Source organism: Diabrotica undecimpunctata, chromosome 7, assembly GCF_040954645.1.
Source record: "Diabrotica undecimpunctata isolate CICGRU chromosome 7, icDiaUnde3, whole genome shotgun sequence".
In the NCBI taxonomy this organism is placed as follows: domain Eukaryota; kingdom Metazoa; phylum Arthropoda; class Insecta; order Coleoptera; family Chrysomelidae; genus Diabrotica; species Diabrotica undecimpunctata.
Genome location: NC_092809.1, coordinates 49,740,061 through 50,277,322, shown reverse-complemented (window position 1 = coordinate 50,277,322; position 537,262 = coordinate 49,740,061). Strand labels below are relative to the sequence as shown.

Sequence of the window (537,262 nt, the reverse complement as noted above, 5' to 3'; positions counted from 1 at the left end):
GTTTAAATTTCAAATTAAAAATAGACGTTTTTTAATAATAATAATTGCTTTCATTGAAATTTAAGAATTTGTAATAATTAAAAATATATGTGTTAGTTCGTGGCCATAGCTGTCATAATTATGCTCACTTTTAAATTTAATGTTGACATGACAGCTCGTTTTATTATTTTTGATATTAATTTGTTTTGGTTTTTTTAAAGAAGGTTAACCTCTCTATGAATAGTTTCATTTTAAAGATATTTCTTTATTTGTACCAATTTGTTTGTAAGTTTTGTAGCACCTCCCACTTATAAACAGAGTTTGTAAACAGATAAGACAAAGTAAGTGTTTCTTTGTTATTTTGGTATTTATCTTTGTAACTAATAATCTAGTAATTTGTGCCATTTATTTTTGTAACTGTTTGTGGTAAGACAACAATAAATGTTTGATTTATTTCTTTAAACTTTTTTTTTATTTATTTAGAAAAAAAGTTTATGCCCCCTTTTTTGAGTTTCATTTAAAAAGATATATTTTGCATTTCTAATAATTATTTCAATAGTTACAACTAGTTGTTGTAATCGTTATAATTTGACACCTCGAAGCGGCGTCCTTATTTTAAATAGCTAGAGGTCCTTCCTTTTGTTTTGTTTGTCCATTTGTTCCAGGAGATTCGTGTAAGTACCCCTTTGTTTCATTTTTGTAGTTGCCCAAATCAACCCCCTTGTCATTCACTTATCCACGACCCAGCTACTCCAAATAAACCCTGAGTACCGTTCGCATAAGTTTCGTTTATTTTGCTTGCCCTATCTCCACCTCCAGTAATTTCTGTCCCAAGATTTCAACCCCCATAGTAATACCTTATCTGGTAGGCAAAATACTTCGTTACAGGTTTCATGACACGATCAGAGAGGGGAAAAGTTTCGTCTGCTACAAAATAGTAAGGAAAACTTGCATTATCATTTTCTTCTGGCAATGGTTTAGGTTCGGGAAAATCAAGTTGGTCGGTGAACTATTTCGTCCATATTCCCTAATATCAACCGACAACAATAGCCCGTCTGCGTCAGCCACAGCTAATAATACAATAGAAAAATATCCTTTGTAATTAAAGTATGCTGACTTAGATTTCGGGAGATTTTAATCAGGGTATGCTTTCCATCAATAGATCCACAGCAATTAGGCAAATTCCAAAGTTCCCAGTATCTACTCGTTGTTTTAAGCCATAATTCTCTTGATGGTTTATTCAGATATTCTGGCAGGAGTACTGTAGATGTTTCGTACACAATTTTGCGTTCACTAGTATGTCCTCTTAAAAAATAGTAGGATAGTGCTTGAAAGGAACTACCAGTAGCAAAATATCTAAAAAAAACAAAGATTGCAATAAAAATATTTCAAGAAAGTATTGTTTTAACTAATAATATGTATTTGTTGTAGTTGCGGTTTGCAAAGAAGAACTTGAGAGGATCTTACACACAATACTTAAAAAAATGTACGCCTTCTGGGTCTGCCGCCAAAAAAAAACGCGACCTTACTACCTCGTAGAATACATACAATTTCTCACGCAATTTATTAAATCTAGACAATGAATAGTAGCCTAGAACCTTCATCGCAACAATATATAGACTATTCCTGTGAGAACAATAGCGGCGATAACCAGTCGCAATGTGAAAATGAGAAAGATAATGAATCACAGCATGTAATGGCTTTAGATAATGAGTCGCCTCTTCTGTCACCGACAGAGAGCCATTATTCGAGTCGTGGTGATATTTCATCCAGTCTGCACAATTCCCAGCGAATCTCAAGTAGCCAAAAAATCTCGTATAATCACTAAAACTGCAGTATCGTTAGAAGAAGTGAATAAATCCGCGCTGGAATACTTTCGTTCTAATAAGACGTCTGTGGAAAAAGCATCGACCCTAAAACCATATGAAGACCCAGACATTTCCTTTCTAACGAGTATGTTGTCAACATGTCAACTGCTGGCAATATTTTGGAAGAAATATAAGTAGTTCCAACACTTCGTTTAATAACGATGGAATGTTAACAAAGTTGAGGACAGTAACTGAGCCTACAACTTCAGCCCAACAAAATTTATTGGAGTTTTTGAACTTCCAGCGACCAGAGCCCTTTTAATATATCTTTTATGTTATTAATAATGAATATACTTTTTATGTTATGAATAATGATTAGATGAGTTAATAATAAAAAATACATAACATACATAAAATACATACATACATGTTATTAATAAACGTTCTGAAGGTGATATTGCATATCTATAATTTGTATCCTTTTCCGAAATTATTGTACTAATTTTTGTCAGTAATAGCTCAAACGTTTCTCTTCTCATTCTGTAGAAGGATTGAAATTTCGCCGGATACATATTTAATTCTTCAAATATATTAAATCCACTATGCGCTTGCATCTCTTTCCGTACATCTCGTACCCAAAACTGACGTTGCGGACAAGTTTTGTTCATATTGTAATTGTTGACGTTTAAAGGCGTTGGCATAACTTCATCCTCAGAGGACATTTTGAATTTCACTAGTCTTTTTAATGTCATGCTACTTTAGTCTGCGCTACCTGCCATACCGGTGCCATGCCTGTGATATGTCACTGCCATGTTACTTGTCACGCCAGTTTGGTGGGCGCTCTAGTTTAGGGCTTATTAAAGCCCACATGGGTGCTTGGCTATCTGTGCATATATTGATCAACTTCAGTTCGAAAGTCTCTGCCTGGAATACAGCCGCAAGCATCTTAGCAGGAATTGGAAACGTTATAGAGACATAGCTTTTTTGAATAAGTATTGCAATTTCTGTGTCGTTATTTCTTAAAAAATCTTCTAATTTCCTTGGAGAAGATCTATGGATCCCTGTTAAATAAAGTAAGTAATCGAAACATAACCTTGATTTCTTGTTCGCTGGTCTTGTTTTACTACGAGTATATATAATGAACATTGTTTTAATTCTCATTTTCTTTAAAAAAGAATAAATTTTTTTGGAGGTGGCTGTAGGTCCAATGTTTTTTTTATATTTTGTATTTGAGCGAAAACTATGTTCTGGGCCCTGATTCTATTTCATTTCGATGTCGAAATTTAAAAGCGACTACGCCATGACAGTCGCAATCGCTAGCGATTCTGATTCATTTCGATTGTAGTTAAAACTGGGCATATTTACTTTATCATTTTGACACTGCTGAAAATTTGGGTTGGCCCTGTTGTTTATTGGCTGCACTACGCTTGTTGAATGTTTGTTTTGTTTACGTTACGTGAACGTCTTTTTTTTCTTGTTTGAGTTGTTAAATCATAAATAGTGGCCATTCTCAATTATATTTTGAATTGAAAGAAAAGATGGCAAGAAAAAAAAGGCGATGTGGGAGATCCTTAAGTTATAACCACTAAGATTTGACTTAGTGGTTATATTCTAATATATTTTTAAATTTACTGCAGCTTAGTAATACTAACCCTAAACATTTTAGGTATCCTAGAGACATAAACATCTTCTTCCAAATATGGTTCTAATACCCTTATTAAATAATTTGCAGCTTGTTTATTAAGCCGGAATTGCTGCCTAAATTGAACATCACTTAGTGAAAAAGAATTTTGAGTATCCCGTAACATTCTTCTTATCCTCCGTTATGAGCGTCGGATATCTATCCTCTCTAATTCCTCCAAAACTAGCAAATGTCCGTAAAACACAGCCATATTAATACTTTTTGCCTCAGTTTTCCTTGCAAGGATCAAAACACCGCCTACCTAAACTGAACCTAAGTTCACTTCTCCCAGTCCAGTCAGTCATGTCAGATTAATTTCGACTCGAAATTAAATTTCAACCACTTTCTTGAAGTTGAAATTAATTTCGATAAATCGAAATTTAGTGACGTCGTTTGGTTAGTTCAGCTGAAATCCACAAGGTTCGCAAAGTCGCATTTCGACGTCGCCATATTAATTTCGACATGTTTTGAGTCGAAATCTGGGCCCTGATTTAGTTTCAGATTTTTCCGTATGGTGTGCCAACTTAAAAAAAAATCCTAAAAAAACTGTTTTTAGGGGTTTTGGGGGATTTTCTCTATTTTATAGATTTCAATATCAAATCAAGGTTTTTTTTATAGGTAGGTTATATGTATTCTAAATTAAATGATGCCTTCGGTACATTTACTCCTAAACGGAAAAGCTACCTCCAAAGAAAAGTTAAACGTTTTTTTCAAAAAAATGCAGTTTTAGGTTATGTACACTCAACCTACAAAAAATTGTTTGAGAATAAAATGATAGAATGCTCACTTTTCACAAACTCTCCAAAATGCTAAACAAATCCATACACGGCAGCTTTATCGCCACCAGCTACTTCCCCATCGACCCCCAGCGACTTACGTTACTTAAACCGTGTACGTGATTTCATCCAAAGAAGATAAAGCAAACGTATAGTAGTTAAGTTATAGGTACTAGTAGTTAAGTTAAGTTAATATTTCATTACCTGATACCATTCGCGATCTTCATAATAGACACAGCAAGAACGTTTAAGGCTCCAGATACTTCTACAGGTCTATCAAAATAGAGAAATTGCGCTGAGCCTTTTTTTTTATTCACATAGAAAGTAAAAATATGAGAAAATTGATTCAGGTTGTGTCGATCTCCGTGAAAACAAAAAAAAACACTGCATATCTCAAGAAACACCAATGCCTAGCATTTACTTGATAACTAATAATGGCCAGGAGTCTCGGCAGATCCTTACTAAATTATTAAAAAATATTTCATATTGTAATATAAATTTAATAATCGAATTTTATAAATAAATATACTGTTCACGATATCTTATTTCGGTCCAAGCATTTTCTCTGGCTTAACCCATTCATCGAATTGTTGTTCTGTAAGCATATTCAATTTTACAGCCGTTTTCTTCAACGTAGAATGTTCTTTATGCGCTGTTTTGGCAATCTGAGCAGCTTTATCATATCCAATATGAGGATTCAACGCCGTTACTAACATAAGACTTTCATGTAGCAATTTATGGATTCTCTCCTTATTGGCGACAATACCGTTGACACAATTCTTTGTAAAGCATGTGCAACTGTCGCCTAATAATCTTATGGATCTTAGCACGTTTGACACAATCATTGGCTTGAAAACGTTTAGTTCAAAATGTCCGTTGGCACCACCAATAGTGACTGCTACATGGTTTCCGATCACTTGAGCTGCTACCATGGTGATGGCTTCGCATTGGGTGGGGTTAACTTTACCTGGCATTATTGAGCTACCTGGTTCATTTTCTGGAAGCAATAATTCTCCTAGTCCACACCTGGGACCAGAACCTAAAAACCTAAAAAAATGAGAAATGTTAATGTTATATTAGGTTAGTTTATGTTGAGTTGTTGAAGTTTTTCTGTTGCTAAATTGATGAGATCGTTTTTGACATCAGTTCTTTTATTTTTCATGTTTTGTTTATCCTCCATGAAATCGACGGTATTTAACAATTTTCACATGTTCAATGGGGTAAATCAGTAAATCATTTTGGAATTTCCACTGGCATTACCTTAGATTAAAAGATGTTTGAGAATAGAATGCTCACTTTTCACAAATTCTCCAAAATGCATACACGGCAATTTTATCGCTACCAGCTATTTCCCCATGGCGACTTACGTTACTTAAGTCGTGTACAGAATAACAGTCTGATTTCATCCAAAGAAGATAATAAAGCAAACGTATACCTAGGCACTAGTACCACGTTACTATCAAAAAAGTTAAGATTTCATTACCTGATATCATTCGCGATCTTCATAATAGATACAGCAAGAACGTTTAAGGCTCCAGATACTTCTACCATAGCATCGCGAGCAGCGAGTGCTTCGAATTTATTAGGAGCTGTTGTGAACGGCAAGCCGGTTAGTTCAGATATTTTTGCTGCAGATTTTTCCGCAAATCCTTTGTTGGTGTTTAAACCTGTACCAACGGCGGTACCACCCAAAGCTAACATCCTTAGCCTAAAATACAAACAAGTTATTTTAAGTTAAATGAAAACAAATCAAATTTAAAAATATAATTTTGCAGTCGACTCTCTAAATATTAATAATTATTAGAATGGTTAACAATTTTATTTCCATAAGCAGGTACTAACCTTGGTAAAGTGTCACAAACTCTATCAATGCCGAAACAAATTTGTTGAGTGTAACCACTAAATTCTTGACCCAAAGTTAATGGTACTGCATCCTGCGTATGAGTTCTGCCTATTTTAATAATGTCTTTAAATTCTTTCGCTTTTTTATCCAGACCGTCGTGTAACATCTTCAGGCCTGGCATAAGAGTATGTTCGATTTCCAAGGCTACAGCGATGTGCATGGCAGTGGGAAAAGTGTCGTTACTGCTCTGTCCCTTGTTAACGTGATCGTTAGGATGGACGGGTGTTTTGGATCCAAGTTTTCCACCAAGTATTTCTATCAAATAGACAAATATAAGTTTTGTTATGTAATAAAAGGTTTTCGAAATAAAATATAAAATTTATATTTTATTTCGTAAAAATAAGTAATGTAATTTTTGAGAATGAACATAAGATAGGTAAGTGACAGTTAAGGTAAAGTTTTAATAAAATCAATAATCAATGTAAGCTTCAAATTCCATTTAGATTGGATACACATTAATGTATCCTAATAATAGTCCTAAGTTTAGTATGCTTTATCTAAATGTTTAGATTAGTAGCTTTAGATGTAGTTTAGATTTAGTATGCTTTATCTAAATGTTCTCGTCTGCCGACGATACTGGGATTCTAGCTGAAAACATCGACGATCTGTAGGAGCTAATCAATAGAGTTGACATGGAATGCACAAATTGGGGACTGTCGATAAATATCGATAAAACTAAATACATGGTGACCAGTAAAGTGGAATCGGCGCAACCCAACTGATATTGTAGCGTTTTAAATTTGGTGGAATATTTTCGTTTTTCTGTTTGCAAATGAATTTTAAAACGATCAATATATTATGGCATTTTAAGTTGAGATCCTAAATATCAAGTTTTGGTATTCAGCTGTTTTTGTCTTTTGTCGTTAAAACGCAATAAACTGGAATATTTAAAAGTTGTTTCGAGTCCCCTAATATAATATTGCAAGTCAGGTATACGGTTTTTCTAAGAAGTATTAACTGAGAATATTTTTTTGTCTTTGTTTACATTAATATTCCCCTATTCTCTGTATGTATTGTGAGGTAAAAAATTTCCAGTTAACCAATTTAAAAGTAAATACTCAAGAAGTTTTTTGTCGGTTCGTTGCTAAGAACGAGGTCAAAAAAGGGTAGATTGTTTGTTTTAAGTTTGTAGGCAAAAACTAGCTGTGAGACGTAAAGGGAAATTTATTTTTGCGTTGAAATTTGTAAAATGTATGGCATCAGGGAGTCGACATTTAAGCCCCAAGCAGAGCAGACAGAAGAGATTTTGAATCGCGAGTCGATTCAATTTTTTTTGTGTAATATCTTAAGACCCGTTAAGGTGATGATACTCTATGCAATGTGGCAGTTTAGATCAGAGTAATCACCCATAAGATTTGTGCAGTACACCGGCACTGATGAAATTTGGAAAATGTTTATATAGAATGTCCCCGTCGACAGCTTGATTTCCTCCATCAAGTTTCTGTTCCAATCGTTCCTGCCTACGTATGGAAATGGTTTATTTTTATTCAAGTTGAGAGTTATGTCCTTTGCAGCTCCAGTCCCATAGATGTTAACAAGTTTTTTTTGCAAGTTAAGTGCTAAACAGTGAAATCAGGTAACAATTAACATTTTAATTTTAAAGTAAAGACAGACATTTTTTTGCTAAAACAATAATTGCTTTCATTAAAACTTAAAGGATTTGTAATAATAATAAATTGTAAATTTTATGGTTTAACAGCTGTCATTTTATTGTTTTTTTTTAATATAATGTTAACATATGACAGCTAGCTTTGTTCTTTTCGATATTCATTTGTTTTGTTTGTTTAAAAAAAGGTTAATCTCTGGGCGATAACATTTGTAAGTTTTGTAGTATCTCCAACCCCTTTGTAAACGAAGTTTGTAAACGGACACATGTAAGTTTTTTATTCTGTATTTGGCAACTATTTATATAGTATATTTTTTGTGCCATTTTTATGTTTGATAACTATTTGTATGAGACAAAAATAAACGTTTGATTTGTTTCTCTGATCCTTTGTTTATTTTAGTTTAGAAAATCTCCTAACCTTTTTGTATGTTTACTTTTTAGGAAGGAAGAAACTTTCTTTCCTCCAGCAGGAAGTTTTCTCGAAGCGGCGTCCATTTTAAATAGCTAGAGGTATTTCTTCTTGTCTTTTTTTGCCCATTTGTCCAGGAGATTTATGTAAGTAACCTTTTTATTTCATTCATTGTGTAGATACCCCAATCCGACCCATTTATTTTAACTTATCCACGACCCCAGCTCTCCAGCAACCCCCTGAGTGCCGTTCGCATCAGTAACGATTGTTTTGCTTGTCCTTTCTCAACCCTTTAGTTTCTGCCCCCAATTTTTCTACCCCTATATTCTTACCCTATGGTAGGCAAAATAATTTCGTTACAATATTAAACCAACAACCGCTGCAGAGAGTTCAGAGATTCAAATACCTTGGATGTTGGATTACCCAAAATCTGGATCCATCCTTCGAAATTCAATGTAGAATTGAACAGGCAAGAAACTCATTTCAAAAATTCAAGCCTCTATTATCCAATAACTCATTAAATTTGGAAATCCGTGAAAAGATGTTACGTGTGGTCTGTACTTTTGTATAGATGTGAAACTTGGACTTTAAACGCCGATATCATGAATAAAATCGAGGCGTTTGAGATGTGGTTGTATCGAAGGATACTAAAAATTCCATGGACTAGCAGAACCAGAAACGAAGAAGTTCTTCGAAGAATGGGACATCAACGAACTCTATTAAATATTATTAAGAGGCGTAAACTAGAATATCTTGGACATATAATCAGAGGACCAAGATATGAGTTCCTTCGGCTAATTCTCAACGGTAAAATCGAAGGAAAGAAATGGATAGGACGGAAGAAACTCTCTTGGTTGAGGAATTTGCGGCAGTGGACAGGTTTGACAGCGGACCAATTGCTACACGTAGCGCAAGACCGAGATCAGTATAACAATATTATAAGCATGGTAGTCGCCGACGTTCCGTAGGGATATGGCACTCTAAGAAGAAGATCTAAATGTTCAATCAACAAGGAATAACATTCTAAAACTGGGAGGATTGGTAGATAAGTTGAGTATGCCAGATGTAATTGAAGTGACTTGATGACAGTATGTCAGCAATCATATTTTAATGTGAATGAATATAAGTAAATATGTAGATATAGAAGTCAGAGAAATAGGGATAAAGGACTGTCTTGACTACACTGAAGTCTATAGATATAATATGGAGTGTTCAGTACAACTATTCTTACAAATTGACAGGAATTTGATAGCGAATGGAGTATAAGGTTTCCATCACAATGATCTTTTGGGTATAGTGAATATGAAGTTAAACATGATTATACATAAAACAATATCAATCTGCATATTTGGCGAGTTAATATAGAGCTGATTACCACAAAAATTGATAAGTCAAACAATTACTTATTGACAACTATTATAACATCAATCAGAATTGACTAGAAAACTTTAAAAAAATTTAAGTTAGCATAACAATTTGTTAAATTCTTTTGACTTAACTTATTCAATCTATTTCGTGACGTTTTGCAATTATTTTAAATTAAACGTTTTTACCTATGGCTCTATTGCTTATAACTTCATTACTATTCATATTCGTTTGAGTACCAGAGCCGGTTTGCCAAATAACTAAGGGGAAATGATCACAGTACAGTTTTCCTGAAATTACTTCGTCTGCAGCACAAGCAATAGTATCGGCTATTTTCGGATCCAAACCGTAATCCTTGTTAACCAAAGCCGCTGCCTTTTTTAGAATGCCCATGGCACTGATGACAGGGTACTAAAAATATATGTTATTATATATATTAAACCTAAAGCTAAGATTAATACTATTACAAGATTTAATATTAAACTCAACTGACCTTAACAGTCGTTTTGGAAGAAGTAGAATCGACAATTACAAAAATGAAAAGCGGTAAAGCAGCTGGAATAGATGACATAACAGTGAAACAGCTTAAATACGCTGTCAAAAAAACCTGGAAAATCTTACCAGGCACATTTATGAACTGCTATATTTATGAACTGTTATATTCAAATCGAAGATGCCACTCCACCTGAAGCAAAAAGCATTCGATCAGTGTATACTACCAATCATGACATACTGCTGCAAAACTTGAACACTAAAGTAAGAGATGATAGCGAAACTCAAAACTCACTCAAAGGTCAATGGAGGGATTCATGCTAGATATAACAAATCAGACAAAAAACCAACGTCACTGATGTAATCCACAGAATTAAATCTTTAAAATGGCAGCAGGTGGGACATTTAGCGAGAAGAATTGACAATAAATGGTTCACAAGAATTAGATTGTGATATTCAAGAGGCGTCAAGAGATCAAAAAGACGTCCAAATTTAAGATGGGACTATGACATAAGAAACAAGCCGGTACAGCATGGTACAGAAAAGCGAGTATTAGACAATCGTGGGCAAAAATGAAGAATGTCTATTAAGGGAGACTGCATCATAATCGGTAGAACACGCTGAAAATGATGATAACGATATATATATATATATATATATATATATATATATATATATATATATATATATATATACATATATATATATACATATATATATACATATATATACATATATATATATATATATATATACATATATATATATATATAATATATATATATATATATATATATATATATATATATATATATATATATATATATATATATATATATATAGTTTAATTATCTTTTATAAGTGTAGAAAAGTGGGGACTATCTGATTTACCTATCTATTTATTAGGATGTTCCATCAATTATTAACAAAACTAAAATTTGTATTATCCTGTAAGAAAATAATAAACAAGTGTTATTAAAATTATTGTACTTACTGGCATTCTTTCGAATTCACCGCCAATTGGAAAGTTCATTACTGATCTTAGCGTTTGTGCTCCATAGTATTTATCTGCAGGCACTTTTAATTCCCCAAAGCTATCCTTTTCGATTCTATGCTCGCCCTTAGACTGATTAACAAAATAGATATCAGTTTAAATAAAATACATTTTTAATTTATCGCATTAATCAAAATTGGTAATAACGTTGCAATTTCTTTAATTTGCTTCTTTATATAAATTAAAAATAAAAGGTAAAGGTAAAGAGCTACAAAAATGGATTTAATAATAAACACCAACAAAACGAAGTATAGGAAAATAAGCACGCAACCACAAATCCTACGACCACTTGTCATAGCGAACGACGTCATTGAAGCAGTGAACGAATTTGTATACCTGGAAGCTCACTGAAAATAATACTACCGCAGAGATAAAACGCAGAATTTGCACGGCCAACAGGTGATATTTTGGGCTAATCTCCTCCTTAAATCCACACTTATATCGAGAAATATAAAAATAAAACTCTACAAAACAATAATACTCCCAGTCCTAACATATGGTTCAGAGACCTGGACTCTAACAAAAAGTAATGAAAACATGTTAGCATGTTTCGAAAGAGAAGTACTAAGGCGAATCTATGGAGCAGGGAATGACAATGAAGTGTGGAGAAGACGATACAACGTCGAACTTTATACAATATACCAGGAACCAGATGTCGTAAAACATATACAAGATAGGACGTCTGAGGTGGATAGGACATGTAAGGAGGATGGAACAAAATGACCCAGCTAGAAAAATGCTCCTTGATAGATCCATTGGTCAGAGAAGAAGAGGAAGACCAAGAACAAGGTTACTTGAAAACATCGATGAAGACACGAGAAATATGAGAATACGTGCTTGCCGGAGAAAGGCGATGAACAGGGACGATTGGAAAAAAATTCTTGAGGAGGCTAGGACCCACACAGGGTTGTAAAGCCAAAATGATGACGATGAATATATTATAAAGCAGAGTTCTTTTTAAACTTAGGATTTATTTATATTTATGTACTAGTCTGGCGAAAACATCGCAAAATCTATTTTAGAATATTACGAAACTTGGATGGAATATGAATGATTGTGTACACCAAGAATATTATTGGCAATTATAAGGGTACCCAAACCAAAATACACGAGTTGTACCCTTTTATAATTTATGTTCATTGTGCCAGTCACAGATTCAATCTTACATGGTCCGTTATTATGCCAATTACTAATATAAGAAACTGTTTAGATATTACCAATCAAGTAATTAATTTTTTCAGAAAAAATTCTCGTGATAACAAGAATCTTGAACGTCACACTAGTTTAACTTTGTTGCTTGAACTTATATGTATCAGTCTCGAAGAAATTTCTCAATCTGGTTGCGAAAACTCGGGAACAGCTAATGCGTTATGTTCAGTAAGAGAAAATAGCAGTTTCTAAATTTCTCTCTTGGTTTGTGAAAATATATAAAGCGTTACGCTTCCCTTATCCACATTTCTTCAAAGTGTATGTTACGATTTCGTTCTTCCTCGTGTGTCTCATCTTTTAAGGGCATTGGCGATCATTACGGCCCATTTTACTCTATCTGCAGCAGTTCTAAAGAGTTCTATTGTTTATTTTTCCACTCCAGTGGTTTAAATTTTTTAACTAGGTCCTCTTTTTCTTCCCACTTTCTTTTGTATAACCAATCGCATCAACTCATATTTTTCTTTTCTTAGTATGTGACCAAAGTAGCTCATTTTTCTTTACAATGTTGAGTATTTCTTTTCATTTTTTCATCTTTCTTAACATTTTTGTGTTTGTTATGCGTTGTGTCCATGATATTTTTCACATCCTTCGATAACACCACATCTCAACGCTGGCAAGTCTTTTTTCAGTTGCGTCCGTAATTGTCCAGACTTCAATTCCATATAAAAGGGCAGAGAATACGAAGCATCTCAATACTCTAGTTATAATTTCTACTCCCAGTTTTCCATTGCATAATACTGCTTTCATTTTACTGAAGGCTTGTGGCTATCTCAATGCGTCATTTTATTTTAAGGCTACTGCGGTCCCATTGTTCATTTAGCTCACATCCCAAGTAATTGTATCTGGGTCCTCTTCCTCACTCCTTGTTATTAGCTTGCTGTCTCCATTGGATGCGATCCTGTGTCATATGGACGGCTTCATGTAGGGATTTTCCTATCAGAGTCTTCATTTGATCTGCCCATTGTCTGGGAGACCTTCCTCTTGGTTTTCGGTCTTCTACCTTTTCTTCCACTACCAATGGTTCCATGGTCCCCATTCTTCTAGCTAAGTAGTCGAAGTAAATTAGGTATGCTCGGTTTACTCTTTTTAATAGCCTGTCTTTTATATGAAGCTCTTCCAGAATTCACAGGTTGGTTCTATGTTGTTTTCAGGACACGCGTAGAATTCTTCTGTAGACCCACATTTCGAAGGCTTCTATCTTACTTCTATAGATTTTTTTGAGAGTCCATGTTTCAGCTGCGTATGTAGTAATGGGAAAAATGTCTGGGTACTTTCTCTAAAGCTTTTCCTTAAACGCAGATTGTTTCATCTTCTATCTTGTTCTTACTGACAATCATAATTTTTGTTTTTTTTTATGTTCAGAGCCATTCATACCTCTTGCAGTAGTGCGATCAACGAAAATTTGCAGCCCTTCTCTGCTGTTCGCAAGGAGTATTGTATCGTCTGCATATCTGAGATTATTCACTAGTGTTCCGTTAATTTATATGCCTTCATTGATGTCTTCTAGTGTCTTTTTAAACATCTCTTCTGAGCACATATTAAACAGTGGAGAGGATAGTACACCTCCTTGTCGCACTCCTATTCTTATAGGTATCTCTTTAGATTTTTGTTGGTCTACTCGTATTTTGGCTTTCTGATATCGGTATAAATTTGTAATGATTCTCACATCCTGATCATCTATTTCTGTGTTCCGTAATATGTTTGCCAGCCTTCTGTGTTGTATTTGATCGAAGGCTTTCTCAAAGTCAACTAGACATATTAATACGTCACAGTTGACATCTCGACACAGTTCTATGATTGTTTATATAGTAAATAATGTCCCTCTAGTGCCAAAGCCTTTTCTAAATTGTAGTTAGTTTTCTGTTATTCTATCGACCATTTCGCTAGTACTATTAAATGCACCAAAGATATTATCTCTACTCTCTAGACTAGGAGATTTAAGAAACAATTTCGAAATTGAATTTGATAAACTCTTTATTTCTGCTTCTAAATTATCTAAAGATATTTTTGGTACTGGGTTTTAAATTCCAAGGATTAATAAGTGACATACTTATAGAGATAATCATCCAACAACTTCAGTTGAAGAATATTTTAGGTATCAACTTTCACTTCATGTTTGGACATTGTTAATTTCTAGTTTAAAAGAAATACTCCTTGGTTTTGCATCTCCTGATAAAATTCACCAGTGATCACTAAGTGATCTCCATATTTTGAAGAGAAATGTTCTCTGACAGAACTGACAGGAGAGTATTTAATGAACTTTAAAGACTGATACAGACGTTTTGGAGTTTTGTGATTAATGGCATTTTCCAAACATCAATAGACTTCTTAAAATTTTAATTACTATTTCTGGCACTACGACCATTGTAGAGCGCTCATTTTTACCTATACAGCGAGAAAAACCTATTTGAGGAATAGAACTGGTAATGAGAGGCTTACTGGACTTGCCCTACTGTCGTGTCACTGGAATATTATGGAAGATGTCTATAAGTTATAACATGCTGTTATTTTTGACACCCCAAGATTTCGAATAATGCAATTTCAAATAACTTATAAATATAAAAAAAGTAAGTAAGAAGTAAGTCTTTTTTATTAATGACAAACGACTCTTTTCTCAAAAAAATATATTAAAAATAATTACTAAAAAAACAAATAATTCATTGGTGGATTGAATATCTAAATGGACGAATGGACACCTCCAAAAATAAAATCCTGGCTACGTCACTGCAGAGGATGCCCACCAACCGATGGACTGACGAACTAAAGTTACTTAGCGGTAAACTGGATGCAAGCCTCGAAAGACAGAGACAGATGGAAAGAGCTGAGGGGGAGCTATGTCCAGCAGGGGACGCATACAGGTTGATAATAACAGGTTGATTGTAACAGAAATTCAAACAAAGCAAAATTCCATAAAACTATCATAAGCCTAGACACTAAATTTTGTGCATTTAAAAAGAAAGTCGAACGATGAATCCATGTCAGAAATGATAACGCTTAGATGGATGAGTGGAGTAACAATAAAGGATAAAATTAAGAATGGATATATTAGCGGTAGTCTAGGGACTGCACAAATTAATGCCAAAAAGGGAGAGATGATAATTGCATGTTCAACATCGAAATGATAATAATATCATCCAAAATTAAAAATTTATAAGTTGCAAATCCCTGGAATGAGAAACAGAGGTGCTTCTTAGTGCTTCTCACATGTGAATATTTGTGCAATATATTCTTTTCTGCATTTCTCATTAGATAAACTAAAAATTTTAACGCCATTTATGATATTTAGGTAGATAACCCTACTTATCTGTAACCAAAGCTACAAACTCGAGTAAAAATGTGATGACTCTGCGTCAAAGTATTCTCAAAACGTAAAAATAATTCATTGTTGTCTTCGTCAAGGAGCAATATACAGAGATATTACTTTGTAGTTAAAACGACAATATAAAAACATTATTTTATCTGTAGCAAATAGCAAAATATGTAAAACATTCCAGTGAATATTAACTAGCCATTTTTTTTATAAGAAATGACAAAAGATCCAAAATAGTATAATGAAATATTTGTGTCCGTTAGTTTATTATTGTATTTCAATATGTTCAACCTTTGTTCTTTTTTTTCTGCCAACGTCCATGTTCTAAACATATAACAGCACCCGTCGAGTTGCAGTATCAATTTAAATTTTTGAGATTGCAATATTCAGATTTAGATTAATTAATTATAGATACAAGTAAATAGTTATGGCATTTTATTAATAATATAAAGACACTTACCTTCTCATTTGACGCATATCTAATTTTTGAACTATTAAGAATATTGTGCTTACTAATATTTATTGCATTACAAAGGCTTAACGCAGGGTTTATACCTGACATTAGTCTACGTAAAATATTCATTGTATTATGTACCTGAAATAAAATATTTAAAGAAGTATATTAAGAGTTTTTCACGAAAAATGACAATAAATAATTTGACATTAGTTCATAGATATCTATTTTAAAAAAAAACAATATTTTTGTCTATCATTATCATCCGTATCGTTACAGTTAATTTGAGCTGTAACGCCACTGATGTAAGCCAACACCTCAAGCTTTTAACTTCAATAATTTTTTTATCGTCCTCCAATATTTTTGTTTATAGATGAAAAAACATAAGACTCCAATGCCGTAATCAATTGAAATTATTTTAACAAGTAGCATTTCTCATTAATTTATTCAAAAATCCCTTCTTTTTCTTTTTTAAATGTATAGTGATGTTGGTACTAAAGTTATGGAGACATCTTGAGGCAGGTGTGACGGAAGAGCCTCTTTAATTCACCCTTTTACAGGATTTAACACCTCGTTTAAACAGTAGGTACATGTACTCCAGTCGTCAGACACGAAAATGCCACTGTACCTCTAACTCTAAAAATTATACAAATAAGCTAACCCCAAAAAAGATGCAAAAAAGTTTGCTACTCCTACTTTCGGGCTTTCCCGTAAAACTCCCCTTGTAGGGAGGTGAGACGAAAAACATCGATTTATTAAGAATCTGTACGTCGTAGAAAAAATGTTTCAAACAAGAAATGTAGCTGAGTTAATTTTAAACAAACATGTTTATTGGCTTTTTTCTGTAAACGACGGTTTTCTCAGAACCGTCGATTAAAGCGACCGGCGATTTTGAATGTGTTGCGCGGGCAAAATCAATTTTTGAAATAAAATTTATATCAACTCCTCGGTAAAAATTCGATATCTTTTGAACAAAGTGTCCTATCGACAAAAATGAAAATGCTCTTTAAAGATGAAGAGTGCAGCTTTCGTATGCAATTTCTGTATTTTGCTGAGAGTTAAGTCAGTTTTTATAAAGCTGTTAAATAAATAGACGTTCGATTTTTGTCATTTTTTACGATTCTCATGAGATCAACAAAATTTATCACTCTCATTGACCAGTTACTATGGCATTTTTATTATTAGAACCTAATCTTCAAAACCTATTGCAGGAAATGTCGATCTTGAGTTTTGGTATATGAAAGGCAGTTGAAATATGCCTAAAAACGCTTAACTTATATGTTCCTATTACAAACGAACTAAAATATTTAAAACTGCTTCTTTCAGTTTGCACAAGTACGTTTTTCGAAACTACACAATTTCAGCTACAAATTTCCCCAATCCCGTCTTCGTGGAAGGATTTTCCGTGAAGTGGGATCGTTTGTAATGTGAACGTTCTAATTCAGCGTTTTTAGGCATATATTAAATACCTCATATTTGTTAATAAAACTAAAACTCGAAATTTCATGTTATGGGTTTTGAAGCTTAGGCTCTAAAAATAGTATAATGACTGGTCCATGAAAGTGATAATTTTTATTGATCTAATGAGAATCGTAAAAAAAATCACGAAACGTTTATTTATTTATCAGCTTTATAGAAATTTACTTGATTTGCAGCAAAATGCAAATTGAATATGAAAGCTACATTCTTGACCTTTAAAACGCATTTTGGTTTTTGTCGATAGTTCATTCTGATCAAATGATATCGAATTTTTATCATTGACTTAATATGTATACTCCATTCGCTTAGCTCGGGCATATTTTGACAGATTCATTGTCGGAAACCTACAACACAACAATTCCTACTTCTTAGTATTAATAGCTCAAGTATCCTACTATTGCAGACTTCTTTCTTTAAAAAAAGAAGAATTATTCTAAATAGTGGAAGTGTATACTAAACCCATCACATTTTGGGTAGTATATATTTAAAAAATATATTTTAGTTGTTATAATTTAACATAACTATTTATTATATGGTGCAGATAAATAAATATTGATTGACGGTAATTCGCAAAGTTCTATTTTGTTTACTATTTAGTTTGTTTACTATTAATATTGGCTATGAGTACGTTTGCTTGGTTGTATAGTAATTTTCAGCCACTTTTAGTCTGTCAAAAAGTAACAAACTTCGCAAAAAAATAATTACTAAATTCACTAGACAGTTCGGACTGGGAATAGCGAACCGAGTATACAAATTTTATTTCAAAAATTTATTTCGCTCACGTAACACATTCAAAATCGTCTGTCGTTTCAAACGTTGTTTCTGAGATCAAAATTATCTCAGCTACATTTTTTTCTGCAGCGTACAGATTCTTGGTAAGTCGATGTTTTGCGTTTTTTCCTCCTATGGGGGCGGGGTTTTAGGAGGAAGCCCTGAGGTAGGAGTGACAAACTTTTTTGCATCGTTTTGGGTGCCAAAATTGATATTCTCAGCAAAAGTTAGCTTGTTTGTCTCGTTTTTAGGGATCAAATCTCTGACCACTGCACTAATATTAATATACAGTACATAGGTATTGAGGTAGACCTGACACCGATAAACGATAAACAAAGTAATAATTACCGCAAGTGTATACTTCACAGTATGTATAATTCAAAAATAAAAAATAGTCTTTTTCTTCTTCCATTGTGCCTTATATGGGGATAAATGCACTGTTACTGTATTACTGTATAAAGTCGGCTTAATTGTATTTACACATAGTTGCTTATTATGTCCAAACTATTGCAATACCTCAAGTATATGAAAATTCAATGGACACTAGTATTTAATTGAAAAATTGCGTCGTCTACGTGATTTAAACCCGCTGTCATCCTAAGCGTAAAAATTTCCAATAAGGCTATAAAAATTGTCCTAGGAAAACTTTTTATCTTTTTAAATTTGTGAGAAAGTATAAGCTTTCCAAATATGAAAAAATAATTTTCCTGTAGGCAATGTTTAAAAAGTTATTCCAATTGTTTATAACAAAAAAATCTGCATGTTTTTTTTTTAAATAATATTGATTGAAAAAATTTTTCTTTCATACGCTACCCGTAGAATATCTTTATTATTTTCTGACTTATGCAAAAAAATTTAATTTGGGATAAACAAATAAAATAACTTTTTAACTATTAAACTAATTACTACAAAATTTTGATCATATTTTAAGCACCACCAGTTACAATATTTCTTGTAACTTGAAAATTCGAAGTTCATCTTTAAAAAAGTTATTAACATTTATTATATTTTTGCAACTTTATAAGTAACAAATAAGGATAGAAACATTTAAAAAACTCTATTTTAAATATTTTTATTTGAGTTTCTTACTCTTAAATTTGATTGAAATGCTTCTGTTTTGGCTGGGAGAGGAAAAAAGCGAAAATTTACCGTTTTTTATTTTAATATGTTAATAACTAATTAACCTTCCGTCGGGCGCGGGCTATTCAAATTGATACAACACAAATTTTTTGTGCCAGTATGTGTGTCTCGTAAACAGTTGGGAATTGTCGTCACCAGCAGCTTCCTACCCCTCATTATTCTACAGAACGTGATCGGTCATTAGTAAATATTCTTTGCCAGAACGAAGATATTTAAATATTGTTCATTTTGAAAATTCGTGACATTTATTAGTTTGGTAAGTACTATTTCTTTATACTACTACTACCTTTCCGTCAAAATTACATAATTATACTTACATTTACCTCATAACATCACACTAATTCACTGCGCCTGGTTGAAGATTTTTTTGTAAGTTAACAAATTTATATTTGTTTTAGGTAGGTCGGAAATACGCTTATCATGGCAAGTTGTAGTAAAAAATATAATTTGGAGGATCCTAAAGATGTTAAAGAACTGAAACGAATGATGTTTGACGACGATGAAGGTGATTCACAGGACGATTTTGATGATGAAGAGGATATAGATGCAGAATATGAAGTCGAACCTCGTGACTCGTTTAATATGTGCTGCAAGAATGGCAAAAACTGCTTTGGAATGCTGGAGTTGCATTATGGAACACGGAATATTTGCGTATAATTGTACAACAGATCAACCAATATATTGAAAGTGTTAAATCGCTCTTCAAACGCGATAGAGATGCCAAGCCTATAGACATTGTTGAAATGAAAGCATTTACAGGTCTCTTATACTTTGCTGGTGTTCACAGAAGTAACAGAAAAAGTGTGTAAGACCTCTGGGGATCCAATGGGGATGGCATTGAAAAATGCCGACTGGTCATGAACATTAAAAGATTTAAGTTCATTATGTTGTATGCGATTTGGTGATCGCACTACCAGAAATGAAAGAAAAAAAAACCGACAAAATTGCAGCAATTCGTAACATTTTTACTATGCAAGTGAACAATTCACAGAAATCCTATAGTTTAGGACACAACGTTACGATTGATGAGAAATTGAAAGGCTTTCGTGGACGATGCGGTTTTGTGCAATACATACCGAATAAACCTAATAAATATGGTGTGAAAATCTACGCACTTATGGAATTTTTTTTTGTTTCAATCCTCTCAGTACTTTCCATGACTCCGAAGTTCTTGTACCTCCTATGTATGTTTCAATATTTAAGCAGGTTCTTTCCCATTCTTCATTCTTGTCGCATTGTATTGATGGACAAAAGAAATCGTAAGGCACCTGGTTAATAATTTCAATGGAGGCGACAGATCAAATGAAAACCTCACAAGAAGTGATGAAAACTTGCATAATCATTTATCTAACTGACTAATCACCACGAGCTTACTTGGGGTTTGAAGGATTGGGCAGGCTGACTGCAGGAAATCCGGAAAGACATATTTCAATTCACTCCTCGAGCGGCAACAGTAGCATTCGTCCGCGCATTTAATCACGCAAGAAATATTGTAATTTACGGATGTGAGTGCTATACCATGACAGATTAAGTTTGCTGGATCCCGAAAGCTATCTTCAGGCTTTCTGTGTTCCGATGAAATAAATTAGTTGTCAATTTTCATGTTTGATGACATTATAGTATGAATTAAATTTAACAATACTGACTACAGCAACGCGTTTCTGTGTGTTACTGAGCACGAGAACAAAATAAAAAGGACGTACAATACAGTCGAAGGATTTCCCGTAAAGCATAAACAAAAAGTAAAAAACAATGTTTCGTAACGCGATGTTCGAACCCCCCTCCCTCCTCTGTACAGCACAATTTTTCCCGTCCTTTGCCAATTTTATAGCATGCAGTACTTCTACCTTTAGTATTTTTGGTCATTCGCCTTCACCTAATCTCTGTTATTCTTCTGGCCTGACGGCATTAAATAGTTTATTTATGTGCGTATACCAAGTTGTTCCGAATATCTTCTTCATTTATCATCATTTTTCCTTTCGAGTATATAACTGTATGATTTTGGCCTCCGTTCGGCTCGCGGAGATAAGAATACGGCAGGGGTCCGAAAGCCATGCCGGTCGTAAAAGGCGACTAATGGGTTGGAATCGAGAGGTGGAGAGCCGTCGCTTGAGGTGTCGGGTTGGTAGAAACGCACACGGTCGCTTAGGGGACACGGTCACCGGTCTACATTCCTAGTATCCGAGACGAGACTCTCGTGGGACCACTCTACACTCATTCCAAAAGAACCTGGTGAGGTTGAACGAGCTGGGCCCGTACATACCTCCCCTGGCCTCGTGTCAGGTGTGGTGTGGGTGCCCCGGCACGTACCCGCCGGGAGATCTAAGAGTGGTAGAGGAGAAATCCTCGGCGGCGACCTGTCTACGTGCGAGGTGGAAATTCCTCCGCCTGCCGAGCCTATCCGCCCGGGGGCGGGATAACAGGTAGGTGAGGTACTCGCAAAACAGGTACTACGGGGAAGGTGGAGCCCCACGAAACGTTTATTTTTGCATATGTGGCGTAACACCTTCACTTTGGTGTCGGACTCGTAGGGGCAGAGGTTTCGTTAACGGATGTATAGCCGAAAGGTAGGAAGTCGAGGGTCCTGCCAAATTTTATTTGGAGGGCACAAAGCATAGCAATGTATGATTTTAGCTAACATGATTTAAAACTTAGACAAAACATAATAAGGAGGCTATTGACCCAATGACCAATTGAATATTCATAATACAAGTCTGTTAAGTGTTAAGAAATAAAACAGATATACTAAAAAAGTAATTTTATTTCAATATAAAATTCATCACAGAGATTGTATGTACGAGAATGTGAAATATTAAAAATTATTTTACTCAAATCAGTAAACTCATTAAAATGTTTAAAGCAATAAACTAGAGAGATCGATTACAGTGTATAAAGTAAAGATAAATATGTACATTTTTTCAAATTCTTAAAATCAGATTATAAAATTTAAGGAGCGCGAACGAAAATCAACTTTATCTTTATTTATTGGAAACATGCGACAAATATATAAAATATGACAGAACTCTCCGATTACTTATAAGTTTTTGTGTTGGCAAATACTTAAGTTTAAATTCTCCTATGCAAAATAAGAATAATTTAATAATCAAGAACTTATTTATATGATACTTATTTAAAACTACACATGCGCCAAAAGTATCAGCAACAGATTTTTTGACAGCCTGACCGAATGGTGCGATATACGCGCCTCCATTCGCAAATGTGTCAAAACGGTGCCAACTGAAAATATTTTCGACATTTTCTGTTTTTTATTTTTTGAAGAAGAATATGATTAAGACGGAAAAATAAAAGAAATGGGGACCAAAGTAGTACAAGAAGTAAAAATAAAGATCTGTAAAATATTTACTGAATAAGGTTATTTTTAAGAACGTCACGTTGGCAGTTTATTTTTCACAGGAGACTGTGAGACACTTCATCAGAACCTGTAGAAGGTTTTTCTAAATGTAATTTAGAATTTTGTTATCAGATCAGAGGTAGCAGCCCATGTTCCTGAGGCTGACGATCCCACTATCTCTCCCACTATAGTGGTTCATTTTTAATCATCATTAAAAGTCGATATAAGAGACTCGTATATTGGTAGTGGTAGGTAATAGCAAAAGTATATGCTTACAGCCGATACGGAGCTGATAAGGTACGCTGTGACCATAGATGTAGTAATAATAAACTATGTAGAACTGGAGGACAATAAGTAAAGCTGATTTTTTAAAAAGTGTTGTCCGCTAGATGGACACAAATAAGGGGACAAAAAAAAGTGTAAACTTTGAAATTTCACTTGTTCCCGTGATAATTATATGACTCACACATATGTGAGTGGTTTTAAGCAAGATAATGGCCGAAGGTCTTCCTGGCCGAAGAATAATCATTTTTACTTATACGAGAGTATTTTTAAATCATAATTATGTAAGACAGTTTTTGTAATGTGTATTGGTTAATCTTTGGATTTAATGGTTTTAATTTTTAATGGTAAAAGGGTTAGAGAAATTTAAAGGAGGTGAAAAAACTATAAAGTTCATTAGAGCCATAGATAGACTCTTTGACTTCCTTAATTTTAGGAATCCATTTGCAAAAGGGTATATAAAACCAATCTTTGAAAACAATAATTCTTTTCTTAAGAAAGAATTGAACGACATTATTCAATACATATTTACTCTGAGAACAGAACACAATGACTTACTGCACAAATCTTCCAGAAAAACATTTATAATAGGATTTGCAATAAGTTGCCAGTCTGTATTAAAATTTTTCAAAATGTTGATTGCTGTCAGAGGATATAAATATGTCTTGACTTATAAATTTTCACAAGATGCGATAGAGATATTGTTCTCAAAAATTCGAAAAAGGTATGGTTTTAATAACAATCCAAATTCATTAAAATTTTCAATAGCAATGAAGCAAATTCTGATTTCTGTTTTAATTGCTTAAAAGTTTTATGATGATAAAAGAAGTCCCAAACTTCATTATTCCATGATAAAAATAATAAATAAAGCTAACCTAAGCAAGATCTTTTAAAATTTTCTTATATTCAGTAAGTTTAATTTTCAGCTCTAGTCGGCTTCAATTCTATCTTAATACGATCATAGGGAGTTCGACCTCTAGGTTATTTAATAGAACTCTGGGACTGCGACTGATATCGAACTAGTTGATCCGGAGACGCAGCCTTACAGCGTGATGGACATCCGTCCTTTACTTACGTACAGTTAGTATAAAGCGTGGTACGTTGAACTTGTGGAGGATAAGAAGGATTCCACTTGTCCGTGTATAAAAATTACAGCGTGTGTAGCTGAGTGTTATCCCGTTCCTATTCACAAATTTTTAGGACAGGCAGCTAAATATTTCCCTGTTTCTATTGTCCAGCACGCTGACAACGTATTTTCCGATCCTTTATACTCTCCCCATAGGAATAAAATTTTGTCTGATTTTACTAAAAACAGCTGAGTTTCTCATTGAGACCGTCTTGGATAGAAAATAAGTCTCGATGCACAACGACAGTACAGATCGGCAAAAAATGTTACACAAATATAGATCCCATCAATGCTAAACGTCATTGTAACAATTTAATCAATCAAACTTGCAAAATACGCCGAATTGCACCAAAGACATCCGCTGTGAATGAGAAGGTTGTACGGGCGTAAGTGCTGCAAGAAAAATGCGCTGGCCTCACTTTGATGATACATCTACCCATAATAAGGAACACACATGAAAATCCTTCTTGGTGGCATTGGAATATGGAACAAAAGTTGCGTTAAATTATATACAAAAAATATGACCGAAACACCATCGGTTTTTTTATTATTACTGATGGTAATCGAATGATAGTCAACTGCGGTCTCACATAAAGGAAAAGTGCCACACTGCACTGGACATCAATGATGAGGAAAACTTTTAAGTATTTTATAAAAGCCTTAGAATCCAGGTGTACTAGTTGAACGCTATCATGATCTAAATTCACCCGACAGTTTTGTAATCGTACTAAGAACTTCTTTCGTCGCAAGATACTGTTTAGTTGTTTCGGTCAGTTTGGCTTCTTTCTGCTCCAGAGTTTTTCGTAAGTCCTTAATTTGCTAGAAAACAAATAAATAGGTATTAAAGCAGTAAACATTTGGTAAAAAATATATAAGCATATTTCGAAAACAATAACAAGTCTTTTTTTGAGCAAAGCTCGTATTTGATCAGCTGTTATCACTTGTAGTGTTCTATCATTAAATTCAGGAAAATTAAATATAAAGAGGTACGTGTGAAAGATTATACATTTATTACATTACTTGTTCTCTCAGGATACAAAAGAAAAGAAGAGATATTACAGTACTGTAACGAAATAGTGTAACTCCGACGCGTGGTACGTGTCGCAATTATCAGAAGGATGACTCCAGAACACACGATCGATGAAGTTATCAATAGCGCCCTGCCTTCGAAAAGCTACCGACGCGACGAATAGAGATGGACTACTCCTATGGAAAGAGTAGCAATCGACACTGCATGTCCATTTCCAGAAACGGATGATGAAAATAAATATATCCTGGTAGATATGGATATAAATTGCTTTAATAAAATGTTGATATTAAGAAAGATACAGGGTGTTAAAGTGCAAAATTAAAATTTTATTTTTTACTATAACTTTCATGTTTGTAAACATTTATGTATAAAAATTTACAGCTGGGTACTTTTAAATATGAGAAATTATAATTTGATGCACACTTTGATGTAACTGATAGAGGGCGCCACTTATGCCACATATGTGGTATAAATTTGCACTTAACTTTCTTGCTCTTTAAGTTACCTGTATTTGGGATAAAGAATATTAAAGATACATTATTTTAACAAGAAAAAGGTATACTTGTTAATAACTTCAAAACTCAATAGTTTTCGAGATAATCGCATTTTAAAAATCAGCTACATAATTCTAATCTAAGGTAAATTCCTCCAGGCAACGAAGAAAAAATAGACAAAAACATTAATACTTCTGAATTTTGGTATAAAATACCTTTAACTAAAGTTAATGGTTAACGAAATATTAAATAAAATAAATAAATCAGCAGGATAATTAATAATAGGATTTGACAAAATAACAGAATACTAGGATTTTACATCAAACATTTTACGTTTTATCTTAAATTAAAGTCATAATCAAAACATTTTGTTTACAAACCAAAATAAGAAATAGTTAAACTAAATAACATAACTATTTGTCAAAGTAAGTGTTCGATATGTCCACCATTTTCTTTAATTCATTTGTTAATATATTCCATAAAAGATCGTCTCATATTAAATAGCATCATTGGTTCTAAAGAAACTGCTGCAGTATATATTTCGTCCCATAGTTGGTTGTGAATGTTTATGGGATTCTTATAGACACGTTGTTTTAATGCGCCCCATACACCAAAATCAAGCGGAGTAAATTCGGGGCTACGTGGTGGCTATAATGTATAACGGATGAATATATTATTTTGGATACATATCCAAATCTTATGGTATATTATGGAACTACATCTTATTTGTCGCAGAAGTTAAATAATGTATTAAACTGTGATGTATTTCGTTCATGGGTTACTTATATACACACGCAATAACCTATCGATGACATTAGTTATTTGTATGATTACGTTACAGCTTACGAGTAACTATAATTACATCTCGAACAAATGGACTATTTTGATTTACTAACAAACTAATATTATGCTAAACTAAATTGCCCGTGTGTTTACTATATTTATAACAATATCGGTTATTAGGATAACGATGATGTTTTTGTAAAAATGCTGAGTCTTTCAGGTTAGATTTGTAGCAAAAGTATTATGAAACAGGACACATATGTGTTATTCAATACCTCTGCTCTAGTTTCTATTTGTCCTAATAAAAATGGGTAAACAATTTACGTAATGAACAATAAGTATTATTTTCGGATTTTTTATGAATTAAATAATGATATCAATATCTCACCACATTGCCAAGAACTATGACTAGCACGACCAATCCAACGTTCAGAAAAGTTGTATTTAAGTATGTTCTGACTGCCTTCTCTCTAGAATGTGGTGGTGTACCATCTTGCATAAACCACATATTTTGGGTTTTTAGTATTTTACAATAGAGAAAAAGTAATAAAATGCCATTATAGAAACTTAAGAAGCAATAGCAAAGGGAAATTGTAAACATTGTGACGGCCAACGTCTGAATACGGACACGGCACCTAAAGATGAAGATAAAATATCTTTTCTCCAATAAGACATTTAGCACCCATAACAAAGCTATTTGTGACGTTACATTATCATCTTTGAGTTGTTTTAATAAGAATAAACTATGAATTATGCTTATCTACAGGTATTCAGTGCTTTACCGCAAAAATATCAAACTAAGAAATATTGTGCAGCTGACTTATAAAATGCATTTATCTCAAAAACGGTTGAATTTTCAGGTTACTAACAAGTATACCTTTTCTGTGTAAAAATATTGTATCTTTAATATTTTTTAACAAAAATAGAGCTAACCTAAAGAGCAAAAAAGTTAAGCGCAAATTTATGCCACACATGTGGCATATGTGGCGCCCTCTATTAATTACATTAAAATAAGTATAAAATTATAATTTATCCTACTCAAAAGCACCCAACTGTAAATTTTTGTCCAAAAATATTTACAAACGTAAAAATTATAACGAAAAATAAAATTTGAAATTTCCACTTTAACACCCTGTATCTTTCTTAATATCAACATTTTATTAAAGCAAGTTGGCTTAAATCGTAATATTTTAAAGTGCAGAATCTACAGTTTCTGTTTGTACAATTACTTAAGGACCACCCTGTATAAATTAGAACCGCTCGTTTTGTTTATTTAAACACGTTACAGTACATTACAGAAATGCATAGAAGTTCAATAAACATGAAGATACATTATTAAAATTTAAAATATCAATACTTACCCCATTAAGATCGTCTATATGGGAATTTGCGTTCTTGAGTTGCTGCTCCCTAGTTTGTAATTGCTTCTCTACTCTATTTCCGTTCTCCTCTAACTTTTGTATAACGCTTTGGAATTTTTTGATTTGTTGTTCTAAATTTTCTTTTTGTTCTGTCATTTGTATAAGTTCTATTTTTATTTCCTTTAGTTTTGTTTCGTGATTTTTTACACATTGTTGCCAGTTTTCTAAAAGTCAAGAGCATACAAATTAATCTTATTCTGGTTATGAAGCTTATATATTGATAAGTATAAATTAAAAAACTTACCTATTTCTGTGTCAGCCTTTTTCTTCTCGTCCAAACAATAACTCTTTAAATCGTTCATAGCTTTTCCGCTTTTTTCCAGTCTATTCTCATAATGGTGTATTAATTGTCCTAGTTTGTTGTGCTCTTCGGCAAATTGTGCCAACCTGTGCTGCAAATGTACGCATCTTTCCGAAGCAGCTTCTAAATTTTTTGAAGCCGAAAGTTCTGAGTTTGCCAATGATGCTAATTTGTATTCGTACAATTCGATAACTTGACATACTGATACATTCGAAACGTTTTGTTCTTCAATTAGTTTCTATAAAACACAAAGAGAATTTACACAAATGAGATAAATTTTTATACAAAAAAGAACGAGTAGAATGTTACTGGAAAACTTAGATACGATAACTAATCAAAAAATGAGATCGTTGATGTCGGGTCTGACAAATTGATGGCGCAACAATACCATATTATTTAGGAAGTACCAATTTTATCATTTGTCAAAATTTATGCTCAATGGAAAAGTTAGTTGACAAGTTACAGTGATTTAAATGATGCTATTACTGCAATTTTTGCAGTAATAACATCGATATGTGAAAATGGATGAAAAATGAATCCTCTACTTTACTACAAACTCAAATCGGTAGTTACCTGAAGGCAAAGCAGCAGCTATGTTGAGAAAGGAAGAACGATTAATATCGAATATTTTATAGCATTATTGGCCTGTTTGTACGCCAATACGATCACAACAAGGACAAAAATACTCAAAAGAATGCTTCAGTGAAAAATATTTAGATCAAATGAGAGATATTGCCATAACTGTTATATAATATAAAAAAATTTTGAATCTAAAGACAAAAGTGGCATCAAATTATTAAAGAAGCATTAGAATCAGTTGATCACCTTAGTATAAAGCTGTTTTATTAAATAAGGTATTAAAATCCGTAGCTTATACAGTTTAGACTTAACATTTAAAAATTAGGAAGAAATACTCAACTCTTACCTTAAAATTCTTCAAAGTATCATCTACCATTTCCATTTGAGCGTACCCCAGTATAGGATATACGGGATCATATGTTGTTTTTGATAGTGTCCAACTAGTCGACGAATTTTTGTTATTGCAAAACATAGCTTGAGAAGTTTCCATGGCGGACGCTATCTTGAAAACCGGAAATCTTGACGATCTTGCCAATTCTAAGACCAGTTGTCTTATTTCACTTTTACTTCCATAAAGGGCTATGGCAAGAATGCTTTGAATGTTCCTGAAGAGATTAAAATAATGTATTTATACAAAAGAATTGCAATACTGAACAGCAATAGAGAGCGTTATTCCACAAACTATAGGATGGCACCCTCCAGGTCGTCCCCAGACGAACAGAAATTGAGTGACAATATGAAGAAGGACTTGAAAGAGATACATGTTAATACATCTCTGGAAACCTTACACAAGATAAAAAGAAATGGTGAGAATTTATGAAGGAGGCCAAAATCCTCAAAGGGTTGTTCGGCCATCGAAAGTAAGTGAGTAATAGAGACCATCCAATTAAGAGTTTGCAGAAATAAAAAGGTTAAACACAATATACGAACACAGAAACTTTTACAAACGAGTTAACGCCAAAAGAATAGCCTCCAAGATACAAGCAATCAGATAAAGCCTGATAATGAAGCTTTTTTGAACGAGAGTGAAATTACTTACTAAGAAAGTGGTAAAAATACGTGGTACGTTATTTATTGGAGAAAATAGAAATCATTCCAATATACCGCCACCCCAACATCAAGATGTGAAACCATCGTGCCGAAGAATTGCATGGCCCAAGGGAGAGATTAAGCGCTGCTTAATGGAGAAGGCGAACCGGAGGGGATTATAGCCTTGGCGGAGTATGGGCGCACTGTCACCCTGAACCGACCCAACTCATGGGAAGAAAAATGGATAAATTAATAAAAAAGAAGGTAAGTATAGGAGTAGAGGAGTCTATGGAGAATATAGGCGAAGAGGTGTTGGCAGCACTAGCGGGAGAGGAAGAAACGGACAGCCGGGAGGAGAAAAATTATGAGACAAAGTAGAAGAACAAACGGGAAAATGAGGACATGGGCGAAACAATGAATCAGAATGGCAGTGGAAAGGAAATGGGAGATAGTAATCATTAAAGTGGATAGATGACCAATATTAATAGAATAAAGAAATAAAATTACATGGAGAGAATGACATAGGAGCTGGTGGAAATAAGAATGGAAGTAAAATCAATTTAAAAAGAAATGAAACCGTTAGTGAACCTAACAAAGATGGTTTCAAATATGAAGAAGATTATACAAGGGGTCACAAAGGTAAGGCAGACTTGATGCGAAATAGGAAGAAACAATATAGAGTTAATGTATAGTGTTATAGAGGAAACTGAGAAAAAAGAAAGTATAAGAACACATGCTAGTGAAGGAAAAATGAAGAGCATACGTCCGTTGCATATGTCCGTGCCCAGCCGATAATTCATGGTTGAGCAGGGTAGATTCTTCAGGCAGGTCTCTGGCATTGACGGCAATGATATTCGAACAACTCACCTCTGCATGCAGTCTCGGACATCAGCTTGGTGGAATCCTTCATAACTGAGGCTGAAAAGTGGTTCTGCCCACTTTCTAGGAGCGAGGTATCTTTTTAACATTTTGACCACCCTCCCCCTCCCCATAAAAGACAAAAAAAAAGTTTAGGTTCTATATGAGTGGTCGCTTAACTACCCTTCCAATCGACCTAAGAGTGGTCTATTGTGGTTTGGAGAGTAGCATAAGAGCCCTGATTTGATTTTAGGCAACAAACTTGGTGCTTTTAGGGAAAGGATGTCAATATTAAATTTAAAATAGGGGTTTGTTATTAGTTTTTGATTTGACTGTTTAAGGCTCAGAGCAGAACCATAGATAATCATAATATCGAAGCTAGACAAAAAAAGTTATCAACGTTTATTATAAATACTACAGATTACTAAAGAAAACATTAGATTAATAGTACAAGCAACATCTATAGAATAAAAAAATGGACTCACCTGTTTTCCATCAATAAACTCAGATTCTCCAACCATTTCGCGTTATGTTGTGAAAGTTCACAAACCAATACGATAGCATATACGTAAGTATCAACATACTCTGTCGAAGATGTTTTATCTTCGTTGGCTTTCAAAAGCGGTAAATGTTTACCATTAAAATCCTCAGCAAGGATTGGAGTAAAGATGCTCATCAACAGATTCTCGTTTATCGATTTCACTACGTCACTCGTTATGGAATTGGCTTTCAGCATCATCCGCAATAGTTGCAAAAGTGAGCGTAATCTTTTACAAGCATCCATGTTGGCTAAAAAAATCTATATTAGTAGAATAATCCATATGTAGTTGTCTATACATACCTGGCAAAGCTTCATTTTGAATCATATTTAAAAACAGTGGCAATTTGGATCCCAGTAATTGCAAATCTGCTTCATTGTCAGTACCTTCAGACAGATTTTGTGTAACGATAGTTAACAACATATTTGCATGAAAAGACACTTTTTCAGAATTCACCCAGTCCAAAGCCAATTTCACTATGGCCGAATACAGTTTTGAAAAATCGGATAACTTGTGATATTCTAGAGCGTAAATAAATTTCATAGTCAACATCACGCATTCGGGATCTTGCTGAGGTAATGGTGTCGCTTCCATTTCTGACGGAACTTGTCTTGAATGTATAGACTAAAAAAAATTAAGCAGTGATTTAGTAAATTAGAATTGAGTAAAGTAATTTAGTGTACCATACTTTATTATTATTATTATTAATGATACAAGACGGCTTACGATATATATATATATATATATATATATATATATATATATATATATATATATATATATATATAGTAAAATAAAGGTAAACGATATCGGCATAGCTCGCAACAAAGGAAAAAAATATAATAAAATATGTATATAAAATGGAAGGCAACCGTATATACGTATTTCTGACTCTACAGGAGCAATGCGACCAATTTGTGGCAACAATGTTAGAAGACTCTGGGGTTTCCAGAGCAACAACCAACACATCCACGGAGGAAGCTAAGCTACCTGAGAAAAGGAATGCCAAACGTTTAGAACGTTTCAAACAACAAGAAAAAGGTTAATGCGAGTTGATAGTAAAATAAAGGTAAAAGATATCGGCATAGCTCGCAACAAAGAAAAAAAAATATAATAAAATATGTGTATAAGATGGAAGGCAACCGTATATACGTATTTCAGACTATTGGTCGTCTTCAGTATGGTGCAGCCAAGTTAGAAAAGAAGCATATTAACTAGGGAAAGGATCACTACAGGAGCAATGCGACCAATTTGTGGCAATAATGTTAGAAGACTCTGAGGTTTCCAGAGCAACAACCAACACATCCACGGAGGAAGCTAAGCTACCTGAGAAAAGGAATGCCAAACGTTTAGAACGTTTCAAACAACAAGAAAAAGGTTAATGACCTTAGTTCTGAGTTAAACACCACAGTCTTGTATATGGCAACATCGTGGGAGCGCAAAGTATATTTACCAACACTGTGTTGCAAGCACCCTTGGCTCCAGTTCAGTGACTGGAAGACAAGAAACCACATACTATTGGTGAGTCACTAATTAAACCATGTTTACTTACTGCTTGTAGTACCGTACTTAGTGAAGACAGTTGTAAGAAAGTAGAAAAAATTTCTCTCAAACGACACAGTAAAACGTAGAATTGATGACATGGCTATGGATTTGAAAAATCAACTATTGCAAAAATTAAAAGGTTCACCGTTTTTTTCTTTGCAGTGTGACGAAACAACTAATATTTCAAAGAATGCACAGTTATTGTTTTACTGTCGATTTATTGACAGAAAACGGTTCCTGGAGGAAATATTGTTTTCAACATCTCTTGAAACAACAACTAAAGCCATTGAAATATTTTCTGCTCTTGAAGATTTTTTAGTAATCAATGAACTTCCATGGGAGAAAGGAATTGGCATATGTATTGATGGGGCCCAAGCCATGACAGGATGTCGATCTGGATTTATGGAATTGGCAAAAAAGAAGAACCCTAGGATAATTGGTTCTCACTGCATTATTCACAGACAAGATTTAGCTAGTCAAACTTTACCTGAACCTCTCAACGTCACATTAAACTTAGCAATTAAAATAGTTAACCACATGAAATTCAGCGCATTAAACACTAGGCTCTTTCAGGCACTATGTCAAGAACTGAATAGTGATCAGATCAGGAAACCCTCCTGTTTCACACAGAAGTCCGGTAGTTATCCAAAGTAAATATGCTTGCAAGATTATTCAATTTAAAGTCAGAAGTTCAAATTTTGTTAATGACTTCAAAACAAGAAGATCTTCACAGAACATTTACAGATGATAAAAATATCTTTTACTTGGCTTATTTGTCTGACTTTTTTGAGACACTTGTCCTGAATCTGAAGCTTCAAGGCTTCAGAAAGGCTTCAAAAACCTCTTAAACACTTATAATGTAATTAAGGGGTTTATAGAAAAAATATCGCTTTGGCAACGCCGCCTTCACAGTTCCAAGCCAAACTTTTCCTAAACTGAACGACCTCCTCGATGATATTCAAACCCTTCCACTACATCTAGTTTCGGATTTGAAAGACGTCATATCACGGCATTTGGAAGAATTAAAAAATCAAATTCGAAAATACTTTCCAGATGTTAGCTCGGAAAACTGGGAATTTAAGTTGACAAGAGATCCTTTTTATATCGAAGTTGACATTCTTCCAGTTAACCTTCAAGAGCAGGCAATTTACCTAAAATGTGATTCACAAGCAAAAGCAGATTTTGCAAATATGGACTTGGAAGAATTTTGGTTAACCTACTTTCCTGTTTAGCCAGAAGTGGCTTTAATATCTGCGAAGTTATTAGTCTAGTTTTCATCCACATATCTTTGCGAATCTGGTTTTTCTGAATTTCTGCGTATATAAAATCAAAATACCGTTCAAGGCTGGACGTTGAAAGTGACTTGAGGTGTTCTCTGACACAGTTTCAACGAATATCGAAAAACTTGTTAAGAACAGACAATGCCAACGCTCTCATTGAAAGTGCAAAAACACTCATATAAGGCTTTCAACTTTATATGTGTATTTGATTTTTTGATTATTCTTTTTCTCAAATAAATAAACAATGTTTAATGAGACATCAAATAAACTTTCGTATTTAAATATATCTGGATTTTTATTTTGCATCCCAGCTTTTGCTAACGTAGAGTTAGCATCGTCAGTTTCACAATTTCACTGTTCTAACTTGAACCAACCAATTATTGACTGGAGGGGAGGCGTGAGCTATCTTCAGTGTTCAAAGGAGGCGCCAGTGCTAAAAGGTTGAGAACCGCTGCACTAGATCAACTAAATAGAGTTAAGGATCGCACATAAACATGTTAAATCCTATAAAGTTGTTGAAGCTGATAATGAGACTTTTACATATAACACATAATATTAAAATATAAGACATAATTAAAAGTAATTAACTAATTCACATACCTTTACTAAGGCTTCTAATTGTTCGCTATAATGTTCATATTCCTTAAACACTTCTTTGTTTTCGGAACTGATCATGTCAATAAAAAAATCAATGACAGATCTTAGCATTACAGGATCGTTTTTGGTCAATGATTCGTGTATGGAATTGAAAGTTGGTGATATTAAGTGTAGTAAAGTACATTTTGGAATGTCGTCATTTAGGTGGTTTAGAATTATCATTAATTTACATACGTGAATTTCTACTAATGGTCCCTAGAATAAAAAACAGAACACATATGTTGCAAACAATATTCTTATACTTGTATAACATATATACAAGTTTTCGTGAACTTAAGAAAGTGAACACTAGATTCTTGTCAATTTAAAATGTAATCATTCTTACTAATGCATAACATAATACACAGTCAACTCCCGTTCATCTGCGAGTGGATAATCCGTGTATAAAGCAAATCATACATCTCTGTTGAACTAAAAAAATGTTAAATAGTATACTTACTTGTAAAGGTAGACAAAATCGTAAAAATTTCTTAATATCTATAATTCTTGATAAAGTGTATACTACAGGTAAATTCTTAAAGCATAGATTTACTAAAACGCTTAGAGAAAGACAGATGATATCTTGGTTCTTGTCTTCTACCCACTTGGTAAGGATTTTCAATAAATGTGGCAAATGAGAAACTTGCCAGGATAACTTTATTCCACATGTCAAATCCTAAAAAAATGTTGTTGATTAAGTTAACAACAAAATTTCACAAAATTTGTGTTCAATGTAGAAATGTGATATAGCATTTCTAACCATTTGAAAAATAATTGGATTTTTATATGTAAAATAGAAATAGAGAATTCAAGGAAAGTAATATATCACAGTAATTTAATAACACAATTAATAAGTGTCAGAAGTGCAATAACTAACTTACAGACTGTATGCAGAAAGTCAACAAAAAAAAAGTTGTACAGTAAGCTATATTGTAGAATAGCGTAAAGCTTCATACTATGTTTTCTGTATTTTAAAAATTTAAATATATGTTTAAAATTGAAAAAAGTAATTTTATTATTTATTTATTATTTGAATTTTACATTTAATTTTAATAAAAACGTGGTGAATCTATAGATGATTCAAATAAACAATAAAAATAATATTTAAGAATTACACAAAACAACTGTTAGTTAATATCCTTGTTATAGATTTTAATAAAATTGAAAAAGTTTACATGTTGTATAACCATCGAGTTAGAATCTATGGAGAAGCTATGAACATATTAACTCTATATTCTTTGATATTAACGTGTGTATTAAAAACGGCGTCAGTAGGTGTGGCTAACGATCATACCAATATGGCGGTGGGATCAGGGCCGGACTCAATAATATTAAAACTACTATACAAATAGACTAGTTATTCAGAAGACTTAACCATAATCTAAAAAGTGCAATACATTTTTAATAAATTATGATTTATTTATCCCGCGGTAAACAATAAAACACGCAATATTATACATAAAGATAAATTAATACAGTCAATAACAAGTTGTATCTGAAAGAGATAATAATATAAATAATATTTTAAAGGGTAAAATGAATATACGGTAAGAAATAAAAGAAATACGTTCGTTTTACAACTTATATATTTGATAACTACAAATTAACTGACACTTAAAAATTTAGTTCAATTAACAAAATTACAAAAGTTATTAAAAAAACAAAATTGAATATCTGCCGAATATCACAATGGAAATACTATGTAGAAATAAAAATAATTATGTTGCAGTCCATGGTTGCAGTAGTTAATAAGAAATTTTAAGATATTTAAGTACAGGGCAAAAGATCAGTAGGAAGACGCCAGATCTCGTGGCTGGAAGACACGAGCAGATTGTTGAACCGCTCATCCGCAGAAATCTTTCACGCAGCAGTTTCCAAAACTACAATTGCCATTTGGATCGCCAACCTTCGAAAGGAGACGGCGCCATGAGAAGAGAAGATATTTAGGATGAAGATATTTGAGTATTCTCAAGAATAGCACGATCTACCTTACTTATAAGATTTTTTATGAATACTATTAATTTATTCTCTGAAGTACGGGGAAATTACTTTGTTTACATATTTGTATACTAACCTCAGAAACGTTATTCCTGAAGATTTTTTATTAACCATTATTATGCACTACCACAATATAATATTACAGTTTTTATAAAAGTATTATAAAGCTAAAAATATTCGAAAAACAACAAACGTAAACAATCATACACGATCTGCCAAAACGATCATAACAATATGGACGAAGCGAGGTCGTTTTTAGTCACGTGATGTCCTCTCCACAGATTCTAACTCGATGTGTATAACGAACCCCCTCGTCGCATAAATGGACCCTTCCTACAGCTCCTTAGCAAGGCGCTTCTGTAGTAGGAGTGCAACAAAATACGTTATTTTGTGACCCTACTTCCGTGACGCCATGTCGTGGCGCTGTTTCCTTGATGCTCACCTTAGCATTTTACTATAGAGAAAAAGTAACACAACGCCGGTATAAACGCTGTCCTTCAATAATTTATGCTACAGTAATAAAGCTTCGAAAAACATATATTTACTTTTCCTCTGATATTAGGCCATAGATGTGTTCTTGACAGATCTTAAAGCTGTAGTTGTATTTGTGACATTGACTGCAAGCTATCTCGCCATCTTTTAACTGATTTATCTGGTGGTCTGTTGCCTGTTGGTTTTGCTTCATGCTAGTCTCTTACTATCCGTTTGTTTAACATTTTCTGTTATGCTAACACAGTCTAGTAATAAACAAGATGGAGCAAGACGCTTAAAAGGCAGCTAAAAAGGAACTAGATGAAAAAAAATCTATTGGCGATACATTAGATACCGCAGTGGTGTTCCTACAGTTTTTGAAGTTAAACAACAACAAAAACTAGTACCCTTCCAATTAACACCTTTTTAATAAAATGTTGAGATTCATTCATTCAAAGATTTCCGAGATCCTGAAAAGTATTTCCTGCTGCTCGTAAAATATAATTATTTTAGTGTAGAGTAACTTAAGTGATAACATAACTGATTCTGAAATTAAATGTATTGGTTTTAGTATCTACAGATGTGATAGATCCCAGAAACCAGTGCAAAGTTGAGTGGCGGTGGTGTACTAGTGTTTGTTAACAACAAGCTAAAATCACAAACCATTAGTATTCGTGAAGATTGAGTTGAACAAGTATATATTTTATGTCAACTTAACGAAGTCAAGTTTGTGGTCGGTGGTGTCTACATACCTCCACAATCACCTCACGAAGTATACAACTGGCATGGTCAAACTGTGGAAAATGTTGTTCTGCAATACTCAGCACAGTATATCTATGTTTTTGGTGACTGAAATCTTCTCAATACATCATGAGAGAATGATGAGTTTGGTGTGATGGTGCACTGTTCTGCAGGTGATCCAGCTTTGAATATTGCTTAAGTCTGTGGTTTTTAAAAATTGTATCAACATAATATTCCCAATAATAGTAATGTATTTTTGGATTTAGTTTTTTCTAATGTTAGGGAGCTAAATTAAATATCTTAAAAACAAGCGACCCCCTTATAGATCCTAGCATGCATCATATAAGCTATGAACGTTGCTTAAAGCTCGATGTGAAAGAAACAAATACAAATGAGTTGGTTTATGATGAGTTGTTTTATAATTTTTGGAATGGCGATTACATTGCGCTTAACAACTTCCTTGCTTCCATAGACTGGCAGGAATGTATGGTTAATGATATTGATGTTGCTACAAAACTATTCTATGAAGTTCTTTCTATAGGAATTGCTTACTTTGTGTAATTGAAGAAATATAGAACTTCAACTTTTCCCAAGTAGTTCTCTGCTAATCTTAGAAGACTGACTATGGAGGAAAAACATGCTCACTATATTAATGTTAATAATCGTTCTGATGATGACTATATTAGATTTTCCCACCTAAGAGCTGAATGTAAACAACTGTCTGAAATTTGCTTCAGCAACTATATCAAAGGCATAGATACTGGCCTAAAAATGATCCAAAATCATTTTTGAAGTGCATCAATGATAAGCGATCTAGTCATAACCTATGTAACTCCTTATTTTATGAAGTGCAATCTGCAACAAATGGTCAAGACATAGCTAATTTATTTATGAACTTCTTCCAAACTGTGTATTCACCAAATAACAACAACTTTTACATACCTATCCATCCATTAACACCTTCGCTGCGATTACGAAAAATTCAATTATTATGTTGTATGCTTTACCAGTTTTAATTGACTGGTACTATAGAATATTGTATTTAGATACACCAGTCGGAATAGTCTGGTAGTTCTTAATAAATGTGAGTGCGATCTATGTGTAAGTTTTTAAAGATTTATTTATAGTAATAGTTATATACATACAAGGAATATACAAACTTGCTGAAAACTGCATCAGTACCAGGCTATTTCATCTGGTAAAGCAAAAATTGAAATTTAAAAGTGCATATAATATTTTCAAATAAAATAAACCCAAAACTTTTATTTAGAACAAAATACATATTTTTCATAAAATATAAAAACAACAAATGCTAATTATTAGTAAGGATAAGTTTTAAAATTTATGCATTGTGTTTAAAATTAAAACAAGGTAAACATAAAGCAGGTTTTTCCTCGCATGTGCTGCAGTATGTAGTAACTTTAGTGACCCTTTTATCAGCTTCTTTACTTTTCATTGTTTCCCTCAGCTTCTTGTAACATACCATACAATTTCTCCTTTTTTTGGTACCAGATCCTTCGGGTTTGGTCAGTATATGTTTTCTTTTCGAAGACTGAACCAATGTTTGGTCCGTAGACTTATTGGCTAGCTGAAATGCTACTTCTTCGCGAAATTTTATTAGAGGCCACTTTGTGTTTGAGTTTATCGTATTATAAATGATCCAAGAGTTCACTAAAGCTGCCCCAAAAATTAACTCAAAAGCAACTTTTTTATACCACTTTAACGTCTTCCTAAGAGCAGTGTAGTAAGCTGACATTTGATCACTATAATCAACTCCTTTTTTGGCCTTATTGTAGTCAATAACACAAAGGGGTTTTAAAATGTCTACTTGTTTTCTATTTTTTCGACCAGTATTGTAAAGAGCAGTGTTATGGTTCCCCTTGCTGGTTATCATTAAAACAGACCGCTTATCTTGCCACTTAATAACTTTTATCCCTTGTTTATTGCACATACCTATCACTTCATTAGATTTAATTTTTTTTGTAACAATTGTCTTAGGGAGACCTTTTCGGTTACTTCTTAAAGTTCCACAATACAAAGTTCTTCTCTCTAGTAGATCTTGAACTAATGGTACACTGGAGTAAAAGTTATCAGCATACAGTGTTCTTCCTGTGTCTAGTAAGCTATCCATGATTGCCATAACAACATTATGTGAATGTCCCTTACTTGAAATAGGATCTTCTTTGCCACAATATACTTTAATTCTATAAGTGTAACCATCTGTTGTACACACTTTATATAGTTTCACACCATACTTGTGACACTTATTTTTAATATATTGACGCATCCCTAAGCGTCCTCCCCAAGGAACCATACTTTCATCGATAACCACGTTTCTACCAGGTGTCAATATATCTTGAAATCTATTGTTTAAAATGTCTAATAAAGGTCTAATTCGGTATAGTTTATCTGTGGTATTTTGCAAACCATCGTTATCGTTGAAATGTAGATATTTTAAGATCAATAAAAATCTGTCCCTTGTCATGATGCTACTTATAAAACTGTTATGGTAAGAGGATTTTTAGACCAGTATTGTTGTAAAGTAGGGACATTTGTCAGACCTGTACAAATGATAATGGCTAAAAAGCTTTTCATTTCCTGTTGATTTACAGGTATCCAGGATCTTTGTCTAGATTTAGGTTTGATTAAGTTGTTATTTAATTGTTGAGATGCATATCGATTGGTTTCTGTAACCAGGAGATCAATAACCGTGTCATTTATAAATAGCGAATAGCTTTCAAGAGGACTAATGGATTCACTCTGAACGTTAATTACTGGGTTTACTAAATGTTCGTTTATACCTATGTTTATATCATTATTTTCAGTTATTGGTATCCATTCATCAAGTGTTGCTACGTTTTCGAAAATTTCTCTTGAAGTACCTTGGTCTCCTACAAATTTCACATGAAGTAATAAATAAGAAGAGAAAAAAATTGTTTACTTACTTGTATTTTCAATAAGTTCATCGTCACTCTCGGAACTGATTTTATATTCGTCATTATCTGAATTAGACGAACATTCAGAAGGAGCGTAATTAGGATCACAGTCTGAATTGTCGCTAAATGGTTCTTCCTCTGATTCGCTCAAAGTATTTATAGTTGTTTCTTGGTGACGATCCAAATTCTGATTGGGGTCTACACAACTACCACTTGCAGTTGCATTTTGCAACGCCAAATTTACTAATTTAACAGTTCTTTTACACAATCTTTATACAAATATTTTAAGCACTATTATGGCTCGACCGAGATAACTAAACTAAGCTGGGAATTACAAATAAAATTACTCACCAGTTGAATTCATCTGGGAATCCCCACAATGAAAAAAAAATAACTTGTATGCGTTACCACTCGAATCCAACTGGTAATAAATGATCCCTCTATTAGATAGATCTCTTTCAGACAATAATATAGGTACCTATAATGTTAGTTTTGACCAACGCGTTTCGTTTGTACGTTACTCGCCAGATGGAAATACATGTATTTATTTTTAGCCGTAATTTCTGCAAACGTAGTTACCAGTCTTTTTCAACTGGTGGCGCAGCGAAGGTGTTAAATAGCAAGTTTAGTACAAATATTTGTCCTTCTATGATTACCATGACCGATATTTTTAATGGCATAAATGAGCTGCCCAATAAGCTTACTGCCGGCCCAGATGGAGTGCCTAATTTTTTACTAAAAAAAGTGTGTCTTTACCCTTGTAATGCCGTATGTTATATTGTTTAATAGATCTCCGGAAACCTCTACATTTCCTTCTTCATGGAAAGAAAGTTATGTTGTTCCTATATTTAAAAATGATCAAAAACACAACATTGAAAATTATTGTAGCATTTGTATCCAATCTGCAATCCCGAAGCTCTTCGACTGTCTTATAGTAAATCAAATTTCTTGGTTATGTAAAGGCTTAATATCACAACATGGTTTTCATAGCAAAAATCCACTGCAACAAACTCATAAAGTCAATAGAATTGAAACAAGCTATTAATAATCAGCCACTGAATTATGTTTCTTCTATTCAGGATTTGGGTGTAATTTTTGATGAGAAGCTTACTTTATGTGACCACATAAACTCTATTTCAATAAAGGCATCTAAACTTATTGGTTTCATTACTAGGAATTGCAAGTATTTTTCCATTGATTCAACAAGATTAGTGTATTGTTGCTTAGTTTGAACTATTTTGAAATACTGTTCCGTTATTTGGTCTCTCTATTTTCAGAACAATATTATTACCATAGAAAGAGTTCAGAATAATTGTTTGAGATATTGTGCTTACCATGTCCGCACTACTATTGAAAATCATGATTATTCCCATATCAAACAACAATTATATTTACCCTCACTCAAGAACTGTAGTGATATGTCAGGAGCTATATTTATTATATATAAGACCATACAAGGATTTATTGATTGTCCAAACATTTTAAGCCAGATTAACTTTAAAGTTCCCCATCAAGCTCTACTTTATTTACCACAATGTTTTCAATATTCCTTTCCACAGAACAACCTATGGTATTCACAACCCATTTGATAGATACATGGGGCTATTAAATGTTCTCAATTTTGATATTTTCAATATAACTTTAAATCAGTTAAAAATATCTCTTGCTTTGTGATATGTATATTTGTATTGTTGAACTTTGTTCTTGTTATATTTTTAGTCTCATTTTTTAATTGATTTTATATTATAAGTAATTTTAAGTTTTGAATCCTAACTTTGATATTGTATATTGTAATTTAAACTACAGTAGACTCCCTCTATAACGAGAACTGAAATGACAGACTAATTACCTCGTTATAAGCCGATCTCGTTATATCAGACAATAATAATACTGTGCATACATATGAATCTGTAGTTTTCTAAACCATTAACTTCCTATAGTGAAGCCATTCGGAGCAATATAAGATGCTAATAAATATAGTTTGAATGGCGTTTTTGAAAAAAAGTTATTTACTTTTATTGTCAATGAAATATATTAAAACATAAAAGAGTTGTTTACTTTTATTATCAATGATATACGTTAAAACAAAAAATCTGTACTTATATTTGTTTCCAACTACATAATGTATAAAGTGTATTTTCAAGGATAACATAAACTATTGCTTCTGCAATTTTAAGAACTCTGTCATTTTTAACTGCTTTAAATGGTCCAGTATCATTCTATCATATTTTCTAAAGATGTGAAACAGTTGTATTTATTCATTGTAAAGAAGTTTATTGCGGGCTGCAGTTAAGTTTATTGAGGGGCTGTTTGAAAAGGTATTTATTTATAGCCACGACCCGACCAAAAACGTAAAAAACACGTTTTTGAATCTTATTTTCTCTCGTTATAACCAAATTTGCCTCGCTATAGACGGTTATAGTTCAATAGAAATTTCACGGGACATCTAATGTATCTCGTTATAAGCGAAACCTCGTAATAACCGTGTTCGTTATAGAGGGAGTATACTGTATTAATGGGGTTATCCCATGTATTAAATGAATAAATAAATTCTTGTCTTCCCCATCATATAATAATTATCATAGTAATATAATCACAGTGCTATATCTAATCTTAGTTGTATAACAAAACTTTTTGAGGGTATTACATAAATCATAAAGGAACTGTTAGTCATTTATAGATTAATATTTAAACATATTTCCTAAATTTCCTAAAAAAGTACCTCTATGTTTTCAATTATCATTTTTTCACTCTATTGTAGTTTATTTGTTATGTCAGCAGGTCTTTTTCTTGGATTTTCTGTTGTTTAATATACATAGGCTGTCCCCGATTTCTTGTGTTGTGATTTTAATATTGCCATTATCATTAATATCCTCTTCTACTTCTGCAGGTCTAATGCAGTTTTCATTGTAAAGTTTTTTTATATATCATATTCATTTCAAATGTTATGTTTATATGAGATTAAGCTATAATGATTGGTCGTGATGAAAATCACATTTTTAACCAACTCATGTTTCGACATTTCGATTTCCACTCTAAAAATTGTTTTCAAAAAAAGATTGTTATACAAATTTTGGGAAATATATAACCAATATTTTTGGGTAACCATAAAGACTATATTTTTATACTTTTAATAATCTTTTTTTGAAAATTATTTCTGGAGTAAACATTGAAAGGCCAAAACATTTGTTAAAAATGTGATTTTCATCACAACCAATAATTTTGGCTTAATCCCATACAAACATAATTCAGAGCCTTGCTAAACATATTTATGGTTCTGTTTATGTTTTGTTATTTTAGATAATTATATTCATTAATGAGTTTTTTTCTGCCTTTAAGAATTTTCCAATTTTATCTACTTTGGAAAATTTAATTTAAATACTCAATATGTCTAATCTCAATGTAGTTAATCTACTCTTAAAAAATATGCAGAATTACATACAGGAGTTTATATTTTGTGATTAACATATAAAGAATTAACTTACCTGTAAAAGAACTAACAACTTTTTCTTCTTACAAGTACTGAGTTGGTCATTCAAAAGTTTTGATAGCATTGGCACAAACTGGTAGGTTTCTATAAGAGCTTGTCTTGCAGAGGCATTTCTGCATGCATTACACAAAACATCTACACAATTCCAAGCCATGTCAGAATCAGGTTCTAAACTAGTAAAAAGATTATGCAGGCTCACATAAAACTGAGCACCTAGTCCATTTTCTGGATCAAAAGCACTGACATCTATTGTCACACTGTATGCCTAAAGCAGGATAAAAAATAGTCATTTATTTTTTATTATAACACATACATATTATTTTAATTCATGGGTGGGTAAAGAAAGAATTAAATACATAATGACATAAGTATTATCACATTATCTCCAAAATTAGAAGTGATCACATTGTTAAACACATTTGAAATATAAAATGATCACTATTGCTTTCAAATTCATATGTTGTTTTCATGAATTTTAATTTAAAATGTCACAATTGTTCCCATTTTTAATATGAATTTAAAGAAATTTCAGTATCAATACAGAATTCTTACCTGTAGGAACTTGTTAATCACTAGAGCACTGCTGCCTGTTCGGTTCTTTGTATACTCATTTATAGCTTCAATTAATTCTCTCATCTTCAGACATATTGACGATTGATTCATTAAACTACTGCCATTATTAGACCCCTCCATAGCGACAAATATATTTATTTTTAAAAGTTTTCTCAAGAAAAATTTCCGTTAATTTAAAATTATGAGGTTATATTGTTTACAATCTTTCACAACTCGTTTGTATCCTTACCGTTCGAGTTGAAGAAATGCACATCGTTTACTATTTTAAGCTAATCAAAGTATTAAGCATTTTTTTAATGCAACATAAATATAATGAATGGAATAAAGAAACATGAATAAATAAAATAAATAAAGTAAAGCTTATTTTCAAATTCAAGATAAACCTGTCAAACGTCAGTTGAGTAATGACAAATGACAATGACTTAAAATATAATTTTACAGGCATAGAAATATTATTAGCGGTCTGTGGTCTAATTTTCTTTATCATGTAAACTTTTATAAAAATAGCACATATTAATACCAATATTAAGAATAATTGAATTAATATCTAATTAAAGTGAATAAACCAAAGAAACGTTATAAATGATTTACAACTTTTTATAATGGGAGTAAATGCTGCCCATCGAGTTAGAATCTAACTAGATGATGCTGCCTAACCATCCTTGGTGTATGCAACCAGTATTACTAATTTTTTATATCAGGTCAAAGAAACTCGATATATCTATATATTGTATTATTTGTATTTATGATAGTCTGTCATCTAGTTAAACCGATAGAGTTGCAAAAGGGTGTGTTTATAATTAATCAAAGCTATAGGATATTATTAACAGAACATATCTACTTGTGAAAAATAGAACGTATAAATGCTAAAATTACACATTTATGTTTGTAACACAATTATACATTTGGTATACATGGTGATACTTTTAGATACATTTGCTGTGCTGATGATCAAAAACCCCCTTATCAAGATGGAGATGGACTTTTAGGTAAACCTCACTCTCATTTCGAGATAAGAGTATTTAAATCAGAATGGTTACAGAGCATAAACTACAAGCTACAAGTAAAATTAACCTGCAAATGTGAAAGTGGTGAGGAAGGTACTGGAAAAAAAGGTGAAGCAAATGAAAAGAGAAGAAAATTTTACAAAACTGAACGTGGGATGGCGATACGATAATCATACAAAGAAAAAATGTTTCAGAAAAGTAAAATAATTACTGAACTAATGAATTTAGGTTTAAATAAAAAGGCAGAACTGCAAAGAGAAACTATTTTAAAATTACTAGAACTATTATAATTTTTTAATAAATAGTATTTAACATTTTGGTATTTTATTTCATAATTGTCTCCAAAACCCAGCCAACATAAGAAGCACAAAACCAATACTAAAAAGGAGATATCGAAAATTTTGACAAGCACCCTAAATAAAAATTTATCTATTTCAATACTTATATTCGAAGCAAGAAGGAACAGGAAGAGGGCTTAAGTGTCAGCAACGCAATAATAAATGGGTACATGATGCATGTACTGGTGTGGAAAAAGGGGAAGATATGTTTTTATGCGAATTTTGCAAATATCAACTGATGGTACCATTGACCTCGCATACTGGGGTATATATGACGGGATGCCATTTTCACTTTAAGTTGTAGTTTCTTTAAACGTGTTACTTTATATGCATTTTTTGTTAAGCAATATAATAAAAAATGATATTTAACAGGTTCACTGTCCAGGTTTTAGAGTGGAAATTGCTCATACGTCCAGTTATGTTTTTGTAAAAATTGATATCTTGTGGCTATAAATAAATTAATAATATAAAATATATAACTATGTAATTAAAAGATATTTGTTTTAAAGCATACCACATATGGTCTGTGGACTCTATAGAACAAAAATGACCAAAAGTTGTCTCGTGAGTCCACAGACCATATGTGGTATGTGCGTATTTTTCTCATTTTATTCATTATTTCCCTGTATCAAATAATAAATGGCATAGGCAAATCATCAATTACGATAAACTTAGGTCTTCTTTATGTTCTAAGTTCTAAAAAAGAGTTGCGGAGAATATTAGAAGAGAGTGATAACGAACAATATAGCCAGTAAAATTCGTCGGATGAAGAAAATATGACCGAGGACCGTAGTGATTTTGACGATGATGACAGTGTAGCAGATCCCGATTTTATTCATGATGGTTTGTCACCTGACCGTTCAAGTCTACGAGATAATCAGGTCATGAATGAAAATATCAACGTTCAGCATGCAATTGAACAACGTATGGATGATTCCGATTCTGATGACAACAGAGCTCTAAGAACTGGCATAATATCAACTACAGAGCGTCAAATGAAAGAACATGATGAGAAAAATGGATGGAATTACGACATTCAGCCGTTAGATCGTCAAATTTTTAGTAACTCGGAAAATTATATACATACTGAAAACATTCCAGAAAATGCAGATGTGTTTGCAATATTTCGTCTTTTGGTTGATGATGATTTATTTGAGTTGATGATAGAACAAAACAACCTAAGCTGAACCAACCCAACTTATACGCTGAAAAACTTATTGCAAATAATTCTAGAAGTCGTTTGAGTCGCTGGAAACCGGTAAACAAGGAAGAACTAGAAAAGTTTTTATGCATTTACTTGCTGCAAATTGCTGCACAAAAAAAATAATGTGACGATCCTAAAATGGAAGGACAAGAGGGACGTCCTTATGATATCTACTTGTCACGCAGATGAACAAACGATGAGTACTGGTCGAAATCCGCGTCCAAAGCCTAATATGATATTGACCTGGTACAAAAAAGTTGCTGTCGATGTTCTGTTTGGAGTGGGTCTCATAAATACAGTTTATTTGTTCAATAAATTCAACCAGCAAAATAAATGTACATTATTGCAGGCCCAAATGAGTATTATGAAAAATCTTTTGGGCATAAACGTTGTCCAGACACCTGCCATACCTACGCCGTCCACGTTACAAGCACAGCATTTTCTTAAACCGCTGGATAGAAAAGATGGAAAAATTACTAGACGTAGGTGTGCCGGCTGCTATAATGAATTTGGTCGAAAAGGAGAAACATCAGCAGCTGCCACTAATAAAGCCAAAAGAGTTTCACAAATATGCAACATCTGTACCAAACCGTATTGTCTACAATGTTTCCAAAAAGTACATTGAACATGTAACTTTTTTTCGATACTTTTTCTTTTTCAATAAATATTTACTTTTCATTATATTGTAGGTATATTATTTTATCTTACATATCCATTATTTAGTATGCTAAAAGTGAAAACGCAATAAACGTAGGTGTTTAGTTTCGATATTATATTGTATCGCAATTAGGATCAAATTCGACATTTTTTCCCTTTGTCCCAACACTATTTATAATATATGGGATATATTCTGTCAAGTCCACGTCTAATAAACGCCATTCTCCCCACGTTCACTTTTATAAACAACCTGAAAATTGTATCGACGAACATACCACATATGGTCTGTGAACTGATGGTGCTTTTAGTCCACAGACCATATGTGGTCTGTGGACAGTGAACCTGTTAAAACTATGGCTAGGGTGGTGTTTTTATTACTTATTAGGTTTGGCAGATGGAAGTAAAAAAGTGTTAGATGGTCCTTCTTTTTGTTCCGGTCTCTCCTATAGTAATGAACGTCTGAACTTTAATGTTGGAAACACATAACACATCGATTATTTCTTATCCACAAGCTGAATTCTGTTTTACTCGAAAGAATGTGATGCTACATTACAGTAACAAGGTTAGAAAAAGTTTACCTGGGAAGCATACCTATTTATTTATAATAATTTTTAAACAAATTAAAAAAAGATGTATTGGAAACAGTATTTTTTTATGATTATGGTATTTTTAAGACGAAAGTTATTGTGATTTTTTCGTAAAACGTTTTCTTTAACCGTAAAATGCAAATAAACAAAATCAATTACCCTTGCGTTCCGGTATTTACAGATCTAACGCTTTAAAATCCGAAATACATTGATTATTTCACCCACAATCTGAATGATACTGCAATATTACAGTAAAAAGTTTACACAAAGTTTATCTCGGTTGCCTTCTTACATATTTAAGTATAACAATTTTTAAACAAATAAAAAATTTCTTTTTTATTTGAAACAAATTTATTCTTTCATTAACTACCGTTATTTAATTATGTATTTAAACTCAAAAAAAAGTTTTTTGTTGGGACACAAAAATAAACCAGATTTATCTATGTTATTCTTCTCCTAGTGCCGTCTCCACTAATGAAGATTGGCTATAACCATTGCAAATTCGTTTCTATCTTCTCTTTTCTTAAGAGCGTCTGTGTGTTTAACCCGATCCAGTCGCGAATGTTTTTCAGCCAGGATATTTGTCGTCTACCAGGACCCCTTTTTTCCTTCGATTTACCCTTCATAATCAGCTGCAACAACTGGTACTTATCATTTCTAAGTATGTGCTCCAAATATGCTGTCTTTCGCCTTTTAATGGTGGTCAAAAGTTCTCTGTCTCTTCCCATTCTGTGCAACACCATTTCGTTCGTAATATGATCGGTCCATGGTATCTTCAAAATTCTCCTAAAAAGCCACATCTCAAAAGCTTCCAGTTTTCTCATTAAATCAACATTAACAGTCTAGGCTTCGACACCATACAGAAGAATAGAGTGGATATAACATTTTACCATCCGACATCGGCAGGGCCGTTCCTGGCGGGTATGCAATGAATGCCCCGCACGCAGGCGCTAAATTTTAGGGGCGCCAAATATTTGGTTACCATTACAAAAATATTCTCACTTCTAAAACAAAAAAAGTCAGTGTTCAGTATTTCCCCGGTAAGCGCTAAAGCAATCACTTCATCCGATTGCTATTCCCTATTATAACACCAAAATTACTAATTAAATTACCACCCTACAATTTTATTAGTGTCAGCACACGACGCGCCGTCTAATGCCGCTCGCCGCGTTTGAGTAAAGAATGTACTATTGATAAAGAGCAACAAAAATATTATGAAATTGAAAAACAGCGATGGCGTGAAATCATTAAAAGAATGATTTGTATTGTGCAGTATTTACCTGGCCAAAATTTAGCTTTAGGGGTGACAGTACGAATCTTTATGAGAATAATAATGGCAATTTTTTGAAATTAGTTGAAATGATTGCTAAATTCGATCCAATTATGATGGAACACCTGAGCAATATTCGAAGGTCTAAAGGGTTGTGCCGAAATATGCCGAAACAGCAAAATATTACTCAATTATTTTGAATGAATCTCCAGATGCTAGCCATGTTGAGCAGCTGACGGTCATAATTCGCTTCGTTTATTGTTCTCCATATGAAGTCGAAATTAGAGAACACTTTCTGGGGTTTTTCAAAGTTTTAAATACTACAGGAGAACGGCTCTTCAATTTTTTAAAAGAAGAAATATTATCAAAATTTGAAATAAACCTTGATGACATGAGGCAAATGGGGCAAATATGACAATGGGGCAAATATGTCTGGCCTTCAATGGGGCCTTCAAGCTCAAATTCTAAAAATTAATCCCAGAGCAATGTTTTTGCCTTGTTCAGTTCACACTTTTAATTTAAGTGTCAATGATGCAGCTAAAATTTCGTATGAGACTGTAGGTTTTTTTTTCAATTATTCAGGAGTTGTTCAATTTTTTTTCTGCTTCACCCTACAGATGGGACATTTTAAAAAGGAATGTACCAAACTTAACTTTAAAATCAGTAAGTGAAACACAATGGGAAAGCAGAGTCAAAGCCATTCGCTCTCTTAGGTTTCAATTCCTCGAAATTTGTAAAAGTTTACATGATTTGGTGAAAGATAATTCAAGAGATATGAACACGAAACATTCAGCAAGGTCACTATTAGACAAAATTAAAATGTTCAAATTCATTTTTTCTATTATAATTTGGCATGGTGTGTTAACAAAAGTTAATATAGTAATTAAAATGGTCCAGAATCCAAATACAACTTTAAATGAATGCCATACAGAAATAAAAAATCTTATTATTTATTTCACTGAAAAAAGGTCAGACAAACATTTCGAGATTTTCATGAATGCGGCTGTAGCAGAAGCAGAAAAAAGTGATGTAGAGCAAACATTTCCATTATTAAGACAAAGAAAGACGAAGCTTCAATTTTCGTATGAAGGTACAGGTGAAACAGTATTCGATCCAAAACAAAAATTTAAGATCAGTTTTTTTTTTCAAATTTTGGACACAACAATTCAATTTTTGGGTAATTTTCAAAATCTAGATTATGATGTGAAATTCAACATGAAGGAAACGTATGCAAAGATATTGATGGTCTTGATTTGCATAATGAAATTCTGTCATACAAAGTTCTTAACTCACTCACAGACTCTAGCAAAATTTCGGATTCGATAGATATTTTAAATTATATAACAAAGAAAAATTTACAATCCTTGTTTCCAAATCTATTGATAGCCTTGAGAATATTCCTGACCCTTCCAATTTCGGTGGCATCTGGTGAAAGGAGTTTTTCAAAGCTAAAGCTCATAAAAAATTATTTAAGAAGGTCAATGTGCCAAGAAAGGCTATCAGATTTGGCAGTCATTTTAATTGAAAATAAAATTTTTTGAAGCCATTGATCACAATGAAATGATTAATGAGCTTGCATATGTGAAAGCACGACGTGTCATGTTGTAATTCCAATATTTGTTATTTAATTATTTTTCACTTGGTATATATGTATTATTTAATAAAGTTTTTTTGCATTGAGGGTATCTCCTTTCCGTTATTGTTTCATGTTATATTGCAGAATGCCTTATTAATTTGCGAATTGAGTGTTTTCTTTCTTACTGTTAACTTACATAATAATATTGTTTTAAAATGATTTTTTTCATTTAATTTTGAAAATAAAACCTTTTTTCAAACATGGTTCGTTTAATTTTTCTTTTTACATTCATATCGTATTTTCAATCATATCACAAGATACCTATAATGATATAAGTATCTTAAAAACATAATATGGGGGCGCACAAAAAATCCTGCACGCAGGCGCTCACTACCCTAGGAACAGGCCTGGACATCGGATTTGCAGATTGAGTTTTGGTTACTCAGAAATTTCCTTATCTTCAAAAAGGCTGCTCTTGATTACTCTATTCTTGAGCGAATTTCTGATTTCGGATTCAGATCTTCCGTAATCCAGACTCCTAAGTATTTCATTTTGTCAACTTGCTCAATATCTTCATTTTTTATCTGGATCCTTGTAATGACTTTGCCCCTCTTACTGATAACCATATGGTTTTTGTTTTCTTTATGTTTATTGTCAAACCAAACTGTTCTTCAGTATCACAAATTGGGGTTAGTAACGTCTGCAGGTCTGTCTCACTTTCAGCGATAGGTAATGACTGTATCGTCAGCATAACGGATGTTATTTATATTTTCACCATTTATCTTGATCCCTTCTGTACAGTTTTCAAGTGCTTGCGTAAATAACTCTTCGGAATATATATTAAATAGTAATGGTCAAAGTACACAGCACTGTTTCACTCCTCTACTTATCTGTTGCGCATCCGTGCTATTTCCATCTAATGTTACCACATCCTGTTGGTTCAAATAGAGATTTGTCACTATGTTAATGTCATTTTTGTTGAGTCCTTTTCTCTTTAGACATTCCATGAGAATGTTATGTTTAACTTTGTCGAAAGCTTTCTCATAGTCTATAAACACAACGAAAAGATCTTTTTGTTGGTCTCGACATTTTTGGGCAAGAGTTGTGAAACTATACAGAGCTTCCACTGTTCCGAAAGCCAAACTGTCTATTACTCATATCCGCTTCGCACTTTCTGAATATTCTTGCATGTATAATCTTTAAAAATGTTTTTAATAAGTGTGACATTAAGCTGATTAATCTATAGTCATTACAGTGTTTGGGATTCTTGGTTTTTTGTAGCGGAACAAAGGTCGATAGCAGCCATTCTGTGGCTGCTTTTATTATGTATGTTATAACAATATTTAAAAAAAATATATTCTACATTGTAAAATAAGATTCAACATTTTTAGCTTTTAATGTTATTAGAAATTTGAAATATTTAATTATAATAATGTTGTCTAATTATTTAATTAATTTCTTCGTGAGTTTTGTTATCGTCAACACCAACTTCAACATGTTCTAATATATCTTCTGGTTCGGTAACATTTTCTACATTTTTTCAAGCACCTGAGCATAGAAATATTTCACTGTATTTTAAATTGTCTTTTATCCATGGACAACTTACTCTAAAGTGTAAGATTTTTTCTATCTGCATGAGGAAAAAAATTCTTACATTTCCATTGTAATAATACCTTGAAAGTAAATTGGTAAAAATTGACTATCAAATATTCTCCACCCACTTTGAGTTGTCTCTTTAAGGGGAATAATTGAAAGTTGAGCATGATTCCACTCATTAGCTTACCATGAAGCTTTTCTAATATGTTGTCAAAGTTCAACTTAACATGGTGGAAGTTTGTTCAAGTCTACGACGCTTGCTTATTGTCAACTTATATCTCAAATTATTTATCGAACAACTTTTTTGTGTCTTTCGCTTACACAAGAAAAGAGAGAAGACAGGTAACGTTCATTTAATAAACCTTCGAAAAGTGAAGCCAGTTACGATGTGACCGTCATGTTTTGTGACTGTACGTTGCTCATTACTACCTCTCGCAGGGTTACCATGTCTACTGATTTTTCAGTAGATCAACTGATTTCAACTTCAATTTACTGATTTACTGAAACACCATATAGATCTACCTACTAAAAAATATGTAATGATAAAATCATGTTCAAAAAGTGATCATTATGTCAGTGTTCAATTATACATTAAAAAAAATCTATTTATTGGTATATATCCATCTCCATTCCATCCATTCTCAATCTACTGAAGAAATAAAATAACACCTGGAAACTTTTTTGGTGCCAATTTAGGCTTCAGTCAATTCCATGCGATTACGCGTCCCCTCTCTTTCCTTGTCTAAGGTCTTTCGAATAATCAATTTAATAAATTGATGAATACTTTCATTACTTCTTCGTTATCTGGAGATTCGTGTAAAAATGCTAATTCTTGATATACATTATATGTAACACATCCACAACTGGAAATCACTGACTTTTTGCCAATAAAATAAAACCGTGAGTTAGTATCACAGCCTGTTAAAGCATGTATATAGCTGGTAATGTATTACAGAATTAATTTAAATAATTTTGTTGCAAATTCTTAGAAGCAAATGTATCGGTATAAAACGTCTAATGTCCATAGTGGCTGTTATTTATCCAATATGCATCAAAATTTTTGACTCTTTGTTAAATATTGCAGTATCATAATCTTTCGATTAAAACAAGATTTATTTTGTGGGTAAGAAATGATCAAAGTATTTCGGAATTTAAATATTAGTATTGTTTAAATACAATGGTATTAGGTTAGTTTAGATTTTACGAAAAAATCACAAGAATAACTTTCGTCTTAAAAATACCATAATTACCAAAAAAAAATTATTTCTAATCGATTTTTTTTAACTTTGTTTAAAAATTGTTATACATAAATTTGTTCCCGTGGTAAATTCACAGAATTCAACTTGTGGGTACGAAATAATGCAAGCTGTTTTGTAAATTAAATAAAGTTCAAACGTTCGTCAAGTCTATTAGGTATATCCCAAAATGCAACGGTATATCAAATTGTTTATGGATTTTTTAAACGAACTTTTGCAGTCTAAAATCAAAATAGAAATGCACATTTAAACTACTTCACCTCATATTTTTTGTTTATTAAAATTCGATGTCCGATATTGAAAGACGTCAAAATTGGCTTTTTTTTTCGGCATTTTTAATTGTTTATTTGCATTTTACGAAAAAATCACAAGAATAACTTTCGTCTTAAAATAACCCAAATTATCAAAAAAGTGGCTTCGAAGCGAAATAAGCAATTTTTTATAATTTGTTTAAAAATTATTTTAAATAGGTTCTCGTGGAAAATTTTTGGTAAACCTTTAAATACAGCATATTGGCATCATAGTCTCTGAATTAAAACAAATTTCAGCGTGTGGGTACGAAATCGACATTTTTCGACAAAACCCACCCGACTATATCACTGATGTAATATCACCAACATATTACCTTTGGTTTAAACCTCCAGGTTTTACCTACAACCTGTCTGCAGTTTCAGAAGAGTCACCTAGCCCTGTTGGTTGTGTTAATGTATTACAGCCTTATCGTACCTAGTCTATTAATAAATATAAAAGCCATCCGGATTTCGCAGATCTGTTATAAAAAGATCTTCTCTAACATCCAGCAGATCTTTTATTTGCAGCTGAAGAACCTTTTTTTTCTCGGAAAGCTCTCAGGATTTGGCAAACTTTGTAAATGAAAAAATTCTTTTAATTTAATTTTATCTGCCTCATAAAAACCAGGAAAAAACCCATGATACTATCCCGATATGTAAGTACAGTAAAACCTCGATATAACGGATCTCTATTTAATAGACTTTGCTTTGGATATAACGGACAAAAAATCTGGTCAAATGTAAAAAAAAAATAAACATGTACTGTTAATATTATACATGCTTAACCCGTCCCATACCACTCTGTGGCGCACCCAGGGGGGGTTAAACCCCCCCCCCCGGGCATATAAAGTAAACAATATATAAAGAATAGTAGGAAAATGTAACTTGTCTTTCACACACAATACAAAAAAATCCAAAACGCTGATTGAATAATTAAATTACCACTTTAAATATGTAGAACACAATAATTATTGTATAAGTACACAACAATTAATAATATTTTTCATTATATTTAGATATAGATACCTAATATTAGGCTTATGAAAAAGTAGACAGAACGAGTCTGATGCGAGTAGCTTGCGCCTATAGGACTGTATCTGCTGCGGCCTTGTGGACTATCACGTGTTGTGTTCCTCTGCATGTGTTTAACAGTAGAAAAGAGGCATCTCTATGGGAGAAGAAAGCATTTGACAACAGCTATAAAAAAAAGAAGAAAGGGAAAGATCAATTGAAAGATGGCAAGAAGAGTGGAACAACAAGGAATATGTTGCTCAGTGGACAAAGATGCTGATCCCGAGCCTAAGGGACTGGGTAGGTTGTCTGTTTTAGGGCATATCTTCATAGGTTCAGAAAGACAGATACACATAAATGCTTATACTGCGAATATTCCGACATTGTTACTCACACAATGCTGGAGTGTAATAGATGTACAGTGGAGAGAAGCAGAATGTATAAAGAAATAAGTATGAACCCTGTGACTGTAAGAGAGATGATCGTGAAGATGACGGGAAATATGGAGGGATGGAATAGTGTTCACAATTACATCCGAGCAGTCATTAAAAAGAAAGAAGAAGAAGAAGAGAAACACCAACCGGGCTAACGACAGAGATAAGATCTAATTACTATTTTAATGGGAATAAGTCGCAATTGAAAGTTAAAATAAGTTTAATGACGTTTGAGTTTTTGATCTTGCACTGATAACTTATTTATACTCCAACAATTAATAGAAAAAAGAATAGCGGTTGGTACCGAAGTACATCTAGCCTTCATCGACCTAGAAAAGGGGTATAATACAGTTCCAAGACTTAAATTGTGGCAAGCTTAACAACAACTTGACATTAGTCCATACCTTTTGGGAATAATCACAGAAGTATACAGGGATAACACTACTTACCTAAAAATCGGATATAGACTATCAGAGCTAATAAAAGTAACTAAAGGACTAAAATAAGGATGCAGTATGTCACCCTTTCTGTTTAATTTATATATTGAGGCAGCCCTCCAAAATTGGAAAAACCACTGCCAGGGAATGGGAATCCCCATAGGAAATAACGTACTGATTTTAGAATTTACTTAGATTTGAACTTAGAATTTATGATAAAGCGTCGATAGAGAGAATATTTAAAATGGGGTTTATAAGTCAGCATGAAGAAAACAGAATATTTACTTAGTTATCAATTCAGATGCAAGGTTTGAAGTGTTGATAGACAAGGACGTGGAAATCAAACAAGTGGAAAAATTTAAATATTTAGGTCCACTCATTGCTAAGAACGGCTTGGAAAAACCGAAATTAAACACGAATTAATCAGGGACGTAAAATTGTAGGATGTCTGAATGGTGGGATCACAACATTTCCAAAAGGAACAAAAAAAGAATAGGGCAAACCATGGTTGAATCAATTCTTTGTTATGGCTCTGAAGTATGGACAATTAACGCAGACCTGAAGAGAAGATTGTTGGCAGTTAAAATGGATTATTTGAGAAGAAGTGCTACAACATCAAGGCAGGAAAGGAGGACCAAAGAATCTATAAGAAATAACATGAATGCTACAGAAACGGTCATTGACAGAATAGAAAGAAGAGCTTTAAATGGTTTGGACATCTATTGAGAATGACTGATGAACGTTGGCCCCAAAAACCTCACAAACGGAAGCCCCTGGAAGAAAAAAAAGAGGTAGACCTCGACGCTCATGAAATGAAGGAATTAGAGCGATGGAATCGATAGGTTTGGAGGAAGACCATTCCTTGGACCGAGAGGATTGGCGGAGGAGAACGGGAATACGACGATAGCCGACTTCAAAATGTATTGTATTTACAAGTTGGATTAATGTCAAACGTCAATAACCTTATTTTAACCTTCAATTGTGGCTTATTCCCATTAAAATAGTAATTATTTTAAAATGCCACAAGAAAATAGCTTCAGAACAATAGATAAGATCTAGATAAGAGAAGAGAGTGTTCCAAAAATGTCGTCAGCCTTACAGTGGCCACCCCACTTTCGGGGATGGTACGTGCGACATCCAACGGCGCACAAGTAAGAGAGGGTGGTTTTAGTTGGTAGGCAGGACAATAGATACCTGAATCTTTGGCACTGCTATTTTTAGTACTTTAAATTAAACACTAAAACCCAAATTTTAGGGACTCAAAATGAAGGTAGCATAAAAAAATTTCAAAACCCCCCCCCTAAGACAAATTCTGGGTGCGCCACTGATACCACTGTATTTTACAAAACAAAAAATATCAATAAAATTTATCGTAAGAGGACACATTTCTAATAGTAGTATGTATAATTTTTTTTGCTGATAAATACTTAAATAAATAAAGCATTTGTAAGAGAAATATAATATTTTATCATAAACATAATATGTATAATGTATTTCTATCTACACCTACACACATGAGATACAAATTTTCACATTTGTAGGCAAGAGACAGGAAGTGAAAACATCACATATTATTAGGGGATTCCCTGATACAATAACGCGTAGGTTTCTATGATTATATGGGTGTTTACCACGCTGGCCGGGGATTCACGCAACTACAGCAGTTGAGCAGTTTCAGTTTGACTTGTTTATTCGTTGTAAAGTAAAGTCATTAGTTAAAATTTTCGAAATCCTACCCTTTAAATATGGACAAACGGAAAATAATCAATTTAACGATCAATCAAAAACTAGAGATTATACAAAAGTTGGAGTCTGGAACGTCTGTGTCTCATATATGTGATCAATATAGCAGAAAAAAGCAAACTGCTTCGGACAAAAAAACAAAAGCAAAATAAATAAATTTGCATTAATGTGTGATGTAGGAGAGAACAGCAATCTCAGAAAATTTGAAATTGGCTCGTGAAACTTCAATGAAAGAAGCAATCTTAAAATGGTACGGCCAACAACGTTCTAGTGGGGTCCCGGTCCGGGCAGTCAAATTGAAATCTGCTGCAATTAAATTAGCAAATCATATGGACATACTATTCAGAGCAAGTGATGCATGGCTCTGGCGCTTTCGCAAATGGCACGGAATCATGAATAAAACAATTTACTGCGTAGCTTCAACTGCACCAAAAGAAGAAATAGAACCTTTTAAGCAAAAATTAGTAGAACATATAAATAACGAAATGCTATTAAAATTTCAGGTTTACAATGCTGACAAAACTTGTTTGTCTGAAAGCACACAAGCCTCCAAATATGAAAAATCGAATTCTGGAAGAAAAATTAGCAAGGACAGAATCTCGGCACTGCTTTGTGTTTCAAGGTTGTTTTAAAACCTCGAGTTTTAAAAGATATAAAGCATCATCTGCCCGTTTCATATTATAGCTCTAAGAAGGCATGGTTCTCCTTGATATTTTCAAAAATTAGGTTTTCAAAGAATTTGTACCTTCAGTGAGAAAATTTCAAGAGAAGAAATTGGGAATATCGCCAGAAGAGATGAAATGTTTATTGCTTTTAGTCAACGCTCCTACTCACTTGTCTGAAAATATTCTACGTTCAGAAGATGGCAACTTTAGATGTATGTTTTTGCCAAAAAATACAACGCTTATCAAGCCATGGATCAGGGAATAATTTTGGCAGCAACCAAACGAATATATCGCAGAAAGCTTTTAAACGAAGTAATGGTTGTATTGCACGATGGAGATAATACAGAAGATACAATAGGGCAGCGTACCTTGCAAAACTTAAGGCCTTACTATTTAAAATCAAAAATTTTAAATTTTGCTGCACCATGGAAGGAAGTGAAAGAGCAAACATTAAAAAATGGTTTGAAGAATTTGTTTGATGGCCAAGATGCAAACACACATTTAGATGGAAGTTACTGATTTCTGTAGGACAATACATAATAATGCCGGAGAACATGTAGCTGAGGAAGATGTTTTACAATAGCTAGAAGTAGATGAAGATGACCCTGGGTATAACATTATGACTGAAACTGAAATAGAAGATGAAGTTATGAACTTAAAAAATGAGGATGGAAGTGAAGCTAGAGAAGAAGACGACAAAACAAAACTGCCAAAAATGAAGTTATCAGAGGTAAGATCGCATCTCGACGATCTAATAAACATTTATTGATTATTTATCAGGTAACGAAGTTCAACTGTATTCTACGCATTTTAGTAATTTTAGAAGTTGATCATAAAAAAAACAGCAAACATCGAAAGCGCAAACGAAACTTGATTCCTTTTTCAAAACAGGATTACCGACAGCAAGCGCGTCGATATCAACAGCAACGTCACTAAACGACGAATGTCCGAAGACAATTAGAATTTTGTTTGCATTTTTTATATATATCTAAATACAGTATACATACATATTCTAAAAAAAGTTTTTTGATTTATTTTAAACATATTTTTACAGCAATCGCCAGTTAACTTGGCGACGGATTACGCAGAACGTCACTGAGAAATAGATTATGTTTACGCCCCATGATTCTTCTATTGGTTTACTATTTCTGATAAGTAGGTTCAGTGGCGTTACGGTACAGTTCAAAGAATTGTTACACAATTAAAAAAGTAGTAATATTTTTTCGTAAGCTTTAATATACCATTAGAAAGATGAAATTGTTTTAGTCAATTTAAATAGAAAGCCACTGGTTTATAATATCTCTTTAATTTAACATACAAACACAATAATAATTATGACTGAATTTAATTAACAAATAAAACTACGTTGATATTGTCTTTCATATTAAATGGAGGGTATTGTATAAATAAATGTAACACAGTAATTATTTAATTTTGATATTTTGGTTTGATTATAACACTAAAACGAGTATCAAGTGTAGAAAATTAGTAACTGAAAATAATTTTCTAATGGTTAATTTTCTTCATCTTTATCATCAAAAGAAAACTCTGTACTGGAAGATTCGCTGTTAATATTTATAATAATAGGAGCTATTTCCATGGCGTTATCAACCACTATCTCGCTGTCCATGTATTCATCTTCCTTCTTAATGACATGGTCACATCATTTTCTCCACTCATTTGCATCAATTTTATTGAACTCTTCCTCAGCCAGTTCTTGTACGTCAGCTAATTTAAATGTAACGTCTTTCTGGCTTACATTATTTTTGACTGTAGCCTATATAAGTTCAATCGGGTTTAGGTCAGGATGGTACGGAGGTAAACGCAAGGGAATATGGCCATGCTCGCGTAAAATTTCGTCGAACTTGTATTTTACATGACGGGGTTTATGATATTTAATGGTTTCATATAATTCCGGTTTTAAAGCGGTAGGTATAAATGGAATATTTTTCTGTATTAACCATTCTATCATTTAATTTTTTTTAGTTTGATGTAGGCGCCCGCTCTAACTGAATACTATGATAAGATGCGTTATCAAAAACTAGTACCGAGTTAGGTAAATTAGGTATTAAACGTTTTTGTAACCACTTTCCATAATTATGTGCATTCATTTCAGAGAGGAAATCCCCTGATTTTGTACCTGACTTGAAGATTAATAATCCATCCTTAATGAATCCCATGTCTCCACCGGCATGCACTATTATTAGTCGTTGACCTTTTATAGAAAATAATTCCTTTGTTGATTCGTCAGTCCAGTTCTTCGAAAAAGTATGACCGCTGTGTAAGTAAGTCTCGTCAACATACACAATTGGCCTATTTTGAGTACGAAAATGTTTGATTTGCCTGAGATATTTTATACTCAAAGCTCGTATTTCACTTTTTTCTATAAGTAATTTTCGGTTGTTTTCGGTTCTCCTCCAACGAAATTGCATTTTGCGTAGAAGTCGCCTTAGAGATGTCTGTGAAATTGTGATATCCAAATCGTTATGAATTTTTGTTTTAATTTTTTTACCGTAACCCGACATTTGTCTGTTTTATAAAAACCGTAGATTATTCTGCGAATGTCTCTTGTTTGGTATTCCGGCAAATCTATGATTGATCTCCTTACTCGTTTTTTGCCTGGACTGACAAATTGGACTCTGTCGGTATTTTTCAAAGAACATTTTGCCTCTCTTGTTATCCTTTCGATTGTTCTGATGGAAATTCCTGTAAAAGTAACTATAGTGATTCATTTTATCTAGTATGTAAGTATAAAGAAGTCTATATTTACTGCCATACCATAAGACAGTACACAATATATTCATGTGCTAATAGGTGTAATAATTTAAGTTTGTTAAAAAATGTCTTTCAATTATCGAGAGTAAGACCGATGTACATACAATAATTATAATTTCACAAATTTTTGCAAATATGTTTATTTAAAAAGCTATGCCGTTGCAAACTTGAATATTTTGGTCATGTTATGCGACACCCAGAGAGATATAATATACTCCACTTAATAATACAAGGCAAGATAGACGGAAGAAGAGTGGACAGGTCGAAGAAGAATGTCATGGTTTAGAAACCTAAGAGAATGGTTTAACAGATCCTCTGCATCCCTTTTCCGAGCTGCCGTCAACAAAATTACTATAGCCAATTTGATAGCCAACGCTCGATAATCGAGCACAACACATGAAAAAGAAGAATGCCATATGATACAACCACGAAAGTACGTTATACAACTAAAAGAGAATGAATTAGGCAGATATGACTAATAAAATATAAAGGCAAAGTTAAAAACTCGATTATTTTCAGTTCATTTGATAGCGAATTAAAATTAATTTATTGTACAAACTTACCTGTTGCTTTAGCTGTTGTTTCTTTCACAGTTTTCAAGGTATCTGCTTCAGCTTAAAATTTTTGAAATAATAACACATTATATATGATCTCACGAGATTGTCCATTAATAACAGAATTAGTCTTTCTATTACTTTCTAACGCCATAATTTAAAGAAACTGCCACAAACACACTTAACTATCCAAAATAATAAGAAATCTGAAAAATAACAGCCGCACTTCACTTTTGTGTTACGCACCTGACTACTGGGAGGAGACTGATGACAACCACCTAATCCACCCTAAGCGGACTTCAATTTTGGGTTTGTGCGCCTCGCCAACTTAAGTGGCGTTGACAGTATATACTTAACGGACTTTCGGCTTTAACGGACATCCCTTTCCCCCAAGTAGTCCGTTATATCGAGGTTTTACTGTACTTGTACTAAATACTTTAAAAAAAGTACTTTTTATGCTACTAAGTCTCAAAATAAAATAATTTGCTTAATTTGTATTTTAAGAACGATTTCCATAGAGAAAACTTCAAAATAAAGGTTTTTCAACTGAATTGGTTGATTATTTACCATTAAAGTTAGTAAATAAGATAAAAATATCACAAGAAAATAGTTTCAAAACTTAGTTATTTATTACTCTCCCTCAATGCTACATTAAGTGTATAATTATTGAAATAATTGCTGCTCTTGTTATTTTCCCATTCTACCAAAGTTTAGGTACCTGTTAGTGATATCATAAACCCAAGAAATTCTCCGAATAAACTTGTAGTACATTTCAAATGCCTCGAGTTTCCATCATTAATTCAGAACGGGTTCAAACCTGCATTTCATAAAAGATGTGTAAAAACAATGCAGAATTCAGTTTTTAAAAGCAGATACCAACTTTTGAAGGTGGTACCCATCCTAATAAATACTGTTTTAGCTTTTACTGTATAGTAACATATGGAAAAAACACTGGTTGAACTTTTTTTTACGAGAATATGTAATAGATTCATGCGTTTGTATCGATTTTATCATGTTGTAACACTTTATGAAATTGCAATAAGCCTTGCAACACAACTGGCGTGCGCATTTTAGTGTTTAGATTATTATAGTTTCCACTGATCTCGATTCATATTCTGATTACTGTATACTATTTTTTGTGAATTTAGCACACATTGTGTGTGTAACAGGATTTAATTAAGCATCCAATTCTGTTTAAAAATTTAAAATCCTTTTAATAATATTAATCATTGCTTATTGCTCAACGCGATTGTTTGTTTATGACATTGAAAATATCGGTGTAACTAGAACACGCTTACCGAGACGGTGTCCTAGTGAAATTTGCAATGTAATCAAAAGCTTATTTAATATTGTGTACACATTATATTAGTAAAACATGAATTGCATAAACAAACGCATGTGAGTTAAATACCTGGAAAATAACGGGAGCAGATCATTAAGAATTAACAGTCGAAGCTAGTGTTGTCATCCGTCAACTGGGTACTCTCTCTATTATTGTACTTAGAGAACCAATAAAGTAATTATGAGTATCCAGTTAGTTCGAGTTAATCAACCCCATGCATGGGGTAAACTACCCCTAGAGTTCCACTATATCAAACTCCTGATGGAAGCAATCTAATAAACATTATATGATTATCCAACATTATTATATGGCGATCCTAGATTAGACTGAAATGGAGCAGATATAAAATGGGAGGAAAGACGTCGAAGGACGAGGTACAGGAGAATGGAGTTGTAAACAGTAATTTCAACGTAAAGTAGTAGTTGGTAGTATTCAACTTGGTATGGTCAGTATGGAAGGCGCACAGGAGGAATTTGAAAAGAGACATCCATCGAGGCATAGTAGCAAGATCAACAGCAAATCTAGACGTTTATAGTGGTAAGTCTGTATTATCTGTTTTTATGATACTTCCTTGCATGATTTATTGCACATTTTTATGAATGAATAATATAATACATATTTTTTTTAATACGATTAGGTCACTAATTTTTAATAAGACTATATGACTTTATTTTTATATATATTTACCTCACGATATTCATGTTATTGACATGGTTTTAATATATTTCATTATTATGATTCATCATCATTTTGGCTTTACAACCCAGTGTGGGTCCTAGCCTTCCCAAGAATTTTTTTCCAGTCGTCCCTATCCATCGCCTTCCTCCGCCAAGCACGTATTTCCATATTTCTCATATCTTGATCTATGTTATCTAGGAATCTTGTTCTGGGTCTTCCTCTACTTCTTTGACCAATAGGTCTATCGAGGAACGTTTTTCTAGCTGGGTCGGTTTTCTCCATCCGCATTACATGGCCTACCCACCTCAGACGTCCTATCTTAACGTGTTTTACGATATCTGGTTCCTGGTATATTCTATAGAGTTCGAAGATTGTATCGTCTTCTCCAGACACCATTTTCATTTACCGCCCCATAGATTCGCCTTAGTATTTTTCTTTCGAAACATCCTTTCAAACATGTTTTCATTGTTAAAGTCCAGGTTTCTGAACCATATGTTAGAACTGGGCGTATTATTGTTTTGTAGAGTTTTACTTTTGTATTTCTTGATATAACCGTGATATAACATCTATTAGCCGTGCAAATTCTGCGGTTTATCTCTGCGGTAGTGTCATTTTCAGTATTGACGAGCGTTCCCGGGTATACAAATTCGTTAACTGCTTCGATGACGTCGTTTTCTATAACAAGGGGCCGTAGTATTTGTGGTTGCGTACCTATTTTCATGTATTTTTTTATTATTATTAATCTATTTTATTATTATCATTATCTTTGACTATTTTATTACTATTAGTCTATTATTGATCATTTTTAACAAGTACAATAGGTTTACTAATAACTCGGAACAGAAATATAGCATCAATTTCTAAAGTTTCAATGGCAACTATGGACCACATAAAAAAAAACTAGAAGAAAGTGCTACTAAATGTTAACGCTTTTTTCTCTGTAAATCAAAGTATACTTAATAAAGTCACAACAAGAACAAAATCTGGGACGACCCTAACATTTTATGTGATGAAATAATTAGAACCTTCCAAAGAAACCTCGTACAAGTTAAACTAAAAAATCGTTTTCAAAAAAATTGTGCCCCAAGGTTTAATGTTGACGTACTAAAATTAGTACAAGAAAGAAACTATCACTACAAATGATCTAAAATGTACCCCAATAGTAACTATTTACTTCAACTTTATAAAACACCTTAGAAGACACTCGCAGAAAACATTGAACAGAGAAAAAAGAGAATTTTATCAAATGGAGATAACAGCAGCTGAAAATGATCCAAACGAAATTTGGAGTATATAAACACCATAGTACATAATAAGAAGCTAACAAAAAAACAAATAACTATTTCCAAACTTATAATAAACAATTTCGTTATTGATGATCCTAACCTCATCTCTAACAAACTACTTTGCTATAGTAGTTGGTTCAGAACTTGCTCAGGCCATTCAATCCTCTGGATATGTTCCTTCAGGACCTTCATAAATAAACAACATTTTTTCTTGGAGCTTCACAACTAAGGAGGAAATTGAAGGGTAAAACTGCATGTGGAATAAACAAGTTATCAGTTGATACTATTAAAGGGTTCAAGAGTGAGATATCAACTATTTTAAGTATTCTAGTAAATTAAACATTCACTACAGGAAGTGTAGTGTTGTTCAGCATATAAAGGAGAGCAGACTCCTCAGTTCTAGTAATTATCGAACCATTTCACTTTTACCGGTTGTTCAATCACAAATTAACCCCTTAATTTGTAATCTCACATTATTCTTAACTTCTTAATCTATTATAGTTTCACCGTGTATAAGTGACATTGTAAAAACATATCGTATAATATTTTAATAATTAGTTCATTTACCTACAACTAAATAAATTGCCGAATAATATATTTTCTAATTGAACTTCCTAAGTGTCGCAATTAAGGCGTAGATTAAATTGTAGGGTAAGCAAAGTTTGTTGGTATGGTATGATAGGAAGCAATAACCTCTGTGTTGAGGTATGAATTATTTGTGAGATTATAAATTAGGGATTTGAGCTCATGTGAGCACAGTCTACTACAGTCAATCATAAGTAGTTACCTAACGAACATCATATTGTGTAATTACCAGTAGCTTTCAATAAATCAACACTTTTACTCCACAACTTCAACTTTTATTATACCTATCATCGTCGATCGACAAGAAGCGGACAAAGGGGCATTTACAAACCAATTCGAACCTCAAATCCAAGTTCAAAAATTTCCACCGGCTTTATCCACGATTCTGGAAACATGTGTAAATAATAGAATCATGCACCATTTAGGTAATGAAAATGTCTTATATAAAGGCGAATATGGATTTAGACAGGGTAGCATCAAAACAGCAACAGCTTATCATACAACAAATATTATTGATAAAGGCCAATCTTGTATATTTGTATCGCTTGACTTAAAGAAAGTCTTTGATACAGTTGATATATGTATTGGAAACTTTAGGCATAGTGTTGAAGTGGTTTAATGATTACCTATCAGGAAGAACACAACTTACCTTTGTTAATAGGATGAATAGTCAATTGTCCAATATTGAATGTGAAGTTCCTCAAGGCTTGATACTTGGTCCGACGCTGTTCCTTTTATGCTAATTCAGTTTTAACATTGCCATTAAAAGGTACACTACAAATGTATGCCGATCATACCTGCATTAGATACTTCAGTAAAAACCCCAATGAGGCAAAAAATGAATTTGACTTACAGATGGTTAGATCATTATAAACTTAGCCTTAATGCAGATAAATCAAGTTATATGGTGATAAAAAGGAGAGAAGAGTGGCAAAAAATAAAAATAGTACTTGACTCAAGGCCTTTACAAAAAGTGGAATGTATTAAATATTTGGGACTGTACATTGACCATAGACTTACATGGAAGTATCACATACAACATTTATGCAAAAAAATCTCACCTGTAATAGGGGTTCTTGGAAGAGCAGCAAATTATGCAGAAATTAAATATAGGAAAAATACATACATTACAGTTTAATACATAGCCATGTCACCTATTTAACTCCCATGTATGTTTGATTGTATACCAACATCAAATGGAGAAATTTCACTCTCAATATGTAAACAACTACCACTCATCAAGGATTCCACCTTAGAGCTACAGCAATGAACACAACTGCAGGACAATGAAGCATTGTGGTAGAAGGAATAAAGTACTACAACCCCATCCCTGACATAGTGAAGGCAATGAACATTAATGCCTTGAAACGAAAATTAAAAAATTTAATTTATGAGAATCCTCACACTGACATTTTTTTTTGTTTCCTTTTTTTTATTTAAGTTTAAGTTTTCTTCCTGTTAAATAAATATCAATAATGATAATATCTGTACACCATATACAAATTGTTTGCACAGTTGAACCTCATCTTATTAAAAATTTTAAGTAATTATATTAGTGTTTGTGTATATTTTTTTCTAATTTGACCCACATAGCCTTTGTTCAGGGTCTGTAATTGTATATTTAGTATTTTTTATAAGTGACATTTGTACTTTCATGGTATAAATAAATAAATAATTTTAATGAATTATGTTTTGTGAACTAATAAAAAATAAAATCAGAATGTAATTCATAAGTATGAGTTTTATTCACTGGGTCCAACTGTACACATGGGCAAGGAGTATAACATTTACTTTGAGATAGTGTAAAGGTAGTATGGGGTGGTTTTAATAATTTGATCACCCACTGTATAATTACGGAAACTGAATTCCACATGAAATAAAGCTAATCCCCTTCCACGAGATTAGTGATCAAAGATAAATTCATTATAATAGTACTTAAACATTCCATATGAGCTATTAATTGCTGAATTAGCCAAGTTCTTCTTTTGATTAAAAAAACACATGCAGTTCACATGAAACTGTTTGGTTTATTGTTAAAACATGTCTATTTTAAATTACATTTATCTCAGGTAATGAGAAAATGAAAAATACTGTCCACATCACCATTATTTACAAACAAATCAAAATAAATAAAAAAATTCTCAAAATGAGTTTCTGTCATAATGTTTTATAGCTCAAGTACACAATCACACTTGAATAATCAAGAAGGCAAGCTTGGGTAAATTTCAATTCAAAAAGTATGTCTCTTAAATCAAAAAGGGAATTAATGAGGTATATCATTTGTACAGGAACCATTATTTATTGATCTATATTTTAAATTAATATCCTGAGATGGTTTAATAAACATGCACAATCGAACAAATTGGCATTTATTTTCAAGGAAATCATAAAATCGTTATTTAAACATTACGATAAGGTAATAAATGACATGGGTTTTCAAACTTTTGTAGATCATTTTATGTTCAAAGAGATGATATTAAACGGCCCAATCAGAAAACAATCCATCTAGCTTCGGACTCAAGGAGAAAATGAGAAGATTGTAGAACATAACAAAAATACAATGAGTATTTGTCATAAATCAAAATCAGTTAATACTGATAAGATGCATAACTTATAATGAAAAATAAGCAGTGGCTAATTATTCTATAAAATTAAGTAGGTAGTTGGAAATTGAGAATACCTCAAATTTTGGAGCTAAACCAGACAAATTATATTCTATACATTATGGATAATCTCAAATGTTGATAAAAAGGCATTTCTGATAAGAAATAAACAATCTCATTGATCAAAATTGATTTAAAAACACTTAGTGGATTAAAAATTTACGCTGCTTATCTAGTGTCATAATTTTTCAAAATAATACAAAAATAAAGAGGTGTTTCACATAATTTAAGTACTACAACATACATTTCATGCCAATATCACAGTATATGTCTATAAATGTGTTTAAAGCTGATACATTATTTTGTAAAATATTCGAATACATTATCACATGTTTTATTTAGAAGTAACTTATCTATCTTTAGTAACTTGCAAAAAGAGCCATTTGTTTCTTTATATGGCATCTAAATTTTTTTTAAATATCTATTGAAAAAGCTATATAAATAAAGATCTGTGCTACATAAAGATATATAGAGAAAAAGATCTACATAACTGTGGTTATGTATGAGCAGTTAACTGCATAAATTAATTAACATTTAAGTATCAAAAATAACCAAATTATACTACACATAATAAGAATAAAAGTGTTCAACCTTTTGTTGATAATATTCTCTCTTAACACCCTAGAAGCAGCTTAAAAGTTATAGCAGGATACTTTGCTATTTCTTGGACCTACAGTGTACAATGTAGGCAACAGAGCCAGAGCTAGACATGATACCCCATTAAAAAAATATTTTATAGAATTATCAGGTGAGTAATGATTAGATATACAAATATTCTTTAAAATATAAGGTACTTGATTGTTTAGAGCAATGATAATGTTAATAGTAAAAAAAGAAAGTACTTTGAATGATATTTGAAAAAGTGAAGGTCATGTCAGGAATAAAAACATTTTTAACTGACCATTTATTAGTTATTTAGTTCCTGCATGAATATATTACCTGTATAATAAATATTTAATTACAAGCTGTTCTTTTTGTTAATTTCAACTTCAACTGATAGTTTGATACTTTCAATATTTTAAAATCTTAAATCTTAAAATAAAATTGTCAATTTCAATAGTATTAAATCTCCAAAAACCCTAGATACTGAGCTTCTGGTAAAAAATGTATGTTGCAGAATTCCTGTAGAATTCACATGTTAAAATAAGAACAAAGTTATGTTAAAATAATTTGTATTATTTCATCTATGTAGAAATATGAGTAACAGAAGTATACAATGCAATAAATAAGAGCAAATGATGAAAAACAATAACAGTACCTTCTACACTACAGTCTGAAGTTGCCATAGTTATGTAAAATACAAAATAATGTTAAATGAAAACTCATTTTTCTACGGAATCAATTTCAAAATACAAGATCCTTTGTCAGAAAGAAGCGCAGAACAACATACAGATTTGCAATAACTAAAAAGTAATATTCTATTGATGTGCACATTGTAAACCTGGCCCATGTGTTTGTTCTTCATCATCACTTGCGTAAGCTTCACCTCGAGAGGAATGACCTTTATCTGTTGGATCCACTTCTTGTAAATCGACTTCTTCTACATGTTCTCCTATAGGCATTGTGAATAAAGATCTAGGGGGTAAAAGAGTTTCTAATGCTTTTAGATTATTCTCACTAGTGAAATGATTTTCAGGAAACTTAACATCAAATGATATATACATGTTACCTTTTTCAAATGGGTTTTTGTAATGGGGCATACCTTCACCTCTTACACACTTTACACCACCTGGTTTAATAACTTCTCCTGGAGGTTGTTTTACAAGAATATCTCTTCCATCTAGATGATGAATTACAAAGGAAAAGCCACAAAGTGCTTCTGTTAAGGAAATACTATGTTTAACATGTAGATCATCACCATTTCTTTGGAATCTTTCATGGGGTTTCTGCTGTAAAATAATCACTACATCTCCAGGTTCTACATCTGGCTGTTGGTCACCTTCACCTCTGAAGAAGATTTTTTGGTTTTCTTTCATGCCCTTATCAACATGAACTTCTAGTATTTTAGTCTCATTACATACTTTTTTGCCCTTGCAACTAGTGCATCTATCTTTTTCCTTGATTATTTCACCCTCACCATGACAGTCTGGACAACGTGTTTGGGTTTGTTGTGCCATTCCTGGAACAACTTGTCTATATGTTACTTTTAATCCACAACCATTACAAGTGTTACACTTCTCAGTGTTTCCGCTTTTACTACCTTTTCCGCTGCAAGTATTACAGATCACATTCTTACTTAATTGTAGTTTTGATGTTTTTCCATTATACATGTCTTCCAGAGATACTTTTAAAGGATGCACTGTGTCTTCACCTCTAAGCCTCCTTCGCGGTCCTCCCCCACCAAAGCCTCCAAATAAACCACCGCCGAATAAGTGTGAAAGTAAATCATCTCCACCAAATCCATCGTGAGCACCCTCTTGCATACCTTTAAGACCCACTCTGTCATACAGGGACCTCTTTTTTGGATCTGACAAGACTTCATATGCATAGCTTATTTCTTTAAATTTGTCGCCGGCAGCTGGATTTTTGTCAGGATGAAATTCTTTCGCTAGCTTCCTATATTGCTGCAAAAGAAAATCACGACGTCAAAATGTGACCATAGTACAGTACGTCGGTTGCCGTCCTTGGCGTGTAAGTTTCGCCATGAAACCTGCACACCATCGGCTGACGACACAATTTATTCGTACAATGTAGACTCAGAAATATTATTGTAAATCATTGACTTACCTTTTTAATTTCATTAGGTACTGCATTTCTGGGCACACCTAAAATATCATAAAGTGTGTTGTCTGCCATCTTTCTAAACAAGGAATAAAAGATCTACCACAATGGAGCATGCGTAAAATTCATATAAGCACTACCACTACAAAATCTGCAATGACAGCATTGTCACTAAAAGAAACAAAAATAATGATGTTTTCTATAAATAAAAAATATAAACACAGTACTCACATTTAAAGTATAATGGTACACAGTACTCACATATAAATACATTTAGTAAACAATATTTTTTTTAATAACAAATTATATTTCTGTTAGATAGGCAATTGTTACTACACCAAACAATTGGTGGGAGTATAACTACAAGGAGGCATATCGAACACTTTTTGCATGATACTTTTTGTTAAACTGTGCTTTTTTGGTCGCTTTTTTATACTTTATACTTCAATGTTGCATTTTTAGGATGTACATTCTCGCTAAATTCATTGTAAACGGTTATTTGTGGGATTGCCTAATTATTATCATATAATATTTTGTATAACGTGTATAACTAGTGCCGTAGTTCGGAAGATTTTAAACAAATAATCTTTTTTTTATTGTTATTAACGCATTTTAAATTATTTTGGACGTTATTTGTGTATGCCGCAGGTACTCCTGACTATTATTACCAATAATGATCTGCTTAGTTTCTTGTAAAATACGATAATTGTATGTAAACTTAAGAAGAAATACATGATAAATCCAAAAATTGGTTTAAACAAAATGAGTTTGAAATTGCTTCAAGTAAAATCAAGTAAAAAAAAATCAAGTATTATTAGTATTTTTACTCAACCCAATATCCTAAAACTAAATCACATAAAATTTAATGGGTATGATTTTAATTTCAATTCTACAATTAAATACTTATTTGGTAATGATTCTTGATCGCAAATTAACTTGGAAACTTCACGTTTAGTTTATGTTGGATAGATGTAAGAAGGGCCTAAATTTACTGAAATCAATTACAAAAACATGGTGGGGTGCAGAAGTGGAAACTTCGTTGCTTTCATCGACGTCTATTAATGCTCTACAAGTAGAAGCACTAGAAAATCCCTTGAATTATAGAAGAGAATGCCTCAGGTAAAAGTTTGTTATTAATATACGATATCGTAACTCTAGTCTCTACTCAAATATCAGTTACTCTGAATGAAGAATATATTTTAACTATAGATTTTCTTTTATAATCGATATTGGAGACTCAAGAACTTACCTCCACTTTGTAAGAAGCCTGTCAAATTTTGATTATGACTTTAAATCGGAGGATAATCTAAACATTGAACATTTTTATTCGTGCCTACAACCAATTAATACGTTACAACCAAAGTACCTACTAACGCAGAAAAACTTTGTTAACTAAATCCTAATTTTTCATTTCTTAGTGCTGAAGCTATAGCAATATATGAAGCATCAGAATACATCTCGTAAATAGTATTCGACTCACTATCTGTTATGTTAGCCATTAAAGCTTCAAAGTTTGTACTAAAATTAAAAATTTACAAATTCCCTCAGAGTCTCTAAACGAAGGTATTTGCTGTATTGGTCTTTTCATTTTTACTGTAGCACGCCATAGAGAATAATCTGTTGTTTCCGTAGGTGTTTGTTTTTCTAGGTGCTTTTGTACATGTCTGATTTGCTCTGTTGTAATTCCTTTTATTGATTTCAGTTCTATGGTTTTGACGTTTATGAAGTCTTCGTTTCTCTATGATCTTTCCTTTAAAATAATTGGATTATCACTTTTGGATTTATTGTCACTAAGATTGGGAGTTGCGTGCCAGTTCTTCTGCTTCTTTTGCCTGTATCGTTAATATTATAAGATAATGATCTGATGAAAATCTTAACAGCTTTCAACTTTTAGGCAATTTGAGTTAATACATTTTACTAATAAGAAGTCGATAGCGTCTGGTATTTTCGCCGAATCGGACAGCCAGTAAGTAGGTTCTCCTGTTGCTTTGATGTTTAAATTGTTACCTGTAATTGTGGTCAATAATTCTCTGCCCTTAGTGTTTGTAAATCGAGATCTTTAATGTGTGTTTTTGGCATTTTAATCACCTCCACTTATAAATTTGTTTCTTAGTGTTATTATGTATTCTTTTTTGTTGTTGTATTTTTCATCAATCATCATCACCCATCCTTCTGCGTAAAAAGTTGAATATAGCCCTCCCCTAATTTCTTTTAGTTTTTTGTCAGTCTTGAGCTTCCTGCAGCCAATTCTCAGAGATTCTTTGGATGTCGTCGGTCCATCCTGTAGGTGGTCTACCTCTGCTTTTTCTGTCAGCTCGAGGTCTCCACGTTGATATTTTTCCACATTCATTCTGGCCACATGGCACGGCCAGTTCCACTTAAGCCATGCTATGAGCTCTATGATATCTGTGACGCTCGTGCTTCTTCTTATTTCTTCGTTTCTAACTCTGTCTCTGAGAGTCAGCTCAAGTAGCGAGCGTTCCATTCGTCTTTGAGCTCCAAACCCGGCCCATTCTAAATTAATTTTTCTTTACATTTCAACAGTTTGGTTGTCCCTAGCAATTTGGATTTCATAACCTTTGTCATGTTTTGTGTCTTGTTGTTGTGTTTAGGTGGGCAATATACTGCCTATGGAATCAATGTGCCTGTTCTACTTTCTATTGCTACACTGGTTGCTTGTAGGTATTATTTATGGCAACCTTCTAATTATTCATAGTGTTTTATACTGCTATGAATTATAACTACTGCTCCTTCATGAGATGTATTAACTGGATGGTTTGTATGGTAGATATTTTGGGTATTTTGAGGTGGTTTTATTCATGTTCATGATACGGCATTGGTTGCACATTTTAAAGAAGTTAAAAGTAAATTCCTGGATCAACTAGGAGAGCTGGCAACATACTACAATATTTCGGCAAGATTAAACCTTTTAAAACCCAAGTAACCCATGTAACGAAAAGTTGAATATAACCTGGCGATGGCGATTATTCGTAAGCTAAATGAAGCCGGTTGGGAGCTCAGCTAAGCGTGACTAAAACCTTAGCCCTGGCTTTGAGTTTCTTTATAGCAAAGTAAACATCTCCGGTTTGAACCCCGTCTGCTCATATTTACCACGTTTATCATGCTATAAATGAGACTTATCTAATACCTGATTGTTTGAAAGCTACTCCAGTACAGAAGATATTTCCTATAATAGAAGTTGCTCCTCCAAACATCAGGAGAAAAGTGGTTCTTCTTGTTCTGAGATTGTGTTGTAAAAACAACAAGTTATATAAAAATTAGTTTATTTTTCGTTTTTGCAAATATTGGCTTGGATCTTATGCGACAGAATGTACTTCTTGCCTGCAGGGTATTTGTGTCATAAATACCTTATAAGGACCTTGGGTTAAAACTGACGCCAGCCTGTTGACACTTTTAGGTAAAAATTGCACACACCCGCCGATTGTGCGGGTGTGTGCGGTCTCGGTACGGTAACGATCTCTTCCTCTCAAAAATGCAGTGAAAAAGTCGCGCGCCTCTATTCGCGCGCCCAAAAACACTATATAAATATTCTGTATGTTTTGTAAATATTCTCTAGTTATTAAATGTGTAGTATCGATTTTTATTACGCTTTATTTCCCGCTAAGTATAATCCCGTAAAACCAAACACATAAGGAACCATCACTCTGAAGTCTGTTTACGTATATTGAAGGAATCTCGTTAACAGTCCATGGTTCTAAAATACTTGGTACTGTACCCGCTAGGGAAAGGAATTCAATAAGCTTTCCCCCAGCAATTGGTGGGGATAAGACAAAGTTCCATCAGGTTGGAAAAAGAGGTAAAAGAATGACCATGTCAACTCATATTTGGTCAGATTAAACATTTATTAACATTAAAATCTCGTAGAAGTTTCATCAATTCAACGGCTTCAATTGATACTACCACTTCCGCTTTTGATTTAAACTTTACCTGCTGATTCTGCAGATATAAAAGAGGGATTGCAAACTTAAAAAGTTGGGGATGTTCAGAAAAGCACAGGGGCGATTGTGGCGAATATCTTGAGCACTTATTTGCACGGTCTTAAATCAATAATGCACGTAATTGACAACGCTATTGCCATGATAAGGTCATTAAATCGGTGGAATATTGTCAGAAGATTTGAGGACGTGATTCAGATATGAAATATAAATAACACAATCGAAGGAACACTTTGAAACAAAAATTGGCATTGGTTACAAAGACGCTTACGCGCTTTTAAAACTGAAATATTGTAGAAATAAAAGTGGGTGTACATTAAGGTACAAATAACTAAGCAAGTAAAGTTTAAAAATAACTGAATAACATCATCAGTCTCGTTATTTCATAGCCACACCTCGTAAAAGCGATGAATAATATGCTATTGAATATTATTTAGTTCTCATTTTAGTAGTTGATAATACAGCTTAGGTCTCTTATCAAATTCTGTTATGATCTTACATAAAAAGATAAACATCCATTCGCTGCATCCAGAAGAACCACATGCATTATATACGAACATATTGCAATCGTAAAGATATCTTTATATGACGCAATCCACAAAATCGGGTCAACCGACAAATTAAGAAAATAGATACAGGGAAGATTTTTTTACGTAAAATAGTTTTAAGAATAATGCAAAATATTTTTATGATTCTGGTCGGTACGCATCTAAATTATATTTTTAGGAATAAACAATACTTTTATACTTCATCTAATTTACTAACCGTTGCACGTCATCCGCGTCATAGCCTGTAAGGTCACATAATACCAACACGAAATATTTAGGCGGTAGGTGTGTTCTTTTTTAGAATCACTTTGCCGTGTACACTGGCATTACAGCCACTAGACATATTTTATTATATACGCGTAAAAATAATATTTAAAGCTTTCTATTAATATTAACTTAAAGAAATATACAATAATATGTTTCATTTAATTTGTATAAATGCATTATAAAGCGTTTTTATGAAGAACATTTGTTCGGAGTACACTGTAACTGTATTCGAACGAAGGTGATATTTTGGCATAAATTGGTAACACTTATTTGACAGTTGCGGTGTTGACACTTTTTGTACTTTATTATTTTGAATTTTAAAGTGAAAACCTCTTGTTTTATATTTTTGCCTATAATATATATTTAATAAAATCTGTTCTTTTTAGAACAAAATTAGTGTTTTATTTCAAAAATGTCACGTAAGAATTTAAATAGTCGTTGTAAAGAGATGGTAGCTTCTTTGATTCATTATTTTGAACAGTTATAGATAGAATAATATAATAATGGATTCAGGATTTTTTATACTTTGGCAACTATGTCAACTTCGGTCTCTGTCAATGATAACGACGTGCAACGGTAAGTAAATTAGATGGACTATAAAATACTAATTAAGTGTTTTAGAAATTGTCTCAGGGTACAAATCTAATGAATTGTCTATTTACCACTTATGATACCAGCCTGGTATGTGCTTGTTTTGTCTGTTTCGCTTAACTTATCTATTTAGTCTTCAACGTTTTCTTTCTTCCGTTCTATTGTCTTATTATAAGTATCACCTAGCTCTTTTATTTAATATAGATATATCTTTCTAATAGTATATATTATTATATATACTACTGTTATACTGTTATATTTTCTGTTTTCTCATTCACTTGATTCAGGTATTTGTCCAAGTTTGTGGAAATCTAGTTTTATTGTTCCTATTCATAAATCAGGTGACAGGAGTAACATAGCTAACTACAGACCAATAAGCATTCTTTCTTCTATTCCTAAAATACTAGAGAGTATAATATGTGACTCTATTAAAACACCTTTATGCAATGTACTAATTGAAGAGCAACATGGTTTTCTTTCAGGTAGATCAACTTCGACAAATCTTTTACTTTTCACGCAATACATATCTGATGCTTTGGAAAGAAGACTACAGGTGGATGCTATTTATACAGATTTCTCCAAAGCATTTGACACTGTGAATCAACTTGTTGTGTAACAAGCTTAAAACTATTGGATTTACAGGCAATCTGTATAACTGGTTATGTAGTTACCTAACTAACAGAATACAACTTGTTAAAATTAAACACTTTCAATCTAGTGAGATCTCCGTAACATCTGGTGTTCCACAAGGAAGCCACTTAGGGCCTTTCCTTTTTAATATATTTGTTAATGACATTAAATCTCAAATTAACTCTAAATTTTTGCTATTTGCTGATGATGATTTGCATGGTGCAATTGGAACCAAATGGGCATTAATGTTGGAAAATGTCACTTTATTAGTTTCTGTAAAAGAATTAACAACCTCTCTTATAATTACAAATTAGCTGAAGAACCACTGAAGGCTGTCTCAACTGTAAGATATCTAGGTGTTCAATTAGATTCCAAACTAAATTTTTGCGCTCATTTTGATTATGTGAATAACCAGGCATTTAAAATGTTAGGCTTCATTATTAGAACCTCTAGATGTTTGCATAACATTAATTCCATCAGACTGATTTACATTTCCCTAGTTAGATCTGTTCTTGAGTATTGCTCACTCGTTTGGTCACCCACTTATGAAGTCCATATAGCCAAGCTTGAAAAAGTCCAAAATAAATTAATTAGGTACTTAAGTTTTAAATTACACAAACCTTTAAGCGACGATTCCTACTCAGAAATTAGAAATACATTAAACCTTCCTAGGCTATCTTCCAGACGGATGTATGCTGATGTTTTGTTTCTTCATAAACTACTGAATTCAAAAATTAATTGCAATAATCTACTGTCTCTAATTGACTTTAATGTTCCTTCTAGAGTTACTAGAACATCTCATAATTTTGCAATTAAATTTCATCGCTCTAACTTTGGTAGGCATTCTTCACTGAGTAGAATCATTCTAAATGGAAATAGAATAGACTTTGATTTGTTGCTGTGCGCTTCGGAAAATGTCTGTAGAATGTGTTTAAAAAAAAATTTGTACTTTTATGTGATTTATATTTGCTATGTGCTTTATATAATTTTAATATTTTTTTTTTCTATATAGCTGCATCGCCAATTCTTTTCATACATATTTACTATATCTTTATAATTATTGTATCACTAGATAATACTTGTAATACTTTGTGTATATATTAAATTGGGTGGTATCTCATTAATAAATAAATAAAAATAATAATAATAGTAGTCCAGTCGTCAGAGATTTGACATCTAAAAATCATACGAACAAGCTCAATTGAAGGGTTTGGTGCAAAAACCGGTCAAAGACCATTTTAAACCCATTTTTTCCAAAGGAACTCAATGTAGAATAACGTGGACGGTTATTGCACCAAAAATAGTAATAGCGTAGTCCTTAGGATCGATGATATTGAGAGCAATAACCGGCCATGTGATTCACATGACGGTATCGCTCCGCGAAAATGGTTAGTTTTACTGAGTTTTCTGGTGAAAGTGATCCATATCATGATTCCGATAATAGTGATGCTGATCCACATTATGTAGTTGAAGAAGTGAAGAAGAAAGTGGCAACAAAAGAAGCAAAACGTATAATTTAAACAACGATAACAAAGAAGGTAATTTTATAAATTTTAAAAATACAAAATAATGCTCATATAAAAATGTAATTGCAGATAAGACGAACAAAGCTAGTGGTTCAGGTTTAAATCGGGGATGTATTCCAAAGCATGTAACTGCAGCACAACTGATGAAGGTAAGTTATCTAGTTTAGTTTTATATCTATGCGCCGCATTTATATATGTTTTATCGTAGATGAAACTGCAGAAAGGCGCTTAGAAGAAAATAGTAAGAAACGCAAGTGCACTTCCCAAACTTGGAAAAGAAATATTGGAACATTGCAAAGAAATTCTGGAAAATAATAGACAACTAGTAGTGGTAAAACTATTGCAGCAAAGAAACAAGGGTCCAGGTGTGAGTGTCGTAGCTGGTGCTCTGAAAGACTGATGAAAATGCAGAAAGATGCAATATGTACAGCATTTTATGCAATGGAAGATAAGAACATTTAAATAGTTATTTAGGGTCAATCTTAATATAGCTTTTTTAGGTAATCAATCCACGTATTCTTTTCTATGTGTTTTGGTTCTATAAGTTACTTTACCTCCGTTCTTTGACCTCTTATAAAGCGCCATATTTCCTTTTACAAAACGTAAAAATTATGTTCCATTTCTTCCGAAAAGCGTTCCCAGTAATCATTTTTTATTTTTCTTATAAGTGCATGTGCAATGTGCAATTAATCTCGAACGAAACAAATATTTACTCATTATTGTTTTATATAAATTAAAAATTGCAGAATTCATAAAATAATATAATCAAAATGTACTTTTTAAAAGTTTTCTCTCTTTATATTTGAAGCATAGGGGAGAGTTGCCCAAAATGGGGACCCCATCACATTTTGTGACATAAAATGAAAATTTGTAATAAATAAAATATTTTACACAATTATGTAGTTAAAGTGTGTCTTCAGGTACCAGAAAACAGATATTAAGTATTTAACAAAAATTACGTAGGGACAGAAATAGACATTTTTGAAAATGTGCAAATACCTCGTTTTTCAAAAAAGGGTGGGTAAATGGGGTACATGGAAATATTAGGTTATTTTTTAATTAAACATGTAATGAAGTATTAAACATTATTATACAGTAGGTTCAGTATGAACAGTATTAAAAAATAAAAATCAAACTAGAAACAAAAATCGCATATAAAAGTGTCATCATCATCTTCACAGCTTGAACAAGCTTCATGTGCCCAGCCACCATATTTGCAGCACCGAATCCAACCTTCCTGGCCGAAAGAGTTTCTATACATCTCGTTGCAAAAAATGCAAGCATCTTCGTCTTCATTAAAGGACGTATCAGAATCTTCAGCCTGACACTTTTTATTTTTACGCTTATTTTAGATAGACAAACCATTGTTTTGTTTCATTTTCTTGGGCAGTAGCAGGACTGGTTCTCTAGTCTTTCTTTTCTTAAATAGATTATCACTGGAAGTCGCAGATTTTTTATTTTTGTTGAAAAGGTCTTTTTTGTGTTTACCTTCTTTTTTCTCTTGGCACTCCTGTTCTTCGGCCTCTAGTTTAGCCTTGTATGGTGAGGATGTTAATATGACAGTTTTACCTTTCCCCTTGTTACTATTTCTTTTTACACGCTCCTTTTCTTGGGGTGGGGGCATCGAAATTTTTGGTGAAAGCAGAAAAGCTAATTTGGGTGACGTAGACCCACCTGTTGAAGTAGAGGGCTCAGGAGAAGTTTCTTTATAAGGCTCAGGAGAAGCGTCGTTAGAAGACATAGTTGCACTTGAAAAAGTAGAATGTTCTGTTCTATTGTTTGTGGTGTTGGTAGTAGTGGCGCATGATATCTGCTGCTCAGAATTGTGGTTTGGTTGTTCTGTGGTATCTGTCGGGACAAACAGGTAATCAGGGAATACATCTCTATTGAAAGGATATATTCCTGTTTTTTCAAGCCAGGGTGATTAAGCAGCGATTTTTTAACCTCTTGTGCATAAAATGTACTAAGTGCTGCCATAAATGAGACATCAAGCTGTTATAATCGATGTGTAGTTTGTGGTGGAAAACATAATAATATAACGTTATTTTCCCGAGCAAGATGAAGGAGTTCTAAACTTTTGGTATGGGAACTGTGACCATCAAGAATAAGCAGCACTGGTTTTTGAGGTCCCGGATTAGAAAACTCAATAAATTTTTTAAACCATACAATAAAGTTTTCTTTGGTAATCCAACCAGTCTCATAATACACTGCAGATAACCCTGGTGGGGCACCATCCATTAAGAGCGGATTTGCTTTCTTACGGGGAAATACAAACATCCCTGGCATAAAATTCCCTGCAGCATTCATACAGGTTTCTAAGGTCACCAGTACACCTCGTTCTGCTGAGGACAAACAACCCACTTGCTTTTTGCCACGCAGAGCAAGGATTCTGGAAGGCTTGTTAGGTACAGTCATAATGCCGGTCTCATCTACGTTGTAGATATCATTGGGTGATAAATTGTGTTGCGTATATAAAGATTCAAGCAAATCAAAAAATTTCTTTATTGCTGCTCGATTAAAACCTTTTGCTCTTGCCAGTGAAGTTTTCAGGATTACGTAATGCTAATTGTGGGTGCCGCCTTAGAAAGCCATAAAGCCAATGTTTACCAGCCATTTTCTTATCTTCATTAAACACGTGTGGAATGTGATTTTTAACGGCTAAATCGAAAGTTAGTTTTCTTAAATCTGTTAAGCTAAGGCGAAACAATCTTTCTTCTAAATATAAAATATAATCCACAAGTTCCTTTTCTTGCGCTTCGGAAAACACAGTCTTAAATCTACCCAATCTTTTTTCTGCAGCGTCTTTCCAACTCAATCCTTTTTCTCGAGCTTCTTTTTCAATGCGCTCCAAAGTAGTTTGTGGAATAGCGTACAGCTTCGATGCTTTTCTGTAACCCATGTTACCTTCTAACACTTCTTGAATGGCGGCCATCATACTTTCCTTGGACCAACTCTGTCTGTCGCCTTTTCTTGTATAACGACCCATGTTGAAATCTTAAAAAAACATAATTATTTAGATAATTCAATGCATAAATGCTTACCCTAGTAATTTTTGTATAGACTCAGACTTTTTTCAATAATATGTTTATATTTAAATAATTTGTCAAAAGCAGTTCTACCTAGGTACCTAGTAAAACTACTTAATCGGCATTAAAATATTCCATAGGTTAAAATGGGGACGTCCCCGTTTTGAGCTACCCTTACCGTCCCTATTGGACCTGTTTATGACTTATTTAAAAAAATATTGCATATCGAAGCTAAAATGCTAAGATTTTTAAATGAGTATTATGTGAAAATGTAGCTTAAAGACAGCGGAAACAAAGGTCTACTTACCGAAATTGACTATTTCAATGTACCTTGCTAACACGAACTAACAGGGCAGGTTGAAGTCGTAAACAAATCACAAAAATTCTTGGATCGACTGTATACAAAACAAACATAAGCTCACACCTCGACTACTTACTACAAACTGGTTAGTAGGCAACTAAGAACACCCACGCGTCGTTCGGTGTTCAATTCCCCACTCTATTATTGAAATTTTGAATGCCCCATATTACCTGGCGTCCCCGTTTTAGGCGACTCTCCCCTACAACATATACATTATAAAAACATGCCAACACTGCCAAACCAGAGGTGCAATAAGTGGAGAGTCACGCTAAACGCTGCAAAAACACAAACTATTGTGTTTCGCAGCCCAAAATCTTCAACAGGTATCATTCGCAATCGCGTTGATCAAACACCACTGTAGTTGATTGGAGAAAGGCTCATTACTAGCCCGACAGCTTCCTACTTAGGTATTCTATTCACTAAAACACTTAATTGGGAACCTGATCTAAAGGCAACTTTAGAAACCAAGCCCGTCTCCTAGTACCACTTGCAGGGACGTTTGGCAAAACACACACCAAAACTCTCACACACACTTATAAAACATTTATTCGACCCGTTAGTGAGTATAAGGCAAACTTATATTGCCTTCTAAAGGGTTATCAAAAGAGAAGACTGATCGCTGCGGAGCGCAGAATTTTGCGTAGAACGTGCAGAAAACGCTGGTACTTCCCCTCCTGTGAAATCCATCAAACGGCAAACACCACCCCTATCATCGAGAGAATAAAAACTCTCAACAGGAACTTTACTCTCAAAACCATCAACGCCCCCCTACTATCACACAAAACACCCTAAAAAGTTCCTCCTCTGACAGAGACCCGGTCTTGTCGCATCTAGCTCTAAAACACACACAATCAAACTGGAAAGAACATCAAATCCAGTCAAATCTTTCACCCCTGGCTCGATGGCTCGATAGTTACTCTAACACAACACCCCAGGAAAAGAAGAAGAAAATGCTGACACACCGGTGATTTCTGGGACTGTTTGCTTTTGTGCTCCATTATTAACCTACATTCAAACTAAAGCCTGAAGAGGTTAACCGACAAGAAATGTTTTCTCATCCCCACGTAATAAAGTATCCTTACCTATCCTCTCGAGAATGAACATTGTTGTGTGGCCAAACCAAAATATTTTTTCCATGGTTGACATTTGCGGCTATAATCACAATCGGCTTGTACTTTCGTTAATGTTAACCTAAAAAAATAAAATTTTGCAAAATTAAAATTTATTTTAAATTCTTTAAACAAATTACTTAACTTAAAAAATAACATCAATTTTCTTTGATTATAATGGGAGATATTTCGACTTTTCTACATTTTGAGTTAAGAATTCACTTTTTGAAATAGTAAAATCGATAGGGTGCAAATCCTTCATCTTTGGCGCACCATGGCGCAATTTTTTTGTCAAAACTAGAACTTATAATATTTAAAATGGTGCTTTTTAAACGTATTAACTAATGCTATAATACATTTTATAGAAGAATACTTGTGATATTGTCCTCATTCCCATGCGAAAAGTTTTTTGTGCATTTTTAGAAAAGTTAATAATAATTTGTCAAAAAATCAACTTTTAAAGATATTTTTGCAATAATTAAGCAATAAGTTAACAAAAATAACTTTACAAACTCTCAATCAAGGATTTTCTACGTCTGTTCAGTAAAATTGTGTCACTTTTTTTATATAATCTACCGGTCTTCACCTTTAGTATTTAAAAGCAAAAAGCGGTCTTAAATTGTCTATATATTGTTTATAAGTAAAAAATGACATTTAATATTTTGCGTATTTTGTTTATTATATATTGTTATCACCAAGTTTATCAAAAGCAGCTGTTAGATACCTGTATCAAAGATTGTCACGAAAAAGGCTTTTCTTGCTAATTAAACATTAAACAACATGGCCAACTTTTTGGGTTTATTGTATTCTTATGATAAACTGAAAACTTACTAAATTCTTGTGCAGATCTTGTCAATTTTTTAGCCAATGGAAAAGCCAAAGATAGCTGATGGAAAAGCCGATGTTCAGTTATTTGATGAATTAAATGTCTTTAAAATACAATTACCTCAAGAACATTGTTATAAGTCTTCAAACGAAATTATATTAATGGAAATAAATTATCTGCTATATATCCTACGGAGTTTGTTGCATTAAATAAATCATTTACCAATTTTCGAAAACATTCTATCCCTATCGCCGAAGTTGCTTATTCTTCGATTTGCAAAAAGATATAATCGCTTATCTAACGCAAGACAGAGGAAGGAAACCTCACCGTAGCCTTGCGGGTGGGAGATACCAGCCATCGGCAGCCACGTTCAATCGAGACCTGGATGGTCTGGAAGACGTGTCACAATTGTTTTACCGCGAGTGTTGTTGTTATACTGCACCCCACCAACGTTTCCAACCACATCGCAACAATCGGTGAGTGATTTTTTTTCTAAAATCTAATGAAGCATCAATATTTCTTACGATTTATAGTTCTTGTATTATTGGGGCATATTATACAATAGATTGACGTATATGCTACGTAAATTATCGTCTTTTTTTTGGTATCTTACTTGTATACGTCTTTGTCGCTGCAGCAACTTCTTGAACGTAGCCTTGTGATAACGTTATCAGTTGGAGTGCGCGGAAAGTGGGGGGAATTGGGGGGCGTTTAACGGGTTAACGTAGCATTAAAAGTCGAACAGAAGCAGAATATACGTGCATCCGACTCTTAAATCTAAAATAATATACCTGTTGCAACTATCCACATAAATAAATATTATGAAATGGTTTGGTTACCAATCAAAAATATTGAACGTTTTTAAGAAAGCTATTTTTATAAAAGTTAGTTTATGTTAATTAAATGTCATTTTATTTAAAAATTTGGAATAGTGTAACAAAGGGATAACTTTGATCAACTTTCGTGTTTTCTTAAATTCTTCCTTCCACATTATACTTGAATTCAGTTGTTTACATTGTTGTCCTTAATTCTATTATTTTATCTATAAAATTATGTTTTGAGTCTTAAGAAAAAACAATATTATTTTTAAGTGTCATGTATTTTTGTTCAACGTTGACTTTTCTACACGACTACACAGTAAAAATATTTATATATATATATACAAACAACACAGTTTATTAAGGCTGCAGTCAGAAGGTTTGGCCGGGATGTTACAGAAACACTCTTTTGACTTTTGGTCTAGCTTTCGGAATTGTTTTATTCCTTCTTCAAGACACTGTAATTAGAAGAATGCGTAAATATTTACAATATATCACAAATTGTCAGTGCAACTTACTAGTCGTTGAGATTATTTATATAAAGCTATGACACTCAACATTAATAACACACATATAAAATAATGAACAAAATACATTTTAAAATTTAGTTATGATAGTAAAAATTTTGTTTGTGACATCTTTTAATGGTGTGTTTTAACTGATCCATAAAGAACCGAAACAGAAAACAAAAATAGTATGATTAAAAAAAATCGGTTGCCTGTAAAGTCGGTTTTACGGGCGAAGATTTTACGTGACAACGTCTTTTTCTCGGTAGAATATTTATTGATATGAATATTATTAAATTGCACAATAGGAACAAGGAATTGAATGAAAATAAGAATTGCACAAATTTTAACTATAGAAATATATTTTGTTTACTAAAACATTGTACATGTAAACTTAAACTTAACTAATTTCTATTTGAGTGATTTTGTTGAGGATAGGACGATGATAGGAGAAATATGAAATGAAAGGAAGTGTTTCTGCTGTAATGTGTCTTGAACGCCAAGAACGCTCGAGAAAGACAGAGACACAAGCACGGAAGCACGCACCGATTCAACGCGCCTAATTCTCTAGTGCTGCGCGCGCAGCGGACCGATCATGTTTGAGTGGGAGAGAGACGCAAGGCATTCGCCGGTCCGGCGGGCCTCTCTCTCGTTCCGTGACTCACTGTAACAGACGTGAGCGGGCGTTACACTTTTTCATGAATGACTCCGAGCCACAACCTAATTTAAGACGTTGTCACGTCAAAAGTAATTAGGTGTTCTTCATGTTATATTAGTGGAAGTAGTATATTAAACCTGTCCTGATGGTATGCAACATGTTTTGTATGCAGGTGTATTATGGTGTGTATATGTAAAAGTAAATCTTTATTTTATTTTTGATGTTTTGTCGGTAAATAACAATAAATGTTGCTCAGTTTATCTATGTCAGACTTTTTATTTATACAAGACGTATTAGATTTTATAAAACACATTTCCAAGAAAACACGTTTTGAATGGTTTTTTTCCTTTGCTAAAATACAGGAATCATCGAAATTAAATTCATGTTTTAACGTTAATGCATGTTCTGTGAGCGCACACAAGTTTATGTTCTAATTACAGTGTCTTGAAGAAGGAATAAAACAATTCCGAAAGCTAGACCAAAAGTCAAAGGAGTATAACCTTCTGACTGCAGCCCTAATAAACTGTGTTGTTTGTTTATATCGACAGTCAATAATATCCAGTATTTCTTATATATATATATATATATATATATATATATATATATATATATATATATATATTTATATATATATACACCGAGTGTAAATTCTGCAATAAATTCGTAAAAAACTATATTCAGCACCATCAAAATTAATTTGGAGACTTCTGATCTGTTTTTGTTTTTCTCTGATTACAGCGCCATCTATTGCGAATCAAAAACAATAGTTAAAACTTGTTAACTTTTTCACATAGAATCCAAATCTGCAATAATAATATGGTTTTCTATTTAAGATTTAAAAGTTACTCTCCTCATGTAGTTATGATGTCGTGTTTAGTGCCATTCGGTAGATTTTAAAATAAATAGATAAAAATTGAATTTCGGTTTTTTGGTCTAGAACATCTACAAAAACGTCAATTTATGTGCTGCAAAACTGCCACAAATGAAAATTCAATAAATGTCCACAGTATAATATAAAGTGTCTTTATGACATTTTAAAAATATTAAAATCACAACCTGCAATACTACCACATTATGAATTGCGGCAGTATTGCACAAGGAGATATCAGTCTAGTCGACTACAATGCCGCCACATTTTACTTATGGCGGTATTGCATCAGTCGTTTGGATTGTATTCAGTCTCATTTCCGTTTTTTAGCGTGCACGTGTACTTTATTTTAGTGTTTTTCGGTGTTTTATAACATATTGTTTAGTAAAGTAGAGTGATTTTAGAAAAAAATGAGTGGATATTCAAGAGGAAAAATAATGTTAAATCTTGTTTTACAAGAAACTGATGAATATAGGAGCCTTAATAATAGTGTAGAGGTATGTAAGTGTTTCTACCCTAACAAAAATTTTAAAAATCTTTTACTACCTGCCGTTATTTGTGAATTACTTGTTTGTAAGGTGTTTTAGTATACATTTTTATATTACGCTAACCCGGTATCTATTTGAAACGCGTTTGTGTTATTAATTGTGTTATTAATTCTTATTCATTTCTGGTTTGCAGGATGTGATCATAGAAAATATTAATAATAGCTCTAAGGTATTATTAGATGTAATTCAAGATTGTCCCTCCTCTGATTGTAATTGTGTGGATTTAGATATAGGAATCACAACAGAAACAGAATTGGGGGTGCCTATTTTTACATCGAACGACAGAGATATCCCAGATAGCGATGTAGTTGAGACATACGCTGAGATGTTATGGAAACCTATATTATCACCAGAACTAAAGTTAGCAAATACTGATTCTGATCATCAAGCGATTGATGATCCACATGTTGATTGTACGTTGGGACCTTTAGAATCAGAAAGGGAGTTATCAGATACTGATTCAGACAACCAAGTAAATGCTGATCACACATTGGAACCTGTCACATCAGAACAGGAATTGTTAATCACAAATTTGTTACCAGAAAAATCAGAACAAGTTAAGACAGGTAAGTTCATACTTTTATTTTTCACTCAATGCCATCTTATTATCCACAAGCTTTTGGCTTTGTCTGTTTGACTTTATCGACTGCTGTTTCAGATGGTGTTAAACGTGGAAAGAAGCGACTGTTGAACAAGGATCAGTGGACACGAAATATTAGAAAAAGACTTCGAAATACAGGCAAGGAATATACTAACGCAAAAGGTAATAATGTTCCTGCACGTTCTCTGAAACCACCATGTAATGACAAATGTTCTATGAAGTGTAGAGATAAATTATCTGACGTTGATAGGCAGATGTTACTGTGTCAATTCTGGCAAATTGGAGATGTAACACAACAAAGGTATTATTTGCAAGACTGTATGGTTTCAATTGAACCGAAGTATCGATCTTCAGGTTGTAGTACACCAAGACAATTAAACTCAGCTTATTATGTTACTGTTAATAGTGTAAAAATTAGAATCTGCAAAAAAATGTTTATGAGCACATTTGACATAGGTGACAGGTTCATTCGTAGTGTTAGAGATAAATGTAAAAATTCTATAATTGAACACGATTTCAGAGGAAAACATCAAAATCACAAAACAGTTGCAGCAGAAATTAAAAATGATATACTTGATCATATTAATAGTATCCCTAGGATAGAGTCTCACTATTTGAGGGCGCAAACGTCGCGGGAATATATCGATGGAGGGCTAAACCTTGCATCAATGCATAAATTGTACAGAGAGAGATGTGAAAAGGAGGGTAGAGAGGTAGCAAATATACATTTATATTCGAAAATTTTTAATACGGAATTTAATATCGGTTTTTTCGTGCCAAAAAAAGATCAGTGCTCGATCTGCACAGTCTACAAAAACGCAGAATGTAAAGACGACTTGAAAGAAAATTATGAGCAACATATAAAATTAAAAAATGATTCTCGAAAAGAAAAGGAAAAAGATGCTTTAGAAGCTAAACAGGGTAAAATCGTTATGGCTTGTTATGACCTTCAAGCTCTTTTGCCATCTCCTGTTGGGGAAATTTCAATTTTTTATTATAAACGTCGATTATCTTCTTATAATTTTACAATATATAATGTAGGAACCATGAACGGTTATTGCTATTTTTGGAGTGAGTCAGTGGCACATAGAGGATCTAACGAAATTGGAAGTTCTGTGATGAAGTTTCTATCAGAACACAGTCGTGGTCAAGATGTTGTGTTCTATTCAGATAACTGTATCGGTCAGAATAAGAATAGAATGATATTAGCTTTGTATATATTTTGTGTAGGAAAGTATGATATACCATCTATTACCCACAAATATTTCGCTGTAGGACATGGACAGAATGAAGGAGACAGCATGCACTCCGTTGTAGAAAAACAAAAGAAAAGAACCCTAAAATCTGGACCCATATACATTCCTGCACAGTGGGTAACTGTAATTCAAACGGCAAAAAAAACTGGGCAACCATATTCTGTTACGGAGATGGAAACAGCAGATATTGTAGACTTAAAAGATCTATCCCAACAATATGGAACTAATTATAATGTCGATGTCTGTGGTAATAAAGTAAGATGGAACGATATAAAAATATTGCGTGTTACAAAGGAACAGTCTACTAGTTTTCAATATAAGTATACGTATGATGAAAACGAGTCCTTTAAAACAGTAGTTATTCGGCGTACTACACGTGGTTCAAATGTTGTACTAAAAAAAGCTTTTGTTACTCCACCAAAAATTTCTGCTGAAAAAAAAAAGATTTAGTTTCCCTCTGTGAATCCAATGTCATACCAAAGAGCTACCATCCTTTTTATTACAGCCTGAAATCTTAAAGCTTGAACTGTAGATAAAAAATAGATTAATTGGGCATAGTTAACTATTTCTAATAATTATTCTATAATACTAATTTTTATCAATCAATTTTTATACTTTCATACTTTTATAATTAATATTGTTTACAATTATTTAACATTTTGTGAAATTAGTAATTTTTTTTGACAATCTATTCTGGTGTAAAACAAAACTTTATTGCAGTTTTGTATGTAGCAATCGTCGGTTTTACGTTACGTCTGACTAAAACATACTCTAAAAATATGCAAGACTGCCACATCTCATATTTAATTATTAAAATATTCAAAATTATAATAATTTAATCAGTTACTGCTTGTTTTGTATTTCTACAATTACAATAAGATTATAAAGAATGCAATGTATCAACAAAAATAAAACAATATACGTTTTTTAGTTTCTATACAAGTTGTTTTATTGAACAGTAAAACTTTAAACTGCTCTCCTGTAAAATTTACCAATTTTTACTTATGGCGGTATTGCAACAGAGGTGCGATATATCGTTTTTTTTTTCGATTATAGCGTCATCTATCAACATTCGAAAAAAATGTTCCTTATAAAAGTGACTTATTTTTCTATGATAATTGGGCCCTCTCTCCCAGAATTCATTTTTTTTTCATTTTTGATTATTCATTTTTATAATATTGTTCTGAAGCTATTTTCTTGTGGCATGTTAAAGTAATTACTATTTTAATGGGAATAAGCCACAATTAAAGGTTACAGTACGTTTATTGACGTTTCAATTTCCACTTCGGAAATCGTTCTCAAAATACCTTTTGAGTATTTTGTATTTTGAGAACGATTTCCGAAGTGGAAATTGAAACGTCAATAAACGTACTGTAACCTTTAATTGTGCCTTTTTCCCATTTAAATAGTAATTCATTTCTACGTGATTAAAAAATAAGGTTAAGTGCAATTTTAGTCCGCCATCCCCACCCCCTACCCCCAAAAACGTCAATTTTTTGTTTTTTGTTTTTCAGGTGGGATGGTATTAATTTAAAAGTTTCAAAAAATTTACACGCATAGTAGAGGCTTCTACAAAACTTTTTTTATAGACCCCTTGGTTGAGTGTACATAATCTAAAAATGCATTTTTTTTTTCTAAAAAAGCGTATACCTTTTTTTTTAAAGTGGCTGTAGGTCCAATTTTTTTTTAATTTTGTGTATTTGATCAAAAACTATATCTTTGATTTTTTTCAGATTTTTCCATATGGTGCATCGAAAAATTAAGATTAAATCCGATTAAATCAAGGTTTCAAGGTTTTCTTTATGAGTTATATATATTTTAAATTAAATGAGGCCCTTAGGACATTCAAAAATTGGGTGAAACACTTTTAAACCCCCCCAAAAAAACCATGTTTTTCACGGGTTTTAGGTGTTTTTGGCGGGATTAAATATATTTTTTGACATCGACATAACCTTAATCAATTTTCTAATAATTTTACTTTTCGTGTCTAGTTTTATAGACGTGTAGATTCTTCTTCTTCTAGTGCCGTCTCCACTAATGAAGGTTGGCTATAACCATTGCAATTTCTTCTCTATTTTCTGCTTTTCTTAAGAGCGCCTACGTGTTTAACCCGGTTCAGTCGCGAATGTTTTCCAGCCAGGATATTTGTCGTCTACCTTTTTCCTTTGATTTTACCCTTCATAATCAGCTACAACAACTGGTACTTATCATGTCTAAATATGTGCCCCAAATATGCTGTCTTTCGCCTTTTAATGGTGGTCAAAAGTTCTCTATCTCTTCCCATTCTGTACCCGTAGATTGAGTGTACATAACGTAAAAATGCATTTTTTTTTTTCGAAAAAAGCGTATAACTTATTTAGGAGTATTCTGCATGCTCAATTTTTTTTTATTTTGTATATTAGGGCAAAAATTATATCTTTGATTTTTTCAGATTTTTCTGTATGGTACGCCATCTTCAAAATCCGACAAACTGTTTTTTTAGGGGATTTATTATATTTTGAAGTCTATAAAATGAAGAAAATCCCTAACAAAAATTCTAAATAAAACCAAAGATTCAATTTTTGACCAAATACATAAAATATAAAAAACATTGGACTTGCAGCCGTCTCTAAAACAAGTTATCAGCTCTTTCCGTGAAAAACACGGTTTTTTGGGGGGTTTAAAAGTGTTTTGAAAAACTTTTTGAATATCCTAAAGGCCTTATTTAATTGGTCCGACATTATATTATATTTATTATGACAGACAAATAATAAAATAAACAAACAAACAACAAATAATTGATTACATCTGATTACGTCTTCCAGAACTTTGCTTTCTTTCGAGTGTTTCTTGTTCTCTCCATCTTTTATTAATATTAAAAACTATTGTTCTACTTATGTTAAAATTGTTCGCTACGGCAGATAATGACCAACGACCTTCTAATTTCGTTGCGATTCTTCCTTTTAGGACAAATCCCCTCAAAACTCATTAAAAATTTTTTTTTCGAATTTTTGAAAATGGCGCACTATACGGAAAAATATTAAAAAATAGTCTTGGATCAAATATTCAAAATGAAAAAAGATTCGTTTAATTTCGTTTAATTGTTTTTCTTTTATAGCATAGCTTCTCCTTAGAGACCCTCTTCTCCTTCGTTCCTTTGGTATCTACTGTAATGTTTGTAATACTCTTGTCAACCATTCTGCTTACATGATCGATCCATGTTAATTGTTTTATTTGAACTTCGTCTAGTTCTTTTCAGTTTCTTGAAAGTATCTTCAGTCTAGAACTCTTGGTGGGTCCGTTAGGTACTATCTCTACAACGCAACCTAAACATCAAAATTTTTATCCTTCACCTTGTTCTTTTGCCCTTTGTTCTTTCCATTTAGTCTCTTGCACACAATACCTGTAAGACTTCTAAGATTCCAAGATCCTTCAAGAAAACCCATAATTTTATTTTTATGTTAGAGATCTTTTTATTAATATGACCTGAACATATTTTCTGGCATTCGTTGCCCGAATGCCTTTTTTGTCGGCATCATGAAGTATTACCCCACACCCGCTTACATGTTTCTGTAAATGCCAGAATCCCTACTTTAAGGACTCCTCTCAGCAAGTTTATGAGCTCTTATCTCACAACTAGGAGACATACTTTGGCAGACATAATTTTAAGAAAACACCAATTTGTAAGAATGCAAAATTTTGCTGTCATTACGACACGTTTACTGCGAATGTAATACGATATGGTATGTGATAATGATATACTTAAAAAAAAACAATTCTCACAAATTTTGGTAAAATTCCTCTTTCGTAATGCCCAAATAAGCTACTTTAGATTTATAATAAATTGTAATATGTATTGCCTTAGTTTATGTGGAGTAAATACCGTAAGAGACTAATTATGTCTCCCTTTATTTTAATGTGCATCGGGGAATTTTTGACCGTATCCCATAAATTCTTTTGTAATTGACATCATAACCACCTTGACTTGATTCCTCATAATCTAGAACTAGTTTACCACTAAATATAAATCCCAATCTCACCATAAATAAGGAAATACCTTTTCATATTATAATATATATTTAATATGCCATAAGCCATAAGTAGGTTACGATATACTGTGGAACGCTAGCACATTTGTCTAAGACTGTTCTCCTTGAACCAAATGATACCGAACTGTTTTGAGATAAGAGTATGTTTAATCATCGTTCTTTTATTTACAAGCAATGTTATCGAATTTCAACGGTACCTAACATTTAGAAAACCAAACATAAAATACCTATTGCCTAGAGACAATATTAAACAGAAATAAGTTGCATGTAAATTAATTACGTTTCTGTTTTGTGCTAATTAATGTGGCTATTATATTATTTATAAACAAAAATTCTAAAATGAATATAAGCATTTTTCGAACAAGAAACAATTTCAGTAAAAAATTTCATTAAGTATCTGGAATCATCCACGAAGTGGCTCCTATAATAAAATGTAAAACAATAAATAAAATAATATTCTCTGTCTAATTGTATGCCTTTGTGCCGATTTTGATAACAATTTATAAATATACGGAAAAATTATTAGCAAAATACGAAAACAACATTAAAGTTTACTCATAGACACATTGAAGTAAGATTCTGTTTCGGTTGTACGTCTCTGACTTAGATTGTGAATGGCAGTCAAAATCAGTTTCTCATGCCGCTGATCTAAACTTGTATAAATGTCCAGAAGGCCAATACGAATACATCACAAATTGCATACATGCAGCAGCAGAAGAATCCGTAGGTCAAATGGAAAACAAAAAAATAAGCTTTATTGGTAGGATACAGAAATTGAAAAAGAAATAAAATAAAAAGACAATTGCTTAAGCTCGCAAACGATTACCAATAAAACACTATTTAAAGAAGGCCAAGCTAGTGTCAGAAAACTGATCTGTAGTGTCAGAACCTGAGAGAAGAAGAATTTTCAAAGAGTTTTGGCAATATACTTGGGCCGAAAAGATGTTCGTAAGAAACCATGTATGTGTAAAAATTACCTATAGAAAACGAGGCCTAAATGAAGTTTCATATTCAAACGAATTCTTCTTAGGTTCCTCTAGGCTAAGAATTTGTAAAACAATGTTTTTAAACACCCTTGGTGTGAAGGATTGGGACATTAAGAAATGGGCCAAGATCGGACTTGAGGCAAATGTGACTGTGCAAATTCATCAAAATTCTGGTATTAATAATAATGGTGTGAAACAGCTTCAAATATTCTTTGATTCTCTACCAAAAGTTGAATCGCACTATTCTAGAGCTACGTCGTCAAAACTTTGCCTGGAACCTATGAGGACTAATAAAAGCCAACTGTACAAGTTCTACAAATCCGATTTTTGCATAAATCAAAATGAGAAAGCGGTATCAATAGCTAATTTTCACAAAGTATTTGAAAAAAAATACAATTTCTTTGTATAGACCAAAAAAAGATCTGTGCGATACCTGTGTATCCTTTCAAACAGGAACTATTTCAGAAGATCTCTACAAGAGCATGACAAATATAAAAAAGAAGCAAGAGTTAAAAAAGATAATGATAAAGAGTCCCATAATGAAGTGTTTACTATGTATCCTCAATCAGTTTTGCTTTGTCCTAAATCAAATGTATCCAGCCTCTATTACAAAACCAAACTAATTGTGCCCAACTTCACAATTTATGATATTAAACGCCAAAAAGACTTCTGAAAGGAACGAATCGGAAGGAAGGCTCACAAGTAATGAGTTTACGAGTATTATTGTTCATTTCCTAAACCAGCAGGTACAGTTGTATAACTTGAAAGAAAAAAGCGCCTAGGACACTGAAATCATATTATGGAGTGATGATTGTGGGTACCAAAACCGTTACTAAACGTTATCAAATAGTTTATTAAACTTTGCCTTAGATACTGGGTTAGCGGTAACTCAAAAGTATTTACAAAAAGGTCACACCGAGATGGAGGTGGACAGTGTCCACTCCGTCATTGAGAGGCAAATTCGAAATAAAAAAATTAACATTCCAGCAGATTATGTATCCATCTGTAAAACTGCTTTCATCACCTCCAGTTCGTTAAATCAATCTTCTTCTTCTTAACATGCCATACACCAAAGTGCGTAGGCGACTATCTCATTACTAGAATTCTGTTCTTGGCGCCGTGACACAGCTCGCCTGTATTGTGTATTCCTGTCCATTCTTTAATATTCCTTAACCAGGATAATTGTTTGCGGCCGGCTCCTCTCCTACCTTCGATCTTCCCTTGTAGGATTAACTGTGGTATTTCATATTTTGCTCCTCTCAATATGTGTCCAAGGTAACCAATCTTGCGTTTTTTAATTAATTCAAAGAGTTCTCTTTCCACGCCGGCTCTCTTAAGGACGTCATCGTTTCGAAGTCTATCCACCCTAGGTATGCGCATCATTCTTCTCAATGACCACATTTCAAATACTTCAAGTTAGGTAAAATCAATAAGACCAGTCAAAGCTGTTGTCGGTGAACCCACTGTAAACGATATTAAAGCTTTAAAATACTCCAAGACTGATATTCAAGTCACACCGAAGATTGGCAAACCTTACCGGTACGGCTAAATATAAGTAATGTTGTGCCTATTAGTTCTATCTCCCTTCCCAAACTACATACAAATAGATATAAAATTAAAAACGAAAAGTTTCAGCACCTCCAGCAATTAAAGTTATCCATGGAACGTGATTATCACGATTTTTATGACAAGCTACCCCACGAAACTTAGAAAAAAAAATGTTAATTTACTACTTTTACTTAATTTTCTACACACTTTTGTATTAAAATAAACCTGTTTCTGTAAGAGTTATTATTAGTTTGATTGCTTTAAAAAACCCAAATATTTGTCTATTGTTTGTCTCCAAACTATAGACAAATTTTACTAAGAAAAATACCTAACTCCTTTATTTTGGTTTTAATAACTTTCAAGACTTTCAAGAACTAAGATTCATTTATTCTTTAATACTTGTCTTGTAATTAAAAGAAAACAGTTTTTAGCTTTTCCTGAAAAGTTTTACCGATAGGAGTTACGTAGTTTGCGAATTAAGCTGACGATAACCAGATTGTAACTCAAGATTCCACTACATAAGACTAAATGTTAGAGAAGTAAAGGACGTTTGTAATCGCTAAAGAACGGGAATCCGCCAGGTCCGGAAAATCTAGTAGGAGAACTAATAAAAAACGGAACAAATAAAAAAAGTTAATTTACGTGTTTTGAAAATTTCGCAGCATCTGCTAATATATCACACCTCGCCGCCACTGATCTCTTTTGTAATTAACTTCTTAAGTACACCCATATGTATACAAAACCGAGATGGCTCATGCTGACGAGACTTCAATAGTTCGAGTGGGTCTCTTTCACAGCAGCTGGTTTGTCATAGTGAATATGCATATTTTAAAATATATTATGGACTGTAGTCCAAATATTTAAACATTTAAATAAGTCTTTTGAATAAAACATTGTAGAATTTTTAATTTTTTAAATAATTCATAACTCTTTTGTATTCTTCTCGTAGATACATCAGATTAGGTTTTAAAAGAAAGCAACTGATTAATTTAATGGTGAATAATAAGTGTAATTGAATAAATAGGAAGTTGGACAATAAGCTTTATGAATAAAACACTATAGGGACATATTATAAAAGCAAGAATAATATTAATTCACTTCATGCTTTATAAACTTACTAAAAAGACGACAGGGTTAGTGATTACTGCACACTGATAAAAACCAAGATTTAGACAGACTTTACTTTTTTTTTACTTTTCTGTCAAAAAAATCAACAAATACCGCCACTGGTCTTGATGAGTTCATACATACAATATCTGTTAATCTTCTAGAAATTTTAAATAATTACTGGTTGATGTAAAAGTATTAAAAATATAGTCTGTCTTACATTAAAGCCCAATAAACAACAGGATCTTCCTATATCCTACCGATCTATTTAATTAATATTATGTATTTTATCAGATTTTTTAAAACTTTTGTGGAGTTCGTGGCTTATTATGACATACAGTAAGATCTCGTTTTATGCGGTGAATACGTTCCACAAAAAAGCGCATAAAAAAAAATTACATAAAACCGTGCCTACACGGTAATTACAATTACCTACGTAGGAATACGTTCCATAGCCTTCTAAAATTACATGAAACCAAAACAAAACAAAAAAGTTTGCAGACATTAAATGAAATAGGCTGCATGATAAATTACTTCGAATACCTGAAAGAAATTCATTCAAAAGCTTAAAAAAAACTTGTATTCAAACCTTAATTAATTATATTTTATGGAAAAGTAATAGGTACATATAGTTTTACATTTCCATTTTTATCATTATCGCTGTCTGATAATGGTTTGCACCGTTTGCGAAGTGTCTCAAAATCATCTTCATTGTCAGAAGAAACTGTCTCTGCAATAGATATTTGCGGTAAAGGCGATGGATTTTCACAAACTTCATTCTCGTTCTGACATGCAGTTCTGCAGCTCACGCTGTAATTTAAAGGCTCGTTCAAAATTGGGATATTAATCATAAAATGATTTTCTAATTTACTGCAAAGTTGAAGACCTTCTCGAATTAATTTGGCAGTGAGTGAGGTTGACTTTTCTTCCTCGTCATTATCATCTTCTAGACTCACCAGAATTCCATGGACTGCCAGGGTCACCAATGAGGAAGTGCTGAGAAGGATGGGTCGAGACAAAAAATTGTTGAGAACGATAAAAGTACGCAAGACTGCATACCTTGCTTGGACACATACTAAGAAATAATAAATATACTCTTCTGCAGGTCATCATGCAGGGTAGAGTCGATGGCAAAAAGGGAATAGGTAGAAAGAGGAAGTCATGGCTGCGAAATATTCGAGACTGGACAAACATGACTGTAGACGAATTATTCCACGTTGCAAAAGACAGAGAAGCTTTTAAAAATGTGGTCGCCAACCTCCGTTAATGGGGACGGCATAGGAAGAAGAAGAAGACTCACCAGTGGCGCACCGAGGGAGGGGTTTTGGGGGTTAAACCTCCCCCCCCCAGGACCCTATTCCGACACTGTTACTTACACATTTTAAGGACTCAAAATGGAGGTAACATCATAAAAAAAATTTTGGTGACCAACCAAACCCCCCCCCCCCAGAGGAAAATTCCAGATGGCTGAAGGTATTAAAACCATCTCCGCTAATTTTATTTGTCAAATTAATTGTTTCATCTGATAGTGTCGATGTTTGAATGGTTGCATTGCTTGTTACACGTGCTGGCCAAACCTTTTTTCAACAGGCATTTAAAGTTATTGGTCTTATTTGAGCGGAAGCAGATGCAACATTAATCAAACAATCAAAAATAGAAAATTGCTTCCAGACGTCTTTTACTGTTAAGGGCACATTTACTACTCATCCATACTCATGCTGGATTTATAAGTTGCCCTTAAGTAATATTTTTTAAACGTTGCAATTATGCCTTGATCTAATTGCTGAATAACTCAGATGGATAGGTCATGTAATCAGACGAGAGGAAGATGCCATAGTCAGAAAAGTTTTTGACCGAAGAGGGGCCAATCGGACAACGAAGAAGAGGAAGACCGAGACTTAGGTACCAAGACAACCTAGAAAATGATTTGAAGTCTATTGGAATTAGAGCATGGAGAAGAGTTGCCAGAGACAGGGGCGAATGGAGGATTGTTCTGAAGAAGGCTTTGGCTCATAAAGAGCTGTAACGCCACTGATGATGATGATGAATGACTGAATAAGGCTTGTCGTATAGGGCGGAAGAAATACTATTTGAACGTTTGGATGTTCTAAGTGTGGATGACCTGCTGCATTGTCAATTAAAATCGAGAGATTTTTCTTTCATATAGGCTTCTACTTCTGACACGAAGCAATTATTAAACCATTCTGTAAAAATAGATGTTGTCACCCAGGTTTTCTTGTTAGCCATCCAATGCACTGGCTTCTTCTTCTTCAGTGCCTTATCCGGTCCGGATGTTGGCGATCATCAAGGCTATCATGGTTTTGTTGACTGCTCTGCGAAACAGCTCCGCTGAGGTCATCCCAAACCATTGTCGGAGATTTTTCAACCACGAGATACGACGGCGTCCCGGTCCTCTTCTGCCAAATACTTTACCCTGCATAACAAGTTGAAGAATTCGATATTTTTCTTCGTTCCGCATCACGTGGCCGAGGTACTCAAGCTTACGTTGTTTAATTAAATTAATGCACTGGCAGTTGTTTTAAATCTTTGCCTTTTAAAGCACGTGGTCTAAGAGATTTATTTATTAAGAGCGTTTTCAACATCCGATCTCCTGATGCATTGCTACAAAGTAATAATGTTATTTTTACTCGATCTTTACTTGCTTTATGACCACTTATAGTTTTTTCATCCTTTGCGATGTACGTACGGTTAGGCATTTTTTCCAATACAGTCCCGTTTCATCAGCGTTAAATACTTGATCGGCACAATAGTCCCAATCTTTAATATTTTTCGCTAGCTCCTATGGAAATATTTTTGCTACGGCTTCATCTGCTGCAGAACTCTCTCCTGTAATCTTGATATTATGAAGTGAATTTCTTTTTATAAACCGGTTAGCCATCCTTTGCTAGCTGAAAATTCTTTACCAGTTTGGGAAGTGGAACTGTTTCATTAACTCATAAAACTGAAGAGCTTTTTCCTGGATTAAATAACCACTTGCAGAATTTCTTCTTCGAATTAGTTCCTCAATCCAAATTGCGATAGCTTCTGTTTTTTGATCTACCATAAAATATTTAAAAGACAAACAATCGACTTAGCTACTCTAAAGTACGTAGATTTATAGAAATGTTTTTATTGTAAATGTTTATAAATACAAAATATAATTAAGGCATTTAATCAAGCATCTAGTACTAATAGTTGGAAACTAATTTTTAACAATTTTCTTAAATCACTAATTTCCTTTCAATGTTGATACATGCCACTGCATATCATCCACAAACTGCTCATAAGACGGTACTTAATTACTGAGTGCCAATCGCATTAGCCGTTAGCCGATTGCGATATTCTGATATTTCCATTACTGAAAATGCAGATTCGCACAAGTATGTTGATCCAAACATTCCTGTTAACTGATGAGCTATTTGTTTTAAACATAGATAATTGTTTTCGGATATAAAAGACCAAACGTTGGTATCAGATGCTCTGGCATTGAGATATATCTGAAAATATCTGAAATTATCTGTAATACTTAAAAATTAACTAAAAATGAAGGGAACTCAGTCATAGAAAGTGTTCCATATGTTGTAATGCACACGAGTTTGTAACTCGATAGCTCATATTGCTTTACAAAATTTAGAAACACTGTGTAAATATATTCTTCGAGAGTTTTTCCTTCCAGGAGTAGCACTGCTAATAATTCTTCTTTAGCCAACATATCAAGAAATACCATCCCGATGAAAAAACATAATTGGCAGTATCAATTATACCGGTGGGCTCATCAAACTAAAAAGAAAACTACATATATAGATTCCATAGTATCACTTTTCAGTTGGGGTTATAAATCTTTTATCATGATCTCGATTCGTCTGGTTACAGTTAGGCGGGATAACTCATCATAAAGTCATCAAATAATACATTAGGCGCTTTAATAAATGCTTCTTTCACAACGGTTTTGCCGAAGAAAGTTTTTTGTGTTTCTCCACTCTGTAGGAAATTTTAAAAGACGCGATTGATGCAGCTACTGATTGTTTGGCTGGTCTAGAGAAGATGGATTGATCTCCCTTCAAACTACTACTTCTTTCGACTTCTTAACTCACTTGTGGGTCTAAAATAAACATCAACAAAACAAAATTCATGACAAACCTAATACCCAGCGGAAATATAAATATTGGAGACAATGAAGTGGAGCTGGTGGAAAAATATATATACCTTTGACACGAAATAAAGATCATAAGAGGCAACAAAACATGCGAACTACGAAGAAGAATAAACCTAAAATTGGCAGCACATGAACAACTAATAGACATCTTTAAAAACGATATACCAATCTCTTTAAAACGTAAAACATTTGTCCAATGTTTGTTCCCTATGATGACCTATGGTGCCGAAATTTTGACATTGACGGCTACAACTTCTAAAACGCTGCAAATAGCTCAGAGGAAAATGGAAAGGTAAATTGCTTCGTGACCGAGTTAGAAATGAAGACTAAAGACGAAAAACAGGAGTTACCGATGTAATTTCCCGAATTGCCACACTGAAATGGAACTGGGCTGGACACGTAGCCCGAATCAGTGATGAAAGGTGGACGAAGAGATTACTTGAGTGGAGGCCGAGGTTAGACAAAAGAAGTAGAGGAAGATCCCGTACTCGTTGTACTGACGATCTCAAGAAAATGTCAAGAAATTGAATGAGAAGTGCTGAAGATAGAGCACAATGGACAAAAACGAGGGAGGCCTATGTCCAGCTGTGGATGCAAAAGGCTGGGCGATAACTTAACCTTTGGCAAAAAATCATTTTCATACTTTTTATGCAGAGTTTTATAATACCTTTCTAAATTTCCATGTTTGAGCAGTGTCATTGAAGATAGACAAATGAAGCAAATGCACTTATCCTTAAATGTAGCATACAAAAGTTGTTCCTTTCAATCACTATTAAAAGGGACATTTCAATTTTTTCGGCGCACTCATTTTGCGTTTTAAATATCACTATTTTCCATAGAACTTCTACTTATCGCAACTTAATAAAAACTTGATATAAGGTTGAATGCTCGAATAAATGAACTATTTTTGATAAAATAAAGGCATATATCGAGAACAGTTTTAATAATTAAATCTTGCCCAAGTACTTTCGCTCCCTAGAGCATCTTCAGGGGCATTTCGTCAATTTTGGGCTATCCAACAATTACAGAATGTCATACACATAAAATTAAACATATAGTTGAACATAACACTACACTAAACAAGGACAAACAGTTTAAAATTATTTAAAAGTCGAAGCTACATTCTGGTCGGCAACAGGAGAGAGAAATTATGCATTTGGGCTATAAAATCTTAAAAAAAGAAATAAAAAAATTAGGCTTAACGATATTGAGAAGAGCAAAAACCTCTTCTAATGAAAAATAAAACTTCATGACACTTACTTGAAACGTTTCAATCCGAAAACCGGGCTGCTTGCAGAAGTATTTTGTGTTAGTGAAGTGTCGTGTGATGTCATAACATGAAATTTTAAATTTGTTCTTGGACTCTTATGTATTAAGCTATTTCTTCCATCGTTCAGACTCAGGTGGGGGAGGGGTCGCAATATTTGTAAATGTAAGTTGTGCTTTTACTATTAAAAACGGTTCGCTTGCTAAGATTGATAAAATATTTGAGTATGCCTTGATTGATTTGGAATACCAAAATACCATTATAACTGTTGGCTGTTTTTACAGATCATCAAAAGATACACAAACTTTCATAAATAAAATGGACGAAATGTTATCAGAAATATTAAACAAAAATAATATTATTTTCATCTGTGGTGACTTCAATATAAATTTTGATCCAAAGGTGCACAATATAGATGCATTAAGATTAAAAAATGTTTTTACCTCTTATGGTTTAAATCAGTGTATTTTTGAATATACTAGAATACATAATGACTCTAAAACTGTGATTGATAATATTTTCTGCAATGTAAATATTAACTTTTTATCTTGTTCTGTTGTATATACCGATGTGAGTGATCATTTTTTACAGAAAGTTGAATACAACTTGAATGTTTCTTTTTTGGGGATTATAAACGTGATTTTAATAGCACTCTTAATAATAATTATTTTAATCAATTGCTCTCTAGGGAATCTTGGTGCTTTCTAGACTCACATCTATCTTCGGATAACAAGTTTTGCATATTTTATGAAAAAAATATGGAACTATTCTATAAAGCATTTCCTTTGCAAACGGTGGATACTAGACGATTTTCTAAACAGTCTAAAAATAAGGGCTGGTTGACTTCTAATTTAATAAATGAGGGAGATTTTATTAGAGACATTTTCAGATCTATAAAATATTCAGAAAGTCATGAGCTCAGAATACGGTATAACATTCTAAAAAAAATTATGAATACAAAGTTAGCTAAGCAAACTTATTTTAATAATAAAATGATAAATGCGTAGAATAGTACGGCTGAGGCTTGGTCTATCATAAATCGAAACACTGTCGGAGGTAAAAATCGAAACTCTTCTAAATACCCAAGTAAATTTAAAAATAATTTGTTAATATCTGTGGATGACCCTCATGACATAGCAGAATTTTTCAGTCAACATTTTCGAAGTCCGTAAAAAATTTAATTAGTCAAACTTCACCTGACTATAATCCTAAAAATCTTTTTTCGCCTATACACTCCCTTTTCCTTTATCCTGTTAGTGATAAAGAAATAAAAAGTATAATTAAAGATATCTCAAAAAAATCCTCGGCTGGACTGGATGATATCCCGTATTCTATGTTAACACATGTATCTCATAACATATATAAACAATTAACATTTCTATAATATAGTAAACCTTTCATTCCAGGAAAAGATTTTTTTTTAAATCTAAATACTGCTTTAGTTGTGCCTATATATAAAAAAGGTGACAAAATCAAAATTTGATAACTATCGAGGCCTATCACTTTTATCTATGTTTTCAAAAATATATGAGAAGGCATTTCATACACGTCTCCTCTCGTATAATATTTACAAGCAAAACATTATAGAAAAGTCTCAATATGACTTCCGTGAAGGTATAAGTGTGCAAGATGCAATACTAGCGCTGTGCAATCATATTTTATCGAACTTTGATAAGGGTAATAAAGTTATCTGTTTGTTTTTTGACCTAGCACGAGCTTTTGAAATTCTAAATCATCCAATACTGCTGGAAAAACTTTATAATAGTGGTGTTAGAGGAACTGCGTTAAAGTGGATCCACACCTTTTTATCGAAAAGGTTTCAAAAAATTAAGGTCAATGTGAGTGGGATTATAATATTTTCTTCAGAAGAAAGTGTCCTCTCCGGAGTTCCACAGAGAAGTATCATTGGCCCTCTTTTATTTTTGATTTTCGTCAATGATTTAAATTAACTGATAAACGATAGCTCAACATGTTTGGTTCGGAATCCATTAGATAATTTTTCTGACGCAATAAGTGTTCGAATAGAAAACGTAAAACAGCAATAAGGCTGTTATGTCACTCAATTTGCTGACGATACCATAGTTGCACCAAATTTCAATAATTTTTTTCATGTAGTACAAAAAGCAAACTGTCTTGTAAAAAGTATGACTCATTACTGTTTAAATAATGCCCTAATCTTAAATGGATCAAAGACCAATATGGTAACCTTTTCACATTCTACTATGCAAATGAGTCCATTAGTAAAACTTGACAATGGGTGAGTGGTAAATAGCCACTACACTAAGTTGTTAGGTGTTTACCTGGATTCTAATTTGTCTTGGAGCTCTTACGTTGATTATGTAGTGGGAAAATTGTCTGTGCACTATTATGTTCTATGGCAACTTAGGAATTTTGTCTCCCTAGATATCTTAAAACTCTACTATTTTGCTCATGTACAGTCAATTTTGCAATATTGCTTAATTTGTTGGGGAAATTGCTCGCGAATTAATGAGTGCTTGTTCCTAAAAAAAAAAAATTATTCGTACCATGACGTTTAGAAGGCGCTTGGATTCCTGTAGACCAGTTTTTAAACAATTAAATATTTTAACTATAATTTCGCTGTATATTTTCAGTTGTGTTGTTTATGTTAAGTCACACAGATGCAATTTTATTTGCAGAAATGATGTTTGCTAAATGAGTGGCTACAATTTTCGTTACAGAAATGATTTGGTGACCCCAGTTCGTCCTTGACCGTTGTGGGCAAGGGTCCTTGGTCAACATGGGTTCATTTGTATAATAAATTGCCTAATTATGTTAAAGAGTCAAATATTAATGTATTTAAGACAACAGTTAAGGACTTACTTCTGGTAAACACTTTCTATTCGTTAGAGGAATACTTTCAGGCATCTTTTTAACAATTTGTATGTTTTTGTGTATAATTTATATGTATTTATGTTAACTGTTTTTATGTACTTATAGTTTTTTCTGAGCATAGATTGTATTTGACGCATTTCAATACTTGTAAAAGTCAGATGAAATAAAGAATATTGATTGATTGATTGATTATACTGCAACTTGGAATCAGTAAAATTTTAAACTACTTATAAACCGAAGCACTGCTAAGAGAAAAATTATTTTAAAACAATAACAGTTTATACCTTTCATTGCAAAACTCGCAATGATGCAATAGGGATATCATGTAACAAGGGAATCCCCGAATTGCAAATGCTCACTTTATCTGATATCTGAATGTGAATAGTTAATACTTAATTATAATAGGTAGTTAATAATAGAAATTTTTGGATAAAATACAAAACGCACAACTTTAAAATAGCATAAAAATAATCCGCATAAAAAGAGACATTACTGTATATTCAAAAAGGTTAAATAGATTAAAATCTGAAACTTTAACTTATATGTTCTAGGACGTAGACTCTGTCATGCGGTATGTCATACCGTTGCCTATACGCCTTTGTTTTCAATATGAATATTTTTGTCTTATATCACTGTATTTGTTTTTTACAACAACCACGGAATGATTCTTCACACTGCTGTAGAATAAGATACTGCTCCAAATAAAATAAACTTTGTTTTTAAAAAAAATATGAACGCATACATAATATTAAAAAAATGGTGGACCTTATTACAAAACCTTTTATAAACTGAATTACAAAAAAAACTTGAGTATTGATAACTAAAAAATGGTCAAGTAATGTTGAAAGGAACAGACTAATACCATGAATTTAACAAAAAATAAAATACAAAATACTGACAATAACTAAAAATTACAATAAAATAACTAGTCATTTTGCGCGCAAGGTCCGCAAATTTTTTTGTACATTGTAAGCACACTGGTTTTCCACAAGAAAAGCACACATAAAAAGTTTTTCGCTTTAATGAACTTGGGCACAAGTGACACGTCTTCTTTTTCTCAAGCCTTTCTTGAAAATCTTCTTTTTTGCGTTTTTGTCCTAGTATTCGTTCAATACAACATATTAATTCTTTCGGGATTCTGGGATTTTCAAGTCTTCTAGGCACACTAGGCTTGTGTTTTAGGTGGACGGTAGAAATAAATTTGCTATAAATATATATTAAAAATGTCTTTTTGGCGACCATTTGAATGTGGTATCAACAAGAATACTAAAATCGACAATGCAACGGACGATGAAGGTATTTTAAATGTAAATTCTTATTTAAAACAAGTTTAATATAAATATTAGATATATAGGGAGAAGAAGATAAACAGCTGCAAAAAAGAATTCAAACCCAGAATAACAGCATGTAAAGACAGAGATTGTTCCATAATTAGTGGCAAAGAACAGATACTAAACAGGTGGGCGAATTATTTTGAAGAACTGCTTAGCGATAGTCGTGAAGAAGACCAAATATAAATTACTTTGCCTAAAATGGATGAAAACGCTCAAGAGCCGCCCCCCACCGAAGAAGAAATTAGAGAAGCCATTTCAAAACTGAAAAATAACAAAGCTCCCGGTTTGGACAATCTTCCTGCCGAACTCTTTAAGAATGGTGGTGACACCCTTTTTAAACACATGCATAAATTAGTAACCAAAATCTGGCAACGAAAGGAAACGCCCGCGGACTGGAAATTAGGTGTAATTCACCCTCTTCACAAAAAAGGGAGATATGATGGTGTGTGATAATTATAGGGGCACCACCCTACTTAACGTGGCATATAAAGTATTGTCCAACGTATTGTACAGAAGATTGATCCGCTATGCTGAACAAATAGTTGAGAACTACCAGTGCGGTTTCCGACCCAATAAATCAACAACGGATCAAATCCTCACAGTCAGGCAGATTCTTGAGAAAACGCTTGAGTTCGGAGTCGACACCCACCACATATTCGTGGATTTCAAAGCCGCATATGCCTCAGTCAACAGACAAAAACTTCTACAGACTATGTTTGAATTTCAAATGCCGCTTCATCTTGTTCAACTAACGGAACTTACACTCACAGGCGTAGAGAGTGTAGTCAGAATCCAAAACGACTTTTACAGACCCTTCCATTGTAAAAATGGACTGAGACGTGTCGGATTGTCGTGTCTCTTATTTAACCTTGCACTAGAAAAAGTAATTCGCGAGTGTCATATTAATACGAATGGCACCATCTTTAATAAATCTGTACAAGTGGTCGGATATGCAGATGACATAGACATTATTGCTAGGTCCACAGAATCTCTGATCGAAGCATTTCGATCACTAAGGGCGTCTGAACTTAGAATGGGATTAAAAATAAACGCACAGAAAACCAAGTATATGTATTGTACTAGATCAGGCAACCAGATACCTAGACTATTAATTGATGATCTGGAACTGGAAGGTGTGGACACCTTCGTCTACCTGGGCTCGCTGCTGACCAAAGACAGCGATGTCAGCGAAGAAATTAAAAGAAGAATAGTGCTTGCCAATACGTGCTATTATGGCTTGAGGAAACATATGGCCCCAAAACTAACCAGAAAAATTAAAGTTACCATATATAAAACACTAATAAGGCCAGTGTTAACATACGGGTCTGAAACGTGGTCACTTACACAGAAAAACCAAGAATTGCTTAAACGTTTCGAGAGAAAAATTCTAAGGAAAATATATGGAGGAATCCAAGAACAGGGTTTGTGGCGTAGGCGCTACAACTTTGAGTTATATAGAAGTTTTGGGGAACCTGACGTTGTAAAATGTATTAAATTAGCACGCCTTCGATGGGTAGGACATGTAGTTAGGCGAGATGAAGATGCAACGATCAGAAAAATTTTCGACCGAAGAGGACCAGTGGGAAGACGAGCCAGAGGAAGACCAAAACTTAGGTATCAAGATAACATAGAGGATGATCTAAAATCCATCGGAGTTAAAGCATGGAGAAGAGTTGCCAGAGACAGGGGCGAATGGGAGATTGTTCTGAAGAAAGCTTTGGATCATAACGAGCTGTAATGCCACTGATGATGATGAGATATATAGGGATGCTCGGTCATAATCTTCACCCTTAATCTATTTTTTAACAATTAAAAGTAAAAATATTTCTTTTGGATCCAACACCAATGAATTGGAAATTTGTAAATAAGGACTTACGTATTTAAGTTCAAAGGTTTATCCTAAACATGTATTCCTGTTTACGGGGTGAAAATAATACACTTTCGGAAACTAATATCGTGATAAGGATATGTGAACTTACCAGACTTGCCTGCTCGATAGTTTTACGAGTTATTGCAGCTGGGGATGTAATTGATCATTCTGTTAAACGTCAAAGTTGGACAACACCTGAAAAATATTGATAAGGCCACTAAAGACGTTATTTGTCGTTTTGTCTACGAATTGTATCCGAACAATAAAGTTCCAACGTTGGAAATGCTTCAGGAGAAGTTAAAAACATATCCCGATTACCAGTATAAATCTTTTGATACATTGAGGCATATTTTAATAGAATGCGGATTTATGCAGTTATAAAAAATTGGACGACAGAATGGTAATTATGGAATCTACAAGGATTGTGATACAGAAGCAACATTGTTTACGTAAAATAAAGGAATACCGAGATGACAAGAGAGACATTGTGTATCTTCATGAAACGGGGTTTTACACACACGATGTCGTACAATATGGCTGGATGAAAGATAGCAAAAAGTGCTGTTTGAGTACTCCTTGTTCGAGAGGAAAAAGAATTATAATTCTACATGCTGGAAATAGGAATGGGTTTGTACCTAATGCCATGTTGTTTTCTTCCAAAAACATTAAACAGTCCTCAGCTGATTATCATGAGGCTATGACGCTTGAACTCTCGAAAAATGGGCAATGGACATGGTGTGAATATTTTCACAAAGGCGGTACGTCAACTTATCAAAAATATGTCCCATGTACAGTAGTAAACATTTCGACATTTTCAAGACAATTGGTCGTTTTTATGTAATTATTAAAAACAATTCGACTGAAATGGAAGACGAATTGGTCGTTTTCATGTAATTATTTTATTTTTTATATTAAAATTGTAGTCTCATTTCTTTAGTTCTCAAATTAATAAGCACATTAAATTTCCTTTATACTATATACTTTTAATAATCAATTTTAAATTTCAATAACTATATTGAATGTTTATACAGGATAGTCCATATATGCGAGATTTATCACGCGAAATTTCGCAGTCCGCTCATTGGATATCGTAATTAATGGAATTTTGTTACAACAATCATCACGGTGACCAATAAAATTTTTTTTGATATAATGGTTATCTTCAGTTAGTATGGGCTAACATCTCTCCTACCTTTTCCCTTAAAAATAAAATCTTGTATGTACCACTGGTGTTACCGGATGATTACGCCCATAGAGGCAATATCCATCTCTAGGGCAGAGGCCCTCTGGCTGAATTATTTTGTTCAAATGATCCAAAATATTCAAAAAAATTTATCCGGACCAAAAAAATTTATTGTTACAGTTTGTTCAAAAAAAAAATGTTTAAAAATATTTGAACAACTTTTCGCCTGGGCGACCTCTTGTACCTTATATTGGTGTATGTCATGAAAGTGAATATTTTTCTGAAGCAACCCGAGCTTTTCGCCTTGCCTAATAAAGTCATTATTAATGACTCCCTTAACGACACATTAAGGATATACAAAGAACTGACAAGAACTGTTACCGAGAATTTCTTGTCACTGGATTTAAGACGAGATAGTAATTTAGTTTCATTATTTGTCGAGTCTCAAAAAGAAAGGTGCTAACACGCGTATTAGAACTATTTTGTAGAATGGATATGTTAACAAAAACAGAGTCAAATAATTCACTAAAATTTCCAGCTACAGCACTTAGCAAAAACCGTGATAGACTTGAGGGAGTACGACAAACAGTTGATTAGAAATACCATTCACCATTTTCATTAGACTGAAGGTTGTCTTGTATCATTGAAGCTTTTGCAAAAAAGTCTTGAAGCGGTATACGAGTGGCTGGAAGTGTGAGTTCTCTCTACAGAATTGTGAAAGATTTGAAATTTAAATGGAAGAAAACGAAAGATAATCGACGTTTATTAATTATACGAACGACATTCCGTTCGTGTAACTTATTCCATGGTAGTGTCATTGTCCTGTTGGATCGAAGCTAATGCGGCGCTGCTAACTCGTCGTTATTAGCGCTCGTATAACAAGGTCCTAACGCGGACTCGCCGATGGCAATGTCGTTTGTATAATTTACTCTATGGTAGTGCCATTGTCCGGTTGGGCCGCCGCTAACGCGACTCGACAAGATTAGCGCTCGTATAACTGGGCCCTTAGATGGAATATTCCAAACGTTTTTTTATAACTCTTGAATACAATATGAACTACTTGTTGACTCGCTGACTCACTTGTCATACACCGGTCGTGCCAACCCTTAACACTATAAAGATCTAATATAGAATTGTAATATTAATATAAAGCACATATTCAAATCTCGATTGCATATACCTTGATGAATTTTGATCTCCTATCGATAATCTAGTATACTTGCTGCAGTTTAATATAAGATCTTTTATAATTTTTGACAATTCATAATTTCTTAACATGATAAAAAAATAATATATATCAAGGAAATCCTTTAAAATTTTAATCCACTCCTAGTATTATCAGAGACTCAAAACTGTGACAACATTTTCGACACCCCTTTATATTTTAAGGGTTCAAATGAATTTTACAAGGCCCTTGGACCATACTCTAAACCCATCACACCTTTATCATCCAACTTGAGTCCCAAAGATGTGCGTTCATTAATAAGGCAAATTCCCATCTCACCTGAATGTATAATAAAGATAAAATTTGTAATATGTTAAACTTGGATTCGCTTAATAATGAAAAATGTTTCAGTTGTCGATTTTTACTTCAATTGTAAAAAAGAGTTAAATACATGTACATTATTTTCTTTAAAGTGCATTGCACGGCATCGATGATATTTTTAGGTCGCTATAGTAAAACCAACGGCTTTGCGCTCTGCCAATAATTTTTCAATATTTTTCAATTTTCTCTTCTTTCCATTCTCATCTCGTGCTCCATCCAACTCACTGTATATGCCTTTATGAAGCGCCTTATACTTGATTCGTTATACAGTTCCTCTATCTCCCTGTTTGTTCGTCGTACCCAACATTTCACCGTGTTTTTGCCTCCAATATAGCTCTCAGCATTTTTCTTTCCCATATTTCTAATTTTTCCTTATTTGTTTTTTTCATTGTCCATATTTCACTACCATACGTCACTATAGACCTTATTACCATTTTATATATCCTTAACTTTGTTTTTATCGATACATATTTAGATTTTATCAGTGGTCTTAGGCTTCCCATCTTGTTATTTCCCTTTGCCAAGCTGGAATTCAGTTCCCATTCTTCCTGACCTTTCTCTTCTATATCAACTCCCAGATATGTCAAATTTTCCCAGAATTTCACATGCTGCTCTCGAAGTTTTAAAGAAAATTTTTAAAAGAAAATACTTAATAAGAAAATAAGCCCCGGATTATTAAGATCCATTCAGTTAAATTATCTGGACCGCCCTTCGAAATTAGCTCATTTTCCAAAAAATCTTATAAACAAATTAAATTTCGCAAACACTATTCAACCGATCTGGATCATCTTTTGCACACAATTTAAATACGATACGACCCTCAAGGTCAGATACATTTTTACAAATTTTTGGTATATAATAAAAAAGTTATTAACACTATTCAAAAACAGCGATTTTGTTGTTAATTTTGCAATTATTATGAATTTATAATAATTAATTTATACTAATAAGTAATAATAATAAACATACCAATAAATACATAATAATAAACTTTCACCTCAAAGCCACCGAAGAATATACTTAGCTCTAGCACATGCCACATCTATAGCCTCAAATATAAACAAACCTCTTTTCTGTAATACTTTTAATAACAAATATATCAAATTTTACAATAATAAGCCCCGTGCCCCCAAACCGATTATATAGTTCTAACCTGAATATTCAGTTCCCAACAGTATTTCAAACGAATTCCAATCACTATCTACCTTGGACTGTCAAACAGCCCAAAGTCATTACAGCGTTAAATATATATAATAAACATGAAACTAGTCCCATTGCTTTTAAAGTCAAATTAAATTCAATCCTTAATCAACAATACAATGACTGGATTAAAATTTATTCAGATGCATCCAAAGGTGAACGTGGCGTTGGAGCAGCAGTGGTAACCCCAAATGACCCTTTTCAATTTAAAATTCCTCTAAACTCCAGCATCTATACTGCAGAACTATTTGGTTTGTTTAAAGCCATTAACCATGTTCATATTAAAAACATCCCTTGTTGTATGGTCCTTTCCGACTCTCTCAGCGCAGTCAGAGCTATGCAAAATGCATACCCTAAACAACCCATTGAGAAAATGATCAAGGCCTAATTAATGGAAGCTCAAGAAAATTTCAGAAGAATCCACTACCTGTGGATACCATCTCATATAGGTATAGAAGGGAATGAACAAGCAGATACTATAATGCGCCTAATGCTACCAATGAGGCATCAGAAACAGTGTGTCGAAGTGTCGCTAGCGATCTAAAAGTGTATTTCAAAAATAAGGTGTTAGGTGCGTGGAATCGGGAGTGGAATGATTTCAGTTCTAACCTCAGATCCATCAAAAGTGACATTTCTTCATAGAAGTCGACTGCCAGACGTAGAAGATCTCAAATTATTATTACACGACTACGACTTGGACACTGTAGGTATACTCACGCCTATCGCCTATCTCTTCTTAAATAGTAAACCTCCAAAATGCGAAATATGCAAGACAGTAGACAGTATAAAGCACTTCTTGATAGACTGTCCTAAATATATAAATCAAAGACATTCTTACAATTTTGGAAATAACCTGAAAGCATTACTTGACAAAAATTTTGTTCCGGACAATTTATTAGGTTACTTAAAATGTATAAACAAACATGTTACACAAAATTTAACATAATTAATTGTTACAAATGTTTAATCGTTTATAAATTGTAATTAATTGTTACAATGATTGATTGTTACAAATGTTTAATTTAATATTGTTACAAATGTTACAGAAATATCGCTAATAACCTTCGGGGGATGCGACATTGTCTTTTTAAATAAAAAAAGAATATAATAATAAACTTTACAATATAGTATTTTATGATTCCCTACTTTGCTACTAATTAATAACACCCGAAATATTTAAAATTTACCATTTATATCAATGAAATATATTTATTAAAATTGACCGCTAAAACCATGCTGTTACTGTTAATATTTCTTTGCCATTCTATAAAAACACTTTGGTTAACGACTGATAGTACTTCTCGCGTACCTAATCAGTAGAAACTAAAGAATTCTTATGGTATTTACCGGAAACAAGGCGAGGAAACTCTTGTCCGACCGCAACATCCGCTACAAGCAGACTCTTATCAAATTTGCACACTCAAGAGAGCAAATTAAAGCCGTTTGAATATTACAAATATTATTCAGACCTACGGAAAGAAAAGGAACAACCTCTTTCGTACAGGTTGTCCGAAAAGGAAAAATATTGTAACAGTGCTCACGTCATCGGTATACAAATGAAATACAAGTAAAATGCAAGATTAGTGTAAACAAATACAGAGTGAAATTAAATATATAACGTCTAAATTATCTCGGAAACGGCTTGCATGATTTTTATAGCTTTTGGTGCGGAACGATTTTGTGATGCTGTCGTAATATATTATGGTGATATTTACGTTGTTGTCAGATCTTCCGTTTTTCTAGAAATCTAATGAACTTTCTTATTTCAAATGAATCACCCTGTATATTTTTTGTCTTTTAAAGTTTTTAAAACAACATTATTTTTCATGTAATATTTCCTATCTAAATGCCATAATTTCGGAGTTATTACTACATTTACATTATCTTCGCCAAAGTTAAAATAATAAATACATGTTTCAATAAATTAGTATTGTTGGTATTTATTTAAAGTCACAATAGATCGTATATCTGAACAATAACGAATTGAGATTTTAATGATATTAGGATATGGTGATATGCGTAGAAGTCAACAAAAAACTTGTAATATCTTTAATAATTTATATCCTAACCGAAATCCGATAACAAGATCTATGTAACAAAGTTTAACGAAACTGCTTCAGTAAAAGATTTATCTAACATTTGGAGAATCTGCTGAAATCGTATTTACTGGTTTTCTAAAATTCCTTATTTTCTACTACTCAAATATTGGACTGGAATCAAATATATGGTATTTTAGACACAAATATTGCTTTTAATACTTTTTTTAATATATGTATGTATCATTTTGGCATAAACTATATTTGACATAAACTATAAAATATTATAAATAAAAAATCTAAACTAAATAGTAATAAATGGGTTAATAATGAGGTGAGACAATTAAGTTATGAACTGAAAAATTGCATGCATTATCTAGAGCATTTCCTGAGTTGCATGATTATTATAAACGTAAAAAAGAGATCATCAAAAGCATCTTAATTCAACCAAAAAATGTCAGTATCAAAATATAATAAACACATCTGATAATCCTTAGTGCTTGGAAAATTATATCAGATTTTTCAAAATGTAAAAAAAAATGAAAGTAACATAACGCTATCAAACGGGGGTAATATAATTACAGATTCAGTAGAAAAGCCAACACTTTTAATCTGTTTTTAAAAAATGCCCCATTAGAAGCAATTGCGCCTATCATATATATCATATATATCATCAAAAACAACACTGTTTTTGATGACCAGTTTCTTCTTCATCCGTACACTATATTAGAATTAAACGAATTATTAAATCAAAAACTAAAAAACAAAAAATCTTTGATGGCTTTGATGAAATTACTGGATTTTTTCTAAAAATGGTTGTTTCTTTTATAATATCGCCATTAACATAATACAGTATAGCCCAAAATAAACGGTACTGAACTTGTAATTATTTTAGTATTTTAAAGAACAAATATTGACACTTTATAACATGTTCTAAATGAGCTCCTCCTCTCTCAAGACAGACTTCATACCGATATTCCAGATTTCTCGTAATGTTATGGAATAAAGGTTGTCTCAAGTCCGCGAAGAAGGCTCTAACGGCATCCTTTAACTCATTGATGGTTTATGGTGCCCGTTTAAAAACGGCAGTTTTAGCCATGCCCCAAATGTATGCGTCTGGAGATGTTAAGTCTGGAGAATGTGCAGGATAGGGGAAGTCAGTAAATCACGAAACGAATTTGTTTGGAAAATGCGACTGCGACAGCAGTATGCCAAGTTTCCCCATCCTGCTGGAAAAATTGGTCTCGAAATTCCAAATTACGAGCACGACAAAATTGACATAGATCACGGATAAGGTGTGTTAAAGTTTGTATGTACCTCTGTTGATTAATTGTGGCTTGTCTACCATTTTCTTCGATAAAGTATGGACCAATGATTCCGTGTCCCGAAACTGCACACCAGACACTCATTTTGCGCTATATAAAGGAACTTCTTGAACTTTATCTGGTCTGACAAAGCGCAGAAATCGATTTGAAACTGAAAATGTGCTTCGTCTGAAAACCATACATTTTTCAAAAATTCAGGATTTTCATACTGTAATGCAAGAATTCTGGCACAATATTTCACTCTGCTGTAATAATCCTTGGGATGTAATTGTTGATGTACCTGAATCACATACGAAAATGCACCCAGCTCCTTCAGGATTCTTTGCAAGGAAGTTCGCTCTAAGCCAAGATGCAACGCTGTTCTTGTCTGGCTGGCTTTCGGATTTTCCAAGATTCGCTCAAAAACACGTTCATGGTTATCGTTGTTGTTAACTGTCCTGGGACGCCCTGAGTTTCCTTTTCATTTTCACAATGCATTACCCGTATTTCTAAACTTTTCAACAACCTTCAAAACTACAGCATTATTTGGAGAACGTTTGTTAAACCGTTGTGTGAATTGATCACACACGTATTGCAGACATGCACTATTACGTCGGCCGATTCCGTATAAGCTAAAATAATGCTCCTCAAGAAACACTTTCTCCTGTGTACTTAACACCATTTTTAACAATTAGGCCTTGATAATTAATTGTTTAAGCATTACTTGACAGGTCTATACTAGTTAATTTGAATATGACAGCGCGCACAAAGAGACATCTATATTTAAGTTTCAGTACTGTTTATTTTGGGCAATACTGTATATTTAATTAATTTATCATTTTCAAATGGCAACTTTCCAGATTATATAAAAACTGGAAAAGTGCTACCAATTCATAAAAAAGTGACCCTAAACAAGTGAATAATTACGGTCCAATAACAATTTCTTCGGTATTTTCAAAAATACATATTTGAATACAACTATTTACAAAGACTTAATTCATTTTTACAGATAAATAATGTGATTGTTAGGAACCAACATGGTTTCCAGTCTAAAACGATGACTGGTTATCTATATCTACCCATACAACAATTCATTTCTTTTATGATACTCTCACAAGCTTAATAGTTGCAGGAGAAAGTCCTGTTGGGATCTTTTGTGATTTTACCAAGGCCTTCGAGTGTGTCAATCACGAAATTTTAATTTATAAATTAAAAAATTCAAGGACGTGCATTGAATTGGTCTCATCTTATTTAACTGCACGTCGACACCGAGTATTTTACCGAGAAAGACAAAAAATCAAATGCGGGTCATAAATCTAACTATCTCGATATTAATATAGGTGTACCACAAGGCTCAATTTTAGGACCCATTCTATTTCTTATTTACGTCAACGATGTTGTCTCGGTTAACTAAAATGGATATTTTACAATATTTGCGGATGTAAATGCCATAATTAACGGATCTGAAACCTCTTTGGACTCCAAATGTAATCGTTTACTGTCGGACATTTACACCTGGTTCTGTAATAATAACTTCTTATTGAATACCCAAAAACTCTTTTCATGCAGTTTTATAATAGGTAACGATGTGTTGACGCAATTAATTTGAATATAAGTAATAATGACATAGAAAACGTTTCATCAGTAAAGTTCATAGGACTTCATATAGATGAATGTCTTAATTGGAGAAAACATTGTGATGCACTTGCCGCAATATTAAACTCAGTAACTTTTTTGTTCTAAATTTAAAATCGGTTTTAAACCGGAGAATCGGTTATTAGTGCTTTATTACGCCAGGCCGAATCCCGTTCTAAGATACAGGATTTGTTTTTGGGGAACAAGTAGCCATATTAATGAAGTCTTTATTGCACAAAAAAGAATAATGCGGTCTATTGCTGGTATTCCTCATAATACTAGTTGCCGACAATATTTCACAAAAATTCAAAATACTGCCCTTGCCTTGTCTATATATTCTGGAGATTTGTATATGTGTATTTAATAACCTCAAAAATTTTAAAACCAATTGGCAAGTTCATAACTTAAATTCTAGATATAAAGATACCTTACTTGCCCCAATATGCAGAGGAGATATATATTTTAGGTCTCCTAGTATAATGGAACACTTTTGAATAGACTACCAATGCATATAAAATTGTGCAAGGGCATTACAAGCTTTAAACTAAATTTAAAGGAATTTTTGACTGCACAAATTTTCTATTCAATTGAAGAATTTCTTCATTTTCAACAATTGTTAATATTAACATTTAGGTCTTTTTTCACATGTTATTAGGTCCAACGAATTTTATTATCGAACCACATGTTAGATATATTTTGGTTTATCAGAATTTTAAAATATTTCAGTACATGTCGCTTAACTTGCAAGTGCCTGTTTTATTATTATTATTGGTATTTTCTACATCCAAGATCTTGGCATGTGATAAATTAAATGTGTCACCTGTTGTGTGGGAATAGTGTGCTACTGAACAAGAATTTTTCTCTGTTTTGCAATCACTTTTATGCTGCGTTATTCTTTGTTTTAACCACTGCGATGTTTGCCCTCTATACTGACCATCACATTCGAGACAAGAAAGTTGCTCAATGAGATAACTCTGATTTAGAAGCAGTGTTTGGTTTTTAAGATTCGAAAATAAGCTGTAATTGGATATACTGTTATATTTATCTATTTTGATTCCTAAATATATAAATCTAAATAAGCTATTTGGCTTACTTATCTATATCTAGCTCAGGGCTTCTCAAACTTATTTGTACTGTGACACCCTTAGGACTTTGCTATTTTTTTGCGACGCCCCCTCAGCCCAAGCCCCAGTAATACTTACCAGTTTTTTTACAAGCCTAGTAACAGGTTATAGTTATAACAAAAACACTATTTGAACATTTATATAATTTTTATTAGAAATTAAGAACGAAATCAAAACATAGGCACAAAAGTGAAAAGTGGAGTGATGTGCTTGCCTTATTGAGCACAGCTTATGAAACCGAGGCTCAAGTTTGGAAATTGCCACTCTCATTTCTTTTTCTAAGTTTATGTTTGACCTGTACTTGTTTTTAATTACTGTAACTGCAGAAAAGCCCGTTTCGCACAAGTACGAAGTCGCAAATGGTAATAAAACCTTTAATGCAGCAGTGCTGATGACATGATATGCATGGAATCACAGGACAATTTTGTCAGTTGTTCTTCTTCCTCTGTTGACAGTGTCGATGGCCGATGGTCGATGGGATATATATACATATATACATATATATATATACTCGTACATATATACATATAAAGAATTGTTTAGGGGTGTACCCCTACACTTACCTTTTTTTATTGTAGTAGATATTTTCTTGTTTAGTTCGATTAATTCTAGTTTGTTTATATTTGAATTTTTGTTTGAGCGTTTTTTGCTATTTTGTTTTATTTCTAGTACTTGAAGGAATTTTATCTTACTTTATCTTTTAGGATAATATGTCACTTGCACAGAAAACAGGAAACAGTTTTTTACGTTGAAATCTCCCGAGAAAATTTGCAATACTGTCACAGAACTCCAGTCTTTTGCCAGTGTCATCTGTCACAGTTCTTGCATAAGAATGACTTTGAACTTATCTAGACGAATCTCTGAATCACCTCCTTGTATCAAATTTCTTGAACAGAAATTGTTATATATTTCCTCGAGTATTTCATAAAGAGTAAGGTAGCTAAACCCTATGTCATTAAATTTGTCATTGAAAGGACTATTCATTTCTTTTATGTATCTTCTTCTTTTCGTGCCACTCCTAGCGGAGATTGGAAATCATCATGGCCACTGCGACTTTGTTAGCAGCGCGCCTAAAAAGTTCAATCGAACTACACCCGAACCATTCACGTAGATTACGAAGCCACGATATTTTTCTTCTTCCCACACTTCTTTTGCCCTTAATTTTGCCCTGCATGATATTTCTTAAAAGTTCGTACTTTTCCCCTCACAATGTGCCCCAAGTATTCCATCTTTCTAGTTTTTATCTCATTTAGAATTTCGCATCTTTTGTCTAAAGTTTGGAGTACTTGCGTGTTAGTGACGCGGTCCATCCATGATATTCTGAGAATGCGCCTATAGCACCACATCTCGAAAGCTTCGATGTTTTTTGTGGTCAACTGTTTTAGTGTCCAAGCCTCTACTCCATACAACAGGGTAGAAAAGACATAACACCGCAGCATTCGTATTCGTAACTTTATATTGATATCACGATTGCAAAAGAGTTTGCGCATTCTATTAAAGACTGATCTAGCGATTTCTATTCTACATCTAATCTCTTTTGTTTGATCAGTATCGTCTGTGATCCAAGCACCTAGATATTTATAACAGGACACACGCTCAATCGTTGTATTGTCTATTACAAGATTAGCTCTGATGTTCTTTGATTTCGTGATTACCATAAATTTAGTTTTTTTCAAATTAATTTTCAAGCCGTAACTGTTACAGTATATATTGAGACTTTGAACGAGATGTTGTAGTTCTACTAGCGTTCCCGTTAGGAGAACCGTATCGTCAGCATACCTTATATTGTTGATCGTCTCACCATTTATTATCAGACCAAGATCTTCTTCCTCGAGTGCTTGTTCACAAATAGCTTCACTATACAGATTAAATAAAAGTGGCGACAAGATGCATCCCTGCCGGACTCCTCGACGGATTTGAATTTCTTCTGTTAGCCTACCCTCAACCTTCACATTTGCTGTTTGATTCCAATATAGGTTGCATATAATTCGAATATCTCGGCTGTCTATATTTTTCTTTATTAGAATTTGTCTTAGTGGTTCATGTTGTACTTTGTCAAAGGCCTTTTCGAAATCAATAAAGCAGGTGTAAATTTCTTGGTTCATGTCTAAGCATCTCTGTGAGAGAACGTTCATTGCAAACAAAGCCTCCCTTGTACCCAGCCCTTTTCTGAATCCCATCTGAGTGTTACTGATGTCTACGTCTAATTTCCTATAGATCCTATTATGGATTATTTTCAGGAACAGTTTTAGAGCATGACTCATCAAAGCTATCGTACGATATTCGCTGCATTCCCTTGTATTTGCCTTTTTTGGCAGTAGTATAAAGGTCGAACGGAGCCATTCCCTAGGTATTATTCCAGTTCTATATATTGTGTTAAATAGATCTAGGAGTATTTTAATAGATTCATCGTCCATAAGTTTGAGCAGTTCTACGGGAATTTCATCAGGACCGGGGGCCTTACCACTTTTCGCTTGTTTGATTGCATAATCTATTTCTTCTCTGATTATATCAGGCCCTGTATCATCTGTATATTCGTTTGAGATTTCTTGTCTATCTTTGTCATCAAAAAGTTGTGATATGTATTCTGTCCATCGATTCATTTTTTGTTGTAAATCTGTTATGAGTAAACCATCTGTATCTTTGATCTGTCCTGTCTGTGTTGTTCTTCTCCTTCCTGTCATTTCTTTAATCTTTTTGTGTACATTAAAAAAGTCATATTTTCGCTCCAGTTGTTCCAACTCCTGGCATTGCTCACTTAGCCATCTTTCTCTAGCTTCTCTTATTTTCTTTTTTATCAGTTTATCTGTTTCTTTGTATCTTATCGGATTATTTGTTTTGTGTACCCTTCTTTCACACATCAACTGTAGTATTTCCTCATTCATCCATTCTTTATGTTTCCTTTCTTTCGGTGTTAAATTTTCTCTCCCTGCCAGCATTACGGCATGTTTAATATTCTCCCATTTTTGGTCTATGTTATCAGTATTTCTGTTCAGTTTCTCTATATTTTGTAAATTTTCTTTGATGTTCACTATTGTTTTCTCTTTTATATGTTGTTCACTCAGTCTTCTCACGTCAATTTGTTTCTGTATGTGTTTTTGAATGATCTTTAGTTTTATTCTTAATGTGACTACTACAGGATTGTGATCCGAGCCTATATCTGCTCCTGGGTAGGTTTTAGCTGAGAGTATAGAGTTGCGGAATCTTTGTCTAACAAGGACAAAGTCAATTTGATTTCTGACTACTCTACCTTTGGTGTCACTCGGAGATTTCCATGTGTACAGTCGTCTGTTAGGTAACTTGAAAAGAGTGTTAGCAACTACTAACTCCTCCGCTTGACAAAATTGTACCATACGGTCTCCTCGTTCGTTTCGTTCTCCTAATCCATAGTCACCCACGTAACCGTCGACACATCCATGTCCAATTTTGGCATTAAAATCGCCCATTACTACTGTAGTGTGATGTTTCTTCATTGATTTTAGAATTTGTTCCAGATCGTAGTAGAAACTTTCAATTTCATCATCATCTTTATCAGCCGTAGGAGCATATACTCGTATAATATTTATAATTTGTTTATTTGACTGAAGTTGTAGTGCCATTATTCTATCAGAGAAGGGAGTAAAGCTTGTTACACAGTTACTGATTTTCTTTGATACCAAGACAGCGACACCGTAACGATGAGTTGAACTGATGGTGCCTGAATAATAAAGTGTTCCACTATTATTCGTGCATTTTCCTGATCCTGGCCACTGTACATCACTTATACCCTTATACCTAGGACATCAATTTTAAGGTTTTCCATTTCAAGGGCTACATTAGTTAATTTACCTGCTGCAAAGAGGCTTCTTACATTCCACGTCGCTATTCTTAACATCTTAAGGTGATTGACATTACTTACACAGGGATTTCGCTGGTTCACGACCTGAGAGGCCCCATGGTCTGTCTGTGGTTTTCCTCTCCTGCCGGATCTTGGGTTCCGAGGTCCATGATCAGTAACATGAGTGATTGATGTGACATTTGCCATCATGATTATACTAGGGAATCTTAAAGATCATTAATACAGTGGTTTCCCGTTGCCTTCTGTATCCTTACGCCGTTGACCATTCCTTGATTCATCCGCCTTCGAGACAGATTTCTCTGTCTCAGGACAAAAGAGTGCCCTACCACTTACCCACTCTTCCGCCCGAAGCCGTTGGTAGGTAAGTGGGGGATTGCTTATCCGGCAATCGCTCGGTGGAATTGTCGCCATATCTGGCTACCCTCACTTAGTTTAGCCTGCAGACCAATGCAGTTGCCCGGGGTGTGGCACGTGGAGCCATAAGTGAGAGTTAGTTGTCTTATGAGGACCAGTTATCAAGAACCATCTTCCGTCTATGACGCTCGATGTGGTCGTTCCGATAAAAGGTGCTACCTCTATAACACAACTCTACACCCCTTTATGTATAGGATGTCTTAATAAAAAAAATATTGATGATGTCATAACTTCGATAAAGATAACAGAAAAATTAGAAAGACCACAGTTTTCATTTTTTTTCCCAAATTTAATTAGGAACAAAATTATGAATTGTATAAGTTTTTTGGCACACACTGTATATATATATATATATATATATATATATATATATATATATATATATATATATATATATATAATTGAATTTTGGCAAACCGTTAGGAGTTTTGCCACTCGGTATTCTATTCAAATGACTTCTTTCGGTGTGAATGATTTAACTAGGAACAAGAAGTTAGACCTTTTTCATGAGTGTCAATTCAACTTACTTATCTCTAATTGCTGTTAGTCGTTAACAAGGCGTGTGTTACACTATTACATGCATAGAGTCTATCTAGTTCGCTTTATCAGGGCCACATGTTAATGTTCTGTTCAACATTATTGCCATTCCAAAAGTAGAACACCGAAGACGGGCGTCATAGGGATGTAGGTATTTAATTCAACTATTTAAAATATGACATGACCTAATTAGTTCATGTTTGAGAATGCATCTAGTAAAAAGAATAAATTAATATGATCAAACACGGTGTTGAACACTGTGTTTCTGGGTAGATTATTAGTTTATATTTAGTACTAATACGAGACGCTCATTATGAAATCTTGGATGAATGTCTAGAATATCATATTTTTGTATCGGTTCATAGATGTTTATTTCCATGAAATTTAAAATCATTTTACTAAAACTCTGTACTTGAGAACACCTTCTCCTTGTAGTGTCTATCCGTTTCGGATGTTTTCGACCATCATGGCAATCTGTATTTTGCAAATTACGGCTCTGAAAAGATTTGTGTTTGTTGTGTTGAAACACGTACCTAGATTTTTCAGCCAGGAAATTCTTCGCCTTCATGGTCCGTATTTCCCTTCTACTGTTCCTTGAAGAATTAATTGCTGCAACTCATATCTTTCGCTGTTCCTCAACATGTGACCGAGGTATTCAATTTTGGCTGTTTTTATTGTGATTAATAACTCTTTTCCTTTTTGCATTCTTAATAAAACGTCCTGGTTAGTTACGTGGTTGGTATATGATTACTTCAGGATTCTACGATAAAGCCACATTTCGAAAGCCTTAATTTTTTTACAGGTAACGTCTGTAAGAGTCCACGACTCAACTCCGTGCAACAGTATAGGAATGATATAACATCATAGTAACCTGATTGTTATGGGTACTGATAAATCGTGGCATTTGAATAGCTTAGCTTAGATTTTTTGTGAAATGCAGATCTTGCTTTCTCTATCCTACATTTTATTTCTAGTGAATGGTCAAAAAATATGTCTTTACTTTTTCCCATTAGTTGACCATTCACACTGATTCTTTCAATTTGCTGCTCCTTCTTCGAGATCATCATACATTTTGTTTTCTTAATGTTCAGTGAAAGTCCATATCTCTGACTCACTTCTGTGATTCTATTCATTAACTCCTGGAGGGCTTCATAACTGTCAGTGAATACCATCGTGTCATCCGCGTGTCTGACAACATTCTCCGTTAATTCGAATTCCGGCTTCAACATCTTCTACTGCTTCTTAAAAAATTTCCTCAGAGTATATGTTAAACATCAAGGGGGATAGTATACATCTCTGTCGGACCCCACGTTTGATTTTGATATCATCGGATTCTCCTGCCTATGTACGGATAGAGGATGTTTGATTTCAGTAAAGATTGTTAATAATTCTTAGACGACAGGTGTTTATACCAATATTTGGCAATATCTCCATCAGCTTGTCGTGTTTTACTGTATCAAATGCTTTATGGTAATCAATGAAGCATGCATAAATATCGCAATTCACATCTCTACATCGTTGAAATAGCACTTGTATGTTAAAGAGAGTCTCTCTCGTACCCACTGCGTTCCGAAAACCAAACTGTGTACGGCTGATTTTTTCTTCGCATAGTCTATATATCCTTTGATATATGATTTTTAGAAATAACTTTAAAATGGCTCATTAAGCTGATGGTTCGGAAATCATTGCAGGATACGGATTTTGTTTTCTTTGGTAGAGCAATAAACGTTGACTTCAGCCATGATCTTGGTATTACTCCGTTTAAATATATGTCATTGAATATTTTTCTTAGTCATTGAGTACCGTCAGTGTTAAATAGCTCTATGAGTTCAGCATATGCATTGTCAGGTCCAAGAGCTTTGCCATCTTTTAGTTGTGATATTAATTTTTCCACTTCATCTGATGTGATTGTTAAGTGGTCATTACATATGTAGGACGGAGGTTTTTCGGATATATTATCATCAAAGAGTTCTTGTATGTATTTGGTCCATATGCATATTTCTTGATTTTTATCTGTGATGATGCTCCCCTGTTTATCTTGCAGTTTGCTAGCTGCAGGGCCGCCGCTAAGATATTGGCCGCCCGTGTGCAACTTAATATTTGCCGCCCCCCTTCCAATATTTTAGACATACATACTATTATTTAAAGAAATGACATGTGCAGAAGATGCATAATATAACAATAAAAATTTGTAAATAGATAAATACTTACTTGAACATTTAGACTAATCTCCATGATCCAACGTCCATATATTATCCTAATGTATATCCTAATATCCCATCCTAATATCCTAATTTAAACGTCCATTTAGTTAAAATAAACCGCTAATAGAAACATAAACACATAAAAAAACTAAAAACGCACTTTTCGGGCTTTCGTCTCGGAAAACTTTTTGACAATATCTTTAATGTCCAATGTCGCACACACTTCATGTTCTATAGATAACATTGCTAAAGCAGAAAGTCCATCTTGTTTCATTGAGGATCGCAAATAGTTTTTAATAATCTTAAGTTTTGAAAACGACCGCTCACCCATAGCTACAGTGACAGGTAGAGTTAGGAATATACGTACTACCTATTATAGTTAAGTTGGGAAATGCTAATACAAGATTATTTTCGTAAATATATTCAAGCATATCAATAGGATTTTTTTCTGCGGAAAAAAATGGTTAAATAGCTTTAGTTTCTTCATATAAATCGGTTGCACATTTGCAATCGGATTCATATTTGCAGGCCACTTTCCGGGATCATATGAAACCAAGTATATGCTGGAGCTTCCTACACTGCAATCCAGATTAACTGGAACATTAATTGTTCTGTCTTGGTTGGTGGTTTCAGGTTCAGACGTTTCAGCATCAACACTCGCACTAACGCTATTATTGTCATCAAATCCTCCGTCTCTATCCACAGGAATATTCAATCGTTTGGTACTTTTTTCTATGGTTTGGACTTCGCTTGAAGTTGAAGGTACTAAATTTATATCCGAGTCTTCTATATTTTCATGTATGTGTTTCATCAAAAATGATTCCAGTGCACCGCTAAGTTTTTTTTTCTCTTCAGTTTTTGCCTCTTTTATTTTTTTATATTGAAAGCCTGAAAGTCGTTTTCTTTTTCTTTTGGACATTTTGAAATTATCACTTAAGAACGAAGCCGGGCGAATTTAACAAAATAAATCCAAAACACTTCAAAAAAGTTGTCCAAATAATGTTTCTCCAAATAATATGTAGCCGTAACGCGTATATGAATAAAATTGCTCTGATCTCGACTTTACTTCGAAATATGACTGTACCTGCAAAAGGACGGCAGTTCATACAATAAATAATATTTTCTGACAATTTTTTTTAGATTATGATGAAAAAAAGAAGTATACATGATAAATGAAACGCATTTGAGTATTATCACGTACTAAATAATTATTAAAGTAAATTCATTTAACAGAAAAGTAGCGGTCAACAAATGCATGTACAGATCACGCGAAACCTGATATTTATATAATTGTACAGGGTTGTATTAAGATTCTAGCAGTCTATAACATCTAAATTTGAAATGAATTAATTTATAATTTTTAGGATTACTGTTAAAATAATAGTAATCAATGATTAATCTTTCAAAGAAGTATACTTAAATAATATTTTTGTAAACTGTCATTCACACATCATTAGTTAATTGTGGTATTAATCAAAAGGCAAAAAATAGAAAGTTGTTTTTATACATTTTACGCTTTAAATCCAATATTTGGAAATAAGTAATAATATTATCATTAATGATATAAAAAGAGACCTCTTCTTGTGTAAAAGTTCGGGAAAATACTTATACATAATTATAGGGTAGATAGACTTATACATTTAACATTACATTAACATTAATAAATAAAATTTATTAAGTCGACGTTTCGATATCGATTTAACATTTATTTGTGTCAGCAGAAACGAATGTATATTTAGAAGAATTGTGACATCACTATTTTTGACTTGCCGGTTATGTCGAAGATGGTTCGAGATATCAAAATGCCGCTTTCAGATTTTGATTCAGGAGACAAAACTATATATGAATCCATCTATAGATCGTCCCCAAAGTATTGCATAGGCGACAACGCACAAACGAACATACTTTGCGGATGTAAAACGAAAGTTTTTCTTTGAAAATGATGAAAAAAACTTTTTACTATTACATATAAGTAATATCGAATTACGAAAAATAAGTACTGGAAAAGTAGATAGGTACAATGAGTAAAATGGGTTACAGTTTTTCATTTTTAAAATATTCCATTTTGTTTATGTAATTTCGAATTATTTCGTATCTTTTATTTATCATTGCTACTCATTTCCACATCAAAAGCTAGATCCACCTTCAACCGGATGGGGATCTTCTTCAAGAGCCACAACCTCTCTCTTGGTATAAAAGTAAGAATGCTGCGATGCTACCTACGTCTTCTCTGTTCTTTTTATGGTGTTGAATCGTGGACCTTGAACGAAGATATGTGCAGAAAATTGGAAGCATTTGAGATGTGGCTATATCGGAGAATACTTAAAATCCCGTGGACTGACCGAGTCACCAATGTGGAGGTCCTCAGAAGAATAAAGAAGAACCGAGAGGTACTGACCACCATCAAATCTCGAAAGTTACAGTACTTTGGACACATTATGCGAAATGAATCCACATCCGGACTGTATATAGTTTAAAAACTTGTGGAAGATGGAAAATCACATATTATGCAGTAGGATGTCCTTTTTTTGTTTTTTGTTGTTTTTGTCACAGGTTCTTACAAGGTTAAGACCTAAAGGTTTTTATTTTGTAAGACCTTTTATTTACATACATATATAATGATCAACATATCACCTCACTACAATGATAGTGTCAAAAGGAAAAGATGAAGACAGACAGTACCCTGGATGTAAGCGGAAAACTTCTTATTGTCGATATCTATATTATTGTTTTTTAACAAAACAAACTCTTTGCTGGGCCTGAGGATGAGGCAAATATTGTAAGCCTCGAAACCGATCACTTCTGTAAATCTTTGAAAGTAAATATTAGATTGTGAGTATTGACCTTTTTAATATATTTGTTCAATTATGGACTCACACTTGCAACCCTTTTATCATCATAATAATTATTATAATACAGTCAAAATAATATTAAATTTACTTACTTCAGTTGAGAGAAAACAGCAAACACCTTAAAAATGTTCACAGTTCTAAGTTTATTTAAATAACACTATAGTTATAAACCAATACTATAAATATACCAACACACATATATAGAGCTATTAAAAGTAAAAATTATATTTATATAATTCAACAGACATAAATATGATTCGTAAGGATTACTGAATCCATATCTGTTAAAACTGCAAATTATGCGTCTTTGTTTAGAGGTGTAGATTGTCGTTACTTGTGAGTTTCTACTTGTTACTTTTGATACGCTTTTGTATATAATCAGTTACAGTATAAGTGATTTTGTAACAAGTAGATACCTCTTCAGCATCTCTAGATACTTGGAATGAATATATCACGCGTCCCTAGTTTGTTTATTCTACTTTTCTGTTAGGCGAATATGGTATAGTATTGTTTTATTATTGTATTTTATTAATTATGATATTGTTTGGAATATTAGAATTCACAGAATTATCTGAATCATTACTATTTAATTATTTGAATTTATTTTCGTTTTAAAAAAGTATTATCATTAGTGGACTTCTTTTGGCCGCCCCTATTGTTGGCCGCCCGTGTGCGATGCACACTTGGCACACATGGTAGCGGCGGCCCTGGCTAGCTGTGTTGTATTTTTGAAGACCAGCTCCTTGTTTTACCTTTTTATGCATATTAAATGTATCGAGCGAACATCGGGATACCACAAAATTCATGAAATACCCATCGTTGATATTGTTAGGATGCTGAAGAAGAAATATGAATGTTTGTTGTGCATGCTTTAAAGAATATCGTTTTCACATTTCCTCTTTCTCCATTTTCTTTAAATTGGGTCAAAGAATATTTTTTGTATATATTTTGTGGGGAGAACAACTCACAATCCAAAATATTTTTTTATTGGTAGTGAAAAGGGGGCAATGGGTTTCGGGGTTTACAATATATACGTTATCATGAAGCCTAGTAGAAGAAACTTTACAGGCTAAAATCATCTGTCTGTACGTGATTGTGTAAGTAATTAATTAAAGAATAAGCTAGCATGTTTTAACCTTAGTGGTCTAGCAAATTCTGATATCAACTGTATTAGAGTATCATCTAATCAATACAGTGTACTGTAGATAGGTTGGACTATATGCCATTTCGGCAATATACCAGAGTAGATTCTACTTAATTTAGGGACTGTTATGTTTCTTTTAAGCATACGATGTATACTTTAATGACAACAATAATACGAACAAGATTGTCAAATACTACGAAAAATAGAGTGGGACAATACCAATGTGGATTCACATAAGAAAAATCAAAAAATAATGGAAAAAACAAATGAATACAAATTAAAATTGGAATTGCTAATTACAAATAAAGGGGTGAAACAAGGAGATGCCTTATCCAAAACACTGTTTAATCTAGCTTTAGAATATGTACTACGAAATAATTTAAACAAAGAGGATCTAAGAACAAAAGGTGGGCAAATAATTGTCTACGTAGATGATAGTGTTATTATTGCAAAGACCAGAAATATAATGAAAGAAATGTTAGAAGAAATGTATGTATGCTAGATAAAGAATAAAAGAAAAATCCAAAATAGGAAGTTCAGAATTTCAAGAAGTAGAATACTTCAAATACCTGGTAGTAACACTAAGTAAAACCGGAGAAAGAATGCCAGGAATAAAAGAAAACATATTGACAGAGAAAAAAGCTTATTTGGTAAATAAAAGATTATTATAAGCAAAAAACTGACCAAGAAAACTAAAATGAACATATATAACACAATAACTAGACCAATATTATTATACGCAGCGGAAAAAATGACAATGGCTAAATAAGATCAAGAAGACCCGAACAGTGGAACGAAAAACATGAGAACCATACTGGAACCAAGGATAACAGATCAAAACGAATATAGAAGCAGAACAAATACAGGGATTAAGAAAGTACCTACTGAAAGAAGATATCGTGAGCAAAATAAACGAATATAGAACTAGATGGCGACACCACATCTGGCGAGTAGGAGATGAAGCAGTGACATGCAAGATGGTAGAGTGGAATCCAGAAGAAAGAAAGAAAAGGGAAGGAAGATCAAAGTGGCTGCAAGAAGTTGAAAAGACTTACGAAACGCAGGAGTAAGAGAATGACAGGGAAAAACTAGAGACAGAAAAAATGAGGAGAGATCGTTAAGAAAATAACGTAAGCAAAACGGACTGATCCCCCAAGAAATAAGATCCAGAACAGCTCTCTCGCTTGACTTGTGTCTTGGGACAGCCAGTGCGGAGCGGAGCCACGACTGCAAGCGTTTATGGCCGATGACAACCGGAGCCATACGCGTTCGATGTTTTGAATATTTCGACGTCTCGAACGAAAACTACCGTTGATATTGAGCAGTTTAGAATTAAAATATTTTCTATAAGCTTAAAATAAAACAAGATTCGGTGTTCAGACGTATTGAAACTGATTTTTTTTTGTGTCAAAATTTTTGAATATTGTGAATGTATAGATTATTATTATATAGATATAGATTACTGAATATATATATATATATATATATATATATATATATATATATATATATATATATATATATACCTACATACATACATGAGAATCTTTAACTCATAGACAAAACCAATATAAAAGGTATCATACTATAGCATATGAACAAAGAATAGATATTACAACATTAAAAACAGTTAATTTTAGTTACTTATTAATTTACTCTGCAGCACGATTATCACCGTCATTACTCGTATCTTCTACATTTAGCATTAACAGGTTGACTGCCATGAGTACCACATGTGGTACTAAATTAACTTGCCATTTATGCTACAGCTCTTCTAGAGCATGTTGACCCATGAGGCCACGACGATTTTTATTTATTATTTTAATTTAGGCTTTTGTAAGACTCTTTGGGGGTTAATTAATATCTTTTTAAGTATTTCACACCATTTTGAACCTGAATACCTATGTTGGTGCTCATAGCCCCACAAGTGATGTTTTAATCAGGGGGCCATGAGCGCTTCCTCTGACACTCACAATACAATACTATATTCTAATATTTATCGACCTGGAGATTTCTGTAAACTAAAATTGAGAATATTAGGGGTTGCTAACGACAGATGTCTATCCTAGAGTAGTGGCAAATATAGAAAAAGCTTTTTGAAAGCTCTAACAGTTTAGTTGTCTGTTGTTGTTTTCCGATATAAAGTACACTCGTTTACCAAATTCCCATCTATAAACATGAGCACGTGTTGATATTCGCCGTCTCATTCGTCAAGAGGCTATTAAATATAATTTATTACCTTAAGCCAAACAGATTCTCATGTTACAGATCCAAACTTGCCAGCATTTTAAATTCAAATTGTATCATGTTGATTTTTAAGTTAATATATTGTGTTATATTTATGTTATAGTTATTGTTAAGTTATTTACTGGTCGTGTTATTTTTTAGAGTTTAGTTTAATTGTGATATAATGATTAAATTTCAAGAAATTCTTACACTAACAGTTTCAAAAGTAAATATTTTTAAAAATCATATGATACACATCAGTACGACCCTGTTTGGCTTTCACGTGCTTCTATTGCCAATTGGGAATTTGTAAAATGAATAGGGTTTAGTCGGGATTGTAAATTGTAATAATGGATTCCAAAGAAGAGGTGAAAAGTACGAACTTTTAAGAAATATCATGCAGGGCAAAATTAAGGGCAAAAGAAGTGTGGGAAGAAGAAAAATATCGTGGCTTCGTAATCTACGTGAATGGTTCGGGTGTAGTTCGATTGAACTTTTTAGGCGCGCTGCTAACAAAGTCGCAGTGGCCATGATGATTTCCAATCTCCGCTAGGAGTGGCACGAGAAGAAGAAGAAGAAGAAGAAAAGAGATTACTGCATTTGTTTGAGACTGTAGAAATAGGTACGAAGCGGATCATTTCGGAGTTTCATGACAGTGATCCAGCGGACCCAGATTACGGATTAGACAGTAAAGATTCGGACGGTGATAAAATTAGTGAAAATAAAGTTTTGAGTTTGAGTTAAATAATGAGCAAGAACCAGCACCTGAGAATGTTCCCATATCGGAAAATTGGCAAATACCTGATCAGCAAAGGATTAAAAATATAAATTATCTGTGAAGAAGTGGTATCTCTGTTAGTAAATCAAACAAACAATTATGCCCAACAATGTCTTAGAGGACCCAATATAAAGAGAAGTACAAGAATTAAAAGCTGGGACTGACAAATCGACAAGAAATTCATACCTTTTTAGGCAGACTATTTTTTTGTACCGTTTTTATTACACTTTGATAAACGACCTTTATAAAAAAAGTAGTACCATCTAGTTAAGGGCTAAAATCATGGAACGGTTTTCTGAGGCCAAAACTTTAATTTTCTCCATATAAAATGTACGAGCCGACTGACTCCTTAGGTACACGGCATGCAGTTTTGTTATGCATGGCTTTTGTTTTGGCATGCAGAAGTTATACTTCTGTTCTGGACTGAGTACCATGTGTGGTACTCAAATGACTCTTTCTCAATGCAAGGAAAGAGAGGCTGGCAGTCAACCTGTTAATTTGTTTATTCTTGTCATCTTCTTCTTCTACGGCACTACAGCCCAAAATGAGCCTTGGCCTCCTTTATTTTTTGCCTCCACCCTTGTCTGTCTGTGGCTGCTCTTCTCCATACACGGACTCCTAAAAGTGCTTGTGCGTCGCTGCTTACTGTGTCTTCCCAGCGCTTTCTTGGCTTTCCAACTGGTCTCTTTCCCTGCATTCTGGCGTTCAGTGCTCGTTTTGGTAGCCTATCCTCTCCCATTCGTATCACATGTCCGGCCCATTGCAATCTTTGTATTCTAATGAAGTCTGACAGGGGTGTTTCCTTATACAGTTGATAGAGCTCGTTGTTATATCGAATTCTGAAGATTCCGTTTTCCCTCACAGGTCCTAGTATTCTCCTCAGTACTTTTCTTTCGAATGTGTCGAGTTATTCTTGTCATATACTTCCTAAATTCGTTTCCGACCGATTACATGACTTGTGGACAGTGTTATTTTTGGATACCACCTCGTATACTGTTCTCTTTTTCAAGAACCATATTTCTTTTTCCTATCGGGTTTCATTGCCGCCTCAAGGAACCGTTATCTAATCAATATATAGTCAGTAATTAGTTTAAGTAAATTAACCTCACCCTATATCCTGTTTCACTCTTTACATTTCTTTCGAAGGATATGACAAAATTCTATATTATCAATTTATAAATATTGCAAAAGAAAACAGACTTCCAGGGAATACTGATGGATAGATAGTCCATAAAAAACTAAATACCTAATTAAAAACGATGTTCTTTGTATACTTAGTAATGTTTACAGTTATACCAACTTCGAGTAAAATAATAAAATAATGGATTACGCATTTTTTTATGTTCAATTCATATGGACACATACATAATACGACAAGAAACTGCTTTCTTTCGAATTTCTTTTAATGCATTTTAAAATAAACCGCTGAAATTTTCATAGTGTTCACGTTATTTCTTCCCACACCCTTTCTCTCTGTTTCCTTCTTTCTTGCCATCATTCATCTTGCAGTTTTCTTCATTCCATTACCTTATGTAGTTCATCTTTAACTGATATTCGAGATATTGCCCTCTTCATTATTTATTCTGTCTCTTCTCCTTGGAAATTCCATCTTTGTTGTCCCTATTTTATTTTTGTTGTACATATTCATTATGTGGATAATCATCAAGTATATTATTAAGGAGAATACTGCAATTATCATCGTAATGGTGTAGTATTCAGAGTCTCAAGGGAGATTACCAAATGTGTTAGCGCTGTATGCCAAATATTTGAATGAGTTATAATGATTCAGTTGACCCAGAATCATAAAATTAAAGTTAAAAACCCAGAAATATAAATTTAATACAAGTGACGGACAGCGGAAAGGGACCTCGAAGAACTTAAAAAGTTTAGGCAGATATAAAAACTGATACTGACCAACTCAAGACTACAGATCTCACCATTCTGGATATGATAGATAGAAATGAAAGGTGAAACTATTTCTTAGATTTTTGCAAAAATCTATTTCTGAAAGAATATAATCTATGTATAATACCTTTTTCAAAGTACCTAAACAGAGATTATATACGTGGAAATCTCCAACAGATACCACTCATAACATCGTAAGAAATCAAATTGACTACATAACCATAAATGAGCGTTACAGAAATGCAGTAACATCTGTAAAAACTTTTCCTGCTACCGATGTTCCATCTGACCACAGTCTGTTCTTCTTCTTCTTCTTCCTCTTTATAAGCAATTCTGCTTGTTCATTGGCGGATTAATACCTCTATGGAAGGTTGTCACTCAATCTTTTGCGCGGTCGTCCGATACTTCTTCTGCCGATTGGTGACTTATCTCTTGCTATTTTGACGTTTCCGTCCGGCTCGCGGAAATAAGAATACGGCCGGGGTCAGAAAGCCCTGCCTGTCGTAAGAGGCGACTAATGGGTAGGAATAGGGAGGTGGAGAGCCGTCGCCTGAGGTGTCGGGTTTGTAGAAACGCACACGGTCGCTTCGGCGACACGGTCACCGGTCTACACTCCTAGTATCCGAGACGAGACTACTCGTGGGACCACTCTACTCCCATTCCAAAAGAGCCTGGTGAGGTTGAACGAGCTGGGCCCGTAAATACCTCTCCTGACTTCGGTCAGGAGGGGTGTATATACACCGCACCTGACGGCGGTCAGGAGCGGTGTAGGTGCCCCGGCACGTACCCACCGGGAGATCCAAGAGTGGTAGAGGAGAGATCCTCGGCGGCGACCTGTCTACGTGTGAGGTGGAAATTCCTCCGCCTGCCGAACCTACCCGCCCGTGGTGTGGGAGTAACGGGTAGGCAAGGTACTCACAACACAGGTACTACGGGGAAGGTGGAGCCCCCGCGGGTTGCGTGTGCTAGACGTGTCGTGGTAACCCTACGGGGTACCCCCACAGGGGGACCCACGGGACGTCTTTGGTACGCGCCCCGTGGCACCTTCACTTTGGTGTCGGACTCGTAGGGGCAGAGGTTTCGCTATGGGCGTATGTCGAAAGATAGGTAGCCCAGGGTCCTGCCAGGTCATAGTATTTGGAGGGCACGCACACATTGCAATGCTATTTTGACGACACGGGTCTCCTCCATTCTGCTTATGTGGTTATTCCATTCTTTTTTTTTATTTTGTGTCCATTCATTTATACACTGTACGTTACATTTTCTTCTAATGTCTTCACTTCACTTTCGATCTCCCAGCGTATTTCCTGTAATTCTTCTCAGTACTCTCATCTCTGCCTTTGCGTTATGGCTGTGTCGGGTCTTGTTTCTGAGGCATATGTCATTATTGATCTTACACTGGCTTTATAAATTCTTGATTTCATCTCAGTGTTAATGTATCTGTTTCGAAATATAGTGTTATTAAGGCATCCTGCCAGTCTATTTGCTTTTTGTACTTGATCTCTCACTTCTTTGTCCAGGTCTCCATAGCTAGACAGTATAATTTCCAGGTATTTTATTTCCATTACTTGTTTAATACTGATGTCATCAATTTCTATTTTATATCTGGTTGGTTTTTTGCTGACTACTATTGTTTTAGTTTTCTGAGATGAGATTGTCATATTAAATTCTTTTGATCTTATGTCAAATCTGTGGACCAGGTTTTTTAGACTATCTTCATCTTGGGCTATTAATATTGCGTCGTCTGCTTAACAGAGTATTTTGATTTCTTTGTTTCCTATTCTGTATCCTTTTCCTTTGTTAACGCTTTTGATGGTTTCATCCATGATCAAATTGAAGAGCATGGGTCGCAATGAATCCCCTTGTCTTATTCCGCTGCATATTTCTATAGGTTCTGTAAGTTGTCCATCTATTCTGACTTCCATTTTATTGTTTTGGTAGATGTTTTCGATAGTTTTTATAATATTTAGGGGAGCTTCTATATTATACAGAAGATGGATTACATCTTTGAGTCTTACTCTGTCAAACATTTTCTTTAGGTCAATCAGACACAGAAATGCTGGTCTATTATACTCAGTAATTTGCTTTATAACGAATATTGCATCTGTACACGATCTTCCACTATGAAAACCCTGTTGTTCATCTGCTAAACTTATCCTCTGATTTATTAGCACTTGTAAAATTTTAGTTGTAAGTTTGATCGTAGTATTTAACAAGTTTATACCTCTGTAGTTTGCTGGCTGTTTTTTATCTCCTTTTTTGAATAGTAGAATTAGTTTGCTCGTTGTCCATTGTTCCAGTATTTTATTGTGTTTTATAATTATATTAATTAATATTGTTAATTGTTCTGTCATTACTGCTCCACAATATTTCAGTAACTCCTTTGGTATCTCGTCTTTACCTGCTGCTCTTTCTGTTCTGTTCTTTAGGTTTTCAAGTATTTTTCGAACTTCCTGTACATTTATATTAAGTTCTTCATTTGTGGTATATTCTTTGTGTGGCTTCCTCTGCATATAGCTTTTTTAGGTAGTCAATCCACGTATCCTTTTCTATGTGTTTTGGATCTATTAGTTTCTTTCTCTCCGTTCTTTGACCTCTTATGAAGCGCCATATTTCCTTTTGCAGACCGTAAAATCATGTTCCATTTCTTTCGAAAAGCGTTCCCAGTGATCATTTTTTATTTTTCTTACAAGTGCATTTGTTTCGTTTCTAATTGTCTTGTAATTATGGTATGCCTCTTTTGTTTTGGTTGACCTGTATTTCAGGGAATCTTTTTTATTTTCTTTACATTTTTTCTTCACTTCTGTACAAAACCATGGAGTTCTTCGCCTTGGGAACGATTTATTTTTATTTATATTTCTTTCACCAAGAACTTCCTTGCCCGAGGCTAAGATATTTGACTTAATTTTTGCCCAGTTTTCTTCGGCTCCATTACTTTCTGTGATGTATTTTTGCTTTGCTTCTTTTTTGGAATAGGTATCCTGTGGAGTCATCCTGTAAGCTTTCGACTTTTATCTTTGTGGTGTATTCTGGTGTTTTGTTATCACATATATATGTTTTCATTCGGATTTTATACAATACCAATTTATGATCGCTTCCTATTTCTGCTGATCTTAGTACTCTTACATCCGAGATTTGAGAGAACTGTAACTCTCTATTCGACAGAATATAGTCTATAATAGATATTTGTCCTCTACTGTTTTCAAAAGTATATTTGTATTGTTCTTTGTGAGGGAAAATGTATTATTAATACGTATCTCGTTTATGCTACAGAGGTCCGTCAGAAGGTCTCCGTTTTCATTTCTGATATTTTCGTTATATCGCTGTTTTATTCCTGGAACTATATCATTGCCAATACGGGCGTTAAAATCACCCATAATGATTATATATTCATCATTTGGGGTCTCATTTATTACAGTCTGAAGGTGTTCGTAGAAGGTTCAGCCTGTTGTTGCCTGAATTAAAAGTAAAGCTTAAACGGATAAAACAACAGTAATCTTAGGGCTGGTATTGGTACACTGGATGCAATATCACATTTAGTTGCCGACATTAAAATAACGTTTATAACCTGTACTTCTTACGTTATGCTAGTAAAAACGTTTTATATTTTGTATAAAAAAAGTACATATCTCTTTTATTATCGAACATAAGCGAATGCATTAAAAAACAAAATGTTAAGAAAGCCTAAGGCTACAATTGAGTTTTAATTTCAATATTTTATAAATATTAGAATATTCCACGGGGTGTTCCGAACTTTGATAGTACGATTGTTACACCCGGTATATAATGACATTTACCTATTTATTAACAATATTATTACAGCGATATTGATAGAGAATAAGGCTATAACATATTAACAAAATCATTTAAATCGAACAACAAGTTTAGGAAATTTGAGACATCAAAAATGTCCCAATTTTAAGGTCGTGCGTTGATTTTGCTGCTCAGTGTATTAATCACTAGCACTTTCTCTTCAAAACAGTAGGGGATAACCTGTTAATAAGTTCTCTTAAACTAGCTCTATGTGATCGGAAACCGAAATGTCAAATAAAGAATTTATATTTAAATTGCGGCTTCCAATAAGTTTTTGGCATTATTTTCTTTTTTGTATATAATTTACCATTTTTCTTGAAAATAATCCACAATCTTACTTTAAAATAAGTTTATTTGGCGTTTCGATTTCCACTTCGGAAATCGTTCTCTAAATAAACAATTGCATTTTGAACGATTTCGAAAGTCAACCGAAAGTCAATGGAAACGAAGTAAACAATAATAGAAATCGTTTATTCAAAACACTAAAAAAGTTATAATAGGAAAAATAAGTAATCCAAAAAAAGTAATAAGCAACGAAAAAAATTAACATTGTTGGAAAAATTAAACAAAAGAAAAAATAAAATTTTAATTGCCCACAGTTCGCTGTTCTCTATATTGCCTCCCCTGCATACTTGCACTAAGTTGCTGGATCTGTTCTTCCTGTATATGTAGGTATGTTCCAATTCTTCATTCAACGCTATTTTCAGTTCTTGAATCGTTTCTGGTAATGGTTGCCTCTTTTTAATATTTTTCTCTAAAATGTCCCATAAATGTTCTGATGGATTCATCTCCGGATTACAAGCGGGCCAATTCAAAATGAAAATTCCGATAGTATTTATGTAGCCCATCACGATTCGTGCAGTATATGGACGCGCATTATCCTGCATAAATAAGAAATTATCCCTAACGAAATGGGCGCAGGGGACAACATTGTCCTTCAGACACTGTCGTATGCATCTCTGTGCTATTAGAGGTCCATGTTAGATGAAAAATAATTCGGTGCATCCGTTGAAAATAATACCCGCCCATACCATAACACCTTCGCCATTAAACGGCGTTCTGGGTGAAATACAGAAAGGTGCAAATTGTTCTGCCGGTTTCCTTTATATGCGTTCGCGTCCTTCTGGAGATCGTAAGTAAAAGCAGGACTCATCAGAAAACATTACAACACTCCATTGCGGAACAGTCCAGTCTCTGTGATTATTCTTAAATCTCATCCAGTGAGCTGCTGTTAATTTAGGGCATGCTACTGGCTTTTAAGAATGTAAACCACTTTCATGCAGTCTCTTCTTACAGTTCGTGTAGAAATATGACTTCCTCGAGCTTCTAACAAATGACTAGCGAGAAAATTTGACGTTTAAAGCGGTTCTGTAATGCGGAAATCCTTAAAAACGTTCATGACGCTGATCTCTGCACCTTTTTCAGCCTGATCCTGGTCTTATAGTGAATTCTCTAGTCTGACGATACTTCGTAAGAGCATCATGGACGGTATTTTTGGCAATATTCAAATGATTTGCAATATAACGTATGCTACAATTATCTTCATGTAATGCCACAACTTTTATATTATTTGCGGGAGTCATACTAACGCGATTTGAAAATGATCTTAAATGCAGTCAAAAATGCAAAAAATCTGTTGCTAGTAAACAAGATAAAGTATGATTTTTTGCCAAATGCCAAAATTTTGTTTCAATGGTGACTCGATCATTTAAAAACATTAAAAGAACCATTTTTATTGTTATGAATGAACGTTTTTTATTATTAATGTTTACTTCCTCATCATTAAAACCACTCTACACTGAACTAAAAATTAAAAAAAACTAAGAAAATGCAAGGCGGATTTTTTTGACCAGAAGTGTATTTTAAAAAGCTTGTACTTATTATGTGTGAAAAACGAATCTATTTTTTACTATATTCTCTGTAATTTTTCGACCGATTTTAAATTATAACATGAGTAAACGAGTTAAAGGAGTAAAATCAATCTTATATGATCGATAGCAGATGTAAATGATGCTATATATCTCCGTAAGCGTTCTGTATTCTGCACATTACAATTCTCAACCAGAAAACAGTATTGTGTCGTTTTTCACTAGCAAACAATTCCCGACAAATGACCACATCCGAACCCTATTCGAAACCCATTCTCTATATCCTTCTCCTTTTTTTATTACCTTATATTTTTGGTCAAACTACCCTTTGCGACTCACTTTATCCCACCGGCTGATCGGGGGATTTTTTATTTCTAAACTCTCGTGCAGTTCTATTATCAATGTAACTTGTTTTTAAATCCCATTGAGTCCGTTTTTGCTAATCCAAATAAAAGAAAGACATTCAAAATAATGCTTAAATGATTGTAAGTAATGATGTAAAGTAAATTATGAAACTAACGTGAAGTAAATGACGAAAGTAATGATTTAAGTGCACAAATAAAAAACAGAATAAGCAAAGGAGACTGGGCACATTATACAAATAAAAAACTGCTAACTTCTAACATACAAGGGCAGAATTCGAAGATGCAATTCTACAAAACACTAATAAGATCCATTGTGACCTATGGTTATAAAAAAGACGAAGATGCAGTTAGTTAAGCACGCCGATATAGTACAGTTTGTTAAATCTCATAGGATTCGTTGACTTGGTCACTCTCTCGGAATAAGCAATGAAGGAAATATAAAAAATATCACCGAATGGAGGAGGCCTGCTGGAAATAGACCACGAGGCCATCCTAAAAAGCGTTGCTTAGAGAGTGTCGAGAATGATCTAAGGATTAAGGGGAGTTCGGAGTAGGAGAAGAGTCAAGCCAAAATACACAGTTTTAGCGCTAGAGGATAAGAAAAGGCTCTTTAAAAGACGTATTTTGATTAAAAATACCAAACAATGCGAGCTAAATATCTTATTCTCTATGTTTTGATTACCGTCGTTATTTTTGGTTCATTATATAGTTTTTTAAGTTCTTTATTATTCCTTCTTCTTTATTGGCCATCTATTTTCACACCTTCATATATTGCCCTTTGTAATTTCCTCTTCCATCTTTCTAAAAGGTCTATTTCTGATTTTTTAAGCACCCATGTTTCGCATGAATATGTAACTGTAGGCCTGATAACTGTTTTGTAGATTCTAATTTTTGCTTTTCTTAATGATTAATGATTTATATTAATGATGGTAATGCTCCATACTTTTTGTTTCCTTTTGCTATTCTTGCTTTTATCTCCCCTTATTCATGCCTCTTTTCATCTAACTTTACACTCAGGTAAGTAAATTCCGAAGCTATTTTGATCATGCATGTATTTTCTCCTCCTATCTCCAATGTAAAATTGTCTTCTTTTTCTCTTTATCTGTTTCTCCCATTATCATGTATTTTGTCTTTTCGTTGTGTATTAGAAGCCCATTTTTTTTGCTTCTTGTATTATATTGTTCATTAATCTTTTTAGTTCTTTCGTATTTGTTGCTATTAGAGTTAGATCGTCTGTGAATGCTATACATTGATGATTTTTTTTAAACATTGTTTCCTGCATATTTATTTTGCTTTTTCTGATTATTCCTTCCAGTATCAGATTAAAAAGAGTTCTTGATAGTGGGTCTTCTTGTCGTAATCCTTCCTTTGTTTTCAAATTATTTGATTTATGACCCTTCCATGCTATTTCTTTCTAGCATTACGTGGTCTATATCATGGGGGCGCCAAGGAATCATGAGAGGGGAGAAATTTGGATTGAGATCATCCAAGCAGCCCTAAATTTTGTAGTAAGTACTCAACAACGGTAAGACGACCTTAGTCAGGGGAGAAAGTCAGACACATACCGATGTCTCAATGGCAACGGTATTGATACGATCGAGGCATCGAGGGAGGCAGGCCGAAATATCATCAAGGAGGAAATCCAAGGGATGAAGAGCCACGCCCGAAATTTCGAAGAGGAATACGAGAAAATAAAAGATATGGCAAAAAGATACGGTCCGTGGGTAGGAGAGCAAACAGTCGTCCCTACTGATGGACGAGGAGGATTGAAGATATAAGAAAAGGCTACATCGAGCTAAGAAGAAGAAGTTACGGTTGACAGGGAGGCACAGCGCAATGAAAGAGGAGGTAGAAAGACTAGAAGTCTTAAAAAAAAGTAATAAACAGTGAAAAAAGAAGACATGGGAAAGAACTTCGAAAGGCGAAAATCTTCTTGAAAGAGATCTAGGGGGACGCCTACTGAATGGTTGTCAGAAATTTTAAAGGGATATGAGGCTTCTTTAATATGGGGAGAACTGTTTAAGGCTTCTTTTCCACAGAGGAAGTAAGCTTTATGCACTCCAAGTGGAGTCACCCGTGACTGAATTTGAAGGGAAGGGAATGAAAGGGAAGAAGTGACGGAGGTAGCACCCGAGATAATAAAAATCATCATCGAGGAGAAAGTGCAGTGGGCACAGGATATTATGAACAACCTGCTAAAAAGGCAAGAGTTCCCAGGAGATCTGAAAACGGTAAATATCATACTAATCTCGAAACTGGGAAAGGAATTAGAGGAGTCTGTGGCGAACATACTTATATGCCTGTTAAACACCTTAAGAAAGGTCTTTGAGATTCTTGTGAAGATAAGGCTGGAGAGAGAGATACTGGGGAAAGGTGGCATATTCGACCGCCAGTATGGGGCCAGGAAAGGAAAATCTGCGGTAGATATCATAAACAGGATCAAGGAGATATCCATATGTAGAAGCAGATGGATGGTGGCTTTCTTTCTCGATATAAGAAATGCTTTTAATAGTACCTGGAAATATCTTCCTATCTGCAGAACTTGCTCAGAAACTACTTTACGGATAGGTGCATCAATATTGCGAGGGGTGACTCTATGAGGGCCACGGCGGGAGTGCCACAGCGGTCCGTCCTGGAGCCATTGTTTTGAAATGTTCTTTACAACGAGATGTTGAAGGCATTGGTGAACAGGGAATGCGGATACAGGTGTTAATTATTCACTTAATGGTGAAGGAAAGGACGAAAACGGAAAGGATGAACATGAGAAAATAGTAGCTAGGAATAGCAGCATAACGGAATGGCAGGAAGAATGGAGAAACGAACATATAGCGTCCTGGACGAGGGTATTAATTCCAAATATTGCAGACTGGATGAAATGCGGCGACAGAGACACTAGCTACTGTTTCACCCGGTGCTTAATAGGGCCCGGCTATTTCAGGGTCTTCCTAGAAAGAATAAGGAAGGAGGCGGATGGAAACTGCGCAAAATGTGGAGTGTCTAATACGACCGAGTACTGTGTATTTGAGTGCAGAATGTTTAATGACAAAAGAAATCAATTACACAGGAAGGTGGGTAGGGTAAGCGCAATAGTAACCTGAATAATACAGGTAGTAATAAGAGGACAGACTAAATACAAGGTAATACTAGAGGTAGTAACTCAAATTGTCAGAAAGAAGGAAATACTAGAGAGAAAACTGCAGGAAAGGCAAGAGAGAGAGAGAGAGTGAGAGAAAGAGAGAGGAAGAGGGAGAGAGATAGAGAGAGAAAAGACGAGGTATTTTTGTGATGCAGCAGTCTGGAGAGAAACTAGTCCGGTTGAGGTGTGGACTTTAGTTGGTGGGCAGATAGCTTTGGGTGCATCTGCAAGTACGACTCCTCTGGGAGGACAGCGTGTGTATGGACCCTTCCAACCTGAAGCCAACACACGCCAGGGCATCCTTAATGGGACATGGCCTGGTATGGTCTTAAGAAGATTTACCACCTCATTCCCATAAAAAAATGGCATTGAATATATCCTTTAGAATGCTGCTTAAGTATTTTAAAGGCCTTTCACTCATTGATTTTTATTCCCATTGTACAATACAATATAGTCTAAACTTTAAACTATCAGATTATAATGGACTATAGTAGAAACAAATTTAAAAAAAAAATAAAAAAATATTCATTACTAACAAGTAAATAATCTTAATAAGGTAGAATGAATATATTTTGTCCACAAACTAAACTCGTGGTATGATAAGATCAAAACACTATTTCATAAATGTTTTAATCCATGACACCATCAGGATACTTCTTGTATATTGAACTAATGATAAGATAACATCCATATATCTGTATTTTTCTTTCTACAACTTTATTACCATAACCACGTTTGGTGATGTTGATTTTTGGTGTGTTACACAAACTTAATCCAAGATAAAATGAGTCTTTTAAATAAAACATTAGTGGAGTAATTATTTTTTTTTAGATCAATTTATATCTAATCGATCAAATTTATAATAACATATTAGTACCAAAATGGATGACTTTGCAGTATTTATTGTGAAATTCTTATTAATACCTTTATGAGCATATACAAAAGTGCAGGTGTTAAAAGATTTGTTTTATCAACTGGTAATTTTTACCAAAAACTTTACTATTAAATAAATTAATTTGTTTTTTGTTACGCGGAAATAAATTTCCTGTTACGAGGCATAATCCTGTTTCTATGAGCTGTATGGTTTTAAAATCTGTCAGTAGGGTGCCAATCTGGCGGTAGACTCCATCCTCCTTTATCCGGGCTTGGAACCGGCAACAGTTCTGTCAAGCTACTCGATCCACCCAACAAAACTGCAGGCGGAGTTACTGAAATATTGTGGAGCAGCTATGACAGAAGAATTAACAACATTAATTAATAAAATTATAAAACACAATAAAATACCGGAAGAATAGAGAACGAGCGAACTAGTTCTACTATTCAAAAAAGGAGATAAAAACAGCCAGAAAACTACAGAGGTAGAAACTTGTTAAATACTACGCTAAAACTTCTACAAATTCTAAAACATCTAAAATTTTACTAAAGTGCTAATAAATCAGAGGATAAGTTTAGCAAACGAACAATAACAAATGATTTTCGTATTGGAAGATCGTGTACACATGCAATATAAAGCAAATTACTGAGAAATCACTAGAGTATAATAGATCAGCATTTCTGTGTCTGAGTGGTCTAAAGAAAGCGTTTGACAGAGTAAAACTCAACGATGAAATCCATCTTCTGTATAATAGAGAAGCTCCCCTAAATATTATAAAAACTACCGGAAACAACCATCAAAACAAAAAAATGGAAGTCAGAATAAATGGACAACTTACAGAACCTATTCAGGTTTCATTCAGAAGGGGATTCATTGAGCCCCATGCTCTTCAATTTGCTCATGGATGAAATCATCAAAAGCGTTAACAAAGGAAGAGGATATAAAATGGAAACCAAAGAAATCAAAATACTCTCTTAAGCAAACGACGCAATATTGCTAGCCCAAAATGAAAATAGTCTGCAAAGACTGGTCCACAGATTTAACATAAGAGCACAAGAATTTAATATGAATCTCATCTCAGAAAACTAAAACACTAGTAGCCAGCAAAGAACCAACCAGATGTAAAATAGAAATTGATGGCATCAGTACGGAACAAGTAATAGAAATAAAATATCTGGTAATTATACTGTCTAGCTATGAAGACCTGACAAAGAAGTGAGAGATCAAGTACAAAAAGCAAATAGACTGGCAGGATGCTTTAATAACACTATATTTCGAAACAGACACAATAACACTGAGATGAAATCAAGAATTTATAAAGCCAGTGTAAGACGAGAGATGAGAGTACTGAGAAGAATCACAGGAAATACGCTGAGAGATCGAAAGAGAAGTGAAGACTTTAGAAGAAAATTTATAAATGAGTGGAAACAAAATAGAAAAAAAAAGAATGGAATAACCACATAAGCAGAATGGAGGAGACCCGTGTGGTCAAAATAGCAAGAGATAAGTCACCAATTGGCAGAAGTATTGGACGACCGTGCAAAAGATGGAGTGACAACCTTCCATAGAGGTATTAATCCGCCAATGAACAAGCAGAATTGCTTATAAAGAGGAAGAAGAAGAAATAAATTTTTTCTACTACTTAGTTGGTTGTCACCACTAGTTGGATAAGTCCATTTGCGAACTGGGAATTTGTGCGTTCCTTTAAAAATGTAATTCTTTATCATCTACTTAATGCCATATTATTTATAATGTTAATTCTGTAATTTAAAGACCATCTGATCTCGTTATGTAGCTAGTTCCAAATACTATATGGATGTTTTTCACTGAGGATGATGTGATACGACTGAAAACGTTCTAAAAATGTATAAATCCATTTTGGATAATTTTTAAAATTTTTAATAAGTTTTATACCATTATAGTCAAGAAGTTTTTACTTTACAGTAAGTTTTTTAAAACTATGGTATACAGCCAACGACTGGGAATTTCCCATTTAAATTAAAAAAATCGGTTGCCTGTAAAGTCGGTTTTACGGGCGAAGATTTCACGTGACAACGTCTTTTTCTCGGTAGAATATTTATTGATATGAATATTATTAAATTGCACAATAGGAACAAGGAATTGAATGAAAATAAGAATTTCTTATTTATGTTTTGACAGGTTAGAGGTTATAATTTGTTATTTTAAATGTTTGACTAGCAATACGCGCTGTTTCTTCTCAATCGACTGAATTACGATTGATTGCAGAGTGATTTAAACTAATAATTTACTTAACACTATCAACATTTGTCAATAGTATGACATAACCTATAAACTCAGTTTCTCAACTTTTGTGTCAATCTAACAATTAATCAATCAATCATAGTTTACGATAATGAAATATTAGTGTACAATTATTTACCTTTATTGTTGTAGTTGTTGTAAATGACGAATCTAAGCACTCCACATTTTCACTACAGACACAGCTGACGATACTTTAACCACACGTGTGAACTTGTATTATGACGCTTTCTCGGTTTTCCAACGCCAAGAACGCTCGAGAAAGACAGAGACACAAGCACGCACCGATTCAACGCGCCTAATTCTCTAGTGCTGCGCGCGCAGCGGACCGATCATGTTTGAGTGGGAGAGAGACGCAAGGCATTCGCCGGTCCGGCGGGCCTCTCTCTCGTTCGGTGACTCATCGTAACAGACGTGAGCGGGCGTTACACTTTTTCATGAGTGACTCCGAGCCACAACCTAATTTAAGACGTTGTCACGTCAAAAAATATTTTAATATTGGCTATAACTAATATAAATATGATTACTAATAGTATATAACATACAGGGTGTTCTAAACCTCTGGCTTTCCTTGATTATGGCTTAGCTATGGAGTATATAAAAAATGTTTCAAACAAAACTGATGTATAACAAAGACGTCTATTATTTAAATTCATTTTCGAATATACAGTGTCAGTCAGAGCAACGAAATGAACCAACGTTGTGTTTTTTAAATGAAATACCCTGTATATTAAAGCATTTTTAAATATATTTTTTAAAAATATAAAGAGTATATATGTTATATAGGCCTAAAGTTATTAATTTTTGAAATGTTTACACTTTTATTGAGTAAAACGGTAATATTTAAAGGGCTGTGGATTAGATTTCCATGGTAATAAAAATATAAATGACAGTTTTTCTAGTGTAGTGCTATTTTTAAATAATTTAATATCTTTGAAATCGAACCTTACAGTATACAGTGTGATCACTATTTTCAAATACAAATTTTTTCATCTTTTTTAAGTGGAACTTTCTGTATATTAGTACTGCATTTTTTTAAAAATATTGCAACTTTTCTTTTGGTATTATATACCTAGCATGTTTCGTTTTGTAGATATTTAGAGGAGAACTATAGATTTTATGTTTTTGCAGAATTTTTATTAGTAAGTTTTGCGTTCCTACTAAAATATAACAAACAAAAATTATAAAAATTATAATCTAATTTTATAAACATAAATCAAAATATCAAAAATTAAAAAAATAGTATGGTATTTAAAATTATTTGAATTTAATAACTCACTATGTTACAATATAATATTTACCTAATCGATTAGCTATATTCATAAATGCATTATTAACTATGTTAATAAATGTTGAAAAAGTTTTCCAATATGTTTAACACACGTCGTATACGGTTAATAAATGAGTAAAGCAACGCCCTATAGCAAATATATTACCCGATGTTATGAGGTCTTCGACGACGAAAGAGGAAACCTAAAAGACATATCTTTCGAGGACAGAAAAACAAGTATAGAAATTACAAAGGAAGAAATATTGTATGCACTAAAGAACACCAGAAACGGAAAAAGCCCGGCGCCAGATCAGCTGCCTATTGATATCCTTAAAATAATAGAAAATGAGTACATGGATGTCCTCTTAAAGCTCTTTAATGAAATTTATCAGTCGGGTGACATACCCGATGAATGGTTGGCCTCATTTATTTGTCTCCCAAAAAAGAAAAATGCTAGAGAATGCACCGACCACCGCATCATAAGCCGTGTGTGATGTCTCACACACTTAAAATGTTTTTAAAGATTATCCATAAACGCATTTACCAAATACTTGATATGGATATTGAAGAAACCCAATTTGGATTCCGTAGAGGCGTAGGTACACGTGAAGCTCTCTTTGCATTCAACGTACTAATCCAGAGATGCTTGGATGTGAACCAAGATATGTACGTCTGTTTCATAGATTAAAACAAGGCTTTCGATAAAGTCCGCAACAAAGAGCTAATGGACGTCCTCAAGGAAAAAAATTTACAACACAATGACCTTTGAATTATAACAAATCTATATTATAAACAGCAGGCACACATACGCATTAATGAACACACATCAGAAGAGTTCGAAATTAAAAGATGAGTTCGACAGGGGTGTGTATTGTTACCACTACTATTCAATGCATACTCTGAAGAAATTATGAAAAGAGCTTTTGAGGGAGAAACAGCAGGAATAACGGCCAATGGAACACAAATTAACAACATTAGATGTGTGGACGATACTATCATAATAGCAGACAACCTTCAAGACCTCTAAAAGCTAATGAACAAGATAGTTGAGTATGGAGAAGAATATGGATTATCAATAAAAATCAAGAAAACTAAATTTATAAGGATATCAAAAACCCAAAATAATGATGAAAGTCTGACAATTAACGGTAAAACTTTAGAACAAGTTGAAAACTACAATTATCTGGGCACAATAATTAATCACACAAAGGATTACTCGAAAGAAATCAAAGTTAGAATAGAGAAAGCACGAACAAACTTCAATAAAATGAGAAAGGTACTTTGTGCAAGAGAATTGAAATTAGACTTGAGAGTTATGCTGGCAAGGTGTTATATTTTCTCGACTCTACTTTACGGGATAGAAGCATAGATACTTAACGCGTCGACTACTAAACAATTGGAAGCATTTGAAATGTGGGTGTATAGAAGAATCCTGAAGATATCATGGACCGAGCATGTAACAAACAACGAAGTCATAAAAAGAGTCAACAAAAGAATGGAAATATTGGAAACCATCAATACACGAAAGCTGCAATACCTGGGGCATGTTATGCGTAATGAAAGATACAACATACTTCAATTAATTATACAAGGGAAAATCCAGGGAAAAAGAAGTGTAGGAAGGAGAAGAATCTCATGGTTGCGTAACTAAGGGAATGCTACGGATGTACATCAATCGAACTATTCAGAGCGGCAGCATCTAAAATCAGAATAGCCATGATGATTGCCAACCTCCGTCGCGAAGATGGCACGTAAAGAAGAAGAAGATGTTATGGGCTCGTCGTCACATATTATATTTTTGATGTACCCGAAAAAAACAGTCTGTACCACTGTATCCGATCCATTTGTCGCTGTAGTTAGTATTTAGCACACGCCTAACGTTTATTAAACTATGCGGTGATGATCCATTATGTTAAAACCACATGTTTCGTATAATTCTCAAGTGAACCTTATGTAAGAACCTAACCTAACCTATGATACTTTTACTATGATAAAAATAAGTTCCAGTAACATATGATCCAACAATGCTTCTTATTCAACAACCACCTGTTCTGGGACGTAACTCGAAATAAGTGAAGATTTTCATCGTCATAACAATGATAATTATATCTGTTAATGAACCCATTGCAATAAAATGTTTATTCGTCAAAAATACAATATTTTCCAAAAAATTTACGTTTCGACTTCACTTTTTTTTCTGTTTACAATAGTATATTACTTTATGAGGCGGAGAAGCATGACTTTTCTTGACGCGCCCGATATTACGCGCCGAACGAAGTGAGGCCCGTAATAAAGTATACTATATATATAATATATATATATATATATATATATATATATAATAAAGTATACTATTTTTTCTTCAAACGTAGCAATTTTCAACCATAAATAGTACAATTCATACGCTATTTTTACTCGAAATTAACTGTGACAACTATCAAAGTCGTTTAGATGTTAGAAATTAAAATAATTAAGTCGTCGGTGGGATTTGCGTCTCCCTGGTTACAGTTGTTTGACAGTTGTTTGCAATTATTAAAGACAGCTTATTGTTGTTGCAACCGCAAGCGCAAATTTAGTGCGAAAATGGAAAACCTAAACGGCATTGAGTCCGCGGCTAATGATGCAGTAGCACGTTGGAATGATTGCTGAAAGTTGTTCTCGACCATCAGTATCATCAACAATTACCAATGCGTATCAAGAGTCGGGAACATTTTTGCACGGTTTCAATTTTGAAAATGCCTCATTAACTAATTGTACTTTTAATATTACTATAAAAAAAAATGATGTTTAATTGTTGTTAATGACATTTGTATTGTTGCTTTGTGACATGTTTCATATTGTTGCCATGACAACATTTTTCCCTCCGCCGTAAAGAAATGGGAAAAAAAACTGCTGCCGGAGGAGACATCAAACTTTGACAGGATCAAGTTAGATAAGTAATGTCATCATTATTTGACGTTTGAAGAAAAAATTAATTTTTCTCTGAAAGTCAATTTAATTTAGTTCCTGGTGCACCTTAATTTTAAATGGGTGAACATTTTTTCACTTTCTTCTTTCTTGTTGCATTTAACTATGTATAATTGTTCGATTGGTGTGTAGTTATATGTGGATTCTCTATTAAATGTACCATAATTCATCTGTTCATTACCATCCCTAAAATCATTTTTGGTATTAGGTAATAAAATATTGCACATTGCCTAAAGGAATGAAGCGATTGAAAAGTTTTACGAAGGCTTTTTTTATAGGATGTCTTCCGCGCGGATATCTGTTTAAAGCTAGTAAACAGATTCTAAATCTAGTAAACAGTTCAGTTTGAAAAATTCATATTTAAAATATAAACATTTGATACAAATATGCTGTAACTACAACAATATTGCCAGCTTTTGTGACACGAGTGACTATTTTAATTATAAGGTATTTATTTTAATAAATATTTTGCCATATACATTTAACGTTTTTTGTTTCAAGGCATAGTATAAACATTCTCAGAATGTCGGTACTGACATTAAAAAGTTATTTAACTGATCTTTCTCGCAAATACAATTTAACTTATAATAAATTGAGTAAAGCAAAGCGACCATAAATTCATTTATTTGCTCAAAATTACTAAGGTAGATTTTAAAATTAGTTATTCGTTTATTTAATAATTAATGTATGAATATTGATTACATTTATTAGTCTGTAAATATTATTTGGAAAGATGATGAGGTTTGGGAGTGATGAATTCCCCTAATTTTTACTAGCATACGTTTTTTTCAATCTTTGATATTTTGATTTATGTTTATAAAATTAGATTATGTTTTTAATTTTTGTTTTTTGTTTTTTGTTTTAATATTTCAGTAGGTACACAAAATTTATTAATAAAAGGCATGTAAAATCTCATACTAAAATAAAGGTTATGACGTTTCCATTAAAAAAATATGAGAAAATTTTGTATTTGAAAATAGTGATCACACTGTATATTGTATAGCTGGATTTCACAGATATTAAATTATTTAAAAATATTACTACACTAGAAAATTATTGACATATCATTTACACTCTTATTATTTTGGAAACCTAATCCACAGCCCTTTAAATATTATCGTTTTTCTCAAGAAAAAGGTGTAAATATTTTAAAAATTAATTACCTTAGGCCTATAAAACCTTCTATAAATACGTCATATTAAAAAAAATAATATACAGGATGTTTTATTAAAAATAATAACTTTGGTTCATTCCGTTGTTCTGACTGGCCCTGTATAATCTAAAATAATTGTAAATTGTAGACGTCTTCGATGTACATCAGTTATGTTTGAAACATTTTTTTATATACTCCATAGTTTAGCCGTAACCAAAGAAAGCTAGAGGTTTGGCGCACCCTGTATTTGATTAGACATTTGTAATAACATTTATCGTAGTAAGTAATTTACTGAAATCGTCCTAGGTATTTTTCTTACTTATATGGGCGGCAAATAAAATAGATTGATTCAATTTTTCGGAATACACTCTAAAGATAAAGATATTTGATTTCTTAATAACATAAATTAACTATTACAAAAGTCAATGTTTATTAGTTATCAGATATTTTAATTAATAAAGTAGATAAATAGATCTCATGGATTATATTGTAATATCCAAATCTACTAATATTAAGGAATTACATACGGAATAGTTTTTTTTTTAATTTTTGATCGAAGATTTCTTGAATACTAAATTGATACTTCCACAAAGATTAACAAAAGAAACTTCTGAGCATTAAAAATCCAGTTAGCGACTCTCCTCTTATAAATTCACAACACTAGTGTTTAGTTTGGTCAATAAACGTCTCGCTATGCACTTGCTAAATTATAATATGTAACCTACGTTGTAATGATAATGGAATAACAACCAGAAACCTTGTAGGTTCTTTGACGGTAGCTAGCACATATTTCAAATATAAAATCATTGTCTCCAACAAAAACTCTGAAACTTGCAATGAAGAACATCATGAAATAACAAATTCTAAAACTTATATTAAAATTAGACAGCCTATTATTTGATGTAATGAAGATATTGGAAAACTATAGAAGATAAAAAGAAGGAATACGAACAATTTTTAGGTTAAAAGAAAATCGAATACAAAATACAATTTAAATAATGACAGTAGAAAGTTTTAGAGCAACAACAGGATAAAACAAGGTTACTGTTTATCACCCACACTATTTAATCTAGTTTAGTCATGTACAAACAATGTCCGATAAAAGACGTTTCAAACAAATTATACAATAGAAACCAGGTGAAAGAAAAAAACACGAAAGACCCTGACAAACTTAAGGATGCCTAGAATAAGATGTTTGGCAAAATATTTTGTAAGAAATCTAAACATTTACTGAAAATTTATACTGCGAACGAGATTCGCGAATCACATGGGGATTTTCGTCTGCCCAAATGTGTAGTTATTTATATTCTACCTCTCGTAAATTGAGCTTCGTCAGTAAAAAGGGCCCTATACAATAAACGATCATCATTCACAATCCATCTATCAATTGTAATCGTAGGATTTCATTTTCTAGATGCAACCGTTGTACTTGCTACTGCTAAAATATGTAAAATTTTGCACATTTCGTATAGCGCAAAGTACGCTAACCACTTGACAGTGGAAAGCAATCAGGAGATATTCGTTGGCTTAACGTGTTTGATTTTGTATTTAGTCTGGGTGTCTGATGAGGAAGAGATGCTGAAATGATGTCATAATACTCTGTTGTTTATCGATTCAAACACGGGAGATTGACAAATTGTGCTTCTACGCCACATATTGCTATAAGATGTAAACCTTTCATCATTATTATCTTTGGCTTGACAATCGTCTGAAGAAGATCCTGGCCTGTTCTAAGATTCGTCGCTATTCTGTTCGGTTTCTGATAACGTGTTGCCATCTTTTGATCTTTATTATCCGTAAGTCGGTCTCAACTCCATCTAAACACCTAATCCGCTGTTGGCATCTGCTTCTTCTTAGGTGTCCTGTCGTTAGCTTTTTAGCAATCATATTATGTGTCCAGCTTATTTAAGTCATTGTATTTGAAGGAACGTTACGACATCTGGATCATTAAAGAATTGGTATAATTCGAAATTACATCCTTTGCTCGACTGCTCCTGATCGTTTATAGTTCCAAATCTTTTGCGGAGTACCTTACGCTCGAATATTCCCAAAAGTTTTTTATCATTCTGCGTTGAAGTCCGTGCTTCCGCCCCCATGTAATTACCGGCCTCAGCAGTGTTTTGTATATAATAATACTAGTTTTTCTTGAGAGGAATTGTTTTTGGAGTCCATAGTATACCCTATTTGTAAGGTTTATTTATCTTTTAATTACTTCGATTGTTTTGTTGGTAGTAGTCACTAGCGAGCCAAGGTATGTAAAGCTGTCAACACGTTGAAAGATATGACTTCCAAAGACTGTTTCCCGTTCCTCATTTGCTATTGGATCCTTGGATATATTTTTAAGGCAATGTTAAATAGGAGGCAAGCCAGGGCATCCCCTTGTCTGAGTCCACCCTTTATCTCAAACGATCGAGAATTTTCTCCCTGTATCATAACAAACTTTCATATCATATTTTTCTGCTATACCAAACTCACGCATTGATTGGTACAGTACTGTCCTCTGGACACTGTCATATGCGGCCTTGAAGTCGACGAATAGATGTAAACTTTTGTATATATGTATAACGTAATAAGAAAGAAATAAAAATTAAATAAAGAATAGATACCTTAAACAACAGAACGATTTCGGGAGCAATTTGGAAACAAGATTGGCCATTATAAATGAATGAAGAGTTAAGAAGAAAAAAAACCTTAAATGGTGCTTTAGAAAACTACAGATGAGATAATAGGCAGAGAATAGTACAAAGAAATCATTAGTTTGTCTAGGAATGTAAGCTATTTACAGAAGCCAATAAAGTAAACATTAAACTGCAGGTCAAAAGAAACGAGAACATTGAAATTTCTTCTACAAAAGATTTTTTCTAGTTCAGGAATGCACAAAAGCATCAAATCAATAGTTGAATTTTTCTATATTTTCGCTTATATATTATGTCGAATTTTGAATTAACTATTTTTTCATAAAACTATTATGTATATAAATAAATATTTGTAAATATTTGGCTATTGACTATAAACCGAGTCATTTTGTTTTGCAAATATATGGACCACACTGTATAATACAGCAAAGAATTAACAAGAGTGTGAACGGTTCATATAATTTGATGACACAGTCACCAGTCTTCTTCCATCAACTCGTTAACGTCTTTTAATTGAGTACAAAAGGTTATTGATATTTGATATGCCGTCGGAGACAAATTAGTTCTTTTGTATTGCAATCACTGCTAAATTTGTATAGTTATAAGGATTGGTCAAATATGTTAGATTTTTAGTTTTCGTGTAGTATTAAGAAGGCAAAATAATGCAAATATTTTTTGAAAAGATTTGGATAAATTTAGATAAAGCAAATCATGAATGTGTTGCTTGTGTGAGTCCATTTCAAAAGGTAAAAGAAATAATAAATTAGACTTACTCACAATCAATTTAATTTAACTAATCAGACGACCGGTTTCGCTTTCTACAATATGCACAGCATCTTCAGGTCACGATACAAAGTTAAATAAATGATGCCGGTACTCTATTAATTGATGGTTGAAAGAACATGGTTCAAACTATCTTGTATTGTTGATTGGAGAACTCAAGTCAACTATTGTAATTGTTTAACAGTAAACAGGGAAGTTCTTGAGGAGACAGATTTTATCCAAAAAGTAAGAGATGTAGTTCTTCCAAATCCTCCCCCTTTTTTAAATTTAATGTCTGTTTCGTCCCCCCGTTTTTTAAGTGTTTTTTGTGTGTTTTCTGTGTGTTTTAAAGTGTCTCAATTTTAATTTTTAACTTTATATAGTGAACTTTACATCCATTTGCCACATATTACAAGATAACTCTATCAAAGAAATTTGATAATTACAAGCTAATCTAATTGCACACCCACACAATTTGTACATCTATTCTTATTCATTGTCTTACAACTGTCACCTCCCAAAACAAAAATAAAAATCTCAATAAATAACACACATTTCATAAATATATCTCCAGAATAAATATAAATAACTTTAAAGAACTTAATGGTATAGAACATTACTTTCATCAAACAAACAATTACATTTCACCTATCTCTACTTCATTGGATAAAATCTGTCTCCTCAAGAACTTCCCTGTTTACTGTTAAACAATTACAATAGTTGACTTGAGTTCTCCAATCAACAATACAAGATAGTTTGAACCATGTTCTTTCAACCATCAATTAATAGAGTACCGGCATCATTTATTTAACTTTGTATCGTGACCTGAAGATGCGTTGCATATTGTAGAAAGCGAAACCGGTCGTCTGATTAGTTAAATTAAATTGATTGTGAGTAAGTCTAATTTATTATTTCTTTTACCTTTAGATAAAGCACTTCTACATAAAATAATATGTTCTATCTGTGTAAGTGTTTGTTCCTCCATTATTTATACTTTAAATATCGCCGCAGATTAACATATACAGTGTGGAAACTACTTATGAAATAAAATTGTATGTGTCCTTATTTTGGAAAATTATAAAAAACGCTAAGACCTGTCAACTTTTAAATTATGTGCGCTTTTTAAACATAATTTTAAATGTACAAGGCGATTCCCGCAAGACTAGCATAGTTCGTTACCTTTATTTTTAATTAAACACTCTATATATTTTTTGTTTTAAAAGCTCCTTAACAACCTTATTATGAATAATAAAAGGTGTAATATTTTGAAATTATGTATAATTTTCGTAAAGATATTATATACATAAAATTTAACATGCTTTAAATAATGGTATTTTTCTCCATTAAAAATCTTCATTCCTTCTTATAGCATTCTAAATTTGTTGCTTCGGCCTATATTTTTCCTCTTACTTGAAATATTTCTCTTACCTTAAATATAACAGGTGCCATGAAAACAACACCAACTGCTGCAATGGAGTTGATCATTGGCATCACGCCTCTACATATATATGTCAAAGAGGTGGCGCTAGTGACAATGATGCGACTGCGCTCAGCTGGTGCAAACCTTGATGTAGGAATGGGACAATTGAGAACTCGTTTCTGACGAGAAGAGTTGGATGCGTTACCACTTCTACAGGCAGGCTGCGACTCAATTGAACCAAAGTTTGTCTTTAACAAACCCTACAAAATTGAAACAGGACAGTATATGGAGACAAACGTGGCAAATGCCTAATGCATATACACCGATGGCTCCAAAATGAAAGAAGGCTCAGGATGCGGGATATACTCCAGATCACTGAACCTAAGAATAAAGTGGGGTATGGGCAAAAATGCCAGCGTAGTTCAGACACAAGAATACCAGAACTGACTGGTATCTCCATAGCCGCAAAAGAGATAACCCAAAAAGGTATAGCAGGTAAAACTATAATCATCTGCACAGATAGCAGACAAGCGCTACTAACCTTGAATAAACCACGTGTCACATCAGGTTTAGTAACAAGTCACTAACCCAAGCTTCGGATGGTAATACCATCATCCTGAGGTGGGTTAAAGGACACAATAGGAATAAAGCCAACCGCATTGCTGACCAATTAGCTAGGAAGGCGGCAGGCCTAAGACTCTTAGGACCTGGGGATCTTTTTGGTTGGTCAACTACAACAATCGCGGAAATTGTCAAATGTCACTCCCATGCGCAAACCGTAAAAAGATGGGAAGAAGGGAAAGGATGTAAACTTGCCAGGGTAACAGTAACCTTGAAGAGTCAACATCTAAGAAGTACTTGGGAATGACCAGGAAAAACCTACGTTTGGCAGTTGGTTTTTTAACTGGTCATTGTCAACTAAGCAAACACCTCCATACATTGGGGCTAGCAGACACATCTTTATGTAGGAAGTGTGAACGAGAAGACGAAACTGTAGAGCATGTCCTATGTGAATGCCCAGAGTTATCGTTAATACGAGAGTACGCGTTCGACGAGTCCTGGCCCACACCTGCCCACATAAGAGAGATGTCGCCTGGTGACTTGTCCACCTTCCTAGAATTAGCAGGATGGACAATGAGCTAAGGGTGACAGCTCCCTGGGAGGATGCACAATGGGTCAATTGTGGCCTAAGTGCTGTGAAACTTAACTCGCCCTCCCTACTCTACAGATACAGAGATACAGATATTTCTCGTACCATTTTGTCTCATGTTCACCTTGTTCTTCCTTTCTTTTTTCTATTCTCGTTTGCCATACCTGTTTTACTTGCTTGGAGTCGTTCATTCTCTGTAGATGTTCTCACCAACTTAGTTGTCTTTTTTTATGAATTTAAGAGTTGACTCTAATTCTAGTTCACCTCGCATCATATTGTTCCTTGTCCATTCATGTGACTCCTTTGATCTTCTTAGGTATTTTATTTCTACTGCTTGGATTCTACTCTTTAGTTTTGTGTTTAGTGTCCATAATTCGCACTCAAACGTTAGTATTGATCAGTATAGAGACTAGAAGACTGTTATATTCTGTTATTTATTATTATGTCATTTACAAATATCTCTTCTGAAATTTTAGTCCTTTGTAAATATATCTGTCCTATATATAGTTTTTTACTTGATTTGAACATTTATTTCATCCATAAATATTGTGAGAAGCCGCAGGACTCTTGCCTTAATCCATTTTGAGTCGAGAACGGTGTGATACTCGTTCTTAGAAATGACACAATTTATGTTATTTTTGTAAATATTTTCTAATATTTATTATATTACAATCCATCCCTCTTTTCCGCAATATATCCCACAGTTTCCTTCTGCCTACCTTGTCAAAAGACTTTTCCAGATCAATAAATCCAATATATATTTTCTTCTGTTGTGATGTATAGATAAACATATGACTATAATCATCATATTGACTTTGGTTCTCTTTTTATATTCGGGGTAATAAAATTGTTTTCATATTTCACTGGAATCACTGGAACCACTGGTTTAGTTTACCATGTTTTGCGATATAATTCCATCAGCCATTCTTCTCCGTCTTCTTTCAACTACGTTATCATTTCTGATTCAATCCCATTAGCTCCGCTATCCTTTCCTATTTTTATACTTTTTAAAGCATCTCCTACTTCTTCCGTTTTATCTTTTCATATTTTTATTAACTCATAACTTATTTCTTTAATTATTTTATTTTTATAAAATTATCTGTTTTATAAGGCATTATCTGTTTTTGTTTATAATTCATTTCTATTATCCATTATTGCCATTATTTCTTTCGTCTTGTCTCCATTCATAGATCTTACACTATACCAGAACTATCTGTTATTCATTATGTATTTTTCGGTTAGGTCTTTTATTTTCATTTTACAATATTTCAGATTTTTATCTACTGTTCTTGATCTTGTTGGATTTTCATGTTAAAGTAATTTTTTTTTCCCTTTTTCCTGAATTTCTTTGCGATTTATACCAACAATGCAAATACTGATGATACAAATACGGCCATTGTGACAGATGTTTCCTACTATATTTGGTGATTGGTATCCCCTCTATTTATTTTATATGATCGGTGATCATACTTGATTTTATAGTGGTTTTACACAATTCACCTTTCAGTTTCTTTGGGTTGTTTAGTTTAAAACATCGCACATTATTCTATTAAGTTTGGTCCATCTCAATCTAACTTTTCTACTAGGATATGTATCTATCTCCAATTCCATTATTCCATTACCTAGTGGGACGAGTTGGAGTACCGCATCTCTGGCTAACTGTGACTGTGACTGTGTCATGATGCTCTATAACTTTTTAACAGCGAAAGAATAGAGTGGATAGAATAAGAACAGAGGAAATATAGAACAGAATGGAAGTACAATGCTCAATTACAAAAAAAGTTGGAAAATAGAGCCCTGCAGTGCTACGGGCATGTACAAAGAATGCCAGAGCATAGGTGGCCGAAAAGAATATTGGACAGGGACCCGCCAGGAAGAAGATGGAGAGTAAGACCTGCTACAAGTTGGAACACATACATAGGAAATGCTATGATAGATAGAGACCTCAAAGAAGATGACTGCGAAAATAGAGTGCTGTGAAGGACGAAAACGGCGAACTCATAATGGGAAAAGCCGAAGAAGAAGAAGAGTTATTCCTAACATGGATCGCCCCGTTCTTCTCTGAGTGACTCTCAGTTTGGTACCCAAGGCTTTTGTTAAAGTAAGTGTTTGTGCTCTGTATCACAACACTGGGAGGACGTATTGATCAAATACTTTTCTCTTCAGGCATGTGGGTAGCTTACTTTTAAAAGTTTCTATCAGTTTTTCATATGTTGCCCACCCAATACCGATTCTTCTCTTCAGTTCATGGGTCTGATAATCTCTGCCAATCATAATTTCATGTCCTAGGTATTTATATTTATCTACGAGTTTTACTTCTTGACCACCAATACTGATGTTCTAGTTGGGTACCAAATTTATCATTATCATTTTGTTTTCAAGATGTTTATATTTAAACCTACATTTTCTGTAGCCACAACGAGTTTCTGTACCATCTCTCTTGCGATTCCTAGATCCTCAGATATTATGACTATATCATTGGCGAAACGTATGTTGTTTAGATGTTCTCCATTACTTTTATTCCATTTGTCAGCCAATCCAGATTCTTAAAAGCATGTTCCAGCACAGTATTAAAAAGTTTAGTTGACATTGGGTCTCCTTGTCTAACCCCCGCTCTATTTTTATTTGATTACTATTAGTATGTAATTTTCTGAAATAGAAAAAAGAATAGATATCTTTGAGATGTATATATACAGACGAATGTTGAGGATTCCATGGGTACAAAGAGTTACTAATGTTGAGGTACTTCGTCGCATGTGTAAACAAAAAGAATTACTAAGAATAATCAAAGAGAGAAAAATGCAATACTTGGGTCATGTGCTGAGAGGCGAAAGATATGAATTACTTCAAGTTATACTGGAAGGAAAAGTACAGGGCAAAAGATCAGTAGGAAGATGCCAGAACTCGTGGCTGAAAGACCTGAGAAGATGGTTTGACCGCTCATCCGCAGAGATCTTTCGCGCAGCAGTTTCCAAAACTACAATTGCCATTTGGATCGCCAACCTTCGAAAGGAGACGGCGCAATGAGAAGAAGAAGAAGTATGTAATTTAAACTGTAGAGCAAAAGTTAAAGAGAGAGGCATCGATAGGAGATGAACAGTTTGAGTTTATGCCAGGAAAGAGAACAACGGATGCCTTGTATACGTTGAGACAGTTGATAGAGAAATACAGCGAGAAGAAAAAAGAGCTACATTTGATATTTATAGATCTTAAGATGGCGTACTACACAGTTACTAGACAAGAGCTATGAAGATGTATGAGAGCAAAATGGGTTTTTGGAGAGGATTGACCGAAAGTTTTCCAGTGACGGTTAGTTTGAATCAAGGCTCTTCACTAAGTCCTTACCTATTTAATCTTGTTATGGATGTACTAACAGAGAAAGTAAGGGAGGGGTCTCCTTGGTCAATGCTCCTTGCTGATGATATCGTGTTAGTAGAGGAGAACAAAGAAATGTTGGAGAAGAAGTTGGAGTGTTGGAGAAGAGCTATTGAAGAGGAAGGACTTAGCAGGTTGAAAACGGAGTATATGTGGTTGGGAGGAAGAGGAATGGTTGGAGACGTAGAATTGCTTGGATAAAAGCTGATGTCTGAGCGGAGTACTTTGTGATCGAAATATCGGGGAAGGGCTGAAAGGGAAGATATACAAGAGTGTGGTGAGACCTTCGTTGGTGTACGGCGGTGAAGTGTGAATATGTTTAGCTGAAATGAAAATGTTACGGTGGATGTTGGGTAAGACTAGAAAGGACAGGATCAGAAACGACTTACCGGAGTGACTACAGTCTCAAAAAAAGATGCAAGAACAAAGACTACAATGGTTGGGTCATGTTAGACGTAGAAATTGAAACTATGTGGGACGAAGGATAGAGCTGAAGAAGTTGATGGAAGACGGGGTGGAGGAAAACCAAGGAGAAGATAAAAGAACTGTGCGTCAGAGGACTTGAGAGAGAAAGGTTTAGGTGAAGAAGACCCTGATGGACAGAAATGAGTGGCGACGGAGAGTAAGGAACAGCGACCCCTGAAAAGGGAAAAGCTGAGCAATAAAAAGACTATTAGTATATAATTTGACAGTGCTTATTGTCTGTAGGTATATCTTGTACAATAATTTTGTATATGTATAGACTAACCTGCATTCGCTAAGCGCCTGTAGTATTTTGCTTAGCTCAACTTTGTCAAAGACTTTGTGAAAATCGACAAATATTAACACTAGAGGTTTATTGTATTCCACTACTTTCTCTATTAGTGTTTTTATGCTTTGTAGATGGTCATTAGTTCCGTAAATTTTTCAGAATCCTCTCTAATCCTGTCTAATCCCTTCTTTCAGAAGTCTCTAATTTTCTTTCTATTCGTTTAACTAGTATTCGCGTAAACAGCTTTGTCTCCTGCTTTATGTAATAAAATCATAATAGCGTTGTTCCAGTCTGTTGGAATATTGGCGTTATAAAGGCAGATATTGAAAAGTAGTTTAATTTTTTCAAGTAATAGATCTCCTCCAATTTTTAATGCTTCTGACTCTATTCCATCTTCGCCTGGGGTTTGATTGTTTTTTATTTTCTTCAAGGTCTCTTAGATTTGTGATTTTGTTATATCGGGCATTAAATCTGTTCCTTGGTTTAGTACCCCAGTTTTTACTGTAATTGGAGGTTGCGTATTGTTATCTTTTTCTCTTAATCTATATAGCCCTGTGTAGAACTCTTTGACTATTGTTAATATTTTATTTCTGTTCGTAGTTTCTTTTCCAGCTCCGTTTCTTAGTTTGTTAATTTTTCTTTTTTTCTTTTGCACGTTCCTTCTCAAAACTTTCATGTCTTCATTTTGCTCTATTGCTTGTTTAGTTCTTTCTACTTTGTAGTTTCTTATTTCTTTTCTTATTGCCTTTGTAATTGTCTTATTTATTTTATTTAGTGCTTCTTTGCTTATACTGTTATCTTCTTTCATCTGTCGCTTTTGGTCTATAAGGGTGTTCGTAAGTTGACTTAGTTTTTCATCCTTTTTGTTTGTTGGACAATATTTAGTTTTAGCCTGTTGGTTTTGTAGATTTCTTTGGCCGTTTCTTATTTAATATGGTTTTTGGTTTTAATCTCTAATTAAGAGATTAAAACAAAACAATTCCTTTCTAGTTTTATTATATCTGGTCTGTTTATGCATTTCACGCCTCGTATAACATATTTTAACTCATATTCCATCGCACAGCCCGTTATATAATCTACACCAAAAGTTGTTATAACAAAACTATGTACTGATAAGTGCGTGCTTCGGTAAATAAATTCAAGAGTTTATCGTGCTACATTGGCGGTTTCTTTATGAATAAACCGAGTCTAGCAGCGATATTGAATTGTCCTAGTTTTCCGGAATACAACGGATACAAATAGTTAAATATTAAAAAGTGTTTTTCACATTCGCCTGCTATTACCGTTCCGTGCCTTTTTGTACCCTTTCGAACAATTATTTATAGCGAATGCTAGAAAACAAGATTCTTTCAACAGGAGAACCATTTAAATACATCGTTTAGTAAAAAAAAATCGAATGTTTTCATAAAATTATTTTTTTGGTGCATTTTAGTTTTTATTAATTACACAGGCTGACATGATTTTTGATGTTTTGAATTTGCTAAGTGTACTTAGCTAATAATACGGGTACTTTGATTCTGAATGTGAATTTGGTTTAAGCCCATCATGTCAAAATTTTACACAACATTAAAAACCTTGTGAGATATTTTGTACTGAAGTAAAGAAGTACCTTATTGATATTTCGTATATTGTATTGAAATTATTTCTTTTAAATACTTAATACATCGATAGAAAATATTTTAGTATAATATATAGTAAACTTCCACTATTTGGAAGAGTGATTTCATCGTTTAAACGCCGAATGTCCTTAAATTTAAATGTACTCAGCTACCCCAGAAAACTACCCGTTTAATTTTCGTTTTCTCATCAGAAATAATAGAATGTTTAATTAGTTCATTTATTTGTGCTTTTCTATAGCAGACGTAACCACAAGATGCCGTACAGTGTAGCTGATTCTTGTTCATAAGTAGCAGTTATGGTCATACAAACCTGAATTCTTCGACGCAGCGATTATTACCGACATAAAAATTTCAAAAAAATTAGTTTTTTCAATAGTAAAAATTGGGCACAAAATTGTATTGAAATAAATTTTATTTACATGTTCAGTTTTGTTACATATTTAAGTTTATAAAATAAAAATTGATATGTTACATTTCATTCCCATTCCGTTTCAAAAACTTGGCAGCTTGAGAATTTGTAAAGCATCGTAGCGGTAATACCACCGTACCTGCCGAAGCAAGAAACGTTCATTTAAGTAGGCGGTGCTGACAGGAGTGCTTCTGTTGCCTTTTGTGATTATATTTTTTGCGGTTGAAGTTTGTGGTGATAATCCTAGTGTTATTGGAGTTTGTCGTTTTATAGTAAATTTTTAATTATATTCTGTGATTATTAAAATATAATGGACGAACAACCGAGTTATTCCGAGAGAAGACAGCAAAATGTTAACGTCAGAAGAGAAGCTAGTGATACGATATGAAGGAATTGAATTGCATGATGCAGAAAAATGGCATCAAATATTAGCCAAGCGGTCTATATTTGTAGCAGTTTAACAAAAGTATCCATTAGCAATATTTATCATGTGCCTAAAAATACATCGAAAAATAAAAAGCAAATAAAACATAAAACTAGAGGTAGAAAAAACATTGTTTTGGAGGACGAGAGAAGGCATTTTATTTTCGGAGTAAAATTCCAATACTGAAAAAATTTCTCAAGGGCTCGAAAACAATTACTTTTTACCCAAGATATCTCGTAGAGTATTAATCAGAACTAGGCGCGAAATGAACTTTCGATATGTAAAAACTGAAAAAGTGTGTTATTAAAAAAAAAAAGAAATTATTGTGTGGAGAAGAAAATATTTTAAAGAAATACGCACACTTCGCAGCATTGAACGGAAAACATATTATTTGGATGAAACCTGGGTTAACGAAGGTCATACAGTTGGAAAAGATTGGCAAGACTTAAATGTCAAAGGTAAACGCGAAGCATTTATAGAAGGCTGCTTTACAGGATTAAAAGCTCCATCAGGAAAGGGACGACGTTTAATCATTATCCGTATAGGAAGTGATACAAGATTCCTTGATGATGGTTTGCTTTAATATGAGTCAAGAAAAACAGGAGATTATCATGAAGAAATGATTTCCGAAGTATTTGAGCGCTGGTTTAAGAGAATCTTAACAAGATCCTGGTCAGGTCACGTCAATAGACGTTTTAGCGTAACTTCCGCGACAGCCCGGTAGCATCAATAAGCTTTCTGCAAATTTTTTTGTTTTTTATAGCTTTTTGTAACAATAAAACACTGAAAACTTTGTTTTCGAAACTTCCACAAAATTTATTATAAAATCTTATCACTACAGCTGTTTCGGCAGAGTACCTTTCTCAAGTGATCTATTTTTGATATGCATTTACACATTATATATAGTCTTTAACGAAATAGGTTGAGGAGGGGAGAACTGTTTGTCTCAAGTTGGTTAAAGACTATAAAGTGGTTTCGTTAAAGACTATAAAGTGTAAATGCATACCAAAAATAGATCACTTGAGAAAGGCACTATGCCGAAACAGCTGTAGTGATAAGATTTTATAATAAATTTTGTGGAAGTTTCGAAAACAAAGTTTTCAGTGTTTTATTGTTACATAAAATGAATTTCCATCAAGTAACGGTCGAATCCATCGATTGGTCGAAGCCACAAAATATATTCAAATGTTTAATTTACTGACGTTTCGATCTCTATTCCAGAGACCGTTTTTAAAGTTAGAAAAAAAAAAGAAAATAAATAATATAAGATTATATAAATAATATTATATAAATATATAATAATAAACAAATAAAATAAATGTAACTATCGTGTATATCTTTGAAAACGGTCTTTGGATATAGAGATCGAAACGTCAGTAAAAACCTGTAAATAAATTTATATTGTGGCCTATTTCAAACAAATAATATTTAAAAAATATAATATAATTAACGTTGAAATAAAAGTGAGTGTACGCCACTGGATTTTCATACGTCTTTCCCCACTTCTCTGCCTTCAAACGATGAAATCACTCTTCCAAATAGTGGAATTATAGTTTGGTTTAGTATAATAACACTGCCGATGTCAACTTGACGGTATCGGTAGTTGTTTCTAAGGTAGTTAACGTCAGTTGTTTGTAGCATCGAGTTGGGTTTTGTTTTCTGTCAATCATGCTGCCATCAAAAAAATGTAAAAACAGTCCTGATATATTCTGCTACGTGTGTGGTATTTAACGATAGCAAATCATCAACGAAACATAAGAGAATTTATCAAGAAAGCTTATTACTCTTACTTCCATATAAATCTTGATGATCAGAACAAAACTTCGGCTCCACACTAAGTGTGCTTTCATTGTGTCGAGCTACTGAAAAAATGGACAAAAGTTACAAAATGGACAAAAGTTACACGTAGCTCTATACCCTTCTGCATTACTATGGTATGGAGGGAACCAAAAAACCATGGAGACGACTGTTACTTTTCAAATCGATTCAGTCCGTTTCAATTCGAAAAATAACCATACAATTCAGTATCCTGATTTTAATGATATAGTACCAAGAATCCCCATTTCTCCACCTTTTCTTCACACAATTCAACAGCAATCATCAGATGAAAGTTCAAACGAAAAAACCGACGAAGACGAATTCAATACTGATATAGACTAATCTCAGCAGTTTATCCAAGCTGAACTAAATAACTTAGTGAGAGACTTGGGCCTATTGAAGAATTCTGCACAATTCTTAGGATTACGACTAAAAGAAAAATTACTCTTTTAATGAGAATAAGCCACAATTGAAGTTTAAAATAAGTTTATTGACTTTTCAATTTACACTTCGGAAATTGTTTTCAAGAATATGAGCGTCAAACTTTATTTTCTGGATTCTCACGTTGACTATTTTCCCGAAAATCTTGGAACTGTCAGGGAAGAACAGGGAGAGAACTTCCATTAAGACATAAAAGAGATGGAGAAACGTTACAAAGAAAAATGGCATGTTAGAATGATAGCTCATTGCTGAAACTTGAAGGGGGACTTGCTCACAAACATTCACACAAAGAAAACTACCAAACGCAGATGTCACGGAAAAAGAGAACGATTTTATTCAAAAAAACCCAACAATTGTCTTAGCAAGTTGGGTTAAAATTAAGATTGTCTTAATTTTTGCAGTTTCTGTGAAAAAATTCTGACGTGCTAAAAACACTAAGTATAAATTCGTGAACAGAACACTCCATTTACCATATGACATTAAACATATCTATTAAACACTTTTTCATAAAAAAAAACGTGTGTTTGTGTTGTATACATTAGACCCTCTTTAAGTCGAACCTCGATAAGTTGAAAACCTCCATAACTCGAAAAAAATGTTTTGATCCCTTCTTTTCAAACCCCAAAAACTGCATTATTTGAATTCTCAACCCTCTATTAAGCGAAATAACCGAGTCCCTGTAAACTATTTTGATACATATTGTTACGTTTTTCTGTGGGTTCAGTTCAGTTTATTTACCTTAAAAATTTACTTATTTAAAAATGTTACAATCACTTATCACATTAATATTTATTGCTTACAAAAAAATTCGCACTGATTCGTATTATCGCCAATACTAATCTAATCTAAGGCAGCCTCGGCGGGATTATATATTGAGAAAAAAAATGTTCTCGAAATAACTACCGGACAGTGGTCGAATCCACGCGAAAATCCCAAATTCTAGAAGGCAGACTTTGTACGAGAGTTCGCCATGGAGAGGCTTCTCGAGTTTGCCTACCGCACAGGGCCACAATCAGGGGTCTGTTACTCACAACAATATTTTCGTCCTATAATTTGAAAAATTAAATTGGACCTCTATATCTGGACCATTGCAATATTTTATTTTACAAACTTTAGAACTTCATTATTTGAAAGTTATTACCTCTATAATTCGAAGAAAAATAAGATACCGACTTGCACTTTTGTTGAATCTGTTTGCTAGTTTTATAGACTATCTTCATCTTGATATCTATCGTCGTCTGTAAACAGACTAATTTGATTTATTTGATCCCCATTTTATATTCTCTTTTTTTCTATATGTCTATAGGTTTTATAAGTAGTCCATCTATTCTGACTTTTATGTTGTTGTTTTGGTTCGTTTTCAATAGTTTTTATTATATAAAAGGGACTTCTTTATTATACAAAAGATGCAAGACATCTTTGAGTCTTACTGGTTCAAGTGCTTTCTTCGTCGATTATACATAGAAAAGCTGGTCTATTATACTCAATTGTTTCTTCGTAATTTGCTTCCACACGAATATTGTAGCTGTACACGATCTTCTAGTACGAAAACGTTGTTGTACATTTTCCAGACTTATCCTCTGATTTATAAGTTCTTGCAGAATTTTAGTTGTAAGTTTTAGGCTGATATTGAATAAGTTGATACCTCTGTAGCTTTCCGGCTTTTCCGGTTTTTATTGCTTTTTTTGAATAGTAGGATTAGTTCGTTATTCAAAAAAATTGCAAGTTGCAATAAACTAGTATGATATAAAATAATTGTCCATTTATCAATAATTTTTAATTCATATTTGTTGTCTATACATATATATATATATATATATATATATATATATATATATAATATATATATATATATATATATATATATATATATATATATATATATATATATATATATATATATAGTCACTCGACACTGAGGAGTAGGCAGATTGAGACCTCAGTGCCGAGAGACAGTTCTTGCAATATAGAACACGATACTGGTACGTCTCGAGTGAGAGGAGTAGGCAGATTGAGACCCCGAACTCGAACCGAACCGTATCACTCTTGATAATGGCTCCAAAATGGGTGCCGAAAGGTCGAGTAATAAATTCTCAACGCGGTTCTTCCCGAGAACTAAGTAATTTTCATATATATATATATATATATATATATATATATATATATATATATATATATATATATATATATATATATATATATATATATATATATATATATATATATATATATATATAAATATATATATATTATATATATATATATATATATATATATATATATATATATATATATATATATATAAGAGTAAGAAAAAAGAAGTACTTGTGACTCGTTTGGAAAAAATATATAAATGTTTTGGATGGTTGGAGTCAATAAAAGGGGCTATTGGTTAACTATTTATTAGCTCGAGCTAAATATCTTACAAAGTTAAACTAGAAAGAAAAAAATTTTTGTTAACTCACCAAATAAAATTAGTTTGGTAAATAAAATTGCTGCTAATACATCTCAAAAATAAATAATACAAAAATGTCTTAATCTAATAAATGCTTCTCTGAAATTTTAGTATAATTTTAAAAACATTTTCTTAACACAAAAAAATTGAATTTATAAATAAGTTAAAATAGCGACCAATTACAAATAAGCCTCAATGTCATAAATGCCAACTTAAAATTTTTATTTTTGACAATTATATTGCCAAAAATAAAATTTTGTTTAAAAATTCTTTTTTGTTTAGTAACAAAAAAGAAGAAGATTTATTCACCATTGATAGATGTCTGAAAAAATGTAACAGATATATGGAAAATTAAATCAAAATGTGATATTTTACAAGTTTTATACATAAATTATAAAGAAATAATATAATTATAAATTTTGCTTAGATTTTGAATTTCTGATCTTTTGTTTAAATTATTATCACTTTTGCTAATACAAACCACTTCCAAAAAAGTCCTTTTGAATTTATTACTTTCACTACATAAAATTATAATCTTATCAAAATCCATAATATGGTCTTTATCGATTACATGCTCTGCCAAAGCACAAGATGGTTTTTTAATTCTGCAATCACTTTTGTGAGAAATAATGCGATTTGAAAGATTTCTTCCGGTCTCACCAACATATTCAGCTTCACACTGAGTACAACTAATGCTGTATACTACATTCGTTTTTTCAAATTTGTCTATAGGATATTTAGTTTTGGAATATAAAGCTGAAATAGTTTTGATGTTCTTTGTTGCTATTTTTATATTGTCAATAACCTTTAGTGTTTGTATTAATTTAGGTGTTAATGATGGTATAAAAGGTAGTGAATGATAATAGATGTTCTGATTGTTAGATACAATGTTTTGAGATTTAGCAAAAAATGATTTTAAGTTATTTATATTAACAATATTAGAAAAAAGCATCCTATGTAGCATATCTGGAGGATAAGAGTTTTCAATTAAAATATTTTTTAACAATTGAAGATCTTCTTGTAGATAATCTGGATGAGAAAGCTTTAAAACACGTTCTTTTAATCCTGTTATAAGGTTCATTTTCATCTTATTTGAATGATGAGAGTAATAGCTTATAAATCTATTACTACATATGGGTTTTCTGAACCATTTGGTTTTCAACATAATATTGTCTGTATTTCTTACAATTCTCATGTCAAAGAATTATCTACCTCTTCCTCAACTGTAAATTGTATATGTTGATTATGACTGTTGAAAATGTTGACTGTTTCATGAATTTTGTGTTTAGGATGTGCCAAAACTAAATCATCTACATATCTTTTAATAAAAGGAATGAAACAAGTGCAATTGCTGATACAATCACTGATAACATCATCCATGACATAGCTACTTAGAATGGGTGAAAGACTAGATCCCATAGGACTACCAAAAATTTGTTTATAAAAGACACCATACAAGAACAATACAACATCACAGATAACTAACTTGACTGATATATCCATTAACAACTAACCTACTTTAATAATAAATTTTCATTAACTAAAAAAGATAACATTCCCTTGCTTTTCTTAGATACATCTCAATAAGATATTATTATAATAATACATGAACAATATAATATAATTAAAAAAGAAAATCTAAAATAATATTTCCCTATACTGGGATTTAACTTCTTTCGGTTGTACCAATGAACCTTAACGACATAAAGATTCAAAAGAACTACTTGAATTGTCAGCATATGCGTTCTGGTAAAACAGAACCTCACATTTAAACTTTCTAAAAATCAAAAATTTAGTTATTGCCGACAATAAGAATTACCTCCTTTTAAATGTAGTTACATTGGGTTTTTCGATTAACCTTGGGTAAACCTTTGCGTTTTAAGTTCAAAGCTACCATACATTTCCAACGTTAAAAAAAACTTTTTTTTGCATACAGTAACAAAAAACACCACTATGTTATTACTAGCTAAGTTTTTTAACATTCTAACTCTATAATTCTAAGTTACGGTAAGATCAATCATGTTTTTAATAGATAATATATGGTAGCTAATTATAATTTATTCTCTTTCAGCCCTGAAGGAGCCAAATTAATTCTCTTTGGCGAAAACGTTCGGCGAAACAATTGATACTCGTTAGAGTCTTTCTTGCAGATTTCCCCAATTTCTAAGAGTTTACTATTTAACTTATATATATATATATATATATATATATATATATATATTTAACTTATATATATATATATATATATATATATATATATATATATATATATATATATACTATGTTACCTTCTTTTTGCTTCTATTATGTAAAATATAAAATCTTATAACAGGCACACAGATCCTTCAAAAATAAGTTAATATCTTAACAAATGCTTCGAATAGAGCCTGTAAATTGTAAATCCCCGTGTAGTCTGGTAACCAAGCGGTGTTATAGAGCGAAAAGTGAAATTCAAGTCCAGCAGGACTGAATGGTGCGTGGGTGGCAGGAACTCATGAATAACTTCTGTAAAGGTAGCAATTTTTATAAAAAAGTAAATGGTAGAGATGTGACTTAATATGCATTTCTGTGGCGCTCTTTGGAAGTGTGACGATCAAACTCAACGTTTTGAACATATTTTCTAATAACTTATATTCTCTAAAATTGTGTGGTTTTTTCTAAAATTTAAAATGCCAAATATTAAATTTTTTCATTTTTCTTTGTCGATCGCTTCTAATTATGTGTTTTTCTATCTCCGAAATATTGTATAAGCTACTTTTCAGCACTATATTCTCGGTACATCACATTTTTTTCCTTTATTGTTTTAACTCTATTCTTTTAAGTAATCTTGTCTCTGGTATTCGTTCTAGATGTCTCAGCGCCTTGTTTTAAGTCGTATTGTTTTAATTTTGTAAGTTACTCTTAGTCATTTGTATAGGCTATACACTTGTTCATTTGCTCGCTCGTCTCTTCCATCCAGACTCTGTTTTTAAAACTCCTCAAAGTATTTTTTTCTTCTTAGAAATATCTCTATTTTGTCTGTCTTTTTTGTTCTAAATCCATGGTTTTTTATATCATATCACATTAGTTGTTTTGGCACTCTAATCAGCTTTCTGTGACGTCATATTTTCGGTTCTTCTTGTAAGGTTCAAGTTCATCTTCCGTCTCTTATTCTTCTACTCTTACTTACTATTACTGTATTTATTGTTTCCTATAATGTCATTTTTACTAATCTGTTTAGTTTTTCTGGCACTTCTATATTTCTTTGGGCTCCAGCAAGGTTCTTATTCCACAGGTTGCTTTTTAATTACCTACTCAAAAGGTTTACAAAATCCTTCTTGAAATTCTGCGAATTCGCTTTTTAGTCTGGTTTCCAGTTTTTTCTTCATTAACACAGCTAGTACTTTGCACACTACATGTTGTAGTGGAATATTATTTCCTTTTTTATATATTGGTATTTCTACAGTCTGATGGTCTCGTCCATGATTCTAACAACAAGTAAATCAGATATAAAAAAAAACTCCCTTTTGATAATGGTCTAACTCATTCTGTCATATCCATATTTAAAGATGTTCCCAATATTAGTATAGCTAAATACAATACCATGAACAGCATTTAACTATTTTCAAAAATCAATGACCCAATACCAGCCTTATATAGAAGTAATGTTGTTTATGAAATAGCATGCCTAGGATGTCAAAAAGCTACATTGGCCAAACATCACAGTGGTTAAAACAACGCATCACACAACATAAAAGTGATTGCCGCTTGGGAAAAAATACTTGTGCACTAGTTAAGCAAGAGATCAGAAGATGCCAGAAACCGAATAGAATGGCGACTAATCTTAGAGCACGCCAGGATCCACAAAGGATTATCGAACCAAAGATGATGATGAGTAGTAAAACACTATAAAAACATCGGTCATATGCTAGACCAGCGGTTCTCAACCACCGTGTCGCGACACACTGGTGTGTCGGAAGAACCTATAACCTATCAGGTGTGTCGCGAGATTTGCGAATACGATATTTTTATTTATATTTTTTTACTTGTTATAATATACCAATCATGCATTCGGTATTTCAGTTATTAGGTATATACTTACCTACCACTAGCAAAAATTTGTACATATAAGGGTGTCGCGAATCTGTAAAGAGTACGTTAGTGCGTCGCTGAGTAAAAAAGGTTGAGAACCGCTGTGCTAGACTATAACAAGACTCTATAACTAGACTGATAACTAAAGATTTTTATTATAGACCACGTACCTGATATTTTCTACATTTATATATATATATATATATATATATATATATATATATATATATATATATATATATATATTAATACAAATTTTTAAAGGAAGCCTTCCCAACAAGTTACCACGCTTCCCATCGCTATTTTTTATGTAGAATAGGGCGGAGGATTTTGTCTGAAAAGGGATCACCTCGCCATCGGGAGCCACGCGGCTCTTACAATACCGACCGACCGTCATCAAGGGAGGCCCTGGCATCGCACGAAAGAGCAGAACAGACTCCTTTATTGATCGACTCGAGTGTGTCTCTTCGGCTGTTTCTGTTGCTGTTGGTGGCCCTGGGCACAGCCATCCTCGACGTTTACAAACGGGAATTCTTTAGTAGTTCTTATAAAGAAAAAAAATACTGAACGCGTTATGTACATTTATTAGGTATTCAACATCTGTTTGTGAACAAAATTTTACTATATTTTATTATATATATATATATATATATAATGTGTGTTGGTAAAGGCCTACTATTATTGATTTCGTTCTCAACAATATACTTCTGTTATCCCTGGATACATCCACATGTGTATAAGAGGAGGGCCATCTGCTTTTCCTTCTTGCTTTTCTCTGTGACAGTTTGAGGGCTGAAAAGCCGGGGGCTATTCTCTTCAACTTTAATATTTATACTCTATGTCAGGCCCAGATCAAGGTGGATTAAAGCAAGCTTTGTATTGTGGCTCTTTCTTTATTTGATACTAACTGTCGCGAAGGTTTGTGTAATGATGGACAACCCAAGGATGGAAATATTGCTTGCTTTTGTTGTAGAATATTTATTTGGCTATACGCAACTCTTATATCAGATATACAAGACAATGAGAATCTGTTATTTTTCGTATTTTTTTAACTTACTATACGGGATGAAGTTACCTACAAAATTAATTACAAATTAATTAGTTACAAAAAGAATTACAAACAAATTAATCGTTCCAGGATGCTTAGATCCAGAATTCTTACAAAAATAGCCTCTTTTTATGTAGTCAATAACTTATTTTGGGAAAATAATCACAAGCATACACACGCTAACTTGAAGGGCTGAAAACCATCGTTACACAGCTTCTAAATAAAGTGAATAAAATAGGTACTCCTTCGGCTTCAAAAGAAATAATGTCAATAGTCCTGGACGGCACTTGTCCCATTTGTAGTCAGAGTTTAGGAAGTGATTAACAAACAACAATAATTTTAGAAGATAAGATATAAAAATAGTGGCAAAAACCAGGATTCTGAAAGTACTTTCTTAAGCAATTCTTGCAATTCTAGTTCAAGCTCTTTCGAAACTGAAGGCACTAGAACCTAGAACCAAGACCTGTAATTCCTCTATTTGATAGTCATCGTTTCCTTCTTATACATTCGGGAGTTTTTTTTTCAAAATGTTCTTGCCATCTTTCAAATTTCTCTTTATTATCCCCTATTATATGCATACTGTTCTTTCTTTTTTTATCTTTCATAAAAGATATTCTTCTTTATATAGTGGTTAAAATTTCTTATAATTGTTTAATCGCGTGGTTCTGTTTCTATAAATCCTACTCGAATTTTTTCTCTTACTTTTATCTCAGCTTCATATTTATTTTTATTATCATCACTTGGATCTTTCAGCATTCTTGGGTTTGAATGATTTGTCTTATCCAATTACTCGTACTTACTGGTAAACCTGTTAACAATATTTTATCTACATCATCATTTTGGCTTTACAACCCTGCCTGGGTCCTAGCCTCCTCAAGAATTTCTCTCCAGTCGTCCCTATCCATCGCATTCCTCCACGTATTCCCATATTTCTAATGTCTTCATCGATGTTATCAAGGAACCTTGTTCTGGGTCTTCCTCTTCTTCTCTGATCAACGGGTCTATCAAGGAGCGTTTTTCTAGCTGGGTCATTTTTTTCCATCCGCATTACATGTCCTATCCACCTCAGACATCCTATCTTAATATGTTTTACATCTGATTCCTGGTATATTCTGTAAAGTTCGAAGTTGTATCGTCTTCTCCACACGCCATTGTCATTCACTTCTTCAAAGATTCGCCTTAGTACTTTTCTTTCGAAACATCTTAATATGTTTTCATTACTTTTTGTTAGTGTCCAGGTCTCTAATCCGTATGTTAGGACTTTTATTTTTGTATTTCTCGATATAATTGTGAATTTAAGGAGGGGATTGAGCCCAAAATAGCATCTGTTAGCTGTGAAAATTCTGCGGTTTATCTCTGCGGTAGTATTATTTTCAATGTTAAGGAGCGGTCCCAGGTATACAAATGCGTTCACTGGTTCAATGACGTCGTTTTCTATAACAAGTGGTCGTAGGATTTGTGGTTTCGTGCTTATTTTCATATACTTCGTTTTGTTTGTGTTTATTATTAAACCTATTTTTCTAGCTGATTCTTTTAATGCTAAATACTCCTCTCGTACAGCGTTTCCCGTTCTCCCAACAATATTGCATCAGCATAGGCAAGGATTTCCACTGATTTATTATATATTGAACCGGTGGTTGTGATTTGTGACATACGTATTACTTTTTCCAGAGTCAGTTTGAACAGTATATAGGAGAGAGGGTCTCCTAGGCTCAGCCCGTTATTTGTTTTAAAAAGGTTCAGACAGTTTCCCCAAATTAGTACTCTACATTCAACTTTTTCAAGAGTTAGTTTTGTTAAATTTACCAATTGATTTGGTATTCCTAACTCTTTCATTGCTTTGAATATTTCTCTTCTATTCACAGAGTCGTGGCTGCTTTGTAGTCTCTAAATATGTGATGAGTATCAATGCCATATTCCAGTGTTTTTCTAAAATTTGTTTCAGGGTTGCAATCTGATGAATTGTCGATTTACCACCTCTGAAACCAGCCTGGTATTTTCCTACTATCCGTTCTGCATATGGTGCCATACGGTAACATAGTACTGTGGAAAATATTTTATACGATGCATTTAGAAGCATAATTAATCTATGGTTAGAGCATTCAAAGATATCTCGTTTTTTGTGTATGGTATATTTCAAGATTCCAGTTATTGGGGAGGTATTTCTGTAGCTTCTGTAATGCCATTTTATCTACACTTTCATTTAAAAAGCTATACCGATTTGCCATTGTTATTTTATTACCTATTTACTTCCTTTTATTACATTCTTCTCGCGTGCTATATTCTTATTCACCACAAATTTTTAATTCAACCAGACAAATTATTATTCCTATGAATTAGCTTATTTGTTGGTTGATCTAATTGTCTTTCTATTCGATTCCATTTCCAATTTTTTTCACCGGTTATAACTTTGCTGAATTCAGGTATTATTGACTTGTTCTACTTTAAGCTTCTTTTGCTTTTTTTTCCGTATTTTACTTGTATTTTCATCGTCTATGTAAATTTAAGTTTGTTTGAGGTAGAGGTCCAATACAAAAGCCGATCGGATAAATAAGAAATTATCTTTGTATGTTTACATTGTTTTCCATTTAACGAAGATTTAATTCTTGTATGTTATATACGTAAAAAGGGTCTTCCCTGTACAATCTTTATTTTCGTTGTTATGTATTAATTATATGACTAAATGTTTTAGGAAAAGATCCAAAAATTTAAGTGTTTCTATGCGTAAAATCGTATGTTTTATGCATAGAACATTCGCCGTAACCTCTCACATTTTAGTAAACACCAGAGAAAAGATTTCTACACATGGGCGGCATACCGCAGATAAAGAAACTAAACTGCACCATCTTCTTTTTCGAGATTAACATAATGTCAAGGAGGAGCTGGTAATTGTTGCGATGACAACCTCTTTCCTTTTTAGCGAAGGCCATTCTTAAGCACAGAATTGGTTAAATGGTCGTCGCGAGGAATGCCAAGATCTTCACTTTGCTGTCTAAGAAGTAACTAACCTTATTCAAATTCAAGATTTTATCGTCTTCATACATGGGTCGGTGGATTAAATCAAACTTATTTGAGTTCTATGTGGGCTAAGCAGTAATTTATTATAGACTAGCGGACAAGTTTCTAAACAACAAATATTCAGTAATATTTTGATTATATAAACAAATTTGTAAAATTAAACAACAACGTTTTATAACGCTTATATATTGTTTAAAAATACATTTATATATTCACAATCCTGAATCATATAATACAAACTACATAAAAACAAAATACATTTTTCTTTTCAAAGCTATTCCATACATTTATTTATTAGTCCAGCGTCAGAGATTTGACCTCTAAAAAGTCATACGAACAAACTGAATTTTGTTGAGAATGTCAATTTTAGAACCCCAAAAAATATGCCAAAAGTTTACCACTTTTACCCCCAGCTCCCCCCTAAACCCCGCCCCCGTAGGGGGAGAAAAACGGAAAAAATGGATGTACCAAAAATCGATAACGGTAGAAAGAACCGTTCTCTCAGAAACAACGCTTGAAGCTACCGACGATTTTGAATGTCAGTTACGCGCACTAAATCAATTTTAAATAAACTTTGTATCAGCTCGATGGTAAAAATTCGATATCTTTTGACCAGAGTGTCATATTGAGAAAAATCGAAATGCATTTTAAAGGTGAAGAATATAGATTTTGTATGTAATTTGTTATTTTGCCGCAAATAAAGTTAGTTCCTAATCTGTTCAATAAATAAACGTTGAGGGTTTTTGAAGCGAAGCTTTTATACTGGCGTTGTATTAATTTTTGCTCTATAGTAAAATGATAAGGACAGCATCACGGAACTAGTGCCACAAGATGGCGTCGTCACGGAACTAGTGACACAAGGTGGCATCGTCACGGGTAGCGTAATAAAATAGCGTTTCTTTACATCGATTCACTATTCTCGATCAATTCGTTTCTAGTCATCATATATTTACGTTAACCAGGTTTAATCCTGCTTAAAAAATGAGATCCTTCCTATTGGCCAATTGGCCTAGAAATCCTTAAAATCGCTACAATACGCGTGTATAAAAGTAGGCAATTTTCAGGCCAGGCAACTTAGTCCCTCACGGGCTCTCCTAGAGTCATCCGCCTTACAGAAGCTCTTCCCCTTCTACAACCTCCAGACTCTACTGCTGATTTATTACTTCAACTACATATTGATGTTTTTATTTTATCATGTAAGAAATAGCTTGTCCTTTTCAAGGCAAGCTACACCAAAATTTCGAATAGTCTATAGCCAAAGATGGACTTCTTCACCTGCGACGGTCGAAGCCCTCTGCAGAGGGTACGAGGGCACAAAGGCGGTTCTATCTCTTTCCTCCGACGAGACGACATGGCGCCCAACAATTTCCACTACCCCACGCTCAGCTACACCGAAAGCAGCACTAATGAATCAACCGTGTGCTGAATTCAAGAAGACGCTGGGAGTGCCATCGGATGTTAGAGTGCTAATTCTAAGACTCCGCCATCGAGACCTGCAGACCACGACCTAATCCTATTTTTCAAAATGGGTGATAAAAACAACCAGAAAACTACAGAGATATCAATTTGCTAAATACTAACCTGAAACTTACAACTAAAATTTTGCAAGAACGGGTAGATCAGCTCATAAACTTAGTAGATGAGCAACAAGGTTTCCGTACGGGAAGGTCGATTAATGTAATATTCGTCAAAAGACGGAAGAACTTTACTTTTATTTACGTCCTCTGAGAGTATATTGAATAGAGTAGGAAACAGAGTAAAAACAGGAAACAGCCTTACCCCATACCCCTCTTAATCTGTATTTATTCTGGAAAAACGTTGATCTGCTTTACCATACCTGACATAGCTACCTGATTAGAATAGCGCTAATGATTCTGATATCTCTCATGTCTAATTCTTTTTTCAAGTATATACCTAATGATTTTGAATTATAATCTGCTACTGAGGTGCGGTATATAATATACTGATTTGTTTTCTGGGTCTTTCGAATTTTTGAAAATAGTGTTATTGCATTATAAGTTGAAACTCTTATTGTTATTATTTTTAGTTTTTTAGGCAACAAAATATACTTAAATGGGATTGGCCGAATTCTGCTCTAAATCTACAAGTGTAAGCTATCTAGTGCACCGAATTGACTCTTGTCAGCAAGTTGGAAAATTGCTGAATATTAGGAAAGTACACAAAAAAAATCAGAAGAAATGTAGTAAAGAAGTTTTCGACAGTTCATAACAGTATGGGAAAGTAAAACTCTGGGGATACAAAAAAGGTAAAAACAACTGCAGTTTGATGAAGAATGTCGTAACATAACCGAAAGAAAAAATAATCCGCACAGACGATTACAACAACGGCATAGGACACGACGAGCAGAAGAAGAATATAGAACGCAAAGGAGAGGAGAGAAAAAAATTCATCGAAAAAAGAGAAGAGAAAATGTAGGAAAAGAAAAGAAAGAAAGACAGGAGAACTAAAAAAAAGCAACAGAAATCAAAAAATTTTATCAAAAGCTTAATAAACGTAGAAAAGAACATTTAAAACAAGAACAATGATGTGCAAACACAAGGAAGGAGACATAGTAACGCACCAAAGTGAAATATTAAAACGATAGACAGTATTCTTCAAAGAAAAATTTAAAGAAAATGGGTATGCCTTATATGATGAAATTACACTGGATCAAACGGGTAACAGAGACATAAACCCTCTTCCAACCATCACTTCAGAGCAAAATGCGAATTCGAAGAGCTGCGACAAGGAGATGCCTTTTAATATTCATAATCAAATAAAAGAACTAACAAATACCAAAAACCGAGCACACTATGGGATACTTAAAGGTGATAATGGTAAACTCATTGCAGACATCAAAGATAAACTAAGATTTTGGCAAGAATACATAATGAAACTATTCGGCGATGATAGAATGATACAAGAAGAAACACAGGAATAAACAAGACCAAAAATAATAATCTGCGAATTAGAACAGGCAATTAGAAATGCGAAGACCGCAAAATCAGTAGACCCAGATCAGATACCCACTGAGCTAATTAAATGCATTGACGAAGAAACACTGCATATACTTTTAGATTTGTTCAACAAAGTATATACAACAGGAGTAATACCCGAAGATTGGTTGCTGTCCACGTTTGTAACACTACCAAAGTCAGTACATGCGACAGAATGCTCCCAGTACAGAACAATTTCATTAATAAGCCGCACACTTAAGATATTTCTCAAAATAATACATAGAAGACTATACAATAAAATAAAAGAAGATATAGATGACACCCAGTTTGGATTCAGAGGAGGACTAGGAACGAGAGATGCTCTGTTCGCTTTTAACGTTCTCGCGCAAAGACGACTAGATATGAATCAGGATCTCTATGTCTGTTTTATAGATTATCAAAAGGCTTTTGATAGAGTACGACATCATAAACTCATAAAACTGTTAAAAGAAAAGCATGTGGATAGTCGATATATACGGATTATTGTCAATGGAATTTGGATACTGGAATCAAAAAGCAAAGGTTAGAATCGAAAATGTCGAAAAGGGGTGTTAGACAGGGTTGCGTGCTGTCCCCATTGTTATTTAATCTGTACAGCGTAGCAATTTTTAAGGAAGCAATATCAGAGGAACAACAGGGTATATCAATAAACGGAAAAATCTTGAACAACATAAGATTCGCAGACGACACCGCTGTTTTTCAGACAGTCTAGAAACACTGCAACGCTTAGTAAATAGATTACATCAAGTCAGTATAAAATATGGACTACAAATGAACGTTAAGAAAACCAAGTGCATAATTATTTCTAAGCAGAAAGCTTAGAAACATGCAGTTTCTAAATTAGTTAGAAATTTCTAACATATAGTAGGAAGGCTAGATATCGAGGGAAAACAAGTAGAAAGAGTGAATAACTACAAATATCTGGGAACCTGGGTAAATGAAAACAATGGCCAAGGTAGAGAAATAAGGACGCGCATTGAAATTGCAAGACAAGTATTTATAAAGATGAAAACAATGTTTGTTAATCGAGACCTTCCTCTGGACCTGAAGATAAGAGCCTTAAGATGCTACGTGTTCTCGACTTTGTTGTATGGAATGGAAAGCATTACACTAAAAAGTATTTTGAAAATACCATGGACCCAACGAGTTACAAATGCAGAAGTATTAACAAGGCTACAAAAGGATTGCGAGGTCATAAAGCACATCAAAGCAAGAAAGCTGCAATATTTAGGCCACATTACCAGAGGTGCGAAATATGAGATATTAGGGCTCATAATGCAAGGTAAAATCAAGAGTAGAAGATCCATAGGAAGATGAAGAATTTACTGACTAAGAAACCTAAGAGAAATATAGTTGCAGCTCAGTAGATCTTTTCAGAGCAGCCGCCAATCAGCTATGGATAGCCGTGATGATAGCCAACCTTCGATAGGAGAAGGAACTACAAGAAGAAGAATAATGTATATAGAGTAATGAAAGAAAATAACGTAGGTATGGCATAGAAAATAAAATTTTGAATTCTGAGATCATAACATTTATAAAAACTTGTGTTTGCGCTGGATAGGACATGTCGAATGAATGCAGGAGAATGAATACCAAAGAAAATAATAAGGCAGACGCCAGTAGGTCAGAAGGAAGACCCAAACTTAGATATAGGGGCAAGTGGAACAAGAGCTGAAAACTTTAAAGATTACCAACCGGACAAACAAAGCAGGGAACAGATCAGAATTGCGGAAAATTATAGAACAAGCTAAAACCCACAACTAGGTGTCGAGCTAAACTGATAATGATGATGATGGAAATATAAAATCATTATAACAGCATGAAAAATCGAATAAAGATCATTTGCTTAATATCAAGATGAAACATGAAAAACAAGACATTCTACTCTGTAACTATTTACACTCATTCAAAAAGTTGATTTTATGACCATAACAGAATATGCCATATCATCATGTTTATTATGTCCTTTAAACATAAAAAGTGCTCACCTAGCGTTGAAAGCAATAACTTTCAAATTTTCTCAAACTTTTATACTTTTATTGTTTTCAATAATTATGCATAGCCACGAATTTTCTTGTTTTTAATATGCTTTTAACTTGGGATTGCACTCTGAACCATAATAATACATAATTTTAGATTATGATGCTTTAGAAAGAATTCTTATATTTTTAAACTTATAGTAAAAAAAATATACAAAGCAGTACAAGAATATCTACAGTCCAACAATATATTGAAGAGGGTGACTTACTCTCAAAAACGAAATCTGACACCGTGAACTGTTCACAGAAGAATTCCACAATTCCAGCGGCGTAGTTATTTCATATTTTTTTTTCTACTCTCTTACTAGTAACTTGTATATTACCTACTATTTGGATGCTAAGTAAATACATCAAAACATACTGACACGTAATGACTAGCACGTAATAAAAAAAATTACGCTTCAGTTCTATAAAAATGTGTAATATCACATAAACCTTGTAAGTCAGTTGGTCGAGTTACCATGGAAACGAATTAACAGACGTTATTTTGAAAGATTAAAAATTATTAATCTGTCAGTGTAAATATAATGGTAATTTAAATACAGATAAATAAAATGAGTTCATCGAATAGTGAAGATGAATTTAGTGGCACACCACCCAATATTATGCAGTTAGCTGCGAACACTACCGAGAACCTATTACCAGAAAAATCTAGAGGAAGATATGAAAAGGTATATCAGCAATTTATGGATTGGCGTACAAATATGTAATGTAAATTAATTTTCTGAAAACGCACTCTTGGCTTATTTTGGAGAAATCGCTAAGAAATTTAAACCATTCTCATTATGGGCAATATATTATATGCTAAGAAGTGTTATAACTTTGAAAAATAATGTTAATATTGAAAATTATCCGAAATTGCGAGCTTATCTAAAAAGACAATCAGAAGGTTTTAAAAATAAAAAATCTAAAATTTTACATCCTGATGAAATAAACTTTTTTTAAACGGAGCTCCTGATGTACAGTACTTGTTAATAAAGGTATGTTATTTAAAAGTATAACATAAATGTGCCTACTTATAATACTTTTATTTTAAGGTCATTGCAATAATTGGAATATGTGGAGCTTGTAGGAAACAAGAGTTGAAAAATCTTAAAATTTGTGACATTGATGATTTAAGTACCATGTTATTGGTTAAAATTCCTGATGCGAAAACCAAAATATGTAGATCTTTCGTTATTTCCGGAAATTTCTATAAAATCTGCAAACAATATATATAAATTCGAATACAGATTTGCAATCCGCAAATAAATCAATTTTTTCTTAATTATCAAAGAGGTAAATGTACGAAACAGGTGATAGGATTAAACAAAATAGAACAAAATAGTTCCTAAACAAAAAGCCGAATATTTAAAGTTACCAGATCCCAAAAATGTACACAGGTCACTGTTTAAGACGAACTTATGCCACTATTTTGGTAGATGCCGGTGGTGATTTAATGGCTCTTAAAAGTCATGGCGGATGGAAATCTTCAACAACGGCCGAAGGATATGTCGATGAGTCAATAAATAATAAGACGTCAACAGCCAATAGAATTATAAATTCAATTGAAAGTAATTTACAGACCTTTACATACACTGAAAATACCAATGTTCAAAAAGAACACACCGTACAGTTTACATCATCTCACCATTCACCACGTATTATTGAACAACCGCTAAACTCGGATAAGGGTATAGTTATAAATAATTGCCAAAATTTTACAATTAATTTATTATAAATAAATGTTATACTTGTTATACTTTTACAGCACAAATTTCCTAAACTACTTTAATAAATATTTTTTATATACATAAAAACATACTTTTTTGCAGAATGCAGAAGGTACTCTCTTATAAAAAATTGTTCAGTGATATCTATTTTGATGAAGAAACATGCATTTTAATATGTTACCTGTTGAACAGATGAAAATGGATCCAAAAGCCCCAATTTATTTTTTTTTCTAACTCGAACTACTCCAACACATTTAAACAAGATGTTTTGCTTGAGAATTTAATGGTTTACTAGGCATACTCTAAAAATAAAAACCATTAAAATATATTTTATATATCACTCCGTTGACGTGATTTTAGCCATATTTAAATAACTAAATGTCAATTTAGAAGATAGAATAAATATTGTATTATTCGTTATGAGCTAATAAATAAATTCTTACACTAATAAATCGAACACTAAGGTAATAGTCGTTATAACAACTGTTTGTTAAAAATTGAATATTGAATATTTAAATGACACGAAAATAATTTATAAACACACTACAAACGTTGTCAAAACAAAACTTACGATAATTGACAGTAGGTAAATCAATCATCGACCATCGTCCTATAGTCTTTGTTCGATGTATGCTGTTGTCTATGGATAGGCGACTTAAGATCATAGATTTAGTTTCGGTACGTAGGAGAGCGACTTAATATAAAATACAATTCGTGAAAATGTCATCCTTATGAAAAGATGCCGTATATCTAGCGGATGGACCGTATAGCTCTTTTTACGTTTGTTTTCACAATTTTTGTCCTCCATTTCAGCGAAGAATAATGAACCAAACCACATATTGCGAATATGTTTGTCACAACAAAATAGGCATGCCGATCCGAGAAGCATGCCACTGTGATAATCGATAGTTAATTGTTTTATTTTCTTTGTTTGTCCGTGAGTCCATCGTCGTAATGAAACACCTTTTGTTTTCGTTTGTTGGTGTTTAAAATGTGTCGACATGCGTGGCACGTGATTGCAAAATTTATAGATTTGTTAGTTGTTTGGTCAGCTAGCTATTATAATTTGTTTTCAAAAATACAAGTAATTGTTCTACACATTGTCTTGAGAACTATCTTAGGCTATGTAAACTTCTTGAGACAAACGAGAATTTTTTAAGCCAAAAAATCTTACCTAACTTTTTGGAACCTGTTGTTTACAGCCATTATTTTTTACGAACATCATTCAGATATTGACAGTTTATTTTTTAATCTTTTCTATGTAATTAGTTAATTACAAATAATATAGGTTTAATCAGCAATACAAAACAAAATATACTTACTTTAACAGAACTAATTACTAATAAAAAGTGTTTATTTTGTTGACAACTAAATATTGGGACATAGAACGAATATTTATTTTTAAAAGGAAGTAGCACCGCCCTTAGACTTTATGACCGCTAATTTGGTTGAGCATGGACTTGACTAAGGATCTGTACAGTTCAGGGGTAAATTCATTCCAAATCTGCTATTTAAGTTCGTGTAATTTCCGTTGTAGGTTGTTCTTTAGTGTCTGTGTCATTTTATGTTGTACTTTTTCAATGACATTTAGGCTAGGACTAAAGAAAGGACGTGTACATTGTGCTTTCCAAACCAATTTTTTGTATTTCTGGTTGTATGCCAGCCTGTCCGTCCCTCTGAAAAATATAATTCTCGCAAACATTTAATCTTGCAATGCTTGGTAGTAGGTTATTTTGAAGTATTTATTGATATTTCGCATCATTTCCGGTATCCTCAATAAGATCGAAACATCCTAAACCTGAAACTGCCGTACAACCCCAAATCATTACTCCTTTAGAAAATTTTACAGTCTAACGATTCAAATGGATATTTGAATTATGTTATTGCATATATTGTCTTGCATATAAATAAAAAGTACTATGTCTATATCGTAGTATTTAAAAATGTCAGTAAACAGCGTTGTTTAGATTTAAAAACTATTTAGAAAGCCTGGTTAGAAATGACCTGGATAATCAAAACCCCAGCGTTCTTTCTTTAGATAAAAATAAGCCACTGGTTGTGGATGACCTTATATTCTATTTAGAAAGATCATCCTAAACACTAAACAGTTGCTTGGCTGGATGCCCGAACTGCTGCGGACTTGTGCAAAATATTATCATAAATGCCAGATTCACTCCACTATCCAACATAGACGGAAGAAATGGGGGACTGTTGGGTCGATAAACATAAATTAATAAAAAAGAACATTTCTAAGAAATTATTTTACAACGAGATATTTTCGTATGTAAATTGAAACAAATTGTAAAATGTATAGAAAATATCAGGGTAGCTTCTTAGTAGAAGAAGTTTTATCGTTCAATAGAAAAACTTCTAAAACATTGTCGGATTGTGGGTTTACTTTAATTTTTTGTACATAATAAGTTTACTTCCTTTCTTTTGGGAAAATGTTAATAGTCGCCGTATCTAGTACTGGTTTTATAAACATACTCTGATCATTTTTAGTTCCAAAATTTAGTGGTTCATTTATAGCTTGATATTCTGGCTTGATATTTTACTTATGTGGTTATTCCATTATTATTTCTGTTCAGTCTCCATTCGTTTATATATTGTACGTTATATTTTCTTCTAATGTCTTCACTTCTCTTTCGATCTCTCAGCGTATTTCCTGTAATTCTTCTCAATACTCTTATCTCCGCCGTTTCCAGTAGCCTTTGTGTTGTGGCTGTGTAGGCTCTCGTTTCTGAGGCATATGTCATTATTGGTCTTACACTGGCTTTATAAATTCTTAACTTCATCTCAGTGATAATGGGTCTGTTTCGCCATATAGTGTTATTAAGGCATCCTGCCATTTGCTTTTTTTACTTGATATCTCACTTTTTTATCCAGGTCTCGATAGCTGAACAGTATAAATCCAAGGTATTTTATTTAAATTATCCAAAGCCATCGATTTCTATTTTACACCTGATTGGTTATTTGCTGATTACTTAATTACTTTGTATTTAACATGCAGATTATTATTGTTAGGTGTCTCCACATGAATGAGTTTTGTTCGTATAGTTAGTTTATGAAATTCTATGAAGTCTAGTCTATTATTTTGATTGCTCTACGAGCACCACAGTTGTCATTTTCAAGCATCGTATCCGATGCTTGAATATATTTATAATAAGGGAGATGGTTGGTTTGCAGAAGTCGTAGTTTGGTGGCGAATTCTTGATAAAGTATCTTTCTTACTTAGTCATGGCGTTCTTTATAATCAGTTCCGACAAATGCCTGGCAGCTCCCGACAAGATGTCTGATTTCTTGGGCTTGATATCGTATGGCGTTGCCGTACGCTAGCCATTTCTGGCCAATCAGCGTACTGTGTATTGTTCCTCTCCTTATGTGGTATTAAACTTTATAATAATTATGATTGGCTAGTTAAATGTTTAGTGATTTACTATTGGCCGATTGTCTTGTCCCCCACCACTTTGTGAGTATGAACTCAAATGTATAAATACGGGTGATTTTTAAGCAATCACCATCGGCGTGGAGAAAGAAGCCCTACCTTTTGTCCTAATTATTTTTTAAATCAAGCTTCAAGTGAGTACTGATACTTCTTGCCAAGTTCAATTAAATTTAGCTTGTATAAAAGACCCGCCAGGCCTTTTATACAAGCCACTTAAGCTTAGGCCCTTTAGGCAGGTCTATGAGGACTTTTTCGCGAAACCTGAACATCGAGGTCATGTGCGACAAGCATGGGCTCGGTAGCCGGAACTCTCGTATGCTCAGTCGGCGAGGAGAACAAAATTTATTTTGCCAAATCGGCGGCTGAGTAGCCGAACACACACATATTTCTGGCACAGACAGTCATCCACTTAGGTTGGTGGTTCTCTGTTCGAAACACCCGCCTTTTTTTTAAGGAATCAAGTCCCGAAGTCATGTTAGAGTAACTTCTATAAAATCAGTAGTAATGTTAAATAGGGAGAAAAGCCGATATGTGTGCTACCTCTACAACTAGGTAGCCTAATCACGTAACATTCAGATCAGATCCTCCCCACGTAAGTCACACGCTGGGGAGGGGTGGAGGAAAAGCCGGGGGGTCAGATAGGTACCAATTCTCACTGAAGTGTAAAAGGTTTGATATTCGGACATGTGGATCCCACTGTACAATGGTATACACATGATCCTTAGGGGCAGGGTTGATCACTTGTATGTGTATGTGCGTGTGCGTGTGCGTGTGTGTGTATGTGTGTGTGTGTGTGTGTGTGTGTGTGTGTGTGTGTGTGTGTGTGTGTGTGTGCAATCGCCATCTATTGATCACCAGACCTTGGCCCGGTCTGGGTCTTTACCGATCTGCTGGGGCTCTCATGTCGGGAATTCCCAACCTTTACAGGCATATTGCCTTACATTCGACTCCGTAGCTGGTATTAATATTGTTATATACCTGTATTCTCCACTATATCACTCCATTACAGAAGGGAAAACTTACCCCGTATAATTGTATATTACATAGTAGACAAAGTAACGACTTTGTTAAGGCTATATTCACATGGAAGGCGCTCCATCATCCGATGGAAAAACGAACACACAGGCATATGTATTTACATAATGTATGTATATGTATATATATATATATATATATATATATATATATATATATATAGTAAACTCTTAAATATTGGGGAAATCTGCAAGAAAGACTCTAATGAGTATCAATTGTTTCGCCGAACGTTTTCGCCAAAGAGAATTAATTTGGCTTCTTCAGGGCTGAAAGAGAATAAATTATAATTAGCTACCATATATTATCTATTAAAAACACTATTGATCTTACCGTAACTTAGAATTGTACGGTTACGGTCTTTAAAAGTCTTTCTTGCAGATTTCCCCAATATTTAAGAGTTTACTATTTAACTTATCTGCAAAGATTAAATTTCTTTTCTATATATATATATATATATATATATATATATATATATATATATATATATATATATATATATATATTAACATATATATATATATATATATATATATATATATATATATATATATATATATATATAGGTATATATTTATATATACATATAGTCTACGTTTAAATTAAAGACTTGGCATGGCGCCCCACCTTGGGCGCAATGTCACCTCAGGGAGTGTAGAAGTCTTTAATTTGAACGTATAAAGTCGTAGACTATATGTAAATACATATCCTCTGTGTGCTCGTTACTCCATAGTATTATGGAGCGTCCCTTATGTCTAGGTTACCTTGATAAAGGCGTTCAACCTATTTACTATTTATATGGAGTGTGTTTGCCTCTCTGTAATGGTAATATAGGTAGAATAAAAATTGGTTCGAGAAACAAGAGTAACACCAGCTCCAAAGTACAAGGCATTATTCCTGAATAATGCCTTGTATATATTGCCTTCTGTAATAGCAAGATCCAAATTCATCAAAATGAGAAAGCTCTTAAGCAACCGCCACCTAAGCGTTAACCTCCGATGGCGCGCCACCAAATGCTACGTACTCTCTACGCTACTTTACGGAGTTGAAGGGTGGACGTTAACAGCAGCAACTATAAAGAAGTTAACGGCTCTAGAAATGTGGCTGTATCGACGCATACTGAGAATACCTTGGACAGACAGAGTGACCAACACAGAGGTATTAAGACGAATGGGTAAAGATGAGGAATTGTTAACAACTGTTAAAAGGAGGAAAGCGTCATACCTGGGCCATGTGTTCCGTAATGATAAGTACAGTCTGCTACAGCTTATCGTGGAAGGCAAGATTGAAGGTAGAAGAGGTTTGGGCAGAAAGAAGAAATCCTGGCTGAGAAACTTGAGAGAATGGTTTCAAATAGCAGAAGCTGCGAACATAATACATGCGGCACAAAACAGAGAAACCTATCGTTTGATGGTCGCCAACCCAAGACTGGGGACTCTCAGCATGAGAGCCTCAACAGGTCGCTAAGGACCAAGATCTGGCTACGGTCTTACGATGAACGGATTAAACGATACTGATTGCTTGAAAATCATCCGTATTCATGCATTTGAGTTCATACTTACAAAGTAATGGGGGCAATTCTCAAGTCAATCGACAAATAGTAAATTACTAAAATTTTAAATAGTAAATAGTAAATTAATGTAACATTTAATGACCATATAAGGTTAGGAGCGATGCGCACAGCACGCTGATTGGTCAGGAACTTAGCTAGCATATGGCGACAATCCATATCGGCATTTTTCTTTGATAATATATTTTAGGTAATTTTTCGTTGGGATTACCAAATCCTGAATAGCAAGTAAAAATCTCCCTGTTTCGGGAAACAACCTTTCTGACGACAACTACTAATTCTACAATTGATTTTCGACATTCTCGAGACTAACTTGGAATCCCTCCAATGAAGCCGTTTTGAATACCGCATCACCCAGACTGAACCTCTTCCCTAAACATATTTAGTATACGACACTTAGCTAATCCGAATTGCATACTAATATCGAGAAAGATTTGAGAAAGTTTCTACAGCATATAATAGTTATTGGGAGAGTGGGTTCATCGCTACGCAGAGAAATAGCAGAGTCAAGGGGCTCCTTGTAATATGCCTCATTAAATTTATCTCCTGTTTGTTATTACTCTCACCTCTGTTGTGAGATCTAAATGTCTCCTAATTGATTACAGCGGGTGCTTCCTTTCATTATTACTCAGTCCTGGAGCATTCACACATTAACACCCATATACATATTATATTAATTACTTCTCTATCTAATGGAAATTTACAAATCCATTACGAAGATTAGCAAATAGCAAGACAATTTTCAACTTGTTCCAAACAAGAATCAGAAGATTCCAAATAACTACAAAATTCCGAAAGAACAAGAGAAGACCGAGGAGTTTCAGGTTGAATCATCGATAAATTGATCCTATGATATCATTAAATCATTGAAATCAAGACACAAAGGGGACAGCGCCGAATGTCCCCATGAGAAAGAGCATTTAGAAACCGGAGCAGCATTAGAGAACCCAGAGAATATGTAATAAAGAACAGAGAAGGGGAGAAACGATTAAAATTTCAACTTACATTGTAAATTTAATGTTAAAAGGGCAAATAGATTTTTTCTTTTTTTTATTCTTTCATTTTATATCGAATATTTCATTAGTGCAGTAGTAAGAAACTTAAAAACAGAAGAAAAGCTAGAAGCGAAAAGGTGAAAAGAACAATGACGTATTTAGCTGAACATGTATGGTGCAATATTGCAACATTAAGTAAACACCAAACAGCTGTGGATGTACTATTTAGTGCGAGAGAGGTATTTAGAACTGCTAGTGGAATAATAAAGTTCAAAGAGCCGTTTGCTCTTTGCAATGTACCTTCCACATTCACCAATCTAATGGCACAGTTCTTCAAGGATTGAATTGGAAAAGCTGGTTTATTTAACGACGTTATTATCAACAGCAAAATCCTCGAAGAACATATTAATCAGTTTTTTAAAAGTTTCAAAAAATTAACTGATGTGTGTATGAAATTAAGCCAAGGAAATGATATTTACTCGGGAAACAGGTTATACAACTGCGAGATATTATCTCCTCGCAAAGAGCATGAAATAATTCATAAAAAGAGTCAACTATTAGATAATGGGCATCCCTCGAAGTTTCTTAGGACTTGTATTATAGAAAATTTGTGTATGGATTTTCTGATATTGCCAGACCTTTTACATCATCAAATCGATCAAATCAGCCATTTGAATGAAACCATAAATGCCAAGAAGAATTTAGTCAATTGAAGAAACGTTTATATATAGCATGGGTTTTGAGATATCTTCGAGCAGATTCCAAGTTTATAGTGTACAGTACAGTGTAAATAATGAATGAACTGAAACGACTAGATAATCGCATATTTTTCCTCCAAGAACTTTACAATAAATCAGAGCAGAAAAAGCATGTTTAATTGGAGTTTCAAAGTTCTGCCGTTGATGTTAGGGTCTAGTAAAATGCAGACGAAAATTATATAAAACACCAAATCGATTTATCATCCCTTAGGCGAAAAGAGGTAACGTCGGAAGTTCATGGGGGGCCTAGGTATACCAGTTTCACGTAAAGGATTAGTGCGTAAATGTGCAGAATGCTTGATAAGCAAGAATCTCGAACAGGAGCAAGTAATGCCATTAAGCAATATAACGTGGAGATGCGGAAATAAAATGCAGATCGAAAGCACAGGATCACTTGGTGATTCTGTGTTAAATCTCTATTTAAAATTTCTTCAAAATTTGTTTGTGTATGAATTTAATCACCTGAAGAACGCTTTATGGCATCGGTTTTGAGATATCTTCAAGCAGATTCCAAGTTTATAGTGAAGAGTACAGTGTAGGTAATGAATAAATTAAAATGATCTTTTTCAGTTCATAGATGGCAAGTAAAAGATAATCGTATATTGCTCCAAAAACTTTACAACAAAACAGAGCAGAAAAAGCCTGTTTGATTGGAGTTTCAAAGTTCTGCAGTTGATGTACTTGGGGTTTAGTAAACTGCAGACGAAAAGGATATATAAACACCAAATCGATTTACCATCCTTTAGGCGATAAGAGGTATTGTCGGAAGTTTATGGGGGACCTCGGTATGCCAGTTTCACGTAAATGATTAGTGCTCAAATGTGCAGAATGTTTGATAAGCAAGAATCTTGAACAGAAGCGAGTAATGCCATTAAGCACTATAACGTGGATACGTGGAAATAAAATGCAGATTGATAGCGTTGCACTTGGTGATCCTGTGTTAAATCTCTATTGTTCAAAATTCAACTTCAATAACATAAGAACAAAATAACTAATAAAACTCCTCGGTATATTTATAACCACTGTTAAACTAACTTAATCAGTCTTTAGTAAAAACCTTAAGTTTCAAATTAATCAGTAATTTACGGTAATCTAACAGGAAGTTATGATTAACTTATCTGAAGAATATAATGGTTCTCATTAAAAAGAGTTTGGTATATGGAATATGTTTATATTATAGCAAACCAATAATATGTTCCAACAATCAACCACATTCGGTGATATAAATATGAAGAGGCGGCCTTCACGCTTCTATATCCGCAAGTAATTATGCAAGGATGGTTATATATTTGCTACTGATAAATATACTCAGTGTACACGTTAACTTACTACTTAATAATTTAACACAATAAAAATACTTTCTGAAGATGTACAAAATATGAGCACTTTTTTAACACTTGTATTAAAATGACTCGCGACAACCTCTAATCTGAGAAAGTTTTGCCCATTTGTATACCAAATTTAACAAAATTTTAACAATGTACCATTTTAAAAATGTTTTAACCTTTTCAATCACCCAGACATATTTCTTTTTAGCTTTTATAACCTACTAGTAACATTTATTTATAGTACACAATATTCCTTGTAGGTCTATGGCAAGAAGTTACATTTAAAACACATTATGCTATTTTTCAATTAAGTTATTGACGATATTTCTCCGTTTTCTTCCGTCTTCTGCTTCTCTGCTCCAGTCCAAGTCACCTACTTCGTTTATGTGACTCTTGTAAATCTCTTCTATCCATCTTGCCCTCGATCTTTCTCTCCTTCTACTTCCTATGATCCTTCTAAGTGAGACCATTTTTGTCATTCTTCCATTCTTCCATTCCGTTCATTCTGGCATTCTTTGGACTCACCTAATTATTTGCGCCTTGACATAAATGTACCTACTAATTTAGGCTCCTTGTACGGCTCATAGACTTCGTGTTTAGTTCTTGTTATCCATCCTTCCTTACTCGTTACCCCTACGAAAACGATTCTCAGCATTATACGTTCCAGTCTTTTTTTCTTCCTTCCGCCCCTCTTCAACTTTGTTGAGCACCCACGTCTCGCATGCATATGTAGTAGTTGATATTGTTCGGTCTATTCTCAGCTTTGTTTCCTTGGATAAAAATTTAGACCTTATTCTCAGACTTTCATATTTCCTGTTGCCTTTTTTCAGTTTTGCGCTCATATCGTTCTTCTTATCTTCTTCTTCTTTAGGTACCGCCTCCTCTAAGGAGGTTAGTAATCATCACAGCTATTTTCACTTTTGAGATTGCAGCTCTGAACAAGTCGACGGAACTGCAATTATACCACTTTCTCAGATTGTTGAGCCAGGAGATGCGTCTTCTTTCAATACTTCCTTTTCCCTGCATTATGGTTCGTAGAAACACATATTTATCCCCTCTCATAACGTGGCCGAGATGTTGTAACTTCCTTATCTTAATCGTATTCATGATTTCCATTTCCTTTGTCATGTTTCTGAGGACCTCAACATTTGTTATTCGGTCTACCCAACTTATTTTTAATATTCTTCGGTAGGTCCACATCTCGAATGCTTCAAATCGATCGCTCACCTCTTTGTTTAAGGTCCAGGCCTCCACCCCATACAGCATCACCGAAAATACATATGGACGTAATATTCTAATTTTGAGTTGCAAACTAAGGTCTCTACTACATAATACTTTTCTCATCTCATTAAATGTTGCTCTAGCTTGTCCAATTCTCATTTTTATTTCTTCTGTATACTCGTTATTTTCATTAATAATTGTACCAAGATATCTGTATTTTTTTACTTTTTCTATTGGAACCCCTCTTATGTTTAAAATGTCTTGTTGTTGTGTTTTGGAAATTGTCATAAATTTTGTTTTATTAGCATCAAGCGTTAGTCCGCTTTCCTCACTAGCATTTACTACATTATCTAAAAGTGTCTGTAGATCTTGTATATTATCTGCAATTAGTTCTTCTTATAGCCTATTCTAAAATGACTCCGAAATAAATAAACTTATTGACATTTTCAAATTCATGCACTTTCTCTGTTTTTATCTTTAAATTTTCTTCTCGTTCATTTTGACTACTCGCCATAATCAAGTATTTCGATTTGTTATTATTAATTTCTAGCACATACTTTCTTACTTCATTTTCTATTTTTTAAATTTGCTTTAAATTAATTCTATCGTATGCCTGTTTCAAATCACGGAATGATACGTTTATAGTTCTCGTAAGGTAAATGGCATCTTTTTTTTTTCCAAATACACACAATTAATTTATCTAGTTGCTTTTCTTATAGCTCTCCACATGCTTTCTACATTTCGGCTCTTAGTTTCATTTGATCTAGATCTTTTATTGTTCTTTAGGTCTTAAATGTTGTCCATTATTTCCTATTTTGTTGGACTGTCACGGGTACTTTCGTATTATAATATTGCTTGTTTGGCTTCTTCCTCTTCGTCATGTCTATTTAAAAGCGCATTAAAGGAACTTTTCCATTCGGATATTACATGATCAGCCTTACTTAGTAGTATTCCTTCTGTGGATCTCATGTACGCACTCTTTATCTGATAACTCTTTTTTACCTTCATTGCTTGGTATTAATGCTGTCTTTGTTTCGTAACTTTTCTTCGATATTTTAGAATTTTTTCATTATACTGTCTTTTTAGCGCTCTGCATTTTTTTTTGTGTAAAACTTGTCGCCCAGTCTTGATACCAAATTTCGTATCCAATTCCGCACAAATTTTATATTCTAAAGATTTTCCTTTGCTGTTGAGGTGGTTAACAAGTGAATTTCTTTGAACTTAAAAACAGATTACCATTTGTTAGCCGGTTTGTCAATGAGAATTTACTGAATAAAACATACTGTAATCTTTTAAAGTAAATAAGTAATTAGAATACGTAATTAAACAAGATCATATTATAATACAATAATAAAAATATTAAATGTAAAATATGTAAATAAATACCAAATACTTTCCCAACCATTCTCCCTCTCAAAAAACTAATGTTGTTAAGAACAGCTGAAAGTATAAGTGTAAAGCATAGACAATAAAGATCGACATACTAATAAAGAACTAAGTAAGAATAAAATATGAATTGACAAATAAGCCGCTGGCATATTTTGACCACAGGAATAGCGTCGAATCAGTAGAATTTTTCGACTGACTCAGCAAGGAAGACTGTGTCAAGAGAATACCGTTGGCCTCTTTTCCTATGAGAATTCTGTAGTGTGTCAAAAAGAAAAAGACGTTTTTAATCCACTGTACTTTTTAAATCATTTGTATTAGTTTTTAAGTCTCTTCAGGCTATTATATTGTCAAGTAAAAGTCAGACTCTACTTCATATTAAAAAAAAACGCCAAACTATGCTCGGCAACCGAGCGGATAATCCTAAGTAGAATTATGAGCAAACGTCAATAATTCACCAAGAAGCAAATATCCCTAAAAATCTTAAATGTGGATTTTAATCCTCGGCAAAAGGTATGTCCCAAGAACTATCGAAACCTGGAACATCAGAGTAAAAGAGATTCTCAAGATATTATGCCATCGTCGAGGGCAATTTCTCACCATCATTTGGCAAAAGAAAGTTATCTAGTAGGCAACAAACTTTTTGATGAGTACTTCAACAACTTGTAGTGTTTAGTGGTTAACAAAATTAGATATCTTCAGGAGTGGAGTTAACAAGTCCATATTCTTTGCTTCTACCTTTACATACACGACCGCCTCCCATAACATTTACTCTTAATCCCAATCCAGACTCATGCAAAAAAGAGAGCAGTCATTCCTTGTAGAGGCTTAAAACCTAAAACAAGGTCGTGTTGTTTCGTGAACAGAATTCTGATTGATCCATTGATCTTGTCCATTAGCTTGTGCATCATAGTAATAATTCTTGCAGATATTCTTCAGCGATATATTGAATCGTCCGACTTAAAAGAATCGGCGTTTTCGCTTCTTCTTACGTAATAACTCGATTTATCCGTTTCATTCATCTAGATATTCTCACTTCTCACTACTCATTCATCTAGATATTCTCACTTCTACGACATGCATTCATTGTTATTTTGACATTATAATAAATGGACTATTAAAAATCTTCAACAATGCAAATATTTGCAATAGAAATTCATTAAGATAAAAAAAATGGTAATGTTTGGTAATGAGAAGGATTAATTTTTAAAACAAACCAAAATTTTCAAGATTCGTCGACCGTGAATGCCCGAAATTATTGGCAACTTGTTGATAGCGTAGGACGTCAAGTCAGTTTTCCGCGTTTCCGACTACGGCACGAGGCTATTATATGATAATTTTAAACTATTTACCAGGGCACGATGGCTTTCTCTTTTATCCTTATGAATCCTAATGGGATGAAACTTTAAATGTCCAATCTCCAGGGACTTTTGTGCGAGTCTGGAGTTGGCACGTATCCTTTTCACAGGATTTCTGTCACATCCGATTTCAGAGTGGCCTCTTTGTTGCTTCAGCACGCATTGTAACCTACGGCAGGTTTACTGCTTGAATATGTAAATATTCTAAACATTACATTCTACTAAATTAATTATTTTTTACGTCTGATTTTCAGTGGTGTACCTGCAATTCATTTTCAATATTACAAGAGGCTTATAGGGTATGTAGATATTTTCTAATTGACTAATATTACTTGCATTAACTATCTATAAAATTATACACATGCACACACAGACAAATATAAAGAATCTTAGTTAAGTCTTATAATATGAAAGATCATTTATTCTTGTGACTCACAAGAAATAAACACCATAAATAAATTAATCTCTAAGCTATCAGATGGGATATTAGAAAATACAAAAACGAGAAAATTATAAAAACTATAGAAGAAAATAAATGATAAACCTTTCTACTTAAAAGAAATGGAAATATAGTCTCAGATAGACTAGTCATATTACATATAGTGGAAACTTTCTATGAATTATTTTATCAAAATAAAACAGTCAATCCAAAAGGTACAGAATGTAGGATCGAAGGATACACCAGGGATCACGGGAGAAAATTGAATATGCTGCCAAAAATATGAAAAATAATAGAGCTCCAGAAGAAGACAGTGTAGTCATTGAGAGAACTAAACTAGAGGTCTACTTTTGATGTCAAAAATAAAAACACTTTTTAGTCTATGGATTAAACTAACATTCTAACATTCCAAATAAATGGAAAAATTCGGTTACAATCCTCCTTCAGAAAAAAAGTAGGTAAATTAGATCTTAACAACTATAGCCCCATTAACTTACTAGTCCACCTTCTTTACTAGAATACTGACAAAGAGATTGACAGCAATATAGAAAAAGAAATAGCTGAATTTATAATAAAACCAAAAGAAAAAAATATAATTTGCTGAGCGTACCTAAGAAAGAAAAGGAAAAGGAAAAAAGGATCAATTCAAATAGCAAAACCTAATTGGAAAGGCCCCATTAAGATAAGCAAAATGCCCTCACTTCGAGAACTCATTTTTTTCATTTTATGTAATTAAAAAATACGACCAAGCAATTACAAAGGTTATATATATATATATATATATATATATATATATATATATATATATATATAATTTGAAGCGCCCTTGAGTCCATTAGACCTCATCAAGCGATCCAAAGAAAATAATTTCAGTCGGGAAGAGCTATTTTCAAACTCTTCTAGGGGCGCAAGAAAATAAACATGCATCACATTGAGGGAGATATCGAAAATATAGAATCCCCGAAGATGAAAAGGTAAAACAAGCAATACGAGCACAAAAAAATAACAAGGCTCAAGGTATTGACAAATATGGAATGAAACTTAATAATGAGAAGACGAAAATTATGATCATAAGCAAAAACCAAGATACAGGTGCAAAGTTTATGGCAGTCAATGAGGTATTGGATAGAACAGAAAAAATAATATACCTAGGATGCAACAACACAGATAGCTGGGATCACTCATTCGAGATTAAATGTAGGATCGAAAAAGCAAGGAGTGCCTTCCAACAGATGAAGAAAGATCTCTGCAATTTAACCTTGAACTTACATCTCCGACTCAACATCCTTAATTGTTATGTGTTTTCTGTTCTTATGTATGGAGCAGAGGCTTGGACACTCACTGATGCGTCTTGCAGACGGTTGCAGTCTTTTGAGATGTGGTGCTATCGTCGCATGCTCAGAATATCATATGTACATCATATAACTAACGAGGTAGTAATGCAACGTTTACAAAAAGAACCTGAAGTCTTGAAATCCATTAAAGAAAGAAAGTTAGCATACTTCGGACATATAGTGAGAAATGAAAATAAATACAGAATCCTACTATTGATATTAGAAGGGAAAATAGAAGGAAATAGAGGACCAGGACGCCGCCGAATATCCTGGCTTAAGAATTTGAGACAGTGGACACGTATAACCACCACAGACCTATTTCGAACAGCTGCTAATAAAATACATGGGCCATTGTGGTAGCCAACATCCATAGGGGATAGGCACTAGCGGAAGAAGAAGGTATTGACAACGTCTCCTCTGAGCTATATAAATTAGGTGGCGAACACCTAGTAGAACAAATGCATGTGCTTATGAACAAGATTTGAAATTATGAAAAGATTCCTAGTGACTGGAAATCTGGAATTATATGCCCGATCTATAAAAAAGGGGATAAACTGATTTGAGAAAATTATCGCGGCATAACCCTCTTATGCACAGCGTACAAAGTTTTTACTTACACACCAAACAAACTACTCCAACAACTCACTGAAAATATTGTCGGGAAATATCAAACTGGTTTCCGACAAGAAAGATCTACAACTGATCAGCTATTTACAGTGAAACAAATTTTAAACAAATTTTTGGACATTGACGTCCCCAATATATTCATAGATTTCAAACAGGTCTACGACTAAATTAATAGACAAAAGTTATTATCAAATATTGCAGAGCTGTAACACCCTCCAAAAATACATCCGACTAGTAAAAGCAACAATGGGCTCATCAACAGCAACTGCTAGAGTACAAAATGAGCTCACTGAAAACTTTTCAATGGTCAAAGGATAAAAGCTAGGGGACAGGCTGGTAGCGACACTATTGAACCTGACTGTCAAATATGTGATAAGACAGCTGAATATAGGAACAGATAATCTCCTAATAAGTAAATCAATACAGACAACCGCCTATATCGATGGCATTAGCATTATATCTCGCAGAACAGAAGAGGCAGCGGAAATATATTTACAATTAAAAACAGGGACAAGAGACCGCTCTAGAAATAACTAGAAATAAATATTCAAAAGCCAAAAAAGCTGACACAAGCAAGAGCTAGGGGAAACAGACGCACAGTTTAATCAGCGGACGATATTGAAACTGTAGAAAGTTTCACAGATCTGGGAGTTACATTAAACACGGATAGAACAGACGAAACGAGAAATTCAAAGAGGAATAGTACAGGGAAACAAAGCTTCCTTTCCACTCGCTGTGTTCCGCTCCAAAAACACACACTGGAGATCGAAAATCAGTCTACAAAACTATTATCAGACCAATCGTACGTTATGGATGCGAGACATGGATGATGACAAAAGACTCAAAACGAAAGCTGGAAGTCTTCGAAAAAAAAGTCCTAAGGAAGATATTTGGACTTATTAACGAAAACGGAGTATGGATATCCAGGTACAACCATGAACTCTACCAACTGTTCAAAGAGACATCGTTCTCAGAATTCGTTACACTTCAGAAACTTCAATGGGCTGGTCATGTAGTGAGAATGGAAACCGAAAGACTGCCAAAAAGAGCCCTATATAGTAAAATGTAAGGCGCAACATCAAAAGGAAGGCCACTGAAAAGGTGGGAGGATGAAGAGGGAAAATTTGCTAGACGTGAGAACCTGGAGAAGATCGGCGTGAGTCCGGCAAGGTTGGAGGCATAGTTTGGAGGACGCTAAGGCTCGATTTGGTTCGAGAGGGGGAGGGAGAGGGGGGTTCATTGGGGAGAGAGAGAGAGAGAGAGAGTACTTTAGGACGTTCAAAAATCGGTCAAAATACCTTTAAATCATCAAAAAACCATGGTTTTTTAGGGTTTTTAAAAGGTTTTTGCGTTCCAATTATTCAGATTCAAAAAATATATAAAAGATAAAATTTTATGCAAAGTAGCAAATACAACCAACGTGTTGTATTTGAAGTGACACGTCTCTTTGTGTATCGGATGAAAAACTTCGGAAAATCACCTAATTCTCATTTAATTTTATGTTCTATCATAGCAAGAGCAAAAAATGCGTCTGCGTTGTCTGGTGCGCGTAGCATGCGCCTATACAGAAACTGTATCTGCGGCAGCCTTGTAGATTATCAGGGGTTGTGTTCCTACGCATGTGTTAGCGGTAGAAAGGAGACATCTCTATGAGAGAAGAGAGCATTTGACAACAGCCATAAAAAAAGAAGAAAGGGAAAGATCAATGGAAAGATGACAAGAAGAGTGGAACAACACGGAAGATGTTAAATGCCTATACTGCAAATATTCCGACACTCTTACTCACACAATGCTGGAATGTAATAGATGTACAGTAGAGAAAAACATAATGTATAGAGAAATAGGTATGAACTCTGTGACTGTGAGAGAGACGATCGTGAAGATGACGAGAAGTAATCCAAACAGTAATTAAAAAGAAGGAAAAAGAAGAGAAACACCAACCGCACCAACGACAGAGATAAGATTTAGATAAGAGAAGGGAGTGTTCCAAAAATGTCGTCAGCCTTACAGCGGCCATCCCACTTTCGGAGTACCGTACGTGCGACAGTCCACTGCGCACAACTAGTAGAGGGTGGTTTTAGTTGGTAGACAGGGTAACAGATACTTGAATAACTTATACAGAAGTAAAAAACTTGAAAATTTTTATATTGGTATAAAAACATTTAAATAAAACTTGTTAGAAGTGTCGTCCAAAATTTATAGATACATAACGTTTTCGATCTAACACAGATCATCCTCAGTGCCTTCTTTTGGTACTTGTAGCTAACACTAAAATTGCAGTGGAGACATCAATATATGGTTTACATATTTAAATTTAAATTATAATGCGACCCTAGGTCGATGACAATGTTTGTAAATGTTTATACTTAAAGAGCAACATGTTTCTTTGCTCGACTTAAACACGTGATTCTTGTCAGTTAAAACGAGACAGACCAACTTATGTTGGTACAAAACGTTATGTATCTATAAATTTTGGACGACACTTTTAACAAGTTTTTATTAAATGTTTTTATACCAATATACAAATTTTGAAGTTTTTTACTTCTGTATAAGTTTCTTAACTATGGTATATAGCCAACTACTGGGATTTTCCCATTAATTTTTTTTAGATACTTGAATCTTTGGCACTGCTATCTTTAGTTCAAATTTTGAGGACTCAAAATGGAGGTAGCATAAAAAAAATTTCAGTACAAAACCAAACCCCCACCCCACCCCCCTGGTTTTTCATTTTTTGTAAAGTTATTTTAAAATCTTCCAATTTAATGGTCTCTATTGCGTTAATGACAGCCCGCATTGTAGGAAATCACGATCCTCAGCAATGAGGAAACGACAAGAGAGATTGCGTTAACACCTGTTTCATTTATATCTGTTTGTTTGTCTAAGGTTTCCGTTATTCTTCTAGTAGTTTATTATAGTAATCTTTCCACTTTTTTGTTTCTATGGCATTTATTTTACTTCTTTCATTTGTATTTCTTTTAGGACGGTTCCCAGTTTGTCAAGCTTCTCTAGATCTAGATCCTCCTACTATTGAGCTAATTTTTACACATTGAGCTAGTTTTCGCATATTTGATCTCCAATGTTTTCCTTTTTATCTTTTCAATTTCTTTTTTCACTATATATGTAAATTGATTGTAGTTTTTTCGGTCTTCATCATATTTTATATTTAAATATTTTGTCCAATTTGCTTAACGATATATTCCTTTAATTTTGTTATTGAATACATTTTTGAATAAAGACGACTGCGTTAATTCATAACAGTTGTTAGATTATGAACAAGAAATAAAAAAACCTATTGAATCATAAATCACTAATTCAGTATCCCACGTTTCTTTATTTAGTTGTCGCGTTCAATCAAAATTTTACGCAGCAATAATTTTTATTGTTTTCATAAATTGAATTTTCACCAACGATTGTTTTCATCAATCATTTATTTGGATTATTTGTCGTTCGTTTTAATACTTATATTGGTTTTTCACGCCCCTAATCATCCTTATTGATACCACTTGTATCTTCTAGTTTTTCTGCCACTTAGGTCTATTAGTTCACTAAGCGGTATTGATTTCCAACGCCATTTTTCTTGCGAAGACCTATAAGTAACTGTATAGCCCTGACCTAGAGTTCGACAGTCAGGTTTCATCATCAATTAAATTTAGTACGATTTTATTTATTTAATTGACATAATATGTCGTTTAGTATAAATAAAAATACGGTTTTTTCAGTTTTTGCTCATTAAATTTACAAGAGGAACTCTTTTATGTAAATACATAGAATCATTGTTTACATTACATAATCAAAGTAGAGTAGAAGGATTATGTGACTACAATTATATAATGAGGGCTAGTCATTTCCATTTTCTGCTGTCCACTTCTTTACCTTTGGTAGTTTCAGATTTGACTATGTTCTGCAGTGGTTAGCTAGTTTTTTCTTCCTTATTGTTACTGTTCCCTAATATTTAGTACTTATATATTCTTCTTCTTTCCTCATAGATTTTTTGTATGTTTAAAATTAGCCGTAGCAGCTATACTCGTTATTAGCGAATTAAATTTAGTACTGTCTATTACCTTACTTACAACCTCTACTTCCCATGGTCGTGTTTGATACAAAAGAGGCTCCTCTAACCAAGTAGAATACAAATGTTAAATTGCCTTTTCTTTAAATTTATTGGTCTTTTTGTTTTTCAACACAACACTGAGTCTTCCTACCACTGCCCAAGTCATTTGGATTCTTCTAGTGATCTCTGGCGTTTGATTCTGTTTGCTCAGTTTGATTGTGTGACATAAGTATATATAATATTCGACACTTTCGATCTAGATTTGTCATCACTTTGGTTTTATTTAATAATGCATTAAAAGTATTGAGTATTTTTTAAGGATTTCAAAAATAAAAAATATATAGGCTAATGCATTTGAAATAAAAAGGTTAATTATATTTCCAGAAAAACAGAAATCTAACAACAATGTAAATACTACTACACACTACAGCTGTTTTTATATGTCTTCACATTAGGTCTAGATGACAATCAAGAAGATTTAAGTAGAAGACAAAACAAAGACATGGGCATACTAGTATGTAGTTAATAGAAGAAAAAATAAATAGATAAATCAGACAAAAGAATGAAGTAATGTAATATGAAGATATGAAGGTAGATCAACAATATAACTTAAGAAGTAGAAGATGATAATTCCTCTACACACATCACTAGTACACCTGATAAAAAGAAACAAAGTAACCACTTCTATCCACCTCTGGTGTTGTAACATGATCAAAGGCTTTTCATAAAGACTATGAAAGACATAACCTCTGATTTGGGTAACACGCTGCCACGATAGAAATAGTTATAATTCGTGTATTGACCTCTTTTGGTATCAAATGTAACAGATTGATCAGTTGTCAAAAATTGTAGATATGATTTCATCTATCAGTATCTTTTCCCCAAGAATATTTATTAGAAGTAGAACCGGTACGTACCGACTTAAAGGAAACTGCTTAACCTTGCCGGTCGTGCACCGTTCTTCTCCAGGTTCTCACATCTAGCAAATTTTGCGCGTCCGCTGCCACTTCATCCCCCTAGCTTTTCAGTGGTCGTCCTTTTAGGTCTTGCGTGTCCTGCATTTTACTATCTAGGGCTCTTTTTGGCAGTCTTCCGGTCTCCATTCTCACTACATGACCAGCCCATCGAAGTCTCTTAAGTTTAACGAATTCTGAGATCGGTGCCTCTTTGAACAGTTAATAGAGTTCATGGTTGTACCTGGATCTCCATACTCCTTTTTCGTTAATAGGTCCAAATACCTTCCTTAGGACTTTTCGTTCGAAAAATTCCAGCTTTCGTTTTGTATTTTCTGTCATCACCCATGTTTGAGATTTAATACGTTTTGCAACTGGGATTTCATCACGGACATTAATATAAAAAGTATTAACGTACCAAAAGGAAACAAAATTTGTTTGAAACTCGTTTCTTGGTAGATATTTTATCTAGTATCAATGGATATGCATGACATCGGCATCCACTTCTTTTTGCCTATTTATTTGATTTTTCTGCTAGAATATCAGCTTTATTTTTTTTACGTTTCTATCAATTTCTATCAATTATAATAAATAATATTAATATCATGTAGCCGTTACTGTCCACTGCTAAACATAGACCTCCTTCAAGCTCTTCCATATCTCTCAATTCTAGGCTGTCATCAGCCAGTTCCTATTCTACACTATATCTCATGCGTTTGGCTATTCTTTCCAATTTGTATTTCGTGCCCAAGGTATTTGTAAACATGTGTTTCTTTTATGTCCACGTCGCCTCTTCTGATGTTTTGTGCAAGCACTAGATTTGTCATTATTTGGGATTTGCTTGCATTTCTTCGAAGAGAAACTTCCAAAGAGGCATTTAATAATTCATTAAGTATCTGTTTTGCACCAGCGAAGTTATCTGTGATAAGAATGATATCATCTGCAAATCTAAGGTGAGTGAACTTTTGATGAACAAAGATGCCTCTATTCTCCCAAGACAGTGATTTCATTGCGTATTCAAGGACAATTATAAAAAGTTTTGGAGAAATGGTATCCTCTTTTCTAACTCCTCTGCTTACTTTAATTGTACCTGTTGCTTCATGAAGTTATACAGTTGTGGTAGCATTACTGTAGATGTATTCTGTAAGCCTTATGTATCTAAAATCTATTCTGCATTGTTTCAGAGCTGCTATTATGACGTCAGTTATACCGTGTCAAATGCTTTATGAAAATCGATAAACACCAAGGTTAAGGGTTTATTGTATTCTTTCTTCTTCAAGTTCCATCTTCTATCAAAGTTTGGAAATCATCATCCTCAAGTTCTTACGCCAGGATATTCTTCGTCTTCCCACTTTGTCTTGCATAATAAGTTGATGATTATTTTCGCCCCCTCATCACATGTCGTAAGTACTCAAGTTTTCGTCTTTTTAAAGTTAATATTATCTCCGCTTTATTTTATATCTGTCTAGTTACTTCCACGTTTGACAGTCCTTGAAGCATGATATTCGTAGGATTCGTCTCTAACACCAAAATTAAAAGGCGACAAAAGTCCACGCTTCCAAGTCATGAATAAGAGTAGAGAATACGTAAAACCGAAGCAGTCTTAGGCGTAGTTCTAATCTTATATCCCAAAAGCCAAGAAACTTTTAAGTTTAATGAATTATGCACGTACTATTTCAAAACATGTCTTAATTTCTTTGGTTTATTCTACATGCCATACAGTTTAGTTATTGTAACGTATGCCTCTTTAGGACTGTGGGACATAATATAACGTAAAGCTACTTACGATCGGTTTTATTAAGCTTTATAAGGATATTTAAGGTAACATTATTATTCTTGTTCACATGGAGTTCATAACCTAAGTGTCTTATCCATGTCTCGTTGTCATGTCACAGCTGTCACTTGTGGTTCCGTTTACCAAGTGCAACGGTGCCAAGTATACGCGTACATGAGAACCATACATAACAGTTATCATCATGCATTTACGTTTCTTCAAATGCATCTTCAGCCCATATTCATGACAGCATTCGTTAAGGTGTTGCATTACGTTCTGTTGGAATAGTTAGTGGGGACATCACGCAACCCTGTTAGAATTCTCTCTGTATTTTGATATCTCGGATGTTTTGGTTGTCAACACTTACCTTGGCAGTTTTATTCTAATATAGATTAGATATAACTTTTATATTATAACTATCAATATTTTAGCTTTTTAATATATCTACAAACTTCTTATGCTGAACAAGTCTACAGAACATAAGTGGCATGTCCTGATTCATATCCATGTATCTCTGGACCAGCACTTTCAAGCCGAACAAAGCATCTCTTGTAGCCGTACCATTTCTAAAGACTAAGAAAATTGTGTGTCACTAATTTCATATTAAAGAGTTTTAACAATTCTGCTGTGCATTAATTTCAAAACTGTTTTTAGTATGTGACTCACTAAAGCCATTGTTCTGTGATCTGAGCAGGTTGTTGTACTTTACTTTTTTGAATTGCTACAAAGGTCGATTGCAGCCATTTTCTGGGGATTGTGTCAATCTAATATATCAAAAAGAGTTTAACCATTACATCAAATTCATCTAATCAATCCAATAAAACATAACATCATTTTTTCCAGTAGCTTTGCCATCTTTTGTGTTTTTGATGACATAGGTGACTTCTTCTCGTAAGGTTGGTGATCCGGTATCCTCTGTGGTTTCTAATGACAGTTCCTCTCTATTTTCCTTATATAGTAGTTGGATGTAATTTCTCAGTGTCACAATCTCTCCTTCACATCAGTAATAATATCCTCTTTATTCAATTTAAGAATATTCGTTCTTGTGCTATTTTTAGAAACTCAGAAGGTTATTTCTTTGATTTTTTTGTATAAATTAAAACTTTCAACTTTTTATCCAGATCTTCTTTTTCCTTTGCCTCTCGAATTTTCTTGCGATGTTTCCTGAATTTCTTTGGATTTATTCAGGTCTTTTGCTTTATATTTTATTTGTTTTTCCATAAGTTCAAGAATTTCTACCGTCATCCAAGGTTTTCCTTTTCCTCCAGGTAGTTTGAGGTTTTCTTTTCCAACAAAAATAAGTACATTTTGAACTTTTTTCCATTTATGGTCAATAGTTATAATTTCAGCATTATCTTCTTTGACTTTTCTTAAGTTCTCTTTTATTTTAAATTTTCTTTCTTCAAGTCTTTAGATTAGAGGTCTATAGTTTAGTCTTTACCAGGAAAAGAAGAATCACTGGCTTAATACCCCCAAGGATTCTAAACTACAGTCTAAATTTTTCTGACGAGGTGAAGTACCTTGGTATTACCCTTGACAGGAAGTTAACATGGAACTCACACTTAGATGGTAGAGCTAAAAGAGCATATATTGCCTATGAGCAGTGTCGACAAACAGTCGGACGCACCTGGGCCTTTCGCCCAGGGTGATCGCATGGGTCTACACTGCTGTCATTAGGCCAATGCTAACTTACGGAGCTGTTGTTTGGGTACCTTGGGTATTGAAGTGCTACAGGCAACAGCGATTAACAAACTAAACCATATTCAGCGGATAGCTTACATAAATATAACAGGTGCCATGAAAACAACACCAACTGCTGCAATGGAGTTGATCATTGGCATCACGTCTCTAGATATATATGTCAACTCGTTTCTGGCGGGGAAAGCTGAATGCGCTACCACTGCTACAGGCAGGCTGCGACTCAATTGAACCAAAGTTTGTCTTTAACAAACCCTACAAAATCGAAACAAGACAGTATAGGCAGACAAATGTGGCAAATGCCTATTGCATATACACCGATGGCTCCAAAATGAAAGAAGGCTCATGATGCGGGATATACTCCAGATCACTGAACCTAAGAATAAAGTGAGGTATGGGCAAAAATGCCAGCGTAGTTCAGATAGAACTGACTGGTATCTCCATAGCCGCAAAAGAGATAACCCAAAAAGGTATAACAGGGAAAACTATAGTGATCTGCACAGATAGCAGACAAGCGCTACTAACCTTGAATAGACTACGTGTCACATCAGGGTTAGTAATGGAGTGTCACGAGTCACTAACTCAAGCTTCGGATGATAATACCATCACCCTGAGGTGGGTTAAAGGACACAATAGGAATAAAGGCAACCGCATTGCTGACCAATTATCTAGGAAGGCGGCAGGCCTAAGACTCTTAGGACCTGGGGATCTTTTTGGTGGATCATTTCTTTTTGGGGATCAACTACAACAATCGCGGAAATTGTCAAATGTCACTCCCATACGCAAACCGTAAAAAGATGGGAAGAAGCGCAAGGATGTAAACTTACCAGGGTAACACTAAGTAACCTTGAAGAGTCAACATCAAAAAAGTACTTGGGAATGACCAGGAAAAACCTACGTTTGACAGTTGGTTTTTTAACTGGTCATTGTCAACTAAGCAAACACCTCCAGACACTGGGGCTAGTAGACACACCTCTATGTAGGAAGTGTAAACGAGAAGACGAAACTGTAGAGCATGTCCTATGTGAATGCCCGGAGTTATCATTAATACGAGAGTACGCGTTCGGCGAGTCCTGGCCCACACCTGCCCACATAAGAGAGATGTCTCCTGGTGACTTGTCCACCTTCCTAGAAATGGCAGGATGGACAATGAGCTAAGGGTGACGGCTCCCTGGGAGGATGCACAATGGGTCAATTGTGGCCTAAGTGCTGTGAAACTTAACTCGCACTTCCTACTCTACAGATACAGATAGAGAAGTCTTTAGTTTCACTCTCATAGGCAAAACAATCGGGTTGTGATTGGGAGATATGTCCGCTCCTGGATAAGTTTTGGATAATGTTATATAATTTCTATATCTTACGTTAACGATAATTTATAATCTATTTGAATTCTGACTGTTTTGTTGTTATTGTCGGCTGGTGACTTCCATGTGTATAAACTGCCTTTAGGAAGTTTAAACAAGGTATTTGCAGTTATGAGTTCCTCATTGACACAGAAATCAACCAGCTTATTCCCACGTTTATTCCTCTCCCGGAGTCCATCCACGTTCATTCACCGTCCCACACAAGTCTCCACTTCTTGACCAACTACAGAGTGAGAGACAGCAGCAATGCTCGATCAGAGAGGGTACAATGTTACAGACAGCTACTTGAGAATTCTTAGCAACTATACTGTCAACTCCTTACCTGTATTTGGAGTTGTTTTTGTTGCCGGAATAATTGTTTCCATTTCTTGTGTTACATTTTCCTGATTCAGGCCATTGTATACCGCTAAGCCCCAGTACGTTAATTTTCGTTCTGTACATTTCCGACATAGCGTTATCCAGTTTGCCTGATTGATACAATCTTTTTACGTTTCATATTCCAATTTTAAAGGCTAGAGAGTTATTTTTATTTGCTTGACAGGGATTTACTCAGGCTGGCACTTCTGTCGAATTCGCCCTTTCGAATGTTCTTCCTATCCGTCTTCATGGGCGCTGTGGTCTTCATATGTAACCCTAGACAAGGGGTGTTACTCCGCCATCCCTTTTTTTATCCGACTTGGGGCAGGCTATATCGAGTGCAACCTTTGATTTCGGCCCACAACCAACGCAGGCCGAGTTATTAATTTATTATTATTAGTTATTACATTATTATTATATTCCTCATACTTTTATTATTGTATTGTTAATATATAATAACAAATAATATAAATAATATTAATTATTCTCTAATAAAGATCGAATCTAAATATAAGGTAGAAAAGGAGTGTAGGTTATTTATGCTAAAAGAATTAAATTTTGTGCAAAGCTACAGTCGGATTTAAAAATTTATAAGGTATTGACCCCCGGAGCGAAACCGAAAGTCCCCAACGAAAGAGAATCTCATTGATATACAACAAATAACAACAGTACAACTGCCGTAACAAGCAGTAGAGACAGCGTGTGCGTACGATTATTCAGTAATCTTGATATATCACACAAAATGGCCTACCCCGAGGCACTGTGTCAGAGTGCCGTGTAGACCGGTTGTGTTTTGTTTTGCTATATCGAGCTTGAAGCAGATGGTCGCGACCGAATACGGTTCCACGGAATCGCTGTCTTAATTCTTAGAATGATCGATACTGAAGAAGAATTATTTATAAAAGAACGAAGGACATCTTCGGGGTGAAAACTAAAAAGGGATTGACGGTTGGGTTATACAAAGCACGGTATATGTTTACTCGAGGTTTCGAATTTTCCTCTTGTGAGTTTTAACTTTACAAAGTAATTCGGGGGAAACTGCTGAAAAATCAACATAATTTTTATCTTTGGGAATAAACTTCTTATCTAGATATTTATAGGTTCATTTCTTAATACAACAATCTGAACAGTTACGTAAAAAGTCGTTAGTCTATTCTTCTTTTAAATAACTTTTTCAATTTGAACTAAATTTTCTCTCTACAGACTTCTAAGAATAATGTATGGAGCGGTACAAAAAGTTGATAAGTGGTGGGGTATAATGAACTATTTAATGAGAACTAAAACAGGAGGTATGTACACACAAGGGAGAATGATCTTGACGAATAAGTACTTGACATGATACCGAAACGAGGAAGAACCCGAAAAATTTACTGGTTTGATGAAGAATGTCAGATTATATCGAAAAAAAAACAGGATATTTACGTGATAATTATCTATACCTATTCCTTTATTATCACTTTATTTCACATGGGCGAGTGAAAAGTAAGTTTTGTTTCGCTTCTTTGAATTTCTGATTCTTCTGTTCCATCTGTACTTAATGTAACTCCCAGATATGTGAAACTTTTTACAGTTTTAATATCGTCCTCTAATTCATCCGTGCCTCTGTTTCTCCTAGCTCTTGCCTGTGTTAGTTTTTTATCTTTTGAATATTTATTTTTAGTCTGGACTCTTCTGTCCCTATTTTTAATTGTGAATATATTTCTCTTCTGTTCTGCGAGAAAGATTGTTTCATATTTCTAGACCCTAGGAATATGAAATTCTGATTGTTTTTTGTGTAATATTTTTGTGTAAACTATATCGTAATTGTGATTGTGTAACATAGATTTTGTGTATTGTGTGTTACACACGTATTGTGTATAAGATTGTAGGTGATGTTTTCCGACCTCCTGTTACTCCACCATTGTTGGTATATTCCTGTTGTAGACTTTTTCTTTTAGTATTGGCAACCAAAGCCTGCTACATTCTGCTGATGAGTTTGCTACACATATGATGAAAACTGCTTCTTTGCCTTCTGTCTTTTTCATATCTGTGTGTTTCATAATTATTGATCCATCTTTCCATTGTGGTCTGTGTTCGTTGTCCCAGGCGTGTTTGCCTACCATCTGGGATTTCTTGAAGTCTCTGTTGTTGATGTATGTTTCATGCTCATTTATCCTAACACTTGGTGTTCTTGCGGTTTTTCCCACGTAGAAATCGTTGCATTCACATAGTATTTTATAGATGTAGTTTTGTTATTTTTCTTGTATATTGTTGAGTTTGGTTTTGTAAATGGTTGGTAAATGATAAAATTGTCGGAAAAAAGAGGAGACATTTAATAGATATAATGCAATATCCACACCAAAAAATAAACATTTGCAAGTGTGAAAAATACATTAAACGCGGTAGGGATGAAGCACTTGAGAAGAAGAATAGGAAAATAATGCAAAAATAACAGGCAAAACATTTGTCGTTTTGATTTCCACTCCGTTTAAAAAAAAAATATTATTTAATAATTTTTCTAAAATGTACAACCGACAAGTTGTTAATGTTAATGTTTTTTCAACATTGATGGTTGATTTACTTGGCCTCTATCTTGTAGGCTAGCCTGCTTTTGCTTGGCTAACACCAAATACCAATAACACCAATATTAACAACAAATACAATAACCTAATAAGACACAATGCAAATAGCACAACTGTTGTCAATCTATCTATAAAATAGTTGAACGCAACAGAGAACCCGATGCTCTCAAAAGGTCTAAATTATGCTGTAATACGCCCAACAGTTCCTAAACCAGACTTAATCACTGCAGTTTAAAAAGTCTGTCAAGTACTTCCAGCACACGAAAAGGAAGAAAATAGAGTACTATGCAAGGAAGAACTGGAGAGAAGCACAAAATCGAAATCAAATATAAGTAAAGAGGAAGTCAAAGATATCAAAGTTTTAAAAGAAGATGTGTCCATACTAATATTACTAACTGACCAGGGAAACGAAACTGTTATTATGGACAAAAGTCAATATCAGGAGAAAATCCAAGAAATGGTCACTAATGTACCTTACACAAAACTAAACAAGGATCCAACCAAATCACTGGAAAAACAAAAAATATATAAAACATTGCACAAATTTAAGAAATACCTGACTTTGCAAAGAAGAACATTAACACCACACTGCAGCAGATTACCACACCTATACGGAGTCCCAAATATTCATAAAGCAAATGTATCCCTTAAAACCATTTGCAGCAAGCAATCTTCTCCGTGTTCTCCGTGCAGCAGACTGTCAAAGTTCCTCCTAGACATAATACAGCCTTTAGCACACAACACAACAATAATAATTTTTAAAAAGACTCAACAATTCTTGCAAAAACTAGCAGAAATATATTACATGTGTCATTGAAGAAAACTTTAAAAATGATAAGAGTCAAATTAGAGAGGGGTGATTCATTGACAACAAAAACCAAGCTGAATGTATCAGCTATCATGTACCTAACATTTTGCACAGATAACACCTAGTTTCAACTAGATAATAATTTGTACAAACAAAATTTCGGACTGACCATGGGCTCATCCTTATTTCCATTATTAGCAGATATATTCATGAAGGATTTCGAACAAATCCTAGTACACAAACAAGACAAATAATCCACAGCATAGGAGAGATATGAAGACGATGTGTTTTTTATTTGGCCTCACAAACCAGAAGCATTGACTAAAGGGTACCCCCCGTTAAGACTTACGTAATTTTACCCCTCCACTTTCCTTCCTCCACCTCTGCCCCGAAATCGTCAATTTTTAATTTTTTTTAGGTGGCATGCAATTTACAAAACTTGCCTATTTTTTATAGACCCGTAGATTGAGAGTAAATAATCTATAAATGCATTTTTTTTTTTTGGAGGTGAATGCAGGTCCAATTTTTTTTATTTTCTGTATTTGATAAAAACTATAGGTAACCCTCACTTTTTCAGATTTTTTCGAATGCGTCATCTTCAAAAATCCGAAAAACTGTTTATTAGTGGTTTTGTGGGATTTTCACCATTTTATGGACTTCAAAATAGATAAAATAAATATTTTTTATAGGTTATAAATATTTTAAATTAAATGAGGCCCTTAGGACATTCAAAAATTGGGCGAGACACCTTTAAATCCCCCAAAAAAAAACATGTTTTTCACAGTTTTTAAGAGTTTTGGCGGGGTTAATCTAGTTTTCTGAGATCGACACAACCTGGACCAAGTTTCTCATATCATTTTTTTTGTGATTAAAAAATAAGACTCAACGCAACTCAGATTATAAAAAATAATAGACAATTTTTGGGTAATGTCCACTCAATTTACAGGTCTATGAAAAATAAACAAGTTTTGAAAAAGCCTTAACTATGCGTGTGAATTTTTTGAAATTCTTAAATTTATTGCATCTCACCTAAAAAATAATAAAAATGAAAAATTTACGTTTCTCGGGGTAAGAGGTGGGGAAGGGAAGTGGCAGAGTAAAATTGCGCTGAGTCTTATTTTTTAATCAAATAGAACGTAAAAAAATTAAAGAAATTTAATTCTGGGAGTGAGAGCATTTTGACTATCTTAGCGGGAGGTAACCTTTCTGATGGAATTCAACAGGAAAGAAGAATCAATCAAATTCACATTAAAAAAAAAGAAAACAATTCATCTACTTTTCTGGATGTGTTAATCACAAAAGAGGATACAGTGTATGCAATCAAATATTATAGAAAACCAACTGACACCAATATTACCACTTAAATCACAATGTCAACATCAAAAACGGAATTACCAAATCATTATACATTAGAGCCTAAAACACATTCTCTAATAAAAATACATTTCAGCTTACAAAGGTTTTAACAAAAATGATTCCCCATTGTCATTTATAAATGAGAAATTTCACAGGATTGATGAAAGGAAGTAAGGAAGCAACAAAACACCACAAGCAGAAACGTTCACAACAAGGAATTTAAAGATGACATTTGTGAAGGGCTTATCGGAAAAATTAAAAAGGGTAGGAAATCAATATATCACAGTAACATACAAAACAAGCAATACACTGAGATCTATTTTGTGTAAAACCAAAGCTAACAACACACACGAGAGGTCAGAACTGCGTCTATAAAATACCCTACGAATGCAACTATTTATACGTGGAAGAAACAGCAAGACCACTAAGTGTCAGGATAAAAGAGCATGAAACATACATCAAAAACAGAGACTTCGACAAATGTGCCTGGGACATTAAACACAGAGTACAATAGGAACATGCGTCAATAATCATCAAGGAAACAGACAACAAAAAGTCAAAGAAGCAGCTCTTATCCGAGTTATTGAAGAAAAAAGAAGAAGTCCGCAACAAGAATATCCCAACATTAAAGATTAATAGAAAGTCGGAACAGATCGTCTACAATTATACATAGTCCATATACAATACACAATACATAAGCATATACTTAGTACATAAACACACAATACACAAATTTGATATCATCCTGCGGGTAAAAACACCACCCTCAGAATTTGTCAACTACAAGATTGGCTATTTGACTACAAGATCAAGGCCAAAATAAGTCACCCGTCAAGTTTGTAAAACATAACCCAAACAACTTTCGGTTATAAAAAGTCTTCACTATTTTTTTAAATAATCTTTTTTTGAAAACGATTATTCAGTTGGCGTGGAAATCGAGTAAAAATCGAAACATCAAATAGCAATGAAAAATGTAATTTGTATTACAATCAATTGTGGCTTAATCCCATATAAACAAAACATTTAAAAAATAATTGACAAAAATAGTGAAACATATAATAAAAAGAGCAAAAACATTCGGGCTCATAATAAATCAAGAAATGACAAAATATATGATACTGGGGGAAAAGAGAAAACGGAAGAGAAGGAAACTAGTACACTTGTACAGTACAGTTGAAATTGAAAGAGTTACCTACAGTTTCCAAAAGGTAAAAGAGTTTACATTTTTAGGGGTGAGAATAAATGAAAAATGCTACAAAGAACAAAAAATTAAAGCGGGAATAGCATCCTTAATGAAATCTAAATAAGTATCTATCAAGAAAGACAAGATAGTTATAGACCAATAGTTACACATGCAAGCAAACCATGGATGATGAAAACATTAGAAACAAACCTTTTGGATATATGGAAAAGAAAAACCGTTAGAGTTATATATGGAGGTGTAAAAACAAAAGGATTTTGGAGAAGAAAAACTAACAAAGAACTAGAAGGCCTATACAAAAAGCCAAAAATAACAATACTAGTTAAAATTCAAAGAACACGATTAATCGGAAATATCGATAGGTTAGGGCAGGAAAGAATGGTGTATTCGTAAAAACCAATACAGAACATAAGGAAAGACAGATCACAAAAAAAATCTACAAAGAAGAAAGTGGTGAAATAATATATGCAGAGACTACAGAAAGTAATGACGTGGTATACATTTTACAAAAAAAAAAATATATCAGTTATATTATTGTATATCAACAGGTCTTGTAAGGCTAAGGATTAGGCCTGCAACACCTGTTGAGCTCAACAAATAAATAATTTGTTCAATGGAAATGTTACTTGTTACCTTGGGGATAAAAGCAATGGAGGGGATGGAGGACTTGAATTAAGTCACATCAACACATAAAAATGTTTAATTGTTTTTGAGAAAGGCAACAGCCAGATGGAAGTCGATTCCGTGCATGAGCGAAACTTAAAATTATGACGAGTGGACCAAACTATAATAATTGAAAATAACGATGGAAAAGGTCTGTGGTATTTGTTGACCTTTCTTTTAAATTAGATATTTTTAGTTTAAAAAGTCTTATACTAATTTACTAGCTTTTGCAGTCCGAGCTACAATATAAAAATTCAGTGCGGTGCAAAAGGCATTTTAGTCAAATTGTTTTATTGGATTCAAAAAGAGTAACTATTAATAATAGAAAATAAAACAATAATAATAACAGTTTAAGAAAGATACATGACAATATCTATAATTAGGCAAGTGGAACTGCTTCTCATAAAAAAATACTGCAAACAATTTGGGAAACAACATAATTTATGTGTTTTTTAATTGAAATTTAACGACGTCTAGCGTAAAAATTTTATTTCGAAATATGTAGTTCTATATACCATAAAAGATGTCTAAAGGAAAAGATTTGTGAGTATTTTTTAACAGAAATAAGATCTGAAGAATGTATGGACAATGACACTCTTTTTTGTGATAAAAGAAAGAACCTTTAAAAGACTATCGATCAAATCCAGAGCGAGTGAATCCGTAGAAAAGCGTCGTAGTAGTAGAATGAGGCCGCCAAGAAACGTTGTTATCCATCGAAGTCTACCCTCGTCGTCGTCCATCGATTACCATTACAGGATCAGCCGTCAGCTGCCTACTTTCTGGGCCTATTCCCGGTAGCAACGCGATGGCCGCCGATGCCAGAGGTAGGGTTGGGAGTGCTGACGCAGCCGAAGACGGCACAAGCAGAGCTACAGGCGGCGGCCAACACTGGCGAGGCAGAGGAGGCAGAGAGCCAGCCAGCGATTTCTGCACTCTGCAGTATACTCGAGGCCTTTGGGCCAGTAAAACGTGTGTGTTTCTGTTTCTCTAGTTTAATCTCATCGAGTTCCTCCTGGTCTGCGCCAAGACACAGACGCGCATCGACGATACACTTGGACGTCCCTACCGACGAGGTTTTGCTTGTTGCGACATCATCGAGACACACACACACTCGCAACCACGAGGTATTATTATTATCAGTAGTTCTGTAAGTTTGGGTTTCTTCTACGCCTACGGCTACATACTATACTATTTTAAACTCGTTATATTAGTAAAGGTTAAACAAAGGTTACGCGGCACTTCTTGTGGATGGCCTATTTTGTGTATTTTGAATAACAAACCGTCACGTCATGTCATGTGCTTTGCTCTTATGCGTCCGGTCTGATAACAATTTGTGTATTTTCCACCGTTGATACGCTGTCGCCGAATGCTTATTGCAACTTTACGAGGGGCATCCGCTTTCTTTAGATTCACTCAAATCGAATTGAGAAGCAAAAGTAGTGTAAATCATCAAAATAAATTGTCAGCAAATACTATAAATAGTCAACTTGCATCTACAGGGTGATGTGTATTTGAAGAATTGTGTGAATATGTTAATAGGTGTAGTTTTCTTATTTTGAGAGAGTTCTAGAGTGTTTAGGTTTATGGTATAGGCCTGTATTTTATTCTTGCCTTTGTCATTTTCAAAATGTACATGAAAGTGGGGTTTTCAATTTATATTTGACCATTTTATCAGTACTTACAAAGTATAAAACTTCAATATTTTATACAGCGTATTTGAGAAAATGCAATAGCTACACCAACATGAGATCTAATTTATCCTGTCAGTGCCTATCAAAGATTTCTTGTAAATTCTGTGTTGTTTGACTATTTGTATTGCTGGACCATTCTTTGGCAAACTCTTATCGACCATTCTTTGGCAAGCAATGTGGAGCAAAACTAAAACGAAGCGCTTATAGCGAGTGTTAAAATGTTGAGATTGGGATGTAAATTAAAAATTGACAGAACTGTTATATTTTGTATTGTCTCAAGAAAGATAAATGATAGGTACAATGCAAAAAAATCTTCATAAATCGACATGGAGTAAAAATGTAATATATCTTGATTTCTTTGGAAAAAAAATAGGTACAAAATTTAGCAATGACGGTATTCTTAGTAAAATAATTTAAAATAAACCTTTTCTTGTTGAACATATTATTATGTATAATTAAATCTACAGTGTGTTCTTAAAAAGTTGTAGATATTGTTCATTTTTGATTCAGCCTATATTTAAAATAAGACGTGTTAAAAGTATTCAATGCAAGTAATAATTTTATAGAACAATAAAACCAATAATTTAATGTAGTAACTTTCCTCTGTTTGCCTCTTAAAGGCATCTATTTCTAATTAATAATTAGCATTTCAAATCGACTGCTTCAGATCGTTTCTGATGATGATGCTTTTTTCGCGTGCATTGTTACCTTATTTTTAACTACCATGTCATGTTTTCACTCAAACGTCCAAAAATGAACTAGTACAGAGACAAGAACTAATAACCTTCTGGTTACTAGTTCTTGTCTCTGTACCAGTTCATTGAACTGCTTCCTTATCATAATTCTTAAATTTTGCCATCAAATATTTTTGTATCAGCTTTCGTTCCTTTGGACCAAGGCTGGTTTGAGACTTTTTAGTGATTTAGAAGAGGGTGCATTCAATTTCTTCCCTGAGACTAATTTATTGTGGAGTGTTGTTAAATATTGTATTTATATGAGATTAAGCCACAATTGATTGTAATAAAAATTATTCTTTGTAATTCTATTCTCTGTAATAAAAATGTAGTCGATTTTCCGTATCATTGTCCCAAATTTTTCAGCCATGATGTTTTTCTACCGGGATCACGTTTACCTTGGATCTTTCTCTAATTGATCACATGTTAAAGTTCCTATTTTTCAGGGTGTCTCATAATATGACGGAAGTATTCCAGCTTGCGTCTCTTTATTATATTCTCCAGTTGTGGTGTTTGGTTCAGACGTCTAAGAACTTCTTTATTTCTAAATCTGTCTACCCAGCTTATTCTAGTAGGTTTGCTAGTCTAGTCTAGCAGTATATATATATATATATATATATATATATATATATATATATATATATGTATATATATATATATATATATATATATATATATATATATATAGTAAACTCTTAAATATTGGGGAAATCTGCAAGAAAGACTCTAATGAGTATCAATTGTTTCGCCGAACGTTTTCGCCAAAGAGAATTAATTTGGCTTCTTCAGGGCTGAAAGAGAATAAATTATATTTAGCTACCATATATTATCTATTAAAAACATTATTGATCTTACCGTAACTTAGAATTGTAGAGTTAAAATATTAAAAAACTTTGCTAGTAACAACATAGTGGTGTTTTTTGTTACTATGTGCAAAAAGTTTTTTTTAACGTTGGAAATGTATGGTAGCTTTGAACTTAAAACGCAAAGGTTTACCCAAGGTTAATCGAAAAACCCAATTTAACTACATTTAAAAGGAGGTAATTCTTTGAATTGTCGGCAATAACTAAATTTTTGATTGGTAGAAAGTTTAAATGTGAGGTTCTGTTTTAGCCAGAACGCATGTGCTGACAATTCAAGTAGGTAAAACCGAATGAAATTAAATCCCAGTATAGGGAAATATTATTTTAGATTTTCTTTATTATATTATATTGTTCATGTATTATTATAATAATATCTTATTGAGATATATCTAAGAAAAGCAAGGGAATGTTATCTTTTTTAGTTAATGAAAATTAATTATTAAAGTAGGTTAGTTATCTGCGATGTTGTATCGTTCTTCTAACTAACTTGACTCATATATCCATTACCAACTAACCTACTTTAATAATTAATTTTCATTAACTAAAAAAGATAACATTCCCTTGCTTTTCTTAGATACATCTCAATAAGATATTATTATAATAATACATGAACAATATAATATAATTAAAAAAGAAAATCTAAAATAATATTTCCCTATACTAGGATTTAATTTCATTCGGTTTTAACATCAATTCAAAGAATTACCTCCTTTTAAATGTAGTTACATTGGGTTTTTTGATTAACCTTGGGTAAACCTTTGCGTTTTAAGTTTAAAGCTACCATACATTTCCAACGTTAAAAACTTTTTTTGCACATAGTAACAAAAAACACCACTATGTTGTTACTAGCAAAGTTTTTTAATATTCTAACTCTACAATTCTAAGTTACGGTAAGATTACTCGCAGAAAGATCTTAAAAACGTGACTCGTCAGACTTATTGTCCGATAATCATTGCATGACTTTGCACGATCTTTCTTTGGTATTGTGACAAATATCGACGTAAGCCAATCAGTTAATAATAACCTATTTATATATAACTTTAGTACTTCAGCACTTACTTCATCGGGCCTAAGTGCTTTTCCATTTTTGTCATCCATTCGTGTTTTTTTCTTCTTGCTTTTACTGCACTTAATTTTGTTTCTTGAACGGTCTTTAATATATCTTTAATTCTCATTCAGTTTTCGTCAGTGTTCTTTGCTTGATGTCAACTGTATTTTTTTGTTTTAATACACGGGTTATTTTCTGTTTTACGATATCATTTGACATCTTTTCTGTATCAATAGTAACTGTTTGATTATTATAGTTCTTGTAACCCTTTTCAATCTCAGTCTTATTTTTACTACCAGAATATTGTGATCTGTTAGTACATTTGCACTTGGATATGTTTTGACTGCTAAATACTGAATTTCTGTATCTTTTATTTATACGTATGACGTCTATTTGGTTACGAATCACACGTTCAGGTGTAGCTAATGGTGATCTCCAGGTGTAAATACGACGCTTTGGAAGTTTGAAAATTGTGTTTGTTATCACTAGTTGCTTTTCTGCACAGAAAGATGCCAATATATCTCCTCTTTAATTTCGTATTCCCAGACCATATTTTCCTATATCTTTTTGTTCTCCTTCGCCAATCTTCGCATTCAAATCTCCCATGACAATATTGAGCTCGTGCTTCTTTATAGATGCTAATAAATAGTATTGTGTGGGTGCATATGCTTGTAACAAATTCACATTTATTGTTTTTGTTTGTATTTTTAACATAAGTATCCTGTCTTAGAATAGGACGACGTTCTTTACAGCTTTGTCTGTTTCCTTTCTTTACAATTATTGCTACACCATTTTTGTGTTTTGAACTATCTTCTCCTGAATAGTATACAATGTGATCGTCTATAGTTACTTTGCAGGCCCTGGCCATCTCATTTCACTTATTCCAAGTATACTTATATTTGAGCTCCTTTTATGGTGTTGTGAACCTTTCCTGGTTCGTACATGTTTCTTAAATTTCATTTCACCTATTTTTCTTTTATCATTTCTGCTCCATTTAAGAGCGCTCGTACTCGGGACTGTTGTATTTGTCAGCCATTTCCATGATTGTTTCTTGGGAAAGTTAGGCTCTAGATAGTTTCCCGTTGCCTTTCTAGACTGTGTATTAGAAGGAAATATAGTGCCCTCGGAAACCAAATAGCCATTTCGGGACAAGAAGAAACAAGAATTATCTAAGAGAGGTTGATAGGAAAGATTAAAGACATTTCACTCAAGACAAGTTAAAAAGAGTAAAATGTGAAAGCCCTTATGATCCGCCAAGTGCCTTTCATAAGAGTATGAGTATTGATACACCTTGTGTTCCCGCTCATACCTCTAGGTGTTGACTACAGACTTATGGCTTGTCCAGCATGCCATAGCATAAAAAATGTGCTTGTCATTTTTACAATGTGGACATCGCAACAACATGGCCTGACTTTTAATAAATGTTATTGTTCATTAATTGGCGCTTTGTAATATTCAATTTGACAATTGGTTTTAGGACTCCAGCTAATATAGTCTTTTGGTCGCTACTTCTTGGCTTTTACCAGTTCATTGAACTTTTTTCTAAGCATATTTCCTAAATTTTGCCCTCAAATATTTTTGTACCAGTTTTTGTTTTCATACCAGAATTATTGATGGTTTTTACCATTTTATTGGATTTCTTTTCAATCCTTCTTCTTTCCTCAGTGAAGGTGCGTCACAGATGACTTCTGTAAATTATTTTTTATTTTTAGCTGTTTTCATTAGTTTTTTAAGTTCTAACCCTATGCATTCTTTTAAATTACCTAGCAGGGTTATTTGTGGTCTGTCAGGACTACATCTGCCTTTTATCCTCGCTACCACTATAAGCTGGAGTATAGAGGAAGGAGGTAACATATTTTGTATTTTTTGATAATTTCCTATACATCTTTAAAATTATCTCATTACATATTTTTGTATCAGCGTCTTTTCTTTAATCAAGGTAGTAATTTCTTGTCCTTAGTACTTGACCAATACTTCTTTTACTTGTATATATTCGTTTTATGTTATTAAACATCTCACACTCACAAAGGACTCAGAGCATAGGTATAAAATACTCAGCTGAAGAGTGATTAATCATCATCTTTGTGACCCTATTCAGCTTTTGTTTGCTGTTATTCTGTTTGTCTTTATGCCTAGATGCAGATGGCTTCCGATTACTCCATTGTTTGTCTCCACTGGTACAGTCTCTCCTACACTTGTCATACTTAGTTATTACTTCGTACATTTATCTTCGCTCATAATCTTCACATACTCACCAGGGGCTATTTTCTTAGTGAGCGCCTACTATAGAAGTTTTCGAGGAACTTTATATAAGTTTTCTCAAGATAAAAAAAAATATAAGCGTTTATTCATTTTCTAACATTTTCTTATTAGCTTCCATATTATGAAATTTACATTTATGTTGCCTTTCTTAAATCCAAACCGGTTTTTGAATATTTTATATCCGTCTATTAATTACGCTTTCTCATATTTTTTTGGTGTGTCTAAGTAGTTTTATAGCCCTGAAGCCCTGTAGTTTGTCCATTATTAAACATCTCCTTTCCTCAGCTTTAGTCTGCTAAGATCCATTAAACCCGACGACAGCTTCCTGTCAATGCTGCTAATAGTTTTGTCCATATACGAGCTTGCCCTCTATTTGTTGTTGTGACTTCTTTCCAGCTTCTTTTGAATTTCATTTCTTAAGGCCTATATAGGAACATCAGTTCTCATATATCAAAGATAATTTAAAAGCATAGCTTTCTTATCTCGGACTGCGGACGAAGCGGTGGATCGCGCAGAGGTATGATAAAAAAGACGAACGACTGAAGTCACTGAAACAACTGTAACAACATATCGCGCAAACCATAGATTGTATACTATAGGTATATACATTATATATACTGCGCTCTAATACCTTTATATATTAGAATCAGTCTTCCTCTCATTATCTTCACTACATGGAGTAGTTTCTTATTAGATGTTGCAGGCACATGCTCTCTTAAATTTACAATCGTTATTTTTAATTGAGTAATTTGATAATTATTAATTTGAAACACTAGTATATAGTAGGTCCTTCGCTTCGTCCCCCGTGCCTGGAACACGATAAGAAAGCTATGCTTCCCCTTCTCGGTCACTTCCCGGAGTCTCACATCTCGTTTTTTTGTTAAAATTTGCCATCAAATATGGTCCTATCCGTTTTCGATTCCTTATATATCCGCACCAAAGTTTATTGATCCTACCTATGTCTTAAAGGTATTCCATCAGTTTACAGTGTACACTCAAAATCTTGGTGGCCGTCTTCAGCTTTTGTTTGCTATGATCCACTACTAAAGGTTCCTTTCTGTTAAAGTTGTTAACGATTTTACCGTCAACGGTTTTTGTAGTTTTTGCTATCATGTACCAAGGATGATTTGACATTCTTGGTGATGTCGTTGTCCGTTTTCTCTTCTAAAATCGTTATTATCGGACAATCTTGTATTTCTGGCTGAGACCACTTTTGTTAAATTTTTTTTACCTATTTACAACTGACAATGGTCTAACAATCTAAAAACAATAATCCATAATATCAAAAGAGGTTAATTGCACTTTAGCGCGTAGCGAAACATTTTATTGAAATTTTTGTTAACTTAATAGTGTTGGTTGCTTGTATGACATTATTGTTCGCAAGAAATATTTGTTAAAAAATACTTTCAAAATAAATTTTTAGGCTGAGGTACAATGTGAGGTCTAGTAAGGTTAAGTTAGGATAGGTCACTATTGCTTGGTAAGATTAGGTTGGGTTTAGTTAAGCTGTAGTCCATATCTAGGTACCATAAAAGTCACATATTAAAAAAATTCTTAGAGATTCCTAATGAACATAGTTAAATTATTTAGGAAATACATTGTTTAAACAAAAATTGATTTTCTGTTTCTAAAAGTAATCCATGTTTTCAACTTGAACTGTCGATATCGCACGAACTAAATATTGCATGTGAAGAAGAATGTTTTATTCGGACTCAGAATCTTTTATTTGACTTTTGAGAAATTATAAAAAAGTCCGTTGGATGCATTTTGACACGGTTTAGCTTTTACCGCTTTTAATAAACTTAAGTAATAGAACGCTAGCAGCGTTCTCTTAGTGGGTTCTATTATACTTTTATTAAAATCGTTTTTTATTTCATTAAAATCTTCTGGTAACATTTAAATTTGTCGTAATTTAGACGACATACCATAACAAACTACTAATAAATGTTGTATGACGATGTATTGTTGTACCTCTGTGACGGTTGGTAGTTGTGATGATGATGATGATTTTTTAAGTTGTCGAATCAAGAAATATTTTATTTGTTTTAAACTGTGAATTGTATTAAGTTGTAAAAATAATGAGTTATATTATCTGCTTATTCCTGCGTGAAACAGATAAGAAATAATCTTTATATGCAACATCCATTACAAAATTATTGCGGCAAAATATGGTTTTCCCATTCTTTGCCTGACTAGAATAGGTTGTTCACTCCTCGATCTATCGGTTATATCTTTTTTTACATCTTTCTTGTTGTTTTAATTCACGTTTTTTCTCTGTATATGTTGTATTGTTTTCTTATGATTCGAATTTCTTTGTCCGACTTTACGTATTTCCAGTACGTATTACGTAAGTTTTCTTTCTGTTTAATAGACAGTAATAAAAATGCTTATTGCAGCCCCTTAAATCTTTCTTCTAATGTCATTTATGTTGACTCCAATATTTTCCGAATTATTGTTTCTCATGGCACTCTGTAATAAAGCGGTAAATAGTTTAGGAGATATGGTGTCTCCTTGCCTAACACCCTTATCCAAGGGAAATGTATTCATGCCGCCATGGTACATTCTCACTGCAGGTGTTGTGTACCTATGATCAAAACTGCACTCTGTAAGAGTTCTTAACATGGAGCCATGCTGGGCTAAGTCAAATGCTTTCTCAAAGTCTACAAATATTAATATCAATGGCTTTTTGTATTCTATAACTTTCTCTATCAAGGATTTTATTGCTTGTAGGTTGTTGTCATTCGTTCCAAAGCCACCCCTAAATACGGTTTACTCTAGTGGTTTGTGAAAATATAGCTCTTGTTGTTCATATATGGAATGTCCTTGTTTATTTCTTAGCTTATAAATATTCCTCGTTCCTGTATTCAACTTTCGTTTTAGAACTTTTAGGCTTTTGTTTTGTTCTACGATATTAGCTGTTTCTTTAGTGTTAAAGTCAGTGTTAGTGCTAGTGGAATGATTCTTCTTTATTCTTTATTTTAGATTCGTTGCAATAAATAGTAGTAAGTAAGGTTATAGCTCTGCAATTCGAGCAATTCGAGGCAATTATTATTCTTGTTAAAAGATTTCCTTGAGTAGTATTGTCAACTGATGCACCAAATTTTCTTAGCCATGTTTCAGTATTTTTTTAGAATTCTTTCCCAGATATGTTCTTGAAATTAATCCAGTACAACGATTTTATCGTAAAGCCCCATACTAGTGTCACCTTACCGCCTTACCTTTCACTTTTAAATTCCTTTCTTCAAATAGAAATATTCTGTTTTTGACGTACTAATTTTTAAAAATTTATCGTCAAGAACCTGTTTGTAGCTTTTATTCCTTTTCTTATTATTTGCTGCAACACGGATGAAGATATGAGCTTGTTACTAAATTTAGATACAATTCCATTTAACATGAGACTTGGTAGTGTGTTTCTACCTGGAGGAAACTATTTCCTATGTAGCGTTTACCACAAAAACTTTCTATAAAGGAAATCACTTTTTAGTTATTTCGGTAATCAAAGAAATTGAAACTAAAGAAGGGCGGCAAACACAACAGTTGCCGAATGGTAGTCTGAAAAAAGTAGTAAACTGTAAATAAAGAAAGATTGGAACATTACATATATTAAAACAGAATAAAAGAAGTTATTGTAGCTGCACCAGATGATAAAAAAATAATAGAAACTTATACCAGGAAAAATCATTGGTTTGATGATAAATGCAAAAAGATATTTAGGGCAATAGGAGACCTACGATTACCAAATCAATTAGTAATTTTGACAAAGCTACCACTTAAACAAATTTAGTGCAAAGTTCAGATCTAAGAGAAATTGTCTGAATCTATTAAAACAACGGGTTGCACCAAAGAGAACATCCCTCCGCTACACTGTTCAATCTAGCGCTGTCAGCCAGTTGGATTTATGTGTTGCCTTCAGTCAAAGTACTTTTTCATATTAATTAATCCAGTATGCATTATAATATATCTGTTTCTATGCTATATATTTACCATCATTTCATTTTATGTGTCACTTGTTGCAATTATTTACAAATACCAAAAATATGTATTGTCCAACAGTCTAAAGCTGTGACTAACTGTGGCAAGCAGTCAATCAATGGTTACCAGTTGAGAGCTTTTAGAAGCTATCACCTACTTATATAGATTTTTCCGATTTCACGTTGTCATGTCAGGCCTTATGTCCTGATGTCCAAATGTCACGTTCCATTTCCAAATGTCACGTTCCATGTTAAAATATCACATTTCACATCGAAGTGTTACGTTCCATGTCAAAGCATCAGGTTATTTGTCGACTTATTAGCCAAAGAAAGCATTTCCACAGAATAAATAACAATCAGAATGCCCACTGTCAGATGCCGCCTTCGAAGTTTGTGAGCATGCAATCGCCATATTTTAAACGGAAACATAGACTCGGATTGAGAAATTTGTGACAAGTTACGGCAGAACTGTAATTTAAATTTTTAGAGATTAATAATTTAGTACATTTGAAATAATGTAATCTATTCTTTAACTAAAAGTACGAATAAAATAGTGCATATTATGTCTATAGTTGCCGTAAATAAATTAAACCGGGTTAATTTTTCTATGTACACCAGATAAAATGTCACTAAACAGCACTGGTTCCGTTTAAAACGTGGCTGATTCCGTCTGCGCGAACGAGATGCGCGTACTTATTTTTTCAAGCAGAGTGGACATTCTGATTGTTTATTATTCTGTGGCATTTCAACCGATACCGGTATTCTACATAAAGTAACGCTTTCTGATAGTATCATCTCTTGCAAGTCAACATTGCTTCCAGACTGGAGCTACCAGTGGAAGGAATACTCTTTTGTGAATCAGAATTGAATTGATGCTCGTTAATTCAGCCAGATATTCCCAAATTTGCTTGGTCCAAGTCCTGTAGAGCTTTTAGGAGACAAATAACTTCCATTAGAGATGGGCACGCGTGTTATCCTAAACACTTATTTAAGGTTTTAGATGATGGTAAATGTGAGCATTGTGAAGAGGAAAGTGATTTAGATCATATATTTTTTGGTTGTACTAAAAATACAGCCTCCTCATCTAAACTTATAAATGATCTAATAAAATGTAAAATAGCAGCTCATTGGAATATACTATATTTATGATCACTTGGCTCTGTAGATGTATACAAACTATTTAATTAACTTTTTAAAATACAGCAAATTATTTTTCCCTAAAAAATGTTTAGTTAATCTTGTTACCTTTGTTTTAAACCATTTGTATAACTTCCTCCTTTCCGTGACCTAGTGTTATTGTGTCTTATAAATCAATACCTTGATGGGTCCCTAGGCGAGAAGAGTGTCCCTATTTTAATGTCGATGTTATCTTAACTTTGTATTAGGGCATTTAGGTAAATTATAATGGTGATGGATACTGTCCTATTTCTTTTGTGTCTGGCTGTATGACTGTAAGTCTAAGCCAAAAAAAGTGCTTCAAAATTTCATGCTTCACGGCAAAGGTGAGTTCACGCGACATATATCAGCCCAAATCCTGGGCTACGCTGATAACATCACTATTATGGGGAGAACAGAAAAATGTATACGAGAGACGTATGTAGTAATAAATAAAGCAGCCATAAAAATGGTTCTAATAATATACAATATAAACCAACAAAAAGAAATACATGAAGATACGAACGCAACCATGAATTCCACGACCACTCGTCATCGAAGCAGTTAATAAATTTGTATATTCGGGATCAATTGTCTACTAGAATCAATTTTTTGAAACAAATTTGTAATCAATTTACAAAATACATTCCGTACAAAAATCGTTAATCTTTACCATGTTAATATTTTTCCTTTTTACTACCACGTTCAGTGATACATTACTAAGTTAATAGTGGAAAATCCAACTTTTACTAGTCATTTTCACGTCGATCTCGCTTTTTAAATTTATATATTCTTATTATAGAAAACGTTAATAAAATACTATTAAAAACTTGTTTCTGTAAATACAATTGTATCAAGGAATATTAATATATTTTTTATATATTCTAATTCTTCTTAAAATTCTATAGTGATGCATCACTTACATACTGCGAAGAAAAATTCCACAAGAAATACGTATTTGTAGTGGTCATGTAGGTTTGGGTTTCTTTTATGCCTACGGGTATAAATAATTTTAAAGTATGTACATTATTAAAGGTCGTGCAGAGGTTACGCTTCTTGCAGTTGGCATATTTGAAATAACAAGCTACGTCGCACGTTTTATTCTTGTGAATTTACTCGACTTATTGATATTAATATGTATAGCAATGGTGCCAGCGCTCATTATCATTGAAGACAGATAGCAAACATGTGCGGTTTGGAAATAAGGTTAATTGATTTATAGGGAGCAAATTTTAGATAGTATGCTTGGAGAAGAAAATCACATTTAAGCAAAAATAGTGTAATAATCTTTCCTTAAAGTCTAATAAATAAATTACACAACCGTTATCCTTCTTCTAATGTACCATTAGTAAGTTGTCGTTCCATCGTTCTCGTGGTCTTCCAATTTATGGGCTTCCTATTGGAAACCACCTCTCGCCGCCTTTACAACTCTATTTGTTCCCTGATATTCTCTACTTAACTATGTCCCATAATTTTTACCATTAATTTTTCTAAGAATTTTCAAATGTGCTGTTTCTAGCTTTCATCTCCCTTTGTCCCTGCATCTCCAATTTACATATTAGTAGATTTGTCTTTCAACTATGCATTTTGCTTTTTTGCTAAACTTTTTGTGTTAAAAATTTTCTGGCATACGTTGTAAATCATCTTCACTTGGAATAGAGATTAGTATTGCGTCGTCTGCGTAGCAGATTATTTTAAATTGTTTTTCTCCCATTTGTTATCCTTTTTTTGTTTAGACTCCTTTGATTATTTCATTGATAATCAGATTGAACAATAGAGGGCTCAGAGAATTCCTCTTACCCCATTGCCAGCCTTAATTGTTTAGTTTTTCTACTTTTACTTTTATTGTGTTCTGGTATATATTTTCGATCGTTTTGACTCTTCCTAAAGGTATCTTTCTTGCACACAATAAATGCATAAGGTTCTTTAATTTGGCCTTGTCAAATGCCTTCTTCGGGTCCAGGACACTAATCCATTGAAGGAAATTTTTTTAGGGCTTACCGAGCATTCCTTAGAGGATGCAATTTTATTTTTTGATGTGTTGTCCCCCGGCCGGCTTCTTGGAAAAAGGAGTGCAAAAGGTATTCGCGCTGTATCTCGTAAACTAGCAACAATACAGAAAATTATATTAGATATTATGCAAATATTTGTAGCAAATTAAATTGCCCACAACTTTATTCTTAATACTTTTATCGTAAAATGAAAAATAAATAAGTTATAAACAAGAACACTAAACATTTTTCTTTTAATCATTTTACAATAAAATATTTTTAAAATAATGTTATAATAATATAATGCTAATATATAATAAAATAAATATTTAAAATAATATAATTTTCACTACAAATTTGTATAATTTCAAGAATTTTTTTGGATCATTAGACTTAGTTTTCTATTATACATTTTTTTATTCATATCATTTAAACTCAATTTATCCTTTTCTTAACATTACAATCTTATATACTAAAACGCTAAGCCCTTTTCTTGTCCACCACTTTACTCAAAAACCATATTAGATAATTAAAATATTTTTTCGGAATATTATTAGTATTACGTATGAGATTGTCAAGATATACTTTTGGTACAAAAATTCACTTCCGGTTTTGAGATGACCGGAAGTTAAAATTTACTTTAAGTTTTAGACCCCACAATGTATATATGGATCGAAAGGTCTCGTCGAGACAAATCTAAATATGTACTTCCGGTTGGGATCCGACACCGGAAGTGACCCGAAACGCGCATAAAACGTCAAGATAGAGCAAATCTGACGCCGGATTCGTGATCAGCATGCAAAATTAACTGCTAAATGATATCCATCTCGACATTTGATGAACTAAAAACTGCATTCCGGTTTTAAGGTCGACTTCCGGTTTCGTTTTTATTAGTCAAATCAATAGAGAATTCAACGTAGAGTTCAAAAATGTAAGTTCACGAAATTATCATTTATAGTTTTTGAGTTATTGATAAAAATATTGTTACTTCCGGTCATTGTATATATTGTATATTTTTCTCGCAAAATAAAAATTTCATTTAAAAAACTCGATGTCGAGTTGGTCCGCTAGTGTTATTATTAATTTATCAGCGACCCTTTCCATCACCATAAAACTTACTTCACATCGTGCACTTGCGTCGCACGAAAAATAAACCAATCGACAGAGGTAAAGTTTAATAATAGCGTACCAACATTATCCCAAGATAAATTTCTTGGTAATGAAAAGAACAAAACAAACTTAATAGACCTTCTCAAAACTGCTTTATCAGAAATGGCTTTTAGCGTCGATCAGGCTGAATCTGATGTAGATACAGTCATCCTATGATTATGTGACTGTCGTAGCAGAGAACATTGATATTATTGTCTTGTTCACGGCATTAGGAAGGAATCAGTCCAATGTTGTGTCTCCAAAGTGTCCAATTTTTTTAAACCTTCAAAATAGTGTAAGTCGCATAAAGTAAACTGTCCTTCAAGTTTTATATATGGCAACGTCATTGCAGAGAATTTGCTTTTTCTCCATGCTTTTTCAGGATGCGACACAACATTATCAGCTTACAAGATGGGCAAACTTAAATTCATCAACATTTTACAGAAACATTCTGACTTAGCTAGCGGAACAACATTATTTCTCAGTGAGAAAGCCGAGCCATCTTTGCTCATTGTCGTTGTCGAACGTTTTTTCGTCTCTTTATATGGTGTAAATAAAGATCATTCTCTGACAGCTTGAGATACAAACGTTTCGCCAAGAAAGTGACCAAAAATTCATTTAATTTATCATCGCTTCCGCTAACACAAGATGCAGCTTGTTTGCAAAGTCTTAGAGTTTATCACCAGGCAACACTACGATCCTGAAGATTTGGGCTGGAAAAAGCATGGAAAAATTTGGATACCAATCAAAACTTTCAAAACTCCAGCACCCCCCGAACTTCTGAAATTAATTTTCTCCAGATGCAAGGAAAACTGTGGAAGTATATGTGGTTACCAAAAAGCAGGTCTCAAACGTTCTGCAGTGTGCCTTATTTATTCTGATAAAGCGTACTGTAACATCATGGAAATAATTAAAATTTATTGAAAAATTCGAAGAATTCCAAGATGAATTATCGACAATTGAGCCAATTCTTACTACCGTTTTTCCGCAAACATTCACTTTTGATACTGAAATAGATCCCGAACCGCAGCCTGGACCATTAAAAAAACAATAACTGGAAAATAACTATTTAAATATATAATTATGCTCAATATTATCTCGCGTGCAAATTGTCCGTGGATTAAGCCTAATGGGGATACCACTTAAAAAAAAACGCGCCTCCAGTTTCTACCTCATAGGTGGTCGGAAAAATGGTCGATAATAAACTAATAATAACATAAATGTTAACAAAGTGATAACTTATATGAATAAAAAAATATATAATAGAAAACAGCCTAATGGTTCGTTTTTAGTTTTTATTCAAGTATTCAAGAACTCGGTCAATTTCGGAGTGCTGTAAAACACAAATAAATTAATGAAATTAAACAAATTTGTAGTGGTGAACTGTTGAAAAGCCCTCTATAATATTGCTCTGTTGTCTTTTTGTTGTAAAATAACCAGAAAAAAAGTTTTTTTCTGGTCATCAGGTTTTCAAAAAAAGGCCCAAACAAAAATGTGTTCAAAAATGTTTAGTTATTTTTGTTAATCACTTTTTTATTTTCTGTTTTACGATAAAAAGTAATAGAAATAAAGTTGTAGACAATTTAATTTTTTACAAAAAAATCTGAGATAAAATTTTGTGTAGGATTGCTAGTTTATCAGATACAGTGCGAAAACCCTTTGCACCCTTATTCCAAGATGGCGAGTATTCAAGAAATCGCTGTAAAATCCAGAGAAATTAAGAAAACTAAACAAATTTGCAGTCAAAATTATTCTTTGAAAAATCGCCTATAATACTGCTTTAATGTCATGTTACTGTAATGACCAGAAAAAAGTTATAAGGTTCAAAAAAATTTGTTTTTTAATTATTTTTGTTTATGATTTTATTATTTTCTGTTTTACGATTAAAATTCATAAAAATAAAGTTATAGACAATTTTGCTACAAATAATGTTTAATAAAATTTTCTGTAGGGTTACTAGTTTAAGAGAAACAGCGCGAAAGCCTTTTGCACCCTTTTTCCAACATGGCGGCCGGGGGACAAGGGTGGTGACCCAAAAATTTGAACTTAAGCTTATTCTTACCCCCCAACACATCAAAAAAATTAAATTGCATCCTCTCAAAAATGCAACTCTAATGTAATTTTTCAATGGACTAAACATTAAATATGTCAGCTTACTGTATTCTAGTGATTTCTCTTGTCTTTCTTTTTGTTCTTCTGATAGTGTTAATATTTCATTCATTATATGTGTTATCACTTTTGTTATTTGGGGTGTTTTGTATTTTAAAAGACTTTCTTCTTTTTTTCACATTTTGTCTTCACTTCCTCTCTAAACCATGGGGTTTATTTTTTGATACATTATTCTTAGTTACTTTTCTCTCTTCAAGTGCTTCTGTTGTTGCGTTAATGATGGTATTTCTGAGTTTTTCCCAGCTTTCCTCAAAATTATCATTTTCTAATATTTTATTCTCAGCAATCTTCTCTGATATTCTTTTTTTTGTATTCCGTGGATTTTGTATTTAATTCTTTGACTCTGATTTTTGTTTGTCTACTTTTATCCTGTATTACGATATTCTGTGTTTCACTATTATTAATTTAGCAGCTAAAAAGGTCTCTTTCTTTGAGCATTCATCCAGGAGATGAATAGCCTTGATATTAACGTATAGCATGTGTCATTGTTTATGAATTATGGTAATATTTCCTATTGTCTGGTCATCAGTATCAATTTTCAAGCCCCTACAAAAGCACTGTTTCAAAAATAGTAAGGTTCGTTAATAATAATCCTCGGTTCCATATTCTGGAATCGCCGTATTATAGTTATGTAGCTTTTATTGGCTCAACCCTATAGTCATAATCCATTAAAAACACACATTAGCATTTCTTTGCCAAACGGTTTCATGTACCTGTCTACACGGTTAACCTATGTGTTGAGTTTAGTGATAAAATGCAGAGTTAAATCAGCCTCCTCCTCTAATCCATCTATCTCTTTTGCATTCATCCATCGCTTTCACTTTTTCTTGTTTTCGGACCTCCTCTGTTTCCCCTCTTTACAATTCTGGATTGTTGGATAAATTTACAATTCTCTCTCTTATATTCGTGGACAGGGAAACATTTGGAAATATTAGTATAAGTAAATGTTGTTTAACCTATACTTGAAACTGCTATTCAAGAAAGCCTTGCAAAACCTCTATACGGCAATAAAAATTAATGAAGATAATGCAATGAATATAAGAAATACAGATGACAGTGACCTACTAACTGATACAGACACGAACTTACAGAAAGTCTTAGACCAAGTTAATGATGCTATTCGGGATTTTGAAATGAAAATGAACGAGAAAAAAACCAAGAGTAAGGTAATCCAACAAAGGCAGAACGGCCCTTTATCTACGATAGATAGATGGAAAGATATTAGGACAGATGAACCATTACAAATATCTTGGCTGCTGGCTTAACTACAAGCTTGACCCAGAACCAGAAATTAAAGCAAGATCTTTAAGATGCGTGGTCTCCTCTGCGATATTTATATCGATATCAAACTAAGATTAAAACTTGTAAAATGTTTTGTTTGATCTGTTATTCTCTATTGAGCCGAAACGTGGACTCTAAAGATGAATAATGAAATGTGGATGTACCAGAGAATTTTAAAAAGTTCTTGGACTGCACGAAAAACAAATTATGAAGATCTAAATAGACTTTTGATGTTATTTGGACTTCCAAGTATTTGAAGGTTTCAGTTGATTTTATAGTTCCCATTTCAATTTGTAGGCTTTCTGATTGTTCTCCTATAACTAAATATTCTGGTTTTTTTGTATATTAATTGTAAGACCCCACTTGGTGTACTTCTCCAGTTTTATTAGCATATAGTCTACATCGCTCTCGTCTTCAGCTAGAATGGCTTGGTCGTCAGCAAAGTGTATCGTGTACAATCTCTTGTCTTCGATTGAAATGCCCATATTGCAGCATTTTCTTCTCCACATCGAGAATGCTTCATTTAGATATATTTTGAAGTTGACCTTTACTAATAGGAGCTGCTCTCGTTAATTTGTTTCCAGTTTCAATGTTTAGCGTCATATTTTTGTAAAGCTTTTGTACTGCTTTTATATATTTTTTTATTTATTCCTTGTTTTTTCATTGCTACCCAAAGCATTGAAAGTGGTACACTATCGTATGTCTTTGTCAGATCTATAAAGACTACATGAGTTGAAATGTTGTGGACTAATCTTTTCTCAATAACCTGCTTTAGGGAAAATATGATGTCAATTGATCATTAAGAGTAAGATAGAGAGAAACCGAGGTATTGGAAGAAAAAAATTGTCCTGCTGCGTTATGTTAAAAAACGGCACTTTGGACTTGGGGAGTGCCGACAGAAGTGAATACTTTTTATAGCACGTTATTACTATATGTGGGTTAATTAAATTTCATGCCTGCTTATAACTGAATTTATAATATTTTTTATTATAACACCACACATTCCAGTTCTTTAAAATTTAAAAAAATTTATTTTTTTATTTAAAAATTTTGTTTAATGATTTTATGTCGATAAGCAGTGTAATAAGTGTATGTGTATGTACATAATTATATTATATATATTTTACTGCAAGTGTCTCGGTCACGCGTAAGATTGTTTCGGGCCGTGTGAAAACACACGGACATACAGAGCGATAAGAAGTATTCACTTCAATAATAAAAGATTAAATGTAAATGGATTTAAAAGAACAAAAAATTTCTCCTCGGTGGGGAATCGAACTCCAGTCATTCGGGTGAAAAGTAAAAAAAGTAAATAGACGTGAAGTTAGCTACAATTTTAGTGACGTCAATCCAAAGGAGCGTATTTGTTTATATGTTAAAATAAAATTGTTTCTTTTACCATTTTCCTTACAATTTGATCATAGTTTGCCATCTTTTAAACCTTTCTTGGACTTCTTACAAATATTTCAAAATTAAAATTAGCCAAATCGATCCAGTCGTTATAAAAATTTTTAAAAGATATAAAAGTTGTAAATAACTGATTAGTTACTTGAGAAAGGCACTCTACAGAAACGAGCTGTAGTGATAATAAAGAAATTTTGTAGAAGTTTTGAAAACAAACGGTTTTGTTAAACGTCATTTTATTTTTATAATAAGTGTATTCCGCAAGGTACGCGTCTCGATCACGCATGAGATTATTTCGGGCCCGTGCAAAACGCAGGCAAACCGAGAGATAAGAAACATTCACTTCAAAACTGGATATGACTAGATTTTGAAGAAGATGATGACTTTCTTTAGCACATTTGAGTAATTTTTTCACCCTTTTCGACTTAACAGTCTTCTATTTGTACACTTTTAAAAGAATACTTTAATGCTTATTTTGTTGAATCATTACGATTGAATCATCCGCAAATCCTATTGTTTAACGTCCTTGACATTGGTTATTAAGATCGACAGTTCTAAAAATCAAGAAAGACGTGATGCTGATAAGATTTTTATCTTCAATTAACAATAATACATCCTGCATACGTCTGACAGATATTAGCAATATATAAATATACATAAACGGTTAATTTCTTCTTTAGACGATGTGATTTTCCTTGGCGAATGCCTTACATAATTGGTTTTTCCTTGCCATCTAATCATACTCCTACAAAGAATAATTGATCTCGTGAGTTGTATATATTCTTTCTATATCATCATCCTTCAAATCATATTTCAATTACTTCTATATCACATTTGTCATCTAAATGTGCATCTAATGGCAGAACCATTTTCAAAATTATACGTCGCCTGTTCGTAGCTATATATTTACTAAAAAATCTACCAAACATCTAAAAATTATCAATTTCCTTCCATGTGTGTTACAAAACCTTGACAATATCCTTAAGAATAATGAAATGTTTCATGAATATACATACTTTGGGAACTTGTTAACAATGGGTTAATGTAGAAAGTCGGCGAAAACAATTCTTTAATAATAAGTTTGTATAGTATTTTTACAAAAAGTAATGTACTTGGATGAATATGTTAAAGCTCTTTTACATTTAAAGGGTGAATCAAATGAAATTGCATCAACAACAATAGTTTAGTAATATCATTCTTATGCACTACTTTATATTGAAGCAAAACCATTATTTACTACAACGAAAATTATAATTTTTAGTAGTTTTCCGCATAAATTCGAATTTTATTTAAGACAAGGAAATATTTATTGTAATTAATGAGTATGGAATGGATTACCTAAGCTCTGACGTCACAATGGGCGGGGGTTTAAAAAACCTTTCCAAACATTTCTAATTTGTGTCTATTTGTCCGATAAAAAGTTGGAAATATTGTTATTTGTTGTTCGTGAATTTGTGAGGTAAGAATATCAAAAGATTAAGATATTTACTATGAATGTTCATATTTTAAGGTTATGTTATGGTTTGATTAAAACTTTAATTATTTTTTACTGCATTTTAAGGTATTTTGTTGTTGTTTTTATCGAGGTTATGTCAAAATAATCAATAAATCATTGAATTTATTTACGAAGTTAAAAAATATTTAAATTAATGTAAATAAATATTTAATTAATCTTTTGCAAGTGATAGCGATTTTATCCCCTAAACGACTAAATATATTCATTTTCTAGTAATTTAAATAGTTAATAGCAGTTTGGTTGTCACTACTGAAAAATTCAGTAATACTAGATACCTTCATCACATGCTTAAAAAATAAACTCAAAAACTATTGCGACATTCAAAAAGCATATTTTAAATACTCATTATGGCAATTTGATAGGAAAGTTTCCATACAATGTTATAGTATAACACAACAACTACGAGAAAACGAATATATTTAGTATTTAACAGGATAAAATCACTGGCAACGAAAAAAGAATAAAACATTAATTGAAATATTTTTCAACTTCGTAAATAAATTCAATGATTTATTGATTTATTTTGGAATAAACCTGGTAAAAACAACAACAAAATACCTTAAAATACAGTAAAAAATTAAAGCTTTTATCATACAATAACATAACCTTAAAATATGAACATTCATAGTAAATATCTTAATACTTTGGTATTCTTTTCTCGCAAATTCACGAACAACAAATAATACCAATCGAACAGAATGAATATTTATAACCACAAATCCTTATTTATTCTTCAAACAATTAAAAAAACCAATATTTCCAACTTCTTATGGGACAAATACTCACAAATTAGAAATGTTTGGAAAGGTTTTAAAAACACCGCCCATTCTGACGTCAATAGGTAGTCCATTGTCCTCATTTTAGCAATTTATACGGGTGGATGTTCCATGCGAATTTTACAGTATGTAATTTCTATGACTGTGGAAAAAGTATCTCTTTGTGATACTGTCTTCTTTTGGCATTATAATCCCAAGTGGGTATTTGTCTGTCTAACTATTTCCTTTCATTTAGATCTCTTGTGCTCGTATCCTCTATCCTCTTACATTAATAGTTTTCTAGTGATCCTTCACATTATCCAAACATCTAGTTGTATTTTCTTTCGTTTGCCTGTTGGTTTCCATTGCACCTTTTTCCTAGTTGCTTTTGTATCTTCCAACCTCTGAACATGTCACAACAATGCCAGTTTGACATTTTTCAAATCGTATATGATTTCCTTCATTCAATTCACTAATCTCGTTGTTTCTTCTTATTCTCTTCGGAGTCTTCGCTGACTTAATAATCTGCCTTCACTTGCAGCGGTCAATCATTAGTTCCTTTGCTTGTATAATATTTAGAACGCGTAAATCTGCTAAAATCTTATTTCTCCACCGCATCCTTGGTATCCCTCGCGGTCGCTTTCCTCTCAGGTTATCTTTCCATCTTCTTCTTCTTAAAGTGCCTCTCCTCAATGGAGGTTGGCTACTACAATTTTAAACTCTTCTCTATCTTCAGCTGTTCTTATTAGCTGTTCAAAATTTAGCCCTGTCCATTGTCGGATGTTTCTGATCCACGATAGTCTTTTCCTTCCTAGGCCTCTCTTTCCCTCGATTTTTCCTTTCACTATAAGTTGGGCATATTGGTACTTATTATTTCTCAGTATGTGGCCTAGGTATGATGTTTTTCTAACTTTTACTGTGTTAAAAAGTTCTCTTTCCTTGCCTATTCTATGCAGCACTTCTTCGTTTGAGGTATGCGATGTCCATGAAATTTTGAGTATTCTCCGGTAGATCCACATTTCAAAGGCCTCCAATTTATTTACGGTTGATGTTTTAAGGGTCCACGTTTCAACTGCATATAGAAGAGTCGACCAGACGTAGCATTTTGATAAACGTAGTCGAATTTCGAGTTTTATTCGAGAATCACAAAGCAGTTTTTTATTTTTTCGAAAGATTTTCTGGCCTGTTCTATTCTCGATCTTATTTCTAGATCAGGATTTAGGCTGCTATCGATCCAACATCCCAGGTACTTAAATCTATTGACCTGTTCTAAAATGTGCCCATTTATTGTGCAAGGTTGAGGTACGTTTTGGTTTTTTCGGATTGACAACACTGTATCATCGGCGTATCTGATACTGTTAATATTTACGCCATTCACATTGACTCCATCCTTGGAATCCTCCAATGCTTCTTTAAACTCGGAAACTCGGAGTAAAGATTAAACAGCAGAGGCGACAGAACACATCCTTGTCTAACTCCCCTCCTAATTTCTACTTCTGCGGATGTGGAACCTTCGATCCTAACTCTGGCGTTTTGGTTCCAGTACAAGTTTTTTAAGAATTTGATGTCTTTTCCATTTAAACCGACTTCTTGCAAACGTTCTAATAGTAGGTCGTGTCTTACTCTATCAAATGCTTTTTCGAAGTCTATAAAGCTTATAAATATATCTTCCTGTTGGTCGTAGCATTTTTGGGCGAGAACTAATAAACTGAACAGGGCTTCTCTCGTTCCCATGCCGGCTCTGAATCCAAACTGATCGTCTCCGATGATTGTTTCGCACTTTCTATAGATACGATTATGTACGATTTTTAGTAGGACTTTTACTGCATGACTCATAAGGCTTATCAGACGGAACTCATTGCAGTGTTGTGGGTTTGGCTTTTTTGGTAGTGGGATGAATATTGACTCCAGCCAATTTTCTCAAACCAGCTTTAATCTTACTCTTTCTGCCTCTTTCATTTTTACTATATCAGGTTTGTTATATAATTCTTCAAATTCTCAGTTAGTTCTCACTTTGTATAACTGTGTGGTATAATCCCTAATTGGTCGATGTATTGCAGAAAGAATTTTTCTCCCAGCAGTGTTTTCCACCTTGTATACTGTTGTTAACATCCTCTGTAATGTTGTTGATATGATCGTAGCTTCCAAATATTTAAACTGATGAACCCTTTTAAAGTTTTACAATGTCACGTTCTGCTCTGCTATATTTTAGCTGATATTTTCTTAGACAGCTTATAACACAAATTGGTTTAAAACATTAACAAAAGAGTTTTTTGTCTAGATATGTTGATGATTGCATAGCTCTCATACAGGGAACCCAAGATGATGCCTTACAGATTCTTGATGATCTTAGGATGGAGGGATGATCCTAACATCTCTTTTACGCTGAAACCAGAATCTAACAATAAGTTGAACTTTTTGAATATGACTATATCTCGTAAAAAATATTCTCTAGAGTACAATATTTATAGAAAACTTACTCAAACAGATCATGTAATATATGAAACATCTAATCATCCAACCCAACACAAAATGGCTGTTTTCAACAGTTAGAATAATAGGCTTCTTAAATTTCCACTTTCTAATGAGAACTTTAATTTAGAACTTGGTACTAATTATTGAAAGCAAATTGCTTTCAATAATGGTTATGATCCTAACATCATCCATAAGCTTCTAAATAGAGCAAAACTTAAACTTGCAGAAAAACTTGCTTATTCATTACAATGCTTGCTTCATCTCAATGCTACAAATAACATCAGGGTTTTCTCCTTTACATTTCTCCTTTACATATATCAAGTAACATTTCTAAAAAATATCAAAACTTCTACAATTGAGGACATCCAAATATATTTTAAGTCACACAACACTTTAGGTTCCTTTTTAATTAACACCAAAGATAGGATGAATACTCTTGACAAGAATGGTATTTATAAATTGAGATGTGATGATTGTGATGCCTCTTATTTAACAGAAAAAACTATTTAAGTTTTGGTCACCATTTACAGTCCAGTTAACCTAATTTTAATATCAATACAGGTTCATCTATTTTAAATGACATTAGTAGAAAGAAAACCTTCTTGGAGTTGGATTTATTAGAAGATTTGGAAATTACAAAAGAAACAAATGAAAACTCTCACTGTCTTATTACTGAAATTAATTTAAGTTGTACTAAATTTAAATTAATTTTTAAAAATTTTATTGCAGCTTCACCTCGTAGGGGACCCAGCTCGACCGTTTAGACTTTCTACACCGAGTATATCCATTAAGAGTTTTATTAATTTCATACTTTAATTAATATTACTATTTTACCAACAAGCTTGTTCGTGACCAATTGATCTAAAGTTGGCGTTAACCATTTCAGTACCGCTTTTTTTTTCAGCAAACGAAAAAATATTTTTTGCCTAAAATGTTCATAAAACAGTTCATATACACTTTTTGGACATTAAAAAAAAATATAACATGTATATATAAAAAAAATTATTATGGGTTCATTTGTACCCAAAAGTACTTACCAAATATAAAAAACTTTTGAAGACACAAATGGATATTGCACTTCTGACATTTCCATCTTGATTTTCCTGTATAACCAGGGTTTTTATATCTTAAAGGTAAGGGTTGCTGTGGGTGCTCTGGAAAATGTCAAATATTATCAAATTGCACCTCAGTAAGAGGTCTGTCTAATTTCAATGTTTTGGCGTTTTGCAGCTACTACTGGACTAGATATATCGCTTGAAGCTTTTCCTTGTTTTCGGTTATTGAAAGAGTTGACTTCTATAAGCGCTTCACCAACTTTCATCTTAAAGCGCAGAAGGTCCATGATATATTTTTGTAGAATTCCTAAAGTATGCATGTCTCGTTTATACTTTACCCAAGAGTTTGTTAGGGCCATGTCAACTGCATGAAAGATTCGTCGAAACGTCCACTTTCTGCAAAAATTTTTTGTTCTCTAAAACGCAATAAGAGCAAATGTTTTATCTAAGCCACATATGGCCTTATGTGGCCATATGAAACATTTTGTTTTTTATTCCAACGTTTTATAACATCTTCTGTACCAACCACAACGAAGTTGGATACCAAAATGATAAGGAATTACATTTTTTAAACCAACTGTTGGTTGGTAATCTCATATAATCGACCTAGTGTCTTAATAATTTTATAATGTTTTTTACACTAATTATGTAATTTAAGGGTCATCTGACCTCATTATATGGCTAGTTCCAATTACCTTATAGATGTTTGTCTATAAGGTAAACGTTCTGAAAATTTATAAATCCATTTTGAATAATTTTAAAATTTTAATTAAAAAATTTTATACCATTTTACAAAGAAAATTTTTACTTTATTGTAAGTTTTTTTTAAATTATTTTCTCTGCACTTTCAATTATTATTTTGTTATTTTTGTCCATAATGTTTCCAATACCTTTTTTCTTGTATATGTCTGCTGCTTATAAAAACCTTATGCATCGAAAATCTTTGATAGGTATTGAAATACTTGTTTATTATTCTTGAATATTCTACTATTAAACTTTCTGTGGTCAACGGCAAGAACGGTATCAAAAACGTTACTTGGTTGTTTTTATCAGAAGTCTTCTCCTCTTAAACACAAATCTCGAATTTTAGATATCGAAAAACCAGAGTGTCTATTTTTAACCAATTGTTATTACAGAGATATACAAAAGTATGTACGTCCGACGTATTTGAGACTACTTCAAATTTATTGCCAATACTTTTCTTTTCATAGAATTTTGGATATAACCCAAAAATATAATCTACGTTTTAACTAGTAACTTGGGTTCTGGCTGAGATTAATCACCTGTTTTTCTTTGACCTTAGTCAACGGAAAATTTTCAATAAAATTATTAAGTATTTCAGTGGTTTCAAATATAAATTACCTTATAATCTACTGCTGAGTGCTGAATAGGTACAAGCTAAAAGTCGTTGTTCTTTTTAGTAGAGATTAATAACAAGTTATATTATAATACCGAGTGCGTAGTTCTATAAGAGTGGTAGAATGAAGTGAGCAGTAGAAAGAAGCGTAGAAAACGGCTTATTTGTAACATCAAAAATATACAGTTTATGGTGATAAAAAATCTCAAAAGCTTCAAGAAGTATAGGTCACCATTCAGACTACTGCTTTGGTTTGTAGTTGCCTTGAATTATTTTCTGTTGATGTTAACTTTCTGAAAGAATGCTCTGAATTATTTCTCTCTGTTAAGGTTTTATATACATTTAAGTACCTTATTTAAGTGATTTCGTTTCTTTCTTTTGTGTATCCTCTTTTTTTCTATTCTCTTTATCTGGCAACTCACTACAGCTGTTCTAGTTCGTCGGATAAACATTTTCCTGTAGACTTCTTTTTGTTTTCTCTTTCTGTGTAAGTTTCTCTTCCTATTTCACCTTTTGCTGGTGCTTCAATATATTCCTTTATTCTCCTACAGTAGGAGTCTATCTTTCTGACCATCTTCATTTTGATTCCTTACCCCGTTGGTGGTGTTTTCGAGTCCCGTTCTACAACTGTTGCATTTCTCAGCTTTTGCACATTCCATTTTTTTCTAGTCATTTTATTTTCTTTAACTATTCTCTATAACTCCTAGAGTTTATTACATATGTTCCGTGTCTCGAATCTATTAAGATGTGGTGATTCTGACTCGTTATTCTTCAGGAGAGGGCTAGGTTACCGCCCAGGTATAAAACTTCATATATATATATATATATATATATATATATATATATATATATATATATATATATATATATATATATATATATATATATGCAATATTGATAGCTTGACTTGTGTCAGTGTCAAGTTTGGTTTAGACCAATAGAATAGAATAATATACTTGATTGACACTGAAAATGTTGACACTTGAAAATTTTATGGACAGAGCTTACAAAAAGTCAAAAAAATAATTTCAAATTTACTAAAATTACATAAATCTTTAATATAACAAAATAAAAGATAATAAAATATACAATCCATTCCAAAATTTAACTAAATTGCAAATTGCATAATAAAAATACTTTAGTTGCTTGTACCTAAACGTACTGAGATTTCTTAGTTATTCGTTAAGAAACTCTTCCACTGAATAATATGGTCTCTCAGATAGATAGGCTTTTGTATTTTTCGGAACTTAAGGAAAGAAGTTGTGGATTTAAGTTGCAAAGGGAGATGGTTGTATAATGTTTTTGCCGAATATAATATAGATTTCTTTACTAACTCAGTGGACGTGATCGGTAAATACACATCTAGTGGAGTAGTCATGATTAGGTCTTTCAGGAAAAACATGTAGGTATTTACGAACTAAGCAAACAGTTTCTTAAATATATAAGAGGGTGATTTTTGAAGTAGCTTCTGACACGTGTTATTCTACTGAGGCCAAAAAGATACCGTATTGCTCTTTTTTGTAATTTAAAAATAACATCAAATTGGGCAGCTGTACTAGAACCCCAAAAAGAAAGGCCATATCGAAGACGAGACTCGAACAAAGAAAAATATGTTATTTTGGAAGATGCTAAATTGATTTCCTTCAAAACAGATCATATTGCATAACATGCTGAGGCTAGTTTCTTACTTAAATCGATATGAAGGGACCATTTAAGGTTGCTATCTCTAAAAATACCAAGAAATTTTACAGAATCAACACGATACTGATCTGGCTGTTATTAAGAAGCAAGGTATGAAGAGCTTCTTTATAGGATAATGCTACTGTCTTATCCACGTTAAAAGAGAGTAAATTAGAGCCCCACCAGGTTTTATTTTAAGTAGATCAGAAGTTATAGTTGTATGAAGAGTTGCAATATTAGAGTTCCTCCAGTTACTAATGGTATCATCAGCAAAAAGAAAAATTTTTCCATCGATTTTTAAGTTAGTGATGTCATTTATAAAGATAAGAAAAAGTAGAGGACCCAATACTGAACCTTGTGTACTGAACTCCACATACAATGCTTTTGTGACTAGATTCAGTATCATTTGCTTTAACTAGTTGTTGCCTATTCCTCAAGTAAGATTGAAACCAATTCAAAGAAATACCTCGAATTCCTTAGAAATTTAGTTTTTTTATCAAAATGGCGTCACAAAAAACAGTGGCAGTGTAAAGATTATTGTTTAGTGCTTGGTAGACTTCATGTAGTACAGAAAACATAGCATCACTGGTACATTTATTAGATAAAAAGCCGAACTGACTTTGTGATAAAATGTTGTCTCCAACAAGCAAGGACATACCTCGGGCTTTTATAAGTCTCTCAATAATTTTGGATAGGACCGGTAGTAAGGCAATAGGTCTATAGTTGCAGAATTGCAGATATTCGATTTTTCACCACCCTTATGGAGAGAAATAATAATGGCTGTCGTTAGGCACTCTGGAAATATACCTTTTTCAAAGGAATCTTTAATTAGTGTTAGTTAGTGTTAGTTAATTAAGGTATGCTGATGACACTGTGATTCTAGCAAGTAGCATGGAGGAACTGAGTTGCGTAATGAGTAAGATACAAAAAACAAGTGCACAATACGGACTCAGACTAAATATCACAAAAACCAAGTGGATGTTAGTAAGCAAAACCCAACAACCACCACAGCAACTGATATTAGACAATGAAAAAATTGAACACGTGGATTCGTACATCTACTTGGGAACAACAGTTAACTCAAATTGCGATCAAGCGAAGGAAATACGTATAAGAGTAGAAAAGGCAAGAGCATCGTTCACTAGCATGAAGCAAATTTTCACCTCTAAAAGCCTCACCCTACCTCTCAAAATTCGACTTCTGAAATGTTATGTATTCCCGGTTTTGTTATATGGAATGGAGGCGTGGACAATGACCGCAACATTGATGAAAAAAGTAGAGGCCTTCGAAATGTGGGCTTACCGACGTATATTACGTATAACCTGGACTGAGCACGTGACCAACGAAGAGGTAGGAATAAGTATAAAGAAAAGAAAGTTAGAATACTTGGGTCACGTTATGAGACATAATAAATATAGAGTACTACAGCTGATCGTTCAAGGGAAAATAGACAGCAGAAGGGGTCCAGGGAGAAGAAGACACTCGTGGCCCCAAAACTTGCGGCAATGGTTCGGATTGTCATCTGCTGAACTATTCAGATCTGCCGTAAACAAAATCAGAATAGCCATGTTGATTGCCAACGTTCGGAACGGACAAGGCACATGAAGAAGAAGGACTTCCAACACATTTTTTGGGAGATTTAAGAAAATTTTTATGGATAGTCCATCAGTACTACAGCAAGATTTGCTTTTGATACTACTAGATTGTTTGGATCAGTTCAGATTTATCAACTAATCTTATAAAGAATGAATTCGAGACCTTTTTTGAATTGGGGAGATAGGAAATAGGATCTTGTTATGGCAAAATAGTTGATGTTATATTTTTACTCACATTAACGAAGTATTCATTTAGATTTTCAGTCTAATTAGCTTTTGATTAATTAGTTTACAAATTACATGACAGAAAAATGTGAAGATGACAACCCACTAGAAATGCTATAGAAATTTTTGTTTTATTTATTGCAGAGAAGAGTTAGTGTGTGTTTAAACTTGAGTGGAGCAGATTTTCAACAATTTTTATAGTTTTATGTTAAGTTTGACTCTAATTTTGCTATTAAAATAATTACCGGAATTATTGATTAAATTAGGACTTCATAATTTTTATCAGGATTTTGAGGACAAGAATTTTGTTTGTGCCAATTAATATACTGAAATATATAAAAAACGTAGTAAAACATAAGGAATCTTAACGAAATTATCTAGTCAGTGACCCAAAAACATAGGAGGTGAGATTGACTAGTGTCCAGTAGGATCAAGAATGGAATCGAATTACGTTCAGTAACGAGACTTTATTTTCTTCTTGATAGACAAAGATGACTTTACAATGTAACAACCATTTTAAAGCTTCATATTTTGAAATATTTAATTAAATATCGCAAGTTGTCAAAATAACATACAATTTAGAAAAAAGAACTTAAATTGAACTCTATTATCCATTTTTCTGGTATTTTCACAATTTTATACAATCAAAATAGTTCGATTCTGGAATATCTTGGTGTATTTCAAAATGCCATTCCATAATTCATAAGGATGATATACATAGCATATAAAAAGGCCACAAGTTCAAGTATATCCTTGTTTGATTACAACTAGGCCATTCCTACATTATTTATGAATGAGCCTATGAATGCGTAGTTGAATTATCAAAAAAATCTTTAGTTTTTAATAAAATCAACCAAGGCCCGATTGCGTTTTGTAATGGTATCAAATCAAGTCACTATTTAACAATCGTAGTATATCTAAATTTCCAATTTTGACCTTAATCTGCTTGACACAGAAGCCAATTATACCTAAAGCTCGACCAAAGAATCAATTGAATATATTTGTCAACTAAATGTTTCTTTGTAAAAATTAATTATTGGTATTTACTCTTTGTAATGTATTGTCCTCTTTACACATAAAACTGTGATGTAGCCATACGCTAAATAAATAAATAAATATGATTATTCGTTTTAAAATATCGGTGACATTGTAATTACAAAATAAAGAGAATCGCTTAATTTATTGAGGTTTTTTATGCTAGAGAATTGACTTAATATAGTTTTGGAGTTTCTTTCCGAAATAGAAGATTAACATTCTGAATTATACGTCAAACATCATTCATTACTCATACTGATTGTTGTGAAGCAAAAGTAAGGTTTTGTTGCAGAGATAAATCACTCAAAAGTTAACATTCTTGATTTTAGCCATCAGAAATAATTAAAAACAGCATTCAATGTGTAAGTACTGACCATTTGAACAACTCAATGCTTCGCTACCTTTATAGTTAGTTCCTTCAGGAGCAGTTTAGACTGTTGGCCATGGTAACTCGAGACGATTAGTTCATTCTGACTTTAGACGTAAACCTCCGAATTAATTCAACTAACATCTAAAGAAGGACATATTACGTAAATCTTCTGTATTTTTTAATCTTCGTTAAGTTTTATTTCTTCTTTCATATCTTACCTTTCTTGCAAGATAATATCATGATAATAATTTCATGATTATAATTGTTCCTTTGGCTTTAAATAGTTCACATTACTTCGCAAACCAATTTAATTTGCTCGTAAACAGTCAATTTTTAACCCCAAAAACTCTTTAAACTTTAGTTCTTTTTTTTTGTCTGGCCTCTCAACTCGAGGGAGTCAGCCACATCTCCTATCGGCCTCCATCTTTTATACTGTGCCATCGTTGCTATCATTGCCATCTTTGTCTGCTGCCATCGTTATACCCCAATCCCAAACAAATCTCTAATCTGATTAATTGACATTGACATTAATTGAAAAATTGACATTTTTGGACTTTCAATCGTTAATGTTGCATAAACTACTGTGTCAAATTTAATGTAATATAACACAAATTAAAGCTTTTTATATGTACTTTCATAATATTGTACTTATTTTACACTAAAATGTTAATTTGATACAATAAAAATAACCTAAAAACACAATTTTTGCACCTTAAAAGTGCCATAAAAATTTATAACAGTTTGGAGTTGAATTTGCCTATAGAAATAGGCAGCGGAATAAGACAAGGGGACTCATTGAGCCTTATGCTCTTCAATTTAATGATGGATGAAATTATCAAAAGCGTTAACGAAGGAACAGGATACAGAATGGGAAACAAAGAAATTAAAATACTCTGCTAAGCAGACGATGCAATATTCATAGCCTAAGATGAAAGTCTGCAAAGACTGATCCACAGATTTAACATAAGAGCAAAAGAATTTAATATAACAATCACAACTCAGAAAACTAAAACAATCGTAATCGGCAAAGAACCAACCAGATGTAGAATAGAAATTGATGGCATCAGTATTGAGCAAGTAATGGAAATAAAATACCTTGGAATTACACTGTCCAGCTATGGAGACCAGGACAAAGAAGTAAGAGATCAAGTACAAAAAGCAAATAGATTGGCAGGATGCCTTAATAACACTATATGGCGAAAAAGAGACAATAATACTGAGATGAAGTCAAGAATTTATAAAGCCAGTGTAAGACCAATTATGACATATGCCTCAGAAACAAGAAAATTTAACGTACAGTGTATAAATGAATGGACACAAAATAGAAAAAAAGAATAGAATAACAACATAAGCAAAATGAGGGAGACCCGTAAATGTCAAAATAGCTAGACGAAATATCAGAAGACCGCCCATAGATGAAGTGACAACGTTCCAATGAACAAGCAGAATAATTGCTTATAAAGGGAAAGAAGAAGAAGAATATTCTAAGTGTCGATAATTGGCACTTTTAGATTGTATATGCTGGCTTCCACCAACAACCTCCCCAGTCCGAAGAACTCCCTTAGAATGCTAGCAAAATATTGAGATGATCGTCCAGAAAAAAGACGGCCCAAAACTAAAAGACAAAGATAAAGCTACATAATATGTCTAGAAAGAAAAGTCAATTCATAAATAAAAAAATCAAAAGAGATTAAAATACGCACTGTCATAGCAAGAACGGAAGTCGGCTCGCCATGTAACTCGAAAATGTTGTCTAACCTCTTCTCTTTTATGCTAAACATTAACAATAAAAGAAGATATAAAAAGTTAATGAATTATCATTACATGCTGGACTAGCAGAACAACCAATGCAGAAATATAAGAAAAATGAATAGTGTTTAGTGGCTGGTAAACACAATTCATCATCATCATACCCGACTCGTCGAGATTCTCTTAATGTCATCTGACTACCGGGTGAGAGGTATACCTTCGCTGCGTTTATCACTCCTTGCCTCCATTCCAGAATCTCCCATTCTGCAATGATTTCAAATTCTTCTATAGATAAATATGTTTAAAGCATTTAGTCTGTTATCAATGGCATCAACTAGAATCCATGCCAATGCATTAAGTAAATTGTGATACTCTTGTTTCTGTCTTATTTAAACTATTTCACTTTATGTAATCGTATTAGAAATAAAAGTTACATTTCTTTTTTATACAAATATCTTTGAGCTAACAGCGCAACACCCGGTATAATAAATAAATTTTACAAGCAACGTCGAAGAACGAATTGTTTTTAAAATGAACCAGACGTACTATCAGTCTTTCAATTTTAATGATAACGTTAATGGCCATTATATGAAAATTAAGAAGTTTGTTTTAAATACTTGCATTAACGAATAACATTTGTCAACAAGTATTTCAATCTTCTGTCTCTCTTTATCGCCACACTCGTTGTATAACACGTGTGTTGCTAAAAGTTGATATTTCGTTTGTGATTGAGATGTGGTAAAACCTTATGTTGTGAATTTTAATAAGTAGGACAATGGTGTATTTCTAGGACTATTGTAGATCTTCGTCATGCTTTACTTTGATGTTTAAAAAATCACCATTTCTTATCATAGTTAACAGCTATACAGAAGAGATGCACACGATTTTTTTTTCTAAATTTGCAGATGGTATTGAATCGAAATAAAATTCCTCTAACCAATGCCCAACTCCTTGGAAACTTTGGGAACAACACATTGAGGAATGCCAAACTTCTTTAGATATATTTTTTTAACTATTGGGAGATTCAACAGGCCGTATTGTTTTTCAAACGAATTTAAACGAAACCCAAAAAGGAAAAAATTTACGAATTACTAATTTACGAATTTACAACGAAGTTGTAATTGGTTCAGTTTCCCTGGTCTCCAAATACCACCTATGTGAAAAACTATACCATAAAAAAAATTTAAGGAAATTCTTTCTAATTTGCACATAAACGACAGCTCATTGATACCAAGAGACAATAAAGACAAATTGTACAGTGTAAGACCGTTGACAAACTTATTGAATAAATAATTTGCAAATTTATATACTGGTACAAGAACGAGTTGAAGAATTCGTCTGCGTAGACTAATCCATTGTTAAATTCAAAGGTCGTTTGTCCATAAAGCAATACAATCCCATGAAACCCATAAAAAGAGGATTAAAGTTGTGGTGTCTCTCCGATATAAACGGGTTTATAAAAAATGAAACGAAGCTTTAGATAATATAAAGATTATCGACTAGGTGAACAAGTTGTTTTGCAAATGACTGAAGATGAATGGGGGAAGCATACAATTATCTATTTTGATAACTTTCTTATCACTGTGAAATTACTGGGAAAGTAACAAGCTGAAAAAACGTTAGGATATGGTACAATACGTTCAAATAGAAAAGGAACCCAACAAATTTATTACCTGATAAAAATATGAAGAGAGGAGACCTTGATTATTCCGTCTCAAACACAAATATCACATTTCCATGGAATTGACTCTATAAGTGTATCTAGAAAACTCAACGATGCGAAGACTATACCATTTTTAACTCCACATTTTATAAATGATTATACTCGTCCATGGGTGGGGTAGATTACCATGATCAACTTCGCCAATGTTATGGGCGAGCACGTGATCAAAGAAATGATGGCATAAAATATTTTGGGTGTGCATTGAAATTACCTTTAATAATTTATACGTGGTATCCAAAAATATTTTACAAGATGAAAAGAATCTACACGATTACCGACGTGACATGACCATGGATCATCTTGGAATGTCTCAATATTCTACCAAGAATTCACGTTTACGAGATGGGCCAATTCCAAAAAAACGCCCTTACAAGTATAGTATTTCTGATACTATTTGACTTTCAAATCATGGTAACCACTGGCCCAAATCTGCAGAAAGGAGAGGAAGATATGAGATGTGTCATGATTGTGCTATTCAATCCAAACCTTGTCCCACTTGTTCAGTATGTGGTGCGTTATAAATACCCAAATAAATATTTCAATACTTATGGTTAATTGACATTTTCACCCAAAGGTGTGGAGTACCTTCCCTGAAAAGCGAAGAAGTAATTTGTTTTAAATGATATTTTTATGTAACAAGTAGGTTTGGCTTTATAGGGGGTAAATACTTTAAAGTACCGCTGGCGCTGGCTGTCAAATGATTGAGCTAGATCGTGGTTTTGGAGTCTCGTATTAAACAATGTCAACATTTATATTTTAAAAAGATGGAAACCGTCAAATATTCCGACAATTCTTAAAGTTACCGCCTCACTGCCTTATTGAGTATACAAGCTACACTGCAATGCAATCCTTGACGTGGTACTCATGGAACAGACCGGTATGGAACAAGCCGATAACAAACTAGCCAATAGCGAACTAAAAGTAGAATTTGAGAAAACATTGCTAAAGCTTAACACATTTCAAAATACTTATGGGTGACTTTGGGCAGGACCCTTTCATTTAGGCAACACCCGAACAATCTTTCCAAAAGGCAATTCGAGGAACGACCTAATTCCAAAGCTATGCAAGTCCAAATGGGGAACTTCAGCCACTACTTTGAAATATTACACCCTAGGTCAAGTGTTTCCCATAGTAAAATGTTGTGTATACGTATGTATAATAAAATCAACCCCAACTTATTCAAGGAGAAACATCGCTCTATCACACTTGAGGCATAAACCATCATCGGTATCGCAAAATACTGAGGAGGTCTTCTCAACTTATTGTTTATTAGGATATCAGAGAACTAGATATAAATAGGCTTCGACAGAGACGAAAGCGCAACACACTTATTGAGTGCCAAAGTCTACAAGATATAAATAAATCTTCGGCTGGTTGTGATCTATTCCGTGGATTATGGTGCGTGTTAAACAAAATTGCACGAAAATTGTGTCCAGGCACTCTTCAACTGGGGAAAGAAGCCTCATTCTTGTTAATTTTGGTATGTAGGTTTGGGTATCAATCTAATTTCGATACCAATCCAATACAAACCCAAACCATCCCCAGCAATAATAATATATATAGTATAATATTTATAGTCATCATCATCATTATCATTATCCAGCTCAAAAGTCTACTGCTGAACATAGGCAGTACATGTCTTTCTTGTGTTTCCAACGCCGTCTATCTTGTGCTAATCTCATCCAGTTTTTATTTTGAATTCTTAAATCGTAAGCCCATCATGTAGGTGGTCGACCGATTCTTCTCTTATCTTCCCTTGGTCTCCATTCCAATAACCCATCCGTCCTTCTAGCTGTGTGTCCTGCCCATCTCCATTTTAGTCTGGCTATCCTTTCGATGACGTCAGTCGCCGTGGTTCTTCTCCTGACCAGTGTTATTCCTAACATAGATCGCCCCATTTTTTTCTGCATTACTCTCAGTTTGGTAGCCGAGAATTTTGTTAAAGTAAGTGTTTATGCCCCGTATGTCAACACTGGGAGGACGCATTGATTAAATATTTTTCTCTTCAGGCATGTGGGCAGCTCACTTTTAAAAATTTCTCTTAGTTTTCCATATGCTGCCCACCTAAGAGCGATACATCTCTTCAGTTCATGGGTCTGATTATCCCTGCCAATCATTATTTCATGTCCTAGGTATTTATATTTATCTACGAGTTCTATTTCTTGCTCACCAATACTGATGTTCTGTTTGGGAACTACATTTGTCATTATTTTTGTTTTAGAGATGTTTATATTTAAAACTACATTTTCTGTAGCCACAACGAGTTTCTGTACCATATCTCTTGCCATTCCTAGATTCTCAGCTGCTATGACTATAACATCGGCGAAACGTAAGTTGTTTAGATATTCTCCATCCATATGTATTCCCCTTGTCAGCCAATCCAAATTCTTAAAGCATGTTCCAGCACAGTATTAAACCGTTTAGGTGACATTGGATCCCCTTGTCTAACCCCCGCTCTATTTTTATGTGATAACTATTACTATGTAATTTGACAGTGGTTGTTACCTATAGGTATATATTACATAAAAATTTTGTATATCTATATAAAAATAGTAACGTCACTAAATCAAACAAACACGATATGTCCTTACCATACTATACATTAATAGATTCTCTGAAAAAATGTTGAAAATGTTGGCAAAATATGATATCAATGTTGGACATAAATCGTCAAAAACACCCGGAAAATACTTTTCAAAATTTAAACCCAATGTTAATAAAAATCATAAGTGGGATGTTATTTATAAAATAAATTGTAAAGACTGCAATTCAACATATATTGGACAATCACATCAATATCTACATAGAAGGGATCTTGCACAGAACAAGTATACAAACCAACAAATTAAACACTTAGCCAAGCTTGGCCTTAGCCAAGCATTCTCTAGAACAGGGGTTCCCAACCAAATTTTTCCAAGGACCCCTTTATCAAGGTACTACAATGACGAGGACCCCCACTATTTCCTAAAGACCTAAACAAACCTAAAGTTACCTGAAAAGAGCCAAAATATGTGAAAACATAAATCAATCTAATGCTATTTAGGATTTATTTGTGAAAATACAGAGTACCTACACAAGTACATTATTAGTTTTAATTTTCACTCCTCAATTAATGAGATACGTTGAATTTAACATTAGAATTCATTATTTCTCTAATGTTAGGTTCCAAACTTTAAACTTTCATTCTGAAATCCGACCGCATGTCAAGCCGATTCCTATATTTGTTTTTCATGAAGCACATGGAAGAAAATGCTTGCTCACACCGATAGGTTGTTGCAAACGGAGGGATTTTTTTCATGGCCTTGTCTCCAAGTTCTTTGTAATCCTTGCGTACTGTTGCCAGAAGTCTGTTATTATCTCGCCATTAAAAATGTCCTTCATCGTACCCATACTCGACAAATCCACAAGCTTATCTTGTTCTTCTTCTGTGAAGCCTTGGATTTGTTCAATTGCTTGGCAGCTGAAAGGATTTCGTATCCAACCATCGTCAGGGTCAGGTCAGGTAAGGTCAAAAAATCACCAGATATTACGCTTTTTAAAAAAGTTTTCACCATATCACCAAATAGGTTACAAAATCACCAAATTTGGTGAATTTTCACCAGACCTGGCAACCTTGAGACAGCAACGCATTTTAACGGCATAAAGCCAAAGTAGGGTCCCAACTAGTTCCAGTGCCAGTGTTGGTGAAGAGGGGAGGTCGAATCTGTCTTACACGAAAAATTTTTTTTAGGTATATAAACAAAATTATAGTTAACGATCTAAAATTTGATATAACTTTAACTTTGCGCGATATATGTTATTAATTTTAAAGATTTAGAGAGAAAAACTTTGTTTTCGCTCTTTCGCCAAAGAACAAAACTACGACCAAAGATGCATATTGGAGATGATTCACTTAAAAAATGATCAAAATTCTATCAATAATAAGACTGATATCAAAGATTTGTCTTTTAAATGCACCATTGGTGAATATTTAAGGATAAGACTGTGAACCACTCGTATTGTGAAGTACCTGCAGTATGTATTTTATGGCAGGTACTTCACAATATGGCAAATAGCCGAAACGTTTAAGCAATAATTAAGTGTATTAATTTACAAGAGACTGACAAACCCAGGAATTTAAAAAGATTATATTATTTATATACATATATATAAATATATATATATATATATATATATATATATATATATATATATATATATATATATGCCTATTTTAAAAAAAATTAAGATATCTGTAACTAAGTGCAAAGTACAAAGACTAAATTCAATGTATGTAAAAACATTTTTTAACGTTACAAATAATATAACTTACGACAACAGATAAAAACTAATGAAATGACATCATCTCTGTCCTAAACAGTTCATTTTTCTGTTACTACTCTGAATGTAATTAGAACCCATACGCCCAATTTTTTTTAAACGATGCGATATTTGTGGTTGATTTTACAACGCAAGCAGAACGTGGTACAGTTTTATACTCTCAAAAGAAGAGTATCCTCAAGAGAGGCCCCCTAGCGAGCCAGATTACCAGAGATTCGAGACCAATGAGTCACAGATGACGTGTTCCAAGCTTCGGCAGTTCGGCGAGATCTGGGATGGCGTGTCGTGTCTTTGAAAGCGGAAATAGGAGAGTAGCGAGTTTTAGGGCGTAGTAGCGTAGGTACAATATTTTTACATCGAGAAAAGGGATTCCTTGTTCACAGGTATTTTCGCGAATAGCGTTAAAATATAATAAGGAACATTTGTATATATCTTATGTATCTTAAATTTGCAATTTACGGTATAGTGGAATTTTCCTCTAATTATTTTACTTCTAATTAAATTTGATAATATGATCAAAGTTTAAGAAGTATTCAGTTTGCACTCTTCACAGTTGAAACAATTCAACATTCATTCGTATCTTATCAATTAGTAATTCAAACGCATATCGTTAAGAAAGAGACAAAATGGAGTTACTCCTACAAATGGAATGGTGATTGAAGTACTTATTTTAAATTATAAATGAATAACAATTATAAAATGTAGATACCTGGGTTCTGTATTACAGAGTAATTGGAAACTTGGGAATGTATGTGTTAGAGTTAAAAAGCAGTATGCACGAAAATAAAAGAATCGAGTGGGTTGTGTAATTGAAAAATTCCAATGAAACTAAACGGTCAATTCTAGTTTTACTGGGAATAAAACCTGACCCAATATAGAAACATTTGGAGAAATGTATTTAGGAAAGTCAACCGCTTAGGAGTAAAGCCAAAGAAAATGGTAATATATTTCTTAAGTATTGGTGATAATATACTACGACACATTTTTAATAATTTGATTGGATGGAGAAATAGGAGGGTCATATCTCTTTAATGACTATGTAGTAGTCAGTAAGTACAGTACCTGGTCAAATTACTAGTACAGTACCAAGCAAGGAAAAATTTACTATATGAAGTTATTTCTCCCATGATTATGAATATATTTGAAAAAAATTACTGTTTTGCTCTTTTTCTGAATATTAACTCTTAGGTAATTAAACTGTACTAAAAAGTTAACAAAAAACTTTTATTTATTAAAAAAGTGCGAAGCACCATGGAAAAGAAAGTGCGAAGGAATGGGTATACCAGTAAGGAACGAATATCTATATACGCTAAGTTTTGCCGACGACCAAATAGTGATCGCACAAGACGAGGATGACCTCAGTTTTATGATGAGAAAACTGGAGCAGGAATATACAAAGAATGGGATGGAAATAAACCTAAAGAAAACTGAATACCTAACAACGGAGAATACAGAAATAAAACAGCTGGAAATAGACGAAGGTAAACAAATCAAAGAAACAGACAAGTATAAGTATTTAGGTTTCATAATATCAAACAAAGGAACAACGGAGGAAGATATAAAAAATAGACTAGGACAAACAAGAGACTGCATACGAAAATTGAACCCGGTACTATGGGATAAGAACATCAGCATGAAAACAAAGAAAAAAATATATAATACCATGACAAGAAGTATCCTCACTTATGGGTGTGAAAATTGGACAATAAATAAGAAAACCAAAAACAAAATAAGAGCAACAGAGATGGAATTCCTAAGGAGAAGCTGCAGAGTAACAAGAAGAGATAGAATAAATAACATGGAGATTAAGAGGAGAATGGGAATGAACTCCGACATAATAGACTACATCGAACAGAAGAGGTGAACCTGGTACGGACATGTCAGAAGAGCAGACCAAAATCGGTGGATAAATAGAAAAACAAAAGAGTGGAGCCCGATAGGAAGAAGAAAGAGAGACAGACCCCGAAGATCTTTCAGAGATGAAGTGGACGAAGCAATGAGTAGAAGAAACCTACAGGAAGGGGACTGGCTAAACAGGAAAAATTGGAGAAAACGGTTGAGTGAAGGAATACAGTGAAAACTGTGGAAATCCTTGTATATATATATTATAATTTTTACAAAGTAGGGATAAATTTAATATTTTGTATGTCCGCCTTTGGCTGCGAAAAGAGCTTGAACACGTCGAGGCATGCTCTCGATACAGGCTTCAATAGTTTCCCGGAGGTGAGGATTATGATTCCACTCATATATGAGCGTTTCAAGTAACTCCCTTTTACTAGTAATAAATTGAAATACCCTTAGCCTTGTGGCAAGGAGCACCATCGTGCATAAATGTGGGTTCCTCTTCTCCAGGAAACCATTGCTGCAGCTGCGGCAAAAGTCTCGTCTCGAGTACTTTCCGGTACTGGTCTTGTCTCATCGTCTTTTCCACCACGTAGAGACGGCCTGTACCTTTGCCGGATACCACAGACCAGACCATGAGTGATGGTGGGAATTTGATGGTGGGCACAATGCAGTCGGGCTTGTATTTCTCGTTGGGACATCTCCGAACAAACTTCGTTTTTTCTGTCAAAACTTGAAAAACGGATTCGTCCGAAAAGCAGACTTGAAATCAACAAAATTTTTAGAAATTCTCATGTTCTTTTAGTTTTTAATATTGATATTCAAGCAAAACAACACAAATATACCTTTTTCCAGTCTTCCACTGTCCAGTTTTTGTATTTTTGTGTCCATTCGAAACGTTTCTTTATCATAGCCGGAGTAAGCCTTGGCTTTCGAGCTGGTGTCCTAGCTACCAGTTTGTTTTCGATAAGTCCCGGACGAACTGTTCTTTCTGAAACACAAATCAATTCATCTCTTTTCTTCTGGGTAAGCATTCGCAGTGGTTTCTTTCTGTTTACTAGGCAAATAACTCTTATTTTGCGATCAGTCCTAGGAGTAGTCACACGATGTCTTCCGCTTGGATCCAAACTGACTTCAGACGCAATTTTCTGTTTTTTATTACTTACAGAACTTCTAGATACTCCTACCATTCCTGTCACACTAGTTGACAGGACGCAATGCTGTCTAGAAATAGCGGATAGGGCGATGTTGCCAACGTTAAAATAGTACAATATTGTTACCATACTATATTAAATGTTGCTACACGAAAAATAATAACATTCCGGTTGATAAAAATTATTAATTTTAAAAAATGCAAATTTTTAATGCTTGGAATAATAATTTGGCCTGGTACTGTAGATTGATTGAAGTACAGCTTGGATTTAAACCAATATCAAGCTATACTGATAAAGATAACTAAAGTTTATGCAAAACTTTAGTGTTTTCGATTTCAGCCTGGGTTTCATATATTTTATTGTTCCCTTTATTACTAATCAAAATTAACATAATTTTATATTCTAATAAACTAATTTGATAGAAAGTTATGCTCCTATCTCTAGTGGCTAGATGCATTACTTCCCCAAAAAAATCCTCCTTGTTTTCGCTTTGGCCAGCTGGCCTATATCTTTTAAATCTTCTTTAAATTTTATTGTATTTCTAGTAATATACCATTTGGATGGATACGTCATGTTATTTGTTACTTCTTTCTTTGATGATGTCCTTAGTTCAGGAAATGATAAAATATTCGGCTTGTCTGGAGTATTGCAACATTGGTTTTACTTACACTACCCCAAAGGTCTACTCCATATAGCCAAACTGGCCCATTATTGTTGTTTAAATTAAAACTTTTTTTCTACAGGAAAATTTGTCTGTATTTTTTTCTGTAACATGGTACTTCCAGGTGAGTTAGTTGTCTAAGTAGATTACTAAATATTTTCTACTAGTAGGTTGTGGTATTGCTGTAAACTATTCGTTAACATTATTCTCTTCTGCGTGTGTGTATTTGGACATATCTCCCAGTTTCCTACTGGTCCACTTACGTAACTAAGTCACTATTTGATTTAAGTTATTCTGAAGAAATGCTGTGGATTTTCTGGACCTTTATGAGATGCAAATACAACTGTGTATCTGCAAAGTGCCAGTGGTGGTATTCATGTCTTCCCGAATGTCTGTTGTTTACACCATGAAAAATGAATCTAGCTAGTACATTCCAAGACCTTAAATGAAAGTGAAATGAAAAGATATTTAGCCACACATAGAGCAGACATCGTAACATAATCGTAACTATGGATGGAACTCATAAAGAAAAACTATTATAATTTTAGGATACGTGGGTAATAAAAAATACTGTTAAGAAACGAATGTTAAAGCTTTTAAAATACAATGTAGTTCTGAAACTATTTTTTGTGGCATTACTATATTAATTACTTTATTTAATTTCCATTTAGGTTATTAGATTTCCATCTAGGAAATTTTATGACATTCTATGATATTCTTTGAGAACATTGAACGATAGAATATCATCACAGAGCCTATAGTGTTCTCTGTTAGACATATGGTTTCCTGAGTCGTTCCCTCATATATTTCTTATGCTTTATGTGATTCCTATTCTGGCTCTTTTAATATAATTGGAACTTCATCTCTTATTTTTATTCCAAATATCAAGTATTTCGTTGCTAGCTGTGTCACTCACAAATTTTCCACATATTTTTTAATAATTGTCAGTGTCTGCACCATAAATCGACACTAAGTACACCAACTGTTCAGACGCCTTTCTTTTCAGGCTTATCGACATAGTGGTTTTAAATATTGTATTGACAAGTTTATTACAGCTGTGGTTCTTTCTCCCATCTAAACTTCCAACGCTTGCGATCGTTCTAGTCATCTGCTTGTAAACCCTTATCTTTCATTGCACCATTTACTTCTTATCTTCATGATCTTCGTGGTTTTCTCTTTTTCCTGCGGTTTGTGGGAATCCACTGTAACATTCTCTTTGGCGATCAATTAATCGTTTATCCTTTCAACATGGTCATACCATTTCAGCCTTTTGCATTCTATAGTTTCCAGTTTCCATTCTGTAGTTTCTATGCCCATACTACAACGACAACGTATATGCCCTAGTTATTTGGCAACATCTACGCCAATTAATTTCCATGGCATTTATTTTGGATGCGTCTTTTTTATTTATTACCAAAAGCTATAAACCAATATGTAGTAATATTTTATATGATACTTTTATATTTTCTAATCTTTGTGTTTTATGTGATGTGGTTATTCCTGAGTATACTATTCAGTTGACGTATTGCTGAATTTCCTTGACCAATTCTATTAAAAACCTTGGGTTATAGATGAAGCGGAAGATATCCTATCCATTGGACAGACCAGTTACTAAATTTAATGAGACATGAAATAAATAACACGATTAATATGGCACAAAACAAATCAAAATGAAATTCTTCTATCGTGCTACAACAGAATAGTACCATTGTAATTATTACGACAATGATTAAAATCTAAATGGCTCAAGGACTATAACAACGTGATAAAAGTGCATAAGTTAAATATTAAACAAAGTAAGCAATGAAAAGTTGCACTAGCGCACCTAGAATTTGCCTCTGGGGGGGGGGGGGGTTGGTTGGTCAACGAATTTTTCTTTATGATGTTATCTCCATTTTGAGTCCTTAAAATGTGTGAGTAACAGTGTGGGGGGGGGTTTAACCCCCAAAACCCCCCCACTGTGTGCGCCACTGAAAATTTGACTAGTTTAATTAGTTACAGTGGTGTGGTAGTCAGATACTGCGTGGTGAACCTTTGAACGTATTGTTTTCCTCTCTCTTCGAGCTGCTTCTCTTTAAAAATCAAAATAGCTAGCTTTTCAAATCGATATGTTCTTATGTCCTTCCTACTCTTCTTTTATCTGGTATGGTAAATTCTAGTGAATGCGTTGTGAGTTTTTAATGGAGTTTACTCAATGTGTGCCATATCCGTTCTCATTTTCGGCGTTTAATGGTTATTGTTTTTTTTATAAATATATTTTGAAGAGTCTCTTATTTGATACTTTTTCTCACCATAATATCTGATACATTTTCTGCCGTGATTTATTTTTGTTTGTTGGTCTTCTAGCACTGTAAAGAAGCATATCTTTGGCGTTCATTTTCGTTCAAAAGTGTTTCGACGCCGTAAGTTATGAATGGAAACACACATTGGTCTGTTGACAAAGGCAGATATTAAAGCACGTTAAATCGATTTATACTTGGTTTTTTTTGTAGTTGAAATATATTTTATCATCAACGTTTTTTTGCTTAGTCTTACTAATTAATTGTGAAATTTCAAACATTTTCATATCGTATAATACATTAAACAAGAGTTTATTTGTTTTTTTATCTGCAGTACATTTTTATTTTATTATCTTTGGCTTCAAGATGTTGATTGTTGCATAACTTATCCGCCTCAGTAATAATTTTAATGGTTTATGTACAAATGCGTTATCTTATTTCCTTTATATTTCTTAATATTAAAAAATTGAAATGACTTCAGTTTTATTATAGCAAGGTAGAAAGTATTCGTGACTTTGTTTGTTCGCGAGTTGTTTATCTTGGCATCTGAGTTTTGAAATTATTTTATAGAAATAAAATAATAATCATTTGTCAGTGCTTTCGAGAATATTCCAGGCTTCGGTGTTCACCTGGTATTTTATCACGAGCAATTCTCACGGTTCTTCACTCGTCAATTTCCATTGTATCTATTTCATTCTCTTTTTTCTTTTTAATATCTAGTTGTTGAGATCTTGGGTGTTATGCTTTCTCCTCTTTTTCTGCTTTTCTTCTAAAGATGACTATGTTCTAGTGATGTTGGCGACTATATTGACCCATCTTGTTCTAATATTTTTCTATGTAGGAGTCTCTTTTCATTTTTAACAATATAACTACCTCCGAAAGTTGGGAGCCAATGTAGACCAATAAAACTCACAACTTTTTTGGAAGCCAATTGTTCGGCCTTGTTTAGCTCAGTCTCTCAGGTATGAGAACGTCTTATCTTAGAAGTTTATAACATTACAAATTCTAATAGTGTTTTTATTTCTGGTGTTTTAGTAGTGTTTTAATTTTTGATGTTTCTGCCTATCTTCTGAATTATATGTGATGATCGGCCTTGTGTAGATTTGTACAGGTTTTTCTCAATGCTAATGTTTTTGTTTTGCTTTATTGTATCGTTTGTTGTGTTTGTTTTCGTACCTCTGTCTGATCAAAGATACCAGTCCACTGCTGCTAGACTGCAACTTCTGTTGACTGGAGAGTCTTTGGTCAGACCCACACGTACTCAACTTTTCAAGTAAGGTTGAGTATGATCATTTTAGTTAAATCTTACCACCATCGACATTATATTACTTTGATTTTAACTTTTACAACATTTAAAATGTAATAATTTGGATATTTTCATTCTTTTAGTAATTGTATAAATATACCAATTACACCAGAAGTGTGTACTTCATTGTAAGTTTTTTAAATAATACAACATACTGGATGTCTCACGAAATTAGAAAAATAAAAAGAAAATAAATCAATTGAAACGTGGAAACTTTTTACACTTTTCTCGTTCGTGCTTGATAATTACTCTATCTACCTCAAGCTCTTATAATGAAATATTGGATTGTTGAATTAAATCGGTGTTAAAGTTTTTGTAGATCGTTTTGATTCTCCTTCACTATAAAATAACATCGTCTGCATAGTATAAAATGTTATTCTTTTTTTTTTTTTTATTAAGAAGAAATATTGCCGCATCCACCAAAAGGTTATTAGCGGCATTACACAGTAAACAAAACTTTAAATCTGATACAAGATATTAATTGACCTTAGGTAATTTAATAAGTTTTTTACGTGGCAGTTTTCTCCTAATAAATCTGGTAGAGTATTTGGTATATTGTTTATGGAACGTTCTCTATGGTATTTTGGACACTCGATTAACAAATGGACGACGGTAAGAGGCGTAACACATAGGTCGCACAGCGGGCGTTCACTGGCCGAAAGTAAATACGAGTGTGTTATCTTAGTGTGTCCTACACGTAGGCGCGTTAGAACCGTTTGAATAAACCGTGTGCTAGCACTAGTTTTCCACTGTCGTGTATCTGGTTTTAGCGATCTTAATTTAGATTGCGATAGAAACCATTCGCGCTGCCACTGACCCATCACTTTTTGTTTAAAAAACGATTTGAGATCTTTACACACACTCTCACGCACTAATTCAGATTCCGCACTTGTTGCTGCATCACGAGCACTACTGTCTGCCTCTTCATTGCCGATAATTCCTATATGCGATGGGATCCATATAAATTTAGGAGTTATGTGGTTCTCTTGGGCGATTTGTAGTTCAGTTTTTATTAGTTGCTCCAATGGCTGTTTAGGATACAGATGCTGTATTGCAAGAAGAGAGCTGAGCGAGTCAGTGAGAAACAGAGGTTTTGGAATTTTTGAGAGGTTTGCATGTTTTAGTGCACGGTACAAAGCAAACAGTTCAGCGGTGAAAACACTTGAGCTAGGCGGTAGCTTAAATTTGAAAGTAGACGTTGGAGTAACAAAAGCACAACCAATGCCATCAGTAGATTTGGATGCATCGGTAAAGATGTTTGTGCAGTTAAGGTAGTCTCGTTCAAGAATCTCATTTAGTTTGTTTTTGATTATTATGTTGTTATTGCATTTTTTGGACAACTCTATTAAAGAGGTGTTGCAATTTGGGATGCTTATCAGCCATGGAGTCGGATGTTGGATGTTACAGTGAAATACATCTGGGATTGTTGTGTCAAAATTATTTAGAATTGATCTTACTCGTGTGTAATAAGGTTTTCCAGTACGAGGTTTATTAAAGAGAAAGTCAAGATTGTTTTTAGAAAAAGTATTTTCGAAGAGTGGATGATCCTTATTAGCAGCTACAGAAGAAGCATGTGAAAGTGTTAAAAGTGCCCGCCTATACTGCAATGATGGTTCTCCAGTTTCGGAATGTAAGCTTTCTATGGGTGAAGTGTGAAAAGCTCCGAGAACGATCCGAAGTGCGGCATTGTGGATTGTATCTAATGGTTTTAGGGTACTCTTGGTTGCGGAGGCATAAACAATTGAACCGTAAAATGTTATTCTTGTTTTCCACCATTTTACATGTTTTTATTTTATGTATTTTTTTTTTCATAGTTCAGGGCATGATATTATTGGATAACAGCCACGATATAAAATTGGAAATAAAAGTTCGTTTACTAAAATGCTACGTATTCTCCGTACTTTTATATGGCGTGGAGTCATGAACCTTAACTGAAGCATCACTGAAGAGACTCGAAGCATTTGAGATGTGGTGCTATAGACGGATGTTAAGGATTTCCTGGATATACAGAGTTACCAACGAAGAAGTACTACATAGAATGGGTAAAGAGCGCGAACTAGTCGTAACCATAAAACGTCGCAAACTAGAATACCTGGGCCATATATTGCGCAATTAACAACGATATGACCTACTTCGGACCATACTTCAAGGTAAAGTGCATGGTAAAAGAGGTCCAGGACGAAGAATATCCTGGCTGCATAACCTGCGAAAATGGTTTAACTTAACCACTACCGGACTTTTCAGGGCAGCAGTCAACAAAGTCAGAATAGCCATGTTAGTGTCCAACATCCGTAACATATAGGCACCATAAGAAGAAGTTATTGGATACAAGGGACCCAATAAGGCTCCTTGGTATATCTCTTTCCCAGCCAGAATTGATTGTGTTTTTCTCTGGTAATCAGGAGTTAAGGATTTTACATATTATCAGAAGGTCTGCGATGAATTTGGTGGTAGAAAGATTTGATCAGAAATTTGTATTGATCGATTTTAATTTAATGAGATTTTTTGAATGAAAATTTTATTGGGCACTATCTTGTAACCTCTTTTATTTTGATGTAGCTAGAAGGGTAACCAAAAAGATAGAAAAAGGCCGCCACTTAACTTTTTGTAAATAAAAGGAGAAAGATAAGAAACCTTAGATCTTTAACAACAAATTGAAACTTATTGTCAGTAAAAGAAATAAATACACCAGTTTAATATAAAAACAATTTTTTTCATCTAATGATTGAAATGCAAATAAACAATACAAATAAACAATTTATTTCAAAAAATTGTTGAGATACACATAAAAATAAAACAGATAAACCAACTTTTATCCAACATACAATTAAATTCAAAATTAAATAGTACCTTAATTGACCAATTAAAGATGTGGTTACCGTTAATTAAAAATCCAATAAAACAAAAAGTTTAATCTTTACTGGTCTAAACCTTTAATTTATTTTAAATCTTATACTATGATTAACAATTGAAAAACGTTTGTGGATTATCCGTGATATGATTTTTAATTGCTTGAACAAAAACTAGAGATTTTAAAAGTGAAAAGGATGAACGTGTAGCGTCATTATCACGAATCTATGAAGTTGGCAAGCAAACAATACGCCTTATCAATAAATACAAAGTGAATCTACAAAATTTTAAATTATAGTCTGACACTTGAAAAATCAAAAAACCTTTCGAACTGATTCATCTGAAAACGAGAGTCAAGACGGAGCAAATGATTAGATGGTATCAATCAAAAGAGTAACTTACCAGGAGGCTACTGCCAATATTCTACCACACTATTTTGAGCAACGAGAACCTTCTGTCCTTGTCAACATTTTAAACTTGCAAGAATACGTCAGAAGATTTAAAAAAATCCAAGACGAAAAACACAGACCAAAGTGACTGCCTTTTTTTTTCAAAAACACAGCTATCTAAAATACTGCTTTTTCCTGTTATATAACTTTTATGCAATTTAAAAGTTAGTTTGAACTTAATGAGATTTATGTTTTCTGCTATAGACAGAAATAAATGTTCGGATTATCCATGCTGTTCAATTATCCGTTCGGTCCTGTGGAGAAAGGGTTCTACTTGTCATCAAGTGCCACCAATCACGCACTTCAATGTTCATCGCCCTTCCTTCTGGAACATATAATTAAATTTAATTTGTTGAGAAATGAAAAGGTTTCATATAAAAGTTAATTTATCTTTAAATATGGGACATTTTCGGATCTCAATTCAGTAGTCGCGAGTAGTGTACAGTACATGGCTTTACCCGTGTAGGGTAGCTCCCTAGAGCACTTGGCTCGAAGGGCTCTGAATCTTTCTAAGACTCTGAAGCTGAGTTTTTTCTTCTTAGAAAGAATGTGTTTTATTTCCACCTCTAATAAAACCATAATGGCATTGTCTCTTCAAGATAATGTCACAATAAGCGCGTACCGGCCAACTACGCAATATTACACCATATTGCGCAATAGTTGGACAAATTAATAAACATGGAAACTTGCACCAAGTTGCTAACACATTTTCCTACGTTTATTAATTACACCGGAGACGACATACTGTACATTATTTGGGATCTTGGCGTGATCTTTAAATGTAAGATACTGTTTTCTTAAAATGTGCGATGTGACCAGATGACAAAAATTAGCTATCAGAGTGTTTGAACGAAATTTACGTCTTTATAATAATGCAAAAATTGTATGTTTTGAAATGTCATAGAAGCTTAATACTTAAATATGTACATATATGGTATTTAAAAATATTGTATTAAATCTCAGATTAATTAAAAATATCTGTGTAACGAAAACTATAACAATTTTGAGCGAGAAAATTTAATTGCGTCGCGTTTTCTTCGTGTATATTAAGGATGCAGAAGCCCAAAGGCAAATCGGGGAAGCGTCAATAGTAACAGACTAAACGGAGAAATTGAATCACATCGCAGCGCTGACGCTGAAGTCCCGATGATGAATGTGATGAATATGTAAACATATAAGGCGTGTGCAAGAACAACTCATACTGGTTTCAATGGTTGCTTTGTCCGACATTGAAGAAGCGTCTTACCTCTTGGCTTAATATAATTATGCATAATGTCAGATTCATCTTGTTAATAATTAGATATTTCTACACTGAAATTTCAAGTACTATAATAGGATTTTGCATTACCTACTTTAATTAGTCCAAAAAATATAAAGCAAATCGCAAAAGAATTTAGCGTCGGCTAGACAAAAAAAACCTTCACACTTTTTGTGTGTTTTTGTAACTCATAAAACTGTAACTGTAAGTATACAAAATAACTTATTAAGTAGAGAAGAAAAAAAAGAGAATAAACATTTTTTGCGTAATAATTTACGCCGTAACTGTTTTTTTGATATTTTTTATACAAAATATTCCTTACCGTATTTGCGATATATGAATAATTATGTGAGCTGAATTGACCTCGGGGGGGTGGGGGGGAAGGGGTTCAATGTATATGGTATAACATAAAAACGGGAGGGTGCATATGTATAACAAAGTCTCCTTCGGCTCTTGGCGTTACTACCGTTTTTTGGTGGGTTTTTCCTGCTTACAAAGTATCTTCGTGTATGTGTGTGAGTGTGTGGGTCAATAAATTTACACTTAATGACAAAGCTGTTTTGCTATGCCATGTTTTCAGTTGATTCCCGGATATTTGTATGATTATAGCTTGTTCAAATCTGCCCTACTGTCCTATAGGTTGTTACCTATTAGCCATTGGGATACGCCGTGTCGGATATGAGGATTCTCTCGGAGTCACACATTCTCAGATCGGCCCGGTTTAACTTGGTCTACTCTGTGATGCATTATTCCATCTCGTAATTCGTGTTCTGTTTCTCTGCTTTTGAAAACCCTTTTGGAATTTCTATTTGTTCATTGATTATTTCTTAGTCCATAGTCCATTATTTGTTGTAATTGTCTATTTAACATTTCCCTCCTTTTCCTTTTGCGTGATCTACTAAACTTTTTTTTATTGAAATGAGATAATTCCCGGAAGTTGGCTGTATACCATATTAGTTAAAAAACTCGAACAACCAAGTAAAAAACTTCTGTTGTAAATGACGTAAAAGTTAACAAAAACGTAAAGGAAAAATTTTGAATGTTAAATGCAAAAGTTTAGATTACTTACTTTTGGAGTACTTGCGTTACAAATCACAAAACCAAACAGTGGTTGGGTTAAATTGAAGATAACCTAAAAATATTAAATTATACGGCAAAATGCCGATGTAATTAGATCACTAACCGGGAACCATATATCCCTACTCGAGGTAGAATTTTTACATCCGTACTTTCGTACGGGAGTTTGCCAACTAACTTAAGATACCGGAAAGAGTAATTGATTCTTTCAATGACAATCACATTCGGGACACGATTGATAGTTCGTTTTTAAAAAGTAAACCAGGTCAAGGACCTTGTCTCTCTCGTTAATTTTTGGAGATAGGCCTCTCCCAACTCCTTCCATCGATCTCTATCCTGACCAACATACTTCCAATTTGTTCCGGTTATTCTTTTGATGTCGTCCACCCATCTCATATGTGGTCTTCCTCTTGGTCGTCTACCTTTGTAAGATCTCTTATATTGTATTGTGGCGTTCCAACGTTGGTCTTTTTGTCTAGTAGTTCGATCTGCGAAGCTCCATTTGAGTTTGGTAATTTTTGTTGCGATATCCTCAACTTTTATTTTTGATCTTACCCAGTCGTTTTTCTTTTTATCTGGCAGTCGTATATCTAACATTGCTCTTTCAATTGCACTTTCTGTTGTGACTAGTTTATTCATATTTGCCTTGGTTAGGGTCCAGGTTTGACTTCCATACGTCATGATGGGAAGGATGTATTGGTTGAACACTTTGCTCTTCAAGTATTCAGGTATTTTGAGGTTCTTCAGTATCCAACTGAGTTTTTTCAAATCATGTCAGTCTTGTTTTTCTAGTGATTTCCGCACTTTCATTTTCTTTGTCAAGTTTCCGAATTTGGCCTAGGTAGGTATATTTCTAGACTTGTTCTATCTCACTACCATTTATAGTTATACGTCTGGGATCGTCTGTGTTGGTCATTGATTTTGTTTTTGTCAAATTCATTTTAAGGCCGTCGTATATATGTCGTCAGCAAATCTGAGGTGGTTTAACTTGTCATTAACGTTGATACCTGCCATATGTTGACCAATTTGTAGTTTTGAAGACGTCTTCTAGTTCTAGATTACAAAGCTTTGGAGATATTACGTTACCTTGTCTAACTCCTCTCTTAATGTGGATGGGATTTGTATTTTCGTTAATTTTATTATCATAGTTGCGTTTTTATATATATTATGTATTAGTTGCCTATATCTCGAATATATTCTACAATTAATAATAGCTTGTTCTATAGCCCACATCTCGATACTATCAAATGCCTTTTCATAGTCTATGAAGGCAAGAAATACGGGTAGTTGGTACTTATTTGCCTTCTCTATCAGTGTTCTCATTGTCAGCAGATGGTGTGATGTACTATATCCTTTGCGAAAGCTAGCCTGTTCAACCGGTTGTTAATTATCCATTTTGTAAGTCAACCGATTGTTAATAATTCTCATAAACAGTTTGTATATTTGACTGAACAACGATATAGGTCTATAATTCTTTAGGTCACATTTGTCTCCTTGTACTCCTCTTTGTATAATTACTTAATCGTTTTTACCTATCAGATACACTTTAATCAAATTTGAATTGATTTAACAAGAACAATAATTAATCGTTCAATAGGATGTTTTTTTGTGAATTCTAATATTTGCTATTGCTCTGCCACCAGATTTCGAGATAGATGTTTCTCCTCTTGTCATTTGCCTGTTCTTGCACAAATATTAGTACCATATACAGTTCTTAGTCATCGTGTTGCAAAATTGAGAGTGGTGTGATGATTTTTCAAAATAAGAAGAATTTGAATCGATCATTTTGTCCTATAGTGCATGGGGATGGGGAAGATATAAATTGGAACTGGAAGGTCAGATAATAGAACAAGTGGTGGCAGGCTGCTTGAACGAAACAATATGGAGAAATAAAAATATCGGGAAAGAAATCAAAGGCAGAATTTACAAAACAGTCATTAGACCATTAATGACATACGTTGCAGAAACACGACCTGACGCATAGGGGTCAAAAAAGATGTTAGAAACAGCAGATATGAAAACACTTAGAAAAATTGATGGTAAAACACTATGAGATAGAGCTAGAAGTACAGATATACGTCATGTCTACATAAAAAGAAGAAGAAGAACTTTTTTATAAATTAACTCTACTAGCAGACTGCAGGTCATCTTCATTTCTGCTATAAGAATAAATAATCTGTATAGTAAAGAGTAGCTGCCTCCATCTCATTGATTTTTTACTACGTTTTTCTGCACTTTTGCTTTGATGTCGTTTAGCGACCGTTTTTGTGTTCTTCCTTTACTACGACTGTGTTATCGGTTCCTTCAATGTACACAATGTTTCTTGTCTATCTTTCGTTGTCCTGTCACGTCACGTGTTCTACCCAGCTTTATTTCATTTGCTCATTTCTTCCAATTACATCTTTCACCTACGTTCTGCTTTGTACGTTCTCGTTTTGTATATGTTCTTCCAGAGAAACTCCCAACATAGCTCGTTCGATGGAACTCTATGTTCTTCTTAATCAATTGGCTGTTAGCTCTGTAAGTGTCACGGTCTTCATTCCATAGGTTATAACTGGTAGGATACAACTGTTAAATAACCCATTCTTTAAATTTGTTATCTTTTTGTTTTTCAACACAACACTGATTCTTCCTACTACTGCTCAAGTTATTCGGATTCTTCTAATGACCTTTGCCGTTTGATTCTGTTTGAATAGATACTCTTTGACACTTTCGATCTCACTTCCATCTAAGCCTATTGTAATATTTTGATTTTGTCATAACTTTTGTTTTATTTAAATTAATTTTTAAACTGATTTTCTCAAATTCTCGTTTAAGTTCCTTTAGCATGTGGAGTAGTTCTTCTGTATTGTTGCTTACGAATACTGTGTCATCGGAAAATCTTAGATAAATTTGCCATCGATTTTAATTCCGCATTGTTTTCAATTTAACTTCTTGAACACATCTATGTAAGAGTAAACAATTTTGAAAAGATCGTGTCTCACTGTCTAACTCATCTTTCCGATCTTATTTTGCTTGTGGTTAGACCTTCTGCTACGTTTATTTGCATATTTACATTGTCGAATATCTATTTTAGGAGTATTCTATATCTGGAATCAATCCTTGTATTATCCATTCCTTCTAATACGGCCCGGAGTTCTACAGAATTGAATGCCTTATTGTAGTTCTTAAATGTCAAATGAAGTCGTTCATTGTATTCGTTATACTTTTCTATAAATGTCCATATTGTCTGTAGGTTTTCTATGGTACTATAACCTATGCGAAATGCCGCTTGCTCAACATGCCGGTAACTAACTTATTTGATTGTCTGTTGGTAATTCTTTTTGTAAGCAGTTTGTACGGATGTGGTAACAGGCTTATTGGTCTGTAATTTTCGAGCTTGTGTTTGTCTCCTTTCTTCTATAGTAAAAGTACTTGCACATTTTGCCAAAAGGTTGGAATAGCACCCTCAAAGAGGTACTTGTTAATTAGGATTTTAACTGCCTCCAATGTAGTTTGACCTCCAGCTGTAATTATCCCTTTTATTATTTCATCGTCTACAGGAGCTTTTCTATTTTTCATCTATTTTATTTTTATCTTCCTCATAACTTCCGCATAAAGTAAGGAGGTAACTATTAAAGAAGAACTAGGAGTACAGAATATGGGCGAATCAGATGGGTAAGTAATATGTAGTATCTGGGTAGGTAATATGTTCACATACTGCCAGATGAGAGATAGAAGAGCTCATCAGAAGACTAAACTAGTTCTATGGTCAATTTTTGGACAAAGCCTCTCTCAACTCCTTCCATCCATCTTGGTGATGGAAAATAATAAGAAAAAGAATATTTTCTGTGCTATAATTATAATTATTTTTCTTTTTAACTAATATTACACGTATATGTGTACAGATATAGATTTTGTAACTCCTTCATAAACTAATATCTGTCCTATGAGATAAATTGTACGAATGTTTTAAACAAATTCTTTAATTGTAGGTTCATTGAAACTCAACCTGTAATTTTTGCCGTATAGCTTATTTCTTTGTTTTAGGATTTCACTAAACATTATCTACCAACAAATATCATCAGGTTGTACAAAATAACTCGTTATCTTATCTATTCTACACCAAATATAGGTATATGTTATCACATTTCGAAATAATTTCCTACTAACAATACCTAGCTTATAGACCCAGTTTGTTCACATTGATCACATAAATAAAGAATTCGTATTTCTATACATGTTATTTTTAGAAGTATATATGTTGTTAAATTCTAATTAAAGAGTTATCGCAAATGATATGTAGGTTTAAAAAAAATTAATCTATATTATATAAATCAAATATTCAATTTACTTTAATAAAACTAATATAATTTTAGCAGAAATGCGAGTGTTGAAATAGATGAGTATGTAAGAGAATAAAACAATAAATGATAACTTTTCTTTAGATGCTATGGATGCCTTGTACATCTTTATCCACTCCTAGATATAAGCCACACAAGTTGCTCTACGGGTCTGTCTGATGCCAGATTGTCTTGCCGCGTACCCAACGTCATTTCATTTTTGTGACTGTTCTATTTCTCTTGGTTTCTAATTGTTCCTAGGAAATATCGAGAATTCAAGAGAGTTCTAAACTTTCTCGAATATTATTTGTAAGTGGCAAGGTATCCAATCCCTACAATTTTTATTTTGTTGTAGTCCATTTTTAATATTTCAACATTTTTTAGTTAGTCTTTTGATATTATTGCTGAAGCATTTCATTTAATTCATTGGTGGTACTTACTATTAAATAATTGTCATTAGCGAATCTGGGATGGTTTAGATATGCAAGCATGTCTGGGACAATGAACAAGAGTACAATGAAAAGATGCATCAATGGAATAGACATGAAAAACAAAAGCAAACTCAAAATCAACTAAAACTCCTAAAAACTAAACCCCTAAAAGAACAAACAACATGAGTATATCAACATTAACGGATTAATAGAAAGTTGGGGACACATCGTCTACAAATATATACGCAACACATGTGTATATATAACATAATACATATACAACACACAATACATAAACATATAATACATAAACACATAATACACAAACGTAAAATATGAAATAATACACAAAATTATCAGAATTTGATATCATCCTGAAGGTAAAACCACCACCCTCAGACATTTTCAATTAAAAGCATGGCCTATTTGCCTGGAAGATCAAGGCCACCGGTCAAATTTAAAAAACTATAACCCAAAACAACTTTCGGTTATAAAAGCAAAGACTATTTTTTGAAAACGATTTCTGGAGTGGAAATCGAACCGTCAAACAATAGATAAAAATGTAATATTCATTACTATCAGTTGTGGCTGAATCCCATATTAACAACTATCTATATAAAAGGCTAGGACGATAAGTCACACTGTTTGTCTGGTAGGGTAACTTTGCCACCTAGGAAAGAAGTCTGAACTATCAACTGACATTTCAATCTACTGAGTCACATATTTTGTTCTTGAAATTATACGTCTAATTAATAATACTAATAATATTAATTACATATTAATATAATTAATAATACGATTAATTTTTTCGCAAAATTGCCAAAAATATTGGTTACTGTAATTTTAAAATAATATTTAATAACCAAAATAATTTTAAGTTTTATGTTACTTTAGATTTAAACACCTAGCGCCACCTAGGAAAGAAATCTGAACTACCAACTGACATGAATAAGCTTATCTGACATAAAATATAAAATATTTATTTGTCAAATAAAGTACTGAATAAGAAGTTATATGTAAGTAGTATGTTCTTATGTTGTAGGTTATCGCGAAATAAAAAATATAACCTATATATTGTTGTTTATTGCAAGTGAAAGACATGGATCCGGTATAAGAAGATTTAATAAAATCGAAGAGTTTGATGTTTAATGTTTATAAAAGTGCGGGAATCTAATATTTGAGGCAGAATCGACCATTTTAATTTTTGTAATGATAAAGACTTTTTAAGAGGTTTATTTTACTTAATTTAGGCATTTATAGTTTTCACAATCTTGATAATTAAAAAAAGTTTAAATGGAGATAATAGAAATGGGTTGTTACTTAGAGATTCTAATTATACAGTGAAGCCATTTTTAACGAGTCCATTAAACAATCCATGAAAAAAATTTCTAAAAAAAAACAGAACTTTTTATGTACGGAAGAGAATGTTTAGGTACTATTTTATCCAATTGAAGTTGCTGTAAAATTAAAAAGATTCAAATGTTCTAATCTACAGCAACATTCTATGGCCTAGTGAGAGATTAAAATGAAGAACATTTTGAAGATAAATTGCTAAATGAAGACATTATTGAAGAAAATGAAGACTTTCTGAAGTTGAAAATGTTTGAGCTAATGTATAATCAAAAGAAGTATTAAAATATTAGTGTGATTTATTTGACAATTAAATAATTGGATGTAGATATAGAACAGGGAACCAACCGCCAAATTTTGAAATATTCAGTTCTGTCGTTAAATAGATTTACAAAATACTCCTGCACCCAGCTCCAGAATATAAATCTTAAATAATACCCCTAGCGCCATCTATTGACAAAAGGTCCATGTTCTTGTACAGTTTCGCGAAATAATAATTTTAGAACAAAGATCCACAGTTTTTGGACCACGTTTTAGTGATTTCGAAATAGTCTGAAAGGTTATAAGAATGTCGCGTGGAAAACAAATATTAAATCTTTTAAAAGCCTCTGAAGTATTGCCAGAACCATCCAATGCACATAATAAACAGCAGGTAAGATTACTATTTATATGGATTTTATAACCTCAAATATGTTACGTGGTTCCTTTTTCAATAATGAAGTTAAGTGAAATATGGGGGTTTGGTACTTTTTATTGTTGTTTGGTTCCATGTTCTAAAATGTCTAGTAGGAATAATATGGATTCTCTTCTTATTGGTTCTTTGTTCAGAAATGTGATATTTAAGGAATCTGACGTGATGTGCACATAGGTACCTAGATGTTTTCGTATTTTGCTAAGATGTTTTTTGAAGTAGGATTTGCTCGATAATATTCCTAATCATCTTTTCGATGCACACAAATTTGGTAGTCAGACATAATTACTTTGGTGTTTTGTAATAAATCAAAATATATTTAGATAGATACCATTTTTTTACAGTCAGTTTGAAAAAAATACTGGTTACTGTGTAAATACCTCACTTATCTATTATAACTTTGTTTCAGGATAATAATAGCTTAGATAACGACAAAGATAGTTATCCAAATGGTAAGCAACATGGTGCAAGTGAGGACAATAGTGCAGCTAGTACAGCACATAATACAACTGTGGAAGGCCGGAACACCGATTTATCTGAGGAGAGTGACTTTGACGACAATATTGCAGATCCTGATTTTCAAAATGATGAAGCCCCATATCCAGAAAGTACCGATGATTCGTCAGACAGCAGTGCCAATACGGGACACTATTCTAACAACGAAAATGATCCTCAACAAGTAAACCAAGAAGAGCATAGGAAAGGAAGACCAAGAAAAGGAAGAAAACGGAAGTACATTGGACAAACAGAAGCAATTCGGAAAACTTTAAAAAACACCAATAAACCATATATTTCTAAAAGAGGATTACACATAGATTCTAAACAGTTTATTGACTATAAATGTAACTGTAAAGAAAAATGTTACACAAAAATTAATAGTGACATCCGCAGAGAAATTTTTGAGAAATACTGGAATGTTGGTAGTTATGATCTTCAAACATCATTTATTACCGCCTTGGTTCAAGAAAATTTAGTTAAAAGACGAAGAAATCATATTCAAGGTAGTCATTTAAGATTGCATTCAAGAACATACACGATGAATAGGTTTACGGTGTGCCGCGATATGTTTGTAAAAACCCTAGGAGTATCCACGAAACGCGTAAATACAGCACTTAAAAAATCAAGAGTATTAGACTTAAAAGATAACCGCGGTAAGCATCAACATCATAAAAGGTTGTCTGAAATGAAAAAGGAAGAGGTTAAGGCACATATTAACAAAATTCCAAGGTATAAATCTCATTACCGACGAACTCAAACAGATAGAGAATATTTACCTACTGATATGACACTTGAAAAAATGTATAACTTATATAAATCAGAAAACAATAGTCCTGTAAGCTTCTCATATTATAGGCGTATTTTCTACACAGAGTTTAACATTACACGTAAACCTTTAAAAAAGGATACATGTAATAAATGTGATACTTTTTCTGCAAAATCAGCGGCTTCAAATATCGTTAGTGATGTAGAAAATTTTAACCAACAACATTATGAACACTTGGAAGCAGCCGAAAAAGCTAGAAAGCAAATGAAAGAAGATTTTAATGAAGCAAAATCTAATCAACTTGTGGAAACTATAACATTTGATCTTGAGAAAACGTTACCAATGCCAAAAATTCCAACCAACATTATTTTCTACAAGCGACAGATTTGGTTGTACAACCTCGGGATACATACAGCCACCACCAACAAAGTCCACTGTTTTATTTGGCCAGAAGGTGTCGCTGGACGAGGATCGCAGGAGGTTGGATCTTGTTTAAAAAAGTTTATAGATCTCTATCTAGGCCCCGAGATCAAAGAAATTCGTTTTTGGTGCGATTCATGCGGCGGCCAAAACCGCAACATTAAAATATGTTTGTTACTGAAGCATGCCTTACATAATCACCGTACATTAAACAAGATAACAATAAATTTTTTGGAATCGGGCCACAGTTTTTTGCCCAATGACGCTGATTTTAGCGATATAGAAAAAGCCATAAAATTTCATCAAAGATTGTATGGGCCAGAAGATTATGCAAATGTCATGAGAAGCTGCAGGAAAAAAAAATGCAATAACAGTGAACACCATGACTACCAATGACTTCTTAAGTTCAAGTACTCTAGAAAAAATGATTGTCAACAGAAAAACCGATATTATAGGACAAAAAGTAAACTGGTTGTTGGTTCGAAAAATTAAAATCGAGAAGGAACGTCCATTTAGTTTATTTTTTAAATTCTCACATAATGATGATGAACAGTTTACGGAAGTTGATTTAAAACCAAAAGTTAAAGGTAAACCACAGCTGTCATTAACAACTGACTTGGAGCTATCATGGCCGACTGGAAAACCTATTTCTACGCCCAAGTTAAATGATATTAAATCTATTATGCATTTGATTCCTGAAAACGAGCAAAACTTTTTTACATCATTGCTTGCTAATGACGCTATTATAGATGATGTAGATGGTTATGATGGTGACGTTGATTTTGAGTTTGAAACTGAAAGTGAATAATGAAGCAGATTTTGTTAAAAAGTTCTATCAAAAATACTAATTATCATTTTTTTCTTTTCTTTTACCTTTATTGATACCTGTTTGTAGCATTAAATATTGTTTTTACGTTTTTGTACAAGGAACCACATTACTTTGTTGGAAAATAAACGTGTTTTATTTGGTGACTTGACATTTTCTTGTGTTTCCTGAAACCCACTCGTTGTTACTTTATCAATAAAAATATTTTGTGTTTCTTTATAAAAAAATATTCCTATTTATACATGGAACCAAGTGACTGGTTCTTTTTAAAATTGTATAAAAATATTGAAATTTAATTTTTTAAAAAGGAACCAAGTAGCATATTTATTTTATGAATGATATTTTTTAAACAACTTTCAGACAACAGAAGTATAAATTACCTATACTAATATTGGACGTGACCTACAATATCTTAAAATAACCGTTGTTCAAAATAATCGATTCTAACTGATGACAAACAATTTTGTTGATTTTCTCAGCTGTTACTTGATGGTGCTTGGTTCCCTGTTCTATATCTACATCCAATTAGTGGTGTGTTCCGATATAAATGTTACGTTTATCTTACAGATAAGTAATCGCAACATAATTTGACGTGAAAAGACGGATACATTTTATTCTATGAATCAATGTCCATCCTCCAGATAAATATCTGTCAAATAGAACAATAATTAATTGGAGGTGAAACGACCGGCCCGTTTATTATTTTAAAAATTTAAGTTTGATAGTTTTATTGATCCTAAAATATTGGCTGCAAATTTGGTGATCGGTAAAAAATATAATACAAAACTCGACCTTTCCCAACAAATGCATTACCAAACTAGAATTACGCTGGTTTTTGTAGGTAGATCAATTTCATAAGAGGACTTTACGCAAAAGTCCATTTTACTCCAAAAGACTTTACTCCAAAATTGACTTATTTGTTATGAAAATTGTTCAACAGACTAAAATATCATTTTGTTTACGTTTAGCCTTAAATAGGAGAAAGTTAAAAAAATTTAATGGAGTGACTGTAGATAGCAATTCATTGATTCCCCCGTCGCATGGTGACGGTCAAAATCACTAGTAAATAATATTTAACTGTTTAGATAGTTGCCGTCGTTGTTAATTTTTTTCACTCTAAAGACGACTTCTAGGGTTAAAGTGATTAGCTTTGGAGAAGTTATTGCCATCTTGAAAAAATATTGTCACCTTGTCAATTTTTTTGTTGTATATCTATTTTATTTGTTTTAGTTGATTAAATCTTAATATGTGTGTCATCTCGATATTTTCCAAGGAATTGATACCCATTTTAAGCCCATCAGTATTTTTCTTCTTCTTCTGGTACACTCTAGTACTAGAAGTTTGCGATTAGTACATCAAAATCTTCTCTATTCTGCGTCACACTTAGTGATTGTTGAACATTCATGCTTGTTCAAGCTCTATATTGCAAAGCCATGATATTGCTCTTCTGCCTACGCCTCTGCCTCCGTCTTCTATTTTTCATTCAGTTATTATATTAGTCTTAGTAAGTTATATTTGTCATTTTTGATTATGTGGCCTAGATACGAGTTTTTCCAAACTCAAACTCGAAATTTAATGTTATAGGTTTTGAATATTAGGCTCTAACAATGCAAATTCTATAGCTACCGGTCAATGGAAGTAATAATTTTATTGATCTTATCGTAAATCGTAAAAAATGGCAAAAATCGCGTAAAGTTTATTTATTTAACAGATTTATAGAAACTAACTTCATTCGCGGCAAAATGCAAAAATTTTTTACGAAAGCTGCACTCTTTACCTTTAAAAGCCATTTTGATTTTTGTCGATAGGACATTCTGATCAACAGATATCGAATTTTTACCGTCGAGTTGATACAAATATTATTTTTCAACCCCTACGATAGGGGTTTTAGGTGGAAGGCGGGGGAGGAGTGGCAAACTTTTTTGTATCTTTTTATGTCCCAAAGTTGACATTATCAGCAAAATTCAGCTTGTTCGTCATGTTCTTAGAGATCAAATCTTTGACGAGTGGACTAAATTATGCTATAATTTTTTTTTTGCATAATTATTAATATAATATATTTTTTATTATTTTCAGATCAGAAAGAAGAAATTAAGACTTGGAGAATCGTAAGTTTTATTTTTCAGTATAATATTAATATTAAAGAAAAAGGCAAAACTATATATATTTTTTTTATTTAAATTAATGTGTCTTGGAATATATTATGTACTGCATATGGTTATTTGATCGGGACACCAGACAGTTATTGCTATGGCCTCTAAATTGGTAGTTAGGATATATTGTATAGAAAATAAATCATTAGACACGAAGAAAGATGTTCCTCCACTTGTTCTTGTATACGTAGTCCGAAGGAAATGGTAACCTTCAAAATTTTTAAGATCACGTCTATGAGTTTCCTTGAAATTGGTTTCTTGAAGGCAGATAATATCTGCTTTTGTATTATTGATTAATTGTTGTAAGCGTTCTAAGCGAGGGTAGAACCCATTGCAGTGCCACTGCACTAACGTGAAAGTAAAATATATTTAACATTGAGAACGTTGAGAGGTTAGAGAAGAGTCGGTTAGATAATGTTCATCATTATTTGTAAATTGCGATCTTGTGCTTCCAATTTCTGAATTGTCTATATTAAGTCGCTGTTTAATTTTCTTAGAAACTCTTGTAAATCTATTCTTGATTTTTCTATCTTCCAGTGAAGGGTATATTCTAACAATGTCGTCGAGTAGTGATCGAACATTTTGAGTGAACTGCTGTGCTTCTTGAAGGGGGTTATTACTGCCAAATGAGTTTTCCAGAATGGCAACAAAATTTTCAACCGGTAAAGAGAATAAGTTTGGATTGGTTTTATGCTTTTTATGCACTTTTGCATCGGGTGAAGGCATTTTTATGTCTTTGATGGGTAAGTTAATAAATGTGTTTGTTTCTTGGAAGGTAGAATCGCTGAAGTCAGAACGAGTTCGTTTCTGACCAGTGGTAGGAGGACGAAATTCATTGTTTGCGGCAATAGAAATGGTGGATATATCGACAGTTTTTATCTGTTGACTGGGAACCGTATTTTGTGTTGTGTTTGGTGGTGCCATATTGTTTGATATTGGGGTAGCAGGAATAGGGTCAGCTGGGGACGTTTGTTCATTTGGGAGAGGATTGCTAGGGGGATTTTGACAGTTATTTGCTATATGTCCATGTTTTTTGCATAGAAAACATGCTATTTTGTCGGTGGAGAGAAATATTCTGTACGAATTATTGTCGAATGGAATTATTAATGAAGTTTCAATTTTGAGGCTATCTGTGGTTGGAGTAACGTATACCTGTCTTCTGAAGCTCTTAATATGCGTAAATTCATCACCGGGGATTCCAGCTTTAATATATGACACTGGTGAAGCAAGTTGAAGACCTAGAAGGTGTTTTTCTATAATTTCATGAGGTATTGATGGACAGACGTTGGAGATTAATACTCTTTTGGCTGGGATAACCAGTCTTCTTACGGGTAGTTCTATAGAGTTGATTGTAATCGTAGGGTATTCTGTTAAAATATGTTCGACAAGTTCAGGATTTGTTAAGTAGATACATATCCGATTATTGGAAATTCTTGAGGCGAAGCATATGTTTTTGGGGCTAACAATGTTACCTATGGCTTTGACGTAGTTTGGTTCAGCATGTATTAATATGGCTTGATCTTTTTTGGGACATATCGGTTTGGGTTTTGACATAGTAGCAGTTGCATATGAATTTGGATTATTACTGATGACGTTGTTTCCAGACATGGTGTTGCTAACTTTAGGAGAACATTGATTTAAGTTGTTACTCATGTAGTCAAAAGTAACTATTTTTGGTTTTCTTGTAATAAAGTTTCGACTGATAGGTAGCAATTGTAGCGCATATCTGTATTACTGGTTGCCTGGCTAATACTTCGCCGAACCAGTCCTTGATAGGACTGGCTGACTGACTGAGGACTGACTCAAATGTGACAAAAAATGTCAACACAGCTGAATGTTTTGGTTAGAAAAGTATTAATAAACAATTTCTTACCGAATAATATTACAGCTCTTGATGTTAAAAACTCTACACAACAATTACTAATTACTTTTTGTTGGTTAAATACCTACTTTTAAAAACTGGAATTTACCGCGATAAACAGCCAATGTTTACACTGATTCACAGAGCGGTATGTACTCGTTCGAATGACATGAAAAACAATATTAATATTACACTTTATGAGGAGAATTATGTTATATTTTCTATGTTTCATGTGTTTCACTCACTTTAAAGATTATTCGTCACAGGTAGCCAATCCATTTTAATATTTTTGCTTCACTACTGTCTATTGTCTCTAGATTTAGTTAACTCTTTACCATAATTTGTTCAATAATTATAATTATTAATAATATTTCCGTTGACTTCAACACCTTCTTGTGCACCATCCAGAACTCTTGCAAATATCTTCTCTGATTACAGGTTAAGTAGTAATTACGAGAGTATACAATCTTGCCTATACCGTTGCTGAAACGAACTTGTTCCGGGCACATATTATATGTATGTTAAGAATTATTGTTAGAAATAAATCATATATGAGACTTATCAGTAGAAAGTCATTACATTTTTTGCCGTTGTTGGATTTAAACGCCGTCTACACTCTTTCTCAAGTTCTTCGAACAAAGTGTCGAAGTGAAGTTAATCGAGGCGAGGTGACTCTCGACATACTCGTGAAGTCGAGTAAAGTAGTGTGACACTTCGTATTCGCATTTCTGGCCCTTTGACTCGGACGCGAAAAACCGACACAGAACGTAAGTAGAACAAGGCGAAGCGAAGTCGCATGAAGTACCTGTCTACACTCTCGTACTCGCTGAACTTCGATCAACTTCGCGAGTAGTATAGTGGCTGCTTTAGGGAGAGGTACAAATGTAGATGTTAACCAATTTTTAAATTTATTATAATGTGTTCCCTTTTGTCTGTGAATACAAAATGAATGATTTTGTATGTATTTTTTCCATTCGTCGCTTATTTCTTCTAATTTTGTCAGAACCCTGTCATCCATGCTTGTTAATATGGCACACTGTCTAATATTTCTATTTCCAGATAAATAGTTACTCTATTTTCTTGTGGAGGTTTGTTATCATGTTTTTCCTTTAAGTTTTTTATCTCTTCACATGTTCCTGTAAGCCACTTCTCTTTTGCCTACACTATCTTCCTTCTTATTTGTGTTGTCTTATCAAATTTATCATATCTAATGTTACATTAGTCATCAATGGGCTTTTTTCGCTGTTCTTTTTTATTTTTTAGATTGTCTTCAATTTGTTTAATATTTTTAATTCAGACCACAACTGCTCAGTCTCAGTATCGGGTGTCTCGGCTGTTGGAACATACACTTGTATGTTCCGCCGAAGCACAGAAGAGACCCTGCTTATTGCAGAATTACTCTTACACACAAGCTGGGACGGACACGGCTTATATATTAATCTGTATAACATTTCCAAACTGTTAATTTTCCTTCTGAGTCAAATATAATATTTTCTCCTCCGTCCACCAATGTGTTACCTTAATTCTTTAATTTTCTTGAATGCCTGAAAAATGGTGATTAACAAATAAATCAATTTTAGATCAATGTACTGGTAAACATTAATTCAAAAAATCGTGGAACATATAAAACAAAACGAGCGAAATCTATAATAAATTTAACTGAAAGAGATTACAGAATGCTTTTGAATTTTACAGAATTTTACTTGCTCAAATGTAACTAAATCTCTGACCTACTGTTAAACTAGTTATATCAAAAAATCTATTATAATAAAATTGGTGATTGGAAACATGCATACAATATAATAAATTTTTGAATGTATAGACATAATTGGGCGATTCGGTTTTATGGTAATCAAATCAAAACATTGATAATCAAATATTTTGCTGGAATGTTTATATTTGTTTGTACCGCGTTTAAACTCTTTGTTTGCTTGTATATTATAAAAGTATAGACGCTTTGCTGATAATTTTTTAAATATACCTTGAGACGAAAAACAACAATAAAAACAACAATCGGTTGAAAATACAAATATTTTGATAGAGTTGATAAAAAGCAAATCAATAAAATAAGCTAGAAACAAATTAAACTTATGTCATTCATATTTAATTCAAATTATTTTAAAAATCTCTAAAATATAAAACATTAGTATTCCTTTCAGTTCAATTTTAATTTATATGGACAATTTAGTACAGTTTTAGTATTCTTCACAATATGCAGTTGAATACACAGAGTTCTATTAAATAACTCGAGAGGTCGAGTATCATAGGTATAAAGTTACATAATTATATCATAGGTACTCCCTGTGATACTATTAAGACAAAATTGAAGCCGGCTATAGGGCACTATTTTTCGACGGAAAACAAATAAATAAATAATAAACAAGAATTTGAAAATTAAACTCAATATAAAAACAAATCTAAGTATAAGTTAAAAATGATTATTTTTCGGTCAGGAGATTATTTTACTTTAAATTTAAAAAAACCACAAAATTCCACGGAAATATTACGGAAAACAAGCGAAATTTCAAACATTGTTTACATTTTTTGCCCCCTTATTTGTGGACTCCTAGCGGACAACAGGCACACTAAACTTTAAAACTCTGTTTCACTTATTTTCCCCGAGTTGTATATCCACTTTATTATTACTACATTTATGGTTTAATATCTTCCTTTTTAATGATAATTATTATGGTGTTTTTGTAGTCAATCCCCTGTTGGTTATCCAGTACTACATTTAAATCGATCCAAAACGTCAACTCCGTGTTGGTCAACAAAAAGTTCATATAAATCAATGTCCTAGATATTTGTAAGCTTGTCCAAATTTTAAAATACTCTTACGTTATTTGAAATTATTGAAAAGTAAGTAAATATCTTGATCCATGTTAAATCTTCACGATTTCTGGATACTAAATACTTCATTTTTTTCTTAAAATATAACAGTCACCCAGTAGCTTATAAAATACGTTGTATTTTTGTCAATAAACGATAAAATCCTTAAAAACGCTTGAAAACAAGTTTTGACAAATTTCTTTGACCAAATTTGAAAATTTAAACATTTCCGCTATTTGTTTTATATTCTTAAGTGTTTCTACAAAACTGTATCAACAAATGTCATTCTGAAGTCACAAACTTCACTTATAAATAAAGGCCAAACTGTCTAGAAATGGTCAAATATAAAATGACTGCAACCACAACATGTATATCAAAAAGGGAGTCATCAAATCACTAAGTGATAGAGCCCAAAACATCTGCTGCATTTTAGGAAGAAAAATATCCTACTAATAAAGATTTTATCAAAACCATAATTATTCATTGTCATTTATCGTTTGCAAGATTGCCGAAAGGAAACAAAAAACACCAAAAACAATCTATAATTGCCGAGAAGAAGGAATTTGAAGTTAACAACAGTAATTAGCTAATGCCTACAAGATCGAGGCCAAGTAAGTCAACTGTCAACTTGGTAATTCCACAGACTGATAATGTATAAACATTTATAGGTTAAGATCATTAATAATTTTTAATTTAAAACTATTTCCGAAACATTAAAATAAATATAATGCTTTACTAACACACTATCACACCGTCTCAGAGACGTCTCGTTTTTTTGGCCCCCACTATTTACTTTTTGTTCTGAAATGTAGTAATCTTTAAAAAACTATGTTTTGATATATATGATCAAAACTATGCGAAACAGACTACCTGATGAGTTTTTGTGAAAAAATATATAAAGAAATTACAATAGCACGTGTATCCCTTAATTATTGTTGATATATTTCTATTTGACTTTGACCTAATAAAAAATATAAGGGAAATATAAAAAGTCGCTTATTGCTTTAATAAGGATACAAAAATATCCGAACAGATTAGTCTCTGACACTCTGACAGTGAAAGTAAACATAGGCCTTTCTTTTTTTTTCTTGAAGTGACAAAGTGAGCAATTTTTTTCTAGCTTTTCAACTCGCACTTGATCAATATTTATTTCCTTCAAACGAAGATTCGGAGTCGTGATCGCTCTGCCTTTTCCATCGAGCAAAAAGACAAAAGAGAGAATCTAATCGTTATGAAAAGGAGAAAAAATTCATAAAAGTTGCCTCTTAATATGGCGGACATATCCGGAAATGCAAAGGCGCCAAATTTAAGACTGTGTTAAAATATTATTATAATCACTATGTTCCAAACTCTTAAAATACTTTTTTAACACTAGAGCATAATAAAGTTTTAATTAAATAACGATAATAGTCTAAAATGTGACACAATTGTTAAAAAACTTAAAAATATAAATAAGCTTTCATGTGACAGTTGGGACAAACAATAACATAACCCAACTAAATTTGATTTCTTAAACAAGGAAAGAGACTCTCTTTCCTTGTTTAATGTGACCTCTCAAAATGGCACTTCCCGTCTAACAACATTTTTGCCCCCACTACCTTTACATTCCCTCTTCTGTCTTTTTGCTCGATGGCTATATCACTGTTATCGCTGCCAGCCTCTTCAAATCAATTTAGAACAACATTTTCAAAGTCTTTTCACCGTATTTTACTCACTTTGGACAATGGGATTCCTCATTAATTGTGTGCGCATAGTTTCAAAACTAATGTTGACCTTATACCTATGTGCTGCTTGCGCATCGATGCTTGATTACGTACCGATATGTACTTAAATTACAGGAATGGCACACGATGAGAAATGGTGATGTTGGAAGACATTCTGTATCCAGTGGTGTGATACCGTCTGTGAGACGGTGTGTTAGTACTTAAGGGTTAAAATGTAATTCTATCATTAATATCAATTGTGGTTTAATTCAATATAAAACAATATTTAAAATAATAACTATTTTTTCTTTTGAAATCAGTAATTGAAAAAAAATATGGGATCTGTCCTGGGTCGTTTTTTACGGCAACTGGTATATATTTAAATGTATCATTTTGTGATATAAATAACTGTTTTTTCCTTTACGAAATACACTCACCTGGTATAATCTGACCACAATATTTGATCAATTACGTTTCCTTCATCTGTTTCTGTATTAGCCCAATAAACAGATTTGTCTTGTTACACCTGTCCATTTATTAAAAAAGATGTATCTGTTAATAGAGTGTGTAATAATTATATAGGCTGCATTGTATAATGGGCAAAACGTGTAAATAACTCACCGCAAATATTACATAAAATATTTATTGGTTTGTGTTTATACATAGATGGACAACATTTTCAACAGAATTCGTAGTTTATGTAAATTTGGATCGTTATTTCGATAATAAAATTGATTATTTGTTGCGTTTTTTGTTATATTTCGCTATTAAAAACTTTATTAACACTGAAAGCGTGAAGTAGTTAATACCATTTAATTAAATTAACACTGGCCAGTGTCTTGGATTGATTTCCAAGCGTAAAAGCCTTATTTTTGGTCGTTTGAGCTGGACATTAGTAATCATTATTTTTTAGTCTGAGCAGAATTGAAAACACGAGAGCCACTATCATATATCTAATTTTTTCGGTCCAGTCTCTCATTTCGTTGATTTCGTTTTTTTTGTGAATTTGATAAACTTCCTACACATTGTTGTGAAATTGCTCTAATTCATCATCTGATTTGTCAGAAGTTGGATCAGAAACCAGCACTATATTTAAATCTGCTGAAGGTTCTCATAACTTGAGAGCAATTACTCAATCATTAATTTTCATAAAACCTTTTACATCTTGTACCGTTGAGGATTTTGGAACTATTCCAATACTATATTCTTGTCCTCTATTCGTGAGAAGTAGAAACGATTTCATTTAGCTGTTATCAAACATCCTTTTCCTTTTCATCTTACCTCGCTCGTATTCTAAACATTCCATTTCAGTCTGTCCAATTCTTTCTCAGCATTTGCTAATTGTAAGTTTCATGTAACTTATTATTCGCAAGGAGATTCTTAGCATAATATGTTGGTTATATAAAGCCTGTGAGGGACTAGGGGCAATATTCATATTTTGCTTTACCATGATAACTTGTTTGCGATGTTAATATTATGATTTCTCATTTGCCTTTCATATATTGCACAAACATATATTTCATTTGCAATATATGTTTTAGATTTATTCATCCACTTTTGAGCACACGGTTCCTCAAGTTCCTCTTTTGGATAGTAGCGTGAAGAGTTTATTTTGGCTTACATTCGGTGCACATTTGCATTAGCCATATAAGTTATTGCCTCAAGTGTTACACCGAGGAGATGCAGATTGGGATTTTCTCTTCATTAAGATCATGATCCGAAGTCATTTCCTAAAACTTGTCAGTACTTTTATCTGTTACTGTTAATTTTAATTCATTGTACATTTACTTTTAAAATTCATGACGCAAATACAGTTTGATTTTGAATTGAAATGAAATTGATGAAATTGTTAATTACATATTAGTTCCTAATTTTTCATTGCTAATGTAAAGTGTGTTAATAAATTATTAACTATTTTGCTATTAAATTAAGCTTGATATTTTTCTACGCGTGTAGCACCTAAAGAAAACATTTCCTGGTTTTTCATTAATATAAAAAATATTTTATTCAATTCCTGCAAAAAGTTTATGTATTAGACGTGTTGTTTCGCCTGACGGCCTCGATGGACGATTTCACGTCGTTTGCAACAGTTTTTTGAAGTGAATACTTCTTAGCGCTCGGTATGATGTTTCGCGGATACGAAATTCTATTTGGCGTGACTCAAAAAATCGAGACGGGTTTAGTAACCTTGCGGTATACCGTAATATACGTAATATACATCCATTATATAAACTTAATATAATTTTATAAAATATATTTTTTTACAACAAATCGAGAACGACTGGATCGATTTGATCAATTTTGATTTAAACTATTTGTATAAAATAAAAATAAAATTAAATACAAGTAAATAAAATTAAATAAAATTAAATAAAATTAAATAAAATTAAATATAATTAAATAAAATTAAATAAAATTAAATAAAATTAAATAAAATTAATTAAATAAAATTAAATAAAATTAAATAAAATTAAATAAAATTAGATAAAATAAAATAAAATTAAATAAAATTAAATAAAATTAAATAAAATTAAATAAAATTAAATAAAATTAAATAAAATTAAATAAAATTAAATAAAATTAAATAAAATTAAATTAAATAAAATTAAATAAAATTAAATTAAATAAAATTAAATAAAATTAAATAAAATTAAATAAAATTAAATAAAATTAAATAAAATTAAATAAAATTAATTAAATGAAATAAAATTTAAAAAAAGTAAATAAAATTAAATAAAATTAAAAAATTGTTCTGTATCTATTTTCTTCTGGCATCTTATAGTAATTACTGTTTTAATGGGAATAGGCCACAATTAAAGTTTAAAATAACGGTATTGACGTTTCAATTTCCACTTCGGAAATCGTTCTCAAAATACAAACATTAATAAATTAAACAAACTTTGTTTTTTTTACTTGGTGAAACATTCTTCGAATAATTTAATTTTATCAGGCAATGACAATTCAGACATATATTATACATTTTAAAGTAGACGACTTTAAAATGATATTGCCAGTATTGCTGAGTTGCGTTCGTGGGACGACCTTATTGTAAGATAGTTCATTCGATTACATGAAATCAACTTTAACTTGAGAATATCCCTCAGAAAAAATTATAGCATGTGATTCCTCTTTAAAAAGACAACCACATCCCACGATGAAAGTAAAATTCCCCTGTTAGTGATCCCATAGTAAATCATGAGGAAAAAAACAGAAAAGAAACCTCATAATACTCTCCCGACTATCTTTTCTGATGGATATTCTCAAGTTAAAATTGATTTCATGTGATCGAATGAACTAGGTATCTTAAAATAGTGTTAAAGTCAGATAAAATTAAATTTTTTACCAAGTAACAAAAAACAAAACTTGTTTAATTTATTAATGTTTGTATTTTGAGAACGATTTCCGGAAGTGGAAATTGAAACGTTAATAAATTTATTTTAAACTTTAATTATGGCTTATTCGCATTAAAATAATAATTACTATAAAATTAAAAAACATAAAAAATTATAAAAAATATTAAAAAATTATAAAACATGATAAAAAATTATAAAAAATTAAATAAAATTAATTAAAATGACTAAGTTTATTTTAGAAATTTTATAGTCGTTTATAAATAAGTATTTACAAAAGGAAAATTCCTTATGAAAATAATTAATATATCCTCTCATTATTCATGATTCTTTTTAGAATATAATGATAATCAAAATGAAATAAGTAAGCATAAATTAAAGAAAATAACAAAAATGCATATGAAGAATAATTGCTATGTTATAGTTAACAAATTTTGAAAATTACAAAATCGTTAAACAAAATTTTTAAAGAAAAAAATCAAGATTTTTAAATTATAAAGAACTTAATGTATAGTGTAAAAAATAGTAACAATTTTCAGTAATAAGTAGACATAAAATTTCACTAAATTACACCTAATAATAAGACGATATAAGAAGTTTTCAATTCTGTCGGCACTCCCCAAATGCCACTCTCTTTTTTTCTCCAGGAAGCAGTCTGTTGACCGGGTTCACTTGATGGACCTTTTATTTGTTACAGAATATGTACATACCATGGCCAAATGTCATATTTAACAAACCTCTCCCCGGTTTAGCAAGAGTGTGTTCTGCTAAAACTGTTTTAATATAGCTGCCTTTCATTGGGATCAATTCAGGGCAGAGACAATGCCAGAGAGTCCGCGACCGGGTTCGCCTCTAATCGTTCCTCGTGCGAACTCGCTCATTTTTGAATCGTCCTCTGAGCCGTCTGTTGTTTTGTTGCATGTCCACTTTTATTCCTGGAACGAAATATTGTCAGATATCGATACCGTACTAATGCTATAATCTTTCAGAGTTCGCCCTACTCTCTAAGACATCGCTTAAGCAAAACTTTTTCCCCTGTTGGGCACGATGGTGCTATTCCTAGGTATTCTTCTCTTCTCCTTCTTTTGGAGTAGACATGACTCTGCCTGTTTTTCAATGCGCCTCCAGTAAGTTGTCGTTCACTGATCGTCTGCCTATTACTACTCTATTTGTTTTCATTTGGCTTCTATGATCGTTCCATTCTACTCTTCTATTTCTTACCCATTTGCTTGATGTTCTCCACATTGCATCTATGTCGTATATCTGTACTTCTAGCTTTGCATAGTTACTTACCATTGATTTGCTAAGGGTTTTCATTCCTGGTGTTTCTTGCATTTTTTTTGTTCTTTCTATGTCGGGTCGTGTTTCTACCGCGTATGTCATAATAATTGGTCTGATAACGGCTTTGTAAATTCTGCCTTTCATTTTTTCCCGATATTTTTATTTTTCTATATTGTTTTATTCTAACATCCTGCGGCGCTGTTTGCTCCATTCACTTGATCTTTCACTTTTTTGTTAGATAATCGTAAACATATGTCTTTAATGAATACTTTTTAAATTCACATTTATATAAACAAACCACGGTGTAAATTCCAATGAAAAACGGTAACAATGAAAGTCCCTAATATTTTCTTAATTATAATCAAATAAAAAAATCCACCTTTTAGAATTTTAATTAGAATATCAACAAATGTCTCAGATTAATTAATCAACACGTTAAAAAATTAACTAAGCGGAAGATCGTCTGTTTCCGGTGGGTAATCGTCTTTGGAACACGCAAAGCAAAGATTTAATATTAACAACAGTTATATAAGGAAATAATTGGTCAGACTTAACTACATTTCTTCGCATAATTTACATTCTGACCTTGAAGACGTTGCCCACTGGCTTAAATCTACATTTTTGTGAGCTTTTGTTATGCAAGGTTAGTTAATAATTTGAATAGATTTTGTTTTATTTACGAAAAATTATATAAAAATATGGTAATTAAGTAAAGAAATGTTCGGGATGCTAGATACATGTTATTTACATAAAAAATTGTTTTAAAATTATTATTATCATCAGTTCTTTTGTTAATATTGTTTTTTTTTTTGTTAAGAATTTACAATCCGTCACAAAAATTAGAGTAACGAGCAAAGTTTTTCTATAAATAATCTTAATACATACTAATATTTGTTGAGTTCCCTCCAATTGTATTGCTCAAATATTTTATTCGGCATAATTTAGCACTTAACACGCACATTACTCTGCTTTTAAGCCTAAAATATTTGCACTGACTTAAGGCCAACTTAACAGGTTTTAGGCAACTCAAAAGGATTTAAAAAACTTTCAGTGAAGTAAAAACCTTTGATAGCAATTGAAACTTTTGCCACTTAACAAGGTGTAAATAACCTTTGGATTACATACTAAATGTGTTAAAAATTTAATAACAAAAGGTTTAGTTTTCCTGAGTCTCCCCATGCTGGTCCTGGAGCTAAATAGCCTCCACTTTCACATGGTTACGAAGTGTGTTTTGGTGCTTCTTTACAAGTACTTTAATCACGTCTGCAACCATTTCCGTACACAGATCTCTGTGCATACATTTCTTACGTACCCGGTAGCATTTACAATTTCTCTTAGTACTTTATTATAGAAAGCTTGAATCATTTTGATGGAGAGCTGGATGAAAATGTGCACCGGTACATCCCCAGAGCTGTAAGCCACACCTCAACGCCGGTTTCAGTACTTTTTATATATCAAGAGCTTATTATGTATTCAAAACTGAGAATTTCTTCCAAAGAGCCAATACAGTTTTTTATATTTGATGTTCAGTTTTATTTTTTTTTTATATTCTTTGTGTTCTTTCCATCTTAATCTAACATCTAGATTCATGCTCAGATAGCAGTACCATTTACTACAATTGGTGTTTTATTTATTTTTTTGTTAGTAAAGTCTACGTCTATTGAGTCTGATACGCCATTTTTTAGTCCATGCATTAACCTCGTTGAGCGTTCCTTGAAATTTTTCTTTTGCTTCAATTTCATCATCATTACCAGCTAATCTACTTGTGTCATCAACAAAACGTAGCAGTTATAGAGATGTTTAATACCGGTATCTCGTAGGTATACAGCAGATAAAGTTGTGGACCAAAAAAACTACCCTGTGGTACTCCAGCATTTGTTATATCCAGACTGTATCAAAAGTATGGGCAGCATCCAGAAAGACCTCTGAACATACTCTTTTTTCATCTAGAGCTTGATTTGTGATTCTATGGATCTGATTTTTTGTTACGTGATTGTTTCTAAATTCAAATTGATGAAGTGGGATAATACATTTTTCTTCTATTATAGGTTTTAGTCTTTTTAACAGAAGCTTTTCAAACAATTTTGGAATCATTGGTACTGTTACGCTAAATATGACTAAATTAGTGTAATATTGTATAAATAAAGACTTTAATAAACTAAGTGTTAGAACATTTTAATAATAAATAAAGTTAATAAATTAGACTAATAAACTCAGTTCAGTACTTAATAACGATATTGAAATCTCATTTGATAGTTTTCCCGGCTTAGCTATCATAGTTATTTCCTCTACATTCTGGCATCTTGAGAAGTATGTACTTAGATCTAATACATGCATTACGTTGCTGAGCAACTTTTTCAAGGGTCCTTCTGTTATGAGTTCATACCCATACATATGAGGTAAAGTTACAGCACGAAATTGCATAATTGAATTAAACTAAAAATAAATCAAGAGATTTTCATAGCTTGTATGCCAAATCACTCAATATGTTCTGCACCTGGCGTATGGATGACATCACCAATAACAAATCCATATTATTTTGAAAAGGTACCACCTTTCAAACATCACTTGTCCAAATCGGACTATCAGTTGTTATAAGTTACCGTTCTAAATGTCGCTACTTTTGCAATTTTCAAAACAATAGAAAAAATTGCATTTCCTGTCTCTAAAGAATTTCTTCATTATGAAAAAAATCTTTAGTCTAGTTAGAGGCAGTACTGAATACAGACTGAATACAGACTGAATATCTCCAGATGTTCAGTCAGATTGCCGGGATTTAGATACTGAGTATGTGTTAACTGTGAGCCTAAAGACATTTTATACAGCGATCTTTCTTAATGTTTATGTGGTATGCTTTATTTCCACTCGTGATTCCTATCCAAGTTAAACTTTTTGCAAACTCTTATACTGTTTGATTCGTTGCTTTTTTCGATCAAACCAGCGCATCATAAGTAATTATGGTTTTGAGAATCGTTATATAAGACGTAGATATTTTCAGACCCTATTTTTTGGCACAAAACCTGTTGGAGACTTATAGACAAACCTCTTTATACCTATGAATGTATAGGTGTAATGCTACTCCTTTTGACGAGATGGTATTTTCAGGATTTTTAACAAGATCATGCAAGGCATATTATGTTGAATTTGCCTGGATGATAAAGAAATTGTTCTTTGTGAAGCGGTAGATTTGATAAAATTCACTAATTCTATATGTGTTTATTTATTTTTAGTTGAGGACGTTTACCACTGTTGGAATAAAGCATACCCTTACTCCTCTCCATTCTTTTGGAATATACGATAAGATAAAACTCATTTTCATTCAGCTCTATTTGTAGTGAAGATTTTACCAGCTAGATTTTTGATGATCTGTATGTGGATTTATCAATCTCAATCTTTTCTTAATCTGAAATATTACACCAAGAAACTAAGTATTTAAAAGGCATCCCATGGTTTCCCTTTTGTTTTTTTGTAAACGCTCCGTTTGGCTTTTTGTTTTCGCTAAATCCACCGAGTTTAAAAGAGTATTCTTACTGTTTTAGAAGTGCGTTTCTGGGACGATTTCATTTTAATACGAATTAATTATCCTCAAAGACACATCATGCCAAAAAGAAACTAATAGTTTCCATTAACTCTAATATGTTCATTGTATATTTTATTTTATGTGTATGGAAATGTGTTTCTTATAATTATTTCAAAAAAATTCCATGCGTCATATTAGTTCCTATTATTTACTTTCAAACCCTTTATATGTCTTTAAGTAGTTGCCTAAACTATTTACATTGCTTTTAGTACACTAAGAAGATTGTTTGTTAGTTATGTAAGTATATTTGACATTAAAAAGAATTTAAGCGAATCAGTTAGTTGTTGATAGCGGTTATCAGTTTTCATTTTTTTTGTTCGTCGTTATCAACATTTTCTTGAGCGATATGTCGACAGTACTTATATGGTATGGTAAATATTCTTCATTACATATACCTTTTATAAATTGTTTAAAATTACGTTTTTGGTATTTGAGCATATTTGCTTAGTTGTTATTTAAATGTAAGTGGTTTGGTTATCAGGTAACCACTAGATTAAAAACAAGAATTCTTTTTGTGTTGATCATTGCTCGTTGCTACGTAAGTACTAGATCTCGCCGATAGATGGCCCTGAGTGTTAGATAAAGGCTAACAGAACCATAATTTTTATAAGTTAAAACACGGTAAATTTTGTGGGGTTGGTATTGATTTGATTGGCAAGACTTATCAGGCAATACGAAGTTTGAATAATATTCTTGCCATCAGGAAGTTTATTTATGTAATGTAAAAAAATATCATTCTTTTATTTGAAAACTTTTTTTTTGTATCTTCTCTATTAAATAAATTGAAAGAAATTGATGGTGTTATGGCGTCGGTTATAGATTGTAACCTCGGAAACCTTTTTTGGATGGTGCTAGAAAGGTCACCAATGGAGACCCTGCGGACGGTAGCCAGATGGTTGGTGGAGAGCGAGTCGTGGGTTCGAAACTAGCTTTTGGAACCGGGAATGGGTCCAACGGACGAAATAAGTAAAGATAGGATAAGAGATATTAGAAAAGATACAAAAATAAACAAAAAGATAGATGGGTAAAATTGCCAAAGATACGATAAGATAGAAACAGGGCGCCACTCAATTTTTTTGGGGTTTAAGGAGGAAATTAAGAAACCTTAGAAAAGAAAAGAGATAAAGAAAGATATTTTGGTTCTGAGACCAAATCCAAGGAAAGATACCAACAGTTAATTATTAAATAAATTTGGTCAACACACTATATAAACAAATAATAAACATATTAGGTGGACTTCGTCCATCTACTTACCAACGAAACTTAATCGGCCTGATCTTTCTACTAGTCAAAGGTATAGTAATATTTAAAGGTACCTAAAAAGCAAATATTCAGAGTTATTATTATATCAGGAACCTTGTTAGGAGTCGACAAATAAAATACATACATAAAACAAAAACAATATATTCAACAGCACAATGATGTCGAGAGCTGAATGTACATACAAGTAATAAAAATACACAATCAATTATGAAATGGTGGTGTACACATAAAAATAAGCAGTAATATGAATAATAAGTACCTTTACAAATACAACAATATAATAATGCACAGGTTCAATTATCAGCGAAGAGAGCCTGATAGTGAGTAAGAAAAAAATTCAACCAAAGTTGATTAAAGAAGCTCTCTTTGCTGTTTAATGGGCATATCTCGAGACACTGGGTTAAAAATGTATAACAATTATAGCAAATAACAAAAATTAATCAAATCTAAATTTACAAGAATACAAAAAGGTTACCGAAATAAAAATTTAACCAAACCGCACTTGGTTAAGTTGATTATCTATCTCGCACTGTTCTTTAATGATTGAGAACTAAATGTTCGTAATTATTATTTATTGAAATTTCTTAGTAGCTGATGGAAAGTTCGTAAAAAAATATTGAATGTTCTTTAAACTGAATGCAAAAATCAGTAGTTACTTTCAACTACACGTGAAGACATGGATGAACTTAGATTCGCCCAGATGAATGAAAAAAATATGATACCATACCATATTATTCGCCCATATAAGTGGAGATACTAAGAATATGGTAACTTACAGTAATTCCTGATGACTGCAGCACTAATCCACTGAAGTTAATTTACTTTACTATAATACTTTACTTGTATCAAGCACCGAAGTTAATTAAAATTAAAGGTACTCTATACCAATATTTAATCTAATATGATATTAGATTAAAAAACTCAAATATACAAGTGTATACACATTTAGAAAGAAAATGCACAGAGAAGGTAACACAGAGACGATAATGTGAGCGAAGCGCCCCACGAGAAGTAGGCCTTTTCTCAACGAGTGTCCACTCGGAAGTAACTTGGTTCCTCTAAAATGTTACCAAACTACCCAAAAAATGGTGAGGGTATCTCCCACTTAAAAATGATAGGACAGTCTCCATTTCTAAGAAGGTAAAAATTCCGAAAGTTTTGGGTTAAACAACGGTACCTGCAATTGGACATGAGAAAATTAAAATCCTTTGGATTAGTTTATTATAGAAAGAAAACATTACTACGTACCCCGACGATATTTATCAAATTTATCATAAAGGAACCCGGCCTTAAAAGCCGGAAGGAATTAACCGAGGATTACCTAAACCGTCGTTTTTAATAAGTCATTTATTCCGTATTTTGAGGTAGTCGATAGTTTCAATAAAAATTTTGCCTCTGTTATTAATTAATCAAATTAATCAAATCTAAATTTACAAGAATACAAAAAGGTTACCGAAATAAAAATTTAACCAAACCGCACTTGGTTAAGTTGATTATCTATCTCGCACTGTTCTGTAATGATTGAGAACTAAATGTTCGTAATTATTATTTATTGAAATTTCTTAGTAGCTGATGGAAAGTTCGTAAAAAAATATTGAATGTTCTTTAAATTGAATGCAAAAATCAGTAGTTACTTTCAACTACTCGTGAAGACATGGATGAACTTAGATTCGCCCAGATGATTGAAAAAAATATGATACCATACCATATTATTCGCCCAGATAAGTGGAGATACTAAGAATATGGTAACTTACAGTAATTCCTGATGACTACTGCACTAATCCACTGAAGTTAATTTACTTTACTATAATACTTTACTTGTATCAAGCACCGAAGTTAATTAAAATTAAAGGTACTCTATACCAATATTTAATCTAATATGATATTAGATTAAAAAACTCAAATATACAAGTGTATACACACTTAGAAAGAAAATGCACAGAGAAGGTAACACAGAGACGATAATGTGAGCGAAGCGCCCCACGAGAAGTAGGTCTTTTCTCAACGAGTGCCCACTCGGAAGTAACTTGGTTCCTCTAAAATGTTACCAAACTACCCAAAAAATGGTGAGGGTATCTCCCACTTAAAAATGATATGACAGTCTCCATTTCTAAGAAGGTAAAAATTCCGAAAGTTTCGGGTTAAACAACGGTACCTGCAATTGGACATGAGAAAATTAAAATCCTTTGGATTAGTTTATTATAGAAAGAAAACATTACTACGTGCCCCGACCATATTTATCAAATTTATCATAAAGGAACCCGGCCTTAAAAGCCGGAAGGAATTAACCGAGGATTACCTAAACCGTCGTTTTTAATAAGTCGGTTATTCCGTATTTTGAGGTAGTCGATAGTTTCAATAAAAATTTTGCCTCTGTTAAACCTACCATGAGCGTATCAGCACGGGGGTAAAAGAATTAACAATAATTTAATATATTAATTATAAAAAAAATGTTACAAGATTCTACACTTCTTAAACTTCTTGTAAACTAAATTCATTAGTATTACTGCCGCTTATAATCTGGCCACTGGCTGGCGCGCGGAGTATTTGTCCGCATACATTTGTGTTAATCATATAATCTCTTTACCACTTCCGATGAAGAACTACTACAACAAAAGAACCTGATGATTGTTGCCCCAAATAAGGCTCCAAGTTTCAGGTACAAAAGGTCTTGGAATCTGCTAGCGCAAACATTTTTATTCCATATCCATATCCAATTTTCTTTTTCCAAGTGAATCGATATCATCAAAACCTTAGGTGTTGTAGTAAAAATTTAAATCGATACCTGGACATTGTTAGTCGAAATATCTCAACCGTCTTCATTCCAAAATTCGTTGTGCTTAACCTGACACTTTTCAATACACCTGCCAAATAGAGTAAACCAATAAAAGCACGAATTTTTAAAGCATCTGTTTCCTTTGCGTTCCTCTCTCGATAATAATTTTCTTGGGAGTGTCTGATATTTTCTTTTGTAGATTCAGCAGTAATGGTTATCATGTTTCATTAAAACAAATTTCCAAATATCTAGTTCACCTTTTAAATTCTTGGTAACTTCTTTAGCACCTGGCAAATGAGTAATTAAGTTTTCATCAATTTGTTCTGTTATTTTCTTCTTCGTTATCGTCGTACTCAAAATTTTCGTTCTCCTCGTCGTCTCGAAGGCATTCGTCCAAACGTTTTTGTTCTGCCTCATACGCATACATTTTATTCACAATAACTCTGTGGTGCACCCAGGGTGGGCGAGGGTTTGGGGGTTAACCCCCCCCCCCCCCAGGGCATATAAAGTAAAAGATATATAAAGAATCGTAGGATAATGCAACTTGTCTTTCACACACAATACAAAAAATCCAAAACGCTAATTGAACAATTAAATTACCACTTTAAATATGTAGAACACAATAATTATTGTATAAATAATGAATACACAATAATTAATACACAATAATTAATAATATTTTTCATTATATTTAGATATAGATACCTAATATTAGGCTTATGAAAAAGTAGACAGAACGAGTCTGTTGTGAGTAGCATGCGCCTACAGGACTGTATCTGCGGCAGCCTTGTGGACTATCACGGGTTGTGTTCCTCTGCATGTGTTAGCAGTAGAACAGAGACATCTCTATGAGAAAAGAGAGCATTTGACAACAGCTACAAAAAAAATAAGAAAGAAAAAGATCAATGGAAAAATGGCAAGAAGAGTGGAACAACAAGGCAGATGTTGCCCAGTGGATCAAGATGCTGATCCCGAGCCTAAGGGACTGGGTAAATTGTCTGTTTTAGGGCGTATCTTCATAGGTTCAGAAAGACAGATAGAGATAAATGGCTATACTGCGAATATTCCGACGTTGTTACTCACACAATGCTGGAGTGTAATAGATGTACAGTGGAGAAAAACAAAATGTATAAAGAAATAGGTATGAACCCTGTGACTGTAAGAGAGATGATCGTGAAGATGACGGAAAGTACGGAGGGATGGAATAGTGTTCACAATTACATCCGAGCAGTCATTAAAAAGCAAGAAGAAGAAGAGAAACACCAACCGGACCAATGACAGAGATAAGATCTAATTACTATTTTAATGGGGATAAGTCACAATTAAAGGTTAAAATAAATTTATTGACGTTTGAATTTTTGATGTTTGATCTTGCACTGATAACTTGTTTATACTCCAACAATTAATAGAAAAAGACTAGCGGTTGGTACCGAAGTACATCTAGCCTTCATCGACCTAGAAAAGGCGTATGATACAGTTCCAAGACTTAAATTGTGGTAAGCTTTACAACAACTCGACATTAGTCCATACCTTTTAGGAATAATCACAGAAGTATACAAGGATAACACTACTTACCTAAAAATCGGAAATAGACTATCAGAGCCAATAAAAGTGACTAAAGGACTAAAACAAGAATGCAGAATATCACCCTTAGTGTTTAATTTATATATTGAGACAGCCCTTCAAAATTGGAAAAACCACTGCCAGGAAATGCGAATCCCCATAGGAAAAGACGTACTGTTCTCCCTGAACTTTGCGGATGACCAAGTTGTCCTAGCTCAAGATTCTTATGATCTAGAATTTATGATAAATCGTCTATACAGAGAATATTTAAAATGGGGGTTACAAGTCAGCATGAAGAAAACAGAATATTTAGTTATCTATTAAGATGCAAGGTTTGAAGTGTTGATAGACGAGGACGTGGAAATCAAACAAGTTGAAAAATTTAAATATTTAGGTGCACTCATTGCTAAGAACGGCTTGGGAGAAACCGAAATTAAACATCGAATTAATCAGGGACGTAAAATTGTAGGATGTCTAAACTCCTTATGGTGGGATCGCAACATTTCCAAAAGGAACAAAAAAAGAATAGGGCAAACCGTGGTTGAATCATTTCTTTGTTATGGCTCTGAAGTATGGACAATTAATGCAGACCTGAAGAGAAGATTGTTGACAGTTGAAATGGATTATTTGAGAAGAAGTGCTAGAACATCAAGGCAGAAAAGGAAGACCAACGAATCTATAAGAAATTACATGAATGCTACAGAAACGGTCATTAACAGAATAGAAAGAAGAGTTTCAAGATGGTTTGGACACCTATTGAGAATGCCTGACGAACGTTGGCCCCAAAAACTTCACAAATGGAAGCCCCCTGGAAGAAGAAAAAGAGGTAGACCTCGACGCTCATGGAATGAAGGAACTAGAAGAGCGATGGAATCGAGAGGTTTGGAGAAGGAGCATGCCTTGGACCGGGAGGATTGGCGAAGCAGAACGGGAACACGGCGATAGCTGTCTTCAAAATGTATTGTATTTACATGTCATACAAATGTATTGTATTGTTTAATGTCAATAAACTTATTTTAACCTTCAATTGTGGCTTATTCCCATTAAAATAGTAATTACTTTAAAATGCCACAAGAAAATAGCTGCACAACAATAGATAAGATCTAGATAAGAGAAGGGAGTGTTCCAAAAATGTCGTCAGCTTTACAGCGGCCACCCCACTTTCGGAGTACGGTACGTGCGACAGTCAACTGCGCACAACTAAGAGAGGGTGGTTTTAGTTGGTAGGCAGGATAATAGATACCTGAATCTTTGACACTGCTATCTTTAGTACTTTAAATTAAACTAAAACCCAACCAAATTTTAGGGACTCAAAATAGAGGTAGCATAAAAAAAATTCAACCCCCCCCCCCCTCAGACAAATTCTGGGTGCGTCACTGCAATAACTGACAACCGTTCAAAATTTAAAAACAACACGGCTATTGCGCGGATAATTTGTCCGCAATCATTAATACCTTTTCGTCAAATACGTCAAAGAACAGAATGCGGCTGACACTTTGTGTGAAGCAATCGATTAATATTTGTGGGAGGCACATGGGTGGGCTATTAGAACAAAAGGGTGAGTAGTTTTTGAAAAATTGAGAAGTTTAAACCAGTGCGGAGATTATGTCCGCGCGCCAGCCGTGGAGGGTTATTAAAAAGCTGGGATTCCCACTATTTAATTGAATACGACTTTGAATTTATCAGCTTCAAAGTACTTCTTTAAACAGATCATTTTTGCGATGCTTTTTGGGGGACAAAAGATGATTATTTAATATGCAATATTAAATTTATTTGTCTTACGTGTGTATACTGTATATCCAACAGATGGATTCTACGATTCCTCCTGCTTTTAATTGACTTTTTACTATTTTTTTTTACTCGAACGTCATTTGAGGATCGAATCGCTTTATTTCTACGGGCCAGTAGTAGCATAGTCACCATGCTGAATTACATGACTTTTATGGTTTGAACTTGTTAACGGAATAAAACATTTTTATAAAACATTTTCGGGAAATCATCTGCAGGTTAATCTTGGGCTGCTACAACTAAGACGCCAGCTGCTTCTAGTAACAATTTTACTCTGAATAACCAGTTGGAGAAATTATTTCCATGTGTAAGCTTCTCAAATTCCCACAACTCTGGGCCCATAACCTCTTATAATGCGTGGTGGGAAAGAATCTACTTAGATGGAATATTTGGGCAACTATAAACGTTTTTATTATATGAATAATGCCTGGTTGCAATATAAATGACTAGCTGACACACTACTCATACACAGGCAGTGCCAACCCTTAACACTAAAAACATTCAATATAGAATTATAATACCAACATAAACTAAATTTATATTCCTACAAATGTTTATCTATTAAAAGGGCTTTCCACTATTTCATTGTGTACGACTTTGAATTTATGGATTGACATATTATGGGCTACATATGGATATACATGTAAGCTAAACCTTTACAGACTAAAGCTATCTTTACAACGTAAAAATGAAACGTTACAAAAAGAACATTTTTTTCCTATTCGGAGCCATGTATTGTCATAATCAGTCGTACTGCATCCAATTGGCTTTCTTGTACATCTTCCATTCGTGTAATCTTTTGGCTCATGTTTTGGTGTTAACGATTACTTACGAGCAAGCAAGCTATATGATTAACCCAGTCTGAGAGACTTGCACACCCCTTAGAATGACATCCGGGTGTTACAATTTATCGAAGCGAGGTGTATTGATTCGTGTTATCAGGAACCACTCCACCGCGCTCCAATGCTCCAGGCCATCCCTTTCCCCCCTATAGCACTCTGATGCGCGATAGGGGCTCACTATCAGCCAAATGCTTTTTGTGTGGAAGTCCTGGGTACAAGAACTTCAATACGATATCCTAACCTGATCAATGCACTCTAGCGTGACGCACTCTTTTCCTGCTTTTTCTAGAGTTCGGCGACTCGGTGCCCGAGGATGTGGGCCCCTCATGCCAGGTTTTTGGATTTTGTTAATTTTTTTGAATGACTGTCGCCTTTTTGTTTAGTATTTTTGATTTTTTTGGTTGATAAAGCATTTATTTATTTATTATTATTATTATTTTTTAAGGTTGTCCTGCCTGTGAAACAATTATTAAAATTTCCAGTGCTGCGTGCTGTGGCTTCTTCTGTTGGTAAAGCTACGAATTATCTAGACTTTATGTGCTTGCCAGGATTTGCTGTTTTAGTCTTTTGTGCGTCCATCGATGGAACGCATCATATCTTATTAACTATCGCAGGATCGGGCTTGGGTGATTCTCTAATTCTGCAAACCTATTTCTGGCTTTTTCTGCCATTTTATCTATTACCCTTACTTGTTGCAGTTCTCTAAACAGAAAGCGTTCAGCGACGTATCTGGGTACATTTGCCGCTTCTCTGAGGATGTTATTGTGGGCTGCTTGTATTTTCTTTTTATTTGAATTGCTTATGTGTCCTCATGCAAGAGATGCATTTGTGAATATTGGAAGTATGATGCTGTTTATCAGTCTAATTTTCGTCTTTATGCGCAGTTTGCTTTTTCTACCTGTAAGTCCTCTTATTGCTGCTCTGGCCGTTGCTGTTTTCTGGATGGTTGTGTCCACGTGTTGTGTGAAGATTAAGCCTTGGTCCATAGTGACTCATAGGTTTTTCGCTTCTCTTTTCCATTTGATGGGATTATCTTGCACTAAAAGCTGTTCCTCTGGGGTTTCTTTTTGAATAGGATTGCTTGTGTCTTCCCTGAATTGATTGCTATTTTCCATTAGATACACAATTCTTCATTGTTATTAAATGCTGTCTTTGGATTGTTGACCGCTACTTCTAAGTTTCCATGTTTCGCCGCAATCGCTGTGTCGTCTGCATAAAGGCTGAGTAGTGTTCTTGGTGTTGTTGGAACATCTCGGGTGTATATTGTGTACAGTAAGGGTGACAGGACTGCTCCCTGTGGCACTCCAGCCTCCGGAGCTCCGTGCTCGGATAGTACTTGTCCTATTCGTACCCTAATACTTCTTTTTTCTTAAGTACGAAGATATCAGTCTCGTCATGGCCTCACTGTATCCGTAGCCTCTCATTTTGTATATTAGGCCTTTATGCCAGACTCTGTCGAAGGTTTTGCTTACATCGAGAAACACTGCTCATGTGTACTATTTGTCGTTAAATCCAGCTGTTATGTATTTTGCCAGTCTTAGTACTTAGTCTTAGTACAGTTTAATTAATAACTCGTTAACTCTTTCGTATAAATAGTGTAAAAGTATCCTTCGCTAGTAAATACAAAACAATTAGTAAAACAAATTAAACCTCATTTGAAAAAACATCTTTACGATTCCATTCTTTAGTTAGTGGTCTTTTATATTCCGTAAAAAATCAGCGTGAAATTGAGCCAATAAAACCACGTCATCGTAGTTTCCATAAAATTAAAGATACGGTGCATATGCTTCGACGGCACGGATTCTTTATCGGTTTCGTGAAATTTGATTTGTTCTTAGATTCATTCCAGTTTTTAATAGTGCATTTTATCGAAACGCGACCTTGAACATCATTCATTTATAATAATTATAAGACAACTTACGAGGTGCTGATAAATTGTTGGATTAGCAGTAGAGGATACATATAATTATGGAGGTATTTATTGACAACTGGTTGAAATTACTGTCATAATAATAATACTATCTCGATTTTTTTTAAGCAAAGACGTTAATAGTACCTGATGTATGTGAAAGATCTAAATTAATTTTCTTAAATTTGGTAATAATAATTTACTTACAAGTTTTACTAATCATAAGTCTTCTTTAGCCGTATATAATGTTTTCACTATGGAAAATATTTTTATGATGTAGGAAAACACATGATGTGTTTTTGATCGTTCTGATTATGCTTAGTGGTATTTTGCTTGTGTATATATAATTAGTGAATGGCGCCTCTCAGTTTGACCTTGTCAAAAAGGAAAACGAAGACTTTTTTAGATCCACAAGATATAGGGTGTACTGATCTACTGTATTCAAGAAATTTTTGTTTTAATTGTTTAGTGATAAAGATGATTTATTTGTCATCACTTTTGTTGTATTTTCTTATAAATTCTCTTACTGGTTGTACACCTGTTGTGTTACGTCAATAAGTTATCCTAGGGGCTATTCAAGTATTACATAAGCACTATGAGTAGGCAGAGTGGTATTTGCTTTGCTTATTTTTGATGACATGGAATAATGGGGTCTAGATGGCGATTACGTTAGCAGTAGTTATTTTCTTTTTTTACATATGTTACAACCCACATAAATGTGTTAGCTGAAGTATGGAGTTCAATGGAAATTGTTGGCTATAATGTTACTGAAAAATATGTTGGGTCGGCGAATAAGATCTTCCTGATTTCCCGGATATTTATGGTATTCAGAACAGTATGTGAAAGCCAATACTTGCTTCCAATTGCAAAATGTAAAAACATATAATGCTGTCGTCCAAGAAGCTGCCTATTTAGATTACTAGACAATATATTTCTTCCACCACCAGTAAAAGTAAAACAAACAGTTGATGACTTTGTTTTGGATGGTGGAGAGCAATTTCTCAATCTTCCAGTCAATTTGGCCCTACGCCATAATGCTTCACTTCATGATTTCCTGCAAATGCCGTACGACAAATGTTCTACGACTATTTTTGTTCCACAGAGACGGTAAAATTGAAGCTATTAAGTCAAACATGCAAAACGTTTGGTCTTTTTCATGCTTCCGTAAAGTCACTAAATCGTCACATCGAGAAGATTCATAAAAAAGTTAACACACACACTGATATGAAAGTTAGGCCTATAAGAGTCTAGGGCACCACGATGTTGAATGACTCAATGAGAACGACGTAGACATTCCAAAATCGGATGAAAGTGAACAGACACACAACATTGAACATTAAGCAGCAAAAATCTAATATCATCGAAAACTTAGAGTCATGGATTGCACTGAAGACTAATTAATATGTATACCAAAAATTTTAAATAAGTTTGTTTTGTTCGTAATATTACTTATTAAGATTATAATATTTTTACCTTACTCTATGTTGAATTCAGTGTCAATAAAGATTGTTTAATTGAATATTATGTGCGTTAAAGTCCTTTATCCTAAATCTATTTTCTTATTTCTTTAATTATAACTGCTGCTCATAAATCAATACAAAAATGGAATATATTAAAAGAAAAATGCATAAAACAATATGTTTAATATGGGGGGGGGGTAAGAGCTTTGCTTACTTTTGCTGACAAGGGTGATGGGGGGTAAACAATTGTAATAAATCTGCTTACGTAATACTTGAAGGGCACCCTACGGACAGGCATAAAATTCAAGTTTCTATACAAAATAGCAAAGATGGAGTCAATGGCAAATATAAAGCCCAAATTCAGTAACCTACAGTTCAGACCAGGCTGCATGCTGATGTTTTCATATATCTTCATGTTTCATGGATCTTACTCAGACTCGCAGAGGATAATAACGTTTCTCATTCCGAGATTCTTCTGATTTATTTTCCTGAGAGTCCGAACAACCCAACCCAAGATTCTTAGATTATTAGTGACACAGAATGAGACGTTCGAATTTAAGAATTGAAGAACAGTCGTCAAAGGATCTACGATAGGACTGGCAATCTCAGTTTACCCTACATCTGCAGATGCTTTAAAGAAAAATTGTACCATCATTGTCATCATTATCACTACATTCGTCGTTCCCCAAAAAAATTTGACTTTCTTGTTTCTTCTACTATCATGTTGAGTTTAAATGTTGAATAAGTTTTGCGGTTCGGTTAGAAAAATACAATTTTATGATTTGCAATTCACTTTATTATTCATGAAGTGAGAATCTGAAAGGGCTGCAAAATACGCTTCCACAGCTGTTATGACCTCAACATTTGATGAAAAAATCTTTCCACGCATGAATTTTTTTATGCTAACCCCTTCTTGGCCGACTTCTGGAATCAAACTCGTTTTGGAGTCGAAGAACTAGGGTCACACTACTCCTTAGCCTCTTGTTTTGATTCAGGATCATGGTGATAGACCCAAGTCTGATCCATAGTGATGAATCGACGCACAAAATCCACTTTATCCTTTCGGAAATGCTCCAAACGTTGCTGAGAAAGTTGCATTCGGATGTGTTTTTGTTCCATTGTTAGCGAATGCGGCACCCACTGAGAACACAACTTTCTGAAACTCAATACTTCAGTCGAAATATTACTTACACTACCCAATGGGATGCTTAGAGCTTCTACTAAATCTCTTTCATTCACTCGACCATTTTCCAATACGATATCCTGTATTTTTTCTACGATTTCTGGAGTTGTTGCTGTTTTTTGACGTCCTTGACATGGATCGTCTTTAAGGCTTGTACGACCACGTTTAAATACTAATTGAAGGCGAAGAGTCTTCAAACACTTTCAAAATTCGTTTATAAATTTCCTTTCCTTTTAAATCTTCCCAAAATAAAAATTCAATCCCTGCACGATACTTGTTTTTTTTTTTTCATTGCAAAAAATACTGTGGCACGTCGATACTAAATGGCTGGTAAACAAAGAATGAATTGGCAGATTAAAATGAAACTTGACGTATGTTCATATGAAGAGTGTACCAACATAAAAAAAATTTAGGCTAGTAGCAACGTCCTTTCGTATCAAACCGCCTAATTTACTAGTGAATTCTATCCTCATCCGTTGTGTTATTACCTGCTTCCTACGTTTTAGACAACTTTCTGAATTCATATGTAATTCTGGATTAATTTGTTGGAATTTTTTGTTTCTGACACCGTTCTCACTAAGCCTTATTTTTATATTACAATATATAAAACACATTTATAGTTTTTTAAAATGAACTATATTGGGAAGTATCTGTCGTTTGGGTCAGATCGGTTAATTAATTCTGCAGCTAATTTATTACATATTTTCTTTCTTATTTTTGTAATATTGTTTTTGATACTTTTTTCTTTGAGTTTAAGATATATTTCTGTCAACATTTTAAGCCCAGGTTTAAATGTAGTATATTTTCAAGCGATTTCAATCGGTTTGCAAGAACCATCAACATCCGCGAGAAAGCTGACAAATTTTTCGTTGTTCCGTATAGGCTCTGTTCCTTCAGTTAAATAGTTTATTTGTTGGTTCAATAAATGATGCAATGGAGATTGATTAATGCTTTTTATTGTAATGGTGTATGCTTTTAGCTTCTTTGTTGCTGCTGGCTTTGCTTCTGCAAATATAATTTCTGGATTTTCTACAGTAGATATACACAATGAAGTCAATATTTCTGATTGATAGGTTGTTGTTCAGTATTTTCTGTTCTTCAGACCCCATTATTTCACGGATTTTTGCAGTTTCCTTTGTATGAGTTTTCTTTTATTTTTATTTCTATAAATTTGATTTGAATTTGATTTTATTTCTACTGAATTATAGCTGAATTTTGCTGAGAATGTCCATTTGAGATCCAAAAAATATGAGAAAAAGTGTACCATTCCTACCTCCTGGCTTCCCCCTAAAACGCCCTTCGTAGGCAAGGGGGTAGGACGGAAAAATCGATTTACCAAGAATCTGTACGCGTAGAAAAAATGTTTCAAATAAAGAATGAAGCTTAAATAATTTTGAACAAAAATGTTTATTGAAACTTTTTATCGTTCTCTCAGAAACAACGCTTGAAGCGACCGGCGATTTTGATTGTTAGTTACGCGCGCGAAATCAATTTTAAATTAAATTTGTATCAACTCGACGATAAAAATTCAATATCTTTTGATCAGTGTCCTATCGACAAAAATCAAAATGCGTTTTAAAGGTGAAGGGTGTAGCGTTCGTATGCAATGATAATGATAGTGTAGCATGATGTGTGAGGAATTTAAAATATGCCGACAAAACGCTGAATTTAAACGTTCACAATAGAACGATCTAAAACGTTTAACATCGATTCTTTTTAATTAATACACAAGCACGTTTTTCAAAACTAAACAACTTGAGCTACAAACTCCACCCAACAATTCGTGGAGGCATTTCCCGTGACGTACGATCGTTTGTGGCCGGTGGCTTCAAGCGTTGTTTTTGAAAGAACGGTTGATTCTACACAAAAAGTGCTAATACCTAAACATTTTTGTTCAGAATTATCTAGCTACATTTTTTACTTGAAACATTTTTTTGAAGCAAAACTTCTATACTGGCGTTGTATTTTTTCTCTACAGTAAAATGCTAAGACGAGCGTCACGGAACTAGCGCCACAAGATGACGTACTCACGGATAGCGTCATAGAATAGCGATTCTTGAAAATCGATTCAGTACTCTCGATCAATTCGTTTCTAGTCATCATATATTTGCTTTAAACAGGTTTAAATTAAAAACTGCATGAAAAATAACCAACAAAGTATAGTCATTAAATGAGAAGTAAAAAATTAAAAGATTATCTGTCACTAAAAGGTTCGATTCGTAACGATTGTCAAAATTAAATAAAAGTCATAATTGTCATTAGATTATTAACAATATTAAATCACCTTTTTAAATTTTTATAATAATTCTTGTTTTAAAATAATTTTATATGAATACAATGATTATTTTTAAACATAATATTTAGTTTATATAATAATTAAATTTACTATCAAATGATATTTATTTATATTTTATTATCAATATTTGGTCTGAATTTTACAGGTTTGTTATGAGTAAATAACGTATATTTCTATGCTTTGTTAATACGTTAACAGGTGACGTTAGGAGCAAACATAATAATTAATTGAATTTGTCTAAAATATAAAAAATAAATAAATAATAAAATTACTTTTTGCTATTTAATTTGAAATATATTCTTTAAATTTTAAAAATACATAGTATGCAGCTCCACGCTAGTCTACAGTACCGTCTACTATTCCAGTTTTTTTCTACGGCGCCGCTTTCTTCCCACCCACACAAGGTGGCGTTTTAGGGGAAAGCCGGGAGTGGGAGTGGTAAACGGTTTTGCATCTTTTTTGGGTTCCCAAAATTAACATTCTCAGCAAATTCAACTTGTTCATATGATTTTTAGAGGTCAAATCTCTGACGACTGGACTAAAGATGTTTTGATTAGTATCGAGTTGGGGCTGAGGATATTCTTGATTGTGAGCTAGCACAAATATACAATGCGGCCATGTGGCCATATAGATAACTTAGATGCTACTTTAATCCATCAGCGAGAAAAATTATATATTCTCAACATAAATGACAATTTTCTTGGGAACAATCACATTTTCATTAGGTGTATAATATAATCTGTGTTCAGAAACTAAGGAAATGGTTATATTGAGGATCTGTAGTACCGCATCTAAAGAAAGATATCGATAGTATTAGAGGCAAAGGTTAGTAATACATTTTTGTTGAAAAAACATTACACATAAATCAGTTTTTGCAAGAAAACTAGTCTTCTTGCTTTAATAATATTCTCTGCAATTTTAATTTCTCCATAATCGTTCAGGAAATATTCTACAATTTATTTATTGGAAAGGTAGTTGCAAACTTCTTGACGAGAAAACTATATTTTTGGTTTGTATTAGTGTTTCAAAAGATGGTTTGCTGGGAAAAGTTGTAATTGTTGTTTAGTTACGATAGAGTAAGACAGAGTTTGTTAATCCGTAATCATCGTGACATCTCTGACATCTTAGTTTTAAAAAGTTTTTGAGCGAGGTTTCTTCTAAAATTGACTTTCATTTTAACACGAGTGAGTGCGACTCTGTTAACTTTACCTTGTAGAGATAAGTTTAATGGCAGGTTTTTTAAATCAGACTACATACACAAAACGATATTTTTGACGTTAAATTCGAGATTGTGACAAAATGAGATATTTCAAAATAAGGTATATATTAGCATCAATCAATGCACTGTTATTCACCGCACCACTGTACAATATACTTATCTCTTTATAAATACGTTTAACCACTCGAAAAGACGGTAAACTGTAGAAATGTTTAAAATAGACTCCCACCGATACATATGGTCAGGTTCGCATTCAAATAGAACAATTTGATGTCCCTGCGTATACAATATAGATGACCGTCGCGGCGATGCAACTTCATCGGGTGACCTTTGCACGCTTCGAAAATAATGAGTTTGACATTGAAGAATTGATACAACAGTACATACGACTACTAGTTTCTAATTATGTCTATAGTTAATGGCCCACCAAGTGTGTCTTTCAGGTGCGATGTCCAATAATCATGTAAAGATACGATAATGCAGAAGGGATGTCGATCGCAAACATACGAAACAGTATAGGCTACGTTAGTGGTGACGTAACGTAACCATGTGTTGTTGAGGAGGTCTTCATTCTAAACGTCTAAAGCAGTTCATCTTAAATTGTTTTTGAGAATTTATTAGTTGTAACATGATATTGCAATAAATCATTAAAGCTTTGTTGTGAGTAAATTATACTAAAGTATTTTTAGCAGAATTAAAAAACGTGTTGTAAGGTATGTACCTGCTCTAATTTAAATTGCTATTCATAAACATTAAAATAATCTAATAAGACTAATTAATCATATATCTTTTTGAAGAGTTTAAAATGAACTGCTGTGGAAATACTCCAGCCATTCGGTTTGTTTATAACCATTGTAACGACAAACTATGCCGTCTGACGTCTCACCAATGCGACGTATTGTCACTTTCGATGGAATGTTGCTTGCATGTCATAATAAACCTACTTTTAATGTCTACCGCTGATGATCACAGACAACCTACTACTACTACTTTCTTGAGAGACTTATTTGCATATTTTGTGAATATGCTAGTGCGTGGTGATCATACCAAAGTCGATTTAGTTTATTATTATGAGTATTTAGATATACAGTATGGCATACACAAAATTATTTAAATCGCATACAGCTGTACTATAATGGAAGAATTACTTCGATACTCTATGATACAATATAGGTAATTATGGATTTATTCGACTTAGTTTAGAATTATTTATATTTATTAATTTATTTCTCTTGTTTTTGAATCAGGGAAGGCATTTCATATCTCTGTCTCTTCCATACAAATACCAGTGGTATTTGTATGACTATTAGGTGGACATATAATATTCGATACGCCGACGACACTGTACTAGTTGCAAGAACAGTAAAAGAATTACAACGATTACTTACAAATACAAATATTGCCTGCAACAATTATGGCATAAGTATCAATATCAAAAAAACCAAGTATATGGTCTTCAGTAAGAACATGATACAACCAGCACATATTAGTATAAACGGCATTCAAATTGAAAAAGTGTCAAGTTATAAATACTTGGGGACTTCAAAAACGAAACTGGAGACCAAAAAATGAAATAAAAAGACGTATCGAAATTGCCAGGGTCACCTTCATAAAGATGAGGAAATTCTTCTGCAACAGAGATATAAGCATCCCTCTACGATTAAGAATGCTAAGGGGCTACGTATTTAACACGCTATTATACGGTGTAGAGGCCTGGACTCTCAAACAGAACAGCATAAAAAATATTGAAAGTTTCGAGAGGTTGTGCTACCGTCGAATGCTGAAGATAAGTTGGGTTGAAAGAGTCACAAACTTTGAAGTCAGTGGCGCACCGAGGGGGGGGGGGGCTTTGGGGGTTAAACCCCCTCCCCCAGGACCCTATTCCGACACTATTACTTACACATTTTAAGGACTCAAAATGGAGGTAACACCATAAAAAAAATTTTGGTGACCAACCAAAACCCCCCCAGAGGCAAATTCTAGGTGCGCTACTGTTTAAAGTAATGCGAGGGATAGGAAACTACCCAGAAATTTTGTCAACGATAAAACGAAGAAAACTCGGATATTTGGGTCACCTGATGAGAGGACATAAATACGCATTCTTCATACGGACATAAATACTTCAAAATAAAATGCAAAGAAAAATAGAAGGAAAACGGAATCCAGGCCGTAGAAGAATGTCATGGTTGCGTAATTCGAGAGAGTGGTTTGGCTGTACCACTAATGAACTCTTTAGGTCAGCTGTAAACAAGGTCAGAATAGCCTTGATGATTTCCAATCTCCGATAGGAGTGGCACAAGAAGAAGAAGGTGGCCATCATTAGGTCTTCATATATGCTGTTTCCTATAGGTCTGAAGATGGTTACTATCTGACGACAGTACTAACCCATAAACATTGGTCCTGTCGCTGCTGTATACAATCAGCAGTCTTGGAACGACTCATGGAGAATCTCCTATCTATTTTTCTGTGTAGGTTAGTGCAAGACGCATCTGATTCGAGATCAAATTCTCCCGTGATAACAACTATCGCGATATCTCCGGCAAAACCTTATCTTCACATTCCCCGGCTACTTCTATATCAATAGTTCCATATCGTGGGTGATGGTACTCCTCTTTAAGTTCACCTGTTTGTTGCCCTTAAGTAGATATCTCTTCATAAGTTTGAGAAACAAACTCCATAATTAATTTTTTGAGATATCGATCCGCATGGGGTTTCGTTAGTTTTCTTGTCAATAAGTGCTTTGCGTGGACCTATTATTAAATATTCCTCTCTCCCCACTCTCTCTCTCACTCTCTCTCCCCCTCTCTCTCCTCTCTATCTCTCCCTCTCTCTCTCTCTCTCTCTCTCTCTGTCTCTTCCTATCTTTCCCTCGCACCATCTTTCTTTTGCACGTGCGTATTTTTAAGCCTGTAATTTGAGATGACTGACTGGCTAAGTAAGCGCATCAAGTGCATCTTTAATCTCTAAGAATGTTAATTTGCTTATTTTCATGGATTCTTATAAAGTATGTATATCTCTACTCGTCTGAGGTGCCGCTGGATAGAGGAAGCGACTCTTTGTAAATATAATATAGCCTAGTTTACACCGTAACAACGCATTTATTTAACACACATTGTATTATATTACTTATTAGTCCATTGATTACTTGTTCTCTCCAGTCGTGTAGTCTGGTTCTTGTTCTATATGTGGAATCCACGCTCTGCGAAATACACCCAACATTGAAGGTTTAAGCATACTGTTTACTTCATATTTTGTTTACTGTTTTTTTTTTGTCAGGGTGAGGGTTTCTACCTTTCTACATCGTATGTGAGGACAGGCAAGACACATGAAATTGAAATTGAAATTGAAATTGAAAACTTTCCTTTTCTGAACCAGTCCTATTCTTCGGTAAAGTTCGTATGTTTTTGGATATTTGAGTTCCATTTAAGTCGACACTTTGCTAGTCATTGGCTATGCTTTTGATTTATTTATATTTAGGCCTTTTTGTCGCGACTCCATGTTTTTTCGAGTATTTGTCTGGTTGGAGTGTATCAACCTTAGAATTTTATGTGTTTGTAATAACCCTCGTGTATATATTATAATAAATTTATTGGTCGGTAGTCTCCAACGTTTGTTAGGTATATCTTCTTTTAATGAAGAAGATTTTTTTTAATCTTTAATATACTTACTTTATCATTCTAAATACATAGGTACTTAATTTATATCAACTTTATAAAGCTTTAATTTATCAAATTTAATGCAAGTCATCAAGTAATACACTAAATAGTATAAATGTAACAATAAAAACAGCGTTCCATTTATAGCGCTTAGTTATTTTTGTATTTGCTGCCAAAATATATTTTTAATTATGCAGCCACCACATAAATATCATTATTTTTATTAGTTTACATACCCTTACAGGATAATCGACAGACCCGCCCGTGTATTTACTATCTCTGACAAGCATTTAACATTTTCTTTTAAATTTAAATAGTATGACGTTTCATCGCGGCCAGCTAGACGAAACTTCAGGCTTGATGACCTCTAAAATGAAGAATGTCACATTTATTGCATAACATCGTAGACACATGAACCGCCAATCGTGAAGGACATTCTTCGGTAATAGTTTTAGGTGTTTTTTATCCCACATAAAAGAGAAAAATTAATAAACAATTCCCCCATCACAAGTGGCATCTTTGTGGTTCGAGAATGATTGGAAAAGAGGTTGTTGAAAATCCCGATTTTGACATTTCGCTGTAAAAATGTTCTTTCAAGGTATTTATAAAATTTCTTTTTTTAAGAAAATCTTAAAAGAAAATTTCGCATTTTTCTAAATTTTATATTATTTTTAACATATTCAATTGGAAAAAATATATTTCGTGTATATTCAAAATAATGTAGACGATGGCTGGATTGTCTAGGTACTCCTACTTAAAGATAAAAAACGCTTTGAAGAAGATGTCTCAGCAAAAGACTGGACAAGAGTTCCTCCCAGTATTAGGAGAACATAATCTATGAGTTGGTTTAATCACCGTTTAATACGCGAGGAACAGTGTTGAGTTAAAATTAAACGGTTGTTGCCAGATGTACTTTACGAAAATACGGATGTGTGATAGATAACATCATGCTTTCTATAATATATAGTAAAGTTGTATAATAATGTGGTTAGATGTCGTTTTTGTGATTTTTAGAAACAATATTGTTCTGAAACTTGCTTATGATGGCATATTGTACTTTATTAACGTATCATTGGGAATTACCCACAAATTAAAAATTACAAATACTTTATTTTGATTATTCTGCTGAGAGATCGGAATCCGTAACACAATTATGATTACTCTTTAAAAAAAACTTACACTTATATTTAAATATATACTGCTCTATTCGTAAATTTTTTTTCTACGAAAATTAATCATCCAATAATTACACTGTTTTATGAAAGCAAAAGAGACAGCGTACCAAAGTTTGGTCAGTTGCTGTAAATAGTAAAGATAAAATGCTTTAAATTTTAAAGATAGGTTCTAAGAAACTGTAATATTGTACTCAAACAATATTGATACATTCAAATCACTTTATACTATTTTTGACTAAAGTTTTTAACGATACTTCTCTATTTTCTTCTATCTTCTGCTTCTCTTCTCCAGTCCAAGTCACCTACTTCCTTTAAGCCTCTTTCAACCGTTTCCATAAATCTTGCCCTCGGTCTTCCTCTCCTTATAATTTCTATGGGCCGCCTCCGTAAGAGTATCTGTGTCATTCTTTATTTTTTGGGTATGCCCCAAATGTTTTAAAAAAATTGTTAATAATCTTGTTTTCGAGCAACAGTAATCATGGACCTTTGGTATTTAGCAGGTATTGAAGTGGTATGGTTACAATATGGTGTATATAGTGGTATACAATATGGTTGAGAGTGGTCTTTCGCAATTATTATGACGTCTCTTAGATTTTATGACTAATTAGATGATGTTGCTGAAAGACTTGCGGGTCACATTCATCGGAAAAATAGAGTTCTGAGTTATTCACAGCAAAATCTAGGTCTTATTGATTCAAGAAAAGTGAGGGTCAAGATAGAATCTGGTCAACATGGAAGACTTAGACATGTATTTAACTCGTTCGTCCATATGGTGGTCTACACACACATTGTTATGTGAGCTATTGAGCGTTGAATTGAGACTGCGTATATCTGATTTAGAATGCATCGGTTGAATTCTCATTGAAGTAAGAATCTTACGTTATAGTAAGAAGAGTACTTAATAGTAAAAATCTTACGACTTCAAAAATTAAGATTCATTTATTGCTGATTATTCAGGTATTATAACAGTATTCTACTTTTTAAAATCCAATTAAAATTTATGTATGTACTTATATGGAAAAAACTTTGTTTCTCAGACACTTTTTATGTGCTTATTTTTAAAACAGTTTGAATATGAAGACTCGGGGGTTATATTTTAGCCTTTTTAACAGCTTTTTGTAATCTGTAACGCAACCAGCAGTTAGTCTACGAATCGATAGGTCCTAGCGTAAACCTCCAATGTAGAAATATACATCGAGATGTTTTTAAAAGTATAAGAGCTCCCATTTCTTCTGTCTAAAGTTATTGCGTTAAACATTAGTTTTAAAAAAGCCTTTGAACCGTTGTATTGACCTTTTAATATTTATTTTATATCAATTTCCATTTACTTACAATATATTTGGCTTTTAGCTATGTTTGTTTCATTGTATTATGTTTGTTTAATTCTTGGCTACTTTATGGTAAATAGAGGTGAAATTTCAAAGAAAAAATGTAATTAACTACGAAACGGTGGTTATATTTGATTTTTATCTTTACTATTAACCATTTCTACGTCTTTACTACATCTAGAGCTTGTCGTTTGTAATATATCTTACTTTTACTTACATTTATTTTCACTTTTTGGCTTTTCTCTTGTCCATAGAGGTGAAATTTGAAAAAAAAAATGGAATTAGCTACAGAACGTGATTGTATCGTAAGATATTAAAAATTCCATGATGTGATTAGGTATTCTTCTTCTTCTCATTGCGCCGTCTCCTTTCGAGGGTTGGCGATCCAAATGGCAATTGTAGTTTTGGAAACTGCTACGTGAAAGATCTCTGCGGATGAGCGGTCGAACCATCTCCTTAGGTCTTTCAGCCACAAGTTCTGGCGTCTTCCTACTGATCTTATGCCCTGTACTTTTCCTTCCAGTATAACTTGAAGTAATTCATATCTTTCGCCTCTCAACACATGGCCCAAGTATTGCATTTTCCTCTCTTTGATTATTCTTAGTAATTCTTTTTGTTTACACATGCGACGAAGTACCTCAACATTAGTAACTCTTTGTACCCGGAATTATAGATAGATTAGGTATAGAACGGAAAAATTGTCCACAGAATTACAAAGAAAAGAAATTACAGCTCACAGTTAGGATAGAGAAACTTCTAGGTCACAATACGAAACTTTCTAGAGGTACTGGCACAGAGGAACATTTACCATAAATGATATGTAGAGAATAAGTTTCTTCCTTAAGGAATAATATTGTCATGGATGGTTTAAATGTAATGCGATTGAAGTTTGACAAAAAGGATCTTTTGAAGATTGACAAGTTCGAGGTTATCTGGTTCAGAAGTCGAAACAGTCCGAGAGGTGGGAGAGAGATTTTCTTGGGTACGATGTTGGTGTCACGAAGCATGTAAATAACGATTTGTGTAATTTTTTTTTGTGTAAGCTGTATAACCCAATGTTATACGTGAGAACGTGAAGGGACTTATTATTTTCTACCTCCATATTCTATAGTATCAATATCCTTGTTTATCTTCTCCACTTCATTTGGCCGATAACCCTCACACAAGTACCTACTCTTATGTAACCTGTTGATATATATATATATATATATATATATATATATATATATATATATATATATATATGTATATATATATATATATATATATATATATATATATATATATATACATACAGGTGCTTTCTGTGGTCTTCTCGGTTTGACTCCGCGTTGAATAATTATTGTTTTGACGACGTTTCGGCAAGGTCACACTTGCCCTATAGTCAATATATGTGTGCACTAGTATTCAAGCACAATACTAGTGCTTGAAGTAAAATATATATGTATATGTACATATATATTTATATATTTATGAAAATATAAGTACGTATGTATATTATATCTTCGAACATCTAGAAGAAACATAATTAATCTAATTGACAATGGTAAGTGTGACCTTGCCGAAACCATAGAAATCCCATATAGCTCCCTCGAGACATATATTTATAAACATCTTTCAAGTCGCATTGTGAAAATGTCTACGAAGTCTAAGGGCTCCTTCGAAATCTACAATTATTAAATCAATGTCATTTAAGCATTTAAGGACACAATAACCGAGGAAACAATGAAAGAAACTTCAAAATGCGGTAATATAGACGCAAATATCATCTTGACATAATATACTTACGAATAACGATAAAATGGATCTTCTTCTTCTTCTTCTTCTTAACATGCCATACACCAAAGTGCGTAGGCGACTATCTCATTACTAGAATTCTGTTCTTGGCGGCGTGACACAGCTCGCCTGTATTGTGTATTCCTGTCCATTCTTTAATATTCCTTAACCAGGATAATTGTTTGCGGCCGGCTCCTCTCCTACCTTCGATCTTCCCTTATAGGATTAACTGTGGTATTTCATATTTTCCTCCTCTCAATATGTGCCCATATTGTGTATTCCTGTCCATTCTTTAATATTCCTTAACCAGGATAATTGTTTGCGGCCGGCTCCTCTCCTACCTTCGATCTTCCCTTGTAGGATTAACTGTGGTATTTCATATTTTCCTCCTCTCAATATGTGCCCAAGGTAACCAATCTTGCGTTTTTTAATTAATTCAAAGAGTTCTCTTTCCACGCCGGCTCTCTTAAGGACCTCATCGTTTCGAACTCTATCCACCCAAGGTATGCGCATCATTCTTCTCAATGACCACATTTCAAATGCTTCAAGTTTGTTGATAGATGTTTTTTCAAAGTCCACGTTTCCATGCCATAAAGCAAGATGGACCATATGTAGCACTGGATAGAAACACATTAGTTTGGCATAAAATGGATATAAACACATTAATTTGGTACGAAAATACCACCTAAGAATGTAGATATAACGTAAAAATAGCTTAAGCAACTTGTTGTTTCCTCCGTCGTCAAGAAAGTATCGTGAAATATCAATTCGTTAATTTTCAGTTTTATTTTTCATAAAGTTTTATTTGGCGTTTCTTTAGAAAAACAATTTTGTTGGACAGAACATATTTCTGTGAATTTCCTACCGGTACGACATAACCGGCAACGCTGTTCAGATCGCGGCCAACTTAATTATATTATTCAAAACAAGCGACGCAAATAGTTGCCAACCGCCTAGAATCACCAGCAAGACTTCCTTGAAATGGTCGGACTCGACTGCAAAGTACATTCTGCATATTTTCATTGTACCAACTATCGTAGCTAATTGTTTTTTACGGAAATCACAGGCGTTTTTCAAATGCAGATTTCCGAGAAGTCTTATTGTTTGTTAATCATTTGTGGGTTAGTCGATTAGTGAATCACTACAATGCATGTACTATTTTTCTTCGTGGAAATTTTTGTAAGCAGATCAGAGAACAAAACCGCAACGCATTTAGGATGGTGGAATATTATTCTGTAATGTCGTCTTCGTTACGAAGGTTGGCAATCGTCAAGGTCAAGTGTGTTTTTAAGATAGTTGAGCTAAATAAATGTTTATTGAAAGCGTTGAACCATTTCTGCAGATTTTTAAATCATCAATCTCTTTTCTCTGACTTATTAATTTACTTTCAGTTATTTTTTATTCGATAAGGTATACATGTCTCAGATGGAGCAGTTTTCGCTCTTTAATGGTTTTGAGCTCGTGTCTTCTTCATTTGTGTTATCCATTCTGCAAAGATTTTCTTTGCATCCTTGTTTTTTATTATCCATAATTCCATATCAGAATATAACGCTAATGAAACCTCAAGAAGTAGTTTTATCCTCAACACTGCTCGTATTTGCAGTAACTATAGGTATCTGTTTTATTTTTTTTATCAATTTCCCGCAGCGAGATGAATCACTATGCAACTTTTTGCATTCGATTCGAGAAAGTGTCAGGAAAGTTTGTGAACAAAATTCATGGTGATAATATATTGCATTTTGTATACAAAGAAAGCATTTCCAAAGTACATAGAAAATTAAAAATTTGCAACTCAGAAAATATCGACAGGAATGAGTTCAATTTTGTTACTCGAGAGTTTTCGAGGTCGTCACTCGTCGAGGACGAATATGATAACGACGATGGTCCTGGAGCTACCTGGTGCTCAGGATGGACCTCGTCTCCTGAAGTATGTTAATTTCATTTTATATCAGCCACATTCATTACTTGGGGGGTTTTTGAGGTCACTGAATACAAATATGATAACGGCGATTTTAATCGAGCTACCTGGTGCCTAGGGTAAGCCTCATCTCCTGGAGTTTTATGTTATTTTCGTTCAAAATCAGTCGACAGTCATTACTCGGGGGATTTCGAGGTGCTTTCGCCGCGAACGGCGATTGTTCTCTAGCTTCCTGGTGGAGGGTGGACATCGTTTTTTGGGAGTTTTATGTTATTTTAATTCAAATCAGTCAAAAGTTATTAATCGGGAGTTTTTAAGGTTGTTGAACACGAATATTATGATGGAGATGGTCTCCAAGGTATCTGTCTCTTGGAGTTTTATGTTAATAAAAATTGTGGAGGAGACCAGGTTCCTACTAGAAACCAGGTACCTTTGGGATCACCGTTGTCGTAATATTCTTGTCCAGAAACTCCAAAAACATCCGAGTAATGACTTTTGACTGTTTAAAAAAAAAAAAAAAAACAAAACTCCAGGGGACGAGATCCAGACTGTACTCCAGGTAGTTTGAGAATCATCGCCGTCATAATATTTGTGTTCAGCGACCTTGAAAACCTTCCAAGTAATGATCTTCGACTGATTTCGAACGAAAATATCATAAAACTCCAGAAGATAAGGTCCACCCTGGGCACCAGGTTGGTCGAGAGCCATCGTCTTTATCATATTAATTGTATTCAGCGACCTCGAAAACCCATGAGTGATAACTGTCAGCTTGGTCAAAGAAGAAGAGGAAGACCCAGAACAAGATTCCTAGATAACATCGATGAAGACATGAGAAATATGGAAATACGTGCTTGGCGGAGGAAGGCGATGGATAGGGACGACTGGAGAAAAATTCTTGGGGAGGCTAGACCCACACAGGGTTGTAAAGCCAAAATGATGATGATGATGATGACTGTCAGCTAATTTAGAATAAAATTAACATACTCCATAAGACGATGTCCACCTTGGGAACCAGGGAGCTGGAAGAACATCGTCGTTATTATATTAGTATTTAGCGACCTCGAAAACCACCGAGTAACAAAATTAAACTAATTCGATATTTTCTAATTATAGTTGCAAATTTTTCATTTTCTATGCACTTTATAAATGCATTTTTCTTTCTTTCTTTTCGTTCTTGCTGCAGAAAATTGGTAGCTTTAGTGCTTCGTTTCCTCGCCTAAATGTACTCATCACTTTGTTATATTTGAATCCGCGCCTAGGGTTTCGAAAATTACCGAACAGATTTGGAAATCAACGAAGAATAAAAGTGTGCCCAGAAACTGTCCCCATGTCACTGAAAAAGCAAGGCTGCATATCAATGAATACAAAAAAAATCCCTACAATGACACCTCTGCAAAGGCAACGAAGAATAGAGTTTTGTCAACGTTTTCGAGAAGATAATTTTAATAATGTCTTTATATCTGATGAAAGTTGTTTCCAGCTTGGTGCAAATCATCTAAAAGTCCTATCAAGAGAAAATGTTACCGTTCAAATTTCCAAATTTCCCACTAAGCCGAACCCGAAACCGAAACTGGTCTATGTCTCATATCTATCCTCTTTATTGTCTCATACACTGCACTTTTTCCGAGTTCAGTCAATTGCACAAATTTTTTAACGTTTCGGACACCCTTTCTATACAAATACTCCACCACTTTTTTTTTCTACTTGCGACATTATTTCACAAATCTTAAGTCTGTTTACAAACAATATTTGACAGATGGTGTTGTCATGCGATTTTGTCCATAACCTACTATCGGCACAACCTACTTGATGCATTACTTTTGTCTGAAAATGTTACAAAAAGGAAATCTATTAAATTTAGGAAAAATATAAAATTCCGGATACTTTCTAGACGGACTATATTATTAATAAATTGTATTTATAAATACATATTAAATTTATATTAATAGCTTTAGAAACCAATTATTGTTGTGTATTGTGATTGTGCTATGCCAAAACAACTAAATAGTCTGTAGAAAGATGATAAGCTTTCATATAAGATAGATTATTTTGAACAAGAAATAATGTCGGGACGTTTTTACTATTAATGCTCTAAATGAGGTAAGTTTAAAATTTAGAATATACTAGCGGACCAACTCGACATCGAGTTTTTTAAATGAACTTTTTATTTAGCGAGAAAAATTAAGAGATCAATACAAACAATATAAGCAAGAATATACATAACATTCATCAATAATAATGCAAGTAAAAAAAAAGTGATTATGGAAGTCGACCTCAAAACCGGAATGCAATTTTTAGTTCATCAAATGTCGACATGGATATCATTTAGCAGTTAATTTTGCATGCTGGTCACGAATCCGGTGTCAGATTTGCTCTATCTTGACGTTTTATGCGCGTTTCGGGTCACTTCCGGTGTCGGATCGCAACCGGAAGTACATATTTAGATTTGTCTCGACGAGACCTTTCGATCCATATATACATTGTGGGGTCTACAACTTAAAGTAAATTTTAACTTCCGGTCATCTCAAAACCGGAAGTGAATTTTTGTACCAAAAGTATATCTTGACAATCTCATACTTAATACTAATAATATTCCGAAAACATATTTTAATTAATATGGTTTTTGAGTAAAGTGGTGGACAAGAAAAGGGCTTAGCGTTTTAGTATATAAGATAATTTTTGTATTAAAATGTTTTTGTGTGTTGCAGTAGTCTTACAACTAAGTGTATTTACTGTTAATGTAACAGTCTGACAAATAGTTGACATTTTTAAAATTCCTCACTTACTAACAATTCTGATTTTTTGGCAACGCTGTGGGGTTCTGAGGTCGTAAATCTCGAATGACGTGCAATCATTTTTATGTGAAAAGTTCTATATTTGGCTATTTGAAAGTTTAATTCTTTCAAAATATATACTTTCTTATTACTGAACTTCAACTTAAAATCTACTATGTATGTCACATATACAAAGATTTTGTTATTACAGGCTTCTGTTAGACATACTTCCACCATTTGCAGAATTGAATTTGCCACCTTCGTTTTCGAGATACACTCATAACTTAACTGCGCGTCTGTTCCGTACGAAAGTCAACTTTGAACTGAATTGGTATTTGAACTTGAAATTCAGGTATAGGTGATATAGCTGTAGGGTTGTTAATCCTGAATAAGGAATTTAGTTCTCTTTTAGAAAATGTAATAATATTCTGGAAAAGTCGATTTTTTTTGCCAGCTTTTCGGGATTTTGGACTACTGTGCATCTGTTTAAATTTTTATGACACTTCTCGTTTTAAAATAATTTCATATAAATACAACGTCAGATTTTTACAATTATCAGTTCCACTATTGTATTAAAGTGTGACAAAAAGGGTTATTGGTAAAACATTTTAGTTGCATTTTCATATCTATGCTTTGGCGGAGATTTCTAAAGCAGCCAATATTAAATGTGGCATTTTAAGAAGTCACAGTAAACATTTGGAAGAGTCCATTTACGAGGAGCGTCGTTATACAATTTGTAGATAAACTTTTATTTTACACAATACATGAATTTTATTGCAATCGATAAATTAATAAATAAATAATAAAATTACTTTATTCTACAGTATAGACTACTGTACATTTTTTTTTTGTTTATTATAGACCGTCGAATTCCAATACGAAGTTCGACCAGGATTTTATCTGTTATGCCTTTTTATATAATGAAAATTTGAACCAGGGTGCATTTTACTGAAAATCTAATTTTTCCAAGGTAAAATTTTTAGTTTTTACGCCTTGCCGTTATGCTTTCTTTTGCAGGTTCCTTATCGTGAAAACTAACAATTTTCAAGTGTCATGAAAGAGAAAATCACGAATATTGACCTGTTAACATCACATGTTTAGGTTGTAATTTACACCCTTAAGGCACCAGTACCCCTTATGCCAAAATTTTAAAAATAGAATCAATACTCCTCTTTCGATTCGTAAAATAGCATAAAGGAGAAAATTTTTTTGCAAAAAAAGATTTTTTTTACATAAGAAAATTCAATTTTCACTCAAATTTTCCTGGAAACCCCAGAGTTTTCAATATTTACTCTTCTTAATTTCATCTTTCAGTACTCTCAACTCTGAAAGGCATAAGGGATAAAATCGTAGTTAAACTTCGTCGGAAATCCGACGGTATTTACTATGTCGAGCGTTCAGCCCCTCATCCGACCCGCATACAAGAATGGGGGAAAGTAACAGTCAAGTAGAGGTTCCTGATTGGCTAGAAATGAGTACCATTTGTTTATTCTTGTTAGGATATCAATTCTGGGTCGGCATATTCGTTAGAGAGTATTCCTATATTTTCTCCGTTTTTGTATTCTTCTGCAAGATCCTTAAGGATCTTTAATCGGGATGTTCTTCTTCTAGCAGAGTTGGATTTGTAAAAATTGTGAATATTTGAAATGAACAAACAAAAATTGTTTTAATAAAAGACAACACAACAAAGAAATCTTTGGAACGTAGTAAGTAGTCTAAAAGGAAAGATAAAAAAATAACTCAAAGGAGTAAAAGACAGACACAACCAAATATACAGATTACTAGAAACAGAAAAAACAAACAAACAACAAAAATACTAGAGTGTAGAGAGAGTATTTTGAAGAGAAATATATGGGCGAGGAACAAACACTGAATAAATCATTGGAGAGATAACAGCATTTTGAAAACCAGATGGAAAAAACTAATGAATTAGAAGAAGTAATAAATAAAATAAAAGTAGGAAAATCCAGTGGAGCAGATTTCACAACATGCATTTTTGCTGTTAATTCTGTTTAGCTATCCAATATTCAGTGTCCTACGTCATAGCGGGTTTTATGGAAGTTTGATCGAATTTATCTTTTCGTTTTATTGGAATCTTATTCTCACATAACACACCCCTCGCTTCCTTCCGTTTTATCGATTCAGCTTTAACTAAAATAAATTTCCATACATTTCTTAATTGCTCTGTACATGACTAGATCTTTAAATGAACATTATAGATTATTCCGTTTTTGTCCTTCTAAGTAATAAATCCATGTTTCTCAAGAATTTGTCTATTGTTTTAGTCCTTGATGCGTCAAGTACGTTATTTAATTCATAACTTTAAAAGTACATATACCTAATGTTAATTAACCAACCGTATCGTTTTTTTTTCTTTAACGTTACCTAAAAACTGTTCTAGTTAACATAATAAGAATGTTTTTAAAGTCACTAATGAACTGATAACATTCCCTAGTCAAATTGTGGTCCAAGTAATTCCTTTTTAAAAGGCGATAAAAAAAATCGACGAGACCTTCTGCTCCGGTCGCGGTTGGTTTAAATTTTGACATTAAAAGACAAGGAAGAACTGATTAACATTGATTAGCAAGTCTAACAGAAACGTAATGTATATAAACATAAACACATGAGTTCTTTGAAGGTCAGAAGAGCATATCATTAAAATATGTGTCGTGTATAACTAGTAGTTGTTATGTAATAAATATGTATGTTATATGTATATTATACATATTTTATATATATATATATACTGGGTAGAGAAATGGTCAAACGGGCCATAGGCAACTCGATGAGAAATTCTAAACTGTTGAATTCCCGCGTTCCTAATTATTTTACATCAAGAGTCTTGTTAAAATTTTTCTACGAATTAAACACATTCCAAAATTTTAAAAAATATAAAATACATATATGTATTTTGCAAAAATACATTTGCCAGTGTATTATTACAAAAGTTAGGCCACGCATAGTACAGAATGTGTATAACGGGTTGCAAAGTATTTTAAAAAAGTTGAAAATACTGGGACCGTGATTCCTAATTATACCTGTATGCTTTTATTATTTAAAGAACAAATATAAACTTATTTATAATTAACATAAAACTAAAACTAATGTTCAAACAATCCCCCATTCTGTACTAAGCAGTATCCCAATCGATGGTAAAATTCTCAGTTAACATTAGTCAGAACGTGTGACGTTATGTTTGCACATTCTTCATTAATTCGAATTTTTAATATAGTCCAAACCATATAAGAAGACCGGTTAGTAATTATGCTATGATCAGTGGGCCTTAAACAATTTTTAAAATTTAAAATTTAATTTCAATCACTTGAAAACTAAGCTATGTAATAACCTATATTTTATGTTCAGTAAGAATGTTGGATTTTGTTCTATTAAAAGCAAGTGAAATTAATATAATATAATACTTATATATAATTTATTACATACAATAAAATTTATTTTATTAATGACATTTTAATATAGTTATCATTCAGTTTACTATACTATAACTCTCTATGTAATATATACTCTCTCTCTCTCCATAGTTCCACTAAGCGTTCTACTAGGTGTTCTGTTATTATCCATTTTTATAATATAATATATATAATAATATATAATATAATAGAGGTTGTAATGTTGATATGATTCGTGGTTGAACCTTATTCTTCACATTCCATTGGTGTAGATGGGTCCCAATATTCTTCTTAATAACTTGCTTCCAAAAGTATTTATAATACTCCAAAAGTATTTATAATAATATAAGGTTTATTGTTTTTGTGTCATGATCCATGTTTCTGTGCCATATGTTGATATTGGTCGTATGATGGTTGTATATATTTTGAACTTTACTTCCCTATGGATGTCTTTGGATAAAACATCTGCGACAGAGTGAAGTATAATTTGTTAAAAAGCATATTTTTCCGCATTTCGTCCTCCTCAATACCGTTCTTAGTTATCTGTATATGAACTGTTTTACTTCGAACTAGTACTATATGAACTTTAATATTTGCGTCGTCTATTGTCAAATTTGACAAGTTTCTTTATTTCCTTGCTTATATTAGGGCTTTAGTTTTATCTACGTTGACGGCTTTTTCTTTAGCCATATTTCTTTCGCATTTTCTTTAAGCTCCACTTTTTTAGGGAAGCATTTCTCCATTTCTCCTCGGCCCTGGCCCTGCCTTCCACTGAGCTTGGTTACCCAATCTCCGATAAGGTTGCTCAAGTTTGTCGGTGTTCACCCGTGTGTTTAAGCCACACTTCTTGGAGGTGGGGGTAGGAATTGAGTAGTAGTGGCTAGAGGTGTTATGAAGCAATACCTTGTATTGCGCATCACTACTACTTTGTCAGAGTCATCACTTGCTCATTTTGAAAGGACAACGATTGGATCTTTCGTGTGTCTAATACAATTTTGCCATTGCTCTGCCTTTATTTGTTCTACCAATTCTTTCCACAAACTAAACGTTGTTTTGGTTGTATGCTTGTCATAGTATTTTGCTATAGTCCAAACTAGCTCAATTGCATTGTAGTGGCAATGGTAGGGCGAAAGTCGAAGAACTTCATGGTCATATTTAAGAGCCATTTGGTCGATGACAAATTTCTTTTGAATTTTGTAGGTTTCTCACCTTTGCAGTAAATCGACTTTTAAAAATATGTCACTGTGATCAATTTTTTTCTGTTAACCACGCCTTTAGTTCTTTTAAATTTGCAACCTACCGAACCCACTGTTCGTTTAAATCTGCATCCAAATAGCAAAGTAGGTGATTTGTGATATAGGTTCTTGGTTAACTAATAATTGACCCGGTGTTATCCTATTTTTGCTTATAACCATGTATTTCGTTTTTTTGATAAGAAAATCAAACCCAAATCTGCTCCTGTACTTCTGCTACCCTGGAAACAAGTATCTGTGGACCTTCCAGACTGTATCCAAAAATGACAGTGTCATCAGCGTGTCTTATGTTGTTCTCCATTTATAAATAGGCATTTCTTCGTCTATATGAGTTAGTGCTTGGTTTGAAATGTTCTTTGAATATATATTGAATAATAATGGGGACACTATACATACCTATCGCATACCTCTTTTTATTTTTATGTCGTGTTGCTACTATTTTGATGTTATTGGTCGACCTTCATAAAAGTCATCACAACATTCTAATGCCTACCAAATTTAAATTCTTTATAACACTTAAATACAGTTTTTCTTAATGGTGCCTTATCACTAATTACAAGTTTTTCTTAACCATCACCAACTACAGTTCAGATCATTGGTGATCGATAGATTATTACATTTTCACTTTTTTTCAATTGAAAAAAATCAAACCCATTCCTCGAAAATGTTCACGACCTAAATTCATGTTTTTTCAACTATTTTTGGCTCTAAAATGATCAAACCAAATTGAACATTTACATATAATTTTTTATCAATGTTAATTGACAGTACAAATGTCAACTTCATAAATGTTTGTCTACCACAATGACGATATTATACGTCAATGACCTACCAATCATCAGAAATTGCAGCATTGTCTCACCCTGAATTTAAAGCACTATATAATTCCTAATATGTACGTTGAAATCTATATAGAAATGTTTCTTCAACGTCGATATTCCCAAAAAAAATCTTTATTTCGAAAATAAGTTACAATTTTTGAGAAATTCTACAAACTACTACATTTAATGATTTAAAGTTGACTATTGAAACATAATAATTACAATAATAATAAAAATATTGATTTCTTCCTATTTATAACGTCGGATATCGGAATCTGCTGATTCTTAATAGTAAGGGAGCTTATGGCTACATTTCTCCTCCCTCCATTGGTTGGGACTTCGTCCTCGAAGTTTTGGTTACTTCGGCTATCAGCTCGTCTAGTATCTGGATCTGGGCAGGATGCAATTTTTCTCCAAATAGGATTTTGGAAATTCGTTTTCTTTTCCTAATTAGGAAGATTATTAGGAAAGCTAAAATAGTTAAAAATATTATAACAGAAGTGGTGCTCAGTCCTATGGATAATCGGGGTAGTACTTCTATGGTATCTATTGGTTGAATTTGGCCATGTGTCTCTGGGATTGTTAATTTTTCAATTTTCATCTCATGGTTTGGTATTAATTTTATTGGAACAATTTTTGGAATGGAAATATCTTGAGACGTCTTTTTATTAAATTGGATACCTTCAATCATTATTGGAACATCTGTCGTCAAGAGGCTGGTTGAATTAATTTCTATCTGCTGGATTCTCATTGGGTGAACTATTCCTAGCAATATGACTTTGCTGGTTTCTTGGAAAAAGTTCTCTGTGATTAATGTTTTTGTGCAATTATCTACATTGGGTATGTTACATTTGGATTGTACATAGTTGGAACAAACTATGTTATCGCCTTGTCCTATACAAGTGTTGAACCATTTATTATTTGTATAGTAGCTTGCAGGTGGCAGAATCATAACATGATCTTTGTTTGGAATGGGATAGATTTTATAGGTAGTATAAGGAATTTCATGGAGTATAGGGATTTTAATTATTATGAGCATTGTATTTGAAGTTACACAAACTAAAGTTTTTGTTGACTCTATAAGTTCGTAAGGGTGTTCATTACTATTGGGAATTGAATTTCTGGGATAAATTTTGAGAAGGTTCTCTTTAAGGTCTATTATTTCCTTTAAAGTGAATAATTCTATATTAGAGATATTAAGTTCAGATAAAGTAATGGTTCTTATAAGTTTCATTAGAAATTCGTTTATATTTTGGAGATTTATTATCTCATTGTGTAGAATGATATAGCTGTCAAAATCAGCTGATAATTTGTTGAGTGCAGATATGAGAATTGAATTATCAGAATTTAGTTTTTCTAAAAGTTTATCGAATCTCGTGTTAAAAGAGTTTCCATAAGATATTTGGTTATTAAATTTTTTTTATGATTTCGTTTTGTTTATTTTCTAAAGAGATTATGTGTGATTTTAACAAGTCTAAGTCAGAGTCGTCTGGATTTTAACCGTTATTCGGAATCTGAAGATTGAGTGGATGGACCAGGGCGAGGATTGTCCTGTGAAAAATTTGTGTCTTGAGTAGATTTGTCTACATGTTTTCGTATTCGTTTTACATATTTAAGGTGAGTGCTTGTTAAATTTTGTTTATCTGTTTTACCGATTATTTTTGTTTTGTCTTGTGTTTCTGGATGAATAGTGGAGAAAGGGGCTTGTAATTTGGACTTATGTTTTTTCTTAGAAACATATAGGGATTTTGTAAGGTCTATTTCCGGAATATCTTCGGCATTTTCGTTTTGTCTATCTAAGAGTTGTTGTCTTTTTTGTTTTTGTTTATTATATAGTTCTGCAATAAAGGGTTGGAGTTCTTCTTTATGTCTTTGATTATATGTTTCGTATATCGGAAGATCAAAGTCGAAATGTATTTCTTCTGCATAGGGTCCGTACAGAATTGAGAACGGGGAATAATCTGTGGAACTGTGGATTGATTGGTTGTAAATAAGAATGGCGTGTGTTAGAATGTCATCTAACGAATCATTTGGATTTTGGGCTTGTAAGGTCCTAAGTTTTTCAATAAGAGTTGAATGAAAGCGCTCTACTGGAGAGTTTGAGGAAGAATTGTTTACTGTTGTAAAATGTATTTCGATTTTGTGGATATTTAGGAATTCTTTAATGACTGCGGAATTAAATTCGGTGCCGCTGTCGCATACAATCTTTTTTGGGTAATTGTGGTGCGAAAAGTAGTGTCTTAATTTATTTAGTATGGAAATGGAAGTTTTGTCGGTGAGCTTATAGCATTGACCGTATTTGGAAAAAGAATCTATTATTGTGAGATACAGGTTTTTATTGCAGTGGAATAGATCGATATGTAATATATCAAAAGGTTTTTGACCTAACAACGGTCCTAATTGAGGAAGTTTATAAGGACGTCGCTCGTATTTATTTTTTAGGCAAATTTCGCATTTATTGATAAAATTAGAAATAGTTGTCTGCATTGAGGGCCAATAAAATTTTTGTTTTAAATGTTTGTAGGTTTCAATTATTCCGTTGTGATTTTCTACGTGATATTTCTTTATGCATTCTATTTGTTGGTTTTCTTCTTCTATGTCCTGAAGTAGTATATTGCAAAATATTGCTTTGACTGTGGAATTTATTTTTTCTTTAAAATAGTTACAGATAAAAGGTCTAAATTCGTGAGGGATTGTTATTGCAAATTTTTGATTTGGTCTAAGGATATTTTGGAAGGTATTTGCTATTTCTGTTTTCCAATTATTTGTCAAAGTGACAGTGTAACGGTGTTTGTTAAAAATTCTTTTGTATTTAATTTCAAAATTATTTGACTCTGGTTTAAAAATAATTTGGTTTGAGGATAAATTAATTGGTTCAGGTGAAATCTCTATTCCAGTGATAGGGTTCTCAACTGATGTATGTTGTGTGTTAGTACTGTTTTGTAAGTTGTCAAAATCGGCAAGGAAATCGTCTATGTCGAAATTGTCGGGTGGTTCAGCACATTCTGAATTCGGGGGTTCAGCACATTCTGAACTCGAGCTTAGGGCATTTATTTGGACTCGGCTAAGAGCATCAGCAACTTGATTCTCTTTGCCTTTTTTATATTTAACTTCAAAATCATATTCTTCTAGTTTAAGTCTCCATCGGGCTAATCTAGAAGTGGGGTCTTTAATTTTGTAGATCCATACGAGAGGATTGTGATCTGTTTCTACAGTGAATTTTTGGTTGTATAAATACATACGGAAGTGTTTACAAGAATCTAGTATGGCTAAAAGTTCTTTTTCAATAGTGGAGTAGTTTCGTTCTGCGGAATTTAGAGTTCGAGAATAGTAGGCAATAGGGTGATTATTTTGAGATAATACTGATCCTATAGCTATATTAGAGGCGTCTGTAGTCAGTACAAAAGGCTTTTCGAAGTCTGGATACTGTAAGACTGGAGAATTAGTTAACAATTGTTTGCATTTTGCAAAACATTCTAAATAATTTGGATTTGTGGGGTCGATAGTTGCTCCTTTTCGAGTACATCTCGAAAATGGGGACGTTATTTTTGCAAAGTTGGGTATGAATCTTCGGTAGTAACCGATTAAACCAAGAAATGATTTAATTTCTTTTACTGTTTTTGGTAGAGGATATTTTTGTATAGCTTCGATTTTTGCTGGGTTAGGTTTGATTCCTTCGGTTGTCACTACGTGACCTAAGAAAGAAACTTCTTTCGTGAGAAACTCAGATTTGTCTAACTGAATTTTTAAATTATTTTTTCTAAAAGTGTCAAAAATAGTCGCAATATGAACTAAGTGTTCTTGCAGTGACTTGGAAAAAATAATGACATCGTCCATGTAGACGAAGCAAAACTTATGAATAAAGGGCCTAAGAATATTGTCCATTAACCTTTCGAATGTTGCTGGGCTATTCTTTAAACCAAAGGGCATACGTAAAAATTCAAAGTGACCATGCGGAACTGAAAAGGCTGTTTTCCGAATAGAATCCGGATGAACTTCAATCTGATGGTAACCTTGAGCTAAATCTAATGTTGTGAAATAACTGGCTTTTCCTAAGTTATCCAGTATTTCATCTATCTGAGGAAGTGGGTAGCGATCACTTTCAGTATGATCATTGAGCTTCCTATAATCAATTACTAATCTAAATTTTTTCTGACCTGAGGCATCAGCTTTTTTTGGTACTATCCAAACTGGAGCTGAGTATGGTGAAATTGACGGTCGAATTATCTTATTATCTAATAAATTATTTATTTGTTTTTTTATTTCTTCCTGCATTGCTTTGGGATGCCGAAATCCCTTTACATAAATTGGATTTTCATCCTTAGTTTTAATTTCGTGTCTAACAGCTGATGTGAAAGTTAAATTTTTGTTTTCATCGTAAAATACGTCTTTAAATTTTTTGCAAAGACTTATAATTTTATATTTTTCTTCGTTATTCAAGTGCGAAGTACGTATTTTGTTTTCGTTAAAATGCGTCGTTGGAATTTTTACTATATTATAATTACAGAAGTTCTCAACTTCAATTCTCTTATTAAATTTCATAGGCATAGGTAAGTCGAAAGTGTCTAGAAAGCCGTTTTTTGCAACGTGAATAGAATGGGGAATTTTGATACCTTGAAAGTGTCTTTCGCGCAATAAGACTTCGCCATTATGAACGCTTACTGGAATTTTTTGGTATAAAGTTTCAAATGGAATGCTAACGTGAGGATTCTCAAAGGTTAAAGTATGAGTTGCGTAGCTAATTGTGGCGTGGAATCTTTTCAGATCGTAAGTTCCAAGGAGGAGGTCAAAGAATTGACTAAAGTCAGCAATTTTTACGTCGAATGTTTGTGGAATTCCATATTCTAGGAATAGTGGCGTCTTAATATTTAAGTCGTGCTTGGAAGTAATTTTCATTGACGTTAGCGAAAAAGGTTTTCGATAAATATGATTTTTATCAAATAGTTTGAGAGCTCGCGGATTTAAAATTGAATGGGAACCGCCGGTATCGATTAAAACGCGTAGATGTGTTTTGGGCGTAATGAAGCAGGGTAACCCAGGGGAACTTTCGATATTATATAGGTTTATACAGGGGGTGGATGATCGTCTAACGGGATGGCTTGAAAATCCTGATGATTTTCATCATGCAAATCGGGCTCTTGTTCGGATTCGTAATTTTCGAAATCGTTTTCGAAATATTGGGTATCATTTGAGTCTATGTGAAAATTGTGGCTTCTATTAGTTGTAATTGTCATGGGCTGATGGTTTCTGGTTGTGGTAGTTTGAACACCGCTCATTGGAGTAGCAAAATTTGGTTGGGGTCGAGGAGCTTTATATTTATTTAGTCTTTGTTGGTTGTTTTTCGGAACATTGTTTCGTTGGAAGGATTGATTTTGTTCGTGAGAACTGAAATTTTGTCTCTGAGGAAAATTATAGTTCTGTTGTGGAGTAAAGTTAAAATTGGGCTCTGTGTTGTGAGTTGAAGGTCTCACATAATTCGAATGCGTGGGTTGGAAGTTTGAGTATGTGGGTTGGAAGTTTGTGGATCTTTGATTATTCGAAGATTGATAGGGTTTATTTTTGAGTGGGGCCTTTTTGTTTTGTTGGCTCTTAAGGAAGTTCATGTATTGTTGTTGATTTTTGTGGTTATCGTAGGCAATACACTTTTGAAGGGCTTCTTCTAGGGAATTTAATTCAAAATGCGATAAGTATTCGCAATAAGGCTCGTTGATTCCGGTACAGAAAGTTTTGAGGGCAATGTTTTTGAAATATGGAGTTTTAAATGTTACTGTCGCGGGATTATCGTTTAGGGTGATGTGTTGGAGTAAGTCGTTCAGATTTGTAGTTATTCTCTGATGATAATTATCGTAGGATTCACTATGTTTTTGGACGGTAGTGGATAGTTGTGTTACTAATATGTCTTCGGAACGTCTGTCTCCGTATTTAGTTAATAATGCTGGACGAATTTCTGTCCAATTGGTTTTATTAGAATAGTTTAAGAAATTTCTAGGTTCTCCTTTAATTCGAGATACGATATGGGAATTTAAGATAAATTCTTGGGACGGATTTAAATCTTGGGTGCCTAAGAAAACTATTAAATTATCTACTGCTTTGATGAAGGTGGAGAGGTTGTCTCCAGAAGAGAATTCGGGCAGAGTTGAGCAAAGGCTAGCAATATCGCTATTGGTCATCGGCATTTTGGAACGTAATTTAGATGCAGGCTTGGATTTAGAGGTTTGTAGATTTCTTTTTATTTTTAAATTTAAATTGTCGAATAGTAAACTTAAATTTTCGATACTATTTTGGGAAATATCATTCAATGTACTCATAAAATATATGCAAAAAATATAAATGCAAGTATATATAAAAATTCGTTGAAGTAAAATAATATAAATTCAATAAACAATAAATAATAAATTCAATGTAAATGTTTAAGAATTCAATTAAAATAATAAATGCTCATAAACAATGGTAAAGAAAGGAAAAACTTACGCAAGGATGATCGTGTTTGATTTCCAATACATTTTTCTCTTTTACCAGGTTCTTCAGGATTTCATTAAACTAATGTAGACCAGGAAACGACTATGTTTCTGTATGAAATATCCTGTGGTTCGCAGCGCCAGAAATGTTTCTTCAACGTCGATATTCCCAAAAAAAATCTTTATTTCGAAAATAAGTTACAATTTTTGAGAAATTCTACAAACTACTACATTTAATGATTTAAAGTTGACTATTGAAACATAATAATTACAATAATAATAAAAATATTGATTTCTTCCTATTTATAACGTCGGATATCGGAATCTGCTGATTCTTAATAGTAAGGGAGCTTATGGCTACATTTCTATATCTATCCGCGACCGGTAATAGCTAACAGTTTGCGTTGGTGTTGGTAGTGAGTTTTAAACCCTCTTGAGCATAAGCCACTGGAGATATAAATGCGATACACTCAGTAAATATTTGCCAATAAAATTTTAGTAACGTCGCCTTCATAAACTATATATGCTTAAAGAAAAATTTGTTTAACGCAAGTACATTAATGTGCTTATAGAGAGTGTAGCATCCGACCCAATTCGTTGCGTAATTTCGGGAGCTTGCGTAATCTTTTATAACAAACACGATAGAAAATAGACCACAGACGAAGAATCCAAGGTCTTCATTTCAGTTGCCATATGATTTTCTGTAGTTTGTATGTTTAGTCAATTGATGTTGTGATAAAAAAGTAGAGCAACACTGATTCTTAAAACTGTGTATAATATACTTATGGGAGATTTTTAACTTCTTCGTTATAATGGCTCTTGATTTGAAATAGGAAAATTTCGTAGGTCAACAAAAATCTGTAAAAAGTATCAATTTTTTCCACAATTTTAATTTGAATCATCGCTACGTCCCGAGAAAAACGGGCCTTTTATCGTTGTTTCCGACATAATAGAATTCAAATAATAGTTAAATATCAAACCATTGCTTTCCACGTAGAGTATTTTTCTCATCTCAGGAAATACACAACATTTTTGTATTGTATTAAAAATTGCTGTCATTTAACGCTAGAACTTGTTAAGTAATGGTTCGATTGAGCTAAATACTCAAACTTTAGTTTCTCTTTCTACTTTTTCTAATTCATATGAATTTAGTATTAATGACGCCATTTGTACGTGAAGTACCTATAGAAATTATTGAGTGGTAACTTCGATCGTGACTATTTAGTTTCTGTAAACTAACCATAAGGTCGCCAAGAAAGCCTCAGGGAGCTAGTATATTAAGGGAAGTTTAGGGGTGGCACAGTGTTTACAGAAAGTTGGAACTTGATAATAGCGAGACAGTTGCGATTCAGAAAAGGATTAGGCACTAGATAAGCTCTGTTTGCTCATAATGTCATAATGTTCACACACAGCATTGCTTGGACGTCAATCGAGATATATACGACTGTTTCATAGATTTCGAAAAGGTTTTTGACAGGATACGTCATGATTTACTTAAAGATATTTTTGAGAGCAAAGGCATAGGTGATAAAAATCTGAGAATAATCCTGAATTTATACTGGAATCAGCTTGCAAATATAAGAATGATCAAATATCAGACGTCAGCACTTCGTCAGTTATCTAGTAGGATTTTCCAGATGACCATCATCTAGATTATCATACGAGCAGGTGAGGTTGAAATTTTAATAGGAGTGGCTATATGTTGCGCATCACTATCCCATTACATCCCAGAGTGGTTTGGTTTTATCACAAACCAACTGTTTAGAACAGCTGTAAACAAAGTTCGAAAAGCCTTGATGATATCCAATCTAGAGGAACGAAAAGAAGAAAAGAAGAGGGGTGGCACCAATTGAGGCCTAAATGAGGGAGCATAGTTTAAGATGACATATAACACGCCGATAATATGAAGAGACTAGTTCTAGGAAAACCGGAGGGAAGAAGTCGAGCGTGATCACTAGCTCGATGGACTGATACAATCGAGAACTGATTAAAAAGAAAAAAAAAAAAGAGAGAGACAGCGTAAGAAGAGCAATACGATCCTTAGAAAAAACGCAACATCATAATGACTACACATCTGTCAAGATGCATAGATTGGAAGAAAGGAAGGTTAAGATGATTCAAGCATCTTTAACGTCAAGACGTTAATCACCCAATACGAAAAATTGCTGATTTGCAAATTCTTGGAAAGAGAGGAAGACCAAAGAAGATGTGGAGCAAGACACCTTGGCAGGACATGGCGGTAAAGGTTATTCATATATAGAAACTTATGGAGAAATGTAATTTGGACAGTCCACTCCGCATACCGACAAAGACAAAGAGAATGATGATAATTATGAATGGCCACAATTATTAATGTATCTCGCTCGATGATGCAACAATCGATATAGTTCAAATAGAGTGAACAAACATTCAAACCACAATATAAATAACAGAGAAAAATACATAAAAAAAGTTGAAAAAATAAAGATTAGAACTCAAACGTTATATTCGGCTATCGGGACATAGCAATAATATAATTTCTACTAAAATTTTCTAATTTACTGATTCACTCTGTAGTCGTTCGCCCTGAAACCAGATAAGGTTTACATTAAACATACAGTTTGGACAGGAAACGAAGCTACAGGAAATGACTGACGTAGACAGGGCTTGTATCGTCTTAGTCTTAAGATATAGATGACCCCATGACAAGTTATCGATATATTTCCGTCGTTTACAAAGATATTTCCATGTTTAAAGAATTCAAATTAATGTTTCATCGAAACGTGCCTAAACCGAATTGGTTAATAACGTTCAATAAAAAATCTATATCTTCAGATTTTTATCAACTCGTTATGAATAAACTTCAATTGTGGTTTATTTTCATTGTGTGATATTTGGTAAATGCTGATATACACAAGAAAATAATATTAAGATGCTCATTCTCTACTGGATTTAATCTAATCATTTGTAAATAATGTTCGATCTGTTTGTTTCATCTTTGAGCTTTATGTAGTATACGGTCACGATCCCCAAGGTTCCAAGTTCTTTGTTCCATCTTCATATCTTACGTTATGTCTACTTTATACTTTTTGTACTAAAATTACATGTTTTTTGTATTTGTTAACTACATGAAGCAGATTTGCGTTGTGCGATAACCCTTTAATCTCATTATTCCATCTGGCTATTTCACTTGGCTTGTTGTCTTTTATTGTACCTAGTCTAGTTTTCTCTTTTTTAGTACAGTAGAGCATTGATTATCCGAACTAATTGGGGGACACGAATGTTAAAAAAATCGTTTTTTTTTTTCGGATAATCGAACTGTATTGATATAGCCATGTATATTTATTCACAAGTGAATGAAAGCCTATATTTTTAATGACAAATAGGAATTAAACAAAAAAGTGTAGTCTTTGCATCAAAACATATTCTAGGTACAATATTGACAAAAATTGAAGATTTTTTTAAGCGTTAATTACTAACGCTTAAACAAATCTTTAGTTCAGGTCTGCAGAAGCAAGTTTACCCGTACGAGCGGCTAGGTCACGTAATTTTTTAAGGACAGGTCTTTTTTATTCCAATATCGATGAGTTATAACGTTATCAAGAAGACATAATGTTATTTCTCTTTTACCATTCTTTGATTGATGGTCTTTCACAGAGAATATAAAAGTTTATCTAAACCATTACATGAAAATTGTACTATCCATCCTAGTACTCTTTTGCGAAGTATAAACGACAGAATATGTCGCGGACATATTAATGTGTTTAAAACACCTTCGTTTCTTAATTTTACCAATAACAAGCATGGGTAAACAGTGACTGCCAGTCGCATTAGTACAAGCTAAGATTTCGTCTGCATTGTAAACGTTTTGGAGGGCGTAATTTTCTTCCTTCAATAACTCTTAATTTAATTTAGAATTAATCTGCTGCCGATGACCCTTCAAAGTGTTTATCCTTTTATTTGAAGCTCATGAATGCCATGTCTCGACTTAAATCGTTTTAACCAGCCTATGCTTGCTTAAAAATTTGACAGCTTTCCAGGTTTTTCGTTGAATTAAATTGGTTTTTCAAACAGAATCAAATCAGAAATAGATTCTCTCTGAAATATTTTTTGAGTAAACCACTTATATTCAGCATCATCTACATCCGTGTTTGAGGCAACTTTCATCGTTTTAGTACTTGTGGGAAACATGATGATTTCTATAATATTCAGATAAGTCTGCCCAACAAACCTGCCATCAATACGCCATAAAATTCCCATTCCTCTAGATATGCCCCATACATTGGCGCCTAAATGACCAGCTGCTCAAATCAACATATAGAGGATTAAATCTATTATTATCTGGTCTGTACACCCCAATTTTGCCCTTTTTAGAAGATTGAAAAATTTTCTCATCTGTAAATATTACCCTGTCCCAAAAGTCTCGATTTTGTAGCTGATGGTTTAAAGCAAATATAAGTCTTGATTGCTTCTGTTGTGGTGTAAGAGCTTGTTTGTTTGCTGCAGTTGGTACCTAAGACGCGATGCTTTAATACTTTGCCAAGTTGTTGTCTTTCTTCCCGGAAACTGTGACATAATTCATGCAGTTTTCGCAGCTTCAAAAGGATTCTCTTCTAATCTCTCCAAAACCGTACGATGTTCATGAGAGGTAGATATTTTTGGTCTTCCAGAACCTTGCTTTCTTTCGAGAGTTTCTTGTTCTCTCCATCTTTTATTAATATTAAAAACTGTTGTTCTGCTTAGGTAAAAATAGTTTGTTACGACAGATAGTGACCAACCATCTTCTAATTTCGTTACAATTTTTGCTTTTAGTTCTTTGCTAGCATGAGGAGCCATTTTTTGAGGTTGAACAGAATAAGTTATCTGACAAATTTTAAGATTTGGCAGTGACAGTGACAGTATGTAAATAATAAGTATTTATCCTTCAAAATACACTGCTTAATTTTCTACAAAATACTCTTTAAGAGTCGTATCATTTTTTTTAGGAACCATCTGTACATATACAGCAAAGATCGAGGACATCTTCTAATCGCAGTACTCTTCCAACTTTAAGCTGCTGATTTCTTAACTCACCCAAGCAACCGAACTTCGTATTGAATACAGATGAGATTTCTTTAATCATCTCTAGGTCTTAGGCAAGACGGTGGGTTAGAGAGACGTTTTCCGCAACACTAAATAGATCTTGCTTCTGTCATCACGAAGACTCTAGAACTCTTTCTGCGTAATTTGACATAAATTCCTTGAAGCCTGATAGTCGGTTATCTTTGATCTCGTGTTGAAGGGTTCATGCTTCTTCTGTTTTATTTGAGCCAGCATAAGGTGCAAGGCAATTTATGTAAACAACTTTTGGTTAACCTTTTGGTAACTTCTTAATTATGTATATTACATCATTTATTCTCTTTTTAATTTCATATGGACCTTCCCACTCTCTTTGTAGTTTAGGAACGAACTTCGACGACGTTGTGGATTATAAAGCCAGACAAGATCACCTACTTCAAAGCTTTCATTCTTGTATCGAGAATCATATTCATCTTTCATTCTGTCACTGGCTAACTGGATCTATTGTCTGGCAAGTTTATGAATATTCATTATTAACTCATGTCGGTCGACATATTCTTTGCTTGCAACATGTTGTCCGGAAGGTCTACAGCAAAACTCTAGGTCACAGAGCAAACGAACTTCACGACCCAACATCAGGCAGGTTGGAGTCTGGTCTGTAGTTTGATCTGATGTTCGGATTCAACTTTAGATAGGTGTTTACCCATCATTTGGTTCATTTTCTCGACCATTCCATCTGATTGAGGATGTAGGGGGGTCGTTCTGTTCTTATTTAAACTAATCAAAGGCTAAATGTCGTAAAATAATCCATAGCTACCAGGATATATTTATTTTCATCATCCGTTTCCGGGAATGGACATGCAATGTCGATTGCTACTCTTTCCATGATACTACCAACATTATACTGTTTAATGGGTATTTTTTTGACATCACATTCAAACCAATAGATTCAACTTTGGTATGGACATGTGAGAAGAACAGATCACACAAGGTGGATAGCAAAGATTTCGGATTGGAGCCAAATGGGAAGGAGGAAAAGAGGTAGACCCCGAAGATCATGGAGGGATGAAGTGGACGAGGCCATGGAAAGACGAGACCTCAGAGATGGAGAATGGCAGAACAGAAAGGACTGGAGACGTTGGCTGATAGAAGGAAGGCGGCGACAGCTGTAAAAATCCTTATATAGATAGATAGATAGATTCAACTTGCACTCTGAGCACTAGACGGAGAGCCAGTAGTTTATTACCTTATGTCTGAATAAAATGTCGCCATATGACTCCAATACTCCCCCCTTAAAATGAAACAGCTCGATATAAAGAATTCTCGGATATCCTTTGTTTCATTTGAATTTTGAAAGCTTTTTTAACAGACATGGATAAAGCGCTCGTCCGAACGAGGCCTTAAGCTCAAATATGGAACAAAATCCGAAACAATCACACATGTTTTAACAATATAATTATGCAGAAAACACATACACGTCGTAAGTATATGCAATATAAAGCGAAACGGTTTCAAACATCGTTACATTAATTTTGTTTGAACTAGGCAAATGGAAATGTTAATGTCATTCATCACCTTTCGTGATTTTATTGCTTTTACAGAGTAACCATAGACACACACTGATATACTGATTTAAAAGCCAACCGGAAATTGTGAAAACGTGACAGTAATACAAATAACGAGATTCTTGATATTTTGTTAACAACAATTCAGACGAGGTTCAAACATAATTAGTGTAGTTATTTAAATTATCGTCATTAAAATATTGATCGATTTTTTGCTAGGGTGTAAAAAAGAAATCATTTCTGCATAAGTTGCATGAAAAGATGATGTTAAATAATTTTTCATTTCTCATATAAATCAAGTTTAAAAAGTGGGTTAAATATGCACATTATTAATAACATCGTTGCTAATTTTTCGCAGTAATTATATCTAGCATATGCATATTTAGCATTTAGTTAATTATTTAGTAATAATTTGAGAAGTAATTAAAATGTTTGGAAGTTGAAAAACCACTAATTAGTTAAATGTCAGAAAAACTAATGCAATAACAAATTCCACAGACTGTCAATGTCAAATGTCAATGTCAAACCTTTAAACGTTCTCCATAAGTGAGCCATATCCGCAACCCAGACAAGGGTTGCGTTTGTACATAAAGCAATTAATAATTAAAGTGGAGACAGTGATAATATAAAAATAACAAATTTAAATATTTTTGTAGGTAGAATTTACTGAGTTTTAAAAAGTTTTCCACCGCTTATACTGTCCATTGCATTGGTGGTAGTGTTACGCGATCTTCTTATTCGACTTCAAAATCCAAACGGGGACAGTCTATAATGATTATTTACAGTTTTTGTATGGTGTACTCTACTACTACTGGAACAAGGGAAGCCTCATTTGCTATGAATGTGTTGGTCCAAAAGCGCATGGATATAAATCAACCACTGTACGTCTGCATTTTAGAACAAAGCATTTGATAAAATCAGACACAACCGCCTCATACAACCGCTCCAACGAAAGAATTTGGATACGAAGGACGTTAGAATTATTACCGAACTTAAACTGCCGTACTACCTAGACCATAATTAAACTGCCGTAATAAAGGATGGGAAAGAGCTTTAAGATGAAATCGAAATAAGGAGAGATTTTAAACAGAGATGCATATTACCACCTATCCTATTAGATACCGAAGAAATTATCCTCCTAAAAAAACTTCTCTCTCCTCTCTTTATTGTCGTTTCCCCAATTACTCAGGATCGTGATTTCTTTCAATACTCCTAAACAATTGTCTCTATGGTTCTATGCCATGTAATTTTGGTACTCTATCTAGTTTTCGTTTCTGATATTCCCTATGTTTGATGGTATCCAATAAACTTCTTTTTCGTGCACGGATTTTCAAATTTTTCAGCCCATTACGGGGTTACGTTCACTCCTTGCTTATTAAGCCATAAATCAAGGTTACAAGTAATGGGACAGTTGGGACAGGTTCAATATATATGTTCCATGTTCTGTATAGCCCAGCAATCTCATTGGTTGTCTGTTGCGTGTCTAACAGCCGATTTTATAAGACTTTATTTGGTTAGTTTTCGCTGGTGCCACGCCGGTTAATATTCGGTTTAGTGTTCTGTATTTTCCATACTGCCCACATGAAGTTTGCACCGCTGGGCAGACATCTTCGACGAGTGGGTAGTTGGCAGGTGGACCGACGGACAAATAGTATCTAGGGATTCCTGGAATACTTAGAGAGTTAGACATTATTAATCAAATGGACTCTTAAAACTACGAACACATTGAGCATTCCAATATAGTTCTTAATGCAAGTGCAGATTCGCAATAAACGCACGTAAATACGTTGAATATTAGATATCAAATGCAGGAGCAATACGTTCTTACGTAGCGACATCTATGGAAGGCTAGGTTAATTTTAAACGAACCTCGTATATACACTCTCCGACTCTCGTTGGTTCACTATTCACTATTAAGTAAAGTGGCGTCTCTATACAGAAATCACGTACTACAATATGTACAATAATTATAATAGGACAGTGTTATTTTTTATTGCCGTATTTGTAAAATAATGACCTCTGTCTACTTATCATATTTTTCTATGAATAAATTCATAGAAAAAAGTAATTTTAAGATCAATGGGTGGTAGCTGTTGGTAATTTTACATACACATTATTCTTTCGACTTTGAATTCTTAAAATTATTTTTATCGTTGCTACGCCAAAGTAGTTAAAAATTAAAATAAATAAACAATACACAATTAATATTATGAATTTGACCTTCAAGAATTATGTATCGCTCGATGTATTGTCTGCATAACCGCAGTCTTGTTGTTAGGGACAATTTTTTCAGGATCAAAATGCAAGTCTTAAATCTTTTAAGGATATGCCTCATCACGTTTGGTTAGCAATTTTATTGTATTTTTATGGGTGTACTTACGTAAGAAACTAACAAAAAGAGAACCACTAATGTTGGAAATTAATATACGCGATTCCAAGTGTTCCATAACCATAACAATGCAACAAATAAAGATTTAAAGTTTAAATTTTTTTTTTATTTTAATAATGTAGGTTTGGCACATTTATTTTCTGATATTTGGTCTTACATTAGGTGAACCTTAGTACCTTAGGTGAACAATTTAATATTATTTAAACCATCTCTTTAAGGGGGTTGGTAATCATCCCTGTTATTTTCACTTCAGTTCTGAACAGGTCGACGGAACTACATTTCTATAATTCTTTCAGATTATTCAACCAGAAAATGCGTCTTCTTCCAGTTCTTCTTTGGATCATATCTGTTCTCTCCCAACGCCTTTTTAGAAGTTTCAGTTTTACTCCCAAATATTTAGTTTCGTATATTTGGGTAGCCAGATCCATATATTAATCTGTTTTTAAGGTAGTGATTTGAGTTTTTGTTCAAAGAATCTCTATAGCATCTCTTCTATATTTTCTTGGCGAGCTATATCTTGAGGACAGTAAATTTATTAAATTTAAGAAATTTGTAAATTTATGCCTCCACAATATAAAAGTGTGGATAACGGATCAAATATAATGGACTGTTGATGTTCTGATTGTATAGTCTGTTATTCGAATTTGTCGATGAAAAAGTTTGCAATAACAGATATCAGTGGACTTCCCATTGCCACACCATTGCCTGTCCTTAAAATTCGCCGTACTACTGGGAGTATTTTATGGTAAAACAGAAATTTTGCGATGGAATATTGTTGTTTGTCTTTTAAAATGAGCTCTATTGGTTCAGGATGATAAGAATGGAAAACGCAGATCAGAGAAGAAGAATGAATCATGAAATAAGAGACATAATAAAGGATAAAGCACCAAAGATAATAAAGCAGTAGGCCCTGATAATTTTCACTCAGAATTCTTAAAACTTATGGACTATGATGGCATAAAATGGTTGACAAATATATTTAACAGTATATATGATACGGGCGTGGTTACCCAAGAGTGGTTAGTGTCAACTTTTATAAATCTTCCAAAAAACCCCAATGCGAGAAAGTGCGAAGACTATAGAATTATAAGCCTTATGAGCCATTTACTTAAAACATTTCTAAAGGTCATTCACAAAAGAATATATACAAAATGTGAGGAACAACTAACAAGAACACAATTCGGATTTCGTGATGCTCTTGGAACACGGGAGGCCCTTTTTGCTGTACAAGTGCTATTTCAGAGATGCAGAGATGTGAATTGTGACATATACGTATGCTTTATAGATTACCAGAAGGCATTTGACAGAGTAAAACATGACAAATTAATGACTCTAATGCAAGAAATTGGAATTGACAACAAAGATCTTAAAATTATCAGAAACATTTACTACAATCAAACGGCCAAAATCAAAATAGAAGACCAGTTAACTGATAAAATTGCAATAGAACGTGGAGTACGACAGGGCTGTATTTTGTCTCCATTGTTGTTCAATATTTGTTCTGAATGGGTATTTAAGGAATACTAATAAACGGTGAATGGTTGAATAACATTAGATATGCAGATGACACTATAGTTTTTGCTGATAATCTGAATGACTTACAGATATTAACAAATCGCATAACAGAAGTCAGCAACAGATGCGGACTAGCTCTTAACATAAAGAAAACCAAATTTATGACAATTAGTAAAAAACCAATACTAAACGCTCAACTTACAATCAACCAACAGAATATCGAAAGAGTCGAGCAATATACATATCTAGACACCAATTTAAATAGCCAATGGGACCACTCAACAGAAACAGCGAATAATAAAAGCAAAAGCAGCATTCGTTAGAATGAGAACCATTTTCAACAGTCGAGACATATCATTAAAAACAAAATGCCGTCTATTGAACTGCTACATATTCACAGTTCTGCTCTACGGAATGGAAGCATGGACACTGACTGTTGCATCTATGAATCAGCTCGAAACTTTCGAAATGTGGTGTTATAGGCGCATCTTACGTATATCCTGGGTTGACAGAGTTACTAATGTGGAGGTCCTGCGTAGAATGGGGAAAGAATGTGAAATTCTCATGACCGTCAAAACTAAAAAGTTGGAATATCTAGGACATGTAATGAGAAATCAAGAACGTTACGGCCTTCTCCAGCTGATTCTCCAAGGGAAAGTAAATGGTAAGAGAGGACCGGGAAGAAGACGCATTTCCTGGCTTCAAAATTTACGAAAGTGGTATAACACAACTACCACTGAACTGTTCCGCGCTGCAATAAACAAAGTAAAGATATCCGTGATGATCGCCAACATCCGGAATGGATAGACACTTTAAGAAGAATGAAGGATATAGGTATAGTTAGATTTATTAAAGCGCAGATACTGAGATGGCTGGAACACATAGAGAGAAAGAAAACGACCTACTTATTAAGGTCACTAAATGTAAGGCAGAAACCTAAAGACTAACGGGAAGGCCTATAGAAAGATGGGAGGACCAGGTCATGAGAGATATGAAGATCCTGAAAGTGAGAAACTGAAGGAACCTATGCGCAGAAATAATTGGAAGAAAATTGTAACGAACGCCAAGTCATACAATAAACTTTGACAATAAAAAAGAATGCGGAGTGATTCACAGATTCACTACAATAAGTGAATCAAAGAGCTCTAGAAAAGAGCGACAAACATTCCATCAGGAATGAAAGGCCTTGATGATGATGATTTTATAAAAATTAACGTTTTTAACGATTCTTTAGTCAGGACATTGCCTCCGATCCGAATCTATTTCTTTTGATCTTACCTTTTATTGTCAATTTTAAGAGTTCTTACGATGTGGCCAAAATATTCATCAAGTTTGCGATTTCCCAAGTAAGTAAAACTTCAAAGCCGTTTATATATTATGAGAATGACATTGTGTACAGTAATTTTGCCGCATCGCATCGTGTGCTAAGTTTTAGAAAAATATTAAACGTTCTCCGCGTTGTTTATGGAACCCACTCCACTTAATAAGGTCAAAGAGTTCTTAATATATTTTTTCCTTCGCTCGAAGTCTAAATTCTAATTCTAGTTTCTGTAACATATTGGCCAGAGAGGTCTATTAGCACAACTATTTCGTCTGTGGCCTATTTTCTTCGATTCGATAAACTGCCTGCCAGTGTGTATAATACTTCGTCGGTGTGTGTGACTTATGTAACTATACAACGCACTAAAATAGCAGTTATATGTGTATACTCGGCTTATAAATTGTTGGAGCATCTGTTTATTGCTAAAGATAATTGCGAATGGAATTCGTCCCTGAAAATTGCATGTGTGTGTTCTTCTTCTACTGTTTCATTGCCATGTTATAGTCACTTATTTTTATCTATAGGGCGACACACGCCACGCGCTACGTTTTTTACTGTGTTTTGGCGTGATGAGCGAAAAACGTAGTTGGATTACCTCATTTCTGCAACATCTTATTCCCGGTTTTAAGAGATATTTTCCACTAAACATTTTTAAAGAATATTGTGGATTTCAGTAATTTTTGCCTTAATTAAAAATATCTGTATTCTATAAGAGTGAGTTTTTAGAGAAGTTTTTGTATCTCGTCACGGTATTGTCTAATCAAGCATCAAAAACAAAGCAGAAGTTTAAAGATGTTTGTTCAGTCATCTTCTTTATCCGTTGACGTTGACTCTTGAAAGAATATTACCGCAGTCAATATACAGTTTTTTGAAGGTTTTAAAAGGTATATAAGGAATAGCTGATGCCAATGGTCATCAATGATGGTTTTGCTTTGTTTTTTTAAAGTCATGAAAAGTGAAAAAATCGTTTTTTGTCTATAAAACGTTCTTATACATTTTAAAGCAAAATGTTTCAAATTAAAGTTGTAATTGTTCTAAAAAGAATTTTTTAAGTTGCGAGTTTCAAAAGTAAAATACATAAATTGACCGAGACAATTGCAACAAGCCGTTATTTTTGCAGTAGTTTATAAATGTCAATAACTTTGTTTTTTGAATAGTGACATGTAATATTAACTACTTAAAATTATGGCAACTAAATGGTAAGTTATTCAATTTCTGTATCCCGGAGAGAGATTATTTAAACAACTGTACTTGTCCACAGTGACTAAAAGGATTTAGCAGATCGCAATCGATTCTTTGAGGCTTCAGTTTTAAGATATATTAAAAAAAATTCATTATTGTGTCAAAATTAAAAAACTTTTTTTTTTATCTCACGCGCTTGTAAGTAGGCTCACCGAACAGATGGTGAAAAAACACAACCTAAAAAACCAATAAAAAAACCTATGACCAATGGGAACCAATATAGCATTTTTTCTTAAAATCATATTTCCTTTGTTTATCAACAATAAGAGCAGAAAATGGAACATAATATAAGTGAAGAACTATATTTTATGATCCAATTTGTAAATGGCATATACAGAGAAGATGTAAAAAGTTATAAACCGATAAAGTGATCGTACTCTAAAATACCGCTACGTTAAAGTGGAGGGAAGAAATTTACCGAGTTCCGTTTGTTTTAGAATGAAACTTCAAATTGAAGCGCGCTGGAAAAATTTGCAATGTCTCGCCTTGTATGGAACACAGAAAAGTGAAAAATAAACAAATTTTGAAACTAACCTTTTTGTACTTTACAATAAGAATTAATAATAATTATTATATATTTATGTAAATAATATTCATTAATTAATACAATTTAAATATTTCGTACGAAATAATAGTAAAATTCTAATTGATTTTTCCGAGATTTTCCGATTTTTCCGAGAGATAGCACAATTCTTAATATTTTATCGGGACACAGCAATTAAAAAAAAATAAGCTTCTGCGTGATAAAGAAACCAAGATTTTGCAAATTTTTTCAGCGCGCTCCAATTTGAAGTTTCATTCTAAAAACGGAGCTCGTACAGACGATATTTTACGAGTACTATCACTTTAACGGAATATAACGTTTTACGACTTCTTGGTATATGTGAACTATAAAATGGATCATAAAACATAGATCTTCGTTTATAATATGTTCAATTTTCAGGTCTTAATGTTAATAAACACTGGAAATATGATTTTAAGAAAAAAATTTTCAAACGGTTTTTTAAATATCAATTTCGATAAAATGTAATTTTTTTAATGTGTCTTAAAATTGAAGCCTATAGAGTCAGTGTTTGGACAAGTACAGTTATTTAAATAACTGCTCTCTGGGATAAACAAATTGAATAACTTACAAACTGTTTGGGCAAACATGTGAAATTTAGCACACTTTGATTACTCATTAACCCTGCGGTGCACGGGTGATAATTTGATACACGAAGGAACGGGTTGGGTCTGAGAAGCCCAAAAATTAAATTAAGAATTTTTTATGTTTAATTTTGTAACAACAGGTTTGTGTTGCATATATTAGAACTACTACTAAAGACAACTTACATGTACATAAAAAAATGAACTGCTATTATAATATTAAAACTAAAAATATAAAAGAAATTACATACTACAATATGGCAGATGTTTAAAGAACACCTTGTATATAACTTATTCAGTCATTTTATCAATGCATATGCGACAAACAGGTACGGTATGTTCTAAGCAAATAAATTTTTTACAGTAGTGACACATGTAGCGAGTTTTACGATCTCTACAAAAAGCACAACGCCCCCTTTTATTTTGCAATTCCGCCGGTGCTTCTACTGGTCCAACACCACTGAGTTTAGCAGCAAGCTCTCTTATATCTCGTGCCAAATGAGGAGATTGAGCTCTTGCTTTTATATTGTCCATCACTAACTGAAGACCTAGTTCAGTTTAAAAAAAAATCTTCTTCTTTTGCTTGTTTTTAGATCCGGTGTGTTACTTCTCTGTATCACAAATGCATTTATTGCAGCAACATCAAGCAATGCATAAAAGATGACCATGGGCCAGCGTTTTGTATTTCCTGCGACAGTATAGGAACCTCGAAGTTGATCAACCACACCACCTTTCGTAGAGTTATAGAACATTATTGCTTCAGGTTTACTTTCCTTACTCGTTGTCGGATCGATTTGGTCATCATGGTGTAGGGTTGACAAAAGAACAACATGTTTTTTTGGTTTTGGTATATAGGACAATATTGTCATATCTTTGGTAAATCCAAACATAGTTGATGGCGGTCTATTGTTCATTAAAAATTCGGTTGGGATATGCCTTTTGTTTTTCCGTAGGGTGCCTACAATTGTTAGACTATGATTTGTTAGTAAGTTTTGTGCGAGTTCAATTGATGTAAACTAATTGTCCATTGTGACATTCCGGTTGGATCTGGAGATTGGTTTGCAAAGCCGCTCAACCACATCATTGGCTGCAGAACTGATAGAATATGGACCTGGTGGTTGTGTACCGGCATATATTTCTAATTGATAAGTATAGAACGTGCGAGAATCCACCAAGAAAAATACCTTCAGACCGTATCGGGCCGGTTTTTTTGGAAGGTACATTCTAAAACTACAGCGACCTCTAAAGCCTAAAAGCATCTCATCTATAGTCACATATTGGCCAATTCACATATTTTTGAAAATTTTCAACTACATCCTCGAATACGACTCTAACTGCTGCAAGTTTGTCTACTTGTGTCCGTTAGTCCCTTGTACGAATATCATGTAGGCGTAAGCACTTCAAAAGAAATCGAAATTTGCGGAGAGCCATCGTTGCCGGAAATATGTCAATGCCCGTACCATTTCTTTCCCAAAACTCAAAAATTGAAGTTCTACCTCCACGGTAAACTCCAGCTAAGTAAAGCAGACCAATCAGAGCTTTTACTTCACATATATTTGTTAGCCTCGCATCGGAATTGTCTTTATATCTCACGGACACACGCTCGATATATACATTAGTACATTCAACAATATGTTTTATAATTTTGTCATTAAAAAACAGTTCCCAGCATTCTTTTTCAGTTTTGCAACTTTTCGCTTCACGAATAACTCCAGGAAGTTTTGTTATGATATTTTCTCGTCTAGTTCTAACATTTCGTGATCCGCATATCTTATTCCATTTCATTCCATCTTTGGTATTGTAATAAAGGTGTTGGTTTGACTTACCTTGTGGAATACATTCTTGATAAATCCAATTCAGACTGTGAGTTATGATTAGCATCTTCATGTTCTAAGTTGCCAACTATAGACTCATCGGAATCTGAATCTTCATAATTTTCTTCCTCGTCGGTTGCAACTTCCTCGTAGAGACGTTGCAAATGTTTTGCCTCTCTCTCGTAAGAATACATTGTTTTGCTAAGCTCTCAAAACAATACACTGCAAATTTTGTTTTGTACTTTCATAAAAAAAACTTACATTAAGGAACGGGTTGGGTCTGAGAGAACGAAAACAGATATATCATCGACACTATTGCTTCAATGCGCATTCGTAACTGAGGGATTATAGCTAGCTATGCCGACGAAAGGTATCTAATAGACCGCCAGGACCATACTTAGACTCGCTGACCGAATAGAGATATTAGAAGAACTGAATGGGCCTGACAGACCCAACCCGTGCACCGCAGGATTAATTACCATAATGTCAAGTAGTTATATTCCATGTTACATGCTACATGTTACAAAAAAAAACGAAGGTATTAACATTTATAAATTTCTGCAAAAATTAGGCTTTTTTACAAATACCTTGGTCAATTGTTTATGCATATATAAAAAACTCACAAATTAAAACACTTTTTAAGATCTACTCGTACAACTGTTATTTGAACTATGTTTGTCTAAAATGTATAGAAACGTTTTATAGGCAAAAAAAAATGATTTTTTAGATTTTATCATTGTTTAAAAAAATACAAAGCAAAATCAGCTGTACGTCTTCAAAGGATTTGTCATCAGCTATCCCTCATATACCTTTATTGTTATTAAATTAGTGTTATTTTAGATTTTTGCTGATAATTTTATAGGATGTTAAAGTTTAAACAGATTCACTTCATGGCAACGTTAAACTCCCAACTGGGGTTACTGGACTGGAGACGTCGTCTATATACAGACCTTAGGTAGCAACAAGCTGTTGTGTTGTGGTCTGGCTCGTTATTAGAGAATAGTGTAGGGGAAAGGATGAGGTAGCTGGTTTGATTATTTGAAAGCAAATATTTGTAAAACTATATTCTCACGTTTCTACATTTGGTAGATGAAAATAGATAAATATAAATCTCGAAGGACCATCGACCAATAAAAACTGTCAATTTCTTCTGTATAAATTGTAATAATCACTTACTGAGGTAACTATTTAATAAAAATAAAGTTAATTAAAATCTGCTTCTATTTGAGAAGCGTGAAAAGGATTTACTTATTTTTAGCTGAGAAACCAAAGAGGGAGTTTTTTCTGGCGTGCTTCTATTTGAGAAGATAAAGACGAAGTAAGTTAAGGGTAGTTTGGTTTGAATGTGAAAAACTGACATGCGCAGAAGATACAATACAGCAGGAAGGAGGCATGTCATGCTGATCTTGTAGTCTTTAATTTACTGACATGGGAAATTTAAATATTTTAAATATTATTGTTTATTTATTAAATAAACTATTGTAGAAAAGACAATTTTCTACAAATAGTATTTCACAATATTGTTTCCACACCGCTGGGATACCTTCTGGGTTTGTTATAGGATTTTCACTATTATTTTTAATGATCTCTGTGTGCGGTTTGAATTATCTCGCCAGATATTTGACTTTCGAGAAAAGTTCTCTATAATAGATTATTGGCGGTTAGCATGTTCTTCTAGTTGTCGACATATTATGTTCTTAATATTATTAATTTTGTCCGTTCAGCACAAGTGTTTTATAGTTGTATTTATGGTGCCTATATCTATTTCTTTTTGTATTGAATTTGATGTGCCGCTTCTTTTCTTCTTTCTTCTACAAGGTCGAGAGTCTCTTCACTCATCTAATGTTTATTCCTATCTATTTTTCTACTTAAATATTTTCTAATTCATGTACCATATCTTTTACTTTAATTTTTTCACACTTATTTATAAAGTAGGAACAGGTCTTTCATTTCAAACGGGTATTTTCTTTTTAAAGAAATATATCTGTTATACATAAAGTGCTAAGCTGGTTTAATATAATCTTTTATACATTTTTGTCTTAACGTCCGCGATGGATGCCACTGATCAATTACAGCGAAAAATCAATCTGGCCTCGGTGCATCGTATTAACCCAGCAGACCTCTGCTTTTCTTATGGAAATGTGATTTTAATTGTCTAGATACTTTTTCTCGTGCTTGGCTTATGCAAAAGCGGGTTTACATGATCAATGGAGGGAATGACACTTCTTCATCTGTATTATTTATTTATTTTCTATTAAATGTTTTATTAAGATGCGTTTTTCTTAATATAATAACGAATAAAACTAAATTAAATGCTTTATGATAAACATAAAATATTATTTATAAAACAAAAATGGACACAATAAAAAACATTATTTTATCTTAACATTATTATATCAATGCGTAAACCTTTGTTGATGTTGCTAGAAAGATCACTATTTGATATACTGCGAATGGTAGCTATACCATTTTTCAAAGTAAAAACGTTGCACATCACAATTTATATAAAGTGACGTCACTTCTATTTAAAATTTCCAGAACGTCAACCTTAGAGTTCAAATTTTCCTAACACAGCTAATAATACTAAACTGCTCGATCTTGCATAGGCGTCAACATGGTATAATAATCAGAAAAATGTAATCATCATTATATTGGGAATTTTAGAATTATATTGATTAAATAACCAAAAACATTTGTTATTATTAATAATATAAATTTTATGAAATAACTCTTTAAGTCTAATATTCCACAAAATAATAATTTTAATTAAATAGATTAGACAATTGTACGCAACTAATACGCGAATACTTCAAATTTTAATGACAGTTCAGCGTGTGGCAAAATTGTTTAAAGTATTGCCGCTTTTTTGAGTAAGAATGAATTTTCTTATTTGTATATCTACAGACGTTTCCTTGAGTGTCACAATTGATGGCTTATATTTAACATAATCACGTTCCTCTTTTCCTCACCTTCTCTACAAATATTTACTTATTATTTTTTTCTGAGATAATTTTTCCTTTCTTCTTCAATAACGCATGTGCCTAATCGACACTGGTGTAATAATTGTCGTAATTAAATAATATGTGATTAAAAAGTATTATAAAAGAGAGCTAATTTTATAAAGTGGATCATTTTCATGAGCGGCGTGTTATCTGCAAGTGTCATATTTTTAAAAAAGATGAAAGCGGTTTCATGGAGGAGTACACTTATATTATTTGCCTGTAAAATAATGTTCGACCAGTAGGCCTGCAGGTTTGTCAGTGGAAAGAGACAGATCCGAATAAGGCACCGATAAATTTTTCCTCTTGATGTTTGTCGGTGTTTTATTATTGTTTCAAGGATATTTTTGATAAGGATATTAAATCTCCTATACACGTCTCGACAAGACCACCCAAATGTGGTGACAGACAACGTTGGGCCCGACGTTTGGTGTGTACGTAGGGTGGTTGACCGACAAAAATAGTTGTCACGTCCCAACTCGACAGGTTGGGTAATGGGGAAGAAAATCGGCTGTCGGGATGTCGCGGTTGTATAACCAAATCTGTCGGCCCGACCGTCGGGTATAAGTATTGATCAATGAACGTACACACACACCAACTGTCGTCGAGTCCAACGTTGTCGGTCACAACAGTTGTGTGGTTTAGTCTCTACAAAGAGTTCGATTATTTCATCGTTTATGATTATTCTTCATGTCTCGTCTCCATCATTGGAGATTAGCGGTTATGGTGGCAAACATTTCTCTAACTTTAGCTGTACGCATAAGTTCTTTGAAGCCTAATCCTGTCCAGTTTCTAGTATTACACAGCCAGGACAATTTTTTTCTTCCAATACTTTTCTCTCTATTTTACCCTTAATCATTCTCAGTACATAGTTGTTTTTGTATAGTTTATTTAGAACTTTATTTGTTTTTCGTGCAGTCCAAGAAATTTTTAAAACTCTCCGCTATATCCACATATTCTTTATATGTCATCTACCCATCTCATATCTGGTCTTCCTCTTGGTCATCTACCTTTGTAAGGTCTCCAATGTTATATTGTGACTTTTCAACGTTGGTCTTTTTGTCTAGCATTGTGACCTGCCAAGCTCCATTTGAGTTTGGCAATTTTTGTTGTGATATCCTCAGCTTTTGTTTTTAATCTGGTAACGATACTTGTCTGGATGGGAAGTGTGGGATTAAAAGATAAATAGGAGATCCAGCTGCAGGTATGCTCCCCTAACAAACCGGCGCTCAGGTGTTTTGGGGGACACAACGGCGAGCTTAGGGCCAGGGGTCTCGACACTTGACCTATTGGAAGATTTTTTTATGAAAGATTAAAAAAATGTCACTTTTAAACACTTACCTTATATTGTCGCTCTACGTTTCTGTCAGATTTACCTTCTTATTAGTTAAAAGAAGAAAGGAAGGTTATCAGACAGAGAGTATTAAACAAATAATTGCTACAAATTAACAATTTTTAGCAAACTAAACAAATAAAACAAAACAAATAGCAAAAAAACATAAATGTAAATTTAGACAAATCAGATATTAAACAAATACAAACTGGGTAAAGCTGAAAGGTGAATTTAAATATCAAAATTTAGCAAAAATACTTAACCTCATCTCAATTATAGCATAATTATCATGATATTATCGGTATTATTATTTACTATTTAAAAAAATACCTATAAATTACCTGATTAAAATGTATAACAATTCCCCTTGATCATTAGAGTGCTGAACATACAAATATTTAGGCTCTACACAAAAAAACAAAGATTTTTACGGAATACGGAAAATATTAAGACATACCCTACACAAAAAACGTGGCACTGCACTCTACTAAATACATATGTAATAAAAGTTATAATAAATGAAATCAGGTAGCTTTCTTTGGTTCACCATATAGAAAACATTCTGCGATTGTATCTCCAAATATTTTGACAAGTTTTAAATTAAATTGAAAGGCTTACATAGGACTTAGCTTGCTTTTCTCTAGTCGGCACTGATTCTAAATTTTTAACTTAATTAAAAGTCATCACTTTATTTCATCTTTGTTCAACTGTTTACTATCTCTCGAAGTTAGACGTATTATTATGTACTTATATATTAGCCCTATTACACTGTAATATGGACTTTTCCATTATACGGCCCGTACTCAACTGCGGCAAACAACCCTATTGTGTTGGACTACACACATCGTACCTCGACGGTTGTCAACATGGAAGCGAAATCATGACAAAAATCATTCTCTCACCAGCATAAGTGGAACAATTCTTAAGTGGACTCCTATTTATTTTATGCACAGTTAGACGATGTGAGAACTTCTTTAAAAAAACTCTATAGGCGGAACTGAGATCCAACGAAGGAGCAATATGCTCGTTATAAACAGCCAGGCTTAAGCTAGCTAAGATTGGCTAAACCTAAACTACCTCTTTTTATCTGACAGTCGTACACCTACCATTGCTCTTTCATTGCCTTTATTTTGCTAGTTTGGGCTAGTTTGATCATATTTGCTTAGTTAAAGTCCAGGTTTGAAATCCATATGTCATGATAGAAAGGATGCACCAGTTGAACACTGCTCCTCAATTAATGACGTAATTTGCGGTTCTTAAGTATCCAATTGAGTTTTCCAAATCATCCATAGGACAGTCTTTCTCTTTTAGTAAAAAGTAAAGTTCATCTAACCTTCTGGCTAAGGTCTAGTGTTAGGGTTTTCAGGTCGCGCTAGCGACCCTAACATGACTTAACGACTACTTTCGTAGCCGGGACCGACGGCTTTACGTACCCTCCGAAGCACGGTGACAGCTCAGTTAAATTAGAAATTGAAAATTTTGTCGGTGCCGGTCTCTTTTAGTGATTTTCGCACTTTGGTTCTCTTTATCAAGTTTCAAAATTTGGCCTAGGTACATATTATATTCCTGGATTTGTTCTATCTGACTGCCATTTATAGTTATACGTCTGAGGTCGTCTGTATTTGTGACAAACACAAACATAGAAAACAACAGACCAAACAAAACATTTTACAAGTTTCAATATAGTTTGATATCGTTATTGTGTATCGCAGAGTAGACCATGCATCTGGAAAAAATTTCTCTAGCTCGAGCAATTTTCGGTTTAAGTTCTTGTTTTGGGTCAAGCTTGTAGTTAATCCAGCAGTCAAGGTATTTGTAATGGTTTACGTGTTCCAAAATCTCCCTAATTAACGTTCTGCATAGAACTTAACATTTTATTATGATGGAACACTTGTGCAGTAGTACTTGCAGAGAAAACAAAGCCTGTTTTGTCCTCATTCCTGTTTTGAATCCAAATTGGTCGTATCCCACTTCTTCTGCTATTGCATTCATAGTTTTTGTAAAACATCTTCACCAATCCCATGACTTACTTCTATGAAATAATTATTTTTGATGAGGCACGATCGCTTAGCAATATCTTCATATTGAGGAACATTGTTCTTATTTGTAGGTCTGGGCCTATGTTGTTAATTATCCAGCAGCTTTAGTATGTGAATCTTGTAACTTCTGCGCTATCTGCTAATTTCCTCCATTTTGCATCATGTCTCTAAAATAGGATTCTTTTCTAGATTTTACCAACATCAAGATTTGTAATTCTTTCTCAATTGGTTTCAGAATTATTTGGTTACTGTAGACTTTAGCCGGTTAAATGTCAAATATAATCATGTCAATCAAAAAGGTAGTCCTTATTCTAACGTCTAAAAGATTCTATGATAAATAGAACAAAGTACTCTGCTGCTATAACTTTAACTGGCTGACTATTTGATCATTCAGATTTAAAACGAATCACCCATACCAATCAATTTCTTTTATAGACAATTTATAGGACTATTCCGAGGTACGCTTTTATAAAGTAGATTTATGTAAAATACAGAGAGGTCGACATACTCGTACCCGCTTAAACAGTCAATACAATACGAGAAATCGTTGATTGAATAACCCAAATATATTATGTTCAATCTAGTACTGTAAATTTAGTCAATTCATTACCAGTCCTATAAAACCCTTCCCAGAAATATTTCAACTTCTTCATGTACACGTAATGTTGAACTTCAAACCAACGCAACGTGCAATGAAGAAATTATATACGAATAATTGGTACAATAGTGACGTAAATCCAATAAGAAAAGTTTATTTCATTTAAAACTTCTCAAAAGAAACTTTTTAAAAGTTCGGATCAAATAAAAAAACTTCATTTATTACGCTAGTTTTGGTGTTCTCTTCGTATAATACGAAGTTTTACTATTTTGATCTGTTAAAAAATATAATAAACAGTAAGAATTTTTTACATATTAATTTGTAGTGGTTGCAAAAATTTATTTCCAACTTCATTTGTATATAATTTACTTTTACAATAAGCGACGTAATTGTTTATAAAATCTGCAATAGTTTAGACAAATTTTATTTGATTTAGCCTATTTTATTTCTCTGTTGCGACCTTTTTACTTCCACAATAGCCGTAAAAATAAGTTTTTCCAATACGTTCCACGATATTCGTTTTCATGGGTTGCTGGGCTCCGGCCTCGTTCTAATTAAGCATCAGCATGACACGGAATGTACAGTGATGTCTATTTGCTTCTCCATGACGCTTGTTTGTTTCTAATGCTGCAGAATCGTGTGTCATTGAAAGAAGTCTCATCAAATAATTAAAAGTTGGCCACACACGAATCTCGCTGATAAAGGGAGTACAGTGCATATTTGAATTAATGCGTTGAGGTTTGTTACAAAATTCTAATATCTGATGAAGCTTAGAATAGAGCCAAAATGTTTGTATATAAGCCGTGCCAAGTATATAGTATATAGCATATCACATTATGTAGATAAAATAATACAAAAAGTACAAAAACTGAAAGAATATCAATTCTAAATAACTATTTTTTTGTTAATGAAGTTATGCAGTAATTTCAGTCGTGAAGAAATAGAAATCCCAAGTAATAATACCGTGTAAGAATTAATGAAACAATAAACTGAGTGTTTATGTTCGACAGTTTATCAGTCTTTTGAGAAATATTCATAATATAAAATCTATATTCATTTAGTGGCGTCAGTGTTTGTTCTAATAAATATTCATCTTTTATCTATGTTGTGTAAATTCTCAAGCAAATTGATTTATGGGTGTGAACTTTTTGTAATTTATATCAATTAAAGTAAGGTATTACTCAGTAGAAAAATACTCTATCGGAATCTTCTACATTCTAGAGACCCTGAAAATAGTACTGCTTATAATTTACATATTAGTAAGAAAATTGGTGGGAGATACTTCTCTGCATGCAATGTCACCTATTAGGACTCTATACATGGAAAGAGTGCCCTTAGAATTTAAACATTTTGTACTTTAGATGTCGTGATATAAGTGAATATTTGCTTTAGAGAGGAGAGCTGCATGACTTGATTCTGCAATAAACACATAATGCGTAAATTTATCGCATCAGAAAAATATTAGATAAAAAAATTAAATAAAGAGTGAATTTTTGTTAAAACTCGGGAAGTTCTCGTCGGAAAGCTATGAACTTTGCGGAAGGTTTACGAAGATGATTGCCTATCCCGTATATTTTTGAGTGGTACAAAATCTAAAGGGTGATTCATTTAGAGGTACTTTTTTCATCAAGAAAAAACAATGAAAAAAATAAACTTTATTTGAAAATATTTATTATCATACAAAATAACCATTCTTTACAATTACTTCTTAAAGATAATTTCTTTTAAATATTAGCCATGACTACGATTAAGTTGGTTCATTCTGAAGTTCCAATTCTCGATGACCCGTTCCATCATTTCGATTTTGTATTTCACCAATGACTCAAGTAATATTGGCCTCCAATGCCTCAATCGTATCTAGTTTATTCATGTAGACTTTGTACTTTAGGTAGCCCCAAAAGAAAGAGTCTAGAGGTGAGATGTCATAGGATCTAGGCGGCCAATTCACTGATCCAAAGCGTGAAATAATTTGTTCACCGAATCCTTCCCGCAGTAAAGCCATGCTTTCACGGGCTGTATGGCAAGTGGCGCCATCTTGTTGAAATCAAATGTCGTTGAGACCGCGAGCTTCAATTTCAGGTACCAAATAGTCCGTTATCATGGCACGATAGCGGTCTTCATTCACAGGAACATTCTGACCGGCCTCCTTTTTAAAGAAATATGGACCAACGATTCCACCAGCCCATAAACCACACCAAACAGTGGTTTTTTCAGGGTGTAATGGCAACTCTTGAACCTCTTTGGGTTGTTCATTACCCCAAATACGGACATTTTGTTTATTAACGTACCCATTAAACCAAAAATGGGCCTCATCTGAAAACAAAATTTTTCTCGAAAACAGTGGATCTTCTTCTGCGAGACTCTTAACGGCGTGTTAGAAAATGCATCGTAAAGACATTTGTTTCGACACCCTGAAATGTTTCGCAAAAAAGACTTATTGTCAAGGTTCATAACTTGTGATGAAACATGGATTTGTCAATATAAACTTGACACCAAGCGGTAATCTATTCAGTACAATACTCCAAACTCTCTGAGAATCAATAAAGCGAGGATGAACAATACGATATTGATTACTTTCTTCTTACTGAGTGTAGATCATAAATATGTTCATAGTTGAAACATCCGCTTATTCACCAGATTTAACACCTTGCGATGTGTATCGCAATTATAAATAAATGATAATATGAATTAACAACAACAACAATTTAAAAAAGAAACAGCCTTTTTTTCAAACTCGACGGATGCGTCCACGTTAAACTGAAGATGTGCACACTCTGATGTCTCGTTTTGATCGCTTTGTTCCCTCTATATGGTCAAAACTCTCTGACAAATCTTCTTAGGTGGCCCGGAGGTTAGTTGGACAAATGTACCGTCATAAATCAAATGTACTAAATGTAATCTAAATGTAAATCTATTGTATTGCGTTTACATCGCACTTTTTAAATGCGATCATTTGAATAAATGATTCAAGAAATTTGATATTTTAAAGCGTTTTCTGTGCTTTTGAGACAATTTCTTTGAACTTGAAAACAGATGCCCATATGCGTTAGCCAGTTTGAAAATGAGAATTTAAAGGAATATATTATAACCTTTTTAAGTAAATAAGTAATTAGAATATAGAATTAAGAAGATCATTATAATACAGCAATAATACTATTAAAAGCACAATATGTAAATAAATACTAAATACTTTCCCAAACAGTAATGTTGCCAAGAATGTTGTTATAACTTTTTGGAAGATCAGATACATTTTTTGTTGTTTTTTGTTTTTTCTTTCAATTCTAGATCTTATAGTTTCTTTTGTAAAATTTTGAGTCTTCATTTACTTAACTAAAGCACAAAAAAATCGCTTAGAGGCAGAAAAGTAGTAGAACCGGTGCTGGCTATGTATCTAATAACATCTTGTATTTAATTGCTTTTATTTAATTGTTTGATGTAAGGTTTCGTAGACTAACAACCAATATTGCACTTATATAGGTTCTTGTATTTATCCATCTGTTCTCCTTTCGTACATGATGATCTATATAACTCCCTAATTGAACATAATTATTTTAAATTTCTTTTCATTTTATTATTATTTATTATTTGTTCCATTTAAGTAAACTGTATTTCTAAACACGTAAACATAAGTAAACAGGGTCTAAGTGTATGGACCGCTATAGAAAAGAAGTCCCATAAATTGTTCATCTTTATTTTAATTTCCACAGTGTGATATTAAATCTTCAAATTAAGTAACACATTAACTCATGAGTGTGTACTTGAAGCTTAACGACAGTGAAGATCGCAGCGACTATTAAAAAATCTAAAAAAAAGGCCTGAGAGCAGTAGTAAAATTATATTAAAAAGTAGAAAAAAAGTTTACAATAATTGCTCACTGTAGTAATGAACAATATGCGATGGTTGTATTTTATTTTGACAGGTAAAACGAGGTTATCAAGAGTTTACAAGGTTACAATAATATCCTGTTTTCCTACCCATATTTATCAGTACCCATAAAAATCAGGTTACTACGATGTTATATCAATCCTATACTGTTGTACGGAGAGTCGTGGTCTCTCACAGACGCCACCTGCAAGACAATTGAGGCATTCAAAATGTGGCTTTATCGTCGAATCCTGAAGATATTATATTTCGATCACGTTAGTAATCAGGTCGTTTTATTAAGAGTGCAAAAAGGAAAATAGTTGTTAACCAAAATAAAAGCAGCCAAAATCGAGTACCTCGGTCACATCATGAGGAACAGCGAAAGATATGGGTTGCTGCAATTAATTGTACAAGGAAAAATAGAAGGAAAACGAGGACCAGGAAGGCGAAGGATTTTCTGGCTGAAAAATCCACGTACGTGGTTCAACACAGCAACCATAAATCTTTTCAGAGCAGCCGTTTGCAAAATACAGATTGCCATGATGACCGCCAACATCCGAAACGGATAGGCACTACAAGAAGAATAATATATATCTGCCCCTGATGATATCTATTAATTCGTACATTGTTCTTTTTGTTTGTCCAAAATTTTCCAATTGTTTTACTTGGTTCAGATACTTTCTTTTTTCATCAGTTCAAAGATGACCATTTAAGTTCACACCAATTCTTCTTTAGTTGTGCTCTTTAATGAAGGTTGGCGATGACTTCATGGAAATTCATCTCTATGTTTTGGGCTTTTCTTTTTAAGCTTAGGGGTCTAGCCCTGTCCATTCCTTGATGTTAGGCTGCCATGTCATTTGTTGTCTGCTAGGACTACGTTTTCTTTCCATTATTAGTTGAAAGAAGGTATGTATATCCCTCGTGTCTCAATATATGTACAAGAAAAGATGTTTTCTGTTTTTTAATAATTTCTACAAATTCACTATATGTCTTAAAACTTCGTCATGTCTAACATGATCAATTCTATTCTGAGCGCAAGGTCTCATGTATCCAGCATCCTAGGTATTTGAACTCTTTAACCTGTTTAATTAGATTGTCATTTACTAATGTTTATGTTTGGAGTATTCTGTTCCGTGATTACCATTGTTTTTTTTTTCTTGTTTGACAAACAATTATGTCGTTGACTTTAATACCTTCTTATGTGTCTTGCAGAGCTCGTGCAAAGATCTCTTCTGAGTACAGGTTGAATGGCGAGCAATGGCAAGAGTATAAAATCTTGTCTAACTCCTCTTTGGATTTTTATCGTATCATTGTCCCACATCTCCATTCAAACAAATGCATTTTGGTAACAATAAAGTTTACGAATTATAGCATTGGATTCGATGGTTTTTTTTTGTAAACATTCTATTCGTTGTTTGTGGTTGACTTTATCAAATGTTCATAATACATGCAACTAAAATGTGTATTTTTTGTTGATCGCGACATTTTTGCATGAGCGCAATGAAACTAAACGAGGCCTTTCGGGTTTCCATATCTTTTCTAAGACCAAATTGTTCTGGGTCCATACCCTTTTTGCACGTTTTGTAAATTCTGTTGTGAATTATTTTCAGAACCAACTAATATGATATGGGGCATGAGACTTATCAGTCGAAAGTCGTTAAATTTTTTGGCTTTGTTGGATTTAGGAAGGGGTACAAAAGTAGATGTTATCCAATCTGATGGAAATTTACAATTTTGGCAATTTTGACGATTTTTGCAAGAAGATCTACCAATTAATTACTTAAAATCTATTCTAGCCAAACGTAAATTTTTGAAGTTATACGTCTATACGCGCGCTCCACGTTAGAAATTTGTACGGGAATGAATCGGTGAAATCATTACATGGTAAATTAAACATATGGGTAAGTAAGTTATGTATACCTATTGTCATTTTTAAATACTGATGAATATTATTTATTTAATATCTTAGCATTTTTAGAATCGGAAACATTTATTTGTTATTATTTCCACTGATTGATTACTTTATTTTTAATTATTAGCGTACTTATTTATATAAAATGGTATATTAAATTAATATTAAGTACATTGTTTCTTTTGTAAACAACTGACCTAAATTTGTTTTAATGGAATCTTAGGTTAGAGTTTTAAAATATTCGAACTATAATCGTAATATACATCGCCTAATTAGCCGTGATCGTCTAGTGGACTAGTTGTTCGGATCCCACTGGCCGTGGTAACCCAGGTTCGAATTCTGGTCACGGCAATGTGCTAACATGTCACATTGAGTCAGTTTTTTGTTTCTTTTTGTTAAAAAATATTAAAAAAAATAAATTACTGTGTTTAAAACAATAAAATGTATTTTGAAGAAATTTTTACAAACAGGTGTATATAAAAAAACTCTAACGCGCTCCAAAAAAAATTTGTTTTGAAAAAATTATTGTTGGAAACAAAAAAATCGATAATAGGGTAGGATTAAAAATGATACTTTTGTTTATCTATATAAAAATACCGATTTTACAAATTTTTATTGGAGTTTAGAATAAAAATTTTACAACAGCGATTCATTGCTCAGTTTTTGAAGTTATATGCGTATATTAAACATATGCGTAAGTAAGTTATGTATATTGTCATTTTTAAATACTTATGACTCTTGCATTTTAATTTGTATTATATTATTATATATTGAATTATGTTGCAGTGTATTGTATTGTATTTTTATATTAATAACAAAATAAACAATGAATTTTACTGCAGAGTATGTGTAAAAAAAATTTTTTGCATTCAACTCCTGTCATACATATATGAAAATAAAAATGTTCATACATTTTCATACATTTTCATCAAAATATTATTATATTTTGATGAAATCCTTCTATTACAAGTCAAATGTTGTTTATATACAGCAAACGATGCACCATATACCTATACCTAATTCTGTTTCTCTTTCTGCTCTCTCTTACCTATAGCATTACATATGTAATGATTGTGCAGATTAACTCCCATAAAAAATTGTAACGGCGAACGCGTGTATAGAAGTATAACCTCTACCGGCAGGCCCACTGGACTGCCACACCCGTTTTTTTTATAAAACGAATTGTTTTCTCGAAATGAATTTTATAGTTTTTTTTTTAAATATTGATCCTTATTTTTTTTATGTCGAGTTCTGTTTCATCCGATACATGCCCATCATCCATGAAAGTTCTTTAACTTTAGTACACTTGTCCATTATTTATTTCTATTCATTTTTAAAGCTTTTTTGGCCCTCAAATAGTCAATAAATTTTTTCACCGCCATATGGGGCGGGTTTCATATCTAGTTTCCAGACTTTTTTTCCTTTGCTCTTACATGACGAATATATGGCTTTTTGTCAATTAGCACATTCAATTCTTGATATTCGAGTCATCTAGGAGTTGATGTGCTGATTATAGAACCATCAGTTTGTTAAGCCATTTATTGAACGTTTTTCTAAAGGTAATACAGTACATGTCTTGTAGTATTTGTAATCAAACTTCCCTTACATTATGTCTTAATTGAAATAATTAACAATTAAAAAATTTTAATTCGATTAGAAATGTTAATCCTTTTTAACAAACTTGGATGCTTCTTAATAATATTTTATACCTGATCGTATTATGTAGGTACAGCTACATTATTGGTTTATTAAAATTACTGCAACATTTAGGACAAAAAAATTTAAATAATTTTGAAATTCTTCGTCATTTCGTCTGATTATCAGCTGTATAAAAACTTTGCTATGAAAATTACAACCGTCAATTCTACTGATATCCGTCAATTCTACTGGTTTTTCGTTAAGTTGTTCGTTTAATAAACTGCCAAGTCTTTTTTTTTTATTGCTTTTTAACGTTCTTTTTTTTACTAGCTTTCAGCACCAACTCGGATACATCTAATCTGATTAAAATTCTTTTGTGCTTTTATTGCTCTATTTTATTTCCCTTTTAACTTCCTTCATGTCAAGTTCACCGTACAGATACTGATTTATCTTTGTTTCATATAATTTGAGTTTCTTCTTGTCAACTTTGTAATTTTAAAGATCTTTGTCAGTGATTTTCGCATTCATCTTTATACGTTACATTTTTTATACTACCTAGTACATTTTTTCTCAAAGTTTAAATTCTTTAAATCGTTCATATTTTGATGTATAATTTATTTTGAAGCACTCTGTACATGGTTAATATTCCCTATTTAACAATATGAATTAATCTTCAAAATTCAGCTCGACATGGAGACGATCTAATGCTCGTTGGGATCAACAATTGTATGTTAATTCCAATGATTGACTCTTGGCCCCCGGCCATTTCCTTGACCTCTTTTTTCCTTTTCGAATTATTAATGTACAAGAACAAACCATGTCGATAATGTCGGAATATTAAGAACGATTGATAAGACTGTTTGTTTTGATCATTAATGGACATGTAAATATTTTATTGTGTGTAGGTAAAAGCTACGTGAATGAACAAAGGTTGGGCTTACGGTGTTTTTTCTAGTAAAAATATAAAATCACTTATCATGAAAATGTTTACGATTTAATTCCATTTTTTAGTTTAATATAAAAATAACATTAAGTTCTTTTAACTGTTTTTGTGAGCTTACAATATGTATATGCACTTACAACGGCTGTATTACCGTTTACTTAAGTAAATTTGATCTTTTCGTTGTCAAAACTGCGTTCGTTTTTCGAAACTTTAAGCAAATATTTGTTGCTTTAGTGATTTTAAAATCAGTCATTGATTGAAATCCCTTTCAGTATTTCCTATTAACACTTTTTCATCCATATACATTAAGGGAACGTTACCCTTTAGTTTTGTCGTTATCTAATCCAACACTATGAGAATCAATAATGACAGCACTGAGTCCTGGTGCAATCCTACTTTTACACGAAATTTATCAGTCTCTCCAAACCTATCTTAATACTAGTTGTTACTCCCTCATATATATGTCCCTCACAATCTTCACATATTCACTGAGAACTCTTTCCTTATTGAGCGCCCACCCCAGAATCTCTCGAGGAACTTAATGAGTACTACGAGCCCATTCCATATCAGTTGACCCAACGTTAGATTGATAAGAAAATTAAATTTTAGAGAACCAAATTAAAGCGCAGCGTAAATTTTAGAAGTTTTTTGAATTCCTGGGCCTAAAATTAGAAGGAGACATCAAACATCAGAGTTAAACAGGAGAATATGACTAACATGGGCAGCTTATGGAAAACTTAGGGAAGTCTTTAGATCAGATATTCCCATGTGCTTGAAAAGAAAGGTCTTTGATAAATGTATACTCTCAGTTCTAACGTATAAAGCATAAACATTGACCCTTACCAGAAAACTCAGCAATAAGATACAAGTGGCACAAAGAGCAATGGAGAGGTCAATGTTGAATATATCTTTCAGAGATTAAGTTTTAAATCATTTAGTAAGGAGAAAAGCTGGTGTTACGGACGCAATTAAAAGAATTACAATGCTGAAATGGGACTTGGCATGGACATGTTACCAGAGTCGCAGATGGAAGATGGACCAAGAAAATTACTTTAGAATGGAGACCTAGACACGATGATTATCGTAATCTAACAAGGTGGTCCAGTGTACTCAAAACGACTAATAATGATGATGAGTGGATACTTAGTTCCAGCCATACTCCAGCTAGAATTTTTTCACACTTCGTAGTCTATTTGTTAAATAAACTATTCTGCTTTGTTTGCTTAGATTCAGTCTTCTTTTAGAGTACAGAACAATTTATGAAAAATATATATTCATATTCGTGAACTTCGACTTTATTATTTCTATCTGTATTTACCCACGTTGACAAAAGTCATGATAAATAGACTGAATGACAGCGTAGATGAGATATTTGGAGAATATGAAAATGGCTCCAGGAAGAATGAAGAAACAGCGGATCAAATATTTGCCTTAAAAAAGAGTTGCAAGCAAAAGTTGTCACTAAATAGTGGATAACCGTGACATAGAGGTAAAGATACTTAGATAATCACAAATTTTTGCAAAAAACATGGTTCAAAAGTCTTCTTATGTCTTCTATCTGCTTTATGTAAAAGTAGGACAAGATTTTAGTAAATCCATAGACATGATGTGATGAGATTAACATTAAAATATATATAAAGGATACCGTGGAAAATAAGAGGAAAAGTATCAAATGGACTTCAAATTAAGTAAGAAATTGGATAAAGGGACTATATTACTTAAACTTGTTTTATAAAAAGACATCAATGTCTAGCTCATGCAGACCTTATATATCTATAGATCTAAAAGGGGTGATAGAATATTAAAAGCGCAAAAAGTATAACTCTAAGTAAAAATACAAAATAAAAACGAATTACATGAAATCGTTTGACAGAAAATATGATGAAAATAGAAAGCTTGTGAAAAGAATCGAGGAACAATCATTACATATTCAATTATTATATATTTAAGTAAGTAGAAACTTTAAAATATTTGGGTGCCAAAATCTCAAAAAATCCGGGAAGCGAAAAATAAATTAAATTGCGATAAATAAAGGCTTTTACAAGAGTAAAACCCATAGTGACCTGTCGGTGATGTTTTGATTCTGAGACAAGCTGATTTTAAAGCTCTAGAAATATGGAAAAGAAAAATGTTTAGAGAAATATGGGTTGGAAACAAAGTTCAAAATACTTGGAAACGAAGAACAAATAAAGTACTTAGAAAGCTATGCAACGAAAATAGTATAACCAGAGTTGTATAAGCCCTCCGGATAGGGTGAATGAGGTATGTGATGATAAAGTCATGTAATAGAATGCAGAAAAACATTTTAATAAGCAAAATTGCACGAAAAAAGGGAAGAGGAAAACCAAAGGATAGATGGAGAGATGAACCAAAAGTTAAAAGTTCGAAAATGGAGGAAAAAAATAAAATACAGAACACTATGAAAAGGATTCTGTATGTTTTTCGAAATGTGCCAGATTATTAAAAATACTGTTTCTCTTAATAATAAGGCTGAAGACTGATAAGCCAGATATCTTCACACGCTGAGTAGAAATCCTCGATCTGAGAGATCGATCGAGAAATGATGTCATTTTTTCGAAAATCAACAGACAGAAGAAGAAGAATATTCTCTTTTTATTACGTATTATTGGTAACTGTATCCTTACCTACGTATACATTGTTAGTAGAACCTTCACTTTGATACATACCTCTTTTTCTTTAAGTGTCTTTTCATCAACAATTTAAGTTTCAATTGCCCCCTCTTTATGGTAATTAGCCCTGTCTTTCTTTCTTTACACATTGTTTCAATAGAGTCAATGCTTCCATTCCATATAGAAGAATACTGAAGACATAAGAAATTCTTAGCGCTCTGTTGGTTAATACCTTTTCCATCTTCTTAAATAATGTTTTGGCTTACTATATTCTGCTTTTAATTTCCTACTTAAAACATTTGAATACACCATACACCGCTCTCTTTGCACCTGTCAATCTTTTACTGATTTTAAATGGTGGAGTATGAGATTTAAATCTTCATAATAAAATAACATAAGCCTTTTTATTTTGGTTCCCTCTCAGTATACATGTGGTGTTGCTGATTTATGGCATTTGGCAGTTATTACATATTTGATCAATATAATATTGAACTTAAAATCAAACTTATGGTCGTGCATTTGCATGTTATTTAATTTGATAACTAGTGCACATAAATTTATAATGTTTTTGTGTTTTTTTTATATATTTTAACCTTAAATCAGCTTTTACCTACACGTGGATGGAATTAATCGCTCGTTTGTATAATTTTTTATTAAGAGAGTTCTCTGTTAGTTTTAGTTCATATAAATGTTTATTGCAATTTGCTATTACAGCTTAGTTCAATGTTTTAATTATCTACTGATAGGAATATTTATCAACGTCCCATTTTATTACATGCAGCCATTTTTTGTTCAAATAGATGAAGAGATATAATATGATGGTTTGGGATTTTTGAAGTGAAGCTTCTTTACCTACGTTGTATTAGTTTTTTCTCTATAGTAAAATGCTGAGGTGAGCGTTACGGAATTAGCGCCACGAGAAGGCATCACGGGTCTCGTCACAAAATAGCGGTTCTTCACATCAATTCACCACTATCGATCAATTTACTCATCATATATTTACTCTTCTTCTTATGGTGCCGTGCACCTATAGTGCGTTGGCGAATTATCTTAAGGTCAGACGTCTGTCTTTTGCGGCATGCAAAAGTTCGCCAGTGTTAGTTACGCCTGTCCAGTTCTTTATATTTCGCAGCCACGACATTTGTTTGCGACCTACACCTCTCTTGCCCTCAATTTTTCCTTGGATAATTAGTTGAGGGATTGCGTATTTTTCCCCTCTTAGGATGTGGCCCAGGTATCCAATCTTTCGTGCCTTGATCAAGCTGAGCAATTCTCTCTCAGTATTTGCTCTTCTTAGGACTTCCTCGTTTCTCACCCTATCTGTCCATGGTATGCGGAACATTCTTCGCAAGGTCCACATTTCGAAGGCTTTTTTTAACTTGTTAATGGAAGATATTTTCAACGTCCATGTCTCCATGCCGTATAACAATATGGACCATACATAGCACTTAACCATTCTGTAACGGAGATTGAAGGAAATATTGCGGTTACAAAGTAGCGGTTTAAATTTAAGAAAAGCTTTTCTTTTCTTAAATATTTACTCTAAGCAGGTTTAAATAAAAACTCCATGAAAAATAACTAATAAAATGTAGACATTATGTTTAAACATCTTAGTTAGTTTATATAATACACGTCTGACACGTCTGTCAGAAGTAAAAAACGTATGCTTTGTTAATACGTGAGCAGGTGGCGTTAGGAGCAAACAATAATTTATTGAATTATTTTAATATAATATAACTTGTTTAAAATATAAATAATAAATAAATAATAAAATTACTTTATTCAATTTTTAAAATAGAGAAAACATAGTTTGAAGCTTAGCTCTAGTCTACTGTGCCGTCTACTGTACCATCTTTTTCTAGTCTTTTGTCTACTGTAAATTTAATTTTGGGGTAAATGTTGTTCATTAAATGGAAAGTTTTACCTAATTATCGAATTATTATATTTTACCTAATATAAAAATTGGGCTATAGGTTCTACTTACCATCAACTTAAAAGTTGACCCTGTGTCGTAGGTGTGTCGGGTGCTTTTACCCTGTGGCGTGTCATCTCTTCTCGGGGGTAAATTTTTTTTATTAAAAATAATACCGGTTTTTATTAATAATAGTAAAATAAATACATTAACCAATTTTAATCAACTTTTCGTTACCCTAATATTACAAGGTTGTATGTAACAATATTGCTAATTTGAGAAAAATCGATTTAAAAAAATGAGCTTTCATAAAAATCAAATTGTTTTATATATTTTAAATTTGAATTTAAATTAAAAATGTACATATGTATTAAAGGTGATTTAAAGAAAAAATTAACAAAAAATTGGTTTTTGTATTAGAAGAAAAGGTATTTAAAAAAAAACATAGAACCTTGATATAGCAAGAAAATTTTACTTATTTAAAAAATTAACATAGAACTTTGTTAACTACAAAAAAAACAAATTAAATCTTATTTTTGGAGGAAAATACACTCGTAGTATTCCTTATCAACTTCAGGGATATACTTGAACATAGATTTTAGGGCATCTATCTTATTTGGGGGAAGTACAACAGCCTTATCACATTTTTTTAATTGAAGCGGAATGAGTGGTTCTGTTTCGGTTTTAACATGACCTTTTCGTAATTTTCTTTGATGTAAATTTACAGTTTTTAGCTCTTTGGTTGGATCAAAAGTATCTTTATACTTCAGTTCAAAAAAAGATTTAGAAAATTCTAATGCTACTACTTTTGAAATTGGTACAGCGTTGTAGTTCAGTTGGCTGGAAAAAGACTGAAAATCTATAAAATGTTCTTGTTTCATTTGAATGATTGTATATGGATTTTGTCGGTTTACTTTTAAAAGGTAGCGCAGAAGTGATATAGGAGAATAATATTCTACTTTATTCAACGTTCTTTCAATTGCGCTGTGGATTGCATCGACCTCTTGAATACAAGCATGTCCTGGAACAGAAAATTTCATGGAAATATTTTGCACATTCTGATGTTTTTGAATTAGGTAACTGAGAGCATAACTCATAAGACTGTTTCGATTCTGTGGAACGCAGCTATCGCTCCACAAAATGATTTTTGTAAACTCTGGATGGTCCTCCAACACTTTTCCTACTATTTTATAAACTGCGCTTGCAATGTCATTTCCCTTTCTTCCATGTAAAGCTTCTGTCCACACGGCACAATACACCTTTTTCCCAACCGAAAGGTGACCGGTCATATTGTACACATTTAATTTGCTCTTATAAAAGAAATTTTTTATGTCTGCTTTTGGACATGTCAAAACATTTTCCAGATCAAAACATAATAAAGGTATTCCGCTTTCTTTATCTCTTTGTTTTTCTTCTCTCATATACTCTTTCTCTTTCAAATGATCAGTATATCTTCGTTGTGATTCTTCGTCTTCCCTCTTCTCCATTTTTCTTAATTTTATTTCTTCGCAGGTATCACATCTATCTTTTCTTGGTTTGTGAAAAGCTATATTAAAATAGTTGCAAAATATTTTTCTGTAGACAGCAAAAGAAACTGGATTTTTTTTGCATTCTCCAGCAAAATCCAAATAAAGCTCATACAATTTTTTGATACTTAATCCGCTTTCTAAATACTCTTTATTAGTTTTTTTGCGACAGTAATGGGATTCCACTCTTGGAATCATGTTAATGTGCTCCTTGACCAAGTTACTATCTTCGAGTGATGTTACCCGTTTTTGATGTTTGCCTTGTTTACTTTCGGGTAAGGTTTTGGTGGAAGTTTTATTGTTGTGCACCGTATAAATTGGTTTCTGGCTTATGCATAAAGTCCCAGTGTAAAAAGCCTTGCAAACTTGGATCTTTTGATTATTTATCTCAAAATAAAACCTAAAACTTTTGCTTTTTCTCGAATTTTCTGGATTTTTGCCTTTTCTTCGTCTCCAAGGAGTCAGCTTCTGTGGTATGCAAAATATAGTTTTTCTTTTCGATGGCTGAGAGTAAATAATAGTTTTTAAAAATTTCCTTCCTTTGTTCGTCGCTAATTTGACGCGAGCACTTCATTCTGCACTTTTGTACACAATCTTTTTTATTCCTAATCTTTCTAGCAGGTACTACCTTTTTTCGAGAAGAAATATACTCTAGACCTTGATCAAATAAAGATTTTCTTTTGTTACATGTCCATTCAGAAGTGTTTTTCTGTCGTTTTCTAGTAAATATCTTTTTATCTTTTATTATATTATGAGTTGCTTCTTCTAGTAAAATTTCTTCGGAAATATGTCCAATATTATTTGTATCATCGAAATCAGAATGGTCTGGTTCTAGAATCTTAATTTTGTTATCTTCTGAAGACGGGATTTTCTTGGTGAATTCTGGAACTAAAGTTGTAGAACTGCTAGGTACATTTCTAAAATAAAAATAAAAAAAAATGTTTTCGCGATTTAGTTAAACAAAATAATTGTCAAAAATATTACCTATTTAAGTTAGACTGCAAGTCACCAGAACCAGAGTTAGATGCATTTTTAATCTTAATATTGCTAACAACTATGATTGGGGCCTTTTTATTCTTTGGAGTGTGAATGATTGAGGTGGAAGACGAACTAGGAGCTTTTCTAAAACAAATTAGTTTTTAAATAGTAACAATAAGCTAAATTATAAAAAGAAATTAATAAAATGTTACGTTGTTTAATTTTTTTTGTTTAGCAAATCATGCCTACCTGCTTGAATCCGTTTCTGAGTTAGTTTCGTCATCACTTTCGCTGCTACTTCTTGACACGGGAATATTAATATCACGTCCACGAATTTTAAGTCTGAAACAAAGAACTTTTGTAAAAAAAGAAATAAAAAATAAAAACCTAACCTCACAATATAAGATATAGAAAAATCTTACCTGCATTCTTTCATCTTCGATGATTTTTGAACTGGTAATACGTAATCCTCATCATCATCAGAGTCTTAGACATAGTCATCACTTAAATTACTCATTTTTTTTAATTCTAGACACAAATAACACTCTCGAAAACGCTTGCGATTTGTATTATAAATACAGGAACATAACCTCACTTTTACAAAAAATACAATAACAAGGTTGTATGTTACAACATAGAACCATGTAATATTTAGATTTTAATCAAATTTTAAATTCCAAAGTTCTATGTTTACCATAGAACTTTGCTATTCATATAAAGCATAATTTTGTACATACACCCTTGGTTTTTTTAATATTACCAGAGTTGTATGTGAGTAAACTAATTTCCATACAAATTGTGATGTAGTGCTAGTCACATAGAACTTTGTAATATTGAAAACTTAATTTAGTAAAAAATGTTACATAGAACCTTGTAATATTAGGGTAACGTTTTGTCCTATACCTTTTTTCAAATAAATCGAAAACTAGTAGAGAAACACAAAATTTTGTAGAGTAAAACATTGTAGGTTTTGCTTGATTATGTAGTTCTATTGTTGTTTTCTATTTATTTAAAAAAAAAGGAATTTTTTGTAAGAATACAAAAATCCTCCGTTCACTTCAATTCTTTTTAAACTAAGCATTTTAAATCAGCCAAACTTCTAGGGTCTACTATAACTACATTAATAAAGTGAATTGTTAAAGTAAAGTCATGTTAGAAGGACGGGTTTCGGATAGCTTTATCACCAATAGAGGTCTGCGACAAGGTGACCCGTTATCAACAGATTTTTTCAATTTGATCTTAGAGAAGATTTTACGAGAATGTAACATCTACACTAGAGGCACAATATATCATCACAGGCATCAATGCGTACCATATGCAGATGATGTTACCTTAATAACAAGGAGACCTGCAGAATTAAGAGAAATCTTTACTAGAATAGAGAGAATAGCCAGAGAATATGGTTTAGAAATAAACGAAGAAAAAACAAAATATATGGTGATGAGGGGAAACGAAAATCATCTAGGACAGTCCTTTAAGATACAAAGCCCAAGTAAAGAATATAACTTTGAAGTTGTTAGCCAATTCGATTACTTGGGAGTGACACTAACAAATAGGAACGAAGAGAACCAAGAAATCATAAAAAGAATGGCCAAAGGTAGTAAGAGTGCTGGGAGCCTGACTAAGATACTGAGGTCGAAGATAATATCCAGAACAGCAAAAAAACGAATATATGCAACAGTTATCCGACCTACAGTACTCTATGCTAGCGAGACCTGGACACTAAATAAAGATATGGAAGTAAAATTAGATAGATGGGAACGAAAAATTCTTAGAAGGATATACGGAGGTGTTGAACAGGGGAACATCTGGCGAAGAAGAACGAATGAAGAAATAATGCAAATATATGGGCAACCAAAAATAACAAGACTCGCTAAAATTCAAAGATTAAGATGGCTCGGACATATAGCAAGAATGAAGGAAGGAAGAGTTCCCAATAATTTAATAAACACGGAGGCTGGTACAAAAAGAAAAAGAGGCCGTCCCCGAAGAAAATGTCTGGAGTCGGCAAAAGAAGATCTGAAGTCGCTGCGGGTACAAGATTGGAAAAACTTAGCACAAAATAGAAAGAAATGGAAGAAAACCGTTGAAGCATTAGGCTTTTGAGGCCTGTTGCGCTGAACTATATATAATAAAGTGAATTGTTAAGGGATCATTATTATTTTTAATTAGGTGGTAATTTTCATTATTTTGTCTCTGAAAAAATACGGACCAACCTTATTTTTGTCATAACTTATTTTTGTTCACGTTGAAACTTTTAAATTTGGCGTTTGACGAAGAAGGACCAACTTTCAACAAACCATTTCTCCGCTTGTATTAGGACTACAGACACACCATAAGCCCACCATTCTTTTTGTTTTTTATAAGTAGACTTTGACAAATATGCAAAAACAATGCGCATACATATGCACTAATTTACCCAAAAATATGCATTAAGTATGCATTCCTTTTAGAAAATATGCATTAAATAAGCATTTTTTTAGAAAATGTTTATTTTAATAATTAGAAAACCACATAAATAAACTTTTGAAACACCCTTTTATTACGAGATTATAATCGGTTACATGCTATAACGATACCAAGAACATTAGGTAGTATCTATATGTATTATCGGTATCTAGTATTGAAGACTGAAATATTGAAATAAAATGAACATTGGAATTTCCAGTTACTTAGTCATGCCATTATCTACAATTAGATAAATATTATTTAAAATCCGCAATTCAAAATGAATTGACGTTTATGCATTTTATGCAATCCATCCATCCATCCAATGGCGCTAGAGCCCAAATCGGGCCTTGGCCTCCTTCAACAGGCTTCTCCAACCATCTCTATTTACCGCTGTTCTTTTCCATGAACGCGTTCCCAGGCAGTTCCTGGCATCCTCATCGACTTCATCTTCCCATCTCTTTTTAGGTCTTCCAACAGGTCTTTTTCCCTGCATTCTTGCATTTAATAATTTTCTGGGGATTCTATTCTCATGCATGCGGACCACGTGCCCTGCCCATCGTAATCTCTGCAGTTTAGTATGTTGTGCTAGAGGTGGTTCGCTATATTGCTCGTATATTTCTCTATTGTACCTAATTCGCCAGTTGTTGTTTTCACTTATTGGGCCCAGGATCCTACGTAATATTTTTCTTTCAAACACATCTAATGCATTGGCAGATTTCTGTGTCACCACCCATGTTTCGCAACCATAACTTACTATGGGCCTGATTATTGTTTTATAGACCCGGAGTTTTGTTTTCCGGTGTACGTCTCGCGATTTGAATATGTGGCCCATCGCGAAATAGGCTTTATTTGCCAGCACAAGCCTTCTATTTATTTCCGGTTCTTCTTCATTGCTTGCGACCAGATCCATTCCTAGGTATGTGAATCTATTTACATGTTCTATATCGTCAATAAAGTATTGTTGCACCGGTCTATTTGATCTGGTTTGTATGAGTAGTTTTGTTTTATTTGTATTTATTGCTAGCCCTACTGCTTCTGCACTCTGTTTCAACTCAACGTAGGTTTCTTCCGCTGCATTCATTGTTCTGCTCATTATGTTTATGTCATCTGCGTATGCTGCTAATTGGGTAGACTTGTTTGTAAGTATGTTATTTCCGCTCACCGTCAACCGTCTAATTACATATTCCAGAACAAGATTAAAGAGCGTTGGAGCTAGTCCGTCGCCTTGTTTCAGTCCTTGCGTTATTGTAAACGCATCAGTGATCTGTCCCTGAATACATACCTGTGCTTCTGTTTCTGTCATTGTCATTTGCACTAGTCGTATTAATTTTGATGGTATGCCAAATTCTTTCAGTATATTAGGTAGAATTGTTCTATCTATTGAATCATAGGCTTGTTTAAAATCTACAAAGAGATTGTAAACGTCCATGTCATATTCCCATGCTTTGGCTAGTATTTGTTTAACTGTAAATAGTTGGTCAATGGTAGATCTATTTTGCCTAAACCCTGCTTGATATTCCCCGATGATTTTTTCCGTGAGAGGTTGTAGTCTTCGATTAATGATGTTTGTGAGTATTTTGTATCCCGAACAAAGTAAAGAGATGCCTCTATAATTCTGACACAACAGTTTGTCTCCTTTTTTATGAATAGGGCAGATTATAGTTTTCTTCCATTGTTGGGGAATTTCTTCTTCTATCCATATCTCTCGTATTAGCTGGTACATCTGTTGTGTCAAATTCCTTCCTCCTTGCTTGAGTAGTTCTGCCGGTATTTTATCTATTCCCGGTGCTTTATGGCTTTTTTGTATGTGGATTGCCGTTTGGACCTCCTCTAGCGTTGGGGGTCTAGTTAATTCATTTTCTTCTCCATCTTTCCCCAGTTCTTGTTGTTGTACCTCCTGTCGTGCCTGCTGCTGCCACTGTTGTTGTAATGGTAGTTGTGTCCCTTTGTTTTATGCAATGTTTTGTATAAATATGCAAAATCCCCAGATATTTGCATAATATATGCAAAATATGCAATATATGCATTTTTCATATTTGCCTAAGTCTATTTATAACCATCACTTTTTTGATAAAATAAATACTTTTTAAATAATTCGCAAAATACTGATTGAAAAAGTGTTTTTTTTTTCAAAAAGTCGAAAAGTATTGACTTTCGGAAAAAAATGTATGGGACAAAACTTGCTAAAAATTGAATAATATAGTCAGTACAGGTGTTATTTTTAATAAAAAAAATCATCACCCCAGAGTAAAAGCACCCTACGACACAGGGTCAACTTTAAAGCAACAAATTTTGGTGCAAATCGGTGTAGGCTAATAAAATTATACAGTTACGCTCTAATTTACATTGATTGCACTAGTTTGCTTGTTAGAATTTAAAGATTAATCATTTTTAAACACGAACTATAGTTCTAGAGGAAGGAATATACCTATAGGCGAGCGGTTTACCCCTCAAAAGACGCTTAGAAACAGAATATACCGACTAAAATTCTTTTTGCATTTCTAATGCACCAAACGTTTTTTATTCGATTCTATATATTTTTTCAAGATGAAATGTATTTTTTTTAATTTTTACAAGTGGGCCGGCAATTGTTATTAACAAATAACTAATACAAAAAAGCAATTTCACCGAATTGCTTTGGAATCAATTTTTTTAGGTGTATCTCATCAAAATAAACACTTTTTCTTTCTTGATAATTTTTCGAAAAATGCTTCCTTTTCGAGTTATTTGCATTTTTTTGTTGAAAAAATGCCTTAATTAGTGATTTTTGGGATTTTTTTTCTAAAAAACTACTAAATGAATTGCAATTTTACAAATAGCTTTATAATCTTTAAACCGTCGAGTACAAGTTAGAATATTTTGACAAGGATAATTTTTTTCTATCTTGCTAAAAACGTGGACCCAAATATTTCGAATATGTCTTTCGAGCAGTCTACCGCTAAGTGTGTACAGCGGTTGCGGCGATACAGGCGTGCGGCACGTAGAAATATTTTTTGTTTAAATTTAAAAAATTAATTCAATACAAATATTACGTACAATTTATTAAAAAAAAGATATTTCTAATTATTTTTATATAGACATATTATAATTAAAACAATTAAAATTATTTTTTTACAATTCTATAATAATGTAATTTTTCTTTTAATATACGTGGTGACTATATTATTGAATGTTTTATTACAGTGAAATACATTAAGCAATATATATTTAATTTTCATTGAAAAATATAATAAAATTAAAATATAATATTAATTATACATCGTTTTCATTGTCAATAATTTGAAAATTTTCGTCAACAGCAACAGGATTTCCATCTAATAAGCTGATTTCATTGTCTTCAATATAGTCGTCTTTAACATTTTTACAATTCTCTGGTGTACATGCACATACTGCGCAGCATTCTAAATTATAGGAAATACAATTACAATTTTTCGTAGAACATTTTCCGGTACATGAGCAGAAATACTTTTGTAACATATCTAAACTAGTTTCGCCTTCAAAATAATTAAAATCGAAACAATTATTTTCCATTGTCCAACCATGGGTTAATGGATCAAGAGATGAAATAATATTGTTTTTTGCTTGAATCCATTCATTTATTTGCCACTTTGCTCTTAAGTAATGTTGTAATAATGCTGGTTTCGAAGGTGATAATTTTTCATTAGATGCATTTTTTTTAGCGCCTACAGCACCTCAACCGCTGTACACGCTTAGCGGGATACTCTCGAACGGCATATTCGAAATATCGTCGGTATACTGCGAAAACCAGGTAAATGTCGAAATACCGAAATCGAGAAAAAACGTTTTTAAAGTTTAGTTTTTTATTGTGGATTAAGCAGTTAGCATGTTTTTGATATAAGGTATTCTAGTGACTGATGCATATATCTGAAATGATATTCTATCATTAGTTTGAAAAAGTTGAGACACCTATCTGAGTAATTCTAAATTTAAGTTGGACATGCTATCACTTACCTGGTTTTACCTGTAAATCTAAATAAATCAGTTACTCGTCAAATAACATATTTAACACAAATAATATAATGAACCAAGTATAATATTTTCTAGTTCTGTCATCGAGATATGAGGCTTTTACTAGGTAATAGCAATGTTTTAAAGTATTAGTCGATATTTATGACATTTAACTGGTTTTCCCTGAAAATTTTATTAACAGCTGCTTGTAGTTATAGTTATTATTTATATGAATAATAGGCAGTTTTATAGAAAAAACAAATTTTTTTCGAATATAATAATAACAATATTATATTATTATATATATTATTTTTATTATATATATTATTATTATTATTATATTATATTATTATTATAATAATAACAATATTATTATGAGGCTTCCTTGTCCGATTCGTCACTGAAAGCAGGCTCTGGCAAGATGTCTGTTACATCATTTCCCGTTTTCAAATTACGAATCCACCCTTGATATTCCTCAGGTATCACTCCCTTATCACATAGCTGTACCAAATGTCTCTTTTTTAGTATGCTAATTGGCAAATGTTCATCATAAAGTTCTTCAAGATTGCTTGTTTGTATTAGTTAATAACTTGACGTGCTTTTTTCTTGTTGACTGCCGTGCAGTATCAGTAAGGAAATAATTGAAGCTTGTTGACATGTCATAATTAAAATAGATTCTGTTTGTCTCTCCTTTCACGAATCTCATTCTTTTTATCTTCAACCACATTATTTTTTCGCCGTTTTGGTCTTTTGTCCGGTTTTTAATTAAAGTGTGTGACAAATTTTTTGAATCATAAAGTCGTAGTATTTAAATTCTTTACATTTGTATGGTTCTATACATACCTACAATATGACGATAGAAATACAAGCACGGCACACAAAGAAGAAGATACATACCTTTTTATCATCAACCTTGATATTTTTAGTTTTTCTTGCATTTTGAAAAACAGACAAGTAATCTAGCATCCCATAGATAGATCTGTGTTTTTTAGCGGTTTTGATACTATGCATAGAGTCAACTTCCATATAGGAATGTACAGACTCTAAAAATTTGTATTCAATAATATTTAAATGGTCGATGTTTTGAACATCCCATAGTAGTAAGGCTGCAACATGCTGATTACGATTCTGTCCTCTGCAGGTATCAGAAAATAAACTTATTTCACTAACAGATTTTGGAACACATTTTGATAAGTAGTGGAGTATATTGCTTCCTATTTCAGAACTTCCTCGTCCACCGTTAATTTCTGACCAGGCAAAACAGTAAGCTGCATTTGGTAATGCGGCTTCATATACACACAAATTGTAGAATTTTGTTTTTCAAGATTACATACTTCTTTTCTTTTCTGATGTTCTCTGTAACTGTTTTGGATTCGATTTGTCAGTTGGATTAGCCCTACCATATTTATTAAAAACTAAACATTGATATTTTTTAGGAACAAAAAAGCTAAATTATAGTCGTTAAAAAATATTCTTCGATATGTAATTTCGATAACACCTTCCAGTTTGTTCTACCCACAGTCATTTATATAAAGTTGGTACATTTTTCTAATACTTAAATTTTTGAACTTTGGCGAATATAATGGTTGGAAACCATGATTATATTCACGATTCACAAGCCTTCACGATTTTTTGGGTTTCACTGCTTGTTTTATTTAGCGGTGTATGCTTTGCCCCTTTTATCCGTATCTGCATAACAGCCTAGAATATCAGTTTTTCTTACAACATCTTGTATTAACGACGCTGATATACAAAGTGTCTTACAAAAAAATTTCTCACATACCTGTATGTCTTGACCATTCAAAGACAAGTAACCCTTTTGAAAAATGCACGTGTTTTTTTTTAAACTTCGACAAACTGCAACGACTCTCTTTGGTAGTTCCATTTTAATACGTGCAATAAGAAAATTTTTCTGGCCTATATATCCTAACTTCCAATAATCACGACATAGTCTTTGTCTGTAATCTTCGCTGAAATAACTGGCACATTTGTAAACGCACTCTGAACAGTAAACTGGTTTTGACAATTTTGCTGGTCTATTCTTTTTTTTTATCTCATAAGGCAAACCCTTAGGACGCCTCCTTTTTGCGACATTTATTACCCATTCTTTGGAGTTAGCTTTTCTCCAACGTTTTAGTGGATGTATTGACAAAGTATAAAAATAAGGTAATTTTTATACTTTGTCAAGAAGTAGATTTAATATTCAACTAGCTATTTCAGTTGACACTAAATTGTTCGTGGATGCACCTATTTCAGTATCTTCTTTCTCATCATTTAGGCTATCAGGGTCAGCTGTTTGTAATTCATATAGACTTCCTAGAGAGAGTAATCCCTCTTCACTTGGCTGATATGTGGGGGCTACATCTGAAAAGTCACTATCAAAAATGGATTCCATCATTGAGACTATTATTGTTCTAAGAATCATCAAGAATTGAACCGGTGTCTTCAATTTCAAAGAAATCTAAAAATCACAAGATATTGCACAAGTAACTAATTAATACCTATTAACAAAGTATTTCAAAACTTTCTTCCTAGTCACAAATATAGAAGACAAGCAATTTTATTTAATAGTCTGCTTAATTTTAGCATAATCTTTTAACTTAACACCATTAAGATCATTTATGGCTTAGCTTAGTAATCATTTCTAAATTTTAACTCAATCCGTTTTCAGGTAGAATGAAGTAAGTGTATTTAAAGGTTTTTACTAGTCGATATGAAAGAGAAATTTTAATAAATCATGCACGTAAAATGTATTAAAGACACTTATCACCATTTTACTGAATATGATATGCAGTAGTAAAAATATATTGTTGTCCGGCATAATAATATATGTGGGCTTACTTTGTTTTACATGCAACAGAACTTTAATTTTATGGAAGTAAGTAGCGATATATTGTTTTATTTGAAAATGAAAAGTTGGTTAGGTGTTTAACTTATTTGTTTATTACACAAATTATCTGCTGAACTGCAAGTCGTATCATTTATTGGGTTTTACCTGTATATAGAGCGGGAAAAGCTGAGAATTTTGGTATACTTAACTCAATATTTTAAAATTTGTCATTTACCTGGTTTTCGCAGTATACCGACGATATTTGGGTCCACGTTTTTAGCGAGATAGAAACCATTTATCCTTGTCAAAATATTCTAACTTGTACTCGACGGTTTAAAGATTATAAAGCTATTTGTAAAATTGCAATTCATTTAGTAGTTTTTTAGAAAAAAAATCCCAAAAATCACTAATTACGGCATTTTTTCAACAAAAAAATGCAAAGAACTCGAAAAGGAAGCATTTTTCGAAAAATTATCAAGAGAGAAAAAGTGTTTATTTTGATGAGATACACCTAAAAAAATTAATTCCGAAACAATTAGGTGAAATTGCTTTTTTGTATAAGTTATTTCTTAATAACAATTGCCGACCCACTTGTAAAAATTTAAAAAAAATACGTTTCATCTTGGAAAAATATATAGAATCGAATAAAAAAGGTTTGGTGCATTAGAAATGCAAAAAGAATTTTAGTCGGTTGATGCTCTGCTTATAGGGGTAAACCGCTCGCCTACTAGGTTGGGTTCGCTTCCCTAATTTCATTTCTCCATAAGTCTCTATCTTGGATCATACCAATTTAAATCCCCGTCACAGACATATTCTGCCTAAGCGTCTCCCACCAGGTCTTTTTTGTTCTTCCCCTGATACTCTGTCCAAAAACTTACAATTCCACTTTTATTTACTCCGTAGCATTCTTCACAGAACAGAATTTGATAATGATATAGGAAAAAATCCTAATAATTCAACATAAACAGGTTTTTCCTGCTTTTCCACATGATTTGTGTCGGAATTATGACAAGGAATTTTTCATTATGTCATTAAGAGGACGAAACTAACATTAGATAAAGTCACATCACGAATTCACCGCACAAAAATGTACAAGAAAAAAAACACCTCTTAAAAAACCAAAATTATAGTATGTCTTAAAAATGGGCATAGAAATTGTAAAGTTTTCCGTATAATAGTTATATTTAAGATTAAATTTCGAGAGGAGGTTTGTTTGGTTCCAATATTAAACGAAAATACAGTTTATTTATTTCAAAAAGTAAGACAGAAAATTCAAATAATTGTGACTAAATATCCCCGCCCCATTCTAAAAAAAAAAAAACAATTTGTATCAATGTTGTCTTAATATAATTGCAGATTTTCTTTTCCGGAATGACATCTATTCGAAATAAATGAGACCATTGTTGACCTGGAATCGAACAATCAAACCTAACAGTCGTATTTGTTGACAGTGCTTGGTTGAGGTTAAAACGGCATATACACGTCACGCAAGAAGCTCCCTGACAATAACAGGAATGGACTTAAAATGGAACAGGGGAGGAGAAATTTTAAAATATTAATAATTCAAAATAGCTAATCATTAAACTGAATCATAAAATACAAATTTCGAATATTACAAAAACAAACGATAACGTTGTTTATTTATACATAAATACTTAATTTATACCATAATTTATATGATATAAAAAATTATAAACATAATTGTCGAAGTTTCGAAGTGAATTTTATGTATCAAATATGGAAAGCCCTCAATTAGCGGATTTATTTAGACATGTCCCCCAATTTTACTAGTGATAGGTGAGAAATATAGCCGAAAAGAACTTGAATCCATTATATTGAAGAATAACTAGCTGCATTATATGGACCCATTACATTGAAGCATAACCTGCTGCATTGTATGGTTGGGAAGTGTTTGTGTCTACAACCAGTGCATCATTCCAATATGAATATCAAGCTTGTTTTGTGTGACTATTTGCAAATTATTAGCATATCTTAATTGGACAATGTGGATTTGGAAGAAAATAAAGTAATTTCCTCCAAATTTTCAAATTTTGTTGATGCAAACAGATTATTTGTATTTTTTTAGTTTGCAAAAATTAATGTTAAATTATGAAATATTAATTTTAAAATTATATTAATATATTATTATTTTTCTTATAGCTGCTATGCATGATTGGACATCTTCCTTTATTAATTTTTCGTTTTTATGGTATCCATTTAATAATTTTATACATATATTGTAAAGTAACTTGTCTGAATGGGAATTGGAAGATGAAAAGAAAAGAAGAAAATCCAGGTGCAAGCTTTGGGACGTGGGTCAATAGATTTGGGATGGGGGTATATTTAAAAAAAATGGGAATTGTACCAATTGGAAATTGTACCAACGAAAAAAAATGAGCGAGCTTGGTACTAAAATAAAAGGATAAAATAAAGGGCGCCACCTAGTCTTTTGTGGGAGGGACGAGAAAAACTCGACACTTAACCTATGAGAAGATCGGTTTAAGAAGGATAAAAAAATAGGCCAAACTTCTAAAAAAAAAATATGCTACATGGTCAAAAAAAAAACAAACACACTTACGTTATAATATCTCTATCTCTATATTTCTATCAGATTTACCTTCTTATTAGTTATCAGAAGAAAGGAAGATTATAGGAGAGTATTAAACAAATAATGGCTACAAATTAACAATTTTTATTACTCAAAAGTTTAGCCAGAGGATTATTAGTGCTCTATACAATCTTATACGAGTTTTTTGAGAAACACGTATGTTAGTTAAGCCCAAAGATATATCCAGTATGGCTCTTTTATTGACATTAATTTTCAGTCTAAATGCGGTTTCCCACCGGTCGAGCAATTCTGCACCGAACAGCGCAAAGTAGCGCGGAGCAGAACTACACAGAGCTGCACAATTTTGCGCTTGTCATTCGTCTAAAACCAAATAAGTTCTAGTTTTTATTTACGCGCGCAAAATGGAAGTGCTACTATTATAGTAATTAATCATAGGTCGTTATTGGAATACACAAGTACATAAAAGTAAAGAAGTTTATAGTGGAAATAACCGTTTAAGTGATTTAGTTGCTACCCACGCATCATGTTTTTTATTTATTAAATGCGTTTCTGATCTTACAATTCTGGTTTGTTTCTGTATGCTGCAATAAATTTTTTAACTTCTTCATGATTGCACTCAAAACTCATCGCGAAAATAGGACAAAAACACAATAATTAGTAAAAATGGTCTTCAGTTACAGACACCGTTCCAACTAAACGCGCAATTTTCTTTGATGTATCGACAACCAATGGATAATATTCGTTCTTGTTTGAACTTGCACGGCGCTGCGCAATTTGTCATTTCCACTTGTTGCTCAAACCCGCGCTACAACCAACGATCCAAAACACACAGCGCTGCCAGTGGGCTTAATATTTCTTACCACTTCTTCCAAGCTTTGTTGCCTTCAGGTATATATTTCTATACTATATGTTACGTTTCTCTATATGTGAGAATGTTACGTCTGGTATATATTTATATATCTACCATGTTTGCATATCTATGATCAATTGTTGCGTTATAGTTTATATTAAATTGCCAAGTATTAAATTGAGTCTTTAAATTCTATAAAGACTAGGTTTATTTAACTAGATTTAAAGACATAAGCACTAAATTATTTACTAAATGTGGAAATCTGTGATATGCACATAAGTCTGACATGCAGCAATACAGTGCATTGTCTGTGGTAACATATTATAATTTTTATTTTAATTTAGTTACAGTTTTTCAACACTTATTTTAATTTATTTACAGCCTTCTAACACTAACACTAAAAACACAATCAATGTAACATATTTATTTACTTAACCCTACCTGCACATATATTTTATCGACTGACTTCTACAATTTAATTTTTCTTTATGTAAATTTTGTGAAACGTCCCGAGATTAATACTTACAAAATACTCGAATAGTCAAGTATTTTCTATAAGGGGTGTAGCAAGGCTATAGTAACAATAATAATTCGGAATTAGCAGTCTTAGGTAAATTAAAATCACCTACAATGCACATTATAGCCTCAGGATACATGTCACAAATGACATATATGCTTACACGTATAGCACTCTTCGAGAGGTGTTTTTGTGGGGAGACAGATGTCAGAAAATTTATTAAATGTTTGCTTTTTTGCTATTTCTTCGTCTCAGTCTACAGTTTTTTTTATAACATTTTCTATTTCATTCTGTTTCCCCCAATGATATCATTGAAATATTATTAACATTAAAAAATAAATAAATACTTATCAAAATTCTATGTTTAGCTGTATATTTTTATCCATAAATTCACTTTAGCGCTCCTCTGACTATTTTATATCTCCCCCCGCGGGTCCCGCGGCTCACTGTCCCAGTTTTAACTAAACTCTCCTGGAATACAACTCTGGAACTAACTGCGCTATGATAAATAATTCAGGTTAGGTATAATTTGCCGGTGGATGTTATAAAAGACAAGAAATGTTCGATCCGTTTTTTCTAACTAGTGCTTTGTGTACCAACCCACTGAAAGCTCATCGATTTTGTGCAATAACTAAAAAAATATTTCCTTTAGGTATTAAGTAGGACAGAAGAGGTGCTTTGAAAGATTTGAAATCGGTGTGATGATTCGGTACGAAGAGTGTTGTAAAACAACTCAGACGTTTTCTGAAGCGTCTGTTTGAGAAAATTCTTACATAGTTAATCGGCTAACACTAAATCAATTAAGTCTGTAAAATTTCTTGAAGGGAAGATGATTAAAATAAAAAAAAACATTCAGTGTAACATACTGGGTGGTACATGAGCAAGCTTGATGTGAGAAATTCTATTTTATGGAAGAAAGTGAAGCAATCTTTATTATAGCAAGCTTCGATTATTGCATAATATGACAAATTTAGAGAAGATGCAAAGAAACTGCAATCCTTTATTCAATAGTTAATAATTCTGGAACTACTGGGTACATCAAAATAAATTAAAAACCAATGTAAATCAAGCTTGAATACAAGCTAAGTGATATCCAAACGCTGTATTTTACCACAGAGTGTCTAACCTGACTTGTCCAAAAAAAGATGGTGGAATAGGCGGTGCAGTAGATTAACGCGAAGCTTCATACTATGTTTCTGAATTTTTAAATTTTAAATAATATTTTTATTATTGAATTAAGTAATTTTATTATTTATTTAGTATTTATATTTTAAACAAAAAAAAATCCTGTAGTTGGCTGTATAAAAATAGTTTAGTACCACAACAATATAGAATGAATGGAATTTGTCTTTCTACAATTTTTGCACTAATAACTTTTGCACTTATATATTTTTTTTATACATATATATTTATACATACAATATATATATATATATATACAGTAAAACCTCCGTTAACCGAAATAATTGGGGGGGAGGCCGTTTCGGATAACAAGAATTTCGGTTAAAAATAACATTGTTTTTTATAATATTCTTGATCAAAGTATTGGTATTAAAAAATACTATGAGTTGATTTCGTAATGTTTTCTAATAAGTAAATCCAAAATAAAGTAATAAAATTAAGGAAAATGAACAAGTTTATCATGCTTTTTTAAAGAAATCTGCTATTTTTTTTGAGTTTTCGTTTGACAACGATGTTTCTCTCTCCCTCCATCGTTAATTTGCAGAACGTCATGAGTTTGCTCATTCGATTGTTCGACGAAACGTAAAGCAATCTGAAAAGGACAAAACTTTATGTAATGACAACAAAAATTAAGAATCTAGTCGTGTCCCTAACTAATTAGGCCTACTGTATAAAATTCTTTCCTCTAAAGCATTGAAAATCTCGTCGACGGTCTTGTGCTGCCTGTTGACTCTTGGGTCGTCATCTTCGTCATCTGATATGCTCAGGTTGTCTTGATAAAGAACCATATTAATGATGTCCTGGTCGATGAATTCACGAATTCACGAATTCTGTCGTTTTCTTACCATTTTCTTCTTCAGGATCGTCAATTAAAATCTTATCAAAAAGTTTGTTTCAGCATTTTTCCAAAGTTGACGATTTGATCTTGGCCCACGACTCAGCTCACCTATAAAAATGTTTTATTGTTAAAGATTTGATAATTTCGGGAACACTTTTGGATTAATTCGTCTTTTGTAATAACAGATGTCTTAAGAATGCTTCTCTATAATGTCTCTTGAATGTCTCTATGACTCCCTGGTCTAATGGCTGGATTAAGCTTGTGACATTCGGTGGCAAAAATCTGACAATTGTCACCATTTTGTAGATTTTGAGGGTGAGGGCGCATTGTCAACAAGCAACAATGCTTTGATGGGAAGGTTTTTTGATTTTAAAAAGGATTTTACACTTGAGACGAATTCATTTTCAAACCATTCTAAAAATAAACTGGTCGACATCCATGAACTCTTTTGGCTTCTATACCTTAAAATGCCTTTTCGGAAATATCTTTTAGAGCTCTTGGTTTTTGTGATTTCCCAACACACATAGACATCAATTGGTGAGTGAAATTAACGGAATTGTTTACGTTTTGCGACAAACATTTACTTTTTATTGACGAAATTATTGAAACTGTCAGCCGTTTCGGTTAAACGATGTTTCGGTTAAAAAGGTTTCGGTTAAGGGAGGTTTTACTGTATATATATATATATATATATATATATATATATATATATATATGTATGTATATGTATATATATATGTATATAACGTTCTCAAGGCTGATTAAGAGAATAAAAATTATAATTAGAATACATCTAGCGGTATTATATTTAAATAATAATTGTTAAGTTTGTCTTTTAAATTAAATTAAGTATTCCAGTTGTTAGCACCATGGTATTCAAATTAAGGATAAAGAATAAAAAAACGCATTGCTTAATTTAAATAAATTTGATGTATAAAAACGTTACTGTACAAGGACAATAATAAGGTTTTTATAACAATTAAGAGAAAGCCATAAAAAAAATGTTTCAGTTTTAAAAAAATAGCCAAAATGCATACATTTCTAATACCTTATTTTTGTGGGTTATGTGGTGATTATACTGCTGCATATTGGAAGTATATTAGAACTCTAGGACGACAAGAAACTCAAGAAGAAAGATTAAACAATGGACTAAAGGCTATAGTATCATAAGATCGTAAAATCTGTACGGATTTTTATTTGGGGTTAGGCAATTGAAAGTACGTATTTAGAAACCCCTTTAGCCAAATTTGTAGTTCCCTATGTGGCCCCCGGTGTCCCCTATCGCAAAAAAAGTGTTCGAAAAAATTTTTTCCTGAGCGATCCTTTGCTTTAAAAAATTCACTAATATACATTTTAGTAGCCAAAAACCCTGTGAAAACTTTTTCAGATTTTTTGGATCAAAGTTAAGCCCAGAAAAAATATTTTAATTTTTCAAAAAAATTTTAGGTTATGAAGGCAAAAAATTCAAATATTTTTCCTGAACTCAATTTTGATACAAAAAATCTGAAAAAAAATCATGAGTATTTTGAGCAGGAAAACATTTAAATGATAATCACCACTCGAATAAAGGGAAGAGAGAAACAAAAATCGGTTTTTTTGTCACATTTCAATGAGGTTATGTGCTTAAACCATGGGAAAAAAATATCAAAAAATGGGTTTTTTCAAATTTCCTGAGCTAAAATAAAAAATCTAATTCAGCCATTCAAAAGGACGGAAAAAATACATGAAAAATAATCATTTAGAAGTTTGCAAAAAAATTACCTACATAACCTAAAAATTCTTTGAAAAATTCAAATATTTTTCTTGAGCTCAATTTTGATCCAAAAAATCTGAAAAAATCAGAATGTTTTTAAGCATGAAAACATTTAAATAATATTCACCACTCGAATAAAGAGGAGAGGGAAAAAATCTTTATTTGTCACATTTAAATGATGTTATGTGCTTAAAACATGGGAAAAAATATCAAAAAAGGGGGTTTGCTGTATTTTGACCATGTTTTGGTCTGAAAATGGCAAACCTAATCCCGCTGTTACAAATAACGAAAAAATAACAAAAATCGATATTTATTGACATACGGTTGAGTTTATGTGGTAAAAACATGGGGGGAAATATCAAAAAAATTGGTTTTTTCAATTTTAAAGAATGTTACGGAGAGAAAATGGCAAATCTAACCACTTTATTTAAAAGAACGAGTTCAATTTCTATTAAGAAAATCTGAAAAAAATCAAGTTGTTTTTGGTCATGAAAATATTTAAGTGATAATTACCACTCGAATAAAGGGGGGAGAAATAAAAATTCTTATTTGTCATATATAAATGAGGTTATGTGTACTTAAAACATGGGAAAAATTCTCAAAAAATGGGTTTTTTTTTCATATTTTGACAATTTTCCGGACCAAAAAAGAAAAATCTAACCGATTCATTCAAAAGAATGAAAAAAATACACGAAAAATAATTATTTCGTAGTTTTCCAAAAATTACCTACATAACCTAATTTTTTTTTTGAAAAATACAAATATTTTTCCTGAGCTAAATTTTAATTTAAACAATCTGAAAAATTTAGAGGGTTTTTGGGCATTAAAATGTATATTTATGGATTTTTTTTTAGATTGTTTAAAGTAAAGGATCGGCCAGGAAATTTTTTTTTTGGAAAACACATATTTTTGCGATAGGGGACCCCAGGGACCACCTAGGGAGGTAAAAATTGGCGAAAAGGCTTTTTTAAATATGTACGTTTAAGTGCCCAAATCCAAATAAAAATCCAGCCGAGTGTAGATTTTATCATCTTCTCCAGCTATAGCCTTTAATAGAAGAAACCTCTGTTGGCTCACATATGTCTTTCTTTTTTGCGCATATACTGGTATGTTAAAAAATTGTCGATATAACGTTTCCACGCAACTAGAATCTCTCGTTACAGAAGATTGCTGTCCATATAATGCACCATTTGTTTACGATAACCTGTTGCTTTTCTTTTAGAGTGTCATTTCGTGTATCTGTCTCATATACTATAATAATGTGTATCAACCTTTAAATCTCATTTAGTCTTTTATTGGATTTTTTATGTTTTCTTCAATCTGTTTAATTATATTTAGCACTACACGCAGTATGTGACGTTAAGTAAAATAAGAGACTAAACAAGTGGTAGAAACAGAAAAACTATAGAAAAAAAGTTATGGAAATTCTCGAGGAAAATGACAGTGCCAAATACATTGATAAAATAAATAAAAAGTATTTAAATAGTAATACGACGAGTATAAATAGTAGGGGGAAAATATGAACAATTTAATTGGGAAAGGGGTATTAAACTAAAGTACTTTAGCCTGTTGTTATTTATAATAGGTTATGAACGAATTGCTTAGAAATATCAGAAAACGACCCAACCAATTACAGACAATAACAGATTATGAAGGTAACATAAAAATACTAGTAAAACTTTTTAATGCAATGTATAACACTGGAGTGACTCCCGCAGTTTGGCTCAAATCCATCTTTATTACAATACCTAAAAACACAATGCTAGAAAATGCTCAGAATATCGATTAATTAGCCTAATGAGCCACACTCTTAAGATTTTCCTAAGAATACTCCACAACTAGGGAGGCACTTGTTGCGCTAAATATCCTATTAAAAAAATGCCGTAATCAAAGGAAAGATGTATTTGCATGCTTCGTTGACTTCGGAAAGGCATTCGATAAATGTAAAATTAATGCAGATACTAAAACATATTGGAATAGATGACATCGTATATTGTTTTCATACAAAAACAGTTGTATATTCATGGAATGGATTGTAATTATAAAATAATGCTTATACGGAAATCTTAAGCAATTATATGTCTGTCAAATATTGGTATCTGCCAAATGTCCTACAGTAGGAATGTAAGAATTTAAAAACATAGACAACATGAACTTATAATTGAAAAATATACGCATTGAATAAAGACAAAAGTAAATACAACTTGAACTTTGATTTTACTATAGTCGTCAGAGACGAAAATGTCACTGAACCCACTAAAAATTATACGAACAAGCTGAATTTTGCCGGGAATATTCATTTTGGGCTGCCAAAAAAGATGCAAAAAGTTTACCGCTTTTACCTTCGGGCTTCCCCCTAAAACCCCCCTCGCAGGGGGGTCAAAACGCAAAAAAATTGATTATCAAGAATCTCTACACCTTAGAAGAAAATGTTTCCAAAAAAAAAAATGTAGCTGAGATAATTTTAAACAAAAATGTTTATAAGCATTTTTTGTGTAGAATGAACCGTTCTCTTAGAAACAACGCTTGAAGCTACCGTCGATTTTGCATGTCAGTTACGCGCGCGAAATCAATGTTTAATAAAATTTGTATCAGCTCGACGGTAAAAATTCGATACCTTTTGATTCAAGTGACCTATCGACAAAAATCAAGATGCGTTTTAAAGGTAAAAAATTCAGATTTCGTATGCAGTTTTTGTATTTTGCCGCAAATAAACTTAGATTTTATGCAGGTGTTAAATAAATAAACGTTGCGTGATTTTTGCCATTTTTTATGATTCTCACGAGATCAATACAATCTGTTTCTTTCATTGACTGGCCACTATGAAGTTTTGATTACTAGAGTCTAACCTTTAAAACCTATAGCATGAAATTTAAGTTTTGAGTTTTTGGCAAGAAAAATTCACACAACAAACGATCTAAAACATTTAAAACTGTTTTTTAATTACACTAGTATGTTTTCCAAAAGAACAAAACTTCTGCAATAATCTATACCCAAAATAGTCGTCTTAAATGCATTTCCAAGAACGTGTGATCGTTTGTAATGTAAAACATTAAATTCTGCGTTTTTTATTCATATTTCAAATGCCTCATATTTGTTACAACAACTCAAAATTGAAATTTCATGTCATAGGTTTTTAAGGTTGCTCTGAAATTTTACTACAACTGATCAATGAAAGTGATTAATTTTATTGATCTCACGATAATCGTTAAAAATGGCAAAAATCGCGCCACGTTAATATATTTAACACTTTTATAAAAACTGAATTTCTTCTCGGCAAAATACAAAAACCGCATTCGAAAGCTGCACTCTTTGCCTTTAAAACACATCTTGAATTTTGTCGATAGGACATTTGGATAAAAAAATATCGAATTTTTACCGTCCAGCTGATACAAATTTTATTGAACATTGACGTATCTGACACGCAAAATCGACGGTCGCTTCAAGCGTTGTTTCTACGAGAACGGTTCATTCTACACAAAAAATGCTAATACACATTTTTGTTTAAAATTATCTCAGCTACATTTTTTATTTGAAATATTTTTTTTCTACGGTGTACAGATTCATTGTAAATCGATTTTTTTTTAGTTTTTACCCCCTGCGAGGGGGGTTTTAGCGGGAAGCCCGGGGGTAAAAGTGGTAAACTTTTTTGCATCTTTTTTGGGGTCACAAAATTAATATTCTCTGCAAAATTCAGCTTGTTCGTATGATTTTTAGGGGTCAACTCTCTGACGACTGGACTATTACGGCACAATTCAATAGCATTCAAAAATGTTATATTTATCTTTTAGGAAGAAGCATAAAATCTTATAACAAGAAATATATAGTGAAATTTGAGACGTGAATAATATAACAGATATAGCTAATCTAATATAAGATGTAGAATAACTGCTCTTGATTCTCTTTCTATTACTTGATAATACACGACAGTTGTTAAGGAATAATCCCTTCAGTTTAGAAACTAAGTGTATTAGAATTTTAATTTGCAAATGTAACCTCTTAAGAACAATAAACATTTAATATAAATGGAATACACTGAACTAGGGTCGGCTCTTTGACTATTTATAATATTTCATGATTAAATTGATTAGATTAGCCAGAAAATCATGAACGATGTTTTAACAGAAATTCTTTTGGTTTGTTTCAGGCAGCCGCATAAGTGCTGTTAGCATGTCAGTGCCTTCGATGGTACATCGAGCAGGAGCTTCGCTGGTAGTGCGCAGCATAGTAAGTGGAGACGCTCTCTACGATCGTGACGACATAGATAATATCCTCGACGACGGAGACGACGACCCAGCATCGGGAAACCACGACGGTCCCGTCGACGCCGACAGCGAAGCCAACAGCGAGCATCTCAACAAAGAATTGCCCGACTGCAAAGTAAAAAGAAACTATACGTGCGTCGGCTGTGATTTTTTTACCCAAAATCCTCGCGTGTACCTTTACCATCTGCGCGATGTTCATAATGAAAAAGTGAAGATTTACGAGTGTCCGAACTGCATTTACGCCTCCAAGCATTTCCAGAAGTTACTCAGACACACGAAGATGGTACATGATGACTCCCCCGCGTCGGTCGCGATCAAAAAACCGCATACCGACGATGGATCGGCGGAGGAAGATTCCCATCCTGTCGTGTTTAAGTGTTCGGTGTGCACGTTTACCGGAAAGACGCCCGCGATGCTGGCAAAGCACGAGCGCGAAGAGCACATCAAAACCAAGTTCTTTCGGTGCTCGAAATGCACTTATGTAACGCACATTAAAGCGCGTTACACGAAACACGTCAAGTACCATTCAATGCCGATGATTAAGTGTGAGATGTGCGATTTCAGAACTCCGTACAAATGGAACCTAGACAGGCATTGCAAGAACCACAACGGACACGGAGCCTTCAAGTGTTCGGCCTGCAATTTTACCGCCGATATCAAACAGAGTTTGACGGTGCACGAGATGAACCACCACGTGCCTCCGGTGGGACAGGCGGCGGGCTTAGGAGTTGGGAGACGGCGCAATAAAGTCGGCGCCAGCGATACAACCCTCGCCGAAGAGGTCGGACATCAAGAACGACAAGCGCAAGCTCAGGTGAGTCTTTATTTTTTTGTCTTTTGAACGATTTTTTCTCTTGACCGATGAGCTTCTGTGAAAATTGAATTTTGTCCACACCGACAAAGTTATTTTTAGCTTTTTCATATCCTATAAGCAGCTTTCAGAAGAATATTTTTGCGTAGTTACCGTTGTAATCGGTTTTATTTTCAAATATTTGGTTTGTAGGTGTATGAACAAAAATAACTTCATTATATACCTTTAATCGGTTTATTTTTATTCTAGGTAGTATGTCTATTATATTAATTTTTTAGATGTGGTCTTTTAAAAATTGTATGGCATGGAAACATTTTTTCCAGAGCTTCTAGGCTCGTGGTTTGTGGAATTTTTATAAATAAAAATGGTATGTAAACAATCCTAAACATGAGTATGGTATACCTAACTCTTTCTCAATCATTTTCTTTTTTCTCGTATGTCTAATGAATTTTTAGTCCTTGGTTATATTAAATTGTAAATTGAATAAATGTTTATCCTGTGTTTTGATTTCTCTTAGTAATTTAATTTCTTACCATGTTTTTCATTTATATTTCTTATATCCTTTTATATGAAATAACCACTTGTTGGATCTTTCTTTCAATTACTATATTATTTAGGAATGAACCAAGTCATAATTAAAAATATTGTAGTTTTGACGTTTCGATTTCCAACTTAGAAATCATATTCTCTTCGATTTTTCTTTATAGACGATCGTCTTTTACTCTGTCTTTTTTTTCTAGAAACGTTTTTATATATTCTCTAACTAGAGTTGATATTCTCTAACCTTATTTAAATCTTTGTTTTGCCTTTTTCTTTTTCTTTTTAGAGTCTTGTCTTCATTAATGAAGGTTAGCGTTTTACTCTACAAAATTTTCTACTGCTTATATTATGTTGCATGCTATATTTTACTTTTAATTAATTGGAGGAAACTTAAACATGTCGTCTGCTATCGGAGGTTAGAAATCATCGTTGTTATCAAATCTTACAGATGTCCCAGCTAACTCCTGTTTCTTGTTTTTTTTTCCACTGATAAAAGTTCTTCAATAAAAGTTGTACATATTTTCCATTCCATATTCTTGCTATACAAGGTATTTTAGAAGATTTTATGATAAAACTCATAACCCAAAAGCTTCTTAATAAGGTAATTAAGTTTATTATTTAAGCTCACATTATTTAGCGTCCATGTCTTTAATCTTCAGGTTTAATCAAAAAGAGGCCCATTTATCCTATCGGTGGCTTGAGACATTCTGGATTTGATTTTTGTTCAGTATTGAACTTGTTTACCATTTATTATTAGAGGAAAAATATTTTGTTTATTCTTGATTACTATCAGCAATCAGGTGCAATAAAAGAACTATCAAAATCAGGACGCAAATCTTGACGAATCTTAACAAAAAATGACGATTTTAACAGACAGAAAAATGTGCACATATAATAATAATATACTGATTATTATAAGGGGACTATTATAATAGTCTTCCTTTATACGGCTAGCGAGATTTTGGTATTATAAGCAGGGTGGTCTTGGGCCTACCGTATACAAGGAAGTCGACCTGGGGCCTGTAAATATTTTAAAAATATCTAGATGTTTTCGCCGGCGCTGGGATCGACCCCCCGGCCTTCTTCGTGCTAGTCAGACACTCTACTGCCTGAGCTCTCCGGCCCTGCTTTTTACATAATTTTATGTTTTGCGAGAAGGCCCTTTTTGCTATTAACAGAAACGTAAATGGCACAATTTGTAGATACTGCACGTTGGGTGTGCAAATACCACTTAATGGATCCTTTTTCATCGAAGGAAACTTAAATGGTCCGGCGTACGTAAATGTATTGAAAAATAGTGTTATGTTGTTATGAGATTAGATAAATACATTTATATGGGGCAACAGTTCTGGTGCTAGGATATAAGGTACCCGCTTGCAAAACTATAATAGGCGCTCTTCGATTTTTAAAATTTAATTGTATTTATTATTTTAATTGTATTTTTCTTTATTTTTTAAATTGTAATCTTATTCTTTTGACAATTGTTTTATGTTGATTGAACGCACTAAGTAATGATCTTCTAACTGCAAAGTAAGCTGACAAACTATTCTGTATTACTAAACACATAGAACACTAAATTAACATAGCTGCTGATAAACTATATTTTATGTTAAATGTTTATTTTATTAAAAATCATTTATTTAAGGTCCTAACTGCTGACACAAAACCTTTAAACAACTTCAAAGAAATTTAAACAAAATTAACAAACCATTTCTAATAAGTGCAAAGTTGTTTGTTTTTTGAAACATAGGATGAATTGGTAAAAGTATAGAAGCTCCGATTCATTGGTCTCTTTGGTCATGCGATTTTAATCCTATGGACTACACAGTTTGATCGTATGTTAAGGAAAAAGTCTATGATACAGAGATAAATTCATGTCAAGAATTACTCTACCTGAATTTTATTTTGTGTTCTTAGTCTTTATTTTAATTTTCTTCTTGTGATTTTTTTATTATTAACTTAATCATTACTTTATACCGGCATCGGTTATTACTTCATAATTTTCAAATCAAAATATTCACAGTAGCTACACAGTATCGAGTTTTACCAAGTCTACCTTTTTGGTTTAAAATTATATGTATGATGTTTAGGTTCACTTGGAATTTTGATTAATAATTCTATCCTTAAAAAAGTTAAATACTTAATACGAACCCTGTAACTAGGGCCCTATATGAGAGTCAGATATAAAAACAAATTCATGGGATGTATCAGCTTCCAAAACATATTCGTATCAAATTTCATTACAATGTTACCATTTTTTTTTCTTCAACGCCCTTTATCTTGAAAACGGATGGCATTATAAAATTTTTTACTTAGCAAACACCAATTATTTTTCAATATATATATATATATATATATATATATATATATATATATATATATATATATATATATATATATATATATTGTTATGATGTGTTTTTTGTTTGAATGATGAGCAATGAGTATTTTTAATAATATAATATATAGGGTTTTTATCGCGGTTCTCAAAGAATTAGCTTGTAAGTACTTTTTTAAATTATCTTTATTATAACTATTATGAAACACACATATATATCTAACCTAGTCAATGTAAATTTAAAATAAACTATCTTTAAATTGATACTCTTATAAAACTAATTAAATTCTATAGACAATGTTAAATTTAAACAAACTATCTTCAAAATTGAAATTGTTATGATATTAACTAAATTATATTAACAAAATTTTGTACCTTTCTTTCACTGAATGCCTAAATGAACTGTTTTCCACTATATATATTCTAATCACCACTGAAAGTCTTCGTACTTCGGTTATCCTTGTTTTTGTGAAATTTCTTTTTCCAATTATCAGCTTCTACTAATTTAAGATATATTTTTCTTCACCAGCATTTATATACCACCAATCAAACCAGCAAACAGCATTTATATTTATACTTCTTTTCAATATACCAATATCCAATTATTATAAGTTGATTTATATTAATCTCCAACCATAATATAATTTAATTTCTTCCAATATACCTTTTTTTATCTTCAATAATTATTTGTGTATAATTATAAATGTGCATTAATTATATGCATAATTTTTAATCTTCATTTAACTCACTATATTAAACAATTTGACTATTTGTACCTGATTCTCTGACTCCAAATAATCTTTCATATTTCTTACTAAACTTTTCTGACTGACTTCTTGAAAATTCTGAACAATTTACTTCACTAAATGTGTCTAATAACTTTCATAATAAACTGGCCTGACTTCTGACTAAAAACTTCCAAAAACTGCCCAAAACTCTTCTGACTGCACTATCTAAAACTTTTCTGACTAAAAACTTTCAAAAACTGCCAAAAACTGCCATCTTGAATCCAAATCACGGGTATTTATATGTTTTTTGGATTTCTAGAACCATCTCGTAAGATATCATGTTCCAATTTGTTCTATCAAATACTTGTCTGAATTTTCTGGAACAAACCATTTCGCAAACATGGCCATCTCCGGAGATCCAGAGAATTCCATTCTTTTCTATTAATAATTTTGTTTACATTTAGGCTTTTCAGATCAGAATATATAATTAAATTAGTAACTAACACTCTAATTTAATAAAATACACATTTCAAACAATATATTATTATAACCCACTTTATATTCGTAAATATTCTTAAACGTCACTTCAGAGTATAAATATCTGTCAATCTCCGAGAGTATTTTTGGTTGCCTATGCACATGGCTCACTTAAATTTATTTACAACATAAAAATTACTAAAATACAACTTTTTACAATTATTATATGCTAATTTATTAAAAATGCCCTCACATAAATATATTTTTATTAAATTCTCTAGTATATAACTTATTTAAAATAATCAAATACTTTTTTATATCTAATATTATGTAGTATATAACTTATAAATTATTTTCTATAAACCCCAATCGTCACAATACCCCAAAAATAATATTTAAAATAAATAATTTACTTATTATTTTTTTAAATATTAATTTTCTCATACCTTATTAAATTTAATAAATTAATAATTCAATTTTTTTTTTATTTAAAATGTGTTAAATACATCCCTGTTCGCTGTCTATATCAAAACAGAGAACAACGGAGCACAGTTCGGCTATTCTATGGTCAAACTGTCATGTCAAATGGAGCAATGGATGCGATATCAGAGAATAAAATATAACCTTAATTAAAAATATAATAGATATGGTGTTCTGTTTATTTATAGACAAAATCTAGGAATTATTTCCATTCAAAATAACTTCATCAATATAAATTGGTAAGTTTTTCCACTTTATTATATTAGAAAGACATTTTTATAGCAATTATAGTATCTAACCCCAAATTATGATTTTTAGGGTACAAATTAATTTCCATATATACAAAATTCAACAAGTATGATGTCACATTTATTCACAACAAAGAAATCTACCATCTATCTATGAAATGGATCTATCAGTAAGTTATTAGTGTTATTATATTTTTGTTAAAGGTATAGAAATCATTATTCAATCTCTTCATGATATTGAAAAATGTCGTTGATATGAAATATGCCTCTTAGTCTGTTCTCTGCATCTATTAACACATAACTATTTAGTCCATTCTGATTTTCAATTGTATATGGACCTTCAAACATTGGTTGTAATTTCTTACAACGGTTTTCTTTAACATTACTTTTTCTAAGTGAACGAATTAACACTAGGTCTCCTTTTTGAAATGTGATTGGTTTTTTTATATTTCGATTTTGTCTTCTGATATATTTTTCAGCTTTCCTCCTAATTCGGTTATTCACTTTCTGCATTACTTGTTCTAACATATCCTGATTATATTCACTAATCCACTTTCTGTTTCCTATATGGCCAAACATTAAATATTCTGGTACTTCCTCTGTATTCAAATTATTTGTATTATTTAAAAAATATTCTACTTGTGGTATATGTTGCTGCCAAGTTTCGTGTTGATTTTGACACAGTATCCTTAAATATTTTATAACTTCTTTAATATATCTTTCTGCAGGATTTGCCTGAGGATGTCTGATACTTGTAAAATGAATGTTGATTCCCTTTTTCTCACAAAATGCCCGAAATTTTTGGTTGTTAAAATATGTAGCATTATCTATTATGCAATTTCTAAATGGTCCTATTTCTTCGAAAAATTGATTAATATATAATTTTAATGTTTTAACATTTGTTCTGGAGCAGGGATATAGTTTAATAAATTTTGTATATAAATCAACTATCACTAGTATATGCTTTTTTCCTGTTGGACTGAGAACTAAATTTGAAATAAAATCCATGGAAACTGTATTTAGTTTTTCATATACAACATTAGATTTATATGTGTTCTGGTTTTTGAAATTCTTTTCTTTGTTTAGTTGACATATTGGGCATTGGGTAGTAATTTCTTTTGCTATACTTATGTCATTCTTTGCAAAATAATTGTCCCTAAATAGCATCCATAGCTTTCTTGAACCAATATGCATATAATTGTTATGTAAATTTTTCAATATTTTCTTTGCTAAAGTTCTAGTTATTACATATACTTCTATGCCATTTATTATTTTATAATATACTCCATCTTTCCTAAGGACTTTTTGTTTTTCACTCAAATTGATCTGATCTCTTATAATTTCTTCTTTAGAATATAATCCAGTACTTTCTACTAATTGATTTAATCCAATTTTTATTGTTCGCTGCCCTTTTTGTGGTGTATTTTCTAACCTTGATAAAGCATCTGCCACTATATTGGATTTTCCAGAAATGTATTTGATTTCAAAGCAGTATTCACTAAGTATTAGACTCCACCGATGTATTCTACTGTTTCCATATTTGTTATTTAATATAGACGTTAAAGCTTGGTGATCTGTTTCTATTGTAAATTCATTACCCAACAAATAAAATCTTAATTTTGTGACACAGTGTATTATACTTGCTAGTTCTAATTCTGAAACTGAGTAACCCTTTTCATGTGGCTTTGTGATTCTTGAAATGAATTGTATTGGGTATTCGACCCCATCATGTATTTGTAATAATACCCCTGATAATCTCTCTATTGATGCATCTGTTCTTAATATGAATGGCTGTGTGTAGTCAGGATAGTATATTTTCAACTTTGACAGAAAAATGTTTTTAATTTCTTGGAATGCTAGTTCTCTTCTCTGATCCCATCTCCATTTTACACCTTTTCTCAGTAGTTCAAGTAATGGAATTTCTTTTATACTTAGATCTGGTATCATCCTTTTATAATAATTAATTATTCCAATAAATCCTCTTAAAGTTCTTAAATTGTGTGGTGTTTTATATTCCTGAATGACTTGTGTCCGTTCTGGATCCATTTCGATTCCCTTAGTATTAAGTTTATAACCTAGATATATGACTTCTTTTTGAAAAAATGTACATTTTTCTTGATTTATTTTTAATCCAACTTTGTCTAATCTATTTATTATAATTTTTAGGTGTTTCTCATGATCTTCAGCTGTTTTAGAAAAAATTAAGATATCATCAATGTAGTGAATTACAAAATGTTCATATTGATCCAAAATATCATGAAGACATCTACATAGAGCACTGCAAGATGATTGAAGTCCAAATGGTACTACTTTGAATTGATATACTACTCCATCTATCTGAAATCCTGTATACTGTCTACTTTTTCTTTCTAGAGGTATTAACCAGAAACTATGCTGTAAATCGATTTTAGTGAAAAATGACATTCCTGTAATTCTTCCTAATATTCCATCTATACTCATTGGTGCTTCAAATTGCTTTTCAGTAATCTTGTTAATATTCCTTGCATCCAAACATAACCTGATTTCACCTGATCTTTTTCGTACTACTACTATGGGGTTAATAAAACGTGTGTCTGCCTTCTCAATGATCCCATCTTCTAACATATTATTAATTGTTTTGTTTACTTCTTCTCTGTATTTATATGGTATTGGGTATGATTTTGTTTTAAAATCTTTTTCCTCCTTAACTCTTATACTATGGATATAATTCTGTGCAATTCTATTTTCTTTATTGACAAGTCCCTTGTGTTGCTGCAATATGGAAATGACTATTGATTTATATTCTTCAGGGCAATTTAAAACTTTTATCATATCTTCTTCTTTACAAATAAAATTATTCTTCATTATGTACTCATTATTCCTTGCTTCCAATTTTACGCACTCCGCCTCGTAGGCATCCATCTGCTTAAAATTTCCATTCCTTAAATATTCACTACAATAATTATTCTTTACATTCTTCTGGGACATTTCCCTATCATCAAAATACATTTCTTCTTCATAAACATCATTATTTTCTTTTAATAATATCCTATCAACTCTTATTCCTTCTTCTACCTCATCTTTCTGCATAAATTTAATTATTTGCCCTTCCAAAGTTACCATTTTTTCTTCAAAATCTATCTTTACTTTCTTCTTTTCCAATTCATCATTTCCCATTAATATATCAACACATAAATCCTTGACAATAAATCCTTGCATATTAATTTCTTTATTAAGAATATTAATTTTAAAATTGGCTAGTTTATCAATTTCACCCAACTTCTTATTATTTGCACCAATAATTTTAATTTTTGGAATCTTTATTATATCTGATAGTTTTAATGTATTCAAAATAAAATTCTCCGAGACTAAAGTACTTTCTGAACCAGTATCTATCATAATCTTAATCATTTTATTTTTTGGCCAAAGCATTTATATAAATTAAATTAATAGAGTCAATAATTTTATCCTCATCTTAAGAAATAAATTCAGAAGGTTTTTCATAATAGCAATGGCCTAACTTGTAATTCAGAAAGTTTACTGCACAAAATTTTGATTATTAGAATTGTCAGATTGTATCTGACCACTTGGATCTGATGTCCTATGTCTTTCCCTACTATGACTTCTACTCACATTTTCTTGCCTTGTACTATTTCGTTCCCTGTCTTCGCAGCTTCTATTCCTTCGAACACAATTTACCTGTCTGTTATAGTTAGGTCGCTCTGTATTTCTTCTATTGTTAAAATCTTGTTTATTATTATTAGTACTGTTATTAAAATGTTGTCTATTATAACTAGTATTGTTATTAAAATTCTGTCTATTTTGATTACTATTATTATTATTAAAATTTTGTAAACTATCAACATATCTATAATTATTATATGATTGTCTATATTGTTGATTATCATTTCTATTATATTGAAAGTTATTATTGTTTTTTCTGTTATTATTATTACTTGTCATATTGCCTCTTTGTATTCTTTGAATAAAATTAATAAAACTATCTATTGTTTGAATATTTTGTACAGTTACGGTTTGCACAACATCAGCATCAAAATGTCTAGATACATTTAAGACTGTTTCATCCTCTCTAAGTGGTGGTTCTAAATATTTTGCAACTGTTATCAATTTCAATGCATAATCTACCATATTTGATTTTAAATTTTGATTATACTTTCCAAAATATAGAATTTCTCTAAACTTGGCTTGCTCTAATTCACCCCAATAATAATTTAAAAATTTATTTTCAAATGTTTGAAAATTATCTAAATCATTCTCAATACTAGCAAACCAAGTTGCTGCATTGTCATTTAATGTCACTCTAATATAATCTTTAATATCATTAATATTATTCACAAATCTTAATTTATGTTTTAAACTATTTATGTATACTCTAGGATGCAAATTTTTTATATTACCAGAGAATTTAATCCCAGTCTCATTTGTTAAATTTAAGTAAGGTCTCCCTATGTCTCTCATTTGTGAAATATCATCTATTCTCTGTTCCACATTTCTTATTTGATTACTATTTATTTGGATATTTTGTTGTATATCGTCTAATTTTTCTTCTGTGTTTCTCCTGTCTTCGTTAATTTTTACTTCTAAGTTACATTTCTGTAACTCTATTTTCTGTTCTATATCTATTTTATTATCTTGAATAATCCTCTTTACTTCTGTCCTCTCATTGTCTATCCTTTTCTTGTAGTCATTCCGTATACTTTTTATTTCATTTGCTACTTTTTTCTCTGCAGCTTCAAGTTTTTTATCCATTTGTTTTTCCATTTGTTTTACAATTTTATTATTATTATCTTATATTTTCTTTTCTAATTTTCTATAATTCTCTTCCAATTTCTGTTCCATTTTTTTCATGTCTTCTTTGACTTCTTGTGAATTCTGTTCCATTTTTTGTTCTATTTTTTTCATGTCTTCTTTGACTTCTTTTGAATTCTCTTCCAATTTTTTTATGTCTTCTTTGATTTCTTTTGAATTCTCTTCTATTGTCTTGTTCATCTGCATCATTAATGACATCAAAGCTGCCATATTGACATTTTCCTCTCTTTCTGGATTCATTTCTGCAGTATCTTGTGGAACTTGAACTAAACTCTCCTCTTGTATAGGTTGTGTTTCTACTTCCACATCTTCTTCATTCTTTTTGCTTCTTGTACCTTTCTTTCCTTGAGACATTTTGAGACTTTACTTGTTCAAATATAATTAATAATAAAATCTATTATTTTTCCTTTCTACTGATAATTAATTTAATTATATGAGAGCACTTATCTTCCCAAACTAATTCTTTTAAATAGAGAGCCACCGCGTTGGGTGCCAAATTGTTATGATGTGTTTTTTGTTTGAATGATGAGCAATGAGTATTTTTAATAATATAATATATAGGGTTTTTATCGCGGTTCTCAAAGAATTAGCTTGTAAGTACTTTTTTAAATTATCTTTATTATAACTATTATGAAACACACATATATATCTAACCTAGTCAGTGTAAATTTAAAATAAACTATCTTTAAATTGATACTCTTATAAAACTAATTAAATTCTATAGACAATGTTAAATTTAAACAAACTATCTTCAAAATTGAAATTGTTATGATATTAACTAAATTATATTAACAAAATTTTGTACCTTTCTTTCACTGAATGCCTAAATGAACTGTTTTCCACTATATATATTCTAATCACCACTGAAAGTCTTCGTACTTCGGTTATCCTTGTTTTTGTGAAATTTCTTTTTCCAATTATCAGCTTCTACTAATTTAAGATATATTTTTCTTCACCAGCATTTATATACCACCAATCAAACCAGCAAACAGCATTTATATTTATACTTCTTTTCAATATACCAATATCCAATTATTATAAGTTGATTTATATTAATCTCCAACCATAATATAATTTAATTTCTTCCAATATACCTTTTTTTATCTTCAATAATTATTTGTGTATAATTATAAATGTGCATTAATTATATGCATAATTTTTAATCTTCATTTAACTCACTATATTAAACAATTTGACTATTTGTACCTGATTCTCTGACTCCAAATAATCTTTCATATTTCTTACTAAACTTTTCTGACTGACTTCTTGAAAATTCTGAACAATTTACTTCACTAAATGTGTCTAATAACTTTCATAATAAACTGGCCTGACTTCTGACTAAAAACTTCCAAAAACTGCCCAAAACTCTTCTGACTGCACTATCTAAAACTTTTCTGACTAAAAACTTTCAAAAACTGCCAAAAACTGCCATCTTGAATCCAAATCACGGGTATTTATATGTTTTTTGGATTTCTAGAACCATCTCGTAAGATATCATGTTCCAATTTGTTCTATCAAATACTTGTCTGAATTTTCTGGAACAAACCATTTCGCAAACATGGCCATCTCCGGAGATCCAGAGAATTCCATTCTTTTCTATTAATAATTTTGTTTACATTTAGGCTTTTCAGATCAGAATATATAATTAAATTAGTAACTAACACTCTAATTTAATAAAATACACATTTCAAACAATATATTATTATAACCCACTTTATATTCGTAAATATTCTTAAACGTCACTTCAGAGTATAAATATCTGTCAATCTCCGAGAGTATTTTTGGTTGCCTATGCACATGGCTCACTTAAATTTATTTACAACATAAAAATTACTAAAATACAACTTTTTACAATTATTATATGCTAATTTATTAAAAATGCCCTCACATAAATATATTTTTATTAAATTCTCTAGTATATAACTTATTTAAAATAATCAAATACTTTTTTATATCTAATATTATGTAGTATATAACTTATAAATTATTTTCTATAAACCCCAATCGTCACAATATATATATATATATATATATATATATATATATATATATATATATATATATATATATATATATATATATATATGAAGTAACATGAAGTCTGAAGACCTCTAGCAAATTAGGTGAACCGCAAATCCAAAGCCTCTTACTGCAGGCTGTTAAACGACGCTAGGAATAACCTTTTACTCTGACATGCATCTACGGTTCACCCTTGAAAAACACTATCTTTTGCGCTATTTACGTAGAGAAAAGACGTTTAAATGAAAGTAAAAGATTGCATTTCATTTCAATTCGAATTCCACCATTGTTCTACACGTGTTTCCAGTTATTCAACTCCTCATCAGGAACACTTGTGGAAGTTCATTTAACTTTTATTTTAACGTCTTTTCTGTACGTAAAGAGCGAAAAAGATAGTGTTTTTTAAGGGTAAACCGTAGATGCATGTCAGACTAAAAGGTTATTCCAGGCGTCGTTCAACAGCCTCCAGTAAGAGGCTTTGAATTTGAGGTTCACCTAATTTGCTATTAAAGAGAGGTTTCCCGACTTCTTGTTACTTCGTATAGATGCCGCTGCTAGCGTAGCAGGCTGTTATTTTAATTATAATGGCCAAATACTTGACTGCCTTTCATTTCAGTTTTGAACTTCCATAAGTTTTCTTGATGAGGAGTTGAATAACTCGAAATAAGTGTAGAGCAATGGTGGAATTCGAATTGAAATGAAATGCAATCTCTTACTTTCATAAATAACACTGGCGATCTTTTGCATGCCTCAAAAGACAGACTTCTGGCCTTAAGATAATTCGCCAACGCACTATAGGTGCACGGCACTATAAAAAGAAGAAGAACTGTCATATAAACATCCTTCTCTTTTTTCGACTGTCATAGTTTTCCAAACCATTTTAGTAGTGAGGAAATTCTTTAACAAATGTATAAAATAGAAAACGTTATAAGGTTGCTTTTGAAGTTCTCCAACTTGGTAAGAATGGGTTGTTATGCAGATGGCGCAACAATAATGACTGGCTAACAGATGATCTGCAAAGGGTGATCTGCAAAGGTAACTTTATTGATTTTGGACAAAACCAAGAGCTTGGCGTTTACTAAAGATCCTTTGCGATGTAAAATCTTAATTGATAACAAAAGCATTAAACGAGTGATATAGTTCAAATACTTATGAACGCACACCTCTACCACTCATGATCTCATAGGAGAAATAAAATATTAAATAAATACTCCTGCAGATTTGATGGAATATCTGAAAGAAATTGTATGGAAAAATAAATATATGAGAAAGAAATCAAAACCAAAGCATAAAGCATATTAAGACCCACTGAGATAAATAATTTAAGATTGATAGTGGAAGAAATCAGAAAAACATGCGGAAAGGACGACGTGGATGAGGAAGACATCGGCAGCGTTTCTGGCATGAGGATAAAAAAATAATGGCTAGAAATAGATTGGTGCGAGTGCGAGCAGTTCTTAAATAAAAACTCCCGTTGACAATTACGGTGACCTCCCGATTAATACCTAAAAGAAAAATAAAGAGATTTATTATAAGAACAAGGTGTTTGTTGTAAATGATTCTATATCAAAAATTGACAAGAGAATTTCAGAAACGGCATTCTAGTGTTTCTAGTTTAAAAAATTAGAGAATACCTTATTCTTTAATGAGAATTAGAACCTTTGGTAAGAGGTTTTTCTTCTTGAAAAGCCTTTTTATTAGAGCAGGTGTTTTGGTCTCTACCATATAATAATTTGATGATTCCTTTTTTGATGTTTATGTTGTGGTATGAGTGGTAGTTTAAATATCTGTTGATGTGGGTTGGTTTTCTGTAAACTTTTTAGTTGTATATCCTGTATTCTCTTTTGAGATTAGCACAGACAAATAAGGAAGTGAATTATTGTTTTAATGTTTTTTTATGGTGAATTTGATGAATTCTTTCTTATTGTTGATGTATGGATAAATTCATGGTGGACATTGGATCATATGCCGTACTGTTTGGCAACAGTCAGTCTATTTGTATTATATGGCTATGGTTTTTTAACTAAATTCCTTAATAATCTTTTTTGAGAACGATTTCCGCAATGGAAATTAAAATGTCAAATTTTTTGTGTCTTATTTCCATATAAACATGGTATTTAATTCCAAGCAATTCTTTTGAAAAATGAAATCATTGTTTTTTTATAATATCCATAAATATTAGATGACCTGATTTATTGCTTTCAATTTGGCCTATAACTGGTTTAAATGGCTCTATTTATTGTTTACCCGTAACCTGTATGATCTTTGCACGATTTTTCCGTTATAAAATCTACTTGATACTTACCTATTTTTCTTGTGTAAAATCATACCGCGTTGGCACATTCCATCTTTAATTAAATCTTGCCTATACATACAGATAATTAGAGTTGTCGTTTGCATATATTTTATTAAGCATTGTGCTTCTATCTTTCAATTGTTAAATTAAAGTGTGACATATTGCCTACTGTCAATATGTTGTTTAAAATAGTTATTTATCAAAAGTATAAATTTTTATTCGACTTTTTAATTAACAACTTATTAAACATAAGATTCACCGTGAAATTTATATTATAACGGCATATCGATATATTATTAATTTAAGTGATATATGTTTCATTTTATTATCCCACACGATTTTAAAATGAAAGAAATTTTTCAAGAAATTAAAGTTTTTATGTATATTACAATTAAATACAACGACAAACTCACAGACCGCCCTTAACAGCTTTGGACCCTTGGACTGTAGGTATGTGGGTATATGGTCAGAAGTCATCATTCATTTGGTATCCCTAATTTCATTTTTGATGTTGCTATGTCATGATCTAATCATTCCATTTTTCAGGTTTCCTCACAGTGTATAATACGCCATTCTCGCCTTTCCCTTATAAAGGTGTACAAATTAGGGAGGTCCAATAGGGCCTCCATAGCTGCTGTTTGTGTGCCCCTCAGATTGCCTGTCATTCTAAGGCAAGCACGTCTTTGCACTTGGTTTAGTTTGATGATGGTACTTCTTTACTGCACCTGTGGCCACCATACCAGTAATCATTAATGTTCCTATCAAAAACCTATAGAGAAAACAAACCCAAAAGAGAGAATAAATAAATACCCGGAGAGAATACAATCCCTAGAGAGAACAACCCCTAGAAAGAAAATAAAGGAAAGAAAGAGGACAGTTCGTAGCTAGCACACGAGACACACATTCAGACTAGCACAAAGCACTGTGTATCCCAACAATGAAAACCTTCCACCACGACATTCGACTAAAAAAATCAATAAAAAAACCTAAAAAAGCCTAAAAAATAAAAAAACACAAACAAAAAATCGGCGCAAACTCATGAGCACCAAGTCTCCAGCGGAGGCTTGAGGCCCAAGCAAGCAATTTCAGTTCCGCGAATAAGTCATAAGACGATCACAGGAACATAGCGTGTCACGTTGTCCTGAATTTAAAATCGATTAGAGAACCATGTTGGAGTCCTATTACCCAGGACTCCCACATGAAGAGCATTTTGGCTGATAGTTGTGTCTCTATCGCGTATCAGAGTGCTATAGGGGGTAAAAGGATGGTCTGGAGCATTGTAGCGAGGTGGAATGACTCCTGTTTTACTCGAGTTAATACACCTCACTCCAACGAATTGTTACACCCGAACGTAATTCTAAAGGGGTAAACATGTCTCACAGGCTGAATTTAATTAAATTGCTTGCTGCTTGATGTTCCTACCATATTATAAATCCAATATAACATGTTTGGATTTAACCCCCACATTTTTTCTTGCATCGTGAAACTTCTATTTTACAAGTAACTATAATCGCAAAGGTAAAGGGTTCCGATTTTCCAGTATCTTACGCTTTCCGGTATCGATCGTTAAATGCATTTGAGATCCATGAGAACTCATCTCTCACTGTACTCCTGACTCATCGGTCGACTTATTTCATTCGAGAATTTCAGTGACTTCGCACACGTGAGTCCGCCAGTGGCTGACTCACTTACCGGGAACTCCTTTCTTATTGAGCGCCCACCACGGAATCTCCCGTTTTCCACAAGATTTATTCTTTACAAATATATTTTATGTTAATATAACGCTTAACCATTATGGCAAAAGATTATGTACTGATATTTTTTTGAAATTATGTACTATCTGAAATTCGTCTTACTAATTATCATCCTATTTGAGAGTGATTTCAAATGTTTTATTAGATTTTTTGTTAATGACCTGTTTTTTGACATGTCTAAAACCGGTTGGTTAGCCGGAGGACAAGGTGAAAAGCTCGGTTTCGTTCTAAAAAATATTCCCGTGTGATTTTTTGCATAATCACTTTCATGAGATACCCCAAAATAAGGTTTAAAAGGAAAAGTTGTTCAAATTTTTTTTAAATATTTTTTTTAAACAAACTAACAATAAAGTTTTTAGGCCCGAATAATTTTTTTAGGATTTTTGGATTATTATGAATAGAAAAAGTCTGTTGTAGGTTTTCTTAAAGTTAATCGTTTTCGAGGTATAAACAATTTAAAACTGAAAAAAAAACGCAAAATGTCGATTTTCAACCCACAAAAATACAAGTAAAAAATATTATTTTTAAAATCTTTAATTGCCTAAATTCAAGTTCAATCCTTCTTCTGTCAGCTCCCGATGAAAACTTTGGGCTTATTTTATTTTAAAACACTGTTTCTTAATTGTTAATGAAGCGCGTATGTCAAGGTGGGCGCTCATTTATACAATGAGAATTCAAACCAGCAAAAATTTGTGTCATAGATCTTGTTTCTCTTTTTCTTATACACGCCGCAGCCCTAGCGCCCGTCCTATCATAAGCGCTTCATTAACGATTCAAAAACATTCCTTCAAAATGAAATAAGTCCAAAATACTTATGGGGAAATGATAGAATAACGTTTGAACTTGAATTTAGGTCTTTGATGAATTCAGAAATAATATTTTTTACTTGTGTTTTTGGGCCTTGAAAATCGTAATTTTGCGCTTTCTTTTTTCAATTTTAAATTGTTTATAACTCGAAAACTATCAGGTTTACTGAAAAATTACAAGAGACCTATTTTGTTCAGAATGATCCAATAAAACTGGAAAAAAAATTGTCCGGATCAAAAAAATTGATTATTACAATTTGTCTAAAAAAAAATTGTTTAAAAATCTTGAACCTTATTTTGGGGTATCTTATGAAAGTGATTACGCAAAAAAACTCATGGGAATATTTTTCCGAACGAACCCGAGCTTTTCGCCTTGTCTATATGTCCTACTGATAGTGCTTACGTGGCACTACGGCTTCTTGATACCGGAACCGCGGCCAAGCACGAGAGATTGGTCGCCGGGTCTTAGACGTTTGTTAATAAGACTTACTTCTCACGCTGGAGCCGTGGATACACATCTCTAGTTTTTAACACGCGAGTTATTAACAAACGAGTGTACTCCCTTCGACCATTCTTTTTTATAATCAAACCATTCGGCTCGCCTCTTTTCGTAAAATTTTTATGCCAAAAGATGTAGATTTTAAAATCAAAACATCAGATCTATATCTGGTTGTTTATTCCTTTAATCAAATTGCTATTTAAAAACAGTGTTCAAGTCCGCTGTTCCAAGCGATTTCGTAATATTCCTTTGTCTCTATCAAAGCGTGTGTCCTGGACGGCTGACTTTCAATACTTTTAGTGTTTGCAAGTCTATTTTTAAAAAGTTCAAAATGTAACCTACTTGTGTCGGTGGCATAACTTTGAAAATATTTAAGATTCATTCCCAACGAATTAAGAACTCTTTAATGGCTACTTGTAAATATAATTTAAGTGCTTTTTTAGTGTTGTATAAAGGTTGAACAGTTCAGATATGTCTTAGGAAAATAACCGGGTAAATCACTACAGTTTTTACAAATAAATTTATAGTTAGAATCTATTTTTCTCTATTTAAATGAATTTGTAATTACTTTTCTTTTTAACTGCTTAAAAGTTAGTAGCATACCAGATATCTGGTCTTGTTTACTTAACTTTAAGTTTAGTGGACTTTTTCTATTTATTTAAATTTTTTGTAATACTGTGTAATCCAAATTGCATGCATTTTTTCAATTTTCTTCAGAACCTCCTGCCAATGTCCCATAAAAACTTCCGTTCAACCCCCAAAACCAGTGAATCACAATGTTAAATATATACACACCTGTCCTGACCCTTATTATTACTTCATCATCATTATTATTACTTCATCAGGCATATCTTTTACAATTTTTTGCAAACTTCGCTTTACTCTTTTTCTATGCGTTGCTTACCACAAAGCTTTTGGATTTGTCTATAATTTGCTTTTTTAAGAACTTGTAATTGACTGCACTCTTATCTGGCATCATTTTGTATTAGCCTCTGAACACCTGAGACTGTTCGCAAGAGCTCCAACTATCTTGATGCATCAGTACCTATCAACTGCGTCGAATAGTCGAGGCAGAGTACCTGAAATCCAAGGTACATTGGGTGACAAAAGAACTTTTGTACATATGAGGAAACAGCTCGCATTTGGCTCGCTTCTCTCGATTCGTCACAGTATTCTTGATTCGATCAGGTGATTAACTTTTACATCTCTATCAATTACGTAATTTTAATTCCTTTTACTCCAACGTAAACCACTTCATTTACACATCAATTAACATTTTAGACGAAACTATCATAATCAGATGCGGCTATTTAGTGAAGCAAATGAAAATGATCGTTAACAATTGCAAGCCAATAATTATAAAAATAGTAATAAGTCTTCTTAACTGAAATACATATCTCCTATTTCGAATAATTTAGCGCGAATCTGGACTCGCGCTAAAGTTCAAAAAGTGAAGAACGAATCAAGAGTGAATAAGAAAATAGATTCTAAAACGGGTTCTCAAATATCAAAATATAAGCTAAATATTCAGAGTGATTCGATTACCCACTTCTCTGTCATTTTACAATTTATGCCGTTGGTAGGCACGCAATATTGCGCACCAAAAGGTCGGCCTAAATTATTATAAATTTATATATATTGGTATACCTACTTCCTCTTGCGAGGTAAGATCCTAACAACTCCTAAGTCTGATTGAGATGTCAACATTCTTTCCAAATGGAAACACAACATATTGTTGCCCTTTAACTACGAATTGCTCCGAAAAGCTTTTAAATATTATCAAATATTTCAGACTTTATAAACCGACAAAAAGAACTTACAGGCGGTGTCGAAAATATATTTATTTTTGTTCTTCGTCTTCTGGTTCCTATCCGTTTCGGATGTTGGAAATCATATTGGCAATCATGACCTTGCTCGCTGCGGCTCGAAACAGCTCCGTTGAGGTTTTCTTAAACCATGTTCTTAAATTCCGCAGCCATGATATTCTCCTTCTACCGGGTCCTCGCTTACCTTTGACTTTACCTTGCAATATAGACTGCAGCAGGGAGTAATGGTGCTGATTTCTCATAACGTGTCCCAGATATTGCAATTTTATGCGTTTAATCGTAAACACAATCTCTGGTTCCTTCTTCATTTTTTCTAGAACTTCGTTGTTCGTGATCCTTGCTGTCCATGATATTCTCAGCATTCTTCTATAAAGCCACATCTCAAATGCTTCAAGTTTTTTAATAGTGGTGTCTGTAAGCGTCCATGCCTCCGCCCCGTACAACAACACAGAGAAAACATAGCATCTCAAATGTCTCATTTTTATATCCAGGGATATGTTGTGACTTTTGAAGATGGCGCTCATTTTGTTAAAGACCGTTCTTGCCTTTCCTATGCGGCACTTTATTTCCTGTACATTGCTCCACTGTTCGTTTATAATAGTTCCCAGGTAGCAATACTGTTTTACTCGCTCTATCTGCGTCCCATTAATGTATAGATGAGCCCCATTTATATTCTCCTTGCTGACAATCATTTGTTTGGTTTTGTGGGTATTAATGTTTAGTCCGTACTGTTGACTGTACTCGTTTATTCTGTCCATTAGCCTCTGAAGTCCCTCTAAACTATCTGCTATCACCATGGTGTCGTCGGCATATCTAACATTGTTTACTCTTTCACCATTTAGAAGGATGCCTTCGTCTATTCCGTAAAGAGCCTCGTTAAAAAATTTTTCTGAGTATATATTAAATATCAACGGCGATAGAATACATCCCTGTCTAACTCCGCGTAGTATTTTTATGTGATCTGTTTCTTCTCCGTTAATTTTCATGTATGCGGTCTGATTCCAGTATAGTTCTGAAATTATTCTGAGGTCTTTGTCATCCAGGTCTGCTTCTTTTAAAATGTTTATCATCTTTTGATGTTGAACTCTGTCAAATGCCTTTTCATAGTCGATCAAGCACGCGTATACGTCGCAGTTAACGTCCCTGCATCTTTGAATCAGTACCTGTACTCCGAAAAGTGCCTCTCTGGTACCCACTGCGTTAATGAAGCCGAACTGTCTGTCTGATATTTGTTCCTCGCACTTCTTATAAATTCTTCCATGGATGACTCTAAGAAACAGTTTCAACATGTGGCTCATTAGGCTGATTGTTCGATATTCTTCGCACTTTTTAGCCCCCTGTTTTTTAGGTATCGCTATGAATTCTGATTCTAGCCATTTATCAGGGATGATTCCTGTATTGTATATTTTATTGAAGACAGCCGTGATCCAATTTATTCCTTCATCCTCCAAGAGTTTTAAAAATTCAGCTTCGATATTATCAGGCCCTACAGCTTTTCTGCTTTTCATCCGTTTTATTGCTTCTTCTACCTCGGATTTAAGTATGTCCGGGCCCGTCATCCTCTCTGAAAATGGATGCTTATTTTTGTTAGAAACGTTTAATACTCAAAGGACGTTTTTTCTTGCCTGTTTTCCATGAGCTGCCTTATAATCAAAATTGCATCTGTTATTGTTCTACTTTTTATAAATTCACACTGTTATTTGGATATATCCCTCTTCCCTCGTTTTCGTATATCAAGTATTCTCTCCATATTTTTATCACTTGGTCTTATGGCTCTCTGTAATGTTTATATGAATAAATTCTTCCTAGTTTTTTTTTTCTCCAACATAACCTTCCTATTCATCTAATATTTTACCTCTTAATAATATCCTTCTTGCTACTATTTTCAACGTACGTTTTAAAATGTTTTGTGACTGATTTATATTATTGTAGTATTTTGTGTTTTTGCCAATGGGTCCACTCCACTCCACTGAAATAAAACAACGCATAGGAAAAACAAGATCAGCGTTCGTAAAGGTGAATTTTTTTTCAAAGTCGTGATTTATCAGTTGATACCAAAATCTTTATCATCAGATGCTATGTGTTTTCTACGTTATGATACGGAGTAGAGTCTTGAACACTTTCTGATACTTCTAGGAAAGCTTGAGGCCTTCGATATGTGGTGTTAGATGCTTCTTAAGAATTTCATGAGTGAATTGTGTGACTAATATTGAGGTCTTACGTAGACATATTGATTAACACAATCAAAGAGCGCAAATTAGAATATCTTGGCTATGTTATGAAAAAATAACAGATATATGACTTGTTGCAACTCATTCTTCAGAGCAAGATATTTGGAAAGAGGAGACCAGGGAGAAGAAGAATATCTATAGCCCGACTATTCCGCATAGCTGCAAGCACAGATAGGGTAGCCATGCTGATCACCAACATCAGGAACTGCAACGTCGCAAAAAGAAGAGTGTTTTGTAAGGCAATAGTTACTTAATACTTTATCACTTAACTTACATTAGCCATGTTCATTTTTAAAATATGGTAAAACATCTAGCAATGAGTTATGCTTACCTATTTTGGCATTTTTAACGTAAAAATCCTAATGAGCACTGAGCTTATTCCAAATAGACTTGGAAAGTTTTTTTTTTAAACTTTTTTCTTTTAATGACACCACTGTTTTGCAAGAAAAGAAAGGCCTAGAGGCCGAATAAAAGATAAACCAACAGTTCTGGAAACTGCTTCACATCCTACTAGAGGCAAAAGAAAGAGATGGATGGAAACAACAAGCTCATAAAGATATAATCAGTCCTGCACGAAATGAGCAATGGAGCTAACATAACTACGTGGAAGCTGAAGATATAATTCGGCAACTGGAGAGAGCAGTTAAAACAATTGCAGATTATCAAATAATAAATGGAAAAAGTAATGTAGCAATCCAAGGTGGAATGTTTAGAACAAAGTTAATACTATAGAAACCGTTAAGAGACAAAAGTTGGAAGAGAAGATTAGTACCAAACAAGAAGCGGTTCTATGTATCCAAGAAGAATTTGATGCTAAGGACAATGAGACAAAACGTATACAGGAACAGGTTGAAAACTTTTGGCGTAAGGAAGACCAATTGATATTCTCCAGTGCCGTTAAAGATGATTTCGAAGAAAATGATCGCAATCAAAAGGATAAAATGACCAATGGCATGTTAGCAAGGATACTAACACTAATAAAAATATACTCGATACACGCTGACTGACAAAATTAATGTCGTGATCGAATGACAACCAGTTATTAAGGAGCTGACTCTTCCTTCTTGAAGTCTCGGTTTCTTTCGTCTGCCTGTCTGTATATTCGATAACTCTTATGGGAACAGTCCTGAAGGTCTTGAAACTTGGTCTAAAAAAGACAACAATCGCACTTGGGATCAATAGATTAAATGAGAGGACGTAGAAAAGAATTCTGTTGGTTTCTTCATTGTATTGGTTTATTGGCTTTGAAAGTTTATAAAATCATAAAATTCACAAAGAGAAGAAAATTCACTAAATTTTCTGCAAGGTTAATATATCAGTGAGCTACAGGAGCAACAAGAGGTTACATTTCGTATCGCCTTTTACACCAGCAGTATACAATTGTTTGTAACATTTCATCACCAATTTAGCATGAGCAATGTCTTTTAACTTTCAGAACTAAAAACTTACACCTGTCAGTTGACTTAATTACAGGTTTAAAGACCACATTCCGTATTTATGGACATACTAATAGACAAACTTAATTATAAAAAGAACGTTTTTAAATATTAATTTTCTAAAGAAACAAAGATTTTCGTGACAGACTTTACGTACTTATGTAAAAAATATTTCATTAAAAATCCCGCAAAGAACATTATAAACGATTGTGAGTCCGTGACCATTAATTTTTAATCATTCTAATTATTTTTATGGACCGTATTTACACGTCCCTACACGAAAAACGTGCCAGATTTTAAGTAAAGAGCACTGGTAAATATAACTATGAAAACACCGTACCTATCTGCGAGACGATTGTGAAAATATGTTGATTTCTGTTGACACTCTTACACGCAATGACAAACGAATTTGGATTGTTACGCTCGACTGAAATGCATGTCCAACCATATATCTTTTCCATTAGAGAATATTTTAAAAATAAAAATAATTAGTAACTGTTGGTGACAGTTTTAGAATTACCTGGTTTTGATTTTATTTTTATGGATTACATAAATATACTGATCTTCTTCAAGTACTGTCTCTACTGATAGTGGTTAACGATCATAACAGCAAATCCATTTATGTTCTTATTAATTCTCTAAAGATAACAACTGTGCCATACATAGTGAACTAGATAATGACGAATTAAACTTAGAACATTGATACACTATGCTTGAAGGCACCGTTGCTCAGTACTGGTAGATTATGGGCGTGGTCTTTCATAGAGGTTAGCAACACAGGAAAGAACAGATACAAAATTGCCACTGTTTTTAAATGTTTGAATCCCAAAAAGACAGAAATGGGATATTCACAAAACAAAGAGAAACATGCAGATCTTGCTTTCTCTATCCTACATTTGATTTCTAGGGAATGGTCCAAATTTCCATTGACGTTAGTACCAAGGTAGGTGTTTGTTTTTACTCTTTCTATAGATTGGTCATCACACTGATTCTTCCAATTTGCTGTTGCTTCTTAGAGATCATCATACATTTTGTTCTCTCAATGTTTAGTGAAAGTCCATATCTCTGACGTATTTCCTGGAGGGCGTCATAACTGTCAGCGACTACCACCGTGTCATCCGTGTATCTGATCTGTATCTGTCTCTTCAACATCCATCAATTCATCATTCAACATGAATAGCGGGGGTCATAGTATACATCCCTGTAGGAATCCACGTTTGATTTTGATATCATCGGATTTTTCTGCCTCTATACAATGTTTGATTCCAGTAAAGATTGCTAATAATTCTTAGATCACAGCTGTTTATTCCAATATTTGTTAATATCAAATGAATTATCATCAGCTTGTCGTGCTTTACTGTATCAAACGCTTTATGATAATCAATGAAGCATGCTTAAATATCGCCAATCTCATCTCTACAACGTTAAAATAGCACTTGTATACTAAAGAGAGCCTCTGTCGTACCTACTGTATTCCGAAAACCAAACTGTGTACGGCTGATTTTTTCTTCGCATAATCCGTATATCCTTTGATGTATGATTTTTAGAAATAAGTTTAAAATGTAGTTTATTAAGCTGATGGTCCGGAAATCATTGCGGGATACGGATTTTGTTTTCTTTGATAGAGCAATACACGTTGAAGATTTCAGTACTTAGTCGTCACAGTACTTCGATATGTGCTGTATATACTTTCCAAGATATCTATATAATTATTCGATATCTACACATCTAAAATGTTTCAAGTCGGTTTAGAGTTTAAATATTATTTTATGGAATTATATGGAATCTTGAATATGCTGCCTTTATGAGTCCATTTCTAATAGATAAAAAGAAATAAGAATAAGACTTACTCCCAATCAATTTATTCTACCACCAACGACCGGTTTTACATACTATAATTTGCTATGCATCTTCACGCTAACGGTACGCGGTAAACTAAATGCTGAAAATATAATAACCCTAATTCGGGTTCTTATTTCATTAACAGGTTAACAGATTCCATGTCTCTATGCGGGGTTTTACTTGTTTTAACTTTGACTTTGACACACTACATTTATTTTTCCACGCACCTAATATTGATTTTTTTATAAAAGCTTTTATGTTCGTTAATACCGATGTGTTTACAATTTCTGAAGCATCACCCACTATCGCGTCTTTAGCATTATATTCAGCAATTTCGTTGCCTTTTATACCTATATGGGATGGAATCCTGATGAAATATATCTCATTATGATTGATAGGAGCTTGATAAAGGGCAGTTTTAATTTTTTTTTAAAGCGGGCTTTTTGGAAACAGTTGTTGGATGCTTTGTATGGCACTAAATGAGCCTGTTAAGATAATATATTTGCAGTTTATTGTCAGATTGGTTAGTTCTATGACACGGTAGAGAGCATGCAGTTTGGCTGTATAGATAGTACTAACATTAGGTGGTTTGAAATTAAGGACCTTCTCTGGAGTTACTACAGATGCTCCTACACCGTCAGTTGTTTTTGAACCATCAGTGTATATCTGGGTATGATTTTTATAGCGAAGGATTTTTTCTAAAATGTAAAATAATGAAATCATGATTAGTGCAGTTTTGGTAAAATTTGATCCTGATTTCTGATCAAATTACTGAGTATTTACTTTTACTCATTTATCAATAAATATAAATATGTAAGTAATATTCTTTTATAAATTCTTGTTGGCGAGCGCACAGCTTTTGATAATTCTTAAAATCACAGCAACGCAAAATGTAGATCGACCAAGGTGATTCTATTTTCCAAATAAACTCATTCTTAACCAGAAATATCTTGAGTGTCCGCCCACGGTATGACGAAAGCCAAAGAAACTCGCGAAATAGGTAGGTATATAAATATATCTCTTGGATAACTTCACTAAACTATTGAGAAATTTATATTCTCGTTTGTGTGGCGATCTTTTAAGAATCCAAAAAAGATTTGCATAAAATCTAGGTTTGGGGGACTAAGCTGCGGAAGTCTAGAGCGAAGTTTATAGAGTTTTTATTGTTTGTTCTTTAAATATATCATGATGACAACAAGGAGTTCTCCAATATTTATTATTCTGTTATTCTATTTATTTTATATGTGCATAAAAAGTAAATTTTATTTTTTCTCATCAGAGTTGAATTAGTAAAATAGTAAAACTATAAGGAATATTATTTTGCAAAACTTTCGTATTATAAGGTGTATTGGGATATTTTCGGAATACCATAATATAAGATACTAAAAACAAAATTAAAATTATGTTTTAGTTTTATATGAAGTTGAAGGAAACATCGAAACTCATGTCTTCTTTCCACAATATGCACATCTTCGCTATGTATCTATTGATTTTTTAAGATGATCTATACGATCATCGATCGTATCGATCATTAAAATTGATCTTTATTCCTCTACCTAAGAAACCAAACGTTAAGAAATGTAGCGATTGTAGACTCATTAGTTTAATGAGCCATGCCGTTAAAATACTGTTGCATATTCTTCTAAACCGAATTAACAACAAGTGCGAAGAAATAATTAGTCAAGAGCAGTTCGGGTTCCGGAGATGCCTTGGAACTAGAGAAGCACTATTTTCTATGCAAACACTCCTTCAATGATGTTGGGAGGTAAGAAAACCCGTATATATGTGCTTCATTGATTTCGAAAAGGCATTTGATTGCGTTCAGCATACCAGACTAATTACCGCCTTGCAGAGCATCCAACTAGATGAGAAAGACATCAAACTTATTGCCAAACTTTACTGGAACCAAACAGCCATTATTAATACCAATAACAGAGAATCAAAGCCAATTAGTATTGAACGAGGCGTAAGACAGTGCTGTGTACTGTCTTTCACCCTCTTTAACGTGTATTATGAGAATCTATTTAGGGAAGCTTTAAAAGATCAAAAAGGAATTATCATAGGAGGAGAAATAATTAACAATATACGGTACGCCGACGATACTGTGATTCTAGCTGAAAACATCGACGATCTGCAGGAGCTGATCAATAGAGTTGACATGGAATGCACAAATTGGGGACTGTCGATAAATATCGATAAAACTAAATACATGGTGACCAGTAAAGTGGATATCGGCGCAACCCAACTGATATTAAACCAACAACCGCTGCAGAGAGTTCAGAGATTCAAATACCTTGGATGTTGGATTACCCAAAATCTGGATCCATCCTTCGAAATTCGATGTAGAATTGAACAGGCAAGAAACTCATTTCAAAAATTCAAGCCTCTATTATCCAATAACTCATTAAATTTGGAAATCCGTGAACAGTTTACAAGATGTTACGTGTGGTCTGTACTTTTGTATGGATGTGAAACTTGGACTTTAAACGCCGATATCATGAATAAAATCGAGGCGTTTGGGATGTGTTTGTTACGAAGGATAACAAAAATTCCATGGACTAGCAGAACCAGAAACGAAGAAGTTCTTCGAAGAATGAGACATCAACGAACTCTATTAAATATTATTAAGAGGCGTAAACTAGAATATCTTGGACATATAATCAGAGGACCAAGATATGAGTTCCTTCGGCTAATTCTCAACGGTAAAATCGAAGGAAAGAAATGGATAGGACGGAAGAAATTCTCTTGGTTGAGGAATTTGCGGCAGTGGACAGGTTTGACAGCGGACCAATTGCTACACGTAGCGCAAGACCGAGATCAGTATAACAATATTATAAGCATGGTAGTCGCCGACGTTCCGTAGGGATATGGCACTCTAAGAAGAAGAATACGATCATAGCGCACTTCCAAAGGGTACCCCCCGTTAAGATAGGTAAAATGCCCTCACTCCTAGAATTCAATTTACGTTCTATGTGATAACAGAGACCCTTCATGACTACGTAAGACTCCAAATTTTGGGAGTTGCTCACCCTGAGACGATGTCTCTGTAATTCTGTACCTTTTTTTTCTCTACATGGGAATTAAGTTGTCATCTAGAGACAATATCTTAGGGTCAGCGACTACCAAAATTGGGAGTCTTACGTAGCTATAGTATTTTTCATATAAAAATGCATGCACGTCATTCAAGATTTTCGACGTCAGAACCCCACAGCGTTGCTAAAACATCAGAATAGTTAATAAGTGAGGAATTTTTAAAATGTCAACTATTTGTCAAACTATTATATTAACAGTAAATACACTTAGTTTCAAGATTACTGCAACACACTAAAATACATAAGAAAACATTTAAATACAAAATTATATATTCTAAATTTGAAACTTTCCTCTTTTAGAGCATTAATAGTAAAAACGTCCCGCCATTATTTCTTGTTCAAAATAATCTATCTTATATGAAAGCCTATCAGCTTTCTACAGATTATTTAGTTGTTTTGGCATAGCACAATCACAATAAACAACAATAATTAGTTTTTTAAAGCTATTAATCTAAATTTAATATGTATTTATAAATACAATTTAGTAATATATAATATATTATGATCAAATTGTGTAAGAAATCAAAACATAAACAAAATTCTTACTCTAAAAAAGCGGCAACACTTTAAACCATTTTGCCACACGCTGAACTGTCAAAAAATTTGAAGTATTCCTGTATCAGTTTCGTATAATTGTCTAATATATTTAATTAAAATTATTATTTTGTGGAATATTAGACTTAAAGAGTTATTTCATAAAATTTATAATATTAATAATAACAAATTTGGTTATTTAAGAGCGTAGACGCAAAATTTCGGGCTAATGCTTTTTAAATGCAATCATTTTTTTCGAATCCTGAGAAAACTAACAAATATTTTTCAAAAATTTAAACGCAGAATGAAAGATTACATTATTACCGAGGGCCGAAAGTCCTTTAGAATAAACAAAAAGTTTTTTTTGAATGAGATATTTGAAATTAAAAATCACACTAAATTTTCTCTTTTTTTTTTTCACCCCTGTAACTTATTAAAATAAACATTATAGAAGTTTTCGGGGACTTTCGGCCCTCAGTAATAATGTTTTCTTTCATTCTGCGTTTAAATTTTTCAGGAGTTTTTAAGTTAAGTTTTTTTAGGATTTAAAAAGCATTGCCCCGAAATTTTGCGCCTACGCTCTTAATCAATATAATTCTAAAATTCCCAATATAATGATGATTACATTTTTCTGATTATTATACCATGTTGACGCCTATGAAAGATCGAGCAGTTCCGTATGGGTTTCGTATTATTAGCTGTGTTAGGAAAATTTGAACTCTAAAGTTGACGTTCTGGAAGTTTTAAATATAAGTGACGTCACTTTATATAAATTGTGACGTGCAACGTTTTTACTTTGAAAAATGGTATATGCAGGTATCTGTTAAAAACTTTAAGATCACACAAACATGTAATAAAAAGGGTTTTTGCCCAAATATTTAGTGGCTTGACTCATGTACATCTGGTTAATGCACTGATGATGGACTTATTAGTCTGAAAACGTTCTGTTGTGATGTATCCCGAAAGGGTCCTTTTAATTATATACCTTTTATAAAGGATTTGTATATAAAACTTTATTTATTTATAAATTTATTTTTTTATTTGTCTTTGTTTGTTTCTTTTATAAAAAGTTAAATATATTACTTTTTTCTACTTTCTTAATTTATTATTCAATAGAATACAAGTAAGTACAATAATAGGTACGATAAAATACGATAATTTTAACAACTCAATGTAAATGACGGACTCGGCTTCATTTAATCTGAACCTTTAAGATAGGAGTTGTTTATCTATTGGATTAATATAATAATAACAAGACACTTTAAGGTTATGAGTTTCAACCTGAAGTTATCACCACCAATTTAATAAATGACGGCAATTTCAAAAATTTTCCTAAAGGAGAAGTATATTCTAACGGCTATTTTTAATAAAAAGCTACAGATATTAATAAAAACTGAAAATGTGTCCCAAAGGTTGGACATTAGCAGATAATGGGTTAATTCTATTAAAAGTGTTTTTTTGCATACATAGTTGCTTCTTCTTCTTCCTACCTCCTTGATACGCTTACACTTGCTCCATTTTTGGATACATGCTAATATAATATCCAGGTTCTCACTTCGTTTTCCCGTTCTTCTTCGACGTTTGCTAATTACTGTTGGTAATTACTGTGATTAATCGTGTACCACTTTGACTAGTCTGTGCTCTTCTATTCTACATATTATGTAGCTATTTTACTTCCTTTTTCTAACTATTATCGTTGCTTATGTTCTCTGTTTGTTGTTGTTGTATGTTGTCTGTTTTATAGTAATTTTCCTGTGATATATCTGACTATCTTTCACTTATTTCCATGAATCTTCTTATTTGCTTGGTATCAAGTCCTATATACTTTTATAAAAGCAATAATCGCGCTATAGTCACAATTTGACTGGCCTGATGAGTTTACCGATTTATGAGTATAAACTGTTTAGATTAAGCCATTATTCTGTGACTTATTATACATATACATGAAAAAAGAATAATATTAAATTTTAATAATCATACTCATTCAACTAAGTATTCAAGGAATAATGTAATTTTCATTATCATTTTGGCTTTACAACACTGCGTGGCTCCTAGCTTCCTGAAGAATTTCTCTCCAGTCGTGCCTATCCATCGCCTTTCTCCGCCAAGCACGTATTCCCATATTTCTCATGTCTTCATCGATGTTATCAAGTAACCTTGTTCTGGGTCTTCCTCTTCTCTAACCAATGGGTCTATCAAGGAGCGTTTTTCTGCAATTTTACCTAAATGTAATAAATCCATACTCCAGAGAAATGTTGGTTACATATGGCCCAAATTATACAATTGTCTATCGGAGAATTTAAAACAAATTAAATATTATAAAAAACACAGATATAAATATGAAATTAAACAATGGATTGGAAACAAAACAACACAATTCTACGAAGAACTGAATAATGGACAATAATAATAAATAATACATATCTAAATATTTCTTGAATTTACTGGAGTTACTATCAAGTACTCACATTTGTGTACACATATTTGTGTCACATTCTAGATTTAAATTAAAATTAATGTATTTTTGTAAGTGGGCATTTATATAACTACTATTTTATTTATAAATTTGTTAAATATTTCTTTATTTTAATATATATTTTTAACTCTCACACACAAAGGGTGCCTCTTTTATGGTCGCTCTACTTCAGTGAGTTTTTATGTTTATTTAGTATTTAGTATACCTTTTGTTCCTTGTCATTTCTATTATAATGTAAGCTTCCTAATTAAACCTTATTACTTTTATTATTATTATAAAACAAGAATCTAAATTATTTGGTAAAGATACCAGAGTTTACAGAGATGCAGAGTGTGGATCTGTCCATTATGTAGTAGGATCCACAATATTTGTCTCCTTCAATACAAATTCTCAGAACAACGAAGATACACTGCAACGAAAATTAGAACCTATAAATACAATTTAAAGGGACTACAACATCAAAGTATAAAACACATATCAAAATCACCTAAAACAAAATCAGTGTGAAAATTATGTTATGTCTGATACCAATAACCTGTACAATCTTATAAGACAACGCCTTCACTCGACAGCTCAAGAAACTCAGAGAACGTCAAATACTTAGTGGTGAAAATTGTAACAGATAAAGAAATAATAATAAGAGGGCGCTTAATAAAACGATGAACTGATAGCATAAAAAAATTAATTATTTTTCTAAGATAAAATAGACACTTAATCTATTATAAACGGTAAAAAAAGAAGATAAATGATTAGAATTATGCTACTTATGATTACATATGTGTATTTATCTGTAAATGTTTGCACATAATCTATTTTTTCTTTTCTAAACAGTTTAGCTAATTGTGTAAAGATTTTAGAACTCACCGAAAGTCTCTGTTTTTCTTTAGTTTTAGACTGCGTTATTTTTAGCGTTTTGGCGGATTTGTAAACACTGACCATCCCACAGACGGGCGAAATCAATTTATTTTAGTAAATCGCTTCCTTTAAACAGTAGAGAGGGTTTTTCTTTAAAAGATGATCATTACTATTAATGCGTTATCTGTTCTATATAAAAATAAGGAAAACCCTGTAATCTAGATTAACAACTAATATTAATCACGGAAGAAGCCTACAGACAACTGTTAAAAAAGTCCTTCTTGTTCTTCCCCCTTATAAGCAATTATGTGTCTTCATTGGAGGATTGATACTTGTATGGCAGGTTTTGTTATTTGTCTGCTCTTCTGATTTATTAGTTCTTGCAAAATTTTAGGTGTGACAAAAAAAGGAAAGCTCAATAACGAGTATTTCAATACAAGAGGTTCAGAAAAGTAAATAGTATCAACTAAAATAAAAGAAGTAATGGTATGATAATGGTAAAGCTCTTACAAAAACTAAGTTAGAATTGGTAAGTTTAAAGTTCAGAAAGATCACCATTTGAGCAACGTAACCATTTCGTGGCCTTAATCGGATGCCACTACATTCCATTCTTAATAACTAATATTAACCACGGAGGAAGCTACAACCAGATAAGTCAAAAAGGAAGAAGCCAATACTTCATAAAAATATATTTTCTGATATCTTAAAATGCAATAAATGATATAATAGAGACCATGGTTAAAAGAAATTTTGATTTTCCTGCTGTTCTCAAGTAAAGAGTTCAAAAATCTAAGAAGGAAATGAAACAAAAGCGGCGATAAAACACATCCTTGTTTAAAGCACGTACATATATTTATTTTTTCTGCCTGTCAAACACTGTGAATTGTGGCTTCGTTTCAATGTAATGTTTGAATTATCTTTATAATTTGTTTGCTAATGTTCTTATTCTTAAATATTGATATTAGTTTTTACGACTCACTCTATCGAAAACCTTCTCGTAGTTTTCGAAAACAAAAAACAAGTTAAGTCAACGTTTACATCGTTGGCTCATTATGTTTATGGTAAATAGACCTTCTCGAGTACCCATTCCAAGTGAAGCACCATTCCGCTTCGGAATCCGAACTGCGTCCCACTAATCTCCTCTTCTAACTCTTCATAAATTATTCTCTTGGCTGTAACTCACGAGGCACAGTGTTTGATAGTCAGGCCACTCTTGCTCCTTGTTTTTCAGTACATATACTTTAAGCGCTGACTTCAGCCATTCTAGCAGCATTATTCCCGTATCGTATACTGTGTTGAATAAGTCTGCCAATACTTCCAAGTTATTCTTTTCCAATAGTTTTAAGTGTTCTACAGGTTCGTTTTTAATAGCATATTTGATTTCGTCTATCGTGACCTTCATACTCCCTGAAGGCCCTAATTTTTGTATCTCTTCATTTCTTGAGTAAATATATTAGTAATACTCAGTTCTTGTAATGAAAAATTTTTTATCTGTTTTTTTTTATTGCGTCTAAGCTTAAGTGCCACAGAACCTAAAGAAAAATTTTTGTTGACTGTGGCCTTGCGGCATGTAACTAGTGCCGCACTTTTTTGTTGCAACATGTCTATTCGTGGATTTGCGTGTTACATTTTACACTGTTTGATCATTTGTAATCATATCTTCACCTTCGGCGAGTGCAGTTTATCATAGTGTCATATAGAGTTGAAAAAATGAGTTATGAGAGGGAATAACGTCGAATTCAAATGTTTCTAGACAAGATGTTATCTGATGATGAATGCGACAAAGCAATTTATGGGACGAAAACTCTGAAGATGATAGATGATTATTTAACTAGCGAAGAAGGTATTGGAAGCGATACCTCGTTACACAAATTTCCTGTACGTAAAAAAGTGGAACACATGACCAGTAAGGATGATGGTATTCAAGATTTACCTAGTACTTCTACTGCTCAGAGGAAGTAAAACCCATTTTGCTAGACATGGTTTTTGTAAAGTATATAACGTTTGTAGATTATGTTGATAATGTCAATGACGAACTTTCTCATGATCAAGTTCGATCAGATGCAGAAGGATCTCTATAACCTGTTTTATAAGTTTTAAATTCTATCGATAATAGGATTGCCGCGGTTTTGGAGCAGTTCAGAATAGATGAAGAAGATAACAATGATAAAGATAGTAACGAAAGAACAAGTGAGAACGACAATATTAATTTCTTATATATCGGATGGCAGCTAAACGATTTTCATTTGTCGAGTCAACGCTCGGCATAACGCCCCATATACTTCACGGTTATCTTAAGGGACCATATGAATTCTTCAAACTTTTATTTAGAGATGCGATTATTGTTAAGATAGTAAAAGAAACCAATAAATATTTAGTGCAGAAGAAAAAGTCGTACAAAATATAAAAGTTCCCATATGAAATGGTGGCGCGATACAACAACTGAATAAATTGAAAAACTTTTAGGCTTTGTCATGTGGATGAGATTATGTTCCTACCCAAAAATCACAAATTATTGGTCCAAAAGTCCTTTGTACAAAAATACTTACTGCACCACATAAGTAGAAATCGTTTCGTTTCATAGTATAGTATAGTCTAGTATAGTATAGAATAGTATAGTATAGTATAGTATAGTACAGTATAGTATAGTATAATATCTTATCTGTAATTTAAAAATATCTGGGACACTAATGGTTCAAAAATCTATCCAAAGATACGAAAGATTTATTAAAGAGGGAAATACAAATGACATCAAACTAGAACATAAACAAAAAACAAAATAAACATACATAAAATCCTAGAACTACAATCTTACTTACTAGTTAATACAAGTCTTTCGAATGTCTGTGTACACTAATGTCCGTCCAAGTCACTATCACTTAGATCCTGAATGTAGAGATGTGGAAACCCTGGGTATCTTAAGGGTACCAAGAAAACTATGTGGAAACTTACACAAAAGGAATTTTTTAGGGGTACTACAATAATTTCCTATTTATGCTAATAGCGGGACAAATCTTTGATAGATTGGAGAGCACTGTCCAAATGTGTGAGGTGTAAATCCTTGACGGATTTTTTAAGGCTTTCGCAAACAGAAATGATGCTTCGTCTTCGTCTTAATTTGGTCTGACTTTTGTAGGCGGGTGCCTGGTATTCGGGGAGTCTTTTTTGAAACTTAATATGTCTTATGCACACTAAACACTGTTGTCGATTATATTCACACGTTTCGCAACGTTAGCAAGTTATTGTCAAAAGTGCAGTTAATTACTAAATTTAAAAAAATATGTGAATGGATTTATTCCAACAATTATTTTTAATTTTATTTTTACAACAACTAACAGATTGTGATCCAGCACCAACTCCAGAATAAGTTTTAACTGGGGTTATAGAGTTTTTATATACATATATTGTTTAGAAATTTAAAATCTGGCTGGTTTCCGATAATATGGTTTACTGTATGTGACGGAGACGACTTTCTCTTGGGTAGCTGAGACCAAGTCTTCTAAAAGGTACGTAATACTGCTCAGTAGTCCTGACACTCTTTTGAATTTTCCTTCTTTGACATATAAATGTCGATTTTAACATTTCTTCGGGATGATTCTTGTGTACATTTTATTGAATACCCCCATCAAAATATGCCCATTTTTGTCATTGGTTAGTTTAAAAAACTCGCTTGGTATTTGATTTGGAGCAAACGATTTACTGGTCTCAGATTAGATTATTAATAGTGGAATTTCCTTGTCTTCTATTTTAAAATAATAAATTCCTCTACATTCCTTATATTGGCGCAATTTTTGTTCTTTCTCTATAATAATGTTCCCCTCTGTTTAGCAGTATGTTTGTGCTTTGACTTTTTTTACAAATTTACTTTGTCGTAAACTTTATTAAGGTAAAAATATGTATATCCAAATCAAAGATACTAAAAAAACCATATTTTTGTGTTGCTGGTTGAATTTAATTGAAAATATATGATTATATGTTCTGACAAAGAAGTACGTACTATTATTTGGTTTTTGCAATAAAAATTTGTTGTTGCAAATTCCAGACATATTTTCTTGGTCTATCAACATCTGGTCTTCGTTAATTTGCTGTGTTTGTTCAGAAGCGCGATAGTCATCTTATGCAAATGCTAAAAATAAGGATTATGCCATTGCTCTATCATATGGTAAACACATTTTGAAAGTCATTCGAATTGTTATAGCTTACGAAGAAATAATGTATTAGCAACAAATCCATAGAAGGACAGGAAATGTGTTTTTCGAAAAGATTAACTATGAAAACGTGGGAAATCCTCCCAAGGTCGCAATATGTTGGTAACTATAACTATACGGGATCCGTTTCTTAATTATAGTTCTTAAACGAACAGGTTGAGCATATACTTTTTACTATGGTTTTATACACGAGGATATTGTTAACACTTTATGGCCACTTAATAAGTATAAATTACTATCATTTTATCTATATCTTCTGGTTAAGTTATTTTAAAAACATTTTTTAACATGGATACGTGGTAAACATACATATTGTTTGCATACCAGTTTATTTATTTGTGTCTTTAATATGTGTCTGCCACTTATCCGTATATTTTGTATTACTTAAGTCAACGTTTCTTATTTCATTTCGTTAAATCAAAATATCCAAAATGCCAATTGTTTAATCTGACCTGTACAAACATACAGATATACATCTCTTTTTGAGGGACGGTTTTCCTGAATTCTGATAACACTTCTGACAAAATAAATGGTGATCTACCATTGGGACTGACGATACTACCTTACCTAATTATATGAGGATGACACGTAAGGCTTTTTAATAGCTATTGAATTCATTCGGAAAATCTGCTTTATCACTGCCTTTTCCTTTTATAGGTTTATAGGAATATATTAAACAAGAAGAAAAAAATAAATCTGCCTGTTTTTCAGTATCCTCCAGTATATTATCGTACCAGCTTTTTCGTTTCCGAAAACCAATATATGGCGTCAATTTGACTTGGCCACTGGCGCAACACATTCCAGTGGCTTTACCTCTAAACTTAAATGCCCTCTAGGTTTCAATTAAATCATTTTTTTTTAAGTTAATCTTTCAAAATGGGATCAACTGTGCCCTTTAATAATTCTAATAGACTAGTTCAAATGCTGTTACAAAAATAATGGCTGAACAATACGATCCCCATAAATTCGGCATTGGATGGAATTTGTAGCTGAAATTGTGTAGTTTCGTAAGACGTACATGTGAAATCGAAAAGAAGCCGTTTCAAATGTTTTAGATTTTTTGTAATGTAAAATTAATTCAGCGTTTTTTAGGCATATTTCAAATTCCTTACATTTGTTGCCAAAAAACTCGAAATTTTATGTTATAGGTTTTTGAAGATTAGGCTCTAACAATGGAAATTACATAGTGACCGGTCAATGGAAGTGATAAATTTTATTGATCGCAAGAGAATTGTAAAAAATTGCAAAAATTGAGCAACATTTATTTCTTTACCACATAAAAGAATTAAGAAAATAGAACAAAAAAAGCAACAAAACAAAAACACAGAAAACAAAAAAAAAACAGAAAACAAAAAAATAAGAAGATAATAAAAGAATACAAAACTAAAATAAAAATATATCAAAACAAAATTTATGTATCCATAAAAATATTAGGTATACAGGGTGTATATTATGTATTTGATATGTGATAAATTGCAAAATTAAAATTTTATTTTTCGCTATAACTTTCATGTTTGTAAACATTTATGTATAAAAATTTACAACTGGGTACTTTTAAATGTGAGAAATTATAATTTGATGCACACTTTGATGTAACTGATAGAGGGCGTCACTTATGTCACATATGTGGTATAAATTTGCACTTAACTTTTTTGCTCTTTAAGTTACCTGTATTTGGGATAAAAAATATTAAAGATACATTATTTTAGCAAAAAAAAGGTATACTTGTTAATAACTTAAAAACTCAACAGTTTTCGAGATAATCGCATTTTAAAAATCATCTGCATAATTCTGATCTAAGGCAATTACTCCAGACAACGAAGAAAAAATAGACAAAAACATTAATACTTCTGAATTTTGGTATAAAATACCTTTAACTAAAGTTAATAGTTAACGAAATATTAAATAAAATAAATATATCAGCAGGATAATTAATAATAGGATTTGACAAAATAACAGAATAATAAGATTTTACATCAAACATTTTACGTTTTATGTTAAATTAAAGTCATAATCAAAACATTTTGTTTACAAACCAAATTAATAAATAGTTAAACTAAATAACATAACTTTTTGTCAAAGTAAGTGTTCGATATGTCCACCATTTTCTTTAATTCATTTGTCAATATATTCCACAAAAGATCGTCTCATATTAAATAGCATCATTGGTTCTAAAGAAACTGCTGCAGTATTTATTTCTTCCCATAGTTGGTTGCGAATGTTTATGGGATTCTTATAGACACGTTGTTTGAATGCGCCCCATACACCAAAATCAAGCGGATTAAATTCGGGCCTACGTGGTGGCTATAATGTATAATGGATGAATATATTATTTTGGGTACATATCCAAATCTTATGGTATATTATGGAACTACATCTTATTTGTCGCAAAAGTTAAATAATGTATTAAACTGTGATCTATCTCGTTCATTGGTTACTTATATACACACGGAATAACTTATCGATGACATTACTTATTTATATGGTTACGTTACAGCTTACGAGTAACTATAATTACATCTCGAACAAATGGACTATTATGATTTACTAGCGAACTAATATTATGCTGAACTAAATTGCCTGTGTGTTTACTATATTTATAACAATATCGGTTATTAGGACAACGATGATGTTTTTGTAAAAATGCTGAGTCTTTCAGGTTAGATTTGTAGCCTGCCTTCTCTCTAGAATGTGGTGGTGTACCATCTTGCATAAACCACATATTTTGGGTTTTTAGCATTTTACAATAGAGAAAAAGTAATACACCGCCATTATAGAAACTTAAGAAGCGATAGCAAAGAGAAATTGTAAACATGATGACGGCCAACGTCTGAATACGGACACGGCACCTAAAGAAGAAGATGAAATATCTTTTCTCCAATAAGACATTTAGCACCCATAACAAAGCATGCTGTGATGTTACATTATCATCTTTGAGTTGTTTTAATAAGAATAAACTATGAATTATGCGTATCTACAGGTATTCAGTGCTTTACCGCACAAATATCAAACTAAGAATTATTGTGCAGCTGACTTATAAAATGCATTTATCTCGAAAACGGTTGAATTTTCAGTTTACTAACAAGTATAGATACCTTTTCTTTGTAAAAATAATGTATCTTTAATATTTTTTAACACAAATAGAGCTAACTTAAAGAGCAAAAAAGTTAAGCGCAAATGTATGCCACACATGTGGCATATGTGGCGCCCTGTATTAGTTACATTAAAGTAAGTATAAAATTATAATTTATCCTACTCAAAAGCATCCAACTGTAAATTTTTGTCCAAAAATATTTACAAACGTAAAAGTTATAGCGAAAAATAAAATTTTAAATTTCTACTTCAACACCCTGTATCTTTCTTAATATCACAATTTTATTAAAGCAAGTTGACTTAAATCGTAATATTTTAACGTGCAGAACCTACGGTTTCTGTTTGTACAATTACTTAAGGACCACCCTGTATGTAGTACTAACATTGATAACTAATAACAAGAAAATTTTGACTATGAATCTGCAATCAATAATAATTAAAATTTAGTCGATTTTAACAACAAACACAAACAAGTCTGGCTAATTGGCTAAAAGAAAAAAACAATATAGAAATTGACTTCATTTGCGACAAAATTCAAAAATTACATACGAAAGATGCACTCTTCTCTTTTAAAACCCATTTTGATTTTTGTCGATAGGACACTCTGGTCAAAAGATTTCGAATTTTTACAGTCGAGTGATACAAATTTTATTTAAAAAACTGAGTTCGCGTGCGTATCTCACATTTAAAATCGCCAGTCGCTTCAAGCGTTATTTCTCAGAGAACAGTTCATTCTACATAAAAATGCTATAAACATTATTGTTCAAACATATCTCAGCTACATTTCATGTTTGAAATATTTTTTTCTGTGTACAGATTCTTGGTAAATCGATATTTGCCCCCCTCCCCCCTGGGGTAGAATCCCCCCAGGGTTTTAGTGGGAAACCCTGGGGTAGAAGTGGCAAACTTTTATGAATTTTTTTGGGTCCCAAAATTGACACTCGGAAAATTCAGCTTGGTTGTAAGACTTTTAGAGGTTCAGTGGAATTTTCGTCTCTGACAACTGGACTATTTAGACACACCCACCCCTTACTAAATATAATTCCATAGTTAACGTAATCTTAATAAATAAATAAAATCAAATCAGAAGTCTTAACACACGTGTCTACATTGAAAATGTGTCTTTCATATAACACACATTGTACCTTATCAGTAGACAACCATTTTAAAACTTATAGTTGGTTTTAGAAAACGTAGAAATTGCATTCGCATCCATAGTAATTGTCAGCTAATGGCGAATTCACGGTTCGTATCTCACATAATGCCAGCACGTGTTATTCGATACCATACATCAACTTGTGTGTAGATTATAAAACACGCTTATTATGCGAGTAACCCTTTAATTATTTGTCTTAGCATCTTAGAGCTACTACTAATAACCTATCATTATTTTGTATATTATAAAATTGATAGACAATTTTCCAGCGATTTTAATGTTTTTGCTATATCTTATTAGATTTAATTAGTACGTAATGACAAATATTAATATAATTTTTAGATAATAAAGGATATATCTTCTTCTTCTAGTTCCATGACGGTTATCGATCGTTGGATATCATGTTCGCTGCCATATTCGCTATAGTGACTTTATTGACAGCAGCTTCAAATAATGATGTAGTCAATTCTCCGTACCATTGTCTTAGATTTTTCAGCCATGATGTTCTTCTACCAGGACCACGTTTACCTTGGATCTTTCCGTGAATGACCTGTAAAAGTTTATATTTTTCAGGGTCTCATAATGTAACCGAAATATTTCAGCTTGCGTCTCTTTCTTATATTGACCAGCTGTGTTGTTTTGTTCAGGCATATAAGGACCTCATAATTTCTAACTCTGTCGACCTAACTTATTCGTAGTAGTCGTCTGTATAACCACATATTAAAGGCTTCCAAGCATTTAAGCGTCGCTTCACTTCTGGTCCACGCTTACACTCCATACAGTAGCACGTGAAAAATATAGCAATATTTCATTTGAACGCGAAGGTCAATAAGATCGTGACTGCAAAGTACGTTTCTCATTTTTACAAAAGTAGCTCGGGCTTGTTCTATGCGGCTTTTAATCTACGGTTTGATCCCAGCTGGCATTGATGTTGCCAGGATACACGAGTTTCTTTACTCTCCAGTACGGCATCTCCGACTTTTATACCGTCATTCTGTATATAGTTTTGGTTTCTATCATATATTTATTTTTGGTAATGTTGAGTTTTTTTAGTCCCTACTGATGACAGGTTTGTTTTATTTTGTTCATTAGATTTTTAAGGTCTTCCCCGCAATTAGCCAGCAGTAAGGTATCGTCGGCATATCTAATAGTGTTTACGGTTACACCATTAACAATAATACCATCCGTTGTAATAAATATTCCTTCTGAATACAAGTTAAAGATTAAGGCGATAATATACAACCTTGTCTCACTTCTCTTTTTATATTTATTTCATCCGACAGTTCTTGTTCAACTTTTATTCTTACCACTTGACGCCAGTATAGATTTGTAATTATTCGTAAATCTCTGTCGTTCAATTTAGCTTTTTTCAATATTTGTAGCAATTTGTTATGTTGGACCTTGTCAAAAGCTTTTTCAAAATCGATTGCACAAATGTATACATTTTGATTTATGTCTCTGCATCTCTGGATGAGAACTTGGATACTGAACAAGGCTTCCCTCGTATCCAAGCCACTACTAAATCCAAATTGAGTTTTGCTTATTCTCTCTTCTTATATCGTGTATATTCTGCTATTTATTACTCGCAGAAAGATCTTCAAAACGTGACTCATTAGATTTATTGTCCGATAATCACTGCATGTTTTTGCACGATGTTTCTTTGGTATTGTGACAAATGTCGACGTAACTCAATTAGTTGATCCCAGTGTCATAAATTCTGTGATAAAAGAGACCACACAGTGCTTTAATTCCATTTTCTACCAAAAACTTTATTATTTCAGCACTTACTTTATCGGGGACAAGTGCTTTTCCATATTTTACCGTTTGTATTGCCAATGTAACCTCACTTTCTGTTACAGATGGACCAATTATATAGTCCAAATAATTCAGAAATGTAGTTTTTTTATTCTTTTAATTGTTCATTGACTCTTGACCTAATACTCTGTGCCCGTTTTTGCCTTCTAAACTTTGGGGTAGTTGTTTTCGGCAATCTCTTTTAATTTCTTGTGCAGCAAATGTATCGTTTCTTTTCATCGAGTTAAACTACATTAATTCGTTCCTATAAAATTGTGTTTTCACATGTCTATAACAGGTCCATCGCATGGCTTATCTTCTCCCTGATTATTTCGTGGATCCTCTTGTATTCTTTTTTATCTTTATTGCTAATTTCTCTTCTTTGGTTCATGACAGTATTTCTTTTGTCATCCACCCTTGTTTTCTTCTTGTTCTTACTGCACTTAATTTTGTTCCTTGAACGGTCTTTAATATATCTTTAATTCTCGTCCAGTTTTCCTCAGTACTTTCATCTTTGCTTAATGTCAAATTTTATTTTTTGTTTTAATACACTGGTTATTTTTTGTTTTACGGTATCATTTGACATGTTTTATCTATCAATAGTAACTGTTTGCTTATTTAGTCCTTTTTTTTTCAATCTCAGAAAGATTCTCTGAAATCCGATCAGTGTCGTATAAGTTGTGTTTGTGGAATAAAGGTTTTATTGTGAAAAGTTCCCTAAATTATTCCTAGCGTTCTCACCAGCAAAGTTTCTTTAATGTGGAAAAAATCCGACATGATGGAGTTTAAATATCTAGACATCACACTATCTGGCTAAGGAAAGCTCGAAACAGAAGTGGGAGATCACGTGAATAGATCATACAGAGCCGCAGGTTGCCTGAATGAATCAAAATGGAGAAATAAAAAAAATCGGTTGCCTGTAAAGTCGGTTTTACGGGCGAAGATTTTACGTGACAACGTCTTTTTCTCGGTAGAATATTTATTGATATGCATATTATTAAATTGCACAATAGGAACAAGGAATTGAATGAAAATAAGAATTGCACAAATTTTAACTATAGAAATATATTTTGTTTACTAAAACATTGTACATGTAAACTTAAACTTAACTAATTTCTATTTGAGTGATTTTGTTGAGGATAGGACGATGATAGGAGAAATAGCATCGCACCAGCGGACCGATCATGTTTGAGTGGGAGAGAGACGCAAGGCATTCGCCGGTCCGGCGGGCCTCTCTCTCGTTCGGTGACTCATCGTAACAGACGTGAGCGGGCGTTACACTTTTTCATGAGTGACTCCGAGCCACAACCTAATTTAAGACGTTGTCACGTCAAAATGGAAAGAAATGAAAGGCAGAATTTACAAAACAGTCATTAGTCCAATAGTAATAGACATACGTGGCAGAAACACTATCCGACACAGAGAGGACAAAAAGAATGTTAGAAACGACACACATGAAAACTCTTGAAAGTAAGACACTATGATACAGTGCTAGAAGTACAGTTTTACTTCAGAACATCAAGGATTGGTTAAGGAATAAAATAGTAGAATGGAACGATCATATAAGCGGAATGACAAAAAATTGAGTAGTAAAGACGGCGAGAGACGGTTCCCCAAGACTATCTGTAGGAAGACCACAAAAACAATGGAATGACAACTTACTGGAGGCACATTAAACAACCAACAGAGTCATGTCTACATAAAAAGAAGAAGAAGAAGAAGATCTTTATCGGGTCCTAGGGATGGGACTGTGGATAAAATAATCAAGAAGACAGCATGAACGAAGACGTCATATTTATCTGATGAATGTTGAAGCAATCTATTAACTTTACACCTGTGGTATAAAACGACGAAATTATTACAACAAAAAAAAATATTACAAATGAAAACATCAAATTATGTTAATATATAACCAGGGTGTGTAATAACATAAGTCTATGCGAAGTTTACTCTTTATTGCTAGGTTTACACTGAAAAACCCTCAAAAATTATCATATCCGCCTACTGTATTCGTTTAGTTTGTTTTTCTAAACTTGTTGATTAATATACAATAATTGTTGGGGCAACTTAGTTATGTCATAATAATTTAATATTCTTTAATATTTTCTATTCTAAAAGATACTCCCATGAAGTTGATCCTTTCATTCCAATACCGAGATAAAGTTAAAACAGCCTGTTGAATGTATTACAGAAACTCAAGGAATTTTATAAACAATCCAAAGGTTTCAGAGTTTTATTTAAATTATATATTTATTTTCTTCACCGGAAGTTTTCTGTATTTTTTAGCACTTCCGTCCGTTTTTTACTCTATGACGTACCTAATGATAGCTTCAAGGATGTCCACCATCAAAATATTTGTACAAAAATTACATAATAAACAATTAAGGTTATATTTTAACTCTTTATTTTAATATTCTTTGTATCTTGTGGGATATTTGCTTAATAAAGGATGCTTTATTATGAATTTGTAAGTATCTAGAAATATAAAATCTTATGCAACGAAAGATTGAAGTATGTATGTTCTTGTCATTAAAAAGTATGACGATATTGTCTTTATCTAGTAATTAAAATATGCAATTATATTAATCTTAATCTGGACGTCTTCTTTAAATCTGCCAGTCATTGTACGAGGATTGATCAAATCGAAAGAATTTTATAAACTAGATATTATATGTTTTAATTAAATTGATATTTATATATTTTTCACATAGTTTTTAATTATTTATCTAAATCTGCATAAGATATAAAGTATGTTACAAAGTTACATAATTTGAAGTGTGGAAATTTGTATTTTGTTTTACTCTACGTGCCTTTGTTCCATCTTATTTTCCAATTGTTGTGATCTGTTTATTCTTTTGTACATTTCCACAGCGAGTAGTCAGTGTAGATAGGAGAAAGTCCAGGGATAGAATCTGCAGGCCCCAGGTCGACCCAGCGTAACTAAAATCAGTACTTTGGGTAAAACCCAGAGGTAATAATAGGCAGTTGAAATGTAGCACTGCCTTTTGGACCAAATACGTGCATTTCTAAGTGACGAAAAATTATAAATTTGTAATCCGGAAATAATTGACAGAAATGAGTTCAATACTACTACTCGGGGGTTTTTGTTGTCACTGAACACGAATATTATGACGGTAATGGTCTCCGAGGTAACTGATGCACCTGGGTCCCGTCTCGTGAAAATTCAATACAAAATCAATGCAAATTCGTTACTCGGTATCTCCGATGCTCCTGTTGTCCAGGACGGGCGTGTTCTTATGGAGTTTTGTGGAAATTCGATACAATTTCAGTTCAAATTCGTATCTCGGGAGTTTTTGGGATCGTTGAACACTAATATAACGTCAGTGATGATGGGCGAGGAGGCGCCACGTTTCCTAGAGACCAGCCCTGTCTTGAATACAAGGTGCCTCGGACACCTTCGCCGACATGATATTAGTGTTCAGCGACCCCAAAACCCCGAGTAATGAGTTTGCACTGATTTTGTATCGAATTTACACATAACCCCAGGAGCCGATGCCGGCCTGTGCTCCAGGTGCCTCGCACATTATCGCCGACATGATATTAGTGTCCATCGACCCCAATAGCCACTGAGTTAGGAGTTTACACTGATTTTTATCGAATTTGTACAAACTCTAGAAGCCGAGGCCGTCCTGAGCACCAATGCCTTGCACATCATCGCCAATATGATATTAGTGTTCCCAGCGATCCCAAAAACTGCTGAGTAACGAGACTTATTTTGTATCGAATATCCAAAAAATTCCAGGAGTCGAGGCCTAGGTACACCAGGTGCCTCGGCGAAAATCGCCGTTATGATATTCATCTTCAGTGACTCCAAAAACCTCCGAGTAGTAATATTGAACTAATTTACGTCGATTATTTCCGATTTACAAGTTTATCCTTTTTCAACACTTCCAAATGCACTTTGTAAAATACATTTTCCTTGTTCAATAATGCAATTTTCATTTCCACATCATCATTTTGTTCACAAACTTTCGTGACACTCATACGAATACGAATTAAATGCAAAATGTTTCATTGAGATCCATCCTACTGCAAAAATTTAGTATTATTGCAATGAAGCCTCGCCTGTTAATACATTCTTTAATTCCCAAATTTCTAGTTTTCATCTATGCTTTTTTTATAATTATATGTTTCGTATTGTTCCAGGTTGCTTCTTATATGTTCATCGTCAAGTTGTTCATTGGTTCTGATTGGTACATTTAAATTAATTGTGTCACTTAGCTCCTTTTTAAAACGGTTCCTTTTTGAAGTGGTATAATTTGTAAAGAGAAAATGGCGGGAGACTTTTGATATTTACAACCTATGATTTTTTAACACAGAAACGTGTTATGTGCTCACGATAGCATTATACATACATTTGTGCCACATTTCTACCGTGATATACAACCGATTGTATACCTATTCTATTTGGGTGTATCTAACTAATACCCCCTCTACTGTTTTCGTACGAGACACCTATGCCACAAATAAATAATAATGTTATTCATTATCCAACGTTAGTATTTCCTATATGATATTTATTCACCGCATCAAGTGAATTATTAATATGAATCATTTCGCTCCTCGGTCAAGGTCTCGAACTGCATTACGACATACGTAACATAACATTTAACGCATTATACGCCGGGCTTTAGTGCTTTACTATTTAGACGATTTTCGAGCGCGGCGAAAATTTGAAAGTCGCAGAACGAAAAAATCGTCAGTCAGTCCAACGAAGTTTGCGTTCTGTGGTTCAATTCAAAATACCGCGCGGTCGCGATCGTGTTGTATTTTTAGCGCGCTGTTTATTTTCAGAAGACACGGGAATATTAAAAACGCGAGGAAATAAACATTATGCAATAGCTACTTGTAATACATGTAAAGTGAAGAAGTGCTACAGTGGCAGGTTTTATTAGTACACTAATATTTTTGTGTAAAAAACTTAAAAAATAGACATAAATGTAAGTACTATCAAGTTCTATACAAAATAAATATATTTTTATTTGGATACTGTAAGTGCATTTTATCTTCTCTATGTATAATAGGGTTTTCTCAGATCTTTTATACACATATTAAGATATATATTTATAGGCTGTTGTGTTCAGACCATGTAGGCATATATATCTGTCTTCCGCCAATCTTTCCCAATTTTTTTTTTCTGTCTCCAAAATTTTGCATAGCTGATTCCACCCATCACCTCCTTCTTCTTGATGTGTCCCATTTCTTTTTTCTTAGGGTAATTTTAATGTTACGTAGAAATCACGTTGATTTAATTGTTTCAGCTATCTTGTTGCTTTATATGGAATGTGAACTTTTATCATGTGCTCATTTTTATGTGACTACCAACCGTCCTCTGTTTTTTATTGTAACATTAACTCTTTGAAGTATTTTCTTTTTCATAGCTCTACTTTTTTATGTAATTTTTGTCCACAATTCAACCAAATAGCAGAACTGTTTGTATAATAATTTTATATACTTTTTGTTTAAACTTTCGTCATATATGGGTACATATCGGTACACTGTGTAAGAATTCTATACATTCTCTTAAATATTTCTCCGGATTTTTAATTTTGTTGTCAATACTTCCTTAAAATATTTGTCAAAAGATTCTTAAGTGATAAGTTTATTATGTTCAATATCGAGGAACGATTTATCTTCTTTTTTAGGTGCAATTTCTTCGGTGAAGGTTGGTGACGATTTCTGCAAATTCTTCTTAATTTTGGACTGTTTCTATTGGTTTTTGAAAGTTATACCGTTAGGTAACCAGATCGTTTGGCGTCTGCTGTGTCTTAATTTTACTTACACGCTGGAGAAAATTATATCTGTCATGTTTGAATATGTGTCCAAAACAATGTTTTGCATTTTTTGAGAATTTCTAAGTTCACTATGGACCCATAAGAACCAATTCCCAGAAAAAAAAAATCTTAATATGATTCTGAAACTATTTTTTGTGGTATTTCTGTTATATACTTTATTTAATGAAAATTAACTAGAATTTTAATTGAAAATACTCTTATTTTAACGTTTCAGAGATATGTTAAATAACTGATACGTGCTTACGTTACTCAAAATTTTAGGTGATAAGATATTTTGTATAAAAGTTTTGTATTTTGAGAAAAATTTCTGAATTGGAAATTGAAACTTCAAAATAAACGTATTTTCAATAAAGAGTGTGGTTAATAATAAATAATTAACATAGAAATACCACAAGAAAATTGTTTCAAGAAGAAGTAATTACTGATCTCTCCCAGTGCAAAAATTTCTTCTGACATCAGATTAAATAATAACGGTGAGAGTATACAAAAGCTCCGTCTAGCTCCCTTTGTGGGATATTTATGAGCTCCATATTTATCATTTTTGTTGTAACACAGTAGTTTTCATGCCAGAGTTCATATAATAATATTTTATCTTTTCGTAATCCTCACAACACAAATAGACAAATAGGATGATTTACATATTTTTTAATATCTAAATCACTCAAAATTATTAAATGTGTGCGTGACACCTGTTGAAAACTATATCAATGATTTGGTGAATAATTGACAATTTTGTAGAATATTTTTTTTTGTTTTTGTACTCGAAATTGGAAGAATATTAATGCTATTTTGTAATATCTATGTGGTGTTGTGTATATTCAGAAATCTTTCAATTTAACAAAAATGGTTTTTCCTGCAAAGTCCTGCCACGCAATATGACAACATTATTGTAATGATCAATACCTGTTGCTAGTGTTTTGCTCTAAGTCTATAAAGAACACTCTTCTGCTTCTTTTTCTTTTTTGCGTAAACATGACTTTTTGTGTGTTTTTTAATTTACCTCTCCCTATTGGGGAATCGTCTCTCGCCATCTTTACTACACTATTCTATTTCTTACCTAGTCCTTGATGTTCTCCACCTTGCATCTACGTCGTATATCTGTACTTCTAGCTCTGTCCCATAGTTTTTTAGCATTTTATCTTCAGTTTTTCTAAGAGGTTTCATCGCTGCAACTGTTTCACGTCTGTTGTAAAGTTAGGTAAATTGGGATCATTATTTGTAATTCTTCATATATAATTCGTAAGGTTGAAAGTCACTTCTCTTACCCACTCATAGGACTGTGTGTACATCTTGACAATTTTTTAATATTTGTTCGTGTGGAATATTTTTTAATTTATTTACATATATCATACAGAAAACCGAAATTTTCATGATGTTGATTTCATAAATCTTAAATCCATATTGGCAATAATTGAATCAAGCATAGTGTTATAAAAAATTGCTTCATACCGACTTTTGGGACACTGTATAGGCTGGTCCTCTCCCTCATAATCAAATACCCTTTTCTTTTTCTACTATCTTGTGTTTAAATTCGTTTGGCAGATTATAACAGTTTCTGTCGATAAATTTTTAAGACCACGCAAGCATGCAAGCTTGCGACGCAAGCACTTTTTCGGCGCGTTCATGGCTTAGGTTTAGGAATTACATAAATTTCTATGGCGCGAGGCCCCTCGGACCGCGAGGCCATGGTCTGTGGCCCACGTTGCCCACGCCCTACGCCACCTTTTAACCTGAGGCTCTGTTTGCTCTATCCACTTGATCTTCCTCTTCTCTTTCGAGCTTTCTGTAGCTAGATAGTGAGATGCATAGATATTTAAACTCCCTCACTTGTTCTATTATCTGACCATCCAGCTCCAATTTGCATCTTAGTAAATTTGCTGGTATAACTATTCATCTTGTCTTTTTTGTGTAAATTAAAATGTTAAATTTTCTAGCGGTTATATTAAATTGGTGCAGCTTACGTTGTAAATCGTCTTCCCTTTTTGAGATTAGTACTGCGTCGTCTGCATTACAGATCATTTTGCTTTGTTTTTTTGTTCCATTTCCCCCATTTGGTATCCTTTTTTCGTTCTTACCTTTTTTATTATTGTATCCATGATCAGGTTGAACAATAGACGGCTCAGGGAATCCCTTTGTCTTATCTCATTGCTAATTTTAATTAGGTCAGTTAGTTTGTCTTCTACTTTTAATTTTATTGTGTTGTTCTTGTAGATATTTTCGATTCTTTTGATTATTTCTACTGGTATCTCTCTTGCGTACAATAATTTGACCAGGAGAGAGGTCCGTAAAACATAAATATGCCATGAATGTTAGAGAAAAAAGTCTTATACCACAATCAAGTAACAGGTTTTTTTATTAAACAAAGATTGGGCAACCGGCTTTGCTGTTTACATTCTTTTAAAGCAACTTCAGGCTCTCAAGAAACGAAAGGCTGAAATAAATGGTATGTAAACAAAGCTGTATATAACAAACATTTTTTGAGTTGTACAGAAAGGACTTAATTAATAGTCAGTTATGTAAAAAAACAAAGTGTGTTTTAATTGCACTAGCTTCACTCTAATGTTGACTGGTGCATCAATTTTATGAGTCATTTTCATATTATGTTATAAAATAAGAATACTCACTGTAGATAACCTTAGCTGTTTGTTTGAAGGGCTGAGTTATAATAATTGTTGCCCATGCGTTCTGTTATAACATTTTTTTAAATTTGTGGAATTTGTTAAAAGGCATTGACATTTTTGAGTGAAACTGGTGACTTTCTCTATGGGTAACACATACACCAATCCAAACACATATAAAAACATAATCTGTGTTTTAATAAAAAACCTATTATGGATTGTAAGTATAAGACTTTTTTTTAACATTCATTAATATGTGCTCACACCAGCAACCCTTTCATCATTTATAAATATGCCAATTTTGTTGCATTCTAACGATTTCTCTTGCATTTTCCTCATTATAAATATAGCGTCGGTGCATGATCTGCCCGACCAAAAATCTTGTTGTTCTTCAGCTAGTGTTATAATTTGATTCAGTTTATTTGTTATCACTTTGGTTGTTAATTTTAGTCTTGTGTTTAATAAATTAGTTCCTCCGTAGTTCATCCAGGTCCGATTTGTCTCCCTTTTTGAAGAGAGGTATCAGGTTGCTTGATCTCCATTCTCGAGGTATTCTGTTTTGTTTAATTATTTTTTGGGTTAGTTTTAATAGTTGTCTGGTAAAATCTGGTCCTCCATACTTTAGGCGTTCGTTCGGTACTCTGTTCTCTCTTGCTTCCTTGACCACTCCCTCCCCAATGTTTATTTCTTCGTTTGTCATCACGTCTAGTGTTGGTTGTTCATTATCGTCACCTGTAGCAAATAGGAATCGAAATTAGTCTGCCCATATTTCCTTCTGAATGTGTCTTGTTTTTAATAGTTCGTCCATCTCTTTTCTTTCTCCTGTGACCACTCTCCATATTTCTCTTTGTGTTCCATAGTGTTCCATCTTTTTGAGAAGCTGTCCCAGTGTTCTGTATTCTTTTCTTCACATTTTGTCTTCACTTTCTAAACCATGATTTTTTAAACCATGGTTTTCTTTTTTGATATATAAGTGTTCGTGAATTATGTTATTTTTGAGTTTTTTCCAGCTTTCCTCGATGCTATTGTTCTCTAATATTTTATTCCCTGCAATCTTCTCTGATATTTTTCTTCTGTTTAAGTATTCCGTGGATTCCATATTTAGCTCTCTTGGGTATGGTGTACTTCAAGATGAATCTTATTTTACATAATACTAGTTTATGGTCGCTACTTACATCGGCTGAGTTGAGGCATCTTACGTCTCAGAAAAATTCCAAATCTCAGCCCACATGATCTCGGCACTTCGTCGGGTCAAACTGTGGTACATTTTCATACTATGGCACGACAGTGTGCCAAGTGCCGTAGACATGTAAAAAGGGATACGTTTTCCACAGATAAGCATAGGTACTGTGCACGCCCAAAATTGTACATTGTGATGAATAACAGTGTACAGATGATGTGTAACAGTGTCGTTACGTGCGGTGCTTTTTTTAATTTGGTGTTATTTGGAAAAATTTAGTTTGCTATATCTGAAAGTAACCTTTTAATATAGAAGAGAAAGTATAACGACGATCTCAATTAGTGATTTTAAAACTGAATGGAAAGAAAAAAAAATTGTTGAAGCGTGAAACAAACTGCCTTGTTTGATTCCGTCAACAAGCTATCTTGTGTGATGTCGAACTTACGTAACAGTGCCGAAAAAACATAATATAGAGCGACATTTAAATCCATTGAATAAGAACTTCAACATTAAATATCGGGTCGGATATACTTACGAAATTTATCATTAAGAAAAAGAAAACTTTGGTTTTGTGATGGAATGATGGTGAAAGGCTTCTAATAATAATCGTTGTTAGTGTTAGTACGCAACATTTCGACGGAAAATAGATAATAATAAATATATAGTAAAAGTAGCAGGAATCGACAATGTACGTATTCACCTAATAAAATCAGACACTGAGCAATCAATAGAAATGTTACATAAACTTTTGAACACGATATGGATAAAGGAGACCTGATTAGATACAATCATTGGCGTGCAATAACACTTCTAAGCGTCACATCCAAAGTGTTGACCAAAATCGTATTGGAAAGATTGAAGCCGGAACTAGATCAGAAACTGAGAAGTAACCAAACAGGCTTCCCTCCACTATTGACCACATTTGCACCCTTAGACTTATCTTATGGCGTAAATTAAGAAATGAAATAAAGATATATCTTTATTTCATTTATAGAGAGTTTTATGGACTTTAAAAAGGCTTTCGACTGTGTATGTAGGATACAGATCTGGAAAATCTTAAGACTCTATGGGATACCACTAAAAACCAAACTGGAACACTCAGGTGAAGTAGCAAAAGAAATAGCCATAGAAAGTGGAGTCAAACTGTCAAACAGGGTTGTGTACTATCACCTACTCTATTCCTTATTATAATTGGAATTGGATATTGATAGTATAATGAGAAAATTAACTGACAATCGAACAGGCATCAGATGGAACTTATTCAAATAGTTGGAACATCTTGAATTTGCTGATGGCATCTGCCTGCTAACTGAACACCGGAATCATATGCAACCAAAAATTGACAAGTATTGACAGTATTCCGGCATGGTCGGACTCTGAATAAACACAGAGAACACCAAACTCTCGAAAGGTAATAACCACCCAAATAATAAAATAATGATAAGCGGTGAGGAAGTAGAAGAAGTAGACAAGTTCACATCTTTGAGATTAATTATGGAAAGAAAGAAGGGTGTAAAAATATTTACAGACGAGAATAATAAAGGTTCAAAGTGCATTTAATGCTTTATATAAAATTTGGCAAATAAATAAAATATCGAAAACAAAAAAAAACTAAAATATTTATTAGCTGCATTAAAAGTATAGTACTTTACGAAGCAGAAACATGGAAACAGGACAAAACTACCACTAAACAAGTACAAACCAATTTTGTAAACCAATCTTTAAGAAAAATTCTAAAAATATACCTGCCCAACAGAATTATACAAAACTATGGGAAAGAACAAAACAAACTAACATATCTACTACAGGCAATTAAAAAATTGAAATGGATTGGTCATATTTGGAGGAAACACTTGAATACCAATCAAAAGGGAAAAAGGGGAGAAGACCAAACAACAGCTGGAAGGAAATTGCAGCGAGAGAACACTAAAAAATTGAAATAATGAATGAACTAGAAAGAAGATGCGCTGACCTAGAAAGTCAGAAGGTGGAACTATAGAGAGAGGGAGAGCGAGAGAGAGAGAGAGAAAGAGGGAAAGAGAGAGAGAGGAGGGAGAGAGAGAGGAGGGAGAGAGAGAGGAGGGAGAGAGAGAGGAGGGAGAGAGAGAGGAGGGAGAGAGAGAGGAGGGAGTGAGAAAGGAGAGTGAGAGAGAGGAGGGAGAGAGAGAAGAGGGAGAGAGAGAGAAGAGAGAGAGAGAGAGAGAGAGTGAGAGAGAGAGAGAGAGATTGTCAAAGGTTGGCCAAATTGCTTTGTCGAGAAACAACGTCATGCGTCAAATTCATGACATTTGCATTGCTAGGTGTCCTTACTAGTCTAGAAATATATTGACCAACAGAACTATCTATATCGTACTTAAAAATAAATTTAAATTATATTGAATTTTTGAAAATTGTACCGTATAGATATGTTTTGGATTCACTAATATTCTTAAAAAAAGTTTTTCAATTATGAATGCAAAAAAATCGAAATATAAGTCAAAACTAATTGATATATGAAGACAAAACTTAGTTTTTCAGCTACTTTAAAGATTAATTCCAATATTAACCACTAATTAAAAAAAAATTACAATTAAAAAAATCACATTAATTAAATACTGTGTGTTATGGTCTATAAAAAACCTTTATTATCAATAAAACCTACTTTGTTTCATTTATTGTAGTATTTCATAAATTTTACTTGTTGGAAAAACTGTTTTTGCGCAACATTCTAATAAATAAGCATCTAAATAACATTTTTTCACCATTAATTACAACTCTCTTAGAGTGTGGATCCATAATCTCTAAGTATACAATTTCAATTTTTTCCTGCGGAATTTAGGCTGTGGTTACGTCATTTAAAAAGGAACTAAGGCGTTCAAGGAATTTTATATTTTTATGTGGTCAACTGACCTCAAAAAACGATGTAATTGAGGAGTTCTACTAGATAAGGGCTTTGCGTTTTTAATATCAGGGAAATTTGTCCAATTTTCGGTTTTTTGGTTATAATCCAAAAAAACAATATTAATAAATATGAAACAATTCGATTTTTATTTTAGTTTTAGCTGTTTAACTTTTTTCTGGGCAAACTTAGGTATAAACACTATAAAAAAAATTTAAAAAAAAGGAAGCTTTAATAACACAATACAAAATTTTAAACGTTAAAAGTTGACTGAAATATAAACGTTTTTTCTATTTTTTTTTTATTTTTTCTTTCAAAACGTATTATTATATATTTTAAATATATTTTTAGATATACTTAATATAAAATTACATTCCAAACATAACCCGACGTTACATTTTTTGTACATTGTACGAATAATTGACGAACATCCTTTACCTGCACATTTCTTTTTTTTTCCTCTGAAGTAGGTATTAAAAGATGATCTTTTCTATCATACCTCAAATCATCACTATTTCTGTTCAAGGAAATACTATTTCTTGATGCTAGTCTTTCACCCCCGTGAGGCCCAGTTCCATATCGATATGGATATATATTCGTCTAAAGTCTAGTTGTAACATTTTTGTACCCACAGGTGATAGATATATAATCCAATCATTTACAATCGGTACATTAACCAACCATGTCAATATCAACCACTACCAATGTTTCGAACGTATTGCAATCCTATATGGACTATTTCCGTCCATTAGATCAGTTCCATCATAGGCATTCAAAGCAATTGTCACTGCATTATTTTCCAACCACCTTATGAATATAATGCCATTATTTGTTTCAATCGAAGAAAAATAATCTCCCTTGCGTCCCGTTTTACGTGAAACTTCTGAAGATGTATGTCTTTGGTACTCTATTGCCTCCGATCGTTGTATCCTTTTAATCTTAAATCTTTTAGTAAACTCATGCTCTAAGTAGGTTGTCAAAATAGAAATTAAATTGAAAATTAGTTATAGATTCGACCGTTACTCTTTGGAAATTTATTTTATATAAAAACAAAACACTAAAAACTTTTGTTTTCAAAACTTTTACAGAATTTATTTTAAATTCTTATCACTACAGCTGTTTCGCAGAGTGCCTTTCTCAAGTGTTCTATTTTTGGTATGTGTTTACACTTTATACTCTTTAAGTGAATAAGTTGAGGAGAGGAGAACTGTTTGTCTCAAGTTGGGCATTCAGAATTATGTCTGTATTTTTTATTTGTTAATTTCCATATTCTATTTAAGGTAGCTTAAGGCCTTTATTTTGAATGTGAAGAATTTGAAATTCATCATTAAAAGAATGATTCTGGTCTAGAAGGTGAAATGCGTACGTAGAATCTATTTTTCTATAATTTAAAGGTCTTTTATGTTCTGCTATACGTTTGTTAAAAGTTCTACCAGTTTGACCGATGTAAGTTTTTGGGCAGTCGTCACATTTAAGTTTGTATATACCACTCTGAAGTGCTTTTTCTTTTGGGTCTTGTTGTTTTTAATATATTTGCCCAAGTTGTTGTTTGTTCTAAAAGCTGGTGTTATTCCTTTGTTTTTTGTGTTTTTATCGATTAGATATACAGGCAAGAACTTCATTCACATTTCACAAAATTGTGAAATTGTTGTGAATTGACATAACCTCGTCAACAACTTTAGCAATTATACACTATTTTTAACAGAATTCTTAAATAATCTTTTTTGAGAATGATTTACGGAGTAGAAATCGAACTTCAAATTTTTAGGTAAAAATCAATTGTGGCTTAATTACATATAAACACAGTATTTAACTTAGACGTGCCACAAGAAAACAGTTTCAGAACCTTATTAATGACCTATATCTCATTTTCGCATCTCTCTTCAATTTAATGTATAAAAAACTATTACAAGCATTTTTACAAAAGGTATGGCCATTTTTATAAAGTAACTGGTTTTCAACTTAAGCGCTAATTATGCAAGAGTAAATCATCGAAATTAAAGTTATGAAAGCTTAAAAGCTTATCCAATGTAACTATATGATTTTATGGATACACTTTATAAAGTCTCCAGTACCTTCAACTTTGCAATAATCTGAAAAAAAGTGCATATTTTACCCCTTAAAATTCTCATAAATCTCTCTCTTCAATCCTGACCCTCCGGAGGGAGTGTAGTTGTCATCGTGATGTCGTGTGTGGTCCGTCTCCAAAGATCTCTGTCACTGGTCATTTCCTTTAACTCATGCATAGGTTTTTTGCATATTCCTGTAATTTGATTAATTCATCTTGTTGGGGATCTTCCTCGTGATCTTTGGCCTTCTAACTTTCCTTGAATAATAAGTCTTTTAAAATTTGCTGTTGCGCGGACTGGGGAGTTGTTCCTGACATCGCACTTTATAACACAGAGTAGGTTTCAATAATTTACTAATTAGTGCATGAAATCGACTTTTTTTACTCACAGCTTGGGCTAAATCTTTTTTTATACTTTAAAGGCATTATGCATTTCGCATTACCCATTTGCTATTGAACACTGAACACAATGGCATTCAGTATAGAGTCTTTCCATTTGATCCTGAAACTTTCAGTTGTTTCTCCACTTATTGTCAAAGACTTTCTTCAATCAATGAAGCACCATATACTTTGTGATATTAATTCCTTGCATTTTTCTATAATCTGTGATACATTTGTGTCTTTTTAGGAATATATAAATGGTATAAGTCGTCAACTACTGTAGAAACAAACCAAGAATAAGTTTTTCATAGTTTTCAAAAATCATTCAAACGATTTTCCGTAGTTATTGATAAGCTTGATTGAAAGCATTTATGTAGGTCGACAATAAAAACTGTTATGGCGGCTTTAAAACAACTATAAACCCGATAACACTAACACTATCGTTAAAATTATAGAAAATATAGGTTTGTAACTATGAATACGTGGAAATTTTGCTTTTAGTATCATTGCGTACTTCAAGGGCAATCCTAAACACTTATAGTTTTTTGATATTCATACTCTCTAAGATAACTGTAAAGATAATTCGAAAAAGGTTTTTCACTGATGAAATATGTCACATATACCTACACTTACGTGCAAAATAATCGACTCAAAAATATTTTGCAAAAGTACGTCTCCTGTTTCAATCTAAAAAGTGTGAATTTAAAAATATTTAGTGTACAATCACTAACCTCATTGTTGAGTTTCAAAAAAGTTTAGTTTTTGGGTGAATCAGATGACGTATTACAAGTAAAGAATGCAACACGTAGAGAAGGGATCAGAAATCGACACGCACCGACTGTTTCGGTTAACATCGTAAGCATCAATTTCCATAGCAACCCACTAATACATCAATTACTTATACAAAGGAGGAGGTGGTAAACAAATAAAAACGAAAGGAGACGATCGATTTCCTTTATCGAAATTCCTGAGAAATCAAAATTTGGCTGGGGCTAATCTTAAAGAAGAGCTTAGAGAGATCCGAGGTGTGGTTACCAGCGATTGGACAATCAGAAGGAGACTTAATTCAGCCAACCTGACACCAAAAAGGGCAGCTACGGGTCCCAAGCTAACTGCAGCCCAGAAGCAAAGGCGATTAGAATTTATTAGCGAACATCTGGATTAGGACGACTATCAATGGAGTCAGTTATTGTTCTCCGACGAAAGAAGGATCTGCCTACATGGCAACGCCAAGAGGCGTCGAGTCTATAGAAGGCCAGAAGAGCGATTTACTCAATGTTGTATACGAGAAACTGTGTCATATGGAGGCGGTTCTTGTACGTTTTGAACAAGCATTTCCATGGATGGGGAAACCGAGTTAATTTTCGAGTCTGGTGGAGAACGTGGGAGAGATTTAACGGCGAATCTTTACATTAGAGACATTTTGGAGGAACAGGTGATTTCATCTGCGGGATTTATTGGTGATGTCTTTATTTTATTGCACGATGCCATACCGCACGAGTCACCACCACCTATCTTACTGAGATCGACATACCTACAATAAATTGGCCTGCGTTAAGCCCGTGCTGAAATCTAATAGAGCATGTTTGGAATGAGCTTAAACGAACTCCGGGACAGAAATCATGCACCAGGGATCATAATGGAATTAAGAGCTACACTTAATGACCAGTGAGAAGCAATCCCTCAAGAATTTATTAGAAAAGTCATCCGATCCATTCGAAATCGATTGGAAAGTGTAATTAGGAGTATGGGTGGTTATATCAAATACTGAAAAATAAAGAAATCAATTTTGAAATTGATGATTTCTCTTTCTTGCATTCGTTCCAATGATGAATAAGTAGTATTGAATATTATTTTTATAATGCGTCCTCCAAATATTGCAATAGCAGTTTTTATTATAAGTTCAATAATAAAGTTATTGTTTGCACATTACATATTTTCATACTTCTTACATTGAAACAGGAGGTGTAATCTCAAATCTCGTTTTTAAGTAAATTATTTTGCAAAAAGGTAACTGTGATGTGCATGAAGGAGACTTCTCCGAAAGTTTTCGAATGGTGTTTAAATGCTTAGAATACTGTAAAAATCGTGCAGTATATTACTACATGAAAAACGTCAAAGATATTAGGTACACCATCACAGATAACAAACATGCTTTGCAAAAAGTTGATCGACCTTGGTAGGAGTTTTGACGGAACGACGAAAAGTTTGGCTTTGTTGAAAAAAATATTCCCATGAGATTTTTTTCATAATTACATCTATGAGACACTAAAATATGGATTAAGATGGCGCCTTCGCAAAAGTGTCGCCCTAGACATTTTTATTGGCTCATTCCGGACAAAGCTATTCTATGTAAAAAAGCGCAAAAATAATTTTCGAGGTTAAAGTATTTCTGGAAAAATTAATATTTTGAGGTTATGAAGTACCTAAATACAAGTTCTCACGTTCCTCTACAAGGTTCCCATACGTCAGTTTGGCCTATTACATTTTAAAATATTGTTTTTTTTTTATTAATAATTATGAATTTCTAAAGAGACGTGCACAAACTCCAATAAGAAACCTGTTGCCTACGGACGAAGTACAATAGCCTCTTAAGACTATATACTTTAAATTTGCTCTCCTTTCACACCGTATACTCAACAATTGAGCGGTTTGAGCCAGATTTATACGTAAAACGTATAAATCAATACGATTTATACGTAAAAAACGTATAAATCGCCTCAATAGAGCGTCAGTTTCACGTTTTTCTTTAATAAAATCATTTTTACTACGGTCTTTGCGACAAGATCGTGAACTTTGTAAGTTTTTAAGCGAGTGATTAAAAAAATTCAAATAACAGCGATTCTATTGATTTCAATATTCATCAAAACAAATTAATGTGCGATAACTATCCTCTTTCCCAGCGAGTGTATTCTAAAATATGTATAATAATTGTTTCAGTCGAGTAGACCGTGTCGCTTTCAATCTAGCGAGTTGAGAGAATGTCGACTTTTTTTCAGGTTGGCGTAAAATTATAACCTGGTCCACTTAAATCATTCTGAAAATTCTGGAATGATTTAAATGGACTTAGTCTGTTAGACTATAGTTAGTTATAAAGTATCCGGACATATATCGACTAAATTTTTTATAAATTTTGTCACATAATTTTTTTTCGTAAACGTTGTGTTTAGAAAGTACATCTCTTCAACCGCCAATGGAAACGCAAACTTAAAGAAAGTTATGGTATATTAGGTGCGTTTGTCTTTTTTGACTTAAAAAACTAGAGGATGCTGATTAATTATTATCTATTTCGTTCTTTTTCGCGTAGTTAATACAACAATTCCCTGGTTGATCCTGCCAGTAGTCATATAAATATGCTTGTCTTACAAGATTAAAGAAATTTACTATTTTTACACCAGACAAATGATCCATTCATATATGCCTGTCTAAATAAATCACCCATTGAGATGGATGGTACCTACTTTCTAACCTCGAAGATATTTCCGAAAAAGTAGAGCTAGTAGAAAAAAAATTATTTCATAATTACATCCAGAGTTCCAAATTGATCTAAAATCATTTCCAAAATGAGGCGTTCAGAACCATAGTGGATTAAGTCCACTTTTTACGAAAATTAAGTTAGCGGTGTATCTATGTTCTACAAATAGAAATCTTTTCAGTGCTATAACAAACCACGTCCAAAGTTACCGCAATAATAAACAGATGGCGTTAGTTTACTATGTCTGTGAACAATGTGTCATATTATTTCGGGACAGAGTGGATCAAGTCCAGTTGACTAGTCAGATTGTGCTCAGCAACTAAACCTGAGACATCCAACTCACTTATTGTTGGGCAAAATGTTCACCTAGCAAAAGCAAAACAAGCTCGAGATGTACTAAAAACGTACAGTGATGTCGCATCAGATGAACACTATGTTGCTACTTTTAACCTTCAAAAAGCACTGCCATACCCGAAATTGTCTACATCTATTGCATATTACAAAAGAAATATGTATGTCTATAACCTAGAAATTCATTCCTTTAACAAAAACAACGGCTTTATGTATGTGTGGAACGAAACAGATAATGGTAGAGGATAATATCAAAAATCATAACGGCGTAACTCTCTATTCAGATTCATGTACAGGACAAAACAGAAATTTTAAAGTGGCTGCCACGTTACTAAATCTTGTTCAAGTTCCTTACATAAACATACGAACGATAGATCACAAGTTTCTTGTATCTGGCCACTCCTTTTTGCCAAACGACCGATATTTTGGGGTTATTGAAAAGGCTGCCAGAAAATCTTCTCACATCTTTGGGCCAGACGACTGGATTGATGTAACAAAAACTTGACAGTGTCTTTTGAAGTAACTAATATAAAAAGGAGCGACATTGTGTCGAGAAAGAAAGAACTAGTAACGGAGCACCTGTGAAGTAGTTAGAAATGATATGGATGAGGTACGAAAGAGGAGATCCTTGGGTTGTGAAGTACAAACCTACGCTGAATGAAATTTTTTACTGTCTCGATGGCCAAAACAAATGTCTCAAAATTCATTGGTAATCAAAGTCATCTCTACTCCACACCTATACTCATGACAGAAGAAAAGAAAAAGGACATGCTGTGTCTCCTCCCATATCTGCCACCAGTAACCCACTATCATTTTAAAAATCTCTCCATTAACACAGGAATCCATTCACGAATACAGCAACAGGGTGAAGAAGACGACATAGACGATCATGAACTGGTCTATGATGATTATAACTAATGCCACTTAAGCTGTGAGAGTAATATTGAACATTGTTGTAATAAGTTTTTTATTTGTTTTTATTTTTTGTAACTAAAATTCCAGTTTTGTTATTCTTCGCTTTTTAATCCATTTTTTTTTCATCAAATATTTGAGAGTAATAATAGATCAAGTCCAATTTGTTTTCAAAAGTCTCCAGTTATTTCCAAAAAGGTTATTTATTGAATATTAGACATAGTTTAATTATTTAACCTACATATTACTAAGAGGTTTTCACTTAGATTCGGTTCGTTGGTGTATTATGTAATAGTGGAGAGCTTGTTAACTTTAACTCTAAATATTTCTGACTTATGTATTATGGACATGATCCACTATGGTTCTGAACGCCTCAAATACGGGCAACAAATATGTTTTCTTGTAGGACCCTGTTATCTTTGAGAACACGTTGAAACGACTTCGGTAATTGTTGCTCTAAGATCCCATTACTTATATATGTTTAGTGTTTATTATTACATTTATATACTGGTTTATGTTACTATTTTACCATTAGCTGTTAATATTACGCAAAATAGTGCTGTATTATACAATCATTCAAATGAGTATTAATTAATATTTTAAAACATTTCGCTTAAAATTAGCCAAATTACCCAACAAATATTGCTATACAATTGATATAATATACGAGTATAACAATTACCTTAAATAATGAGTGTAGTTTTAATAGAAAAATATTCTTGCAAATAATTTTTTGGTTTATTATTGTAACATTAATAATATATTTATGACACGAAAGATAACGTACCAGTATACTTTAGATGTTTTTTGAAAATATTATTCTTTGTCCCTGTTAGAAGTTTAGAACCGAACGCGGTTTTCCGTTACAAGTTAGGTTAGGTTAGGTTTTTTGCCTCAGATAACCATGGTGATTGGATGGATTAGTTTCACAGTTATTTTTTCTTCCTTCAGGAAGCAGTCTGTTTACATCGTTCGTACTGCAGGCAATTGCCATATTGTAGATATATTCCATGTGTTCTTCATACCTATTCAATAATTGTTGAACCCTGTACCAACTTGAACATTTTTAGTGGATGGGTACTATATATTTGTGAAACCATTTCTTAATCCCAAAAAGACTAACCGCCTACCTACCGTCTCATTCACGGTAAATATAGTTGGCTGTTTTAGGTTCTTTGCCACAGAATCTGTAGCTTAACTCTCCAGGAAACAGCCTTATTGTAGACAGGTGTCCCTTGACTGACACATCTCCAGGAAGGAAACCTGTTATGACTTTGAGCTGATCCTGATTGTTTTTTGCATTACTTCAGCTCTATTAGCACATGTTTGCTCAATATACATTTTGCCATGTGCTTAACGGGAATACTTTCCCACTGAAGTTAAGTTGTGTTCTGTCCAGGATCGTATCTGGTGCGGACTGCGCTTTTTAGCACTCCTAAGATCGGCTTAACAGAAACTTGTACCCGAATCCTTGATAGACCTATTGGTCAAAGAAGAAGAGGAAGACCCAGAACAAGATTCCTAGATAACATAGACCAAGATATGAGAAATATGGAAATACGTGCTTGGCGGAGGAAGGCGATGGATAGGGACGACTGGAGAAAAATTCTTGGGGAGGCTAGGACCCACACAGGGTTGTAAAGCCAAAATGATGATAAGATCGGCTTTATGTCGACGATTCACAGTTATAAATAAAGGATATTTGAAAAGAAGACGTGCTACGTGTTCAACCAGAGATCTTTGACATATGAATAGAGTCAACAATTAAAGCCAATTATCACATGTGGTTTATCCATATTGAGACCAAAAGCTTTGTAGTTCAAAAGTTTAAAGGTCTGAAAGATCAATATCAGGAACTTCAAATTATTGATGGAGAAACAGATAAAGCTTTATATAAATACGTTAAATAAATAAACGTTGCGCGATTTTTGCCAATTTTTATGATTCTCGTGAGATTAATACAATTTATCCCTTGTATTAACCGGCCACTGTGGAGTTTCGATAATTAGAGCCTAATTTTCAAAACCTATGACTTGAAATGTTAGTTTTGAGTTTTGGCAACAAATGTGAGCCATTTGAAATGTGCTTAAAAACGCTGAATTTAAACTTTCACATTACAAACGCTCTAAAACATTTACAACAGTTTTTTTTTCAATTACACTAGTACGTTTTTCAAAACTACCCATCGTCTGCTACAAATTAACACTCAAATCTTCTTGGAGGCATTTCCCAAGATGTGCGATTGTTTGTAATGTAAAAGTTTAAATTCTGCGTTTTTCAGTCATATTTTAAATGCCTCATATTTATTGCCAGAACTCAAAATTTAAATTTCATGTTATAAGTTTTGAAAATTGGTCTCTAAAAATAGAAATTTTACTACGACCGGTCAATTAAAGTGATAAATTTTATTGATCTCACGAGAATTGAAAAAAATTGCAAAAATCGCGCAACGTTTATTTATTGAACAGATTTATAGAAACTGACTTTATTTGCGGCAAAATACAAAAATTGCACAAGAAATCTGCACTCTTCACCTTTAAAACGCATTTTGATTTTTGTTGATAGGAGACACTCTGATCAAAAGATATTGAGTTCTTATGTTTTATCTTTTTGTTTTTCGTGATATATTTCGTTAACAAAAATATAGTTTAAACAGATTTCGAGCAATTGCAACTAAACGATAATAAAAAAAGTCTACAAAATTTAAATTGATATGTAATATGTAAATCAATCGTTTTGTTATTGCATAATGTTTACTTCCTCGCAGATAAAATTTTTCTCGAAGTCATCTCAAAATAAATACTGCTCTAAAAATAAAACGCCGATCGCAGTATATTTTCAAGCACAAGTTGCTATTTTTCTTTTTTACCGGTGAAGTAGCTACCGCTTTATTCAGTTGTAGTATTGTATCGTATAATATTTGAATTTATATTAAGTAAAATCACAAAAGAAATATGTACATATAAAAGAATTGAAATTTATATACACAGACGATTTTAACTACCTAACTTTTGTCGTCTTTAAACTGACTACTAAATTAGCATGTTATCGTATTGTTCTATTTAATATTCTCAATATTTCATTATGGAGTAATAATTTATGCATAGGTTAGCGTAAAAATTTAGGTCACCTTTAATAGTAAATATATGTCTAGGTTGCAGATTACGTGCAGATTGTACCAGGAAACTTCATAACTTCCTGGACTGACATATAGATGGCGCAATGAATACAAAAATCTCTTAGATTTAGTTTGTTAGAAAGTGTAATAGCAAACCTCCAACGTCATTAGTTAAAATGTAAGCTGTTTGTTTAAGCACAATAGGTCTATTAGTTTAAAGTTGAATGATTTACGTTTTCTTTAGTTTTAAGTTTTATTTTTAATGTTTTTTTATTAGCAATCAAAAGTAATATAATGTTCCTCAATGAAAAATGCTTAATTTTCGCTTAGGTCTATTGATCAATCATTGAGTCTTCTGTCTTGTGGTTTTAGTGACGGTTGCAGCAGAGCATCAGATGTAACCACACCTAGGAATGATAAACTAGATATAGAACTTAGGGAAAATAAGTAGTAAAAACCGATTTTGTAAAGTTGAGCGCGCGTTTTGTCCGCAAGGTGAAACAAATAAAGGGGCAAAAAAATGTAATCAATGTTTGAAATTTCACTTGTTTTCCGTGATAATTATGTATATGGCGTTTTGTGTGAGTAGTTTTAAGTAAATAGTACCAAATCCTATTAATTTAAACCCTGCCTACCATCTTCAATATTCTAATTGAAATGACATCTTGACACCCTCTAAAAGTAGCAGCCATAGCGCAGTCGATATGTTACCGGGTTAAAAAGCTACGAGCCCCTTCCCATATTAGTTGGCCCAACGTTAGATTGATAAGAAAATTAAATTTTAGAGAACAAAAATAAAAGCGAAGGCTAAATTTTAGAAGTTTTAATGCAGAAAGTTTACCACTGAGTTACATCTCCTTTATTTTTAATGACATCCACAATTCTTCGAGGCATAGTTTTTACCAAGTTCTGACAAAATTCTAAAGTAAACGAATCCCATATTTCTTCAAGATTTTTTCATTTCGCGCCACAAAGTCTCTATCGAAGATAAGTCGGAACTGTTAGAAACCCAAAAAGAGATTCTTCTAAAATATTCAAATATTTGTCCGTGTTTACAATCCTATAGATAAAATGTAACTTTCCCACACATTTAAACGACATGCTGTCCCAGACCATGATAGATTCAGGAAATTTGACTTTTTTCTTCAATGGAAAGCTTCATTTTTCCTGCGAATGACGCGACTCTTACTGTCTTCAATACACAGCTCAAATTAGGACTCATGACTCCATTGCATTGAATCCCATTGTGACTGAGTCCAACCTTTTTGCTCTTTTGACCATCTTAGTATATTTTTTTGTTGTAATGTTAAATGTGGCCTTAGCCTAAAATAAAATGAAATTTATTAAAAACAATTCGTACTAATTTTTTCAACTATAAAACTTACTTTGTAAATACCAAATCCTAATTTGTGGGCCTCTCGGTGACATGTTAAAACGCTTAACAAATATAATTTGCTCGTCGATTGTTCACTATAAATGCCCTTCGATCTGCTTCGGTTATTTTACTTTTTCGTTCCTATTTCTAGGTTTTGTGACGACCGAACCTGTAGTTTTGTATCTTCTGACCATATTTCTTACACTATAGCGTGACAATTGCAACATATTCGCGATTTCCGAATTGTATTTTCCAGAATTAAAAAATGTAATAATGCTGGAACAAATTTTCTCATCGATAATTTTACCTCGACCCATTGTACAATTCACAAACGGCAAAAAGCTTTACAATACTACAAAATACATTTGACATTAACGGACAATATTATTGTTTTGCTGTCCTTTTTTCATAGCTACCTCTGGATTTAACGTAATTAAATTAAATTTTGTCAATGGAATACCTCTCAATAGTTAAAAGCCGTCTAAAACGACCAAAGACATCAGTTGAAAGGTGTTGGCTTTCGTATATTGGCAAGCGCATAGGTATACGAAATCTTGGGTTTATGAAAAAGCGTAAAGGAAAAAATTGCGAAAAAGCGGCAACGAATGGACAAGAAAAAGTGCTCTTTCATTAAGGTAATGCACTGTTTCGTAACGGTGAAAAAAATATATAAATTTCACTTAGTATTGCCTCAGAGACCATCATATTTTCCAGATTTGCTCCTCAGCGACTATTGGAAGCACGCAGACCTCAAAATTCTGATCCAGGAAAAAAAAGTTTAGATCAAACGAAGAGATTATTGGACAACCTAAGGCGTATTTCGGGGCCAAAAATATATAGTTTTATAAAAACGAAATTATATAGATTATTGAGGTATAATTTTGCCTAAAAATGGTTGTTAGTTATTCCGTTGCCTTATTTTGTGAAATTATATAACATACTATTTAATCCATTTAAAAATCTGTTTAACAATTATTTATTCTATTTACGATTTTTTAATTGTATTAATTATTAATGTATTACAATAAATATAGCGAATTAACAATCTTTTTATAAACATTTTTCTTAAAATCGGAAAATTACGCTATTTTATCTCTAATTGCCACCTCTTAACGTTAAGGATCTTGAAAATTAGAAATAATCGAATGACTGCACCAAATAATGTCTATATTTAATTTCCCCATCGAAAACAATGGATTTTAATAACCTGTTTTACCAGCAATTAGCAATTTACGTAACAGAAGAAGGATGCAGAAAATTCCGCAGATTTATTTTATTTGTTTGTATTTGTATTTTGTCACGAGATTACATAGTCGTACTAGAGGTGGGCGGTATTTAATAACGTGCTATTTTTTCAGTGATATCAAGAAAGCACAAAATGAGTGTGTGGCGTGACTCATGATTGCATGATTTTAATTATTTGCATTAATGTAGCGCCACGCCGATATTTTTTGACTTTTTATAAGAAATATTTTTTCTTAGAAATATGTTTATTTCGTTTTGGAAAACTTGTTCTCTTCTTTCTAAATTTATTTTTCATAAATGTTTAATAATAGATTTGTGCAATATATGACAGATATAATTACAAAAACCTGACAAGTAAATAAGTGAATTCAATTAAAATGAAAACTCAAAAAGATAGTCAATTTATCAGTTGTATGCGTATGTAATGGCACTAGACACAAGTCTATTTGCCGCAGAATGGTACAAAAAATTTACATCAAACTTCGCATTTTATTTTTACTATTACGTTAATCAATAAGTCTTATAGCTTTCTCTCAAATGAAGCGGCAATGGTCAAACTGTTGGCTAGTTGAAGAAACTTTAGATAAAGGAAGATCTTTATTCAGTAGTACTTTACATAACTAAAAATACTAAGGCGCATCTATGGAGCGGTAAATGAAAATGGTGTCTGGAGAAGACGATACAACTTCGAACTCTATAGGATATACCAGGAACCAGATGTCGTAAAACACATAAAGATAGGACGTCTGAGGTGGGTAGGCCATGTAATGCGGATGGAGCAAACCGACCCAGCTAGAAAAACGCTCCTTAATAGACCTATTGGTCAAAGAAGAAGAGGAAGACCCAGAACAAGATTCCTAGATAACATAGACCAAGATATGAGAAATATGGAAATACGTGCTTGGCGGAGGAAGGCGATGGATAGGGACGACTGGAGAAAAATTCTTGGGGAGGCTAGGACCCACACAGGGTTGTAAAGCCAAAATGATGATGATGACTTTACATAACTTACATTTTCTTGTTTTTTATACTCATTTTACCTTTCTTATCTTCATTTCGTATTTTCATTTTGTCCTCTTCCTTTTCTATTTGAACCATTTTTTCTTTACCTCTCTTTAGTTGATAGCTTAGTCACATTCCCTATCAAATCACTGTTTTTGTCTATTTTTATTTTTATTGGAATAATTATTTGCTATTTTAATAATTCTTCTGTGTTCTTAATATTCGGATTCGTATATTTTCCAGTTGGAGCTAACTATTCATCCTTATGTGTATGTTTAAGTGCAAACTTTGTGCTTATAACTAATAACACTTCTATGAATGCTCGTTATTTCTGAAATGGCTTTAAACCAATTTACTCTGTTTTTATAAATTTTTTTAATCATAAAACCTTGTCCAAAAATCCTGACATCCCCTCAGCTATTAAAGAGAATGTAGTGTTTATTGTGAAATTTGCTTTTTGCTTTGTTTTTTCGAGTACATTCACGCCACATCTAGTTATTTCTTCTATCAGTTACTGTAATCTTTCCTTTAATTTTCTTTAATTTAATTTAATTTCCCTTTCTGAATTGTCTTCAAAATTCCAAGGTCCCAATTGCACCCTTTTTTCATTTGTCGTTTCCGTTATCAATACCATATCGTTATACTATATCAACCTTAAATATCGTTGGTTTCTGTTTCTCAATAATTTCTTATCTTTAATGTGCCTGTTACAAGTTTATGTCACTTTCACCATCGCTAATAACTTTTTTTGTATTTCTAAATTTATATTACCTTATACTGTTTATTTCCTTTAACAGTGTCATATTCGAAAACTGTGGCAGTGTAGTACTTTTAATGATGCCGACATTGCATAACCTTCCATCCCTCGATTCTATCACTTGACGATTCTTAGCACCACGGCATACCTTTCTGCCTAATGATTTAGAATTTGGGGATGTTGGACGCTCTTTAAAGTTCCAACAGCGCTTATACACGGTTATAGACTACATTAATGTTATGAAAGATTCTATGAGAACAACCAAATTTGTTGTTAAAAGAATAAACAAAATGGAAAGAGGAGAAATGGTATCCATTGACAAACTATTGGAATCTATCACAGACAGGAAGGTTGACTCAGAAACATAGAAAGTAAATTGGCTCAAGACTCATGAAATCAAAGTTTTAAAGAGTGAGTCTTTCTTGCACTGCATGAAACCAGAGACGACAGAAGAAAACCTATAGATAGCAGATGTAGACAAAAGGTCACGCAGAAATCGTTTAAAGATATAGAGTTGGTTCAGCAGTTATGGCCAACAGGTAAACCACTATCCAAAGAAAAAAATTTAAAGGTCTCAAAGAAATATTAAAGCTTGTAGCACAAAATCTAAAACTGATGGTTTTGGAGTACAAAATGTGGACTTTGTTGAAGGGGATTAAAATTATTTGAAACACTGTTAAATAATATTAAAATTTTTTATTTTCTATGTATTATCAAATATTTTGTCCTATATTTTGTATTCAAAAAATGTTTTATAATTAGTATGTGGGTTATTGTGTTTAAAAAAAAAACTTATTTTGTATAACCTAAAAATCAAAAAGGATTTATCCAACATTTTATTTTTTACAGGTATACTTTAATAAATCATCTGATTTGCAACAGATTACAGATTTTTAAACTATTTATCTAAAAATCAGACTTGTGTGGGTTGACTCTTTTTTGCATAACATCATCCAATTTTGCTATGCCAAAGATAACAATAATAATGGGCTTGAATATAGGAGTCTATATTTAAATAACAATTAAACAATTAAATATTTAAATTTATTAAACAATTAAATAACAAAATAAATATTGAACGTTCCGAATGAAGGATAGGTTAGGACACGCAGAAAAACAATTTAGACAATAGACAGATAGAATATTGTAATCAATACCCAGAATAGAAGCAAATGGAAAGCCTTGGATGGATACTTTAAGAATAATAGCGAGAAAGAATGTACAGGAAAAAGTAAAAAGCATCAGAAATATAATCAGTGTGAACGACATAGGTAAAGAAAGAAACTTGCTCTCTCATATAGCCATGTAAAACAATTAATAGGAGTATATTGATCTTGGCAGTTCTCAAATGGACATCGAACATTAGTAAGACCCTTCCAAATGTGTATAACTAACTGATAACCGATTATTTACGTCACAGGAAACCATGAAGCTCCGAAAAATGAACAGATCAATAAAGTCATAAATAAACATACGAAAAAGAATTTTTTATATATATAAATATGTATGTTGATTATCTTAAATCCTGACCTGTGCTATATTCACTAAAAATAGAAAAAAACATCGTATCGTATCACCTTAATTCCAATTTTCTTATCTCGTACACTAAACGGATATGTTAACATGATCTGATGTTTGATTATGATTATAGTGCACCTATATAGATAGGATACTTAAACCCATAAACGAAATGTATACTTTACCTTGATATTTGGATATGTGACGTAGAATACGACAATGAATCATGAGAAAATACTGCATTTTTAACATTGTTTAATATGTATACCTAATTATCTTCAAATTGTTTCTTTCTAAAATATATAAACCTCAAGGTTCCAGATACGGCTTGTATTAAAAAAGTATTTAAAACTATTTTTAACGAAAACCTAACAAATAGAGAGCGAGAATCACGAAATACATTGCAAAATACTGAGTAGAAAATGACTCCTACGGGAAAAATATGCAAAATGTTATAGACTTTTATACCTGCAACAAAATTTAAAATTCTTGCTTAAATGCTATAATATGCAAAAATTTGTGTTTTAGAAATAGGACCAGGAAACCAGAAACAACCATAAATGCAGTTCATGGTTCATTACCAGTGACGGAATTTACAATCTGTTAAAATGTCATCAATAATATATGTGACAATACGCAAAGAATTTACAGAATTTACTGTACATATTGATATGGCTGAATAGGTATTTAAAAAACCTTTCAAATAATGTATTACAACACCCACATTTCACACTCACATAGATGCGCTTGATATCATCCGTCCATCTAGTCGGTGGTCGTCCTCTGCTTCGATATGCCTCTTGCTTTGGTCGCCATTCCAGAATCTTTCTGGTCCATCTATCATCCGTTAATCTGGCAACATGTCCGGCCCAAGCCCATTTAGCCATGGCTATTTTTTCAACTGCATCTGTGACTCCTGTTCTTCTTCTTATTTCTAGGTATGGTAGTTTATCTCTGATGGTAATACCTAATATTGATCTTTCCATAGCGCGTTGTGTAACTCTTATTTTATTTATTGTTCTTTTTGTCAGAGTCAGTGTTTCTGCACCATATGTAAGAACCGGTAAAACGCACTGGTTAAAAACCTTTCTTTTTAAACAAACTGGGACCTATCCTTCTTTGTATTTCAGTTCTCTGATTATCTCGGCCTAAGCGAATCTCATGCCCTAGATATTTGTAAGCTATTACTTGATCGATGCTATGGCTCTCAATCAGAATTTTACCGCTGACTACAAGGTTGGTCATACATTTTGTCTTTGAGGTGTTAATTTTAAGACCAATTGTTTTTGACACTTTATAGAGCGTGTGCAGCATTTTTGTAGCTTTATCAACTCTATCAGATATTAAAACGATGTCATCGGCAAATCTTGGGTAGTTCAGATCTTCCCCATTTATATTAATTCCCATGTTATCTTCTCGTTCCATTTGCTTGAACATATATCCAAGAAAAGCTGTAAACAATATAGGGGAGATAGTATCACCCTGTCTAATTCCACGTTCTATTCGAAACTTCTTGGTATCTTGATGAAGGCGAACACAAGCTGTACCAGTTTCGTAAATACTTTTAATCAATGCGATATATCGGTAGTCAATGCGGCAGTCAGCCAATGCTCGAAGCATTTTATGATGATCTATAGTATCAAACGCCTTTTCATAATCTACGAAAATAAGAAAGATATGCTTGTTATACTCTGTACACTTTTCTATTAGCGTTTTTATAAATTGTAGATGATCATTTGTTCCGTATCTGGAGCAGAACCCAGCCTGTTCACAAGTTTGGTAACTATCCAGTTTGTTCACAAGCCGTTTTGTTATTATCTTCATGAATAGTTTGCATGTATGGGAGAGCAAACTAATAGGTCTGTAGTTCTTTAGGTCTGAAATGTCACCTTTTTTGTGCATTATGCCACTGGGAGGGGGTTACACCTCTTGTCAAACAAGTATTGAACATTTTTTTCAACACATCTACTAACGTTCCTCCTCCTTCTTTGATTTGTTCAATGACTATCCCATCTTCTCCATGTGATTTATTGTTTTTCATCTCTGAGAGAGCTGATTTTATTTCCTTTGATGTGATATCTGGGATGTCCTCTGAGCCTACATTTTGAACTTTTGGTATTTGATTTTGATCAGGATCTGGAATTTCTTCTCGCTTATACAATTCTGAGTAAAAATCTTGAGCAATTTTTAAAATATCTTCTTTATTTGTTGTAGTTTCTCCTTTTTTATTTACAAGTTTACAAATATTTTTCGATCCTTCAGTCATTTGTCGGTGCAGAACCTTTAAACTTTTATTTTTATCAATGGCTTGAGTTATGTATTCAGTGTTGCAATTTCTGACATCTTTTCGAATAGATTTTGTGATATCTTTGTTTAACTGTCTAAGTGTTATAAAATTATCTGTGTATTTGTCTTTCAATTCTCTTCTTTTGTTTATAAGATCTTTAGTAGCTTGAGTGAGTTTATCCATCTTGTTTTTTGTTTTTTCCTTTTTCCTTATATTTTCTATGAACGTTTCAAATCGCACTATTTATTCGCATGTTTGTCACCTCTATATCTAATGCATTTTTATTTAGATGTTCTACTTCTTTCAGTTCTGAACTTATGAGATTCTGATAAGCTACTCTATCTTCTATCGATTTCCATTTATTAGAATGCCTCTCTGTTATCATTGCTGTCCTCTCTCGTCTAATGTTGATCATTATTTTTGCTCTAACCAACCGATAGTCACTCCCAACAGTGATTTTATTAATTACTGTAACATCTCGGATAATATTTTTTCTATTTGGTGGAAGTTATAGTCAAAGCGAAATTCGGGTACATCTCTTGGAAGTTTATCATCAAATGGATCCCTAACGACAGTCCAGCCGCTCATTTGTACCCAATCAATGACGTTTTCCTCATCCGTTGATGAATAATTGCTGTCTAAATCGCTCTCGAAGTCACTATTAGCCATTTCATAACTCAAATTACTTTCACTCTCGAGATCCGAATCCATTTTTACTAATATAAAACCCAATTACGTACCTAATAGGCAAGAAAAAGAACACGTGCCCTCTCAGCAAACTCTAAACGTACACTAAATAAATATCTTGCCGCTGCGTTGGGTTGCCACCAGACTGAACATCGACCTTGAGATGTTTACATTATTCTGGGATTTAAAAAAAAATGGCTAACCATGATATCGCCGTATGGATATCCAAGTCCTACTGCGATAAAAATTATTCTACAGAACCCTACACCACTTTTACAGAGTGCATTAATATCCCCTATATAAATATCCGTATGAGGATATCGTAGTAAAGTTCGCCATACTTAAAAATATCCATACATGGATACGATGGAGCGGAAGGAGTTAAAGTCGCCGGTTTACAAAATAGCGAATTTATTCCTTTCATTGCACCATACCGTATACCTATTTACACTAAAATATTAGTAAGAAAGATAATTCAAGCGTATCAGTAAATCTGTAAGTGAAATTTTAGTAAATTAAATATCGAACAATGAATGAAATACCTAAAAGATATGTTTTGAGTATTTATGAACAAAATTTGATGTTTATAATTGAATTTACTAATAACTTTAGTGATTGATGCCACAATTTTGTAAATAAAAAAAATTTCACGCTTGGTAATATTTACCATATACAAGACAAGACTTAAGTCTGTTTGGACACTTTGACGCTTATGAATTGAATATACACATGCCACGTAAAGGCTTGAACACACCTATCGTGTAGCCATTCCAATCCGACTGTATGACCGGACGACTGTATGACAGGAAAATTCGTTGTGTCTTATGAATGTCGATGACCATTCCTATTCATTACATTACCAATCTTCCTCAACCGTCTTCATTGTCATCACCGATCATACACAAACATTTGTAGACTATTTGCATCCTCGTTGTCGTTGCGTGACGCTCGTCGTTTGGTGTTCAAGTTTTGCGAAGTGTTGTTTTCTTAAAACTGAGATTACGGTACCAATAAGATTTTTTTCTTTTTATTTACTTATACACGTATTTACCACACGTATTTTTGACACCTTAAGATTTTAAAATTAGTTTATTCAAATGTAATCGAAAAACGTTTAATATGGAAGCAACTTTTAAAATAAAAATGTTCAATTTATAAAATAACAGAAAAAACCTCTGCTTTGTTCCTAATAATGGCTGAGATAAAAGCAGAATATTAAAAATATAAAATCTAAACTAACAAGTATCTCATCTAAATTTAATTATATTAATAATAATTTAATAGGCACTAAATTATTATTGCTTTTTTATACTCGTGTATTTATTTTTAAAGCTTGAAGGGATTGCCATGGATAAAGTTTTGTCTTAAAAAAATTTCCGGTTACTTTATGCCTTATACAGGGTGTTTCAAAAAAAAGGTAACCCCGTCTCTAGGGTAGGTAAAAAACTGAAAAATAATTGGGGTTTGCTTAGTAAAACATTTTTGTAACGCCATCCCCTGAATGGCCAACCGATACATCCCATGAATTTGGTTTTATATCTGATTCTCATAGAGGGCGCTAGTTACACGGATCGTACTAAGTATTAGTCAATATAACTTTTTTAAGAGTATAATTATTAATCAAAATTTCAAATAAACTTAAACATCATTGAATTTTACACGAAAAAGGTACTCTTGGTAAAACTCGATACTGTGTACCGTTTTCGGAATATTTTGATTTGAAAATTATGAAGTAATAATTGATGCTGGTAGTAATGATAAAGTTCTAATAGGTATACCTCTATTTTCTCCAAGTGTGCCATGGAAATCTGACATTCATTGATTGTTATGACAATAAATTAACAATAATTAGAGTTTTGAAACCTTGTTATTTGTAAAATCAAATCAAAATGTACTCAAATGTTGAATTCACTGACATGTTATTAACCTTAGGCGAATGTTTAGGATGTTCTAGTGCAGCTGTGACACGTTATGCAGAAAAGTTTCCTAGAAGAAACTTACCAAGTAAAAAAACATTTAGAGCCGTTGAACAACGTTGTCGAGAAACTGGGAATGTGAGACCAAATAAAATAAATTCTGGTAGACCAAGAACAACAAGAACAATTAATAAAGAAAATAATATTTTAAATTTACTTGATCAAGATCCAACAGTTAGCGTAAGGAATATAGCAAGACAAACAAATACTTCTTCTTCAAGTACTTGGCGGATACTGAAAGAACAGCAATTACATGCTAATCATTACAGACAAGTCCAAGAGCTCTTGCCAGATAATCTACCGGTTAGAGTGGATTTTTGTGAAACATTGCAACAAAGGACAGCCCACAATCCAAATTTTTTAAAATGCATTCTTTTTACGGACGAGGCAACCTTTACGCGACAAGGTATGTTTAACTCCCATAATGCACACTACTGGTGTGATGAGAATCCACGAGTCAAAAGGGTATTACAACATTACCAACACTCATTTAAAGTTAATGTTTGGGCAGCAACTTTAGATAACAAATTAATAGGTTATCATATTTTACCTGGAAATTTAAATGGTGATATGTATCTTGATTTTTTAAACAATTCCTTATTCGAGATATTAGAAGATTTAACGCTAAACGATCGAAGATCTTTATTTTTTATGCACGATGGAGCTCCACCACACTTTAATAGAAGGTGTCGTAATTGGTAGAGTAATCATTTTCCGAATCGATGGATTGGTAGAGGTGCAGAAGCTCCGATTCATTGGCCTCCTCGGTCATGCGATTTTAACCCTTTGGACTACGCAGTTTGGTCGTATATTAAGAAAAAAGTCTATGCTACAGAGGTAAATTCACGCCAAGAATTGGAAGAAAGAATTCAACGTCAATTTAATGACATCGTAGCTGATCCCCTACTGTTTAGAAGGTTAATGGAATCTTTAGAAAAAAGAATAGACTTGTGTATTCGCGAAAACGGAGGGCAGTTTGAACCCTTACTGTAATTAAATTTTATTTTATGTTCTTAGTCATTAATTTAATTTTCTTCTTGTGAGTTTTGTTTAATTACTAACTATTTTATACCAGCATCAATTATTACTTCATAATTTTCAAATCAAAATATGCCGAAAACGGTACACAGTATCGAGTTTTACCAAGAGTACCTTTTTCGTGTAAAATTGAATGATGTTTAAGTTTACTTGAAATTTTGATTAATAATTATACTCTTAAAAAAGTTATATTGACTAATACTTAGTACGATCCGTGTAACTAGCGCCCTCTATGAGAATCAGATATAAAAACAAATTCATGGGATGTATGAGCTTCCAAAACATATTCGTATAAAATTTCATTACAATGTTGCCAGTAGTTTCGGCAAAATCGTAAAAAATGCGTAAATTTTTTTTTTCTTCAACGCCCTATATCTTGAAAACGGATGGCGTTACAAAAATTTTTTACTAAGCAAACCCCAATTATTTTTCAGTTTTTTACCTACCCTAGAGGCAGGGTTACCTCTTTTTGAAACACCCTGTATATACTGATAAATTAGTATATTTAATAACTGACAAAAGGATTAGTTGATAGAAGAGGCAACTGTTTGCTGCTGTAGCAACTATTGCGAATTCCAGACGATTATGAGACATAATTATGGATATCTAATCAATGTTTTGACACATGAATAGATTAACAAAATACTACGAAAATACCATTTGCAATATGTCTAATGAATAGTATTTAAATGAGTCGTCTATAAATAAAAAAAATGAAACAGCACTATATTTTATACTAAAAAATGTATTTCCGTAATGAAATTTTTCATTTATGATCGATAGCAGCTGAATGAGTAAGGTTTATGTAATGTAAAATATTTGTATAGTTAATAATTTCATAAACTGCATTCAGCGAGAGCGCCCACCAAACTGGCATGATATATAACATGGCAGTGACATAGCAGGTAACGCACACTAAAGTGGCATGCCATTAAAAAGGCTAGTTTTTTCAAAATTCATAATTTCGTCCTCTGAGGATGAAGTTATGCTAACGCTTTTAAACGTAAACAATATGAACAAAACTTGTCTGCAACGTCAGTTTTGAGTAAACCCTTATTGGAAAGAGATTCAAGGGCATAGTGGATTTGATGTATATTAAATACGTATCCGGCGAATACTATTATAGTATTTGGACAGTACTCCAGCCAAAATATCTGACCAAACCAACAAGAGAATTATGGCTTAAAACAGCGAGTAGATACTGGGAACTTTGGAATTTGCCTAATTGCTGTTGCTTTATTGATGGAAAGCATATCAGGATTAAAGCCCACTGAAATCTAGGTCAGCATACTTTAAGTACAAAGGATATTTTTTTATTGTATTGTTAGCTGTGGCTGACACAGACGGGCTATTGTTGTCGGTTGATATTAAGGAATATGGAAGAAATAGTGATGGCAGAGCATTCAAAGAAAGTGCATTTGGAAAAGCTGTAGTTAGCGACCAACTTAATCTTCCCGAACCTAAACCGTTGTCAGGAGAAAATGATAATGCAAGTTTTCCTTACTATTTTATAGCAGACAAAACTTTTCTAATCTCAGATCGTGTCATGAAATCATATCCCAGAAGACAATTAACAAATGACAAACGAATATTTAATTACAGACTTTCTAAAGGGCGAAGATCTATTGAGTGCGTATTTGGTTTGCTAACTTCAATGTTCAGAGTATTGGAGACGTTAATATGTTGCAAATATTGACAAGATTGACTGCATCCTTCAAGCTATTTGTGTGCTACACAATTTTATACGTGTTCATCATGGAGTTTTTACTAATATCACATTTTAATTGAAAGAACAAATTATAGCCAATAATTATCCAATACAAGGAGGGAGGTATCGCATGCCAACAAATGGTGCAGTAGAAATAAGATATAGACCATGTAATTTTTTTAATCAGCCTTGGCAGAATGACCACTGTGTTTTATAGCTTTATGCATACATATGCCTAAATAGGTAAATAAAAATAAGGTATTCTAGTAAAACGGTGTTTTTAGCTTAGTCTTTTTAGCCTTCAGCTGTGGTCTTGTTCGTTTTTTTTTTTTTGTTCTAATAAATATCGTAACAAATCGTTTTATTATTGTAAACATTATGGTTTTACAATACAAGCTAACAAAATTTTTTTAGAACGGAAACATTTTATGCAGTTTATTTTTGATTACGAAAATGTCAGATAGATGAGCTATTAAAAAATATATCGGCTTAATTTTAGGTTAAACGGATTAGTTTTACACCAGCTTGTGAGGTCTGACTCTGGTCTAGACAAAACTCTGTAAGTCTGGTCGTGTTTAAAATATCTAGATAAAAATTGAACATGAAAATAAAAACATGTCATGTTTTTAGCCACTGAAGAATTAAAAGAGATCGGCTAATCAAAAAAGTTATTGATGAATAACTGTGAATGACTGACTTGTATTGTCATAGATACCTAAAAATTCCTCAATTAATGAGACAAAACGAATATTGAATTCTGGACTGTTTTCCATATTTATATTTTTCAACAAACACACATAGAAAATGCAAGTAGCACGTTGCAAAAAGTAGAAGAAGCTCTATTTTTAGCGACGTGGCGTAACAAGCTGCATGACGCCACTGTCACTGTCATGTTGGTGTGCGCTGAATACTTCTTTTGCATTGGTTACATATTAAGTTGGAAAAGAAAAAAGCAAAAAATAGAGATATACACTTGGCATTTGTGGACCTGAGAAAGGCGTATGACTCTGTACCAAGGTCAGAACTATGGGAGGCAATGTACAAATTCGAAATACAGACGGAACTCATAGAAGCTACAAAAGCTCTGTATAAAGAAAATAAAGTGTCCATTAAAATGGGAACAAGAATTATAGGAGACTTCACCACAACAAAAGGACTCCTGCAGGGTTGTTCCACATCTCCAACCCTATTCAAAATATACTTAGAGCAAGCCTTGACTACATGGAAAAGAAAATGCGAAGGCATGGGAGTACCGGTTCGGAACGAATACCTATATACGTTAAGCTTTGCAGACGATCAAGTAGTGATTGTACAAGACCAAGACGACCTCAGCTACATGATGAAGAAACTACAAGAAGAATATACCAAGGCTGGCCTAGATATTAACCTCGCGAAAACAGAGTACCTATCTACAAGTGAAGAAGACATAGAAGATCTACAGATTGATGACAACGTAACAATCAAAGGAAAGGATAAATTCAAATACCTGGGGTTTATAATCATGAAAAAGGCAACAACAGAGGAAGAAATTACACAAAGATTAGGACAAACAAGAACAGCAATCCGACAACTTAACTCAGTATGGTGGGATAGACACCTAAATATGAAGACAAAAACGCAGATTTATAAAACATTAGTGCGAAATATTATGACATATGGGGCTGAAAATTGGATCATAAACAAGAAAAACAGCAGTAAGATAGTACCAACAGAGATGGAATGCCTGCGAAGATGCTGCAGAGTAACAAGAATGGATAGGAGAAGTAATGACGAAATAAAGCAAAGAACATCAATAGAAACAGACATACTAACATATATAGAACAAAAAAGACTAAAGTGGTATGGACATGTAAGAAGAACTAGCGACAGCAGATGGATAAAGAGAATAACCGAATGGAGCCCCATAGGAAGGAGGAAAATAGGACGACCCCGAAAATCCTGGAGGGAACGAAGTAGACGACGCCATGAGTAAGAGAGGCCTAAACGATGGAGAATGGAACAACAGAGAAAGATGGAAACGGTTGAGCGAGGGAAGGCAGTGAATACTGTAGAATCCCGAAATATATATATATATATATATATATATATATATATATATATATATATATATTTTAAGTAACATGCTAGACACGCGCTATTTACTAGTTGCCACTTGTCACGCCAGTTTCTTGGGCGCTTTCCCTAAGTCTTCTTAAAAGATTTGTGTATATTTGACTACAATGAAGGAAAATTCGTGTACGGATTACTGAAACACATTGGAAAGTTTTTCATAAAGAAACCTTCAAAAAACATTTTCTTAAATTAAGGTTAATCTCAAATTTCTTTAGTAGCATACTCCTCACTCGTACAGCAAATGAATTGGAGTGGAATACTATACAGTTGGTCAAAAATTACAAAACAGTCACTGATATAGGTGTAAAAACCTTTGAATTAAATGGCAATCATGGTTATATGTACTATACAAGGTCAATGTTATAGGATCTCACCTAAAGGGGACCATAATCTTCCCTGCTCGAAAGAGGGACGACTTTATCCACCGGTTAGTGCCCGCCAACTGGCTGGTGCACCAGCGCACAATTTTATTTGTCAAAATTTAAACTTATAATCTTTCAAATGCTGCTTTTTAAAGCAATATTTGAAAGATTAAAAGTTAAGATAGTGAAAAATACCCCAGCGATATTTCAAAAATAAAAATACCATATTGTTCTATATTAAAAAGCATCCGATTAAAAAAAATTTTGACCCCTACACCTAAACATATTTCCAAAAAAAATTAAAACGTGTTTTCTAAAGTATACAGAGTTTATACTGTACTCTGAAAAATCTCATTTATTTTCATCGAACATCGTTACCAAATCTCCCTTTTGGAAATCGACGTAAACAATTATTGTAGTTATATTGTTTCATTCATGTGTATAACTAGATAATATACATCGTTATGAGTAGATATATATCTAAATTTGTCGATTCGCTAATGCGCTTAGAATTCCGGCAATTTTTAAGATAGTTTTTACCGAAGAAAGCATAAAAATATAGTCTTCCATCAATTACTTATAATTTTTATTTTAAATTTGAAATTATTAACAGGACCAGCGTAATAGATACACATTCTTTTAAAAATACCGAAAGGCGGACAAGATCAAAAGAGTATCAAAAACTTATCTCAAGTTTTTTGATAGCAGTTAGCTCACCATGCAAAAAATTAGCCCTAGTTTCTACTTCCAACTTCCTAATGATAAAAAACAACTGTTTTGATAAGCATCCGTTTTATCTTACTGGTTTTAATTTTATTTATATTTATATTGTATTTGAGTAATAACATGATTAAAAATAATTTTATTATTTGATGCCATTAATCATCATTCATATAGCTCTCATTGCAGCTAAGGGAATCCTCACTTTTAGACCGGTCATTTTTATATGCAGAACACAACGCTCGTTTCAGGGATTTTTTTACCTTTATTCATTTCTAAATCTGTCTCAAACTTATTCCCATTCCGTAGCTCGTTGTGTTGTAACTTGTCGGATTTACGTGTGAATACCATTGTTCAAGATTGTTTGTAGAAATTGATAAGACAGAAGATACAAATAACACTCTTCGTATTTTAGTCATGATCGCGAGGCCCCCTGGGGTGTTCAGTTGCAAAAATTATTGATAGCGGGGCTTCGAATCTCACGTATCACCTGTTGTGTTCCGTTCGATCTCGTTTATCAGGTTATTCCATTCTCTTCTCTTTTTCCTTGCTACACTATTTACTTCGTTCAATGGTAAGTTATTATTCTAAAATATTTCAGTTAATTTTCTATTGTTCTTTTCTATATAATATATACCCGCAGTATACAAATAATGGCATATGCTGATGATATTGTGATCATTGGAAGAACCCGAAATAAAGCAGTTTAGGCTTTCATACGTATTAAAAATGCCGCAGAAAACATCGGACTTCTAATTAACTCCCAGAAAACTAAATATATGCCTGCTGTATCTAGAATTTAATAAAATAACTTAGAGGTGAAACTATAGAAACGGTGGAAGAGTTCTGCTACTAGTAGAAGCCAGAGCCACTGGTTGACTGCAAAAACAACACATCCAAAGAAATATGAAAAAGAATATGCGTGGCTAACCGCTGTTATTTTGGCCTAGGCCCTCAACTTAGAGCGAGAAATCTGTCAAGAGTAACAAAGTGCAAACTTTATAAAACAATACGCCCAGTGCTCACTTACGGATCAGAAACAAGGGTAATGACGAACCGAGATAAAGAGTTTCCGGGGAGTTACCTGATTGGGGACCGTATATGGCGAAGGTAACGAACAGGGTCTGTGAAGGCGATATAATTTCGAACTCTATAGATTTTTTGGGGATGCAGATCGCATCTGCATGATGATGCAGATTGGTGAAACCCATCAAAATAACCGTCTAAAATGACCGGTCGGAAAAAGAAGAAGCGGGCGACCTAAACTCAGGTATGTGGACGATGTGCAGGACGATTTAAGGGAGACTGGAGTAAGAGGATGGAGGAGACAGAACCTCGATAGGGAAGGATGAAAGAATGTTTTGAGGCAGACCAGGGCTCACGGAGGACTGTAGCGCCAACTGATCATGATGATATGGTATACGTGATATGATATATACATTTCAACTGCTGCTACATCTTTAGATCTTGCAACTGCTGGTCATATATCTCAATAGTATATATGTATTAACCTAATTTTTAAATGACAAACCTCACAAAATGTTTTTCTTATATTTTCTTTGTCAATTGATTTTTCCGTCAGTGTATTAACATCAATTTCGGCGAAGATTAGTTTTAGGAGTTATTCATCACTGGTGTTGGGAGATATCCTAGGTATACCATATTTCTCATCAGAATTAATGATAACAGTTATCAGTTCTCTGGTTTCCCACTATTTTTAAAACTTGAATCTCAAATCCTTAAATATCTGAGCCATCTATTCTTTCCTCCTGGGTTTGGCTTGTTTTCAAATGTTGGTCCTTTGTCGTGTTGAAGGTATTTTTTAATGTACTCCATAGATTATCGATTCTATATTGTTACTGTTGTTACTGTTTGTTAGTTCCTCTGATTTTATCTACTAAGATAGCTTTCAGTGTAACTAATGTCTGTAAGAATATAAAGATCGGAGAAGAAGTTAAAGGAAACAAGACAAGAAAGAAAACATAGCAAGAAAGGAAGAAGTTATTGTAAAAAATTGGAGGATTTAACTTTGCAAACTTAATTTTATTACGGTAACAAAGATATATATATATATATATATATATATATATATATATATATATATATATATATATATATATATATATATATATATATATATATATATATATATATATATATATATATATATATATATATATACATTACATTAACCTAAATAATTTGTACCGCCTCTAATATATATAAATACAATTATTGTAAATCACAGCATGTTTTAAGTAAAAAACATGTCATCGTTGTAATAAAACAAAAACTATACGAACTTTACGATTGCCTTTTCCCGTAAACAGGTCAAAATCAATCAGCAACAAGCAATTTTATGAACTAGTTTAAGAACCACCATAAATTATTTATTTATGGGGAACACGTCATCGGAACTAGCCCGTTGCATCCACCAGAATCTGCAGATCGGTGACACAATAAGCGAAGACGTGGATGTTTGCTTATTTCGTGTATTCCTACACCTAATCATCGTTTATCGTAATCTCTAATGTTAGTCTAGGAAGTTTAGTTTTGTTCTAATTTAACGAAGGACACTTAGAAATTGTGGGATTACTTTACAGGGCTGTACTCAGTTATGCATAAATATGCTACAAGAAAAATAAATTGTAATCTTCAGTTTGCAAGTTGTCATGATCACAAAATAAATGGACCGTAATTCGCTAAAACTGTAGAATATTAAAAGGTTATACGACGGAAAAGCTCAACGGTTTGATTATCTTTTCCTCTGCGAATCTCGTGACCTAGATTTTTATAGGCTATTACATGGTCTATAGATCTTGTTCTTACCCATATATCTTCGCTGACAACAAGTTTTGTCATCATCTGGATTTTAGATATATTTATTTTTAATCCTCCTTCTAGCGAGAAAAGGTAGAACTGATTTAAAAGTTCTTTGTCCTCATCTATCTTATCTATCTTTCCTATATTGTTATACGGAGCTGAGTCGTGGACTCTCACAGAAGCTACCTGCAAGAAAATTAAGGCTTTCGAAATGTGGCTTTATCGTCGAATCCTGAAGATATCCTATACCGACTACGTTACTAACCAGGACGTTTTATTAAGAATGCAAAGATGAAAAGAGTTGTCAACCACAATAAAAATAGCCAAAATCGAATACCTCGGTTACATCATGAGGAACAGCGAAAGAATTAATTGCAGCAACCGAGTGGCTGCAATTAATTCTCCAAGGAAAAGTAGAAGGAAAACGTGGACCAGGAAGACGAAGGATTTCGTGGCTGAAAAATCTACGTACGTGGTTCAACACAACAACCACAAATCTCTTCAGAACCGCAGTTTGCAAAATACAGATTGCCATGATAGTCGCCAACATCCGAAACGGATAGGCACTACAATAAGTAGAATATATCCTATCAGCTAATAGCACAAGTCCATCTGCAAACCTCAGGTGGTTAAGCTTTTCTCCGTTTATGTTTATGCCCTTGTCTGTCATTTTGCCATTTTGCATATATATTCCAAAAGTGCAGTGAACAGTTTCGGTGATATGGTGTCCCCTGACGTACTCCACGTTGTATCAGGAATTTCTGAGTTTGACGATCACCCACTCTAAAACTAGCTGCTGCGTTTTGGTATATATGTTTAATTATATTTATATACTTATAGTCAATTCGACATTCTGTCAAGGCTTCCAACATTTTTTGTTGATTTATGCTGTCAAATGCCTTTTCATAATCCACAAATATTAAAGCTAGTGGTTTTATTATATTCAGTACATCTTTCTATAAGATTTTTTATAACCAATAGTTGATCGCTTGTTCCGTAGCCTTTTTTATATTTCTAGTTGATTTTTTTGCATTTTTCTGCCTTGTCCTTGTATTGCCTTCTTTGTTCCTTAGGCTGTTGTATTTCTTCTGTCATTATTTGTTGTTTCTTGAATCTATTATTTACACTATGTACTATGTCCTTACTCGTAGTTCCATAATTATACTTCTCTGTAAATTTGTATCTGTATTAATACTAATAGCAATTCCTTTCACAGACATAGCTTATTTGAACCTCTTGTCAGGTCTTCTTTGGCCTTTCTCTTCTTCCCTTCAAGAGACATAGCACCTAGAGAGAAATAAATTAATATTATCTCTCATATTAATATCAAATAGACTTCTTTACTTTTAATTGCTTAACATTCACTGCTATACATCATAGCTATTCTTATAGCGGTGTTATATATTTATCGGTTTCATTGGAATTTTTAGTTACAGAGCACATCATTTTTGTTCAATCATCATTCTGGCTTTACAACTCTGCGTAGGTCCTAACCTTCTCAAGAATTTTTCTCCAGTCGTCCCTATCCATCGCCTTCCTCCGCCAAGCACGTATTCCCATATTTCTTATGTCTTCATCAATGTTATCAACGAACCTTGTTTTGGGTCTTCCTCTCTGACCAATAGGTGTATCAAGGGGCGTTTTTCTAGCTGGGTCGTTTTGTTCCATCATTATTACATGCCCTATCCACCTCAGACGTCCTATCTTAATATGTTTTACGATATCTGGTTCCTGGTATATTCTATAAATTTCATTTTTCACAATTAAATCTTATTTTAAGATCTTTAAGTTCTTATTAAGTTAAGATCTTATTTGTATTAGTAACTCTATCTTGAAAGGAAAATTATTAATATTTTTCTTCAAGAGCTAGTTTCCACTGTTTCAGTCTTTATTCTAGTAATTTTTCAATATGTATTACTAACACCACATCATCAGCATATTTTAAAAACTAAGGAATGCTACCATGGAATTGTTTTTGCCTTATCGAACACATGAGAATAAATAAGGAGTAAATACAGATCCTTCATTCACATAAACATTCAGGAATGTACTACCAATCGGGAATTTCTGCCTCGTTCAATGCGCACAAAAAAACTTCCTTGAGGTACTCTATCATACGCTTTGTAAAGATCAATTAATAACATAATATGAGCGTTTATTTCTTTATTCTCATATTTCTGGATTAGCTGCCCTAAAGGTGCTCTATTTTCTTCTTCTTCTCATTGCGCCGTCTCCTTTCGAAGGTTGGCGATCCAAATGGCAATTGTAGTTTTGGAAACTGCTGCGCGAAAGATCTCTGCGGATGAGCGGTCGAACCATCTCCTCAGGTCTTTCAGCCACGAGTTCTGGCGTCTTCCTACTGATCTTTTGCCCTGTACTTTTCCTTCCAGTATAACTTGAAGTAATTCATATCTTTCGCCTCTCAGCACATGACCCAAGTATTGCATTTTCCTCTCTTTGATTATTCTTAGTAATTCTTTTTGTTTACACATGCGACGAAGTACCTCAACATTAGTAACTCTTTGTACCCATGGAATCCTCAACATTCGTCTGTATATATACATCTCAAAGGCATCTATTCTTTTTTCTATTTCGGAGTCCATTGTCCAACTTTCACAGCCATACAGTAAGACAGAAAAAACGTAACATCTGATCATTCGGATTCTAAGCTGTAGACTAAGGTCTGATCTTGTAAAAAATGTTTTAATGCTCATGAATGTTTTCCTTGCTTGTTCGATTCTTGATAGGATTTCTTTTTTTGGATTACACTGACTATTGATATTTGTTCCCAAATATTTTATGGAATTTACCTGTTCTATTATTTGACCCTTGGCATACACCTGTACGTTTATTGGTGTCTTTGAAAATACTAAAGTTTTAGTTTTGGAAACGTTTAGATGTAAACCGAACATTTCGCTGTGGTGAACTACCGCATTTATTATATTTTGTAGTTCTTGTGCGTTGCTTGCTATTAAGACGGTATCATCAACATATCTGATGTTGTCTATGCTGATTCCGTTAATCTTACTTCGGCCTTGGACCTCGTCTAATGCTTCTCTGAATATAGACTCCGAATACAAATTAAAGAGTAGCGGTGATAAGACGCGACCCTGTCTCACACCTCGTCGGATTTGTGTGTCTTCGGATGTTGTGTGCTCTATTTCAATTGTTGCCGTTTGGTGCCAGTATAGTTCTGAGATAATTCGCAAGTCTTGTTCGTCAACTCCAGTTGTTCTCAGAATTTCGATCATCTTTTGATGGTTAACGCAGTCAAATGCTTTTCGATAGTCAATAAAACATGCATATACATCTACATTCATGTCTCTGCATCGTTGCGTTAACACATTTAAAGCAAAAAGAGCCTCTCGTGTTCCCAATCCGTTTCGAAATCCGAATTGAGTGTCGCTCATCTGGAACTCGCACTTCTTGTAAATTCGTGCTCTATTTTAAACTTGTTTAAAAATGTAGAGAGAGAACTATAAGTGAGGGAATATAAGTAGACGAACGCGGAGCTTTTGACAAACAATCAAAATGGTAGAATATCTACGGTAAACTTGCAGAAAGAATTTTCTCAAAAAATGTCCAACCAAGGTTTCTAACTGGACAAAAATAGGTAAATTAATAAACGGAATGAACTATAAAAATTCATATAAAATCTAATGTTTAAAATGTATCTAGGGTGACGTATGGAAACGCTATATATTCCCTAAACCAGCGGTTTTCTTACAAAAATTTAATTCTCAATGATATACCAAATGAAGACGTTATACGACAATGATCATATACTGATTTTATGGAGCTTTTTCCTGTTAAACTTATTTTGCTATATGTCAAAAACCACTGCTTACGCATTAGCAAATTTTGCATGCACTAACTACATGCTAGTTTTCTCCTCAGCAAAATAACAACCAATCTTATGATCACACCAAGCAGTTGTTGGTAAATAACTGTGAAGATACTTCCCTCCAGTAACATGCGGACCTTTAATCCCAATAAATTGACTTATTAGCCGTTTCATATATCCATTGTCGGGGTTTCTTAAAATCATGATCTTCATTCATTATGAGAATACAGCGAAGAATTACAGGAAATACGGTGAGAAACAGAAAGTAAAAGTAGCATAATCATACAGGTAAAATGAAGGAGACCAGAATTGTCAAAATAGCAAGAGATAAATCAGCAAACGGAAAGAAGTATCGGCTGACTACGCACTGAATGGAGTGACAGCCTGTCGCCAAATCGCCAATAAAGAAGCAGAATTTACTCACACAAATAAAAAATAACAAAACAGTAAAAATCTGGATTTAACTTCACAATTTAAAAAAAAAGTTAAATGCAAACTTAAAATTTATCCAATTTTAAGATAAAAATTTTTTTTCGAATTTTTAATTTCGATATAAAATAGAACCTACAAACTGCATATTTTTCCATAATTAATTATCCTTTGAATTTCTTAACTATTTGAAAAAATCCAACAAACTGAACATGTATCGTCAAAAAATGGAATTGTCGTATTTACGAAATATTTCAATACGGTCCTGTTCCAAACTATAATACCTAGAACGGTGATACTTTCGCATAGGTGCGCCTTACCTGCTGATATCGCTTATCATGACGCGTTTCTAATATGTGCAGTACCTCTGGCACGATGTGATAGTAACACAACACACCACACCGATCTTTGCTTTGGGTGGAACGGTTTCGTGGTTCTTGTTATTTGCTAATCGGTCTAGTTAAAAATGTTTTATGTGTCGCACTAACATCGCGTTCTTTTTGTGTTGCAGGTCAAAAGTGAATCGCTCTCGCCAGTGCCAGGTGACATCGAGGACAAAAAGTTGAAGGTGAAGACACCATCGAAAAAATTCAACATCGATGGCAAAGAATCTGATTTCATCAATCCCGAAGATATAATTCACCACGCCAATGGCAAGATATATTTCAAAAATAAGTGTAAATATTGCAATTTCAAGACAGCTTGGGATAGTGAGATGGCCAAGCACGAGAAGAAAGCCCACAACATCGACCGAGAAGAAAACAGACCGATGATTAAGAAGCCACGGCCGGTGCCCAACCTTATTCCTATTCTATCGCAAAACTCTCTACCTAAGAAACCCAAATTGGAAGTGCCAGAATATACAGAACCGGTCATGAGTCAAAAAGACATAAACGATATTTGCGCCAAAAGTTCTAACAGTGTTCTTAAAGACTTCGCCTCTCTTTTCGGGTCCGAAGACGTCTTCAAATCGTCTACTCCCAAAGTACCTGATCTCATACCTGCTGCTTTGTACAATAACAATAATACCTCAAATAAGAATAATAAGATAACTGATGTTTTTAAACAGAAAAATGCTTCATTTTTCGATAACCTTAGGGAAAAATTAGAATTGGGCACACTAGGAAACAGTAATTTAGTTTGTAATAATTGCAATCACGAAAGCAAGTGCCTTACCGAACACGTCAAACATCAAAAATCTTGTGGAAAGGAAACCAACAAAAACCATTTTATTATTCCGTATAGTAAAAGTTCTTCTAGATGTCAATTCTGTAGACAACGGTGTAAATCTAGCACAGATTTATACAATCATCTTCAAACATGCCCAGAAGCTAGAAAAGCCCAAGATCTGCTGGAGCCAAAAGAAGAAGAAGAGTCGGATAATGAAGGAGAACTAAGGATAGACGAAGGAAAAGATGAAATGGATATGAAGCCTCATCCAATGGAGAATAAAGTCTTCGTTTGGAATGATATCGTGGTACCAATGGATATTGAAGTAGATGATTCGAATTACGAATACACCGAAGATAAAGTAGACGACAATGTTTCCTTAGATCTTTCAATTCGCACTCAATCTCCACTGGACAGTGAAAATAGCGGCTTAGGTCAAGAATCTGTAACTCCGAACAGTATTCATCATTCACCACTCGCTAGTACGGAAAAAATCCCTACGCATGGTAATGACATTTCAGTGGCTCAACACAAACGTGTCTTTAAGTGTCCTCATTGTACATTTTGGGCTTCGACGGCATCTCGTTTCCACGTTCACATCGTGGGCCACTTGAACAAAAAGCCCTTCGAGTGTTCCTTATGTGCTTACCGGTCCAATTGGCGATGGGACATCACAAAACATATTAAACTTAAATCAGTCCGGGACCAAGCTCACGAGCAAGCTAAAGTTTTGATGACTGACGAAACAGGCAGAAGAAACTATACCAAATACAATAAGTACCTGACAGAAATTCCTGTAACGAGCGAACAGTGCATGGACACAAGTGGTGGCTGCGGCACTCGACCAAAACATCACGACAGAAATTCCTCACCTTCGACCAGCAAAACTGACCTACCTAAGTTAAATAAGATTCCAAACAACAATGACTTTAGTCCGTTGATGAAGAACAATTCGCCGTTGAGAGGACCCCCGGCTTTGAAGATCGCCGATGGGACATTTGTTACCGAAGTATTAGACAAGAAAAGAAACAATAGTGAGAGCAAGAGAACGTTATTCAAATGCAAGAAGTGCAATTTCAAGTAAGTTTTTTTATTGTTTCTAACCTTTATCTAACGAATTTTATACAGATAAAAATAATTTTAATTTATAATCCTTTGTTTTCATAGAATGTCATAAAAAAGATAAGCAATTGATATTGCAAATAATGAAAGAAATTGCTATAAACATCAAAATATTAATTAGTATATCAACAATATTGGATTTTAGGTTTAAAGCAATCGTTACATATATGTCAGAAATTATATCTAACTGATTGTTTGATGTTTCATGAAAGTAATTATGATTGATAACAAGGTTATGCTTATAGAATGTATTGTTTATCATTAACTTCATTTTCTCGACATATTATGTCTTTTTCTTCTTCTCTGGAAGCCGTATGTTCTATACCGATTGTACTACGGCCGATTGCCTTATTAGTCATCTTACATTGATATAAGTCCTTGTGTTCGTAGTTCGTAGAGAACATAAAAAACCAAAATGAGTAAACAAATTATCTTTTTCCTGAATTCTATAGGAAAAAATCTAAAAAAAATTATGATATTCTCGTTTAGAGTGAAAAATCTTAATGTCGTAATAGTAATATAATCGTAATACTGTCAATTGGACTTTTGTAGACACTCAAAAAAAACCAATCTTTTTTTTTTAAACTAATAGATGCATTTTTCGCAGAGACAAATTGAAAAAACCGTTAAAATCGATCATTTTTTGAAAAATTCACAACTTGGAACCTTTTAAAGGTAAATAACCGGTAAATAACCGGTAATTTAGATGTACAATTTGTTGTTTAAAGATGCGTGAGGTAGACGCTGTCGGACGAATAGTTTTTTCAAAATCCTAATTTGTAAAATCTTAGTTTCCAATCATTATTTGCCTCGATATTGTGGATGCACCAGTTTAATTAAGTGAAGTTATCCGATTTTAATTTAAAAAAAAAAAGTTATTAAAATTCAAATTTTATTCTCCGACTTGCATATTTTCAATTTTCATTTATAGGCCAGGGCCGATAATTTTTGAGACAAAAAATATAGTAATAGGATGCAACCCCTAGTAAAAATAAAAAAATATTACATAAATTAAAGGAAAAATAAATTATAGGTAATAAAAAGAGTTATCACTTTTTTAATTTACTCTTTTTCGACATAACCTCAAAAATTCATTCGAAAAATTCAAATAACCCAGGTTTTGGATTTTTAATTTAACTTACACAAAAAAATTCATGAAATCTGGTGAATATTTACCTTTTTATATCCCAAATATACTGTAATTTTTTTTATTTAAAATATTGATTTGTTCTCTATACTTGATTTTCTAAATATTAAAGATTTGATTGAAAGGATCTAAAAAATATGACTGCCGTATTTTTTTTTCACTAAAAAAGTTTATTAAATTCTAATTACATTTATATCATAGAAAATCTTATAATATATAAGGTAATAAGATAATTAATAAAATTTTTAGTGTCTTCACATGCTGAACGACCCCTTTTTCTTTCAATTCTATCAGTATAAAAAGTAGGCATACAAGCAGTATGATAATGCGCTTTTCTTCTTCTTCTTCAGCCTTAAGTAATCCAAGTTTGGACATAGGCCTCCTCCAAATCAATCCAGTGTCTTCTATTTTGCGCCACTTGCTTCCAGTTGTGTCCTTCAATCTTCTTAATGTCATCAGCACATCTCATTTGTGGTCTTCCTCTTCTTCTCTTTTCTAACCATGGCCTCCACTGTTGTATTTCGTGGTTCCATCTCTTATCCTTCAGTTGGGCATTGTGTCCTGCGAAGCTCCATTTTAATTTGGCAGCATGTTCTCCTGCGTCTTTTACTTTGGTTTTGCTTCTAATCCATTTGTTTGTTTTTTTGTCTATAATTCTCACCCCGAGCATTGATCTTTCCATCGCTCTTTGTACTTTTCCTATTTTATCCATATTGGACTTAGTGAGTGTCCACGTCTGTGAACCATACGTGAGTATAGGGAGGATACACTGATCGTAAATTCTGGTTTTCAAATACTGTTCTATTTTTCTTTTCAAGATCCAACTCAGTTTTCCAAATCCTGCCCACGCTAACCTTATTCTTCTGGTAATTTCGGCAGTTTGATTTTCTTTGTTAATTTTCATTATCTGTCCCAGGTAGATATATTCGCTTACTGTTTCTAAATTTATGTCGTTCAATGATATTTCTCGAATGTTCGGTGTATTTGTCATTATTTTTGTTTTTTCCAAGTTCATCTTAAGACCTACTTTTTCCGAAGCTTGAAATAGTTGCGTCATCGCGGTCTGTAGTTCTTCGAAACTTGTAGCGAATATTAAAATGTCATCAGCGTATCTTAAATGACTCAGTTTTCTTCCATTAACATTTACTCCCTTATCTGCCCAGTTAATGTCTTTGAACACGTCTTCAAGTCCAAGTGTGAATAGCTTTGGTGAGATAACATCTCCCTGGCGAACTCCTCTGTTGATTGGTATATCTTTGGTTTCCGCATCAACTTGTATTTTCATTGTAGCTTTCTTGTAAATATTGTGTATGAGCATTCTGTATCGGGAGTCTATCCTGCAGTTGTTCATAGCTCCCTCTATTGCCCAAAGTTCTATGGAGTCGAAGGCCTTTTCATAATCAACGAAGCCAATATATAAGTTCAAGTGATATTCATTGGCTTTCTCTATTAGAGCTCTGAGTGTAAGAAGATGATCTGCTGTACTGTAACCTTTTCGGAATACTGCCTGCTCTACCGGTTGATAGCTATCGAGTTAATGCGCTTTTACTGCGACTAAATCAGGCACATTTCTCAAACAAACCTGAAATATTTTTATCGAAATTATTTAATGTTTTATTTTTATCATATATTTTCCATGATTTTTGTTTTCGTTTATTATTTTTCTGATGTAGTCGTATTTTATTCTAGCCAAAGGTCTATCAACCTTTTTTGTGCTTGCTTTGCAATTTGCACACCACTATTATGTAGGATAGTGGTGTGTGGATAGTGGTGTGCAAATAGTATATACTATATAGGACTTTTCTATTGGTCCTTTGCGGCACGCGGCCATGGAATGTTACTTTGGTGCGAAATTCATATGTGGAATTTGGAGGTCTTCGTCAACTTCTTGCAGCCACTTTGATCTTGGTCTTCCTCTTCTCTTTCTTCCTCCTGGATTCCATTCTATCATTGCGTATGTCACTGCCTCATCTCCTGCTCGCCAAATGTGACCTAACCATCTAACTATGCATTGCTTTATTTTTGTCACGATGTCTTCCTTAAGTTCTTCCTTAATCTCTGCATTTGTTCTGCTTCTATTTTCATTTTGCTCTGTTCTGATTAGTCCTAGTATGGTTCTCATAATCTTTCTCTCTGCTATTCTTAACTCTTCTTCATCTTTTTAACCATCGTCATTGTTTCTCCTGCATATAATATTGGCCTAATTATGGTGTTATAAATATTCATCTTAGTTTTCTTAGTCAGTGTTTTGCTTTTAAGTAATCTTTTGTTTGCAATAAGCTTTATTCGCTGCTAATATTTTTTCTTTTATTTCGGACTTCCTTTCTCCGGATTTGCTTATTGTAACTCCTAGGTATTTGAAGTATTCTACTTCTTCAAATCTGTATATAGCATTGCTTATAAAATACCGAAACTTTCGCCAGTCATCCCTATCTATTGCCAACCGTTGCCAGGTTACTGCACCTGTTTTTCTTAAATCATCATATATACCATCCTTCCATCTATGTTTTGGCCTTTCTCTTCGTGTACTTTCCACCGGCTGTAACATAAGGATTCGTCTAGGAGGGTTGTTCTGATGTAATCCTGCTTGATGTCCTGCCTATCTTTTTCTTCTTGTAGTGCCTATACGCTTCGGATGTTGGCTACCATCATGGCAATCTGTATTTTCCAAACTGCGTTTTCTTTCTACTTTTCCTTAAAGAATTTATTAGAGCAACCCATATCTTTCTGATGTTATTGATACATTCTTCGTTAATTCGAATTCCTGCTTCAACATTTCGAAAGATTTCCTCAGAGTTTATGTTAAACAGCAAGGGTGATAGTATACATCCCTGTCGCCTTAGTCTTCGTCTTTTTATGAGTGATATTACTTCTTCACTATCTGATATCAGTTTGTAATATTGTGGTATATTTCATAGTTGTACCTCCTCCTCCAAATACCGTTTTCACAGATGCCACCGAACATTCCTCTCAGAATTCTTTCTTCAAATATAAGTAAGAGGTCTTGGAGATGATCCATGTTTCCGATCACTATGTCAGCACTGGCAGTAATAAGGGTTTTGTATAAGTACTGTTATCTTTACATTTTAGCTTAAGTTTCTACTTTTCTTGTGTTTACGCTGCCCAAAATGACACTTAATTGCCAGAATTATTCTTTTTATTTTTATTTTAGTTTTATTTCTTCTGTTATGAAGATGTCATTGTCATTAGGCAGCCTAAGTATATTATTAAGGAGTTATTAATAGTAAACTGGGATCGATGTTTCCGGTTCTATTATTGGGTGTTAATGCCATCATTTTGTTTTTTTCTTTATTTATTTGTAAGCCCATATTTTTGAGTGGTGTACATTTCTTCTAGCTGTTGTACCAGCAATTAGGTCTAGATCATCTGCAGAGGCACGCCAGCGCATCTCCCTGCCGTTGTCCAACATGCGTTTTAAATGCTTGTGATTGACCAACCTGTATTTGTACTTTGCAAACAACTTTACTCATTACTGTTGTAGTACATGTTATATTTGCCTAACACTTTTTATTGCCTTCGTAATCAATTCTCAAATATTTCAAAAGGATTTTGCGCAATGATGATCTACAATCTTAGGCAAAGGTGATTAATCTATTTTGATTAGTCCACGCCCTTGATCTGTTTGTGAGGACAATAGTTATCGGTGTATTAGTATCTCATAAAGGTTTATATTGAATTTTGGGTGAGACGGATTTATTAGACGGATCTCTCAACATTACTGTAATAACATTTGTTTGCAATTATTCCGCGAATTCCAATCAATTATTATAAGTAAGGATCGACCGTTGTACTTAGGTAGATAAGTTCCAGATAAATTCTAGTTATCGATAATAAAATGTTAAGCATCATTTCCTGCTTTCGTGCATGCAATGGCTAAAGTTTTATAGTTAGTTATCTGTAATTCAATTATTTCTGCTTGTTATGCGCAAAGATTTCTGTTTTTATCTCTATGCCATTGAGTTGTTAATAATGCTCGAAACTAATTTACTGGATAAGGTTTACCAGGTGTTTGGATTACACGATAACAATTTTCTGTGCTGTCAACATATTTTGACGCTTTAATAGAGAGCGTCTTTTGGTTTGTTATTTTTGGATCAGTGATTCAACACATTTACCAATCAGAACCTGATTGGTAAATGTGTTGATGTGACATCATGTTATCATTGAATGATGATGAGAAGAAGTCGAAACACATTTTCCATTTTGTTTTTTGATGTGTGGTGCACCAAGCATGTAGTTATAAGCTTAAGTTAATTTTTTGTGAAAGTTGGTTAAAATTTTTTGGTTAGTTCAAGTTTACAGTTCCCACGACCACTGCCGATCTATTTCAGTTAAGTTTTCATCGAGAGCCATTTATATATATATATATATATATATATATATATATATATATATATATATATATATATATATATATATATACAAAATGCACATAATATAAACAAAATACATATTTATAAAACGAGGGTTAGGAAATAATGGGTCAGCACATCACTGGTGCTTGGTCTGGTATTTGTTCATGTACGCCGTGCGAAGCACTATTGCATTTTGTAAATAATATCGACCAAAATTTGCTTTATAAATTACGATAAGCATGGAAAGAGCGTACAAATTAAGAAAGAATCTTCTGACGACTAGAAAACTTGTTATAGGACGATTACCGACATGTCCTGCCTAAGCTTCTCCTTCAGGTCTTCTTTGGTCTTCCTCTCCTACTCCTTCCAGAAACCAACAGATCAGCAATTCTTCGTACTGGGTGATTAACCTCTAGACATTGCACACACTTGAACCATTTTAACATATACTCCTTCCTTTTTTCATCAATTAGTGGCACCCCTAAACTTTCCACAATATAATCATTATTTTGACAATTTTATCCACTTTTGTCATTCCACTTATCCAGCTAGAATTTTCAGTTTCATTGCAATCTTTCTATTGTTAAAGTCTAATCTTTAAATTCAAGAAACGCAGAACAATTTTTTCCAACCGTTTTTTGAATTTAATTTGAGCTAATAGTTAACGAGATATTCTATTTGTTTGTAAGCCAAAAAATTGTTAATAATTTTAAAACATTCCTGAGTCCACCTAAATATTCCCATTTTATTTCTATAAAGTACGTTAGATAGGCAAAGTGATTTTTAATGAATAAAAAAATTGGTTTCTGTATGGTCTAGTTTTTGTTGTGCAAGATTTTAAAAAATTTCAATTATATTAAAAAAAAATTGATTGCAAAATTATTATGCGAAATCGATTAAATCGATTTTAATGAAATTTAGTGGGCTGTTTTATTATGTTATAAAGATTTTCTAGACGAATTATGAAGGTCCTGTGTAAATGCAATTTTAGTGTTTGAAAAACATTGAATGAGAAAAGGCTTGTCTCCTTCCTTTTTTTGTGGATATTGCTATTTTTGGGAGCTTTGCTCCAAAATGAATTGTTTTAAAGTTATAAGCAAGGAAAGTAAAAATAATCGACGTTTTTAGTAAATTTTAAATATTTTAATTCTTTTATTAATGTCCACCTAATAATCCACCTATTTGAGAGCGAGGATAAGTAAATTATTATTAATGAAGTTATCACACAACAAAAATCCTCTGCAAAGATCCGCCCTGGTCTATATTATATAAAACAAAAAACTTTGTAAATTCTTTTGTTTTTTAAGCGTCTCCTTATGCCATATATGACTTTAGAGCTACTTTCAGCTGTTTCTTATCCGGTTCTTCCATTTATACTGTCCTTTGATTGTCTCCCCTTTTTCTTTGTGTCTATTCTTCTTGCCTCATAAATCCATAAAACCTTGAATTATCCATGTCTGTACCTCCATCTGTCAGTCTGTCGATGAAGACAACTCCTCCGTTATTAGAACATATAGAATGACAAATGAGATGTTGAATGAGAGCTTATAACCCAAAGATGGTATTAAAGGTGAAAACATTGACCTCGGATTTCCGGTTTTAAAGTTGCAACCGAAAGTACTGTTTTAAAGTAGCCGAAATAGTACAAGCGATATATTATTCGACGCAGTTTAGCTAGACGAGAACAAATATATTCTCTCGGTTTTTATATCACTTCCGGTTAAAAAGTTATGACCGGCAGTTTGGCAAAAATGACTAAGAATTAGTAAAGTCGTATATTAATCGACGCAAAGTTACACGAAGATTTCAAATATCAACTTCCTATTCTACTTTTGGTCACGTTGGGTGATAAACTAGAACTTACGAAATCCAATTGTTTGTCTTATAATGTTGTGTTTTGGGTTTTCTTATAATATTTCTTAAAACCTTCCTTTGACCTTTAATTGTTTTTTTTTATCTTGGATGGGTCATTATGCACCTTTAACCCTGGTTTACCTTTCTTTTTGTGAATCTTCCAGAATTGTCTCTCAAATGTGTGTTCGTCTAGCTAGCCAGTGACTTTGGTCATTGGTTTTTCACTCTGGGGTTTTGTGTGTGCCGGATGATCGGCTGCCGATTTGGCAGACGCAGTTTGCTTACCTCGCCAACCGACCTTCCAGAGGGTCTGGCTATCAAGCCCGTGCCTAATGGTGCACGCGTCAATGCTCATGAGTAGGGGTTGTTTCATCTAGGGTACCTAGTGTACTGGTGATAGGTAGTAGTACTTAACCTAGGGGGTGTAGTTATGTCATTTTCATAGTCTGATTTTGAGCATAATTAATCCAACAAAAACAAGTTACCATATAAACCAATATCGTTATCTCGAGAAAACACCGAAACCGGCAGGGAATTACCTAAAAGAATCCCAATCGTATAAAATATAAATATTGATCAGTCGTGTTCTAGTTCACCTACGAATCGGACGTGCCTATCGACAAAGCGGAACGAAATTAAACTGTTTTCGTTTAAAAATTGTGTTTTTATAAATCTGCAGATTAGGTGTAAAAATAAAATTAGATTGTGAGTTTTAAGAACAATTAAATGGACCAGTTAGTCGGGGGGAAACCCCCAGACGACCCAGTGCCCCCAGATATACGTCAAAAAAATACAAATGATATACAAACAACAACAGCAATGACCATCGATAACGATAACACATCGAAAGAAAGACAGGAGTTTTTGTATGTAAGTACTGATTTAGGCCCGTATCATATTTATGTTGAGAATAATTCGGTCGAATTTAAAGGTAAATTAAATGCACTTAAAATCGGAGATATTATTCTTTCTAACTTTCCGGAGATAGACAATAAAATTATAAGTATCGATTCTATAGGTCGGAATAGGGTTAGGATCAAGTTAAAGGATTATAAATCAGCAAATTTTCTAATAAATAATAAAAACGAAAATATTTTTGTTAAAAATAACTTTGTATTGTATATCCCAAAATTCATTCTTCATAGACAAGGTGTTATTAGAGATATAGAAAAAGATTTTTCAGAGGCGTACATAAAAGATAAAATAAGACAATTTGATCAACATTGCACTTTTGAAGTATCTAATGTCAAAAGAATAAAACGTAAAGTAGAAAAAATTACGGATGAAGGTAAAATAGTAGAATATGTACCCACAAAATCTTGCATTGTTATTTTCAAATCACAAATCTTACCAAAATATATTTCTATTAATAAAGTTATCAAGGAGGTAGAGCCGTATAACCAGAAAGTATTATTATGTTATAACTGCCTCCGTTTTGGTCATCTGGGAGGTCAGTGTCGAAGTAAACCAAGATGCAGCAAATGTCAGGAGTCCCATACCACACAAGATTGTAAAAATTCAGATTACATACCACGGTGCTTTAACTGTCAAGGAAATCATCTTACTACTAATTTGTCTGCTTGTCCAGAATTTAAAAGACAAAAAATTGTAAAGGAAACCATGAGCTCTTGCAATATTAATTTCTTTGATGCAAATAAACAGGTCCCAAAAAATACGTACGCAAACATAGTCGCTCATAATACTTCTGCCATGGAAAGTGGTCAAATATCCTCAACAAATTATTCCCAACGGCCTCAATCTGGACCTACCCCTTCTAGTACAATACAGTATCATTCCTCTCAACCTCAGTACTCACAGTCCCACAATTTACAACCCAAATCCTATAATAACAATTTTACTAATTATATGTTTTCTTCTCCTACAACTTCAAACCCAAACAAAAGGCACAGACCAACCAGCCCTGATCCCATAGAAATTTCAAGAAAAGAAATACTTACACAACCAAAAACCTCTTTTGTCTCGGGGGGAATTTTTAATAGTCAACATTATTTAAAAAACTCAGCCGGAGTAAAATTACAATCAGAGGAATTAAATGCAACAATAAGTTTAGTTTTAGAAGTAGTTCTCAATATTATAAGTAATATAAAACAAACAAACAATTTCGATGTATCAAAATCTGAAATTGTGGAATTAATTAGTAAACATGTAAACCATACCTTGTCTTCAAATTCGCAGACACAAACGTGAACATAAATTTGCTGCAATGGAACTGTCGTTCAGCAGTAGCTAATAAAGTAAATCTAGAATATCTGCTATATCAAAATAATATTTCCATAGCATTGCTTTCAGAAACGTGGTTTAAATCAAAATACTATTATAATTTTAAAGGTTACAATTGCTTTAGATCAGATCGGGCAGACGGATATGGTGGAACTGCCATTTTATTAAAATCAAACTTAAGATGCGAAGAAATAAATCTTAAAAATAGATATCCTTTCACTCACAAATGTATTTCAGTTAAAATTCTCCGAGGTAAAAATCCCATCAATATTGTGTCAGTTTACATTGAACCAAAGACCAAGATATCTGAAAGTCAATGGTTGGAATTCTTTAAAGACATACCTAAACCGTTTATTATTGGTGGGGATTTTAATTCCCACAGTATCGCATGGGGCTGCGAAATTGAAGACAGCTATGGTAAAAAACTTTTAGAATGTATTGATCATTGTAATTTGATATGCTTGAATGATGGATCGCCCACATTAGCAACTAGTAAGAGTCCATCCGCTATTGACTTAACCTTTTGTACACAAGATATTTCAAAATTTTTTACTTGGAGAGTCCTACAGGACCCTCATGGATCCAATCATCTTCCGATTATCATTAACATGGAAACAGATCATATAACTTCATTTACAGCTCAAAACTATCACAAGATCTGGAATCTTAACAAGGCCGATTGGAAATTATACACATCTGTACTAGAAGCTGTAAATTCTCCTGGAAACTATCAAACTCTAATAGCAAACATTAATAAAGCAGCCAATTTAGCAATACCAAAGTTTTCATCTAACGGAACACATAAGAGACGAATTTCGAACCAATGGTGGTGTGAAAGTTGCAAAACCGCCGCTGATAACCGAAAAATTGCATATGGAAAATATAAACAAGATCCTACAAGAAATAATTTAGTTGAATTTAAGAGACTTGACGCTGTCGCAAAAAAACTTTTCAAACAAAAGAAAAAACAGAATTGGGTAGAATACTGCGAAAGCCTAAATTCAAAAACACAAATCAGTGAAGTGTGGAAGAAAGTAAACACTTTTAAAAACCGCAAACAGTCCAACAAGATTCCAATAGATCCAGAATCCAGCTGGCTAGATGAATTTCATAAGAAAATATCTCCACAGTGGGTACCTTCACAACATTTTCCAGAATACAGCGAAACAGTGTCAAGAGATAGGTTTGGCTTAGAAGAACCATTTAAAATGTGGGAGTTAGAGCGAGTACTTAGTCAACAAAATAGCAGTGCTCCAGGTAAAGACAATATTTCATATTCCATGATATACCATATTCCTCACCACTATAAAATATCATTATTAAATATTTTTAATGACATTTGGAATGATACGTCACAAATTCCAGACAGCTGGAAGGAATATATTCTAATACCTATTAAAAAACCTGGTAAGCCAGAAAATTGCAGTAGATCATATAGACCAATATCCTTAGCCTCTTGCTTCCTAAAGACGTTAGAAAGGTTAATAAAAAATAGAATTGAACATTGGTTAGAGCAAGAACATATTCTCCCAAAATCTCAGTATGGATTTCGAAAATCAAAATCAACCCAAGATGCCATAACTGCCTTAGTCTCATCCATACTAATAAACTTTACTGATAATATGTATACTATGGCTGCTTTTCTTGATGTCTCCTCTGCATTCGATACCGTTAACTTGGACATTATGCATAAAAAGCTATTAGACATCGGCTTCCCCATCACCATAGCTAGTTTTCTGAGGACATTGTACACTAATAGATCAACTTTTTTAAAAATCAACCATTCCATCTCTCCACCACGTCTTACGAATATAGGACTTCCACAGGGTAGCATATTAAGCCCAATACTATTTATTTTATATAATATGGATATAGAAAATTGTATTAATAGCCCAACAAAAATTATTCAATATGCTGATGATGTAGTAGTTTACACAGCCCACAAATCATTGGATATATGTAAAAATAATTTTGATCTCTCAATTAAAGCTGTTCTTAATCACTATGAAAATATTGGTTTAGATATATCAGAATCTAAAACTGAAATTTGTATTTTCTCTAGAAAACATCAAATTCCACAAGGGCATCTGGAAGTAGGTCAAATTCAGTTCCCTATTAAAAATTGTATAAAATATCTCGGTACTTATTTAGACAGAAAACTCCTATGGAAGGATCAAATTCATCATGTCATAAAAAAGTCTGAAAATGCAATGAACATTCTAAGAGCCTTTTGTAGAACTAACTGGGGCGCTGATCCAAATGTAGCACTTTTATTTTACCGTACTATGATTCGTCCCATTTTCGATTACAGTTGTCATTTATATGGAACTGCCGCAAACACACATTTAAATAAATTAGAAATACAAAAAAATAAATGCCTTCGGCTTTGTCTTGGATATTTGAATTCTACACCTGTTAATATAATGGAAGTTGAGGCGATAGAACCACCTCTGAAATTTCGACGGGAGTTTTTAAGTGATAAATTCATTACTAGAGCCATAGGGAAAAATACTAACTATCTACAGGATATTCATATTTTATCAATTTTAGATCTAACTCATAAATATTGGACAAAGAAAAAATGTTCTCTTCTGGTAAATAGTTACCTGAGGATATCTCAATACCGACATACTTTCTATACGTATGAAAATCAAGTTTCACCTATGTATTCCCATATATTAGAAGAGCTTTTTTCAAAACATATTAATACCTTTTTTATGGACAGTAATTTAGATCCAGTCGCTTTTCAATCATTTACACGGCATAAATGGCCAAACTATCAGTTTTACTTTACAGACGGATCTAAAGTACAAAACAAAGTAGGATGTGCATTAATTAATGTTCAAAGTGGATTTAAAAAATTATTGAAATTGCCAGCTGAATCATCGATATACACTGCTGAAATGACAGCGATTCTTCTTGCATTAAGGCATATACATAGTAACGAACCCTACAGCTGCATAATATTTACAGACAGTAAGAGTGTCGTCGACAGACTAACAAACGTACATAGGTCCAAACAACTAAATCATATAGAACTAGAAATTATGACTATTTACAATAAAATTACAAATTTAGGGAAAAGCATTATTATATCATGGATAAAGGGACACGCGGGCATTAAGGGCAATGAAATAGCAGATAGCCTAGCCAAATCTGCCCTAGACATAGGCGAAGAAGCTCCCTTGAACTTACTCCCCTTTTCAGACATTGATATAATTAGTAAACAGCATCAAAAAGAAAAATGGCAAACATATTATCGAAACACGAGAACTGGAAATAATTACAAACAAATGCAGCCTGAAATACCCATAAAAAGATGGTTTCATACTCTATCAAATCGCCATTTCATAAGGGTTATAAACAGATTAAGATCTAATCATGCTCTTACCCCCCTTCATATGTACAAGTTGGGTCTCGCGGAGTCACCTAATTGCAAGTGTGGAAAAGAAGGTAACTTATTACATATTTTTCTTGAATGTTCCCACGAATCAGTAAACATAAACAAATTTTATGATAATCTTATTATATTAAAAATTCCACTTCCCGTCTACCTGAACAATTTGATTTTCTCTAGAGATATCAATATATTAAAAATGATTTACGAACATATCAAAAACTGTAAATATAAATTGTAGCTTAAAACTAACTTATATTTAAGTAAATATTGTATTATAGCAAAAAAAAAAAAAAAAAAAAATTTAATATAAAAAAAATTAAAAAAAAAAAAATCATAAAGAAATAAAAAAAAAAAAAAGAAGATGTAAACCTCCGAGATGTTGAATCGGGTTATGTCTTAGCGCAGGAAAAAAAAAAAAAAAAAAAAAAAAAAAAAAATTAAAAAAGAAAAAAAGAAAAAAGAATTATTACTAATTACTAATTACTAATTATTAATTGTTAATTGCTAATTATTACTAATTGCACGTTAGATTGTACGGATGATTATATGTTTATTCCTCTAATTGTAAAAATTGTTTGTTTTTAAATTTGTCTGGCTAATTGGCTCGGCCAAGGCCATCAAACTGAATAAAAAAAAAAAAAAAAAAAAAAAAATAAATATTGATAAAATTTGGTGTAGTGTTTTGTTTATTTTTAGATTTATTTAAACCTAAAATTAACTATGTGAAAAAAACAGTTATATCGTTGGATCAATTTTGCCTTCTATAAATACTTCGATCTAAAAACTCTGTCAGAAAATATGACAAAATCAGAAAAGCTTGATACATTATCTAAAACTGAATTTTGACAAAACAAAATTTAGTCCCAGAAAAGTAAGAGACGCTTATAAACGCGCTTATAAACTTTGCAACTTGATACTTCGACAAAAATATCAGAATACTAGATAGTTTGGATAGTCTATCGCCCCTATATTCTACAAACCTCCATGAAGGCCTTCCCTAAGTTTGTCCTTACCAGGCATGGTTTATGATCTTTCAGATCCCAGTTTCATTGTTCAGAGCAAAAAAGAAAATAATTTGGAAGTTCTTTTGAAACTCTTTCCTTTTTTGCTCTCCTTAAGAAGAACTTTGTGAATTCCTTGTGTTGAATTTTCTAATTCTCGTTAATATTATAGGATGTACAAAAATTGTTCGGTTTTATAAATTTTGTTTATATTTGTGTAGATATCGAAAGAACTTTTACTTTGATATATTTTTAGGCGTCTCCTTACTAATTCAAATATTAGTAAACAACTTTTCAATGGACTTTCCTATTTGTGGATTTTAAATCAACGTGGCATTTTTCTAATATGTAAATATGGAGCCATTAATGAAGAAATACGCGACATAGCGCGATAAAATAATAAGCTTTGTAAAAGCGATAATGAGTAAAGTAGTCTGTAAGATACAAAAATAAAGGCGATCTTTCGCAACCCTTGAAACACGTGTAGGATTACGATACGGAGACGCTCCGGTATGCCTTCTTTTAAAGAAAGCACTAATGAATACTTTAAGAAATGCCGATAAGGGGGAACTATCTGATCTAGAGAGATCGAGAGAATAGGCCAAGTTAAAGAAGACTCTCGCAGAAAATATAGGTTCCACAATACCGCTCTCCACTGAAGAGAACACTAAAATAATGATTTCATACTAAATGGGATATATTCTTCTACACATCAAGGATTAGGCTGCAAGCCTCTTCTGTTTTCAGGCGTGCTATCTTCTTCAGGGCCGTCCCACGTCTCTTCTTCCGCGTGGTTTATATTTTACAAACTTTGGTCTTACCAATCTATCTTGGTTCATTCTTTTAATATGTTCTCCCCATTTAAACTTATTTTTTTTGTATTCTGTTATTGGTCTAGAATATATTTACTCCGCCCTTATATCTTCATTTCTGATTTGGTCGTTCAATTTACATCGTGTTGTTCTCCTTAAAAATTCCATTTCGACAGACTGTATCCTTTGGCATTCTTGTTTTTGCACCGTACATGTTTCACTACCCTAAGTTAAAACAGGTGCTGTCATTACCTTATTAAAAATTTAATTTTTGTTACTTTTCAAGGAGATAACTATGATTCTTTGGAGCAGTCTTATAATGCCTATTACAAAAGCTAATGATCCTAATGCCCTAAGACCAATATCTCGTATGTCATGTATATTGAAAACGTTTGAACGAATTTTAAAAAATCAATTGAAATAGCTTGGGCTGGCCAAATTATTTTCAGTATAAATTAAAATCAGATTTCTTAAAATTCACAGCTGAATTGGTAGCCATTATCAAGACGTTTGATTGGATAATTAACAGCGCATTATATTTCGAACGGTATATAATTTTATCTGACTCACAGTCCGTCCTCCTAGCTTTAAGACACTTCTTTAAATACATATATACCAACAGACTAATATTGTAGATGCGCTTGAAAAGCTAAGGTTCCTAAGTTCTCTAAGAATTGATAGCTTTGTGTGTAGGTAAAAGGTCACTCTAATATCCCAGGCAATGAAAAAGTAGATCATTTGACTAAAGACGCTACTTTAGTGGGTATAGATTGCAACGAGTTTCCCAAATGGGATTTATTTACAGCTAGGAAGAAACACGTTACGTCTTAATTGGGAAATTGTCTCTCATGTATCATTTTTACTATTTGTTGTTACCTTATTCTGTGATAACTCTACAACATAGAAAACTAAACCAAAATATTGCTAACAAGCAGTTATTACTTTGGATTACGGAAACATGTATAGCATAAAAAGCTGAGTAAAAAACAAGCTAACAATATAATATAAAGGCCCGTTTTCACACTACGTCTTATTGTACGTTTTGTGGGTCATATAAAACGTACGACAAAATGTACGTTTTGTCCAGTGTATACACACTACGTTTTTCCTTCCGTTTTCTACCTCATTTCTAATTCAGAGTCTTGAGTTGTGTGAAGTTTGTTTAGTGTTTTTTTTATTGTGGAGGAAACACGGCTGATTTCTTTTATTTTTTCAACTATAAAGATACTACGACTGAAGAAAAAGGGGATGAAGAGGAAAAAGACAAGATGGTCAAGAGAGTGGGCTTCAGCGTTAAGCCAAATAATTCCTGAAACCTGTAATGCAATCTACTTGGTTTTAAAACATAACTACTTAAAAACTTTTATACAATTCAATAAATTCCCCGAGAAAATCGTGGGTGCATTGCCTCAAATCTGACATTATTAGGCTTTTTTTGGAAAAAATGAAACGAACTGCAGTGGAACTATTTATAGTCGTCAAATAAGTCAAGATCGGACGACTTGTCTGATCATGTATTTTCACGTAAAGTTTTATCCTATCAGTTCTCGCAAAACTATGCTTCTCCCATCATTTCTACGATCTGACCTTGGATTTCATTTCGATTCGACAAGACGTACGTTTTGCTGTTTACATGACACTTTTTATTGTATAGGATTTGTCCTATCCAACAAAACGTACAATAAGACGTAGGGTGAAAACCGGCCATAAGACACTCTATATCTCCATCGTTTTTTTCGCCGTACATTTCTTAATAGAATGCAATGGTTTTCTCCTTAATATTTAGTTGTTTCGTGTTAAATTTTTGATCTGTTTCTGAACCTAATTTATCTTTAAACTTTAGTTTGTCTCCCATCATCTGCATAATATAAAATTTACAAAGATTCATTTTGCAACGAACTCAATCAAATCTGGTTTAGGATTAACGAAGCTGAGGAACAGATGTTTTTCAAACTCCAGAAGTTTTCTGTAGCTGTTGTAAGATTATCTGTATTTTTTGCTGTAATGTTAAAATTTTTGTAGTAATTTTAAAATGTGAAGAATTTTGTTTGTTGAAGAATGTGTTGGTAGCATGTATTTTTTCCTACAATTTTTACATTTAACATGCATGCTCAAGGTTAATTTTTTTCCAATCTTATCGCTCTTTTGTAACGACCGAACTTTTGTTTTTGCCACGAATTATTGCAAAACGTCGATCGGGAATTGCATGTGTGAGTGTAGATATGTTTTATTGCCCGGTAAAGAATGTTTTTATGAATGTTTTTTCCTTAGACAAAGACTTTCTTATCAGCGTATAGGTAATATGTCTGAAATTTACCCAAGGTTGGCAATAATAACGAGTTATGATCACGCCTCTGCGACAAGGCAGATAAAGTCTTCATGACTTATGAAAGATTGTTTACTTTATCGATACTAGGAATTGGTGAAATAACGAAATAAAATCAGTCATACTGTCATGAAATCTAATCTTTGGTGTAAATATTTGTTACTCTCGTTAGGGTATTGAAGTTTTGCTTGTAAATGGAGTCACGTCTTCTTATAGTAGTCTTTTTTTAACATATTTGCTACATAATAGTTAACTTACCTATGTGAATCCTATGGTATATGTAACTTATATATCTATATTTATTATTTCTTTTATGCTGCATAGATTATTTGCTTCATACTGTTGCATTCATGGTTGCTTGTTTTTCTTCTTTACGTGTCCTCTCCTCGCAGGCGGTGGCAACCACAATACTAATTTGAATCTTGAATGCCGTTGTTGCTCTGAACAGTTTTGTAGAACTAGAGTTGAATCACGTTCTTAGATTGTCTAGCCAGGAAACGTCAGGAACTTCCTTTTATTTTCCCCTACAATCAGTACCGTATCATTAGCGTATCTTAAATTGTTGATAGGTTTACCGTTTACTTTTGTGCTTATTGTTTGTCCCTCTCGCTCTTCTTGGATAATTTCTTCAGAATACATATTGAATAGGAGAGGTTCTAGTACGAATCCTTGTCTGACACCTCTCCTTATTTCGATTTTATCCGAAAGTTGCTCGTTAATGCCATATCTTTTTCCATGTTTGCTGATATGTTTGGGTTCTTGTTTAGTTTTAAACATTCCTCTATATTTCTTTGTTTTACTCTTATCTTCATGTATGAGCTCTAATTTAAATTGTGTACTTCATAATTACATGACTTAGTTTTCAGTTTTATCAATATTTAAGTAAAATAAGTTATAGATTATTTTCATGAACTTTTTCTCAACACCTTTCCAGTTAATACACCTTTCAGTTATCTTCCTAATACCTTTAAGAAATAAACAAAATACAACAAACAGATAATAAAAGCGCTCTCGAAAAACATCTGTGATCTTTGATAATATTAATAAAAAAATATTTAACAAGTGACTGTATCTATCAGATCATAAGATCTCTAAGAATGTTTGCTGGAAATATTCTTACGTTAATTCAACAATAAAGATAGGTATGTATTTAATTTTATGATTTTAAACACTCAAGAAAATTTGTCTTGACGACAGCAATATTTATATGGGGCAGATAAAGACCGCAAAAATATTTGTCGTAAAATACGTCTGGCTAACAAAAAATAAGGTATGGTGATGTATCATGTTCAAATAATTGACAAACAGTACAGAGTACAGGGTGTTCATAAAGTAATTTGAAATTTGTTCGAGGGCAATTCGTCATTCAATTTTAAATCTAAAAGTTCTGATAGACATAAGTGACAAATTGTGTTATTATTGATATATAAGAATTTAAATAAATTAATACTTTGACATCAACTAATCCCAAGTAAATTTCAACAAAATGAGAAGAGTGCTATAATTAAAATTGGAACTTTGGAAGAGTTAGTTTTGCGAGGTGCTATGTTTTTTCGACTTTGTTTTATGGAATGGAATCTTGGACCTTAAATGCAACATCAATGAAAAGACTGGAATCATTCGAGCTTTAAGTGTATAGAAGAATTCTGAAAATATCGTGGACAGAACACGTCACAAACAAAGAGGTTCTGAGAAGGATGAATAAAGAAATAGAAATTTAAAATACAATTAAAACAAGAAAATTGGAATATCTCGGACATATTACACGTTGAGAGAAATACACCTTGCACAAACTGATTATACAGGGAAATATCCAAGGAAAGAGAAGCATAGGGAGGCGTAGAATGTCATGGCTGCGCAACCTGAGAGAGTGGTATGGATGTACATTAAATGAACTTTTCAGAGCAGCCGTCTCAAAAGTCCGAACAGCTATGATGATTGCCGAACTCCGCCGCGGAGATGGCACTTGAAGAAGAAGAATCCAAAGCACTATCAGGATTAATGGCAATATTGCTCCATATTTTTTGCGGCACTGGAGCAAAAAGTTTTTTTAGTATTTTTTAAAATCTTTGTTCATATTTACATTTGCAAGCACAAAGGATTTTAAAAACCTTTCCAAACATTTCTAACTGTGTGTTTTTGTCCCATAAGAAGTTGGAAATATTGGTTTTTTTAATTGTTTGAAGAATAGATAAGGACTTTTGGCTATGAACATTTATTCTGTGCGATTGGTATTATTTATGGTTCGTGAATTTGTGAGGTAAGAATATCAAAGTATTAAGATATTTACCATCAAAATATAATTAAAGTTAGCTTTGTGAGACACCGTGACATGGGACGGGACATCGAAAAGAGCTGCGGGACGAGACGCGGGAAGAGACAGATGGAGGAGTGCGGAACACGGGACGGGACAAGAGCCTGTTTCGCTTCCTGCTATCCCGTGCCCCGCTGTCCCGCGTGAAACCCTAAGCAACACCAGATGATTGTCTTCGTACAATGAATATTTATAGATGAGAAGGTCATTCGAATCATTAAAAAGGTCGAAGACAAGTTAACTGACCAGGTAAAGATCATGCGAGCAGTAAGTCAGGGCTGCGTGATCTCGCTGTATGGTTTCAATATTTATTCTGAAGAAATTTTCACTGAAGCCTTCACGAATCTAAGAATGGGAATCCGAATTGACGACAGACATCAACAATCTCCGCTCCGCCGACGACACTGTACTATTAGCAGCCAGCCTACATGATCTATAGACCGTACTAGACTGCGTCAGAACTGGGATCAGAAAGTGCTGTCTAGACCTCAACATTGGGAAAATCAAATTCATGGATATCGGCCGTGCAAATTTAAATCTCGGGACACTATTATAGATCCTTAAATCGAGAGGGTCTGCAAATTCAGCTACCTTGGAACTACCTTAACTCACAATGCTGCCACGCTGAAAAAATTAGGTTTAGAATGAGAAAGTGAGAACCGAAGATGCGAATAGTGAGGTGCTACTATAAAGATTCGATTTCTATATCATTCTACTTTTGTAAAAAAAAAAAAAACAAAAATTGGCACGAAAATAGACACTTTTAATTCTGAGATGGAAATCGTCGAACTAAAGACTGTTTGTCTGAAAGATAAAGTATTTATATTTTATTTCTTAAAGAAATTTCTGGAATTTCTCAAAAATTTCAAATATTTCCAATCAGTAGAATAGGCTATTCTACTGATTGAAAACTTTTAAAACAACAATTTTTCATTTCGTGCCAATTCATAGTGTTCAATTAATATAACCCACAGACTTTATGGAATACCTACGTTATTTATGGAATTTTCAAACCAGTATGAAAAGTGGTATGAAAATAGAAATTGTTCTAAATTTATATTACGTACAAGTTAAATTTAAAAGAGAAAATGTTTTATTTCCCAAAAAGTCGCGTTTGGGATGAAGAAATGCGGAGCATTGTTTGTGAACTCCCGTATCGACATAAATTTTCAGTAAATGTGTGGGTGGTGTAATTGAAAATTGTTGAAATGATTTAAGTTGCTGGATTTTGTTTCATTAATTGTTATACAATGCCTAAAGTACCCAATAAGATATCTTTTCATTTTGCTGCGTCGACTAAATAATTTTCTGACCTATGTATTAGAGAAAAATAGAAAAATGGATGGGTCCAGTCGGAATTAAAGTTTGGCCTACAAGGTCACCGGATTTAAATCTTATCGAGTTTTTACATCGCGGACTACACGAAGTCTTTAGGACATGTTGTTGTTTGCACATACGATGATCTCCATATTACTGTGTCTCTTTTTTACTCTATTGGTCTATCAAATTTTACTTTACTTTAAGTGCAGACCCTTTATATAAGTATATAATTATCCACTAATGTTTGGTGAATTTCTGTTGGTCACACATGATTCAAAACTATGTAGTATGTCAAAAACACAACTCACTTATTTTAATTAGTTGTATAAGGCAAACTATTTGTCTGTTTAAATGTTCATGTACTATTCACTTCTGCAACAAATAGATCAACATAACAAAACAGTAATTTCATTTATAGAAGGGCCATCATCTACGGGCGCGGGCGAGAGCGTTACACCTTCCCTGTAAAAGGCCGAAAAAAATTCGTTTTTGTTAATAGAATACAAAAATAAACAATGTACATTTCTGAAATCATCCCTTTGATCAATATCATTACTTTTTCAGAGACGCTTCGAGGGACATCTTGTTGCAGCACGTGAAGGGCCACTACCAACAACACCCTTTGTCATCGTCGCACCCAACGGGAGCATCGGCAGCATCGATAACGACATCGCCGTTAGCGTCACAGGAGCGAGCCTCGACCAGCATCGGTGACATCAGTGGCGTAGCGCAGGATTTGAGTTTAAGGGGTACGAGTCCTGATAGAGATGAGGCAAGTGTAAATAACATAACTGGTGGGAAGGGAAGCGGCGGTACTGCCCCCTTCCGATGCGGTCATTGCAACCAGGTATCTAACTGGAAGCATGTCATCCAGGTATACTAACACTTTTACTAACCGATTAACTCCCTTTAACATTTATGTGTTTCATTATTGGCGTAGATGGTTAGGTTTTTCTCTCACTTAAAGGTTAGAGTCAGTAGATATCTATATGTACATCAGTAGCATAATCGGTATACAATGCAAATAAGAAATTGAAATTTACTGTTATATAAAATTTGAATTTATTTGCATGTACAATCAAGTTGTATTATTTAAATAATACAACTTGATTGGTTTTATGAGTTTCAACATGAGGTTTCACTTAATAAAATTTTATAAAGTTTCTAATAAATTTTTGAAAAATATTGTGATTTATTTTTGCAAGGCTGTTTATCGTCATTGCAGACAATTAATCACCTTGCGAGGTATTATAGTAGAGCAATAGATTTTTTACAGCCTATCGTTAATAGTGGCAACAGTCATAGACGTATTTTGAAATTATAATATCAAATTTCGATTTCTGTTTTGTTTCTGTTGATTGATCTTGTTGTTTCAAGATCTTGTTGTTCTTCTTGCAGGATTCGCTCATTTCTTTTAGTTTATATTTTTCTTGTTGTTAATTTGAGCGTTGTATTTAACAAATTTAATGAATGAAAGTTCATGTCACAAAATAAATAATTCTTGTGAATAGAAAAAAAAACACGATTCTTGTAATAATATTTCAGATCATTTAGAAACACAGATAACTCTTTTTTCTCTTCTTGATGTGCCTATCCGTTACGAATGTTAGCGATCATCATGGCAATCTTTATCTTATCTGCAACAGCGCGGAAAAGCTGCTCAGATATTGTATTGAACCAGATTCTAAGATTCTTTAACCAAGATGTTCTTCTTCTTCCTGGACGTCTTCTTCCGTTTCCTGGACGATTTTTCCTTGCAGGATGGCTTGAAGGAGAGCATATCTGGATTCATTTGCACTCACATGCGCACTATTTATTCTATCACCAGACAAGATAATAAAAAAGCTGTCAAATGCAGGAACTATAAACAAGAATGCAGTACAAATAATAGGATATAAGGACGATATTACCATGGTAAAAAACGTAAGCAAGAAAAAGAAGACACAAATGACACAACTGACAATAGATGCACTCAGTTTCGAAGAGGTTGAAACGTTTAAATATTTGGGTGTACTAGTCAACAGAAGAAATGAAAGTATAGATATGAAAAGAAGAATTCAAGGGGGAAACACAGCGTTTTATAAAAATAAAAAAATGTCTAGAGATAAGAATATAAACCGAAACACAAAAATGAAACTCTACAAAACGACTATAAGACCCTTAGTAGTATATGCTGCAGAAACATTTAGAGAAGAGAAATTGAAAGTTTTTGAGAGAAAGATAAAAAAATAGAAGGAAAACGGCATCCAGGCCGTAGAAGAATGTCTTCTTCTTCTTCTTCGTCTAGCTATTCACGTCCACATCTGAACATAAGCCTCTTCAAGTCTTCCTTTCCATTGTTTTTTATTGTACGCTACTTGTAGCCAATTTTTCCCGGCAGTCCTTTTCAGATCATCTGTCCATCTCATAGGAGGTCTGCCTCTGGGTCTTTTTTGGTTGGTATGGTCTCCAGGTTAAAATTGATCTGTGCCATTTGTTTAGATCGCTCCTAGCTACATGTCCAGCGTATTCCCATTTCAACTTTAATGATTTTTGCACCACATCGGTGACTTTGGTTTTCTGTCTTATCCATGTGTTTGTTTTCTTGTCCTTAAGTGATATACCTAGCATTGCTCTTTCCATCGCGTGTTGAGTGACTCTAAGTATATTCATATTCTTTTTTGTGATTGTCCATGTTTGTGCCGCATAAGTTAATATCGGAATAATGCATGCATCAAAAACTTTAGATCTAAGATGTAATTGAATTTGTTGATTTTTGAGTATATAGTTCAGTTTACCGAATGCTGCCCAAGCTAACTTTCTTCTTCTTTTTATTTCTTCAGTTTGATGTTAGAAGAATGTCATGGTTGCGTAATTTGAGAGTGGTTTGGCTGTACCACTAATGAACGCTTTAGCTCAGCTGTAAACAAGGTCAGGATATACTTGATGATTTCCAATCTCCGATAGGAGTGGCATAAGAAGAAGAAGAAGAGAGGAAGATTATCAGAAAAATACTGGGACCAATGAGGTGGGATGGATGAATCACGAAATACATTAATGGATGGGCCAAGAGAACATAGTTAGAGCAATAAAAGCACAAAGAATTAGATGGTATGGACAAATAATGCGAAGAGAGATGAGCAATCCGTTAAGGGTTATAACGGAATGGATACCACCAGGCTAAAGAACCAGAGGCAGACCTAAACTGAGATGGAGACAACAAGTGGAAGAAGAGGTATGAAAATTAGAAATATAGAAAGGACAATTAAAGAGAGAGAAGAATGGAGAAAAGTAGTGGAAACAGCGAAGACACACCAGAAACTGTAAAACCAAACCCATATGATCCCCCACACATAAAGGATCTTCAAGTGAAGCTTCAGCTTCTTTGGGAGCGTATAGCTTATGCAAACTCCTTATTTCCTTATCCTCGGCTCACTTTTAGGATGAATTTCTACTGACGATGAATCATCCAAAGAAGAATTTTACAACGCAAAACTCTTGCATTTTATTTACCTTACCATATGTAGATAACAAATACTCCGAAAAATTTAATATCGATAGAAGAGTTAGACTGGGATGTATTTTGTCGCCTCAATATTTATTCCTAAGTTATGTTTATAAAACCGATGCCAGAAACTGAAGAAGTCATTAGAATACTGTAGCTAAAATGAAATGAGCTTTATTATTGATAAAAAATAATTTAATTATCACATTCCGTGTGCAAGATAAATTACAATGAAGCAAACTTGCGTCTCGGGACAGCTAGTGCGGAGTCACGACTAAAATTCGATGTTTTGCATGTTTCGTCAGATTTGAACTATTTTGAACAAGCTTAAAATTCAACAATTTTTAGGATTTTTAGGCAAATAGATCAAACAAGATTCAGTATGTTCAGACGTATTGAAACTTATTTTTTTTGTCCAAATTTTTGAATATTGTGAATGAATAGATTATTATTAATTCATGAATATACCTAAAGTTTAAAGATGTATAAGAAAGATTATTATATCTGAATTAACTTTTTCAAAATTAGGACGACGATTGTAAGATTTATGTCTAAATAGAGTATTCGGGCGCGAATCATATCTTTTATTTTTTTTTCCGTGTTTATTTTTAAAATGTCTTGATAAATTCTTTTTTAAAGAAAAAGAAACGTTGCAAACTTTTGCAACAATATTTAGTCATTTTCACGTTCTTAAAATTAAATTGTGAAAATATGAATACAACCTAGTATTATATAATGTAATATAATATATTATATTATATGATAAAATAATATAATTAATAACAAATTAATTATATTAAATCGCAGATAAACGTCGCGCATCGCCCTTTTAAAGCAAGTAGATTTCAGAATTAAGCAGTCTTAGAAACATACGAGCAGTCTGGAAAATTAATCTTCACTGATTATAACATGACACATTTTTCCATCGGCGTACGGCTATAAATGGCTCCTTACCGGCTGTCCCGAGACGTAAGTATGAAGCAGAGGGCCGATAACGACGAATCCTCGTCAGCTATTAAATAATAAAGACAGTGGACTTCAAAACATCATTGCCATTCATTGCACAGTTCAGAGTAGTAGTAGTAACAAACTTACATGGCCCAGAATTACCATCATCATCCAATGAGGATATGGAACTAAAAGAAGAAAAAATTAAGTATATTAAAAACAAAATAAATTGCATTTTACTTGAAAGAGAATACTTTAAATATTTAAGTTATATCGACGATATTGTTGTTCGTCCTGATCCTGATATCGAACATCACACAAAGGTCTAATTCAATTCCCATTAAAGAAACTGGATTCGATGCTAATGTCTATTTTTTATCGAAGGAAGTTGGATGTTTTTCTGAAGTAATATGTCTATTACAAAAGAAGATTTAAAAGTACAATTAGTATATAATATTCATATATTATTTTGATGATCTAAACTATATGAAGGACTTGTTTAAAATCTTTATCATACTTAAAATCTTAAGATATTTTCCATCTTATGACAAATGAACTACTTATTTATTACCTTTCTTTATGAGTAATGCGTGAGAATTTCTTTTCATGCCGATTTGCTTGGCGTAAAATTATGAATAATGTCAGATGACTCAATTTCTGTTTAAAAATTTTCTTGATTATGTCATACAAGGAATACATATTTTAGAAATGCTGTAGTTTTTGACATGCATTCGTTCGTGATAAGATACACAGCTGATAAAAATAGTCTACACGATATAACTCTTATAAAATACACTAATATTTTCTCTTGTTCATCTTTTGTCATCTCGAGTATCACATTGTATTCTGTTTTTTTTTCTAGGCTATTTGTGTCAGAGTAACAGCTCTTTCAGTGTTTTGTGTCTGGATCATTGATATTACTGTAGTATTTGCTTGGGGTTTCTGGAATATACGTAGTAATATATGTATGTACTTAATTTTTTCTATTAAATCCAATCTACAACAGCAGCATGTTTTATCCCTGGTTCTAAATCGAGTTAAAAGTTTAATTAGTTCAACTATTAGTCGCCATGTTTCTTTGTTTTTCCATAGATTTTTTTGTTTTTCTCTTTTTCTGATATAGTAAACACATCAAAAATATCTAAGGAGCACAAAGTTTGTTTCTTATATACATAAATTTTGATTGGATTTTAAAATGTGACATATCGTTATAATTCTTAAATAATCAGCAATGAAATTCATCTTAAATTCAGTACAGTTATCTAATGGAAAGTTTTAACATAAATGTCAATATAAAACATAAAAATGTAACAAAAAATGTGTTTAATAATCCGTGTTTCCCCAGAAGTATTAATTACAGCTTGATACTGCCTTGACATTCTTAAAATTAAATTATCAATTTCGTTTTGAGCCAATAGGATCCATTCCTCTAAACTAAGATCTTGAAGATCTTGTCTAGTATGAACATTGTGCAGATGAGGAGCAATCCGTATATGTACATGCTCGATGGGATTAAGATCTAGCGATTGTTCTGGCCATGGTAAAAGTGCAATATGCTCATTATGAAACCAATCTCTTACTGTTGCTGCAGTATGTGGCCTTACATTATCCTGCATGTTCAGCAAATCAGGACCCTCAGCAGTGGCAAATGTAAGGACAACAGGTTGAAAGATACGATCAGTATATTGATATTGATTTAAAGAGTCTTACACAAAAACGGGAATAGGTCGATGATGAAAATTATTCCAGTCCACACCATAACTTGTAGACCACTATATGGACGAACATCCTGTATGTGCCTGAGTCTCTCTTGTCGACCAGGTCCTCTCCAAACGCTTACTTTTCTTGGATCAGGGTAGAGACGAAACCAGCTTTTCTGGCTTCCGAAACACCTCTAATTTGCCTCTACTCATATTTGATTGAAAATTTGTCTCATATTATACCGGGTGATGAATCGTAAAATGGGTCATAGGAAACTCTAAACGGATTAATTCCTGCTTCACTAATTATTTTACATTAAAAGTCATGAGAAACTATTTGTAGAAACATCTGTATTGAAAACATGCTAAAATTGTTCTACGAATTAAACACATTCCAGAATGTATATAACGAGTTCCGTTTTTCCCATTTTTTCGATAATGTTTCCTAGGGTTCTATCCCATGTTTGTTGTGGTCTACCTTTCTGCTTCGAGTTTTTGCCTGCAAAATTTCTTTCGCCAGTTTTGTATTCTCCATTCTCTGAAGATGACATCACCAACTGAGTTGCCTTCTATATATTCTAATGTTGACTCTATTTGCAAATAGCCTCTTATTTGAGTGTTCCGTAGTCTATCTCTTTTGGTAACTTCTCTAACTCGTCTCAGATATTTTATTTCTACTGCCTGTATTTTACTCTTTTTTTCGTTCAGTTAGTACCCACGACTCGCATCCAAAAGTTAATACAGGCCTATATATTGACTTGAATACATTAATTTTTGTTTTTGTTGTAATTTCAGTCTTATTTTTGAATTTATTATTCATTACGTAGTATATGTTTATTAATTATATTATTAATATATGTTTCCTGTCTTCCGTTGTCTTCTAATTCTACTCCTAAGTATTGGAAGGTTCGTGCTTGTTCTATGTTTACTTCTTCTATTTTTATATTTATCTTTTCTACTTCGTCATTTTCTTATTACCATAACTTTCGTTTTATTTTGATTAATTGCAATTTCATATAGCGTTGAACTTAATCCTCCTCCTTGTCCTCAGACCCTCGTTTGGAGTAAATTGTTTTGATGTTCCATTTTGATTGATGAGATAGTTGATATTGCTGTTGTAATGTTCTTAATAACCGTTATCATTTTGCTTTTCTGAAAATGCATTACGCGAATGCACCGAAATGTATTCGTCGTCGGTTTGTTTTGTTTTGCAAGTTTAGAAAACACAAATTTATATTCTCGTTAGCAGATGTCGCTCTAGCGTCTGTCTAAAATATTTTAAATATTTACTTCTATGTATGGAAAAGGTTTTATTTCGTGAGAGCTTACCATGGGTTTGCTCTGAGGAAGCCAAGAGGCAGAAATAAAAATCAAACCTTAGCTGTTTATTTTATTTTTATTTTACATTTTACTCTAGTATAGAGTGTTAGAAAATCGTTTTCACGAAGGGATATCTGCCTAGACGAATTGGCATGACGTGGATACAAATTATACATCCCCATGCCAGTGCATTTCGGTACATTTGTCGTCTTTTTGTTTTGCAACGTTTATAAAACACAGATTTGGGTTGAATAATTCGATTTCCGATTTATATTCTCATTTTAAAAATCGATCTTTATTTTGGAACTTTCTAAAATCATATTATATGTCAAGCAAAATCTAAACTTTTAAAAGTTTTAAATGTGATATAAATTTGACTAACATTTCTAACAGCAAGTATGTACGAAGCCTAAATCTTCTGTATCATCTGCCCTATATAAAGTTAGGTAATTGATCCAGGTCGTTCCAGATATTTTATTTATCTTAATATTTTTTGTCTGTTTGTGTCTACAACTAGATAAAGTAAACTTCATACACCAGCAATATGTTTAAGATTTTAATAAGTTTCTTACTAATTATTCGGGGAACTAAAACAAAGCTTTAAAATAACTAACAACCTTTTCTTACAAATGTCTGACCCCGAAATCTATGAATGCCAACGATATACACGTATAAAAATAAATCGGAACAGAGTAAAGTTGTTTGTAGTGAGATTGCCAACCTGACTACGCCAATGCTTGTTATCATCCTAGAACTTCATTAGTCTTTTTAAAGTTCAGATTGCAAGGACATTTTGCAAATTATAAAATGTGTATTGGATAGCATTTACCAATCATTATCTATAATAATGGTATGACGTAAAAAATTTTGCATTTTCTGCATTTCTTGTTAAAAAAAAGGAGTCGTCCTTAGGTAGCAGATATCAAATAATGCTAATGGCAAACACTAATTTATTATAATTACTCTACAATTAATAGAAAAATAAGAAGAAAGTCCACTGTATTTTTTTCTGAATAATTAAACTTTACTACAAATAGAGTTGTTGTTGCTAACTACCTCGTAGGGTAATATTTTTCCATTATTATAGATTCTAACGTAAAGATCCTATGTTTAAATACTTTTTCTCTTTATTAAAATTTTTCCTAAAAAATCCTTTATAAAAGGTCTATTTATTTAAAAGAACCCTTATGGGCTAAATTACAGCACGTTTTTGGAATAAATATTCCATCTTCAGTGCTGCTACTTACTAGGTATACATGTTTAAAGTCACTTTTAAACGTTATTTAATTGGTACTAGATTACTAGATTGGCCACAGCCCGCCAATAAACAAGCAAAGTTGCTTATATAAACGAAGAAGAAGAAGAAGAAGGGGGGATGGAGTCTATAATGCGTCAATTAATTGAAAAATACTCCTTTCTTTCTTTCTTTCTTCCCTTCCTTTCACCCTATCACGGTGTCGGATTTGATCTAGCTATTTTAATTTCCATTCACCCATATCTTCCATTCTTTTCTATTTCCTGCCATTATTTTCAATTCCTCGAGTGATTTTTGTTTAACTTTTCTCGCCTCTACTACTTGTATCCATTTTTTTCTTGGTCTGCTTCTTTGTTTTTTTACGATGTTCTTTGCTTCATGGACTTTTCTTGTAGTTCTGTTGAGTTACATCCTCATCAGATGCCCAGATACCAGTTCATTTATCTCGTTGTTATTTTATTCATTATTGGTTTTTTGTTGCCAAGTTGCTAATAGTCTCGTTGCTTAATCTATTCCATTTCGTATTTCCAACTATCCTTCTTAGATTTCTCATCTCCATTGCATTTATGTTTTTACAGAATTGTCCAATTTTCACTTGCATAGAGCACAGTCGGTATCACTATTGTGTTATATATTTTTATCCTTATCTCTCGTGTAAGTTCTCTTTTTCCCGGTTTTGAGGCTAACGCATAGTATAACTTGTTTGATTTCTTTGCTCTATTTGTTATTTCCAGTCTATTTTTCTGTTGTTAGTTATTATATTTCCCAGGTTTTCGTAAGTTATAACTATTTCCAATTTTGACTTTTTACATTTTATTTTTATTTCATTGTCTTCCTCATCTTTTTTTGTCGCTAATTATCATTATCTTATTTTTTCCTCGACAATTTCCATTTTCAGTTCTTGTATTTGTTCCACCCATATATCCATTAGTTGCTGCATTTTATTCTCGGAATCTGCTATTAGTACTGTATCGTCTGCATACATTAAGGACTCTATTGTTACCGGTTGTAATCTGTGTTATCCTATTATTGTTTGTAGTTGATTGGTTCTTACTCTAGTATTTCTTATCAATTCGTTCATTACCATTATAAATAGCAAAGGGCTGAGACTATTTCCTTGTTTACTACGTCTCTTCAAATTAAATTCTTCCGATCTTTCTCCTGTTATTTGTATTCTTCCTTTTACCTCTATGTAAGTCATCATCATCATCATATAACGGGGGTCCTACGGCGATTGCCGCTTCTCGCATTTCAGCCTCCATCTTTTCCTATCTCTCCAATCTCCCTCTTCTAAGCCTCTAGATTGCATTGTTTTTGTAATTTCTCTTCTCCAGGAATTTGGTGGTCTTCCCCTTTTCCTTCTTTCTGGCGGAACATACATTAAGGCTTTCTTTGGCCACCGCTCCTCCTCCATTCTCATCACGTGACCATACCATTGTAATTGCCTTCCTTGTATTCTATCTGAAAGAGTATCTCTAATTCCTGCACGGTTTCGTATTTCCTCATTCCTGATTCTTTCCATTCTCGATACTCGACATGACCTTCTAAGATAATCCATTTCCACAACGTCTACTTTATACTACTATGTAAGTACTTTCTATAATTTTTATCAACGCAAATACTGCTCTTAGGTCTATGAATGCTAATACTAGTTTTCTCCTTGTATTATATATATATATATATATATATATATATATATATATATATATATATATATATATATATATATATATATATATATATATATATATATATATATATATATATATATATATATATATATATATATATATATATATATATATATATATATATAATAACGGATTGATTACGGCTGTCGCCGCTTCTCCGCCCCCAATTTCCATCTTTTTCTGTCATATGCAGTTGCCTCTTCCAAGTCTCTTGCCGCCATTGCTTCATCAATATCGTTGCGCCAACTTCTCCGTGGTCGTCCTTTCTTTCTTCTTTCAGGAGGGATTCCTTGTGTATATACTTCTTTCTATTATTAGAATAGCCTTCCTAGTCTTAATACCGCTTGTTCTTCTCCCAGTTCCATTTTTACTTCTTATCTTAGTCTCTTCTCTATTATTTTCGTATATATTTTAAAGTATACCGATGACAGATATATTGCTCAATAGTTCGCAGTTTACATGTTCTCTATTTTTGTATATTTTCACGATAATGTTGTTCTGCCAGTCTTTAATGATTGTTTGTTTTTTCCACTCCTCTTTATATATTTTCCATAGCCAGTTTCCTTCTTCTTTTGTGTATTTTTCCATTTCCGGTTCAATTTTATCATCCACACCTGCCTTGCCTATTTTTATGTTTAATAATCCTTTTATTACTTCTTCTCTACTTATTTACTCTAGCTCTAAGTTTTCGTCTCCTTCATTTATTACACTGTCTTCCTTTATTAATTCGGTATCAAATTTCTTATAATATTCTTTCCATGCCCTAGCTATTTGTTCTGGGTTTATTTGGATTTGCTTTGATATATCTCTTACTACGTTTATTTCCTTTTGTTTTCCTTCCTTCATGTGATCATGTGTCGTATTGTTGTTCAAAAGTTTCTATTATTTGTTACATATCCTTCTTGTAGTTTGTCTCCAAAATCTTTCCATGATTTTGCTTTTGCTTGTGTGACTGTCTTTTTTACCAATCGTCTCTGTCTATAATATTTTTCTTTATGTTCTTCTAATCCCGTTTCGATGTATTTTTTCCATGCCATTTTTTTCTTTCTTATTTCTGCCTTCAATTCTTTATTCCATCATCTTATCCTTTTCAACTGTTTATTATATTTTTTGATTCCACACACTTCAGTTACTGTTTTCTTTAACACTTTACTGTAAATATTCCATCTTTCTTCCATTGTCCATGTTTCTTTCTGGCCCTCTATTTGTCTCAATCGTTTGTTAGTTTTCTTCTTGTAAAGTTCTCGCACACTTTTTTTCTTGAGTTTGTTTGTTTGATATAAAAGCCTTCCGAGACTACAAGTAACATTTGACAAAACTAGAATCAATGATAATAAATTGTATTCAAATATTAACTGCAGAGTTATACAAGCAAAAGAGAAATTCACATCGAAAAAAAGAAAATTTAACATCTACGATGTTATGATCAAGAGCACTATATTCTTTGGTACAGAAACTAGAAGACCAACAGAAAATAATAAAAAGGTAGTAGAAGTAGTAGAAATGAATAAATTTAGAAGATCACTGTGAATATCCAAACGAAACGAGAATAGATAGTAGAAATCTGACGGAAATAGAAAGAACACAGTTGATCTGGTATTGATCAAAGAAGACCCAAAGCTAGTTGGATGCCCTCAAAACGATAAGTGCAAGATACCTTAAGTACGAGTATGACCCATGGAAAAAAGAAGGAACGAATGGAGTTTGGGAAGGGGACAGCGCCGAAAGACGTTCTAAACTGGTCACATACCTACAGGTCACTGGAAGAAATTCAGTCATAAAATACCTGTTACCATTTTGTTGTTTATTGCCCCGTTTTTCTTCTTGGTCAGTAGCATAGAGCTGGTCTTGAGTGATAAATGGTAAATAAGAAAGTCCACTCTGTTCTCGAAATAAAAAAATATATACAGACAGGTAAACTGAAGTTTAATTAATAAATAATGATATATCCACATATAAACATGTTTATCAAAATAATAACACTAATTACACAATTTAAATATCAGTTTAACAAACACTGTCTTTGCTATCCTCCATAAAATTAACAAAAAAATATTGTTATCATCGGTTCTAAAATAATTAATCAAGACCGATCTATTAGCGAAGTATTGTAAATTGTCGTATACGACAAAGACCTTGGTACCACTAATAACAGTTTGTCCTTTTAAATAACTGACAGTTAAATATAGACTAATGAAGTGTTTGTGTGCTTGTGCATGTCTTTACAGAACAATTACAAATATCTATAAATATATGTTCTTTAAACCATGGGATGGGTATCGACGACTTATTTTTCTTTAACCGTATTTGTTGGGTGCTTAATTTTAATGGTTGGACAAGAATGACAAAACTTTAACAATTTTTATGTCTATCTATTCTGTTAAAAGTTATAACATCATTTGACTAAAAGAAAAAAGGATTTATCCACTGAGAAAATCCAATCCAAACATATATATATATATATATATATATATATATATATATATATATATATATATATATATATATATATATATATATCGGATGATGAATCGTCAAACGGGCCATAGGAATTCAAGGGGAACTTCTAAACTGTTAAATTGCTCCTTCCCTATATATTTTACGTCAAAAGCCATGAGATATAGTCAATATATATTACATTTGCCAGAGTATTGTTGTTAAAGTTAGGCAACACGTAGTGCAGAATCTGTATAACGGGTTACGTTCAATCACCATGAAGTAAGGTATTAACAATATTTAAATTATTAACATTTTTATTTTAAGATTTATTATTTAAAAAGCAATAGAGTTAATGAAATATACTCAGTTAAGGAAAAATCAATAATAATATTGTATTTGAACGAGCACTGTCAGATCTTGATTTAGCGTACGATATTATGATAGACCAATTCCAGGTTATAAACAATTCGAATTATTTTAAAAAAGTTTAAAAATACTGGGACCGTGATTCCTAATTGTAACTGTATATTTTTATTATTTAAAGTGCGAATAAAAAATAATTTATAATAATTTCTAAACGTAAAACTGTATCAACTGTTTAAACAATCCGCTATTTTGGACTAAGTAGTATCCCAATGGATTGTAAAATTCTCGTCTACCATTAGCCAGAACGCGTGGCGTTATTTTTAGACATTTTTCATTAATTCGCATTAATGCTTCAATATCTATAAATTTTTGGGCCGAATAAATTTTAGATTTTAGATGACCCCAGATAGGTCATCACGTCATGACATCAGTTAGGTCCATTCTCTCTCTCTCTCTCGCTCTCTGTCTCTCTCTCTCTCTCTCTCTCTCTCTCCTGCCTTACTCTGCTCTGGCTGACTGGCCGGGTCGGCGCATCTTCTTTCTTATCTATTCTCTTTATAAACTGTGTACTAGTTCCATGCATTCTCTTCTATTTCTTGCTCTATTTTTAATTTCACCCCATCTTATTCCAATTTTTTCATGTAGTTCCTTTTCAGCTGCTGTCTGGTCTTCCTCTCTTTCTTTTCCGCTCTGGTTGGTATTCCATTTTTATTCCTTGACTGTAGTAGATATGTTGGTTTGCTTTGTGCTTTCCCATAGTTTTGTATTAGTTATTTTGTTGGGCCAGTATATTTTCAGGATTATTCATAAACATTTGTTTACAAAAGTTTGCAGTTTTTTAGTTGTGGAATTGTCCTGTTTCCATGTTTGCCAAAGTTTATTTAAAGCGTTGAATGCATATTGACCCTTTATTATTCTCGTCTGTATATCTTTTTACGTCTCCCGTTCCTTTCCATGACTGATCCCAAATATCTGAACTTGTCTACCTCTTCAACTTCCCTACCGTTTATCATTATTTTACTATTTGGGTGGTTATTATTTTTTGGTTTGGTTTATGGTTTTTTGGAGTTTGGTTGTCTCTTTGTTTATTCTGAGTCCAATGGTGTCAGAGTGCTGTGCCAACTTGTCAATTTTTGTGTGCATAAAACTTCGGTGTTCAGTTAGTAGATGTTATCTGCAAATTCAAGATCTTTTAACTGTTTGAATAGATTCCATCTGATGCCTGTTCGATCGTCAGTTACTTTTCTCATTACACAATTCTATCACAATAAGGAATAGGGTAGGGGATAATACACAACCCTGTTTGACTCCGCTTTCTATGGCTATATCTTCTGTAACTTTACCTGAGTGCTAGAGTTTGGCTCTGTATCCTTCATAGAAGAGTTTAATAAAGTTTATAATTTTCAGGGTTACCCCAAATCTTGGGATTTTCCACATCTATACCCTATTTACACGGTCTTCCAAATGGTATTCCAAATCTTTGGAAAATCCTAGGACCTTTCACATTTGTACCATATTTACACGGCCAAACTCTTTTCAACACATCAATATTTTTATTCCATTTATTTGTATGTTCCAAGATAATTCTGAGAGTGCAAATGTGCTCAACCATGGAGCTTTTAGCACGGAAGCCGGCTTGGTTACTTCTCAGTTTTTTATCTGGTTCCGGCTTTAATCTTTCCAATATAATTTTGGTCAACACTTTGGATGTGGCGCTTAATCGTGTTATCGCACGCCAATTATTGCATCGACTCAGGTTTCCTTTTTAGGTATTTTTATTATCAATCCCTCTTTCCATTCCTTTGGTAATTCTTCGTCAGTCCATATCTTGTTCAGAAGTGTATGTTACATTTCCATTGATTGCTCAGTATATGCTTTTATTAGGTCTATGGGTATATTGTCGATTCCTGCGGCTTTTTCATTCTTTAAGTTTTAGTGTATTTCCAATTTCTTCCCTTGTAATTTTTCCAATATTTGTCTCTATTCTTCATAATTTGTGTTATATCATGCTTATTTCCTCGAAGTATTCCTTCCATCTTTGTATTATTTCTTTCTCATTTTTTATTCTATTTCCTTGTTTATCCTTAAGTTCTCGTATATTTCCTTGTGCTTTTCCTGTTAGGTTTCGTATGATTGTATATTGTATCCGTAGGTCGTTTTCTTGCGCTGCTTTTTCTGGTAAATTTAACATCTCATTTATATAGTTTCTTGTATCTTTTCTGGCTTGTTTTTTTACTTCTGCGTTTTTTGCCTTATATTTCCTTTCAAATGATCCTTCTTCTTCTTCTTTCAAATGATCCTCTTCTTCTAATCCTTCCTTTTATAGGATTTTCTATCCCTTTTTTTTTTATTTTCTCTTCTTTTGAATCTCTCCAATTAGACTCCAGTTATGACTTCGTTTAGACTCTCCAGTTTTTTGTGATACAGTTAGGTTAATTACCAGTTTCTTAGCCAATGTATTTCTTATATATTCTTGTTTTAGAGCATCGACGTTGTATTTGTTCTTTCCGTTGGGTTTGTGATTTTTATCTCTGGTTAATTTTATTTTTAATTTCGCTTTGACTAGCATGTGGTCTGTCCCCACATAAGCACCTCTTAAGCTTCTGACATCTTGCAACCTGACATCTTATTATTGCTACTTTCTCCTCAACTGAGTACATTTTATCAGCTTTATTGTTTTTTAAACAATATTAATAATTTAAATATTATTAATATCTAACTTCACCGTAACACTTTATAACCATTCTGCACTACGTGTGGCCTAAATTTTATAAGAATACTCTGGCATATGTAACAAAAGTGCAAAAAGAACAATTGTTTTCAGATTTCAGTGCTCTACAACTAGTTTCAAATGAATTTTGATGTAAAATATGGCCCGTTTAACTATTCACAACCCTGTATATATATATATATATATATATATATATATATATATATATATATATATATATATATATATATATATATCTTGACTATTTACTGCTGTATTACACTTATTTCAGCCTTTTGGTATTATCAGGTACGGCTTGCAAAGAGGGATAAAAAACACATATATTTGTATATTGGTGGTTGGTAAAAAACCTGTAAGTCGATACGCGACTTTATGAATCAAATAGATGTAAATCTAATACTACGATCTTTTCTATCCCTTTATGTTCAAAGGAATAGAAAAGATCCTAGCTTAATATTTTCAGTAAAATATCTACAAACGCCCGTCGTAAAAATAGTTTGCAATTTTCCACTTTAACGGAAATATAAAATAATGTACAACAGAAATATTTATACGCCGTTTATTTGCTGTATTTGAAGAAATGGGCAGAGAATGTCGTATTATATTATTAGATTTACTCGTATTTACATTAATTATTGTTTAGAAAAGGTAAGTCTTGTTTTCTTTAATCGACATTCTCCCTGGGAATTATCGAACACGGTGAAAAGGCAAAATACTTTTACATTTTAAGATCACCATAGTGGTCTTGTTTGTAAAATACCACGATTCGAACTTATTTTGATTTAAAATGTTGAATGACTGGCACTTTTATATCCATTGGACGAAACGCAAAATCTGTAGAAAACATCGCCGTTGACCGTGAGAATTTGCAGAAGAATCCCAGGCAGTCGATTTCACATCTGCCGTTCACAGACCGCAACTTGGAGAATTTTGCGTCGTCACTTGGGCCTGCATCAGTACAAAATTCAACTAACCCAGAAGCTAAAGGTAAACGACAATAGACAGCTATGAAACGACGTGCATTCGCTGAATGGGCTGTGGAGCAGTTATAAACTGACCGTAATTTTCATCAAAAAATCATCTTCAGCGATCAGGCCCATTTTTTAATGAATGAGTACGTCAACAAACAGTATTGTTGAATTTGGGACGATACCTGAACCTGATCAGATCCAAAGGCGACCAAGCCATCTCAAAAAAGTCATTGTTTGATGTGGATTTTGGGCTGGCAGCGTCATCGGTCCATATTTATTTGAGAACGACATCGATTTGACCCCGTTAGACTCTTTCTTCTCTAAGTCCAAAGTCCATACGAATAAAAAAACTTACCATGAAGTAAAAACTTCTGATGTATGATGGTATATTTTTATTAAAATTTTAAAAAAATAACCAAACGGATTAAACTTTTCTTCAAAACGTTTTCATCAGTGAAACATCTTGGGGGTAGTTGAAACTAGCCTAATATCTAGGTATAAAAACCTTTAAATTACCTGAAAAACATATTAAATTTTAAAAAAGGGGTGACAAGTGGTCGATATATGAGATCACTTTAAGGGAACATATTTTTCCCTGCTCGAAAAATGTACAACTTGAACCATTGGTTGATACCAGCCAACTCAAATTCCGCACCGCTTCTTACAACAATACAAATTTCTTTTTGTGTATTTTAATCCGCAGTTTACTATTGATTCATGATCATAAAAGTTTCGTAGCTCTTTTCTGTGGATAGTTTTGTGCAGGTAGCTGCTGCTACTTAATGTTCTCTTCATATCTGGCAACTTTCACTTGTTTTAATCTGCAAGTTAATACAGTTTCCAGAGTTTGGTACCTTAAGTCATGAATGAGAGAGAGAAGACCAATTATTTAAACCCAACCCATTGGTCCGGTGGACCGTCTCAAACAAAAGGTTCTATATCTGCAACGCAGCTTATAAACCCCGTATTGGTTTTAAGTAATTGTCGATTATATAACATGAAGGCTATTGTCTTTCCTACTAGCGAATACAAATGAATAGATTTTCGTTGGTTGAATTTTATATTCCATTTAAATAAACTCTTTTAAATTCTGTTTAAGTGAGCTTGAAGAAGATATTATGTTAGTCTGAATCGGAAGATGTTACTATCGTCAATTAACAAGATGTTCCATCATTTTCTCTTTGCCTCTCGAAGTGCTCTATGCTACGCTTTCTCCAAATCAATGAATATTGTTTGTAATTATACATTGTATTTATATTTTCGTCCTGGTAGTCCGTGTGTAACTGCAGACATCATTAAAGGCGATACGGAAACGTAGTAACCTCCTATTCCTTATATTATTGACTGATACTTACTAATTAATGGGTCATCTCCATAGCTGCAGCCTTTACTCCAATTTTTTTCCACTATTTTATCTTAACATATCATCATCATATGTTAAATAGTTGTACATTGTAGATAAAGGGGTTGTTTGGCATCCTATACCATCATATACTGTGACTTAAAAATATTTGGTTGCGGCTTTCAATTACATTTTATAGCCTGCCGTCGAGCCGCTTCTGAAATCACTGGACTTTTTTAGATTCTGGGCAAGCTCCATTGTTGGTTTATTCCTGGTCCATTATTGTTCAACAAGAAATTAGGGAAGATATGGTAACTCTAGATACGTCAGGAGAAGGTCAATAAAAAAACCTTTGTATCCCCAGGTACCCGGAATTGAGCCTTTCTGGCTTTAATTCAGTTGGGCTTACCTCGCAGAATTAGCGATCACGATCGAGCAAGAAAAGCGACAAGTTTTCACAACTCTCGAGAGAATATTAAATACTTACCACAATTAATTCCTTACAACGTTTCTGTTATCGAATTCAATATTATATAAGAATCGATATAGTATTAAAGGTTGTTAAGTTTTGTTTAGCGTCAAAATTTGTTTAAAGCGAAATGTAGATCAAGAACATTTTTTTTTTTCGATTAATGGCGTCGTCTCAACAGAAGTTTGCAAAACCGGTAAATCTAAGTATACTAAAACTATTGAATAATATTACAACTGAAAATTATTTTATACAGTTATTACAAGTTCAAAGATTGTTCTATAACAATATTGTCAATACCACGTGCTAAATAATCCGTATAAATGAAGGTTGTTTCAAGATAGATGACAATCAACCGCACATTACTGAAACTGTATAATTTGTACTGGATATTTAACCACATTAAAGTGAGGAAAATATACTAAAGGATAGGGTAATCCTTGAAAGAACAGCACTTAAACGAAGAAAGATAAAACTAGAATTTTTTTTCCAAGTAACTAGGGTATATATAATCTTCTCTCACGCTCATTCGCTGGCCGTGGTCTGTAATGTTAAGGGACTAGCTCCAGCTCGAGTTCAACTTTTTTTTACTGTAAAAGAAGAAGGAAAATCTTTATATACATACACCTGTGACCCAGATAGTATTTGTTTCTAGTGCTTCTAGGGTTATTTGGCGACTAACGACGTTGTGTCTCGTCATCACTGCGAGACGGTCAGCGTCCAACTAAAAACTTCTCCTCAATCACTCCAGACATCAGGATGGAACCGCTGTTTAAAAAATAACTTCTCTTCTGATGTCCTGCTATCACCCAATTCCCATTCTTTCTCCCAAACATTCATCGGAAAACCACACTAACCACCAAAGACTTTCAACCATCTGCCTTAGCGAGGCTGTAGTCTCTCTCACTTCGTGTTTTATTTCGGCCTGCTACAGTCCGAACCCTACCTAGGTGCTACTCGCTCGGTTTTAGAACTCAGTTGAGAGTTTCCTCTCCTCTCGTTTTTTGAAGAGAGTAGCTTTCTGATAAATTTGTGGATCCGTGTCCATCACCACTCATCTATCATCATTTTCTCTACCATTTCCTCATGAAATCAAACATTCTACAGTTACACACTCTCTTTCAAACTTCTCTTTCATCCGCCCACCGCTCGTACTCTAACATAGTGTGTGTCACATTATCCAAAAGACCACAGTAAAACCACTGGTCAGACTGTGCCCTCCTGAACCTGAAAAAGTAGCTACGAACAGAGCTATAGTCTATAAGCATCTGCGTCAGGTAATATTACCAAGTTACCGGCTCGTTATCTTGCATATTTCAGACTGTCCTGTCTAGATAGCTTAGTCTGTCTAGATATCTTAGCAAAGATATCTGCCAGATATCTTTGCTAAGATTCTCCAACAGCTCTCCTAAGGGTGCTTGTTATTCACGGTAAATACACAGTGAAGCTGATAATGGTGCGTATAATAAAAAAGTTTTAGATGAAAACTAACACGCATAAATTATATCGTGATAATTTTTCACAATTTCTTATGTCTGTAGATTGTAAAGTACCGAACAAAGAACAAATAGTATTCTCCACTATCTGACGTACATGAATTTTTAAAAGGTTTACTGCTATCGTAACTTATAGTTCTTACAAAATTGGATTACCTGGAATGACGCGATAAAAGACTCGATAAGAATTTAAAAAATCCAATTGAATTGTCAAGTGCACTATTTTACACATACCATAAAACTCTTAATGCTTGGAGGTTGACAAATAAAGATATCGATACTATCTTAATTTGTTATTGCAGATAGACTTAAAAACATTCTATCTGCAGTTTTATTATCTAAAGTGGCAAGAAGAAAAAATGGTAGATCAGTAATACATTTAATTCTTTTAAGTACCACATGTGTACATTTAGTGATAACTATATCTTGAGACTAACAGGGTTTTATTTATGTAAGATTCCAATAAGTAGTTGCAATTTAAAAAATACGAATTTGGACATAGCAACAATCAGCATCATACTTTCTGAGTTTCGTTTTACCTCTCCGGACTTTCGTTCTTTGTCCGTTTTCACTCATAATTCATTCTTATATTTTATGATTCATCCCTTGTCTTGCCCGTCTTCGGTTGATATCTTTGATCCTAGTTTTAGAAATGTAAGAATTAATAAAGAAAAAAATATAGGACTAAAAAAGATATGCCAGTCGAATTATAAATCTCAGTGATATTCCCCTTTCCACAAAAAGGACCAAATAAGAGTTTATGCCGAAACGACAAGGGAATAGCTCTCTCAAAAACTTCGTATAAGATTTTGGCATTATTAAACAGAAGTGGATTTAATGCATATGAAAATGAAGTCATAGGGTCGGTTTTAAGAAAAGACGGACTTACAAATTTAATACTAGTAATGGTGAAAGTGGTGATTTTAAAATCACGTCGTGATCGTAATTTTTAATAACGGTGATTTTAAACGGTGACGGTGATCACCTTTTTTATGTACAGGTGGTCATTTTAATTGTAAACTAAAAACACGATCGCGATCACTCTGTATTAGGTGCTACTATTACAACATATTGCTAATATTGATTATGTTTCACTAGCTTAACTAGGCGGTTTGACTTATGTATATTAATAAATTTACAATATCAATAATAAAGTAATCCATTTAAATCACTATAAAACTTTCTTAACAATGCTTCATCTTTAAATAAAACTCAAAATTAACTCCAGAATTATATTTTTTAATTGTTTTGTAAGCTTTTTTTACGAAAGAAAAAATATTATTATTATTTAATTATTATTATTCAATTATTTTAAATTTATTATTTTAAAACGGAAAATATCAGTAGATAATTACATAAAATACCTATGGAAATCCGTTTCGTAAAAACCAGCATACTTACTATTCAACTCAGAACATTGTAATTCTCAGGCAGTTAGGCAACCAGTACTACTTACTACACCGTTCCTAAAATCTTGTGAGACGGTGACGGTCAAATTGATAACTGATATATCTGGTCACCGATCACTTCTTCTTCTTAGGGTGCCTGTCCGTTCCAGACAGGCACCCTAATTACCCTGCACCCTGCTTACGACCCTTCACGATGTTGACCAAATCCGCCGTTGTGTTTATCCTCCGTAGTACTTCTTCATTGGTGACTTTGTCTGTCGATGGTATCTTCAGGATCCTTCTGCATAACCATAGCTCAAAAGCCTGAGTTTCCGCTTTCAATGTCCACGTTTCTACTCCGTACTGAAGCACTGAGTACACGTAACATTTATGGAGCCTTATTTTTGTTTCTAGGCTAAGGTCATGGGTCTTGAACACAGAGCTCATAGTCAAGATGCACTTTTTGCCTTTCCGATGCGACATTAAATCTCTTGGGTATTGTCCCACGACTCATTGATTATAGTTCCCAAGTAGGTAGTTGTACTGTGAGACACATTTAATTCTTATTTGGTTCACATACAGATTTGCTCCAGTTATGTTTTCCTTGCTGATGATCATTAGCTTGATTTTGCTGGTGTTTATATCCAGTACATATGTTCTACTTGTTTCCGTGCATTCATCATTTTGTTTATTAGTTTTGCAGCCCTTCTATAGTATTGGAAAACACAAACACTATTGTATCATCTGCATACCGCATGTTATTAGCTTTCACTCCATTTATTGAGATGCCTTTATCAATATCTTTTAGAGCCTCTTCAAAAATGTGCTCCGAGTACATATTCAATATCAGTGGTGAAATTAATGCACCCCAGTCTCACTCCCCTTAAGATTTTGACCTGATCTGTATATTCACCATCTATTCGGAGCACCGCTTATTGATTCCAATACAAATTAGCTATTATTTTTAAGTCTTTTCCGTCAATCCCTGTCCTCTTTAGCACTTCCATCATTTGTTCATGCCTGACTCTATCGAAAACCTTCTTGTAGTCAATCAGACATGCAAAAACATCACAGCTGACATCTCTACATTTCTAAAACAATACCTGGACGCTAAATAAAACTTGCCCCGTACCAATGGCGTTCACAAATCCAAACTGATTGGGCGCAATTTATTCCTCGCATTTCCGGTAAATTATTTTGTGGCTGACCTTTATAAACAGCTTCAGCAGATGGCTCATTAGGCTTATGGTCATATACTCTTCACAAACTTTTGCCCCTGGTTTTTTGGGCAATGGTACGAACTCCGATTTGAGCCACTCTACTGGTATTTTTCCTGATTTGTAAATTTCATTAAATATTTCAGTTATTATTTTTATTTGTTCTGCAAGTCCCGTTACCTTTCCATCCTTCATTTGTCTGACGGCTGCCGTTATTTCTTCTGGTAAGATTTCGGACCTGAATTTTCTTCAATGGTGGGTTCTTGTATTGTTCTAAGGTCGTGGAAAAGTTTCTCCCAAGTATTCTTTCCATACGTTCTTTTTATCTTCTTTTGATGAAATTACCAAGTAACGGTAATTACCGGTGATTTCTAAATCATCGTGATTAAATCACCGTAGTGAAATTCGGCATATTTTCTAAGTCTGGAGAATATCATTGTCTACATTTTTTGTAAATATCTTTAATGAATATTCTGTACCATAATGGAATTATCGACCAATGTCGCATTAAAACTCAGCCTGTTTATATTAAATAGAAACTCACCGAGCGAGCACTTTAGTATGTTTCAGACAGAGGCAAAAAGGATTTTTGTGCTGTTCTGAATGAAGGTTAAGAATTGGTCGTGAATTTGAAATTAGTTACTACACCATATTCAATATTTCATTATAAAAAGCGAAAATGAAGAAACTTCTTTTAACAGTTAAATGGAGAAAATCACAACATCAACATCACAAGAAAGTTGCTTTTGGGGACAACTTCAAGGGCTATAATAGTTTTCAGCGCCAAGGTTTTTACTGGGAGACAGCGTCGTTAAAAAACGGCTTAGGTAAAAATATAAAGAGCAATAATAAAGCCAATATTACACTATTTTTGAATAATTTATTTTGAATCCTTTATTACAGCAGCTGTCAGATAATAATGGATACCAAAATGCAATAAATCTTTCGTTTTACCTTCAATAAATATTGTTTTCCACTTAGAGTAGATACATAATATAGAGCAAACACTAACAGTATTAAAAATAATTTAGTGCTTATGTAGTTCGAACTTACGTGTGCTTCAACGTTTGTCGTGCATGCAGATTAGAGATGTTTAACACAATAATAAAGTTATTTTTTTCTTTTACAGAGACACTGCAGATTAAAACACAGTGGAGATATCCGAGTTATCAGCAGCAAGCACGGCCACGAAAAAATTGAAGTAGAAGAAGTTTCCGATGAACCAGATCACATTGATGTTAGCCAAGATGGATCCTTCAAGTGTACTGTTTGCCCTTTTTCCAGTGACGACAATATGGAATTTGAGCAGCATCTTTCAGGACACATACCTGCAGAAGACAGCATATTTAAATGTTTTTATTGTAAATTCTATGTTAGCCAAAAAGACGATATCAACGATCACTTGAAGCTGCATGGTATATCCGATCCGGACGAATTTTTAAACAAAATGGCTGAAAAATCAGTTAATGATGGTGACGGCAAAAAATTCAAATGTATGACTTGTCCTTATGTTACAAACTCTAAATCTCAATATACTTATCACAAGCAATTCCATAAACCAAGAGGCGGCCAGTACACTTGCAGTCATTGCTCTTATAATGTCAGCAAACGACATCTACTTCACCAACATCTCAAAGTTCATGGCATCAATATAGCTACACATAAACAAAACGGCGAAGCTATGTACTTAGACGAAATGACAGATGATATCGAAGAAATAACGCAGTCCTCGTTTAACATTAACCTTCAAAGTTTACCAGATATACCATTAGTGTGGGTTTCAAAAAATGGAAAGTTTTGTAAAATGTTCAAGTGTAGATATTGCCCGCACGTCAACTTAAGAAAAGTTAATATTCAAGAACACGAAAAAATGCATAGTATACGGGACAAAACGTCCAACGCTTCCAAAAATAACGAAGTCGAACACAGATGCACAGAATGTAACTATATATGTGCTAACGCAGGTGTATTATCATCTCATTCTAAAGTACACCAAGGATCAAATGGTATAGTCCACCGACTGGTAGATCCGTCTAAAACCGATGAAGAGCAAATTAAAGAATTGAGCAGGTCAATAGGACTTCATCTTGTTCCTGAGGCTACCACACAGGACGACTTTGAAGAACTGATGGACGTTGAAGAAATTGATAGCTCTTCGGGTACAGGAACGGTTCTTTACTTCTGTAAAGAATGTCCTGCTAGGTTCCTCAAGGAAAACGAGTTTGGAATCCACAAAAGGTTCCACGGATCCAAATTATTTTTCAAATGCCATCATTGCACCTACACTTCCCGAGAAAAACCTCATATTGCATCTCATTTTAAAGTACACACTAGCGAATACCAAGATAGAACCAAAGTTTTGCAGGGCATGTATATAGTCAGTTCGAATTACCCCAGACCAAATATTCAAAAAATAAAAGTCGAAAATGGGGAACCTATTTGGGCCGTAGTGGAGAGTACTTTATGTAGTCTTTTAAACAAACCCGTGAAATCCTCGCAAAATGTGCCATTGTCAGGAACAGACTTGTTTCTGCAAAAATCTGAAGCTGAACAAAAACATGCGGCCGAAATGGACAGAGATCCCTCGCCTCCTAGAATATTAGATTATAATATAGCTGAGTTAATGAGGGGGAATCCCAATTTCATTTACCAGCCTATTATGAAAAACGGCCGTTTAAAAGAGAAGCGATACAAGTGCCATATGTGCCCTACCGCTTTCGAAAAAAGAGAACAGTATAAAGTACATTTGGGTCTCCACGGAGCCAAACAGCGATACAAATGCGAAGACTGTGATTATTCCGTCAAATACTATGCGAATTATGTACAACACTTGAAGAAACACAAGATGAACGCTGAGGCACACGCAGCCAGACGTTCCAGTGAAGATTCTGAATTAGAAATCGACGAATCAATTGAAGTTACCAATACAATTAGTCAAGAAGAAACCGTGGAAAGTACCGCGGATCAGCAAATCGATACGTTACTTCAGTTGCAAGAAAAAAGTACGCAGCTGAAAGATGAAGACAAGAAATACTTTTGGTGTTCATTTTGTCCCTACTCCAGTAGTAGAAAGGACGCCGTGGACAATCACCAAAAGCGTCATGCTTGTATTTCCGGTTTAACGAATGCTTACACTTGTGACTGTTGTGATTATACTGTACCGCAAAGTCACTACCTCCGCGAACATAAAAAGTTACATTTCTTACAGAGTAAGAATCACCAAGTAGAAGGCTTCATGAGTTGTGATAATATGAAACTTGTGGAAGAAAACGGTCCTGAAGAGAAAGTTGTCTTCGAAGAACACGATTTAAAAGAATCGAAGTTTTCTCCACCCGTCAAAACCGAAGTTTCAAATCGGTTCAACAACAACGAAGGGGAAAAACAATATGTTAATGTACAAACTGGTGAATTAGTCGAAGGAAAGGAAGTCAGTGATACGCAGTCTGTAGTAGATTGCAAAATGGAAGTAATTTAGTCAGACTTCTAGTGATAATTGTAATACCTACTTTAATTTATCGGAAAATTACTTAATACTTAATAATTTTCTATCGTGTTAACAATGCCTTAGTCATAGAGTATTTTTACAAGAGTATTTTCACACGATGTTAGAGAAAAATTAATAATGTAGTATTACCACCCATTTTCATACTTATATTATTTCTATGTATATATCTTGTTCTGTTAGAAAGTATTAAATTTATTTTCATGGGGTTTAATGCCAAAGCATTCAATGCCAAAATTTGCCATAACTTTATTGTTGTTTTTGTTTTACAGAAGAGAAATATATGAATAAAAATGTAAAAAATCGACTTTTATTCCTTAACGACACTTCAAAATAATTTTTTATACAACACTATAATGACCATGCCAACTTCGTCTCATTAGAATTAATAAATCTGTTATATTATTAGCTGAGTTAGGTCAAGCGTACTTTGGATACGATTTATGTCGTACTGTCGTATTTTCGTACGTTTTCAGTGCGCAAGCAAATCAGTTTTCGTTGTTCCATTTGAATATATTTTGAATGAAATACTACCCAACCTGACTAAATACAGTAACCTTAGTAAAACAATAGCACTTAAAGAACGATTTGTTGTAACGTTATGGTAAAGAAATATATAAAATTTTTGTTTAAATTTATTTATTTATTTATTTGTAGGTATTATTTAGTTTTTTCACTTTTCACAAACAGGTGATTTCTCCGAAGCCATCAAGTGTCCATGTGACAGCCGTGTGTGGCCAATTCTTAGCCTGCGAACAATAAATTTTGCTCTGCTACTTAACCCTTAATAAGACATGGGATATAAGGAGAATTAATTTGTTTGTTTATATACTTTTGGTATCTAAAGGAGGTAAATAAAACATATTTTTGTTGAAATATAAAATAATTTGAAAAAGTAATAAAAAAATAGTGGTGGGAACTATTTTCCCGTTGTTCTTTAAAAAAATTTTGTAGGTGGGAAATTAATTACCCTTATACAGTTTGTGAAACAATTTATTAATTCAAAAATACAAAAATGCATATATGGGTGACAAAACTAATTTAGGTCTCAACTACAGCAGTGTGGAATGATTTAAAACATTGTTTTGGGCATAAAGCTACTTGACAATAACAACATATAATGTTCGTTCGTTTTTCTTCTTTTTTTGTTGAGCAAAATCTGCATCTTGTATAATTTTTTTGAACATCTGGTAAATGTGGTCCTACATTTCTCAGCCGAATTTCGTCTGGAACACCAAAGTTGCCCGTTTTTTTATTTTTAAATATCACAGGTCGAGATGCCTTTACTGTAAAGTCACCTATGAGAGCTCTTCCAAGGCGAAGCCTAAAATCCTTGTGAGAAGTATTTTTTTGATCATGAATTCTTGTGTACATAATATATGCATTAATTACACTTGCATCTAAAAGAAAGAAGAACAATCTCATCCACGATTTTCTAGACTTCCTGCTTATGGGATATGATGCCCTAAAGTGGTCAAAGTGATCAACTCCTCCCATGTTTAGTGTATTATCTGCAATAACTTTTGGGCACATTATATCTTTCTTTGTGCCATCTCTTTGTGTACGTTTTATCATGTTTACTTCATGTGGTTGATTAGCAGTTGTAATAACCGTGACTTCTTTGGTATCCAACCACTTTATTGCTGTTATAGGGCCACTGCTCAAACAATAGAATTCATTCTTTCGAAGTTTTTCATTTTTGGTTTGCTTTTTAATCATGAATCGGGCAAACCTTTGCGATTAGGTCTAACTGTACCTATAGCATACAGCTGTTTAGCATATAAATCTTCCAACAGTTTGCAACTCGTAAAAAAGTTATCAAAAACAACCAAAGATTTGTGTGGTATATCTTGGCATAATTCAGTTACAACCTTGTATCCCAAGCCATCATTTTCAATGCCTTCAGTTTTTCCAGTATAGATAATAAACTGGTACAGATACCCAGTAATAGCATCACACTGCCCAAATTTTATAACCACGCTTAATCGGCTTCTTGGGCATATACTGTTTGATAGAACTACGTCCTTTAAATTTCACCATACATTCATCAATAGAAAATCGACTTCCAGGTTTGGCTTGTTCTTTGAAAACTTCATTTAGTCTATCTATAAATGGTCTTATCTTATACAGTATATCAAAGTTAGGTGAACCTCTCTCTGCAGCTGCTGAATTGTCATTTAGATGGATATTTTCTATTAATTTTTTGAACCTGGTTATTGTAAAAGCTTTGGAGATAACAGGATTATTATAAAAAGGATCACTTGACCAATATAAATCTTTGTCTGGTACAGGGTGCAGTCCCATTAAAATAAAAATACCTAGCAATGCCCTTATTTCTTCTTGGCTAGTGTTTTTGTAATTTTTGCTGTCTTTTTGTACAGCATATAAATTCGTTTGAGCAACAGTTTGTTCTATTAGATCACAAGGGAAGAAATTCTCAAAATAAAATATTGGTTGACTTTTATGGGTGAATTGAACATTTGACTGTAACACAGGCTCAAATTTTGGTATTTCTGGAACATCTGTTTCAGAGGTCCATTGTCCAGTAAAATTAGTTAGCGTAACCACTGGACTCTGTTCTACCAAAACACTTTGATTTTCTTGTGGGTCATTCTCAGATGTTCTTTCAGTTGTGGAATTTACATCAACGGTTGTAGAAGGAACAATTTCATCAGATTCACCAAGCAATTGCCCAATTCTGCTATCAATAACATCTCCATCGGACTTACCGCAAACAGAAGTAGATGGGGATGGTATAAAAATGTCATCATCATCATCAGTGTCGAGATCAACATCAGACCAATCTTCTTCTAAGGCAGCAAGGAGTTCACGTTCTGATAATCCCCTTCTTGAATTCATAATCCTAAAATATAACAGAAATTTTAATGTTTCTGGTGCATGACTTTTGCGTTTTTTTTTATGGAATTGGATAAGGGGA

General features: G+C 33.1%; 4 protein-coding genes and 1 long non-coding RNA gene across 11 annotated transcripts; 1 reads left to right on the top strand and 4 right to left on the bottom strand.

Moving 5' to 3' along the window:
- Nucleotides 1-4,723: 4,723 nt before the first annotated feature.
- Nucleotides 4,724-16,270, bottom strand: LOC140446724 (fumarate hydratase, mitochondrial-like). Its single transcript, XM_072539316.1, has 6 exons — nucleotides 16,053-16,270; nucleotides 11,014-11,145; nucleotides 9,716-9,938; nucleotides 6,087-6,402; nucleotides 5,728-5,952; nucleotides 4,724-5,291 (listed from the first exon to the last, which is right to left on the bottom strand). Exons 1-6 carry the CDS (start codon nucleotides 16,173-16,175, stop codon nucleotides 4,787-4,789), a joined length of 1,524 nt encoding a protein of 507 aa, XP_072395417.1. The 5' UTR covers nucleotides 16,176-16,270; the 3' UTR covers nucleotides 4,724-4,786.
- Nucleotides 16,271-22,179: 5,909 nt separating this feature from the next.
- On the bottom strand, nucleotides 22,180-45,296 carry LOC140445315 (uncharacterized). The gene is made up of 10 exons (XM_072537286.1): nucleotides 44,880-45,296; nucleotides 44,323-44,592; nucleotides 35,152-35,367; nucleotides 34,656-34,907; nucleotides 31,533-31,854; nucleotides 31,177-31,480; nucleotides 29,151-29,409; nucleotides 28,169-28,463; nucleotides 27,865-28,088; nucleotides 22,180-25,015 (listed from the first exon to the last, which is right to left on the bottom strand). Exons 1-10 carry the CDS (start codon nucleotides 45,018-45,020, stop codon nucleotides 24,887-24,889), a joined length of 2,412 nt encoding a protein of 803 aa, XP_072393387.1. The 5' UTR covers nucleotides 45,021-45,296; the 3' UTR covers nucleotides 22,180-24,886.
- Nucleotides 45,297-70,009: 24,713 nt separating this feature from the next.
- Nucleotides 70,010-71,740, bottom strand: LOC140445314 (dnaJ homolog subfamily A member 2-like). The gene is made up of 2 exons (XM_072537285.1): nucleotides 71,582-71,740; nucleotides 70,010-71,418 (listed from the first exon to the last, which is right to left on the bottom strand). The coding sequence occupies exons 1-2, from the start codon at nucleotides 71,648-71,650 to the stop codon at nucleotides 70,273-70,275; spliced, it is 1,215 nt and encodes a 404-aa protein (XP_072393386.1). The 5' UTR covers nucleotides 71,651-71,740; the 3' UTR covers nucleotides 70,010-70,272.
- A 13,070-nt stretch (nucleotides 71,741-84,810) lies between these two features.
- LOC140445313 (uncharacterized) lies at nucleotides 84,811-534,873 on the top strand. 7 transcript variants are annotated; one of them, XM_072537281.1, is made up of 7 exons: nucleotides 84,811-84,891; nucleotides 197,963-198,007; nucleotides 280,724-280,755; nucleotides 395,777-396,708; nucleotides 485,434-487,172; nucleotides 508,570-508,879; nucleotides 531,952-534,872. In XM_072537281.1, the coding sequence occupies exons 4-7, from the start codon at nucleotides 395,800-395,802 to the stop codon at nucleotides 534,295-534,297; spliced, it is 5,304 nt and encodes a 1,767-aa protein (XP_072393382.1). In that variant the 5' UTR covers nucleotides 84,811-84,891; nucleotides 197,963-198,007; nucleotides 280,724-280,755; nucleotides 395,777-395,799; the 3' UTR covers nucleotides 534,298-534,872. The 7 variants fall into 7 exon arrangements, with proteins under 7 accessions (XP_072393382.1, XP_072393384.1, XP_072393380.1 ...); XM_072537283.1 differs by lacking the exon at nucleotides 197,963-198,007 and having other exon boundaries at nucleotides 84,815-84,891; XM_072537279.1 differs by lacking the exons at nucleotides 84,811-84,891; nucleotides 197,963-198,007 and adding an exon at nucleotides 217,826-218,018.
- Nucleotides 374,351-374,974, bottom strand: LOC140446723 (uncharacterized). The gene is made up of 2 exons (XR_011951490.1): nucleotides 374,920-374,974; nucleotides 374,351-374,814 (listed from the first exon to the last, which is right to left on the bottom strand). It is a non-coding gene; the product is annotated as an uncharacterized lncRNA (long non-coding RNA).
- Nucleotides 534,874-537,262: the final 2,389 nt, after the last annotated feature.

What these genes read in the sequence shown, in the direction of transcription:
- LOC140445315 (XM_072537286.1), bottom strand. Translation starts at nt 45,020, where the DNA reads ATGGAGGGGTCTAATAATGGCAGTAGTTTAATGAATCAATCGTCAATA. An exon ending in AATTAGAAGCCTTAGTAAAG is followed by an intron (nt 31,855 to 34,655) that starts GTATGTGAATTA and finishes AATTTTTTTTAG; the next exon opens with TCTATACATTCAAGACAAGT. An exon ending in ATATAGACGATCTTAATGGG is followed by an intron (nt 25,016 to 27,864) that starts GTAAGTATTGAT and finishes TTTGTTTTCTAG; the next exon opens with CAAATTAAGGACTTACGAAA.
- LOC140445313 (XM_072537277.1), top strand. An exon ending in TGCAAGAAGTGCAATTTCAA is followed by an intron (nt 487,173 to 508,569) that starts GTAAGTTTTTTT and finishes TTACTTTTTCAG; the next exon opens with AGACGCTTCGAGGGACATCT. An exon ending in ACTGGAAGCATGTCATCCAG is followed by an intron (nt 508,880 to 531,951) that starts GTATACTAACAC and finishes TTTCTTTTACAG; the next exon opens with AGACACTGCAGATTAAAACA.
- LOC140446724 (XM_072539316.1), bottom strand. Translation starts at nt 16,175, where the DNA reads ATGAATATTTTACGTAGACTAATGTCAGGTATAAACCCTGCGTTAAGC. An exon ending in GATATGCGTCAAATGAGAAG is followed by an intron (nt 11,146 to 16,052) that starts GTAAGTGTCTTT and finishes TTTGTTAATCAG; the next exon opens with TCTAAGGGCGAGCATAGAAT. An exon ending in GTTTGTGACACTTTACCAAG is followed by an intron (nt 5,953 to 6,086) that starts GTTAGTACCTGC and finishes TTTGTATTTTAG; the next exon opens with GCTAAGGATGTTAGCTTTGG.
- LOC140445314 (XM_072537285.1), bottom strand. Translation starts at nt 71,650, where the DNA reads ATGGCAGACAACACACTTTATGATATTTTAGGTGTGCCCAGAAATGCA. An exon ending in TACCTAATGAAATTAAAAAG is followed by an intron (nt 71,419 to 71,581) that starts GTAAGTCAATGA and finishes TTTCTTTTGCAG; the next exon opens with CAATATAGGAAGCTAGCGAA.